The sequence below is a fragment of the Podarcis melisellensis genome (assembly GCF_964234715.1).
Source record: "Podarcis melisellensis genome assembly, chromosome: 15".
Classification (NCBI taxonomy): Eukaryota; Metazoa; Chordata; class Lepidosauria; order Squamata; family Lacertidae; genus Podarcis; species Podarcis melisellensis.
The window spans coordinates 6,834,815-7,294,318 of NC_138532.1; the positions used below are offsets into that span (position 1 = coordinate 6,834,815).

Consider the following 459,504-nt stretch of genomic DNA (forward strand, 5'->3'; position numbering starts at 1 on the left):
ATAGTAGAGCCCTGTTGAATCAGACCAAAGACCTATATATATTTCTGCATTGTGTTCTCTTCGTGACCAGTTAGGTGCCAATAAGGAGCTCCCAAGCAGGATCTGAGTGCAACAGCAGAAGCCACCAGCGAGCTAACAGGATTACTTCTTCCTCCCTCCCCTTTATATTTTTTAAATAGCTTTGCACCATTGCCACACCTGCTGAGCATCAGACGCCTGACTTGTACACCCTGACAGGCTTTCTTCATGGTTCAGATGACTCTTTCTCGAAAGGCCACAGGCCCTCAAGGGAAGGCAAAATGACAAGGGACGCTTATTGATGTGGGCTGGGATTCTGAGTGATGCACAAGAGAAAATATGTGTAAGGGCATTGCCTCAGGTGTTCAGCTAAATGCAATGATCAAGATAAAATAAATGAAAGGTGAATGGAAATTGCCAAGTAGACACCATGAAGCGAGCATTTATTCATAAATTTATTATATTTACAGGCCACCTTTCCTGTAAGGAGTCCCAAGTGGGGTGCATGGTTCTCACCCTCCCCATACTATCATCACAAGAACCCTGTGTGGTGGAAGGAGAAAGAACTTGCCCATGTGAAGACCACCTGGTGGAAGCCCTTACACATATGGTTCTCAATTGTAAATTAATTGCTGATCTCCGCCAGCAATTTCTCGATCAACTCTAGTAGCACCTTAAAGACCAACTAAGTTAGTTCTTGGTATGAGCTTTCGTGTGCATGCACATTTCTTCAGATGCATGCACACGAAAGCTCATACCAACTTAGTTGGTCTTTAAGGTGCTACTGGAAGGAATTTTTTTTGTTTTGACTATGGCAGACCAACACGGCTACCTATCTGTAACTCGATCAACACTGTATCCCTAAATGGAAACCAGAGTCGGAGGTCATATATTTTCTATTACTGTGGAATGATCATGAGCTCACCAAGTTAGTGGCCAAATATTTCTATTTGGTTTTTTGTCGTCAAAATACACTGCAGACGTCTGATCTCCCTGGAGACCAAGAGATGTGACGATAGACTGCTCTGCTTCCTTTTTTTTTAGCAAATGTTTTGTGCCACTGGGGAAGTGGCAATTCTGTATTGATTTGTTTTGGATGTTTGTGTTGTTGTTTAGTCGTTTAGTCGTGTCCGACTCTTCGTGACCCCATGGACCAGAGAACGCCAGGCACCTCTGTCCTCTACTGCCTCCCGCAGTTTGGTCAAACTCATGCTGGTAGCCTCGAAAACACTATCCAACCATCTCGTCCTCTGTCGCCCCCTTCTCCTTGTGCCCTCCATCTTTCCCAACATCAGGGTCTTCTCCAGGGAGTCTTCTCTTCTCATGAGGTGGCCAAAGTACTGGAGCCTCAGCTTCACAATCTGTCCTTCCAGTGAGCACTCAGGGTTGATTTCCTTCAGTATGGAGAGGTTTGATCTTCTTGCAGTCCATGGGACTCTCAAGAGTCTCCTCCAGCACCATAATTCAAAAGCATCAATTCTTCGGCGATCAGCCTTCTTTATGGTCCAGCTCTCACTTCCATACATCACTACTGGGAAAACCATAGCTTTAACTATACGAACCTTTGTTGGCAAGGTGATGTCTCTACTTCTCAAGATGCTGTCTAGGCCTGTCATTGCCCTTCTCCCAAGAAGCAGGCGTCTTTTAATTTCGTGGCTGCTGTCACCATCTGCAGTGATCATTGAGCCCAAGAAAGTAAAATCTCTCACTACCTCCATTTCTTCCCCTTCTATTTGCCAGGAGGTGATGGGACCAGTGGCCATGATCTTCGTTTTTTTGATGTTGAGCTTCAGACCATATTTTGCGCTCTCCTCTTTCACCCTCATTAAAAGGTTCTTTATTTCCTCCTCACTTTCTTTCTTTTTTTTTTTTAAATATTTTTTATTGAGTTTTCACATTTTATAGACATACACACACACAAACACAAAACACAAAACAAAACATATATAATGTTCATTACCCTCTTTCCTTGACTTCCCCACATCTCTCCTTCCCCCATTCCAATTTCAATAGTTAATTCAGCAAGTTATTTCCTCTTCTCTCTATTATATTTTTGTCCTCTGTTCTTAATATTTAACATCTCTTGTTGGGCTCAAGTTTACTTATCCTATTTTTACACATTAGCTCCTTTCTCTAAGGTCGTCCTACCCTCTCTCCCACGAAATCCTCCCTTTTTATTAAACAATCCATATCAAAATTAAAAAGAACAAAAATCATAAATTTTTACTATTCTACTCTCCCCCTCCCTCCCTGGCCCGGTTTCTGTCCCTTCCCATATCACTATTCTAAAAGAACAGTTTCAGCCCGGATTTCTCACATCCGAGGCTCTCAAGCCCCAGTTAGTTTTTCTCCATCTGTTTTGTTGCTTATTGGCCTTCAGTTCTCGAAGGAGTTGTGTCCCAAGTTCCATCTTCTTTCCTTCCACCAAAGTCAGTAGCAATTGCTGCCAAGGATCTGCCAATCTCCCATGTTCAATCTTAAAGAAAAGGTCCCAATCATGCTTGTTCTTTCCTTCCACCGAATCAGTCAATAGCAATTGCTGCCATGGATCTGCCAGTCTCCCATATTCGAACTTGAGGAAGAAGTCCCAATCATGTTTATTTATTTTTTTGTATTCCAGTATTCCAGATATTCCAGGGGCTTCTTCCTTTGTCCTTCTCTCCTTTTGCAGATTTACGGTCCACTGGTCCTCTTCTTCAGTTCCTTTGTTTCCTAAAGCTGCAGACTTTTGGTTGGTGCTTTCCATCTGAACATCCTCTCCTCCTTCTTCTTCTTCTTTTCCCCCCATTTCCAAAGCTGTCTCTTCTTTTCCGGCTGCCAGGTTTTTTTCCAACTTTGTATCGTCAGCAGAGTTGCTCAATTTCAGATTCAAGGTCACAAGTTGTTTGCTCATATCTGCAGTCTGCTCTTGTAAAGTTCCCACGAGAAAAAACATCCTTTCTATCTCTGCCCATAATTTTCCTTCTGCAGCCATTGCAGTATCCTTTGTTCCCTCCAGGGGGATTGCCGGTCTAATAGTTCTTTTCCAGCAATTCGTTACTTTGTTATTCAAAATACTTTGTTTCCAATCAGTTCAGATACAATATGTCACCTTTAATCCAAAGAGAAATTTCTAAATATCACAGTTCCAGCCTCTAATCGTCCGTTTAACAGCTCTTTTGACAGCTGTCAAACTTTCTCTTTTTTTTTTTTCTCAGGCTCACACGCAGGACACTCCCGGGTCCAGAATGGGGGGGGGGATTACACAAAAGCTTCTAATATTCCTCTTTCCTCTCCAGCACAATAACTTTTAATCCATTTCGTGCAAGTTGTTTTTCTAAACACAAAAGTCTTTCCACCTTAGTGCTCCTCTCCTTGCTTGAATCTTTTTGTGGGGGGGGGGGGAGTGTGGACTTCCTTTTAGCACATCCCCCAGTCGTACTCCAATCAAAGGTAAAATTTTAGTGTCGAATTTTCATTTTACTCACGGGTTCTTTGTTTCAGTCCAAATTTCAGGAAGGAAGACAGCGCTCTCCGGCCATGGCTCGCGGCTTCGCTCCGCCGAGGTAGCGATGGACTCTCAGCACCGCGCCGCACCCCAGTCCACTCCGCAGCCTTTAAAAAGGCTCTCCGCGGGTCGGGGAGGGCGTTTAAGGTGCCCACCGAGTCACCAAGTCCGCAGGCTTCAGCGCCTGCGGTTTTTGAGGGTCCCCGTGTCGCCGGCACGGCAAGACCCGTCCTCTGCGGAGCCGATTCCCTCCGGAGCTCGGAGGGAATCCGCCATTACCGGATCGCGCTATCCCGGAAGTCCATTTCCTCCTCACTTTCTGCCATCAAGGTTGTGTCATCTGCATATCTGAGGTTGTTGATATTTCTTCCGGCAATCTTAATTCCGGCTAGGGATTCATCCAGCCCGGCTTTTCGCATGATGAATTCTGCATATAAGTTAAATAAGCAGGGAGACAAAATACAGCCTTGTCGTACTCCTTTCCCAATTTTGAACCAATCAGTTGTTCCACATCCAGTTCTAACTGTAGCTTCTTGTCCCACATAGAGATTTCTCAGGAGACAGATGAGGTGATCTGGCACTCCCATTTCTTTAAGAACTTGCCATAGTTTGCTGTGGTCGACACAGTCAAAGGCTTTTGCATAGTCAATGAAGCAGAAGTAGATGTCTTTCTGGAACTCTCTAGCTTTCTCCATAATCCAGCGCATGTTTGCAATTTGGTCTCTGGTTCCTCTGCCTCTTCTAAATCCAGCTTGCACTTCTGGGAGTTCTCGGTCCACATACTGCTTGAGCCTTCCTTGTAGAATTTTAAGCATAACCTTGCTAGCGTGTGAAATGAGTGCAATTGTGCGGTAGTTGGAGCATTCTTTGGCACTGCCCTTCTTTGGGATTGGGATGTAGACTGATCTTCTCCAATCTTCTGGCCACTGCTGAGTTTTCCAAACTTGCTGGCATATTGAGTGTAGCACCTTAACAGCATCATCTTTTAAAATTTTAAATAGTTCAGCTGGAATACCGTCACTTCCACTGGCCTTGTTATTTGCAGTGCTTTCTAAGGCCCATTTGACTTCACTCTCCAGGATGTCTGGCTCAAGGTCAGCAACCACACTACCTGGGGTATACGGGACATCCATTTCTTTCTGGTATAATTCCTCTGTGTATTCTTGCCACCTCTTCTTGATGTCTTCTGCTTCTGTTAGGTCCTTTCCACTTTTGTCCTTTATTATGGAAATCTTTGTACGAAATGTTCTTTTCATATCTCCAATTTTCTTGAACAGATCTCTGGTTCTTCCCATTCTATTGCTTTCCTCTATTTCTTTGCATTGCTCGTTTAAGAAGGTCTTCTTGTCTCTCCTTGCAATTCTTTGGAAATCTGCATTCAATTTCCTGTATCTTTCACCATCTCCCTCACATTTTGCTTGCCTTCTCTCCCCCGCTATTTGTAAGGCCTCATTGGACAGCCACTTTGCTTTCTTGCATTTCCTTTTCATTGGGATGGTTTTCATTGCTGCCTCCTGTATAATGTTACGAGCCTCCATCCATAGTTCTTCAGGCACTCTGTCCACCAAATCTAAATCCTTAAACCTGTTCCTCACTTCCACTGTGTATTCATAAGGGATTTGACTTAGATTGTATCTTACCGGCCCAGTGGTTTTTCCTACTTTCTTCAGTTTAAGCTTGAATTTTGCTATAAGAAGCTGATGATCTGAGCCACAGTCAGCTCCAGGTCTTGTTTTTGCTGACTGTATAGAGCTTCTCCATCTTTGGCTGCAGAGAATATAATCAATCTGATTTCGATGCTGCCCATCTGGTGATGTCCATGTGTAGAGTCGTCTCTTGTGTTGTTGGAAAAGCGTGTTTGTGATGACCAGCTTGTTTGGATGTTTGTATGTGATGCCAATAAAAGGTTTGATGATGAAGAACCCTGTGAGGTAGGTTAGGTAGACGTTGACTGGCCCCAAGGTCTTCAACCCATGAGAATTGTGGCTGAGAAGGGATTTGAACCATTTGCACCCCAGGTCCTAGACCCAACACTCTAATCACTAGACTACATACTGACTCAAACCATTGGTGCGTCTTGCCTTTGTTGGAGCCAAGTTAGCCACTCCATGGTGTGACGATGCCTCACCTTGCTGCTTTGCTGCCCAGTCCCTTGCAAGACCAGAACAGGACTGTGAGGAATTTATGCAGCGATTCGGTTCTCCTCCAAATGCTGCCGCCCAACTCTATTGCAATGTAGACCTATATAGTATGCTAAAGTGTACAGTGGTACCTCGGGTTACATAAGCTTCAGGTTACAGACGCTTCAGGTTACAGACTCCGCTAACCCAGAAATATTACCTCGGATTAAGAGCTTTGCTTCAGGATGAGAACAGAAATCATGCTCCGGCGGCACGGCGGCAGCAGGAGGCCCCATTAGCTAAAGTGGTGCTTCAGGTTCAGAACAGTTTCAGGTTAAGAACAGACCTCCAGAACGAATTAAGTACTTAACCCGAGGTAAGGTAAAGGCACCCTTGCCCGTACGGGCCAGTCTTGACAGACTCTAGGGTTGTGCGCTCATCTCACTCTAGAGGCCGGGAGCCAGCGCTGTCCGCAGACACTTCCGGGTCACGTGGCCAGCGTGACAAACTGCATCTGGCGAACCGGCACCAGAGCAGCACACGGAAACACTGTTTACCTTCCCGCTATAAAGCGGTACCTATTTATCTACTTACACTTAAGGGTGCTTTCAAACTGCTAGGTGGACAGGAGCTGGGACTGAACGACGGGAGCTCACCCCGCCGCGGGGATTCGAACCGCCGATCATGCGATTGGCAAGTCCTAGGCGCTGAGGTTTTACCCACAGCGCCACCCGCGTCCCAAGGTACCACTGTACATAAAAATGCATATATTAGTGAAATAGCAAACAGGAAGCAGTCAGCAGTCAGCTTAGGTAGGAGGACTGGAAGGAGCAGAGGCTAAGCTCAGCACTTCCTTCGACAGACTTCAGCTCAGTCCTACCACCTTGGCTGCCATTCTAGTTCCACCATCAAACTGCTCTTACTGTCAATAAGTTTCTCCCTAGGCGACACAAAGCAGCTTCCTAGGTTTGTCGCCACTATTCCCCAATGCTCAAGGCTCTGATCTGTTCTGTATTTATTTACCTGACTATCGCTTGGCACGCACCAGCTTCCGAATCTGGGTGTGTTAGTAAAGTAAATAAACCCTAGCTGCTCAGAAGAATGTTTACTCCCACAGTAGATTTCTCTGTACTGATTCAACAATAGCTGAAGCAATTCAAAGGCATTCCATAACCTCTTGCCAGTCAAGTGGGTAGCTACTGAGGAGAAGGTATTCACAGAAGGAAGAGGAGGAGGAGGGGTTTGGATTGGATATCCCGCTTTATCACTACCCTAAAGAGTCTCAAAGTGGCTAACATTCTCCTTTCCCTTCCTCCCCCACAACAAACACTCTGTAAGGTGAGTGGGGCTGAGAGACTTCAGAGAAGTGTGACTGGCCCAAGGTCACCCAGCAGCTGCATGTGGAGGAGCAGAGACGCGAACCCGGTTCACCAGATTACGAGTCCACTGCTCTGAACCACTACACCACACTGGCTCCCTGGCTTCCTCTCACAAGGAAAGCTTGTGCAAGCACACGCACACACACACACACAGTATATCAATCCATCATGCTAATCTTTTGCAGTAAGCATAATGGAGTCACCACTCTGAAAACTAGTTTATTATGGTATAGGCTTCCGTGGACTAGAAAGTTTGTGCCAGGGTTAGCCAATATGGTACCCTTCAGATGTTGTTGAACCCCCAACTTCCACCATCCTTGACCACTGGCCATCCTGGCAGGGGCTGATGGGAGTTGGTATCCATCAACATCTGGAGGACACCATTGGCTATCCTTGGCTTTTGCCATAGTGCATCTGTTTGTCCTTCAAGTGCCACAAGACTCTCTGCATTATGATTATGGTGATGTGATGATGGTGATGATTAAAAAGGCATTTCCTGATGTTTCAGTTTTAAAATAATGATTAAGAAGATTTTGGAATACAGCAGAATGATAGGTTAACAGACTGTGCTTGAGAGAGGACAGGCACTTTGTCATGTACTCTTTTTTTTATGCCAACCACAGGCAACACCATTTAGCTTGTTTTATATATGATTGGGACAGGCAGGTGAATAAAAAGTTATGGTTGCCCCCTCATAATCCAGTTTGCCCTCTGGGTTTTCTCATAAGGCAAACCCATTTGGAGATGGGGGGGAGGAACTGCAGGTGAGTATTGGCTTGTTGAAGAGTAACCTGTTCCTTCCCCCCACCTCTCAGTTCTCTCATAGAGTAGTTCCTTGTCGGGGGCATGGAATCTGTGGGCCTCCATATTTTGTTGGGTATAAACTCCCATTACACCTGCCACAGTGTCCTGCAGAGGCATGGGTTCCGCAACCCTGCCCTATGTCACTTAAAAATGTTTTCTCTCAGGCTGAGCTATGAAACCGACATTTCCTCAAAGCGGGGGAGTGTTGGCGGGAGCAAGAAGAGTTAAGTGCTCCCTCTGGCAATTCTTCCCTTCAAGTTCAAATACAATGAGAGTTGGCAGGTGCCGTAGGGGTTAAACACATGCAATTAAGCAAGTACAAATTACATCTGAGGTGTATTTCAAATGAGCCTGGGCAGGTAGAGGAGTAGTTCTAGCACTCTAGTTGATCCTTGCCTGCAAATACAAATTACAGCAGAGAGGCATTTTGCAGAGGAAAATTGGCAGGCACGGGAGGGCTAAAGGACTCCTCCCTCCTGCTGATTCTCCCTTACAGGTGCCACATGTGGGAACACAGGTTTGTAGCACAGTATATGGGCTTCCTGAGATGACATGCAGTTGCATCCTGAGAGTCATTGTCCAGGAAGTGAATACACCAGCCTAAGTCCAGCAACCTGTCCGTAATACAGTGTACCTCATTGCCTCCAGGCTCTCCCTGTTCAGCACAAGTCTAATGATTTGTATGCAAGGAGCACAGGGCACAGAAGGCTTTCACTGGGCACCTGCCAGGAGGGATGTGAAACAGGTGAGATCACTGTTCACAACCCATGTGCAAATGAGTAACTATCCTCATTCTTGAGTCAAGGAGCACCACACCCTTCGAAAGCGTATCAGAGCCATGAGCCAACAAACACCGAAACTCTGCAGCACACTTTCCACCTGCCTGCTCTTTCCCTGGTTTCTCTAGAAAGAACAGGACCGCCTGGTGCTAAATTATCAGCAACACAATTGGGGGGGGGGGGGAGAAGCTATTGATGCTCATTGTCCTTTACAACATATCCCGCCCATGTTCTCTGTTTTCCTTTGAACAAAACTTGGAAATTTGACAACATATACACCGCCCACGGGAGAGTAGAGATTGTTGTTGGCAACTGATCTTAGGACAAGGCTGGAAGTTAAGCAGCACATGCTCCAATAAACAAGTGCTCCTCTACATCCTTCCTAACACTGATCAAAGAAAAAGTGTTTTAGCTCAATTGTTATTTTAAGCAAACCAACCGCCCAAAATACTTGTGACACCTATGGTTGGGAACAGGTGGATAAGTGATTTGGAGCAGTTTGCATTTTGATGTAAAGGTAAAGGTACCCCTGCCCGTACGGGCCAGTCGTGTCCGACTCCAGGGTTGCGTGCTCATCTCACTCTAGAGGCCGTGAGCCGGCGCCGTCCGAAGACACTTCAGGGTCACGTGGCCAGCGTGACGAAGCTGCTCTGGCGAGCCAGCACCAGCGCAGCACACAGAAACGCCGTTTACCTTCCCGCTATAAAGCAGTCCTTATTTATCTACTTGCACTTAGGGGTGCTTTTGAACTGTAAACTGACCTAATTCACACTTCCTGAAACAGTATGCAAACTAGCACACAGGTGTCCTTAGAAAGTTGCTCTTTACTGAATTTTGTCATGCACTTCTTTGTTTACAGAATTTCTGCCCCACCCTTTAGAAAGAAAAAAAAAGGCTCTCTGGGCAACTTACAAAATTGAATTCTGAGACGGTCCCTACCCTCGGACTCATAAGACATGACACACAAGGAAAATGAAATGAAAGGAAGGAGAGAAAAGCAAGCTCAAGCTCCTAAAGATGCAGTCCTTCAACCAAAAATATGTACTGTATATTAGGGAGAAGTGTGCATGAGAATCCATTTGTTAATGAAAATGACAATAAAATGCAAAGTGCTCTTCTAAGGCCATCACTACTTCCCGTGGAAATGCATTCCATAGTTTAACTATGCACAGGGGCAAGAAGTACTTTCTTTGGCCTGTCCTGAAACTCCCAGCATTCAGCTTCTTTCGATGTCAACAAGTGCTATGGGAGAGGGAGAAAAACCTTTCTTCTCCATACCATGCGCCTGCTGTATCTTCTCTTAACATGCTTTTTTCTCTGAACTGAAAAAGCGCCAAAGGTTGCAGCCTTTCCTCATAAGCGAACTGCTGCATCCTCTTGATAAAAGCATACAGGATAAGGCTTTCACTGTCTATCAGCCACAATGGGCTATGCTTTGCCTACACTGTTGGAGGCAATATGCCTTTGAATAGCAGTTGTTGGGAATCACAGAAAGGGAGAGCACTGTTGTGCTTGTGGGCTTCTAATAGGTACCTGGCTGGACACTGTGAGAACAAGATGCTGGAACAGATGGACCTTTTGCCTGATCCAGTAGGCCTCTTCTAATATTCTTTCTGGAGGCTGCATGACATTAAAGCCACATGAAATCAGGATTGATACACTCAGGATTGCATGCATTCACAGGTGCCTTGCTTTAATGTTAAAGGTAAAGGGACCCCATGTCCAGTCGCGACCGACTCTGGGGTTGCGGCGTTCATTTGCTTTACTGGCCGGGGGAGCCGGCGTACAGCTTCCAGGTCATGTGGCCAGCAGGACTAAGCCACTTCTGGCGAACCAGAGCAGCGCACGGAAACGCCGTTTACCTTCCCGCCGGAGCGGTACCTATTTATCTACTTGCACTTTGATGTGCTTTCGAACTGCTGGGTTGGCAGGAGCAGGGACCGAGCAACGAGAGCTCACCCCGTCGTGGGGATTCAAACCGTCAAAGTTCTGATCGGCAAGCCCTAGGCTCTGTGGTTTAACCCACAGCGCCACCCGCGTCCCTGCTTTAATGTTACTTTGTGAATAAATCACATCCAGGGAGCACCTTCTTCCAAAACCCTACATCTCCATCCTAGCAATCCAGAGAAGGAAATTCCACTCAGCTGAAGAATGTGCTGCGTTCAGCTTTGTGCTATGCTGTATCTGTCTTGCAACATAAGCAAGCAACAGAACAGTCCCATCTATAAATAACTAAGTATTTAACTGAAAAAGCTTCTCAGGCATCAAATATTGAGATAAGGTTTTCACATGTAATACATTTTTATACAGAAGTCGGGCAGAGTGATATTATAACAGGTCCGATGTTAGTTTCAACAAGTATGGTTTAATTAATCAATATAGAGTGTGATTCTGCAAACATAGCCCCCCCCCCCCCAAATCCTACTAAATCCCTTGGATGGCAAAAATGCTTGCATTTCTAGTACACAAAAAAGGTGAGAACTTCTGGTTCCCAAACTGGATTCCATCGTGTCAGCAAAATAAACATAGCTGCCAGGTAAGCTTTAGTCTAAGGTTTAAATTTAGTACACAGCAACAACCCATAACGATGAAACGAATAAAAGCCTTGTCACCTGCTCAGTTGTGGAGCAGCCAAACAATATGCCAGCAGGACCTGTTTATTTATTTTTAAAAGATTGTTCTGATGCGAAATAGAGTCTAATTTGTTTTTTTTGGGGAAAAACAGAAATTCAATACATTCAGAATTGTCTAGAACTGGAAGCTACTCCCTTTGAGGTGGAGCAACTATTATCTACAGTAATTCCAAAGTGGGTCTGGGCAAGTTAATTCACTGGTACGTATAGAATGAACTCAGAGCTAGCTCTTAATCTTAGTCTGCATGTTCTAATCTAGGAAATGATGTCACCCTTTCCCCTCTGACTTACCTGGAAAAGCACAGGCAGAAATTCAGCAGACACCATTTCCCAGCATCAAGGAGCAATCAGAACAGCTTCACCATCTGTATTTCAGCTTGACACTTAGGCTAGTTAAAATAAATAAATAGCCCTGCTCCTGCACCTAACGATAGCAGCCTGACACACCACAGTTAAGCAGGCAAAATGTTCCCCATTACTTTATGACATCTCCAGGAAAAAGCTTCACACGATTTCTGTGGGCTGCTGTTAAAAGGAACTTCTTAGAAATTAAGCAGTATGGATTTTCAGGCTTGGATGATATCATAATTCTTCAAGGGTTAACTGACAACAGTAATTCTCTCTCTCCCTCAAGTTTGTCTGTGTATTAATAATATAAGGGTGTTCAGCAGGGATTCCTTGCAATGGGGTTATCCCAGTCCTTAGGGCAGGGGTAGGGAGCTTTACTAGCCTGAGGGCCTCATTCTGTCCTTTCTGGCAACCTTCCAAGGGTCCTATGGAAGGAGCAGCAAATGTAAATTTTGCCTTAGCCCTGTAGGCTAATTTCTACACACACCTCTCCATCTTCCAGTCAGGCAACCAAGGACTTATCAATGTTCAAGGACACATTCCAGCCAGGCAAAAGCACTCAAGGCAAGTTCAAGGCAGGTCCAAGTGAGGAGTGTGACCTGGAGAGAGTCCTTAGGGCCAGACAGAAAGGCTTGGAGGGCCACATTCTCCTCCACCCCCCCTTGCCCTGAGTTGCCCGACTCCTGTTTTAGGGGTTCTGTATCTTGGGGGCATGAGTTTTGTTGTAGCAGTTGTTCCCCAGCTTTGAATTTGAGATCTATTTAGAACTCAAGTCCTAAGAAGAATCATTTTTCTTTTGTAAACAGCTCCGAGGTTTTATTACTATCAAGTGAGATATAAATGGTGGGAAAATAAAATAAATAAATAAATTCCCTAACAGTCTTTTTTTTTTTTTACATTGGTGGGGCAGTGAAGTTTAAAAAGCAGAGAAAGAGATTAGGGCTTTTGCAGATTTAATAGTAAGAACCACTGCTTTTTTTCCTAGAAAAATAGGTGCCCAGTACTCACCATGAAATTGTTACAGTAAGTGCGACACTTTTTAGCAACAACGAAAAAACGTGCCGGTACTGCGTACACTTGAGTACCCCCTGGGAAGCACTGGTCGGAACTACTTCTTTTGACATGAGGTTAGACATTCGATATATCGGATCCAACATTTGAAGTGTATCGGTTTTCAAGAGGGTCCTTATTCCCTTTGAACCTGTTGCTTTTAAAAAAGATGCCTTTGTTGAAAACTAGCCTCCTTTCTTTTCATATGCAAAGGAGGAATACAACAATGATCTCCCATCAGCTGCTTCCGTTTGTCTGTGGAGAGGCTATATTCCCCATTCATGTCTTTTTCGGAATATGCTCGCAAAGACATTGCCTGCAGACTGCATATAACTAGACTCGCGCCCAGGTATTGTTGCCCACGGTTTATAATTGTTTCGGAAAATATATATATATATTTATTGGGGGGGGGGAAACAACCCTGAAATGGGAAGGAAGACTCACGAGTCACCTTAACATGAAAATATAGAGATCACTGAGTTTAAGGAAAAACTGGACCTAGGGGCTGGAATCTTGCAGGTGAATTGTACTACAATTCACCTGCAAGATTCCAGCCCCTAGTGCGCCCGGACCCAAAGGATTATGGGAGCTGTAGTCCAAAGCGCCCCGAACGGGGGCAAAGAGGCGGGGCCGGGCGCCGAAGCTCTCGCGAGACTTGGGGTGGGGTTCCTCATCGCCTCACCTGAGGGAAGCCGCTCAGTCCTTCCCGGGCAGCGGCAGAGAGCGGGTGTCAGGCGGACGACGAAGAAATGTCGGCCCCAGGCTCTCCGTCGTCTCTGGGGCCCCGCTGGGCCCCGACCCACGTCCAGGTGACGGTGCTCCAGGCGCGGGGGCTTCGCTCCAAGGCCAAGGGCGGCGGCGGCGGCGGCGGCGGGAGCGACGCTTACGCGGTGATGGCGCTGGGCAAGGAGAAGTTCGCCACGTCGGTGGCCGAGCGCTGCCTGGGCTCTCCCGTGTGGCGGGAGGAGGCCACCTTCGAGCTGCCGCCGCCGCCCCGGAGGAGCCTGTCGGCGGGGGGGCCTCCGCTCTCGGCCGGGCCCACGGCCGTGCTGCAGCTCACCGTCCTCCACCGCGCCCTGCTCGGCCTCGACAAGTTCCTGGGCCGCGCCGAGATCAGCCTGGCCGAGCTGCACTCCGAGGGCGGCCGCCGAAGCACACGGTGAGGGGAAATCGAGCGGGCGTGGGGCCTCCCGTGGGGCTCCCGCTGCCAGGAGCAGTCTACCTGCTGGGGCGCGGGGCGCATGCGCGGAGGGAGGGAGGGGGCTGGTGCCAGGCGCTGCCCAGACGGACCTCCTAAATTGCATCTGATTTTCGCTCCTTCTTTGTTTACGGAGTCATAGCAGGACTTCTGAAGGAATGCGGATAAGGGTATGCTTTCACTTCAAAGCATGCGCCAGAGTGTTGTGGTCAGTGTAGGATTAGCTGGGTTCATTGGGCTTCCTCTTGATATGCGGCCAAATTAAGTATTTCTGAAGGTGTCACATCCCGCCGCACACCCAACCCCCTGAAGTTGGGTGCTTCTGTTCTTGGCCGCACACCTTCCCAGCTAAGGTGGGCAAAAATCTAGCTTTGCCGCCTTTCGACTGCGGTCGATCGGTTTTGTAAAAGGTAATGTGATCAATAGGAACACTAATTGGGAGGTAAAGTTGCTTTGACAGGTGAAATCCGACCTAACTATGACGATTTCAGTTACTCTTCTGTTGTTCGGTGTTGTTTTGTATATTAATGGATTGTAATTTTGGCAACATAAGTAGTATCACTATATTCACTCCTCAGTGGCACTCTTGAAAAAAATAATTTCAGTTCTGTGCTTCAGTTCTGGGTTGAAACTTGTTGGGCGCAATAATATATTTTTTTTACCTGTTGTGCATCTGGTGGCTTCCTTTTCTGGTGCACTTGTTGTGTGCGCCAGATATGTGACTAAAGAATAGCATCAAATAGTATGGAGTCTGGAAACCATGTCCTATGAGGAACAGTTGAAAAAGCTGGGCATGGTTATCTTGGAGAAGGAAAGGTTAAGAGGAGGCAGGAGAAGAGTTCTCAAATAACTGAAAGACTGTGATGCAGAAGGTGGAGCAGATTTGTTCTATGTTACTCCAGATGACAGATGTAAATGCAATGACTGAAAACATTTAAATAAGATGGTTTTGACTTTACGTTAGGAGAAACCTCTTAAGTGTATGAGTAGTTCAAAGGCGGATCAGACTGCCTTGGGAAGTGGTGAGATCTCCTCCTATGAAGGTTTGTAAGCAATGGCTAGATGTCCATTTGCTTAGGAAGCTGTGTATTTGCAAGATTCCTGCACTAAATCCGTTGGGCATTGGACTAGATGACATTACTACTGTATAGTTCTGTATAGTTCTTCCCTTACTACTGTATAGTTCTGTTTGAAGATGTTGACTTCCTGCTGACTATGTATGTCAGAGGCTCAAGGTCCACATGTCCAAACAGGTGTCAAACAGCATGCTGCATGAGAATTATTCATCTCAGCTGTTTATCTGACAGCAGCAAAAGTTAAGCTCTTAACAGGATGGATCATGGATTAAAAATGCCACTTTTAGTAAAGATTCCACTATTGTCCATAGAGTTTACTGGGAGACCACGGGCGAGTCACACTCAGTCTAATCAATCACAAGGGTTGTTGTGAGAATGAAATGGGATGGGGAAATGAGAACTATGTATGTCACTCATACATAGTTATTTGAAGAAAGGGTGGGGCAAAAATGCAATAAGCAAACATTGCAAGCAGAGGCGGGATCAAACTTTTAAAAACACTGTATTAAAACTTGAAATAAACAGCAGTATAATGTGCTACAGCATAATATAAAGAGTTGGTGTGGTGTAAAGGTTAGTGCCAGACTAGGGCCTAGGAGACCAGGGTTCATGTGACCGCTCAGCCATGAAGCTCACTGACTGACCTTGGCTCTCAGTCTTAACATAGGGTTGTTATGGGGATTAAATGAGGAGGGCTAGAAGGTGGGCTATTAAACAATCAAGCAAGCTTTGAAGAACTTGTAAAGTATCCTGTTGATACCTTTCCTGAGCAGAGTCCTGCTGGATCACAGTAGTTGGCATACTTAATTTTATTCCATTGTTGTAAACTTCCCTAACAACCTACTTTTAGCTAAAGGGAAGAATAAACATCTATTAAATAAAATAATTTGTATCCTGCTCTAGATAGCGGTTATCTCAATGCATTCAAGAAACATGCAAGCAGGGTGTGGAACCGCCAGTTCTTCCTCAGTTTGCTGCTTTGGCAACTGATATTCAGTGGTATTAATGCTTGTGAACATGGAAGTTCCATTAAGTTGTCAAGGCGAGTAGCTGATACAAATTTAGTCAATTCCTTTGGAAGATGGACCCTAGTTTAGGAGGCTCTATAATCGTGAATCCCCTAAATGTTGGCATCTTTGTCTTCTCCTTAAATCTTGGTTTGCCGAGGACTGAGCAGCGGGTGCTCTTTAGAGATGTTGGTTACCAGGATGCAGTGAAATAAAATAAAAAGCTGGTTAGAATTTAACACTTTTATATTTTGGAGGTTATTGGGTCTTGTTCTATAAAATATTAACTCAGTTTGATATGGAAAAAGGGATTGGCTGAATCAAGGCTAGAAACTAATGTTAGCACCACAGCAGAATTTGATAAATTGGACTCTTTCTGATTACTCCTCCAGTCAAAATACTAACTGGATGGCAATTAATAGTGAGGAGGAAGTGAGAGAAAAGGGAAATAAACACTAAACAAACAAAATGGGACAAGGTAGGAGTGGTGAGGTTACTAGGACTTGACACTTCCCTATTGCAAAGAAATACTCTAAAGAACCGAGGCTAGATCCAAGAGGACCCACACCACCCACTCAAAGGAGTATTGGCCAGGATATTCAGGGCACTTCCCTAGCACTGCTATACAACTTTTATAACATATTTCCCCATATATAGCTGGTCATTGTTTGTAGAAAACATCCCCTCCCCATACTTTTGTATTGAGATGTTGTATTGTACTTTTACAACAACAACAACAACAATATATCAATCAATCATTCCACTACAAAAAAGGTGCCTAGACATTCCTTTGTGGCAACTGTAACCAAGGTTTATTGTGCCATTTGGTGACTGGCTTATATATCTGAGCTTCTAACACTAGTTGAAAAAATAAAAAAGGTAAAGGACCCCTCACAATTAAGTCCAGTCACGGATGACTCTGGGGTTGCGGCGCTCATCTCGCTTTATAGGCCCAGGAAAGCGGCGTTTGTCCGCTGACAGTTTTTCCGGGTCATGTTGCCAGCATGACTAATAATAATAATTTTTTATTTATAACCTGCCCTCCCCAGCAAAGACTGGGCTCAGGGCGGCTAACAACCAGTAATAAAAACAAGTTGATTAAAATACAATTTAAAAGATTAAGATATAACATTAAAACATTAGGATGCAGCTTCTTCACAGGAGGAGAAAGGAAAAAGAAAGAGGGGGAGGGATTCCAAGCCAAAAGCCAGGTGGAACAACTCTGTCTTAAAGGGTCTGCTGAAAGAAATCAGATCCCGCAGGGCCCTGGTCTCATTAGACTGAGCATTCCACCAGGCCGGAGCCAGTGTTGATAAGGCCCTGGCTCTGGCTGAGGCTAATCTAACTTCCTTAGGGTGTTAGACTAAATTGACTAAAACTCATGATCAGTTAAGTTTTCTTTAATAGGTTGATAGCCCTTGGGATTTCACACCTACCCAGTTATGCTTCATATTGTGCCATTTTATGTTGCTTGCTTTTACTTAAAGAGCTGTATTCTCAGTGACTAAATCTTACAAGGTTTAAACCAGTGAGTAAGAATTTAAAAAAAATCTGCTTAGCATTTTATATAGTTTAAATAGCCTCATGTACACTTTCTTGTTGTTCTTTACAAACAAGCCTGTAATGCAGATTAGTATTATTCCCATCCTGACTTGTGTAATATAACCACTTTGTGAGTTCATTACAAAAGCAATATTCAATCCAGGTTCCTAGGTAGCTTTTTAGCCACATTGTGCTATTCAAGCAATTTATCTAGTACTGTCAGGTGAGCTGTTGTGGACATAGCTCTATTGGCCAGCAATGATATTTGAGTTTCACATCTGAAGAGCAATAGATTCAAATATAAATACTGATAAAATAAATAATGTGGTATAGTAATTTTCCACTGATGCCTGCTTCCATAGCTATTGTAGAACAAACCCTGCCCTTAAAATGTGTATGTGCACCATGATTCTTGGCTATCTGTGTTAAGAGTGCAAAAAGCAACATTTCGTAAGAATGCATATACCCTTCTGTTTGGCAAACATATTTTTAGACTGAGCTAAACATCCTAGTTTTTAAAACTGTAAGTCAAAGTGTATTACAAAAACAGTGTTTGTAAAGAACTCTTTTAAAATTGTCTTACTGTGAATAATGGCAGCTCTCATACTCAAATATTTAACGTAACAAGTCCAGCAGGCTTACCAAGTTTACTTTGGCAGTCTTGACTGCTTTATACAGCCATGATAAGTATTCAAAGTATGTTAGAAACAAATGTCTTGTTCATAACACTTTATTGTTAGAATAAACAGCACAAGTCAGAGCTGAAGCACTTTATTAGTTTTACAGATGAAAATTGGGGTTTCAAGGTTTATGTCGGAATCTATCAATTAAGAGGTAGCTCACTAATCAACACCGCACCCTTAACATGTGGACAGACAATGCAAAGATGCAATTCAGACCAGTTAATAATTTTTCGTCTGAAGGCAGGGAGATCTGAAATTTGGATGAAACTGTTGCCAGATCTCAAGACTGGATGCTTATTCGTAAAACAGAAACACGTCACTGTGCTGAAAGAATTAGATGTCAATGAGATTATTTTGACAAGCCTTTCCCTGATGTGGTAGTACTGTATGTGCTTTTCGTTTTGTTTTTTTAAGGGTAGTCTTTTAGCCATGCAATAACTTCCTGTAGTTTGCCTAGAAATAGTTTCACCATGCTATCCGCTGTTTTAGGAAATTGGGCCAAATGATGAGCTTTTAAAATGTGAATATAGAAAATCACTCACTTGTGTTCTAGTGCTTTCCCTCCTCTGGTTCTTCTCTTTTGTTTCCTTTCCTGTTTTGATATGTATGCTTTTAAGGCATGCAATTTTCTGAAAATATTGTCGGGAAATTCCATATTTTGGGAGAAATTGCATGCTTTTGTACATAAGCTGCTGTTTCTGTTCTAAAACTTTCCTGGTAATGACTTTCTCATTTTCTCTCTTTCTAGCTCTGTATCCTCTGCTGTATCCAGCTCCGTTCAAGACTGTTCTGCAGAATTTGTCTTGGTTCATGTTGTGCCTTTCAGGGAGTAAAAAGGTTAGACAATCTAAGATGGCGTGCATCTTGGGTTTTAGTGCAGAAACAGAGTTCCTCTGACTGTTGATACCTTTTATGCAGATGCCTTCATGGCATAACCTTAAATGGACAAGGTCATGCTGTGTTATACCATAACTCATGAACTAGTAAGGCCTGCTGATGTTGCATGATACCAGAGCATAACAGCACAGGTTAGGTGGAGCTGTTAAGCGATCATGGGACTCAGCTTAGTAGCAGAGACTTTCCCGTGTCTTCCTGCAAAATTATATGAATATTTGGGGGAACCCATTGCCCTGAACAATGGATAAATTTACAGTACAAAATCAACCCTTTCCTGGCATGGTTCTCATTGATCCTCTGGGGGAGGCCCCAAAAAGCAATTCTGGAGAAACACTTGTTTTGTGAGGGTGCTTATAATTATTACAGGATTGTAATCCCCTTTATTGAACCACACTTCCAAGGACTTAACTGAGAACCATGAAGCTATAGACAAAGTCTGTAAATATGTGACACATGCCATACTTAATCTAGCTTTGAAGTCCTGTGACAGAAAAGGTGAAATTGAAATATAGGTAACTCACAATGCTTATTTTGCCTACGTGATTGCTGATCTGGGCCGGGGGGGTGTGTGTGGAGCAGAACAAACAAACAAACAAACAAATGGAGAGTGGAGGAAACATTACAGAGTAGCATCCTAGAGCCCTCATGCTGCCTGCCGAGAAGCAGATAAGCGAGACACCTGGTTCTGAGGGTTCCTGGCTTTATGCGATTTTGCTTTTACGTGCAGTGGCCAGGAATGTAACTACTACATAAGATGCGAGTTAGCTGTAATTATATCTTCTGTTAGTACAGAAATAGGCAAACGGCCCTCCAGATGTTTTGGGATGACAGCTCCCATCATCCCTAGCTAACAGGACCAGTAATCAAGGGATGATGGGAGTTGTAGCCCCAAAACATCTGGAGGGCTGAGTTTGCCTATGCCTGTGTTAGTATGTCTGTGTATATTCACTTGGATGACAAAACAAACTTTTTCTAGACATCTTGGGAAAATGCCCAACATACTGGTAGCATGTCAGCTACCAGTTTCTGAGCACAGATCTGTAGAGACCCTCTGTTCCAGGAGTGACGTCCTTAGCATTTTAGAAATCTTTGCATGATGCTTCCAGAGTAACTATTTCTGAGACTCATGTGGTAATATGGATAAATTATTTCATAACAGCATGTTCTCCTTTTAAAATAGGCTATTTGTTCTCTTCTCTTCCTCTTCCCCTTTACTTTTTCTTTTCTTTTTCGAAAATGGACTTTGCTGGCTAAATGCCACTAATATCAGTCTACAGACCTATCTGGAATTTTGCTTACATAGAGAACCTGACTCTGTTTCGCTTGAACTGAAAATTAACTATTTTATACGTAACGCACCCTGAGACCTTGTGGGAAAAGGGTGGGTAGGAAATATTTAAGCCCCTGATGCTGAACCTTTGCTGTTCTTTATTTGTACAGATGGTACAAGCTTCACTCCAAACCAGGAAAGAAGGAAGAAGAGAGAGGTGAGATTGAGGTGGATATCCAGTTCATGAGGAGCAACATGACAGCCAGCATGTTTGATCTGTCCATGAAAGATAAGTCACGGACACCATTTGGCAAGCTGAAAGACAAGCTAAAGGGGAAACGAGGCAATGGATTGCCAGACACAGCTTCAGCGATTGTTCCTAGCATTAGTCATTCCCCGGCTGACAGTGAGGAAGAGTCAAATGAGAAAGAAAAGAAAAAATCAAAGTTCAAGACCTTATTCTCCAAACCAGGTTTACAGAAAAGCAACCTCTCTCAGTCCATGTCTGTGTTACCTTCTCTCCAACCGGTTACAGAGAGAGTTCGACTTAATCCCAGTGACTTTTCATCGCGGTGGAGTGATAGTGATGATGACACTTTAACTCCTGTTTCAGAGAGTAAGTATTGTCTATTGAAAAGAGAATAAATTTCTCATATGTTTTGACAGTTGTGTAATTTACAAAGTGTGCTAAGTAGTAAAATGTGCCATTTCTTCATAATAGTTAAAGCTGGACTTCTTGTATTATTTAAAAACAGTGCTTGGAAGCTGTGAAGAAACAGAAGTGTCTTCATGATTGTGCCTAATAGTTGGAAATGAGTAGGGTGCAGGTGGATCTCAGTGGTCCCCAACCTCAGTGTACTGCTGTTGTTAAGAGCCATCAGTTGATCTAGGGCTGGATTAGGTATTAGTATTTTCAGTAGTATTGGGACTTGTGCTTTCGGTATTCTGATGCTGATTTCTTTCTTTTCAGAACCCTCCACAAATGAAGATAACCTGCTTTATCCACCTTCCACCAAGTCTCATAAGAGAACAAGTAGTGCAGATAACAAGCAACTAAACCAAATCTCCTCCAGTAACACCAAGAAGGATGTACATTCTTTATTTGGTGGACTGAAGTCCAAAAGTGACCCCACTTCCCGGTCCAATGTGTGTATCAATGGCAGTCATGTTTACATGGAGGAGCGTGACCCCAAAAGTGATACTCTTCCAAAAGACAGCACTCTATCTTCCCCTCAGATATCCCAGCGAAAACGTCTCTTTTTGTCCCAGGAGAACTTGTCTTCTGAGCCCAGTAAGGAACCTGAAATAACAGGAAGACTACCTTCTGACAAAGCACCACCAGGGTCTTCTTCACTGGAGTCCTTTAAAGCCATGACTCTACCATCATACAAGTTGCTGAGTGCTGGGGATATGCCAGAAAGCAACACTCCAGTTATTTCAGACACTCCAAAAGAAACCAAAGAGAACAAAAAACAGGAGAACAAGAAATCTGGCTTGCTGTCTCTTATGACAGGGAAAAAAGAAGCTAAAGTTAGTGAGGAAGTAGAGAGCAATGCAGACACCACTCTGAAGGTAAAGGAAGTAAAACGTAACGAAAAAGAGTTGGTCAAGAAAGAAGCAAATCCTTTTGAAGTCCCTGTGGATAACAGAAGAGGTCATAGCTCAGATAAGAGCAGCACTGCGGATCTTCGAATCACAAAGGCATCCTTGAACCCTTTTGATGAAAACATCTCAGCAGAAGAGAAGCCAGAAAAAAACTCAGCTTCTGTGAAACCATCTCAGACCAAACCCGTCAAGCCCAGGTTAGTCTTGAGAAATGAATTTTGAGATCTTGAGATGCTTTAAAGCTATTGCTACCCAGTGGTTTTCATTGTATGTCATAGAAAATATTTACTTTACAGGCTAAGTAAGAATTTTCCTCCTGATAGGGCAGCCATGCCCTGTGTAGGTTTCAGTTGACTAGTAACTCTGCAGGTAATTTGTAGGGTTTCTGTCTCTAGCCTTCTTGAAAGGAGAGAAATGACAATGCATGCTGTCTTCAGAACAAAGATGATCCACTTTCTTGCAAGGGGAGGGCAAAGAGAGTGAGCCAGTCCCTCTTCTGCCTCCAGGATGGAATGCTGTCTAGCAGAGAATGTATCCCAGCTGGCTGAACTTGATCCTTTCTATCTCTTCTCCCCACTGCCCAACTTACAGGGAGAGGAATCGAAACAAAGGCAGGCACTAGCTTTGTTGTGTTTGCCCAGCTGGTCAAATGCAGCTGAGCTAGTTTTCACTCATCTTTTTATGTCTTGTCATTTTTTGCTGAGGAGAGGAAAAGACGGTGGCTTGTCTGACCCAGAAAACTGGTGTAACTAGCTAGCTGCTGCTCTTTGTGGCAAGGAGGAATTTAAAAACACAATTATGGGTTAAAGTCTTTGTATCAATGTCATGTAGGTGGGCCAAGGCCTGAAGTTCTTTAGCCCTCCCAAACTTAAAGCATTAGTTCTAAATCAGGAAGGAGAAAGAGAACAGCTGTCTTTCGTGAAGAAACAGCCAGTGCTACTGGCAGTTGTCCATCGTGGTTCCTTCTTGCTTGAGTTGGGGAGGAGTGTGATATTATCTCTCTTTTGTCATCTGAAAGTAGAGGTGGGAGGAATACTGAGATGGAGCAGGAAAGACTCAGAAAAGTTGATATTTAAATATTCAGACATGTATATAAGTGCTGTGAACACCATTAGTGACTTGGCTTTGTTTTTATGTTATTGACACTGGTGCATGTGGGAGAATTGCTCCCTATTGCTCAAACTTTAAACTTATATCTCTTTCTTTACAGTTGTAACTAGTGAAATAACATTCTTTTAACATTGTTGGGTGACCTTGTTTCTGTTTAGCTCCTGCAAAATGATTAAAATTTGCACGTTTCAGCAATCTAAAATGCAATTTTTATGGCTTGGTGGAATGCAACTTTTGGATAAGACGTTGTTTCCTGCCTTACTCCCGTATGCTTGGTGCTTTGTATATTTCACTATACTACTAATACTGTACTATGATAATGCTATAATGTAATTGGGATTAAAAAGGTGTTCCATTGAAAAGAGATGTTACTGATAGACTTTTTAAAATGTACAAAACACTTTCATTCAGGCAACGTGTTGTTTTCTTTTATAAGCATTTGCTGCTGTTAAAAGGTAAATTATAATATGAAGGGGGTGGTTTGCTAAAGCCCTACACCTTTCCTATTCACTTAACATGCAGCAGCCTTGTTAAACTTGTCTTCAAAATGTTTCTGCCTGTCTTACGTTGCATCTGCAACTGACATGCAGGTTTTATTTTGTCCCTTTTTACAGACTGGGCGTGTCTTCAGAGGATGAAACCAAAGCCACTTCTGCTATTTCTGCACCTCCTTCTGCTTCTCTTTTTTCTCCTTCCTATCACTCTAATAAAAACAACCCTTTTATCTCTAAATTTGATCCAGAAGAGCAACCTCGGGACACTGATAGGTTTGCTAGTGACAACAATCCGTTCACTATAAAATGGGGACAGAAATCCAAGCAAGATATTGAATGCTTTATAGCTGCTGCTGCTACTTCTTCTGCTTCTGGAAATGAAAACAAACCATTTGCTCCTAAAAGGGAACAAGAATCCCAGATAGAGGATTCTTCAAACTCTGCTAAGTCTCCCCTGCCTGTTCCTGCAACTTCTGTTCTTGAGTTGGATCCTTCTGCTTTTCAGCTTTCTGATATTGATAATCCTCCCGTGTCTAAAGTGGGAGAGGACTCTGAAAGTTTTAACAGTCCTCCAGCATCTTTCTCTACTTCCTCCTTAGCAGGAAACCTTTATGATTCCAAGCATGTTCATGTTGTGCCTTCAGAGAAGCTCCAAAAGGAAGGTTTAACTAATCAGATGGATCCTGTATCCACTTTTCCTGGATCTCTAGCTGGCAGTCACCCTTCACGGTTTTATAATAGGGTTGGACTCATCCTGAAGTCTCAGGGCGATGACAAAGTGCACATAGTGCCACCATTTAAGGAAAACCGAGGGAGCATAAAGAAGTCAGTAACCTTTGCCCTTGAGGATGAAAATGTGGGGAGTAGTGGCGACGATGCTTCAGATGGTGAAGATTCAGTTGAGAGCTGGCATGATGAAAACAAGATTTCAATAAATCCCACTGAAAGGAATGAGAGGCGAAGACCTGAACTATATGTAGAACATTGTGCCGCACCTGAGCCCCGTAATGGAAATGTACAATCTCTTCATAACAGTGAGGGTCCTTTGGAAAGACAGGCTGAAGCCAGCTTCTCAGTTAAAGTACAGCCACCGGTTCCAACTCCGAGAATTCTCGCGCCTTTGCCTAACATGCCGAGGACTGTGTCGGGTAGCGGTTCTCTCTCTGAGCCCCCAAAGCCAGCACCAAGAAGTGCCCTGAAACAAAAAAAGAGTGTATCTGTTTCTTTGATGGATGAATCAGAAACAGAAAATGGGTCAAGCTCTGCCTCTACATATAAAGAATTTTCTGCAGAAGATTCTTTCATCTCTAGTGAAAAACTAACAAGCGATAGCTCGTTAGCAACTTCAGTATCCAATATATTTAGTTCTGGAAGAGATGGTGGAACCATGGATTCCTCTCAAAGTATTAGCACCAATCTCCCTCACTATACAACAAGCACACAGCCTGGCAATTTGATCCCTGGAGATCTGAATGTAAAACCCACCACCCTTTCTGTTATTCCCGAAGTGGGATCGGATGATGAACAGCTGAGTGATTATTCCCAAGGTACTGAAAAGATTGCAGTTTCTGGAGATTTGTCCAGGAGTGGAGATGGTTCCTCAGAGTTACGGCCCTCCATTGAGGGGGAAGAGCTGACAGCAAATAAAAAGGCGACTGGTGAGAGGCAGACTGTATCGCTTCTCATGAAGACAAGTGCTCCTGATGATGGATTTGAACCAAACAAACCATTGGTTGCACCTTCAGCACTAGCCCTTGAAAATGCAAGCCATGATGTAAAGGGATTGGAGCAGAAGAATGCTGACAGCTTAAAAGAAAATAGACAGGGTGATAGTCCTGAGTTCTCTGTTAAGCCTGTTCATCTTTCCCCTCTGCCCAGTTCTTCTCACTCTATTAGTTCCTTCCAATCTGATGCTTCTGGCTGTAATAGAGCAGAACCTACGAAAAAAGCTACAGCAGAGGGCTTGGGTACCAAAGTGGATCCCTCTGGCAAGAAGAAGCTGCTCCAGGCACGGGTTTCACCCTCTGAAACACATCCCAATCAGAATCTGCAAAGTGACGGAAATTATCCTGCTAAGCTCAGGTGAGAGGAATTGGGGGGGGGGGGGAGCAAAGATAAAGGCTCAAGTGCTATACTGTGCATCGCTTTGATTCTTCCCTCCCCTTTTGAATGCAGTAAGGGATTTTGTGTCCTATGGACAGGTGAAAATCTTTCCCTGTTGATCTGTATCTATTTCTTGTAGCAATGTCAATGAAGGAATAAAACTGAGCAAAGGTTTGTTTTGCTTAGGCAGTAATCAGACTCTATTTTCACATTGTTGTGACATGACAATAAAGGTATCATTAACAGGAACCAGCACTTTATATTTTACCTCTAATTTTACTTTATTTTTTAAATCCACTGTCCTGTTAAAATACTAAATATAGTTTTCATGTTCTGCCAAATTAAGTGAAAGCAGCAGTTTGATAAATGCTTAACTTTTTTAAAAAGCGGTGTTAGTTGTGATCATAAGTGCAGTGCAATTTACTGCGGCACAGGTTTTGTGTTACCTAGATTCCTGAAGTGTTCCATGGGTGTAATTTAACTAAAAAAGAAATCAAGGCAAACAAAGTACTATAGGATGGCCTGAACTAATTGTGTGTGCTTCTTTCAGACTTCATCCTGTGAAACCAATGCATACTACAACAAACAAATCACCTGCAAAAAACCAGAGCATAACATCCAAGATCTTGGATAACCAAAATGAAGCCGATATAAAGGTAATTTAAGACATACTATATTTTAAAACCTAATTGGGTGGTCTGTGCCCTGAGTTAGGAAGCTTGTAAATTTATTGGCGGGATTAGACAAACTGCAAAGGGGTATGGTCGTTTGGAGACAGAAATGTGTTCAAGTTGCTAGGTGTACGATTCCCCCTGCCCCTGCTATCCTACCCATCTGGGCAATTTTCTGAGCCTTTTACTGACACAAGTTTAGATCCGTGAGTGGGTATGAATTCCCCAGGCTCAAAACTTGCTATCTTCACCAAAGGCCTTTGGCCTGAAAGGGATTTTTGTTTTCAGATAAGCAAGGTTTAGTGATTTACTGCCTCCAACTAATATTGCAAATGATCTGTTTGGTGTTTGAGCACAGAACCTGAATTATTATCACTTAACTGAAACAACCTCTACTGCTGCTGCTTTGTATTATTTAGTACTTTTCGCATGTTACGAGGAGGGTCTTATCTTCACTTTTCCATGTTTATTACTGGGAAGAAATAGTTGAAGGCAGGTGTACAGAAACCTTGTATGCACATTTGTCTGCATGCCATAAAAGTACTTACTGGCAAATCCTGAAATTCTAGTTTTTTGTGAATCTTCAGTAGCTTTTAAGATGCTTTGACAGATGACCTCTTTGCTCTGACATCATTCCTGGGATTCCCCAGTAATCCCTGAAACCAAAGGTTTCTATACCTTCCTTCTGATCCTTTGATGCCACCCTTACAACAGTGCTTGATATCAAAATGACTTTAACCTGTTCATTCTTCCTTCCTAAAGAAATATGATCCTTCAGATCCCGCCTACGCTTATGGCCAGCTGACACACAGCGAGCTGATCCAGCTGGTCTTGAAGCAGAAAGATGTGATTGCAAAGCGAGATCAGCAGGTGCGGGAGCTGGAAGACTACATTGATAACTTGCTTGTCAGAGTTATGGAGGAAACCCCTAACATTCTTCGAGCTCAAGCTCATGTGAATAAGAAAGCTGGAAAGATGTGAAGGAACCAGTTTAACCTAATCAGTGGCTTTCTTACTCAAACTTTGGAAGTAGTGAATGTGGAAAAGCTGCTTGTACCGAAACAGATTATTATTTACTTGTCTTAGGATAGAGTTGACTTACCTTGGAGACTGCCTTCTATAATCTACAAAGTCAATAGTGTTAAAAAAACACATTTTACCTTTTAGCACACTGTACATGTTTTGCTGCTCCGCAGGTGAAAGGCCTGAAATTATGGGACTCTGGAAGGAGTTGTGAGCCAGATTTTACCTGTGAATAAGCTCCAAGGGGCACATTTTTAAGGGTTTAGTCAAAAAATGAACACTTCTCTGCAGTTTTTCAACTCCTGATTTCTTGACTCTTTTAGGATATTAAGTTTTAGTGCAATATAAGCAATCATATTTACATTAGATATACTGGATGAATAAAAATTTATGAAGTACCTTGTTTGGATTTGAGTTCCTGGGAAATAAGCACTTCCACCTGAAAGCTGGTTGCCTCTCTGCCATTAGGAATTTCTGTTCTTCTAGCTCCACTGAATCAGTAATTATTAAGAAAACAGCTCATTCATTTGGGTGGGGCTTAAGCTGTGCAGGTTTCCTGCCAATTGCGCAGAATTGCCTGCATTTGCCTTTGGGAAGTGAGGAAGATCCATAGTTAAGAAATAAAAAGTGATGGTGGTTGTGCGAACAAACCCTGCTGGAGTGTCGTGATACCACTGTCAAAATGAAATGTCATTTGAGTAAGAGGAGGTTAGCTTCTAAGCACTAAACTGACTTCCGTGTCTTATGGTGGTCAGTACAGTACAATACTGATTTAAATTAATTGCCAGAAACGGCAGCCTGACTGGCTTGCTTCATTGCAGTTAGACGAGAGGGGCATTCCCCCTGCATTTCCCCATGGGTGTTAAAATGCTCAAACCTGTGGGTTTTCAGTAGCTGACTTTGGAGGTACACATTAATCCCTCGTCACTGAAATTCTTACTTTTAAAATGTTTGTTCCAGCTGAAAGTCCATAGAAGCATCTTGCTTCTTATTTCCCAGATTTGATTACTTTTCTTTCGTTCTTAACTTTACTTTTGAATTGCTGATCTTTCCCTTTTGTCTTTGGGTATGTTATCCCTCTGTTCAGAAGTCTGCTTAGATCTTCATTTTTGAATACGGGAAAAGCATCTGAGTATATCAAATCAAAGAGATTGAACAAATTGCTCTGATTCAATAATCCCAGGTGTCTTTCCATTTGTGAATACTTTCTATTGTAAAAGTTTCATTTTTTGACCAGTTCCACAACATGCTGATAAAATTTTTCAGAAGTTTTTATTATTATTATTATGAAAGAGTTGAAATGCAGATAAAAACACATTTCTACTGTCAGCTAAAATAGCTTCCATCAGTTTTCCCAGGTTTTTTGTAATACTTCTTTCCACATCTTTTCTATTTCAGAAATTCCTGATTAGAGAATGTTGATCTTATCTTGTTTATGCCCAGTTTCTTTATTATATGTTTCTTTCCTTTGCAGTTCCAAATGTCTCTGCTCTACCTTTGAGCAGCTTTTGAATGCATTGCCTTGTAGCTCAAACCAACTAGGAGGAATAAGTAGGGCAGGCATAGGGACTCTGGCCCTCCCAGTGTGCTTGGACTCTACTCCCATCCTCCTCACGGATGGCCATTGGGAGCCCAAAGGTATCTGGATGACCACATGCTTCTCAACCCTTAGAGAGCCTTAGCACAAAGCTGTATGTGTGCAATGTCTCGCTGTGTCTGTTTTGGTTCCAGTTTCTCTATCTGTATGAACAGTTTCTGAAGTCAGACGACACTTTGCTCAGTTACAAAAGATTCTGTTTATGCTGCTGCATAAATTGCTGGAAGATGCAAATAGTCAGAATTACTGCAATATGATTTCTGCTGCAGACTAAAAAAACTGGAGACTTTTTCTGATTTTATTTTTTATGGATTTTAGTCCTGCGTTGAAGATTGAATTCTTAATTTCAGTATCTCCATCTGCCCCTTAATTTTTAATGGGTAACTTTACATCGTGGTCCCTTACTAGGGATGGGGCACTAGCCCGGTATATGAATTTAAAGTTTCCAAAGGATTAACTTTAGTAGGTTTCCTAATAAAACAATACATCCACCATCACTAGGCATTTGGGGTGAAATCCATATTGACCATTGTATGGGAAATTGAACTATTTGAAGATAGCAACTATAAGGTAGAGCATGGCTTTTTGCAAGCTGAAGCTTGTATATGCACTTTTGGCTTCCAGTCAGATCAACTGTGATTAAAAAAAGTATATTGTTGAAAATCTGAGCTACAAATGCAGGCAGCCAAACAGCAATCAAAGTGATGTCTGAAGACGTGGACGGATTAATTTTCATGCTTTTGACTGTAGCCATTATTCATTTTCTGCCTACGCACTTTCAAGAGGGATGAGCTTGGCACTGAATATCTCTTCAGCCCTCCCTTTGTATTCAGTCACAACACTGGATTATAAACTTGTCAGGTAATCAAAGAGGGGTTGATTCTAAGCAAGTCATACTTGGGAGTAGACCTGTTCTAATCAATGACTAAGGACTGTTGATTGTTGTGGGCCTGCTCTTAGTATGACATGATCCGATATCACCCATAGATCTTGACATTTTCTCAATGGTGCACTGTTAATTGCTCTTGATACTGTACAATCTCATTTGCAAACACCAAAGAATAGGAACAGCTAAGTGGTTCCTCTAGTTTATTCCTCATTTGACATGGCAATATTTATGCAATGAGAGCCGTAAGTACATAGTTTGGAGGTTGGTAGAAAAATTAATACTGTCATGTTTGAATATAAGACTTGGACTGTGAGCTTGGACTCCATGTTCCTGTTGCCCTACATGGAGTGTGGTGCTTGTTGAATAGATTTGTCTATCTTCTTGCATAGTGCTAATTCTCTTGATGAAATCCTCTGGCTGATGCTGTCATCTTGCCTCAACTAGGTCAATGATTTCAGGTGATTCAAAGGGGAGGAACTGTTGTCTACCATATCTAAAATCTTCAGGGCCTGTGGTGTTTTCACATATATGTAGCTCCATAATAGCTGGAGCATAAAGTCTGTAAAGGCAAACGTCTTGCATGTAAAACCAGCATTTAGATACTTGGGCATCTTTTTAAAGCTTGTATATCTCATTTAAATGAACCAAATTGCTTTTTAAAAACTTTATTTTAAGAGGCTTAATGCCTCTTTGCTCCTGCTGGAGCCATAAGCACACAGGCACATGCTTTTGGGAACAAGTATTTTATTGAAATATAGTTTTACTATGTACTAGAAATGTTTATTCCTGATGGATATATGGCCCCAAAGTACAGTGGACATTTGTGTTTAATACATGTTCAATAGGAATGGATCTAGTAACAAATAGTGTTGACCGTTTTAATAGAGATAGTACAGGACCAGCTTCCAGCAGATTGTGACAATCTTCTAGTTTATAACCTGACCTAAAATTTCCAGGGACCACAGGGCTGCAGCTGGCAACACAATGTGCCACATGCAAGAGGGAGTATTGTCACTGGGCCCAAATCAGCTGACCATTCTTCATATAAAGGTCTGCTCAGTTGTATACATTTTGATGAGATTTGGGCAATACATTTGCAATCTGTGCCTTCTAATTGGTATCTGTGACTTATGCAATCCTGACATCGAAATGCTGAATTTTGTGAAAAGTGTGGTACATTGTGAGGGATATTTCCCCTTGTGCAAACATTTGCTCAGTGCTCAATGTTGAAGGATCTGAATGTATATTTATATTCTGCCTTGATACTCTTGGTACTTAATCCTATTGGGTTTTTTTTTTACGAAGACCTTCCTCCTTCTGAAATGTTAAAAATAAAGTTATTTAAACTTGTGAGAACACTTGTGTTTCTTTGCGTATCTTTGTCAGTGTTTGTAAAAAGCAAAAAAAAGGAGGAAAAGGTTCTGACCTCCCTTTGCCTCTTCAGCCTGGTCCTCGGACCCTTGTCGGCACAAAAAGAGTCCACGAGAATATCCTTGCAGAGTTTTATTCTTAAAAGTCTTTGTGCAAAACACGACTGAATAACTCCACACACCAGCACCAACCAACCCAAACACCAGCCTCAGCAACAAACTAACATTTCTCACTTATATATACAACTTGGTGCAGACCGCTGAGTCATGCTGACCCAGCTTTATTCGCATTAAAGAAACAGCTGCCATTTTAGCCGTGACACCCCTTCTGTTTCTTTAAATGCGAAAAACCCCAACAGAAACAATACATACATACATTATATACATAAACCCAGTTTTGTCATCAGTTCATTGTGGCATGTTGCTGGCAAAGGCTTGGTGAACAAATCAGCAATATTATCTTGTGACTGACAATACTCCAGTTTGATTACCCCATTCTGTACACAATCTCTAACATTCGCATGACGGATAGCAATATGTTTTGATGCGGATTTCATTATTTCCGAGCCCGCTAATGCAATGCACGATTGGCTATCTTCATACACTTGGATAGGCAAATCAACTTTACAATCTAGATCTTTTAGTATCTGTATAAACCACATGATTTCATTGCATGCTAGCGACAGGCTCCCATATTCACATTATTGCACGCTATATCAGAATGGTTCCTAGGTCCATACTGATAGAAACGATTCTCTGCTGTACAAGGACTGGATTCCATCATGGTGATTCCAAAATGTGACAGAAAAAAAGTTTCATATGCAACTGAAACTTCTATTGTGAGAGCTTTTTGTACATTAAGCCTTATGGGTTTTAAGAAGCAGACATTCCTCAATGATCCTAGAATTGGTAGGCTTAGGAAGAACCTGAAAAGAAACTTAGATTACTCCAATATTCTTACAGTCTCTGTATGCTATCACCTTTTCTACAAGCCCCTGAAAAAGATATGAAACTAAGGAAAGTGTCAGTGTTTTCTCTGTGCACAGTTATAGGAATATAGTTGCCAGCAAGTGGAAGTGCTAGGCAAAGACAGCAGGTAGGTCGAAATATCAAAAGATTTAAAACTGGCTCACCAGATTAATTTAGGTTTGGGTTTAGATAGTGTAGTTTTAATTACCACTGAAGATTGTGCAAGTTTATAGAGAGGCTTGCAGCAAAGATTTTGGCTGGTAAATTCCAGTATTACTGTGTTCCTATCCTGCTTGTGGGTTTGAATGCTGGATTAAATGGGCCTTTAGTCTGAGCCAGGACTTCTTACGTTCTTACATAGAAGCTTCCTCTCCCCTTCTGCCTCCTAGCTAACCAGCCAGTGAGCACTGGGAGAATCTTTGCAAGTGCTCCCTTAGCAAAACAGAAAGCTGCCTTAAACAGATCATTGATCCATCTAGCTTAGAATTGTCTATGCCAACTGGGAGAAGCTCTCCAGGGGTTCAAGAAAGGGGCATTCACAGCCTTCTTTGAACCTTCTGCAGGCAAAACGTGTTCAACCATTGAACAGTAGCTCTTTGCCTTCTCTCGTGTCTTCCACTCTGCAGTCTCTTCCTACCATCTCCCCATCTGTCTCTCTGGCATGCCGTTCTTCTATTAAATTTCTGTACCACCTTTTTGATAACTCCTGTCTTTTTCCTTCCCCTGACCAACCCCAGTGCCCCTGTTTGATGACAAGGCTTCACACCCAAAGTGTACAGCGTGCAGCTGTTGTGGAAATTAAATAGGATTAAGAGAAAAAGTGAACCCCATAAGGGTGCCCTTGTAAATGTTTTGAATGAAGACTCAAAAGGCGGTCATTTAAATCTAGAGAGCAAATTTAAAATCATTTTTGAAGCCAACTCCAGAATATGGAGCAGGGGCTAAGGTCAGGCTCCCTCTTCCTGCAAGGAAGTAATGGAACACAAAAATACCAGTAATAATCCAGCAAGATGTGTTTTTGTTTTGTTTTTTGCGGGGGACGGGGCGATGGCTGTTTGCAGAAGAAATCTTTTCAACTACTCAAATTCCACAATTTGAGGCAGCTTTGGCTCCTAAATGCTTCCACGAAACCTAGATCAGGTTGATAAACGTAGCTCATTGTAGCTTAACAAGCACATAGCTTGTGAAGTCCTGTGACAGTTGAGCTTTGGCACCACTCACTTCCCTGTGCTGTGAAGCTGGAATGTGCCGGAACCAATTTGGATCATGACTGTGATTCAGACTTAATAGATCAGGAAAAGACTGAATCACCTAATGCAGCAGCACTGAGATGGAAAGGCAGGGGAAGCATGGTATGTTAAATGCGTCAAATCAGATCTCAGCTATGATCCGAATGCCCAAATTGCTCGTTTCCAAGGGCCAATAGAGGCATCTGTGGCTCAAACCTGTGTCTATTAGAATACTGCCAGTCTGCTACGTAGCATCCTTAATTCACAGAGTCTAGATTGGGGTGGGGGACCTTCCGAATGTTGTTGGTATGTTTACTCCCATCTGCCACCGTGGTGAATGGTCAGGGATGGTGGGAGTCCTACTCCAACACATGGGGGGCCATCTCTGGTCTAGAACCCACACTAGTTTCATATTTTGAAGGAAATACATTCATACCCCAGAATGAAGTCACGACGTCAATGATCACATGGTGGCTTCATTCCAATTATTTTCCAGCCTGTCATCTACTATACCTGTGGGAATACCAGGTTTAGGACATCTCTTTAATGATTCAGAAACCAAGTGCTTTGTGCTGACGACATAATTATATAATAACTATCAACATGGTCTCCACCCCTGTCAAAATAGCATGCTTTGAACCAGCTCACCCTTCACTGAGCTATAACTACAAGCTATTATGTCTGAGAGTCTCATTAATATCTCTTGGGCACAGCCCTGCAACAGCAGCTATTGCTTTCTTAAGCATGCTGTAGGCTTGCCTGCTTTGCTTTGTTCTGAACTAAAATACGCACAACTAGCAAAAGCCCGCTAGAGACTGGACGTGGAATATAACACAAACTATTTTATATTATTTTAGGGCAATTGCCCGATCGGCCCTCCACTGCCGCTGCGCCTGAGCAGCTCACACCAGAGCCAGAGCTGCCCATGCACTTCTTGTTTTAAACCCAAATTCCAGGACTTTGGGTTTAAAATGTAAAATCCCACCCCGCACTGGATGGCCATGTAGGACCCCCAAAAGAGGACATATGTCAATCCTAGCATGTGATCAAATGTTTTGCCAATAAAGACCAAAGCTTCCAATTGCTTGTCCTCATTGGGGCTAGGTGCGCTCAAGGTGCAGCATGATTCAAAATGGTCTGCTACATTCAACACCTTTCTTAAAGCAGCATAATGTTTACCTTTCCCTGAATGGCTTGGCAGATACTTCCATTGGCCGGTGAGGTGAGTAGGAATTGAACTGAAGAGACCTTTGCCCTGCTGTGGGGCATTCCATAATTGTGGCATCAAAACTAAACAGGCTAGGGTAGCCCTGTGTGCTGCATTAGAGAGGACAATCCTCTATTTGAAGGTTGTACGTTCCAAGCATGGATTAAAGATAATGAACCACAAGGGAGAGCAGAGGCCTTGAAATTGCCCAGCACCAGTTAATACTTGGACAGCAGCTACACAACTCACCTGATCTCTCCTCCTCACTATAGGAAGATGCAGAGGAGTTTTTTTAGCCAGAACTCACAGGAACTCAGTTCCGGCACCTCTCAGGTGAGCACCATTGCATTATAAGAGAACAAGGGAGGAGTTCATGGTGAGTTTCAGCACCTCATTTTCTAGAAAAACAGCACTGGGAATCATAGATGTCGACCTTCCCTTATTTGGTGGGAAACTCCCTTATTCCAGCGCCATTTCCCGCTGCTGTCCCGGATTGTTGATATCCTGTAAATTTCCCGGATTTCAAAGGAAGCAGCTCCTCTCCCTCCCTGCCGGCCAGGGAGGCTCCTCAACTGCGTTGCTCACCAGTAAGGAGTCTGAGAACGACTGGCAGGTGGAGCTTGCATGCCTTGTGCCAATCAAATCGGCCGCATTGCCTGGGGACTCACCTTTGCTCAGCGCTTCCCAGCCCAGAGGTGAGAGTGTGGTTTTCCTTGCTGCTGTATCCCTTTGCCGGGTTGCTGCGCTGTGCAAACCACCGCTTGAGGCTTCGTTTGGCTGCTGGCTGGGCTTTCTGCCTTTGGGTCGGAGGGGCTCTACTCTGTGTGTGTGTGTGTGTGTGTGTGTGTGTGTGTCTGTGTGTGTGTGTGTGTGTGTGTGTGAGAGAGAGAGAGAGAGAGAGAGAGAGAGAGAGAGAGAGAGAGAGAGAATGTGTCACTTAAGCTGATAGTAGGAATGCTGTAGCTTCACACACTTACCTTCACACAATGTGTAATTAACTTAGGGGATTTTTTTACCGCAGGATGTCAGTACTTTAGATTTACAAGGGCATCTGAGAGATAAATGGGAGATACGGTTTGTCAGTATTAATGGGACAGCTAAATAGAAACTTAACCTCAGAAGTTAGGACCAAGATTCAAATACTGACTGAGTAACTTGGCTCACTAGTAACATTGAACCATGAGGACGAGATGGTTGGACAGTGTTCTCGAAGCTACCAGCATGAGTTTGACCGAACTGGGGGAAGCAGTGGAAGACAGGAGTGCCTGGGACAGGTGAGGCTGCTGATCCCTTATTTTCAAATCTGAAAGTTGACAGCTATGCTGGGAATATGTCATATTGATTCGTTTCAATGGGCCTACTCTCAGTAGGTCTAATGTTGGATACAACACATTGCTTTTTTGCTGTTGCTCGCATAATTGTGTTTTCTTTTATCAGAAGAGGCCAGGACTGGTGCAAAACTGCCTCTCCACCTATAACCTCAAAAAATATTGTCCCTTGTCCCCCTGCCCTCCAAGATTTCAAGCATTGCTTAAATGAGAATGTTTTTGAATTTGTTGTATTTTGGAATTTTGGGGTCCCCTGCTGCAACAAAAATCAGATATAAGCTGGTTAACACCTTTGTCCAATGGACAAATTTATAGAAATGTGATGTAGCAACTTTTAGGGAGAGCACCAAGTGTAAAGTAAGGGCTCCATCTGCTGGTTTGAGTTTTGCTCATCCATATTTTGTTCATAATAACGTAGCATTAAATTCCCTTGTGTGCAGTGCATGGCTCATAACTGTATATGGTGTGTGCATATGTAAGTTTCTATAGTCCTCCATTCCTTTCTATGAGGGTTGCTGAAGGTTGAGGGCTTGTGCAAGTTAGGCTAGGAATGGAAGAGAGTGTCTTGTAATACTTCTCTTGGAGATGCCACAGGTCCCATATAGCACAGTTGTGCAATTGCAACCACACAGTAAAACTTTCAGGTTCCACTTCCTGTTGCAAGACTTGTTGTTTACCCATGCTTTAGGTTTACCAAATGGTTTAGGTTTTAGCTGTTTGACTGTTAATAGACGTCAGTTCCCCCAGAGTGGAAGCATTATGCTGCTAGGATTATTTTATCAGGTCTGGGAAATGTGGTGCCAGTTTCACAACCACAGCATGCGCAACTGCACAGCACTGAAGCTATTATCAAAGTGCTAAATGATTGGTCTGATTGTTCTATTCAGAATATGAGAGTATTTTGACATAGCACTCTTGAAATACCCTTAAAGAATAGGGCAGAAACTTGCTCTCTGCTTCCCTAGAGGGCAGGATTAGATTTAAGTCACAGAAAGGTAGATTTTGGTTGAATCCAGATTAAGGCTACAACCTGCGTCAACATGGCTAGATCTGCAGGGTATGTCTCCAGTCCAAGTGTTGCTATTAATATTTCCCACTATTATACAAGGAGCTGGTGTCTCCCCCACTCAAAAATCTACAAGTATTCCAAAGGAAACTTATTTTAAATGTAAAATGCAAAGGAAAGATCAGGAAAGATGGGGTAAAAATGAGGCAAAGGGAGGCTGCTAATAGACGATTTACTACAAAGATGGAAAAGGAAGTCTTCAGCTTTCCTGGTGTTGTTTTTTAATATATTTTTTTATTAAATTCCAAGAATAAACTCCGAGAAAAGGAGCTTAAAAGGCTGGAACTTCAGCTCATTCCCGTTGATCTGACAACCCCTCAGTCCAGACACAAATGCTCCAGGCTGCCTCGCCGTATCTCTAACGCCCTCGAGCTGGGCGGCTCCGTCGGAACCTTTGTCCTGCGCTCCCTTGTTTCTTTCCGGAGGCCGCTTAGCGTTGGAGCGCGTCTGGGCCCGATTGCCCCGTTGCCATGGGGATTGCCCGGAAGGAGCGTGTGCGCCCTTGAAAAAGCTCCCCCGGCTTTTTCCGGTGTTGCGAAAGCGGCGGCGAGAAGGTAAGGCAGCCCGCGAAAAGGGGGAAAGAGGCTCCTGGGAGGCTGTCTAGGAGCCAGGCCGGGGTTTGGGGAGGGATATGGGGTTTTTTTGGAGGGCATGCAGCCCGCGAGTGGCGTGGGCAGAAACCCCCTTCACCTGCCGCTGATTCTGTGAGCACCGCCAGCAATCCTCCTCCTCCTCCTCTCCATTGTTATAAGACTTCTAAGGTCTCAAATACAGACTAAATATGGATAAATGCACACATATCATCTATATATTTAAACCATGTGTCTGAAATAGTACGGGAGAGCAATCCTGAGGCCATTTTGACTCTCAGTGACCTCAAATACTCCTCTGCAGTGAGGGAGGCAAATAGGGAAAGCCTCCCCATTGCCTTTTCGCTTGCAAATCCTGCCTTAAGGGTCTATTTGTGTATGAATAGGGTGAGCCTGTGACCTGGCTTCAGGAACCAAAGTAGTAACCATCACGAAAGAATGACCAGGATGCCCAGGTAATGCAATCGGCGACCATGATCAGGTATCCTGGTAGGCAGGGTTTCTGCTGTCGACGGCCTCCTATGATCTATGTATGACGATTTTGGGGTGGTCTTTGGCTAAGGGGGTTGGGCAATGTCAAGGTTCCTGCACACTTTTGTTGATGGTCTCTCGCTCCTTGGAAGGAGGGGACTCTGTTGCAACAGAAAAATGAATATCTGCCTTGCTTTCCACTGGATTCTGCCTCCATCCATTCTTCTCTGGCCGATCATGAATTTAGGGGACTCAGAGTCCCATGGGGGTGTTGGGAAGCAAAAGCCAGACCCCAATTTTTACATTACCATTATCGAAATCACACAAGTCAGTTTTCCCCTCTTTTTTCTGTGTCCCCTAACCAGCCAGCAGTTCACATCTCTTCCCCTTTCCCGCACTCCAGGTTGCCCTGGCATTATTCACTTGCCTTTAGGAGCCTCTGGAGAAACAAAGGAGGAGCTTTCCACAACAACTTTGTCTCCGTGCCCTTTTTTAAAATTACGAAGCACTTGTTTAGCGAATGGCTATGGGGCAAGTCTTGCCAGGCCACCAGAAAAGTGTTTGTGGTGCTAGGTGTTTTCTTAGCACCAAACTCTAATGGAAATGCTGGTGATGCTTCAAATGTGAGAGGAAAAACTGCAAGCCCCACATCCTGGCTCCCTCCAGTTTTGGACAAACTGTGACACCCCCACCCCCACCAACAGTCTTTTAATACAGTAGTTTCCAATGACAATGTAATTTGAGCTGAGTACTTTGACAGCGTTTCCTTCCCCTCCTAATCAAAGCTGCATTCTGCATATCAGAACTGAAGACAGAGCCCCCACAAATCTCTGGTAGTCTTTGTAGCTCTTTTCAGAAATGTAATGCTGTATTGTAGAATCCTTAGACTGATTTTATGATGATACTTTTCAAATGTGAGAGTATGGTAGGCCTTCAAGCTAGGAGACACCTTGATTTTGAGGGAAATAAAAAGACTTCATTTTTCTGTCTTCTCCATACTTTTTGCCCTATTATGTCTTCTAACATCCTGGCAGTGACTGTGGTTTTCGAATAGAATTTGATATACTTTAATACTATATCAAATTCTATTCGAATACCACAGTCACTGCCGGGATGTTAGAAGACATAATAGGGCAATTCTATTTTTTGAATAGAATTTGATATACTTTAATACTAGGGACGCGGGTGGCGCTGTGGGTAAAAGCCTCAGCGCCTAGGACTTGCCGATCGCATGGTCGGTGGTTCGAATCCCCGCGGTGGGGTGCGCTCCCGTCGCTCGGTCCCAGCGCCTGCCAACCTAGCAGTTTGAAAGCACCCCCGGGTGCAAGTAGATAAATAGGGACCGCTTACCAGCGGGAAGGTAAATGGCGTTCCGTGTGCTGCGCTGGCTCACCAGATGCAGCTTGTCACGCTGGCCATGTGACCTGGAAGTGTCTCTGGGCAGCGCTGGCTCCCGGCCTCTAGAGTGAGATGAGCGCACAACCCCAGAGTCGGTCAAGACTGGCCCGTACGGGCAGGGGTACCTTTACCTTTTTACCTTAATACTTAGTAAATGATAAAAAAATCAACAATTCTGTGGGTAATTCCAACTGGTTAGGTTGATACTATTCTTTAAACCGCCCTGAAAGACCTGGGTATAGGATGGTATATAAACTCTGTTAATAGTAGTAGTAGTAGTAATAAAGGTAAAGGGACCCCTGACCATTAGGTCCAGTTGTGACCGACTCTGGGGTTGCGGTGCTCATCTCGCTTTATTGGCCGAGGGAGCCGGCGTACATCTTCCGGGTCATGTGGCCAGCATGACCAAGCCGCCTCTGGCGAACCAGAGCAGTTCACAGAAACACCGTTTACCTTGCTGCCGGAGCGGTACCTATTTATCTACTTGCACTTTGACGTGCTTTCGAACTGCTAGGTGGGCAGGAGCAGGGACTGAGCAACGGGAACTCACCCCATTGCGGGGATTCGAACCGCCGACCTGATCAGCAAGCCCTAGGCTATGTGGTTTAACCCACAGCGCCATCCGTGTCCCAGTAGTAGTAATACAACCAACTAATTTCTTTTTTAAAAAATAATATTTATTTAAAAAATTTCAATACAATAGAAAAAACAAACAGAATAACATATAATTTTATAATAGCCATATTTTCTTCACTTCTTTGGACTTCCTCACGTCTCTCGTTCCTGCATTCCAAGTTTTCAAGCTTTACCCAGCAATTTATTACCTTGTATCAATTCTTAAATTAAAATTTTCCAGTAATTGTGTCCCTAATTTCAGATAATTTTACCCAAACCTTAAACGATTAGCTTTAGCTTGATATTTATCCAAAATTTTTCTTAGTTATTCCTTTTAACCAATTTAATGGTGCCATATTGTTATTAATCTTACATCTTTCTTAACATTCATACAATTTACAATACTTTTGTAGGTAGTCCTTAAATTTCTTCCAATCCTCCTCCACGGCCTCTTCTCCCAGGTCTCGGATTCTGCCGGTCATTTCTGCCAGTTCCATATAGTCTATCAGTTGCATCTGCCATTCTTCCAGTGTGGGCAAATCTTGAGTTTTCCAGTGCTTGGCGACGAGTATCCTTGCTGCTGTTGTTGCATACATAAAAAATGTTCGATCCTTCTTTAACACCCTCTGGTCGACAATGCCCAAAAGAAAGGCCTCTGGTTTCTTAGGGAAGGTATACTTAAATACCTTTTTCAACTCATTATATATCATTTCCCAGAAAGCCTTAACCCTAGGGCAAGTCCACCAGAGGTGAAAGAACGTTCCCTACAACCAACTAATTTCACAGAGTTGTTGTGAGAATAAAAATTGGGTGGCGAGAGAACCATTATACCACCTTGAGCTCTTCAAAGGACAGGTGGGATATACAGTAAATGTAATACATGGAGAGCCAGTGCGGTGTAGTGGTTAAGAGCGATAGTCTCGTAATCTGGGGAACCGGGTTCGCGTCTCCGCTCCTCCACATGCAGCTGCTGGGTGACCTTGGGCTAGTCACACTTCTCTAAAGTCTCTCAGCCCCACTCACCTCACAGAGTGTTTCTTGTGGGGGAGGAAGGGAAAGGAGAATATTAGCCGCTTTGAGACTCCTTAAAGGGAGTGAAAGGCGGGATATCAAATCCAAACTCCTCTTCTTCTTCTTCTAATTAAATAATACCAAAATATCAGTGACCAACTGTGGACCTGATTTATGCTTTCAGGCTGCTAAGATGTCGAGCCAAAAGAAGTGTCCAGACTGTGGCTCCTTGGAAATTGTAGAGGACTCTCATTATGCTCAGAACCAGCTGGTGTGCGCAGACTGTGGCTTCATTCTGACTGAAGGGCTTCTCACAACCACATATGCTGATGAAGAACATTTACAAGGTGAGGCAAAGAACAGCAAAATAGCTGAAAACTCTTTGTATCTTACAAAGACATAGGATTTGAGATACGACTTGCAAGCAGTTCTCAAATATAGAAAGGCCCTACACCATTCAACAGTTTAAAAATGGGTGCATGTTTGAGAGCTTGGACCAAAGTTTGGCTGATATCTGTGTTTTTATCTCATAGAAGTCACATATTCACGGAGTACTGGTCAGAATGAGCAAACGAGCCGTTGTGTACAGCGAGGTACGTATTCTGCATTACTCTTGATGCTTTGTGGAAATTAATGTGCCTGGCATCCACAAGAGCTGCATTGTTTCACTTTCTAAAAGCAAAGAGTAAGTTGCATTTTTAAAACAGTCTTACCTATTTGCTGTGGGACCAACATCAAAACAACCTATTTTAGAGTTTTAGAGGTGCATAGAGTCCAGAGTTCAGTTTGATTGCCTGATCAAATCTCAGCTGAATCATTGACAGACTGGTTAACCATGGACCAGTCTGTTTCCATTACCATTAAATGGCCATTATAATTGTGTGTGCAGCCGGGCGGTGGGGCAGGAACGACTCCCTCAGCCGCCCGGCTTCGGGGCATCGTCCCGATGCCGGGCGGTGGGGCAGGAAAGCCTCCCCCAGCCGCCCGGCATCGGAACGATGTCCCGAAGCCGGGCGGCCGGGCGGGAAAGCCTCCCCCCGCCGCCCGGCTTCGGGGCATCGTCCCGATGCCGGGCGGTGGGGCAGGAACGCCTCCCCCAGCCGATTGGCTTCGGGGCATCGTCCCGATGCCGGGCGGTGGGGCAGGAAAGCCTCCCCCAGCCGCCCGGCTTCGGGGCATCGTCCCGATGCCGGGCGGTGGGGCAGGAACACCTCCCCCAGCCGCCCGGCTTCGGGGCATCATTCCGATGCCGGGCGGTGGGGCAGGAACGCCTCCCCCAGCCGCCCGGCTTCGGGGCATCGTCCCGATGCCGGGCGGTGGGGCAGGAACGCCTCCCCCAGCCGCCCGGCTTCGGGGCATCGTCCCGATGCCGGGCGGTGGGGCAGGAAAGCCTCCCCCAGCCGCCCGGCATCGGAACGATGTCCCGAAGCCGGGCGGCCGGGCGGGAAAGCCTCCCCCCGCCGCCCAGCTTCGGGGCATCGTCCCGATGCCGGGCGGTGGGGCAGGAACGCCTCCCCCAGCCGCCCGGCTTCGGGGCATCGTCCCGATGCCGGGCGGTGGGGCAGGAACGCCTCCCCCAGCCGCCCGGCTTCGGGGCATCATTCTGATGCCGGGCGGTTGGGCAGGAACGCCTCCCCCAGCCGCCCGGCTTCGGGGCATCGTCCCGATGCCGGGCGGTGGGGCAGGAACGCCTCCCCCAGCCGCCCGGCTTTGGGGCATCGTCCCGATGCCGGGCGGTGGGGCAGGAACGCCTCCCCCAGCCGCCCGGCTTCGGGACATCGTCCCGATGCCGGGCGGTGGGGCAGGAACGACTCCCCCAGCCGCCCGGCTTCGGGGCATCGTCCCGATGCCGGGCGGTGGGGCAGGAAAGCCTCCCCCAGCCGCCCGGCATCGGAACGATGTCCCGAAGCCGGGCGGCCGGGCGGGAAAGCCTCCCCCCGCCGCCCGGCTTCGGGGCATCGTCCCGATGCCGGGCGGTGGGGCAGGAACGCCTCCCCCAGCCGATTGGCTTCGGGGCATCGTCCCGATGCCGGGCGGTGGGGCAGGAAAGCCTCCCCCAGCCGCCCGGCTTCGGGGCATCGTCCCGATGCCGGGCGGTGGGGCAGGAACACCTCCCCCAGCCGCCCGGCTTCGGGGCATCATTCCGATGCCGGGCGGTGGGGCAGGAACGCCTCCCCCAGCCGCCCGGCTTCGGGGCATCGTCCCGATGCCGGGCGGTGGGGCAGGAACGCCTCCCCCAGCCGCCCGGCTTCGGGGCATCGTCCCGATGCCGGGCGGTGGGGCAGGAAAGCCTCCCCCAGCCGCCCGGCATCGGAACGATGTCCCGAAGCCGGGCGGCCGGGCGGGAAAGCCTCCCCCCGCCGCCCAGCTTCGGGGCATCGTCCCGATGCCGGGCGGTGGGGCAGGAACGCCTCCCCCAGCCGATTGGCTTCGGGGCATCGTCCCGATGCCGGGCGGTGGGGCAGGAAAGCCTCCCCCGCCGCCCGGCATCGGAACGATGTCCCGAAGCCGGGCGGCCGGGCGGGAAAGCCTCCCCCAGCCGCCCGGCTTCGGGGCAGGAAAGCCTCCCCCCCCCGCCGCCCGGCTTCGGGGCATCGTCCCGATGCCGGGCGGTGGGGCAGGAACGCCTCCCCCAGCCGCCCAGCTTCGGGGCATCGTCCCGATGCCGGGCGGTGGGGCAGGAAAGCCTCCCCCAGCCGCCCGGCTTCGGGGCATCATTCCGATGCCGGGCGGTGGGGCAGGAACGCCTCCCCCCGCCGCCCGGCATCGGAACGATGTCCCGAAGCCGGGCGGCCGGGCAGGAAAGCCTCCCCCCGCCGCCCGGCATCGGAACGACGTCCCGAAGCCGAGCGGCGGGGCGAGAAAGCCTTTGTCCCCCCTGCCTGCCTTCCCAGGGGCTTTTAAATCGCCCCGGACAGCGGAGAAGTCCTCCGCTGTCCCGGGCGATTTTAAAATGCCGCCCGCCAGAAGAGGTCGGGGGAAGGCGGTTTCCATAGGAACGCATTAATTGATTTTCAATGCATTCCTATGGAAAACCGTGCATCGCAAGACGAAAAACTCGCAAGACGAAGAGACTTGCGGAACGAATTAATTTCGTCTTGCGAGGAACCACTGTATTTATTTAGTACTTTTTGCATGTTATGAGGAGGGTCTTATCTTCACTTTTCCATGTTTATTACTGGGAAGAAATAGTTGAAGGCAGGTGTACAGAAACCTTGTATGCACATTTGTCTGCATGCCATAAAAGTACTTACTGGCAAATCCTGAAATTCTCGTTTTTTGTGCATCTTCCGTAGCTTTTAAGATGCTTTGACAGATGACCTCTTTGCTCTGACATCATTCCTGGTATTTCCCAGTAATCCCTGAAACCAAAGGATTCTATACCTTCCTTCTGATCCTTTGACGCCACCCTTGCAACAGTGCTTGATATCAAAATGACTTTAACCTGTTCATTCTTCCTTCCTAAAGAAATACGATCCTTCAGATCCTGCCTACGCTTATGGCCAGCTGACACACAGCGAGCTGATCCAGCTGGTCTTGAAGCAGAAAGATGTGATTGCAAAGCGAGATCAGCAGGTGCGGGAGCTGGAAGACTACATTGAAAACTTGCTTGTCAGAGTTATGGAGGAAACCCCTAACATTCTTCGAGCTCAAGCTCATGTGAATAAGAAAGCTGGAAAGATGTGAAGGAACCAGTTTAACCTAATCAGTGGCTTTCTTGAGCAGCTTTTGAATGCATTGCCTTGTAGCTCAAACCAACTAGGAGGAATAAGTAGGGCAGGCATAGGGAATCTGGCCCTCCCAATGTGCTTGGACTCGACTCCCATCCTCCTCACGGATGGCCATTGGGAGCCCAAAGGTATCTGGATGACCACATGTTTCTCAACCCTATAAGAGAGCCTTAGCACAAAGCTGTATGTGTGCAGTGTCTCGCTGTGCCTGTTTTGGTTCCAGTTTCTCTATCTTTAGGAACGGTTTCTGAAGTCAGACGACACTTTCCTCAGTTACAAAAGATTCTGTTTTGCTGCTGCATAAATTGCTGGAAGATGTGAATAGTCAGAATTACTGCAATATGATTTCTGCTGCAGACTAAAACAACTGGAGACTTTTTCTGATTTCCTAAAATTTCCAGGGACCACAGGGCTGTAGCTGGCAACACAATGTGCCACATGCAAGAGGGAGTATTGTCACTGGGCCCAAATCAGCTGACCATTCTTCATATAAAGTTCTGCTCAGTTGTATACATTTTGATGAGATTTGGGCAATACACAGCAAGGATACCTTGCAATCTGTGCCTTCTCTTTGGTATCTGTGACTTACGCAATCCTGACATCGAAATGCTGAATTTTGTGAAAAGTGTGGTAGATTGTGAGGGATGTTTCCCCTTGTGCAAACATTTGCTCAGTGCTTAACGTTGAAGTATCTGAATGTATATATTCTACCTTGTTACTCTTGTTACTTAATCCCATTGGGTTTTTTTTTTTTTTACGAAGACCTTCATCCTTGTGTAATGTTAAAAATAAAGTTATTTAAACTTGTGAGAACACTTGTGTTTCTTTGCGTATCTTCATAACCTTTAAGTGAAGAATGCTGTATGTATAATTCACATTATTGCACGCTATATCAGAATGGTTCCTAGGTCCATACTGATAGAAACGATTCTCTGCTGTACAAGGACTGGATTTCATCATGGTAATTCCAAAGTGTGAAAGAAAAAGGGCTTCATATGCAACTGGAACTTCTATTGTGAGAGCTGTTTGTACATGAAGCCTTACGGGTTTTAAGAAGCAGGCATTCCTCACACCAGAGCCAGAGCTGCCCATGCACTTCTTTTTTTAAACCCAAAATCCAGGACTTTTGGTTTAAAATGTAAAATCCCACCCTGCCCTGGATGGCCATGTAGGACCCCCAAAAGAGGACATATGTCAATCCTAGCATAGATCCCTTGTACCTTAGGACCTGATGTGATCAAATGTTTCGCCATAAAGACCTAAACTTCCAATTGCTTGTCCTCATTTGGCTAGGTGCGCTCAAGGTGCAGCATGATTCAAAAATGGTCCACTACATTCAACATCTATCTTACAGCAGCATAATGTTTACCTTTCCCTGAATGGCTTGGCAGATACTTCCATTGCCTGGTGAGGTGAGTAGGAATTGAACTGAAGAGACCTTTGCCCTGCTGTGGGGCATTCCATAATTGTGGCATCAAAACTAAGCAGACTAGGGTAGCCCTGTGTGCCGCATTAGAGAGGACAATCCTCTATTTGAAGGTTGTATGTTCCAAGCATGGATTAAAGATAATGAACCACAAGGGAGAGCAGAGGCCTTGAATTTGTCCAGCACCAGTTAATACTTGGACAGCAGCTACACAACTCACCTGATCTCTCCTCCTCACTCTACACAACTCACCTGATCTGTCCTCCTCACTATAGGAAGATGCAGAGGAGTTTTTTCAGCCAGAACTCACAGGAACTCAGTTCCGGCACCTCTCAGGTGAGCACTGTTGCCATTATAAGAGAACAAGGGAGGAGTTCATGGTGAGTTCCAGCACCTCATTTTCTAGAAAAACAGCACTGGGAATCATAGATGTCGACCTTTCCTTATTTGGTGGGAAACTCCCTTATTCCAGTGCTATTTCCCACTGCTGTCCCAGATTGTTGATATCCTGTAAATTTCCCGGGTTTCAAAGGAAACCGCTCCTCTCCCTCCTTGCTGTCCAGGGAGGCTCCTCAACTGCTTTGCTCGGCTGTGTTGCTCACCAGTAAGGAGTCTGAGAACGACTGGCGGGTGGAGCTTGCATGCCTTGTGCCTATCAAATCGGCCGCATTGCCTGGGGACTCACCTTTGCTCAGCGCTTCCCAGCCCAGAGGTGGGAGTGTGGTTTTCCTTGCTGCTGTATCCCTTTGCCGGGTTGCTGCGCTGTGCAAACCACCGCTTGAGGCTTCGTTTGGCTGCTGGCTGGGCTTTCTGCCTTTGGGTTGGAGGGGCTCTACTGTGTGTGTGTGTGTGTGTGTGTGTGTGTGTGTGTTTGAGAGAGAGAGAGAGAGAGAGAGAGAGAGAGAGAGAGAGAGAGAGAGAATGTGTCACTTAAGCTGATAGTAGGAATGCTGTAGCTTCACACACTTACCTTCACACAATGTGTAATTAACTTAGGGAATTTTTTTACCGCAGGATGTCAGTACTTTAGATTTACAAGGGCATCTGAGAGATAAATGGGAGATACGGTTTGTCAGTATTAATGGGACAGCTAAATAGAAACTTAACCTCAGAAGTTAGGACCAAGATTCAAATACTGACTGAGTAACTTGGCTCACTAGTAACATTGAACCATGAGGACGAGATGGTTGGACAGTGTTCTCGAAGCAGTGGAAGACAGGAGTGCCTGGGACAGGTGAGGCTGCTGATCCCTTATTTTCAAATCTGAAAGTTGACAGCTATGCTGGGAATATGTCATATTGATTCGTTTCAATGGGCCTACTCTCAGTAGGTCTAATGTTGGATACAACACATTGCTTTTTTGCTGTTGCTCGCATAATTGTGTTTTCTTTTATCAGAAGAGGCCAGGACTGGTGCAAAACTGCCTCTCCGCCTATAACCTCAAAAAATATTGTCCCTTGTCCCCCTGCCCTCCAAGATTTCAAGCATTGCTTAAATGAGAATGTTTTTGAATTTGTTGTATTTTGGAATTTTGGGGTCCCCTGCTGCAACAAAAATCAGATTTAAGCTGGTTAACACCTTTGTCCAATGGACAAATTTATAGAAATGTGATGTAGCAACTTTTAGGGAGAGCACCAAGTGTAACGTAAGGCCGCCATCTGCTGGTTTGAGTTTTGCTCATCCATATTTTGTTCATAATAACGTAGCATTAAATTCCCTTGTGTGCAGTGCATGGCTCATAACTGTATATGGTGTGTGCATATGTAAGTTTCTATAGTCCTCCATTCCTTTCTATGAGGGTTGCTGAAGGTTGAGGGCTTGTGCAAGTTAGGCTAGGAATGGAAGAGAGTGTCTTGTAATACTTCTCTTGGAGATGCCACAGGTCCCATATAGCACAGTTGTGCAATTGCAACCACACAGTAAAACTTTCAGGTTCCACTTCCTGTTGCAAGACTTGTTGTTTACCCATGCTTTAGGTTTACCAAATGGTTTAGGTTTTAGCTGTTTGTGAAAGACTGGCTACTTCTTGAAAATACAGACATTTTGGACTTGGAGGGATTTGATAACAGATTTGGTTGGCATGTATATATATGGTATGACAAGGTAAAAACTCATAAAGGCTTTAAAAACCATATTGTCAGGAAAGCACTATACAATGTTTGGATTCGATATAAGGATTTGTTGGAAAATAAAACCCCTAGGTGGCTGTCACCAATGGAATCAAAGGAGGTGAAAAAACTTAATATGGAATCGAAATGGCCAAAATACTGTGAAATTTTAGAGCAAGAGAGTGGAACAATTAAATTGCAGAGTTATGAGAAAATGAAGTCTAAAGTACGAGATTGGCTTCATTACTATCAAATAGATTTCAAGCATTGCTTAAATGAGAACGTTTTTGAATTTCTTGTATTCTGAATGCCCATCACAGCTGCACTCTCATAGATGCTGTGTTTAGCAGCATCTTGGAGCTTCAGCAGTTATTTTGGAATTTTGGGGTTGACTGCTGCAACAAAAATCAGATTTAAGCTGGTTAACACCTTTGTCCAATGGACAAATTTATAGAAATGTGATGTAACAACTTTTAGGGAGAGCACCAAGTGTAAAGTAAGGGCGCCATCTGCTGGTTTGAGTTTTGCTCATCCATATTTTGTTCATAGTAACGTAGCATTAAATTCCCTTGTGTGCAGTGCATTTCTCATAACTGTATATGGTGTGTGCATATGTAAGTTTCTATAGTCCTCCATTCCTTTCTATGAGGGTTGCTGAAGGTTGAGGGCTTGTGCAAGTTAGGCTAGGAATGGAAGAGAGTGTCTTGTAATACTTCTCTTGGAGATGCCACAGGTCCCATATAGCACAGTTGTGCAATTGCAACCACACAGTAAAACTTTCAGGTTCCACTTGCTGTTGCAAGAATTGTTGTTTACCCATGCTTTAGGTTTACCAAATGGTTTAGGTTTTAGCTGTTTGACTGTTAATAGACGTCAGTTCCCCCAGAGTGGAAGCATTATGCTGCTAGGATTATTTTATGAGGTCTGGGAAATGTGGTGCCAGTTTCACAACCACAGCATGCGCAACTGCACAGCACTGAAGCTATTATCAAAGTGCTAAATGATTGGTCTGATTGTTCTATTCAGAATATGAGAGTATTTTGACATAGCACTCTTGAAATACCCTTAAAGAATAGGGCAGAAACTTGCTCTCTGCTTCCCTAGAGGGCAGGATTAGATTTAAGTCACAGAAAGGTAGATATTGGTTGAATCCAGATTAAGGCTACAACCTGAGTCAACATGGCTAGATCTGCAGGGTATGTCTCCAGTCCAAGTGTTGCTATTAATATTTCCCACTATTATACAAGGAGCTGGTGTCTCCCCCACTCAAAAATCTACAAGTATTCCAAAGGAAACTTATTTTAAATGAAAAATGCAAAGGAAAGATCAGGAAAGATAGGGTGAAAATGAGGCAAAGGGAGGCTGCTAATAGACGATTTACTACAAAGATGGAAAAGGAAGTCTTCAGCTTTCCTGGTGTTGTTTTTTAATATATTTTTTTTATTAAATTCCAAGAATAAACTCCGAGAAAAGGAGCTTAAAAGGCTGGAACTTCAGCTCATTCCCGTTGATCTGACAACCCCTCAGTCCAGACACAAATGCTCCAGGCTGCCTCGCCGTATCTCTAACGCCCTCGAGCTGGGCGGCTCCCTCGGAACCTTTGTCCTGCGCTCCCTTGTTTCTTTCCGGAGGCCGCTTAGCGTTGGAGCGCGTCTGGGCCCGATTGCCCCGTTGCCATGGGGATTGCCCGGAAGGAGCGTGTGCCCTCTTGAAAAAGCTCCCCCGGCTTTTTCCGGTGCTGCGAAAGCGGCGGCGAGAAGGTCAGTCAGCCCGCGTAAAGGGGGAAAGAGGCTCCTGGGAGGCTGTCTAGGAGCCAGGCCGGGTTTTTTTTGGGGGGGGTGCGTGGGATTTTTTTGGAGGGCATGCAACACGCGAGTGGCGTGGGCAGAAACCCCCTTCACCTGCCGCTGATTCTGTGAGCACCGCCAGCAATCCTCCTCCTCCTCCTCTCCATTGTTATAAGACTTCTAAGGTCTCAAATACAGACTAAATATGGATAAATGCACACATATCATCTATATATTTAAACCATGTGTCTGAAATAGTACGGGAGAGCAATCCTGAGGCCATTTTGACTCTCAGTGACCTCAAATACTCCTCTGCAGTGAGGGAGGCAAATAGGGAAAGCCTCCCCATTGCCTTTTCGCTTGCAAATCCTGCCTTAAGGGTCTATTTGTGTATGAATAGGGTGAGCCTGTGACCTGGCTTCAGGAACCAAAGTAGTAAGCATCACGAAAGAATGACCAGGATGCCCAGGTAATGCAATCGGCGACCATGATCAGGTATCCTGGTAGGCAGGGTTTCTGCTGTAGACTGCCTCCTATGATCTATGTATGACGATTTTGGGGTGGTCTTTGGCTAAGGGGGTTGGGTTCCTGCACACTTTTGTTGATGGTCTCTCCCTCCTTGGAAGGAGGGGACTCTGTTGCAACAGAAAAATGAATATCTGCCTTGCTTTCCACTGGATTCTGCCTCCATCCATTCTTCTCTGGCCGATCATGAATTTAGGGGACTCAGAGTCCCATGGGGGTGTTGGGAAGCAAAAGCCAAACCCCAATTTTTACATTACCATTATCGAAATCACACAAGTCAGTTTTCCCCTCTTTTTTCTGTGTCCCCTAACCAGCCAGCAGTTCACATCTCTTCCCCTTTCCCGCACTCCAGGTTGCCCTGGCATTATTCACTTGCCTTTAGGAGCCTCTGGAGAAACAAAGGAGGAGCTTTCCACAACAACTTTGTCTCCGTGCCCTTTTTTAAAATTACGAAGCACTTGTTTAGCGAATGGCTATGGGGCAAGTCTTGCCAGGCCACCAGAAAAGTGTTTGTGGTGCTAGGTGTTTTCTTAGCACCAAACTCTAATGGAAATGCTGGTGATGCTTCAAATGTGAGAGGAAAAACTGCAAGCCCCACATCCTGGCTCCCTCCAGTTTTGGACAAACTGTGACACCCCCACCCCCACCAACAGTCTTTTAATACAGTAGTTTCCAATGACAATGTAATTTGAGCTGAGTACTTTGACAGCGTTTCCTTCCCCTCCTAATCAAAGCTGCATTCTGCATATCAGAACTGAAGACAGAGCCCCCACAAATCTCTGGTAGTCTTTGTAGCTCTTTTCAGAAATGTAATGCTGTATTGTAGAATCCTTAGACTGATTTTATGATGATACTTTTCAAATGTGAGAGTATGGTAGGCCTTCAAGCTAGGAGACACCTTGATTTTGAGGGAAATAAAAAGACTTCATTTTTCTGTCTTCTCCATACTTTTTGCCCTATTATGTCTTCTAACATCCTGGCAGTGACTGTGGTTTTCGAATAGAATTTGATATACTTTAATACTATATCAAATTCTATTCGAATACCACAGTCACTGCCGGGATGTTAGAAGACATAATAGGGCAATTCTATTTTTTGAATAGAATTTGATATACTTTAATACTAGGGACGCGGGTGGCGCTGTGGGTAAAAGCCTCAGCGCCTAGGACTTGCCGATCGCATGGTCGGTGGTTCGAATCCCCGCGGTGGGGTGCGCTCCCGTCGCTCGGTCCCAGCGCCTGCCAACCTAGCAGTTTGAAAGCACCCCCGGGTGCAAGTAGATAAATAGGGACCGCTTACCAGCGGGAAGGTAAATGGCGTTCCGTGTGCTGCGCTGGCTCACCAGATGCAGCTTGTCACGCTGGCCATGTGACCTGGAAGTGTCTCTGGGCAGCGCTGGCTCCCGGCCTCTAGAGTGAGATGAGCGCACAACCCCAGAGTCGGTCAAGACTGGCCCGTACGGGCAGGGGTACCTTTACCTTTTTACCTTAATACTTAGTAAATGATAAAAAAATCAACAATTCTGTGGGTAATTCCAACTGGTTAGGTTGATACTATTCTTTAAACCGCCCTGAAAGACCTGGGTATAGGATGGTATATAAACTCTGTTAATAGTAGTAGTAGTAGTAATAAAGGTAAAGGGACCCCTGACCATTAGGTCCAGTTGTGACCGACTCTGGGGTTGCGGTGCTCATCTCGCTTTATTGGCCGAGGGAGCCGGCGTACATCTTCCGGGTCATGTGGCCAGCATGACCAAGCCGCCTCTGGCGAACCAGAGCAGTTCACAGAAACACCGTTTACCTTGCTGCCGGAGCGGTACCTATTTATCTACTTGCACTTTGACGTGCTTTCGAACTGCTAGGTGGGCAGGAGCAGGGACTGAGCAACGGGAACTCACCCCATTGCGGGGATTCGAACCGCCGACCTGATCAGCAAGCCCTAGGCTATGTGGTTTAACCCACAGCGCCATCCGTGTCCCAGTAGTAGTAATACAACCAACTAATTTCTTTTTTAAAAAATAATATTTATTTAAAAAATTTCAATACAATAGAAAAAACAAACAGAATAACATATAATTTTATAATAGCCATATTTTCTTCACTTCTTTGGACTTCCTCACGTCTCTCGTTCCTGCATTCCAAGTTTTCAAGCTTTACCCAGCAATTTATTACCTTGTATCAATTCTTAAATTAAAATTTTCCAGTAATTGTGTCCCTAATTTCAGATAATTTTACCCAAACCTTAAACGATTAGCTTTAGCTTGATATTTATCCAAAATTTTTCTTAGTTATTCCTTTTAACTAATTTAATGGTGCCATATTGTTATTAATCTTACATCTTTCTTAACATTCATACAATTTACAATACTTTTGTAGGTAGTCCTTAAATTTCTTCCAATCCTCCTCCACGGCCTCTTCTCCCAGGTCTCGGATTCTGCCGGTCATTTCTGCCAGTTCCATATAGTCTATCAGTTGCATCTGCCATTCTTCCAGTGTGGGCAAATCTTGAGTTTTCCAGTGCTTGGCGACGAGTATCCTTGCTGCTGTTGTTGCATACATAAAAAATGTTCGATCCTTCTTTAACACCCTCTGGTCGACAATGCCCAAAAGAAAGGCCTCTGGTTTCTTAGGGAAGGTATACTTAAATACCTTTTTCAACTCATTATATATCATTTCCCAGAAAGCCTTAACCCTAGGGCAAGTCCACCAGAGGTGAAAGAACGTTCCCTACAACCAACTAATTTCACAGAGTTGTTGTGAGAATAAAAATTGGGTGGCGAGAGAACCATTATACCACCTTGAGCTCTTCAAAGGACAGGTGGGATATACAGTAAATGTAATACATGGAGAGCCAGTGCGGTGTAGTGGTTAAGAGCGATAGTCTCGTAATCTGGGGAACCGGGTTCGCGTCTCCGCTCCTCCACATGCAGCTGCTGGGTGACCTTGGGCTAGTCACACTTCTCTAAAGTCTCTCAGCCCCACTCACCTCACAGAGTGTTTCTTGTGGGGGAGGAAGGGAAAGGAGAATATTAGCCGCTTTGAGACTCCTTAAAGGGAGTGAAAGGCGGGATATCAAATCCAAACTCCTCTTCTTCTTCTTCTAATTAAATAATACCAAAATATCAGTGACCAACTGTGGACCTGATTTATGCTTTCAGGCTGCTAAGATGTCGAGCCAAAAGAAGTGTCCAGACTGTGGCTCCTTGGAAATTGTAGAGGACTCTCATTATGCTCAGAACCAGCTGGTGTGCGCAGACTGTGGCTTCATTCTGACTGAAGGGCTTCTCACAACCACATATGCTGATGAAGAACATTTACAAGGTGAGGCAAAGAACAGCAAAATAGCTGAAAACTCTTTGTATCTTACAAAGACATAGGATTTGAGATACAACTTGCAAGCAGTTCTCAAATATAGAAAGGCCCTACACCATTCAACAGTTTAAAAATGGGTGCATGTTTGAGAGCTTGGACCAAAGTTTGGCTGATATCTGTGTTTTTATCTCATAGAAGTCACATATTCACGGAGTACTGGTCAGAATGAGCAAACGAGCCGTTGTGTACAGCGAGGTACGTATTCTGCATTACTCTTGATGCTTTGTGGAAATTAATGTGCCTGTCATCCACAAGAGCTGCATTGTTTCACTTTCTAAAAGCAAAGAGTAAGTTGCATTTTTAAAACAGTCTTACCTATTTGCTGTGGGACCAACATCAAAACAACCTATTTTAGGGTTTTAGAGGTGCATAGAGTCCAGAGTTCAGTTTGATTGCCTGATCAAATCTCAGCTGAATCATTGACAGACTGGTTAACCCTGGACCAGTCTGTTTCCATTACCATTAAATGGCCATTATAATTGTGTGTACAGCTGCAAAAAATAAAAATCAGTACATACCTAAAAGCCAAATTAAAATCCACTATGAAGTTGAAACAACAATACTAACAGCCATTCTCAATTAGAGCCCCCAAAGACTTTTACTTAAAAAAGTTCTCCGTAATATATATATATAAAAAAAAAAGCCAAAGTAGACTTGGTTTGGACACTCCAGTTACACTACCACAATTGAAAATATGTTATCCATGATTGTCACCCATCTAACCTCTGAAAGTGGGAGCATGTGAAACAGAGCCTCCACAGATTATCTTAGTATAAGGGCAGCTTCATACAGGCAAAGACCTACCCTGCGGTTAGATTTGTCACTGATAAATGTGTGTGTGGAAAATTTTCTTAAGTACTGCTGTGGTATTTTCCCCCACAGGAGTCAAACGTGTTCGGGATCTCTGCAAAGTTCTGCGGCTTCCTTCTCTGTTTGAAGATACAGCCGTGTCCTATTACCAGCAGGCAATCAAACGTCCCTGCTTCAGTTTAGTCAGCTTGGAGAAGAAGGAGATGCTTGTGGGCTGTTGCGTCTTTGTGACCTGCCGGCAGCACAACTGGCCCCTGACCATGGGCACAGTCTGCCTGCTGCTCTATGGAGACAAGGAGTTGTTTGCAAAGACCTATCTACGCTTCCTGAAGGAACTGGCACTGGATGTGCCTACTCTCAGCTTGATGGATATGGTGAAAACCCACCTCAACAGGTATGTTGAAGTTCTTGTGCCCTTTCCTTGACATACTTCTCAAAGTTGGTGTGCCGTTTCCATATTTCAGAGACAGAATTTACAAGTCTCATACGGACTGTGTGGTATATTGATTGGAAGGCCGATGAAATAGCAAGCTTCTTAAATGTTCAGCAGGGATGGGTGTGGTCAGTGCTTGGATGTAGGAACCCTGTGTGTGCAGTGTGCTTCCATCATGGAAGAAATGGGTATTTTCATATGTGCATGTATACTCCAGCTCCCTGATTTCTGAGATTTCATCTGAGGCACTTCAGGCAGTTCCAGGCTTTTCTCTTTAGCCACAGGGGCAGCAAACTTCCTTTTCTTAACAAATAATTCTCAGAATTATGATTCTGCTCCTGCTCCCAATCCCGTAATTGCTTGAAAATCCTTCCTATTATTATTAAGGGCAAGAAGCCAACAGAATTTTGTCGAGCACAAATTAGGAAGAGTGTAAATTCAGCCCTGTCCATATAGTGCTGGTTAATGGAAGATGCTTGCCTTTTTGATTCAAGCTTCTCAGCTTGCCTTTTTGGTGTCCTTGGAAAATGCAGGGCCTTCTGCCCTTTGCCCTTTCACAGAATGCTTTATTTTGCTCATGTCCCTCTTTCACCTATTTGTCTTCTCCATCCTGCCACATCTCCCAACCCAAGGCAGTCTATCTAAATGGCTTGTTTGATTTTCATCTTTCCAGCTTCAAGATTTTCCAGAATTCACCCAGCGTCCCGACTAAGTTTGTGGAAGAAAAGGAGCAGCTGGTGGCAAGGACTATCCAGATGGTGGAACTTGCCAGCGACACGTGGCTGGTGACCGGCCGGCACCCCATCCCCATAGTGACAGCAGCAGCCTTCCTGGCTTGGCAGTCTCTCCGGCCTGTCGATCGCCTCACTTGCACCCTTTCTCAGTTCTGTAAGCTTGCTGGTATGGAGGCTCCCCATCCAGCCCACCAGAGACTGAAGGAGCTGCATAACATCCTCCTGCAAATGGCTTCTCAGCTGGGCTGGTTGCGAGTGCTGAAAGTGGACCGTCGGAGAGTGGCAAAGTACATTGGTGACCTTCTGCGGCACCGCCGTGTGCTTCTACAGGCTGCCTTCCGCATCGTGGATACTACGGAAGACCGTGGCCTAGAAAACTCAGCAGCTGCGCCACTGCAGCTAATAGATGAGAGCGCTGCAACAGTAGAAGAGGCCTCCCTTTCAGGAGAGAAGCAGAAGTTCAGCAAGCGGAAACCTTTGCTCCCACCCTGCGTCTTGAAGCCCGCAAAGAGGCTACGAACTCCTGAGCTAAGCCTTGAAGATTCTGCTATCACTGGGGATGAGCCCATTTTAGACTGTGAGATAGAGCAGTATATCCGGACTACAGAAGAAAAGGAGATGTTTAGCAAGGCTCAAGCGTGCCTGTGACCTCGAAGCTGAAAGTGATTCAGACAGGCTTGCAAGCAATAGCCTTCTGATACAAATTTTGCTCTAGGATGCTTAGTTTGGTAAGAATAGAGTTTACACTTCCAAAGTTAATGCTAAATACATTACTTCTGGTAAACGAGCCATCATAACCACTAGAGGATTGTGAAAATTTGTGTCCTGGGCTTTTTAGACTTGTCTACCTATGTACTGTCTGAAGCAAAGGGATTCATTGGTTGACAGATGTGATTCCTGCCCCCCACGCCCCCCAGCTTTCCTGTCCCACTAAAAATCTCCCGCATCCTTCAGGCATGGCTCCTTCCTCCCTACTGTGGTAATAATTGAACACAGGTTTGGGTGGCCTGGATAACTTTGGTTACTGGTAGGGATCACTAGTAACTAGTTGGAGAGGTTGTGTGATTATTTCTCTTCAACTCTGAGGAGAGGTATAGGAAGTGGCCACATTACAGTGGTTTGCATGCTGTTTAGGACAACTTTTGGTGTAAAGTTTGGCGTATCTCTGGGTGAGAAGTAGTATCCACTCTTGAAGGTTTGGGCGGAGGCAGTCAGCCAGCCTGAGCAACAAATACCTCTTTGAGTTGGCATTTGACTTGAGTGTTTGTCTGGTCTACTTATGGTCCTCATAGTTAGGCATGGGAGAGTGGAAGAGAAGTGTGAAAATCTAATTGCAAGTTGTTTCAGACATGCATGCTTTAAACCTAGATCCAGAAGAAAAGGTTGTGGCTTTGCAAGCATCTCTTTATAGAACATGGTATGGTGGTTCCTGAACATCAGACCCGTGTCACAAGATAGGTGGTGAGTCAGTCGCTCTGATTAATGGAGCTGCTTAGTTAATTTTTGTCCCTACATGCACATGGTGAGGGGAGAGCGAGCGAGCGAGGGGCCTCCCGTGAAGCTCCCGCTGCCAGGGGCAGTCTACCTCCTGGGGCACGGGGCGCATGCGCGGAGGGAGGGGGCTGCTGCCAGGCGCTGCCCAGAGAGGCCTCCTAAATATGACCCGTTGCATCTGATGTTCGCTCCTTCTTTATTTAGGGAGTCATAGCAGGACTTCTGACGGAATGCGGATAAGGGTATGCTTTAACTTCAAAGGGAGAGAGGAAATGCGCCAGAGTGTTGTGTCACTGTAGGATTAGCCAGGTTCAGTACTTTGTCCAGTTCCAGTTGCTGCATTTTAAGGAGGAGATAAACTAGAGCGGGAATTTTTCTTGCTGTGGGGGGCCAAAAACTTTGACGTGTGGGTGGGGCAACCAGCATGTAAATCACATTCTGCCATTGTGACATCAAAATGTTGGCAAGTGGGTTGTCTTGACTACCTGCCAACATAAATTGTGTAGGGTTCCAGGTTGGGGTTCCAGAGTGCAAGGGGCTTTGGTAGTGTTATGCCTTGTAAGCCTCCCTGCATTGCTTCTTTCCTTCTCTTGTGTTAGAGATCAAAAGGAGCTTCACGGAATTCCTTTCAAAGCCCTTTGCAAGCCTTCAATGAGCTGCAGCTTGGACAGTAGGAGCCATGGCTGAATGGGAGCCTACTTTAATGGCATCCCTTATTGGGCAGGTGAGCGTGGCTTCTCCAGAATGGCCCCATGGGCAAATGGGACTGGTGGGTCACGTTTGGTCTGTGAGCTGGAGGTTCTGCACCCCTGAACTACAGCATATTCCAAAGATGGTGAGGAGTCTGGAAACCAAGTCCTATGAGGAACAGTTGAAAAAGCTGGGCATGGTTATCTTGGAGAAGGAAAGGCTTTACAAACAAGCCTGTAATGCAGATTAGTATTATTCCCATCCTGATTTGTGTAATATAACCACTTTGTAAGTTCATTGCAAAAGCAATATTCAATCCAGGTTCCTAGGTAGCTTTAAGCCACATTGTGCTGTTCAAGCAATTTATCTAGTACTGTCAGGTGAGCTGTTGGCGACGTAGCTCTATTGGCCAGCAATGATATTTGAGTTTCACATCTGAAGAGCAATAGATTCAAATATAAATGCTGATAAAATAAGTAATGTGCTATAGTAATTTTTCACCGATGCCTGCTTCCATAGGTATTGTAGAACAAACCCTGCCCTTAAAATGTGTATGTGCACCATGATTCTTGGCTATCTGTGTTAAGAGTACAAAAAGCAACATTTTGTAAGAATGCATAATACCCTTCTGTTTGGCAAACATATTTTTAGACTGAGCTAAGCATCCTAGTTTTTAACACTGCAAGTCAAAGTGTATTACAAAAACAGTGTTTGTAAAGAACTCTTTTAAAAGTGTCTTACTGTGAATAATGGCAGCTCTCATACTCAAATATTTAACGTAACAAGTCCAGCAGGCTTACCAAGTTTACTTTGGCAGTCTTGACTGCTTTATACAGCCATGATAAGTATTCAAAGTATGTTAGAAATAAATGTTTGTTCATAACACTTTGTTGTTAGAATAAACAGCACAAGTCAGAGCTGAAGCACTTTATTAGTTTTACAGATGAAAATTGGGGCTTCAAGGTTTATGTCGGAATCTATCAATTAAGAGGTAGCTCACTAATCAACACCACACCCTTAACATGTGGACAGACAGTGCAAAGATGCAATTCAGACCAGTTAATATTTTTTCGTCTGAAGGCAGGGAGATCTGAAATTTGGATGAAACTGTTGCCAGATCTCAAGACTGGATGCTTATTTGTAAAACAGAAACACGTCACTGTGCTGAAAGAATTAGATGTCAGTGAGATTATTTCTGACAGGCTTTTCCCCTGATGTGGTAGTACTGTATTCTTGGATATCGATCTGCCGTGACACCTGATTACTTTATGATCGTCAATCAGCAGTTTATAACGGGTCCGGCACACTTCTTCAAAGCTGCGCCACTGTTGCTCCCTTCAGGTCACGGCTTAGCAGAGTAGAACACACAGCGGTGTAAAGCAGACTTATTTCCTTCTTCTGGCAAGCACACACAGACAGCTCCGTCTATTTACAGCTCTTTATTGAAACATTTCAGCTACAAAGACCGGGGCTTCTTTCAGCCATATCCAAAGGCACGTCTTTCTCTCTCACAGATACACAGAGAGAAGTGAAAGTACAGGGTAAAAAAACTCCTCCTCCTTAGCTTCTAAAAGCTTCTGTCTCCTCCCAGCTTCTAACAGCTGACGTCGGAATGTGACGCACACTCAGAACCCTTAACCATTTGAGTTCTGAACACTCACACCCCCCCTTGCGTTGGATTCCGACTGCACCTGTGGAACATCCTCGGCAAAACTCTGTGAGATCAATGCCTTCCCCAATGCCTTGCGCCCTCTCTTGGCGTCCCTGTTAGGCAACTGTGGAACCACCTCACAACTCTCAGAATCGCACTGTGCGAAACTTACCCACGCACCTGTGGCCTGGTACCTCTCTGGTGGAATACCCTTTGTTGTGCGACTGGACCTCCTAGGCACAAACTCAGGTGTTCCCTCTGACTCACTTTGATCAGCAGGTGTGTCCTCTGCATCATGGGATTCTCCTTCTGACTTAAAGCGTCTTCGAATCCTCTCCATCACACTCACAGGAGAACTAGGCTCACTTTTGGGCACTCTCTTAACAACTTGTGGAGATGCCACATCGTGCTCTTGACCCTGGTCAGTGACCTGGTCGTCATCAGCAGCCTCAGCCTCTTCTTCCGCCTCATCAGAACTGTCTTCTGGATCAGAGAGACAATCTGAGAGAACATCACGCCTGACAGGAGACTTTGACTTTACATCCTCCTCACAGAACTCAGCGTGTTTACTGATCAGCACCTTACTCTGATCACCTGAAGGGTAAGCAAACCGCCATGCCCGGGCTTCTGGCTCATACCCACAGAAGATCATTTTCTGGAATTTGGCTCCATCTGGCCCTCGCAAAGCCTCAGGCACAGAGATAATCGCAGGAGACCCAAACTTGCGCAGAAAGTGAACCTGGGGTTTGCGGCCATTCAACAGAGAAAACGGAGTGTCACCTACCAGCGAATTGTAGGTCCTATTCCAGGTGAAGCATGCAGCTCTAGCCGCCTCCAGCCAAAACTGTGGAGGTAACTCAGACTCTGTAAGCATCACCTGTGCTGCCTGAACCAGAGCTCCACTCCTCAGCTCTGCCACCCCCCTCTGATTGGGTGAAGTAACTGTGTGACGTATCCCTTTCTCGTGAAAGAACTTCTGCAAAGCAGAACCAGTGTACTTAGCATTTCTGTCACTGATGATCGCTTGCACTCTGGTGGAGAACCTTAGTTCTACTCCCTCAATCCAGCTCTTGATCAGCTGTGCTGCATCCTCCTTGGATCTGAGACCATGACTCCAGGAATTCTGCAAAAAATCATCCAGAAAAGTCAGCAGATACCTGGCCCCCCCTAGACTCTGTTCCCTGACAGGATTGGACAGATCTAGGTGTACCAGCTCAAAAGGTTTGGTGGCAACCCGTTCCACCTTTGGGTAACTGCACCCTCTCACCTTTGCCTGCTTGCAAGTGTCACAATTAATGGCACTTCCACAATTTTGAATCCTACACCCCTTGGCAACCTCGGGCAGAGTCTGCAAGTCCTCTACCGACCCATGAATTGTTCTCTGATGCCATACGCATGCACATGAGGCATCATGAGCGGGAACTGTAGTACGCTGGTTGGGAACTGTAGCACGCGATGCTTGTGCTTTCTCAACCTTCCACTCACCCCCAAGAGACGTTTTAAGAACGAAAAGATCATTCTGTCCCCGTTTCACTTCAACAAGTCGTCTTCCTTCTCTGGAGATTGTGCAGGAATCCCCCAGGAAACAAACCTGAAAACCCTTTTTTAACAAATAAGGCACAGATAACAAACAGTGAGGCATCTCTGGGATGGTGCACACTTCGACCTGCTCCTGCAAAACAGAAAGGAATAATGTACCACAGTTAGTGACATTTTTCCGCTGTCCATTTGCAAATAAAACAGTTTGTCCTGTGGAAATTGCTTTGCAATTCCACAACTTGACTGCAGGTGTCTCAGGAACCATGTTGCGGTTAGCTGCAGAGTCAATAACAAAGCTGAGCTCGAAATTTTCCACTCGGCCGTCTTCGAACAATGCCATGCTCGCAGAAACTTGATAAGACTCTTCTCCCGGGTGCTTTGCACGAACACCTGCACGCTTGCCTGTCTTCCCAGGCCTGTTGCCATGGAAACCCGCCTGGTTCCCATGAGAAGTGTCCTTGCCAACATCCTGGCTCGGCTCTCTGCTCCGGTGGGGGCTACTGCCACGCAGACGTTGAACTCCAGTGGAAAAACACTGCCCGGGGCTCCTGCCAGCTGGCCTGGCCTTCCTCCTTCTGGAACGGCGCCTCCCACCAGCCTGGCCCCCCCTGAAGCTGCTCTTCGCTTCAGCACAAGTGAAAAGTCTTTTAAACTTGCCTTTGGAACTCTTCGCCCCCCCGATCTGCTCACTAGCGCTCCTAGAGGCCAAGACATCGGGAACAGGTCCTGCCAGTCCAGCCTCTCCAGGACCCAGTCCATCACACAGACGTGTAGAAGCATTACAACAGCTCCCCAACACTGTCCCAGCCCCCATTGGGCTTTCTGGGCATCCTTCAGCCCCCCCTGGGCTTCTTCCAGCCCCCTCTGGCCTGACTCCCGCTGAGCTTTCACACACACTCCTCAGCGCCTGCCAGGCGGCATGGGCCGATTCAACGCCCTCCAGATGAGGCTTCAGCGATTCATCAACGCATGCTCTGAGCATATCCAGCTCAAGTTGCATTCTCTGCTGGCTATCTTCAGCCCACGCAGCCCCACAGCTTGCAACGCCTGTTCCAGCTGCTGGCCAGCTAAGGGGTGATGCTTTTGGCTCCCATTGGTTTGCTTCCCAAAGCCCCTCGACTAAGAACCATCCCCTTATTTTTCTGCTCCATATTGCCCAACTCTTTTCCAGAGGTATATTCTGGCTTTTGGCCATCTTCTCCCGTTCTCCCACGGTGCCCCAAGCTGTACTTACTCCGTACTCAGTGCTCAGTACCAGCTCCTACGGCTCTCCCTTGCTTGGAGTAACGATTCCAGCTGCTTTTAGCTCCAGCTGCTTCTCAGCTTCCAGCCAGCTCTCTGTATCAGCAGCTCTCATTGCCTCTTAGAAGCAGGCAATTAATCATTCTTGCTCCCTGGCATCCAGTCAGCTCCCGTTGCCCTCCGACGGCCCCTCAGCCTCAGAACGCTAACTTCAAAGCATTCCTGAGGCTCACAGCGTCTGCTTTACGAGCGTTGGCTGACCTCCATAACCTCTTGGATATCGATCTGCCGTGACACCTGATTACTTTATGATCGTCAATCAGCAGTTTATAACGGGTCCGGCACACTTCTTCAAAGCTGCGCCACTGTTGCTCCCTTCAGGTCACGGCTTAGCAGAGTAGAACACACAGCGGTGTAAAGCAGACTTATTTCCTTCTTCTGGCAAGCACACACAGACAGCTCCGTCTATTTACAGCTCTTTATTGAAACATTTCAGCTACAAAGACCGGGGCTTCTTTCAGCCATATCCAAAGGCACGTCTTTCTCTCTCACAAATACACAGAGAGAAGTGAAAGTACAGGGTAAAAAAACTCCTCCTCCTTAGCTTCTAAAAGCTTCTGTCTCCTCCCAGCTTCTAACAGCTGACGTCGGAATGTGACGCACACTCAGAACCCTTAACCATTTGAGTTCTGAACACTCACATGTATGTGCTTTTTGTTTTTGTTTTTTAAGGGTAATCTTTTAGCCATGCAATAACTTCCTGTAGTTTGCCTAGAAATAGTTTCACCATGCTATCCGCTGTTTTAGCAAATTGGGCCAAATGATGAGCTTTTAAAATGTGAATATAGAACATCGCTCACTTGTGTTCTAGTGCTTTTCCCTCCTCTAGTTCTTCTCTTTTGTTTCCTTTCTTGTTTTGATATGTATACTTTTAAGGCATGCAATTTTCTGAAAATATTGTCGGAAAATTCCATATTTTGGGAGAAATTGCATGCTTTTGTACATAAGCTGCTGTTTCTGTTCTAAAGCTTTCCTGGTAATGACTTTCTCATTTTCTCTCTTTCTAGCTCTGTATCCTCTCCTGTATCCAGCTCCGTTCAAGACTGTTTGGCAGAATTTGTCTTGGTTCATGTGGTGCCTTTCAGGGAGTAAGAAGGTTAGACACACTAAGATGGCATGCATCTTGGGTTTTAGTGCAGAAACAGTCTATTCTACAGAGTTCCTCTGACTGTTGATGCCTTTTATGCAGATGTCTTCATGGCATAACCTTAAATGGACAAGGTCATGCTGTGTTATACCATAACTCATGAACTAGTAAGGCCTGCTGATGTTGCATGATACCAGAGCATAACAGCACAGGTTAGGTGGAGCTGTTAAGCGATCATGGGACTCGGCTTAGTAGCAGAGACTTTCCGGTGTCTTCCTGCAAAATTATATGAATATTTGGGGGAACCCATTGCCCTGAACAATGGATAAATTTACAGTACAAAATCAACCCTTTCCTGGCATGGTTCTCATTGATCCTCTGGGGGAGGCCCCAGAAAGCAATTCTGGAGAAACACTTGTTTTGTGAGGGTGCTTATAATTATTACATGATTGTAATCCCCTTTATTGAACCACACTTCCAAGGACTTAACTGAGAACCATGAAGCTATAGACAAAGTCTGTAAATATGTGACACATGACACATTTTATCTGGCTTTGAGGTCCTGTGACAGAAAAGATGAAATTGAAATTGCTGGCTAAATGCCACTAATATCAGTCTACACACCTACCTGGCATTTTGCTTACTCGGAGAACCTGACTCTGTTTAGCATGAACTGAAAATTAACTACAGTGGTGCCCCGCAAGAGGAATGCCTCGCAAAACAAAAAACACGCAAGACGAAAGGGTTTTTCAGTTTTTGCCTCGCTTCGCTAGACGAATTTCCCTATGGGCTTGCTTCGCAAGATGAAATGTCTTGCGAGTTCTTGCGAGTTTTTTTCCTTTTTCTTAAAGCCGCTAAGCCGTTAATAGCCGCTAAGCCGCTAATAGCCGTGCTTCGCAAGACGAAAAAACCGCAAGACGAAGAGACTCGCGGAACGGATTAATTTCGTCTTGTGAGGCACCCCTGAGACCTTGTGAGAAAAGGGTGGGTAGGAAATATTTAAGCCCCTGATGCTGAACATTTGCTGTTCTTTATTTATACAGATGGTACAAGCTTCACTCCAAAACAGGAAAGAAGGAAGAAGAGAGAGGTGAGATTGAGGTGGATATCCAGTTCATGAGGAGCAACATGACAGCCAGCATGTTTGATCTGTCCATGAAAGATAAGTCACGGACACCATTTGGCAAGCTGAAAGACAAGCTAAAGGGGAAAGGAGGCAATGGATTGCCAGACACAGCTTCAGCGATTGTTCCTAGCATTAGTCATTCCCCGGCTGACGGTGAGGAAGAGTCAAATGAGAAAGAAAAGAAAAAATCAAAGTTCAAGACCTTATTCTCAAATGTTTTAACAGTTGTGTAATTTACAAAGTGTGCTAAGTAGTAAAATGTGCCATTTTTTACAAATTTTTCTTTATAATGGTTAAAGCTGGTCTTCTTGTATTATTTAAAGGCAGTGCTTGGAAGCTGTGAAGAAACAGTAGTGTTTTCTTGATTGTGCCTATTAGTTGTCAATGAGTAGGGTGCAGGTGGGTCTCAGTGGTCCCCAACCTCAGTGTACTGCTGCTGTTAAGAGCCATCAGTTGATCTAGGGCTGGATTAGGTATTAGTATTTTCAGTAGTATTGGGACTTGTGCTTTCACTATTCTGATGCTGATTTCTTTCTTTTCAGAACCCTCCACAAATGAGGGTCACAGAAGAGGTCATAGCTCAGATAAGAGCAGCACTGCGGACCTCCGAATCACAGAGGCATCCTTGAACCCTTTTGATGAAAACATCTCAGCAGAAGAGAAGCCAGCAAAAAACTCAGCTTCTGTGAAACCATCTCAGACCAAACCCATCAAGCCCAGGTTAGTCTTGAGAAATGAATTTTGAGATCTTGAGATGCTTTAAGGCTATTGCCACCCAGTGGCTTTCATTGTATGTCATAGAAAATATCTACTTTACAGGGTGAGTAAGAACTTGCCTCCTGATAGGGCAGGCATGCCCTGTGTAGGTTTCAGTTGATTAGTAACTCTGCAGGTTATTTGTAGGGTTTCTGTCTCTAGCCTTCTTGAAAGGAGAGAAATGGCAATGCATTCTGCCTTCAGAACAAAGATGATCCACTTTCTTGCAAGGGGAGCGCAAAGAGAGCGAGTCAGTCCCTCTTCTGCCTCCAGGATGGAATGATGTCTAGCAGAAAATGTAATCCCCTTTATTGAACAACACTTCCAAGGACTTAACTGAGAACCATGAAGCTATAGACAAAGTCTGTAAATATGTGACACATGCCACACTTAATCTAGCTTTGAAGTCCTGTGACAGAAAAGGTGAAATTGAAATATAGGTAACTCACAATGCTTATTTTGCCTACGTGATTGCTGATCTGGGCCGGGGGGTGGAGCAGAACAAACAAACAAACAAACAAATGGAGAGTGGAGGAAACATTACAGAGTAGCATCCTAGAGCCCTCAGGCTGCCTGCCGAGAAGCAGATAAGGGAGACACCTGGTTCTGAGGGTTCCTGGCTTTACGCGATTTTGCTTTTATGTGCAGTGGCCAGGAATGTAACTACTACATAAGATGCGAGTTAGCTGTAATTATATCTTCTGTTAGTACAGAAATAGGCAAACGGCCCTCCAGATGTTTTGGGATGACAGCTCCCATCATCCCTAGCTAACAGGACCAGTAGTCAGGGATGATGGGAGTTGTAGTCCCAAAACATCTGGAGGGCTGAGTTTGCTTATGCCTGTGTTAGTATGTCTGTGAATATTCACTTGGATGAGAAAACAAACTTTTTCTAGACATCTTGGGAAAATGCCCAACATACTGGTAGCATGCCAGCTACCAGTTTCTGATCACAGATCTGTAGAGACCCTCTGTTCCAGGAGTGACGTCCTTAGCATTTTAGAAATCTTTGCATGATGCTTCCAAAGTAACTATTTCTGAGAATCATGTGGTAATATGGATAAATTATTTCATAACAGCATGCTCTCCTTTTAAAATAGGCTATTTCTTCTCTTCCTCTTCCCCTTTACTTTTCTTTTTCGAAAATGGACTTTGCTGGCTAAATGCCACTAATATCAGTCTACAGACCTACCTGGCATTTTGCTTACACGGAGAACCTGACTCTGTTTAGCTGGAACTGAAAATTAACTATTTTATATGTAACACACCCTGAGACCTTGTGGGAAAAGGGTTGGTAGGAAATATTTAAGCCCCTGATGCTGACCTTTGCTGTTCTTTATTTATACAGACGGTACAAGCTTCGCTTCAAACCCAGCACCCTTTCTGTTATTCCAGAAGTGGGATCGGATGAAGAGCAGCTGAGTGATAATTCCCAGGGTTCTGAAAAGATTGCGGTTTCTGGAGATTTGTCCAGGAGTAGAGATTGCAAATCATCTGCAAAAAACCAGAGCATAACATCAGAGATCTTGGATAACCAAAATGAAGCCGATATAAAGGTATTTTAAGACTTACTATATTTTAAAACCTAATTGGGTGGTCTGTGCCCTGAGTTAGGAAGCTTGTAAATTTATTGGCGGGATTAGACAAACTGCAAAGGGGTATGGTCGTTTGGAGACAGAAATGTGTTCAAGTTTTCTAGGTGTACCATTCCCCCTGCCCCTGCTATCCTACCCATCTGGGCAATTTTCTGAGCCTTTTACTGACACAAGTTTAGATCCGTGAGTGGGTATGAATTCCCCAGGCTCAAAACTTGCTATCTTCACCAAAGGCCTTTGGCCTGAAAGGGATTTTTGTTTTCAGATAAGCAAGGTTTAGTGATTTAGTGCCTCCAAATAATATTGCAAATGATCTGTTTGGTGTTTGAGCACAAAACCTGAATTAATATCACTTAACTGAAACAACCACTACTGCTGCTGCTTTGTATTTATTTAGTACTTTTTGCATGTTATGAGGAGGGTCTTATCTTCACTTTTCCATGTTTATTACTGGGAAGAAATAGTTGAAGGCAGGTGTACAGAAACCTTGTATGCACATTTGTCTGCATGCCATAAAAGTACTTACTGGCAAATCCTGAAATTCTAGTTTTTTGTGAATCTTCAGTAGCTTTTAAGATGCTTAGACAGATTACCTCTTTGCTCTGAAATCATTCCTGGGATTCCCCAGTAATCCCTGAAACCAAAGGTTTCTATACCTTCCTTCTGATCCTTTGACGCCACCCTTGCAACAGTGCTTGATATCAAAATGACTTTAACCTGTTCATTCTTCCTTCCTAAAGAAATATGATCCTTCAGATCCCGCCTACGCTTATGGCCAGCTGACACACAGCGAGCTGATCCAGCTGGTCTTGAAGCAGAAAGATGTGATTGCAAAGCGAGATCAGCAGGTGCGGGAGCTGGAAGACTACATTGAAAACTTGCTTGTCAGAGTTATGGAGGAAACCCCTAACATTCTTCGAGCTCAAGCTCATGTGAATAAGAAAGCTGGAAAGATGTGAAGGAACCAGTTTAACCTAATCGGTGGCTTTCTTGAGCAGCTTTTGAATGCATTGCCTTGTAGCTCAAACCAACTAGGAGGAATAAGTAGGGCAGGCATAGGGAATCTGGCCCTCCCAATGTGCTTGGACTCGACTCCCATCCTCCTCACGGATGGCCATTGGGAGCCCAAAGGTATCTGGATGACCACATGTTTCTCAACCCTATAAGAGAGGCTTAGCACAAAGCTGTATGTGTGCAGTGTCTCGCTGTGCCTGTTTTGGTTCCAGTTTCTCTATCTTTAGGAACGGTTTCTGAAGTCAGACGACACTTTCCTCAGTTACAAAAGATTCTGTTTATGCTGCTGCATAAATTGCTGGAAGATGTGAATAGTCAGAATTACTGCAATATGATTTCTGCTGCAGACTGAAACAACTGGAGACTTTTTCTGATTTCCTAAAATTTCCAGGGACCACAGGGCTGTAGCTGGCAACACAATGTGCCACATGCAAGAGGGAGTATTGTCACTGGGCCCAAATCAGCTGACCATTCTTCATATAAAGTTCTGCTCAGTTGTATACATTTTGATGAGATTTGGGCAATACACAGCAAGGATACCTTGCAATCTGTGCCTTCTCTTTGGTATCTGTGACTTACGCAATCCTGACATCGAAATGCTGAATTTTGTGAAAAGTGTGGTACATTGTGAGGGATGTTTCCCCTTGTGCAAACATTTGCTCAGTGCTTAACGTTGAAGGCTCTGAATGTATATATTCTACCTTGTTACTCTTGTTACTTAATCCCATTGGGTTTTTTGTTGTTGTTTTTAGAAAGACCTTCATCCTTGTGAAATGTTAAAAATAAAGTTATTTAAACTTGTGAGAACACTTGTGTTTCTTTGCGTATCTTCACAAACTTTAAGTGAAGAATGCTGTATATATAGTTCACATTATTGCACGCTATATCAGAATGGTTCCTAGGTCCATACTGATAGAAACGATTCTCTGCTGTACAAGGACTGGATTTCATCATGGTAATTCCAAAGTGTGAAAGAAAAAGGGCTTCATATGCAACTGGAACTTCTATTGTGAGAGCTGTTTGTACATGAAGCCTTACGGGTTTTAAGAAGCAGGCATTCCTCACACCAGAGCCAGAGCTGCCCATGCACTTCTCTTTTAAAAACCAAAATCCAGGACTTTTGGTTTAAAATGTAAAATCCCACCCTGCCCTGGATGGCCATGTAGGACCCCCAAAAGAGGACATATGTCAATCCTAGCATAGATCCCTTGTACCTTAGGACCTGATGTGATCAAATGTTTCGCCAATAAAGACCTAAACTTCCAATTGCTTGTCCTCATTGGGCTAGGTGCGCTCAAGGTGCAGCATGGTTCAAAAATGGTCCACTACATTCAACATCTATCTTACAGCAGCATAATGTTTACCTTTCCCTGAATGGCGTGGCAGATACTTCCATTGGCCGGTGAGGTGAGTAGGAATTGAACTGAAGAGACCTTTGCCCTGCTGTGGGGCATTCCATAATTGTGGCATCAAAACTAAACAGGCTAGGGTAGTCCCGTGTGCCGCATTAGAGAGGACAATCCTCTATTTGAAGGTTGTACGTTCCAAACATGGATTAAAGATAATGAACCACAAGGGAGAGCAGAGGCCTTGAATTTGCCCAGCACCAGTTAATACTTGGACAGCAGCTACACAACTCACCTGATCTGTCCACCTCACTATAGGAAGATGCAGAGGAGTTTTTTCAGCCAGAACTCACAGGAACTCAGTTCCGGCACCTCTCAGGTGAGCACTGTTGCCATTCTAAGAGAACAAGGGAGGAGTTCATGGTGAGTTCCAGCACCTCATTTTCTAGAAAAACAGCACTGGGAATCATAGCTGTCAACCTTCCCTTATTTGGCGAGAAACTCCCTTATTCCAGCGCCATTTCCCACTGCTGTCCCGGATTGTTGATATCCTGTAAATTTCCCGGGTTTCAAAGGAAGCAGCTCCTCTCCCTCCCTGCCGGCCAGGGAGGATCCTCAACTGCGTTGCTCACCAGTAAGGAGTCTGAGAACGACTGGCGGGTGGAGCTTGCATGTCTTGTGCCGATCAAATCGGCCGCGTTGCGTGGGGACTTGCCTTTGCTTCAGCGCTCTCCAGCGGAGAGGTGACAGTGTGGTTTTCCTTGCTGCTGTATCCCTTTGCTGGGTTGCTGCACTGTGCGAACCACCGCTTGAGGCTTCGTTTGGCTGCTGGCTGGGCTTTCTGCCTTTTGGTCGAAGGGGCTCTACTCTATATGTGTGTGTGTGTGTGTGTGTGTGAGAGAGAGAGAGAGAGAGAGAGAGAGAGAGAGAGAGAGAGAGAATGTGTCACTTAAGCTGATAGTAGGAATGCTGTAGCTTCACACACTTACCTTCACACAATGTGTAATTAGGGAATTTTTTTACGCAGGATGTCAGTACTTTAGATTTACAAGGGGATCTGAGAGATGAATGGGAGATACGGTTTGTCAGTATTAATGGGACAGCTAAATAGAAACTTAACCCCAGACGTTAGGACCAAGATTCAAATCCTGACTGGGTAGCTTTGCTCACTAGTAAAATTGAACCATGAGGACAGGGTTCTCGAAGCAGTGGAAGACAGGAGTGCCTGGGACAGGTGAGGCTGCTGATCCTTTATTTTGGCTGCTGATCCCTTATTTTCGAGGCTGCTGATCCCTTATTTTCAAATCTGAAAGTTGACAGCTATGCTGGGAATATGTCATATTGATTCGTTTCAATGGGCCTCCTCTCAGTAGGTCTAATGTTGGATACAACACATTGCTTTTTTGCTGTTGCTTGCATAATTGTGTTTCTGTTTATCAGAAGAGGCCAGGACTGGTGCAAAACTGCCTCTCCACCTATAACCTCAAAAAATCTTGTCCCTTGTCCCCCTGCCCTCCAAGATTTCAAGCATTGCTTAAATGAGAATGTTTTTGAATTTGTTGTATTTTGGAATTTTGGGGTTGACTGCTGCAACAAAAATCAGATTTAAGCTGGGGAACACCCCTTTCCAATGGACAAATTTATAGAAATGTGATGTAGCAACTTTTAGGGAGAGCACCAAGTGTAAAGTAAGGGCGCCATCTGCTGGTTTGAGTTTTGCTCATCCATATTTTGTTCATAATAACGTAACATTAAATTCCCTTGTGTGCAGTGCATGGCTCATAACTGTATATGGTGTGTGCATATGTAAGTTTCTATAGTCCTCCATTCCTTTCTATGAGGGTTGCTGAAGGTTGAGGGCTTGTGCAAGTTAGGCTAGGAATGGAAGAGAGTGTCTTGTAATACTTCTCTTGGAGATGCCACAGGTCCCATATAGCACAGTTGTGCAATTGCAACCACACAGTAAAACTTTCAGGTTCCACTTCCTGTTGCAAGACTTGTTGTTTACCCATGCTTTAGGTTTACCAAATGGTTTAGGTTTTAGCTGTTTGTGAAAGACTGGCTACTTCTTGAAAATACAGACATTTTGGACTTGGAGGGATTTGATAACAGATTTGGTTGGCATGTATATATATGGTATGACAAGGTAAAAACTCATAAAGGCTTTAAAAACCATATTGTCAGGAAAGCACTATACAATGTTTGGATTCGATATAAGGATTTGTTGGAAAATAAAACCCCTAGGTGGCTGTCACCAATGGAATCAAAGGAGGTGAAAAAACTTAATATGGAATCGAAATGGCCAAAATACTGTGAAATTTTAGAGCAAGAGAGTGGAACAATTAAATTGCAGAGTTATGAGAAAATGAAGTCTAAAGTACGAGATTGGCTTCATTACTATCAAATAGATTTCAAGCATTGCTTAAATGAGAACGTTTTTGAATTTCTTGTATTCTGAATGCCCATCACAGCTGCACTCTCATAGATGCTGTGTTTAGCAGCATCTTGGAGCTTCAGCAGTTATTTTGGAATTTTGGGGTTGACTGCTGCAACAAAAATCAGATTTAAGCTGGTTAACACCTTTGTTCAATGGACAAATTTATAGAAATGTGATGTAACAACTTTTAGGGAGAGCACCAAGTGTAAAGTAAGGGCGCCATCTGCTGGTTTGAGTTTTGCTCATCCATATTTTGTTCATAATAACGTAGCATTAAATTCCCTTGTGTGCAGTGCATGGCTCATAACTGTATATGGTGTGTGCATATGTAAGTTTCTATAGTCCTCCATTCCTTTCTATGAGGGTTGCTGAAGGTTGAGGGCTTGTGCAAGTTAGGCTAGGAATGGAAGAGAGTGTCTTGTAATACTTCTCTTGGAGATGCCACAGGTCCCATATAGCACAGTTGTGCAATTGCAACCACACAGTAAAACTTTCAGGTTCCACTTGCTGTTGCAAGAATTGTGGTTTACCCATGCTTTAGGTTTACCAAATGGTTTAGGTTTTAGCTGTTTGACTGTTAATAGACGTCAGTTCCCCCAGAGTGGAAGCATTATGCTGCTAGGATTATTTTATCAGGTCTGGGAAATGTGGTCCAGTTCCACAACCACAGCATGCGGAACTGCACAGCACTGAAGCTATTATCAAAGTGCTAAATGATTGGTCTGATTGTTCTATTCAGAATATGAGAGTATTTTGACATAGCACTCTTGAAACACCCTGAAAGAATAGGGCAGAAACTTGCTCTCTGCTTCCCAAGAGGGCAAGACTAGATTTAAGTCACAGAAAGGTAGATTTTGGTTGAATCCAGATTAAGGCTACAACCTGAGTCAACATGGCTAGATCTGCAGGGTATGTCTCCAGTCCTAAGTGTTGCTATTAATATTTCCCACTATTATACAAGGAGCTGGTGTCTCCCCCACTCAAAAATCTACAAGTATTCCAAAGGAAACTTATTTTAAATGAAAAATGCAAAGGAAAGATCAGGAAAGATGGGGTGAAAATGAGGCAAAGGGAGGCTGCTAATAGACGATTTACTACAAAGATGGAAAAGGAAGTCTTCAGCTTTCCTGGTGTTGTTTTTTAATATATATTTTTATTAAATTCCAAGAATAAACTCCGAGAAAAGGAGCTTAAAAGGCTGGAACTTCAGCTCATTCCCGTTGATCTGACAACCCCTCAGTCCAGACACAAATGCTCCAGGCTGCCTCGCCGTATCTCTAACGCCCTCGAGCTGAGCGGCTCCCTCGGAACCTTTGTCCTGCGCTCCCTTGTTTCTTTCCGGAGGCCGCTTAGCGTTGGAGCGCGTCTGGGCCCGATTGCCCCGTTGCCATGGGGATTGCCCGGAAGGAGCGTGTGCGCCCTTGAAAAAGCTCCCCCGGCTTTTTCCGGTGTTGCGAAAGCGGCGGCGAGAAGGTAAGTCAGCCCGCGAAAAGGGGGAAAGAGGCTCCTGGGAGGCTGTCTAGGAGCCAGGCCGGGGTTTGGGGAGGGATATGGGATTTTTTTGGAGGGCATGCAGCCCGCGAGTGGCGTGGGCAGAAACCCCCTTCACCTGCCGCTGATTCTGTGAGCACCGCCAGCAATCCTCCTCCTCCTCCTCTCCATTGTTATAAGACTTCTAAGGTCTCAAATGCAGACTAAATATGGATAAATGCACACATATCTATATATTTAAACCATGTGTCTGTAATAGTACGGGAGAGCAATCCTGAGGCCATTTTGACTCTCAGTGACCTCAAATACTCCTCTGCAGTGAGGGAGGCAAATAGGGAAAGCCTCCCCATTGCCTTTTCGCTTGCAAATCCTGCCTTAAGGGTCTATTTGTGTATGAATAGGGTGAGCCTGTGACCTGGCTTCAGGAACCAAAGAAGTAAGCATCACGAAAGAATGACCAGGATGCCCAGGTAATGCAATCGGCGACCATGATCAGGTATCCTGGTAGGCAGGGTTTCTGCTGTAGACGGCCTCCTATGATCTATGTATGACGATTTTGGGGTGGTCTTTGGCTAAGGGGGTTGGGTTCCTGCACACTTTTGTTGATGGTCTCTCCCTCCTTGGAAGGAGGGGACTCTGTTGCAACAGAAAAATGAATATCTGCCTTGCTTTCCACTGGATTTTGCCTCCATCCATTCTTCTCTGGCCGATCATGAATTTAGGGGACTCAGAGTCCCATGGGGGTGTTGGGAAGCAAAAGCCAAACCCCAATTTTTACATTACCATTATCGAAATCACACAAGTCAGTTTTCCCCTCTTTTTTCTGTGTCCCCTAACCAGCTAGCAGTTCACATCTCTTCCCCTTTCCCGCACTCCAGGTTGCCCTGGCATTATTCACTTGCCTTTAGGAGCCTCTGGAGAAACAAAGGAGGAGCTTTCCACTACAACTTTGTCTCCGTGCCCTTTTTAAAAATTAAGAAGCACTTGTTTAGCGAATGGCTATGGGGCAAGTCTTGCCAGGCCACCAGAAAAGTGTTCGTGATGCTAGGTATATTCTTATCACCAAACTCTAATAGAAATGCTGGTGGTACTTCAAATGCGAGAGGAAAAACCGCAAGCCCCACATCCTGGCTCCGTCCACTCCCACCCCCACCAACAATCTTTAAATACAGTAGTTTCCAATGACAAGACAGGATCAGGCCCTATGTAATTTGAGCTGAGTACTTTGAGAGCGTTTCCTTCCCCTCCTAATCAAAGCTGCATTCTGCATATCAGAACTGAAGACAGAGCCCCCACAAATCTCTGGTAGTCTTTGTAGCTCTTTTCAGAAATGTAATGCTGTACTGTAGAATCCTCAGACTGATTTTATGATGATACTTTTCAAATGTGAGAGTATGGTAGGCCTTCAAGCTAGGAGACACCTTGATTTTGAGGGAAATAAAAAGACTTTGTTTTTCTGCCTTCTCCATACTTTGTGTCCTATTATGTCTTCTAACATTGCGACAGTGACTGTGGTTTTCGAATAGAATTTGATAGACTTTAATACTTAGTAAATGATTTTAAAAATCAACAATTCTGTGGGTAATTCCAACTGGTTAGGTTGATACTATTCTTTGAACCGCCCTGAAAGCCCTGGGTATAGGATGGTATATAAAGTCTATTAATAGTAGTAGTAGTAGTAGTAGTAGTAGTAGTAGTAGTAAAGGTAAAGGGACCCCTGACCATTAGGTCCAGTTGTGACCGACTCTGGGGTTGCGGTGCTCATGTCACTTTACAGGCCGAGGGAGCCGGCGTACAGCTTCCAGGTCATGTGGCCAGCATGACCAAGCCACCTCTGGTGAACCAGAGCAGTTCACAGCAACGCCGTTTACCTTGCTGCCGGAGCGGTACCTATTTATCTACTTGCACTTTGACATGCTTTCGAACTGTAAGGTGGGCAGGAGAAGGGACCCAGCAACGGGAGCTCACCTCGTCATGGGAATTCGAACCGCCGACCTTCTGATCAGCAAGTCCTAGGCTATGTGGCTTAACCCACAGCGCCATCCGCGTCCCAGTAGTAATAATACAAACAACTAATTTCACAGCGTTGTTGTGAGAATAAAAATTGGGTGGGGAGAGAACCATTATACCACCTTGAGCTCTTCAAAGGACAGGTAGGATATATGGTAAATGTAATACATGGAAGTAATTAAATAATACCAAAATATCAGTGACCAACTGTGGACCTGTTTTGTGCTTTCAGGCTGCTAAGATGTCGAGCCAAAAGAAGTGTCCAGACTGTGGCTCCTTGGAAATTGTAGAGGACTCTCATTATGCTCAGAACCAGCTGGTGTGCGCAGACTGTGGCTTCATTCTGACTGAAGGGCTTCTCACAACCACATATGCTGATGAAGAACATTTACAAGGTGAGGCTAAGAATAGCAAAATAGCTGAAAACTCTTTGTATCTTACAAAGACATAGGATTTGAGATACGACTTGCAAGCAGTTCTCAAATATAGACAGGCCCTACACCATTCAACAGTTTAAAAATGGGTGCATGTTTGAGAGCTTGGACCAAAGTTTGGCTGATATCTGTGTTTTTATGTCATAGAAGTCACATATTCACGGAGTACTGGTCAGAATGAGCAAACGAGCCGTTGTGTACAGCGAGGTACGTATTCTGCATTACTCTTTTGATGCTTTGTGGAAATTAATGTGCCTGTCATCCACAAGAGCTGCATTGTTTCACTTTCTAAAAGCAAAGAGAAATTTGCATTTTTAAAAGAGTCTTACCTATTTGCTGTGGGACCAACATCAAAACAACCTATTTTAGAGTTTTAGAGGTGCATAGAGTCCAGAGTTCAGTTTGATTGCCTGATCAAATCTCAGCTGAATCATTGACAGACTGGTTAACCCTGGACCAGTCTGTTTCCGTTACCATTAAATGGCTATTATAATTGTGTGTGCAGCTGCAAAAAATATAAATCGATACATACCTAAAAGCCAAATTAAAATCAACTATGAAGTTGAAACAGCAATACTAACAGCCATTCTCAATTAGAGCCCCCAAAGACTTTCATTTAAAAAAGTTCTCCATAATATCCAGAAAAAGGCCAAAGTAGGCTTGGTTTGGACACTCCAGTTACACTACCACAATTGAAAATATGTTTTCCATGATTGCCACCCATCTAACCTCTGAGAGTGGGATCATGTGAAACAGAGCCTCCACAGATAATCTTACTATATGGGCAGCTTCATACAGGCAAAGACCTACCCTGCGGTTAGATTTGTCACTGATAAATGTGCATGTGGAAACATTTCTTAAGTACTGCTGTGGTATTTCCCCCCACAGGAGTCAAACGTGTTTGGGATCTCTGCAAAGTTCTGCGCCTTCCTTCTCTGTTTGAAGATACAGCCGTGTCCTATTACCAGCAGGCAATCAAACGTCCCTGCTTCAGTTTAGTCAGCTTGGAGAAGAAGGAGATGCTTGTGGGCTGTTGCGTCTTTGTGACCTGCCGCCAGCACAACTGGCCCCTGACCATGGGCACAGTCTGCCTGCTGCTCTATGGAGACAAGGAGTTGTTTGTAAAGACCTATCTACGCTTCCTGAAGGAACTGGCACTGGATGTGCCTACTCTCAGCTTGATGGATATGGTGAAAACCCACCTCAACAGGTATGTTGAAGTTCTTATGCCCTTTCCTTGACAATACTTCTCATAGTTGGTGTGCCGTTTCCATCATTCATAGACAGAATTTATAAGTATCATACGGACTGTGTGGTATATTAATTGGAAGGCTGATGAAACAGCAAGCTTCTTAAAGTTCAGCAGGGACAGGTGTGGTCAGTGCTTGGATGTAGGAACCCTGTGTGTGCTGTGTGCTTCCATCATGGAAGAAATTTTCATATGTGCATGTATACATGTGCATGTATACTCCCTGATTTCTGAGATTTCATCTGAGGAAGTTCCAGGCTTTTCTCTTTAGCCACAGAGACAGCAAACTTCCTTTTTTAAACAAATAATTCTCAGAATTGTGAATTCTGCTCCTGCTCCCAATCCCGTAATTGCTTGGAAATCCTTCCTATTATTATTAAGGGCAAGAAGCCAACAGAATTTTGTTGAGCACAAATTAGGAAGAGTGTAAATTCAGCCCTGTCCGTATAGTGCTGGTTAATGGAAGATGCTTGCCTTTTTGATTCAAGCTGCTCAGCTTGCCTTTTTGCTATCCTTGGAAAATGCAGGGCCTTCTGCCCTTTGCCCTTTGACAGAATGCTTTATTTTGCTCATGTCCCTCTTTCATCTATTTGTCTTCTCCATCCTGCCACATCTCCCAACCCAAGGCAGTCTATCTAAATGGCTTGTTTGATTTTCATCTTTCCAGCTTCAAGATTTTCCAGAATTCACCCAGCGTCCCGACTAAGTTTGTGGAAGAAAAGGAGCAGCTGGTGGCAAGGACTATCCAGATGGTGGAACTTGCCAGCGACATGTGGCTGGTGACCGGCCGGCACCCCATCCCCATAGTGACAGCAGCAGCCTTCCTGGCTTGGCAGTCTCTCCGGCCTGTCGATCGCCTCACTTGCACCCTTTCTCAGTTCTGTAAGCTTGCTGGTATGGAGGCTCCCCGGCCAGCCCACCAGAGACTGAAGGAGCTGCATAACATCCTCCTGCAAATGGCTTCTCAGCTGGGCTGGTTGCGAGTGCTGAAAGTGGACCGTCGGAGCGTGGCAAAGTACATTGGTGACCTTCTGCGGCACCGCCGTGTGCTTCTACAGGCTGCCTTCCGCATCGTGGATACTACGGAAGACCGTGGCCTAGAAAACTCAGCAGCTGTGCCACTGCAGCTAATAGATGAGAGCGCTGCAACAGTAGAAGAGGCCTCCCTTTCAGGAGAGAAGCAGAAGTTCAGCAAGCGGAAACCTTTGCTCCCACCCTGCGTCTTGAACCCCGCAAAGAGGCTACGAACTCCTGAGCTAAGCCTTGAAGATTCTGCTATCACTGGGGATGAGCTCATTTTAGACTGTGAGATAGAGCAGTATATCCGGACGCCAGAAGAAAAGGAGATGTTTAGCAAGGCTCAAGCGTGCCTGTGACCTCGAAGCTGAAAGTGATTCAGACAGGCTTGCAAGCAATAGCCTTCTGATACAAATTTTGCTCTAGGATGCTTAGTTTGGTAAGAATAGAGCTTACACTTCCAAAGTTAATGCTAAGTACATTACTTCTGGTAAACGAGCCATCATAACCACTAGAGGATTGTGAAAATTTGTGTCCTGGGCATTTTAGACTTGTCTACCTATGTACTGTCTGAAGCAAAGGGATTCATTGGTTCCCAGATGTGATTCCCGTGCCCCCTCCCCAGCTCTCCTGTCTCACTAAGAATCTCCCGCATCCTTCAGGCATGGCTCCTTCTCCCTACTGTGGTAATAATTGAAGACAGGTTTGGGTGGCCTGGATAACTTTGGTTACTGGTAGGGACCACTAGGAACTAGTTGGCGAGGTTGTGTGATTATTTTCCTTCAACTCTGAGGAGAGGTATAGGAAGTGGCCACATTACAGTGGTTTGCATGCTGTTTAGGACAACTTTTGGTGTAAAGATTGGCAGGCTGCCATGTGTATCTCTGGGTGAGAAGTAGTATCCACTCTTGAAGGGTTGGGTGGAGGCAGTCAGCCAGCCTGAGCAACAAATACCTCTTTGAGTTGGCATTTGACTTGAGTGTTTGTCTGGTCTACTTATGGTCCTCATAGTTAGGCATGGGAGAGTGGAAGAGAAGTGTGAAAATCTAATTGCAAGTTGTTTCAGACATGCATGCTTTAAACCTAGATCCAGAAGAAAAGGTTGTGGCTTTGCAAGCATCTCTTCATAGAACATGGTATGGTGGTTCCTGAACATCAGACCCGTGTCACAAGATAGGTGGTGAATCAGTCGCTCTGATTAATGGAGCTGCTTAGTTAATTTCTGTCCCTACATGCACATGGTGAGGGGAGAGCGAGTGAGCGAGGGGCCTCCCGTGAAGCTCCCGCTGCCAGGGGCAGTCTACCTCCTGGGGCACGGGGCGCATGCGCGGAGGGAGGGGGCTGGTGCCAGGCGCTGCCCAGAGAGGCCTCCTAAATATGACCCGTTGCATCTGATGTTCGCTCCTTCTTTATTTAGGGAGTCATAGCAGGACTTCTGAAGGAATGCGGATAAGGGTATGCTTTAACTTCAAAGGGAGAGAGGAAATGCGCCAGAGTGTTGTGGTCAGTGTAGGATTAGTCGGGTTCAGTACTTTGTCCAGTTCCAGTTGCTGCATTTTAAGGAGGAGATAAACTAGAGCGGGAATTTTTCTTGCTGTGGGGGGGGGGGGGGCAAAAACTTTGACATGTGGGTGGGGCAACCAGCATGTAAATCACATTCTGCCATTGTGACATCAAAATGTTGGCAAGTGTGTTGTCTTGACTACCTGCCAACATAAATTGTGTAGGGTTCCAGGTTGGGGTTCCAGAGTGCAAGGGGCTTTGGCAGTGTTATGCCTTGTAAGCCTCCCTGCATTGCTTCTTTCCTTCTCTTGTGTTAGAGATCAAAAGGAGCTTCACGGAATTGCTTTCAAAGCCCTTTGCAAGCCTTCAATGAGCTGCAGCTTGGACAGTAGGAGCCATGGCTGAATGGGAGCCAACTTTAATGGCGTCCCTTATTGGGCAGGTGAGCGTGGCTTCTCCAGAATGGCCCCATGGGCAAATGGGACTGGTGGGTCACGTTTGGTCTGTGAGCTGGAGGTTCTGCACCGCTGAACTACAGCATATTCGAAAGATGGTGAGGAGTCTGGAAACCAAGTCCTATGAGGAACAGTTGAAAAAGCTGGGCATGGTTATCTTGGAGAAGGAAAGGCTTTACAAACAAGCCTGTAATGCAGATTAGTATTATTCCCATCCTGATTTGTGTAATATAACCACTTTGTAAGTTCATTGCAAAAGCAATATTCAATCCAGGTTCCTAGGTACCTTTAAGCCACATTGTGCTGTTCAAGCAATTTATCTAGTACTGTCAGGTGAGCTGTTGGCGACGTAGCTCTATTGGCCAGCAATGATATTTGAGTTTCACATCTGAAGAGCAATAGATTCAAATATAAATGCTGATAAAATAAGTAATGTGCTATAGTAATTTTTCACCGATGCCTGCTTCCATAGGTATTGTAGAACAAACCCTGCCCTTAAAATGTGTATGTGCACCATGATTCTTGGCTATCTGTGTTAAGAGTACAAAAAGCAACATTTTGTAAGAATGCATAATACCCTTCTGTTTGGCAAACATATTTTTAGACTGAGCTAAGCATCCTAGTTTTTAAAACTGTAAGTCAAAGTGTATTACAAAAACAGTGTTTGTAAAGAACTCTTTTAAAAGTGTCTTACTGTGAATAATGGCAGCTCTCATACTCAAATATTTAATGTAACAAGTCCAGCTGGCTTACCAAGTTTACTTTGGCAGTCTTGACTGCTTTATACAGCCATGATAAGTATTCAAAGTATGTTAGAAACAAATGTGTTGTTCATAACACTTTATTGTTAGAATAAACAGCACAAGTCAGAGTTGAAGCACTTTATTAGTTTTACAGATGAAAATTGGGGCTTCAAGGTTTATGTCGGAATCTATCAATTAAGAGGTAGCTCACTAATCAGCACCACACCCTTAACATGTGGACAGACAGTGCAAAGATGCAATTCAGACCAGTTAATATTTTTTCGTCTGAAGGCAGGGAGATCTGAAATTTGGATGAAACTGTTGCCAGATCTCAAGACTGGATGCTTATTCGTAAAACAGAAACACTTCCCTGTACTGAAAGAATTAGATGTCAATGAGATTATTTCTGACATGTCTTTTCACTGATGTGGTAGTACTGTATGTGCTTTTTGTTTTTGTTTTTTAAGGGTAATCTTTTAGCCATGCAATAACTTCCTGTAGTTTGCCTAGAAATAGTTTCACCATGCTATCCGCTGTTTTAGGAAATTGGGCCAAATGATGAGCTTTTAAAATGTGAATATAGAACATTGCTCACTTGTGTTCTAGTGCTTTTCCCTCCTCTAGTTCTTCTCTTTTGTTTCCTTTCTTGTTTTGATATGTATACTTTTAAGGCATGCAATTTTCTGAAAATATTGTCGGAAAATTCCATATTTTGGGAGAAATTGCATGCTTTTGTACATAAGCTGCTGTTTCTGTTCTAAAACTTTCCTGGTAATTACTTTCTCATTTTCTCTCTTTCTAGCTCTGTATCCTCTCCTGTATCCAGCTCCGTTCAAGACTGTTCGGCAGAATTTGTCTTGGTTCATGTGGTGCCTTTCAGGGAGTAAGAAGGTTAGACACACTAAGATGGCATGCGTCTTGGGTTTTAGTGCAGAAACAGTCTATTCTACAGTGTTCCTCTGACTGTTGATGCCTTTTATGCAGATGTCTTCATGGCATAACCTTAAATGGACAAGGTCATGCTGTGGAGCTGTTATACCATGATACCAGAGCATAACAGCACAGGTTAGGTGGAGCTGTTAAGCGATCATGGGACTCGGCTTAGTAGCAGAGACTTTCCTGTGTCTTGCTGCAAAATTATATGAATATTTGGGGGAACCCATTGCCCTGAACAATGGATAAATTTACAGTACAAAATCAACCCTTTCCTGGCATGGTTCTCATTGATCCTCTGGGGGAGGCCCCAGAAAGCAATTCTGGAGAAACACTTGTTTTGTGAGGGTGCTTATAATTATTACAGTATTGTAATCCCCTTTATTGAACCACACTTCCAAGGACTTAACTGAGAACCATGAAGCTCTAGACAAAGTCTGTAAATATGTGACACACGACACATTTTATCTGGCTTTGAGGTCCTGTGACAGAAAAGATGAAATTGAAATTGCTGGCTAAATGCCACTAATATCAGTCTACACACCTACCTGGCATTTTGCTTACTCGGAGAACCTGACTCTGTTTAGCTTGAACTGAAAATTAACTACAGTGGTGCCCCGCAAGACGAATGCCTCGCAAAACGAAAAACGCGCAAGACGAAAGGGTTTTTCAGTTTTTGCGCCGCTTTGCTAGACGAATTTCCCTATGGGCTTGCTTCGCAAGATGAAATGTCTTGCGAGTTCTTGCGAGTTTTTTTCCTTTTTCTTAAAGCCGCTAAGCCGTTAATAGCCGCTAAGCCGCTAATAGCCGTGCTTCGCAAGACGAAAAAACCGCAAGACGAAGAGACTCGCGGAACGGATTAATTTCGTCTTGTGAGGCACCCCTGAGACCTTGTGAGAAAAGGGTGGGTAGGAAATATTTAAGCCCCTGATGCTGAACATTTGCTGTTCTTTATTTATACAGATGGTACAAGCTTCACTCCAAAACAGGAAAGAAGGAAGAAGAGAGAGGTGAGATTGAGGTGGATATCCAGTTCATGAGGAGCAACATGACAGCCAGCATGTTTGATCTGTCCATGAAAGATAAGTCACGGACACCATTTGGCAAGCTGAAAGACAAGCTAAAGGGGAAAGGAGGCAATGGATTGCCAGACACAGCTTCAGCGATTGTTCCTAGCATTAGTCATTCCCCGGCTGACGGTGAGGAAGAGTCAAATGAGAAAGAAAAGAAAAAATCAAAGTTCAAGACCTTATTCTCAAATGTTTTAACAGTTGTGTAATTTACAAAGTGTGCTAAGTAGTAAAATGTGCCATTTTTTACAAATTTTTCTTTATAATGGTTAAAGCTGGTCTTCTTGTATTATTTAAAGGCAGTGCTTGGAAGCTGTGAAGAAACAGTAGTGTTTTCTTGATTGTGCCTATTAGTTGTCAATGAGTAGGGTGCAGGTGGGTCTCAGTGCTCCCCAACCTCAGTGTACTGCTGCTGTTAAGAGCCATCAGTTGATCTAGGGCTGGATTAGGTATTAGTATTTTCAGTAGTATTGGGACTTGTGCTCTCACTATTCTGATGCTGATTTCTTTCTTTTCAGAACCCTCCACAAATGAGGGTCACAGAAGAGGTCATAGCTCAGATAAGAGCAGCACTGCGGACCTCCGAATCACAGAGGCATCCTTGAACCCTTTTGATGAAAACATCTCAGCAGAAGAGAAGCCAGCAAAAAACTCAGCTTCTGTGAAACCATCTCAGACCAAACCCATCAAGCCCAGGTTAGTCTTGAGAAATGAATTTTGAGATCTTGAGATGCTTTAAGGCTATTGCCACCCAGTGGCTTTCATTGTATGTCATAGAAAATATCTACTTTACAGGGTGAGTAAGAACTTTCCTCCTGATAGGGCAGGCATGCCCTGTGTAGGTTTCAGTCGATTAGTAACTCTGCAGGTTATTTGTAGGGTTTCTGTCTCTAGCCTTCTTGAACGGAGAGAAGGGGAGCTCAAAGAGAGAGGGTCAATCCCTTTTCTGCCTCCAGGATGGAATGATGTCTAGCAGAGAATGTAATCCCCTTTATTGAACAACACTTCCAAGGACTTAACTGAGAACCATGAAGCTATAGACAAAGTCTGTAAATATGTGACACATGCCACACTTAATCTAGCTTTGAAGTCCTGTGACAGAAAAGGTGAAATTGAAATATAGGTAACTCACAATGCTTATTTTGCCTACGTGATTGCTGATCTGGGCCGGGGGGTGGAGCAGAACAAACAAACAAACAAATAAATGGAGAGTGGAGGAAACATTACAGAGTAGCATCCTAGAGCCCTCATGCTGCCTGCCGAGAAGCAGATAAGCGAGACACCTGGTTCTGAGGGTTCCTGGCTTTACGCGATTTTGCTTTTATGTGCAGTGGCCAGGAATGTAACTACAGTGGTGCCTCGCAAGACAAAATTAATTCGTTCCGCAAGTTTTTTCTTCTTGCGAGTTTTTCGTCTTGCGAAGCACGGTTTCCCATAGGAATGCATTGAAAATCAATCAATGCGTTCCTATGGAAACCGCCTTCAGACCAGGTCCGGGGACAGTCTGTCCCCCGACCTCTTCTGAAGGCTGGGGGGGGGGGACACAAGGGCTTTTCTTCCCACCCCCAGCATTTTAAAAAACCACGGGACAGCGGAGGAATTCTCCGCTGTCCGGGGCGATCTTAAAATGCTGGCGGACGGCAGCGAAACGTTCGCTGCCGCCCGACAGCATTTTAAAAAACCCCGGGACCTCTTCTGAAGGCCGGCGGGGGGCGAAAGTCTTTGTCCCCCCCTGCCTGCCTTCAAAAGCCGTCCGGGATAGCGGAGAAACACGCTGCGTTTCTCCACTCTCCCGGGAAGGCAGGCAGGGTGGAGCAAAGACTTTCGCCCCCCGCCGGCCTTCAGAAGAGTTCCAGGACCTCCTCTGAAGGCCGGCGGGGGGCAAAAGTCTTTGCTCCCCCCGGCTGCCTTCAAAAGCCGTGCGGGATAGCGGGAAGCGCTTCCCTGCTATCCCGGACTGCTTTTAAAATGCTGGCGGTGGGGAGCAAAGCCTTTCGGCCCCCGCCGGCCTTCCTGGACCTCTTCTGAAGGCCGGAGGGTAGGAAAGGCTTTGCTCCCCACCGCCAGCATTTAAAAGAGGACCCCAGAGATTTCCCTATGGGCTTCCTTCTTGCGAAGCAAGCCCATAGGGAAATTCGTCTTGCGAAGCAACTCGCAAACGGAAAACCCTTTCGTCTTGTGGGTTTTCCGTCTTGCGAGGCATTCGTCTTGCGGGGCACCACTGTACTACATAAGATGCAAGTTAGCTGTAATTATATCTTCTGTTAGTACAGAAATAGGCAAATGGCCCTCCAGATGTTTTGGGATGACAGCTCCCATCATCCCTAGCTAACAGGACCAGTAGTCAGGGATGATGGGAGTTGTAGTCCCAAAACATCTGGAGGGCTGAGTTTGCCTATGCCTGTGTTAGTATGTCTGTGTATATTCACTTGGATGAGAAAACAAACTTTTTCTAGACATCTTGGGAAAATGCCCAACATACTGGTAGCATGCCAGCTATCAGTTTCTGATCACAGATCTGTAGAGACCCTCTGTTCCAGGAGTGACGTCCTTAGCATTTTAGAAATCTTTGCATGATGCTTCCAAAGTAACTATTTCTGAGAATCATGTGGTAATATGGATAAATTATTTCATAACAGCATGCTCTCCTTTTAAAATAGGCTATTTCTTCTCTTCCTCTTCCCCTTTACTTTTTCTTTTCTTTTTCGAAAATGGACTTTGCTGGCTAAATGCCACTAATATCAGTCTACAGACCTACCTGGCATTTTGCTTACACGGAGAACCTGACTCTGTTTAGCTGGAACTGAAAATTAACTATTTTATACGTAACACACCCTGAGACCTTGTGGGAAAAGGGGGGGGGTAGGAAATATTTAAGCCCCTGATGCTGACCTTTGCTGTTGTTTATTTATACAGACGGTACAAGCTTCGCTTCAAACCCAGCACCCTTTCTGTTATTCCCGAAGTGGGATCGGATGATGAGCAGCTGAGTGATAATCCCCAGCATACTGAAAAGATTGCGGTTTCTGGAGATTTGTCCAGGAGTGGAGATTGCAAATCATCTGCAGAAAAACAGAGCATAACATCAAAGATCTTGGATAACCAAAATGAAGCTGATATAAAGGTATTTTAAGACTTACTATATTTTAAAACCTAATTGGGTGGCCTGTGTCCTGAGTTAGGAAGCTTGTAATTTTATTGGCGGGATTAGAAGAAATAGTTGAAGGCAGGTGTACAGAAACCTTGTATGCACATTTGTCTGCATGCCATAAAAGTACTTACTGACAAATCCTGAAATTCTAGTTTTTTGTGACTCTTCAGTAGCTTTTAAGATGCTTTGACAGATTACCTCTTTGCTCTGACATCATTCCTGGGATTCCCCAGTAATCCCTGAAACCAAAGGTTTCTATACCTTTCTTCTGATCCTTTGACGCCACCCTTGCAACAGTGCTTGATATCAAAATGACTTTAACCTGTTCATTCTTCCTTCCTAAAGAAATATGATCCTTCAGATCCCGCCTACGCTTATGGCCAGCTGACACACAGCGAGCTGATCCAGCTGGTTTTGAAGCAGAAAGATGTGATTGCAAAGCGAGATCAGCAGGTGCGGGAGCTGCAACACTACATTGATAACTTGCTTGTCAGAGTTATGGAGGAAACCCCTAATATTCTTCGAGCTCAAGCTCATGTGAATAAGAAAGCTGGAAAGATGTGAAGGAACCAGTTTAACCTAATCGGTGGCTTTCTTGAGCAGTTTTGAATGTATTGCCTTGTAGCTCAAACCAACTAGGAGGAATAAGTAGGGCAGGCATAGGGAATCTGGCCCTCCCAATGTGCTTGGACTCGACTCCCATCTTCCTCACGGATGGCCATTGGGAGCCCAAAGGTATCTGGATGACCACATGTTTCTCAACCCTATAAGAGAGGTTTAGCACAAAGCTGTATGTGTGCAATGTCTCGCTGTGCCTGTTTTGGTTCCAGTTTCTCTATCTGTTTGAACAGTTTCTGAAGTCAGACGACACTTTCCTCGGTTACAAAAGATTCTGTTTATGCTGCTGCATAAATTGCTGGAAGATGTGAATAGTCAGAATTACTGCAATATGATTTCTGCTGCAGACTAAAACAACTGGAGACTTGATTGAAAGGGGAGGAAATGTTGTCTACCATATCTAAAATCTTCAGGGCCTGTGGTGTTTTCACATATCTGTGGCTCCATAATAGCTGGAGCATAAAGTCTGTAAAGGCAAACTTCTTGCGTGTAAAACCAGCATTTAGATACTTGGGCATCCTTTTTAAGCTTGTATATCTCATTTAAAACTTGCTTTTTAAAAACTTTAAAAACTTTTGCTTTTTAAAAACTTTATTTTAAGAGGCTTAATGCCTCTTTGCTCCTGCTGGAGCCATAGGCACACAGGCACATGCTTTTGGGAACAAGTATTTTATTGAAATATAGTTTTACTATGTACTAGAAAATGTTTATTCCTGATGGTTATATGGCCCCAAAGTACAGTGGACATTTGTGTTTAATTCATATTCAGTAGGAATGGATCTAGTAACAAATAGTGTTGAGCGTTTTAATAGAAATAGTACAGGACCAGCTTCCAGCAGATTGTGACAATCTTCTAGTTTATAACCTGACCTAAAATTTCCAGGGACCACAGGGCTGTAGCTGGCAACACAATGTGCCACATGCAAGAGGGAGTATTGTCACTGGGCCCAAATCAGCTGACCATTCTTCATATAAAGTTCTGCTCAGTTGTATACATTTTGATGAGATTTGGGCAATACACAGCAAGGATACCTTGCAATCCGTGCCTTCTCTTTGGTATCTGTGACTTACTCAATCCTGACATCGAAATGCTGAATTTTGTGAAAAGTGTGGTACATTGTGAGGGATGTTTCCCCTTGTGCAAACATTTGCTCAGTGCTCAATGTTGAAGGATCTGAATGTATATATTCTATCTTGTTACTCTTGGTACTTAATCCCATTGGGTTGTTTTTTTTTTACGAAGACCTTCATCCTTGTGAAATGTTAAAAATAAAGTTATTTAAACTTGTGAGAACACTTGTGTTTCTTTGCGTATCTTCACAAACTTTAAGTGAAGAATGCTGTATATATAATTCACATTATTGCACGCTATATCAGAATGGTTCCTAGGTCCATACTGATAGAAACGATTCTCTGCTGTACAAGGACTGGATTTCATCATGGTAATTCCAAAGTGTGAAAGAAAAAGGGCTTCATATGCAACTGGAATTCTATTGTGAGAGCTGTTTGTACATGAAGCCTCATTGGGGCTAGGTGCGCTCAAGGTGCAGCATGATTCAAAAATGGTCCACTACATTCAACATCTATCTTACATCAGCATAATGTTTACCTTTCCCTGAATGGCGTGGCAGATACTTCCATTGCCTGGTGAGGTGAGTAGGAATTGAACTGAAGAGACCTTTGCCCTGCTGTGGGGCATTCCATAATTGTGGCATCAAAACTAAACAGGCTAGGGTAGCCCTGTGTGCTGCATTAGAGAGGACAATCCTCTATTTGAAGGTTGTACGTTCCAAGCATGGATTAAAGATAATGAACCACAAGGGAGAGCAGAGGCCTTGAATTTGACCAGCACCAGTTAATACTTGGACAGCAGCTACACAACTCACCTGATCTCTCCTCCTCACTATAGGAAGATGCAGAGGAGTTTTTTTAGCCAGAACTCACAGGAGCTCAGTTCCGGCACCTCTCAGGTGAGCACCATTGCATTATAAGAGAACAAGGGAGGAGTTCATGGTGAGTTCCAGCACCTCATTTTCTAGAAAAATAGCACTGGGAATCATAGCTGTCAATCTTCCCTTATTAGGCGAGAAACTCCCTTATTCCAGTGCTATTTCCCACTGCTGTCCCAGATTGTTGATATCCTGAGAGAGAGTGAATGTGTCACTGAAGCTGATAGTAGGAATGCTGTAGCTTCACACACTTACCGTCACACAATGTGTAATTAACTTAGGGAATTTTTGTACCGCAGGATGTCAGTACTTTAGATTTACCAAGGGATCTGAGAGATGAATGGGAGATACGGTTTGTCAGTATTAATGGGACAGCTAAATAGAAACTTAATCCCAAAAGTTAGGACCAAGATTCAAATCCTGACTGGGTAGCTTTGCTCACTAGTAACATTGAACAATGAGGACGAGATGGTTGGACAGTGTTCTCGAAGCTACCAGCATGAGTTTGACCGAACTGGGGGAAGCAGTGGAAGACAGGAGTGCCTGGGACAGGTGAGGCTGCTGATCCCTTATTTTCAAATCTGAAAGTTGACAGCTATGCTGGGAGTATGTCATATTGATTCGTTTCAATGGGCCTACTCTCAGTAGGTCTAATGTTGGATACAACACATTGCTTTTTTGTTGCTCGCATAATTGTGTTTCTGTTTATCAAAGAGGCCAGGACTGGTGCAAAACTGCCTCTCCACCTATAACCTCAAAAAATCTTGTCCCTTGTCCCCCTGCCCTCCAAGATTTCAAGCATTGCTTAAATGAGAACGTTTTTGAATTTGTTGTATTGCGTGGACAGGCGGAGTCCCCCCGTCACGTGGAATAACGACTCAAGACAACGTGCTATGGGATTAAATTGGCCACAACTTTATTAAATTTCAAATGTGGGTAGACCTTGGCTCAGGCATTGGGCGTTCTCCCTCCCCAGTCCCCAGCCGGGGACCTAGGGGCATCAGGGTTATCCAGTGTGTGTTTGTGGGATGGGCCGGCTCTAGAAAACATATGTTCAAGCAGAGATAGCCGCCCCCATAACGCCGCCGCCACAAGGGAGAGCTATGACGACCTTCCGGCGTACGGTCAAAGCCTCCCTTCAGAAACCCCTTTAACGGGGAACCCTGGTATCACCGCCGCAAAGAGGAAGATGGACAAAAGGATTCCGCCCAAGGCCTGATACCGCCAAAGTTGTGACGTTTTGCTACGGAAAGGCGAAACCTGCCAATGCAGGGAAATTCCTTTCCGGCCCTTTAACAGCGACCTTAACTTAGCAGCGCCCGCATACCTGTGAAGAAAAGTTAACCTGCAAAACCTGTGAGGAAAATTAACCTGCAACATAAGACATTGACTGAGGGTGGGTAGGGTGGGAGAAGCTCTGGAGCCAAGTGAGAATTCCCAGGTAAGATCCTCCCTCCTTTGTGTGGGCAGGTAATCCCTCCCCTACCTGGCCTGGTCTCCTTGGCAACTCTTCCCCCAGGTGGGATTGGACAACTGACTGAGGTAGGCGGAGACCTCCAGGTATCCTACCTGAGGGAAGGCAAAGCCTAGCCTATGCTGTTGGAGCCGCTCCAGATCTAGGGGCTGCACGCGTCCACGCAAAGGGCGCCCCCCGTTTTAAGCGGGGAGCGGTCATTCTGAATGCCCATCACTGCTGCATTTTGGGGTCCCCTGCTGCAACAAAAATCAGATTTAAGCTGGTTAGCACCTTTGTCCAATGGACAAATCTATAGAAATGTGATGTAGCAACTTTTAGGGAGAGCACCAAGTGTAAAGTAAGGGCGCCATCTGCTGGTTTGAGTTTTGCTCATCCATATTTTGTTCATAATAATGTAGCATTAAATTCCCTTGTTGCAGTGCATGGCTCATAACTGTATATGGTGTGTGCATATGTAAGTTTCTATCGTCCTCCATTCCTTTCTATGAGGGTTGCGAAGGTTGAGGGCTTGTGCAAGTTAGGCTAGGAATGGAAGAGAGTGTCTTGTAATACTTCTCTTGGAGATGTCACAGGTCCCATATAGCACAGTTGTGCAATTGCAACCACACAGTAAAACTTTCAGGTTCCACTTGCTGTTGCAAGAATTGTGGTTTACCCATGCTTTAGGTTTACCAAATGGTTTAGGTTTTAGCTGTTTGACTGTTAATAAACATCAGTTCCCCCAAAGTGGAAGCATTTTGCTGCTAGGATTATTTTATCAGGTCTGGGAAATGTGGTCCAGTTTCACAACCACAGCATACGGAACTGCACAGCACTGAAGTGCTAAATGATCGGTCTGATTGTTCTATCCAGAATATGACAGTACTTTGACATAGCACTCTTGAAACACCCTAAAAGAATAGGGCAGAAACTTGCTCTCTGCTTCCCAAGAGGGCAAGACTAGATTTAAGTCACAGAAAGGTAGATTTTGGTTAAATCCAGATTAAGGGAAAAAGGACGCAGACCCTAAAAGAGCAAATTTAAAAAATGCAGTGGGTTGCTTCCAAATAAGTTTTACTCAGAGTAAGTAATTACAGTTAATGGGCCTTAGTAATGTCTTCTTATTTTCAGTGGGACTGTTCCAGGCTGGGTGATCACTAGACATTCAAAGCGCCTATGAAGTTCAAAGAATCGCAGGCACTGCTGTTCACCACTCACAGAGTTACAAATCACAGCAGCAGTGCATACATTTAAAGCATGTTGCTTTCTCAAAAGAATCCTGGGAACTAGTTTGTTAAGGATGCTGGGACTTGTACCTGTGTGAGGGGTAAACTACAGTGCCCAAGATTCTTTGAGGGGGAAGCCATGTGCTTTGAGTGTATGATGTAGGTGCAACTGAACATTGTTACGATATGAGTACAACGCAGCTGCAAACAAGCAGTTCGATGTTGACATCACATGATGTGACTAGTCCTGGGGAAAATGTACCAGGCAGTTCTTATCAGGACGGTTCACAGGGACTTGTTCTGTGTGTAATATGAGACCTTCTGTTTGCGCATGTGAAGGAAGTCTTATAGAGTTGCTTGGAGATGACTGAGCTGAACGGACATGTTTTTGTACAGATGTAAAGACAGAAATAAATCGTAGATGATGTAGACTTTCTGACTTTCTTCTTTCTCCTGCTGGTATGCAAGGAGCAAAGGGGGTGTGCATCTTCCACGCTGGGAGATGTCACCTATCAAGATCTCCCTGGACTTGCGGGGATGCCAGCCCGGGTAGATCACCGGTAAACAAGCTCCGGGAACATGCGAGGGGGGCCAGCCTCTCCCGAGGGGGCTTGTTTTCCAACAAACATTGGATATACAATCCAATATCCTCCACTGTGCCATCTTTTCAGGCATAAGTCCCACTGACTTGCTTCCAGGGTAGTGAATATAGTGAGACTGGGGTACGTGTGGATCTTCAGATGTTGTTGGGCTGCAACTCCACAAATAGCTGCCAATTGGCTGTGCTGCTGTGGCTGATGGGAATTGGAATTCTAACCATGTTTGTTCCCCATCTCCCAAACGCAGCACTGTACCCAAAAGCACTGAGTGATGATAATGGGCGTGAGGATAGAGTCACTTGGAAGGTGTATCTAGCCCAAGGACCTCCAAAACCTGGAATTGACCCTGGTACATAGCCACAAAGTTTACTGGATGGGTTCAGGCGAATGACTATATTTCAGGATCCAGCTTAATAAGTACCATGACCTGTTAAAAATGCACCGCTTTCCTTCCCACATGTCTGCACCAGAATAAGGTCACTGTGGACACATTACGCTCAAGAACTTTGTTGTCAGATATACTGGGCAAGGTTCATGTGAACAAGCTGGAGCCATTGCCTGTTTATTTGCTCTGGAGCAAAGTTCGTGTGAGCAGAGCTTTCCTCAGGGAACAGTGGGTCCCTTGGTCCATTTAAATCAGGCATCTCCAAAATCCGTTTCGGGGGCTTAATCTGGCCCCTGTGGCAGGCTATCTCCTGGGGGTAAAATCCTTTAAAAAGCTCACAATCCTAAAAAAAGGTCAACAGCTTTCGTCGGCCCTGACGCATGTCCACTTCATCAAATCCAGCCCTCTTTGAAAAAAGTTTGGGCATCCCTGATTTAAATGTATAGAAATAGGATTTCAGCTCTCTTGTGTACAATTTCAGGGCAGAACTTTGTGGCCAAAGTCTGGAGCTCCATTAAGCAGAATGGACAGGAGCCCCACTACTACACAGCTGGTGGCGCTGTGGTCTAAACCACCGAGCCTCTAGGGCTTGCTAATTGGGAGGTTAGCGGTTTGAATCCACATGATGCGGTGAGCTCCCTTTTCTTTGTCCCAGCTCCTGCCAGTCTAGCCATTTTAAAGCATACCTACTCAAGTAGATAAATAGGTACTGCTGTGATGGAAAGGTAAATGGCGTTTCCGCGTGCTCTGGCACTCATCATGGTGTCCCATTGCGCCAGAAGCAGTTTAGTCATGCTAGCCACATGACCCAGAAAAGTTGTCTGTGGACAAACGCCGGCTCCCTTGGCCTGAAAGCGAGATGAGCACCACAACTCCACAGTCGCCTTTGACTGGACTTAACTGTCCAGGGGTCCTTTACCTTTACCATAACATTGTGAAGTAAATAAAATAACGCACCTTATCATCTAAGCCTACCTCCACCCCCATTAAGTGAGAGTCTATGGCTGTGTACACACTCTACCTTTAAAGCACATTCAAAGCACATTCTTTGAAGCAAACAACTTGTTTTGGATGTGATTTGGGTACACAACCCAAAATTACTGACTTGCACCACTATGTACAAAAATGTACTGTGCTGTTTACCAATCAGTCACAGATCAGTAACCATTCCAGGGCCATGTTAATTTGGTGTAGCAGAAACAAGAACATGTCATGTGGCACCTTAGCGACTAAGGCTAGGTACATGCTATGCCTTTAAGCCATATTTGAAACATGTTTCCATTGGTGCCTCCCTGACTCTGCTGTTACTGCTTCTTACCTGGACGAGGCAGCGAGAAAGAGCTTCCTGGGTGTACCAGTGGGGCAACCAGATTACTGGGGACCCTGCTGAGCTCCCTGCCTCCAGTGTGTCTGGATAAGCAGTGGTGACACGGTTATAAGGAGTGCTGGTCTGTGGCTCCACCTCAAAACATGCCCTGCTACTGCAACAGCAATAAACCGGTGATAACTCAGTCATCTTATAATTGAACATCTTAATAAGCTGCAATTCAGCAGTGTCGTGCTGGAGTTTCCCTTCAAAATCCCTTTCTAAATCACAATTTACTCGGAAGTTCCGTTCCGTTCATCCAGTTCTGAATACAGACAATGGTTTCTTATCCCACCACCAATGTTTATATATGCAGCTTTGCTCAGATGATTGTGCTATCATAACTTACTGCTGTTGTGAAGGGTCTTTGTGCTTATTTTGCCTTCATATTTTAAGGCTTTTCTGCTTTGCTGGTGGGATTCCTAGAAGCATCTGGCTGGTCACTGTTGGAGATGGTATGATGCACTAGATCAGGAATGGGAAACTGTGGTTCCCAGATGTTGGGCTCCAACTGCCATTGAGGCATCTGATCAAGGCCTGTATTTTAAAAATAAGCTTAGAAGATGTTTTTATGCCAGGCAGAAGACCAGCTGGGTTTGGCATATGTTTATCTTCCTGGACAAGGGCCCCCTGATTTATAGCAGGAGCCAAAATTCTCAAAGTTGTAAAAAGGGAATTACAGGCTGAGAGCAAAGGTTACTAGGTTACTGACCCTACAGAATACAATCAAGCTGCAAAAGCACTCATTGTTTAACAAAATATAATACCATGTGTCTTCCATTAGAGACTTGAGCCACAGGTTAAACGGCAAGAGCTAATGGGAAAAGCAGGGGTTGCTTTTGGAAAATGTTTTTACTAAGTTCCCTTTTACTTAGAAAAGGCCTTTGCTTCTAAAATCTATATATATTATGTATGAAATATATTGGCTTAAATGTAATTATGCAAAGGATTTAGAAAGTAAGAAATGTTAGATTCTTATGTTAGATTCTTATTTCATAGAATCATAGAATCATATAGTTGGAAGAGACCACAAGGGCCATCGAGTCCAACCCCCTGCCAAGCAGGAAACACCATCAGAGCACTCCTGACATATGGTTGTCAGGCCTCTGCTTAAAGACCTCCAAAGAAGGAGATCTTTCATTGATGATGTGTGAGAATGTGAACCCAAGATCTCTGACATCTGTTTAAGATAAAAATTTAAAGCCATTAACCATCTGTTTTGGAGGGCAATAGGGCAAGGAGTGCAAGAGGTGAGCTGGTAATTAAGGTTCCTTGTTGAGGCAAATGTAAGATATATGACTACTTATTTGCCATTTATAGATAGAAGGAAATATAGCTCTTTGTCTTCCATAAAAGGTAATAGTAAATGGGTGTATCTTTTATGATTGGTTCTAGCAAACAGCCAATAGGAATTTCAACCAGGCTGATTGGACAGAGGCAGCCAAAGGAGGAGCAAGGGGGCTGAGCTGAGGAAATATAAGTGCTGACCATCAGGGCTGGAGTGGGCAGAGCTTTGGTAATCATAAACCACTGTGTCTCTCATTTATTTGTCTGACAAATAAATTATTATTTTAATTTCTCTATTGCTGCGTTGAATATTTCATTCCAGCTAAGCGTTAACCACAAGCAGGGTGCTACACCATCATCCCTGACTGATGACCATACTGGCTGGGGCTAAAGCAAGTCAGTCCAACAACATCTGGAGGGTCTTCATACCAGATCCCACCCCCTAGTTTACTTGGGATTGAACAAAGGATGCCACAAGTGAAAAGGGGTGGGGTGTTATTGGTTTGTTTTTAATTGCTTTTATTCTGTATTTTGTGTTTTATACCTTGTATTTTTACGTGGTGAACTGCCTTGAACTCTATGGATGAAGGGCAGTGTAGAAACTGATGATGATGATAACAACAACAACAACAATAATAATAGTAATAATTTATATTCCGCCCTCCCCAGCTGAAGCTGGGCTCAGAGCGGCCAACAACAATAAAAGCAACACAGTTCACATAAAATCACAATCAATCAATTGAAATGTATTCTAAAATCAATTCATTCTAAAATCAATTCAAAATCAAATTAATGGCAACCATTGGGCTAGAGTTCTGTGAGGATTACTGAAGGAGGGGGTCAGACTGTGGAGGAAAGGCCTGGTGGAACAGCTCTGTCTTGCATAATAATGATAATAATAATGATAATTATGATAATGACAACAACAACAACAACAACAACAATAATAATAATACTGTAGCTCTGGTGTTTTGCCCCAAATACTTACCCAGATGCCGTCACTGCACAAGGCTGAGTATGGAACGCCCAATTCTTTCCCACCACCTTGTCAAAATTTTGTCTTTTGAACAGCTTTGTTCCACTAGAGGGAGTCTGAGAACAAGCAGCTCACAAAGAACTATGGTTTGACAATTGCTCTGAGGACTAGGCAAATTTTCATTTGAACGCTACGTAATCTCTGAGGTTCTGTAATGTCCTGCGCTGATACTGGTACGATGAGGAGCCCCTGACCTTGATGTTCACTTGGTGCAACACAAATTCCTACACACAGGATAAAAACAACAACATGCGAACTTCAATTCACTGCCATCTGTTATAACGAGTCACCTACAGCTTCTTCATCCTTCTCCAGCTGAAAATATAACTCCTTGAATGAATTTCTAACACCGCGGTAGCCAATGTGGGCCATCCCAATGAACTCTCATAATTTCTGCTTGTTGAATATGCTGGTGAATAGAATTCGAAGGGGTCCTTTCCAGCTCTAGAGCTCTGTGATTGAAGTCCAGCAACATCTGAAGGAAACCACATTGACTGTTCCTGTTCTGGCACTACAGTGCTATGATCAGTGAGGCTTGCTAGTTGAGGCTTATTAGTTTATTAGTTAAGGATAACTAGATTGGGATTGCCGGCTTAAATACTTTGTTCTCCAGGCTAGATCCTTAGGAATCTTCTGAATATACTGCAACCCCAGTCCATAGTTTCTGGTTACCCAAAAGCATTCTCATTTTGTCAATGCTTGGATTCCATCACGAGCTCCCCTCCCTCTTTGAAATATGAAGCATGAGCCACAGATTTTAACATATGGAAGCGTGGGCCACAGAAAGTAGTTGTGCTTATTCTGGGATGCTCCAACATCCTTTTAGGATATTTGCAAGACTTTGGGGGATAAAAGCTTCTGGAGAACCCCACAGATGACACTGAGGGCAATCCCTAAGGCAGAAGGCAGTGAACGATCCCAGAAAACCACCACATCTGCTATAGTTATGAGGCTGAAATAACTTGTCATCCAAGTATACCTGTTATGTTTTGGCAAAGTTTCCTTCTTCCATCCCTCCTTTAGCTGAATCATTATGGGATGGGCCACTTACCTGTCATCAATCACTGCTGGAAGTAGAGTCATGCAAGTACATCCAGGAAGATATCCTTACCAATGAGAAGTGGAATTCCCCCTAAAAGGCATCTTATGCAGTCTGGGAAGACTCTTAATTAAACAGCAGGTATAACTAGTCATTTCTATACCTGAGTCTTCAGTGTTTCAATCAGGCCTGGCATCATCATCCAGCACTTTAAGGTTACTGCCAGGGCTTGTCAGTATAAGTGCCTTCCCTGGGTTCCTTGCGCTATATGTCAGGTCTGGAAACAACCACTGTAGTTGTCTGCAATGCTCTGGAGCAGGGGTCAGCAAACTTTTTCAGCAGGGGGCTGGTCCACTGTCCCTCAGACCTTATGGGGAGCCGGACTATATTTTGGAGAGAGAAAAAAAAAGAATTCATATGCCCCACAAATAGCCCAGAGATGCATTTTAAATAAAACTACACATTCTACTCATGTAAAAACACCAAGCAGGCCACACAAATAACCCAGGGATGCATTTTACTGTATTTTTTGCTCTATAAGACTCACTTTTTCCCTCCTAAAAAGTAAGGGGAAATGTGTGTGCGTCTTATGGAGCGAATGCAGGCTGCGCAGCTATCCCAGAAGCTAGAACAGCAAGAGGGATTGCTGCTTTCACTGTGCAGTGATCCCTCTTGCTGTTCTGGCTTCTGAGATTCAGAATATTTTTTCTCTTGTTTTCCTCCTCCAAAAACTAGGTGTATCTTGTGGTCTGGTGCGTCTTATAGAGCGAAAAATACGGTAAATAAAAGGACACATTCTACTCATGTAAAAGCACACTGATTCCCAGACCATCCGCAGGCCGGATTTAGAAGGCAATTGGGCCGGAACCAGCCCCCAGGCCTTAGTTTGCTTACCCATGCTCTGGAGTGATACTACATGGGGGACTTTATGGAGAATAGAAATTATGATTCAGAATGCTGCCACTGACTGGGGTTGGATACCCTAGGGCAGTGTTTTTCAACCACTGTTCCGCGGCACACTAGTGTGCCGAAAGAAGTTGCCTGGTGTGCCGTGGGAAAAATTGAAAAATTCGAAAGATTTGAAAATAAAGTATTTTATAATTTTACATATTTCTGTTTACTTACTATTTCATAATAAAGTAATTATAAAATACATTCTTTGTGTTTATTTGATTCCTATTCAAGAGAATTACTTTATATATAATCAATATAGGCACAGAGTTAAATTTTTTAACATTTTCTAATGGTGGTGTGCCTCGTGATTTTTTTCATGAAACAAGTGTGCTTTGCCCAAAAAAGGTCGAAAAACACTGCCCTAGGGCCCCATTTGCACTATATATTTAAAGCAGTATCATACCACCTTAAAGAGCCATGGCGTCTCCCAAAGGATCATGGGAACTGTAGTTTGTCAAGGGTGCGGAGTGTTGTAAGATGTCCCTCTCCCCCCGCCCACAGCTACAATTCCAGAGCTCCACAGGGAGAGGGATTGTCTGTTACCTCTATGGCATTTTGAACTGGAGATCTTTTGCATGCAAGACTGTACCACTGATCTATGGCTCTTGCCCCACAACCACTAACCATTGAGCTAAAATCACCTTCTTCCCCCCACATTCTGTTTATCTATCTGCTACAGAAGCACTGATCAGGAAACTAAAAGAAACCACCTTGCCCCTCTTCATCAATTTATTTATTTACTTATTATCCATTTGGGTGTTACCCTGTTGTTCAGAAAAGCACCCCTGTCCCCAGAGGCGATCCTCTCCACTTTCTCAAAGTTGTTGACCTTACATTAAACTCTCTGTATTTAACACTGCCTCCCTGTGATCTGCTACTGATTGCTTTGGTGCACTTAGATGCCTGATGGAGAGATATGGTCTCTCCCAGCGGTTTTTTCCGATTGCCTGGTTACTGCTGCAGGCTGCAATGCTCTGGGGAGTTCTCATGACATGCAACCAAAGCACAGCAGCCAGATCCTCAAGAATACTCGTGGTGGTGCTAAACCAGATTACAGCAGGGCTCATAAAACCCCCAAACCCAAAACTAGCTGCAGGGCAGTCAGGCAACACCAGGAACAATGTAGAAAGTGAACCACATGATTAAACATCCACCTATGTACCCATAAACACCCACTCCTCAAAGGTGATATTGTTGAGAAATCTTGTGTGTGCATGTGTCTCCACTCCACTAGCAATTTAGCTCTTATGTGGAAACTCTGCTTGCCATAGAAACAGAGAGTTTGTAGGGACATCAAAAGGGCTTCTTCAACCTTGGATACCCCAATGTTATTGGACTACAGTTCCCATCATCCCTAACCATTGGCTAAGCTGGCTGGAGATGATGGGAGTTGTAGTCCCACAAACACTTGGGGAGTCAAGGCTGAATAACTTTGACCTAGTCCAACATTGGTAATGAAGGAGGAAAGGTGGACATCTAGTTTCTTCTTAAACACACCTAAGGAAGAGGAGCCATGCGGATTCACTATGAGCACGTGTGTCTCGCATTCACTATCAAAGGACCCGATCCATTGTTACCATCTTTGTTTAGAATGATCTCAACGCTCTTGGGTTCTGCTTGCCAGGAATGGCAGCCCATGACAGTGGTGCATAAAATCCTGCACAGCTTGGGGAAAATAGTGCCATTGTATTCTGCTCTGGTCAGACCTCATCTGGAGTACTGTGTCCAGTTCTGGGCACCACAGTTCAAGAAGGACACTGACAAACTGGAACGTGTCCAGAGGAGGGCAACCAAAATGGTCAAAGGCCTGGAAACGATGCCTTATGAGGAACGGCTAAGGGATCTGGGCATGTTTAGCCTGGAGAAGAGGAGGTTAAGGGGTGATATGATAGCCATGTTCAAATATATAAAAGGATGTCACATAGAGGAGGGAGAAAGGTTGTTTTCTGCTGCTCCAGAGAAGCGGACACGGAGCAATGGATCCAAACTACAAGAAAGAAGATTCCACCTAAACATTAGGAAGAACTTCCCTTGTGGTCTCTTCCAACTCTATCATTCTATGAAATGGGGAGAGGAAAGTTTTTCTTATTCTTGTAGCACTAGAACCCCGGGACATCCAGTGAAACTGAATGTTGGAAGATTCAGGGTGGACAAAAGAAAGTCCTTCTTCACACAGTGCATAAGTTAGACTATGGAAAAATAATAATAATAATAATAATAATAATAATAATAATAATAATAATAATAAATAATTTATTATTAATACTCCACCCATCTGGCCAGGCCTCTCCAGCCACTCTGGGAGGCTCCAAACAGAATATTAAAACACGATAAAACATCAAACATTAAAAACTTCCTTAAACAGGGCTACCTTCAGATGTCTTCTAAAAGTTGTTTATTTCCTTGACATCTGATGGGAGGGCATTCCACAGGTCAGGCGCCAAAACCTAGAAGGCCCTCGGAACTGGACCTCAGTGTCTGGGCTGAATGATGAGGGTGGAGACGCTCCTTCAGGTATACTGGGCCAAGGCCATTTAGGGCTTTAAAGGTCAGCACCAACACTTTGAATTGTGCTCAGAAATGTACTGGGAGCCAATGTAGGACTTTCAGGCTCCCACAGGAGGCCACCAACATGGATGGCTTTAAAAGAAGACTAGACAAACCCATAGAGGATATCAATGGCTACCAGCTATGATGACTACATTCTACCTCCACTCCAAGAGGCAGCAGTGGCGTAGCGTGGGTTATCAGCACCCGGGGCAAGGCAAGTAATTTGCGCCCCCTAACCCATGGATTTGCGCCCCCTAACCCGTGGATTTCCCTAACCCCCAGATATTGCGCCCTGTGCAGCCGGCCCCCCCTGCACCCCCCACGCTATGCCACTGAGAGGCAGTATTCCTCTAAATGGCAGTTGCTGGGAACTGCAAGTGCAGAAGGTACTGTTGCTTTGGGGAGTCCCATTGGCATCTGGGTGGTTGCTGTGAAAGGAAGATTCTGGACTAGATGAGCCACTGGCCTGATCCAGTCAGCTCTTCTTATGAATAGAGAAGGACTGGAGAAAATAAAAGAGGTTGTAGAGATGGAACCCTAGAAGTAAGCGGCTCCTAAGAAGGATGTGGACCAGGAGATGGCAGATTTATTCCATGATGATGATGATGATTTATTTAAATGCTGCCCATCAAACTTGGGTTGCCCTAGCTACTCTGGGCAGCTTCCAACAAATTAAAACATCAAACACAAGTCAAAACCAGAGAATTATTTTTTTTAAAAGGTTTTCTATTGGTTACCCTTTAGTTGTCCCTAAACTGTACAGTTATCCTTAATCATTCAAACGAGGAATTTAAACCAGGGCTTAAAAAAAATTTAAACTTAGGACTCAGCTATACAGCCACAAATAAAATGTTTTAAGGGTGTTTTAAGTGCAATATTGTAATGTGACACTAGATAGCCTTATGGAAAATTCAATGAATTAAAAAAACACACTTTTTTTTAAAAAAAAAGCATTTTCAGAACGGTTTTTGTATGCGTGTATCTTCCACCACAGTTTCTGATGTTCACTCTTCTGTTCACAAAGAGAGAATAGGTTCAGAATTTCTTCACAAGGGATTAGCTGTCTAAGACAAGCTATTCTGAACTCTTGGTAAATGAAATGTCCAGTTGATGAATATTGAAACCAAAGGTATATGGTGGGTTTGTTTGCTGAGGTGCAGGAGACACCAGCTTTTATAGTCTTGCTTTGCTTCAAGTTCTCATGGCTCAGCATGCTTCTCTGTCCCACTTTTATTGCACAGAGCCTGCTATAGGCATCCCATCTCACAGAACAAGAGATTCGGATCACAGGCATTGGCAACAGTTTGAGTAAATAATCGGGAAAGTGATACAGAGCAAAATGTTCTCCAGCTGGAATTGTTGGGGGAGAAGGTGGGGAACAGTTTAAGAATCTAGTTATACCTGTCAGTTGAGAATGTTTAGCTTTTACCCAAGCCAATCCCATTGAAATCAGTGCAACTAAGAAATCTCAGCTGATTCCTGCCCACTGGGCAGAGCGAAACCCCTGGGGACAGGGTGGAGTCATCTGGGAACAAGCTTGGACCGAGAGGGACATGACTCAAAGCCAGAGGCCAAGCAGCAAGTCAAGATATAATGCAGGAAGCTTACCTGATACTAGAATTGTGGGCAGCTCCAAGGCAAAGGACAGTACTGTGTATCTGGGCAGGTCATAAAGCTGGGGTGAGATGAGGTGTTGGTGGCACTAGGACTTGCCGATCAGAAGGTCGGCGGTTCGAATCCCCGTGACGGGGTGAGCTCTTGTTCCTTGGTCCCAGCTCCTGCCAACCTGGCAGTTCGAAAGCACACACTGCAAGTAGATAAATAGGTACTGCTTCGGTGGGAAGGTAAACGGCGTTTCCGTGAGCTTCTCTGGTTCGCCAGAAGCGGCTTAGTCATGCTGGCCACATGACCCGGAAGCTGTACGCCGGCTCCCTCGGCCAATAAAGCGAGATGAGCGCCGCAACCCCAGAGTTGGTCACGACTGGACCTAATGGTCAGGGGTCCCTTTACCTTTACCTTTAAGGTGAGGTGAGGTGGGCCAGCAATCCTTAGGAAACATGCACAAGCTCACCTGTATGGGCAGGTGAGTTGCAAGAAAGCTGGGGAATCTGACAAAAGGTCTCATTGAAAAACTCTGGTTTGTTAATCATAATACACGCCTTCCCCACAAAAAATAATAAAAACATGTATTGTTTTGGAACAAAGTGTGTGCGTCTCTGTTTAAAAATATATATTTGGAACTGAATGAGAAGGAAATGAGGAAAGAGTAAACCTAAGTGAGGGAGATGGTGTAAACAAAAATGCATGAAAAAGGGAATTTTTTTGTGTGTAGTGAAGGCTCCTCCATCCTGAGGGCATTTTTAATTGCCCAAAAGGTGCTCCGAGGGTACTATGTTTCAAATTCTGATCGCTGCTGTTATTTTGATTTTTAAAATTCCTACTGTAAGATTGGAGCCATGTTCCTTCAAGCTGTTCCTTTTCATTTTGAACAAAAAGATCAGAATATATTTTATTTGATGATGATGATGATTAAAATGTTTAAACTAGGTGACATTCTGGCACCTAGAAATGCTTTTTAAATGGTGGGGCCTTTCACTCCTCGTTTCTTTTGTGCACTGTTTGCAGAAATGAGCGAATGTGGCTCCCCCCGTCCCGCAAAATGGCTGCTCCTCTCTGTGCTGGATTGCCTTGCCAAGAGCCAATGTGTTGTAATGCTCAGTAGTGCTGGATTAGGACCCAGGAGACCAGGGTTCAAATCCTTACTCAGCCTGGAAGTTCTCTGGGTGATCTTGAGATAGCCACTCTCTCTTGGCCTAACTGACCTCATAGGGCTGTGGCGAAGGTAAAATGGAGAAGGAGACCCAGACATGCCATCTTGAGCTCCTTGCAAGAATGGTGGGGTGCAAATGTAATAAAAAATAAATAAAAGCAAGTTGCGCTCTTTATGATTTCATGAAGAGTCAAGTCCTCTGTTTGTTGCATTCTTCCAGAGATTATATATATATTCTGTTTTACAATTTTAAACACTCATTTAAACATCCTTAAGATATCCATGATTTCCCTTCTCCTCTTTCCATGATTCATTTTACATCTCTTAAATCCCTGCATATTTTACATAAACTAAACCATTCAGTATTCCATTACACCATCAAAACCTGTTTACACTGTTGAATTTATCTTAATGCTGCCAACGTTTTCAAGTGTACACGATTCCCCCCCCAAATATTCAATAAACACTTTTCAATCTTCTCTAAATGTATGTTCTTCTTGTTCTCTTATTCTGTATGTTAAATCTGCAAGCTGTGAATATTCCGTTAAGTTGCCATTCTTCTTTAGTTGGGACTTCGCTCGTTTTCCATTTTTGGGCTAACAAAACATGGGCTGCATGGGCTGCAAAACATAGTGGCATACATAAAGAACCTTTTTTGAGTGTTCCTCTTTTTATCAGCAAACTCACAATTTTCAGACAATTCAAATCCCCCCTCCCCGACTTCTGAGATTTGTGGGACAGAAGCAGAGCCTGTCATAAACCACATTCTTCTTAGAGATGAAATAGCACCAACCTTGGCCAGAACAGCCTCATAGCTGTGTTTATGGCTCTCCTTCAGCAGAGGTAATGTATTTATACAATTGTGAGCTTCACCTCCACCCCATTCCCTTTAGCACAAAGGAATGACTTTACCTGCGGTATTCCTTCTGCCTTGAGGAATGCTATGAATGGATGAAAGGAAACAAATATTTCATGCTGTGCTATAGGATTATCATCAAAACTGCCAACCACCTTGTTCCAATTGCTCTCATGAAGGAGCCATCCCTTTAGGGCCATTGGCCCTGGATTGGCTGTGAGGACTCACAGACATTTGGGTGAAAGGTTCTCAGCAGGATTATTAAAAAGCTAGGAACAAGGTGGAAACCTTGTTAGAAATTTAATATTGCATACAATTGCATATGCAATTTCCCCTAAAAGAATGCATTTTTGTATGTTATTTTCACTAATATATGCATTTTAATGGACATCCTTCTTGGCCAGAGAACTGCACTGCAAAATTCAGAGCAGTGGGGATTTGCAAGTGTGACTGTGTTTGATTCGCATATTGTTTTCAGGTAGGTTTGCCTTTAAAAATGAGAACTGAGTGAAATTTCTCCCTCATCCCTATTTCCAGTGAAGGTCTAGTTTGATCCTCAGTTGCTTAATTTTCCCAGTTAGCTTTTCCAGTTCCACATCTAGTAAGCAAACCATCCATGCAACTGGCATTGCAGAAAGGTCTGCCCCGTTGCCATTGGAGAGTCAACAATATATATATATTTTAAAGAAAGGGTTACGTGAATAGATCCGTACACAGAGATGCTTCTGTCCCTCCCTGAACACTTCTGAATATTAGAGGGTAAATCCAACTAGCCATTTCCCAGAAGGCCTATGAGACTTTCATTTATTTATGTCTTTATTGCATTCATAGTCCATCCTTTTCGCCAAGAACCTCAAGGTAGAGTATGTGCTTCTCCGCTGTTCATTCAACCCCCACAACAACCCTGTGAGGTAGGGTAGGCTGAGAGGCAGGGAGCTGGCCCAAGGTCACCCAGGGAGCTTTATGGCTGAATGGGGAATCGTATCCTGGCCTCCCAGCTCCTAGTCCGACACAAACTTTTCCAGCAGGGGGCCGGTCCACTGCCCCTCAGACCTTGTGGGGGGCTGGACTATATTTTGAAAATAAAAATAAATGAACAAATTCCTATGCCCCACAAATAACCCACAGATGCATTTTAAATAAAAGGGAAGTTTCTACTCATGTAAAAACACGCTGATTCCTGGACCATCTGCGGACCGGATTTAGAAGGCGATTGGGCCGGATCCGGCCCCCGGGCCTTAGTTTGCCTACCCATGCACTAACCACTACACCACACTGGTGGCATGGACTCTTGCCTTAAAAAGCTTGTTCTGTCTTAACTTACATTTTAAAGTATCGCAGAACTCACAACTTGCAGAAAGAAGCAGCCTGAAATCAGGCTTAGCCATGCATTTGACCCCACAATTACCCTTAAGCATGTACTCACACCCACCAGTGTCATCAAGACACTATAAAGCACCCTGTAAATTCTAGAGGAGAGCACTGAGAGAATCTTCTGCTCAAGGCACAGAAGTCTCCCAGCTCAGGCTCACAGGTACAATCTTCTCAATTACTTCTCTGGACTTTCTTTCCTTTGGTTAGATGGTCTGCTTCCAGGACTGTTTGTAAATAGGGATGAATGACTCTTTTGATTCTGGTTTCTTTTTCTTTCTCATTTTTCCATTCTTAAGTTGAGTTCACCATATTTCCACATCAGATGGGTTTTTTTAAACAACAACGACACAAGAGTTATCAAAATAATTCACCAGGATTTTGGTGCATATTTCACCGCACAAATTTTTGGGCAAGCTGTTTCCCCATAGATAATACAGTGGTGCATGTTATGTTATGTTGCATTATTTGTATACTATATGCATTTTCATGGTCACTTTCTTCTAATATATGCATTTTCGCACATGCGTTAGATGGTTTGAAAACTGAATCACAGAATTTGGAGAAGTACAGATTTCAAAGGATCTTTGTTTTTCAGTTCACATGTTGTTTTGGAAGGTGCAAATTAGGGAGATTTTCAGTAAACTGTGAACAGATCCAAAATATTTCTCATCCCTCCCTGTGAGGCAAGGGGTTTTGGGTCTATCCCTTTCCTCAGCCAATTTCGCTATCTCCCATTATGGTTCGTTTGGGGGATCAGGCATGCAATATTGCCCTGAGATTTTTAACTAACAAGAAGAGGTCATATGTCCATATATGGTTTGCTGATCTTTAAAAACCCCTTACCACTTTTAGTTATTCTTTTAGTAATTTGGCTTTTCCTTTCCTGATTTCCTTTCATGTATATCTCTTTCTTCTAGTGGTTCCCATGCAGCCATCTATTCAGGCACTGACCGGACTGAGGCTTTAGCAAGGTGATAGCCATGTGTGCTTTCAGATCACACCCTGGGCTGTAGCCAACCAGAGTAGACCTGCTGAAATTGACGTACAATGGTAGCTTGCTTCTCAAGCATAATCTGTTCCGGAAGTCCGTTCCAAAACCAAAGCGTTCCAAAACCAAGGTGCGCTTTCCCATAGAAAGTAATGCAAAATGGATTAATCCATTCCTGGCTTTTTAAAACAACCCCTAAAACAGCAATTTAACCTGGATTTTCCTATCTAACGAGACCATTGATCCATAAAATGAAAGCAAGAATTAATGTAGTGTACTATAAAATAAATAAGACAGTATTGTAGATGATAAAAATTAAAATTAATTTTTTTCTTACCTGCACTGATAGTAGTCATTGTTTGGAAGGGGGGCTTTTATACATTTCCAGTCACTCACTCACTCAGTCACTCAATCAATCAATAGCTGAACTGGGTTCCACACAGTCATAGAAACAAATTAACCAAAAGAACCTCAAAAACAAAAACGCAAAATAAATAGCAAAAACAAAAGCGCCAAACTTAATCTGTTCCAGAAGTCCATTTGACTTCTGAAATGTTCAGAAACCAAGGCACAGCTTCTGATTGGTGCAGGCTCCCCGGAAACAATGGCCGACAGCTGCATTGGATGTTTGGCTTCCAAAAAACGTTAAAAAACTGGAACATTTACTTCCTGGCTTTCGGCGTATGAGAACCAAGGTCTTTGAGAACCAAGGTACCACTAGACATGTTCATGAACTTCTGTGGGTGTCCTGTGAGGAGAGCCCAATCTACGCTATAGATTTAAAGTAGCATCATACTATTTTTAACTAGCGATGGCTTCCCCTGAAGAATCCTGGGAAGTAAAAGGTGCCGACAGAGCTACAATTGGCAGAGGTATCTGTGAAGAGGGATCGGTTGTTAAACCACTCTAGGAATTGTGGGTCTGTGAGGAGACAAGGTAGGGAGCTGGCCTTGGGCACTTCTGCCCTGCTTTAGGCAGTGCTTTTCCCCCTGGAAAAATAGTTACTGGTACTGACCATGAAGTTGTTACAGTAAGCACCACACTTTTTAACAACAACAAAAAGAGGTGCAGGTACTGAGTGCCATTGAGTACCCCCTAAAAAAAGCACTGGGGCAAATAGTTGTTGTCTTGTTTGGTGGCTTTCAGTCTTCATACTGCCTCTGCCTCCTCTTACCGTGTCGAAAGTCATTGTGGTATAGTTGTTGGACTAGGACCTGGGAGACCAGGGCTCAAATTGCCACTCAGCCACAAAGCTCGCTGGGTGATATTGGACCAGTCTCTGGCTCTCAGCCTAACCTACCTCACTAGGTTGCTGTGAGGATAAAAACAAGGAGGAGGAGAAGCGCATCTATGGCCTTAGATCCTTGGAGAAAAGGTGGGATATGAATGCAATAATAAATAGATAAGTACTTAGTAATTAGGGACACGGGTGGCGCTGTGGGTTAAACCACAGAGCCTAGGACTTGCCAATCAGAAGGCTGGTGGCTCGAATCCCTGCAACGGGGTGAGCTCCCATTGCTCGGTCCCTGCTCCTTCCAACCTAGCAGTTCGAAAGCACCTCAAAGCGCAAGTAGATAAATAGGTACCGTTCTGGCAGGAAGGTAAACGGCGTTTCCGTGCACTGCTCTGGTTCACCAGAAGTGGCTTAGTCATGCTGGCCACATGACCCGGAAGCTGTACGCCGGCTTCCTCGGCCAATAAAGCGAGATGAGCGCCGCAACCCCAGAGTCAGCTGCGACTGGATCTGATGGTCAGGGGTTCCTTTACCTTTACTCAGTAATTGAATGGATTTTCCAGTAAGGTCAAAGCATTTAAAAAGGACAACAAGAAGTGAAAACAGAATAAAACTTTTCCTACTGACTACAACAAACAAACAAGCAGCCTAACTATTGAATCAAAATTTAGCAGGAACAGTTGTACAGTGGTACCTCGGGTTATCCGTACACGAGACATGTCCTGCTGGACATCATTAAGGACTAGAGCACTGCAAAATGACTTGGGTACTAAAACCTAAGTGAGTGAAATAAAACTGAAGCACCAGATTCTCTTTCTGTAAGAGTACATTTACATGCCAAGCATAATTGCTTTACATACACTAGTGTTTCTTGCAGCAAACATTGAAATAATGTGTCCTCGAACACCTGTGTACAGTGGTACCTCGGGTTAAGAACTTAATTCATTCTGGAGGTCCGTTCTTAACCTGAAACTGTTCTTAACAGAGCTGTCAACTTTTCCCTTTTCTTGCGAGGAATCCTATTCGGAATAAGGGAATTTCCCTTTAAAAAAATGAAATGTTGACAGCTATGGTTCTTAAGCTGAGGTACCACTTCAGCTAATGGGGCCTCCTGCCACCACACGATTTCTTTTCTCATCCTGAAGCAAAGTTCTTAACCCAAGGTACTATTTCTGGGTTAGAGGAGTCTGTAACCCAAAGCGTCTGTAACCCAAGGTACCACTGTATATAGGCTCTGTGCAGAGGAGACATGGTGATATAACTCCAAATCTCAAGGGATAAGTCAGTGGTGTTCCTACATTTTGGGGGCCTTTACTGTAATGGGGGCCCCTTCGCAACCAGCAATGAGGTCTGGGCAACAACCGTGTTCCATGAAAGTTCACCACACCTTTACAAAATCTGTGCTACTGACTCAAACTGGTGGCGGCTGGTGGCGTTGGACCACCACAGCTACTTTGCGCTCCAGAGCCTAGCAGGAGAGAGGGGAGGCGATACTGCCGCAGCCTCTCCGCCACTTCTGCCCCAGAGTCACACCCTCTTCCTCCTTTCTTGGGGGGCAGCGGCTGCACCTTCCCTCCCTCTCTCAGCCAGCCCAAAAGTGGGGCGTGTTTGGGCATCTCTTCACCAGACACAAGGAGAAGGAGACACTGCCAGCATCCCAGCTCTGAAGGCCCAGCCTGTGCATGGCGTCCCTCTCCACAACTCCAGCCTTGCCTGTCGTGGGGGTGCCTGGTTGCGAACCCACAAAAATTGCACCCAGCCCCCCATGCTATGCCCAGGAATAGGTTGAATGTGTGGGACAATTGGTGAACTTGCTCCACAGCCATCTTTGGTTACACCTGGATGCCCTGAGTTCTTGTCATTTAACTGTAGTCTATGATATGGATGTATTTTAATCACTACTCCCAGGATTGCAGCTGCCTCTGCAGAAGACCCCGAAGTCCAACCAATTCTAGACAAGTCCCGGAGAAAGCAGGAGAATCTGCAGCAATGCAACCACTCTGTAAGCCCCTCAGGCCAGCTCCAGAGAAAAACTGCACGACTCTGAAGCCTGCAGGCCGGAAGTGTAAGCTCCACAAGACGGAAAGCCGGCAGAGGACGCCGCGGAAGAAGACTTGGGATGAGGAAATGACAGAATTATTCTGTGAATTTAAGCCAGGTGAGAACCAACTCACTTATTTTGCTATTTGCTGCCCTGTATTAGTTCCCAAACTGTGTAAATACCCTTAAATGTTCAAGGGAACCAGATAGTCTGCAGCTGAAATACCAGCCCGAGCTGCTAAATAGCACTTCTAGCTACTGCCACTTCATGGATTTTCACAGGGTTCATCTATACAGCGGCAAATAAAATGTTTTAAATGTCTTGTAAAGTGCAATATACAAATGAGAGACTAGATGGCAACAGTGAGCTATGCAAAATTCATTGTATTTTTCAAAACTTTTTTTGAAAAAGCATTTTCACAGCGTTTTTTTATAGGTGTGTAGATTCCACCACAGACAACACTCAGTCAATCAATTTCAAACTTGGTTCTGCAATCCCATCCAAGACTGACCGCAAACCTCCATCCAGACTGGCAAACTTACCTACATATGACACCTCTGTCTTGACTCAGTTAAGCTTCAGCATATTTGCCTTCATCCACCCCAAATTCTATTCCTTCTTTCCTGTCTAATGTTGCACAGAGCCAGTCCTAACCCTAATATCTCATGGTGGGAGAGGACAAGAACACAGCCTGATGCAATACCTGATTAAAGAAATAGGAGCATTTACCCAGGAGGAAAGTGACAGCCCTACTAGGCGATGGAATTAAATGACCTCCTGTGGGAATTCTTGGAGAAACCAGCCCAATAAGCCAGTTAAACTAGTTCAACAAGACTACTTGGTTTTCAAGCCAGGTCAGTCCAGTTGGAACAAAGAGGACCAAACAATAGTATATCCCAGGAATTGTTTCAGCTACAGGCTACAAGTGCAGCAGTGCCAAATCAAACCCTGTGGAGGCCCCTAGGTAGTACAAATCTCAGGGTTTCCCTGGCAAACTATCTCCTAATAAATTTTTGTAAGCTTTGTATCTGGAGCTTTCCTGAACACGAGCTATAGTGGGATAACATTGAACTAAGAAAGCTTGATTGTAATTTTCTTGCAAGCTCAAATCAATATTATTTTGGTCTGTTGTTGCAGAGCCCCCAACAGGCATGGGGCCTATAGGCCAGTGCCTACTCTGCCTATTTGGTAATCCGGCACTGAAGGGCAGAGAAGCCATGGTGACAAAGTGGAGCCACATGGAAGCAGAGGGAGGTGACAATGCCAGAGGCCAAACAGCAAAGGCAAGAACAGGAAGCCAGTGAGCCAGCCAGAGAAAAGATACATTGTTACTCCAGCTATATAGTTGTGTATCCGCTAAATCAGCCTTTCCCAACCTGGTGCCCTCTACATATTCGGTCAACAACTCCCATCATCCCTGCCCATCAGTCCTGCTAGCTGGGGCTGATAGGAGCTGTCGTACAAATAATCTACAGTGGTACGTCTGGATGCAAACGGGATCTGTTCCGGAGCCCCGTTTGCATCCTGAAGCGAATGCAACTGCCTCCGTGCGTCTGCATGTGCGCAGGCTGCGATTTGCCGCTTCTGCGCATGCACATGATGTCATTTTGACAGTCTGTGCATGCGCGAGCAGTGAAACCCAGAAGTAACACATACCATTACTTCTGGGTCGCCGCAGCGCGCAACCTGAAAATACTCAAAAAGGCACCAAGTCAGGAAAATGATGGGTTTTTTGAAAGACACTGCACTCTAGCTTGGAGTCTAGCATTCCTTGATCTTCTCTCTGAAGACTGGTTGATTTCTTAGAGAAGAGGGAAGTGATAAACATGAGATGTAGGGTGGGTAGTTTCTTGAAAAGGGGAAGTTGTTCATTCAGCTAATGCGCTCACCATTTCATGCACATGAAAACTGCGTGCATATTCTTTGCATATTGTGCTTGTGATTACACCTGGAAGCTAACCCATATGATATGTTTGCAAAATGGTGTTCAGAGAGCCAAACATGTTGCTAGTTCCTTCATCAGAACATTTTATTTATTGGTATGTATGCAATAAGTATGTACCTATGCATGTTTATCCTATCTTCCTCACAGGGCCTCCCACAAATTCATTAGTACTCAACAGTGAAAAGCAACCACGGTTATTCAGACTATGGGATATTAGCCAGAAGTTCCTCTTCCTGGTGAACAACATGCTGGTAGCAAGCTCACAACAGTCTGGCTTATCAGGTACTTGCTTAACCTCTTCAGTTCGGACTCCTGGGTGCTCACTTGTGGGGTGCTTCAGGGCTCCGTCCTCTTCCCCATGCTTTTCAACATCTACATGCAGCCGCTGGGAGAGATCATCAGGGGGGTCGGGCTGGGTGCTCACCAATATGCAGATGATACCCAGCTCTACCTCTCATTTAAATCAGAACCAGTGAGGGTGGTGAATGTCCTGTGTGACTGTCTGGAGGCAATTGAATCCCAACAAGACAATTGCACTGAATCAGAAGTACTGATTCTGGGGGATAGCGGACTCCTGGGTCCTGTGCCCCTAAAGGACCAGGTGTGTAGCCTTGGAGTGATTTTTGGATTCACAGCTGCCCATAGAGGTGCAGGTCAATTCTGTGTCCAGGTTGGCTGTCTACCAGCTCCATCTGGTACGCTGGCTGAGACCCTACCTGCCTGTGCACTATCTCGCCAGAGTGGTATATATCTGGTTATCTCCCACTTGTACTACTGCAATGTGCTCCATGTAGGGCTACCTTTAAAGATGACTCGGAAACTACAACTAATCCAGAATGCAGCTGCCAGACTGGTGACTGAGAGTGACCACCGGGACCATAGAACACCGGTCTTAAAGGATCTACAAGGTTCCCAGTACATTTCTGAGTACAATTCAAAGTGTTAGTACTAACCTTCAAAGCCCTAAATGACCTTTGCTCAGTATACCTGGAGGAGCGTCTCCACCCCTATTGCTTAGCCTGGACACTGAGGTCTTTCTCTGAGAGTCTTCTGCTGGTTCCTTCACTGTAAGAATTGAAGTTACAGGGAACCAGGCAGAGGGCCTTCTTGGTAGTGGTGCACGCCCTGTGGAACACCCTCCCACCAGATGTCAAGGAAACAAACAATTACGCTACATTCTAAAGACATCTGAAGGCAGTCCAGTATTGGGAAGTTTTTAATGTTTGATGTCTCTCTGTGTTTTTATATTGTGTTGAAAGCTGCCCAGCCCCCATCAGCCCAACCAGTATGGCCAATGGCCAATGGCCAGAGATGATGGGAGTTTTAGTCCAGCAACAGCTGGAGGGTCACAGGTTTCCCACCATTGCTGTAAACATAGATATTGACCTTCCACCTGTGGCTTCTTAGGTAAAGGTAAAGGGAAAGGGAAAGGGACCCCTGACCATTAGGTCCAGTCGTGGCTGACTCTGGGGTTGCGGCGCTCATCTCGCTTTACTGGCCGAGGGAGCCGGCATGACTAAGCCACTTCTGGCAAACCAGAGCAGCGCACGAAAACACTTTTTACCTTCCCGCCAGAGTGGTACCTATTTATCTACTTGCACTTTGACGTGCTTTCGAACTGCTAGGTTGGCAGGAGCAGGGACCGAGCAATGGGAGCTCACCCCATCATAGGGATTCGAACCACCGACCTTCTGATCGGCAAGTCCTAGGCTCTGTGGTTTAGACTACAGCACCACCCGCGTCCCATATGGCTTCTTAGCCAAAACTCTTTTATCAATGGAAGATGCTCTTGTGGCACTGACCCTGTTTCTTGCCTGTCCTTCCCCTTCAGACCAGTTAATAGCGGTGGTCCCCAATCTCTCTCTAAATCCGGCGAACCAACCCATCTTTATGGGCCTCAGCGACAATACACGTGCACTGAACTGTGTGTTGGCTGGCAAGGGTCAACCAAGGCTACAATTAGTGGTGAGTTTCGTTTGCAGTTCAAAATGTTTTCGGATTCTCTTAGGAATTATTAATTTGACCTTTGCTTCACCCCTGTGGTTGGGACTGCAGGTTCTTTGCTATGCACAGGCTGGTATTCTGCACCTAAGTGACTCACATTGCCCACCTAGAAGATACTTAGACCCAAGGGTGCTTCCACTCTGCCCATTTTCTCTGGAATTGCCTTCCTTTTAGAACTCACTTTTTACAGAGAATCTGGGCAATGTGATGGCCATAGCAATGCATTATCATCATTTTATGTTCCCTCCCATGTTTCCCCACACTTGATTGGTAACTGTCTTTGAACAATAGAAGCTGTTTGGAGCTCTAGCCTGTCCAGTATGGAGAGACAAAGCACAATTCAGGCTATTGTGCCTTTAGTTAAAAACTTTTTGCCTTTGTGGGTCCTACCTGCTTTGTTGCTTCCTGTTCAGTACCACTGGTTATTAATTGTCCCTTAATTAGTCAGTTTCTAGTATTTAATTATTGGTTGCTGCTACTTTTGAAGCTGTGCTGTTTGCATTAAAAGTGAGAAAACAAAAGGAATAGAAGCCTTCTAGGGTGCAATTCATTGCTAATCCTACAACCATACTGTCAAATTGATGTGATATAAGTTTTGTTTCTAACTGAATCGTCATGTTTTCTTAGGAGAGAGATATAATGGATCTTTATAGAGCAAATGAGGAGTTCAAGAGTTTCACTTTCTACAGTATTACTGATGGCAACGATGAGACTTGCTCTTTCGAATCTGCTGCATTTCCTGGTTGGTTCCTAAGCACTCGGGATGAGCCAAACAGGCCTCTTGATCTGGGTCGAGGTGGAGCTCACTGCATCACTTCATTTTATTTTGAAAGGAAGGACTCCGTTAAATAGTCCAGAACCGTTGCTTTCAAGGGAAGGAAGAGAGGAAGAATTTGCAGGCTGTATGCTAATATATTCAGTGTGTGGCAGAGTGAAAAATGGTTTAGCCCTTTCTCCCCTGCCTCGTTGTTACTAGATTCAAGGGCTTAATAAAAGCTCCCATTGGCTTCCTCCTTTTTTTCTGGTTACAGTCCTGTTGAAAATATGCACCTCCCTCCCTGATATTTTTCTTTTTAAGGACCTGCTGGTCTTCCCAATAACATGTTAAGCATCTTGTGAAGTCTGGCCGTCAGCTGAGGTGTGGAATGGAATCTTTGGTTAATAATAATGATAATAAAACATTCAGAATCCTCATGGTTGTGGAGTGAAACGTGGTTTGCATTCAATGTGTTTTTTGCTGTACTGAATGGAGAGCCTGCGGGCAGCATCTTGAGGCAACACAGAGGTACTTCAGGCTCCAGATAGAACTGTCATGTTATGTACTGAGCTGAATAGGATCCAAAATGCAGCAGTCTGATTTGTCCTAGAACAATAGGATTCAGAATGCAGCATTCTGATTGGTTCTAGAACAATAGGATTCAGAATGCAGCAGTCTGATTGGTCTGCAGGAGCCACCCAATCCAACTCCAGGTGGAAGTGAATCCGCAACCTAATTGGCCTACAGGAGAATCCCAGAATTAGCCAATCACGTGGAGCCCATTGTGTAAATAATGTATATAAAGCAGACATTTCAGGGGAACTTCCATTCCTCACTACTATGAGCTGAATAAAGAGCATGAAATCCACACTCGACTCCGAGTATATTTAATATCACCAGCAACAAATTACTTTTTTCCTGCTTGCAGAGGAGAGAAGCGGCTTAGTCATGCTGGCCACATGACCCAGAAGCAGTATGCCGGATCCCTCGGCCAATAAAGTGAGATGAGCACCCCAACCCCAGAGTCGGTCACGACTTGACCTAATGGTCAGGGGTCCCTTTACCTTTACCTTAAGTCTCAACAGGACCTGCTTCTGAGTCCTCATGTACAGGATCACACTACCAGTTCCCATTTTAGTCAAGAGGGCAAGGTTGAAATCATCCACAGGCAGGGCTCAAGAACAGCAGAGCTACCTGCTGATGCAGTGGTTGCCAACCTTTTTACACCTGTGAGCACATCTGCACTTCTCAGTGAGTTCTGTGGATGCCATCCCATCTGGTAACTTCTCTCCCTCTGAGAGATGGAAAGGGAGAAAGTGTGGTCACACAGATTTAGCTTTTCCGTGGGATCTCAGTAACAGCGAGAAGCTGTAGAATTAATCTGATACCTGAGGAGCATATAGAGATGAAACAGGAAGTGGGAAAGAGTGTCACTCTTCCAACCCCCACCCCCTTCAGCTCTGTTGGCATTTCAAGGGATAAAAAAATCAACCCTCCTCACCACCCCGTGGCCAAGAGGGCAATGAGTGAAGAGGGAGGCTCAGAGGCTTTGTGGGTGTAAAGGGAAAACCTCTAGGGAGCCATGGTGTCTATGGGAGCTGTGTTGGTGACCCCTCTGCTAATAAGTCATGAAATGGTGTGTAACAGCACAACAGTGGGAGAAGCCCCCACTTACAATTTCTGGTGCTTTTTTTTTTTTAAAAAAAGCTCCCTCCACAATCAGCAAAAAATGATCAATGAGCCAGAGATCTCAGAGGTGGACAATGCTACTTGGATGGGCCATGATCAACGCTGTTTGCTTCCGCAAAGCCTCATTTCAGATATTGATACCTGAGACTTGGATCATTCTAATATTGTTCCCCCTACAGGATCTCTCCTCAATTTCTTTTGATTGGTATTGTTCAATGCAGTATCTTTTAAAAACATTGTTTATTTTCCTATCTTAAAAAAAATATGGTTGAAATAAAGTCTAGAATAACCATAGATTTTCACATCAATCCATCTTGCTGATGTAGAAAAATAGCTAAAGAAGCTGAAAGCCAAGACCAAATAAATCAAATGAAGACAATCTAATATACACATACCTTTTCCTCAATTTGCCTTTCATCTGCTCTCCTTTTAATGCGCTTCTCCCATTATTCCCCTCCTCCAAATCCCCTTTCTGTCAAATAAAGCATTTTTCTTTCCTCCCTGCTCTGTCCATTACCCCGTTTCCTCAATTTACCCTATCTCTAATTTTATAATTGTATCCAAGTATTCTTTTGTAATTGTAATCAAGTGGTTTTTTAAATAATTGTATCCAGGTACAATTGCAATTGTTACATGTGGCATATGTGCAAATGAAATTAACCCCTTTGTATCCTTGTGCCTTATCAGTGTTTGTTCAACTTCCCAATGATTGTAACTGCTTTCAGGAAAATAAGAACTGGAATCCATGTATTCAAATTGCATCACTTTATTGTAACCATGAAAGTGCTGTATAAATGTTAGTTTTAGCCTCAACCCAATCACTTCCACTCAGTTCCCCTTCCTTCTTTCGTAAAGTGCCAGAGGACTAGATCCATTTCCTTTGACCCTGCAGGGAGACGAATTCAGCTGTTAGATAAAACCCTTATCCCTATTGTTCTTCTAGAAAAACCAAATTATCGTATGTGTTATGTACTGAGCTGAATAGGATCCAAAAGGCAGCAGTCTGATTGGTCCTAGAACAATACGATTCAGAATGCAGCAGTCTGATTGGTCCACAGGAGCCACCCAATCCAGCTCCAGGTGGAAGTGAATCCGCAACCTGATTGGCCTACAGGAGAATCCCGGAATTAGCCAAGCACGTGGGGCCCATTGTGTCAATAATGTATATAAAGCAGACATTTCAGGGGAACCTCCATTCCTCCTCACCACTATGAGCTGAATAAAGAGCATGAAATCCACACTCGACTCCGAGTATATTCAATATCATTTGCCACCTCTGGATCTCTCTTACTCATGTAGATAGGATTTGCACCCCACCTTGTATCTTGCACCTGAACCTCCCTTTAGCACCCTGCACCCATGTACCCTGCACCCTTACCTTGTAAATTGACAAACCTGTGATGAATAAGACCACCCACAAATGTGACTGTATAGAATTCTGAACTTACCTTTGTGTGGGGTTCCTCATACCTTTTGTCACCTTTGCATAGGGAACCCAGTTGAAACCGAATAAAGGACCTTTGCTCTTAAAAAGCTGCTTGCTTCTTTCTCTCCTTGGTTGGAAGTCACCCGTCTTCTCCGACTGTAGCGGACCCCTTTGAGGCGCCGAACCAAAATTCTAAGTGTTTTACATCATTGCCCTGAAAATCAGGGAGGAATCTGGCAGCGCCAGATCCTGTAAGCATCTGTACTGACCGATGCAATTTCTGCAGTGAAAATCCATAACGAATTTATTCCTCATTCCCTTTTGTGATATTAAGAGACAGAGGAGCGCCACTCCCTCCCATTTGTCTTCTTAAAGAAAGAGAAATACTGTACCTACAATTCATAAGCTAAAAGGAACTTCAGTGGGCACTGCCCTATTTTTCAACACTAGCATTATAATCAAAATGAGTGGCTTGTAATTAATCATTCTTTACTTGTCATGTGAGACTTGGGCTGGCATTCCCAGGAAGGACTTTGGGACAGCGAGCTTTAATTTCAGTTTGAAGTGTGCAAGATGCACTTATGCAAACGTGAGAGGCATAATGCTCAAATTGCTGCCCTCTGTCAAATGGGGATCAAAATCCTTTGTTGCTAGGCTGCTAGCAATGGATGTTGAAAGTCAAAGCAGTAAAAAAGGATAAAGAAGCAGGTAGTGACAGGTGAGACTTTGGGCCTGTCTAGATTGGTATTTTCTTGCAGGTCTATTCTGCAACATGTTACTGACACAATTATAATAGAACATCAGTGGTGGATTTATACTGGTCCATCTGCATATCATTCCTCTTCATTCGTTGTTCTGTGATGCTTCCCAAATGTTACTGCATTATTGTCATCTTGAAGGTGTGTGTGTGATATATGTTAAAAAGTTGCAGACTTTCATCATGATGTTATGGGCTGCACTGACTGGAAACAAAACAGGCTGGCTGCCCTGAAAGGTGCCTGAGAACGTTTTGAATCTGAAAGTCAAAATCCAACTAGGCGTTCCCCAAAAGTCACTGCTGCTGTTGTTTTCCTCCTCCTCCTCCTCCTTCTCCCCTCTCTGCTCTTCCGTCAGAAAAGGTTCCCAAAAAGGCTGAGAAGAGGGTTCCTGTCCTCTGGTTCACAGTCTAAGAGACACGGCACAAAAGGAAAAACGTACTGAGAGAGAGGAGGGAAAAGGGAACTGGCTGATCTTTCAACATGGCCAATGGAGAGGCCCCAAAGCCCCACCTTTCAGTGGCGAAATCTGTCAATGTTGGCTTCTTTTGGTTTCTCATTTTCCAATTTTAAAGGTTGTATCCAGCTACGTTCTGCTTAGAGCAGACCCACTGAAATCAATGAAATGAAGTCAATCATGCCCATTCATTTCCATGGTCCTGAGCAGAACTAGCATTAGATACAACCCAAAGTTCAGTTCTTCACATTTCAGTTTGCATTTTCTTTTTTTTTAAAAAAGGTCATCATCAGCATTTCGATGTGAATTTCTTCTAGTATGCAAATCTTTGTATGCACTTGCTTAACAGGCACATTTTTGCAAAGCAATCCCCACTAATGTAGTGCTGTTTTCAACAAATATTTCATGCACACTTTAATTTATACGTTTCTGGGCACATTACTTGCCTGGAGAACTGCGCTGCAGAATTTAGAGAAGTGCAGATTTCAAAGGAAAGCTTGTGTTGCTTTAAGTTCCTCTTTACAGTGTTCCAGGGCCCCCAGCTTCTAGAAAAAGCAGCTCTACAATCAGGCTCAGCCACGTATTTGACCCCAAAATAACCCTTCAGCACCTGGTCCCACCCACCAGTGTCACGGGGTTAACTATAAAATGCTGTGCAATACCTTGCGGAGAGCAAAGGGCGGGAATCTGCAGCTCAAGGTACCGGACTTCCCAAATCAGCACAGGTACTGTCCACTCTACACTTTCTTTTCTTGGACTTGATCAATGTTTCCCGCAGGGGCTAAGCCACAGTCTGCAGGGCGCTGGAACCATCCAGGGGATGGTGGTAGTAGCCTCAGGTGCAATTGGGGGGGGGGGCGTTGAATAAAAATAAGGGAGCAGTGGAAGCATAAAGAAAGGAGAGAAGAGAAGAAAAATTTGAGAAACTGATTGTAAATGTGGGATGGCAACAACGCCTCCCTTGGATCCAGTGGTTGTGCTGGAGGCGAGAGTTTTTCCTGGGCTTGGGGTAACTCGTATCAGCTTCACCCAGGCTTAGCAAGTGGATTGCAGCTGGCCTGCCTATTTGGTCAATGGCAGGCAGGTTGCAGTGCCGACCCCACCCCTGGGGTTGAATACAACCCCACGGTACCATTTTGTCTGGGAAGGCTCTTCTCTGCTTCCAGTAAGGCAAATATTTCTGTGTATAGACCTTCCCTTAGCCCATTTCTAAATACCGTATTTTTCGCTCTATAAGACACAGTTTTTCCCTCCTAAAAAGTAAGGGAAAATGTGTGTGCGTCTTATGGAGCGAATGCAGGCTGCGCAGCTATCCCAGAAGCCAGAACAGCAAGAGGGATTGCTGCTCCCTCTTGCTGTTCTGGCTTCTGAGATTCAGAATATTTTTTTTTCTTGTTTTCCTCCTCCAAACTAGGTGCGTCTTGTGGTCTGGTGCGTCTTATAGAGCGAAAAATATGGTACTTAAATTTCCTGTCATTATGGTCATTGGGAGCCAAAGCTAAATATATTTCTCTGAAATTTTAAGAATGAGAATAGCACAGATTTCCATTTGTGATGGGAAATGGGAAACTGTTAGCAGTCAGATGTTGCTGGACTACAATTCCCATCATCAGTAACCATTCCTCATTCTGGTTGGGACTGCTGGGAGTTGGAGTTCAACAGTGTCTGGAGGACCACAGGTCCTTCCCACTTGATTTATAGCTTGTCATAAAAAAAAAATAGTTTTGGTTTATTATGATTATACCCCTGTCAGCTACCTTGTGCGTTTCCGTAATAAATTGCTTCCCTGGCCTGGCAAACCTGCTATTAGCTCTATTCAATTGGACATTGAAAGCAATAGTTAAAGCACAGCCTTTCCCCAAATAATCCTGGGAACTATAGTTTGTTTTTTTTAATTTGTTTTTTTAATAAAAAATTAATAATCCCGCTTTATCACTACCCGAAGGAGCCTCAAAGCGGCTAACATTCTCCTTTCCCTTCCTCCCCCCACAACAAACACTCTGTGAGGTGAGTGGGGCTGAGAGACTTCAGAGAAGTGTGACTGGCCCAAGGTCACCCAGCAGCTGCATGTGGAGGAGCGGAGAAGCGAACCCGGTTCGCCAGATTACGAGTCTATCGCTCTAAACCGCTACACCACACTGGGTTTCTCTCTCTCTTTTTAAATAATAATAATAGTAATAATAAAGGAACTATAGTTTGTTAAGGGTGTTGGGAGTTGTGGCTCTGTGAGGGGCAAACTACTGTTCTCAGGATTCCTTTGGGAAAGCCAAACCATTACTGTTACAATGGTATAAATGTGTTTTAAGTATAACGCAGGGCTGTGACCCCACTGTTTAAAAATCCAGCCACACATGGGTTCCTCTTTCCATGCCTGCCTGTATGATAGGGCACGAAGAGACTCTGGCCTGGGGGTCCTCTGGAGAGCTGCTGCCACTCAATGTAGACAAATCTGAGCTAGATGGGACAATAGTCCGATTCAGGAAAAGGCAGCTTGCAATGAGGCCATTCACTCTATATTTTTTCCAGTAATAATCCATTACTCTTGCTTCCCGAAGGTGAGACTGTAGCATAGGCCACAAGACTGGGATGGGGTACCTGCGATCTGCCAATATTGTAGACTACAACCTCCATCATCCCAGACCAACTAGCCATGCTGGCTGGGGCTGATGGGAGTTGTAGTCCAACAACATCCCTGGCAGAGGGCAATCAATGGACCTGCTTCACAGCCACCTTTCTTTGGAAAGGTTTGGATGCTGTCAGGTCTCTGCTCATCAGGAATCATAGCCTATGATATCAATCTCTTTTAGTAGCTCCCTCTCAGAATTGTTGCTGTGCCTGCAGAAAAAGCATCCAAGAGCCTGAAGTTCAAGCAATTCTATAAAAACACTGGAGAACGTGGGAGACGCTGTAGAGATGGAACCCCAGAAGTATGAGCCCCATAAGGTGGGACCCCAGAAATGTGAGCCGTACGAGGTGGAAGCCAAGAGGAAGAAAACTTGGGATCAGGAAATGGCAGATTTATTCACTGCATTTGGACCAATATCAGGTGAAGAACAACTTCTTACTTTTCTGTTTGTTACCCTAGAAAAGGACCCAAACTGCATATATCCCTATTTAGCCAATGTAAAAATTTCTTCTTCTTGTTTGAAATTTCATAATCAATATTTAAAACATATAACCATTAATGAGCACTTAAAATTTAATATTTATATTTAAATAAATCTCTGAGTGGTTTACAACACAGGTTAAAATATCTTGAAGAAATAGCACCTACAGAAAATTCTGAATAATTTCTATGGTCTGTAAAACACAACTAACAACTAAACAGAGCATCCTCTTTGGTATCATAATAAATGCTCCTTATGTGTATATGTAATATTAAATATAGATACCAAAGTATCACATAGTTGTAAAGAAATGAATATGACCTAATTTATGTTGTGATTTCTACAGATTCTAGAATGTTCATTTCAATCAACTACATTGAAAGGGGCTTTATTTTTATTACCCACACAATAGGTATACTAACCAAGTGAGGACAAGTCCCCCTCTGGCAACTGTGACGTTAACATATGAGACTGCTGGAGGTGAAATAGTTAAACAGGTTACCCAATCAGGACCTAGGGGGTGGAGTCAGAGACACTATAAAACCAGCTCTGGGAGGGGCGGAGGAGAGAGTTCGTTGGGAGTTGGGTGGTTGGTTGGAGTGGGAGTGAATTGGGATATCTGGAGGATATCTGCAATTGTGCAGGCACAACTTTGGTGGCACAACCATTTTGGAGAAATGTAATATTAAGGCTGAGATCCAGTACAGGTGGTTTCTTGAAAGGCTTTAAAATAAGAAAATACAGTGGTACCTCGGGTTACATACGCTTCAGGTTACAGACTCCGCTAACCCAGAAATAGTGCTTCAGGTTAAGAACTTTGCTTCAGGATGAGAACAGAAATTGTGCTCCGGTGGCGCGGCAGCAGCGGGAGGCCCCATTAGCTAAAGTGGTGCTTCTGCTTAAGAACACTTTCAGGTTAAGTACAGACCTCCGGAACTAATTAAGTACTTAACCCGAGGTACCACTGTAGATATAAAAAGGGAATCTTGACACACCAACCAAAGCATTCATCTTCTCATCTATATATTAGAGAGACGGGAACCTTAGGCTCAGGGGTCAAATATGGCCAAGCAGCCCTCTTGATATGGTCCATGGAACACTCCCCAGGCCACACCCTCTCTTCCCAGGCCACACCCTCCACTGGCCTCAAATCCCACCTTCTTGGGATATCTCCCTGGTCTGGAATGTGTCCTTGAACTCTGATTATAGCTCTTGGCTGCCTGGATGAAGAGAAGCATGTGTATAAAGTAGGTTAGTGTACATAGGTTAAATTTGCAATCATTTCTCTTCCCACTTCTGCTTCTGGTCCCAGTGATCACTGGTATGTGGCCTCAACCTGTGAAATATCTCATGCACATTATTTCCAGGTGTAGCACAAAAATTAAAAATGTGGCAACTGACAGAATGTGGTGTTCAGAGGCAACCAAGTTGGTTATTTCCTCCTCCAGATATCTCTTGGCTTATATGTTTTTGTGTAATATGTGTCTGTCTATGTATATTTCCCCCCAGGGCCTTTGCATCCCTCAAGTACAGAGAATGTGCAAATGAAGAGGGAGCCCTGGTTGTTCAGATTTTGGGATATCAACCAGAATTACTTCTTCCTACAGAACAACATACTAATAGCAGCCCCACAAAATTCCAATTCATCAGGTAGCTGCTGAAGCTCTTCTCATCTGTATGCATTTCTCAATCATTTGTAAATTTGGGATTTGGGTAATGGAGGTGTTGGGTTTGCCACTCTTTTTATAGGGTGCATGAGTATTGCCATTGCTGATAAATGGACCATGCTCTGATCTACCTTCTTTCATTTCTACCCCACTCTGATCCCTCACCATATATGAAGATTCCTATTTGTGTATATTGACCAGTAAATCTTACAGTGTAGTGTAAGTGTAGTGGCTAGAATGTTAGGCTAGGACCTTGGAGACCAAAGTTGAAATCTCCACTGAGCCATGAAGCTCACTGGTTAACCATGGGACAGTCACTATCTCTCAGTCTAACCTGCCTCACAGGGTTATTGCAGGGATGAAATGAGGAGGGTGAGGACCATGTACACCACCTTGAACTCTATGAAAGATGGGATATGAATTTTTGTAACAACAAGAACAACCGCCGCCGCCACCACCTTCCAATTAGTATCTTCTCATCCAAAACTCCTGCACCACTGAAAGATGATTTTCACTCTCTCTTGTACCATTTAACCCGTCTCTCTGTTGTTCTCCAGATGAGTTAATGGTTGTACTCCCAAACCACTCTCTAGATCGAAAAAAGCGACCCATATTTATTGGGCTCAGAGATAAGAGCTACACCCTATTCTGTGTGAAGTCTGGTGAAGGTCAACCTCAGCTAAAGTTAGAGGTGAGTTTCAGGTGTAGTTGTAGTTCAGTTTCAGTTGTTGAATCCACTCTGTCCTGAGAGAGCTCAGTTGGTAGAGCATGAGACTCTTAATTTCAGGGTCGTGGGTTGAAGCCCCACATTGGGCAAAAGATTCCTGCATTAGGAAGATGAAACTATCTTCTAAGTAATATCTGGTTGGATATTACCTGAACCACTTATATCAGAGATGGGTTGTGTGGGGGTTTTTTGCAATTCATCCCATCTACACTCTCTGCATGGTTATTAACCTACCCTGCTGGATATAAGAGCATCCCACATGGTTTTGTTAAAGTCTGTGGTTGAGCTTTTGAAAAACAAAACTCTATCTTTTTAAGAGTACTTATAGAGTTGGGATTAAAGGTGGAGTCCTTGTCAGTAGATCTTTGAACCCCTCTCTCAATAGTCAGGCAGCCCTTATACAAAGGGAATCACCCATGTCATATCTGTTTGTCCTCTATGATTAGGGTTATGTATATTCTGTGCTAAACGCAGACCTGGTATTCTGTACCAAGATCTTTGCTTACAGAGGAGGAATACTGAGACCCAGGGATACTTCTCCACACTTTGTTTGTTTGCCCCCTTTTTACAGAGAATGCTTACATGGATGCACATTACAGTGTTTTATATATAGTGGTACCTCTGCTTGCGAACAGGATCCATTCTGGAGCCCCATTCACAACCTGAGCAGAACGCAACCCGCATCTGTGCGGGTCGTGATTTGCTGCTTCTGCGCATGTGCATGATGTCATTTTGCACATGCACGAGCAGCGAAACCCAGAAGTAACCCTTTCTGGTACTTCCGGGTTGCCACGGGACACAACCTGAAAACATTTAACCCAAAGCATCTTTAACCCGAGGTATGATAGTACAACAGTAGATTACACTGCATTCTATATATCCTTCCTATTCCTCCCCCAGACATGATTGGTGGCAGTCTTTTTTGTTAATTTTTATTAATTTTTCAAATACAAATATATATAACCACATCCAAATTTATCACACATTTTTTCTTTTAGACTTCCATCAGCTTCTTTGCCAATCTTCTGTTTTTATTTTTTAGTTACGCATTTCCTAATTTTGTTATTGCCTTTTAATGTACCCTTCCAATCTTATTTTATTTTTTACAATATTCCTTATACTTTCACAGAGCTTCTTGAAAACCCACAAGCGTTATCTGTTCATCACATATACTCTCCAGATAATCTACAAATTTTCCCCCGTCCTCGATGAACTTATGGTCTCGCAGATATCTAATCTCCCCTGTTAGTTTGTCCAGTTCTGCATAGTCCGTCAGTTTCATTCTCCATTCTTCAAGCGTTGGTAGTTCTTCCTGTTTCCATTTTTGGTGGCAGTCTTTTTTGTGACAGAATGTGATTGTTGTGCTAGCCTATCCAGTGTGGAGAGGCAAAGCATAATTCAGGATTTTAGGGGCTATTGTGCCTTTAATTAAAAGGTTCCTATGCTTGTTGTTTCTGCTTGCTTCATTATGTCCTGTCAACACTGTTGGGTAATTAGTTCCAAATCGTCCTTTAATTAGTTTGCTTCTATTTGCTGTGGAATAGAATGAACTTTAATTACTGGTTTCTGATATTTCCCCATTTTTTAAAAAATAATGAAGTAGTATAGAACACAGAAAAAAACCCCGATAATAGAAACTGTTGGCATAGAACACAAGCTTTGAAATGGACTATTTGTTGTTAATCCAGAAACCATGCTGTCCTATTAATACCATGTAACTTATCTGTCTGAGTTTTCATGTTTTCTTAGGAGAGAAAAATTCATCAGCTTTATGAAAAAAATGAGGAATTCAAGAGCTTCACCTTCTACAGCAAAACTGAGGACAATGGAGAGAAATGCTCTTTTCAGTCTGCAGAATTCCCAGATTGGTTCATAAGCACTTCACCTGAGCCAAACCAACCTGTTGGTTTGAGTAAGCGAGATGGGTCTGCAAATATTCTGTTTTATTTTGAAATAAAATAATTCATCAGCATAGATTGGAACTATTGTTTTTAAGGGCAACTGAAAGCTGGAATCTGATATATTTGGGGTATAGCAAAATGAAATCCATTGCAGCACTATGTGGACAGATTAGGAAAGCAATTAATAGCCTCCCATCCATTGCTGATGCTGTCGATTTTACAGCCCGATCAGCTGCGTTTTATGAAAAGCAACAACCAACACATCAGGAGCAGTCAGAAGTTTCATGACTAGTAAACAAGGTGTTATGTAGAGATGTGCTGAGAAATGTGTCAGATGAAGGGTTTCTTTAGAAGATGTTCGTGCTTTTTTAGTAGCCCTCAGAAAATTGTCTCAATTTGAGTACACGGTGGCATCTTACAATGAGGGAAAAATTGTATAAGAGGGAAAATATGGGATCTGTCAGTTACCAAATGGATAAATGAGTACAAAAAGGTAGCTAGATATTGGAATATAGTAGTGGGAATAATCAGTGAAATATTTCTGTGGAAAATAGAGCTAGACCCAGTGGTGTGTCTTTAATGATTTTTGTAAAGAACTGTGTGCCCGTAGAGAAATAAATCCCAATCTTACACATTGTTACAGTGGCATGAATAGCATTTGCAAAATCATGGGAAAGACTCAACATTATAAAAGATATATGATCAAATGGAAATCATTAAATGGTCAGCTTTGAAAAGAGAGATGAAGTATTATAGAAACAATCTTCTCAGCTTTGTTGTTGTTTAGTCGTTTAGTCATGTCTGACTCTTCGTGACCCCATGGACCAGAGCACACCAGGCACTCCTGTCTTCCACTGTCTCCTGCAGTTTGGTCAGACTCATGCTGGTAGCTTCAAGAACATTGTCCAACCATTTTGTCCTCTGTCGTCCCCTTCACCTTGTGCCCCCCATCTTTCCCAACACCAGGGTCTTTTCCAGGGAGTCTTCTCTTCTCGTGAGGTGACCAAAGTATTGGAGCCTCAGCTTCACGATCTGTCCTTCCAGTGAGCACTCAGGGCTGATTTCCTTCAGAATGGAGAGATTTGATCTTCTTGCTGTCCATGGGACTCTCAAAAGTCTCCTCAGCTAGGACACAATTATTCAATATATAGGGGGAGAGAACTCGTTATTAAGGGAAAGGGGAGAGATTTTATGTTTGTTATATCACTCCTCACTTCACTGTCCCAAAGGGGATCTGAGTGGGAGCACTTTTGCAGAGGGAGAGGCAAGAAGCCACTACCTCTGATGTCACTGGCATTTGTCATCAGGGAGGAGGAGTGGACAAAGGCTGTAAAAAGTCTTATTACCCCCCTCTTCCTCCTCCTTCCCTGAAGACAAGACACAGCAGCACCCAACCTGCTTGCCCTGTATGCAGTGAGAGATTAGCTAGCCATCATAGTTGGAACTGAGCAGAACTTCTTTGTTCCTTTCTGCAACTGGCTGGTGGAAGGAAATACTGTATTACAAGCCTGGAGCAATTAGCTGTGGGTGCTGAATAATTAGGTTGATTGGCTTGACTGGCTTCTGGTTGTTTTGCAGGTACATAAGTGTGGGGAAAGAGGGACGTGGGTGGTGCTGTGGTCTAAACCATGGAGCCTCTGGGGCTTCCTGATCAGAAGGTCGGTGGTTTGAATCCCTGCAACGGGGTGAGCTCCTGTTGCTTGGTCCCAGCTCCTGCCAACCTAGCAGTTCGAAAGCACGCAAAAATAAGTGCAAGTAGATAAATAGGCACCACTCTGGCGGGAAGGTAAATGGTGTTTCCGTGTGCTGCTCTGGTTTCGGTGTTCCGTTGCGCCAGAAATGGCTTCGTCATGCTGGCCACATGACCTGGAAAAACTGCAGACAAAACGCTGGCTCCCTTGGCCAGTAAAGCGAGAAGAGCGCAGCAACCCCAGAGTCGTATGTGACTGGACTTAACTGTCAGGGGTCCTTTACCTTTAGCCTTACCTAAGTGTGGGGAAATGGGGAAGCAAGTGGGCAGAATTGGTGCGTATAATCATTACTATTACTATTAATTAAATTTGTATACTGCCCTTCATCTGTAGAGCTCAGGGTCGTTCACAGCATAAAAATACAGGATAAAAACAAAACAAAAAATACCGTACATAAGAACAAAGCACAAAACAGAACGAACCAATAACTATTCAGGTGAATAGTGATTCCAGAGACTTGCACAGAGGACTTTGCAACCTTGTGGGGCAGGTTATGGACCACTGACCTTTGCCACACACTCTGGAATATGTATCTTGGAGGGTTGGGTGTTTCAGGAAAACCTCTCTCCTCACTTTAAATAGGGGGTAATGTCCAGGTTTATTCCCTGCAGTTTAGGCTCGCCCATGCAAGACAGGCTTAGGAGTCAGAGAGAGAATTGGTACGTTTCCCACAGATTGTCTGATTTCCCTTATGAAGTTTTGATAAGCTCTTGGGTCTCAGTGTTCCTTACACACTTAAGCTGTGGTTAATACAGTGATCGTAGTTTACCCTATAACCTGCTACTTGCCTCTTTATTTCTCACCCAAAATTTGGGAGTCAGATAGGAAGCTAAAGTGCACAAAAAGAGAAATGAAATGCAATTCTGTAAATAGGGGTTGAATAGTTAATTTTTTTTTTAAGGGGACACAGGTGGTGCTGTGGGTTAAACCACAGAGCCTAGTACTTGCCAATCAGAAGGTCGGCGGTTCGAATCCCTGCGACGGGGTGAGCTCCCGTTGCTTGGTCCCTGCTCCTGCCCACCTAGCAGTTTGAAAGCACCTCAAAGTGCAAGTAGATAAATAGGGAAGGTAAACCGTGTTTCTGTGTGCTGCTCTGCTTCGCCAGAAGCAGCTTAGTTATGCTGGCCCCATGACCCGGAAGCTGTATGCCGGCTCCCTCGGCCAGTAAAGCGAGATGAGCGCCGCAACCCCAGAGTCAGCTATGACTGGACCTAATGGTCAGGGGTCCCTTTACCTTTACCTTAGTTAATTTTTATGTGATTTTTGTAGTAAGTTTTAAAATTAAATAATAAATATGCCAGAGCTCAGGAACTGATTTTGAGTTTAGTAAAGTTACTAAGCTGAATGCATATTAGATCAGCCTCAACTTGGCTTTGACTAGTGCTGCATCAGCAATGTAGTACTCAGATGCTGAAGAGATAAAGGAACAGTGTTGTAATCAAAGGAATTTTAATATTCAGGAAGTTGTTTATGAGTAATCTTAACTTTGCATTCCAAGTGGGACTTGAGCTAGTATTACCAGGAACAACTTTAGGTGTGGTCAGTGCTAAGTTCAGTTTTGAGAATGTTTGATAGATTTATTTGAACATGAAAGGAGTGATTCCCACATTGTTGTCATCTGTTAAATGGAGCATGGGATCCTTGCAGGTTGGTTGCTGGGTGCTGGCAGTGAATACTGACGATCAAAGCAGCAAAAGGAACGAGAAAACAACGACCACCTACTGAATGTGAGAAATAAGGCTTATTGATGAAGTCTTTTTAACGAAAACATGCAGCAATAGAGTCTTCCTGGACTTCGCCTCCTGCACTTCAGGAGAATTGCCTAAGCCTCTTTGCAAAGTTTTCACATTTTACCTTTGACTGGCTTGTACCTGATCTCAGCAAACCCACCACAAGAAAGAAGAAGAAGAAGAGTTTGGATTTGATATCCCGCCTTTCACTCCCCTTCAGGAGTCTCAAAGCGGCTAACAATCTCCTTTCCCTTCCTCCCCCACAACAAACACTCTGTGGGGTGAGTGGGGCTGAGAGACTTCAGAGAAGTGTGACTGGCCCAAGGTCACCCAGCAGCTGCATGTGGAGGAGCGGAGACGTGAACCCGGTTCCCTGGATTACGTGACTACCGCTCTTAACCACTACACCACACTGGCCCGAAAGATGCATTTCGGTTGGTAGAATGAAAGGTAGTGCAAAATACAGCATTTGCATGGGTTGGAAAATGAGGAAGAATGTGCACTGAAAGAAAGGGGTGAAATAGCACCTCTTTAGGATCCAGGAATTCCAGTCTCCTGCTGTCCAATTCAACCCCAGCTCTGGTGGAATTTACTCCCTCTTGACCCCTCCTGCCCCCCCCCCCAATGGTGCATTGTGCCCAGCTGAGAAAATTAATATTTTAATGTGAGATGAAGGGTCATTTTTGCCTTAGAGATTTCCTCCAAAACGGAAATCCTGTTTCACAAGAACTTAGACATAGGTAATCTGGGTTCAGGGTAGCTGCAATCACATCAGAGACCCTGTCATTCAATTACTTACAGCTCAAACCTGGAATGGCTTAGAACAGGGGTCGGCAAACTACGTCTGGGGGCTGAATGTGGCCCCCTCAGCTCGTAAATCCGGCCCGTGGACCCTGCCACCTGCTCGGTCAGCCCCTGTACGCTGCGGACAACACATCACAAGGGGACTGACTTCCATGATGCTGGCACGGCTTCTGGGCATGTGCCTACACTGGCGCAGGATTGGCTGCAGGAAGTTGTTTATTTCCTTGACATCTGATGGGAGGGCGTTCCACAGGGCAGGCACCCCCATCGACAAGGCCCTTTAAAGTGTCATGAGAGTGGCATCTTCTGTAAAAATCTGCCAGTAATAAGGCTCAACTCAAATTACCCTTGAATATGTAAATCACACCCACCAGTGTCTGTGGGCTGCTATAAAGAGTTTTGTAAGGACCATTGGAGGAGCACAGAGAAGGAACCTCTGTCCCACAGCACTAGACTGCTCTACATCAATGCAGGTACCATCTCCACAACTGTCTCTCTACGCCTTCTTGAGCTGCTTTGTTCCCCTGTTAGGGCTAAACCACCTGTGAGGCAGGAAAGCTGTGTATAGCTCAGGGATCACCAATATTTTAAGTCCTGTGGGCACACTTCGAATTTTGAGTGAGTGCTGTGGGAGGTCCCCCTCCCCCGCCTGTCACTTATCTCTCTTCTCCCCCAAATCACTCCCTCGAACAAAAGGAGAATGCGTCCACATACACACTTCACAGGGATCTGGGAATTGTCCCGAGCCTTTTAAAGTACACACAGCTGAAAGTGGATGTGGGAACCTGCGGCACTATAGAAATTTATAAGGGAAGAAAAAACTAACCAGCCTTACCGTCCCAGGACTAAGGGAGCAGCCAGGGGCTCCCAGAGGCTTTGGGGGTGCCGGCGAAAGGCCTCAAAGGCCCCATTGCAGTCATCAATGCAATGCTGGTGATCCCTGGTCTAGCTCTTCCCTTGAATGATTTCCCTATCATTATAGCCACTTAAGAGACAGACTAAGAATCCCAGGGAACTGTGATGGTTTAGTTTAACAGCTCCTGTGACCTGGTATGGTTTGCTGTTTGTTAAGATTCTGCATGCATCCCTCCTTTATTTTTTTCATTTTTCTATTTTTCGTTTGCTGTATGGTTGGTTATGCAGTTATTATAATCCAGCCTGTGCAGTTTGTTTTTATATAATGGAAAGCAAACGTCTGTCTGTCTGTCTGTCTGTCTGTCTGTATCCTCTCCCAGTCCTTACAAAGCTGCTGTTAGCTCCATAGTGGAAGAGATGGGGAAGGTACTATATTTTTATCTGATGGTTATAGTGTTTGGGGAATTTTGATTCAGAAAATGGCAGGGGGAGTGAAAAGGTAAAAAAAGAGAAGTCCTCTCTTCCCCAGAGCCACTACTTTGAACAAAATTGTAGAGCTCCATGGCTACTTTAAATTTAAAAACTTGGGAGAGATGCTATATTGGGGTGCCAATAGCTGAGGACCCCCAAATTTTCAAGGAGGACCTGCTGGGCTTTTGCATGGCCACTGTGGGTCTTGCCAGGGCCTCCTGCAGCTAGGATGGGCCCTGTCAGGCTTTTCTCTAGGTGAGGGAAACTGAGGATGGGACAGAAATTTGATTCAGTTTTCATTCAAAGGCGAACCTATCAAAATTGTGCTTTCCAAAACAATGCACAACCTGAAACTCAGCAACCTTTTGAAATTTACACTTGTCCAGATTTTGCAGTGCAGTTATCCAGTCAAGTAATGTGGAAAAAAATTGCACATATTGGAGTAAAGTGTCCACAAAAGTGCACTTTTTGGTGAAAATAACATATTCATTGTTTCTCTTGTTGGTTTCTGCCTCGATGAGGCCATTGACTCTGTACTCTTCCAGTAATGACCCATCCCCCTTGTTGCTTAAGGTGAGGCTGCAGTATAGCTCAAGTGACAGTCAATGCATCACTGCTTTTGTTCAGAATGCTTACAGTGGTGTCCAAACTTTTTTCAAAGAGGGCCAGATTGGATGAAGTGAAGGGCTGTGAGGGCCAACCAAAGGGCCAGCCAAAGTTGTTGACCTTTTTTAGGGTTGAAGTTGTCGAGCTTTTTTAAGGATTTTACCCCAGGAAATAAACTGCTGCAGGGGCTGGATTAAACCAACCAGTGGGCTGGATTAGGCCCCCAAAATGGACTTTGGACATGCCTGGTGCCTTAAGATGTCCTCTGTAGTTTATCACTCTCTGTTTCAACAGCTGTAACTGCTGAAGAGGTGACAAATATCCTGAATGTCAGCCAATCTTCAGGAAGGAATGGAGAAAGCAGGAGGAGATGAAGGTTTGTACACCCACAAGAACGAACTGACACATTTCTTTTCATGTAAAGAAACCAAATTCTTTACTTTTCTATTTGTTTTCCAAGGCAATGTTCCCAAATCTGCAGACAGCTTTCTGAAAATCATTGGAGGCTAGATATTGAGAAAATAAAAGAATCAGAAGTGGCTTCAACATTACATTACATTACATTACATTACATTACATTACATTACAGTGGTACCTTGGGTTACATACGCTTCAGGTTACATACGCTTCAGGTTACAGACTCCGCAATCCCAGAAATAGTACCTCGGGTTAAGAACTTTGCTTCAGGATGAGAACAGAAATTGTGCAGCGGTGGCGCAACAGCAGCAGGAGGCCCCATTAGCTAAAGTGGTGCTTCAGGTAAAGAACAGTTTCAGGTAAAGAACAGACCTCTGGAACGATTTAAGTACGTAACCAGAGGTACCACTGTACATTAATATATAATAACAATAACAACAACAACAACAACAACAACAACAACAACAATAATAATAATAATAATAATATCTTTATTGTCATTGCCCCCTCTCGGGGACAACGAAATTACTTGGCTGCTCCATCCACCCAGGTAGGGCACTCCACACAAAATCAAAACAACTATAAAAACACTAATTAAAAACAATACAGTATAATCAGCAAGGAAGATTAGATGACTTTCTAAGTCCAGGCTTCCCATTCAGGGCCGAGATCGCTCTGGAGAAGAAGCTGTTCTTAAGACGGCTCGTTCTTGTCTTCATTGTCCTGTATCTCTGTCCTGACGGCAGGAGCTCGAAGAGACAGTGACCAGGATGCGATGGATCTTTTACTATGTCCAGTGCCTTCCTGTGGCACCTTGTGGCATATATACTGTATAGAGAGAAGTCTGTCTTTCTTTCTTTCTGAAGTGGCTTCAAGAGGCAATGCTCTCTGTATGAGGATTCCCCTGTGCTTAATCAGAGACCTGTAATTAGTGAAGAATGCTTCAGCACAGTTGTTGACAAGAATGAGACCTTGTCAGCATACAGCACCTCTGCTCAGAGTTCTGAACTGCCCCCCCCCCCGATTTGGAATTGGCATTGTTAAAGATTTCACACTTGTAAGAAATCAGTCTTTTAATGCTGCAGCCAGCACCCACACATTGGAATTCCCTGCCTATTGATATCATATAGGCAGCTTCACTGTGGCCTTCTGGGCACATGCTTAAAACATTCTTGTTTAGGCAGGCCTATCCAGTCCCCTAGGTGTTGATGTTGTTTTTTGTAATCTCTTTTCTGTGTGCTCTACAATTTTAATGGCCTTTTGTATAGTTTGACTTATTTGTTTAAACTGTTTTCATTGAAAATTTTTATATAACCTCTAAACCAAGTAGAGGTTTTGTTATTACTGTCAAGCAGTATTTGCAAAAGAAATACAGGAACAATAAGAAAAAACTTTGAATCTCAAACTCTCAGAATTTCAGAACTAAGATTCAAACAGATGGCAAAGTTAATTTCTCTGTCAGTCAGCATTCCCAGGGCAACTTACACAACAACAACAACAACAACTAGTCTAATATAACTAAGACAGGCTTCTTCAACCTGGTGCCCTCCATCTATTTTGAGCTGTTACAGCTTCTATCAAGCTAAGCTAGCACAGTCACTCTTCATGGGATTGATAGGAGCTACAGACCAAATCATCTGAGAAGCACCAGGTTGGCAAAGGTGGATCTAAAGGAATAATAAAACAGGGGGGCCACTAGGGGCACCTTGGAAGATGGCGGATATTAACATCTATCCAGCTCGCACGAGGTAATTAGAGGCTGATTATGGGGAGTATATCAGTCTCCCTTCATCTCTCCAGGGGGGAGAGATGCCGTTTCCCCCTCCTGTTGCCATAAATCACCCCCGAGTTCGGAAGAAGGAGGGGGTGAGGCACTGGGTGCACAACCCTCGGCGGGTCTCGGAACTCCTCCGAAGCTGCTTCCAGGTGCGAAACTAGTTGCGTTACTTAAAAGGAAAAAATTGGGAAAGATAACACACATGCTTCAAGAGAGGCAGGAGGTTTTTATCTGCTAACAATTTTACCACTGAAAGGAAGAAGACTGAGACGGACTGAGATGGAAGATTACATCAAAGCACTACAAATATGGTATGTGGATTGGAATGCCGGAACTAAGGGGGGGGTGACTTTTTATTTCTTTTGCTCTATGTGATTACTAATCTGAAGATCTGTCACAGAAATTAATTGCAAATGGGACTAAAAATGAATTGTGTGGGAATAATTATGAACTTAAAGGTTTTACTCTGTGAAGGATTTGGAAAGAAGAAGGGCTCTCTCTTGTGACGTAGTAAAAATGGAAACTTGATAAGAGACCTGTGTTGCTGGAGTTGGTCTTGGGGAGGGCGAGCCGAAGATATATTATTTTCGAGGAGATTGCGAACTGGAAGGGGCAGCCCTCCTGGAAAAAGACTAATTTACGATGCAACATGTCGGAAAAGCTTAAGAGCGAGTTTCTAGACTGTATTTCATTGGAACGACAAAAATGGCGATTACTCGCTCGAGCGGAAAGGACTGTTGGAGGAGAGTGATTTACGAGAGAGCAGCACAAAGCCCACACAGAAATACAAATAAGACTGTCTTTTTCAACCCACTTGTGGAGCATATTGGAGGAAAATGGAAAGGAAAATGAGTAATGACAAGTATTGAGAAGAGGAGACTGGAAACATCATTCTTAATATGGAAGCAGAACAAATATTCGAGGATTGGACTCCTGCCAATCAAGAAGCATGGGTACCCCCCACAAAAAAATTATAATTTGGAAAACAATTGGATTGTTATAATTTGGACTAATTGATTTGATGTGTTTAATTTGGAAATATGAAACAATAAAAATTGTTTTAAAAAAAGGAATAATAAAACAGCACAGTGCAATGTAAAATGCAAATAAATAAAAACGGGCTGCAGCTTATAAGAATTAAAAACTTAGCCATGTGAATCCAACTTCTGTCCAAAAATAGTTAATGGATACATTAAGGCCTGTTCCAGGAACAGGAATCCGTCACTATCTCAAAAGAAATAACAGGACTTATTCTCTGGGCATGGCTCTAACTGAGCTTTTCATGCTTTTCTGATTATGTTCCCATTCCTCCTCCACATCTGCCTGGGCCTGCCTTAGAGTACAGATTCCATACAGGATTTGGTTGACCACATACAGTCCTATGTTTGGATATAACCCTGGCCTGTCAGTCTAAAGCACAGAGGCTAAGGTTTATCAGGACTAGGGCAACCAGGCTGACTGCTAAAGCAACAGGGCTGCTAAATGCTGAAGATGCACCTCTTTATCCTGTTCTTTGACGCCTGAGATGTGTGTTTTCAGGACCCAACTTATTCCTGTGACTCTAATTGTTTTTAATTCTGACTTTTAAATGGTAGTAACCCACTCTGGGACCTGCTGGTGAAGGGTGGGTAATAAATTTCGATTTTAATAATACAAAAAAATACGATAGCGCTGGCTGTCAGCTTCTCCTTAGCCTCAGCAATACCTGGAGAACTCAGCAGGGAGGAGGATGGGGGCCAAACCTGAATTGGTTTGCTCTGCTTGCCATTGGCTCTGGCTAATGTGGGTCTTTCTTCATTCCACCCCACCATTCCCAGTGGACACCATCCACCACTGTTTGAAGGTTTGGTGTGGTTTCTTCTCAAAGATATTAGCAGGCTCTGCTTCCATTTGATGCTGCACGGAATCTTAGGCATCCCATCCCATGGTGGATGAGGGCAGGGACAGAGTTGGAGGCAAGCCTCATCAGAGCTTGTTTCCAAAAGAGAAATGACAAGCAGACCTACAGAGTGAGGTAACTGATCTCCTCTGCAGAAACCAGTGTGTGCAGTTTTCCATCCAGGTTAGTGCTATTGAAATGCAGAATACATATCAGTTGGCTGGGTCAGTTTGATTGATTGCTTTCCATTAATCAGGAGGAATGGAATTAAATATACAAGCAGTGGGAGGGGACTCAAAGCCAGAAATCCAACAGCTAAGGCAAGAGAGAAAATAGGGAGCCAGTCAAAGACCAGCACCATGGACAGCTCTAAAGCTGTTAGGTGCAGAACAGAGGTCAGCAAGGGTTACTGGGCATGGGCTGGATCACTCTGCGGACCAGACTGGTGCAGCGCAATGCCGGAAAACACGTCTGTGGCGCCAAGCGCCACAGCGATTTCTGGAGAAAAAATGGCGCAGCCCAAACGATATGAATCAGAACCATGCAGCAATTTCTGGACCATCTGCAGGCCGGATCCAGAACCCATTCGAGCCAGAACCAGCCCACGGGCCTTAGGTTGCTGATCTCTGGTATAGAATGAATATCAAGCCGCTTCTCTAGGAAGCATTGATAAAGGCCCTAAACACCTGGAGTCCCATGCTCCTACAATGTTCTTTTTTGAAGGCTGCTTAGTGTTTTCAGCCAGGGACAATATGTGAGCATGAGGTCTTGGCAAACCTTCAGGGTGGCTGCTTGCTGGGTTTGGTGTTTCTTGTTGGGTAGTCTGGGTTGCTTGGTTCCTTCTTGATGAGTCCATCACTTGCTCATCCCAAGTGGCTTTTCAGGTTCCCTAAGGCTGCACAAGCTCTTTGACCCACAGCTGCTATAGCTGACAAAAGCATTGTCAGTGAAGGATGCATCTGTTTTTTCATTTTGGCAGTATACTTACCTGTGGTTTTAGCATAGGTTGAACAAAGTAAAACTTTGTTGTAGTTGTTTAGTCATTTAGTCGTGTCCGACTCTTCATGACCCCATGGACCAGAGCACGCCAGGCACTCCTGTCTTCCACTGCCTCCCGCAGTTTGGTCAAACTCATGCTGGTAGCTTCGAGTACACTGCCCAACCATCTCGTCCTCTGTCGTCCCCTTCTCCTTGTGCCCTCCATCTTTCCCAACATCAGGGTCTTTTCCAGGGAGTCTTCTCTTCTCATGAGGTGGCCAAAGTATTGGAGCCTCAGCTTCAGGATCTGTCCTTCCAGTGAGCACTCAGGGCTTACCTATTTCCTTAAGAATTGATAGATTTCCTCCTTCATGGATCACTGCCTTGACATGGCAAAGGGGCTTGAATAACTCAGAGGAGCTATGAGCTATGCCATGCAGGGCCACCCAAGATGGACAGGTCATAGTGGAGAGTTTTGACTAAACGTGATCCACCTGGAGCAGGAACTGGCAAGCCACTCCAGTATCCCTGCCAAGAAAACTCCATGGACAAAGATAACAGGCATATAAAAGTAAAACTAGGAACTTGTTTAACCAACTGTAGGCACAATACTTTAACTCTGCACAATTGATGCCAAACAGGGCAGTTGCCATGTCATGCAAAAATGTGATTATTTCTAAGTATTGCTTGTTCCTTCTTTAGATTTCTCCCCATTTTTTCTTGCATATGGATGTGTTTTTGGGTACATTATATATTTCCATCCTAATGTGTTCCCCAGTTCCTTCCGGGGGCATTCGTCCAGCATTAGAGTATCCCTGGCGCTGCAGACTTACAGACATCAACCACAAGATCCTCATCCTGCAGAATGACCATCTGATAGCATCCCCACCAAATTCCAATGCATCAGGTAATAGTTCTTATGATTCCTTTGCATCTTACTGACTGAACACTTGTTTACATTCTGGAGCTGAGTAGCCAGGAATCGGGAAACAGGGTTTTTTATCATCCAGAACTCACCGGAACTTAGTTCCAGCACCATTGCCATTATAAGAAAATAAGGGAAGTGTTTGAAATATACGCGGAGTCGAGAGTGGATTTCATGCTCTTTATTCAGCTCATAGTGGTGAGGAGGAATGGAAGTTCCCCCAGGACGTCTGCTTTATATACATTATTTACACAATGGGCCCCATGTGATTGGCTAATTCCGGGATTCTCCTGTAGACCAATCCGGTTGCGGATTCACTTCCACCTGGAGCTGGATTGGGTGGCTCCTGTGGACCAATCAGACTGCTGCATTCTGAATCCTATTGTTCTAGGACCAATCAGACTGCTGCATTTTGGATCCTATTCAACTCAGTACATAACACTGTTCAGCAGTGGCATGTGGCCCTCGGAATGTTGCCCAGAAGGGATTGAGGACTGCAGGCCAAAAAGAGCTCCCCACTTCTGCCACAAGAGGTGGAAAAATTACAAACAGGGCATGGGATTATCTATGAGTCTATGCAAACTACCGGCACTATGTAGCAGAAACTCATGAAAACTGGACACGTGTCTACTGTAGTGATCATGTGTATAGACACATATTTGATTTTGAGGGGATCATCAGTAGTTTCCCATCCTATTGAAAACCTTCCTTCCAGAGTCGGTGGAAGAAAATTGGAAGAAATTCAAAGTTTACTTACAGAAACATTGTAAAATTAAGGAATGTTAGAAGGATGTTGGAATGAAGTTATGTGGTTTTAGCAGAAATGTTATAAAGGATTAAGAAAAAATAGATTGTTAATTGGTGAAAGGAGGGAAAGTAAAGTTACACTAGTTTAAGATAAATTATAGGACAAAAATTGGGAAAGATGGAAAGGATTTGCTGAAATAGCTAACTGAACGAGAATACAAAAAAGGGAGGTGTGAGGAAGTCAAGGAAACAAGCAAATGAAAGATAAGTTATGGGAAGGGTTTTTTTTGGTTCTAATTGTTTATATTTTTCTTTTTTCTTTTTTTATTGTGATGTATTGTCTTGTTTTTGTGTAATTTGGTGTTTTCTCTTTTTTCTTTCTGTAACCTTTAAAACTTTAATAAATATTACTTTTTTAAAAAAATAAACCTTCCTTCCATTTTGGCTTCTCCTACAAAATTCCTGTACCAAATAAGAATGCATGATTTACTCCCTCTCACGGTACTGACCCTGTTTTGTTTTTTGTCTCTAGAGGTAGTATTTGACATATATCCCAACAGAGGTATTACGGGAAATGTAATCTTTATTGGCTTCAATGGACGTGTCCTGTCCTGTGTGGAATCTGGAGGAGGGCATCCTCAACTAAAGGCCGTGGTGAGTTTTGTCCAGGGCTGGTCCAATCATTTTAGTACCTGCGGCGAACCACAAAACGGTGCCCCCTGCCACAGAAGAAGGTGGGAAGATCTACCTTAGGAACAAAGCAAGGAATCAAACCAACCTTACTCAATGGTTGAACTGGGAATCAAAGGGCATCGTGGGTGGGAAAGGGCCTGCTTTGGCTCACTCTGAATGGGGCCCAGAGGGCAGCCCCTTCCCTTTTCTCCCTAGGGGTGGGAGGAGACCAGCAGTCCCTCCTATTCTCCGAGGAGCCACTGTGAATGGGGTGGGGGACTGATAAGAGTGATGTGCCTTGGTCCAGTATACTTGAAGGAGCATCTCCACCTCCATCGTTCTGCCTGGACACTGAGGTCCAGCTTTGAGGGCCTTCTGGCGGTTTCCTCACTGCAAGAAGCCAAGTTACAGGGAACCAGATAGAGGGCCTTCTCAGTAGTGGCGCCCGCCCTGTGGAACACCCTCCCATCAGATGTCCAGGAAATAAGCAGCTATCCTATTTTTAAGACATCTGAAGGCAGCCCTGTTTAGGGAAGTTTTTAATATTTAATGCTGTATTGTTTTTAACACTCGATTGGAAGCTGTCCAGTGTGGCTGGGGAAACTCAGCCAGATGGATGGGGTATAAATAATAAATTATTATTATTATTATTATTATTATTATTATTATTATTATTATCCCCATTAAAACAAAAACTTACACGTTTAGATGAATCAATGCATTCTAGTAGGCATTGTTGTTGCTTTTATCGATTAAAGTTCTACCTTGCCTTTCCTCTGAAGGAGACCAGGGTGGCAAACAACGAAGCAATAGAAAAATACAATTAAAAATAAAGTGCAACTATATTAAAAGTTTAAAAACAATAATATTTTTTTTTAAAGCTATTTTTAGGGTATTTAAAAATAATCCCATATTTCCAGGATCCTCCCCTTCCCTCCCACAAACATTTGCTTTCTCTCAAGCAACTGCAAGTGATGCAATACAACTTTTCTTTCTACCCAAGTCTTTGCATTTCTGTTTTCTTTTAGCCTGGAAATATTAAGGAAATGTACAATGAGGTGAACGAATTCAGGAGCTCCACTTTCTTCAGAAAGCCTGGTGGCAAAGAGACGTACAGCTTGGAATCTGCAGCATTCCCGGGCTGGTTCATAAGCACTTCTCCTGAGCCAAACAAGCCTGTTGGTTTGAGCCGCCAAGGAGCCACGGAGATCACGGAATTTTATATGGCGAGAATATAGGACTAAATGTGACCTGCTGCTTTAAAGGAGAATATCTGCCATTACCAGGGAGCTGTCATTGAAAATACATAACACAGAGGAAATCATCCCTGATAAACCCCAATGCTTCTCCATTTGTTATTATTTTTATTCTTTATTAAATTTGTTATTTGCTTTATCTTGCCCAGGACAACCCAAAGCGACCTAGAACCAACCAACCAACCAACCAACCAACCAACCAACCAACCAACCACCACAGATACAGTAGATACATTAAAGTCTATAGGAAAAAAGAAATACATTAACACTCCTCCCACTTCACAGATAGTTAAGGACTAACGGCCTGGTAATAGAGGAAGGTTTTTGCTGGTGCCTAAAGATATGATTGTGCCAGGCGATCCTCCCCGGGGAGAACATTTCATAAATGGAGAGACACTGCAGAAAAGGCCCATTCTCATGTTGCCACACGCCAGATCTCTTTTTGAGGGGGCACGCAAAGTAGAGCTGCAGATGGTGATCGCTGTGTCAAGGTCAGTTAAAATGTGAGAGGCAGTCCTTGAGATATTGTAGTCCAGTTTCTGGCTGATGTCACAATATATGTCTGTTGAGATCTTCAGCACTTCAGGACTGGGGAGCTGTTTGGGTGGGGGAAAGCCAGGATTTATGAGGTAAAATTCCTGGCAACGCTCCTTAGGGGGTTCTGGGGAATGCACAGTATTCCCTGGTGTTGCTTAAGCTCGTATCTAGAGAGGCAGTACGGACACGACCTGGGAATTGTGTCCCTGCCATGGACAAATCGTCTCAGGCATGATTTGTGATCGGTTCCTCATGAATTTGGAATATTGGTGTTGATTATGGGACGCTCCTGAAATGGCATATGATAAAGGGCTGCAATTAACCAGCTGCCGAAAGGACTGGATTTGAGCCATGAAGGTATTTCAATGATTTTCAACAAGCGCAAAAATACTTACAATAGCCAGAATGGAAGGGGAGGCAAGGCAATGTTTGTTTTGATGGTTCCTAAATGGTCTTTTTCTCTCTTGACCACCCCTGTAAAATGAAAGAATCATGGGCAGGTGTTTTGATGTTATCTGTTACTGAGGGAGAGAGGGGAGCCAATGATTTATGCTCAACAAAGGGTTCTACAATTTCTTTTACACCCTTCCCTCTTGACTGAGGTTGAATGGATCTTATATAAATTTTCTTGGACTGGATCAGGAGTGGAGAAGAGAACAATCTGCTATGGACTGCTAATTACACTTGGCAGGAATTTAAATATGTGACTTTGATCTTTAACTGCGAGCTGTGGAAAATAACCCCCAGAATTTTAATGGCAGAGCAGACATCAACTTGGGGAGTTGTTTATAGCTCAGCAAGTCCTTGAACAACGGAAGGAATGTTTTCAAAGGAGTGGAATGGACCAAGAACAATGACAATCTCTCTGGGAACAGCCTGCTAGAAGGAATGAACACATGATTTTTTATATATATGTTTGGAAAATAAGAATGGTGCTGATTGTAAGGAAACAAGAAGGCTAGCCACGAAAATGGATTAAAACTAATAGAAGGATGAGAATGTGATTAAAGAAGAAGAAGACGTGGCAACATCAGGAAGCATCGGACATGTTTGTAACAGGAGCAGGAAACCTTATTATCATTATTTTTTTAAAAAAAATTGTATTAAATTTAAATAATTTGGATCAATTTATTAAAATTCGGAAAACACACACACACACAAAAGAATGAAATATTGTAATCCTGAGCCTTTTAAAGCTTTATAGGTCAAAACCAGCAAAGGCCACTGAGCGATCCAGCAGAACTAGGAAACAGCTTTCACCTTTGTCCTTAGCCCACCGGAGATCATTGACCAGCAAGATCAAGGCAGTTTCAGCCCCATGATGAGGCCTGAATCCCGAATGAAAAGGATCTAAATGGTCCACATCCTCCAAGCATGCCTGAAGTTGTTTAGCAACCACCCACTCAGTCACCTTGCCTGAAGATGGGAGATTTAAAACTGAGTGATTGTTGGCCATATTGGATGGGTCCAAAGATGGTTTTTAAAGAAGCGGTTTAATAACTGCCTCTTTCAGTGAGTTTGGGAAGGTTTCCGCACAGAGGGAAGCATTCACCACCCCACGGAGCCCATCACCCAGCCCTTCCTGGCTCGCTTTTATGAGCCAGGATGGGCAAGGATCAAGAAGACAGGTGGTTGGTTTCACTCATCCAAGCAGCCTGTCCACATCTCCAGAGGTGACAGATTAGAAGTGATCCCATGCAACTTGACTAGACAGGACACTAGGACTCTAGGTACAATTGCATGCAGAAATGTAAACGTTAATGAGAAATTGGCACCAGAATGCTGATGAATATTCCTGAGGACTCTTTTTAAAACAAAATGAATGAACTTTATTACGGTCACAGACCAGGAAAAACAAACAAACAAACAGATAAATAAAATAGCAGTTAGGATTTTTTTAACTGATAAATGTTGGAGCAGATAAGGACAAAGAAACAAGCATAGGATAAAACATCTGAATAAAATACAAGATTAAACACAAGGACTCTTTTTAAAACAAAATGCAAACTAATATGGAAATGAGGAGAACTGAACAAGACTGGAAAAATGAGAAACCGAGAGCAACCAAAATTGACCTATCCAGCCATCCCTACTCTTGATAGATGCAATTTCCTTGTGTTTTTGTAGCTTGAGTGAATACTGGAAGTTCTGAACATGTTAGAACTGAAAGGCATTTTGTTACTTGATTAGGATACATTGGCATAATACATTGGCATTAAAACCTCCCTCCTCTTTCAGAAGTTCTAATCACCTTTTACTTTATCAAAATAAAACTGAGTGATCTCAGCACCTCCTTGATGACTCAAACGAATCGGCTGGTTTGGCTCAGTCAACGTGCTTAGGAACCAACCGGGGAATGCTGCAGATTCAAAGCTGCCAGTCTCTGTGCTGCTGCCACTTTTACAAAAGAAAGTGAAGTTCTTATATTCCTTGCCATCATTGTAGAGATCCATAATGCCTTTACCCTATTTTAGATAAAAAAGCATACAAAAGGTTTAGTACAGTGGTACCTCGCAAGACGAATGCCTCGCAAGACGAAAGAGTTTTCCATTTTTTGAATCGTTCCGCAAGACAAATTTCCCTATAGGCTTGCTTCACAAGACGAAACGTCTTGCAAGTTCTTGCGAGTTTGTTTCCTTTTTCTTAAAGCCGCTAATAGCCGCTAAGCCGCTAAGCCACTATGCCGTTAATAGCCGCTAAGCCGCTAATAGCCGCTAAGCCGCTAATAGCCGTGCTTCGCAAGATGAAAAAACCACAAGACAAAGAGACTCGCGGAACGGATTAATATTGTCTTGAGATGCAACACTGTAGAAAGAAAGCTTGTGCTACATCACAAATGAATGCCATCAGTTGCCTGGGAGAAAGCGAGACTTGGGGCTAAATCCCAATGATTGTAACCAAAGCATATACAAATTCAAAGTTTACTGGAAGCCTCAAGTTTAAATCTGGATTGTGTCATGAATACACCAAGCATTCAGCCATGAGATAAGCCTTTCATTCAAAGGATGGGAGGACCTGTGGCCCTCTAGACGTTGTTGGACTACAATTCCTATAATCTCTGACCATTGGCTGTTCAGGATGGGGCCGATGGGAGTTAAGGTCCAACAAGATCTGAACCACCACTGGTTCTTCAGCTTCAATTCCTGTCTGCCTTTCATAAGTTTGAATCTTTGTTTATATACCAAAACAGGAAGGTTTCACTACTGAATTTGAAAAAACAAAACAGGAAATAGAACCAGAAGCTGGATAATTAAGGAGAAATTCATAACTAATGAAGAAGAGTGCAGAACCTACAATCAGGAAATGTTTGCTTTCACTAAAAGGACAGAAGCAGCCCTAAAAAACCTCAGTAGATCTTTTCCTCTCCCAATAGACAGGCTAGGAAGACAAAGGAGAGGGAAGAAGCACAGAAGAATAACAGAGAGAAGAATGGAATGCAGTGATTTAGCAAAGATGTCCATTGGATTCCCTGATAAAGAAAAAAGAGTGAGCAAACAGCAGAGAATATCTAAAATCTTTGTCATGGTGGATGCCACAGAACAAGCAGAAGAAATTTGAAACAATCGAATGTGGCTTTGAGCCAGAAGTGAAACCGACCTCCAGGGTCAGCTGAGGTTGACCACCAGGTTCACCACAGGAGAGGGTTTGTGCTCCATCTTGGGTGCCCAAAAAGACGGCAAATGTGTTTCCATCTTTGGGGGTTATCCCTCTGTTGGGGGTCATAGCCAACAAGTAATCTGGAACCAAAAAACAGGCAAAGATCAGTGTGATAAGAGTGGGGTGTGACCATGGAAAGTTAAGGAGACCATTTCTGACCCTAGTTGAACACAGTGCTGCTGTATCAGAAACTTCCTGACACCTGGTTACCCAGTCCCAGTTTTGCACAAGTGTTCAATCGGTAACAGTATAAGTCACAGTTGTGAGATGAGAAGGGTTCATAATCATTGTTACCGGGTGAGTTGCCATCTTTGGGAGCTGCTACCAGCATGTTGTTCTTCAGGAACAGGAACTTCTGGTTGATATCCCAAACCCTATAGAGCCATGGGCTCCCTAACCGAAGGGAAGGATCTGTGATGAAAAGAAGTAACACAAATTTATCAACACACAAGAAAAACTGGAATATTCTAAAGAAGGAACAAGCAACTTTTCAGACATATCTTTTTTCTTCTGTGTTGCAGCTGCAATTCTTTTCTCCCCCTTTTGTGTGAAGTGGTGATAGCCGTGGTTGGCACAACATATTTTCCATGGTGGCAACATTGTGGAGTTTCTGATGTGAGTCTAGGACTTCCTCTGTCCTTAAGATATTGCGCAAGCGTTCCTAGTGTATCTTTTTTCATTTGGTATTAAGAATACAGGTTTATATATTGCCAAAGAGACAGCCTAGTTGTCTGGCTGTTTTCAGCTTTAATCCAATGGGATCCAACCTGGCTGAAACCCAAGGACACTAGTTTGACTGGTTTCTCCAGGTGAAATCCATCGACTCCCTCTACTGATGTGTGTATCAGTTTCCTTTTGCTTTTTTAAGGAGTTTTGATTCTGACCATGTTCTTGCCCTCCTGAACCATGGGAGAAAGAGATACGCAGAATAACCTAGGGCACAGAGCACGCATGCATGTACGAATGAATGAATGAATGAATGAACACACAATATCGTCCATGAAATATGTAATTTAAAAAAACAGTTGTGATTGTTTACGACACTCCTCCCCCTCCCAATTCTATAACCCAATTATTCAGGATAATACTTCATGCATCTGGTAAAATGAGCTGTAGTTCATGAAAGCTTATATTGTTAAGAAAATCGTCCAACAGGTACCACTCATTCTTTGCTGAAACAGACTAACACAGCTAGATTTTTGGGGAACAAGTCCTCCTTGCTTTTATGTTAAACCACCAACATGGAAAATATCCCCATGGGGAATGTCATTTCACTCAGCTGGTGTACATGCTTACGGTGACGTAGCATGGTTTGCTGGCTTCCGGGGCAGGTGGGAGCCAGGTGCATGCACATGCACATGGGGATAGGATGCAGAAGATGAAGGGAGCCTGCCACACAAGGCCAGCCTTCACTGTTGATGCCGCACTGCAATGCCTGCCTGCCACGCAGGGTGGAAGCCAGCTAGCAAATTGTGGCCCTTGGCAGGTCAATCCCCCGGATGCCCTTGGAAAGGAGTGCCAGGCTTTGCTCGGGTTGCCCCTTGTCTGCTTCCCCTTAACTGTGCCCACTCACCATTGGGAGAGCATACTGAGTGAGGAGTGAGTGAGCAGTACGTTGGTTGGGCTGCCATTCAGAGAGAGGGTCTGGGATGTAGTGGCAATGCCAGGTCAGACTCTGGGGCCCAGATAGCCCTCAGCAGGCAGGGAAGGATGAGGAGCTGAGGACAGGGCCCACCAGTACGTGCCTGGACAGGAATCCCCACAAAATTGTGCCCCCAGGGGACACGGCCTCCATGTCCTCCCAGGATGTTATGCCCCTGTGAGCCTATATGGATAATGGAAATTCTAATTTAATTTAAGGTTCACTGCAGGTTTTCAGAACTTGTCTTGGGCAGGAAATATAAAAGCAAAGAATTGTTTTTCACCTGGCTTAGGAAAGTGATGGAATAAATCTCTCATTTTCTGGTCCACGGTCATCTTGTGGGGCTTCTCTCTTAAAGTCTCTGTGTCTACTTTCTCCATTGCTTCCCAAGGATTGGTTGAGATTCAGGCTACAAGCTCACTCTTCTGCAGTTGTAGCTACTAAAAGAGAGGGATGTAAAATGTCAGAGGAGAGGCTGCAAAAATCCAAAGTTCCATTGATTGCCCTTCTGCACAATATCCCAGGATCAACATAGATGCATATGTACATAGGTAATTTTATTCATAAGCCACCTTTACATAGTTCAAACCATGGTCAAGGCGGCTAACAACATTGAAAAACTACATAATTACAACATAACAACCAAACCGAACAAGTTCCAAATAAGATCTAGTGAGATCTAAAATAAAATATCAGTATCAGTCAAAAAATCAGTATCAAAAATAGCAACAACCCACTGCCTAAACAATACCCCAGGACAAGGTCATTCAGCAGCCTCAGCTTTTGTAGTTGGAGTCCGTCCTGGCCCCACCCTCCCAGGCCAGGTGGAAGAGGCTTGCAAGGCAGGAAGGAAATCCTCCAGGACTCACAGCCAATATAAATTAGGCATGGTGAAGCAAGGCTAATTACGCAACCAATGTCCAGGAGTAAGAATACAGCAACAGAGAATCAGACGTTATGCCACTGGTATGAATTGATGCAATATAGCAGATCATTAAATCCGAGCTTCCGCCTTCTTGAAATTTAAAACAGATACACAGGCTTCCAGTTTCTATCAGGACAGGGGCTCTAGAGGTGAATTTTTAATCCTTTCCCTTGTGCTCGATCAAGCTTAACCCTCTGCCTCCAAACATTTGTACCCTCTTTAAGGGAAGAGGGAATGAAGGGCATCAATTTTTTTCCCTTGGTACAGACCTGCTGGGCTGGGGAGGTGATATATTTCTTCTAAAACCGTATATCCTGCACAAAAGAACATTACAAATTACAAAAATATCTCAAAATACCTTACAATAAATTCATTTTAAAAAATAGCGATGCCACTTACAGCCAAAGTAAAATGAGAATAAAGTAAACAGCAGTCCAGAATGTTTAGAAAGGAAAAACAAAAAGGACACCTGAATTAGTATTGTTAATTAGAATTAATTGACATTAAAATCAAGGAAATATGTCTCCCTCAGCTTCACTGCCCCCCACCCACCAAAAGACTATAATGATAGGTAGGGAAAATGGGTCTGAGGAAAGGCAAAACAGAGATTTCCTGCCTCTGAGATGATTTGGCATTTGAAGCAGACAATTTAGCATAGTCTTCCCTAATCTGAGGCCCTCCACATGTTGTGGACCACAGCTCCCATCAGTCTCAACCAGGATACCCAATGATCATGGATGATGGAAGCTGTAATACAACAATATCTGGAAGGCAAATAGCTGGGAAAGGCTATGATCTCAACTAGTTGCCTTCCAGATATTGCTGGATATCTGGATAGAAGGTTCAGAGAAATAATTGAGGAGATGCTACCTGTCCTGGTGTGAGGAAGTCCTGTGCCTGGCTATGAACTGTCTTCTCAGATTTACACAGCATCTTATAGCTTAGTCAGACCAGTGGGTGTGGTTTATATGCTCTATGGCACCTTATATGGCACAAACACTAATCCAAGTCTTGCAGCAGCAGCCAGCTGTTCCGAGAAGCTACAAATGCTGTGATAGTTCAAAAGCTGAGGTCTCCTCCCAACATCCTTTTTATTCTGCATTGGTGATCATTTATGCTCACGATGGTACTGAGGTGGTCATATGCAACCCCAGTTTCAATACTCTTTGAGACTAGTTGTTATTTTTATTCTTTATTAAATTTGTTATTTGCTTTATCTTGCCCAGGACAACCCAAAGCGACCTAGAACCAACCAACCAACCAACCAACCACCACAGATACAGTAGATACATTAAAGTCTATAGGAAAAAAGAAATACATTAACACTCCTCCCACTTCACAGATAGTTAAGGACTAAAGGCCTGGTAATAGAGGAAGGTTTTTGCTGGTGCCTAAAGATATGATTGTGCCAGGCGAGCCTCCCTGGGGAGAACATTTCACAAATGGAGAGACACTGCAGAAAAGGCCCATTCTCATGTTGCCACACGCCAGATCTCTTTTTGAGGGGGCACGCAAAGTAGAGCTGCAGATGGTGATCGCTGTGTCAAGGTCAGTTAAAATGTGAGAGGCAGTCCTTGAGATATTGTAGTCCAGTTTCTGGCTGATGTCACAATATATGTCTGTTGAGATCTTCAGCACTTCAGGACTGGGGAGCTGTTTGGGTGGGGGAAAGCCAGGATTTATGAGGTAAAATTCCTGGCAATGCACCTTAGGGGGTTCTGGGGAGTGCACAGTATTCCCTGGTGTTGCTTAAGCTCGCATCTAGAAAGGCAGTGCGGACACGACCTGGGAATTGTGTCCCTGCCATGGACGAATCGTCTCAGGCATGATTTGTGATCGGATCCTCATGAATTTGGAATATTGGCATTGATTATGGGACGCTCCTGAAATGGCATATGATAAAGGGCTGCAATTAATCAGCTGCCGAAAGGACTGGATTTGAGCCATGAAGGTATTTCAATGATTTTCAACAAGCGCAAAAATACAATAGCCAGAATGGAAGGGGAGGCAAGGCAATGTTTGTTTTGATGGTTCCTAAATGGTCTTTTTCTCTCTTGACCACCCCTGTAAAATGAAAGAATCATGGGCAGGTGTTTTGATGTTATCTGTTACTGAGGGAGAGAGGGGAGCCAACGATTTATGCTCAACAAAGGGTTCTAAAATTTCTTTTACACCCTACACTCTTGACCGAGGTTGAATGGATCTTATATAAATTTTCTTTGGACTGGATCCGGAGTGGAGAAGAGAACAATTTTCTAAGGACACATGGCAGGAGTTTATATATGTGACTTCGATCTTTAACTGCGAGCTATGGAAAATAATCCCCAGAATTTTAATGGCAGAGCAGACATCAACTTGGGGAGTTGTTTATAGCTCAGCAAGTCCTTGAACAACGGAAGGAATGTTTTCAAAGGAGTGGAATGGACCAAGAACAATGACAATCTCTCTTTACACCCGGTCTGATTACAGCCTGCTAGAAGGAATGAACACGTGAATTTTTTTAAAATATGTTTGCAAAATAAGAATGGTGCTGATTGTAAGGAAACAAGAAGGCTAGCCATGAAAATGGATTAAAACTAATAGAAGGATGAGAATGTGATTAAAGAAGAAGAAGTGGCAACATCAGGAAGCATTGGACATGTTTGTAACAGGAGCGGGAAACCTTATTATTATTATTGAAAAATTGTATTAAATTTAAATAATTTGGATCAATTTATTAAAATTCAGAAACTACACACACACAAGAATGAAATATTGTAGTCCTGAGCCTTTTAAAGCTTTATAGGTAAAAACCAGCACTAGGCTCCAGAAACTACTGTATTTTTCATCTATAAGACGCCCCCATGTATAAGCCCCCCCCTATTTTGAGGGACTCAGTTTCAAGAAAATGGGAGGAGATGGCCCAAAGTTGTTGAGCTTCTCTCCCCACACAGCTGCAAGCAGGAAACACTCCCTAGATTTGGTGGGTGCTTGGGGCCCCTAGAGTTGGCACCCCTGATCTTCATGTATTCTGTCAGAAGCTGGCCAGTTGCCGGCTTGAGAAAATGGCACACAAGAGGTAATTTACAGAAGATTTATTGCATACAAGCAATTAGCCTCTGACCTCTCTCCGAGCGTCCATATATCATGATCAAGTTGAGTCTTCTGAAGAGTACTTCCGGCTCCTGCGGAATATCCTGAACTTATCCCCTTACATTTATTGGTTCTTCATCTGTCTTGGACCCTTTCCATTGGCCGAGTTCTAGGACTGACGGTTTCAGCTACCTCCTCTTCCAGTGAAGAAATTCTCCCCCTCCCTTGTGCCATGAGAGGCTGAGATTCCTCAGATGCTAGCTCTCATCCTGCCCGCCTTCACTCTGTTGATGAGCTGCATTCCTGCCAGCTTCAGAGAGGGGAGGTGTTCGCCCACTGTGTCTAGCTGTCTGAGAAATCTGCCAGTCTCTTTGTTCTCCTTCTGCCTCCCTTCTTTCTAGCTCAGACTGCCCTTCCCAGTTTTGGGCTGTTGTGTCCATGACATATAGCTATTGAGGTTTCTTAAGCTTGTTCTGTTAGTGCTAAAGCTTTTGTACCTGTCCATATGCACCAAAGGTAGGTGGGAAGGAAATAGAGCACGTGGGGAAGGACAATGGAGCCACAGGTGTGCTTGAGTCAGACACAGATGAAAGCACTGCCGCCATATGCATTAAAATGTGTCCCAGAACACACCAAGCCTACTAGGTTATCGTGGGAAGTAGAGAGAGAGAGAAAGCAAGCAAGCAAGGGCAGAGTGAGCAACACTGAGTGACTGGAGATGAAAGACGAGTGACAGAAAGTGGGAAACACAGTGCCTGTGGCAAGAATGGAGGAGGAATGGAGTGGGTGAGAAAGTAGAAGGAGAAAGAAGAAGGTCGTGTGTGCTGGGAATGTCAGAAGGAATGTGTTTGGGCGAGTGATGGAGAGACTGAAGCAACATTGGCTGGAGAACAATTAAAAAGCACAAACAGCAGCTGTAAGGGAACTGAGGTAAATTAATATCAATATCACTATCACTATCAATAACAATAACAATATTTTTATTATTTATACGCCATCCATCTGGTCGGGTTTCTCTAGCCACTCTAGGTGGCTTACAGCTCATTAAAAAATGGTAAAACATTAGACATTAAAAAATTCCTGATACAGGGTTGCCTTCAGAAGTCCTCTAAAAGTCAGGTAGTTGTTTATTTTTTTTAATGAATATTTATTAGCATTTTCTATAATAAAACAAAAATAAACAAAAAATAACAAACATACAAAAATACAAAACTTAAAAACAATTAAAAACACATAAAATTTCAATTGCTTAATTTCTTTTAACTTATTTCTCAGACCTCCTCACACCTCCCCTTCTTGTATTCCAATTCAAATTATTAGCTCAGCAAATCCCTATTACTTATTTCTCAACTTTAACTTAGTAATTTATTTTAACATATTATTATTTTACTTTTTCTCTTTCATCCATTTCCTCAATTTATTTTTGCTAACCTCATTTTCATTTAATTTATTTCATTTTAAAAACCAGTTTTACCTTATCCAAACTTAAACATCAATACTTATACATCAATACTCATTCTTAAAACATTTTTTCTAAGATCGACCAAAATTCCCTTCTCACGAATTTCCCAGTTTTCATACCAATAACAAACAAAATAGAAACAGAATAAATTGTAATTATGTACCCTTTGGATTCCCAAACTCCACTCCCCCTTTCCCGGTTTCAGCCCCCAACAAATGTCCATCAGTCTTGATCTACTATCAGCCTGGAGATCTCACATCCGAGGCTCTTAATTCTCTCTCAATTCCTCTCTGCCGGTCTTTTTGATAGTCCTTAATATTGAACACCAAATCTCGGAGAAGCCCAACAGGATCCATGTTTCTTCCAGCCAGACCTCCATACTTAAAAGTGGAGCCTATAGGGTATTCCAAATCTTGTTTCTTACTCCTTTCAAGTCCAGAAACCCCCAAAGCTCCAACTTCCACCTTAATCAAATTTGTAATCCTTAGGTCTTCAGATCTCCACATAAGAAGATCTCTCCATTTCTCAATCTCCAATTCAGGCCAGACTTTCCACATCAAGTTTTTGTTTTCCTTTGTTGTCCTCATGTCAGGCCTCAAGCTCTCCTTTGACATCTGCAAAATTACAGCTCCTCCTTCCTTTTCTTCAGAGACAACATATGTCTCCTTCTCCAAATTCTCAAAGCTCTCAAGTTTCTCTGTTTGATCAGTTGCATAGGCTTCCTGATTCAAATCCTTATCAAATTCAATGATGTTATTTACTGTTAAGTCCAGAGTTGTAACATTTGTAGCCAAAACATCAATTTTGCCTTGTAACTTTCCCAAGAGAACAAATGCTCTGTCCAACTCAGCCTGGATTTTCCCTTCTCCAGCCATTCTTGTAATGTCCCAAAACCCCCTCTAGAGGGATTTTGGTTCCTTGATATTCCTTTCAGTTGATATCCAAAAATCAAGTTAGTTTGTATCAGCTCTTCCTTATTTTCAACAGATTGTAACAAAAATAACCAGCAGAAGCAACAGAAACAAAGTTCTCTTTTTTCCGTCTCGACAGCTAGTTTGACAGCTGTCAAACTCTTCAATACCTCATCAACAGGCTCTCTCGCGGAGCACTCCCGGGTCCGGGGGGGGGGTGACACTTCAGCTCCCAAAATTAGTTGTTTATTTCCTTGACCTCTGATGGGAGGGTGTTTCACAGGGCAGGCGCCACTACCGAGAAGGCCCTCTGCCTGGTTCTCTGTAACTTCACTTCTCACAGTGAAGGGCCCCGAAGTTGGACCTCAGTGTCCAGGCTGAATGATGGGGTGGAGACGCTCCTTCAGGTATACTGGGCTAAGGCTGTTTAGGGCTTTAAAGTTCAGCACCAGCACTTTGAATTGTTCTTGGAAACATACCAGGAGCCATTGTAGGTCTTTCAGGACTGGTGTTATATGGTCTTGGCGGCCACTCCTAGTCACCAGTCTAGCTGCCGCATTCTGGATTAGTTGTAGCTTCCGGGTCACCTTCAAAGGTAGCCCCATGTAGAGTGTATTGCAGTAGTCTAAGCGGCAGATAACCAGAGCATGTACCACTCTGGCGAGACAGTCTGCAGGCAGGTAGGGTCTCAGCCTGCGTACCAGATAGAGCTGGTAGACAGCTGCCCTGGACACAGAATTGACCTGCACCTCCATGGACAGCTGTGAGTCCAAAATGACTCCCAGACTGCACACCTGGTCCTTCAGGGGCACAGTTATGCCATTCAGTACCAGGGAGTCCTCCATACCTGCCTGACCCCTGTCCCCCCAAAAAACAGTACTTCTGTCTTGTCAGGATTCAACCTCAATCTGTTAGCCACCATCCATCCTCCAACCGCCTCAAAGCACTCATAAAGGACCTTCACCGCCTTCACTGGTTCCAATTTAAAAGAGAGGTAGAGCTGAGTATCATCTGCATACTGATGAATACCCAGCCCAAACACCCTGATGATCTCTCCCAGTGGCTTTTTAATGTTGAAAAGCATGGGGGAGAGGACGGAACCCCAAGGCACCCACACTCATCCCCTAACACCACTTTCTGAACACAGTCCAGGATAAAGGAGCGGAACCACTGTATGACAGTGCCCCCCGTTTCCAGCTCCTCTAGACCAGTGGTTTCCAACCTTTTTTTGACCATGCCCCACCTAAGCATCTCTAAAATCCTGATGCTCCCCCCGTGACATATCATTCTTATTATTCAAAAAGTGAGCTCATATTCACGTGGAGGAAGCCTAAAAGGCCATTAACGTGGTCGAAACAAGCTTCCAAAGAACATGGCATCCATGAAAGAGAAAAATAAAAGAACGAAAGGACAGTTGAAGGACTGAGGAAGAAATCACTAAGAAATTGTTACAATAATAATAATAATAATATGAAGTGATATGAAAAAATAGCAAAGAATGTTTCAAAACATAATAGAGAACTGAGGTGCATAAATATAAATTATTTTTAATGGAAGCTTTTTCTGTAATACTTTGATCATTTTAATTACTATACAATAAAATAAAGGTATTTAGCAAATTCAAAATACAATTTGAGCTCATCTCAAGATAAGTAGACTAAAGTTAGTGAGATACTTGTGCTTCATGCCTGCTGCAGAGAGATTTTATATTAGGCACCAATTTAGTCAGCTTCAGTCTCAAGTCTCCTCATTTAGTGATATCCAATTGATTTCTTTTCTTCAGTAGCAAATCATTTACAACTCTAAAGCCACATTCAGCTAAATATGAAGATAGGAACGGTAACAACCGTTTTCTTGCAAAGTCACTTGAATTTGGGTACAGTGGTACCTTGGGTTAAACACGCTTCAGTTTACATATGCTTCAGGTTACATTCGCTTCAGGTTACAGACTCCGCTAACCCAGAAATAGTACCTCAGGTTAAGAACTTTGCTTCAGTATGAGAACAGAAATCGCGCAGCGGCAGTGGGAGGCCCCATTAGCTAAAATGGTGCTTCAGGTTAAGAACAGTTTGAGGTTAAGAACAGACCTCCAGAATGAATTAAGTTCTTAACTCAAGGTACCACTGTGTTTAGTTTCTGTCTCATCACAAAGCCATGCCATCACTCCTTTTATATTGAACAAATGACATCGACCGTAATGTCAGAAAACCCACAAGTTGAAGTTTTGGACCTAGCTTCACTGCCTATGTCTCTTTACGACAAAAGAATACCAAACGTGCCACTGAATTGCTAACAAAAAGCCCTGGGAACACAGTTTTTAGTGAAGTTAAATAGCATTTACTATCATGGAATTGTGATCGAAGTTTATTTCATACTTACTATTTGTATTTAGAGTTCTATAGCAGTTATTATTATATTTGCCTCACATATAAAGCATGAGACCCACAAGAAAGTGTCCTAGTTTCCCTCATTGATAAATCGCAAATTTCCTGAGGTATCTGAATTCCCACCGATCACCAGTGCTCAGAGCAGGTAGAGGTCCAAAACACTGCTCCGAAAAATGGCGACCGCTCCAACTTAGCAGCTATGGAGTGGTCGCATTCAGGGGGAAGTTCCACAACTGTTGACTGAGCGCTCTTGAAGCGCTACTTCCCCCTGAATGCACCCAGTGTTTTTTATGTTTAGATAACTGTATATGAAGCCTCTAGAACCATAAGAAATGCAAAAAGTCATTGTTAATAACTCATTCTCGAATTGCTCCCCTTAAAAATCAAATTCCCCCCTGTGGGGCCTGTGCCCCATGTTGGGAACCACGGTTCTAGACGGTTCAGAACGATGCCATGGTCGATTGTATCAAAGGCCACTGAGAGATCCAGCAGAACTAGGAAACAGCTTTCACCTTTGTCCCAAGCCCACCAGAGATCAGACCAGCAAGACCAAGGCACTTTCAGTCCATGATGAGGCCTGAACCCTGATTGTAAGGGATCAAAATAGTCTACATCCTCCAGGCGTGCCTGGAATTGTTCAGCAACCATCCGCTCAATCACTTTGCCCAAGAATGGAAGATTTGAGACAGGAGGGTTGTTGGCTATATTGGCCAGGTCCAAAGATGGTTTTTTAAGAAGCGGTTTAATAACTGCCTCTTTCAGTGGGTCTGGGAAGGCTCCCACACAGAGGGAAGCATTCACCACCCCACGGAGCCCATTGCCCAGCCCTTCCTGGCTCGTATTTATGAGCCAGGATGGGCAAGGATCAAGGAGACAGGTGGTTGGTTTCACTCATCCAAGCAGCCTGTCCACATCTTCAGAGGTGACAGATTGGAAGTGATCCCATGCAACTTGACTAGACAGGACTCTAGGACTCTAGGTACAATTGCATGCAGAAATGTGAACATTAATGAGAAATTGGCACCAGAATGCTGATGAATATTCCTGAGGACTCTTTTTAAAACAAAATGAATGAACTTTATTACGGTCACAGACCAGGATAAAACAAAAACAAAAACATATAAATAAAATAGCAGTTAGGATTTTTTAAACTGATAAATGTTGGAGCAGATAAGGACTAAGAAACAAGCTTAGGATAAAACATCTGAATAAAATACGAGATTAAACACAAGGACTCTTTTTAAAACAAAATGCAAACTAATATGGAAATGAGGCGAACTGAACAAGAATAGAAAAATGAGAAACCGAGAGCAACCAAAATTGACATATCCAGCCATCCCTACTCTTGATAGATGCAATTTCCTTGTGTTTTTTGTAGCTTGAATGAATACTGGAAGTTCTGAACATGTTAGAACTGAAAGGCATTTTGTTACTTGATGAGGATATACATACATTGGCATTAAAACCTCCCTCCTCTTTCAGAAGTTCTAATCACCTTTTACTTTATCAAAATAAAACTGATTGATCTCAGCACCTCCTTGATGACTCAAACGAATCGGCTGGTTTGGCTCAGTCAAGGTGCTTAGGAACCAACCGGGGAATGCTGCGGATTCAAAGCTGCCAGTCTCTGTGCTGCTGCCACTTTTACAAAAGAAAGTGAAGTTCTTGTGTTCCTTGCCATCGTTGTAGAGATCCATAATGGCTTTACCCTATTTTAGATAAAAAAGCATACAAAAGGTTTAGTAGAAAGAAAGCTTGTGCTACATCACAAATGAACGCCACCAGTTGCCTGGTAGAAATCGAGACTTGGGGCTAAATCCCAATGATTGTAACTAAAGCATATACAAATTCAAAGTTTACTGGAAGCCTCAAGTTTAAATCTGGATTGTGTCATGAATACACCATGAATTTTTAATCTCCTGTTGTAAGCCGCCCAGAGTAGCTGGGGAAGCCCAGCCAGATGGGAGGGGTATAAGTGATAAATTATTATTATTATTATTATTATTATTATTATTATTATTACTACTACTACTACTACTACTACTAGTAGTACTTCACCAAGCATTCAGCCATGAGATAAGCCTTTCATTCAAAGGATGGGAGGACCTGTGGCCCTCTAGACGTTGTTGGACTACAATTCCTATCATCTCTGACCTGGATGGGGCTGATGGGAGTTAAAGTCCAACAAGATCTGACCCACCACTGGTTCTTCAGCTTCAATTCCTGTCTGCCTTTCATAAGTTTGAATCTTTGTTTATATACCAAAACAGGAATTGTTTCACTCCTGAATTTAAAAAACAAAACAGGAAATAGAACCGGAAGCTGGATAATTACAGAGACATTCATAACTAATGAAGAAGAGTGCAGAACGTACAATCAGGAAATGTTTGCTTTCACTAAAAGGACAGAAGCAACCCGTAAAAACCTCAGTAGATCTTTGCCTCTCCCAATAGACAGGCTAGGAAGACAAAGGAGAGGGAAGAAGCACAGAAGGATAACAGAGAGAAGAATGGAAGGCAGTGATTAAGAAAAAAGAGTGAGCAAACAGCAGAGAATATCTAAAATCTTTGTCATGGTGGATGCCACAGAACAAGCAGAAGAAATTTGAAACAATCGAATGTGGCTTTGAACCAGAAGTGAAACCCACCTCCAAGGTCAGCTGAGGTTGACCACCAGATTCACCACAGGAGAGGGTTTGTGCTCCATCTTGGGTGCCCAAAAAGATGGGGAATTTGTTTTCATCCATCTCTCTGTTGGGGGTCATAGCCACCAAGTAATCTGGAAGCAAAAAACAGGCAAAGATCAGTGTGACCATGGAAAAGTTATGGAGCACCACTTCTGACCCTACTTGAAGACAGTGCTGCTGTATCAGACACTTCCTGACACCTGGTTACCCAGTCCCAGAATTTGCACAAGTGTTCAATCGGTAACAGTGTAGGTCGCAGCTGTGAGATGAGAAGGGTTCATAATCATTGTAACCAAATAGATATCCTGCTTCATTAGCTAACCTCATTCATTCATACATGCATGCGTGCTCTGTGCCCTAGGTTATTCTGCTTATCTCTTTCTCCCATGGTTCAGGAGGGCAAGAACATGGTCAGAATCAAAACTCCTCTAAAAAGCAGGGGTCTTTAGTCAAAAGGAAACTGATACACACATCAGTAGAGGGAGTTGATGGATTTCACCTGGAGAAACCAGTCAAACTAGTGTCCTTGGGTTTCAGCCAGGTTGGATCCCATTGGATTAAAGCTGAAAACAGCCAGACAACTAGGCTGTCTCTATGGCAATATATAAACCTGTATTCTTAATACCAAATGAAAAAAGATACACTAGGAACACATTTAATGACTTGCACGCGCAATATATTAAGGATAGAGGAAGTCCTAGACTCACATCATAAACTCCACAATGTTGCCACCATGGAAAATATGTTGTGCCAACCACGGCTATCACCACTTCACACAAAAGGGGGAGAAAAGAATTGCAGCTCCAACACAGAAGAAAAAAGATATGTCTGAAAAGTTGCTTGTTCTTTCTTTAGAATATTCCAGTTTTTCTTGTGTGTTGATAAATTTGTGTTACTTCTTTTCATCACAGATCCTTCCCTTCGGTTAGGGAGCCCATGGCTCTATAGGGTTTGGGATATCAACCAGAAGTTCCGGTTCCTGAAGAACAACATGCTGGTAGCAGCTCCCAAAGATGGCAACTCACCCGGTAACAATGGTCATGATCCCTTCACATCTCACAGCTGTGACCTACACTGTTACCGATTGAACACTTGTGCAAATTCTGGGACTGGGTAACCAGGTGTCAGGAAGTGTCTGATACAGCAGCACTGTCTTCAACTAGGGTCAGAAATGGTGCTCCTTAACTTTCCATGGTCACACCCCACTCTTATCATACTGATCTTTGCCTGTTTTTTGGTTCCAGATTACTTGGTGGCTATGACCCCCAACAGAGGGATAACCCCAAAAGATGGAAACACATTTGCCATCTTTTTGGGCACCCAAGATGGAGCACAAACCCTCTCCTATGGTGAACCTGGTGGTGAACCTCAGCTGACCCTGGAGGTCGGTTTCACTTCTGATTCAAAGCCACATTCGATTGTTTCAGATTTCTTCTGCTTGTTCTGTGGCATCCACCATGACAAAGATTTTAGATATTCTCTGTTGTTTGCTCACTCTTTTTTCTTTATCAGGGAATCCAATGGACATCTTTGCTAAATCACTGCATTCCATTCTTCTCTCTGTTATCCTTCTGTGCTTCTTCCCTCTCCTTTGTCTTCCTAGCCTGTCTATTGGGAGAAGAAAAGATCTACTGAAGTTTTTTAGGGCTGCTTAGTGGAAGCAAACACTTCCTGATTGTACGTTCTGCACTCTTCTCCATTAGTTATGAATTTCTCCTTAATTATCCAGCTTCTGTTTCTATTTCCTGTTTTGTATTTCTAAATTCAGTAGTGAAACCTTCCTGTTTTGGTATATAAACAAAGATTCAAACTTATGAAAGGCAGACAGGAATTGAAGCTGAAGAACCAGTGGTGGTTCAGATCTTGTTGGACCTTAACTCCCATCGGCCCCATCCTGAACAGCCAATGGTCAGAGATTATAGGAATTGTAGTCCAACAACGTCTAGAGGGCCACAGGTCCTCCCATCCTTTGAATGAAAGGCTTATCTCATGGCTGAATGCTTGGTGTAATAATAATAATAATAATAATAATAATAATAATAATAATAATTTATCACTTATACCCCTCCCATCTGGCTGGGCTTCCCCAGCTACTCTGGGCGGCTTACAACAGGAGATTAAAAATTCATGGTGTATTCATGGCATAATCCAGATTTTAACTTGGGGCTTCCAGTAAACTTTGAATGTGTATATGCTTTGGTTACAATCATTGGGATTTAGCCCCAAGTCTCACTTTCTCCCAGGCAAAAGATGGCATTCATTTGTGATGCAGCACAACCTTTCTTTCTACTAAACCTTTTGTATGCTTTTTTTTATCTTAAATAGCGTAAAGCCATTATGGATCTCTACAACGATGGCAAGGAACACAAGAACATCACTTTTTTTTCCTAAAAGTGGCATCCGAATAGAGATTGGCAGCTTTGAATCTGCAGCATTCCCCGGTTGGTTCCTAAGCACCTTGACTGAGCCAAACCAGCCGATTCGTTTGAGTCATCAAGGAGGTGCTGAGATCACTCAGTTTTATTTTGAAAAAGTAAAAGGTGATTAGAACTTCTGAAAGAGGAGGGAGGTTTTAATGCCAATGTATGTATATCCTATCAAGTAACAAAATGCCTTTCAGTTCTAACATGTTCAGAACTTCCAGTATTCACTCAAGCTACAAAAACACAAGGAAATTGCAGCTATCATTTTTACGGAAAGGTAAAAGGTTCACTCTGACCGCTGAACAGTCAGACTTGGCAAAGAAAGCAGACTTCTTTTGAAGCTAAAAGGTAAAGGACCCCTGACAGTTAAGTACAGTTGTGAACGATTCTGGGGTTGTGGGGTCCCTCGTTTTACTGGCTGAGGGAGACGATGTTTGTCTGCAGACAGTTTTTCTGGGTCATGTGGCCAGCATGACTAAGCCGCTTCTGATGAAACCAGAGCAGCGCAGGGAAACATTGTTTACCTTCCCGGTGGAGCACTACCTATTTATCTACTTGCACTTTTTGGGTGTACTTTCAAACTGCTAGGTTGCCAGGAGCTGGGACCGAGCAATGGGAACTCACCTCATTGCGGGGATTTGAACCGCCGACCTTCTGATCGGCACATTGCAGCTGTGTTTCCAGGAAAGGAAAGGAGTTAAACATGTCCAAGAGAGACCCCTAGTGACTAAAAAATGTACAGAGGTGCTTATTGTATACAATGGAATTTAAAGGTGCTTTATAGATAATGATTTTAAAGGCAATCAAAATCCATAAAAGACTGTCTGTCCTCAGATAGTACTATTTATGCGGGGACCTAAAAAGGCACCCTAAAAGCTGAGTAGAGAGAGTTTGTCTGAACAGAAGACAGCTAAGAATTCTTAATACTGTGATAATAGGGAAAACTGCTTTAGAAAGGACAAGACAACTGGATTTATGAACTTGAAGATAAGAGACAGACAGTTACCTTGGGGATGGGTTGCCCTGCACATCTCAAAATAGCCCAGAGCAGAGACACTTTTGAGCAATAGAGAATAATGCTTTGGAAAATGTAAGTTTGTAAGATTGCTCTTAAGGGACCAAAGACAGAATATACCTCAAAAGCTAAAACTAGGGTATGCTAATAGGGACACCCCAACACTGAAAGTAACACCAGAAAGTAAGTCTCCAAGGCTAAATACTTGTAAAGAGTGAACTGTGAGTGAACTATGCCAACCTGACCTGACCTGACCAGCTGAACTGCTGTAGGAAGCTAGGAAGCTGGAAAGCCCCCTAACTCAAGGGGAGCACCCTTATCTAGGGGGCATGCTTTGAGGATCAAAGTCTCCAGTATTGTACGATTGCCAAATGTATACAGTGGTGCCTCGCAAGACGAAAAGAATCTGTTCCGCGATTCGCTTCGTCTAGCGGTTTTGTCGTCTTGCGAAGCAAGCCCACTGACAGCTTAGCGGATTAGCGCTACAGCGGTCTAGCAGCTTCTAGCGATCAGCTGTTAAGCGGCTTATCAGCGGATCAGCTGTTAAGCGGCTTAGCGGCTTAGGAAAAGGGGGGGAAAGTGGAAAAAACCCGCAGGGACTCGCAATATTTTTTCGTCTTGCGAAGCAACCCCATAGGGAAATTCGTTTTGCGAAGCGCCTCCAAAACGGAAAACCCTTTCATCTAGCGGGTTTTCCATCTTGCGAGGCGTTCGTCTTGCGGGGAACCACTGTACATCAGACAGGTTCCTTGACTCGCTGCAAATCCTATGCTATAAATTATGCCAGAATCTTAGCTTGAAAATGTTCCTATGTCATATACAGCTTGTCTTTGACCAATTGGGGTTTTCCACATCTTCTCTGTGAGGGAGCAGAGAGAGAGAGAGTGACTACAGACTTTAAAAACCCGTGTATAATTCTTGATCGGTGTGCTGCTGGTCGGCATCCCATGCTACAGCACGCACCCATCTGCGCAAATGACCTAATAAAGCCTTCCTAATTTACCAATATTGTCCAAGATAATTTTATTTTTAAGACTTTCAAAGCATTAAGTCTTGGGGGCCATTATTTCATTTCTAACAAAAACCAACTTATACAACCAGCATTGCAGAAGGCTCTGTCTCCACCTCTCTCTCTTAAAGACTAAAAAAAAATGTTATATGGATTCAGAGGTGTTTCTAATCCTGAACACCTTTTGAATACAAGAGGTAAAATCCACCTGGGCATTCTCAAAAGGGCCTGAGAGATGCTGAAGAAGGTGAGGGAGGAGACTTTTGCCTGTAAAAGCTTGTTGTTTTGCTTCACTTTTCCAAGTGTCAGCTTCTGGGAACAATGGGATGCCACAAGCCTTACTCAAGCATCCTGGTACATAAAGTTTCCTTGAGCATGCAAATCACACCCACCAGTGCCATTAAGCAGCTATGAAATGTTGCGTAAAGTCCAGGAGAGACTTCAGAGAGGGATCTTTCACACTAAGGCACAGTACTTTCTCACATCAGCGCCTTCAGTTATTGCTCTGGACTTTCTACCCGTGTGTTAGAACAGGGGGCAGACTTTGGTAATATGTCGCCCTGAGCAAAGCTATAATTTGGCACCTCCCCTTAAATATTTCTTATTTTCACAAAACTTCATTTTGGTGCAGTTGCTTTTTATGAATCTTCTCAGTAGGTACCTGCATAAATATAGCCTTCCTTCAATCCTTCCACACCCACACTGCCCTAAATCTGGCACTGGTTAGAATTACAGATAGGTAGCCGTGTTGGTCTGCCATAGTCAGAGATTCCACATCCATAGTAGCTAGTATAGTATTGTATACTATATATTATATTGTATTGTATACTATATATATATTGTATACTATACTAGCTACTATGGATGTGGAATCTCTGTATACCAACATCCCACACAACGATGGTTTACAAGCTATAAGGAACACCATTTCAGATAAAACCACAGCGGACTTTGCCACCAAACTCTGCCAATTTGTCCTTACCCACAACAACTTCAAATTCGGCGATGACCTGTTCCTTCAGATCAGCGGCACAGCTATGGGCACCCGCATGGCCCCACAGTATGCCAACATCTTCATGGCAGATTTAGAACGTTTCCTAAACTCCTACCCACTCAAACCTCTCTTGTACCTGCGATACATTGACGATATTTTTATCATCTGGACACATGGTCAACAGACCCTGGACACCTTCCACCAGAAATTCAATGATTTTCACCCCACAATCAACCTAACAATGAATCAATCTATGCAAGAAATACATTTTTTGGACACTACTATAAAAATACAGGATGGGCGCATAGACACCACCTTATACCGTAAACCAACCGACCGACAAACATATCTACATGCCTCTAGCTACCATCCCAAACATACCAAACAGTCCATTGTATATAGCCAGGCACTACGTTACAGCCGCATCTGTTCCAATTCTACAGACAGAGACTCTCACCTAAGAGATCTACAGCAAACCTTTTTAGAACTAAAATACCCAGCAGATGAAGTTAGACAACAGATCAACAGAGCCAGACTGATACCCAGAGAGAACTTGCTGCAAGACAGACCCAAAAAAGAAAATAACAGAACACCTCTAGTCATCACATACAGCTCCCAAGTTAAAACAGTACAACGCATCATCAGAGATCTACAACCTCTCCTGGACAATGACAGTTCTCTTTCTCAAGCTCTGGGAGGAAGACCTTTCATTGCCTACAGACAGCCACCCAACCTTAAACAACTCCTAACCCACAATAATACTACAACCAGACCTAACACGGACACTGGCACCAGAGCCTGCAATAAACCCAGATGCCAACTTTGCTGCCACATACACCTGGACAACACCATTACTGGCCCCAACAACATCACACATACCATCTCGGGACTATTTAATTGCTCATCGTCTAACATTGTGTATGCCATCAAATGCCAACAGTATCCTTCAGCTCTCTATATTGGACAAACAGGCCAGACCTTACGCCAAAGAATAAACGGACATAAATCGGACATCAGGAATCACAAGACAGAGAAACCAGTAGGAGAACACTTCAATCTCCCAGGACATTCTATACATGATCTCAAAGTAGCTGTTTTACTACAAAGGAATTTCAGAAATAGACTGGAAAGAGAAGCTGCTGAATTGCAACTTATCACCAAACTTAAAACCATGGAGAGTCCTGGTCTGAACAAAGACCTTGGATTCTTATCTCATTATACATGACAAAGCCACTTTTCACCTTCTCACCCCTTGCTTTTTCCTGTAAGACCTATTGCAGTCGTTAAGAGTCGCCAACAGGCTCATCACAGCTATCTGCCAATCACCCATTCCCACCACCCTTCTGAGTAATACCCCTCCCCACCTTCTCACTATATAGAAGGGTCTGGAAACTTCTGTTTCAGTGTATCTGAAGAAGTGTGCATGCACACGAAAGCTCATACCAAGAACTAACTTAGTTGGTCTTTAAGGTGCTACTGGAAGGATTTTTTTTTTGTTTTGACTGGTTAGAATGTTAGCTTTCCCCAACCTTCTGCTTTCTAGACAGCTTTCTATACCATCTACTGATCTGTGTAAGCATGGTGCTCTGTGGGTGTGATATGGACTACATCCCATGGAAGGCAACACCCAAACAGGATTTCTATGTAATCAAAACGTAAAACTACAGTGGTACCTCGGGTTACATACGCTTCAGGTTACAGACTCTGCTAACCCAGAAATATTACCTCAGGTTAAGAACTTTGCTTCAGGATGAGAACAGAAATCATGCTTTGGCAGTGCAGCTGCAGCGGGATGCCCCATTAGCTAAAGTGGTGCTTCAGGTTAAGAACATTTTCAGGTTAAGAACGGACCTCCATAATGAGTTAAGTTTTTAACCTGAGGTACCACTGTACATGCATTTATGGTGATTGGAGTCCATCTGGTATTTAAATGGTGCAAGGAGAATAAAAATGCTTCTAAAACTGGCAACAAGCATTAAGAATAAACCCCGCAGGAGATTTCATAGGCAAAGGCGTTTCTACATACAGTAACTGGTTCTGGTAACTCTTTGATTTCAAGCTATATGCTGCACTGGCTTCAGGGAGAAAGCAATCAAACCTCCCTTACATCTTCCTGCTTGAATTTTGCAGACCCTTCACCTGGTTTTGACAACTTATTCTATCAGGGCAGGGTCCATAGTTCATTGGGGGGTGAAGTTGAAGCTTCACAGAAATTTTCAAACTCATAGATGGAAGGAAAGTGGCTTCTTTAGTCTAAGGGCTCCCCTAGATGATCTGTTCATTTAGCATTCTACCCTAGTCCCTAGTCCCCAGCAAATGTTATTCAGGTACTGAGGAAGCAAAGGAATGAATGTGTTGTAATCAAAGGAATCTTCATAATGTTCAGGATGCGGTTTCATTCTTAGCATTCTAAGTAGGATCGGAGCCAACCTTTTCAAGAAGTTCTTTCAAGGTAGTTAGTTTTAATGTCATTTTCGAGTGTGGAAGATGCATAATGCCCAATGTGCTACCATTTGTTAAGCTGAGCACAAGAGCCTTCCAGGTTGTTCTTGTTCATGTGGTTGGTGCAGACTATGAGCCCAGAAAACGTCAGCCTCACCCCCAACTCTTGACCAGAGCAGATCTGGAAGAGAGGAGAAGGTGGGGATAAGTGTTTGGAGAAGGGTGGAATGGAGTATTCCTTCAGGGAGTTGATGGAATAAAGACGCTTCAAGCCTTTGTCTCTGGAAATTTGGATTCCTTACTTTGTAACAGTCAGTGCCAGGCTGCTAGCAATTAATGCTGGAGATCAAAGCAGCCAAAGGAATGAGGAAGCAACAGCATTTAATTGAGATGGGGGATGAGGCTTGTTGGTCAATCTCAATCAATTAATACACTAGGAATCCAAGTCTTCCTAGTTAGTTCTTTTAGCAACGCAAGTGTGAAACTTGGTAGCACATCCTGTATGCAATAGACTTACGCAAGCAGCATGGCAGAATGATCCAACTAGGCATTTCCCAAAGAGCCTGTGAAGTTTTGTGCAGCTGATAGACCTGAAAAACTGGTTAAATTAGTATTTCAAGTGCCAAGAATCTGACATGTAAATAAGCATGAAGCATGCAAACCACACCTACCAGCCTCACTGAGCAGCAATATAATGCTGTGCAAATCCCAGGGGAGAGCAGAGAGAGAAGGATCTCTCCCAAGGCACAGGACTTTATCGCACCAGCGCAGGTACCACTTCCTTAATTACTTATCTGAATTGCCTGTCTCTGTGTTGAAATGTTAGTCGTCTACAACCTGCTGCCTTCCAGATATTATTGGACTGCTATTCCCATCTTCTATGAATGTTGCCTAAGCTGGGTTGGAGTCCACAATATTTGGAAGGCACCAGGTTAAGGACCAGTAGGCTAGATTGTCTGCTTCCACTGCCAAATCATCTGTGAAGCAATGGATTTGTATCTGGCCTTTCCTCTTGCCAATGTTCCCCATCTATCATGCTTCTTTTTGTGCAAGATATATCTTTCGAAACAAGGCATCTTCAAACTATGGGCTGTGTTGGACAGTGGAACGGATTCCCTTGGGAGATGGTGGACTCTCCTTCCTTGGAGGTTTTTAAGCGGAGCTTGGATGGCCATCTGTCTTGGGTGCTTTAGTTGAGATTCCTATATTGTAAGGGATTGGATTAGATGAACCTCATGGTCCTTTTCAACTCCACCATTCTATGATCCAGAGACTAAATAAACCAAACCGGAAGCTCATCGGGGATTGCAGCCTCTGAAATCTCTCTCTCTTAAAAGCTCCCCCTGCAGAAATCTGAACCTCAACCCCTCCTCAAGAAGAAATGGGGGAGGCTGAAATGATGAAACCCCAGAAAACCGTGCAACAGGAAATGAACAATTTATTCAATCATTTCAATATGCGACGTCCAGGTGAAAAAGAATTCTTTACATCGCTCAAGCTAAGTTTTCAAACTATGCCAAAAGCATTATGACAATAGATTTCTTGGGGTATTTTTAACCATCTAGGCATGGGTGTGATCCATACATTACCAAGTCCCTGGTACTTCAAAATTTGGGATATTAACCAGAAGTTCCTCTTGTCAGTGGGCGGCCAGCTGATCTCAGCTCCTAGAAATTCCAATTCACCAGGTAACGGCTCCTACCATGCTTCTCAGCTCCTCCACTCCAGGTGGCTGGCTGTTCTCAAGTGGAACTAGGTAATCTAGTTTCAGGGAGGTGTCTGATTTGGCAGGGCTGGTCCAAGACATTTTTCTGCCTGAGGCAAAGGATGCAGGGGTTGGCAAGGTTTACCTCACCTGGGCCAGTTCACTCCAACAGAGATTCCTCTGTGGGCCAGACCGTGTGTGTGTGTGTGTGTGTGTGCTGCCTGAAGTGAGTGCCCCACTCTGCCTAGTGGCAGGGCCGACAGCATCTTCTTAAATAAGGCTCAGCAATCCTCTTGTGGGACTTATCCATGGGGTTCATGAGAACCACTGTGAAATGGGGAAGAGGAGAGTTCTGGGCTGAGTCTGTTCTAATGCAATGCCTTTAGTCACTAGTTGCATAGGCAGGTGCCTTAGACCTAGTCAAACCATTGCTCCATCATGCCCAGATCACTGGTCCATCTTTCTTATTCCAAGGCTAGTCCATCTTGTCCCACTTATTCCAATTGGCAGTGGTTCTCCAAGGGTATCAGACAGAGAATGATCTGTCATACCACCTGCCACATGAACTTTTTAACTTGGAGATGGGGAGCCTGTGCCCCTCCAGATATTGCATGGACCATTGGCCATGTCGGCTGGAAGTTGACGTCTAAGAACAACCATGAGAGGGAGGCACAGGTCCTCCATTCCTGCTTCAGCTAGAGATGACAGATGGAGCCAGTCAATCAGCATTGTGCAAGCGTTGCTTCTCATCAGCCTAGAAAATGCCGTCTTCATGCTACAGGAAAAGATGTTGCATGTGTGTTGCAACTGTGGTGAGTGGTCTCCATAGCGGACTCACCACAGCCTTATATTGAAATATCTTTCTGTGGCTCCCTTCTTTCAGATCTACACATTTGGACAGTTAGCAAGCCTTAGAAGGAAGACACAGCTGGAAGGGTGCAAATTTGGGGCTATTGTTTCAATTGGAAAAACCCATCCAGCTTGAGAACAGCTCCCCAAATGGAACAAATAACTCTGAGATTGCAGAGGGAAAAGCCAGTATGGACTAAAATGAGGCACCATGGACAAGATGCATGCAGCAGGCACTGCACAGAAGCAACAAAGAACAATGTTAGGAAACAAGCCTCTAATGCAGGTGCAGGGAAAGTTTGACCCTCCAGTTGCCCCTAGAGGCATGGCCAATAGCGAATGGTGTTGGGAGCTGTAGTTCAGCCATGTTGGGAGGGATAAAGGTTCCCCACACCTGTTATAATGGTTGGCAGGCAAGGGCTGTAGTTCATTGGCAGAGCACATGCCTGCAGAACAATGTGTGCTACCTCTGAGCTTAGTACCCATTTTAGAAGTTATCAATATTTCTTTTGGTAAAAATTGTAAGAGGACTGAAGGTCACTTCAAGATATAGAATTGTCTGTGCTCTGTGCAAGCTCCTGTGCTATGCAGTGGACCTTTCATGATATGAACATTGGACATACTTCTAGTATAGGGGTTGAACACTACTTGTATTTGTTCTTATGGGTCACTTCAACAGCTTTCAATCTGATTGGCGGCCTTCCATTCACCTAAGACTCCTGTAACAATAATGCTCTCTCCCCCCCTTCCTCCCTCTCTCCCTCTGCTGATCCTGTTACTGAGTTGCTCACCTCTAGGGGGGTTAGTCACTGTGACCCCTAATGATGCTATTGGGAGAAAAGTCGAAAGAATATCCCCCATCTTTATGGGTAATGAAGATGGGCAACGTACTTTGTCCTGTGTGGAAGTTGGTGGTCAACCTCGGCTAATGTTAGTGGTGAGTTTCATTTGCGCTTCAACGTCTCTTTTGATTTCATAAGAATTATCTGTTTGTTCTTCTTTCAACCAGTATGATTAAGACTGGACGTAATCTGTGCTAAACAATCACCCGCACTGCTTACCTGACCTCCCTTAGTGGCAAGATTGGCTCTGCCAGTGTGTGTACATCATGCCAATCTGGTGCTTCTTTTTTTATAATAATATTTTATTAATTTTCCAAAAATAACAAAAATAAAACAACAAGAATACAAATTCATAACTGAACAAAAAAAATTGACTTCCCTCTAGCCCCTTCCTTAGTTCCATTATTTATCATTATACCACATGTCCATTATAAATTTAAAAACCATTAAAATTACTTATTGTTCATTCATAATATAATTACAAGGAGTTCAATAACCCTACTAATGTATTAACATGTATACATTGCTTTTGTATATATGCAATAAAGTCCTTCCAATCTTCCTTAAATTCATTGTCTCTTCCTCTTAGTTTCATTGTCAATTTTGCCATTTCAGCATATTCCATTAATTTGATGAATTAATTAAACTTCTTTGGCTGGTACACCTAGCTCTTTCCAATGTTGTGCCAACAGTATTCGTTGTTGCATACATAAATAAGTTCCTTTGTAATGCTGATATATCCACTCCTGTAATACTTAGTAGGAAAGCTTCTGGTTTTTTAACAAAAGCTATTTTAAACATCTTCTTCATTTCATTATAAATTAATTCCCAATAATTCTTTTCAATTTTACAATCCCATCACATGTGAAAAAATGTCTCTTCTGATGTTTTACATTTCCAACACTTACTTTCTTTAGTTTTAGCTAATTTGACTGGAGTTAGATACCATCTATACATCATTTCCATATAATTTTCTTCAATCGCCACACATGCTGTAAATTTTATCTGTCTTCCATAATTTTTCCCATTCCTCTATCTGGATATTGTGTCCCACAACTTGTGTCCATTTAATCATAACTGATTTTGCCTCTTCATCTTTTGTTTTCCATTCAAGCAACAGATTGTACATTTTCCATATTAATTTCATATCGTTTTCTCTTATTTCTCTCTGAAAAGTTGAAATTTCATACTGATATCATATCTTTTTATCATTCTTAAATATTTCATCTAACTGAAAATATTACAGCCAATCTGTTACTTTCTCTCTAACTTCCTTAAATTCTTTCAATTTTAAGTGGTTTTCTGATTCAATTAACAACTCTCTGTACATAGCCCATTCAGTGTCCATATTTAATTTCCCCCGATATTGCCTCTAATGGAGAGAGTCACCATGGTGTTTTTTGTTCCAATAATCCTTTATACTTTCCCCAGACTTTAAATATTGCCTTCCTGATAATATGGTTTCGAAAGCTTTGATGTATTCTTGCCTTTTCATGCCACCAGTACGCGTGCCAACCGAATCTATTATCATGCCCTTCCAAATCTAATAGCTCTGTATTTTTTAATTTTATCCATTCCCGAATCCAACAAATGCATGAGGCTTCATAATATAATTTCAAAACCGGCAGTGAGAAGCCTCCTGTCTCTTTAATGTCTGTTAAAAATTTGTATTTTATTCTTGGCATCTTACCCTGCCATATAAATTTTGAAATATCCTTTTGCCAATCTTTGAAGCATGCCATATTACCTGTTACCAGGATTGATTGGAATAAAAACAGCATCTTTGGCAATAAAAAGGTAAAGGGACCCCTGACCATTAGGTCCAGTCGTGGCCGACTCTGGGGTTGCGGTTCTCATCTCGCTTTATTGGCCGAGGGAGCCGGTGTACAGCTTCCGGGTCATGTGGCCACCATGACTAAGCCGCTTCTTTTGAACCAGAGCAGCGCACAAAAACACCATTTACCTTCCCGCTAGAGTGGTACCTATTTATCTACTTGCACTTTGATGTGCTTTCAAACTGCTAGGTTGGCAGGAGCAGGGACCGAACAACGGGAGCTCACCCCATCACGGGGATTCGAACTGCCGACCTTCTGATCGGCAAGCCCTAGGCTCTGTGGTTTAACCCACAGCGCCACCCGCATCCCTATCTTTGGCAATACATTCATCTTAATAACTGATATACTTCCTAACAAAGATAAGTTCATTCTATTCCAAATTTCCAATTTCCTTTTTTTTAATTTCCAGGTTTTTTTTCATAATTATCCTTATATATATTAATATTCCTTGGTGTTAACCAGATCCCTAAGTATTTCACTTTGTTATGAATATTTATGCCTATTTCTTGTTGAATTTTTTCTTTGTCATGTTTCAGTATGTTTTTAACTAATAATTTCGTCTTGTTTTTTATTGAGTTTGAAACCAGCAATTTGTCCAAACTCTTGTATCTTCTGTATAACCTGTTCAAGTGAGATTATTGGATCTCCTACTGTAAATACTAAATCGTCAGCAAATGCTTTCAGTTTGAATTCCTTAATTCCTACGTTAATTCCTCTAATTTTTTCATCTGCTCTAATATTATGCATCAGGACTTCTAAAACTAAAATAAACAATAGTGGGGAGAGAGGACAACCTTGTCTTGTACCCTTCATAATTTTACATTCTTCATTGATAGTATTATTAATTATCTATTCCAGGCAAAAGGCAAGGTTGATAGTTTATATTCCTCTTACAAATGTCATTCCAAAATTCATCTTCTCTAGGACCTTCAACATAAAGGTCCATGAGACATTATCAAAAGCTTTTTCAGCATAAATGAACATCATTGCTGCCTGTTTATCATTTCTCACTTTCAAATATTCATTTTTTTATATATATTTCTAATATTTTCTTTCATTTGACGGCCTGGGAGGAATCCTGATTGGTCTTGGTGAATTATTTCTAACAACAGGCCTTTCATTCTCTTTCCTAAGATATTAGCAAATATTTTATAATCATAATTTAATCATGAGATTGGTCTATAATTTTTAACTTCCATTCTATCTGCCTCTTGTTTTGGAATTAAAGTGATATATGCCTCTTCTCGGATCTTTGGTATCTTCCCTGTTGTTAATATTTAATTCATTACATCTTGTAATGGTTGGGCTAATCATTTTTGAAATTTTTAATAATATTTTGCCATCAACCTGTCCGGGCTTGGGGCTTTACTTGTTTTGGTTTGTTTGATAACTTTTAAAATTTCTAAATTGCTAATTGGAACATTTAATATATTTAGCTATTTGTTTGGAATTTTTGGCAACCTGTTTTGTTGTAAATATCTTTCAATGTCTATTTTGTTTCCTGGGCCCTTACGATATAAATCTGTAAAATATTTAACAAATTGATTCCTAATCTCTTTCAAGTTGCCTATTATTTTATCATTTACTTTTAACTTATTAATCAAATTATTAGTTTTCATTTTATTTAATTGCCATGATAATAATTTCCCTGGCTTATTCGCGTACTCAAAATTCTTTTGTTTTAATATTTTAATTTTCCATTCCACTTCTTGGTTAATTATCATTGAATACTGTGATTGTAGTATTTTGACTGTCTGTTTAATGGTTTCCTTTTTTAGCTCTTTTTGTTTTTTACTATTTCATTCAGAATTTCTTTTTTCTTCTGAGCTCTAATTTTTTTTTGATACTCATTTTGGCTAATAAAAAGGCCCAATCTGGTGCTCTTTCTAGTGCCTTTGCACAACACCAGCCTTGCCACCACCTCCTTCTCCCTGTCCCATTATGGACTAAAAACCATACAAATCATTACAATAAAAGCAGCATAGCCCCAACCCTTTCATTAAAAGGGGGCATGGGGGTTGGAAGTATGGGGCACAGAAAGACCCAACCAATTCCACCCCTTTTTCAATTCAGTCGTATCACATGGCAGCCCAGTGGAACTTTTACCTTGATGTCTATTTAAAAGGTTGTTTTGATTCTGCCAGGCTTGGGCTGGCTCAGCCGGCAATAAACCCACTCCTGAATGTGTGGGATAACCAGCCTCATGTGACCAACATGCTTAAATTTAATCAATGCATGAAGAGGTTAACACCCTAATTAAGCTGTTCTGCTAGACCTAGCTAGGTCACTCCTCCTTTTGTTGAGAGGAAGTTAATCAAGTATATTGGTCACTCCTAGCCTATATAAGAAGCTCAACATATGAGGTCTGAGCTGGCTGCTCTAACAAGCCTCCCTTGAGTTCCTGTACCAATAATTTAGGAGTTTTCACTACTGTAACCAAGCCAAGTTTTACTGCCTGTGTCTTCTGACTGACGTATGGAAAAGCACATGAACTGGCCTTTGAAGTGTTTGTAAGTAAACCAATTTTAACTTACTAAATGTGTGGCCTTTAGGGAAAGAGACAAACTTTGAAGGAACTTAGAAAGGCACATTTTAAAGGTCTAACAGTCTATATTTCCACCCTTTACTTTGCTGCATATTTTGTGATTTTAAATTTCTGATGGGGTTCTCTCACCAAAGAGTGCTTGCCCCAAACCTGCATCTTGTCATCCAGGAATTCTCTTTGAATACCTATATTTTTTCCCTTGCCACCAATATAATGGAGTTGGGAGCAGGGGTAACTTAGGCCGGCTTGTGTGAGTTCTACTGGCTTCCTATACTTAGGATTGCTTCCTATACTTAGAATCTGGAAGCTGCGTGGAATGTTCGGCTTCTAAAAGGCGTTCAAAAACCCAAACGTTCGACTTCTGAGATGTTTGAAAACAGAGGTACCACTGTTAAATATTTTTTTCGATTGTTGTGAAAACATTTCTTTTCTTTTAAGGGAGAACAAATTATGGATCTATATAATAAAAAACAGGAATCCAAGAACTTCACTTTCCTCTGCAAGACTTCCAGTGGCAAGGAAACTGGCAGCTTTGAATCTTTAGCATTCCCCGGATGGTTCCTCAGCACTTCGCCGGAGCCAAACAAGCCTGTTGGACTGAGCCACCAAGGAGGTGCTGAGATCACTGAATTTTACATGGAAAACTATTATTAAAGGGGAGGGAGGTGCTGTTGCCATTCTATATATTCTGTATAGGTGTGCGGTAGAATGAAGTCCTGGAGAGATATATAAGGGAGAATCTATCAGTTTTGGTCCCTCTCAGTTTATTATTTTTCCAGCCTTAAGTTCAATACCCCACAATTCCACGCCTGTTTTACAATTTTTTTAAAAAGTCCTACTGAAACTCCATTGGCAATCAGAGGCAGCCCTATGTATAATGCACTGCAATAATCTAACCTAGAGGTTACCCAAGCATAGACAACAGTAGTTAGGCTTTCCCTGTCCAGATAGGGCGGCTGCTGAGCCACTAGCTGAAGCTGATGGAAGGCACTCTGGGCCATTGAGGCCACCTGAGCCTCGAGTGACAGCAAAGGATCCAAGCTACGAACCTGCTCCTTCAGAGGGAGTAAAGGGTCTGCTACTCCAGAGGGAGTAAAGGGCCTCCAAGCGGCATACCCGCTCCTTCAGAGGGAGTGTAACTCCACCGAGAGCAGGCAACCTCCCACCCATCTGGTACAGGGAACCCTCCGTCATATCTGAGTTGACCTTCAGTTTGTTGGCTCTCATCCAGTCCATTACCAAGAAAAGAAAACAATTGGCCATTCATGCACAGGCTGATGAATGTTGGGAGTCTAACCACATCTGTAGGGTTCCATGTCAGCTCCAGCCAGCACCATAAGTCCCATCAAGCATGGCCAATAGTCAGGGATGCTGGTGAATCATTGTGCTTGATGAAGAGTCCAGAGTTCTTGACACACTTGATCTCTGTTTTGTGACATTTTGCTCCTAATAAAGGTATCCCCCAACTGTGGGTTTTGTATCTTTAATACCAAAGATAGCCAACACCAAAGAATGCTGTTGAGGGAGGTCCTCTCACTATTGGGCAATTGCACAACACAATTGGCATTTATTGACTCAATAGCAGATAACTTTACACATAATTGCTTTTGATCATTTGCTCCCTTGGTCCAGTCACCAACTCTGAAGCTGTGAAGATCTGGAACTGGAATAAGGATCTCTGCTTCAGCAGGGATCCAGGGAGGCAAGAGAGTAGAGGCAGTAAAGGAAAAGTCAGGAAGGAAAAGCCAGGAAGGATAACAGGGTCAGAACCCAGGTTATAGCCTGGCTAAGTGACACAGCAAGAGTGGAATAATTTGTGCCAAGAAACTTGGATCTTTATATACACCCTTGTAAACAAAAGTTTTAAAGCAAATTCCAAGACTGATTGCAGCTGATAGCTGAAATAAAACACTGACTCCCATGTCTGGGTTGACCTATTGGTCACTTTGTGAAATTCAAACATAAACAGAACCGCTAAATAAGAAAATCTCTGGCAAATGCCTGCAGATGGAAAGGTGACCAGCCCCTGCCAGGATAAGGGGAGGCAATTCCTCCTGTCTCTGTCCCAGCCTCCTCCAGAAGAGAGGCCTTCCGGCATCACTCCCGCAGAGACCATAAAACTCCAAGTGCATGGGGTGAGTTTGACATGAAAATCTACTCCATATTTATCCAGAGTAGGTTCCAATGTAAAATCTTTTTAAAAAGAGTAAAAACTTTAACATGTTGCAGGATTCTCCAAAAATAGACCAGAGGCAATTGTATTTCATCCAGCAGGGCTTTACTGCTACTGAAGGCAAAATGAGCATAATGGTCACAAATCCAATACATTCAGGATTGCCCCTGTCCATAAGAAATCCAGTTGCAGCAGACTTAACTTAAACTTTCAGTTGTTGTTGTTGTTTAATCGTTTAGTCGTGTCCGACTCTTCGTGACCCCATGGTCACATAAGTAACTTACAGTAACTTATAATAAGTCCAGACCTTAACACTAAGCATACAATGTATAGAACAACACACCAGAAGGAAAAGAGATAGAAAGAGAAAGTGAAACCCAGGCTCCTTCTGGCCTATTATTATAGTCAGCATGACCTTGACAGAAGAGAGAACAGAACCAGTTTAATCCAGCTGTACTCAGCTTCTCTGAAGGAATAACCCAAACACCATGAACCTTCTGCTTGTTTCTTTCACACAGAGAAGCTTCATGAATCCTCTTGAATTAATTAGGATAGGAAAGATCTCTACACATCAGATCAATACTTTCTGCACTAAGAAATGTAAACTGACAGAGTTGTCCCCAAAGGTGACTGGTTTGTGTGTGAGTGTGTGTGTGTGCACTGGTTTTTACACTGGCTATACAAAGAGAAAAAGACAAGAGCCAAGTATCCTCATCCTCCATGGGACAACCCATCCCTTTACTTCTCTAGCTAGGCACTAATTAGCTCTGGTCATTGCTTGTTGAGGCTGGTGAGAGTTGAAGCCCAGGAAACACTTCTTGCTAAAAGAACACTACTTCTGATCTACGAAAAATGGCCCTTTTGTTCTAAAGAAGAGAAATGATTTCATCACCTCCTTAAAATAAAGCTCCATAATACATGCCTCCCAAGGAAATACAAAAACTCGATTCAGTTGGTTAGAGTGTGGTGCTGATAATGCCAAGGTCATTTCCATGAATGTAGGGGGTCACTGCAGCAGAAGGGATAAGGCTTGTTGGGATTTCCAATCAGTTAAAAAACTCAGTGTTTGGATGGGCCTAGTTAGGTCCTTTACCAATGCAAAAGTGAAAATCATTTGCACATCCCATATGCAATCAACTTATACAAGGCTCTGTCTCCATCTCTCTCTCCCAAAGACTAAAAATAAATAAATTTGGTTATATGGATTCAGAGGTGTTTCTAATCCTGAACACCTTTTGAATACAAGAGGTAAAATCCACCTGGGCTTCCTGCTTGAATTTTGCAGACCCTTCACCTGTTTTGGACAACTTATTCTATCAGGGCGGGGACCATAGTTCATTGGGGGTGAAGTTGGAGGTGCAGCTGCACAGAAATTTTCAAACTCATATAGATGGAGGGAAAGTGGCATCTTTAGTCTAAGGGCTCCCCTAGATAACCTGTTCATTTATTTGCTTGGGCAGAGGTTATACAATGTCCGCTCTTCATTGAACATTTGTTCTGATTTGCTTGTAGGGTGGTTATATAACAGTGCACGTCCTTATTTGTTTGCACAAAGGTTGGACTCTATGTGATGGACTCTAGTCACCATCACCCCTGGCTGGCTTGGGCTGACAGTAGTTAGAGTCCACCAACATCTGGAGCTCTGGGAGGAAAACCTTTCATTGCCTACAGAAAGCCACCCAATCTTAAACAGCTCCTCACACACAATAACACAACAACCAGAATTAACATGGACACTGGCACAAGAGCCTGCAATAAATCTAGATGCCAACTTTGTTGCCATGTACACCCAGACAGCATCCTTATTGGCCCCAATAACATCAAACATACTGTAATGGCTATCGGGTGGTTGCTTGAGAGCGATCAGGCAAGATGCCTCACTGGTCTGTTCTAAAGCTTTATTATTGGTGCTAAAAAACCTTTACAAGGTGGAGTGCCTCTATTCCATGTCTTGCTCATCAGTGGCGTAGCGTGGGTTGTCAGCACCCAGGGCAAGGCAAGTAATTTGCGCCCCCAACCCGTGGATTTGCGCCCCCTAAACCTAACCCCCAGATGTTGCGCCCGGTGCGGCCGCCCCCCCCCTGCACCCCCACGCTACGCCACTGTTGCTCATTCACTAGCAGAATCTGAGAGTGGGCGGCCCTTAAATCACCCCCAGTAGAGTAGTCTCTTGACCCCCAGCCTACGCCTCCCCTCTCTGCGTGAAAGCCTACTGCGCAAGGAAGGCTTGGGTAAAGGTGGACCTCTCTCCTCCCCGCTTTGCTCAGCAAGGTGTCCTGGCACCACCTCGCCTCCTCCGAGCCCTACATCTCCTCCCTACTAGAGGCGTGGCTTCCTTCCTCCGCTGAGGAAGTGCTGCTTCCCACGATCTTTGGGGGGCTCTCTGTAATCCATCCGCCTTCCCCCCTCGCTCCTGAGCCGATGGCAGTTCCCGGACACATACCATCTCAGGCCTATTTAATTGTTCATCTTCCAACATTATGTATGCTATCAAATGCCAACAGTGCCCTTCAGCTCTTTATATTGGACAAAAAGGAAAACTTTACACCAAAGGATAAATGGGCATAAATCTGACACCAGGAATCATAAAACAGGGGAACCAATAGGAGAGCCCTTCAATCTCCCAGTCCATTCTGTGCAGGATCTTAGAGTGGCTGTCTTATTGAAAAAGAATTTTAGAAATACACTTGAAAGAGAAGTTGCTGAATTACAACTCATTACCAAACCAAACCGGGACGCGGGTGGCGCTGTGGGTAAAAGCCTCAGCGCCTAGGGCTTGCCGATCGAAAGGTCGGCGGTTCGAATCCCCGCGGCGGGGTGCGCTCCTGTTGCTCGGTCCCAGCGCCTGCCAACCTAGCAGTTCGAAAGCACCTCCGGGTGCAAGTAGATAAATAGGGACCGCTTTCTAGCGGGAAGGTAAACGGCGTTTCCGTGTGCAGCTCTGGCTCGCCAGAGCAGCGATGTCACGCTGGCCACGTGACCCGGAAGTGTCTCCGGACAGCGCTGGCCCCTGGCCTCTTAAGTGAGATGGGCGCACAACCCCAGAGTCTGGCAAGACTGGCCAGTACGGGCAGGGGTACCTTTACCTTTACCTTTACCTTACCAAACTAAAAACTATGGAGAGACCTGGTCTGAATAGAGATATTGGATTCATGTCTCATTATACATACTAAAGCTAATTTTGGTCCTCTATCGCTTTAAAAATCCTTTGCCCTTCCCTGTGGAACCAACTGCGATAACAGTCATCAACAGTTATAAGGTTGAAGTGACCTCCGCTTCAGAGTATCTGACAGAAGTGTGTATTACACACGAAAGCTCATATCTTGAAAGCTTATATTTAGTTGATCTGGAATCTTTCATCTTTGTTTCATCTTTCATCTTGTTATTTATTATGACTATGACAGATCAACAAGGCTATCCACCTGAATCAACATCTGGAGTGTCATGGGTTCCTCACCCCTGGACTGCATTATTAGTATTATACAAATTTATAGAGCATAAAGCCATGTACAAGAGAAAAGCAGAATAAAACACGGAATTATGGAAGTGCTGTTCCTCCTTTATTCCACAAAGTGGAGATATTGATCCAAATTCTGTTCAGGAGCTTAGCAGTGTCATGTGGGAAATATTCTGACAGTTAGTATCCTACGACCAAATAAATCTCCACATATCTGAGTTAGCCAATTCACACCAGTTAGCCCTAGTTCACACCAGTTAGCCAGTGTTGTTGTTGATGATGGTGATGGTGGAAATAATGGAGAAGGAGGAATGAAACTTTAGAAGCACATTGGATGGAGGCAAAACCCAGGATCCCATTTCCTCAGCAAGCATTCCAAATCGCTTTGTCTATATCACAAAATAGGCTCTTGCACCACCCTTTCCTGATTTTTCAGACCTCATAGGTTGGTAGTCTTTTTGCAAGAGGACATCATTGCAGTGGAAGCCTGCCCAGTCTGCAGAGGTAAAGCACTATGCAGACTTTTAAGGCCTACTGTCCTTTTAATTGAAAGCTTTGTGAGTTTGCTTTTACTGGTTTCAGTTATTTTTTGTCTTTGCTGTAAAACTGAGAAAAGAAAAAGAATAAAGCAAACAGGTAATTAAAGTTCCCGGGGGTGGAGATATGCTCATCCAACAGCCACACTGTCTTATTGATACAACAAGCCTTTCATTTTTTATTAAGCATTCATAATTTCTTAGGAAACATGCATTACAGAGCTTTGTAAAAAAAAAAAAACAAAACCAAAAGAGGTTCATTATTTCCAGTAGATCTGGAGAGAGCTAAGGGCCTTTTTCTTTTGAATCCATGATGTTTCTGGGTTGGTTCATGAGCGCCCTTTTTGAGCCAAGCAAAGAGCTGCTGAAATCACTTTGTTTTATTTTGAAACCTGCAGCCATTTCTAATAGATCAGATCCACTGGTGTTAGGGAAAAAAATCAGAATGTTGCTGCTATCCATACTTGGCATCTGTCTGTCTTGGGAGACAATGGGTCAGTGTACCTTAGGGGGTGAGGACAAACTGTTGGAGAATTACAGTGCCTGCTGGTGCTGTGGAGACCAATGCAAGAGAGACATGTTTTGTTTCAGCTAGGGTAGATGAAGGCGTCCGGTTGTACTGCTGCGGATGCACCATAGTGTTTCTTCTGTCTGCGTTCCTCACAGTGGTCATTTCTTCTCTGGTCACGGCTATGGATACACAACTTGACTGTCTGTCTCCAGGCACTGTGGTGGTCTGCAATGGATTCCCACAATGCAGTGTTGACGTTGTCAGCCTTCATGTCACATTTGCAGTCATCTTCATAATGCAGAGTTGGTCTGCCAATTGACCACCGGGCTTGGATTAAAAACTCTCCCAGGAAGCTCTCTAAAACCCTGCAAGTAAACTTGTTAGGTTACTCACATGTGATGATTCTGAACACCATAATCAAGGTTCAAAAATCCTTAGGTGGTATAAGGTGAAGCCTCAGACAATGGTTGCAGGCTTTAAAAAAAAGAAATATTTAGATGGGTTGGTGCCTTACAGTTAGACTGTTAAAGCATGACGTTACAGCTCTATGCAGCTTGGAGACCCTTCCCCTAATTTCTCTAGTGTGAAGGTTTTCCAAAGTTAGTGGTGAAAGAGAAGCACTCTGGACTTGTTTAAAGGAAGCTTCATCTATTCTTAATATGCATTAATAATACAAATATAGTTAAAGCCATGGTTTTCCCAGTAGTGATGTATGGAAGTGAGAGCTGGATCATAAAGAAGGCTGATTGCCGAAGAATTGATGCTTTTGAATTATGGTGTTGGAGGAGACTCTTGAGAGTCCCTTGGACTGCAAGAAGAACAAACCTATCCATTCTTAAGGAAATCAGCCCTGAGTGCTCACTGGAAGGACAGATCCTGAAGCTGAGGCTCCAATACTTTGGCCACCTCATGAGAAGAGAAGACTCCCTGGAAAAGACCCTGATGTTGGGAAAGATGGAGGGCACAAGGAGAAGGGGACGACAGAGGACGAGATGGTTGGATAGTGTTCTTGTAGCTACGAACATGAGTTTGACCAAACTGCTGGAGGCGGTGGAAGACAGGAGTGCCTGGCGTGCTGTGGTCCAGGGGGTCACGAAGAGTCAGACACGACTAAACGACTAAACGACAACAATTAACGAAATCAAAAGATAGTCCAGGCAGGGTAGTTTCCTAAGGCAGGAGGAATCAACTCCCTACACTCTTGGGAATGTTTACAACAACAACAAAATACAAATACAGAGATGCCAGGTTGGAGCCTTGGTGAATCCAGATGAAAGTAAAAACTTGCTTCTGTCCCTTCTCCTGGAGTATTGCCAAAATACTCTTTTTCCATTTCAACCACGAAGGCAAAGATAAAATCACTCTCACACAGCCAAGGCACAAGAGCTGGAAAGTTACCAGCTAGTGAGTGAGGAAATGGGAAATACATTTTGCAATTTCACAATAGTGTGAGCCCCCAGTCATTTTAATATTTGGTGTTGGCGGGTTTTAGTGTTGATAACAACAAATATGTAGGGTCAAAATCTACGGTGTTGGCCAGAAATCTTTATTAGGTCCCAAATGTAACAAAATAGTGTGAAGGTCCTCCACCCATGTTACAAAAAGCAGGGGGCGGGCGAGGAAACAACAACGGAAGCTATAGATATTAGGCAGATATTATAGGGATGAACCGGTGTTTAGAGTTAATCCCAGAATGGAGGCTTCATACTGAATTAGTCTCTGCTAATTAGGTCTCTGGTTATCCTAAGGAGTTGGCAATAAATGACTGTTTCCTCCAGAAACAATAGAATGTAAGAAGAGGCCACTGGATGAAGCTAGTAGGTGATCTAGCCAAGCATTGTGTTCCCACAACTGCTAGCCAGGGACCTAAGCACATTAATGAACTCCCTGTTGTTGTTTTTAGTTGTTTAGTTGTGTCCAACTCTTCGTGACCCCATGGACCAGAGCACACCAGGCACTCCTGTCTTCCACTGCCTCCCGCAGTTTGGTCAAACTCACGTTAGTAGCTTCGAGAACACTGTCCAACCATCTCATCCTCTGTTGTCCCCTTCTCCTTGTGCCCTCCATCTTTCCCAACATCAGGGTCTTTTCCAGGGAGTCTTCTCTTCTCATGAGGTGGCCAAAGTATTGGAGCCTCAGCTTCAGGATCTGTCCTTCCAGTGAGCACTCAGGGCTGATTTCCTTAAGAATGGACATGTTTGATCTTCTTGCAGTTCATGGGACTCTCAAGAGTCTCCCTCCAGCACCATAGTTCAAAAGCATCAATGCTTCGGTGATCAGCCTTCTTTATGGTTCAGCTCTCACTTCCATACATCATTACTGGGAAAACCATAGCTTTAACTATACAGACCTTTGTTGGCAAGTTGATGTCTCTGCTTTTTAAGATGTTGTCTAGGTTTGTCATTGCTTTTCTCCCAAGAAGCAGGCGTCTTTTAATTTCGTGACTGCTGTCACCATCTGCAGTGATCATGGAGCCCAAGAAAGTAAAATCTCTCACTGCCTCCATTTCTTCCCCTTCTATTTGCCAGGAGGTGATGGGACCAGTGGCCATGATCTTCGTTTTTTTGATGTTGAGCTTCAGACCATATTTTGCGCTCTCCTCTTTCACCCTCATTAAAAGGTTCTTTAATTCCTCCTCACTTTCTGCCATCAAGTTTGTGTCATCTGCATATCTGAGGTGCCTAGTCCCCAGCAAATGTTATTCAAGTACTGAGGAAGCAAAGGAATGATTGTGTTGTAATCAAAGGACTCTTCATAATGTTCAGGGAGTGGTTTCATTCTTAGCATTCTAAGTAGGATCGGAGGCAAGCTTTTCAAGAAGTTCTTTCAAGGCAGTTAGTTTTAATGTCATTTTCGAGTGTGCAAGATGCAGTTGCTTGGACACAAGATGCATAATGCCCAATGTGCTACCATTTGTTAAGCTGAGCACAAGAGCTTTCCAGGTTGTTCTTGTGGTTGGTGCAGACTATGAGCCCAGCAAACGTCAGCCTCACCCCCAGCACATTAACTTTTTTAAAAAATAATATTTATTACTTTCCCAACAATTTAAACACTACAAAAGAAAAAAAGTTATACAAAACAATATAATACAATAGAAAAACACTACATAACACTAACACTAAGACACTGAACTAACAAAACAAAACAAAAAGAATTTAAGACACATCAAACAATTTCAATATCTTATTTTTCATCCACTTGTTTCAACGACCTCCTCACACCTCCCTTTTCGTATTCCACTTCAGTTAATTGTTTCAGCAATTCCTTTCCATCTTCCTCTGTTTTCTGTCCTGTAATTATCTTAACATATTCTAACCTTATTTTCCCCTTGAATACACTAATAATCTATTTGTACTTAGTTCCTTATAACATTTCTACTAAAGCCATATAACTTCATTCCAACATTTTTCTAACAACACATTAACTCTTGACCAGAGCAGATCTGGAAGAGAGGAAAAGGTGGGGAGAAGTGTTTGGAGAAGTGTGGAATGGAGTATTCCTTCAGGGAGTTGATGGAATAAAGAAGCTTCAAGCCTTTGTCTCTGAAATTTTGGATTCCTTACTGTGTAAAAGTTGGCGCCAGGCTGCTAGCAATTAATGCTGGAGATCAAAGCAGCCAAAGGAATGAGGAAGCAACAGCGTTTAATTGAGATGGGGGATGAGGCTTGTTGGTCAATCTCAATCAATTAATACAGTCGGCAGCTGAGTCTTCGTAGTTAGTTCTTTTAGCAACGCAAGTGTGAAACTTGGTAGCACATCCTGTATGCAATAGACTTACGCAAGCAGCATGGCAGAATGATCCAACTAGGCATTTCCCAAAGAGCCTGTGAAGTTTTGTGCAGCTGATAGACCTGAAAAACTGGTTAAATTAGTATTTCAAGTGCCAAGAATCTGACATGTAAATAAGCATGAAGCATGCAAACCACACCTACCAGCCTCACTGAGCAGCAATATAATGCTGTGCAAATCCCAGGGGAGAGCAGAGAGAGAAGGATCTCTCCCAAGGCACAGGACTTTATCGCACCAGCGCAGGTACCACTTCCTTAATTACTTATTTGAATTGCCTGTCTCTATGTTGAAATGTTAGTCGTCTACAACCTGCTGCCTTCCAGATATTATTGGACTGCTATTCCCATCTTCTATGAATGTTGCCTAAGCTGGGTTGGAGTCCACAACATTTGGAAGGCACCAGGTTAAGGAACAGTCTGCTAGATTCCACTACCAAATCATCTGTGAAGCAATGGAATTGTATCTGGCCTTTCCTCTTGCCAATGTTCCCCATCTATCATGTTTCTTTTTGTGCAAGATATATCTTTCAAAACAAGTCAGCTTCAAACTATGGGCTGTGTTGGACAGTGGAATGGATTTCCTTGGGAGATGGTGGACTCTCCTTCCTTAGAGGTTTTTAAGCAGAGCTTAGATGGCTATTTGTCTGTACAGTGGTACCTTGGTTCTCAAACTTAATCTGTTCCAGGATTCCATTCGACTCCTGAAACCGTTCGAAAACCAAGGAGTGGCTTCCGATTGGCTGCAGGAGCTTCCTGCACTAATGCAGAAGCCGCGTTGGATGGTTGGCTTCCAAAAAACATTCGCAAACCGGAACACTTACTTCTGGGTTTGCGGTGTTCAGGAGCCAATTTGTTTGGCAACTAAGCCGTTCGGGAACCAAGGTTTGACTATATGAGAAATGCATCTGGAAGACAGAATGGATCCAGGAGCTAGTGGTCTGACAAGGAGCCCTTCCTGCCTCTGTTTTTTCCCCTTCCCTCTCTCTTGTTAAGTTTTCTGATGGAATGCATTTTGGCTTCTCATTGCTATTTTTCAATATGAATGTTTTTGAGAACAGTCCTCAATGTTTGGGAATGTTGGCAGGAGGTGAAGCTGCCTTATCAGTTGTGGAGGATAGTGCTGGGTACCTTCTTTCATGTTTGTTGTGGTTTGAGAAAGTGAGGCACTGGGAGGGAGTAGCTAATGGATGATCTGCACGTAGCCAGTCTTGAAGGCTACACAGGTTATCTATAAAATCTGACGGTTTGGGCAGAGTTTCTTTGAAGCCCATGGATGGATTGATCGGCTGCAGGGCTGTGCAAACTGAGGCTACCTGGAGGAGTCACTTTGCCACTTCTTGAGGGCTTCCAAGTGGCAGATTGAAGTGCTTGCTTGGTATGCATACATTGTTTGCTGTTTCAGAATAAAATCTTTAATCTTCTCACTCACTTGTGTATTTTGTATTGCTTCTGAATCTCATTTTAAAAGAACCACCTTGCCTTTGGCAAGACACTGTCCTGCACGCTTTAGTTGAGATTCCTATATTTCAAGGGATTGGATTAGTTGACCCGAATAGTCCCTTTCAACTCTACCATTCTATGATCTATGTGTATATCTTTATTGCTTTAAAATAGATACATTTATGCCAAGAAAGCAAACCAACCAACCAACAAACAAACATACATACAATCAAACAAACAAACAAACAAACAAACATACAAACAAACAAACAAACAAATTATGAATTGACAAAGGTTTTACAATAGTTCACATCATTGGGAGTACAAAGGATGTTAGTTATAAGAATTGTGTAGTTTCATATATTGCTACTGTCTGTTTGTCATTCTATGATCTATAGATGAAATAAACCAAACCGGAAGCTCATCGGGGATCGCAGCGTAAGACGTCACTCTTTTTTAAAAGCTCCCCCTACAGAAATCTGAACTTCATACAGTCTGAACCTCAACCACTCATCAAGAAGAAATGGAGAAAATGGGGGAGGCTGAAATGAGGAAGCCCCACAAAACTGTACAACAGGAAATGAAAGATTTATTCGATCATTTTAAGAAGCCACCTCCAGGTGAAAAATGATTCTTTACTTTTCTATTCATAACTCAAGCTAAGTTTCCAAACTATGCCAATCATCATTATGCCAATAGTTTAGATTTTTTAATTTTTGCCTTTTTAACCATCCAGGTACGGTTGTGATCCAGTCATTACCAGATCCCTGGTACTTCAAAATTTGGGATATTAACCAGAAATACCTCTTGTTAGTGGGTGACCAGCTGCTCTCAGCTCCCAGAAATTCCAACTCACCAGGTAACAGCTCCTACCATGTTTCTCAGTTCCTCCACCCCAGGTGGCTGGCTGTTTTCAAGTGGAACTAGGTAACCTAGTTTCAGGGAGGTGTCTGATTCAGCAGGGCAGGTCCAAGACATTTTTCTGCCTGAGGCAAAGGACAAGCTAATGCCCATTCTTCATTCTAGGCATGGAAGCTAACTGGATTGGTAGTTGAATATTTTTTTATTGCTAGGAACAAGATAGGTTCACTCTTCCTAATGGTAGGGCCGGCCCTGTTGTCTTGGGTGAAGGACAAGATAGTGTCTTCCCATTCCACATATGCTAGAATCTGCCTGGCAGTGGCAGTTGAATCTTACTTCAACATTAGTAATGGGACAACATCCTTGACCACACCCTGGGGAAATGGACTAGCTTAGGTACACAGGGATGTGCTGCCTGAAGTGAGTGTCCCACTTTGCCTAGTTGCAAGGCCAACCCAGTGACTCGGTAGCATCTTCTTAAACAAGGCTCAGCAATCCTCTTGTGGCACTTATCCATGGGGTTCATGAGAGCCACTGTGAAATGGGGAAGAGGAGAGTTCTGGGCTGAGTCTGTTCTAATGCAATGCCTTTAGTCACTAGTTGCATAGGCAGGTGCCTTAGACCTAGTCAAACCATTGCTCCATCATGCCCAGATCACTGGTCCATCTCTCTTATTCCAAGGCTAGTCCATCTTGTCTCACTTATTCCAATTGGCAGTGGTTCTCCAAGGGTATCAGTCAGAGAATGATCTGTCATACCACCTGCCACATGAACTTTTTAACTTGGAGATGGGGAGCCTGTGCTCCTCCAGATATTGCATGGACCATTGGCCATGTTGGCTGGAAGTTGACGTCTAAGAACAACCATGAGAGGGAGGCACAGGTCCTCCATTCCTGCTTCAGCTAGAGATGACAGATGGAGCCAGTCAATCAGCATTGTGCAAGTCTTGCTTCTCATCAGCCTAGAAAATGCCGTCTTCATGCTACAGGAAAAGATGTTGCATGTGTGTTGCAACTGTGGTGAGTGGCCTCCATAGTAGATTCACCACAGCCTTATATTGAAATATCTTTCTGTGGCTCCCTTCTTTCAGATCTACACATTTGGATAGTTAGCAAGCCATAGCAGGAAGATACAGCTGGCAGGGTGTTTCAATTGGAAAAACCCATCCAGCTTGAGAACAGCTCCCCAAATGGAACAAATAACTCTGATATTGCAGAGGGAAAGGCCGGTATGGACTAAAATGAGACACCATGGACAAGATGCAAGCAGCAGGCACTGCACAGAAGCAACAAAGAACAATTTTATGAAACAAGCCTCTAATGCAGGTGCAGGGGAAGTTTGACCCTCCAGTTGCCCTGAGAGGCATGACCAATAGCCAAGGGTGTTGAGAGCTGTTGCTTTACCCTCACCTGTTATAATGGTTGACAGGGAAGGTCTGTAATTCACTGGTAGAGCACATGCCTGCAGAACAATGTGTGCTACTTCTGAGCTTAGCACCCATTTTAGGAGGTTTCAATATTTCTTTTGTAAAAACAATGTGTAAGAGGACTGAAGGTCACTTCAAGATACAAAATTGCTTGTGCGTTGTGCAAGCTCCTGTGCTATGCAGTGGACCTTTCATGATATGAACATTGGACATACTTCTAGTATAGGGGTTGAGCTCCTTTCTAGAGACTTGTTCTTATGGGTCACTTCAACAGCTTTCAATCTGATTGATGGCCTTCCAGTCACCTAAGACTCCTGTACCAATAATGCTTTCTCTCTCCCTTCCTCCCACTCTTCCTCTCTCTTTCCCTCCACTGATCCTGTTTCTGAGCTGCTCACCTCCAGAGGGGTTAATTGCTGTGGTCCCAGATAAAATTATTGGGGAAAAAGATGACAGAACATCCGCCATCTTTATGGGTAAGGAAGATGGGCAACGTACTTTGTCCTGTGTGGAAGTTGGTGGTCAACCTCGGCTAAAGTTAGTGGTGAGTATCATTTGTGCTTCAATTTCTCTTTTGATTCCATATTTGTCACCCCTAGTCTATATGAGAAGCTCAGCATATGAGGTCGGAGCTGGCTGCTCCAAACTCAGACCACATGGCTCTAACAAGCCTTCCTTGAGTTCCTGTACCAATAATTTAGGAACTTTCATCACTGTAACTAAGCCAAGTTTTACTGCCTGTGTCTTCTGACTGATGTATGGGAAAGCACATGAACCTGGCCTTTGAAGTGTTTGTAAGTAAACCAATTTTTAACTTATTAAATGTGTGGCCTTTGGGGGGAAGAGACAAACTTTGAAGGAACTTAGAAAGGTACATTTTGAAGGTCTAACAGCCTTTATTTCCACCCTTTACTTTGCTACATATTTTGTGATTTTACATTTCTGCTGGGGTTCTCTCACCAAAGGGTACTTGCCCCAAACCTGCACCCTGGCATCCAGGAATTCTCTTCTAATACCTATATTTATTTCCTTGCTACCAACATAATGGAATTGGGAGCAGGGGTAACTTAGGCTGGCTTGTGTGAGTTCTACTGGTTTCCAATACTTAGGATTGCTCAGTAGTGCCATGCCTCCTTAACCCTGCATTTTATGAGGCAACAGAGGGTCTCTTGTTTTGTTGGATGAATTTAAATAAATTATTTTGCCGATTGTTGTGAAAATGTTTTGTTTTTTTAAGGGAGAAAAAATTATGGATCTATATAATAAAAATCAGGAATCCAAGAACTTCAGTTTCCTCTGCAAGACTGCAAGCGGCAAGGAGACTGGCAGCTTTGAATCTGTAGCATTCCCAGGATGGTATCTTAGCAGTTCGCCGGAGCCAAACAAGCCTATTGGTTTGAGCCAGCAAGGAGGTGCTGAGATCACTGAATTTTTCATGGAAAAAACAAATAAAGGGGCAGGAGGTGCTGTTGCCATTCTATAGACCCTGTATAGGTGGTGTGGTAGAATGAAGTCCCACAGAGATATAATTTTTCCAGCCTTAAGTTCAATACCCCACATTTCCATGTCTGATATACATTTTTTTGAAGTCCTACTGAAAATTCATTAGCATTTGTAATGCATTTTTCTCCTGCTATACACATTTAATGCTACTTTGCATATTTTTTTGCAAAGCATTTCCCCCTCAATACACGGCATTTTTTGTGTCATTTTCCACTAGCATATGCAATTTTCTGCACACTTTAACTCTAGCATTGTGCCTTTTTGTACATATGACTTGGTTGGGGAAACTGCCTGCAAAATTCAGAAAGGCAAATTTGGAAGGATGACAGTGTTTCAATTTATGCATTGTTTCCGAAAGAGTGAATTATTTATGTGAAATAAAATTATCTTATACCCCTTTTAAATGCACTTGCGGAAGGAGGAAGGGGGCTATTGGTTTGTGGTTTTGGATTCTTTTTTTAATCGTGTATTTTGTGTTTTTATCCTGTACAGTGGTACCTCGGGTTACATACGCTTCAGGTTACATACGCTTCAGGTTACACAGTCCGCTATCCCAGAAATAGTGCTTCAGGTTAAGAACTTTGTTTCAGGATGAGAACAGAAATCGGGCTCTGGCGGCGCGGCAGCAGCAGGAGGCCCCATAAGCTAAAGTGGTGCTTCAGGTTAAGAACAGTTTCAGGTTAAGGACGGATCTCTGGAACAAATTAAGTACTTAACCTGAGGTACCACTGTGTTTTTATGTTGTGAACCACCCTGAGATCTACAGATAAAGGATGGTATACACATTTAATAAATCATTAAACTGGGTTGGATTTGTCTGCCATCCCTATGAAACAAGTGAGACTGGGAAATGGTTACTGACTAGCCAAAGGGCACCCAGCCAACTTTATGTCATACCTTGGTTCTTGAACGCCTTGTCACCTGAACGTTTTGGCTCCCAAATGCCACAAACTCGGAAGTGAGTGTTCCGGTTTGCGAATGTTTTTTGGAAGCCAAATGCCCAGCGCAGCTTCCGTGGCTTCCGATTGAGTGCAGGAAGCTCCTGCAGCCAATCAGAAGCCGTGCCTTGGTTTTCAAACATTTTGGAAGTCAAACGGATTTCCGGAATGCATAACATTCGAGAACCAAGGTATGACTGTATTTGAACCTCCTATCACACTGACTCTCCAAGTTTACAACTTGTAAAACAGGTATTAAAATCTGCAAAGGAGTTTTTCAACCGATTCTCCCCAATACTAGCCATATAAAAATTTATGCTCTAATATTTTTGTAAGATGCTTAAAGACTCCTATGGGGCACGTGACCTTATCATAATATGAGCCCCACACTGGACAAAAGATTACTGCATTGCAGAGGGTTGGATTAGAAGACCCTTAAAGCATAGCTGTCAATGTTTCTCTTTTTTAAAAGGATTATTCCCTTATTCCGAATAGGATTCCTCACAAGAAAAGGGAAAAGTTGACAGCTATGCCTTAAAGTCCCTCCCAACTCTACAATTCTACGATTCTAAGATAACCACCCTGGATCTCCCAAATTTGTAGCTTGTAAAATAGGTATTCATACCGGAATGGAAGTTTTCATTCTTCCAGAACACAAACACTGCTCCTGATTTTCATCATTGTAGGCGTCATAGTTTTAGACATCAAGGGACATATCTTAACCCCTGTGAAATGGTCCGTATGCAGCATCTTCTGTTTCCCAGTACAAGAGCCCATGTACTAGTGGGTGGCAGAGTTCAAAGGAATCCAATGCAACAACTGTGCTAGTGGAAGCTTGTTGCACAACAGCGGGTTCTTGCTGCAAAATCTGTTGCACAACCATCTTTGGTAACGTCCTTGTGTTTTCCCTTGCACAACGATATATCTCGCGGTTGTCCCCTGGTCACTCAAAAAAGGAATTGCTTTGTTCTTTTCACACATCTTTAAAAGTGACAAGGGAAGATGAAACTGAAGCAACTTCCTTTTTAAACTGGAAACATTTCCATTCACACCCCCACACACCTACCCTCTTCATTCCTGAGAGGGGCATGCCACTAACCATTGGTGCGATGCACGATTGATGAAATAAACGGGTGGCAGTATTAGCTCAGAAACACAAGAGGCTGCAAATCTCTCCTTTTTATTGCAGTAATCATAGAGGCCTTCGTCACAATAGAATTCAGATTGCTCTGCCCTGAGATAAATGAACCTGGGCAAATGCAGCAGTGGAGGAGAGGAGGGAAGAGTTGGCAGTATCTGGGGATCTGAAAGAGGAGGAAAGGAAGGGGACCTTAGCAGAAATTCTGTGCTTTCCGGGTCTGCAAACTAAGGAGATGAAGAGTGAGTCCAGCGCTACAGTGAAATGAATTGTTCAGAATGAAGAAGAGCATCTGAGTACTGCTTTTTTGTTTGTTTGTTTCTATTTTAAATATGGCACGGTGGATCTAGACTGATGCTTGTAGTTAGCCGCAGTGGTGTAGCATGGGTTGCTGGCGCAGGGCAAGTGTTGCACCTCCCTAGTGAACTGGGCAGCTGCGGTGGAGGCATGTCCCGGGGGAGCACATGGAGCCCATGAAGCACATGACTGCTGGTGCTGCCACTGCTGGTGGCTGCACACCTTACAACAACAACTTATTTATACCCTGCCCATATGCCTGGGTTTCCCCAGCCACTCTGGGTGGCTTCCAGCAGAATATTAAAATACAGTGGTCTGTTAAACATTAAAAGCTTCCCTAAACAGGGCTGCCTTCAGATATCTTCTAAAAATCTGGTAGTTGTTCTTCTCTTTGACATCTCATGGGAGGGTGTTCCACAGGGCGGGAGCCACTACCAAGAAGGCCCTCTGTCTGATTCCCTGTAATTTCAATTCTTACAGTGAGGGAACCACCAGAAGGCCCTTGGCACTGGACCTCAGTGTCCTTGGCGGCTCCACCACCTTCTGGCCCAGCCAGCCCAGGCGTGGGGCATGCAGGTGTTCCACCTTGTTGCACCCCTATCAGAATTTTGCACCCAGGGCCACTGCCCCTCTCTCCCCCCCCCAATGCTGTTACTGACCACTAAGCCAGCATGTTATTGTCTCATATCGCAGCCTAGAAGGAGCAAGCCTTGTGGCAGGAATGCCTTGTGGCCTAGGAAGAAAATCTCCTCCCTGCATCTGTTTGGTGTCTTGGATTTCTTACTCATCAAGGATTGCTTATAATTTGACGCTTTCTCATATTATATCTCCCAACATCGGCCAGCATGACCAAGAATTATGGGAGTAATAGTCCAGCAACATCTGGAGAGCCACAGGTCAGCCACTTCTGGCCTAAAGGATGTACTAATCACCACCCCATGGGGCTCTCATGTGTTTAGAGACAATGGGAGTACCCGGGGGGGGGGGACGATGACAGAGGTTTCCCATCCCTGCAGTCAGGTAAGCCAAGAGAGACAATGAAGGCCCTCAACACCCTAAAGACTGAACAAAGATTTAAATGTGATGCTTTCCATGTGTCAAACAAACCCAATATTCTCCACCCGGCACCACACTGTGATGATTGCTGCTCAGTTACACCCACCTCCCTGCTGCGCTGTCTGACATGACTTGGAGGAGGGGAGGTGCCGGGCAGAGCTGGGAACACAAATTTCAGCAGGGCGTATTGGCGGGTGGCTGCAACTTTGTGGGAGACGAGAAGTTAAATCACTAGGTGGCAGCCGATTCTCTTCCTTTCCCTCCCTTTGTCTAATGAGCCACTATAATGAATAAACACATCCCCAGTGGAAGCTGATTTAGAAGAGGTCTCCCAGGCCCCCCACAGAAAATAACCAATTTAATCGGGCAGGTTAACCTTCTTGCAGTCAGGGGGAGGGGAGAAGGGAAGAGAAAGCAAGCACCATATTCCTTTACATGGCCCATTAGGCTTCTGGCACCAACAGCAGCTTCCCTCCCTAGGCAAATAGCAGCTTCTGAGATTAGAATTTCGGGATTTTGGAGCGAGGGGGAAAGAGTGAGCCTTCCCTCCCATAAAACCCCATGCCCTGCAGTCCAGAACATGACTGTCACAAAAACATAGGAAGCTGCCTTATTCCCAGTCAGATGCATTGATGCATCTAACTTAGTATTTCCTACACCAATGCTACTCAAAGGGGTGGTTCACGGATCAGAGTCGTCAGCTGCCAGTCTCCAAAGACTCCACTACAGCCCAGGTTGGGTGGGATGCTTCAGGGACCAAACATGCTACTGGTCCCTGGCACATTGAGGTGTGGGTGGGTGGGAATGCCAATCCAACACACTGGATAGTTTGAGAAGCACTGCTGTACACTGCGGCTCTGTAGGGCTTCAGTCTGGATGCTGTCCCAGACCTACATGGAGATACCAGAGCAGAGGTGGTTTTAGGGTGGCGCAGTTGGTGTGGTTGCAGTGGGTGCCACATTGCAGAGGGTGCCAAAACAATGCTGCAGAACAGAGTGTGGGGAGCAGGGCATTGCACAGGGCCCAAAGCCCGTCACTGACTGGGGATTGAACCTGAAAATTTATCCATGTAAGTCTGCTACTCTACGACTGAGCTATGTCCCTATCCTTCTCCCAAGTCCGTTTTAAAGTAAAAAAGGTGACATCTAGATGCTATGTCCTCTACCCTTCTCCTCTGTTGTTTCTACCTGCTCTGTATACCCTGGGTAGGCAAACTAAGGCTCGGGGGCCAGATCAGGCCCAATCGTCTTCTAAATCTGGGCCACAGACTGTCTGGGAATCAGCGTGCTTTTACATGAGTAGAATGTGTGCTTTTATTTAAAATGCATCTCTGGGTTATATGTGGGGCATAGGAATTTGTTCTCCCTCCCCCCTTCAAAATATAGTCTGGCCCCCCACAAGGTCTGAGGGAAAGTGGACCAGCCCCCTGCTGAAAAAGCTTGCTGACCCCTGCTGCAGACTCTGTGGTTAACCACTGTCTCATTAATTCCTACCATCAATTCTAGACATGTCTGCCATTCTGTTTACCCAGGCTCACCCCATATTTGCAGATGTTTTCATGCACCTGAGTGCTTTTGAAGGGGAACAAAAGAGGTGCTTGACTTTGTCTACTGTAAATTCATGGTTGGGCAATACCTGTGTTAGGATCAGCCACAATGTTCCATAACAATGGCAAGCTTCCAAGTTCTCCAGGATTCCTCATTGTGGCTAAAACTCTATGCATAGCCGAGGCGACGGGGGAGTGAATGGGTTAAAAAAATGCAGAAGGCTGATATTGTAGCCACGAGGTCCACCTTTAGACCCAAACTGTGCACATGACACATCATACCTCAAAGCACATTCTTTCCCGACAAAGAATTATGGGCACCGTAGTTAACCTCCCACAGAGCCCTGCCCCTCATGGGCATGTAAGTTTATCCCTCACAGTTCCCAGCAATCTTTAACAACCCCTTTTCACAGTGGCCAACCAGATTTCCAACCCTGGCCAACCCAGAAGCAGAACCTAACTGCAACCACACTCTCTTCACCTGCAATTCCCCACAATTTGTCTCCAAAGGCATGCAGCCTTTGACAGTGGAAGTAGACAATGGAAGTAAACAGTGCTATTTTTCTAGAAATACAGGTGCTAGCACTCACCATGAATGCTTTCTTTGTTCTCTTATAATGGCAATGGCACCTGCCTGAGTGGTGCTGGAACTGAGTTCCAGCTGAAAAAAGCAGCCCTGGAAGACAGCCACCATAGCTAGCAGCCAGGGATAGCTTTATCATCCAGGAATTTGCTCTTTTAAAGCCATCCAAGTTGGCGGCCATCACTATCTCTTGTTGATGACTCTCAAACACATTTGTTGCTGGCCCTGTAGCATCTTCATACCAGTTTCAAAACTTCTGAATATACAGTGGTACCTCGCAAGACGAATGCCTCACAAGACGAAAAACGCGCAAGACGAAAGAGTTCTCCATTTTTCGAGTCGTTCCGCAAGATGAATTTCCCTATGGGCTTGCTTCGCAAGATGAAACATCTTGTGAGATCTTGGGAGTTTGTTTCCTTTTTCTTAAAGCCGCTAAGCCGTTAATAGCCGCTAAGCCGCTAAGCCACTATTAGCCGTGCTTCGCAAGACGAAAAAACGGCAAGACGAAGAGACTCGCAGAACGGATTAATTTCGTCTTGCGAGGCACCACTGTATTTTGAGTTCACTTTTTCATGCAAACGTGAACCCTTCAATTTAATCTATGAGTATAGTGGGGTACCCAATAATCCTTGGGGAAGCTGCCCAGTGAAATTTCGCAGACTAAGATGCATCAAGTCTGTTTTCCCCATTGCATTTTAAGCCACATTTACATGCTGTTTTACACACACACACACACACACACACACACACACACACTCCATGTGCGTGACCTGTTTGGTTTCCTTGTCCCCACAATCCCTCAACTCCTATTCACGAAGCTGTCATCTGCTCATGCCCAGTCACCCATGCATGCAAAACAACTGTCTCAAAGATACACACTTCCGTTTAACGGTGAATGTTTTCCTTTCAGATTGAGGTTGGTTTGAGGGGAAATTCATCAGACAACAGTATTTCCCAAGGAACTGCAGGATAGCTCTGCATCATACATGATGTTTTGTGTACATGTCTTTGAAAGCCAGTGGTGGGAGCGCACTGGAACCAGAGTAAATGGCGATTTGTACACAGCCTTACATAAGTACACAAAAAGTACTTATGGAGAGAGGCTCATTAATCTTGCTGTAGCTGAACAAGTGCTCCTTTAAATCACACCAAAGAGGGTCTCTAATGAAGTGGCCCTTCTGGTCCAGCATTGGTCTCCCTTTCAAAAAACAATGGCTCCAGCCTGCACGCCAAGGGCAAATGTGCCAGCATAAGTAGAGGTTGATGTGCAGATAAGAGAAACTAACGTGCACAATGCTCCTAAAAAGACTGGACCCCTGGATGGTTAAGTCCAGTCAAAGGCGACTATGGGGTTGTGGTGCTCATCTTGCTTTCAGGCCAAGGAAGCCAGTGTTTGTCCATAGACAGCTTTCCAGGTCATGTGGCCAGCATGACTAAACCGCTTCTGGTGCAACGGAACACCGTGACAAGTGCCAGAGCACATGGAAACGCCGTTTACCTTCCTGCCACACTGGCACACTTTTGAACTGCTAGGTAGGCAGAAGCTGGGAGAGAGCAATGGGAGCTCACTTCGTTGCATGAATTTGAACTGCTGACCTTCTGATCAGCAAGCCCAAGAGGCTCAGTGGTTTAGACCACAGTGCCACAATGCTCCTAAAGCCAGACATCACATATAACCAAGTTGCTGCTAAGCTTCCTTAAGAATCCCTAAACTTGTAATTTCAAAGGAAACCAGACCTCTAAGCATCCCACAGTACAGAAGAGCCGGATTCAGCTGGAAGGGGAAGGGGTGATGTTGAGATGCCTCATGTTATTTACACCTACACAACACAGGACTTGCAAAAAAAAACATTGCAATGTGGAGCACTCCCATTCAGTGTTCCGGCCAGCCAGTCAGCCAGCCCCTCTCCCAGGGTCTCCACTCCATTCCTTCTGGCAGAAGAGGAAGCACCAGGAACCCGTCCTGTTACCACCTCTGTGCTCCTGCTCAGGTGACTAACGCATCTCTTGGGGTTATATTTTATAATAAAACATCCTAGAACAACATCCTAGAGGTCCCAGGCCCTAAGGAAGTTAGATTAGCCTCAACCAGAGCCAGGGCCTTTTCAGCACTGGCCCCGGCCTGGTGGAACGCTCTGCCTCATGAGACCAGGGCCCTGCAGGATCTGATTTCTTTCCGCAGGGCCTGTAAGACAGAGTTGTTCCACCTGGCCTTTGGCTTAGAATCAATTTGATTCCCTCCCCCTCTTTCTTTTTTCCTTTCTCCTCCTGTGAAGAGGCTGCATTTTAATGTTTTAATGTTGTATTTTAATCTTGTTTTAATGTTGTATTTTAATCTTGTTTTAATGTTGTATTTTAATCTTGTTTTTTAAGTTGCATTTTAATCAACTTGTTTTTATTATTAATTGTTAGCCGCCCTGAGCCCAGTCTTGGCTGGAGAGGGTGGGGTATAAATAAAATATATTATTATTATTATTATTATTATTATTATTATTATTATTATTATTGGCCCTTCCCAGAGTCCACTCCCTGGAGATCCAGGCTGACTCAGACATCTAGGCCTTTGTGGGTGAGCCCATGATCCTGAAGTGCTGGTTCAAGTCTTCCTTCCCAGTCACAGAGAAGCTCACCATCGATTGGACATATCGACCTCTTACAGGGGACAACTTGGAGCTGGTGTGTGGTGTTTTCACTGTCTGCCTCAGCCCTGAACAGACACTTATAATTCTGTGGCCGCCAAGCTTCAATCCTCAGTGACAGTTTTGGGGTGATTTTTTTTTGCCTCCTCTTAGGGCAGGGCAGGGAAAATTCTTTCAGCCTGAGAGCCACAGGGTCTTTTATACAACCTTTCAAGGGCCACATGCCAGTGGTGGGCTGGGCCAGAAGAAGAAGTAGGCAGAGCAGCAACAAAGGTGAATTTTGCCTTTGAACACCCCCTCTCGGCCCCTGAGCCTGAGGTTCCCCATCCCTGATTTAGAGTTTTTGTAGTGTTTCTGGGCCAATAACTTGTTAGGAAAGTCACTTAATGCAGATAGAGCACAGAGACAAAAGAAATGGATAATCCTTTATTGAATAAACCCAGTGCATAATATGAGAAGAAACACAAAGAGTGGTTTTGTCTTAGTCCAGGTCCTTTCCAGGGTACCCACCAAACATACAGTGGGAAGCTCCCTCAGAAGTACACAGCCAATCAGAACAGTGTAGAGACCACCCCTTTTGACTGATTGCTAAGCAACATTTCCACCCAGTCCCCTTCTTGACTAGTTGACTTTGACTCCTAACAGAATTAACCCTTAAGTTGCACACTGAATGATCCTTGCTGTTGCACTTCCCCCATACCCCCATATATTTTTTGTACTTCTGCAAACCTTGGGGTTTGGTTGAACATATTAATACCTCCCTATTGTTTCGCAGTTGCCCTGCTTCAGCTACAATCCTGTCAGCGCTCACCAGCTGAGTCAACAGTACGAAGGAGCGATGGCTTCCACAGTGCATTATATTAAATAATCAAAACAAGCTTTTGCAATTGATGCTTTCTTTGTGTTCTTCGGTACTGTTCGAATGTGAAAACACCATATGGGGTTTCTTAAATGTCTAAAGTAATTGTGAAGCTATAAGTAAAAACCTTGCAATTCCATGATATTAATGATTTTAGAATTGTATGTGCCATCTGTGAGACTAGGTGAATATATAATGATGCAGCTATATCAGATTGCTGGGTGGAAATGTCAAAACCAGGTGCACTGTTTTAAAAAAAGAAGAAAAAGTTGTGCCCTGCCTCACAACCTCCTTGAGTGTTTTTGTCTGGCTAGAATATGCCCTTGAACTCTTGGTTGACTGTGAATACAGAGGGGTTTTCTGTGTGTGTGTGTGTGCAGAAACTAGCCAACTGTGCAAAGGCAAAATGGGAACTTCTTACTCCACCCAGCAGTGGCATGTACCTGCCCCAGGAAGGTCCCCCAGAAGGGGAAGTGGCTCTCAGGCTCAAAAAGCTTCCCCACCACTTCCGTAAAGCAATCTCAACAAAACTAGAGGTAAACTGAATGCCCAGTCGTAAAGCATTGACATTTTATTGTCGTTCCTGATAAGGGTGTAGGAGTGTCCATGTTTGCACCAGTGAAATGTCGAGGGACAAGGGGGGCCAACACAGTGACGTCAAGACTCCCTCGGGAGGTGGTGGGCTCTCCTTCCTTGCAGGCAGTGCTTTTTTCTGGGGGGTACGCAGGGGTACGCATACCCCTAAACATTTTGGGAATCTATACCCACCTTGGAAGAATGGCAGATGAAGATGATAGACTATATGGGACTGGCAGAAATGACTGGCAGAATCCGAGACCAGGGAAAAGAGACGGCGGAAGAAGATTGGAAGAAATTTAAGGACTATCTTATGAAACATTGCAAAATTAATGAATGTTAGAATGATGATGGTTTAGAAATTAAGTGGTTTTCAGCTGTAATGATTAAGTAAAAAAGAAAAGAAAGGTTAAAAATTAAATGAAAATTAAGGGAGAGGATTTGCTGAATTAATAATTAGAAATTGGAATACAGAAAGGGGAGGTATGAGGAGGTCGGGGAAGTAAGTTATAAGAAAATAAGGGATTGAAATTATACTTGTTTTTGTTTGTGTTCTGTTTGTATTATTGTTTTTCTTTTATATAATTTTTTGAAACTTCAATAAATATCTTTTAAAAAAAACATTTTGGGAATCTAAGTTTGGCCTCGTTGAGGGGCAGCATTTCAATATGAGTAGGAAAATGAGAGTACAGTAGATGCTCAGGTTGCGAACGTGATCCGTGCGGGAGGCACGTTCTCAACCCGCAGTGGCACGTCTGCACATGCACGGGTTGCAATTCAGCGTTTCTGCAACCGCCAAAACCTGGAAGTAACCCGTTCCGGTACTTCCAGGTTCTGGCAGTCTGCAACCTGAAAAACACAACCTGCAGCATCTGTAACCCAAGGTATGACTGTATCCCTAAACATTTTTTATAAAAAAAGCACTGTTTGCAGGTTTTTAAGCAGAGGTTGGATGGCCACGTGTCATGGATGCTTTAGTTGAGATGTCTGCATTGCAGTGGGTTGCACTAGATGACCCAAAATGCTAAAGGACTGCAACTCCCATCATTCCTGATCATTGGCTGTGCCGGCTGGGGCTGGCTGTGAGTTGTAGTCAACAAACCACATTGGCTATTCCTGTTGCAGGGTATACAAGGAACTATTCTGGTATACAGTAGTGAATACAAATATATTTGACCCTCAGCCCTTGTTTCCTGTTGGGGTTTGGTGCTGGAGGAATTAAAGCAGGGGTCAGCAAACTTACCATGCCTCGGGCCGGTGTCTCCAGCACTGATCGTGTGTCAGGTTGGAGGGCGGGGGAGAGCATGCCCATATGCATGCGCACACACTATTTCTGGTGCACGTCTGGGTTGGAGGAGCACTGGAAATAGCTTGTGTGCATGTGCATGGGCCTCCTCCGACCCGGATGTGCACTGGAAAAAACGCTTGCGCATGCACACAAGCTATTTCCGGTGCTCCTCCGACCCGGAAGTGGGCAGCTGCGCAGCGCAGTGCCGGTAAGGGCGGGGAGTGGGGGGCGCTGCGGGCCGGATAAACTAGTCCCTTGGTCCTTAGTTTAGGGACCCCTGAGTTAAAGTAAACCCTGGTAAGTTTATTCTGCCCTTCTGATGCAGCCGAAATGGAAAAGCTGCTTGATTCTTGTTTCATGAGAAGGTAGTCAGTGAGGCAAGGTGCTGTGCTGTTATTGATGGAGGAGATTTGGAACGGCCCAGAGCTCACATACCTTTCTCTTCCCTTTTATTGCTAACCTCCCACCCCCAGAGACTGATAATGGGGCTACCAGCAGTTGTTTCCGAGATGTTGGGTGCTTGGTTACTATGGGAACAGGGCTCTGCACATACCTTTTCAAAGAGCAAGAACACGAATTCGGATAGCTATGTCAAACAAAGACATGGGCTGCTAGATCCAGTTTAGTTTGTGGTTAAGATAAAAATGAAAGCGTTTAATGGCATAAGCACTACACGACAGTGGCCTCTGCCCAAGCTATCCCATAGAGCCAAGTGATCATTTCATACTCTGCACTGCTGGACTTGGATGGTGAGCTAGGCACTGTCAAAGAAAAGAAAAAAGAAAAGAAAAGAAAAAGAAAGAAAGAAAAGGAAAAGGAAAAAAGACAACAGAGAGGATACTCGTTTGCATAAAATTTGCACTTGCAAATTTATATGTATAGATGGAAATGTAGAAATAACAGTTATAATTTAAATGGGCTCTAAATGCAGCCATAGAACCCTGTGGATTCCCCTAGGCAACAGTGACTGGGGAAAAGATCCAATTTTCTCCATGCTGGAAGGTGACAGATCAATGACCAGGTGCGGCCAGCCTCACTCTCCAAATGGAAGCAATTTATCCAGGTGACAGACACCACTGTTAGCATCCACCTTCATGTTAAAAGCCAGGGCATATGTGATAGACACAGCAGGTCCCAGTGAAAATGGAATCTAGCCTCTCCTCTGTGTGAAACCCGGCACAGGAGCTGGGAGTCCATCTTGTGATGTTTTGATTGCCTCCTTGACTCTCTGCAAGACATACAAGGCTCTTAGCTGGAAGCTAAACAAACAGCCTGGCCTTTCATGGTGGGTCCGGCAGGCAGCAGGTAGTAGCACACACAGTGGGGCATGCTGAAACTCCCCAGCTGCTGCCCCAATGCACTTACCCCTTTTAAGTCTTAATTTTTGTTGGAGTACCAATTAATGAGGACTGCCCACAGGGCCTGCCCTGCTGCCATCTGATTTCAGCCCCTCGGAGAAGCAAGGAGCAGCTGCCTCACCAGAGAACAAACATTCACCTTCCCCCCAAGGGGGATGTTGGGCTGGGCTGGCAGATGCAAAGCAGGGAACAGGCAGAAAGGAAGGGCAGCAGAGCTGACGAAATTGGCCACAGTGCATTTGCATCTCAAAGAGGGGATGTGGGGACGGGAAGGTCTCTCCTAGGTCCTCTCCCGTGATCAGCGTGGCTTTCTTTCTTTTGTGGTTCACTTCCCAAGACCTTGTTGGGATTTGCAGTGGTGATCCAGTCAGTTTTTGCAAACCGGTGGTGGAAGAGGAGCACAAGTCCTTGGGGAAGAGAGGAATACCACGCAGCTGAATTACAGCCAGGGATGTGAGAAGGCAACAATTTGTATACCTGAAGGAGCGTCTCCACTTCCATCATTCTGCCCGGACACTGAGGTCCAGCGCCGAGGGCCTTCTGGCGGTTCCCTCACTGCGAGAAGCCAAGTTACAGGGAACTAGGCAGCGGGCCTTCTCAGTAGTGGCACCCGCCCTGTGAAGTGCCCTCCCACCAGATGTCAAAGAGAAAAATAACTACCAAACTTTTAGAAGACATCTGAAGGCAGCCCTGTTTAGGGAAGCTTTAATGTTTAATAGGTTATTGTATTTTAGTGTTTTGTTGGAAGCCGCCCAGAGTGGCTGGGGAAACCCAGCCAGATGGGCGGGCCTAGGACCCTCGTACCTACGGGACCGCCTCTCCTGGTATGCCCCACAGAGAAACCTACGGTCTGCAAATAATAACATCCTCAAGGTCCCAGGCCTCAGAGAGGTTAGGCTGGCCTCAACTAGAGCCAGGGCCTTCTCGGCTGCGGCTCCAATCTGGTGGAACGCTCTGTCACAAGAGACTAGGGCCCTGTGGGACCTGACATCTTTCCGCAGGGCCTGCAAGACAGAGTTGTTCCACCAGGCCTTTGGTCAGGGCGCAGCCTGACTCCCTCCTCTGGCAACCTGCACATAATTTTGCTTAATTGGTTGCCATCAATTTGATTTTAATTAATTTTTATAATGAAATATTTTTAGAATGTGTGATTATTTGACTGTTTGATTATTTGATTGTTGTTAGCCGCCCTGAGCCCAGCTTCTGCTGGGGAGGGCGGGATATAAATAAAATTTATTATTATTATTAAATTATTATAATATTATTATTATTATTCCATCCTGTGTTCATTGCAAACAGCACTGTTTCCATTCCACTGCAATTCGGTTTCTGCTAAAACATACACAATTTATCTCACTGTTCACTATGGCCAAAATACACAGTTAATTTCAGTGTATGTCAATGGAAGGGGAACATCAAAAACAATGCAGAAAGCAATGCCATTATTTATGTAATGTTTAGACTAGAACAACAGCAAATACTACTGTATACTGTACTGTGTGTATTTGTGTGGTTTCTATTCCTGACCTCAGACAAACATGTGGATTGTGGCAGCCCAAACTGAGAGCAAATTTTCATGATAATTTTAAGGGCTTATTTCTGGCTGTTGATGATGGGATGTCGACCATGGATTCTGATATGGATTCATCACAGAACTGCAATCATTGGCCTGGGTTTGGTTTGGTTTGGTCTGGTCCACTCCCTCGCCCCTTGTCCTCCACCATGACCTTGAGGAAGAGGAGAACGGAAGCCTACCACACTGCCATCCATCTTGCTTCCATCTTCTGCTCTCCATTTCCGTCACGGTGTTCCGTTGTGCCACATGACCCGGAAAGCTGTCTATGGACAAACATCGGCTCCCTTGGCCTGAAGCAAGATGAGTGCCATACCCCATAGTCGCCTTTGACTGGACTTAACCATCCAGGGGTCCTTTACCTTTACCTTTTTACCTGAGATATGTTGGGATGCGTCCCAGGATCCATCACTCTAACCCAATGTGATGCAGAGGAGATTGCAGGAAAGCTGGCTGGTTAATTTTGGTGCCATTGGTATAATTTGCCTCACCTGTCACTGATATGAAGGATGCTAAATGTCTTATTGCCCATAACTGAGGTTGGTGAGGGATGGAGAATGCTGTGAAGGCATAGGGCGGGGAAATGGGGCCCCATGAAGGAATAGGGTGGGGAAATGGGACACAGTGGCCCGTTTGCTCTGTGTGCATGCATGTATGTGCATCCCAAAACAGAAATGGGGGCGAACAAAATGAGAGGTGTGCACACTGCATGCTGAAATCAGACATTAGGATTCTTTGCCAATTCCAGCAGTCATTCTGTCTCACTCAGAAGCTTCTGTTTCCATGGCTTCTGTAATTAAAATGTGACTTACACCACAACTGTTCAGTTTTATGATCTAGTTACAGACACATGTGAGATCAAAGAAACCCGAGGCAGGTTTGAGCAATGATGGATAATAAGATTATTGCTTCAGCTGGGGTCCAGGTGTTTTAAGGCAACTGCTTCTCCACTCTTTAGCATAAGCAGCAGACAAAGTGATAGGGAATGGACTCTGGGGTTGCCAAGGATTTCAGCCTTGGCCAGCCTGTTTTTGGACAATTATACTCATTAGCTGCAGGCCCCCAGAGAGTACACAGCTGTATTTCCTGGGGTTGATGGGAGCTGTAGTTCAAGACTTCTGGAGGGCACCGGAAGTTGGCAAAGGCTGGACCATCTAGTCCAACCTCCTGCAATGCAGGAACAACAACACATAAGGTGCTGAAGTCACTTACACAAACATGTTTAGTGGGAAGGAGACAAACCAGGATGATACCTAGAAAACTGCAAGATCTACATTTTTCTCACCGAGGTGATCACTGCCTGAACACGCCAAGTTTTAAGCCAGGAGCACATCTGCTCTGCTGAAACCGTTTCATGGGTGATCAAAATGAAGCCCTTTCTTATTTATTGCAGGTGGGTTTTTCCTTTTTCCTTTTTTTTTTACAGGTAGCAGGTGTGCTTTCCTCATAATGAAGTCACAGCTCCTGCTTCCTAGCGGCTCCTGTATGGCAGAAAGAATGCATGCAAGAAGGTGAGCACACGTGTGAGCGCACATTATGCGCAGCATCTGCCACGAGCAAATAGTCCAATCTGCTTGTCACAGCCAGGAACCTGGAACAAGGGAGGAATTTAATTTTGTTTTGCCATCCTTTGGGCTTGTCGCTTTCATCCTAATTAAGAGCTGCAGTCGCAGCCTCGTCGTTCCACTTGCCAAAGTCAGGGGTCTCCTGCCAGGGGTCACTTCACACATGTCCATTCCTCAGCGAGGTCACATCGGTGTGCAAACTCCCTGGTCCTGGTGAATTCCCTGTTAATTCACCGGCTCCTCTCTCAATTGTGTGCTTTGCTGGACGCTTGAGGCTACTAGATGGGAAGCACTGTAGCTCAGTCATAGAGCCTTGGCTGTGCATGTGGAACAAGCATGTCTCACATCTCAGCATCTCCAGCTAGGGCAGGATAGGACCCCTGCCTGAAACCCTGGAAAGTCAGTGTAGATGATACCAAGCTCCATCTGCACCCCATGGCAGTCACTTAAGATTTGCCAGTTGTTGTAAACAAAATTTGCCCCTTTTCCCTTATGGGGTATCCAAGAGCCAGCATAGAGTCCTTACATGGGTTCCCTATTGGTAGGAGAAAATAACAGAGGCCAGCCAGAGAATATTGAGAAGCAAAGCAGCTAGTAAGACTGATCTTTATTGATCTGTTGCAACAGGGTGCTCCCCTCACATGCAGGAGGATGGAGGACCCAGAACCAAGGTGTGTCTGCCCTTATATACTGTAGACATTTTAAATTCCCTGCCCTAGAGCTCAAGACCACCCCTTCATACACCATACATGCATCACAGAAGGGGTGTAACCCACAAACATCATACCTACATCACAGAAAAGGTGGTCTACAACAGAAATTTGAATGTTGTTGTTTTTCCTGTTTGCCAGGTTATCTGATAATGCCTTACCTGATTGCCTTTCCTGGTAGTCTGCCCATTGCTTTGAAATGGTGATTACCCAATTCCTGTAACAGGGAAGGTTTTTCCACCTCCTCCCTCCTTGCAGAGAAACATTTGGTCAGCCTGGGAGTCAAAATGGTTTCAGGACTGTCTTCCTGCGCTGCTTCAGACGTGTGGTTTATATATTTATGTACGTGTTTGCATGGTACATTTATGAACATTTATTATATATCTAAGACCTTAAAATTGTTATAACACAGTGAATATCAGTTGATGTTGCAACTAGTCCCTGTGACAAAGCCTCTTGTGACTCAAAGACTTCTTCTGTGGCCCAAATTCTCCAGGATTCTCTTGCCTCTGAAACCAAGCAAGACCCAGCCTTGCTATGTTTGTGACATATGTCAAAAGTTTCTCTTCACATTAGTGCCCCATTTTATTTCCACAGTTTTGAAGGTCTTATTGGACTTTTTTAAAAAAATACTTTCTTATATCTGCCCTGTGTTTTGTAGCCTATTTTTGCACACTATTTGGATATTCTCTGAATGTAAAGCAGTTTAGGAACCACAAAAGAGAAACTCAGAAAGAGAGAGAACACACAGTTGCAATCGAAATTATTCAACCCCCGTTGCAAATCAGGTTTATTATCAAAATTTACAGACTTTCGGCTGTTTGCAATGAGCAAATCAAACAAAAGCAATTGAAAGAATAATAATAATAATAATAATAATAATAATAATAATAATAATAATTTATTATTTATACCCCGCCCATCTGGCTGGGCCTCCCCAGCCACTCTGGGCGGCTTCCATAGAAACCAAAAATACAGTAAAATATCACACGTTAAAAACCTCCCTGAACAGGGCTGCCTTAAGATGTCTTCTGAATGTCAGGTAGTTGTTTATCGCTTTGACATCTGCTGGAAGGGCGTTCCACAGGGCGGGCGCCACTACCGAGAAGGCCCTCTGCCTGGTTCCCTGTAGCTTTGCTTCTCGCAATGAGGGAACCGCCAGAAGGCCCTCGGTGCTGGACCTCAGCGTCCGGGCAGAATGATGGGGGTGGAGACGCTCCTTCAGGTATACTGGACCGAGGCCGTTTAGGGCTTTAAAGGTCAACACCAACACTTTGAATTGTGCTCGGAAACGTGCTCGGAAATAGCTCGACCCAATGGATGCTTCAAGTGGTTTTTCCAAATCCGGCTGAAAATGCAACTTATACTGGCTTTTGTTTGATTTGCTCATTGCAAACTGCTGAAAGTCTGAAAATTTTTGATAATAAAACCGATTTGCAATGGGGCTTGAATAATTTCGATTGCAGCTGTGGATAACATAGGTAGCTAGACAAAAAAAAGCCAGTGTTCTAAATTATCATTGCCTATAGTAGTTTCCGCCAGCCTGGTGCCCTTCAGAAGTTGTTGTACTCCAACAATCCCAACTCTGGAAATCACCCACCGGCTTGCAGCAGGCTGGCCCGCTGGCTGATTTTCATAGCAGTTCTCCCCGTTCAGGAAACTCAAAGAAAATAAAGGAATATTCAAGACAGCGCGACTCTGGTTTTTACAAATTTATTTATACATAAAAACATAAAATCAAGTCTACATTGGTCACCAGAAATAACGTGTAAAAATAAATAAATAAATAAATAAATAAATAAATAAATAAATAAATAACCACCAAGAGCTCAATGGAAGGGGGGGGGGAAACAGTGATAATATTAATATGTACAGCCTGAATTCTGGCTTCACCCAGGTGAGCCAGGGAGGCAACATGCTGGCAATGCGGACTATCAGTTTCAAACACGGCATTGGTGCAAAGGCATCAGTCATTAGGGGGTGTTCACATATCACATTCATTGGGTTTGCCGTCTGGGCACCTGTGTACAGAAGTAGCTGGGCTGTACACTCATACGGTTATTCACATGTAACAATCAATGAATGCAGTGGCGTAGCGTCGGTTGCTAGTGCCCGGGGCAAGGTGCAAAAGGGTGTTGTGCTGCTGTTTACCCGTAGCATGCCCACAGGAACCTCCACAGGTCTGGCCCAGGAGCCAGCATGCTTCCGGCCAAAGCTTGCGTGGCTGCTTCTATGTCCACACTGGGCGCTCCTGTGGCACCCTGCTGTGCCTACAGCTGCCTGCTCCTGTACGGGGGCCTTGTCTGGGGGGTCTGCGGTGGCCCCGGGGCAGGAGGGAGCTGAGGGGGCTGCCTGGCGCAGCAGCAACCCAGCGTGACCAGCAGCGGCAGGGGCCATGGTGCAAGAAAAGTGTGTCATGCCATCCTGAGGTGCCGAAAGGGAAGGGCAGCGAGAGGGGGCTTTGCCCCAGCAGGGGAAGGCCTGCCCGGCTGCCCGCTCTCCACTCGCAGCCCGTCCGGCTGCCCAGGCAACATGCACGCTGCACATTACCAGACCAGAAAAGGGAGCCACCTCCCTGCCAGTCATCTTCAGGACTGCTGCGGCCCAGTTGTGCTCTCCTGAATGTGCACCCGGGGTGGTGGGCCCTGCCACGTTACACCTCTGAATACGTGAACAGCCTGTGCAGACCAGTAGCTGAGCTGTACAAATAAACACGTGCACACTCTTTCACACAAACACTTGTACAAGTGTAGGGGCAGCCGGTACCTGTGTTCAGCGGAACGTGTGAACAAGCCTATTGTCACATTAGACTGGGTGTATGTGTGTGTGCATGGCTGGTGAGACTGGGGGTTCTCTGTACCCCCTTAATGCTTTATGGGATTGACACAAAGTCTTACACTTCCAGGATCGTTAATGTAAATAAATTATTTACTTTTCTTGTAGCACGCTGATATAGGCCACATCCACACCATACATTTAAAGCTCAATGATACTACTTTAAACAGGCATGGCTTCCCCCAAAGAATTCTGGGAGCTGTAGTTTGTTAAGGGTGCTGAGAGTTGTTTAGAGGCCCATATTCCCCTCCCAGAACTACAATTCCCAGAGTGGTTTAACAACCAATCCCTCTTCACAGGGAACAATGGGAATTGGAGCTCTGTGAGGAGAAAAGGGGTCTCCTAATAACTCTGAGCGCTCTTTAACAAACAACACTTCCCATAATTGTTTGGCAGGATCCACGACTGTTTGAAGTGGCAATGAAACCATTTTAAATACATGTCAACGTGGCTGTAGACAAAAGGGAGATGAGGGAGAAGTCTGTTTCAGTTTGCGTTATACTAGGGGCTGCCTCTGAAGACGGGATGGAAACTTCGGCTGGTGCAGGCTGCTCACCGGGGCAAGACAGTTTGAGCATATTACACCGATCCTGGCCTGACTGCACTGGCTGCCAATGAATTTCTGGGATCAGTTCAAAGTGCTGGTTTTGACCTTTAAAGCCTTAAATAGCTCAGGACCAAAATAACTTCCCATATGAACCAAGCCAGACCCTGTGATCGTCATCTGAGATCCTTCTTTGTGTGCTCGCTTCATGAGGGGCCCCGAGAGTGGCAACACAGGAATAGGCCTTTTTTGTGCCATATCTTTAGATGCCATGGGAAAATGTTTCTCTATAGCCCAGGCCTCTGGCTGATTAAATACTCTACGGTCTGTTAAATGTATTTGTAGAAGGGAGCTATTGGTTTGTTTTTGTTGTATGATGTATTTTGTGTTCTCATTTTGTATTTTCATGTTGTGAACTGCCCTGTGATCTTTGATGAAGGGCAGTATACCAATTTGACAAATAAAGTAATAAAAATAATAATTCGATGGAAACCCACCTTATTCCCAGTTCCTGAAATATGATACAAACAAAAACACAGTTAACTTTCAAGTTCACACGTCTCTAATCCCCCCGCCTGCAAAAACCACAAGCCCAAAATGTGTACAAAAATGCATACATTATTGGAAAGTGTGGAGAGAAATGCATACATTGGTGAAAATAACATATAAAAATGCATCATACCAGGGGAAATGGCTTGCATAAAATGTGCATTTATTGTTAGGTGACATGCACACTAAAATACAGATGAATTTTAGCAAGGACCAGTGTTTCGCAAACCTCTGCAGACATGTGGAGAACTGAAGGTATGACTGGGATAATGAGAAGCTGCAACTGAAAAAGACAGATTCATCCATTCCTAAGTCACAATCAAAGCAATTTGAACAGCAACAGGAAGGACTCATAGCAAGCTTTGGCACTGCAGGGCTCCTGCTGAGGCCCACACCTGTTAGGGGTCCATTGCTAATCCTCAGAGCTTCCTTGAACTCCTCCTTCTCCTCCTACCTGTTTCTTCCTGTTCACCTGCCCTCTCCACAAGAGCAAGGGGCAAAATGAGCAAGGTGGACCAGTACCTTCCACAACCTTGACTCCTCTCGCCTCCTCTCAGAGTTGGTGCATATATGACAGAGGAGGAGAGGCGCATAAAATGAGCGGCAGAAACAGCGAGGAGGAAAGAGGGGTGAAAAAAATATAGGCTTGAGCACCCAGCCCAAGGACCCCTCAAAATAAGAAAAGGGCATAGATTCCCCATCACAGCATACTTTTAATCTATGCTGATGAAATATTGGCGCAGGGGGAATTCTAGTCCATATTAGAAGTGGTCCAGATGTGGCACGGACATCATTCTTCTGTATCACAGGACAGTTGTGTCTGGCTTGTAATGCGTATCAGAGCTGGTGAAGGACAAAATGGCTGCCCCACACCCAGGAAAACCACTGACTGGGCTAGCTAACTGCATGGAAGCTGACTTGAAAGCATAGACACCAACTCTACGGGGCTGAGGACACCTCAGGAAAGTATGTGGGGATGAGGATGAGCCCTCCCCTCACTCTTGAGGGGCCGGGCCTCCTTGGGGCAGGTCTTTCAGCTTCTTCCTGATGCACATGACATCACATGCGTGTGTCACACATGTGAAGTCACATGCATGTGACAAACCTCCAACCTCCCCAAGTTAGGCAGAACTTGATGCCTCTGCTTGAAAGTGAGGCTTGGAGGACCACATTTGGCCCCGGGGCCCTCAAGTTCCCAACTTCTATTTGAGAGGTACGTCACACATTTATTCCCATTTTAGAGATGAGGGTAGGAAATAGTGCCTATATAAAAGCAATGCCACCACATGCGACTATAGCACCCAGTGCCTAGAAAGTACTAATCCTTACCTTCATTGTTAAAACAGGACTAATCATGGCGGCCTCTCAAATTTGTTAGGAGGACAAGCAGAGTAAGACAGCAATGCATCCTCCGAATGAAAAATGCTATAAAAATAATAGTGATGGTGGTTCTAGGTTCACACCCAGGGCGAGAACTTGCACACAAGATTTGAGGCTGTGCTTTGCAGCTGGGAACGTGTGCTCCAGGTACAGATTGGCTCTTTATTAAGTGGGGATGGCTTTGGACTCACACATGTGCTGGAGCAACACTTGTAGTAGCAATAGGGCCAATTTGCTGGACAGATCCCAGAGCTCAGCTGCACAGCGGCAGAAAGACAATGCCCAGATGGCCTATCCTGTGGTGCAGAAATACTGTACATGGGTTGGCTGCATGTTGGCTAGCATTTCCGTCGGAGCCGTCTTTCCCATAGGGCTTAGTGGTGTGTTGTGCCAGGGCGCCGGCCTCTCAGGGGCGCCCCAGCAGGTGGGGGAGCTGCGCGGCTTTGCTGGCGGCCTCCCCTTTTCCTGCACGCCAGCCAGCTGCACCCCGCCAACCATAAGGCTGGCGGGCGCGCAGCTTCCCTCCCAAGCCTCTGCGGGGATCGCTCTCCTCCCAAAGAGGCTTGGGAGGGGTGCTACTTCACTCCCAAACCTCTGTGGGATCACTCTCCTGCAGCGGCATGGGGGAGAGTTGCACCCCCCTCGGATGGCTGGCAGTGCACAGCTACGGCCACCCCAACACTATCTGTGGTAATTTCGGTGGTGCTGGGCGGATATTTGCACCCCGGCGCTGCATCTGCTAAAGACGGGCCTGATTTCAGTAGTAAACCACCCAGTGGATTCAGATATAAATTTAGCCCTGTGGAGAGAGGGACCATCCTTGTGTGCAATCTGGGTTCTTTCAACTTAGGGCAGGGTGACGGAGCATATTGACCCAAATACAGCCTTCATACAATCCAGGGTGGAGTTTTTGGGGGGAGGGGGAGTGTGTGTGGTAATATTTGGGTCACTACAGTCTTTTCTCAACAAATACCTGTGTGTTTATCAAGGCATTGCAGTTGTGGGAGGGTGGCACATTTTGAGTCTTGGAGTACAGCTGTGTGTGTGTGAAAAGCAATGCGGGGGCTGGGAGTTTGGGAAATATTTGCACAGAAAGTTAGTGGGTGGAGAAAGGATTAAGTTCTCCCTGTCACGGGTCCTCTCTAGCATAATGTTTATGAAATGTTTATGAACACAGGGTTAGGAGCCTGCATTGTTTCAAGACTTCAGGAAAACAGGAATGCCACTGTGTTCAGCCTTCTAATTCAAGGCCTCGTACACTGCTAAAATGCAGAGCTCTACAAATCGCTTGCAAATTAAGGTCTGCTTCACACATTACAGGTTAAGCACATATGCAACATGAGTGTGGAGGGACACCATGCTCAAATTGACTATCCACATCTATTTTGTACCATATATGTGGTGGGAATGTAAGAAGGTAAAATGCTTTTGGGAAATGATTTATAATGAAATGAAGAAAATGTTGAAATATACATTTGTTAAGAAACCAGAAGCATTTTTACTAGGCATTACAGTGGTACCTCGCAAGATGAAAAACGCGCAAGACGAAAAACGCGCAAGACGAAAGAGTTTTCCATTTTTTGAGTCGTTCCGCAAGACGAATTTCCCTATGGGCTTGCTTCGCGAGTTCTTGCGAGTTTGTTTCCTTTTTCTTAAAGCCGCTAAGCCGCGAATAGCCGCTAAGCCGCTAATAGCCGTGCTTCGCAAGACGAAAAAACCGCAAGACGAAGAGACTCGCGGAACGGATTAATTTCGTCTTGCAAGGCACCACTGTACAGTTAATGAGATAAAGAAAAGAAGTTATTTTTATATGCAGTGACAGCAGCAAGAATATTGATGGCCCAGAAATGGAAACAGGAGGAATTACCTATGATAGAAGAATGGAGAACTAAAATGATGGATTATGCAGAACTGGACAGAATGACAGGAAGGATCCGGAATCGACAAGATCAAAGATTTACAGAAGATTGGGAAAGGTTTATCCAATATATGCAAAAACTGAGTGATAATAAAATTACGTTTGTAAGCTTTAAGGAAGCTCTGTGAGGGGAAAGGGTTAAAAGGGCAGAAATGTGTAAAAAGTAACAATAGGAAGGAATGGCAGACAAATTGAGGGAAGTCAAAAAAGAGAAGTAAGATGTAATTAAGATGTATGGAATGTATAAATTTGTTTTTGTATTTGAAAACTAATAAAAATATAATATAAAAAAAATATTGTACCATCCATGTGGTCAATGACAGCTTTCTGGCATCTCTCTGCACCTCTCATTCTTAAATTTACATGAAGCTCTTAGGTGCTAGTTTTAAAACCAGAAGGTTCTAATCTGTATTGAGGGGGATTTGAAAATGATCAGAGGTAAACTGGAGTCCAACAATTTTTTATAGACAGGAGAAAAGTAATTTCCTATGGACTCCTTGCAATTCTTAATGGCATGAATCCTGATATTGGAAAGCAAATAGGAACAGAAGGAATACAACAGACTGCGGCCTCATCCTTTAATAACAAGGAAGTGGGAAGAACTGGGGCGATGGCATAGCTGTGGACTTGTTCCCAGTCAGGATGTTTTCCTGAGAATGATCTTCAAGGCAGCTAGAAACCACCACCGGCTTTGCAAGGCTGTTTCTGCCAGTTACAGATGCTACAAAAAATGCTATAGTGACCAGCTGAAGTTCTAACTAAGCATTATTTGAAGATGTGCATAACTAAACCCTGATGGGTGATTTTCTTTACAAAAAGAAAAAGCAGCCAGGGTGGTAGAGGGAGAAGATAAACAATACAACCCTACACATGTCTACTCAGAAGTGATTTCCATTTGAATGGAGAAGTGGCAGAAAAGAGTGGATTCAAGTTGATTCGCTATAAAAAATTTCTGCAGCCTCTTTTCCTCTGCAGAGTTCCAAATACATGCTTGTTAAAAGTCAACATGGTTAGGGAGCAGATGAGGGCATGTTTGGAGCCGGGCATTTTAATAAATCATGGCTTTAAGTTGACCTGTTCAAAACAAATCATTGTTGAGATTAACAATGGGTTCTCAGGTTTGGATAATGCACCAAGTTGTAGTCAATTAAAAACAGAAGGGAAAAACGCCTCCCAATCTCCTTTCTAAGACTCAGTGTGTCTCATTCCCACCACAATAAACCATAGTTTACTGTGGCACCCAAACACAAAAAATGTCAACTCATAAAAACTCAAGGTCAGGGAAGGGAGCCCAATGTCTCAAAAGAAAATGGAAATCATGATCAAAGAAAGAAGGGTAAAAATATATTATAATAATAACCTGCTGCAAACTCCTGTCATTGTTTTTTGTGTTCTCCGATACGAAGACCACAACGACTAATTTACCTGGCCGCACAGTTAGGGTCATGTGTTTATTTTAAAGCACTAGTAGAGTTGCTGTCATTGCTGCTTTCAATATTAAAAAGACATAATCACCATTCAGATTTGAAATGCTCAAATCATCATCCCCATTGGCAGTGAGACTGTGGGAATGAATGTGTTCTCAAGAAGACTTCAAAATATTTATACACAATCAGCTCAAGCCACTGGTGCGGATGGGGGACAAGGAAGGGAACTGGTGAGATCCAATTCTTTTACATGACAAATTATTGCTCTCTTTTGGAAGTTTCTGCTTGTAGATGCGGTGGAGCATGGAAGCAGACAAACAAGGCTTCTTTAAGCCACCTGCTAAGTTTCCTAAACTGTTGGTGCGGTCAAAGATCTTAATGTGCTGTGACCAAAAGCTAGGGGAGCAAGGGGTAACAGGAAATATGTGAAGGGAACACCCGCTGCCTCTTTTATAGTTACCGTATTTTTCGTCCCATAGGACGCTCCGTCCCATAGGACGCACCTAGTTTTTTTGGGGGGAAATAAAGGAAAAATTTTATTCCCCCCCCCAAAAGCAGGTCGGGGAAACCGAACCAGGTGAGGAACAGCGGGATGGCGGCGCTGCGCCTCCCTGCTGTCCCCCGAGCTTGTGGGGCTGGCCGATGTCTGCCCAGCGCGAGGGGCGCTCTGCTTCAGGGTGCCCCACGCGCCGGGCAGCAGGCTGCTATCCGCAGGGTGGGGAGCCTAGGCTGCGGAGGTGTTCCCGAAGCGCCGGGCACTCTGCTTTCATGGCGCCCGACGTTTTGGGAAACAGTCTGTGGATGTCTTCCTGAAGCCTGGAGAGCGAGAGGGGTCGGTGCGCACCGACCCCTCTTGCTCTCCAAGCTTCAGCGAAAGCCTGCATTCGCCCCATAGGACACACCCAGATTTCCCCTTCACTTTTGGAGGGGAAAAAGTGTGTCCTATAGGGCAAAAAATACGGTAATCCCTCGTTCCATTACTTATGGAAGGAAAATACTACAGGCACTACACTTTTAGAGAAAAAAAATTGCACCAGGTGATCCAAACACAGGCCACCTCCACACTGTCAGTATTCTGCAGGAGCACAACTGAAATTTAGGATTGCACAATTAAAGTTGATTAAAGCACTCAGTCGCCCGAGTGTAACACATCTACTTAAACACCCACCCACCTCCCAAAACTGACTTTTTGTAGTTGGGAAATTGATGGGGAGATGCACTGGCAAATGTGGGATGAACAAACAATTATTACCACCAAATCAGGATGAATTAAGGACCAATGCTAATCGTTGTATAATCTCCTGGCAAAGAAATCAGAATGAATGTTCGAATGAAGACCAGACATAGCCTAACTTCTGTTTAGGCACAAATCAGGACGGGATGCTCAATAAACAGGTCATCTGGAGGAGCTGAGCTAAGCCTTTGGGGCAAATGCAAAATTGTACCGGAGGTGTTCTGCCCTCTTACAAAAGATGCCTTTGAGGCTTAAGTAGGAAAACAGGCTGCCAGTTTAATGATGTCTGCCAACAGCTGGTCCCCTGCCCTTAGGTGAGGTAGATGGAGGGGAGGAGAAAGACAGCAGGCAGGCACTGGGGAAAGTTGATCGGATCAGCAGGATATGGCAAGTAGACTACACCAAGCCCCTCCTACTCAGAGGTAATTAACCCCATGGGGTCACTGGCGGTTCACCAGGGAGCAGGCTGGTTTTGAGACTGCAATTAACAATGCAAATTCTGCTAATCAGAAACATATGTGCATAAACCCAATTAGCTGGCTGGGAGGCAGGCAGAGAAGAGGGGACAGTAACACTGTCAGGGCTTCGTGTTCACAAGCCCAAGAGTGATGCTTTTAATCACCACTGCAAGCTGGGAGTAATCTGCGGAGGTTTTCCCCATCCTTTCCTTTCTATTTCCCCAGAAAGTCGAACAAGGTGGAACATACCATGCCACCTGCAAGAAGTTTGCTGTACATTTCACAGCAGCAACTAGGGATGGAGGTGGAATTCAATTTAGTTCACATTTAAAAGGTAGCCTACCTAGTTTGCGCTTTTATAAAAGAATAGGTGAACTGAGATACAGTCTGCCCTGTGTCGCCCTGGCAACCGGCAGGCTCTTTCCACAGCCAGTGGGGAAGAAGCAGGTTCCCTGCTAGCTTGTGGTTGGTTGGTTTGGGGCTCTCTTGGGACGAGCTCCATACAAAGGCAGAGAACTTACAAGTGCCTGTCTGGAACAGGTGCTGCTTTGGATTGTTAACTGATCAATTATTTTGCCCCTGAGAAGAAGAGAGTTTTAAACCTTTTGATCCAACTGTTTGTGTTCCAGAATTACTACTTTAAGAACTCCACTTTGCTGTACCACTCTGGCCTAGTCCTTCCTCCGTCCTATTCCATCGGCATTTCACAGCTCCTGGGGTGTCTCAATAAAAGAAGGGGGTGGTTTCCTGTGGGTTCAAAATACCCTTTGAAGGTCATACCTGCACCCTTCATTTAAAGCTGCATTATCCCATTTTAAGCAAGCATAGCTTCCTCCAAAGAATCATGGAAACTTTAGTATCTTATGGGTGATCAGAGTTGTTAGGAGACGCCCTATTCCCCTCAAAGAGTTATAATTACGGGAGTTCACCAGGAAGAAGGGTTGATTGTTAAATCACTCTGAGAAGGGTAGCTCTGCAGGGGGAATAGGTGTCTCTTAATAACTCTCAGCACCCTTACCTACAGCTTCCAAGATTTTCTGGGGAGAACCATGACTGTTTAAAAGGCGTAATACTGTTAGAAATAGTGCAGATTGAACCCTATTGGCAAAACAGAGGACAGGTAATGCGGACAGTAAACACGAGATATTTGCCAAAAACAAGCCTTCCCAAAAACTCCATAAAAATATTCACATTTTCAATAACTGAATATAAACATTCCCATTCAACACACACACCATTTCGGTTCCCACTCCCACATTAAATAAAAATAGACCTCTCTCCCAGCTTTTACCTGCTCATGGAAGAGGCAATGCCAAGCAATGACAAGGAAGATCTGGTGGCTGATTTGCCAGTTTATGGCTTCTAGTAGCCTAGAACACTAGCCCATTACTTTGGACAGGAGAAGTATGCTGGAGAAAGAGGGTTCTCCACAGGCAACCAGTGGAACAAGGTTGTTCTCTCCCAGATGAGAAAACACATAAATGCCTTACATTCCATCTGATCCCCAAGTATCTCAGAATCCTATTGCTATCCTCTCTGAGGAAAAGGACAAGATATATTCTTGTCTCTGTATTCCATGTATAGAAGCTGACTGGGTAGGCAACTGAATTTTGCTTCAACTATGGTGTCTTCCACACCTGAGGGCAACAGGGCACCTTAGGAGCTGCAGGGCAGGCTGCCTGGCACACACAGCTCTCCACCACTCATGGCCCCCCAGCATCTGCAACCTGAGGCAGATCCCTCACATTGCCTAATAGTAGGGCCGGCCCTGACCACTTACGTATCCCTGGTCAATAAGAATTTGCAGGATATTCTTGACAACCTGTGATGACGGACTCTAACAAAGGAACAAGTGGCCAAATCCTGCACTTTCCCCCTAAAAATGTCTTCTCACATGGCAACAGAGAGGCTCGCGGAGCATGAACAGGCCTCATCCCATAGTTTAGTGGCTGCAGGAGAGCTATAATGGCATTTGCTATGGCTGGCACTCCAGTAGCCCTTGGGAACTGATATCTGGGTCATGGGCAAGAAGCAGCCGCCTGTGGTAATTGGCATGGAGATTATTGCATATTCTCCACTGAAAGCAGCTGCTGCTTTGATTCTATCCTAGCAGAATGATCAACTGGTAAGGCCCCTCCCCCCACTTCCCTTTATATTTCTCACTGGGATACTCTAGTCGGGATAGCACTCCCAGAAGGATACATTGGGCATGACAGGGTTGGGGTTGGTGCCTCACACCATTAACATGTGGCAGGACAACAGCTGGTGATCCATTTTGGCCAGGCAAAGGACCTCAACCAAGAAAACAGGTGGTTCTCCTGGACTGTACACACACAATCTCCTCCCCCCCAGTTGAAAGACGCATCTCCTCTCCAGAGCGGGCAAGATGACGCAGAACCCTTCAGATTTCAGTGGCAATGATGTCCTCATAAGGGACATCAGTTCCATGGAGGTCAAGGTCTAAAGGCTCTTTGCCATCCTCCCCTGCAGCCAGCTGCTGGAGCATCTTCTCCAGGTTCTGGTTCCGTTTGTACATGTGCAGGTAGCTCTGCTGAAGCTGCTTCTGGTAGTGGATGACTTTCTCTTTCTCCTCCTTCCAGGTCTGCCGCTCCTGTTGGAAGCCAGCCGTCATCTGCTGGTTGCTATCCTGAGCCTCTCCCAGCTCGGCCTTCAGCTTCTCCACTTCCCGCCATAGGGCTTGCGCTTCCTCCGTCATGCTCCCCTCCAGGCCTGCAGAGGCCGCCCCACACTTCATCTGCTCCCTGAGGATGGTGAGTTCCGTCCGCAGCTCTGCGATCTCCTGCTCCAGCAGGTTCACCTTCTCCCTCAGGAGCTCCGACTCGTTCTTCTTGCGCTGGAGCTCATTCTCGCACACCTCCAGCTCCATAGCCTTGGCGCGCAGGGAATCTTCCAGGTCCTGGATTTTCATATCTAGCAATTCCATCTTTGCTCGGACGTCCTTCAGCTGAGCTTTCAGGTTGAGGACCTCGTTGGTCTTGCTGTTGAGCTCTGTCTGGGATTCCTTCAGCTGCTGCTTCAGGAGAGAGATTTCACCAGACTTCTGACACACCTGGAGGGAAATACGACAACAACAGCCAGGGTGTCATACAGGAATCAGCCTTCCTAAGGCCAAAGTTATGGTACAACTAAGCTTAGTGTAGACAAGCAGTGATTAGATCAGGGTGGGGAACTTCAGGCCCAGAGGCCAAAGGCAGCCCTCCTGGCCTCTCCAGCTGGCCATAAGATCTCTCTCAAGCCACACCCCCTCTCCCCAGACCTCGCCCCTTCCTGGCCTTGCTTCACATCCAGAGTGTTTTTGCCTGTCTGAAATATATCCTTGAATTCAGATAACGCCTTTTGCTTGCTTGGCTGGAGGATAGAGAAGAGTATGTGTATAAACGAGCCTACTGAAAAAGGGTAAATTCTAGTTGTTCTCCCCAATTTTGCCTCCTGTGGCCCCTGGAAAGTTGGGTTGTAATCATGGGAGAAGGTCTGTAGAGCCTCCTGGGAGACGAAATCCATTTAGCACCCACTGAGTCAAGTGTTTGCTGCCAGCCTATTTGTTTAGGCCAGCGGTTCTCAACCTGTGGGTCCCCAGATGTTGTTGGACTACAATTCCCATCATCCTTGACCACTGGTCATGCTGGCTAGGAATGATGGGAGTTGTAGTCCAACAATATCTGGGGACCCACAGGTTGAGAAACACTGGTTTGGCAGACATTTCATCATGGCTACCTGCTTTCTGAACTATTGCGTGGTTTCCTGAAGCCTCCAGTGTTTTTATTTCTTTTTTACTGTTGAGTTTCTGATTGAATGCTTTAGGCTTATTCACATCCCACCTTTTTTTCTCCAAGGGGCGCATGGTTCATCCTACTCCCCAGTTAATCCCTACAATAACCATGCAAAGTTGGCTAAGAGGTTGTGACTTCATGACTGAGTGGGGATTTGAACCCTGAACTCCCAGATCCTAGCCTGACACTCTAACCTCTACACCACACTGGCCTCCTAGAGTCTTTCTGCTATGGGGCAGCTATAGAAATTAAGCAGGTAAACAAATGTGGGGAAAACGAAATGTCACTTAGAGAAGGATCTGAACTATTTTCCTGGAAGCTTGAATTTGTTTTATTCTGGATTGCTTTATCTGATATTTTAACGTATTGTGAACAGCTTTGAAATTATTTCTTTAAAATAGAATAATAATAATAATAATAATAATAATAATAATAATAATAATTTATACCCTGCCCATCTGGCTGGGTTTCCCCAGCCACTCTGGGCGGCTTCTAACAAAAGATTAAAAATACATTAAAACATCAGTCATTAAAAACTTCCCTAAACAGGGCTGCCTTCAGATGTCTTCTAAATGTCATATAGTTGTTTATTACCTTGGCATCTGATGGGAGGGCGTTCCACAGGGTGGGCACCACTACCGAGAAGGCCCTTTGCCTGTTTCTCCATAACCTCATTTCTCGCAGTGAGGGAACCGCCAGAAGGCCCTCAGAGCTGGACCTCAGTGTCCGGACTGAACAATGGGGGTGGAGATGCTCCTTCAGGTCTACTGGGCCAAGGCCGTTTAGGGCTTTAAAGGTCAGGACCAACTCTTTGAATTGTGCTCGGAAACGTATATAAAGCGTTGTAGAAATGAAATGAAGAAGAGCAAATTTCATTGGAGAAAAAAGGTGCCTAGACACACTCTTGTGGTGACCGTAACCAAGGTTTAAGGTGCCATTCGGCGATTGCCTGATGTACCTGAGTTTCTAATGCTGCTTGCAACCCTGGATGAGGGAAGGAGAGAGGTTTGTGTGAATGGGTGTAGAAACTAGTCTCCTGCACACAGGTAAAATTTACATATGTTGCTCCGCCTACTTTTGCCTGAGGCTCCGCCCACCATCACCCTGCTGGGAGGTTGCCCAGAAGGAAATGTGACCCTTGCAGTTGAGTAAGGCTTCCTGCCCTGACTTAGCACCTAACTGCCTAATGGTAGGGCCGGCCCTCACCAGTGTGTATTTAACTGAACTCGATGCTGTGAGGCAGGCTAGGCTGACAGACTCCGTTTCCAAAAAGCACCAAGCTTTTTAATACGATTTCAAGCAGCGGAAAATGGATAAATGAGGCACTTCCCCAGTCTACTTAATCCGCCCCCCCCCCTCTAAAGGGGCAGCTGAAGTCAGTGCTGCATAGTTCTTTCTATGGTTAAAATTTCAACAGTGCTGCACAGTAGCTTTCTGTGGTATGGTTTTTTGTTTTTTGAAATCCCCTTTTTATTCTGGGAGTATCATCTGGAGATGATTCAGCCAACAGAATCAGTAAAATTGGGGTAGAAGGATACAAACAATACAAGTAAAATCATACCGTCGCCGAAAAACCACATTTTAATTTTATTAGCAGTTTATTCCGTTTCCAAATAAAACCCAAATATTCTTTGGATTTTAAACTCTCCTGGTAAAAGGCGGTCAATAATTGGAATAGCCAATACAGAATGCTGTCCTGTCTAGACCTTTTAAGATGGTGACGTGGGGTGTGTGGAATCGTCAAAATGCTACAGCATTTGTTTATTACATTTTGATGCCACCCTTCTGCCAGAGAACTCAGGACTACATCTGCAGTGCCTTTCTCTTTATCCTCACAAAAGTGCTCTGAGGTAGGTTGGGCTAAGAGACAACTACTGACCCAAGGCCACCCTCCCAGTTGAAGCCTAACCCTCTAAAAGCATTGCATTTTCAGACCTTCAAGCCCTGCATTCTCCAAGCACTGAGCACTTCTAAGCCCTGCATTCTCAATTCAACAAAAGCATCTTAAGAGACCTGAAATTTAACTTTAGATTGGGGTTTTTCAGCCCAAGGGCCATATTCCCTTCTTGGGGGGCTGCATAGCAAATGTGGGGAAAGTAGACGAAGCGTAAATTATTGTACAGTGAATCAAAAGTTGGAGGTTTCTAAAGAAAAGTGTGCTTTTAGATGTGTTGTGCACCCACCAACAACAGCTCTCCATCTGTCTTCCAGGCAAGGAAGAGATATTATCCCAATACAGGGGCATATTCCAGCCAGGCAAAAGCCTGAGGGCCAAATAGAGGGGACTGGAAGGCTGCAGCCCCAGGCCTGAGGTCCCTCGCCCATTTCAGATATTTGCCATTTACAGCTCTCACCTTGGGAAATTTGCATGACTGCACAAAATGTATTTGGGTAACTTAACTTGGATGCAGCAATCCTAACATTAACCCCAAGTAGGACTGCTTAAGAACAAAGTGATCTTTAAGGAAAAGGCCTCCTAAACTATGATATGATGTGTTTGGTTTCATTATGTGGGAATAGCAGGCAATTTTCCGGTTCTTTTTCAGAAAGCAAAGACAGTTAATCCTGCATATGTTTCATGTTCATGCATTATAACATGAAGGCAAAATGCAGTTGCTTCGTTCATTTCAACGTGGCCTGAATATGACTTCTTGAGGTATGCCATGGATTTGTAGAGCATGAAGCTACATTAATTAATTCAACCCCTCCTTAAAATCAATCTTTTTTGGTGAAACCTTTAGCACAACTGCCTAGTTCTCTGTCTTGCTATAACTCAGCCTAAGCATGTGTAAGGGGCACTGCCACATGTTGCTTCTCTGTTAACCTCTGCCTCTGTTTCTCTCCTCTTCTAGGTTGAAGTTTGTAAGCTCCTGGGGGCAGGGACCTTCCCTCTCGAACTCTGTAAAGCACCGTGCAGAGTGATGGTGCTAAACAACTAGCTCTTCATTGAATTATGAACCTCTAGTGCTCTCCTGATTTTTGTTCCAATGCAATTAAATGACTGTATAAACACAGAAATATTTCATTCCAAAAAAGTAATCAGCAAACTTTCAGCACAACCACTGAAGTTAATGGACCCAAGTTAGTCATGTCCATAAATTTCAGTGAGTCAACCATGACTCCTGTTGGTTTCAACCCAATGAAAGTGATGGTGATGATGATAATGAATATTACATCAACGAAAGAACTGACAATGTTTCCTACGATTCTTTTTATGACTGTGACATACCAAAGGGTGTAGCTGCATAACAGGAAGAGGTCCTTTCATTGGCTCAGGCCAGCCCATTTAGATGAAACTTATGCGAACACCATTTTGGTACGTACGTGTCAGGGGACTGCCATCGGAACAGGGAAGGGAGGCAGAAGGGAGGCAGTTGGGATACAGGGAGCTTCTGAAAATCTTCCGAAGCCTCTTCCTGCAATGGGGAAAGCCATACCTCCAGGGTAAAGGAGGGGAAGGGGCTAGAGGATACTGCGGGGAGCCTCAGCACCGCTCCTGGTCAAGCCAGCCAGGAGGGAAACACGCCTCTTCCATCACCCACCTTGCCCAGAGGAGTAAAACGCAAAGAAGGAAGGAAGTGGCTGGGGGTGGCTAAGTTCTTATGTTGAGGGAGGACCTGGAAATGGCCACTCCCGGATTCTGCTAGCGATTGAGGCAGACATGAACTGATGGTTCTGCACTGTGAATAGTTTTTGCACCAAAATAAAACCTGTTAAAGACAGGTCGGAGTCCTGCCTGGTTACTCACGAGCAACCACCACTGACATCTGACAGTACGCTTGCCTGACTTGTGGTGGCAACACATCCTTTACTCCCTCTGTGTACCCATGTACAACACATTCCCACCCCATGGTGGCGCAAGCTTTTCCCTATTAGGATGGAGCTGGGCCTCACCTCCCACTGAGTTTCCTCCAGCGCTGGGGCAAAGTTGGTCTTTTCCTTCTCATAGGACCTCAGCTTGGCCTCCAGGAGGTCCTGCTCCTTCATCAGGTTGGCCAGTTCCTCCCGGAGCTGCTGCTTCTCCTGCTGCAACTGGAACACTTGCAGCTGCAGCAGCTGCTGGGTCCTGTGGCTCTTCTGCGACGCCTGCTTGAGCCTGCTGTTGCATTTCTGCTTCAGCCCTTCCATCTCGTCCCTGCAGCGCCTCTGCTTTTCCTCGTAGCTTTGGCAGGAGGTGATCTCCTTCTCCTCAAAGCTGCACTGCAGCTCCTGAAGCTCCCCCTCCCTCTCCAGAAGCTTCTGCTCCAACTCCTGGATGGCCGACTCCTCCGTGGAGATGGGCGAGCGGACGCAGGAGTTCTTCTCGCCCGGGTGGGGAGCAGCAGACATTTTGCCAGGGTTCAGGATCTTGGTGCCCCCATCCGAGAAGGACAAGGCCTTCAGGCTCATCATGTTACTGTCCTGCAGGATGGCGCACTGAGTGATGTTCAGGGCAGAGCCCCCAAATCGGCTGATGGGTCCCACGGGAGCAACAAGGGGGTCCAACTGATAGCTGCTGGCTGTACTGTGCGTGGGGAGGCTAGACATGGAGTTTCGTCCTGAGTCTGACAGTCCTCCGGAGCACAGAGCAGGCTTAGCGTCCGGATCCTTGGCTTTCTCCTGCGATTGGAGCTTCTGGGGAACATGGTTGCCGTGCTCTGGAGAAGAGTGGAGGACTGTGCTGGAGCGAGGGAGAACAGGCTTGAAGGCTGTGGGCCTCGTAGCACTCTTGTCAGTGGCCTGCGGGGAAAAAGAAACTGGGTAGTTACTGGGACTGGCAAAGGTGACAGAGACAGCCAAACCAAAAGTTCAAAAAGGAGTGAGAAATTTATAAAGTGCCCTCAAGTTAAAACCTGGACAAGCTTTGATTAATTTTCACAAACCACAATATGGATTATAAGTATAGTATTCAGATAACAGAAGAAAGGGCAAAATGATTAAGGAAGCAGTTTATTAAATGGATAAGACAGACCTGCTTTGAGGAAGACAAAAGCCTATTGGGGAAGATAAGGAATTGGGAATTAATAATATGGTGGCATAAGTTCTTTTGAAAGAACGTATGGATTTATGGATGTATGTTTTTATTACTGTATTTTATCATTTTTGTTAATTTATTGTGTGTGTAAGAAAACTAATAAAAAGCATATTAATTTTTTTTACTGGGGGCACAGGAGTTTCCAACACTTGGTCCTTTTTCACCTATGCCAGAGAAAAGGCGTCACAGGGGGACGGGGATGGGACAACCACCTTAAAACTATTTGGTCAATGGAGGTCTGATTTGACATGTTTATTTGACATATTTAGCAAGGAAAACTTTTCAAAAGAATATACCGTGTTGGTTTTCTCTCTCTTCTTTGTATCTGAAATATTTTCCTTCTTTTTTGTTTCCTTTTTATTTTTTCCACTTTACTTTGTTTTACTGAAACATTTCCAATGAAATATGAGAATCAAGAGGAAAAGAACTATTTTTCTAATAGCTCAAAGAAGTTAAACCGAAATATTTAGTAGTGGAGAATTCGATAAAATGTGCACAGTATGACACTACTGATTGCTTGATTGCTTTTAATCAGGAGTGCAAAATAGTTTTCAGATCAAGGTCCACATTCCTTTCTGGGCAATGATCCAAGGGCCACATGCCAGTAGTGGGTGAAATTTTGCCTTTGTGTACTAGACTAGTCTCTACCGGCACTCACACCCACCTCTCTGTTCTCCATCCAGGCAAGATAGAAGCATTATCAAAGTTCAAGAGCATGTCCCACATAGGCCAAAACATGGGGGTGGGGGTAAAGCAGGCCCATTGAGGTGCATGACCTGAGAAGAATTCCAAGGGTGTGGAAGGGCCCCTGGACCTGTGGTTTCTCAGCCCTCTTTGAATGCTACATGCTACATTCAAACAACTGCAAAGCTCTACTTGGGAACTGTAATGATCTGAATTCTTGTAAATAGATACAGTGGTACCTCTGGTTGCGAACGGCATCCGTTCCGGAGGCCCGTTCGCAACATGAAAAGCACACAACCCGCAGCAGCGCATCTGCGCACGCGTGGATTGCAATTCGCAACTTCTGTGCATGTGTGTGACATCATTTTGCGCTTCTGCGCAAGCGGCAAAACCCGGAAGTAACCCTTTCCAGTACTTCCGGGTCGCCGCAGGACGTAACGTGAAAGAACGTAACATGAAGCGGACGTAACATGAGGTATGACTGTAAAGACATGACAGCCCCACAGCGTGCAGTTCCCTTCCACTGTACAGATCTTAAGGGAAACACTAAAGGCATAGGACGGATGCGGGTGGCGCTGTGGGTTAAACCACAGAGCCTAGGACTTGCCGATTAGAAGGTTGGTGGTTCGAATCCCCGCAACGGGGTGAGCTCCCGTTGCTCGGTCCCTGCTCCTGCCAACCTAGCAGTTCGAAAGCACGTTAAAGTGCAAGTAGATCAATAGGTACTGCTCTGGTGGGAAGGTAAACAGCGTTTCCATGCGCTGCTCTGATGCGCCAGAAGCGGCTCAGTCATGCTGGCCACATGACCCGGAAGCTGTAAGCGGCTCCCTCGGCCAATAAAGCGAGATGAGCGCCGCAACCCCAGAGTCAGCCACAACTGGACCTAATGGTCAGGGGTCCCCTTTACCTTTTAAAGGCACAGGGTTAGCTGGAGGAGGGGCTCAGTCTGGCTGTCTTCTTCCCGGAAGGAAGGCTGGCAAGGAATGGCTGTGAGCTGCCCTGCCTGCTACTGGTGTTGTTCTTGTGGGCACCAGGGATCTGGGAACGGATCCAGTCCTCAGTTGCAGGATGAAAGACAGTGGAGGGGCAAGGAGAGGGGGAGCTACAAAAGAGCAGCCAATAAAAAGGAAGGGGAACAGGAGAGGACTAAGAGAAGAGATGTGGAGTGTACGGGAAGGGGTGAGAAAGGTAGTCCCTCAGCAAAAGGCAGAATGGAGGTGGGGAAGGCAAAGGATGCAGTTTTTGGCAGCAATGCTTGTGAATATCAGTTGCTGGAAGCTACAGGAGGAGAGAGGGCTCAGATCCTGCTTGCACATTTCCTACGGGCATCTGGTGGGCTGCTGTGAGAACAGGATGCTGGACCAGATAAGTCACTGGCCTAAGTTCTTACAACAGTGTGGTAAGGAATGAGCCAATATGGAAAGCCTCAAAGATGCAATACAAAGGAGAGAGGGCAGTACAGAGGAAGGAAAGAGTGCAGGCATGGGGATCGGAGGGGGTGGTGCTTTAAGAGAGAAGAACAAAAGAACATAGTTCGAGTCCTGCTGGATCTGGCCAAAGGCCCACCTAGTCCAACACCTTGTTCTTACAGCAGCCAACCAGTTGCCTTTGGGAAAACCCAAAGCAGGACCTGAGGGCGACAGGGCTCTACTAACTTGCTGTTTCCACCAATTCCTAGCATTCTGTCTCTAAGAGAAGAGGCAGAACATAGCGATTTGCTGCTGACTACAGGCATTAGCCATGGCACAGAAACCAGCAGGCATGGCGGGACATCATGTCAGTTGATTAAATCTTCTGTTTGGTGGTGGTTGTTTCTAAAAACAGATTTAAGGCACACAAAGTCAACACTTTCCTGAAACTAAGCAGGTCTGGGTCTGGTCAATGGCAGGATGGGTGGAAGCCTAGAAAGAACATTTATGCTACCTTGCATTCCACAGTAGAAGAAAGACTGTAGAACCTTAGGTTAAGAACTTAATTTGTTCTGGAGGTCCGTTCTTAACCTGAAACTGTTATTAACCTGAGGTACCACTTTAGCTAATGGGGCCTCCCACTGCCACTGCGCCGCTGGCACACGATTTCGGTTCTCATCCTGAAGCAAAGTTCTTAACCCGAGGTACTATTTCTGGGTTAGCGGAGTCTGTAACCTAAAGCGTCTGTAACCTGAAGTGTCTGTAACCCGAGGTACCACTGTACATTAAGGTAAGGATGAATCAATAAATAAAACCAACCATATGTTGTTGTCAACCATTAGTTAACTTAATTCACTGATCAGCTGGGTGGGTCAGCCCCCAATGCACTGGGTCATGGGTCCCAACAGCAGCAGCACCACCACCATATAAATACAGGGTAACTCCCCACCCCCCAAAATGCATCTTGCAATTAAAGATGGGTCCTGGATCTGAACATATTGAGAAGGTTGGTTGTGCATGTTTGCAAGCACAAATTGTACTACCACTCAACCAGACCACATCTTTACACAAGCATGTAAGAAAAGGTTGGCTGGATCTCTCCAATAATTCACTTAGTCCAGCTTCCTCTTTTGCCACAGTAGCCAACCAGAAGCCCCTAAGAAAGACATCAGGGTAATGGACATCTTTTCTTTCTCTGTGTCAGAGCCTTGGTTCAGAGGCAGGGCCCCTGTAAATGACCAGTTCTTGGGGGAGAACTGTGGGAGACAGCGACGGCCCTTGTGTCCTACTTGTGGGTTTCCCCAAGACATCTAGTTGGCTACTGTGGAAAACACGATGCTGGGCGGAACAGGCCTTTGGCCTGATCCACCAGCGTTCTTCTTCAGTTAGCACAAGTGAGATCTTTTGGTATACACTGGCCAGGTTTCATGCAACTCACTAGTTCTATCTGGTTGGAGACTGGCTTCAGTTTGGGTGGCGTCGGGGTGCCATAGTCCACGCTGCTCCTCCCAGCCTGGCCTCCCAGCTCCCCCCCAGACAGCGGGGTGTAGTCCGTCCGGTGAGCCTTCTGGTTGACCTTGATGTAAAAAAAGTCCTCATTCTTGTTGCCCTTGGAGCTGGACTTATTGTGGACAGTTTCCTGAGAGAAGCCAAATTTCAACAGTCCGTCTGAGTATCTGTTCAGCTTCTTCAGATGGGAAGACTTGCGCAGTTTGTACTGGGATGCCCGGCAGTGCTTGCTATGGAAGCTGTGGCCTGAGATCAGGCTACTGACACTTCCCATGATGGTCCTGGGTGAAGGGCATGCACAGAAGGGAGGGCACCCTGGGTGGGTCTTCTAAGAGAATGTCCTCACTGTCAGGAGAAAAGGCTGGTGTTGTGGTCATAGCAGAAGCCTTGCTGTGCCAAGGAGCAATAAACCTGAGAAAAGGTGAGAAAGAAATGAGGATTGGTGAGAATGGGTCAAGGTGCCTAACATAAGTCCGCTCAGAAAACAGTCACAATGGATATGGAGGAAACTTAAATCCAAGTCCCACCTCTGTCATTGACACATCATATGGTGTTGGGTAAGTCACCATATCTCAGACTTGGCATCCCAACTGATAAATGAGAGTGGCAAACCCCAGAACCCCACTTCCTGTTGGAAAGAGGCCAATGAGGAAGAGATACAGGATGTCCCACAAAGTAGGGAATCTTTAATGTCTCCTCCCAACCTCAGGAACATTCCTTTGCCTTCCTCAGACTCTGAGTATGAATACCCAGTGGTGTCTTCCCTGGTTCTGGAACTGGGCAAAGACCATGGTCAGCTCTGTCAGTATGGTGCTGCCAATCGCAGAACAGGCATTGCTTTTGATAACTCGAGATCTTGGCTGAAGCAACATGCCTTTGTGATTTAGAATGTGCAGGGAGCAACAGCCAACTTACTGGGAGCTCTCCATGGTCCTGAAAAGGCCAGCCAGAATTTAAACAAGCTGTGTAAAGTCAAGATATATAAGGAGTAACCAATTTTTTTGCCCTCTAGCCAACATATTTGATAGTCAGGGGTGATGAAGCGTCCATCAGCACCTGCAGGGCATAACACTGTCTTTTTTTAAAGCGTTATGCAAACCAAAGCACAGCCATCCTTAGAAACTGATTTTTCTCTGATTCTTGTAATAAAGTTCTCCAACCAGGCAATGTGTACAAAAATGCATATATTAGTGAAAATAACATACAAAAATGTGGTTTTAGAGGAAATTTTAGAGGAAATTGCTTTGAAAATTTGTGTATCTTAGACAAAGGTGCATTAAAAAGTGGATATTAGGACCAAAAATATAAGACTTGAAAAATGAGAAACTAAGAGGAACCAAAACTGACAGATTTGCCCATCACTCATTCTGGGCAACCAACTCCAATGAAAAGCCTGTTGCTGGTAGAGATCCCCTCCCTCCCCTTCCCCTCCTCTCTCCTCCCCCTGAATCAAAGCTTCATAAACAAAGCTCTAGAGTGAAGCTTAGCCACGGTAGTTTCAACTTTATTCCCAAATAAGCCCCTTGCTCTGCGCTTCCCCTACAACATTCAGCACATTTTGATTTGCTGCAACATGGATGGTGCTGCTGTTCTTAATTACAACTCATGTCTTGTATACGTTTCTCAAAGGCACAGTGTGTCACTGCCGTGATTACAGCTCAGCGCTGGTACCCTATATATTTCCCCTTTCCCTGGGGCTTTAAAGCCCCTCAATCGATCCGGTGTGCCTCTCAACTGGTGAGGGAAAGAAGGAAATGCTTTCCTGGTGCACACCTAAAGGTTAAGGAGGGTGGCGCAGAGTTGCAGGTGGGTCAAAATCAGCACAGAATCAAAATGACCTCCATCCAGGTGCGTTGCAGAAGGGGAGGGGGTGGAAAGGGGGGGCGTGTTTTGGAGGCTGATTCATTGCAGCAGGGAGATGGAACGGAAGCTGCTCCAATCGCTGCTGCTCACTAAAAACCACTAAAAGCTTTTCTTCTCTCCATACTGTGGGCGTTAGGGAGGCTGTCTTCATCTCCCTGGCAGGGACTGAGCCTTGTTTCTGCTTTCTCTCTCCCCACACACAACTTTGGAATGTAGACAAAATGGCAGTACAAAAGAAAATCCGCCCCCCCTTTCCTTCCACCACTGTCCCCCACCCTGCTGCCAGCATCCCACCCAAATATATATATATATTTACAAGTCTTGTAGGCCTGTTGCAGCTGCAGAAGTCTGTGTGGGGAGGATAAAGTTTGCAGAGGAAGCTGGAAAGGGCGGCTGTGACTGATGGCAGAAAAATATCATTGGGAAGAGGAAACTGCAGAACAGAGACCCCTCCTGCTTGCTCACTTTTGGACCTGGTTCTGGTCATAGATTTTTTTGTTCGCCACCTCCCCACTTCTCTGCTCCTCACAACTGCCTCTTAACATGTTCACAGAGGAATAGAGGAGGCTGCCTCAAGACAGCTGGTCCATCCAATTCAGTTTTCTTCTTCTTCTACACTAGGGGTAGCTAATGTGCCAAACTTCCATCAAGCCTAACCAGCACTGCAAGGAAGTTGCATTATGTCAGACCATTGGTCCATCGAGCTCAGTATTATCTGGCAATGGCTCTCCAGGATCGCAGGCAGGAGTCTTTCCCAACCCCCAGCTGGAGAATACCGCAGGGATTGAACCTAGGACCTCCTCTTTGCAGGACAGATGCTCTGCCACTGTACTGTGGCCCTTCCCAGCGCTTTCGTCCTGCAGTCAGCAGGTTGGCCCCGGTCAACACAAACCGTAAAGATTTCAGGCAGCGCTACCTTCCCATGCCAAGGACTTAACTTGGGACCTCCTGCATGCAAAAGAAGATGCTCTACTGGTGATCTGCAGCCCTTTCCCTTAAAGCTACAGTCGTTCACTAGAATGGCTTCAGGTTCTGAGAAGTCCCTAGGTGGGCTTCCTCTTTAGGGAAAGGGGAGAGGCTCTCTACCTGAAATCCTGGGACGCTGTGGCCAGCCAGTGTACACAATACTCTGGTGGATGTGCCCAAAGGCTCTCCAAGGCACCACTCCTATTCTTCCCTCTGGGTCCAAGCCACCCAAGTAGGCAGAGCACAAAGAAAGTAGAAGATGGGGTGTCCATCTCCTCACTGCTTACATTATTGATTTTTTTAATTCATTATTATTTCGGTCACAGACCAGTTCCAGCCCACATACAATATCAAGGAAGTCATAAAACACGATAGGGATACATTTGAATTTGCAATTAGGTATAACAGGGACAATACAGATATAGCAACAGTTAAAATATATATAAATTAAAACTGAGTCACTAACATATAACCTAAAATTATCATTTAAGGCCTTAATCATTATGATAGCACAGCTTGTTCCCTAAGTTTTATGGCAATCGCACAGAATTTGGCTACCCTTAACGTGATTTCACAATCCTTCTCCTCTACCAGGGATTTTAGACATTGAAGTTAGCTGCTTACATCATCATCATCATTTTAATTTATATACTGCCTATACCCAGAGGTCTCAGGGTGGTTCACAGAAGAAAATCAAAATATAAAACCACAAAATACATAATCAAAATAAAAACAACAACCCAATAACCGCCCCCCACAAAAAACACACCACCCACATTTTAAAAGGGAATAGGATGTAAATCAGATCAGCCAAAGGCCTGGTTAAAAAGGAACATTTTTGCCTGGAACCTAAAGATGTATAATGAAGGCACCAGGTGAACTTCCCTGGGGAGAGCATTCCACAGACGGGGAGCCACTGCAGAGAAGGCCAGTTCTCGTTTTGCCACCCTCCAGACCTCTCAAGGAGGAGGCACAGAAAGGGTGGCGTCAAACGGTGATCTCAGGGTCTGGGGAGGTTCATATGGAAAGCGGCGGTCCTTGAGGTATTGCGGCCCTGAGCCGTTTAAAACTTTATAGGTCAAAACCAGCACTTTGAATTGGGCCCGGAAACTAATTGGTAGCCGATGCAGTTGGACCAGGATCAGTGTAATATGCTCAAACCAGTGAGCAACCTGGTTGCTGAATTCTGCACTAGCTGAAGTTTCTGAACCATCTTCAGAGGCAGCCCTACATATAACTCATTGAAGTAATCTAACCTTGAGGTTACCAGAGAATAGACAACAGAAGTTAGGCTATCCCTGTCTAGATAGGGGCGTGGCTGGGCCACCAACCGAAGCTGATGGAAGGCACTCTGGGCCGTTGTAGAGGGCAGGTGAAAAAGCAGTAAAGGCAAGGGCAGCAGTGGGGGTGGCCTCAGCAGGTACCCAAGGATGCCTATCCCCCTTGTGTCATTCTTAATCAAGACATTGGCTCTAGTAGACTTTACTTTGGATCCAGCATTTGACAGATGACATGCTTACACCAAGGATCACTGCGCCCAAGGCATGCAAGCATGAAAACATGCACCCCCTGTGGTGGCTGTCAATGGCTACTAGATGCAATGGCTATGTTTGCCTCTGAATACCTGGCAGGCTCCTCCCAGGCAGGGAGTACCTGCATTAGAAACTCAGGTATCTATGCTAATCGCCAAACGGCACCTTAAATGCAAGTTATGGTCGTCAAAACTGAATGTCCAGGTGCCTTTTTTTGCAGTAACATTCATAGTTGTTTTTATTATTCATTTCCAGACCACTTTATATTTCGATGAAAAAAAAATCTCAAAATGGTTTGCAACACATTAAATCAAGTAAAACAATCCAGAATAAAACAAATTCAAGCTTTAAGGAAAATGTCCTTCTTTGAGTAGCATTTTGCTTTCCCCATATTTATTCCCCATATGTATTTACAGTAAAGGTAAAGGGACCCCTAACTATTAGGTCCAGTTTTGAATGATTCTGGGGTTGCGGTGCTCATCTCGCTTTATTGGCCAGCTTCCGAGTCATGTGGCCAGCATGACTAAGCCGCTTCTGGCAAACCAGAGCAGCGCACGGAAACGCCGTTTACCTTCCCGCCAAAGCGAGACCTATTTATCTACATCCACTTTGACGTGCTTTCGAACTGCCATGTTGGCAGGAGCAGGGACCGAGCAATGGGAGCTCATCCCGTCATGGGGATTCGAACTGCCGACCTTCTGATTGGCAAGCCCGAGACTCTGTTTAACTCACAGCGCCACCTGCGTCCCTGTATTTACAGTACTTACTTAATTTATAGAGCTGTCCCATGAGGAAGTACTCTAGGAAGCCAGTATGCTGTAGTGGTTAGAGCGCCACAATAGGAGCTGGGAGATCAGGGATCAAATCCCCAATCAGTCCTGAAGCTCACTGGCTGATTTTGGAGTCAGTCACAGCCTCCTAACCTACCTCACAGGGTCACTGTTGGGATTAACTGGGTGGGTGGGGTTGAACCACATACTCCTTTGAGGAAAATAAATGCAGTGAACAAGCTCTTCTGCTTACTGCTTAAGAAAGCTGGAGGCGTCAGTCAGGTGGAGATGCCGGTCACCAGCCTGGCATCCAGAGATCTCCACATGGTCACAACAGGACGTGCGCCAGTCGCAAAATGCACCCAGCACCTGGCTAATTTCTAACACTCCGGAGAACGCTTTTGCACTCAGATTCAGTTTGCGGGCTTCCTAGAGGCATGTGGTTGGCTGTGCGATCAGGATCCTGGACTGAAAGGTCCTTTGGCATGTTCCAGCAGGGCTCTTATGTCTTTTAACAATCTCTTTTACGTGCTTGAAGGGACATGGGTCGCGCTGTGGGTTAAACCACAGAGCCTAGGACTTGCCGATCAGAAGGTCGGCGGTTCGAATCCCCGCGACAGGGTGAACTCCCGTTTCCCAGTCCCTGCTCCTGCCAACCTAGCAGTTCGAAAGCATGTCAAAGTGTAAGTAGATAAATAGGTACCGCTCCGACAGGAAGGTAAACGGCGTTTCTGTGCGCTGCTCTGGTTCGCCAGAAGCGGCTTAGTCCTGCTGGCCACATGACCCGGAAACTGTATGCCGGCTCTCTCGGCCAATAAAGCGAGATGAGCGCTGCAACCCCAGAGTCGGCCATGACTGGACCTAATGGTCAGGGGTCCCTTTAAATTTACTATACCTCTTAAAGAGATTTTTAAAATACTTAGCAGTCCGCAAATGCTTTTAAATAAAAGAAAACAAACCAAGCAATGCCCATGGTCCACAGACCGTGCTATTTCCATCAAATATTTCCCAGCCCTGGATGGAGATCGTTCTCCGCCTCTTGCCTTTTCTAAGACAGCAGAACTAAGTTGTCTCATTGTCTGGCCCCAGCCTAGCCTGATTTGGAGGGTTAAAGACAATTAAATAAAAATGGGATCGGGCTTATCTTCTTCTTATTCCCTGTCAGCTGGGGCATGACAGAAGCCTTTGTCCCAGCTGCCAAAGAGATTGCCCAGCCGTCAGCCCTGCCGTATTGACAGCCCATTATGATACAGTGGCCCGGGGAAGGGGGAAGAAGCACGCGAAGAGCTAACCCTTTATGATGCAAATTGGGGTGTGTGGACACGTGTCGGTGTGCAAGTGCCAGAATGGGATTTGAAGACCGCTGAGATTTTATCTGCCCAGCCTGGTGGGTACAGAGTGTGCTGGTGTGAGCATATGGAATCCCTAGCAGCCAAGAGAACCTGGCCTTGCATATATATTAGAGAGCAGAGAGCTGGTTGTAATAAAAGGGGCAGGGCCTGGAACATATTCTCTATGCTGAGAGGCAGGAGCTGCACTCGCTTCCAGCTGGATGACCCTTAACTGGATATTCAAGAGCCTGTTAATGAAATTAATCAATGCAAAGGGGGAGGGGGAGGATAATAGGCCATATGCAGGGCTTGTTAGAAGGTCACCGAAAGCCACGCTGCTCATTTCTGTGCTCAAGCACAAATATCAGAACGCTGCCTCTAGGGAAACTCACACTCTCTGAAATAATATGCAGACTGAAACATTCACACTTCTCTGAATTTTGCAGCGCAGCTCTACAGCCAAGCGATACACTCTAAAGCAGACATACTAGGGTAAAGCAGGCATAACAATGCATATAAATAGCGAAATGGACGTACAAAATGCATTTTTAGAGGAAACTGCTTTGTATCACCACACAACTTGGAGTTTCTCCTTCAAGCCCCCAAAATATCAGAAGCCTGCTTCACAGTACTATTCGGTATGGCTGCCCCTGTTCCTCTGAGATAAAGCAGGCAACCACTGGTCGTACTTCATGGAAAGAACTGAACATGTCTTTGTTTTGGCAATCTTTCCCAGCAGGATGATAATATCTATGTCTTAGTTTTAAAAATGATACAACGTGAACACCTATCTTCAGATGCGTGTTTTGTTTTGTTTTGCATTGCTTTTAAAACAGATTTGTAGCTGTTTTGTGATATGCTTTTAAATCCTCTTAACGTTCAGAAATAACTAGAGAAAGAATTCTTGTGGGGGCAAACTCCATAGTTTAGCCATGTCCCGTGTGAAGAAGAAGTGCTTTGTTTTTTCTGCCCAGGATCTTCCAACATTCAGCTTCACTGAACGGCCCTGAGTTCTAGGACTGCATTTGTTTACAACCCATGAGATGCCTGTTCCAGGAGAAGAAATATAATAATAATAATAATAATAATAATAATAATAATAATAATAGTAATAATAATAATAATAATAATAATTAATAATAATAATAATTTATACCCCGCCCATCTGGCTGTGTTTCCCCAGCCACTCTGGGCGGCTTCCAACATAACACTAAAATACAATAACCTATTAAACATTAAAAGCTTCCCTTAACAGGGCTGCCTTCGTTGTCTTCTAAAAGTTTGGTAGTTATTTTTCTCTTTGACATCTGGTGGGAGGATGTTCCACAGGGTGGGTGCCACTACAGAGAAGGCCCTCTGCCTGGTTCCCTATAACTTGGCTTCTCATAGTGAGGGAACTGCCAGAAGGCCCTTGGAGCTGGACCTCAGTGTCCGGGCAGAACAATGGAGGTGGAGACGCTCCTTCAGGTATACAGGACCGAAGCCATTTAGGGCTATAAAGGTCAGCACCAACACTTTGAATTGTGCTCGGAAACGTACTGGGAGCCAGTGTAGGTCTTTCAAGACCAGTGTTATATGGTCTCGGTGAGCCTAGAGTCCAGGCATGTCCAAAGTCCGCTTCAGGAGCCTAATCCGGCCCACCGGTCAGTTTAATCTGGCCCCTGTGGCAGTCTATCTCCTGGGGGGAAATCCTAAAAAAAACTCAACAGCTTCAATCTTTAAAAAAGCTCCGTAACTTTGGGGTAACATTGTAAAAAAGCTCAACAACTTAAATCCTAAAAAAAGCCAAACAACTTCTTTGGTCGGCCCTCACACATGTTCACTTCATCAAATCCAGCCCTCTTTGAAAAAGTTTGGGCACCCCAGGCAATTCCACAGATGCCAGTGACCCTCATCCCAATAGAGGGAATTGCAGATCCTCCCTTCTTCTCTGCTCTCCATTTTCATTGTGGGAAATGAATTTAAACAGGCCCCCATTGAGTGAGCGGGTGCCTAATTGTCTTTCAGAGTGGATGAAGAGCCCCCATTACAAGACACTCATTCACTCTAATTCATCAGCCTCATTCATTTTGCTGACATTCGCTTGGGATTATTTTGATTGTGGGCAGCCAGGGCATTCAGTTGGGAATTCACAAAGCACACCCGCACAAACACCCACACGCACCACCGCGATCTGTCATTAAGTGAGAGAGAACACTTCAGACTGAATTGCATCTTACAGCTGCTCAAAGAGGCTGGGAGTTCATCGTATTTCATGTTAGTTCAATGAAGAGCGTTTGGGAGAATCCACGCCCACTGGCGGCCTCATTATCAAAGCAAGGAATGGATCCGACATCGAGGATCAGAGCTAGGAATTGACACAACTGCAGCAGAGGACCAGCATTTTATTTCCATCCATTGAATGAGAAGTCTTTATGGTAGGATATGCAAACAAACATGGGGTTTAAAAGAATAAATCCAAGACCAAAAGGCACCCCCCCAATTAACTGGGCAGCATTCCCCCGCCCCAAAGATTGTATGTTATTTTTAACAGAAGGTTGTGCACATACCAGACATTTAAAGCAATGACTTCCACCGAAGAATCCTAGAAACTATAGTTTGCTAAAGGTGTTGGCAACCGTAGTTTTGCAACAGTAACCATAGTCCCCAGGATTCTTTGGGCACAGTAATGTGCTTTAAATGGATGGTGTGTACACAGGCTAAGCATCTCATGAAGGCTACAGATGGCAGGCACCGTTTTAGCAAACGCTTTCCTTCCTCACTCTCACATGCAAGAGAGAATGCAGTTTTGAAGACGACACCTGTGGCAATGTGCACACACAGTTTACAAACTCAGTGGAACAATTCTGAAGTGCAGGCACTCCTCCGTTACAGCACCCAGAGCCATGTCCCTTCTAAAACTATACAACAAACATGGATTTTTGACTAATGCAGACATTACGGCTTTAAGATGAAGTAGACTTTTCCTTACTCCGGCATCCTGCTTTGCCCAACATCCAGTTTAATGAAGGGCTCAGTCTATGCTGAGACAGATCGAGAGATCATAATATTTAGAATTTATATAAATTTATATAAATTCTGTTAAATAAAAAAAAAAATACTGATTTTTGAAAAAACATTTTAAAAAGGTATTTAGACCCAATTTGCTATATTGTGAGCTGCTTTGTGAAGGTATTTTGCCTTGAATAGTGGGGATATAAACCTACATGAATAATTATCAATGTTAAAACAAATCAGTGATAAACATTTAGCATAGCCTATGACAAGAGATATGATAGTCACCTTCAAATATCTCAACGACTGTCATATGGAAGAAGGAACAAGCTTGTTTTCTCCTGCCTGGGAGGGCAGGACTTGAACCAATGGCTTTAAGTTACAAGAAAGGAGATTCCAATTAAACTTCAGGAAGAACTTGGAGGCTTTTAACCAGAGGTTGGATGGCTATCTGTCATGGATGCTTTAGCTGAGATTCCTGCATGGCAGGGGGTTGGACTAGATGACCCTTGGGGTCCCTTCCAACTCTACAATTCTATGATTCTATGTGTAATAAACACATTAGAGGGAGCAGCCTTAGGATATGATTCCTAATGCAGTAACTGCTTCTGAAGTTTGAGCCCAATTCTCCACCTGCGTCGTGTCAACTTATATTGGACTTTCCCAAGCTGGTGCTGCTCACCAGATGTTTTGAACCACACTCCCACCAGCCCTCCTGTTAGCATGGCAGGGTTGGGGGTTATTGGTGTCATGACCCAACAACATTGGCAGGGCACGGCATTGGCTGACCCCGATTTTCTCCGTTTCCTCTGATGAAGCAACAACTTTCATCACGATCAGAGAGAAGAGAAAGACTGCAGCATGCTAAATCTAAGTCCCTAGAATGATTCAGCCCTAGAACATTAGGCCCACTCACATCAGGAACATCCTTCATCTTTGTGGCACAGTGGGAACACCCCCATAAGCTAAATATGCCAGGGAAGGATGTTGATTTCTGTGTATTTAATTACAGGGAGCCTCTCCCTTCCCCAGCTGATGTGCAACTAATACTGCAATTGAGTTGTCACTAATTGTGCTTCTTTTGTTTCCTCTTAAGGGTTTGCTGATCTTTGGGGCCTGGGAATCCATGTTTGGTTACTTCACAGGAAGTGGCAGGCGTCCTGAGAATGCTACTTTTCATGGGACTCAGGTGGCGCTGTGGTCTAAACCACTGAGCCTCTTGAGCTTGCCGATCAGAAGGTCAGCGGTTTGAATCCCCGTGAAGGGGTGAACTCCTGTTGCTCTGTCCCAGATTCTGCCAACCTAGCAGTTCGAAAGCACACTGGTGCAAGCAGATAAATAGGTACCGCTGTGGCAGGAAGATGAACGGCGGTTCCATGCACTCTGGTTTCCATCACGGTGTTCCATTGCGCCAGTCTGGCTGGCTACATGACCCAGAAAGCTGTCTATGGACAAACGCCGGCTCCCTTGGCCTGAAAACAAGATGAGCGCCGCAACCCAATAGTCGCCTTTGACTGGACTTAACCATCCAGGGGTCCTTTTACCTTTACCTTTTACTTTTCATCAGTTAAAGTAAAGCTTCTCCCTCTTTTGGATGGAATATGTTTAAACGCAACTATTTCCATAGCATGCAGTATGCCTCAGGTTCAATCCCTCGCTTCTCCTGTAAAGCAGACCAGGAAGCCAGTATTGGGAAAGGCATTCTGCCTCTGAGACCCCAAAGAGCTGCTTCAGGTCAGAGTAGACTATACTGAACTAGACAGATCAATAGGCTGGCCTGGTGTAAGTCAATTCCCTAAGTTGCAGGTGTAAAACAGGTCAGCCAAGCCACATAAAGGCAAACTAAACGGGGATACATACTGGTTCCAAACTATGGTTCGTTGTTGGAAAGATCAAGTTCCACTCCCCCTTGGTTCCATTTGTATACTGACAGATCTGCATCATGCCTCACCTTGTTTCATATTCCAAGTTCCTGTATTGTTCAAGTGTTTCCTCTGTGGCAATAAGGGAGTCTTTAAGGTTATCTTGCTGAGGGCAGCAACCAATTGCCCAGTGCAGCTTATTTAGCCAGCTGCAAGACAGGACATAACCCTTGATTCAGCTTATTTAGTCAGATGCCAGAAGGGTGTGACAGTAGGGACTGGGGTTGAAATTCAATTTTGGTTTATTCTAACGTAGGTAACTTAGTAATTTTCACTTAGTAATTTTCAAAACACTGCTAGCATTCAAAATTTGCACTTCTCCCAATTTTGTGACACGGTTCTTCAATCAAATAACGGGTGCGCTAGGGGAGTGTGGGAAAACAAATGCATGTATTTGTGAAAATAACATACAAAAATGAATTGTTCTCATGCAAAATTGATTACTAAAGTGTGCATATTAGGAGGAATTTGCACTAAAATGCTGATGAATTTTTATGAAGACTTTAAAAAAAAAAAAAGCATTAGCAAGATGATGTGGAAACTTTTAGCTGGAGTCAGACAGCCACAGAGTGGAAGTCATACCATTGGCCCAGTCTACAATAGCAGGCAGTAGCCCTTTGGGGTTTCCAACAGCAGATTTCCCCAGCTCTACCTGGAGATGTTGGGAGCTGAACCCCAAACCTTCCTGCAAGGAAGGCAGGTACTCCCCCAATGAGCTATAGAGTCCTTCCCTTCTCCGGGAAATTGCTTTATGGGGGAATCAGAGCGCCTTCTGTCCAGAAGTCCTGCTTGTACGATTGCTCATAAAAAATAATAATTACAAATGCAAACGACTCTCCAGTTCCAAAGGCAACCAAGTAGAGTAGCCCAAGCGTTGGGCAGCTCTCCTTTCAGAGAAGCGGAGAACATGTGGCCCCATTTTACATAGACTCTTTGTGGCAGGGAGCATCCAGCGAGACCATTTAGAGAGCCTTAAGCTTCACACCTAACAATCTGGTTGGTGACACTGACTGTGCTCCCGTGGGTCCTCATTGCAGCAAATTACCTGCTTTAAGTATTAAGAAGGGGTGGCAGTGGCGGATGGGGGGAGAGCCGTTTAATTTTAGATTGGAGAAGTTAGTAGCTGAGCCCCGGGGGTTGCCATGGAAACTAGGCATTGGTTGCCATTTCTCCCTTCCCACCTCTAAGTAATTAGGTAGCGAACCTCCCCGCAGGGGGAAAATAGGACTGGAGCTCAAAATCACATTTGAGCAATTTCACCATCATGTGGGAAATCTTCCGTTAACACAGTTTCACCTTTCGGAAGGTAAGCTGCTTGCCACTTTATAAACTCACGATATCCCTGGCAGACAGTGCAGGAGAAGACGCTGGGGTATGCCTTCCTGGTGGCATGTTTAAATGTCCTTCCTCCATCAGTCCTGGAGGGAAGATACACAAATACCCCAAACCACAAGCACAAGTTCCCCTGCAACTCCAGAAAGCTCGAGTCAGTGACTCATGTCCTCCTGTACCCCTTTGGTCATGGCATAGATAGATAAAACTTTATTTGCATTAGCTAATAGCCATAGCAACAGTAAAACATTACAGTATACGCAGAAAAGGAAATTTGATATAAGGGCACAATTTAAAGTCCTGAATCAGCAGTCAGTTAGTGGCCCTTTTTCTGATTGCCCCAGCTATGAACCTAGCAACCTTTGCTGTTATCTGCTCATTTTTTTAAAAAAATATATTTATTAGGTTTTTACAAAAGAAGAAACACATAACTACCACAAAAGTGAAAAGAAATAAAACATAATCAAAGATACATATAAAACAAATCAGAACAATAGAATAGAGAAAAATAAGATTCCACCCAACAAAATACAAAACATAAAAACTCCAACTTTTAAAATCATACTTAGCTTCCTTTCTTGACTTCCTCACGCCTCCCTTTTTTGTGTTCCTCTTTACCCAATCAGATACAGCAAATCCTTACCCTCTTTCAGATCTCATTTCTAATTATTAAATTCATTCTATTATGTCTCCAATCTTTCCTCCTTATACTTAAACACCTTTAAAATGTTATTTACTTTCGACATAATATAACTTTAGTCTTTCACCCTTTTCTGTTGCATTTTTGCATACTTTTTTAAACTATATCACTAATGCCATATTATTTCCCTATCCAACATTGTTTTAACATTCATAAACTTTGCAGTGTTTCTGCAGATAGTCTTTAAACTTCTTCCAGTCCTCTTCCAATAATTCTTCTCCCAGGTCTCGGATTCTGCCAGTCATTTCTGCCAATTCCATGTAGTCAATCAATTGCATCTGCCATTCTTCCAAGGTGGGTAGATCTTGTGTCTTCCAATACTTCGCGATGAGTATTCTTGCTGCTGTTGTCGCATACATAAAAAACGTTCTATCTTTCTTTAACACCAATTGGCTGATTATGCCCAACAGAAAGGCCTCTGGTTTCTTAAGGAAGGTATATTTAAATACCTTTTTCAGTTCATTATATATCATCTCCCAGAAAGCCTTAATCTTTGGGCACGTCCACCATAGGTGAAAGAATGTACCCTCAGACTCTTTACATTTCCAACACTTATCATCAGGCAGGTGATAAATCTTTGCAAGCTTGACTCGGGTCATGTACCACCTATAAATCATTTTCATAATATTCATATCTGCTCATTTTGATCTGATAGAAGAAAGGGCATTGTAGCAGTGGTTGAGCGCCCTGGGATGGTTAATACAAGTGGGGTGATGATCTCGTTCCTCAGGTCTTTGTAGACAGTACAAGACAGGAGGACGTGTGCCACTGTCTTGGTGCTACCGTCTCCACAGGGGCAAAGACGTTTCTCAGGCGGGATCTTTGGGAATCGACCCTCAAGTACCACAGATGGCAAAACATCCAGTCTTACAAGTGTAAAAGCACGTCTGTATTTTGGGATAATAAGTTTGTGCAGCTATGGGGCCAGAGAATCAAAATGGAGAGGTGGAAAATGAACGTACCAAGGGCAGAATTTCCTTATAGTGGCCAGGTTGTTCTAATGGTCGTGGCATATGTGAAATCTCTACTGAACCCTTCTTATAAAATCTGCCAGGAGTTGCACGTCTCTCAACTCCGCTCAGGTCGACACGCATCTCTCACTCTCAGTGTGGCCAAATACTGCGCTGCAGCAAACAAAATCCACCAGGAACTGATTCCAAGCACTCCCTGGAATCTCTGACAGGACCACATCTTTTAAGCTGCTGGTGCCCATCTTATTTTACTCTACGTTGTTGCTTATCAACCTCATTTCATTTCATGACCTTTTGTGTTTTGTGTGCTACTTATTTGGATTCCTTGGTACTACTCATTGACTTCAACAATCAAGATTTGATAGAATGTGCTGCTGGGCTATGCATCCCAGCCAGGACGCAAGGCAGAAATCTCATAATTCTATGGCTGTGGATGTCTGTCCATAACACCTCTCCTATCTGCCTTACATAACTGCCCGTGTCTGCAGTTTCTATTAGTTAGTACCTTCCTTCTGCAGTCTCCAATGAAACGACAAGCTCAGGGTAGGGTGGGAGCAGAAACAGACACTTGCCAGCTTCATTAATGCCACTTCTCAGGGGGGGGGGGTTAAACATAAATATAAAAGTATTACAATGGGTGCATTCACATGGCAGTATACAGTGGTAAAGGTAAAGGGACCCCTGACCATTAGGTCCAGTCATGGCCGACTCTGGGGTTGTGGCGCTCATCTCACTTTATTGGCCGAGGGAGCAAGCGTACAGCTTCCGGGTCATGTGGCCAGCATGACTAAGCCGCTTCTGGCGAACCAAAGCAGTGCACAGAAACGCCGTTAACCTTCCCACCGGAGTGGTACCTATTTATCTACTTGCACTTTGACATGCTTTTGAACTGCTAAGTTGGCAGGAGCAAGGACCGAGGAATGGGAGCTCACCCCGTCGCGGGGATTCAAACTGCCAAACTTCTGATCGGCAAGCCGTAGGCTCTGTGGTTTAACCCACACCTCGGGTTAAAAACTTAATTCGTTCTGGAGGTCCATTCTTAACCTGAAACTGTTCTTAACCTGAGGTACCACTTTAACTAATGGGGCCTCCCACTGCCGTCGCACGATTTCTGTTCTCATCCTGAAGCAAAGTTCTTAACCCGAGGTACGATTTCTGGGTTAGTGGAGTCTGTAACCTGAAGCGTCTGTAACCCGAGGTACCACTGTATTCCATTTCCCCAATGTTCCCCTAATTTTTAATTTCTGCATTATATTTGAGCTACAAAAGCCACTTCTGGAAATCAAGTGGAAGTTTAGGGCTCAGTTCTGTGTCAATGCTTCCAGGAAATCCATCTGCAACCCCATTAATCCACAAAATTGTGGGAGTAAAGTGATGAAATTTGCGGTGCCACGCCAACACAGAGTTCTTTCTTGCTGTTTCCATGGGGGAATTGTGGGGCAACAGAAGCATGCATGTGCGGGAAGGGAGTGGTGGCACTGCCCAATGTTGCACGTTGTTATATCACACCAGACACCATGGTGTGAATGAAAAGTGTGTGACAAGAGAATCATAGAATTGTAGGGTTGAAGGGACCACAAGGATCATCTAGTCCAACCCCCTGCAATACCACATTTTTTTGCCCAAAGATTAAGAGTTTCATGCTCTACCGACTGAGCTGGTATACTGCAGGTATAGCAGTGTGAAAGGGTCATTGGACACAGGCACTAGCATTCTAATCAGGCGTCATAATCACGTCTGAACGCACCCTTTGTGAATCAATGGTTAGGGCTGACCCTATCAGCCAATCCCCTCTGCTGGAGAACAGAACTCTGCATGCCCTCATGACCTGCCCTTGTCCCTTCACTAAAATGCAGTGAAGGATGCTAACCCATTACTAGTGTTGAAGCAAGATTCAGCTGCCATTCTGGTTGGAATGGGGAGAGGGTACCACTTTGTCCTTGCCTCTCAGGCAGCAAAATGTCTTGAGCCAGCTCTGCCAATGGAGCTGTACAGTTCACCTGCATGTCTGGGGTTGGGGGTAAGGGATGGGAGAACAGTGAAGGAAATAGCCATACTGAAGATGGGGGGGGGGGGAGAGAGAGAGGGGGAGCAGTCATGGAAAAGAAGAAGGAATCACATGGTTATTGTTGCTAATTTATTTAATGGAGTTATTAAGCTTGGTTTTCAAAAAACAGATTACAGTGTACTCTAAAACAAAGAGTAAAAAGCTAACTAACTAACAACCCATAAATGCAGGGCTGTATGCAACTGACTTCTAAACTCACTGAAATGAATGAGTTCTAAGTTAGACATGCCTAATAATTGCAAAGGGTCTATTATGAGTAAGACTAGCACAGGCTACAACTCACAATCAACCATATTCAGGACCTGAGCCACTAATAGAAAAAATAAGAGCAGCAGCAGATAAAAGCGCAATATGACAAAATCAACCAAGTGCAGACTGGATTAAATAAGCCTTTGGCCAGCAAAGGGGAGTGGCATACTTCCTGGGAGAGGCAATTCCAAAAATTTGGTGCCACCCCTTAAAAGGTCCTGTCCCTGGTCTCACTTCATAAGGAAGCTGTGTGTACCTGTTAGTAGTAATTAAAGAGACACTATCCAAGGTGGGAAAAGATTCTCAGATGCGGTTCCAATGCACATCTGAGAATACATTATTTAATTATTCTCTCTTTCAACTGTGTAATGGATTTTTAAACTGCTTTTCAAGAACAATTATCTTCCCAAGGCAGACTAGCAGCTGTTCACAGGGGACGTGCGAAATGCAGGTTGCTTGCAGTGGAACCTTTCTGCACGGCCATCAATAGGCTGAATAACCTGATACTTGTGTATTTAAATGGCATTTCTATCTTTCACACATGCTCATAGACAGAAGGTTGGGAGAGGCACAAAAGTATCTTAAGTGCCATGTGTGAAATATTCCTAAATCCCGGTGGGAGTACAGTGTCTGACACGTCCATAACTGAAAGCTCTTGGCTACATCTGAGCCTCCTTGGCAGATATCTTTCCTGTTTCATGGCACTTAACGCCCACTGCAGGGATTTCTGAACAGGCACGGTTGGCAATGGAAGAATATGCATGTAGAGGAAGGATGGGGCAAGCGAGGCAGAGGAAAAGTGCAGGAAGGGAAGAAGAGACAGATAGCATCATAGCTCTCAAAGGTATTACACTAGGGACAATCTGGGAGAGGGAATTGCTGTAAAGAAGGGAAAGAGTTTTTGTGGGGTGGGAAGCTTCAAATCTAGAAACAGTTCAGTCCAATTCCTAAAAATAATCTGAGCCTTACAGCACTGTGTTAATGGGACTTACTCTCTGGTAAGAACCTATAAGATTGCAATCTTAACAAGTTGAACAAAGAACCCTGCAGGCTCAGATCACAAGGTACCAAAATTTGCCAGCAATTTCTGCTGTTCTCTCAGTGGCAGCTTAACTGAATAGCTTCCCATACCCTTGAACTTTGTCTCCCCTTGCAAACCCATATTATCCCCAAATGCAATGCCCATTTTCAGATGGTAGAAAACAATTTTTCCATGGGTTGTCGATCCCACTCTCAATGGCTAGATTTAAGAATTACTTTATTCTTTTGCTGAGTCCATTATGGTGAAATTACAAGGTGAAATGAACAGTTTTATCAGAAGTGCAAACTGACACAGAAAGATTTGCTAGAGTTATTAATTTTACTCTTACCCTTGTAAGCCATAGTTATAGTTAAACACGGAACACAGCACATCGTACAAGCAGGTTTATTGCAGAGAAGCACGTTTATTGGACCAGTGGAGGCAGCGGCAGCCACCACCAATGTCTTGTAAATGTCAATTACAACATCTAAATGTGCTCTGCAATTTTCACGCCGAATTAGAGGACCTATAACACCATCTCCTTGCATATGAGATATGGCAGCCAGCCAAGCGCATCCATCACACATCCGTGTGAGACCTCAAATCAATTCCCCTTTCAGAAATTCTCCTGCAGGCAAAGGGCTGTGCAGTATTTCATGGGGATGAAGAGGGGCTCATCAGAGATTTGTCTTGCAGAGAAAGAGCCTGATAAGTAAAGCACCTCCATAGTCTTCCTACATCGCTGCCTATATTTAAGACTGTGAAAAAGACCCAGAGGTGTCTGTAGCCAATGCCCCTTCCCACACAGAATAAATTAAAATATGGTTGCTATGCTGAAGAGGAGGCGGTCCCTGTTCCTAGATTTATTTATTCAGTTTCGCTAACAGACTCATAATTGGTCTTTAAAGAAAGAGTCTTCACAAAGTGGCTTATAATCCATCCATCTACATATCTCAAAACATGGCTGATTAAATATAATTTTAAAAAGTATCAATTTCATAACACTATTTTTTAAAAAAAACAGCACAAGAACAGCAATGGCCCAGCATGGATTAAATCAGCTTTCCTGATGCAAATAAAAGTATGCATGGTTTAGAACAGGGACGTCCAACAGGTAAATTGTGATCTGCCGGTAGATCACTGGACCTCTGTGGTAGATCACTGGCTCCCCCCAATGAAGCTCAACAAGTTTGGCTCCCTTAAAAAGAGCTCAACATCTTTGCCCTGCACCCCCCAAAACTGGGGCTTTTCTCTTCCCCCCAAAAATCTCAACAACTCTGACCTGAACCCATAAAAAACAGCGCTTTCTTTCCTAAAATAAAGCTCATCAACTTTGACCTGAACCCCCCAAAAGGGAGTAGATCACTGTCAGTTTTTAACTCTGTGAGTAGATCGCAGTCTCTTGGGAGTTGGCCATCCCTGGTTTTGAAATAATGGATAATTCCTCCCCCCACTTCCTGACTCGCTGCCAGTTATATTACAACTTGGAGTCACCCAATGAAACTGACTGGCCATTAATTCAGAGCAGACAAAGCAAGTATCTCTTAGCAGACTGATATGCCTCACTGCTGAAGATATGATGGTGCTCACTGGCACTGATAGCTTTACAGGGGACTATCCCTATTCTCCATAAATTTGCCTGCCAATGGCTTTTGGCTAGGATATCGTAAACCTTCATGTTCAGAGGCGATGCATCTCTGAATACCACTTGCTGGGAGAGGAGCCTTTGGGGCTTCCTGGAGGCTTCTGACAAAGCACTGAGGGAAGCAGGCAGTTTTCCCTCTCCAATGAGAGGGAACTTTGGTTTGGTCCAGAAGGGCTCATCTTATGACAAGGGTGGGGTAATTTGTTTGGGCCACATTCCCTCGTGGGCAATTTTCTGGGGGCTGCATCACAGTGGTGGGTTCCATCAGAGGCAAAAAGTGAGAGAGCCAGAGTGGTGTAGTGGTTAAGAGCGGTAGTCTCGTAATCTGGGGAACCGGTTCGCGTCTCCACTCCTCCACATGCAGCTGCTGGGTGACCTTGGGCCAGTCACACTTCTCTGAAGTCTCTCAGCCCCACTCACCTCACAGAGTGTTTGTTGTGGGGGAGGAAGGGAAAGGAGAATGTTAGCCGCTTTGAGACTCCTTAAAGGGAGTGAAAGGCGGGATATCAAATCCAAACTCTCTGAGCAAGGCCAGAAGACAATGTGGTGGAAAGATGCATGTGACCAGCCAGGCAAATACCAGAGGTTTTTTCTAGACTCTCAGCTTTCCATGGAAGGGACCTGGAGAGGGACTGTAGGCTGGGGAGACTCCCAAGGGCTAGATAGAAAAGCTAGCCGGCCATATTCAGCTCTTGGGCCCAAAGTCCCATACCCCTTGCCTTACGGCCTTATTTTTTATCTCCTGGCCTTCCACACAGGCTAGCATAACGTTCCCCTAGCAAGACTGCCATCTTTGCTCCAGGGAACCGGGTGCTCTTTCACGTCACTGGCACAGCGTCTCCCTGCCTAAATGCAACATCCAGCCCACATAAGAACACATTCCTTCTGTAGCAAATTTAGAAATGAAGTAATGGGAGGTGGGTGGTGGGGAGAAACGTTTCGCCTGGCACATAACTGGTCCTTGAAACTTGTTGCTATGGAATGGAACAATGCCTGAGAAGGCTACCCATGTTAAATAATACATCTATTAACCAATGGTTCGCTCTGAGCACTCCTATGTCAAGATGATGATAATGATGATGATGATAATTTATTTCTATCCCGCCCTCCCCAGCTGAAGCCGGGCTCAGAGCAGCTAACAACAATAAAAGTAACACAGCAGTCTAAAATCAATTCATTCTAAAATCAATTCAGAATCAAATTAATGGCAACCATTGGGCTAGAGTTCTATGAGGATTACCAAAGGAGGGGGTCAGACTGTGCCTTGGACAAAGGCCTGGTGGAACAGCTCTGTCTTGCAGGCCCTGTGGAAAAATGTCAAGTCCCGCAGAGTTCTAGTCTCTTGTGACAGAGCATTCCACCAGATCAGGGCCACAGACAAAAAAGCCCTGACTCTGGTTGAGACCAGCCTAACATCCCTGTGGCCTGGGATCTCCAAGATGTTTTTGTTTGAAGACCGTAAGGTCTTGCATGGGACATACCAGGAGAGGCGGTCCCATAGGTACGAGGGTCCTAGGCCATATAGGGCTTTGAAGGTTCAAACCAGCACCTTAAACCTGATCCTGTACTCCACCGGGAGCCAGTGCAGCTGGTATAGCACTGGGTGAATGTGATCCCGCGGTGAGGACCCCGTAATGAGTCTCGCCACGGCATTCTGCAACCACTGGAGTTTCTGGGTCAATTTCAAGGGCAGCCCCACGTAGAGTGAGTTACAATAATCAAGTCTGGAGGTGACCGTCGCGTGGATCACAGTGGCTAGGTCAGGGCAAGAGAGGTAAGGAGCCAACTGCTTAGCTTGGCAGAGATGACAAATGTATACTTTACTTTGGATTGACTGCTGCAATGTGCTTTGCATGGGGCTGCCCTTAAAGATGCACTCACTGCTGGCCTCCCATTGGCTATGGAGAGGATGCTGTGTCCTGGTCCGATGCTAGATTCCAGGGAGAAGGGAGCTAGTAGGCTGGAGGGGAGGGGAGGTAGGGCTGCTCAGAAGATGCAGGACTCCAGACAACTTTGAGTGACCAACTTGCTCCAACAAGGGTTGGGAGCTAAGGCTCTGGCATCAAACAATGTCCTCCAAGCTCTACCTGTCCCATGGAGAACTTCAGGGTCTCAAAGGGTTAACCCCCGGCCTGAAGATGGGCAGTCCTCCTCTGTTCCATAGCCTCCCTCCTGGTGCATCCTTTGTGCCGCTGGACCGGTGATGTGTGATGGGAGGCTCAGGAGAAGGCCTTGGTGGTCTACCAGATTCCTCTGGTGGATCCTGTCCCCCAGCCTCAGTCTCAATGGTCCCCTGATCTTCGGGAGCTGCCTCAGAGTCCTGAACCTGATCTTGCTTCTCAGCCACTGCCTCTGCTGCCGGATTCAGGGGTCATCATGACACAGGCAGGTTTTGCAACCAGGATTTCAACCATGGCTGGCAACCGTGGTTTTCCGGGCAACCTCAAACCATCATTTCCTGCAAACTACAGCTTGCTACCATTTTGGAAAGAGAGAACAGCACAGGATGAGAGGAGGGAGGGAGCCCAGAAACAGACCTGAGGCTCAAAGAAGCACAGAGCTAGAGGGAGGGTGCCTTTAGGGCACCTCGTTCAGTCTCCTGCTCAGTGAAAGCAATTCAGTGCTCTAGCATCCCCAACAGATGGCTGCCCAGTGTTTTTCTGAGATCTCCAGGAAGGAAGAGCTCACCATCTCTCTGGGTAATTGGCTTTGCTGTTGAACTGCTCTTACCATCAAGGCACTTTGAATGTTCAACCAAAATCTGCTCTCCTGGAAAAGCAACTGCCAGAAAGGGAAGTCCCGCCTACATTATGGGCCGAGGGACCCTCTAGATACTGTCGACCTCCAACTCCATTCAGTTCCAGCCAAGCTGGCCAATTGTCAGGTATGATGGGAGTTGTAGTCCAACAACATTTGGAAAGCCAGGTCCTGGTTTTCATTAAAGGCACATAAACTCTTAAAATGTATTTGTTGTTTAAAATAGATATTAGATGAAATTATAGAGTCATAAATGTTAAGAAATAGAGTGAAGGTAAAGGAAAGAGGGTAAGGATTTGCTGACTTGATTATGTAAATGGGAATACAAAAAGTGGAGGTGTGAGGAGGTCAAAGAAATAAGTTAAGGAGTTTAAAGTTATGAAAAATGGTATTGTTTTTAATTTTTTCTTATTTTTTCTTTGTTTTTGTATGTAGTTTTTTTTTTATTATTATCTTTGTAAGTTGTATTTCTTTATATATTCTTACTTTTTCTTTTTTGATGTATTTCCTTTTCTTTCTTTTTATGTGGTTTTGTACTGATGTTTTTGTAAAACTTGATAAATATTTTACAAAAAAATAAATAAAATGTATTTGTTGTTTAAATATTTTTTTTTTTTACCTTTTGGCTCCCCAGGTGGACTTCCAATATATAGAAAGATATGTTAAAACAATCACATCCCCCACCCCACATACCCTGGGGAGAGGGGAAGAAGATTAAACCCTTAAACATAGAAAATGGTTTTCACAGACTGTTGAAATGCCAATAAGGAGAGGTTGTCCTGCTGGGCAGGGGTTGATCTACCAATTTCAGTTTCTCTCAGTTTATCATTTTTGCAATCTTAAATTCAGTTCTACACATTTCCACATCAGTCTGCATTTTTTAAGTAGTCTCATGAAAATTGATCAGCAGTTTAATGCAAATCTCTCCTAAAACACACATATTTTATGCCATTTTGCCTAATATATACATTTTTGTAATGCAATGTTTCCTTCCAAGGGACGTGGGTGGCGCTGTGGGTAAAACCTCAGTGCCTAGGACTTGCCGATCGTATGGTCGGCGGTTCGAATCCCCGCGGTGGGGTGAGCTCCCATCTTTCGGTCCCAGCTCCTGCCCACCTAGCAGTTCGAAAGCACTCTTACGTGCAAGTAGATAAATAGGTACCGCTTTATAGCAGGAAGGTAAACGGCGTTTCCATGTGCTGTGCTGGTCGCCAGAAGCGGCTTCATCACGCTGGCCACGTGACCCGGAAGTGTCTCCGATAGCGCTGGCCCCCTGGCCTCTTAAGTGGGATGGGCGCACAACCCTAGAGTGGGACACGACTGGCCCGTACAGGCAGGGATACCTTTACTTTACCCTTTAATGTTTCCTTGCTTAATGCATTTTTAATGCTATTTTCTGTAATATATGCATTTTGAGGCATACTTTACCTTCAGTATATGCATTTTAGTTCACATTATTCGGCAGGAGAATTGCATTGCAAAATTTGGTGAAGTGTCAATTTCAAGGGAAGGCTGCATTTCCATTTGTGCATGTGTTAGAACACATGAATTTGGTAGGTTCGCCTTTAAATGCAAAGTGAGTATCATTTCTCCCCAGTCCTTGCTCCTGGGGTTCATGTTCCACTAACCTGGATGCCACCACCAAGAAGACCATATCCCAGTCAAGTGAGCCTCTGATGGCATGGAGAGGTGGAACAAAGTGCCTATCTGTGCAAGGAAAGCAGAAATTGTATTTCTGCAAGCAACAAAAGAAAACTCTACTAATCAGATCTCCAAATAAACAAAAGAATGACACAGGAAAAACAACAACAGAATGGAAGCAAATAAAAGGATGTCAGAGAAAAAGGACTAGTGTGGAAGGAGCAAACTAGGGCTTGGACATTCAACCAAGGTCAAACAATTTATTTGCTTCATCTCGTGCCGGGGCTCAAGTTCAGCTTACAGCATTCTCTCCCCTCTTCCCTCCCGAATCCGGTATCTTTAAAGCTGCTAGTTTCCAAGCAGAAGACTACTGTTCACCAACCTCCCACCATGTTTCAGCCCTGCCTGCCAGTGACTAACGTGGTGGCACAGCAAGCTAAACCCAATTTTAGCAGCTTGCAGTGCCAAGCAGAGGGTGTGTTGTCAGGGACTGGGGCTGCCTCAAACAGAGAACCGGGTGGTTTCGGCAGCCAGCGAGCTGCCAGGATGGAGGGTACAGTACAGCACGGCTGGGATGCGCAAGACTCGAGGGGACAGAGTGTGCAAGTGTGCTGTTCTGGTTACACACACTCAACCAAGTGTTATCCAGCTGCTTCCACTTTGAGGCTAGAAGCTGTGCTTCCATCTAAAATCAGTGTCGCTTTGCACACACGCCAGACAAAAAGGGGAAACATTTTGCATCCGGTGCACCGTGCCATTCATGTTAAACCCTTTGCAGCCTGAGGGCCACATTCCCTCCTGAGAACCTTCCAGGGGCCACAGGATGTATCCAGAGGCAAAAATGAATGAGAACATTACCATTGCATGATGGGCTCCTTTCTGCAAATACTTACATCACCTCTCTGTCCACCTGCAAGCAAGAAGCAGTATTAGTAGCCAAGGAGGGGGCAAAGCAGAAATGTGGCTGGAGAGAATTTCAAGGGCCAAACACAGAGATCTGGAGGGCCACAATTGCTCCCTGGGCCTGAGGTTCCCCATCCATGTTTTAAACCATGCTTATGCCCCACTTCTTTTCCTTGTCCCATAATTCACCAGATCTCCGATTTCACACCATCTATCATTTTACCATACATTCATTTCAGCAGTGTTTGAAATTAGCCATCCTGCACCAAACAGCTCCGTCCCTTGTCATCCATGCACAAATGCCTGCAGGGAGCAAGTCTCTGTGTGGACAGTTGCATGTGCAGAGGCTTCCTCCGGTCAACCTGGAACCTTGTGCAATCAGGATTCCAAGTCAACGCGCAAGCATTGCGCATGCAGCTGTGTGCAGAAAGGACCTCTGATTACAGAAGTTCATGCTGTTTGCGCTGGGGTAAAGCTAACCAGAGCAGCCCCTGCATGTCAGGAAAAGCATGCAAAGAAGACTGCTGCCTGTTTCTATGCAGCCAGCTGCAGCCGGGGGAAAAACTGCTGTTCTTCAAAAGACAGCAATTTCCAAAACAAGGTATTACTGTGTCCTCATGGCTCCAGAGACATTTGCACAGGAGGTCACAGAGACATCCCATGAGCTGCTTGCCAATGCCGGCCAAAAATCAAAACCATTTGCAAACAATGCCTGGCCGGTTCAATTGCTGTGCCTGAAGCAAACCTTGGCAAACCACACTCCAGCAATAATTATGAAGTGAGGTATTCAGCTCGCATCTGGCACTGCTCTATCAGGAATTCTAGATAGCACAGCCTCATTAGGACTTTTGTTCCAGGTGGTGCGCTCCACGGAAACCACATCTGCGCTCACTCCTACCTATCATGTTGCACCCTCCTCTTAATGCATTTGAAAAACACAATGATCACAAGGTCCTCGCTTTGGCTCTGATCACACACCCTCCACCTCCAGGGAGAGGTCTTAAGTCACAAAGGCTGCTTGCAGTTGAGTCTTAAAAACCCTTTTCAGTTTCCCTTTTATTTCCCCCACTCCTCAAAAATATGGATCAAGGCAAAACAAGGAATGATGGGAGCTGGCCTGATGTTTGTGAACAAGAACTCAGCGGCAGAGAGCATGTTTTGCATGAAAACAGTTCCAGGTCCGATCCCAGTTAAAAGGATTAGATAGCAGCTGGTGATGGGAAAAGGCTCTTGGGCTGAAACCCTGGAAAGCTGCTGCCAGTCAGGGCAGAAAATACAGGCTAGATGACTGAATAGTGTGATCTGGGAAAAGAGAACTTTCTATGACCAACAGGGGCCAGGGTAGATTTAGAGCTGTGTGTCCAGCGCATGCACTGGGCGTTGAGCTGAGCAAAGCCTGATAAGCAAGGCGCTGGACTTTGGGAAGGGGGCACGAGGCTCTGACAAGGTCCTCCTGTCTCCTTCCCAAAACCTACTTAGCACTTTCCCAGCTTTGGGTAGGAGGTGGGAGGGCTCTAGGACTCTGCCAGATCCCCAAGCCTATCACTACAGGGTCTAAACTCAATTGGAATGGATCAGGCATAGGCAAACTCAGCCCTCCAGATGTTTTGGGACTACAACTCCCATCATCCCTAGCTAACAGGACCAGTGGTCAGGGATGATGGGAATTGTAGTCTCAAAACATCCGGAGGGCCGAGTTTGCCTAGGCCTGGAATGGATGGATTCAGGTCCGAAAGGCAAAACTTGTGTCATGAAGCAGAAACAATGGCTCTGCAACCATCTTGCCACCAGGTGGAAGGAATAGGGTGTCATCTCAGTAGGGCTACATCTGGTGGGGGCTGGTCCATTACAGCCCTGCTAGGTCTCAGTGGTTCCCTTGTAGAAATCAGCACAGAGGAAGATGGGGACAAAACTAGAATTTGTTGTCATTGGCTCTGGCTTCCACCTACTGTTTGGGTTCCCTGCCCCCAACCCCGCCAGTCACAATGGGTACCAGCCACTACTTCACAATTGCAAGGGAAGTGTACCTCCCAGATGATGATCTTACCCCACCAGTGCTGGGTGTTTGAATTTCCTCCATGGGAAAGTTTTTGGTGGTCAAAGAACAGGCAAAAGGAAAGGAGTAGGACAGCATGTGCTTTCCATGCTGAAGGTCCCAGGCTCAGTCCCTCACATTGATGGGATGGGAGTCTTCCCAGACAGAAGCCTTGGAAAGCTGCTGCCAGCCAGTGTGGACAATACCAAGGTAGACTTGGTGTAAGACAACTCCCTACTTTCTCTCTGTTTAGGACTTATCCAGATGGTGTAAAACAACTACCACCAGATTTTCTCCATAGCACTGTACTTCAAAATTTAACATTAAAGAGCTTCCATTGCTTTTACAATGTGTATAGCATTTCTTCTCACAATGCAAATCCATACATGCCTTGTACCAGGCTTGTATCAAATTCTAGTCCTACTCAGAGTAAACCCACTGATATTAAGAAACATGACCAAATTAAAGTCATTCATTCCAATGAATTACTCCAGATAGAAGTTGGTTGGATATGATCCTACATCTCATTCAGTTTAATGAGGCTTATTCCCTGGTAAATGGGCTTAGGACGGCCGCACTGGTTCCCTGATGCGAAAATTAGTGGATAGACAACAAAAATTGCTTCATTGCAGAATATGATGGTGCTGATGAGTATTCAAGCACTGGAATTCTATGGGGTATAAATATATTTTTTAAAAACCATCTCTCTCTCTCTCTCTCTCTTTCCCTCTCCACTCCAAGTTTACAAAATAAATCAGATAAATGCACATATCATTAACTTAAGTAGCCTCAGACTCTGCACATGAAGGCTGTGAAACATTCAGCAGCAGCAGTTGTGATCTCCTATCTGTCTGTAATAAATGACAAGGGGTCCGATGGCAGCGGGGGGAAGGTTAGCTCTGCTTCCCGCAGACTGTTGTTGCAATTAAAAGAGAACATCTGGAATGGCCTATTATCTGTTCACTCTGGGTGAAATACATGCAAATGCCGTGGTGAGACTTCGCTAACGGTGAGCACTGTTTTGTGAACAATGCATGCCGCAGCATTTTGCTGGACACCACAGACAGTTGTCTCTTAAGCCCTGGACATGACACTGTGAATGACCGGAGTATTTTCTGCACCAAAACACACCAGTTTCTCAGATGGCAGTTCTAAGAATGCCTTATTGCAAGTGAACCCGCTTGAAAACAAAAGGGAACAGCGGGTCTTAAAGTCAATTCAAATCTGCACTGACCACATCAAGACGATCACATCCTAGGCATGGTACATTTCATCACAAAGGGATTTTTATCACAAGCATGGCATTTCATCTAAGAGGGGTCCACTTCCACTAACACATAAAATATGTCACCAAACCAACCAACCAATCTAGAGCTATACCTCCTGGCATGCTGCCACAAACAAGTTTCATTATGTATGCATGGGGGTGAGTGGGTGGACAGGCACACCGTGGGTGGGGAAGAGAGGAAATCAACAAGAACTACGGTCTTCATCATATTCCCAACATGAGCAAATCCACTCTTTCTTCCAGGTCAGCTGCTTTCAGCATTGGTGACAAATTCCAGAGGAGCGGACGTGTTTGTCTGTTGCAGCAAGAACAACAGAGGTTCCATGTCCGCTATACATTTAAAGCAGTATCATACCACTTTAAAGAATTATGGGGACTGAAGTTTTTTAAGGGTGCTGAGAGTCCCCTCACAGAACTGGAATTCCCAGAGCTCCCTGGGAAGAGGGCTTGGTCGATCAATTGATGAATCCCTCTGGGAATAGGAGCCAGAGTCTTGCGGGACAAAAAGACTAACACATTTACTGTACTGTAAGCCAGAGGTTTTCAACCTTTTTGGGTCCACGGCTCCCTTGACCAACTACATTCTTTCTGAGGCACCTCTGTGGGGCTCAGGATTCCAGTTATATCACCCCTTGCCTGCAGAGCTGGCAGCCTCTCGCCCTTTTTCGAACACCTTCCTTTGTGGTGTGTTCCCTCAGCCTCCTCTCCTCTCCCCTTGGGAGTCCTCTGGGCAGCCGCAGCCGCCGCCCCTGGTCTCTGAGCTGCCCCTCCTGTCCCAAGAGAGGTGCCTCTTCACACTGCCCCACAGGGGCCTGGGAAGCCCCTCCCCCCGGCCAGCTTTGGGAGCTTGTAACCAGAGCTGCAAGCCTTTGGGAGGCAGAGACACGCAAGGACATCAGAGGAGGGTGGGAAGAAAAGAGGGACAGGGGCCAGTGTTCCACACGACACCCCTGACCATCATTCAAGGCACCCCAGGGTGCCACGGCACACTGGTTGAAAACCACTGCTGTAAGCTATTCATGCAACTGGCTCACAACAGCTTATCTTTTGCAACTGGTCTAGAGGTCCAAACAGAGCTTGTTCTAGAACTGGTGCCATAAAGAAAGAAAGCTGCCCTACCAGCTCAAACAATTTGTCCATTTATTATCTATTCTCCCTTTTAATCTACTGAATTTAACCTATTAATGTTACCTATCATCACTTACCCCTATTATCTAGATTCTCTATTATCCCTTTTATCTACTCTGCCAGGAGTTCTCCAGGGTATTCTCTACCACCTGGCTATACAACCCTTTTACCTAGAAATCCCCCAACCAAAAGCTGAGACCTTCTGCATGCCAAGCAGGTGCTCTGTCACTGAGGTATGGTCCCTCCCCCTCAGCACTGAGCTATGCTCCCCAAATCATGCCGCCTATTGAAGACACACTGTGTGCAAGTGCCGTCAACAAATGCCTGCTATGTCCAGCACCACCTTATTAGAACAGCCCTGAGTCTCTTATTTCTGAAGACATGCACTTCTCCCCTGTGCCCTGAGCAGTCTGCATTCCTGGCACAGGAAACACAATGCTCTCCCAACTGTGAGAACAGCACACCGGGCACAGACTTGGTTTTTTGCGCATACCAATGTGCCGGCACAGGCAGCCCATGTCTGGTGTGGGTGGGTGGGTTTGTTCCTGCAAGAGCTGTCCATGCGCTAAGTTGTTCATTGGACCCACCTTGGGAAACCGTTGCTACCTACCCAAACCCGTGTGATGTGCGGTGCGCGCGCACGGGGCACATGATGGATGCTGTCTGGTTTTGTCTGTCTGCTTCTGTTTACACAACATGCCCCTTCCCCGCCCCGCAGGAGACGGCGGTCGGAGCAGCAATCCAAAGCACCCGAATTGGAGCAAGCGTAGCAGCGCACCTGCTTTTTGCGCGCACAAACGTCCCGGGTTCGATCCCCGGCGCGTCTCCGGATAAAGAGTCCGCAACAGAGCCGTGGCCAGCTAGTGCGGACCCTGGCGAGCTAAAATGCTCTGCACTCCCTACGAGGCAGCTCCCGCCGTTTTGTCCCTAATGCGCGACCGAGACGCGCTTCCCAGCCCGGGCTAATCCCAGCCTCCTCCCGCCCCGGGCTCGGATCCTGCCTCTCCGCGCGCCGCCCTCACCTGAAGCTGCCTCTTCGCGGCAGCCTGCTGCCACCTCCGGAGCGCCAAGCACGGGCGATCGCGCCGCCGCCGCCGCCTCCTCCTCCTCCTCTCGCCGCGGGCCCGGCCAGGGCTGCTGCTCCTCTCGCGCCGCGCCGCCACTTGCACGGAATTGGCGAGGCGGGAGAGGCGCCGCGCGCGCGCCGGGGGCGGGGGAGAGCGAGGGGGCGGCGCGGCTTTTGCATACGCGGCGCTAATTGGCTGCTCCCTCGACTTGGGGCACGCGGCGAAGGGGAGACGGGCGCGCCTCGGGCGCCTCCGGCAGCTGCCCTGCGCGTGACGGAGAGCAGGGGAAGGACGCGCGGGCGGGGGAGGAGGAAGGGCCTGCGAGCAGAGGAGTCCCCAAGGGGCGGCACGTGCCGGCTGCCCTCGCTGGCAGGGAGGGAGGGAGGGAGGGATAGGGTCCCATGTGGGATAGAGACGGAGAAGGGGCTGCGGGGGAGGAGCGCGGGGAAGGAGCCCGGCTGAGCCAGCTTTGCACGCACCACGTCTCCTGCTGGATGTTGTTGTTGTTTAGTCATTTAGTCATGTCCGACACTTTGTGACCCCCTGGACCAGAGCACGCCAGGCACTCCTGTCCTCCACTGCCTCCCGCAGTTTGGTCAAACTCATGCTGGTAGTTTTGAGAACACTGTCCAACCATCTCGTCCTCTGTCGTCCCCTTCTCCTTGCGCCCTCCATCTTTCCCAAAATCAGGGTCTTTTCCAGGGAGTCTTCTCTTCTCATGAGGTGGCCAAAGTCCTGGAGCCTCAGCTTCAGGATCTGTCCTTCCAGTGAGCACTCAGGGCTGATTTCCTTCAGAATGGATAGGTTTGATCTTCTTGCAGTCCATGGGACTCTCAAGAGTCTCCTCCAGCACCAGAATTCAAAAGCATCAATTCTTTGGCGATCAGCCTTCTTTATGGTCCAGCACTCACTTCCATACATCACAACTGGGAAAACCATAGCTTTTACTATACAAACCTTTGTTGGCAAGGTGATGTCTCTGCTTTTTAAGATGCTGTCTAGGTTTGTCAAATAATAATAATAATAATAAAATTTATTTATACCCCGCCCTCCCCAGCCAAGACCGGGCTCAGGGCGGCTAACAACCAATAATAAAAACAAGTTGATTAAAATGCAATAAAAAAAACAAGATTAAAATACAACATTCTCCCACCTTGCGAACGTTCCCCTTTCCCTCCAACGCATCTCTCCCCCCCCCATTGCCGTCAGTGGGGGAAAGGGAGGTGGGTTGCGGGGGTGGGTTAGCGCGGGTTGTGATACAAAGCTTTATAGAGGTACAGCGGGTCCCCGATTCAAGGTTATAGCAAGTGTGTTTCTTGTCATCTTGTGGATTTTTCTTTCTTTCAAGGATCAGAGTGGTTATGGTTCTTTTAGATTCTGCCTTAATTTGGGGAAGGCAGACACCGAGCTGGTTTTGTTTCGGGTTCTGCAAATGAGGAGGAGAGGAGGCATCAAGTGGGCAGCTAGAGCCGCTGCCTGGCCCTGTCGGCAGCGCTGAGCTCGGTGGAGTGAGCGATCGGACTGTCGATAAGACAGCTTCCAATGTTTGGGGGAAGGGACCGGGCTCAGCAATATAGAGTCTCCTTTTGGGAAAACCATAGTAGTGATGTGTGGAAGTGAGAGCTGGACCATAAAGAAAGCTGATCGCCGAATAATTGATGCTTTTGAATTATGGTGCTGGAGGAGACTCTTGAGAGTCCCATGGACTGCAAGAAGATCAAACGTATCCATTCTGAAGGAAATCAGCCCTGAGTGCTCACTGGAACGACAGATCGTGAAGCTGAGGCTCCAATACTTTGGCCACCTCATGAGAAGAGAGGACTCCCTGGAAAAGACCCTGATGTTGGGAAAGATGGAGGGCACAAGGAGAAGGGGACAACAGAAGACAAGGTGGTTGGACAGTGTTCTTGAAGCTACCAGCATGAGTTTGACTAAACTGCGGGAGGCAGTGGAAGACAGAAGTGCCTGGCGTGCTCTGGTCTAGGGGGTCACAAAGAGTCGGACACGACTAAACGACTAAACAACAACAACAACTTACATGCAGAAAGGTTCCAGGTTCGATCTGCTGCGTCTCTGGGCAGGACTGGGAGAAACGCTTTACCTGAAAACTTGGCGAGCCTCTGCCAGCCAGTGTAGACAATAGGGACCTGGATGAACCCATGCCCTGACTCTATGAGGCAGTTTCATGGCGCCTGTCTGTGAACACGAAATACAACTTTCATGTTGAGAGAACTTTCCTGTTTTCTCTGAATGCAAGTGCAGTTTGGGGTAATCTTATATTTGGGATGAAAAGTGTGGCATCCATGTTTGTCCTCAGAGTAAACCCTAATGCAGGCATAGGCAAACTCTGCCCGTCAGACGTTTTGGGACTACAACTCCTATCATCCCTAGCTAACAGGACCAGTGGTCGGGGATGATGGGAATTGTAGTCTCAAAACATCTGGAGGGCCGAGTTTGCCTATGCCTGCCCTAATGGGCATGCCTAATTTAGATTCATTAATTTCAATGAGTCTACTTTGTGTAGAACTTACTTAGATGCAACCAGGTGTGTACTACTTCAAAATGTGACAGGTCAGCATTCCTGCATTTGTGAACCCTCTTGCTCATTCTGCTGGGTTGGCTTCTGTCCTGAAGTCCTGCCCTGGTTGCATCGCTGAGTGGTAGAGGAGGAGAGCTTCTGTCTAGCTCTGGTGGGAGTAAAGGTAAAGGTAAACGGACCCCTGACCATTAGGTCCAGTCATGGCTGACTCTGGGGTTGCGGTCCTCATCTCGCTTTATTGGCTGAGGGAGCCGACATACAGCTTCTGGGTCATGTGGCCAGCAGGACTAAGCCGCTTCTAGCAAACCAGAGCACCACATGGAAACACCATTTACCTTCCCGCCGGAAGGGTACCTATTTATCTACTTGCACTTTGATGTGCTTTCGAACTGCTAGGTGGGCAGGAGCAGGGACCGAGCAACGGGAGCTCACCCCGTCGCGGGGATTCGAACTGCCAACCTTCTGATTGGCAAGCCCTAGGCTCTGTGGTTTAACCCACAGCACCACTAGATGGGGCATTCCTTGGTCTGGACCTGGAAGGGTCTTCTAACCTCCTGAATTTGAGCCATGGAGAGCCTGAATTTGATTCCTGGAAATTGGTTTCTGGAGGGGCCCAGCCACGGAACATACGAAAGAATAATTAAGGAAGTCTATGAGCATGTGCAAAATGCATTTCCTTCTTTCTTCATCTCCCCCCTCCCCTTCCAGAACACACAGAAGAGCTGGCTTTCAGTTTCAGCAAACGTTCAGAGGATCAGGGCGCAAGTTAGAGCAGGGAATCTTTCCTCAATGGAGGCCCATTGACCCATGGAAACAGAAATATTCAGGCCTAGGGCCAACAGTGGATAGAGCCAGACCTGCTAGCTGGCTGGAGGAGCTGAAGTCAAATGTGGGTGGAGCCAGAGCCAAATGTGGGTGGGATCATCTTTCTATCTCTCTCTGCCAGACCCTCTCAGTCTATTCCTCCTGCCCTCTTTGCTTTCTGCCTCTCATCAACACTCTCTCATCTCCGCTTACATAATACCCATGGCTCTTGTCATGCTGAAACCGCAGCCTGTCTTTTCATAAGACATTCTGGATAAGGGCCAAGAGTATTCCCAACACGCACAAACATTTTGGTCTGCCTTTAGCACAAGCTCACTGTAAACACAACCTCACAGCCTCTGCCTTCCACACTGGGGAACGGGATGCTTTTGAGGACATACTCATCAAGCCCTCCTACGCCGCACCCTCTGCCAGACACAAAACAAGGGGAGGAGACGGGGCGGATCCAGAACAATATTCCCCACTAGACCATGTTGCATACTAATCCCAGGAGTTGTCTGCACAAGCTCCGAAAGGCAAAGGAAATGCTGGAAGATGGCAAAACCGGTGCAACCTGTAGTAACCCCTGGAATTTTGACAGAGATTGCACTGAGAGCAAACCTGGTGCAAGCCAGTATTTGAGACTGCATCTATAAAGCTCCCGGGCAGCTGCCTTTTGCCAGGTCAAGCTATTTGTCTGGCCATCCTAGCATTGCCCACTCTACAGCATGGGATGAAAGGGTTGAAACACTAATATCCACATCCCCATAGACCTGATTGTTATCCTGCCCTTCCCTGTGACTCCTATTATGATTTGTTTTGGTTTGCATTCATAAGTGAACTGGCTTAGTACACACTTTTTGAAGCAACATGTGAACCTAAAGAGGGCCAACCATAGAAATTTGCACATGCAATTCTCCAGCCAGGTTATGTGTACAAATATGCCTGTACTTGGGTACCGTATTTTTTGCTCTATAAGACCCACTTTTCCCCGAATGCAGGCTGCGCAGCTATCCCAGAAGCCAGAATAGTGAGAGGGATCACTGCACAGCGATCCCTCTTGCTGTTCTGGCTTCTGGGATTCAGAATTTTTTTTTTTCTTGTTTTCCTCCTCCAAAAGCTAGGTGCGTCTTATGGTCTGATAGGTCTTATAGAGCGAAAAATACGGTAATTTGTGCAGAAAAAAATCATATATTCGTGAAAGCAGCATTAAAAAATGCATTGTATTTGGGAAAATTGTTTTGTAAAAATCTATGTGTTAGGCAGAATTTCATGTGGAGGTATATTTGCACTACAACACCGCTGAATTTTTATGAGGACTTTTTTTTAAAAAATGCAAACAGGAAATGTGGAGAAATGAACTTAAGGTTGGAAAAATGAGAAATACAGAGATCAAAATGGACCAATTTGCCCATCACATATTGTGATGGGGGGGAATAGATGCACAAGGGAATGTGCAGTTTGGTTTGTTGTACTCCATCCTTTAAGACCACCTAAAACTTTCCTTGTTACTGCACTGTCTGTGCCCTAAGACTGCACACCCAAGGGCACACCATTCTCCAGGGCTGCCCTGAAACTGTGGTGCCCAAGAATGCCAAGAGTTTTCCAGAAGAATTGCAATGACCTTTTAAATTCAAGCTGGGCTTTGAAAAGCCAGACAAACACGGAGTAACATTCTTTATAAATACATTTCCATTATTGCATTGCATGTTTGGTTCGCATCCCTATGCTAAGCACGTTTACTTGGAAGCAAAGTTTCATTTATTTCGGTACAACTTGCAAATGCATCTGTATAGGATTCCTACAATGCAGCATGGTTTCAAGCATGTCTGCTCAGAAATAAGGCATGCAGAGGTCTGTGGAGATCTCACATTCATTAGTCCTTAGGATTGCAGCTTTCATTACACAGCCATCATCAAGATTGCCATTATTGTTGGGTGGGATTCAATCCCATGGTGGCAACTTTGAAGAAGGTACATCTTGGGGAGAATCTCAAGGGCCAAATAGATAGGCTTTGAGGGCTACATTCTGCTCCTGAGGCTCCAGCTCCTCACCCCTGATATAGGGTGTATGGGATAGAATTGTTCTGTTTAGCTGTGGATTCATAGATTATCAGTGAATGGCTCCTCTTTCCTTTCCTTTGCTGCATTCTTTGCCCCAGGGCGAAGAGCAGTCATTAGCTTACACTGGATGTTGATTCATCTCCTTGGAATGTGCTGGCTGAAGGGGCCTGTGGTTCTCCACTGGTGACCTCTGGTGTCATGCTGTTTGCCTTCTGGTCAGGTGTGCAGCTGGAGCAGCCACACCTTTATTTATTCCTGGAGAACAGAACCAAAATCAGCCACATTTCTGCGGTTTCTGCTTTTAATCAGGCCCAGACATCAGTGTTGGCTGGAAAGAAAGAAAGGAAGGAAGGAAGGAAGGAAGGAAGGAAGGAAGGAAGGAAGGAAGGAAGGATTCTCTGTGGTTGTGCTTTCAGCTCTTGAAAACACTGAAGACAGCAACAGGGAAAAGGAAGGATTGTAAACAGTGCTGTTTTTCTAGAAAAAGAGGTGCCAGAACTCACCATGAACACCTCCCTTGTTCTCTTATCATGGCAATGGTGCCCACCTGAGAGGTGCCAGAATTGAATTCCAGTGAGTTCCCGCTGGGAAAAAAAGACCTGGTTGCACACATGTTTTCAAGCTCACCACGATATGTGCTTCCCCTAGACCAGTGGTTCTCAACCTGTGGGTCACCAGGTATTGTTGGACTACAACTCCCATCATCCCTGAGCTCTGGCCTTGCTAGCTAGGGGTGATGGGAGTTGTAGTTCAACAACATCTGGGGACCCAAAGGTTGAGAAAGGCTGCCCTAGACCATTTATGCTTCTGAATCCCATTTGCTGGAAACTGCAGGAGGGGAAAGTGCTGTTGTGCTCATGTCCTGCACATGGGCTTCCCATAGGCATCTGGTTGGCCACTGTGGGAACAGGATGTTGGACTTGATGTGCCAATGGCCAGCAGGCTCTTCTTGCATTCTTAAAGTCCATGGTGGGCATTGCCCGGCTGTTCCCAACTCCCAAACCATGCAAAGCAGCCTTTCTGTTATTTTAGCTGTTGCAGCCTAGCTAGCTCCTTGACTCACTGGCGGTTGGCATGCGCTGCACAATGCCACATGGTGCCTTCTTGCATTGAAAGCAGCCAGACGGGAGCTGCTATTTTGAGCTGGAAAATGGGAAAGGGAAACATGACAGGGTTTGTTTTGTGGGGAGAGCAGACAAACTAATGGGATTCCATTCAGAAGGGAGAAAGCAAACCAAAAGGAGAAGACAGTTAAAATGGGTCACCTTTTCCTTTCCATCTTACTGAAGGGGCAGGCAACATATTTGGCCTGAAGGAGGGGATGAGGGGGACAAATTCAGCTTGGCTTGCATTTTTAAGGTGAAACTCCCCTCTCCCATACACAAAAATTGCACTTGAAATGAATTATAGCTGTCCTTCAGAATTCACATTTCCCCCAATTTTGTGGTGCAGTTTGCCATGCCAAAAAGGGTTGTGTGTACAAAAGGGCACATATTAGGCAGAAGTGGGCATAAAGAGGCATATCTGTTTTTAAAAAATGCATTGTGCTTGCAAAAAGTATGTACGTTAGACAATGTTGCATACAGAAAATGTGTATATTAGGAGAAATGCTGATGGTTTTTCATGCAGATTAAAAGAACAACAACTGAGGTGGTAAAGTGAACTGAATTTCAGTTTTGAAAAATGGGAAACAGAGAAACCCAAGCTGAATGATTCATCCTCCTTGAGGTGTGTGTGTGTCACATCTGGGTATGGGAATTATATAGTGGGCCATAAATAACTCTGCAAACAGGGCATACTTAGAAGCTCCAGGCTACAGGGGCAACATACCATTGGCCAGAGTGAGGCCGATGCTCAAGTGGCAGGTGGTGGTGGGTGGGGGGCAGGGACAAGGATACTCTAGTATTTGCCACAGCACTTGCCCTGCACCCCTAAGCTAGCCTGCTGTCTTGTGCTGTGGTGGGGAATGCTGTCACATCACCAAAGTTGAAGTAAGATTCAGTTCTCATTCTGGTCAACTTCTGTACATCAGTGGGCAGGAGGCACTATCCTGTCCTTCATCTTAGGCAGCAAAGTGTCTTTGATCCCTACAGAATCACATGCCATGGTGATGTGTCAATGTTTTTAGATAGTGACTGGTTTGTAACTCTATGTAGGGGCTGCCGTGGGTACAATGGGTACTCCGAGCTGGTCTCTTCAATCCTGGCAGTGGAGGAGCCAAGTAGAAGTAAGTAGGCTGGGCTTTGAGAAAGTTCTGATGGGTGCAATTTGGTCTGTAGTTCAAATTAATTGAAATCCCCCCATGAATTTTTAATGACTCTTTCATAATGTGTTTGTGCTGGTCCTCCCTTTATTCCATGGCTGAGCAATGTGCTGCTCTTTATCTTCCTTGCTTTCTATCTTGAGAAGTAAGGTAAAGGTAAAGGGACCTCTGACCATTAGGTCCAGTTGCGGACAACTCTGGGGTTGCAGCACCCATCTTGCTTTACTGGCCGAGGGAGCTTCCGGGTCATGTGGCCAGCATGACTAAGCCGCTTCTGGCGAACCAGAGCACCACACGGAAACGCCGTTTACCTTCCCACCAGAGTGGTACTTATTTATTTACTTGCACTTTGACGTGCTTTTGAACTGCTAGGTTGGCAGGAGCAGGGACCGAGCAACAGGAGTTCACCCCGTCGTGGGGATTCGAACTGCCAACCTTCTGACTCGCAAGCCCTAGGCTCTGTGGTTTGGACCACAGCGCCTACCTGAGAAGTAGCCAGGTTCATATTTGCATTTCCTCCACCAATGCCTTCTTCTGCGTCCCAAATATAAATTCCACCCCCCAAAACTGCTGATCTGCAAGTTGGAGCTCGCCCTGTCTCCGCTTCTTGCATTTTTAGACAGTCTGACTCTTTTGTACATTGCCTCGCCCTAAAAAATCACCTGGAGGATTTCTCAGGAAGCAGCAACTCTGAGATGATCTGGTGAAGGAGTGCAGGAGTGCAGGGAGAGTTCACTGGGTTCCCTTGTTCCTTGATAGCTGCACCTCAAGTCAAACTTGCAGAGAACTTTCTCATGCACTCAAACCCAACCCTAAGCAGGATCTCGCTGTGCATCGTCTGATGAAAGGTGAAGTCCATTCTTCTTGATTTAAGAGGGTCCCTTTTGTGGGGGGTCTTTATCTCCCCCAATAAAGACCTGACTGATAGTACAGAGTTGGAAGGGATCACGATTATCATCTAGCTCCAACCCCCTGCAGCACTGGGATCTTTCACCCAACTCATGACCTTGAGCCTGTTCCTTTGTTGTGGAGAAAGATGAATTAAAGACATAGGGGAAAGAAATACTGTAGCAGTGGTGTTGGGTTTTTTAATGGCATGCTTTTAACAAGATAAATCATGATTAATAAGATGAATAATGTACTTTATGAAGTGACAGGGAGAGGGAGAATGTGGGATGATCCCTGAGGTGATGGCACAAGCCTTTTCACAGGTAATCAGTTATGGCGAACAGCTCATTCATAGCATTTGGCTGTAGGCATTCATGCAAACTACAGTTATCCGAAGTCAAACTGTTTTGTATCAGATTAATGAGAAAGTTTGGTAGGTGTAGGGTTAGGGTCGTCTCCTTCCTACACTGGTGTCACCAGGTTGGCTTACAGTTCGCAGATGGCAGTCCAGCAATGGGTGCTATGGATGCTGCAAGTTATTCAGCCACCATTAATCAATCACAATTCCTCCAACAGATAATCACTTCAGGGCATTGTGCATATCTAAAATGGTATGCGCCTCACAGCCACAATTACCTGGTGTGTGTGTGTGGCCCCCATCAGTCACACAGCAAGTCACTTTGCTAATGACACAATTGCCAGACTCCCATTTTATGGAACAAGCTAGAGAGGCAAGACCCCTAACCATAGAGGGCATTCTTCAAAGAGCGTGGAACGACAACATCTTGCAGGTCTCCTGGATGGGGAATTTTTTAGAAGGCTTTCAGTATGGGGCAGCCTGTCTGAGTAAAGAGAAAGGATAAGGAGGCAGAACTGACAATTGAGGAAAGAGATGGGCAGAATTGTTGCCTTCCCCCACAGCCTCCATAAATGGTGCAGAGACTGTTGTTAGCACAATATATCCTGCTTTGCGGGCCTTGAAGATCACAGAAAAAACGGGCAAGGTCAAGCTGTCTCTCCTGAGCCTGGGTGGGCCAAGTCAACTGTTGTAGTTAAGTCTCTTGAAGCTGAGATCAGGGAAGTCAGGACCATAGACAGCTCCTAGCAAGCCCAGATGACTTGAGCTTGTCCTCCAACCATGACTATAAAGGGATGTTGTTTCAGCAGAGAACTGAAGGCTGCTGAAGCTTTTTATAGGCTGACAAGGTCTGTAGTCTAGTTGGCCCTGCCTACCTGGAGGGGCTGCCTGATTTTGTGCCTGTGAGCTTCTGCAAAGAAAAGATGTTGAATGTGCTGGAGGTGAAGCTGCCTTCTGAGACTGAAGACAATGGTGAGTTCACATCCTCACGATGCGTTTTTATGAGAACTTTTGTTAGAAAAATGCAAACTGGTGTGGAAATGTGGAGGACTGAACTTAAGACTAGAAAAAATGAGAAACAGAGGGGAACTGAAGTTGACAGATTCACCCACTCCTTGTCCCAACAGCTCAGAGTTAGAGGGAGGAGGTTTCCTGGAAGATTTGAGCCCTGACACCTCTTTCCCCAGAAACTGCTGTGTATATAAACCACCCCCGTCAAAGTGGCTGGGTGTCTGAAAGCACTGGTTGCTGTTGGAAACACCAATCAAGGCTTTCATCCTATGCATATTTACCTTGGAGTAAGTGCCATTAAAAACCAGGAGACTTGTGAGTAGAGGAGCATAGGATAGCACTGTAAAGACATAAATATTGATCCTGCAAGCACATCTACTAGAAATAATAACAAAGATGCAAATCTCCCCCAAATGCACACAAATAACAGATAATGATGTGAGAAGGAAGATCAAGAAGAAATATCTCCATGATTTTTTAAAAAGAGATTTCACTGCACTTTTTTGTTAAACGCTATTTATTGTACTATTTTTCTTCTATCTTTTGGAGTAAAGGGTTTACAAGGTACTTTAGTTTTGTTTTTAAATCCCTATGCACATTTTCATTCCTTCTAGGATTTCATTACCCATTGGCACTGAAATGAGTGCTGTTCAGCTTGACTATGCCATTTTATTTTCCCGCAATTCTCAGGTGCAATGCTCTTTGAGGGGCATGAGGGAAAGGGAAATGGTGGGTGACTCCTTGAACCAGCCACCCAGTGAGTTGGTTTCACCAGGACAGGTGGTTTCTCCTGCCAGGGCACTTTAGCCCCTGACTGAGGCTACCAAGTGGTGGTTCTGGCTCTGGGTATAATGCAATAAATCAGCAGAGCAGAGGAATGAAAGGAAAGAAAAGCAGGACCCAAACAAGGGATTGGAAATCTCTTTTAAGGAGCAGAACCACCGGAGTCAACTGCCTAAAAACTAGAAGCAACAGAACAAACACTTCTACCAAGGGAGGACGTCTCTTCAGCTTTGATACCACTGCTAAACTATCCCACAACTAAAGGAGAAACTTCCACAGTCTGGGTGCCTCTGTTCCAGTACTCCTGATTGCAAAGGACATTTGTTGCCTGAGATGGACAAGATGCAACCCTTATTTCATGGATGGAAGCTGACCTGATAGCAGCTGGATCTTACTTCAATACTGGCAAAAGGACAGTGTCCTCCACACAATCTAAATTTAAATTAAATTTAAATTCCTAGGAGTTTATCTCAGTGAAGAGCTTACTTGGAAAATAAATACAACCCGGGTGGTTAAGAAAGCCCAACAGAGACTCCATCTCCTCAGAGTATTGCGGAAGAACGATGTCAATCAACATTTGATGATCATCTTCTACCGGTCAACAATAGAAAGTGTCCTTTCATACTGCATCACGGTGTGGTAAGCTGGTTTGACATCAACTGATAGGAAGTGCCTACAGAGGATGGTGAATACAGCCCAAGATATTATGGACTGTCCCATGAATCCGCTGGGTGAAATAGCGGAAGAACGTTGCCTCAGGAGAGTGAGGAAAATTCTCAGGGATGATTCACCCCCTGGCTGGCATTTTCTTGATCTCTTGCCCTCAGGCAGAAGATGTAGAAGCATGATTAGTCACACCAACAGGGTAAAGAACAGCTTCTATCCGTGGACTATTAGGCTGCTGAATGAAAAGATAACAACAGGGCAACTGACTTTCGGGTTTGGTGTGTGTGTGTGTGTCAGTAAACGAGGGGACTTGAGACTAAGAGAGCTGAGTGGGGGGTGCTCGTGTAATCTCACTGTATGAAAGTTGTACAAGTGACAATAAAGTATTTCTATTTGTATGGGCAGCATGGTTTTTCAGGGGAGGCTGCATGGAGCATAGACACAGTTGTGCCCCTCAGCACCTTGCCACTGCTCCCCATTCCTCAGCACCTGCTGCCTGAGGGGCAGGAGCCTAACTGTAACAGTAGGGCTGGCTCAAGGTCCCAGTGCAAGGCCTCCAACAAAGGTCTTTGAGGCATGGGCTGGTTCTTACGGCCGAAGCAGATGATACATGAGTTATCATCAATGAAGTCCATTGTGGCCATGCTAATGGTAGGGCTGGCTCTGTCCCAAGGACCAAGGAAAATCATGGAAGCATGGGCAGGTTCCTATTGGAGAAGCAGGTGATACTTGGGATATCATTAATGAGGCTCCCCATAGCCATGTTTAAATCCTCAGTTCCCAAAGCAAACGTCAGCAGCTGCCCACATCTCCAGACTTCCCCTCTGGATCAAACAGGTGGCTCTCTAGTAGCTCCATCTCAGTAGGAGAAAATTGTCATTTTGCTTCTGCAAAACCCTGAGATTATTTTGTCTTCTCTGAAAGAGCTCGTCAGAGTTCCTAATTGCTGCCGCCCACATGCATCACGGCGTGCCTGCGAGAGGCAGCTAAAAAGAGAAGCTGGCTCTTGCCAGGCTGTCAAGCCCAGGCCCAGAGCTCTTGTTCAGCTCCTCTAATGAAGCCTTGGAGTTCCTGATATGGAACAGCTGGCCCAGAACAGCATATACATTCAACAAACAAACAAACAAAAACAGAAAACAAGATAAAAACCAATAACCAACAGAAACAAGGACATCAGATTCCTCCTGAAACAAATCAAGTTTCTTCCAGTTCCCTGGGATGTTTCCCCCAGGAAACAGCTTCCACAGGCCAAATAAAATGATAAGTGAAATAAGCACAATTTTCCTGGGCTCTCAAATTAGAGATGCCCAAACTGAGTAGGGGTGGGGGCAGGGGTCGAATTTGCTCAATTCCCATTTTAATGTAACCCTATCTAATTTGCATTCCCTTAACCAATAAGCAAATCGGAAGACAGCTATCCTTTGAAACCCGCACTTCCCTGGATTTTGTGATGTAGTTCTTTAACCAAAAAGTGTGCACAAAACAACATTACATTTGGGGAAATTGTTTGCAAATATGCTTAAAAAATGCATACGAATTTCCATGTGGACTTTTAAAATTTAAATGTGGAAACAGATGCAGAAATTTATAGATCGATTGTTTGCATCACCTTTCCTTCAAGGAGCTCAGGATGGTATATGTAGTTCTCCTCTCCATGTTATCCTCACAGCAACCCTGCAGAATAGGTTGGGCAGAGAGATAGTGCCTGGCGCAAGACCACACCATGTGAGCTTCATCTCTGAGTGGGGATTCACAAGCCTACACTAACCACAAACTGACCTTCAGGTTGGGAAAATGAGACACTGAGAGACCCTGCAATCAGGCATCTCCTCCTCCATCGTTCTGCCCGGACACTGAGGTCCAGCTCCGAGGGCCTTCTGGCGGTTCCCTCACTGCGAGAGGCCAAGTTACAGGGAACCAGGCAGAGGGCCTTCTCAGTAGTGGCGCCCGCCCTGTGGAACGCCCTCCCATCAGATGTCAAAGCGATAAACAACTACCTGACATTCAGAAGACATCTGAAGGCAGCCCTGTTCAGGGAAGTTTTTAATCTGTGACATTTTAGTGTATTTTTCATCTTTGTTGGAAGCCACCCAGAGTGGCTGGGGAAACAAATAAATTATTATTATTATTATTATTATTATTATTATTATTATTATTATTATTAATCAGCAGATTCATTCATCCATCCCCAGGATCTGACTCCACTGGAGAAGCCACAGCAAAAGGAAGCTGTATTATTCTGCCCTTCTGGATCAGTCTAGATGCTTGAATTTTATCACCCAGATCTGCAGATGTCCCGTCTTTGTGAAGGATAAGGCTGTCAATAGCTATCAATGGCTATGATTTTCTTCCACTGTCAGAGGAATAATGCCTTTGAATCCTAGTTGCTTGAAATCACAAGTGAGGAGAGGGCTGTGCCTCTTGCTTGTGGGCTTCTCATGGTCCTTTGGTTGGCCACTGTGAGAACAGGATGCTGGACTAGAGAAGCCATTGGCCTGATCCAGGAAACCTTCTTCTGTTCATTCTGGCTCCAACGGTTGCCCTTAGCTTTTATTGAAAACTCTTGCTTCCTAGCTTTGCACCTCTCTTTGCATACATGCAGAACAGCATTTCCAGCCTTTGACGCAACATATGCTCTGAAAAGCACACCCACACAAAACGACTCATGCAGCAAACACGGCTCAGCTTGGGCTGGGACAGCTCCTTGCCTCCTTTGCTATGAATATTGTATCCCGTTGCTTCTCCAATGCTGAATTCTCTCTGGGGGTTATGCAACATGCTGCTCGTCTCTGTACACTTCTGCTTCATTGGCTAGCACCCCCTAAGTCCCTCTGAATAATTCAGCCAAGTTGCTACATCATTTGTCTAAATAATTTAGCTTTGGGGAACCAGAGGCAGTGCAGACGCAGTTAGAGAGGGGTACTCACTCTTGCTCCAATTCAGAGCAGCTGGTTTGTGGGTCGTTTGAAGAAGCAGTTCAATTGCCTCTACCTGCTTTTTAATTCAGAGAGGAAACTGGGCAGAATAATCTGGGCGTTTATTTATTTGTTGCATTTATATCCCACCTTTTTCTCCAAGAACTCATGCTTCTCCCCTTCCCTATTGGATTCCAACAGCAGTCCCTGTGATCCCCACCTGTGACCGCCAGCAACAGGTCTTCCTCTGACAAGGGAGCTAGAACATAGCAGCCATGCTTAGTAGTTTGCCTACCACACTCCTCTATTAAAAGAGATTTTTATCTGCCGCTTGTGTTGATTAACCAATTTATATCCTAACATTTCTTTAGCCAAGACATGCACACACAACCTTGGCTTTCTAAACCCCTGGCATCTTGCACAAATACATGGCAGAATTTAACTCACCCACCCCCGGGCCTCTATATATAGGAAGCAGGAAGGTGAGGGTAGGAAGTCAGATTCCTTTCTGGAAGATCCATAAGTAGATTTTTCTACTGATACTTTCAGCTACGAATACATTTGGAAAGTCAGAAAAATCAGAGGACCTTCCACAGCCAAGCTGTATTAGACAATAATCAGAAAATGTAAGAGCACCATGCTGTGGCTGATAGTGGTACAGCACTTGGACAGAACATCACCGAGCTGAAAAGTTTGTTTCTTTTAAAAAGCCTTTATTTGCAGAATTAAATATTAGGAGCTTGTTTAAATTCCAGTCAAGCAAAACGAACCATCTCCAGATGTAGGCTGTTGCCTTAGAGCAGGCTTCCTCAACCTTGGCCCTCCAGATGTTTTGAGACTACAATTCCCATCATCCCTGACCGCTGGTCCTTCTAACCAGGGATCATGGGAGTTGTAAGCCAAAAACATCTGGAAGGCCGAGGTTGAGGAAGCCTGCTTTAGAGTTTTCAAAAAGCTATGGGTACAATGCTGCCTTTCCCTTCTTAACCAAGTGAGAAAGGAAAAAGCCTCCCCTCTTTACCCCCCATTTAAGGAAGAATTTAACCCCCCCCCCATACATGACGTGGCAGTTCATTTATACCAGGGGTGGGGAACCTGTGAGCCTCTGATGCTGGACTGCAATTCCCATCATTCCTGAACATTAGCCATCCATTGTAGGGGCTGGTGGGAGCTGGAGTGTAGCAACTAGAAGGGCACAAGGTAGCTACCTCAGATGTAGACATACAGTGGTGCCTCGCAAGACGAAATTAATTCGTTCCACGAATTTTTTCGTCTAGCGAATTTTTCGTCTTGCGAAGCACGAAATCCCATAGGAATGCATTGAAAATCAATTAATGCGTTCCTATGGTCAAAAAAAGTCCAAACAAAGCCAAATTTGGTACAACAAGAGTTTATTAAGTGCTCTTTAAAGTCACACATACTGTAAATAGCATTTCAAAATTCAAACCCAGATTTTTTTTTAAAAAACAGCAGAGTGGCCCAATGGTCACAGAAAATCATAAAAATGCAGGAAAAGAAACCACAAGCTTCCAGATTCTTGTAAACCCCTCCCCAACTGTTCCCCCAGCCACCCAGCACACAGAAATTCAAATCCAGAATTTTTTAAAAAAACAGCAGAGTGGCCCAATGGTCACAGAAAATCATAAAAATGCAGAAAAAAAACAAGCTTCCAGATTCTTGCAAACCCCTCCCCAACAACAAGTCCTTGAATTCCAAACACCCCAACCCAAAATCCAAACCCCCCCCAAAAAGTTTTAAAAGCTTAACTTAACAAATGGCTGCAAAAGAAGTTTTGGAAAAGCTTCAAAAATCACCAAAGTCTTTAAAAACCTCAAAAAAGGCTACTATGTACACTGCGTTCTATGAGTTGCTCCTCAAAGTCAAGTCGCAACTGTATTAATGGTGTTAAGAAAAAGGAAACAAACTTGCAAGACGTTTTCGTCTTGCGAAGCAAGCCCATAGGGAAATTCGTCTTGCGAAGCAGCTCAAAAAACAGAAAACCCTTTCGTCTAGCGAGTTTTCCGTCTTGCGAGGCATTCGTCTTGCGGGGCACCACTGTACGTGCAAGTGCTAGTTCGTTGCCCCAAGAAAAGCTCTTCATTGCAGCATGCTCACAAGCGGCGCTCAGGATAGAGTTCCGTGCACACAGAGAAACGATTTCTTCCAGGCATTGAAGCCCTAGCCAGTGAAAATACAGCTTCAGCGCTCCACTTCTGAAACTGGCCATTGCAGCTTTTAAAAGTTAGGAGCTTGCTCTTCAAAATCAAGATGCTTAGGGCATTTCGGCTACAACCCTAAGCACACGTCCGAGGGAATGAAGCCTCATTGAACATAGTGGGACTTCAAAATACACCCCTGTAGGACTGCACTGAATTCCTGCATCCCAGACCAAGTGGCTTTGTCCTTGTGCAGTGAGCTCCCGGAATAGATCTCCACAGTGCTCTCTCATTTTCAGCACAATAATAAAAACCTTGGGATTTTTAGCATGCATGCACCTTTGGTAACACTAGTTCAATATCCTGGCTTGGCACATACATGGTCAAATGCTCCCTTAGGGGTGGAGAGTCTGGGACCTGTGAGAGAGGAAGACCACTGTGTTGTTGACGGTCTGTTTGCATTTCCAGAGGTCATCCTTGCTTATAATAATGTGTAGCTTGGGCCTTATTCTCAAATACCCAATGCACAAGGTTCCAAAACTATCCCTTGTGCCCTTCTCTAAAGCATCACTCGTCGTTGAAAAGACCTTGTACTAGGGGAACATAGCAAGCCTTGAGATGCAGCTACACTTTGATACTGCCAGATGTTGATGCTCCCATCAGCCCCATCCAGCATGGCCAACGATCAGGGCCGATGAGAGTTGTAGTCCAACATCTGGAGGGCCACAGGTTTCGCACTCTTGCTTTTTGAAACCACTGGGTTGCAGGCGGTTTTTCTTATATAGCAACTGCCCGGTACCACTTGCAGGGAAGGCTCTGTGGGACTCACCCTTGCAGTTGCCGTCCAGAGACAACTGACCTCTTTCCACCACAATTTATGGGATTGGCTGGCACAAACTGTGGCGACAGCCTCTTTAAAAAGAGGAGACAAGTTCATGGAGGGGCCAAATCTACAGCCGTGACCAGTAGGGCCTGCAGCAAAATGTCGCAGCATGGGTGTTCTCCCTTCCTGCAGGCCTATTCAAGTAGATATGGAAGGGCAATGGAATCCACACAGCCCATCGTTCTATGTTAGGTAAATGGTAAAGGGACCCCTGACCATTAGGTCCAGTCGCAGGCGACTCTGGGGTTGCGCTGCTCATCTCCCTTTATTGACCGAGGGAGCCGGTGTACAGCTTCTGGGTCATGTGGCCAGCATGACTTAAGCCGCTTCTGGCGAACCAGAGCAGCGCACGGAAACGCCGTTTACCTTCCTGCTGGAGCGGTACCTATTTATCTACTTGCACTTTGACGTGCTTTCAAACTGCTAGGTTGGCAGGAACTGGGACTGAAAAATGGGAGCTCACCCCCGTCGCAGGGATTTGAACTGATGACCTTCTGATCAGCAGGTCCTAGGCTCTGTGGTTTAACCCACAGCGTCACCCACGTCCCATATCATTCTATGTTATCTGGCCTCAAAATAAAACTTCTCAAGGGGGAGGGGTCCACCCGGGCTGCCAGCTCCAATCCGTGTGTTTGTGGAGCTCAGGAAATGCCCAGGAATTATTCTCCCCATGTTCACTTCCCCTTCAGCACAGTAGTGCAGGAAGCCCACATCATTTGGTTGTCATCAGGACAGGGAAGCACTGGCTCTTGCAAGAACAGCACAGATGGCTACAAGGGCTGTTATGTGGCCCACAAGCTAACCACCTACGATCTAAACCCAAATAAAACAAGATTCTTGCTTCAGAAGTTTTTTCAAAAAAATATTGCAGCCTCAGCATATTACCAGCTGCTTCTGGAAAATCTCCATGACCGAATGAGAGGAGTCCGGGGCCATTGCATACATGTATGGCTCAGCTTCCTTTATTCTGTGCTGGACTACCGCCTCGTCATTCTATAAGGCAAGTTACACGCACTAAGTTTTGACGATGAGTCTCTCCTTTAACACTTTTCTTGCAATCTGCATCTGGGGCTGTATGTGACTAATTTCAGCTCTCCGGCTAATGTGAAATTGCATTTATTTTTACTTTTTCTCGGTAGTGGTGCCTGCCTGTGGAATGCCCTCTCATCAGATGTCAAACAGATATACAACTATTAGAAGACATCTAAAGACAGTCCTGTATAGAAAAGTTTTCAATTTTTGATGTAAGGTGTTTTTATGTTTTGTTGGAAGCGGCTGGGGCAAACCAGTCAGATGGACAGGATATAAATATTTCTATAAAAATAAATTATTACTGATTAATGTGCAAATGTCCTACAGCTTTACTGATCAGAGTGCCATAGCCTACACATCTGCTGAAGGCACATTTCAGACTCCAAGTAGGCTATGTGAGTTGTGCCTCTTTCTCTCCACGGTATTTAAGTGCATTATCAAAGTAACTTGGCAGCTGAAACAGGTCATCCAAAATGGCAGTAGATCGAAATAACCTCCAAAGTCAGGGAGGGTGAATTATCAATGGCAGTCATCCAACTTTGAAGTTGGCTGGCAAGATACACCTACTGAGCCAAAGATCATCCCTGGGGCGCTACCCAGGAGATCCTTTTCCTTACTGTGTATTCCAAGTTTCTGGGCATAGAAGGCTCCCTTGAGGAATCTGCTAAGAGGAGCTTGTGATCGACCCCCAGAGAAATCAAGAATCAACCACTTCTTAAGCAGAGAACAGAGTCTCATTTTGTTTACATTTATTGTTCATGTTTAACTTATTCAGATATCACAGTTTTCTACATTAAAATATTTCATGCTATCTCCCCATCCCCACGATTTCCCCTCCTCTGTCCAGAGAAAAATAGAATTGACACAACTTTGATGGAATGCGCTAGAGTAAAGAAAAGGCTACTGCACCCAGGTTACAGAGCACACAGACCAAAAAACAGCACAAGAAAGATCTGCATAGGAAAGCGCGTTGGGAGGGCTGCATGGTGGGTGGGGAAGATGCTGGAACCACCACAGTCTATGCGGCCTGAGCCGCAACAAACCCTTCTGACCAACTCCCAGCCATGATCTAGGACGTTGCCAACAGTTTGCGATCTGGGTCGCTGAAGCTGGGGCGTAGAATAGCCTGGAAAGCAAAATCAAGGAGAAGACACAAAGATCCTGTTTGCCTCCGGGCATCGAAATCCATTCCATATAAGCATTTGGCTGCCATCAAGCTGTTTTTTCCCCCCAGTGTACGATGGCTAGCCAACTTCACGATCGGAAGGCAGTTTAAAAACAAACCCAAGGTCGGTTCAGAACCCAGTGTCATCCAAAGGACTGCTTAATAACAGAATTTAAAATATCCTCCCTTCGCACATTTGATTTGCCATCACCCTTCCCTACCTTATTGGGTAATGTTTGATGAGACAAGTTAAATCGGAGGGTCCATCGCTTTCAAGGGATGAGGTTATATTCTGTGATGCGCAGTCTGAAAGTGCTGGGATATCTTCTCAATGGCATTGTGAAGGCTGACACTGCTCAGGATAAATTTCCATTTGCTATGGGCTCAGCCACTTTACCAACTGGGTTCTCCAGTCGCAATGATTCTGCAGTTCAGGGCTGGGTAGGTAGAGGCAGGATCCCTATTCAGTTTCGTATTAGGTCCACCTCTACAGAAAGTGGCGGTGGAGACAGTGAAACAGGCAGGTTAGACTGGCGGAACAAGCAAGTGGACCTCGTGCCAAGTTCTTGGAAGAGGTAGGAATCTTGTACCTGTTACTGGGCAAGCACCAGGGTGTGCAAACATTGCAGTGTCATCGCTGCGTAATTTTCTCAGCCATAATTGAAGCTGGAGGTGATTTGTGGGTTTGACCTGCCACCAGCCACCACTCTGCTCTGTTGTGTGTGCCTCTCTCATGCCCCCTGTGCCTCTTCTACACAACAGGACAAAGGGTGGTGGAACTTTTGACTGGGCAAAGGCAGTCTGGGCTAAGGCGAAGAGGACTTCTTTAACTTTTATTCTACTACACCTCCCATGTGACTTTATTACTTTTCTCACAGTGCAATGGGTAGAAAACTCCAGCCTCAAGGATTTTCTTCCTCCAAGACTGCCTAAATTAAAAAAAAAATATTCCAGTAAACCAAATAAGAGTTGCGAAAGAACATTTTCCCCTCTATAAATGTAAACAATTCAAGATCCTAGTGCTTGAGAGAAGGGGTGCATTTTAAACTCTGTTATCAGCTTAACACATCAGGAACACTGGCACAAATATGTCACTTATTCTTGGTTTAATTACAGGGATGACAAGTAAACACCAACACAAGGGAAGAAAACCCAGCGTTTCATGGAAGGTGAAGGTGCAGCTAGTGCTTTGCTGTGGAATCTCGGGGATAAAACTCTGCCAAGGTGCTCTGAGGGATTCTCTTCAGCATCTCCTTGGGGAAGATACGTAGCAGCTGCCAGCCGATGTCCAACGTCTCGTAAACAGTGCGGTTTTCGTAGGCCCCTGAAAGAATAACCACTGGCATGGTTACACACTGGTACGGACCCTCTCCCTCATAGTACTAGAACTTGGAATGCTCCAATGGCACTGAATGTGGGAAGATTCAGGATGGGCAAAATGAAGTACTTTTTCAGGTGGCACGTAGTTAAACTTCGGAGTTCACACTCGCGAGAGGTAATGATGGCAACAACTGGGATAGCTTTAAAAGAGGATTCATGGCGGATAAGGCCATGAAGCTTTTTAATGTGTAATGTTGTATTGTGTTTTTATGTATGTTGGAAGCCTCCCAGAGTGGCTGGGGCAACCCGGTCAGATAGGCGGGATACAAATAAAATTATTATTATTATTATTTATTACTATACTACTACTATTATTAATCTACTTCCACTCTCAAGAAACAGTATGCCTTTTAATATGCTGGGGATTGCAAGTGGGGAGAATGCTGTTCTGCTCGAATCCTGCTTGGAGGTTTCCTATAGACATCTGTTTGGCCACAATGAGAACAGGATGTTGGACTAGATGGGCCTTTGGCCTAATCCAACAGGACTCCTCTTAAATTCTCATGTAGGCAAAGGACCCCTGGGAGGTTAAGTCCAGTTTTTATGACAGTAAGGTAGCTTTTCCCTCTGAGGGCGATGCACAGAGCAAAGGTGTGGCTGGGTTCTCCAGCGCACACTGGAACTAAACAAAAGAGGGATGTAGCTATAATGGAGCATGGAAACCTGGAGAAGGCCTGCTTCCGCATTCCTATAGCTATCACATAAACAGCTCAGATGGAAGCATCAGAGGAAGGGAGAAAGGCTGAGGGATCTCTGCTCAAAGAGCTTAATAAGAATGCCAGAAAACCAACAGGTTGCACCTAAACTCTGGGGCTTTCGACTCTGGAAACCTCGCAGGTTCTTTCTTTCCTTTTCTCCCCCACTGATGGCACAAGGAAAATCTAGTTGCCCTCTAAGAAGGGATTGGAACATGCTTCTGAGAGGTGAAGAAACAGTTATGCAGCACTGAGCATCTGATGAATGGTATACTTACCCTGAGCAATGAAGTTCCTCTCAAATTTCTGCAGGAATTCAAGATAGAGAAGATCATCGGAAGTAAGCGCTTCCTCCCCTACAACAGCCTTCATGGCTTGGACATCCTTCCCAATGGCATAGCACGCATACTAGGGGGAAAGGAGAGAGTGGTCAGGGACAGGTAGCCAGGATATGATTGCCCAAGCACTAACAGATTTAACTTGTGGTCCAGCAGCTGATGCTGGACTGCAGCTCCTATCATGCCTGGTCATTGGTCATGCTGGCTGGGCTGGCAGATGGAGTCCAGCAACATCTGAAGGGCCACGTTCGTGCCCCCACCTCTTTAAAATTAGAAAAACTAAAAGAAACAACTTGAAGTTTCATAATAGCTTGTCCACTATGTCACCCCCCACCTTCCAAGACATGTACAGTCATACCTTGGGTTACAGACGCTTCAGGTTGTGTGTTTTTTTGGGTTACGGATACGCCGAAACCCAGAAGCACTGGAACGGGTTACTTCTGGGTTTCGGCAGTCGCACATGCGCAGAAGCGCTAAATCGGGCTTTGCACATGCGCAGAAGCACCGAATCGCAATCCACGCATGCACACATGCAGCGCTGTGGGTTGTGAACGCTGCGGGTTGCGAACATGCTTCCTGCATGGATCACATTCGCAACCCGAGCGTCCACTGTACTTAAAAGGGTAACAGTCACACCTACCAGTTGGTTTGAAACCTCAGCGTGATCCTTCCTCGTCATCCCCTCTCCAATAGCAGATTTCATCAATCGAGACAAAGAGGGAAGTACGTTGATAGGTGGGTAAATCTGGAAGGAGAGACGTGAAAATTAAGAGCTGCAGGAGCTTGGGACAGGTTGTTGTGACATGACGTTAAATGGTTTGATTCAAGAATAATAGCATAGGAACAGAAAGCAGACATTTCCCTGCTTGATACCTCCCTTGCACTTCCCTGGCTTGTAATACAGTGGAACATCAGTTGTCAAACGTAATCCGTTCTGGAAGACCATTCCAACTTCCGAAACGTCCAACAACTGAGGCGCAAAGGACTGTCGGCAATTTCAATGGGGAAAATTGAAGAGCACGCCTCAGAAGCCATTCAACTTCCGAAATGTTCGGCTTCCAAGACACTTGAAAACTGATGTTCCACTGTATTATTAAAAAGAAATCCTTCCTCCCCAGCTTCATCAAGGAATACAGCTTTGAAGTAACACTTCCTTCAGAACAAATGTAGCCTTTAAATGTCAGCTGGCCAATTGTTTTATGACTGTTTTACTTTACTTACCAGGTGCATTGCTTAGACAATTTTTATTAACCTGTTTATAAATACTTAAAATAAAATAAACAACGGAAATATTTCAATGAAGTTGGGCACCAAATAAACATTTCTGGCGTTGCTAACAATGCAATATTAATTATTAAATAACCTAGCTGAAACACCTTACCATAATGCCTGTGCCTTTAAGACACCCCCAGTTTTGCCTCTTGTAATCAAGTCTCAGGAACACCCTGATAATAAGAGGCAGACAGCACTGTATGATAATTGCTGTTAAAACTGCCTGTCTCAAGAAGTACAGAGGAGTAGAAGGGCATGACACTACATCCTGAAGACACCCTGAAACAATCTCAAGATAGCATACTGACCTGTCTGTTGTGCAGCTGTCTGTCTACATAGATCTGGCCTTCAGTAATGTATCCCGTCAAGTCAGGAATGGGGTGGGTAATGTCTGAAAAACAAGTTACATTTATTTATTTGCTTATTTCATATAATTTACATACCACTAGGCTGTAAAAAAAAATCCTCAAAGTGTTTTAGACTATAACATGAGGGAAAAAATACCATACACTAAAACATACAAGAAGTTAAAATACTAAAACAGATAAAAATCCACACCAGCTTTTCTAAGCATCTTGTGCTTTCAGATTTCTTTTAGCTGCTGCAGGCGATGTATCATGATGCTGTAATGATCAAGACTTGACCCAGCAGGAAGACTGATTTTATCTCAGCAGCATGGGTAACAGAATCATCTAAGGTCTTTGAGAATAGGGATTTTTGTGGTATTTGGGGGAAATGTAGCAAGTATGGATTTTGTCTGTAGAAGTACAAACAGGAGGAAGCAGAGGAAGAAAATACTCAAGACTCTAATCTGGATAATGAAAGCTGAGGGAAAAGAAACCATTAGCTACTGGAGGAAGAAAAACTCTCTCTTCTTGCCCTATGGGAGGCATGGCCAAACTTGGCCCTCCAGCTGTTTTGGGACTACAACTCCCATCATCCCTAGCTTACAGGACCAGTGGTCAGGGATGATGGGAATTGTAGTCCCAAAAACAGCTGGAGGGCCATGTTTGGCCATGCCTGCCCTATGGGGATATGCAAACCTGGTCTCAATATGTGTCACTGGCTTGGTTTACACAAAATGCTAAGCCAAACCTTGGCTTAATGGGACTGCAGAGATTTGCAGGATTGTGTAGCGATGCTTGTAATTGCTTTGCTCTTCCATGACAATTTTTGCTTTGGCACCGAGCGAAGCCAAGGTTAGGAAAACATGCAAAGTCAGACCTTAGCTTAGCTCACCATGGCAGCAAAAACCACTATGGAGGAGCAATGCGGCTGCAAGCTCCTGTGCAGGAGTCCACATATCTGCATGGCCTCACTAAGCCAAGGTTTGGCATGATGTAGAGTGCAAACCAGGCATGCAATGGGGGTATACATTGAATTTTCACCACTTTCTCATTGCTGTTTTTAAAAAATCCAAAAATTAAGAAGGCCTGATGTTTCTGTCTCTCTCCAAATATTTTTGCAGAGCGCTTGCTTCTCGCTCCACATTTGCTGGAGGGGAAGTCTAAGAACTTTGTGATTTGGAGGAAACTTGGGAGAGGTTTCTTTCCTTCTCCCGCAATTCTTGCAAGTCAGAAGACTCTTCAGGTTTTCCTCCAGCCATCTAGCAATGACAGAAGCCTTATGCATCTGCCAAGTGAGTGGCGATAGATCGAGTGCTGAGGAAAAGCAGAGCTTCTCCTGGTATCTGTGGACCCCTGCCTAGATGGAAGCAATATGGAAGAAGCAATGTAAGACAAGGACTCACCATCATTGGGCATGGTGAGAATAGGAATTTGAGTAATAGACCCATTCCTGCCTTCCACTCGCCCAGCTCGTTCATAGATTGTGGCCAGATCAGTGTACATGTAACCAGGAAAGCCACGCCGGCCTGGCACTTCTTCCCTGGCTGCTGAGACCTTTGGGGAATTAGAACAAAAGCAAAAGGTTAGCAAAGGTTGGGCTTACCAGGAAAAGCTGCAAAATCAAATGGGGGAAAAGGAAGCTCACGATCTGACAGCATCAAAACTCCTTAAGTCCTTTTTGAAATGGGCTTCTGCTCTGCTGATCTGAGGACCACTGACCACTTAACCCTTATCTCTCCATCCTCTCTGTCAAACTTGAGTCTATTAGGACCTAGAGGCAGAGATCCACTTTTTTATGACTGGGCTGTTGCCCTCCAGATCATCCCTGACCATGGACCTTGCTGGCTGGGGCTGAAAGGAGTTGTAGTCCAACAACAAATGGTCACAGGTTCTGTACCCTTGGGTTATGGGATGAAGGATAATGTTTATTGGGTACAATGCAAAGCACTGCATAATAGCTTGCAGCAGCAACAAGCGCAGTCTGCAGTGATGAGTCTAAGGGGTGTGTTCAATTGCAGCATCGCAGAGTGAAAAATGTCTCATAAGAAGTGATGAACAGAATTAATGGGGAAGTGCCCCTTGATGAAAGGTAATTTGTTCCATTTTAAACTCAGAAACCCAGGTGTGCAAGTATATGGGCCAGTGTCAACTCCTGCCTAATCCCCCTCGATATTATGGACTGTTGGAAACAATGAAGATGAGTTTGGGGTAGTATTTGAAAAGGTTGTCAAAAGCCATTTTGAATTTTCAAAGCAGCTCTGTATTAATGTCCTAGTAGAAAACACAAAATACATGCATATTGGAACATTCAAAAGTAATCATTATTCAATAAGAATCATAAACAGCAGGTTCTGCAAGCACCTCACAAATAATCAGAAGCCCAGTAACTCAGTATCCTCCTTCTCCAGGTTTGGTTAACTTATTCTGGAGCAATTCGTGAGCTTTCATGTCATCAAAGGTGCGATTCAAGCTTCCTAATTAATGAATTTCGGCCTTTTGACAAAGTACTTGCATGCAAGGCAAGGACTGGTCTTTTGAATACAGTAAATAAAGTACCTCTCTCAGTGCCTCTGCATAGGAGCTCATATCCGTCAGAATAACCAATACATGCTTTTCACACTGATAAGCCAAGAACTCCGCTGTGGTTAGAGCAAGACGAGGCGTGATTATGCGCTCAATGCTGAAAAAGAGCAATGGGAGTCCAATTAATGTGGATGCAGAATGGGAAGTGATACTCGGCACAAGCCTAATGCCTACTTCTGAGAAAAAGCAGTTCAGAAGGAGAAAGGTCTAGTGCAACAGTCAATATGCATAAGGAGTTGTTTAGTGGTTAAAGAGTTAGCAACATTTTCTACCACCTGTGGTACAGGGTTGGGGACCCTTTCTCAGCCCAAGGGCCGCATTCCCTTTGGAGGAACCTTCTGGGGGCCACTTGCCAGAGTTGGGTGGGACCAGAGGTATAAGCGGATGGGGCAACAAATATATTTTTTGCCTTTGTACAGTAGAGCCAGTTACCACACACATTATTATACCCCTCGCCATCCTCTATGAAGCAAGAAGCAATTGTCCACGTTAAAGGGCATATTCCAGTCTAGCAAAAACATTTAAGGGGGTTCATGGTTGGAGAGAGACTGACGTGCCAGACAGACAGGCTTGGAGGAATGCATTTGGCTCCTGGGCCTGAGGTTCATTTCCCCCAAGTATGAAGAGATTGATACTGAAAGTACAAGCTACAAACAATGAATCAGATCTTTCCAAATCTGATCAGATGTGCTTTCATAGCTGGGTGGCTGGAAGCAGCTGGCTGTGACTGAAGGCCTGATTGGGCAATACTCTTTGAGTGATGGCTTTCCATTTGACAGGAAGCAAATAAAGTCCCATTCCATCCCTCTTACTTCCTAATGTCAGACACCACCAGGTGTCCTTGTGTGTATAAGGCACACACACATAAAATTAGTAGGTCAGAATGAAAACAAATCCAAAAATCAACAAGGCAATCTTAGCCTACATGTGTTGCATTTTAATGTGTACACTCAACTCAAATGTTATGCTGAATTGAGATAGGTTGATCCATCCAACCCTGGCCTATTTCCCCCCCGCCCTATACTCGTTTCATACCTGCACAAACCCAGCTCCATCTCATCATCCTATTTGTGGGTTTTTATTGTCTTAAAATCCATCTGTTTAAATAAAGTACTTACGAGGTGGTCCAAAGGCTGCCTTTTTCTTACTTTAAAGTTTCCTAGAGCAGCTGATGCCTCCTGCTGGCCATAAGGTTAAAAAAAGCAATTTTGAAATGTTTCCAGGAAACAACTTTGCATCTTTTCCAGAGGCACTTATGGAGGCAGCCATCTTCTTCTTGAGGGATGACTCAATATGATGTACAGCTGCTTTGTGGGAGTATTTCAAAATAGTGGGGTGTTTTTTGTTTACTGTGTGGCCATGAAGGAAATGTTAGCTGTCCCAAGTAGCATGTTAGTGAAATAAAAAACAGCCCTCAGACCACTTTGCAAGTACAGTACACACCCCTATAGAGAAAGATTCATTGATTATGTGGCTTAATCCACAAATCTATGTTCTGATCCACACACGGGACTATGGAGGTAAAATAGCTAGATTCGCTCCGAAGAGTGAAGCAAACCTGAATCTTCCCCCATTCTCAGGATACGCACACCAGGTGGGCAGGAAAAGGTATCAAAGAAGAATGCAACCTGTTTTCCACATTTTTTTAATATGTAGGAGTAGCAGATTTGGTTGTCGACTGTCAGCTCCCTGTTACAGGTCTCTTTCCAGGACTCAATTTCAATTGAAAATATAGACGGAACAGGTGACAACATTCCAAAAAAGGCACTCAATATTTTTCTGTATGCAACTGCTACAGCTAGAATAGTATATATGAAAAAGAAAAGAAAAGAAGAAGAGATACCCACAAAGGAAATTTGGCAGAACAAATTGATAGAATACACAGAATTAGTAACCATGACCGTGAAACTAAAGGAATAAGAGTGGAGGTGTTTCGGAAATTTTCTTAGAACGTATAATATACAATTTAACCTATAAGTAGGAGTTAACGTATGAGCAGCAGGTAACATCAAAAGAGGAAGACTTGAAATGATAATGGGTGAAATTATCAGGATATGCAGCAGATCAAGATTCCTCTAGAATGCCATAGAGAGATGGACTGGGAAGTCTTAGGAAAAGAGATAAGCAGTGGATACTGTATAAAAGCTGTTAAAATTGCATAAATAAAAGTTTTAAAAAGGAAAATATAAATGGATTAGGCGTTTTGAGTGCCATGTTACAGCCATCTTCCATTCTGTCCTAGATGTATACGAGAGACTTGGATGTTTTTTGAGAAGCGAAGCTCATTGTGACAGAGAAATTTGTTTTCCTAGATGTTTACCACTTTGCCAAACTTCTATCCAACTTTGCACAATAGCCTTTCAATATAGTCTTTGGAAGAAGCAGACAAGTTTCTCCATTTCTCAGTTCCCTACATTTCCTCCAGCTCTATATAAAGTCACATTTATTTTTTTACTTACGTTGGATCATTGGCCAAGTTCAGGAACAGACACACATTGTCCATGGAGCCATTTTCTTCAAAGTCAGATTTGAAGAATCGAGCTGTTTCCATGTTCACCTACAGCAAAGCATCAACACAAGGTCAGTTGCAAAGCCAAGTATTATTTAGACCCAATTTATGAAAGTTTCCAAAATGTTGACAGCATAAAAGCGGGTGGGTTTCTCCAGTTCTGACTGTTGCTTATCCTTAACTAAGGATGCACATGCTGTATATTCTCATATTTGCCTCTTCAATCTGTCAAAGCGATATAAAGCCAATGTGTTGTCAAGCAGTGGAGGGTGGCTCCTCTTTCAAGCTTTGATAGATAATACAAAGTTAACACAGCCGATTTAACACCAACAGTTGTGATTATTAAAAGCAGAGATAGTCCTGTCGATGTGGCTGGACTCATCCCCTCCCCCCCTTTCCTTTCTCCTTCTGTGATGGAATTCCTATTTGGGGACTTCCCTGGCTATTTTCTGGCCCATGTAGGACCAGCCTGGATAGTCGGCCTTGGTGAAGATTTGACGTTTTCATCCCCCAAAAGTTTTTGATTTGAGTTTCTACTGAAATGAGGCTGCATTTTAATGTTGTATTTTAATCTTGTTTTTAAGTTGTATTTTAATCAATTGTTTTTATACCTGGTGTTAGCTGCCCTGAGCCCAGTCTTGGCTGGGGAGGGCGGGGTATAAATAAAACTTATTGTTATTATTACTACTACTACTACTACTACTCCTCTCACCATCCTATGACCACTGGCCATGCTAACTGGGGCTAAAAGGTGCTGGAGTCCAACTAAGGGAGCCAATGCTACACTTTGTACTTCTCCACCCTACCCCATTTTTTCCTTCCCTTGCCCTTTTGCTCACCTTCCCTGCTCAATAGTGGTGAAAGAGTGAGCAGACAAAAGAGCCAAGGAAAACGAGAACCGGAGGAGCTGCAGCTCACATTAAAAACTGGAAGTTTTAAAGGAGAAGCACAAGTCCTCAGGTTGTTATAATATAAAGCATCTGCTGCAAATCCCGGAGAACAATTCTTTGGTGCATGACCAAAGCATAGAAGTGAAAACACTACTTTGCAGATGAAATAGTATGGCAATCCCTTTAAGAGATCATTTCTCAATGGGATGCCAGCTTTCCCATCGAAACTAAGGTCTCAACTCTTAAAGTGTACCCTGGCTAAGTTCTTCTATACATGTGAACAAGGAATCCTGTTGCAGCTAGTCTGGGGACCAAAATTAGAGGTTTTTGAGATGAACAGATACTATGTACTTTGTTTCATAGATGCCAATTCCACAGCACATTAACAGCTCATGCAGAATTATTTACGTAAAAGTACCTCCAACTTGGGCGGCAAAGATGGTGACAGATAATGAACTGGAATACTCAGTTTGTATGCATTTAGCTACTTACTCCCATAGCAGCAAATACAATGGCAAAATTATCTTCACTGTAGTCCATCACATCTTTGGATTTCTTCACCAAGCCTGCCTGGCGACAGATCTGAGCTGCTATCTGAAAAAGGATATTCCAGAGTCACCCATGTTTTCAATGTACAAGGCTTTAATTTCTAGGAAGATTTCCAAGGGACAAGAGAAGGGGACTTGAGAGTCTGCTTTATCATATATGAACTATAAGAATAAAACACAGGGCAGTATCCAAAGCACTTGTTGCACTAGCGCAAGGATTTACACATGCCCAAGGGAACTTCCTCCCCTTGCCACACATGCGCCTTGCACCCCCATCTTCTCTGGAGGGGCTGGAACCCCCTAAATGGATTTAGGGGTGCACAGAGAGTGACCACTGCATGTGCACAAATCCTTGTGCTAACAGAACAGGTTCCTTAGCGCTTGATTGGATACCACCAAAAGCATGCTTACTGGTCTTTGACAGACTGCTAAACACAATGGTTAGTGTACAGGATGTACTCGAATACGTAGGGTAGTATGTTAAGACGCCTGCCAAGCAGGAAAATGTGTTCATAAGAGATGCAAATATCATGGGGGGTTAAAAAAAAACTATCAAAACATTACTAAATCCAACCCATTTTTTAAAAAAAGCTTATTCAGTGTTTTAATACAGTGGTGCCCCGCAAGACGAATGCCTCGCAAGATGAAAGACCCGCTAGACGAAAGGGTTTTCCGTTTTTTGATGCGCTTCGCAAGACGAATTTCCCTATGGGCTTGCTTCGCAAGACGAAAACGTCTTGCGAGTCTTGCGATTTTTTTCGCTCCCCCCCTTTTTCTAAGCCGCTAAGCCGCTAATAGCCTTTTAGCTGCTAAGCCGCTAAGCCTTTAATAGCCGCTAAGCCGCTAATAGCGCTAATCCGCTAATAGGGTTGCTTTGCAAGACGAAAAAACCGCTAGACGAAGAGACTCGCGGAACGGATTATTTTCGTCTTGCGAGGCACCACTGTACCTAAGTTTTGTTTTACTGTATTTTTGTTGTACAGGTGTATTTTTTTCCATTTCATTTTTTTTCATTCTGTAAGCTACCAAGGGCAGCCTGCAAATAACATAAATATATTTTTCTGTTTCAGGTATGCCCAAGGCATATAAGCAAGCTGCATTGAATATAGTCCATTTGGTCCATCTATCTTAGTACAGTCTGCAATTACTAGTAGCAGCTTTCTAGGGTTTCAGAGAGGGATCTCCCCCAGTGAACAAGGTAATTTATATTTCAGAAGTGTTTATATCCCCTTATTTAGCCAATAAGACCTGAAGAGCCTCAGACTTAGAATCTAAGAGGCATGGCCCATTCATGCATGCACAGTAGGCCACATCTGCCAATGTTTCATCCCAAGGGCAATAAAAACTACCAGGAGCATGAGAACCAGGGAGAAGGAGCAAGGATTGTGGTATAGCATCTGAGTACATCATTAAGTGGCACCAGAAGGTATTTGTTTCCTCCAAAGTATTAGTCCAATTCAAATATTACACAGAGCACACACATTAAGATTATTCTGCAGCACAGGGTATATCTGGAACCCCCCACCCTCTGCAGACTATTAGCACTCTTTGCACTGTGTGAATCTGGGTGTTCCAGGGGCCAGCCTGGGCTTTGACAGGAGCGCCAATCATATCAGCTATCTGGAAATCCTTTGGCTACATCAGCCTCCAAGGGCAGACTATCTTAATAGGTCCCCCGCCTCTGCAGAGGAGAAAAAGTGCTGAAAGCTTAATATCAGCAGGAAGTGATCTGGCCATGACAAGGGACTGGTTTCAATATCCCCACGCTTCCTGATCACCCTCTTCCTGTCCATTTCTGTGCCACCTATAATATAAAAAACTCTAAGCCATATAAAAAAACACACAAAAGCTGCAGTAGATCACTATGCCATTTTAGAATGTGTGGTGGGTTTTTTTGGGGGGGTGTCATTGGGTTGTTGTTTTCATTTTGATTCTGTATTTTGGGGTTTAATTTTCTGATTTTATTCTATGAACCGCCCTGCGGGTATATGAGACCTGCGGGTATATGAGACCTGCGGGTATAGGGCGGTACAGTATATAAATTCAGTAACAACAACAACATTCCTGAGCATTAAGTCCTGCTAAAACACCTACCTCATTGTGGGGCAACCCAGCAGCAGAGAAAATAGGAATTTTCTGTCCTCTGGCAATGCTGTTCATGCCATCTATAGCAGAAATGCCAGTCTGAATCATCTCTTCTGGGTAGATTCGACACTGAGGATTAATTGGTTGACCTATTTCATTTTGACAGGGGGAAAAACATCATTTTCAACCTGCATTTTCCAAGAAGTTAGATTCAAGTTTCAGTAACAAATATTAAATCCAGTGTTCCACTCCTAAGTTCTGAGACTTGCACACTGGAAGGAAACTTTCTCAGTGTTCTACTTACAATAAGGTTTTCTTTAAACAACTTTGCTATTTCTGACATTTAATCTAACATGGTGTGTAATATTAAGGGTTCAGCATGACCTGAGGGCAACATAGTATTTATGTGCTATGAATGAGTCTGTGTCTGGAGCCCTCTACTGCCAATGCTGATCCTAAACAAGGAGAGCTTTGGGAAACTCATTCTGGTTTTCTGCAAACGAAACCATCATCTGAGAAGCAAGCAGTTACTTAAACTCCTGTCTGTACAATGGGTAATCACTAAACTGTTTTGTATTTATGCTGACTAGCACCTTTCAAACACTAAGCTGAAAGTACATCTCTCTGAGAAATTAAACCTTATGTTAGCAATTTTATGGTAAACATACCCATGATATCAAGGTAATCTTCAGCCAAGACCATAGGGCCTCTGTCTATGGGCTTTCCTGATCCGTTAAACACTCGCCCTGCAGAGTAAAGAACAAGAGAACATTTGTCCGTGTTACCAGGAGACCAACTATATTAACAGTATAGCTATCAGTGTATTTGGAAGCTGGCCAAGGACTAGTGATCAATCCAAGAAAAAAGATTTTGTACTTACCAAGCATATCTTCAGATACTGGGGTCCGAAGGATATCCCCAGTAAATTCACATGACGTTCTCTTAGCATCAATACCTGAAGTTCCTTCAAAAACCTAAAAAAGAGGTAAATATTTTAGTATTTCATATTTGGGCTTAATCTCACTGCTTCAATTTGCATGGACAAGCTCTGCAAGTGAATGAGTAGGTAGGTAAAATAGACTTTTTGATGAAACAATGCGCAAACAACACACTATCATTAAACAAATGAAGTTACAATCGGTTGTCTATTTGTTCCTTAAGCTTCTTTGTTCCCTAAGCAACCAAGTTCTATTAATTCTTAAAAGTCTTAAAAAGAGGTGACAAACAGCCATTTATTTATTTTTAATACCAAGAAAGTGCAAAAGCAAAAGTATGGTTATCTGGCGCTAGAGTTTGAAAAGCATTTTAAAAGCATGAATACTAAAGCAACACATAAAACAAATGGGATTTTTTGCAGTAACTTACCTGGGAATTAAAAAGCCTTCTGGCCACTGGCTTCCGAATAAAATATTATGTGCAACTTGCAGATACAGGGCAACCCTTCCAAGACCAGCCATTCTCTCCAAGAATAGATACACAGGAAATAACATCAATTCCATCAAGCGGGTCACCCCCCCATTTACCTGAACTACTGCTTTGGATCCACTGACTTCCAGCACCTGCCCGCTTCTCTTTGTTCCATCCGGTAGTGTCAAGTGCACAATCTCTGCATACCTAGGGAACTAAGTGACAAGTTAGGAGGTCAGGAGGCTTCCATCAGGAAAAGAACTGATCTACATTAAAGACTCAAATCAAGAACAGTGAGAAAGCACAGATGCCAGCCTCCTGGCCAAATTCAGAAATTATAGACAGGTGTATGTTAATGTTGCTTTTCACAACTTAATCAGACACATTCATCCAGCCTTTTGCTACTGCTTTGTCAGTCATAGAGGTGGCTTGTTTGCGCCACCCCAGTTGTAACAGCATTATTCGAAGCCTAACAAGCAGTACTGTCTAACCTTCTTTCTCTTCCATGACATACAGGGCACACTTACTTAATTTTACCCTGAAAAGGGTATAGGTTTTTATATGCCTCCACAACTCCAGTGAGAACAGAAGATCCATATAATGCTGCTCAAGGTGTACATGTGTGTACATGTTTCAGAGGAAACCTTCCTCTATGGTAAGTCCTATCTGTGATCTTCCACAGCACATGTAGACTGAATAGGAGGACAGGTGTAGAAGCTGACATAGCAGCGCTGATAGCTCCTGCTGTGCTCCCACAGTTGGATAACTGGCTGGGAAGAGCCAAGTGGGGCAAATTTTACTTTAACAAAGACTTTTAAACATGGATTTTAGCCATTAATTCCTATCATGCAATGAAACAGGACACAACCCAAAATTATTGTTGATAATTTCAAGGGTTTTGTTGGATGCAAGAATGTTGCAATATTTTGATTCCAAAGTAATTCTTTAAAATCCACATTACATTTTGAGTTTGCTTAAGACACAACCACTCACTGCAATGGTATTATCAAAATGGGAAATTCAGCGAGCATCGTTGAGAGAAACCATTTGTTGCCTCGATACTTTATTACGAAAATACTCTCTGCAGCGGGAAGACTCAACTGCCCTTATGCAAACTTTGAAGGAAGGATCATTCCCATTTTAGGTTGCCAGGAGAATCTGCAGAATGCCAGTCACAACAAGGCCTTTTTACGGAAACACCCACAAAAAGACAATGTTACCTTCACTTGATCCAAGATTACTAGTGGTCCATTGACTCCAGATACTGTCTTATATGCTGAAAAACAACCAGAGAGAGGTATTTTTAAAGACAACTTAGTAAATTTCTGATTTGACACATTCTGACAGAAGTCATTGTGCATGGTTTTGCAATTATAAAGGCAGCAAGAATATCAAGACATTCTCTGCTCAGCATGCTAGTGTGATCCTATGCTTGAGAGGCTGCCTTTGGGAGACAAAGTGCAACCACCTGGGGAATGTGTTGTGTTTAAAGGAATGTCACTTGTCCAGGAGTACTAAGTGTTGCAACATGGCTAAGAAGGCCAAAGGGCCCCCTCATTTTACCACTTCCGTGTGCTGCTACACCATTCACCCATTACAGTGGTACCTTGGTTTACAAACTTAATTCGTTCCAGAAGTCCGTTCTTAAACCAAAGCATTCTTAAACCAAGGCATGCTTTCCCATAGCAGTGGGGGACTCAATTTACAAATGGAACACACTCAACAGGAAGCGGAACATGTTCTGCTTCCAAGGCAAAGTTCACAAACCAAAACACCTACTTCCAGGTTTGCAGCATTCTTAATCCAAGTTGTTCATAAACTAAGCTGTTCTTAAACCAAGGTACCACTGTACTGTATCCATTACTAGCTAGCCAACTGCTGAAGCTGGTAACTAATTCTTTTTAAATTCAGGAGATGGGGTTGTTGGCAAGACTAGAGAATAATTTCAAGTCCCAGATGCCTGAATCACATTTCCAGACACACACAATTTATCCAGCTCTGGTTATAATGAGACCTTATTAATTATCCTTTTCATTACACACCCTGTTTAGTGTTCAGTTTGGGGAGAGCTATGCAGTGGGTAAGATCCTGAAACACACTGCAGTAGCCCACAGTGTAGGAAGGCACCAAACCTTCAGCTAAGCAAGTGGGCATCAGGACAATTTAAGGTACAAAGCTATGAATGTTATGCTATTCTGCTGAAACCTGCACAAATATCTTCCTTTGGGGATAAAACATTTTAAGTGAACAGCACAGAGCTTGCAGAGAAGCTTACAGCAGGCCTCGTTTGTTTTACACTGTGCTGTGATGCCAAAGAAGACATCTCATACTGACACAAGAGCCGAGATCCATAATAATCTTGGGGGCAAGATCTCTGGCACACAGAATGTTAAGACAGCAATGCCAAGTGCCCTCGGAGTCATCCATTAGTTGAACTCTACAAGCTTAAATTTCCTTCAGCCAATGGCTAGGAAACACAATCCTATCTACGCTGCCTTGAGGTATCTGCACCATCTCAAGTGCTTGGAAAGAAAACTGACTGACAGCATGGAGCCGTGTAAGAGTCTTACTGCAGGGTTAAGCAGCTCTGCAGAGTGCTGGATCAAACGACACACATTTCAAGAACTCCTGCCTCTCCAGTTAGTTAACTATTATGGTTCCGAACACTGGCAATAACCTGCTTGTTGTGTTCAACTCAACACATTCTACTCTTAATTAGGAAAATGTGTAACGAAGTTGCATTTCAACCAATATTAGTTGAAATTGAAAGAGGTGGCAGGCAGCAACAGAAGCAAGATTCCCAAGCAAACTCACTCTATCCTTGACCTGGCCCCATACTTCTGGCAAATGAGAGCTTCCTGTCCACTTTTTTTAGTCCACTTGTTGTTTAGTCAACTCCAGCGCTATTTCCCCCAACCAAACAGGTGGATGCTGCACTCTCTTCCCTGTCTTTCCAAGCCATTGGGAGAAGAGGGTTTAAAGCCTAGCTAACACAGTCGTACATGAATATGTTTCAGGTTAGCCAAATTCGGGTTGTGCTCCGCGGCGACCCGGATGTAACGGAGCACGTTACTTCCGGGTTTCGTCATGCGCAGAAGCACTGAAACGTGACCCACGCATGCGCAGACACGGGTTATGTTCGCTTCGGGATGCGAACAGGGCTCCGGAACAGATCCCGCTCGCATCCCAAGGTACCACTGTACAGTGGTGCCCCGCAAGACGAATGCCTCGCAAGACGAAAAACCCGCTAGACGAAAGGGTTTTCCGTTTTTCGATGCGCTTCGCAAGACGAATTTCCCTATGGGCTTGCTTCGCAAGACGAAAACGTCTTGCAAGTCTTGCAATTTTTTTCGCTCCCCCACCCTTTTCTAAGCCGCTAATAGCCTTTTAGCCGCTAAGCCGCTAAGCCTTTAATAGCCGCTAAACCGCTAATAGCGCTAATCCGCTAATAGGGTTGCTTCGCAAGACGAAAAAACCGCTAGAAGAAGAGACTTGCGGAACGGATTATTTTCGTCTTGCGAGGCACCACTGTACATGAAACTGCTTCAGGCCATTTGTCTGCATACGCCAGCACCATCTTACTGATGATGCAAGTTGGAGAAGTTCTCCAAGGGATATTTCCCACCCCTGCTAGCCTAAACCCTTTAATTGGATGTGTGAGGGACTAAACATAGAGTTCCTGCATGCCAAGCTTACACTCTACCAGTGAGATGGGTGGACTTTTGCTAGCAGAAGCTGGAGTTGGGGACAGAGCAGCTCTGTAATAAGGCTAGAGACATAAGAACAGAGGGGAAGATGCCAAGGAGTTGCAGAAGCAGATGTTATGGCAACCAAAGCCAATTCTAAGTTCTGCACTCTGTTTCTGCCCACCCTCTGGTTTATATGTGCATAAAAGACTTGGGAGTTTTTGAGATCCATTTTGTTTTTTTACTAGAAGAATGAACACCAATTGGAGCTGGGTGAAAAACAGGGGCAGTGGAGGAGACAGTGGTAAATATAGAATTAAGGAACAAGGTGCCTCCCACATACATGCATGGCCTATTTGTTTTCAGTATCAGAACTTTACATACAGTCCTGCCACACAAAAACCCAGTCCTGATTCCATCGCCCAATGTTTTCCTCACCTCAGCTCCCTAATTTAGAAGGGGGGGGGCGGAGCAAGAGACATATTGCAAGGAAATATATTTTTGCAGCTGTCAGGAGTTAAGATTGGAGTGCCTTCTCAATCTTTTATTTTATTATTCACTCGGAGGTTGTGTGTGCTATGGGGTGTACAAAGGCTTTGTACAAAACCAAGCCAAATCAGGGTGCTTTGGAATGTCTGGAGGCTTAACAGAAGTGATGTAGGATCTCTCTGAAGCCTAATTTGAAGTGGGGAAGCCTCACCCCAAAAATCTCACAGTACTCCGTTGCTAAAATGCACAGTATGTAATGAATTTTAAAAGTATGTAATTAATTTTAATATTTTTAACTATTGTAGTGTTGATTTTTGTGACAGGCATGGTCCTCACAATAAACGGATTTTGACTTTGGCTAAAATGCACACTGTGTGTGTTCTGTTAACTAAGATGTGCAATCTCTCTCTCTCTCTCTCTCTCTCTCTCTCTCTCACACACACACACACACACACACGACCTTCTCTATCATAGCACTAATATTTTGGAACACTGATATTTTGGCTAAGGACGTTCACCTGGACACACTCTGCTCACTTCTTGGTATGCTGCTAAAACACATCTCTTCTGATAGCCATTTTAGATGCTGCCTTTTTAACTGCACGTTATCACTGCTGTTTCTAGTCTGTTGTAACTGCGCTGTAATTTTTAGTTTTGCTGTAATTTCCATAAATGTATTTTTTTCTGAGGGGTTTTGCTAAAAGTATTAACCTCCCCAAGTACAGTATATTTTTAATGCTTAAGACTGTACAGATATGAGATATGGGTGGCGGAAAGGACCTGGCAGTGAACAATAAGATTTATTTATTTTTCATCACTGCCCTTCCAAACAGCATACTTCTCCCCAAGTGTGTCAAATGCTTCAGTCTCACATGATCTGCAAATAGAAGTGTTTTAGTGAGACAGAAGGCTTTATCAGGCTCACACGGCAGCAGAGTAATCATTAATCACACAGGGAAGGGATGAGCAAGTAAGATTATTTCTAGAACAGGATAATCAACTAATACGTCTAGAACTGAAATCCCATGTACCTGGGAGTTAGATCCATTAAATATAGTAGGACTTGGAAATAAGTCTTTCAGAAATATACACAGCATTCTGCTGCATGGTTACAAACCACTCAGGCATAAGCTTCCTTGAATTCATAAAAATGGATGATTACCAGAGAAGCTGAAGGAAGACCAAAATTTGTATTTTGTTAAAATCAGTTAAAATTTAGCTAAAATTGTATGTTTGAATTGAAAACTAATAAAAATTTATTGTATAAAAAAAAAGCTTCCTTGAATTCAATGAGACTTGCTTCTGAGTACATATGCAAGGGGCAAGACTCTCAACCAGGTTTGAGTTTTGAGTTTTCGCAACAGTACCCAGAAGGGCAGGTGTGTTATGGTGCTAGTTGGCTTATAGCAAACACGAGGGAATATCTTGCAGCCCCTTAGAAACCAGGATTTATTGGTTGTGGCCAAGAGTCCACCAGATACACAAAGCGTCATCCAGGAAGAGAAAGTGTTGAGGAATCCAAACCCCTCTCCCTTCCACTGCTTATTTTAATGGTAATCTTCACTGAAATGGAAATATTAAAACATCACTTCACTTCTAAAAGTGTTGAACATTTTTACACACACATAAAATATGCTATCTTTTTTGTTCAAGGTTTCAAACATGTTTTAAATATGTTCAACTTTTAAAACTTTAGAAGCAATGTTTCAATACTTCGATTCTGATTAAAGTTACCATTAAAATTATGTCTTAGGGAATGTTCTTTTCTTTGTGTTGGCGAGACAATATGAATTAGCAGGGCATAGGTGGTGAAACAGCAGTACGGTTTTGTTCATTGCAAGTATGTGAGTATATGGTAGCTGTTATGTCAACAATGGGATATTTACACTGTTAGTAAGTGGTAACAAAGTCTATTGATATACAATAAAAACTTTCCTGTAACTCAAAAAAAGATTACTTTGAAGATACTCGAGATAAGCTCCTTTGCATTATAACAACAGAAGATCAAACAAGAGAATCACCCCCAAGATTCTAGCCATGTGCTCCATTTAGTCAAAGATACACTAAGAAATTTTTCCAAGTACCTGTCCCAATACTGAAAAATAATCTGTTGGGAGTCTTACAAACTGAGTGTATTTCAGAAGTGTCTCAAGAGAGAACATCTGGACCATTTTTTGGAATCTATTTGTTTTAATTTGCCTTATTTTGTGCATGCTTTTCAGGTTACTTTTCAGCTCAGACTAACATGTAACTATCACCTAAAAATGTGTTGTCCACCTTTATCTTTGCTCAGCTACATGTAGAGAAAAATACAAAGCTAAGCAGATAAGAACTGCAGCTTTGAGCTCCTACTGCCCCCAGTTAAATGCTTCAAGTTGGATTAAAACACTGCTTGCTTCTCGGCTCAGCTAACACAGCCATGAGTCTGGGGAACTCTTAACTCGTGACAGCCTCGTCAGCACTCAACCCCCTTCCCTGAGCAAAGAGCTTACTTCCTGTCATTTCTCCAAACAATCCAATTTCCTTGTTTTATCACTATCTGCAAGTTAGTTACCGTCACACAAACAGCTTGGACAGCTGGCTCAAAGCCTATATTCTAAGACAGAAAAAGAGAAAGATTGCCTAAGAAGGCTCAGCCCTAACCAATGGGCCCCCAAATCTCACCCTCCCAACCAAAAACCCCCACCCATGTATTTGCAGAAAGAAGCATTCTTAGCAGATTAAGAGACTTCTGCCACATCAGCTGAAAAGCCTTCATCACCATGTGCAGGTCTACATGCTGGTGACTTTTCTAGGTCTTCCTAGCACTGGGAAATCATCTAAGGAGAGACAAAGTACTTTCTACACCCCCCAGCCCCCTTCCTTCACAGTGCCTGCTTCAGATCCCACTCCCCACAGCTGACATCCTCCTACTTGTCTATTTCCCCTTCTCTCTGGCAGAAGACTTTTTAAAGCCTTCAGGATGCCTGTGCGATGAAGCTGGTGGCACTGAACCAAGGTGTAAAACATCCAGCTGAACAACACAGCTGCTGGGAGGACACAAATGGGAGGGCTCCCAACACAGAGACACCAGCCCTCACGTAGATGTGGAGAACAATGAAACCTCAATATATTCAGTGGGCTTCCAGCAAGCTTCACTTACCTGTCCCTAGATAGCTTCCTCAGTCTTATTTCTGCACTAGAGGATAACAATACAGTATTGCAAGGAAAAGGTAGACCCCCAACAAGGAAAAAAGCAACTAACAATGATGGCAATAAGCTAGAATGGAAAGCTGGAGGCAAAATGAAAGAGTTTTTGTTTATGACAGGCCTAGACAGCATCTTGAGAAGTAGAGACATCACCTTGCCAACAAAGGTTCGCATAGTTAAAGCTCTGGTTTTCCCAGTAGTGATGTATGGAAGTGAGAGCTGGACCATAAAGAAGGCTGATCGCCGAAGAATTGATGCTTTTGAATTCTGGTGCTGGAGGAGACTCTTGAGAGTCCCATGGACTGCAAGAAGATCAAACCTCTCCATACTGAAGGAAATCAACCCTGAGTGCTCACTGGAAGGACAGATTGTGAAGCTGAGGCTCCAGTACTTTGGCCACCTCATGAGAAGAGAAGACTCCCTGGAGAAGACCCTGATGTTGGGAAAGATGGAGGGCACAAGGAGAAGGGAACGACAGAGGACGAGATGGTGGGATAGTGTTTTCGAGATTACCAGCATGAGTTTGACCAAACTGCGGGAGGCAGTGGAGGACAGAGGTGCCTGGCGTTCTCTGGTCCATGGGGTCACGAAGAGTCGGACACGACTAAACAACAACAACAACAACAACAACAACAACTAGAGACTGGTTTATAGCATCTTCATGGAGACAAATTATTCCATCAGAAGCAATTCAAAAGTGTACAGGGGAAGGCTGATCGCTTTTTGCTACTGTAGATATTACCAGAGTCTGACCACCTGTACCATTGGCACAACCGAGGCTGTTCGTTCCTGCACTTGTACAAGTCTGCAGAGTCCATGCAGCAAATCTCTGCTGCTGCAAGGTTGGATTTCCCCTTTCCATGAGTTTCGCAACCGTCACACATCCCCTGATTTACAGTAACCAGATCAGCATATGAACTTACATGTCCTGCTTTGAATATAAAAGACTACTGATTTTTTGAGAGAATAACCAAGATTTTTGCATGCCTGCCATTTGGACAATTATCCACCTTGTTTTATTTTAGGGAAGGGCCAGAACTCAGTAGCAGAGCACAGGAAAATTTACGGTCCAACACCTGGTAACCCCAGTTAAGAAAGTCTTGGGAAAAGAGAATGGGAAAGGCTATACAAGACCCTCAAATGTCCTTGCCAGCCGAAGCAGATAATAGTAGACACTGTGGCCTGATAAAAAGCTGCCCTATACCAGATCAGCCTATGTTGCTTCTGTCCTTCCCTCAGCATAAGTCGTCCATCAGGACAACTAAGAGAGTTTTTATACCAAAACAAGGCTGAAATGAATCAAATAATTAGTCTCTGCCTGAAGGTGCAATGCAATCACAAACTCACATCCAAGAAAGCCATAGTCAAGGGCACACTCATGTTCATTAACTCCTTGGACCATGCTGGTCAATCTGCTGCTCAAAGCTTTGAGCCAAAAAAGACACAAAGGATCAAACACCCAGGACTTAGGCTACAGTTCTCCAAGCACCCTGTCATATAAAACAGGACTAGATGGTGCTCTGGATAGGTCCACAGACTGAAATAGGATAACACATTGTGATGAAAATGAGTAATTTAAACTCAAATAAAGTAGCAACTATCACAGCAGGCATCAGATAATTTTGTTGCTGTTGTTGATTATCAGATATTAGTATTTATGTCTTTTGGTAGGTCAGAAGGAGGCTCCAAGCAACAAGAAAGATGCCTTCCCAATGGCACAGAAACAAAGGGAATTGCTATACTGAGTCAGACCATTAGGCCACACAGCTCATTATTGTTGACAATGACTAGCAGCAGCTCTCCAGGATTTCAGACAGGCTTCTCTCCCAGCCCTACATCAAGTTGTTCCAGGTTGCACGCAAGGCAGATGCTATAGCACTGAGCTTTGGGCCTTCCGCTGTTAGAGATATAGAAAGCTGCCTTAAGCTGTATCAGGTCTTCAACCCACCTAGCTCAGTATTATCTACACTGACATGCTGCAGTTCTCCAATGTTTCAAACTGGGGCCTCTCTTGGCCCTACCTGGAGATGCCAGGACTTGAACCTGGGAATTTCTGCATGCAAATCAAATGCTTTACAACTGAGCTACTGCCCTTCCCTCACTGGCAGAATGAGAGAACAATGATGGCAGAAATGAGTTATTTCTTCACAATCCCCTGTATTTGGCTACATTTACAGATGCCCCTACTTGCATTCAAGCTGTCTCCCTACTGGCTTCATGGCCCCAAACTCTTGGCTAAACCAAGGAGGTGCTTAGGAGCAATTGTGTGTAATGTCAGTCATCTATGTGTCCCATAAAGCAACTGGGGCACTGAGAGATGTGCCAGCTTTTCTGAGTGGTCTCAAGCATCCTTCAGATTCCATCAGCTTCTGAAGTGAGCCATTTTAACTAGGTCTGCCACCTCTATACAGAGGGAAGCCACTACTTAAAATTCACCAGGAAGTTATCTAACTATGACAAAGGAGTCATATGTACTTCACCCTCCCTCCAACGACTGAGACTGAGAAGTGTGGTTTGGACAAACCCCCAAGAGAGTTTCACAGCTGAGATGAGGGGCAAGTCACACACATCCTGATTTTTAGGGCCACAAACATGAGGTTATCAGGAAGTGCTTGGAACCGTAAGCAGGGAGAATGTGGTTGCACTGAGGTCCTGCTTGTGAGGTTCCCATTGTCATCTGGTTGGCCACTGTGAGAACTAGACAGGCCTTTGGTCTGATCCAGCATGGCTCTTTTTAAGTGAGCACCTCCAGGCAGACCTGCACTTCCTGTGGCCTTTAGAGGAGATTTGAATGTGGGTTTCTCATATCCTAACTCAATTTTGTAAAGGTAAAGGGACCCCTGACCGTTAGGTCCAGTCACGGACAACTCTGGGGTTGCGGCGCTCATCTCGCTTTACTGGCCAAGGGTACCTCTTGAGAAAGTTTGTTTTAATCATTTTCAAATTGCGCAGTTTCCAAGACAGTAATTTAGAGATTAAATCAAAGCTTTCATTATTGGGGTTATGAAAAAGAGTTTTTTCAGCTCATTATCATACATATAACACTGCTTAGAAATGCCTTAAATCAATAATATTTACATAGAAAGATTATATAGGAAAGCAGCCTTAGTCGCTGCAGTTTTCCAAGGATCTTTTAACTACCTATTAAGACAATTGCATAGGAGGGTCATGTGCTGTGGCCTCCGGCCCAAGATAGCTTTTTACTATGACGGATGACCTTTGATTTGTTACAATCTACTGATTGAAACAAACATTTATCAGTGAGATGTACATGTTCTCTGCTTCCTCCTTGGGTACTCAGACCCAATACTAGGACCGGTAACCTCACATAATTAACAGCAGTATTTTGATTTAAAGTGCCACAAGAATTTAAAGTTGTCATGTGACAAAACACAGCTATTTAACATTTCAATTTCTACACCAGCAGCTCTTAAGTTAGTCCTTATTTCTGGAAGCAGTGCCTTCCTGGGATGCATATCTACTTAACACTTCTATCCCTACTAACTCAGGTGTCAATAAATCAACATAACAAAGGCTTTGCGTGAGCAATTCACACATGGCAAAAAGATAACATTTATCCCCAAAGCATTTTCCACTCTAATGTTAGAGCTAGACATCCCATAATGCAAAAGCCATCTTGCCTCCATCTGCTGCAACACATGATTCTGCAGTGTACCACATGACCTTGAGATTTAGGCTGAGCAGATTAGTCAACCTACAGAATGTTTCCCAACCACCAACTTTCATTTCCCATTTAAAGACAATCCACAATGGCCTTGCTTGGGGATTTTTGTTATCATAAATGAGAGGGGCTTCTAGCAACTTCATGGGAATAGAATACAGTATAAACAGAGTCCAGCATCTGTCCTTTATGTGGTCTCTCTTGTATATCAAGAGGCACCAATCAGCACAGCCAACGAAGCAGCCAAGCAATGAGACTGCATTGTGCAATTTTGCCCTTTCATAAAAAGAGCTTCCTGCACCAACTGGCTGGAAGGGAGGACACCTGCCATTTTTATTTTAAAAATAAAGGTTACCTACGTAATTCAGGTTGCAGTTCTGAACACATTGACTGGGGATAAGCTCCACTGAACTCAACCCACGATAACATCCTGAGTGAACATACCCAGAATGACAAAATGAAGTTTACTCACTTAAGCCTCAATTAACTCAATGGGACTTACTTCTGAGTAGACATGGCTAGGATTGTGCTATCAATTGTCCAGAGACTTATATTCACATGCCTAAAAAAAAAAACCAGTGGGAGATGAATTTCAATACAATCCCTCTTGTCTCCCAGCTCAGGAAGCTTTTATTTGATGCCACTAGTCTACCGTGCCCCAATGCAGAACCAATATGGCAGATTCTGCAGTTACACTGACATGCAGTTAAATCCTAAGCATGTCTACTTAAAAGTAGATCCCACTGTGCTCATTGGGGCTTATTTCTAGGCAAGTGGACCTCAGCCTGTAGGATTGCAGAGCACCCAACTTACAAGTCGCACAAATTACTCTTAAGAGACATGAATGACAGCAAAGCAGCTGTGCCCACTGCTTGCCCCCCACGAAAAGTGCAAACCTAGGAAGAATAGATGTGGCACACTGTGGACAGAGAACAGAACAGTCACAAATTGGGAAATGCTTCGGATAGGGTGGGGAAGAAGGGAAAGAAGAAGAGAAGGGAGGAATGAGAAGAAGAATGCATTAGAGGTGGGCCCACAGGCCTTGGACCCCAAAGAGGAAAAAATAAGGGGCAACCACTAGAGAAAAAAAGCTGAAGGGCAGCGCAGGAGGGAGAAGAGAAGGATTATTTATATGCATTTATTTTTAGACTCGTTACCCCTCGGGGCAGCGCCTTGTCCTCTCCACTGAGGGTGCAAAAGGGTAAAAAGGAACATACTGTATTAATATAAATGATAATGCTGTTAAGTCATCCCTTCCCATCACTGCTGCAGCCACTAGCCGGCGTCAAGCATAGGAGGGGCTACATAAACCCAGCTCCCGTCAAAGACCACCTTCTACACAACACGACGGCTCTTCCTGATTGCTAGTATTTGGGAGGAGGAATAACATTTGTATTACTGGGGTGTGTTGGGGGGTTTTTTTTGGCCGGGGAGGGAGGGAGGGAGGACGGGACACTGCTGAGCAATCCCCAGAAAAACAAGGCAGCAATAACAACCGCGATTCCGATTGTTCTGTTCTCTGAAAGCTGCAGGACCGAATAAATAATAATATTATTTTTCTCCTCCCCCCCCCCGGATAATCCCCCGCAGGGAGTCCGAGGAAGCGGGCAGGTGAGGCGGGGGGGTCCCCTTTCCCCGCCCCGCCTGCCTCCCGGCGCCGCTACTCACTGAGGCGGGGCTGGGAGAGGTAGTCGCGGGTGACGGCGGCCGCCTGCTCCCGCGACGCCCCTCCGCCGCTCAGCTCGGACACGGCTCCGTTCACCATCCCCCGAATGGCCCGCAGCGCCGCCATCTTGTCGCCGTCTGGGCTGCGGCGCCACTGCGCAGGCGCTCATATAGGCGCTCCTCGCCGGGCCCGGCCCTCCCTCCCTCCCTCCCTCCTTCTCCGGACCCGCCCCTCCCGCGAGCCGGCGGGGAGGACCCGGAAGTAGCGGGAGCGGAGGCAACGGGGGGGGGGGGGAGAGGAGCTGGCCAGGGTGCTGAGCGGAGGCGGGAGGGAGGGAGGGAGGGAGGGGGGCATCTGTTTTCAGCCAGAGCTCCACGGGGAGCTCCTTGGACGTAAACCTTGGACTTGAATGAGATATATATCTCATATATATAAATATCATATATTATCATAGAGTTTGGCAGTGCTCCTGAGCATGTGCAGTGTGCCAGCTCCACCCTGCTGTGTATTAACTGCAGTCTATCTATCTATCTATCTATCTATCTATCTATCTATCTATCTATCTATCATCTATCTATCTAACTATCTATCTAATATATATAATGATTTTCCATTTTATACATTTCACTACTTTTACAATCATATTAACATTTCAAAACTTGACTTCCTTCCCCCTCTTTCTGCGATTCCCTAAATTTATTCTTTACATTTTCTGCATACAGTCATACCTCATGTTGCGAACGCTGCGCGTTACGTCTTTTCAGGTTGTGTCCCACGGCGACCCGGAAGTACCAGAAAGGGTTACTTCTGGGTTTCGCCACTTGTGCACATGCAGATGCACAAAATGATGTCATGCACATGCACAGAAGCGGTGAATTGTGACCCATGCGTGTGCAGGCGCAGGTTGGGTTCCATTCAGGTTGCAAGCGGGGCTCCGGAAAAGATCTCGTTCGCAACCAGAGGTACCACTGTATACAAATTAACTTAATTTGCTCATTTATTCATCTACTTTAAACATATACAGTAGTACCTCCGGTTACGTAACCCTCTGGTTATGTAAACTTCAGGATGTGAAAGTGGAAACCCAGAAGTATTTGACCGGGTTTCACCACATGCGCATGCGCAGAAGCAGCCCCCAGGTTGCAGAAACGTTAGGATCTGACCGGACCTCTGGAATGGATCCCATCTGCAACCAGAGGCACCACTGTACTCTTATAAAACTGCAGGTTATTACAGTAATCCTGCCAATGTTCTTATCTGTTTACAGTTCATTTTTAAATATTCAATAAACGATTTCCATTCTTTTATAAAAAGCTTGTTATCTTGATTTCTTACTTTTTTGGCAAATTTTGCCATTCATGCATATTCAATATGTTTTGGTAAACATTCTTCTTTTGCTGGGACTTCTTCTTTCCATTTTTGGGCAAGTAACATTCTTGCCACTGTAGTCACACTCATGAATAAATTTCTATACAGTTTAGGTAGCTCTGTCCCTTTAATTCCCCAAAGGAATTCACTGCAGTTCATAGACACACAGAGGCATAGAATGAAAGAGTTTGGAGGGACCCTAAGGGCTATCTAGTCCATCCCCTTGCAATACAGCCCCCCATCCAATTTGAAACCATACTGGACCCCGCTTAGCTTTGCCCCCCTGCGTGATGACAGCCTTTCCTTGCTAGAGATGCCAGGAACTGAGCCTAGCACCTTCTCTACATAAAGCATGTGCTCTAACACTCCTTTAAGGCCCTGCCAGCAAGTCTCTCGAAACTTCTTGCACTTTGGAACCATGCAGAAGTAAAGAACAATCGTGAGACAGTCCTCATTTCCCCTTCTTCTCAGCCACAACTGGTCACCTTTTCCTTCTCCTCTTGGGTGACTAGTAAGTGCATGATACAGATTCATAACTTTTTCCAAAGATAATAAATGAGCATGCTTTCCTAGATCAGGCTGCAAAGTATGATATCAAATTCAAGGCACCACATACCGAGGGCAAAACTCATCATACTTCTGCATATTATAGACGTGATAGTTCCCAGTGAGATATCAAACTGTCTGCAGACTGCAGCTATTCTGAACCTACACTTAATTTTCTTATCCTTATATCCTCTTTACAAAGCAAAGCTCTGCTTCATTCTTTGCAGCAGCAACAACAGAAGAAAAACCCTTCTGGAAAAAGAATGAAGTAGTGCTCACTACCTTTGCTAAATATGAGCCCTTCACATGCGATACTCCCTGGAGAATATTGAGTAAAATTCCCCCACTGCTTAGGAACAGGGTGAAGAATCTGAAGAAACAGTTTTGTGATATGTGTTATTGACCCCAATATAGTTTCTGACTTCTTTGGCAAGTGCTTTGACACATGACACTAAAGGTCATACCCAATTCTAGCTTGAGCTACATGTTCTGTATGTGAATGTTATTAAGGCGGCATAGATTTATTAGAAGAGCTTCCACGTCAAAGGGCATGTGTGCCAGGAAGTCCCACACTTTATTTATTACCATTTTTAGCAGCAATGTAAAAACCCCCAGCATAAGAACAAAACACACAGTATAATTTTGTAGTCATAGATATGGTAACATTAATATTGGCTCATAATATTGATGTAACCACATCTACCAAGTAGTAGTAGTAGTAGTAGTAGTAGTAGTAGTAGTAGTAAAATAAATAAATAAATAAATAAATAAATAAATAAATAAATAAATAAATAAATAATTTATACCCCACCCATCTGGCTGGGTTTCCCCAGCCACTCTGGATGGCTCCCAATTGAATATTAAAAACACAATACAGCATTAAACATTGAAAACTTCCCTAAACAGGGCATACAGAAAAAACCCCGTTAATGATACAAACAGTGATTTGGTTCTCTCCCCCCCCCCATGTTGTTGGGTACACACACACAGTGCAAACTTGACTCAAGGAAAGAAATCCAGCTTCCATACCCTACGAAAGAATACAATACTTTTTGTACACCCTTATCTTGCAAGTGAGCTGGCCTGCTTTTTCTTAACCCCCCACCCCAGCCCTTCACAATGGCAGATAGAAATATTGCTTTCTGAGAGTTTTGAAAATACAATATCCCCACAGTGAAAATGCAATATCCTGCAGTGCGGTGGAGAAAGAGATGTGCCCACAGTGTAACAGATGATAAACAAATATGTATTGCATAATAAATTGATTGTGGCAAAAAGACCCAAGTCTCTACTCTTCTGAAGGAATAAACAAATAGCAACATTTATCCTGGTCTGGAAGAATTGTCTGCATGAACCATAACAAGGGCCGTAACCTGTAACAGTTATCTGCCACTGCAGCCTTTATTACTCAAATAAAATCATCCAATCACAACTGGATGATAGGCCTCTGGGGGGAAAACAAACAACCTACTATAATTGGAGCAGTTTTTAAAAACACTGTACCATTGAGTGTTTTTATGTGTGACTTAACTAGTAATGAGCAGCACCCTGGGTGGTTTTCAACTAAGTTTTATTCTGAGTATTGTCACTGAAATAAATGAAAATGACTGTTACTATAGGTCCATTAATTTCAATGGGTCTACTCCAAATGAAACATAGCTGAATACTACCCCCTAAGTACAGGGATGTGAGAGGTGACATTTCTGTGTGGGTCCTTTCTGGTGGATGAGTACATGTGTGGCTGGCCCAAACATTTTGCCACCTGTAGCAATGGACAGGATGGCACCTCCTGCCCATTTCATGTACACAGAATCTGACTCGACTGACAGGTGTCACTTACTGGTGTTGACCTATAAAGTCTTACACAGCTCAGGACCCCAGTGCCTTAAAGGACCACCTCTCCCCATACAAACTATCCCAGACCCTGTGCATGTCATAGGTTTGGAGGGTGGCAACTAGGGATTCACCCATCCTTAGAGTGGGGTGTGCTGTTGTGCCAGACCTATAGTCTTTAGGCCTCTCCTTTTTGGCTCTAAAGGTCACTTTTCCTGGGCCACAGGAAGATGTTGTCATCTTCCTGCATATGGGGTTCTCTGTCAGGGGTGGGTTTGAGCTGATAGACAGTGTGAACTATGAGTTAAAATTAAATGGTCTCATGTCTTGAGACCAATCCCCCATGCCTGGATGTTCTGAGATAAGGGGGCCTTGTGTCACTGGGTTACCATAGCAATGCCAGGGAGGTCAATGACTTGTTGAGTCATTTCATGACTACATGTAGAGATGATTATCCTAGTCTCTAGGACATTGCATGCCTTGTTGCTGTCCTGTTTGCATGTCAGGAGCCTGAGTCAGGTGTAGGTCAGCAATAAAAAACACGAGTCTCAGTGAAGTTAACTCTTCATTCAAAGAAACTAAAACTATACAGTCCTAGTGATGCCAGCAACTCTTGTCGGTAAGTATTGCCCCAATGAGCCAGTTGTGAGGACTGAAGGTCCCTGTCTTCCCTTCCTCTCTAGTTTTTCCCCCAAGCTATTGGAGACTGTGTCTGTACGCAACCAATCTCTCCACTGATCTTTTCATTTCTCTGTGTTTTCTGGAAGACTGGGGGTGGGGAGCGCATGTCTGTCTCCTGGCCCTCTCTCCCCCAAGGGTCATCTAGCTCAACTCCCTGCAATGCAGAATATGCAAGTTGTCCATACGGGGATCAAACTCACAACCTTGGCATTACCAGCTCCTCGCTCTAACCAACAGAGCTGAAACAGTGGTCTACCTAGTCCATGGAATAGCACTGGATTATGAGCTTGTTTCAGCGTTAAGCTTAGAATCATGGAACTGTAGAGCCCAAGGATCATCTAATCCAACTCCCCACAAGTCATGAATCTTTCCCCTAATGCGGGACTCGAACCCACGACCCAGAGAAGAAGAGTTTCATGCTCTACCAGCTGAGCTATCTCAGGTTGAGAAATGACAGATTGTTCTCACTTTTCAGGCTAGTCTTGGAAAGGGACCATCTTTCGATATAAATCTTTTGATATAAAGTCAACACATCAAAGCCTGCTGCTCCAGGGTCACTTAAAGCAGCTTCCGTTGTTTCTGCTCCTCTTGACGCAAGCAGGATTTTAACGCATCCAATTGAGTCAATGCAGCCATTGTTCACCGAATTTTCGGCCTGGTACATTTCCCCTTCTTCAGACATCTCACTATCAATTCATAAAAGAACCATTCATTCATGGTAATGCCCCCAAATATTGTGTGGGTCAATTAGGTGAGGTGCTCTTGTCTTATTTGAGCCTTAGGATTGCAGCGTTAGAATCATAGAACCGTACGGCTGGAAGGGACAGCAAGTGTCGTCATCTAGTCCAGCCCCCTGCCATGAGATTAATAGTCTTCTAGTCCCACCACCCTGAGATTAATAGTCTCATGTTCTACTGACTGAGCTTTCCTGAAGCAAAAGCAACTGGAAATGTTTTCAGCATCAGAATCATACTGCTTCAGAGAGCTAAATAGGTGTGATAGCTCTGTCAGTAAAGCACGAGGTGATTCATCTCAGGGTTGTGGGTTCAAACCCACGTTGGGCAAAAGATTCCTGCATCCCCAGGTAGGACAATGGGAAAGCTCAGTTGGTAAGAGCTTGAAACTCTTAATCCCAGAGTTGTGGATTCAAGCCCCATATTGGGCAAACAATTCCTGCATTGGCAGGCAGAAATTCAACAGGGGCAGCTGTCTCCCCATCCTAACCAGATGATGTTGAACAAAGCTGTTGAGGTCTGTTGCAAAAACATGGTCATTCTGCCAAAGGGCCACCATTCTGCTCTCTTCTTGACCAAGGGAGGTGCTGCTTTTGCCTCATCCATTTTTTCACCTGTCCGGCTATGGGTGTGTGTTTTTGGTGTGTGTGTGTGGTCCCCCCCCCGCAGTTATTGTTTTTGAGTCAAAATTTATTTCCTAATGCCTTGTTTTTCCCCAGTACCGATCATCACCAGTAGAGCACGAGACTCTTCATCTCATCAGAACTAGACCATTCTATGATCTATGACCAGCAGCAACAACTGGTAACAAAAGGCAGGCTGCGTTTCGGCCTAGTGGCTGGAACCTTTAAATCAAGCCTGCCTAGAGTTATTGGTTGCTAGGTGGTGCCCCAAAGCAAGCAGGATTTTTGGGTGTGTGTACGATGCTGTGGTCGTTGCCACTCTCTCTCACATACATAGGAAAGGTTGCCTATTTCAGATCCCTCAACTGTTCCTCAACCATCCTGGGTTGTTGTGTTTTTTTTGAGAGTACAGAGGCCATTTTATAAGGTTGCCATATTGGATGCTTTAACCACTCCTAGAGTCTTTCTGCTACAGTGCAGCTCTATAAATTAAGTCAGTCAATAAATATGGGGAAAGCCAAGTGTAACTTTGAGAAGGATCTGAAATACTTCCTTTGAAGCTTGAATTTGTTTTATTCTGGATTGTTTGATTTTTTTATGGTGGGGGGTGAACCATGTATTCCTTGGAGGAAAAAGTAGGATAAAAATGCAATAAATAAGCTCTTCTGCTTACATCCTTAAGAAAGCTGGAGGGGCCAGCAAGATGGAGATGTCAGTTGCCAGCCTGTTGCCCAGAGATCTCCACGTGGTCACAATTGGACCTCTGCCCATTGCAAAACTCACCTGGGGAATTTTGAACACTGCTGGGTACAGATACCAGAAAAGTTGCTACATTACCACATGAATTAGCAGCATTGAACTGAAGGCATGAGGAAGACCTGTATGCAGTCTGTTCCTTGACTAGGTTGGGAACACGTCCTGGCAGGGGATGGAGATCTCCTATCGCAGAGATTGGGAAAGACTAACTGTGATATGTTAAAGGCGAAAGATTTATACAATCTGAAGAGAAACCAGAGTATTAAAGCCTTTTGGGAAATGATTTATAATGAAATTAAGAAGGTACTTAAATGTACTTTTCATAAGAAACCAGAGGCATTTCTCTTGGGCATGGTTGGCCAATTGGTATCAAAGAAGGATAGGACATTTTTTATGTATGCTACCACAGCGGCAAGGATCCTTCTAGCAAAGTATTGGAAGACACAAGAACTACCCATGCTGGAAGAATGGCAGACAAAGGTGATTGACTATATGGGACTAGCGGAGATGACCGGCAGAATCCGTGACCAAGAAAAAGAGACGGTGGAAGAAGATTGGATGAAATTTAAAGTATATCTGAAAAACTGTTGTAAAATTGATGAATGCTAAAATGTCAAGGGAAAGGAAAATATAGAATTACAGCTGTAACCGTTAAGGGTTAGAAGAAATTTAAAGAGAAAATAAGTAATTAACTAATTGGTGTGAAGAGTTGCTGAAAAATTTTTAAAACAGAGATGCAGAAAAGGGGAGGTAAGGGAAAGTCCGAGAAGTAAGGTTATGAAAATAAGTTTTTTGAAATTATACATGTTTATATGTTTGGGGTCTGTTTTTGTGTGTGTATTGTTTTGTCTTTTATTTGTGTTGGAAAACTAATAAAAAATTATTTTTTTAAAAAAAGACTAACTGTGATATGATTTCGATTTCAGGCTGATGGGGTCAGCGTCTCTATGGAGAGCAGAGATGCAACAGAAGGTAGTCCGAGTTCTGTTGGGGTTGCTCTTCGCCAATTCTGGTAGGAAGTTCCTGGAGGAAGACAAGAGATAAAAAGTGGGAAGTTCACAATATTTGTTTCAAGTGCCCTGGCCTTTCTTCTTCGCTATGTGCAACCAATTTATGGGTCATTTTATCTGTGGGTGGGGGATAAAAAACCTGAGGCTGCAAATTATGATGTGTGTGTGTGCAAGCAAAACTCCTGAAGACTGGTCCTAGGTGTCAGAGTCAACCCTTCTGAAACTGTCAGGCTGGCAAGGAAAAGGAGGTAAAGGCTGTCTGTAACCAGCAAGAGCAGATCTCCTTATAATAGAATCATAGAATCATAGATTTGGAAGGGACCACACAGGTCATCTAGTCCCACCCTCTGCAATGCAGGAAGCTGGAGTTATTGTTCTTTTTTGCTCAACTGAGGTTTTAAAGCAGAGATTGGATGGCCATCTGTCATGGATGTTTGAGTGGAGATTCCTGCATTGCTGGGGGTTGGGCTAGATGACCCTCGGGGTCCCTTTCTATTCTATGATTCTGTGGTTCCCAGACCAGCAAGCAGGCCCAACCCAAAAGCATTTCTAGTGCCCAGGAACACCATCTGACATGCCCCTTCCCTCCTTTGTCCAAATCCCCAGTTTTGAGAGGTGGGAACAAGAAGCTACTGTTTTGAAAGTTAGCAACAAGAAGCTAACATTTTACTGATTGGGACAATGCCACCTTTCCTTTCCACACAGTGCTGGGGTTGTGCCCCCCAAAGTGGATCCTGTACAGGGATGAGCTTTGCTTTTACATCCCAGCTGGCTCTCTTGTTCTGTCCTGGAGTGAAGCCAGAGTCTTCTGCAGGGACCAAAAGGCAGACCTGGTTGTCATCAAGGATTACCACAAGCAGGTAAGAGGCGGATTTTGCAAGCTGCAGGCTGGGAATGCTTTAGTTTGGGAGGAAGGAAGCGAGGGAAACCTCACTTGAGGATGACTGCCTGGCACAGAATCCAGATCTGACCCAGGTATGGCAATGGCCAGGTGCCCTAGGTACCATGTTTCATTTCTGCTTTATCTTTTAAAGGAAAAATCTCAAAGTGGTTGACAGCCCACTAAAACATCCAATCAAACAACCCAGAAGGGGGGGGGGAATTCAAGCTTCAAGGAAAATATTGCAGATCCTTCTCAAAGTGACAATTTGCTTTCCCCATATTATTGACCAACTTAACTGATAGAGCGGTCCCATAGTAGAATTTCTTTAGGAAACCAGTATGCTGTAGTGGTTAAGAGTCACACCAGGACCTGGGAGATCAGAGTTCAACTCCCCACTCAGCCAGTCATGAAGCTCACTGCGTGACCTTGGAGTCAATCACAGACTCTTAACCTACTTCGCAGGGTCGTTGTAGGGATTAACTGAGGAGGAGGCGAACCAAGAGATCTCTGCAAAATGCGCCTGGCACCTGTTGAATTTCTAACACTGTTCAGAACCCTTTTCTATTCTGCACCCAATGAGGGCTCTTGAGTCCCAGGTCGGCTAGGTCATTTCCTGAGCCCAGGAACATAAACAGCTAGTGCAACTAGCTGAGCATTGTCTGCACTGACTGGCAGCAGCTCTCCAAGATTTCATGCAAGGACGCTGCCCCAGCGCTACCCAGAGATGCTGCCTTCTGCATGCAAAGCAATTGCCCTAACACCAAGCCATGGCCCCTTTCCTGTAGAAGTCCCTGGCAGAGACTGTTGGGAAAGTGGCGAAAGTTATGCTGCCTGCCTTTGCTCCCACTGCAGGACAGCTCAGTCGGTAGAGCATGAAACTCTTTTTTTAAAAAAATATTTTTTATTACAAATTTAAACAAAACATAATACATATCATCCTTAATTCCCCCCATTCCCCCCTCCCCCATAAAATAACCCGCCCTCCCCTCCCCCTGATTTCCCTCAGGTCCAGTCTCTGGTTTCTCTACAAATACTATTCTCTGCATATTACAAAACTGTATAAATCCTTAATTTATCTGGCTGGTTATTGTCCATAAAAAGTTTGTGAGTGGTTATTCAAAACCTGCCAAGGAGTCCAGTTCACTTTGTTGTTTCTTTAAGTACTTTGTCATTAAAGTCACAGTTTTCCTTGTCCCGTAGTTTATGTGTCAATTTTGCCAATTCTGCATAGTCCATCAGCTTCTCTTGCCACAGTTCTTTAGTCAGGGTTTCCTCATTCTTCCATCCTTGTGCTATTAAGACTCTCGCCGCTGTTGTTGCATACATGAAGATATTTTTCAGCTTCCTTGGCAGGTCTTTTCCTACAATCCCTAACAGAAATGCTTCAGGTTTCTTAACAAATGTTAGATGGAACATTTTCTTCAGTTCATTGTATATCATTTCCCAAAACTTTTTAATTTCATTACAATCCTACCACATATGATAAAATGTCCCCTCCTTTTCCTTACACTTCCAACACACATTTGAACTGGTTTTATACATTTTACCTAACTGCACTGGAGTTATATACCATCTATACATCATCTTCATATAATTTTCTTTCAGCAAAGAACAATCTGAGAGCATGAAACTCTTAATCTCAGGGTTGTGGGTTCAAGCCCCACATTGGGCAAAAAGATTCCTGCATTGCAGGAGTTTAGATTAGATGACCCTTGGGGTTCCTTCCAACTCAACAATGTTATGATTCTGTGATTTTATTATGCTGCCTTTGCACAGATGTTCCTGACGGAACTCTCAGACAGCACCCGGGAAAACGCCTTGCACTACTGGATCGGGTTGGCATGGCGAGAGGCAAGCAGTCAGCTCGCCTGGGTGGATGGGACCCCATTATCGCAGAGCTGGTACAGGTAAGAGAACCTTGATGCATGGCTCTGATGGCAGAGGGCTCCAGTGTGGGGCTTCAACCCACAACCCCAAGATCAAGTCTCCTGCTCTGCCGACGGAGCTATCAAAGTGGTTTGCTAAGAGACCAGAAGCAAGTTCTTTGCTTTTGGATCTTGAACTCTTTCTGCTTTATCAGAAACTGGCTCCAAGGCCACCCCAAGAAGGAGCGTTGCACACAGCTCGTGGGCATCTATGCTGGTCAGTGGAGGGACTGGGATTGCGGTGCCAACGTCTCCTTCATCTGTGAGATGCCCATGACAGGTAAGAGCAAAGGGGGTGTCTCCTTCCCAGCCTCGACATTCAGCAGCCAGCAGGAGGCATAATGAGGGAGGCTATAGAAATGCTGCATTTTGCTGTTGAATGGAGATAGCCAAACCCAGTAGCCCTCGCTAATTTTAATAGTAGTTGTAGTAGTAATTGTTGTTGTTGTAGTAGTATTTATATCCTGCCCATCTGGCTGAGTTTTACCTCCCCAGCACCCAGGGTCGGCACGGGAGGGGTTCCTTGATGCTTCAAGACTTAGTAGCCATTGACAGGCCTCTCTGTGCATCACACTGTTGACTCATGTTACGCTTGTTGTCCACTAAGACCCCAGACCCTTTTCACATGTACTACTAGTAAGCCAGGTGTCCCCCATCTTATATTTGTGCAGATGGTTTTTCCTACCAAGGGGCAGAACCTTACATTTGTCCCTGTTGAAATTTTGCTAGTTTGGGCTCAGTTCTCCAATCCGTTAAGGTCATCTTGAAACCCGATTCTGTCTTATGTGGCATTAGCTTCCCCTTTCATTTTGGGGTCATCTGCAAATTTGATGAGCATCCCCTCAATTCCTTCATCCAAGATGTTAAACTACAGCGGACCCAGGACATAGCCCTGTGGCAGCCCCCCTTTCCCTCCAGGATGACGAGGAACCATTAATGAGCACACTTTGGGTTCAGCCAGGCAACCAGCTACAAATCCATCTAACAGTTTCCTCGTCCAGCTCACATTTTACCTGCTTCTTCACAATAATATCCTGGGGGATTTTGTCGAAAGCCCTGCTGGGGGAAGTGCAAAGGGGATCTCTGGATTTCAGGAGGAGAAAGTGTGGAGGAGAACGCTGGGTGGGTGAAGGGGAAATAAAGGCAGTGTGAGGAGTTCACCATTTACATTAATCTAAAATGTGGACCTGCCCACCAACTTCATAGCTGCACCTTCTTCTACCTCTCTCTCTCCCCTTGTGCCTTTCCTGTTTAGATGCCCTCCCTGGCTCTGTGAGGAAAGTGCCTTTCCGCTCCCACTGCTACGCCTTCCACTTCCCATCCTTCCGGGAACTGAGGTCATGGAGAGAGGCCCAGTCTTTTTGCCAGGAATCTGGGGAGGGCCTTGCAATTGTTGGAGACGAGGAGCAGAACAGCTTCCTGTCAGGTGAGGGATGGAAGCAGCAAACCAGTAGCCAAGACAGTAGCATTTTGGGCTGATCTAGCTGGGCTCCTCTTAGAATAATAGACTCATAGTTGGAAGGGACCACAGGGACCATCTGTCTAGTAGTCCAACCCCCCAATGCAGGAATCCTCTTTGCCCAACACGGGGCATGAACCCACGAACCAGAGATAAAGAAACTCATGCTCTACCAATTGAGATATGTGCTTCTTATTAGTTTTTTAAGTGCCCTTGGGGGATGGCTGTTGCCATTTATCTCTTTATATTTTAAATATTTGGGGGGCTGCTTTTCTGGGCAAATGCCCCTTTAAAGATGCTTACAGTCAAAAGCAGCAAAAAATGAAACTAACAGTGGAGATTTTCAAAACTTAAAGGAGCACCTGTAGCCGAATGCTGCCCTCAGAATAATTCTCTTCCTCCTCCTCTTCAGTTGGTACAGTGTGGTGCTGATAATGCCAAGGTTGCAGGTTTGATCCCTGTATGGGACAACTGTGTATGCCTGCATTGCAGGGGGTCAGACTAGATGGCCCTCGGGTCCCTTCCAGACCTACAATTCTATGAGATGGTGGCATTTATTGTCCCCATTCAAACTGGGAGGTAGTAGCGATGGTTTTGCACTGGAAGAGGGTGCGGGGAGCTGGCCATCTAATCCTTACCAAGAAACATCTGTGATGGTTTCTCCTTTTCCTCCCCAGATGCCTTTCCTGAGGACGGCTGGCAGATGTGGATCGGGCTGCGCTTTGGCACCTCATGGAGGTGGAGCGACTCGTCAGCCCCCCCAGCCTATTTCCGGTGGCATCTGGGTATGTTGAGTCCAAGCATGATCGCTCCTGAACAGAAGGGTCCTGAATCACAGCTGCTTCTCTGTGTTGCCATCCAGAACTGCATAAAAACTAGAATCATAGATTTGTAGGGTTGGAAGGGACCCCAACTCAACCCCCTGTAATGCAGGAATCTCAACTCAAGCATGATGACAGATGGCCATCCAACCTCTGCTTAAAAACCTCCAAGGAAGGAGAGGCCACCACCTTCTGAGGGGGTCCAATCCTCAGCTGAACAGCTCGTACTGCCCTAAAGCTGTTCCTAACATTTAGTCAGAATCCTCTTTCTTGTAACTTGAATCCATTGGTTCAAGTCTTACGCTCCAGAGCAGGAGAAAGCAAGCTTGTTCCATCTTCCATGTGATGACCTTAAGATATTTGAAGATGGCTCTCATCTGTCCCATATCAGTTTCCTCTTTTTCAGGCTAAACATACCCAACTCTCTCTACTGTTCCTCATAAGACTTGCTCCATAAGACCTGGGGCTCTTTATTATTTTATTGCCCCTATTTATTTATTTATTTATGTATTTATTGCATTCATATCCCACATTTTTCTACAAGGAGCTCTTTCCCTCCACCCTTAATCCCCTTAATCCCCACAACAACAATGCCCAAATTAAGATTTGAACCCTGGTCTCTCCCAGGCCCTAGTCTGCAATACCACATTGACTCAGCTGGGTTTCCTTCTCCACACAAATGGGCTCTGGGATGGGGTGTTGAGGCTGGGGGAAGGGTGTGGAATGGACCTAAAGTTCTTGCCCATTTCCCACTTGGGGTGGGAAAGAAGTGCAAGAAGTGACAATGAAGGTAGCATTAGGAAGAGTGTTGGGACTTCCTGGAGACAAGGTAGGAGGCTGTAGCTAGAAGCCGCTCATATGGGCTCTTACCACCCCTGGCTGCTCTATTCTCTAGGAAAAGCCCCCGAACAGGTGAAGGACCAGTGTGTGGTGCTGAGTCTGCAGCCCACCAATATGGCCCAACATGGGACGTGGCAGACCAGACCGTGCAATGAGCGTCCTACGACCGAAATAACAGGATTTGTCTGCCAGCACAGATATGGTGAGTGCCATAGATGCTCAAGGGCAACAGAGGGGCCGCAGACAGGATGGAGCAGACAGAGAGAGAGAGCTGCCTCTTAACTCTCTCTTCTCGTGAGTGGAGAAAAGGGGAGCTAAAATCACAAAGCAATTTGCAGTATAAAAGCACCACTCAGGTGTGAAAATGTGGATTTTCATCTGAAATGCTGGACATTATCTCAAGGAGACAAGAAAGCAGCTGATAATAATGATAGCGATAACGATATCGGTAACGGTAACCAGAACTGTAACCATAACCATAACCGTAACAGTATGATATCGATTAACGATAACGATAAACATAACGGTAACGATAATGGTAACGGTAACAATGTTATTAATTGTACTCTGCTCCAGCCACTCTGAGATCCAAGGAATTGCAAACCCCTAATTAGCAAATTCCTGTTAAATTAGGTAGAAAGACTAGAGGAACAGACTATGCAAAGGGCTGGCAACAAACCTGTGAAGGACTGAGCTGACAGTTTGAGACAAAATCCCTCTCCAAAGGCTTTTATGGGAAATCTTGGAAGAAAGCCCTCATGTAGGGGGATAGCTTTCATCCCCTTGAATAATTATTTAAACTATGCCACCCTTATATAAATTATATGCCACCCTTCATCAAGATCTCAGGGTGGTTTACAAGAGGCAATTCAAAAAAGGCATGCTCATTTTGATTTCAGAACCGGCATTTCGTTTCGTAACTGCATAAAATCCTTCTGAAAGATAAAAGAATCTGGATTTGGGCGACAAGTTTGGGAACCTCAGATTCCACATGTGAATTTTTGTAGGTCACTGCCCCTCCCAATCCCTTTTGCCTTGGCAGGGGGTGGGGGGAGAGGCAGTGGCTGAGTGCTAGGGGGCTGATCCAAAAGGCGGGTGGGCATCTTGTGGGATGGAGTCCTCCGATGGTTCCTCTCACAGGGTCTGAATGAAATGAGTGTTGGCAGTGGCGTAGCGTGGGTTGTCAGCACCAGGGGCAAGGCAAGTAATTTGCGCCCCCTAACCCGTGGATTTGCGCCCCCTAACCCGTAGATTTGCGCCCCCTAACCCTAACCCCCAGATGTTGCGGCCGGTGCGGCCGGCCCCCCTGCACCCCCCACGCTACGCCACTGAGTGTTGGGAGTCCTTGAGTCGAGCTCCACCAATAACAGCAGGCTCCTCCGCCTTCCCTTCCCTGGGCCTAATTTGCTCCCATCTCTGTTGCCAGATTTTTGTGGTCCGCCAGAGCCTGTGTACTTTCCCCTCCCTGGAGGGATAGGTCCGCATGCCACAGCTGATGTCACCTTCTCTTTCCCTGGTCATTCTTCCTGCACCCTGTCCTTGGCTGGCCTCCACACCGATGCCACTCATTTCCGACTAAGCCTGGAGTCCAATGCCACCCACGTGCGTGGCAGTGTCACCACAGATCTCGGCGGCTCCCTGGAGCGCAAGAACTTTTCTGGGGTGCCCTTTTCGCCTGGGCTGTTCAGCACATGGAGCCTCTTCACTTACCCTGACGGCCTCGCAAGCTTCTTGGACCACCAGGAGCATTTCCGTCTCTCCAGCGCCCAAGACATTCCCTTCGCAAACCTCGGCTCCTTGAGGATAATGGGAGCAACTGTGGCCAACGCGTCTCTAGGTAGGTTGGGGTGAATTTTTTTTTGGGGGGGGGGACAAAAGAAGAGTCCTCCTTGCTTTTGTGGGCAAGCATTGATGTTTCTGTAAAGAGTCATGGGGGGTCCCTGCAGCAAGCCCATTCTACCTGGTTTCCTTGGAATTCATGTCAACAGAGATATACGTCTCCTTGGCATATATACGATATATACAATATATACGATATCTTTATTGTCATTGTCCCTTGCGGAACAATGAAATTGAAAAACTACATAAAACTACATAAAAACTACATAAAACATTCAAAACCCCCTAAAATCTCTAAAACCCCATTTTAAAATACACTAAACTACAGAGACCCCTTATGCTGCGTTTAGAACCAGAATTGCATTAGCGTAGAAACTGTTTTTCAGGCAGCTAGTCCTGGCCTTTATAACCCTATACCTTCTTCCAGAAGGCAGAAGCTGAAAGAGATCATTTCCGGGGTGCGTACTATCATGTGCTATCTCTGCCGCTTTCTTATGGCACCTGGCAGCATAGATTTGATCTAAGGTGGAAAGAGTGCACCCAATAATTCTCTCTGCAGTCTTTACAACCCTGGATAGCATTGTTTTTCCCCTGGCTGTGCAGCTCCCAAACCACACGCACAGACCATAAGTTAGTACGCTCTCCACAGTGCAATGGTAGAATGCCATCAACAGGTCCTTTGAGAGATTGTTTTTCCGGAGGATTCTCAGAAAATATAACCTCTGCTGAGCATGATAGTTATCTGCTAGCTGAGCATGATAGTTGGAAAGGTTGCACTGCCTGCAGATCTCCAGGTGCTTCCCTTGCATGTTGCAAGACTGCCAGCTTTTTCTTTCTCTTTTTTTGCATGCACAGAAACCATTTTCCATGCACAGACATCATCACCTCCAACAAGGGGTGGGGCAGTACAACCAAACATGGTGTAGTGGTTAGAGTGTCAGGTTTTGGACCTGGGAGATCAGGGTTCAACTCCCCACTCAGTCATGAAGCTCACTGGGTGACCTTGGAGTCAGCTGCAGCCTCTTAGCCTACCTTGCAGGCTCATTGTAGGGATTGACTGAGGAAGGGGGGGGGTGAACTATGGACTCCTTGGAGAAAAAGGTGGGAGATAAATGAAATAAATAAGCCTTTCTGCTAACTTGCTTGCATAAGAAAGCTGGAGAGTCAGGTGGAGATCACCAACCTGGTGCCCAGAGATAGAATCATAGAATCATAGAATTGGAAGAGACCACAAGGGCCATCGAGTCCAACCCCCTGCCAAGCAGGAAACACCACCAGAGCACTCCTGACATATGGTTGTCAAGCCTCTGCTTAAAGACCTCCAAAGAAGGAGACTCCACCACACTCCTTGGCAGCAAATTCCACTGTCGAACAGCTCTTACTGTCAGGAAGCTCTTCCTAATGTTTAGGTGGAATCTTCTTTCTTGTAGTTTGGATCCATTGCTCCATGTCCGCTTCTCTGGAGCAGCAGAAAACAACCTTTTCCCCTCCCCTATGTGACATCCTTTTATATATTTGAACATGGCTATCATATCACCCCTTAACCTTCTCTTCTCCAGGCTAAACATGCCCAACTCCCTTAGCCGCTCCTCATAAGGCATCGTTTCCAGGCCTTTGACCATTTTGGTTGCCCTCCTCTGGACACATTCCAGTTTGTCAGTGTCCTTCTTGAACTGTGGTGCCCAGAACTGGACACAGTACTCCAGGTGAGGTCTGACCAGAGCAGATCTTGACGCAGTCGCAATTGGACATGTGCCAGTCTCAAAGTGTGACTGACCTGCAGCCCACCCTCTCAATTCCCTCCAAGTCCACCACTGATTGTTTCCAGGAATTGCTGAAGGAGGGCAGGAAAAGGCTACAGAGGCTTTTTGTGCTTTCTCAGAGAATCTGCAAAGAAGGGTGCTCACATTGTTGGGTAAGTTCAGAGGCTGACCTCTTTGCCTTCCCTTCCAGAGTATCGCCTTTCTTTTGACCTACACTTCCCCAGCAGTGGCAACAGCTTGCAGCTGGAAGATGCCATACGCCGCTACCTCAACACCTTCACCATCGGGCTGTGGGTTCGAAGTCAACCTGCTGCTGCTGCCGCTGGCTCCCACAACATGTGCCTGGTCAGCTATGCGCTAAAGTGGAGGCAGCCAGAGTTTGCCCTCTTCCTCCTCTCCCCCTCGGGGCTGGAGTTCCACATCAAGGGGTAAGCAGGAACTCCCTCCACTGGCAATGATGGTTTTAAATGATGCTCTCTTCCCAGATTTTGGTCTTGGATGTGGTTTTGAGGTTTTAAGACATTTTATCTGGGGTTTCTATACTGTGTGTGTATAATGCTATATATTACATATCTCCACAATTCTATGATTCTATGTCCTTTGCTGCCGCTCTAACTTGGGCACCAAAATGTTTCGAGCTGGTGGCGTAGCCCTCTCATCATCCCAGTTGCCAGGAAGCCGCTAAGTTTCTTTGTACTCCAAATGTCCAGTATGTGAGGGGGATAGCTCAGCTGGCAGAGCATGCGACCCTTAATCTCAAGGTTGTAGGTTTGAGCCCCACATTGGGAAAAAGATTTCTGCACTGCAAGGGACCCTCATGGTCCCTTCCAACTCTATGATTCTATTATCCCAGTTGCGTGTCGAGGTCCCCAGGTCCACCCCAATAACTCACACATCACACAGAATTTTTTGTTTAAGATTTTTGGCAATAATTTTGGCCACAACTTTATTAAAATACAAATTTGTGAGTGGTTGCTTAGGCATTGGTTGTGACTATCTGCCCCCACATGGGGGACAGACTGACATTCCGCACGATGTGAAAAGTCAGAAGGGGGGAATACACTTGGGGGTTACGCGGAGCAGGGAACCTGCCCTCACCCCAAATGCAACCAGGAGCTCATTGCTATGGCCCGAGCCCCCTTGACAGAGTGGACAAGCAATAGTTAGCCCCCAATTCCTTTAACGGAATTCCCTTGCAGCAGCAGCATTAGAGGGGCAGGCACAGTCAATCCATGCCCCTCAACCAACCAAACCATAAACCAATGCCTAACCGCAACCTTACAAGTTGTGACGATTTGCTACACAGTAGGCAAAAACCAAACGGCCCCAGCCAATCAGCCAGATGGACCTCTTTGCCTTCCTACCAGGCCCCCGCTCCAAAGCAGACGACCCCATGACAGGCATAGCAAGGTCAAAGCGAACAACCCTATTCTAGGGAGGGTGGGACGGGCAATCCAATGCACAGGTGAAAAGAGGAAGCCCTAGCCTCGTGCAAGGAGTTTTAGTATTTCTGGCTGTCAATCAATAAATGGCAACATTAACTTCTTCCCAACAACAAGGGAAGCCCCAATCGCATCAGTAGCCAACGATCAGTTAGCCCGCCCCCAACTTTGGAGTGTCCTGGCGGCCCCCACCACAACACGTGCTCTCCATGAAGGAGAACACGTTTTCCCTGTATTCTTTGGGTGTGGGAGGGAGTCGTGTGCTTTAAATGTGCTTGATGTGGATGTGGCCTCAGTTAAGGAGAGTTTCATGAATGAGCCACCTACCAAGCAATTTACAGCAATTCCAAAATTATAATTTTTGACCTCGTGACTATAAATGATGTGATCTGAACAAGCCAGGAAGCTGGCATGAAATGTATTCTTTGAAATGCATTTGCTGATTTATCTGCACACATCCCAGCCTGAGCATGGAAAGGTAAAAGTGATCCACGGTGATCCATGCGACGGTCATCTCCAGGCTTGACTACTGTAATTCGCTCTACGTGGGGCTGCCCTTGAAGCTGTCCCAGAAACTCCAGCGGGTACAGAATGCTGCAGCGAGGCTCCTCACGGGGTCTCTGCCATGGGAGCATATTCACCCAGTGCTTTTCCAGCGGCACTGGCTCCCAGTGGAGTACAGGGTCAGATTTAAGGTGCTGGTTTTGACCTTTAAAGCCCTTCACAGCCTAGGACCCTCGTACCTACGTGTCAGGGAACTGACATCTAAAGCGCCGGAGGCGCAAAGGCTCACTGAGGGTGAGAGAGCAGTAGCAGCGGAAGAGGGAACCAGTAGAGGGCGAGCAAGAACTCCAAGGGAAAGTGAGTCGGAGGGATGGCTCAGAGACGCTTCAAGCGAAACCAGTGGGGAGGTCTCAGGACCTCCTATAGGGACACCCACACCTCGACGGAAACTGTCACGCCGAGAGGCCAGACGACGTGTTTCCGTTAAGGAGCTTTTATGTTGGAAACGTTTCCGAAAGCAGCCACTTTCGGATTCTACTAGTGATTGACGCAGCCATGCTGGAGGGGCTCCGTCACAGGCAGAGGTTTGAAAGCCTGATCAAACTCTGAGGGACTTGCATTTTACGCACAAGCAGCTCATCGTCCCATCACAGCAATCCGAAAGTCTCCGAAAGCCAGCTTGTGCAGGGAGAAGCATCATGAGCAATCCAGCCGGAACCGGGGAAGCAGGAGCAGCTGGAGGAGGTCCAAGCCTGGAAGAAAGGTACAGGGCGTTGGAGATCCAGTTGGCGCTGCAAACGGCGAGGCTTGAGGAGAGGAGGGCTCAGGATGCAGAAAAGGGAAAGGAGAAAACCACCCCGCTCGCCAGAAAGGTGCCAGGATTGGTGCAGAAATTCGGGGGGGATCCCAGGAACTATCATGCCTTTAGAACAGAGATGCAATACGCTCTAAACTTGCAGTTTGATGACTTCCCCGATGAGGAATCGCGAGTGGCGTATGTGATTGGCCATCTCGAATCCGGGGCGAAAGATTGGGTTAGACCCCTGATGGCAGCGAATAATGAGATCTTAAAGGACACGAGGAAGTTTTTTCGTGCCATGGACCTGATGTTTTCCAGCGATATTGAGCAGGGGGTGGTGCGAAGGCAGTTAATGGCTTGCCAGCAAGGAAGCAGATCTGTCCGTGAGTACTGGACTGAATTTACCATGTTGATTCACAAATTGGGGTGGGACCTATCGGCGGAGCCCATCCAAATGCTTTTCGAAGAGGGGCTTTCTTCAACCGTCAAAGATGAGCTTTCCCGGGGCCCCAGGGCGGAGTCTATGGACCAGTTAACCAAATCTGCGCTGGCCATAGGAGCGCGCCAGGAGGCGAGGGCTATGGAAAAGCGGGAAGGGAAAGGAGACCGTTGGAGGGAGTTCCGCATTCCAGACATTCCAGAGCCATCTTTCCCGCCGGCAGAGCCGATGGAAGTTGGAACAGCGCGGGCGCGCGCAGTTTCAAATCCCAGTGAAGGGCGGAAAAAGGAGGGAAAGAGCGCCAAGAGATGTTATCTCTGCCAACAGCCAGGGCACTTTGCCAGAGTTTGCCCACAAAGAAAGGAATGGCAAGGGATGGCAGGAGCTGTTGGGGGAAAGGAAGAGGAAGGCAAGGAGCAAGTAAAAGCCAACGCCTGGCTGCCACCGTTGGGGCACAGCAGCCAGGCCAAAGAGCAATGAAAGTGCCCATGCCAGAACCCCCCAGACCCGCTTTAGTGATAGAGGTGTTACTAGAACTGCCAAACGGACACCCACTAAAGGTCAAGGCGCTTTTGGATTCAGGCAGCTCCTGTAATTTCATGAGTAAGGAGTTTGCAGCTGAGCACCAGATACAGACTATCCCTTTAAGTAACCCCTTGCAGGTGACTACGATTGACGGCAGAGAGCTGTTGGGGGGAGAAGTTAGCCAACAGACTGTCCCGATGATAATGAGAGTGGCAAGGCACACCGAACAGATAGCGTTTAATGTGGCCATCCTGGGAGGAGCGCCCATCATTTTGGGGATGAGCTGGCTGGCGCTACACGATCCGCTAGTGGGCTGGCATCAGAGGGTGGTCTCCTTTGGGTCAGCGCATTGCCTAGAACACTGCAAGGAGGGGAAGGTTTCGGGAGGAGACAGAGTCACCCTAGCGGGGATGGAAGTGATGGACAAAGGGAAGGTGCCCCCGCAATACGCAGATCTGAGCAACGTATTCAGCGAAAGGGAAGCAGACAAACTGCCACCGCATAGACCCTTTGACTGTCAAATCAACCTACTCCCAGGGGCCCAACTCCCAGTAGGCAAGCTGTACGCCATGTCAGACAGGGAGATGCAGGAGCTGAGGGAGTTCATTGACAAAAACTTGAAGCGAGGTTTCATCAGAGAGTCCCGAGCGGTGGGGGGCAGCCCAGTGTTCTTTGTGGACAAAAAGAACACAGACAAACCGAGACTGGTGTGTGACTTCAGGGCCCTCAATGCAGTGTCGGAGCCCCTGGCTTTCCCTATGCCCCGAATTGATGACATTTTGACCAGAGTAAGGAAGGGAAAGATTTTTACAAAACTGGACCTGCGGGGGGCGTACAATCTGATACGCATAAGGAAGGGAGATGAATGGAAGACCACCATGTTTACCCCGTTGGGAGCCTTTGAATACCTCGTTATGCCCTTCGGTCTACAAGGGGGCTCCGCGTGTTTTCAAGCTTTTATAAACCACGTTCTGGGACCTTTGCTCTACAAGAATTGTGTGGCCTTTTTAGACGACGTGTTGGTGTATTCGGAAAATGAGGAACAGCATGTGAGGGACGTTCGAGAAGTGTTGGGCAGGCTGCAAGCCAACCAGCTGTGGGTGAAACTGGAGAAGTGCCAGTTTCATACCAAGGAGGTGGAATTCCTGGGGTACCGCTTGTCAGACAAGGGATTGGCCATGGATCCAGGCAAGGTCCAAGCGGTACTGGAATGGAAGACACCGAAGACCAAGAAGGACGTGCAAAGATTCTTGGGATTTGGGAACTTTTATCGGAAGTTCATCAAGAACTTTGCCCACTTGACGGCGCCCATCACCGACTGTCTCAGCAGCAAGAAGAAATTTGTTTGGACGGCAGAGGCGGATCGAGCCTTTGAAGAACTGAAAAGGGCTTTCGCCTCGGAAGAACAACTTCTGCATGTGGATTTACGAAAACCCATGAGAGTGGAAACAGATGCATCCGACCGGGCGGTAGGGGCGGTCCTTCTTCAACCGGGGAGGAGTGCGTCGGAGTGGAGACCGTGTGCCTTCTTCTCGCGGAAGCTGAATAAGTCCGAGAGGAATTACACGGTGTATGACAGGGAACTACTTGCCATTCACGAAGCATTCCGGAGGTGGAGACATTTATTAATTGGGGCACAACACAAGGTGCAAGTGTGCACCGACCACAAAAATTTAGAGTATTGGAGAACAGCTCGAGTGCTCAACCAACGACAAGTGAGATGGGCACAGGAATTCTCCAAATTTAACTTTGAGATTTGTTATGTGCCAGGCCCAGAAAACGTCAGGGCGGACGCGCTCTCACGCAAACCAGAATATTGGGAAGGGGAGGGGGTGATCGAAGAGAGACATGTCATCCCGGAGGACCGCTGGGTGTGTGGGGCGGCGATGGTGGGGCAACGAGAACTGGTGGAGGAAACGGAAAATGATGAATATGCCCAGGATAAGCTCAGAGGTCTCAGGGGGGAGGGCGAGAGCCCCGGAGGTTTTGAGGAAAGAAATGGGGCATTGTATTACAAAGGGGCACTGTATATACCCGAAGGTGAATTGAGGGGGAGAGTACTCAAGCAGTTGCATGATAGCCCCACGGCGGGACATTTTGGGCAACACAAGACCATGTGGTTGGTTACCAGGGAATTTTGGTGGCCTAAGGTGAGGGAAGATGTAAGGGAGTATGTAAGAGGGTGTGACCAATGTCAGCGAGCCAAAGGGGAAAGAAGGGCGCCGGCAGGGTTATTAGAACCTTTACCCACACCAGAACGGCCTTGGGAAGCGATATCAATAGATTTTATGACGGATCTGCCAAGGTCCAAGGGGAAAACAGCCATCATGGTAGTAGTAGACCTGTTAACTAAGATGTGCCACTTTGTAGCATGCTCACATGCAGTCACAGCGGAAGAAACGGCGAAGTTGTTTGTGGAACATATCTTTAGGTTGCACGGGGCTCCCTCGAGGGTGATCTCAGATCGAGGCAAACAATTTACTTCCAGGTTCTGGAGGAAGCTCATGAGCTTGTTACACGTGGAAGTCAATTTTTCAACTGCCCGGCACCCTGAAACCAACGGGCAGGCGGAAAGGGCAAATGGCATTCTTCAACAATATCTTAGGTGTTATGTCAATGACAGAGAGAACGATTGGGTCGAAAAGTTGGCGTTGGCAGAATTTGCCTACAATAATGCGGAGAATGTGTCCACAGGGATGAGTCCCTTTTTGGCTAATTACGGGTGTCACCCCAGGGCATTTCCAGGGGAAGGAGGGGAGAGATGGAGCGTCCCAGCGGCTGAACATTTTGTAGAAGAGATGGAAGCCATCCATCAGCAGCTCCAGCTCAACTTAGAAAGGGCTAAGGCACAATATAAGAAGCAGGCAGACAAGAACAGAAGGGAAGGTGAAACCATAAGGGTGGGGGATCAAGTGTGGTTGTCAACCCAAGGGTTGCCGTTCAAAGGGGGTTGTAAGAAACTGAGGCCCAGAAGATTGGGACCCTTTGAGGTGATTCAGCAGGTCAACCCGGTAGCTTTCAAACTCCGATTACCCAATCACATGAAATTGCACCCAGTGTTCCACAGGTCGTTACTGTCACCATACAGGGGAGGAGGTGAAGGGGAGCACGTCAGGGGACCAGCCTTGGAAGAGAGGGAACGCCGCAACCATGTAGCGGAAATCCTCGATTCCAGGTGGAAGGGAAATCAGGTGGAGTATTTAGTGGCGTGGGAAGGGGAACCGGAGTCAGAAAACACCTGGGTAAGTGCGCAGGAAGTCAATGACGAGGTTTTAACAGAAACGTTCCATCAAAGGTTCCCGAGGAAACCTCAGCCGATAGCAAGGTTTAGGAGGGAGTATTTCGGCACCACCGATGAGGAAGAGGAAATGGAAGGGTTCGCGGAGTCGGAGTTGGAAGAGGGAGTGGACTCTGATGACGAAGAGTACCTAGAGAGTAGGAACAGCAACAAGTGGAAGGAAGTGTTCGCGACGTCGGAAGATGAGGGAGGTTCTTTCAAGGGTTTTACCTCCTCACCGCCAGTAGGAGAGGAGACGGGAGGGGGTGAAGGGGGCCCTGGAGGGGAGGTGGATGTCAGGGAACTGACATCTAAAGCGCCGGAGGCGCAAAGGCTCACTGAGGGTGAGAGAGCAGTAGCAGCGGAAGAGGGAACCAGTAGAGGGCGAGCAAGAACTCCAAGGGAAAGTGAGTCGGAGGGATGGCTCAGAGACGCTTCAAGCGAAACCAGTGGGGAGGTCTCAGGACCTCCTATAGGGACACCCACACCTCGACGGAAACTGTCACGCCGAGAGGCCAGACGACGTGTTTCCGTTAAGGAGCTTTTATGTTGGAAACGTTTCCGAAAGCAGCCACTTTCGGATTCTACTAGTGATTGACGCAGCCATGCTGGAGGGGCTCCGTCACAGGCAGAGGTTTGAAAGCCTGATCAAACTCTGAGGGACTTGCATTTTACGCACAAGCAGCTCATCGTCCCATCACACTACGGGACCGCCTCTCCCAGTATGCCCCACGGAGAGCCTCAAGGTCCATAAGTAGCAACACCCTAGTGGTCCCGGGCCCTAAGGAAGTTAGATTGCCTTCAACCAGAGCCAGGGCCTTTTCAACTCTGGCTCTGGTCTGGTGGAACGCTTGCCTCATGAGACCAGGGCCCTGCAGGATCTGATTTCTTTCCGCAGGGCCTGTAAGACTGAGTTGTTCCGCCTGGCCTTTGGCTTGGAGCCAATCTGATTCCCTCCCTCTCTTTCTTTTTTCTTTTCCTTCTCCTCCTGCAATGAGGCTACATTTTAATATTTTAATGTTTCAGTATTTTAATGCTGTATTTTAATTTTGTTTTTACGTTGTAATCATTCAACTTGTTTTTATTATTGCTTGTAAGCTGCTCTGAGCCCGGCCTTGGCTGGGGAGGGCGGGGTATAAATAAAAATTATTATTATTTGTAAATTGAGTCCCCTGCTGTTATGGGAAAGCACACCTTGGTTTAAGAATGCTTTGGTTTAAGAACGGACTTCTGGGAGAAATTTATTTATGGGAGAAATTATGGAAATATGATATTAAATTCATGGCATGTTATACAATAAGAGAAAATTTTATGAAAATGGTGTACCAATGGTACTTAACTCCGGTAAAATTGGCTAAAATTTACAAACTAAAATCGAATACCTGTTGGAGATGTAAAAAAGAAATAGGAACAATGTTTCACATGTGGGAATGCCGACCTATTAAACAATTCTGGAATGAAATCTATGAAGAACTCAAAATGATGTTTAAAATATCTTTCAGTAAAAAACCGGAGGCATTCCTTTTAGGTTTAATTACAAATGATATCCCCGAAAATCAAAGGAAAGTATTCCTTTATGCAACAACAGCTGCCAGGATGCTTATAGCTAAAAACTGGAAAGGCAGAAAAATTCCATCAGTGAAAGATTGGCAAATTACATTTTGTGAATACATAAATCTGGCAAGACTCACAGCTTACATAAGGGGACAATTGGACCAGAAATTATTAAAAGAATGGGGTTGTGCTAAAGAGTATATGAAAAAACATTGCTCTGGAGTAAGTATATTGGTATGTAATGAATGATGCTTTACAGGGTTAAAGAAAAAGAAAAATGGTGTAAAAAAAAGTACAAAGGTGGAAGTAATCTAATTAGACACAACAATACAGTAAGAGTAAATTTTTTGAGGTCTTAGAACAAAGGAAGGAAGTCAATTTGTGTTTATGTACGTAATGATATGGTTTTTTTCTGTAGATGTGTGCTTTTTCGTTTTGTTTTGTTTTGTTTAGTTTTGTTTCCATTGTTTTTCCCCCCCCTTTTCTTTTCTGTTTTTTTTTGTATGTTCTGGGTTTTTTTGTTTGTATAGTATTATTTTGGATTCAATGTTTGTAATTTTTGTTATGATTCTGCATTGAAAATAAAAAAACAAACATTATTATTATCATTATTATCATTATTATCATTATTATTATTATTATTAAAAGGAGAACCCAGATAGCTCAGTTGTTAGAGCATGAGACTCTTAATCTTAGGGTTGTGGGTTTGAGCCCCATAATGGGCAAAATATTCCTGCACTGCAGAGGGTTGGTCTAGCTGACCCTTGCTGTCCATTCCACTTCTGTGGTTCTATCACTTCTTCCCGGTTTCTCGTTGCAGGTCAGTGATGTTCAGCGGCACCCAGGGCTCCCTTCTGGATGGATCCTGGCACCATGTGGCCGTCTCGGTTTCCAGCGCTCCTGGCTACCCGTCCTTCAAGGTCTTCGTGGATGGATTTCTCTGGGAGCCCCACTTCGCTGAGAGTAGCAGCTTCCTGAGGAAGGGGCTCTCCCTTGGGGGGAAGCTGATAATTGGACAGCTGGAGGTGGGCAGCAGAGGTAAGTCCCTCCTTTGCTCAGAGGCTGTAGGCTTGCCCTGTGGCTGTAGTATAGAAACCCCATATAAAATGTCATAAAACCTCAAAACCACATCCAGGACCAAAATCTGGGAAGAGAGCATCATTTAAAACCATCATTGCAAGTGGAGGGACCTCCTGCTTAGCCCTTGATGTGGAACTCCAGCCCCGAGGGGGAGAGGAGGAAGAGGGCAAACTCTGGCTGCCTCCACTTCAGCGCATAGCTGACCAGGCACATCTTGCGGGAGCTCGTGGCAGCAGCGGCAGCAGGTTGACCTTGAACCCACAGCCTGATGGCGAAGTTGTTAAGGTAGTGGTGAATGGCATCTTCCAACTGCAGGCCGCTGCCACCACTGGGGAAGTGTAGATCAAAAGATCCCCCCTCAACGGGTGGGCCCATAACAAAGACTTGGGGGAAAGCCGTAGCCCCTCCATCTCTCACCTCCATGCCCCCACATCACTGGTCCTCATCTCTGGGCAATAAGGGGCTCTTACCACATCCCTGGGACGCAGGTGGCGCTGTGGGTTAAAGCCTCAGCGCCTAGGACTTGCTGATCGAAAGGTCGACGGTTCGAATCCCTGCTGCGGGGTGCGCTCCCGCTGCTCAGTCCCAGCGCCTGCCAACCTAGCAGTTCGAAAGCACCTCCGGGTGCAAGTAGATAAATAGGGACCGCTTACCAGCGGGAAGGTAAACGGCATTTCCGTGTGCAGCTCTGGCTCGCCAGAGCAGCGATGTCACGCTGGCCACGTGACCCGGAAGTGTCTCCGGACAGCGCTGGCCCCTGGCCTCTTGAGTGAGATGGGCGCACAACCCCAGAGTCTGGCAAGACTGGCCCGTACGGGCAGGGGTACCTTTACCTTTACCTTTACCACATCCCTGCATGTTGGGGCTGCATTGTAGGGACCAGCCTCTTTGTGGGTGACCTGAGTGAAGTCAACCTGTGGGACCGAGCCTTGCCCGAGGTTTCCATAAAGCAGCTGGCAGCCTCAAGGACTCGGTGGAAGTTCCCTGGGAACGTGGTGACCTGGAGCACACTGGTAGCAAAGAAGCCTTCCTCTGTGCAAATCAGCACTGCAAGCCAAGACCCAGGTAAGTGGGCTGGTGCAGCCAGATATATAAGCTAATCGCCAAATGGCACCTTAAACCTAAGTTACAGTCGCCGCAATGGAATGTCTAGGCACCAACTCCCCCCCCCCCCATGAATATTGTTTTCGTTGTTATCATTTCTATACCGCTTTATATTTTAAAGGAAAAATCTCAAAGCGGTTGACAACACATTAAAACATCCCATCAAACAATTCAGAATAAAGCAAATTCAAGCACCTAGGGAAATATTTCAGAACCTTTCAGTGACATTTAGCTTTCCCCATACTTGTCGACCAACTTAATTAAAAGAGCTGCTCCATAGCAGAAGTAAATCTAGGAAGCCAGTGTGCTGTAGTGGTTAGAGTGTCAAAACAGGACCTTGGGAGAACAGGGTTCAGATCCCCAGCCAGCCAGCCATGAAGCTCATTGAGTAACCTTGGAGTCAGTCGCAGCCTCTTAACCTACCTCACAGGGTTGTTGTAGGCAATGACTGAGGAGGGAGTGAACCATGGAGTCCTTGGAGGAAAAGGTGGGCTATAAATGCAATAAATAAGCTCTTCTACCTACCTGCTTGGGACGGGGGTGGCGCTGTGGTCTAAACCACCGAGCCTAGGGCTTGCCGATCAGAAGGTTGGCGGTTCGAAACCCTGCGACAGGGTGAGCTCCTGTTGTTTGGTTCCAGCTTCTGCCCACCTAGCAATTCGAAAGCACATCAAAGTTCAAGTAGATAAATAGGTACCACTCTAGCAGGAAGGTAAATGGCGTTTCTGTGCGCTGCTCTGGTTTTGCCAGAAGTGGCTTAGTCATGCTGGCCACATGACCCAGAAAAACTGTCTGCAGACAAACGCCAGCTCCCTTCGCCTATAGAGCGAGATGAGCGCACAACCCCAGAGTCGTCCACGACTGGACCTAACTGTCAGGGTATCTTTACCTTTACCTACCTGCTTAAGAAAGAAGGGCCAGCCAGATGGAGAGGTAGTTGCCAACCTGGCATCCAGAGATTGCCACATGGTCACAACTGGACCTGTGCCAGTCACAAAACGTGCTTGGCGCCTGGCGAATTTAAAACACTGGATGAAGCCCAGGAACAAAGGGTGGGTGAGGGCAGGCAGCAGCTTGGGCTACTAAGGGGACAGTGTGATGTTACCATGTGACCTTCATCTCGGGTTGTGGGAAGCAGCTTTTAGCTCCTGTGTGACATGGGCTCCGGATTGAGAGGAGATATGAAAGCTATCTTCAAATATCTCAAGGGCAGTCACATGGAAGGTGGAGCAAGCTTTGTTTTCCCCCGCTCCGGAGGGTAGGGCTCAAAGCAATGGCTTCAAGTTACAAGAAAGGAGATTCCGACTAAACATTCTGTCATAAGAGGTGCTCAACAGTGGAATGGACTTCATTTGAAGGTGGTAGACTTTCTTGAATGTTTTTAAGCAGAGGTTGGATGCTTGAGTTGAGATACCTACATTGCAGGGGGTTGGGCTCGATGACCCTCGGTCTTCCAACTCTATGATTCTGTGATTCTGTTATTCACCACAGGCACCGCCTTCATGTGGTTTGGGTTCCTTCGGCTCAGAGGTAAACAGTCAGCCCTGTGCACCGATCCAGAGCAGTCCCTGGTCTATACTGAGCTTGCGCTAGACCAGCGCCTCAAATGTGCTTTCTGGGCACTGCAGCCAAATGGTCGACTCCGCAACATTGCAGACCCTTCTTCCTGCCTTCAGGTAAATGGAACTAGCACTCCCTCTCCTGAATGACGTCAGGGGATAAACTCTTTGATAGTGGTGGAGTGAGGGGTGCAGGAGGAATCAGCCACCCTGTTTGTTTGTTTGTTTGCATTCTATGACTGCTTTTAATCTCAGTCATCTCTTTCCAGTCTCTCAAATCTACAGGGTAAAAGCTTTTTTTTATGATATTGGTTAATTTGAAGTGGTTGCTAGATCACAGCAACTCCTTTCCCAGTTTTTATTTATGTTCTTACTAAATTTTTCTTAAGTCACAGTAGAACACACAAAGAGTCTCTGTTTTCACATCACTGAATCGTTCCAACAAAGCAATATGTTGTAGGCAATAAGGGGTCACCCAGACTGCTTTTGATTCACACCCCTTAAAGCAGCTTAAATTTATACAAGCTTCTTTTTAGGAGCTGATTGGTTCTCTCTCGCACACACACACATTTATTTCCCCTCTGCTCCTGAGAAAAATGAATAGGAAGACAAGCAGGGGGCAGGGTCCTTTGCAGGGGGTACCAACACCCCAAATGCTTTAGGGAAAGAAATGCAAGACTCCGGGAGTACTAGCTTGATAGTGCTTCAAAACAACCTGCTCTGGGATAGTTCAGGGTCATGGTTTTGAGCCCCATGGTGGGCCAAATAATCTTGCAAAACAGAACATTGGAATACAGTGGTACCTTGGTTCTCGAACGGCTTATTTGTTGAACAAATCGGCTCCCAAATGCTGCAAACCCGGCAGTGGCGTAGCGTGGGTTGTCAGCACCCGGGGCAAGGCAAGTAATTTGCGCCTCCCTAACCCGTGGATTTGCGCCCCCTAACCCGTGGATTTGCGCCCCCTAACCCGTGGATTTGTGCCCCCTAACCCCCAGATGTTGCGCCCGGTGCGGCCGGCCCCCCCCCCGCACCCCCCACGCTACGCCACTGAAACCCGGAAGTAAATGTTCTGGTTTGTGAACGTTTTAAAGGAAGTCAACTGCAGCTTCCGCTTGGGGGAAGGAAGCTCCTGCAGCCAATCAGAAGCCGCGCCTTGGTTTTCGAATGGTTTCAGGAGTTGAACAGACTTTCAGAACGGATTAAGTTCAACAACCAAGGTACCACTACTGATGAGCCTTGTGGTCCCTGCCAGCTCCACATTCTATGATTCTATGTACCTTTTGGGGGAAAAACCCCACTGGCTCTTCTGCTTATTTTCCAGCATGAACCTGAGGAGACGGACGGGGCAGCAGGAGATTCCTCACCCTGATGCTGGTGGGGGCCTCTTGGCTAAGTCCTGGGGTGTTGCTCGTGCATTTCAAAAAACCACCAATTAATTAATTACATTGATATACCCGGCTTCATCCGAAGATCTCAGGGCAGTTCAAAAGATTAAAGAACAGGATAAAAGCACAAATAAATTGTTTGAACAGAAACAAAACAAAACAAAAACAGCCTTTAAAACACATTTAAAAGGCTGTAGAATATTAATCAGCCCACAATGTTATTTTTAGAAAGGTGAAGACTCACTACACAGATATACATAAAAGGTCAGTGTTGTTGTTTTAAATGGAACACAATGTTTTAAAAATGCAACAGCCCATTGAGTGCAGACTCGCTGACCAACCGTTTGACTTGGTGGCAGGTAGCCTCAGTGGCGAAGGCAGTCTCTCTTCCCCTCACACCAGCTGTATACCCACCATACTTCATTTAAAACACCCCCGTTCCAAAAGGGTGCTGGGAATTGTAGCTTTGTGAGGGCTGAGCTACAGTTCCCAAGATTATTTAAAGGAAGGAGATGAGCATCAGGGATATGGCACACATGCAGCCACCAGCACTGCCGGTTTGAAACCAGCTTGGAACAGAATCCACCGCCCTGCATTTCCCAGCTCTAGAAATGGCATTTTTGTGTGAGGGCTGCTATTTTATTTTAGGTGTTCCTTGTCCCTTTCACAGAAAAACTACTTGCTTAGGAGTCATGAGAGTTAAATAGATTTAAGTCTGTAGTTTCGGGGTGACATCTCAAGGCAGTTTTTAAATGTTTGATTGTTTTGCTGTGTTTTTATATTCTGTTGGAAGTTGCCCAGAGTAGCTGGACAACCCAATCTGATGGGCGGTGTAAAAATGATAAAATTATTACTAAATTATTATTACAAAGAAAGGAGCTCTAATTCCTGTGGGGTATCTCTGTGTGAGTTCTTGTGCCAGCTTGCCGATGAGCTCAGTTGTTTGTGGGTTTTCCCCCTTCAATAATTAGTTTTCAGTTACAATAATCCAATGGTAGCCTCATTATAACAATGCCAAGTTATAATACAATTATGAACCCCAGTCATTCAGATGCCAAATTATATCATTTCGGAGGCCTCCCATGTGCTAGAATTGATGGTTTGATGATTTACTTTGTTTCTGCGTTCCAAAATCTTATTGATCTCAATTCCATTCCATTCAAAATAACACTCCCTTATACAACAACTGCAATATTAACGGCATCCATTCATCTTGACACATTAAATGATTTACAAATCTGTAGGTGAAGCACTCAAACTATATCCTTATTCCTTCTGTGTGTGACAATTATTCTGTCCATTGTGTTGCTTCCTGTCCGGTTAGCTCAGTTATTAAAAGTGTGATGCTAATAAAACCAAGATTATGGGTTTGATCCCCATATAGGTTCATATTCCTGCATTGCAGGGAGTTGGACTAGATGATCCAATGGGTCCCTTCCAATTCTGTGATTCATGCAGGCTTCTCCCCTGTTCTCTGTGCAGGTGGCACCAGACGGAGTCTCCTTGTTGAGCAGTTCAGACTGTTCCACGGACACCAAGAGCTCCTTTCGCCTCTTACCGGACCAGCGGCTGCAGAATCTGCACTTGGGGTTCTGCGTGTTTCAAGGAGTCATTCACACCAAGCTCTACCTGGGGAAGTGCACCCCACAGGCGTTGTACTTTGTGCTGGATCGGGGTCCGTTTTTTAAAAAGTATACTTGCCCCTCCCTTCCTCTAAGGAGCTCAGGGCAGCAGACATGACTCCTCCCTCCCCTTTCACATTTTATCTTCACCACAACCCTGCATGGTAGGAGGCTTGGGTGAGGCAGAATGACTGACACAACACCTGGCACTTCGTTGGGGCTCATCTCACACAGCCAACAGTTTAGACTGCTTCATTTTGCTATGGGGAGGGGTAAGCTGTGATGAGCCCAGCAGGTGTGTGTGTAAAAGGAAGTCTGATGTATTTGTTAGCAGACTTTGCAGGTTGTGTGAATTAGATTGGAATAATCACTTACAGTTTCCGGAATTCAAAGGCTTTATTCATGCAAGAACTATTTATAGGTTGGGCGGAGATGAGAGAGAGAAAGACATTTTTCAGGACAGAATAACAACAAAATAGCTCAGGGTTGAGGGGCAGAGTTAACCGAGGCTACAAACAAGTGTTGACTAGATTGTTAGACAGACAGTGCCTTGTATGGTTTAAAGTAACACATGTACTGTATTAGCTGGAAATTCAGTGAGAAGGAAATGTATTTGTTTTTCCCCAACATTGTGCACATCATACTCTTTGCCATTTCCTCTTGCAGATGTGTACTGCCCCCAGTCCAGGGCCTGGAGATCCAGGAAGGAAAAATGCCTCTTCCTCGTCTTGGATGCGGCCCTTGAGTGGAGCCAGGCCCTGAAGTTCTGCCAGAGGTTCCACGGTGGGAGCCTGGCCACGCTGAGCAGCCCACAAGATCTGGTGAGCAGTTTCTCTGGTCTGAGCACAGGAAGTATCTGAAATGGCACCCAGGGCTGCCAAGAGTCATTTGGGCCCCAGGGAAGAAAAACAAATGGGGCCCCCACCCAGCAAGGGCTGGCCAGCTAAAAGTATTTACACAGGATATAAAATAAATTTGTAATCTCATTTTTATGTTAATTATAAACACAATAACATTTGCTTGAATTGGTTTCATTCTGGATTGTTTGATTGGATGTTTAAATGTGTTGTCAACCACTTTGAGATTTCATTTAAAATATAAAGTCGTATATAAATGAAATGAATAATAATAATGACAAAAATAACAATAAATCCCACTGGGGGGAAATATGGTGCCATTGCGGTGACTGTAAATTAGGTCTAGATCAGTTGAGTTTCTAACACTGATCACTCTGCCTCATGATAGAGCCGGCCCTACATAGGTAATGGTGCTGGGCTTCCCAGTCTAGGCTCTTTGCACTCCTCCCAGCATCTCCTTGGCAACCACTTTGAGATTTCATTTAAAATATAAAGTCGTATATAAATGAAATGAATAATAATAATGACAAAAATAACAACAACAATCTTTATTACGGTCCAGAGACCAACAAAACATTACAAATCAATACAGAGTTCATACAGCCTACCTCCAGGTTAATCAAGCACTTTGTTTGGAATATAGGGCTCATTTGTTCTTTCAACCACCGATAAAAACTTTGCCACTGCCAAAGTTCTAGCTTTTGTCCGGTCTTCCAGTAGGAACCTGACATAGTGAGCCTCTGACTTTCCCGGGAAAGGCACCAGCAAGGGTAGGGACAAAAATAACAATAAATCCCACTGGGGGGAAATATGGTGCCATTGCGGCGACTGTAAATTAGGTCTAGATCAGTTGAGTTTCTAACACTGATCACTCTGCCTCATGATAGAGCCGGCCCTACATAGGTAATGGTGCTGGGCTTCCCAGTCTAGGCTCTTTGCACTCCTCCCAGCATCTCCTTGGCACTCAGGCCTCTCCACCCTGCTGTCTCTGGTGGCCTTGCACAGTTTGCATCCTTTGGGGTGTGCTGGCCGGCAAGATCCCCACTGCGTGTTTTCGACTGGCGAAGGAGAATGACCTTCTGTGTTCCTCCACAGGTCTGGCTGCAGAAAGAGCTGGAGGTGAGTGTCTGGACTGGGCTTCGCAGTGGCAGAGGTTTGTGGCATTGGGCCGATGGGGCACCCTTCAACAAAGCCTTGCGGCGGTAAGTAAGAACCCCTGAGAAAGAGACTGTGGGGCGGGATGGGTGGATTGGGGCCATTTGTCTATTAAGTTGGCAATCCTGTGCACACCTGCTTAGAAGTGCATCTCACAGAACTTAATAAGAACCACTTCTGAATAATCAGTCAATAAATAATAGAAGCAGCTATAGTGCAGAGATTGAACACACTCGCTGCCAAGTCATCTTGCCATCCGTACAAGAACCCAGTAAGGTAGGACACTATCATTGCCACCATATTGCATGTGGGGGAAGGTATGGGGAGAGGCTGCAGCTGGGAGAGAGTTAGTTGATCTTACGCAACTTTCAAAGGAGTTCTTTTTTTATTTAATTACTTTTTTTCATTGTATTGTATGTTGAAAAGTCTCAACCCCCCAAAAAAATATCAAAGGAGTTTGAGGTCTCCTAAGGAGCTGTTCAGGTCCTGAAGGTCTGATAGAGAAACGTTCAGAGGAGCTGTTTCATTCACCAGGCTTATTTTTGCCTTGATCTAGCAATTGCAAGTCTTGAACAACTTGCTTTGATTTCCAAGAAGGTTGTCTGAGAAACATGGGACTTGAAGCCAAGCCAAGGGGACGAGATGTAAAACTGAGCACCTCAAAAGGGCACAAGTCAGCAGGCCTGCCAGGCGCCGTCTCTGACTTCCCTCACCCTCTCTCATTCTCTTTGGGGCCAGCTTTGTTCTCTCACAGGGTCCCTCGGACATAGAAACCTGCATGCTGGCCCTGAGCTCCGGCTTCCTGAAGGCCGAGCCGTGCCACAGGCCTCACCGCTGGATATGCCAGGCCTCTCACCAGAGTGGTAAGCAGAGCTGCTTTGGGCTGCAGACTTTTTTCATTTCATAGAATCCTAGAGTTGGAAGGGACCCTTAAGGTCATCCAGTCCAACCCCCTGCAACACAGCTGTCCCATACAGAGATCGAACCTGCAACCTTGGCATTAGCAGACCACATTCTAACCAGCTCAGCTATCCAGGCTGAGTTTTCATTTTGGTATTTATGGGGCATTCCTGAATTGCAGGGGGTTGGACTAAATAATAGTAATAATAATAATAATAATAATAATAATAATAATAATAATAATAATTTTTATTTATACCCCGCCCTCCCCAGCCAGAGCCGGGCTCAGGGTGGCTAACACTAATAAAATCACAGTAAAAACATAATAGGGGAAGGGGGGCAAATTTAAAATACCAATTAAAATGCAATTTAAAATGCAGCTTCATTTTAAAATAGCCGATATATCAAGACCATAAGGGGAGGGAAACATAAGGGTCCAAACCGAGTCCAAACCAAAGGCCCTGCAGAAAGATGTCAGGTCCTGCAGGGCCCTAGTCTCTTGTGACAGAGTGTTCCACCACGTCGGGGCCAGTGCTGGAAAGGCCCCGGCCCTAGTTGAAACCAATCTAACCTCCTTGAGGCTCGGGACCTCCAAAGTGTTGTTATCTGTGGACCTTAAGGTCCTCCGCGGGGCATACCAGGCGAGGCGGTCCCGTAGGTATGTGGGTCCTAGGCCGCATTGGGCTTTAAAGGTCAAAACCAGCACCTTAAACCTGACCCTGTACTATACCGGGAGCCAGTGCAGTTGGTAAAGCACGGGATGAATGTGATCCCGCGGCCCTCGTGGTCCCTTCCAACCCCACAATTCTATGATTCTCCCCTCCCCTCAGGCTCCTACATGACCTTCCCTGAGAAGTCCTTCTATGGTGCTCCCTCCTTGGACCTGAGCTTCCCTTCGCTGGAGGCTGCCAAGCGGCAGTGCTCTGCCTTGGGCACGGGGTGTGACGCCGTGGTCAGCTCTGCAGGCGGCCACCGTCTTGCCAGGGGGACACGCCTTGTGGCCCTGGAAGACCCTGACGCCAGTTCGGCTGCTGCCGTGCATGTCAAGACGAGCTGCCGGCCCGGCTTCTCTGGCCAGGACTGCCAGTCGATGTGCCCCCGGTGTGAGCCAGGCCTGAGCTGCAACCCGCTGACGGGCCTCTGCGATGGATTCCTGCGCTACAGGGAGGCAGCCGGTATGTGCATCTCAAAGCAGTGGGCTAATGGGGCTCTCCTCCGAGCCGTCCCTGATGCAGCCACCCTCAATCCCATGCAAAAAAAAAGGTCACATTTGGAGAAACAGGGTTAAACCAGTCGTGGCACTGGCTCCAACCGCCAGCCCTGGAGCCCTGAGAGGAAGGAGGGCTGGTGGCCTCGTTTGGCACCATGGAGCCCTTCAGACCTTCTGCTGCTTCTCTCCCCCCCATAACCTCCCTTGCCACCTGTTTGCTCCCTTGCCCCAGTGCAAATGGAATTGCAGCTGCCTTCAAGCTTGTAGCTCTTCCAGAATAATAATAATACTTTTTATTTATACCCCGCCCTCCCCAGCCAAGGCTGGGCTCAGAGCAGCTTGCCAGGAAGCCTCATGCCTTCTGACTTAAAAACCCTGCTCCTGAGTGCCAGGAGCCGGGGGTCACCCTGCAGTTACTTGGTGCACAAGGGTGTGTGGTTGCCGAGGAACCCCCTGGCACCGCGGTCAGCTAGTAATGGCCAAACCCCTTTCCCTAGCGGCGTATGCCTCTCTGAAGTGCCTGCCCCTGGATGACTGGGTGTTTGAGCATGGAGCCTGCGTGTCCTCGGAGCACTACGGCAGGCAGGACGAAGCAGCCTCTGCTTGCCAGAGGTACCTGGGTGCTACCGTGCAGAAGGTCAAGGTGAGATGGGGTCCCTGCTGGAGGCTGGCGGTGGGGGAGGAGGCAGGTTCTGGTGAACTTCTCACATTGGAACCACCATAATTTGACTTGACTAGAGTTGAGAGGGACTCCAGTGGCCATGGAATGGGTGTGCTAATGCCAGCCTCCTGGAGATGGGCTGTGGGAAGGGGTCCTGGGTAGTGCATTTTTTCTAGGAAAAAGGTGCCGGTACTCTGGGTAATTGCCCTGGGTGCAAAATTTCCCCAGGGCCAAGAAAAACAAATACATGTAAAACAATTACGTGATTTACTGGAACTTCATTGAGATCTTGATATATAGTAAAGGTAAAGGGACCCCTGACTGTTAGGTCCAGTCGTGGCCGACTCTGGGGTTGTGGCGCTCATCTCACTTTATTGGCCGAGGGAGCTGACATACAGCTTCCGGGTCATGTGGCCAGAATGACTAAGCCGCTTCTGGCGAACCAGAGCAGCACACGGAAATGCCATTTACCTTCCCGCCGGAGTGGTACCTATTTATCTACTTGCATTTTGACGTGCTTTCGAACTGTTAGGTTGGCAGGAGCAGGGACTGAGTGACAGGAGCTCACCCCATTGCGGGGATTCGAACCGCCGACCTTCTGATCAGCAAGTCCTAGGCTCTGTGGTTTAACCCACAGCGCCACCCGCGTCCCTATCTTGGTATATAGAGATGCATTATAAATAACTTGCTGCATTATGCATGCCAATTTTTACCACAGGGGTAACACTGTCCAACATTTTGCCAGGACCTGGGCTCGCATCTCCTTCCCCAAGCCCAGGAAGCATTTGCCCAGCTTAGGGAAGAAGGCACAGTGCTCTAAGGGGGTCTGCCCGGCTTTGGGAAGGAGGCAGCAGGGCTCCAGAATCCTGTCACAGCCTCCTGCCTCCTTGGGAAAGCAGGCGTGATGCTCTGAGGAGTCCAAGAGCCCTCCCTCCTCCTCCCCTCCAAAAAGGAGATGGCTTTGTGTACCATTGTGTCCCACCAGAAAAAAGCACTGATCCTGGGACAGGCAAAGTACTTTGAACCTGACATGCCTGATCACTCCCACAACCTTCCCTAGTCTTGCCCCAACCAACCTGGCCAGGGATCAAGGGGGTGATGATGGGAGCCCAGCAACATCTGACTGCCCCACAGGCTAAGCTGCCCCATCTCTCCCCTTTCTTTCTTTTTTTCAGGCCAGGGCTGGCTTTGCTGGTGGCGAAAGAGGAGGCTCAGAGCCAGGCAGCTTCCGCTGGGCTTGCAAGCGACCTGAAGGTGGGAGTATTCTCTGGGGAGAAAAGATGATGATGAGAATTTATTAAATTTGTATACCGCCTTATACCGGCAGGTCTCAGGGCGGTTCTCAACATAAAATCACAAAATACATAATGAAAACAAGAACAACCCAGTAATCCCACTGGCTCCCCAACACATTTTAAAAGGGCATTGGATGTCAGTCAGCCAAAGACCTGGTTAAGGAGGAACATTTTTGCCTGGCACCTAAATCCCCACTCAATCTGTCTTTGATGCACTGAGGGGCTTAATGCCAACGTATCCTTATAGCGGAGAGGTGGGGAATGTTAGGGGTCTTTTGCCCTTTGTCACACTTCAGGGGATACCCTCGGGAGCTGAGTTCCAGGCTGCATACACACCTTATATTTAAAGCACATTATCCAATGTACCCTGGGAACTGCATGTTGTTAAGGGTGCTGGGGAGTTGTAGCTCTGTGAGGGGTAAACTACAGTTCCCAGTTTTCGGGTGGAGGAAATGTGCCTTAAGTCGCCTTGTTCTGTACATTGCCAGGAAGAGCTTTCACTTTATTTCTCCCGCTTCATGGCATCCCCACACAGATGTGGACCTGCCATCTTTCAGGGAGAAGCTGCTCCTTCCTCAGCAGGGCTCGGCCCCCCAGCAGAGGCGAGCGTCGCTGCAGGAAGCCAAGGACGCCTGCTACCTGCAGAAGGAGGGCTGCACGGGGCTGCTGAGACTTAGCGGGGCCTATTACCTGGTGGCAGGGACGGTGTTGGTGGACAGCCCGGGCTCAGACGCCATCCTCTACGTGAAGGCAGGTGAGTGGCTGCTTCTGCTGCATTTGAGACGTAGGAGGACAGGGAGGAGGTTGGGGAGGGGGAATAGTAGTGGGTTGGTAGATCAGGGGCTGGAACACCTTCCTCCCTCCATTTCAGGGATGCCCCTGAACACTGCACAGCCCAGCAAGGTGCTTTAAATGTGTCTTGTGGTGGCAGGCTAAAGGCCAACCCAGTGTATCGCAGTCTGAGCTTGTGTGGATTAGAAGCCCCTTTGTCAATGGATTTCAGGAGCCTCTCCCAGAATAAATTCATGCCTGGCTTACTGCCCTTTGACCCATCCTACCTGGGCTGAGGAATGTTTGCAGGTTCAGCTGCATGAGAAGACAGGAGATGTCTCCCATTCTGCCTCTGCCTGTGCTCTGTTTCCAAGAGTGGCCCGTCAGATGCTTCCTGGGAGTCCCCAATGAGGGCTGGGAGGCAATTTCATTATTTATTGCTTATTTATTTATTTCAGCCCAAGAGGCTTCCAGTTAAAACAAGGCAGTTCTTGCAGGCTTATAATCTAGAAATCATGACAGACACACACAAGGGGAAAGGGGCAGGGAGGGAAGAGAGAAACAGCCTTTCCCTGATGGTCTTCAGAGGCTGAATTGAAACAGAGATCCCACTCTGGTGTCAATAAAAGCCTAAGATTTGCTGGAGAGGACCAAAGACCCGGTGGCCAAATACATCACACAAGGCACGAAGGCAGCCCTAAGCCCACCTGGCCAGTACTGAGACTTTCCTCCCAAGTCCAGTGCTGAGAGAGGCTTCCTTGTTGAGGCTGGCCATTCCTCCTGTGTGTTGGTGTGTGCCTGTGCCGCCAGGTTCAAAGGCTGAGCTTCAAAGCTGCAGGATCTGACCCCTGACACCTCCAGTGACTTCTGCAGGGCCTCCAGCAAACATGCCTCTATCCAGAGTATCGTGAGGCCAGTCAGAGGGGCTGGTGTCTCCAGGTAGCTCACTGCCTTAACCGACAACTCTCTGTCCTTGCAGCCTGCTCCCTCAGCTTCTGTGGGGATGGGTGCCGGCGGCGCTGCTCTCCGTGCTTGAGCACATCGACCTACAACCCCCTGACGGGCCAATGCGATGGGCGCCACCTGCGCTGCGTCCGTCGCTTCACCCCCTCGTGCCTTCATGGTAAGTTTGGGGGGCGGGGCGGAATATGAGTGACATAAAAATGCTGCAGCATGGCTGAGTGAGGCCTTGTTGGCATATGACACCTGCGCTCAGAGATCCGCCCTGGTTGCTGATTTGCTCCTGCACCGAGTTCAAGGTGTTGCCATTTACATATAAAGCCCATGGCAACTTGGGACCAGTTTACCTACGAGATTGTGTGATTACATGTGTCTATCAACTGCTTAAAAGGTAAAGGTAAAGGGACCCCTGACCATTAGGTCCAGTCGTGACCGACTTGGCATAATTGGCATTGCTACAGTGCCACAGATACACTTTGTTATAGCGGTGTGTGGGGGTGTGTACAATTTGACAACAAAACATACAAATTCTACAGCAAAACCAAAAATAACATCAAATTGACCTCCCCTCCCCTTCCATCTGTGGTTTCTTTTATTTTTACTGCTGCATATCCAAACTAATACCTTGATTATTTATTTCTATAATAATTTCCTTGAGTTATCTTTACTACTCATTTTACATTAACCCTGCTAATTTTTTAAGTTGTTTACATTTTTTTCCAAATACTCAGTAAATTTCCCCCAGTCTTTGTTAAAATTTCTTTCTTCCTGGTTCCTTACTCCTCCCATCAAAGTTTAGCCATCTCCACATACTCCACCAAGCACCTACACTTTGGAACTCACTGCCTATTGAGATCAAGCAGGCGCCTTCACTGTACTCTTTTCAGCACCTGCTAAAAACATCCTTGTTTAGGCAACCCTACCCAGGTGTTTGGAAAGTGGATGTAAATTTCTGTCTGTTTTAGTACTTTAACTTCTGTATGTTTAAAAGTATTAATGTTAATTTTCTTGATGTTACTGTTTTATTTTTGGGTAAGCCACTTTGAGGTGTGTGGCTTTTTTTTTAAAAAAAGCAGTGTATCTTTTTTTAATGAAATAAATAAGTACAAGGCAGGCCTTTTTTGCTCCATGAACTCCCACTGTTGGACGCATTTCTTTAGCTTAATCATTTACGCTCATCTTTTCTGTTAATAAAATAAGCCAAGTGGCTTTGTGATAAAAGGGAAAGTCAACATAGAAAAACAAAACAATACATCATTGGAAATAACAACATCGTCAAGAGGCAGCAGCACTACAACTTCACAGAGAACAGGCAGGCTGGCAGGTTAGAGTCAGGGTCACGTTGCGAAGCTACTACTGCTCTGCCTGTGGTTGTTTTCCAGGTTTGGTGAGCTCGAGATGTCCACATGCTCCTGGCTGGTGGTTCTGGGACGGTCACTGCTATTACGTGGAGGAGCACAGCAGCAAGAACTGGCAGGGGGCAAAAGCCGCCTGCCAGACATATGGAAAAAACGTGGGCCTCCTGACCCTCAGCAGTGCCAAGGAAAAGGCAGGTTGGGAGCTAGTCATGCTCCCAGGTGGCATGGCTGGCGCTCCTTGTTTCACTGTGGGGTAGCTGCCAGTAAGCTTGTGTGGCCCAGTTCAAGGCCAGTATATGAAGCCCTAAATGACTTGGGCCCATGCACCTTCCCCATTGCCAACCATCTTGGACTCTGCAAAATCAGTAGGTGAAGCCTATTCAGGGATGTTACTACAGGGCCTTTTCAGTGCTGGCTCCCATTTTGTGGAGTGCCCTCCTCACTACTGACTTTTAGGAGGAAATTTCCAAGCATTCCTGTTTGCCAGGCATTTGACGGCTGAAGGACAATGTTCCTGGCAACCAACCCTCAGATCACTGGGCGGGAGAACGTTTCCCACTTTTGGGAGGCTGTTCTAACTCTTTATAGGTGTTTATACCTACAAACATTTTGTTTCAATATATGGAGCTATGAAGCTCATTGCTGCCGCCAGAGAGCTGAATGTTCATGCTGTAAATGAGCAGCTTAAACCAGCGGAATGAGCCTCCTCTCCCACCCCCGTTCGTTCTTCCCCTCCAGGCCTGGATAGCAGCCATGGTGCAGAAGAACAGCTGGACGGGGCTGAATGATGTCAACAGACACGGGACTTGGACATGGGCAGAGGGCCGAGCAGCCAACCTCTCTTCTCCCTGGTGAGTGTTTTGGGGGCAGGTGGCTGCCTTCAAGCAGACATGGGCAACCAGGCCAGCATTGACAAGAAAGACTCCCTCTGTGCTGGGCCAAGGGTTGAACCTGGGACCTCCAGCTGGCGTGGCCTGTCCTGTTTCGCTGCCTGAGGCAAAACATGACGGTGCTACCCATGCTGTCTCTAATTACAGGGGGCGTGTGGCTATGGCTTCTGGGTTCTGTCAAGGTCTTGTGAGGATCCCATGAGATCACGTGCTGTTCTTGCAAGATCACCCTGGAAGCTGCTGCTGCAGCTGCTTCTCTTCGATTCAGTGGAGACAGTGGTGGTGGTGGGATTCACACCCATGGAGGGGCCCCTTGGATTCTGTCACCTGAGGCAGCTACCTCAGTCTGCCTCATGGAGGGGCCGGCCCTGTTCTACAGGCAGAGCAGGTGCTTCACCGCTGACAGAGGGGCTCCCTTTATATATTGGCCCTCTGGCAACCAACTTATCCAGAACTCCAGCAAATCTGAATCACAGAATCGTAGAGTTGGAAGGGACCCCAAGGGACATCTAGTCCAACCCTTATGCAGCTTCTGAAGGAGTGATCATCTCCCTGCATCTCCTGCCACCACACTGTCAGAACTGCACCACCGGCTTGCAAAGCTTAGCACCTCATCTGGTCCCCATTGTCCTTCCTTCTCTGTCTGGCATGTGACCTGCCATTCCTTGTCAAGAAGTTGGTGGTCCCAGCCATTTTTGCTTCCCTCGCTAGGTTGGCGGACACACAGCTTGCTACCGGGGGCTGCCTGGAGATTGGGCCGCAGGGAGAGGGGCAGGTGGCTGCATCCTCCTGCTCCGAGCTCAAGCCGTGGGTGTGCGAGGGGCCATTGGGTAAGTGCTTGCCAAGACTTTAGAAGGGGACAATGTCATCAGGTCCCAATGCTCTCACCTGGCTCTCTTGGCCAGAGAGCCTCTGCTCCACTGAATGGACTTTGGGAATGATGGACAATGGTCATAATCAGGGAAAGCGGCTTGGGCCTCATTCTGGATAATATCCCCCTGCCTCCTCCTCAGCACCCCGGAGTTCCTGCCCGACGGAGCCTGGGTGGAGCCACTGGAATGGCAGCTGCTACTTCTGGGACCCCTCCTTGGCCAGCGAGTGGCAAGAGGCCCTACATGCCTGCCAGAGATTCAAGAATACAGAACTGCTGCACCTGACCTCTCCACAAGAGAAGGTATGGCTTTTCTGTACCAGCATCCCTCCAGAAGCACAGGGCCCCTCATGATGATCTTTGATGGCATGCTGCCCATGGAGTTGGGCTGCAGTTTCCAGAAGACGGCTCCCTCACTGGCCCTCCCCTCAGCCTGCAATCAAGGGGCAAGTGGTGCTTGCCCTAGGGAAGCTGGAGCCCTCTCCTTCCTTGATATTGACCTTTCTGGAGAACCCTGTGCCACCCTGTACGTGACCAACTCCCCCACCCCTCTCCGTGCAGGGAGGCAGGTGAAAGGTCAACTGAGGCATCATGGGATGGTTGCCTTCTTTCCACCCACCCTGAGGTTGCGGTTGCCATGTTTGTTCCAGGACTGGGTCCGCTCAAACTTTGGAGGCTCCTTCTGGACGGGCTTGAATGACCTGAAGGAGGAATCCGTCTTCCGGTGGACAACACAGGAGCCCCTCAGCGAGCAGATGGCACAGTGAGCACCCGGGTGGTTCCTCCGGGGCCCTTTCCCCCTAGATATGACTGCCCTGTGGGCGAATGGTGCTGGGGAGGGTCATGGCCCACCAAGCTTTAAGTAGATCAGCTCAAACATCCTCCCAACAATGTTATTGTTTTGTAATAGAAAATAGCTCAGCTTAATCCAAAATGACCCAGCTGGCATTGCAGCCCCTGACTGGGAACATGCAATGGGATCCAATCCCAACCCAACTCCTGTGAGCCTCCTCCCTTATCCATCAGAGCTTCCTGACATCAGTGGCTGGGAAAACTGCATTTTCCATTCCTCCTTGTACATGGTGCACTGTATAGCCTGCCTGCATCCCTTCTGTTTGTCTGTCTCTCTTTCTCCTCCCTTCTGCCTGCTGCCACCATCAGTGTAGCAACCAATGAACAATGGGGCTGGAAGGAACATAGTTTGAAGGACTGTTGCTGGATGAGAGCTTAGGGGAAGGAGGGAAGGAAGTGAACACTGCCCTAGCTCAGAATCTGAGCCATGGAAGAATTGGTTGGGAGGGTAATGGTGTTCATCTCATATTCGAGGAAAGCATTGCATTTTGAACCAGGAAATATGAGATGTGGCAATACCTCTGATGATGAATTGAATTTATATGCCCTGGAGTGCTGGCATCCTAGTCGAGAGCATTTGCAAAATTCCTTTTGGAGGGAGCTCTTGTGACCTCCCCCCCCCCCCCAGAGCCCTGGAGCACAAACAACCCTCTTCCTTTTGCTTTTGTGTGGGGGGAAAGGTACCTGAAGGATGATATGGCTGATGGGGGCCTGAAGGACTGTGTGTGGTTCAACTCATCAACGGGGCTTCTCGGTGATGCCAGCTGCAAGGAGGAGAGGCCCTTCCTGTGCAAATGTAGTGAAGGTAATTAGTTTATTTGTTGAATTTGTGAGTTGCTTTATCTTGCCCAGGGCAACCCAAAGCTTCTTACAACCAACCCAACCCTCCTTCCCTGAGGAGGGAGCACACAATCCCCTTTGCTCTTTCTGAATGGTGAAACCAGGCCCCTGCCCATGCATGTACCCCTTTTGAAAACTACCTGAGACCCTGGTTGTTATTTTTACTTGTTGGTTATGATGGTCTTTTCTTCTGCTCTGCTCTTTCACTTTGCTTTTATGTGAGTCACCTTTGGGGGTTGTTTGGGGGACAAAAAGCAGCATTCGAATGCATCCACAAATAATTTTACAACATGCCATGTAAACAGGATCTGTTGGTGGTTTTAATTGTGGAGCATTAGCTAAACTGGCCACACCATGTTTCCCTTCCCAGCAGCCACAGAATGGTTTGATGAGCAACCTGGCCATGGTGTGGCAGGAGAGCCGTCGGTGCTGTACCCCTCCGCTGAGAGCCTGGAGCAAGCGAAGCAGGAGTGCCTGATGGAGCACAGTGTGTGTGCCGCCGTCCTCCAAACAGGGACTGGCTTCTATCTGATAAGCTCCATGGACAGCATTGTCGCCAAGCCAGATTCAACGCTTTACAGGTGGACCAGTAAGTGGGTCTTGCATAGGGACAGGAAGAGAACCCTCTTCGTGTCCTCTGCCTGAAGGACGTGATGGTTCCTCCTTGCAGAGGAGTGGAGCTTCCAGGTGTAGTGGCAGTGCACTTCTCTCCAGGGAGAAGGAGGTCTCCTTGGGGGCTTTCAGAAGGATCTCTCAAGCCCCTGTGAGCAGCAGGGATGCTGGAGTAGATCTTGCTTAGATCAGCAGGGCTCTTCTTATGTCCTTGTGAGAGAAAGGCATCACCAAAGCGTAATTCTGAACCATGATTTACCTTGGAGTCAGCACTGCCTGCCCAGGGGCAGAGTGCCACCCCCAGCGATCTGCAACATGTCTGCATTCCGGCTGCTCCGGTGAGGAGCACATACAACAGGTCATCCAGGTCTGCAATGCAAAGGCCTCAGGGTCTGTCCAAAGTGGAGTTAATGCAGATCATGAACCACTCAGGCCTACTTTATTCCCCCCTCATCCATGTGGGGGTTCTCCTCCAACATCTCCTCCCTAAATCCAGAGATTCCGTGTGCTTTGGAAATCCAAACAGGAGAGCTGCACGGGTTGCATTAAGCCCAGGTATGGACAGCCCTTTGTCGAGAGCTGCTTCCATATGCAAGACATGAAACTGGTGCAGCTTTCCCTGTTGATTATAGGAAGAACTTCATCTGCTGGACTTCTGTGCATCATGCTGATGTTAAAGAACAGCGAAAAAGCAATGGTGGGGGGGGGAGTGTCAAGCCAGCTGCAGTCTGTGGGCAGCCTAAAAGGCGAAGCCACTGTCCATCTCGGCCTCCTTTCTCCGCCCTCATTGGCTTGCCTGAGAGCCAAGTTGAAATAACAACAGCAATAGTCACTCAAGTCAGGTGTTTGATGAGAACATCCTGCTGGCTTTTAATGCTGTGTGTTATGTCGCGAAGCCCCAGAATCGTGGTTGCTTGGAGGAGAGAGCTGTGTGATGTCAGCTGCTTCTGGGGCCACCATGCCCTTCCCTCTCATGCCTGAGCCCTACTGCACTCATCGCTCTGTTTCCTTTCAGTCTGTGCAGAGGGCTTCAGCGGCCCCTCCTGTCGTAGGGCCTCGGCACTCCCACCACGACCTGCTTGCGACTGCAGCGGCCGATTCCAGACAACGGCTGAGAAAGGTGAGGGAGCCGGCAGTCGTTGTCACAGAGCCTCTCTTGGGGAGCAGCAGTGGCTCAAGAAACTCATTTTTTTGCGGCCTGTGCCAACATTCCAGTGGGTTACATAACATGGCTGGCAGGCTGTGGCCACTTAGGAGTGCACAAGTACCTGCTCAGTTGCTGAGCACCAAACCTGGAGGATTGTGGTTCGTCCTAGCAGCAGTGTGTGTGTGTGTGTGTGTGTGTGTGTGTTTGAGAGAGAGAGAGAGAGAGCGTGCACATCTTAGTCATACATACCTGTGTGTAGCTGCTCCCAGCAGGACATCCTGTTCCTGCCAGCTGTCCTGGGCAACCCCAGTGACAGAAACCTGCTTGTTGCAGAGGCGGGATGGGACAGCGGGCACAGAGTAGTCTGTTTACTTTCCTGATGGAACAGGTTCCTATGCTTTCCTTTGGACGTGGCAATGGAATTCAAGTTCCGTTCTGAGTAGACACGGTTAGTATGGTGCTGTTAAACATGATCTGCCCTCTCACACTGGAGGTGATGAATTTCTTCCCCCTTCTCCTGGATTGTATTCTGGGTCTCTCTCTCCCCCCGCACCCCCGGCCACTTCCTATCCTTGTCTGCTTTCTTTTCCACTTGAGAAAGGTACCATCAGAAGGTGAGCCTGATGCTATGCTGGGCCCTGCAAAATGGGGGGGGGGGTGGCAATATGTCTTCACTGAGTCATGGAGAAGCAGGGGTAGAGGGAGCCCTAAGTGGGGTGGGTGGAAATATAGACTTGCATTTTTGTGGCAGCACCAATTGCATTTCTTAGATAACTTATTCAGGAAGCAAATTCGCTCCTTCGGTTAACAGTGAATGACTTCAGCGGACTCTCTTGCGCCTGGTGCTTGACGCTAGCCAGTCCTTAGATCGTGTTGAGAATGGAACTTTCTGACCCAGCCTTCAGCCCTGTACATCTGGGGCTTGGCTCTGTTACTTCAGCAATGGTGGAAAGCCACAGGCTGAGATGCTTGGGGGTGGGAGAGGCATTCCAGAGCTGTGGGGCAGCCCCTTCCCTAGCCCTTGGAGGGTGTTTTCACCAGAGTCTGGCACTGTCCAGTCCTCCCACCATGTGTACTGACCCCAGCATTTCCTGGTTCTGCCATCCTTCCTTTGCACAGAGTATGGGTTTTGCGGTGTGTGGGGGGGGGTGGAGAAGTTGACTTAAACCAGTTTACACTGTTGGTAGCATAGGTATTTGCATAGTTACATCCTGCCGAGTAGGAAGAGGAGGCGGTGAGTCTGAGGTTTTGCCTGAGACAAATAACTAAGGGGCCTTTCTTGTTGCAGTCTGTGGTGTCCCAGTGCAGACGTGTGTGGAGGACTGCCAGCAAATGACAACCTGGAGCAATTGCTCTCTCTGCCTGCCTGCCTGTACTGGTAAGCAAAGAGCCCCTGTCCTGTGAGTTGGGTTGGGAGCACATGGGCAAACCCTCCGCATTCTCTGGGCCCTCAGTCTCTGGGCTTAGATTTCCAAGTATAACAGCTTTCTTTCTTAAAACAATATCCCTGGTGTGTTATTCCTTGGCATGGCATGGCGTAAATAGTCTGAGTCCTGCATATCCTTACAAGCCACTTTGCAGGACCTCAATCTTTCTGCAAGGTAAACAGAATAAAAATAAACATTGCAAAGCCCAAGCTCCCCACTGAAGCAGAGCTGCTTGCCAGACCTTGGCTTCTTTGCATATGGAGAGGTATTTTGCTAAACCTGCCTGAGCCACTGAAAACCGGCCTTACCAGGCTTCATTCTTCTTCATTTATTTGTTTTGTGTATTTGTACACTTAACTGGCTGTGCTGGCAAGCTGAGCAGAGGTCCATGGCCTGTTGTTTACAGTAGGATCCCAATGGATGCAATGTTAAGTGTTGTTGAATTTGGGCTTGGTGATGTGGAGAGGGTGAAGCACTCAGAGGCCTCTGGCAGCCGGTACCTCTTATTTGGGTGGGTGGGGGACAGGGCAGGTGGCCAGGCTGTGTCTTGTGGCCACTAGTACAGCACAAGTCCAGTGACACCAGATCCATACACTTGCTGCCCAGTTCCTTAAACTGCACAGCTCCTTGCCACTTACCTGTTGACGGGGCTCGTGGGATACTTCCTTGCTAGTTTTGTCTGACTGGTTGCTGGCTGCTTCCTTTTTTCCAGAGCACCAGCCCTAAAAGTTAGGATTGTGCTTTGTATCAGTAGCTCCACCTCCTGCCCCTGCCATGCCCCTCCTCTTTAGTTCTATGTTTAATAAATATATATCCTGCCTTTCCTCCCAAAGATGGCCAGGGTGGCAGCGAGTAACAAAACGTCACCCAAAACATTTTAAAATGCTTCCAGTGCAGAGGCAGATTGGAAAAAGTCTCAAACTGAAAGTCTTGTTGGAAGAGGAAGGTCTTCAGCAGAGATGGTACTTCCCCTATGCTGCCTCTCCCAGCAAGGAGCCCTCTTTGGGTAGCTGAAATGCTTCTTCAGCTGACAGCTTTGTGCTGGCAGGAAGGGGTCCAGCACAGGACCCTCCTCCCTCCTCGGGTTGGCCTGGGCATGGAGAAGTCGGCAGGTACGGAACCAGCCACCCAGTGTGCTTTCTTTTCCTCTATCCCCCAGAAGTGACCCTGATGAGCGGCCTAGATCCTGAGGAGCTGGCCCTCATCACCATGGTCCAGTACAAAGTGCTGCACTCCCTCAACCTCACCGCAGAAGACGAAAGGGACCGCGGAAACTCCTCCAAAATCATCTATGATGCCAAATACCCATGATGCTGTTTCTGCACCCTGGCGGAAGGAAGGAAGGGGCCAATAAAAGGTTTGGGGGGGGGTTCGTCCCCTCCTATCTACTTGAGGCTTGCATCCTGAGTGTTCCTGTTTCCACTGGGAGCTTGGCTGCATGGATGGGCCCCTTCCCAGAAGCAGGGGCTCAGGGCTCAGGGCAAATTTGGGTGTCCCATTTGAAGAGGGAGGGAGTTGTGGCGCCTTTCCACTCCAGTTGGCCAGCCAGATGCCTCAATGGGAAACCCTCAAACAGGACCTATGTGCAAGAGCAACTCTCCTTTGGCTTCCAGCAACGGCTATTCAGAAGCACCCCTCCCCCCATGGCTGTCGGCACCTGCAGTCCATGGGGCACCTCTTGTGCAACTGGAAATGGGCCAGTAGCTGGCCCGCCTTATGGCGGAACAAAAGCTGCTTTGTGAGAGTTTTCATCCACTTCCTCCATCGTCCTGTCCCCTGCAGCAGACAGCCAAGTCCCTCTCTGACTGTCAGGAGCTGGAGTCAAGTGTAGGCAAGGCCCTTGAGAATCCCGGTTCCAGCCTCATGAGCATGTTGTGGCATCATTCCTCCTCCTCCTCTTCAAATTTGCCTAGTCCTTCTCCTGAAGCCATCCAAACTGACTGTCACCCACCTCTTGTGGTGTGAATCCCCTCAGCTATAACTATGCCTTGTGTTTCAAGGCTGACCTTACCGTACAGGCTTCTTGCTGCGAGCCTGAAATGCCGCTCTGAGCAGCTCCTTGGAGGAAGGGCAGGGTGAAGCACACTAATAAGTAAATCAGTTAACTTGCCTGGCATGATGTGCCAGGGCAGCCTGAGAGCAGCAGCCGAGGGGTAATGCCAGGCAAAGCCAGGAGCCGGCTATCCCAGGGCAGCCTGGTGTGGCTCTTTTGGAGGAGACAGGCTGGGCCCAGGAGGAAGCTGTGGCTTTGCCCCTTGGCAGGCGAGGCTGCCCTGTTAAAATATTTGCTAAGGAAGAGCGAAAGCTCCACCCATCATCAGCTGCACCCAGAAGAGAAGCCAAGTTAATAGCTGGGCAGAAGCAAGGCTGGCATGCAGGACTCTGCTGGAGCAAGGGCAGTGGCTAAGAAGGGGAGCCCGAGAATTGCCCTCCTTTGGCAGGGAAAGGCTGGTGGGTTGGGAGGTTTTTGGCACAAGCTGTGAATCCTGGCCCAGGAGTCAGGGTGGGCATGAAGAGGAGGCTCCATGGCTTGGTGCGGTAGAAGCCAGGTCCTCCCCTCAGACTCCAGCCTTACCCGCTGCAGTTGCCTTCAGACCTTTGCCACTTTCACCCTCCTCCTCCTCCTCCTCCTCTACCCATCCCCCAGCTGCTCTGCCTGCCCAGCTGTTTGCAGCTGTACCTCTGGGGAAATCAACTGCATGGAGCACAAGCTGCGCTGGGTACCGGAGGACCTTCCAGCCAATGCCACCACTGTCCTGCTGGACTACAACCGCATTGCTACCCTCCAGAACCGCACCTTTGTCGTCCAGGGCGCCCTGCGCCACCTGAGCCTTCGGAGCAACATCCTCGGGGTCATCCACCCCCAGGCCCTGGCTGGCCTTAGTGAGCTGCGGGAACTGGACCTGAGTGGGAACTACCTGATTGTCCTGCAACCCAATACTTTCCTCCCCGTGCCGAGGCTGAGGATGCTGAACCTGGGGAACAACAAGCTCTTGACGCTGGAGCCAGAGCTGCTCAGGTCCTTGCCCCACCTCGAGTCTCTGTTTCTGCAGGGCAATGCGCTTGTCTCACTCTCGCCCGACCTCTTCAGCAACCTGCCTTCCTTGCACTTCCTCAGGCTGCACAACAACCCCTGGGGGTGCACCTGCGCCATCCAGCCCCTCTACCAGTGGCTCACTGACAACGTGGAGAAAGTCCCAGGTGAGCAGGACTCGACAGGGAAGGGGTTGGAAAGCTCACCTGTAGCTGGTGGCTTTAACAACAATAACCATTATTTATAGTTTTATTTCATGAAATTTATAAACTGTAGACCCACAACTTAGGCACATTTAACTTCTGCACATTTAGCTTTATGCGCTTGGCAAAAAAAAATAATTAAATCATTTTTTAAAAACCGGGTGTCTGGGGGGAAAAAGATGTTGACAATTCCACCAGCTGCTGCACCCGTGTTTTGACTCTGCACAATTTTGGCTTTATGCACTATCCCTGAAATGTAACCCCCATGTAAGATAAGAGTTGACTGTACTGCTTGATTGCAGAAAACCTCAAAGTGGTTGAAATTTTTATTTTCAGTTCTCTTCCCCTGTTATCTCCACTGCCCTTCAAAGTTCCAGCAATACAAGTCTGTGAACACATTTTCTCAAAACAAATAAATAAATTGGAGCCATGACATTTTATTTTTTTTTAGGGGGAGGATTCAGTTTCCCCAAGCAGCTTGCCAAAAAGAATACATGGTGTGTGGTGGGTGAAGCAGGGCAGCTGGGTGCAACTATCTTTTATTATAGCACCATCAGCTTCTTTAGAAATGACTAACCATCTGTTTGTTCGTTTAGGGTTGTATCCAACAAAGTTCAAAGCAGACCCATTGGAAGAAATGAACCTAAGTTAGCCATGTACATTAGTTTCAGCGGGTCTCCTCTGAGTAGGACTAACATTGGATACAACCTTTATTTCTAAATTAGATTCCTTCCCCGCCAGACACCCTGGGGGTGGGTGGGCGGTCACAACTATCTCCGGTTTGGCAATTAATCATGTGGAAGACATATTGATGGATTTTTATGGAGGTTATGCACCACCTGGAACTGCTGTTTTGATTTCTTTTCTGGCTAACTTTAGAACAGCAGGTGCCTTGGTCTCCCTAAAAGGTCTTAGCAGAAGCAACCTCCAAGCAATCCACGTTAATTCCTTTGGCAGGCAGCTTAAGAGCTTAAACCGGTTTGTGCTTCTTGGTTAGCAATCCTCTGGTCCAACATCCCCAACTGCTGCAATAACCACAGCCTTGCCCTGAGTCTCCGTGTCTCTCCCTTTTCCAGAGGTGGACTCTGTCTCTTGCAAACGCCCCACACAGCTCACCCAACATCCCATCGCTGCCATTGGGAACGAGTCCTTTGCTCACTGCCGGGAGCCCTGGCTGAACGTAAAAGATTATGCTTTCTTCCTGCTCATTGGCCCATCCACCTTCCTAACCAGCATCTGCATCTGCATCCTCTTCGGCTCGCTAGCGGTGGCCCAAGCAAAGATCCTCAAGGTGTCGTCCATCCGGCCAGGCGCCCTGGCAAGGCGTGCAGAGCGCGGTCCTCGCTAGCCAAGCTGTGCCTCCAAACTGCCACTGTTTTGATGACTTCCCCTCGGTCTCTATGGTGTAGTTACGCTGTGGCCCTGCGATGTGGGTCACTGTTACTCCTGGTTTGTTGATGGTATTGAGGGTTTACCTGGATGGGAACGTGAGAAAGCCTTGGGTAAGAGTGTGGGTGTGCAGCTAGAAAGCAGGAGGCAGGTTTGCAGTGAAGTGGCAGCAAGTGACTTCTGGACCTTTCCTCCTATCCCACCCTTTGACCCTGGAAGAAGTGACCCCCACCAGCTCAGTGACCCCCAAGATCACAAGCCAGCCTTGAGTCAAAGGTGACATGCTAGAAGTTTGTGAAATTATAGCCAGGACAGAGAAATGAAGCTGAATGTGGGAAGATTCAGGACAGACAAAAGACAGATTTTCTTCATGCAGCACAGAGCTAAACTGTGGAACTCGCTTCCATTGGGAGGCAGTGATGACCACCAACCTAGATGACTTTCAAAGAGGGTTAGGACAAATTCATGGCTATTGGTGGCTACGAGCCATGATGGCTAAGCTCTGCCTCCACAGTTGGGAGGCACTAAATGTTTCTGAATACCAGTTGGTGGAAACCACAAGAGAGGAGAAGGCCTGTGTGCTCAGGTCCTGCTTATGGGTTTTCCAAGGTGAGAACAGATGCTGGACAAAATGGGTCCCCATTGGCCTGATCCTGCAGGGCTCTTTTCATGTTCTTGCCAACAGAAATGCGACTGGGTGGAGCAGTGTTGACATCAGCAGCTGTGGGCAGAGGCAGTGCTGAGCACCCTTCTTCTGCTCTGCTGCGTGTCAGCCCCATCACTGGCTAGAGTGTGTTTTGCAGCCGCTAGCACAGCAGAGGTCAGGGGGACCCAATCAGCTTCCAGCTAGCGCTCTAAAGCAGGGGTCAGCAAACTTTTTCAGCAGGGGGCCGGTCCACTGTCCCTCAGACCTTGTGGGGGGCCAGACTATATTTTGAAAGGGAAAAAACACATGAATTCCTATGCCCCACAAATAACCCAGAGATGCATTTTAAATAAAAGCACACATTCTACTCATGTAAAAGCACACTGATTCCCGGACCATCCGTAGGCTGGAATTAGAAGGTGATTGGGCCGGATCCAGCCCCTGGACCTTAGTTTGCCTACGCATCCTATAAAGCTATCAGCTGCTGGGCCAACTCCTTCGTCTGAGACCTGATTGTCTTCAGTTTAAGAAACCTCCTTGGCACTTGTCCTCTTTGTGTGGCAAAGCAAGTGTTCTGAGATGATGCCACATAAGCCCCTGAGGAAGGGTGACTCGCCCAATAACGGCAAGCCTACAGCAAAAGGTAGGGTTCAAACACAGGGATCAGCAACCAATCCTGTGGCATACCCAAATCTGTGACTCTGAGATGGCTGGTGGGGTGGGCTGGCTTCTCAGGGCGGGAAGGATACAGCGAGGCCTGAGCCAGCACACACCTCTGCACAAGTTTCTGTTGCACTTAGGAGAGCTTTAGGGTCTGAACAAACATAGAGGGGAGAGGATGGATGTGGCAGGCATGTAAAGGTAAAGGGACCCCTGACCATTAGGTCCAGTCGTGACTGACTCTGGGGTTGCGGCACTCATCTCGCTTTATTGGCCGAGGGAGTTGGCGTACAGCTTCCGGGTCATGTGGCCAGCATGACTAAGCCGCTTCTGGCGAACCAGAGCAGCGCACGGAAACGCTGTTTACCTTCCCGGCTATTTATCTGCTTGCACTTTGTTTTTTGTTTTTTTAATAATAATTTTTATTGGGTTTTCACAACAAAAAACATAAAAAGAATACAACACAACAAAAAAGAAAGACAAAACATATACACAAAGAAAGAAAGAACCTTACAAACTAAAAGACTTCCCCATACCTCTCCTACTCTGCATCCTTGTTTTACAATTTTTTAGCAACCCTTCAGTCCGTTTCTATATATCTCCTCCTTAAAATTTATTCCCTGCAATTTATAGTTTACAGCTGCAATTCTTTATTTCTTACCCCTCGACATCTTATCAGTCCTTTATTTGACAACAGTTCTCAAGATACACTTTAAATTTTCTCCAGTCCTCCTTCACCGCCTCCTTCCTCTGGTCGCGGATTCTGCCGGTCATCTCTGCCAGTCCCATATATTCAATCACCTTCGTCTGCCATTCCTCCAGAGTGGGTAGTTCTTGCATCTTCCAATACTTTGCTAGTAAAATTATTGCTGCTGTGGTAGCGTACATAAAGAATGTCCTATCCTTCTTCGGTACCAATTGGCCCACCATACCCAAGAGAAAGGCCTCTGGTTTCTTAGGAAACGTCCACTTAAGGACTTTCTTAATTTCATTATAGATCATTTCCCAGTAGGCCTTAATCTTTGGGCAGGTCCACCAAAGGTGATAGAAGGTTCCTTCAGACTCTTTACATTTCCAACATTTATTCTCGGGCAAATGATAAATCTTAGCCAGCTTGACTGGGGTCATGTACCACCTATAGATCATCTTCATTATGTTTTCTTTCAAGGCAGAACATGCCGTAAATTTGGTGCCGGCGGTCCATAACTGTTCCCAGTCAGCGAACATAATATCATGACCTACATCCTGTGCCCATTTAATCATAGCTGATTTTACCGTTTCATCCTGTACATTCCATTTCAACAGCAAATTGTACATTCTAGAAAGATTCTTAGTATTGGGTTCCAATAGTTCTGTTTCTAGCTTAGACCTCTCACTCTGGAATCCTATCTTCCTGTCTTGCTTAAATGCTTCATTTATCTGATGATAGTGCAACCAATCTCGAACCTTAAACCTTAGCTTCTCATAACTCTTAAGTTTATATTTTTCACCATCATGTTCTAGGATTTCACAATATTTTAGCCAGTCAGAGTCCATATTAAGTTTTTTGACTGCCTTTGCTTCCATTGGTGATAACCATCTAGGGGTTTTACTTTCAAGTAAATCCTTATATCTGATCCAAACATTATACAGAGCCTTTCTGACAATATGGTTTTTAAAGCCTTTATGAACTTTCACCTTGTCATACCATAGATACGCATGCCAACCTAGATTATTGTCATATCCTTCTAGATCCAAGATATCAGTGTCCTCAAGAAGTAGCCATGGTTTCAGCCAGCAGAAAGCTGCTGCCTCATAGTAAAGCCTTAAGTCCGGCAGGGCAAAACCCCCTCTATCTTTCACATCTGTCAAGATCTTAAATTTGATTCTGGGCTTTTTGCCCTGCCAGACAAATTTAGAGATATCTTTTTGCCATCTCTTGAGACACTCCACCTTGTCCAGAATTTGTAATGTTTGAAACAAAAACAGCATTCTTGGCAATACATTCATCTTAATAACAGCAATACGGCCTAACAAGGAAAGTTTCAGCCTAGACCATGTGTCTAGATCCTTTTTCACTTCTGTCCAGCATTTTTCATAATTATCCTTAAATAAATTGGTATTTTTTGATGTTACATCTACCCCCAGATATTTCACTTTCTTTACTATTTCCAGACCAGTTACACTCTGAAATCTATCTTTTTCTTCCAATGTTAAATTTTTCCCCAGCACTTTTGTTTTTTGTTTATTCAGTTTAAATCCTGCCACTTGACCAAATGCTTCAATTAAATCTAACACTCTTTTAGTGCTCTCATCTGGCTGTTGCAGTGTTAACACTAAATCATCTGCGTAAGCCCTTAGTTTGTAATGTTTCACTCCGACCTGGATTCCTTTAACCAGCGGGTCCGTTCGAATCATGTTTAACAGAACCTCCAGGACCGATATAAAAAGAAGGGGAGATATTGGGCATCCCTGTCGTGTCCCTTTTTCTATTGGGATTTCGTCCATAACCATACCATTCACAATTAGTTTAGCTCTTTGTTCAGAGTATATCGCACCAATACCGTTTTCGAATCCCTGGCCTACCCCCATCCCATGGAGATTCTTCCTCATAAAGCTCCAGCAAATGTTGTCAAAAGCTTTCTCCGCATCCACAAAAATCAAAACTGCTTTTCTGTTAATGTCTCTTTCCAGCAATTCCAAAATGTCTAAAATGTTCCTCACGTTACTTGACATATATCTTCCTGGGAGAAAGCCTGCTTGGTCCTTATGAATCTCCCCTGCTAATACTCCTTTAAGTCTTTTTGCTAAGATATCTGCAAAAATTTTGTAATCCACGTTTAATAAGGATATAGGCCGGTAGTTTTTAACCTGGTTTTTCCCAGTCTCTGTATCTACTTGCACTTTGATGTGCTTTCGAACTGCTCGGTTGGCAGGAGCTGGGACCGAGCAACAGGAGCTCACCCCGTCGTGGGGATTCGAACTACTGACCTTCTGATCAGCAAGCCCTAGGTTTTGTGGTTTAGACCACAGCACCACCCAGCTCCTTAGATGGTGATGTGGGTCGATGCTATGCCTAGTCTGGTGCTAGAGACAGAGGTGGCTACTGGATGCCTCCCATGGCGACTTCAAAATGGCTGCCTTGTCATCCTGGAGGTTGGAAGGCTGCTGACCCCTTTCAGCCTGCAGCTGGGCCCATGCAAGGCTGCTCCCCCAAATGGGTAACCAGAGACCGAATCTTACTCTTCCGCACACATTCCCACCTGTCTGCTGCACAGTTGCCTAGGATTCTATGCTTGAGGTGGAAGTTCACTTTAGTCACTGGTTGCCAGAAAAGAGTTACGTCTAAAGCTGGTGATGCAAAAGGAAATTTGCTTCCTACTGAGAAACATCACTGCCAGGCAGAGTAAGCAACGCTGAGCTACATGGGGAAATAATCTGACCCTGGGAAACGATAGGCTCCCATGTTTCCCAGAGCCAGGAAAAGTGGTGCATTCCCTAAAATTAATTGTCAATGTATTGGGGAAGGCGTGTTCCCATGTGATAAGTTTTAAAGTAATAAAACACGGTCCACTTTGCTCTGCACATGCTCAGAGGTGCTGTCAGTAGGCCAGCCAACAGCATCTGTGCAGCAGAAGTCTTGTATATAGCAGCTGAAACCAGGACAGGGACACTGTGGCCCAGATAGCCAGTCCTGCTTCACTTCCTGCTGTGTATTACTCCCAGGTCCCACAGCACTTCCTCAGTTTGAGCCATCTGCTGCGGTCAGAATGCAGCAGGGTGGGATAAGATGCCACCTCACTTCCTTTCAGGCAAAGCAAGCTAAATTTGGCCTCACTATTCAAACTAGGGGCACCCTTGTGGCGAAAAGCTACCCTTCCAGGTTTCCAGTCCCTGCCATCTGCCTTCCGGACGCCTATCTCACCCGCTCCCTGTTTCCCTCTCCTGCTTCGTCCTTCAGCTGCATGCAACTGTCAGGTCACGGCTACAAACTCCTTTGCAGGTTCCCATCTCTGCTTCACACCACCTGCAGCTACTACAATTTGACCTTGACACCACTCCAGCACATGCCGTGGGGCAGGTGGTGTTCTTAGGGTTGCCGTTTTAAAAGCAGTAGCTGTCAGGAGCTAGAGTCAAGCATTAGGTCAGCTATCAAAGAAAAGCACGGTGTCAGTGAAGTTAACTCCTTATTCGAGAAACTGAAACGGCACAGGCCTAGTGGTCCCAGCAACTCTTCCCAGTAGGTCTTGCTCCAACAAAGCAGTTTTGAGGAGGTCCCTGCCTTCCCAGAACCTCCTAAGGCGGCTCCTCTCCAGGGTCTTTCCCAAGCAGTCAGAAACTGCTTGCACACAGCCCCTCTCTGCTCTGACCTCTTCATTTCTCTGTATGTTCCAGGGGGTGGGAGCTGCTCCCAGCAGGAAGGGGAGATTCCCTGGCTTCTTCAGCAGTCTGCCTCACCATGCATCTTGGCCTGCCTCCTCTCTAGCCTCTGATTCTCGACTGCTCTCTTCCTGCTTACTAAACCCTGTTAACCCTTCAGCTTCCAACCCCTCCTCCTTCCAGTCTTCTCCCTCTTCTCCCTCAGACCACTCATCGTCATCCCACCTCCAGTCACCTTACTCTGAGCCTTCTGGGTGAAAAAACGTCAGTTTGCCATATTCAGGCATTCTCCCTGAGGTTTCAGAAACTTTGAATGCCGACATTAGGAAGTGTCAGGCACTCCCTGAGCTATCCTTGGGGAAACAGAGACTTAAAGTTGCAGCAAATTGGGTGTGACGACTAGAGGTGAGTCAGAAACGAATGTGGACAGCAGACAGTAAGGTTTGGCAGGCAGCCCTGTACGAAGGCAGTCGCCCTGCTGCACTGGTTTGGCTACATTTGCTGGCAGCCAGTTAACCCTAACACACAAACATTTCTCTTTCCGGACAGTCACAGTTCAGAAGGCAGTTCAGTTCCTTACTTTCCGAAGTCCATCTGTGCAATAGAAGGGCTTATACACATGACCCTTCCTCCTCTTTCCAGGAATGGTCTGTGATTTAAAGCTCCATGCCCCCCCCCTTTTTTGCTCTGGAGCTTTCCCTGCAAAAACTTGCTCTTTAAAGCTCAATCGTAAAGCAAACAGCAATCTGAGTAAAAACTGAATTGACATTTGCTCTGATCCAGATTTAAAGAGCGGGGTTTTGTGGGGAAAGCTCAGGGCAAAACAAAGCAGAAACCATGCTCAGACACGGTGTGTTAAAGCACAGATCAGTGCCTGGAAAGAGCGGGGCAAAAGGTAAATGTGGATAAGGAAAACCTAAAAATAAAAGCCCACTTGTAAAAAGGTGTGCAGGTACATCCCACGTGGGAAGCAAGCAAGGGCTGTGTCACTGCTGCAACTCATGGAACCAAGAACAGAATTTATGTTTTGTGTGTGTGTTGAGCAGTTATGCAGAGTGGGTATTCCCTGGCCATAGTCAGTAATTTAGTGAGCAGAATAGTAATTGCTCTGCAGACAGAAAACAGAGAATGCAGCCATTAAAAGGAGAGCCAGTGTGTTTTCACCCTGCAGTCTCTGCACTGCAGAAGGTTGGAATACATTGCCCTTTGGCCTTCTTCCAATTCTCTGATCCTCCAACCTTTACTTTTCCTTTGGAGCACGTGCCAGGCCCTGAATGAAGTGCTGGCTTTTGAACTTGCTTTTGATCTACCCCCAGCCCACCCCAAGCTTCAGCTATACAGTATGTTTATCCAGTTAAGGTTCATTCCATTGGAAGGGCTCTCAGTGGAATAGCCTCTGCTTTGCCTGAAGGATGTCCCAGGTTCAACCTTCACTGGCATCTCCAGGCAGGGCTGAGAAAGATTCCTGTCCTGAAACCCGGGAGAGCTCATAATACTGAGCTAGACGGACCAGGAGAGGGAGGCAACTTCCTGTGTTCAGCGCCTTTTTGAAGAGAAATAAACTGGTTGTTTGGGAAGAAGTCGAAACAGTGCTCTGCGCAAGAAGGTATGTGTGGTTTGCTGACTGCCACAAAGGCCTGCCAATCAACACTCTACAGCTTGATGGGGGTTGAGAAAGGGCTTCGTAAGAAAGGCCAACCAATCATCACTCTGCGCAGCTGGATGGAGAGGGAGGTGGCTTAAGGTTGCCACAGTTGCCGGCTAGCTGTTGAGATTCTGCACAGCTGGGACTTCCGGAGGCGGCGCGAAACGGCAATGGCGGTCCTCTTCGCGCTGTGAAGAGGGGCTCCGCGAAAAAGGGTCGTCCGCTGCGGCAAAGCGGAGACCCATTAAGAAAAACCACAGGCAGAGTGAGCCTGTGGCCGTGGGACTCGGCGGGCGCCAAAAGCCCCCCCAGAAACGAAGAAGGAACCCCGTAAGGGGCTCCGGAACGTGAAAGGGGGAGCGGCGCTGTGAGTTCATCGCTCTTTTCGTGGAAGCAAAGCCGCGCTGCTGCTGCTGATGAGCGCCGACCTTTCTTCTTGAAAACATCAGAATTGGCTGTAACATACCCGTGAGTAAGGGGTACTAAATATCGGACTAAATTTAAGAAATTTGGCTGAAAACGGGAGGCGAGTAACAGGAAGTCCGTCTCCCGATCTTGCTGACTAGATCAAAGCAAGGGCTCTGAAGTGGGCTGAAGCGCTTAAAAAAAGGATCGTAAAAATAGAACAAAGGCGCATTGTTGGACTTTGTATTTAGAAGATAAAAGGGAAATGTTTGCTAAACGGGTGGATTTTCTTTTCTTGGAACTTTCTTCCCATTTTTGAGCTATGCGGAGCTAAAACAACAATCGAGTTCTCGGGCTGCCAGCGCACAAAAGAGAACTGTCAAACTGCTGATACTGTTATTGGAGCTTAAACTGTTACATAGTGTGAGAGACTAACGCTTAAACATTGTTGCTGGGACCTTTCTTGACACCTTGTGGCCCGACCCCAAGAAATAGAAAGCTCTGGGAACCTTCCTTTTGCATTTTGGAATTACAAAGATTTAACATGGGGAATATAGGAACTTCAATGGCGGAAAAGAGTTCTTCCCTTCCTTGAAACTTTGAAACACCCCCCCTAGAGGATTGCGGAGACATAGAGGCCTGGGAACTGTACTTTATTGAGATTTTTTGTGGTCAAGTTGTTTATATTTTGGACTTGCCTTTCCCATGGATTAAAAGACTACTTGACCTTGAACAGAGGCAGGTGTGGAATGAGCGGCACAGGGAAAACAAGAGCAGCTAAAGCTAGAGAAAAAGAAAAGGAAAAGAAGTCTGGGCAACTTGTCCAAACAACTTTAACTCATCAACGTAGATCATCTGTCCCAGCTGTGCTTACAGCACAGGAGGTGGAATTTAAACAGCCTGCCGCAGAAGACATGGCAACTGGAGGATCTGAAACTGTTCTGAAACAAATTCTGGAGCAACTGGCAATTCTAAACCAAAAGGTGGACAATCAATCATCTAAAATTGATCAAGCTACATCCTCTATTGGCAAATTATCTGAGCAGGTTTCCCAGCATACCCAGGCAATTGAGAAATTGCAGGGAGCCACGGCTGAAAATTATAAACTAGCTGTGGAAGCCAACCAAAAAGCAGAGCAGGTGAACAAAAAGGTTGATGAGATTAAGGGGGAAGTAAGGCCTCTGAAAAGACAGGTAGGAGAACAACAAGCCTACCTGTCATTGGTTGAATTGCAAAGCAAAGAAAATAATCTTAGGTTAAGAGCTATCCCGGAATTGGAGTTAGGCAACCTGGAGGGATTTTTGACACTTTTATTCTCCAAATTCTGGGGGATTGAGGAAGACAAAGACTTTAAAATTGTGACGGCTTTCATACTGGGAAGATCGGTAAAGAAAGATAAGGCTAGAGACTGTTTGGTTATTTTGAGATCAAGAGAGGAAAGAGATAAGATACTAGGCCTTCATTTTAAAAAATCTTTGGAGACAGAAGGCAAAAAGGCCGAAATCTATAGAGATATACCTAAACATCTTTTGGATCTTAGGACCATGTATATAGATCTGACCAAATTGCTGAGGCACAACGCAATCCCTTATAGGTGGGAGTTCCCGCAAGGACTATCATTTACCTACAAAGGAAGGAAAGTAAGAACCAAAACACCTGAGGACCAGCAGAAGTTCCTACACGACCACGAGGAGGACCTCCAAAAAGGAGCCACAGCTTCTTGGCCACCACCACCACCGGGACCACCACCAGGACGTTCACCGTCTGGATCTGGACCAACACTACCACCTCCGGGATCGGAGGAAAACCTAGACACCCCATTGTAAGACCTTCTAACTAGACCAGGATGTCTCTGCAGCTTCTTAGCTGGAATATAAATGGCGGAAACTCTCCGGAAAAAAGAAGAAGAGTATTTCATATTTTGAAAAAAGAACAATTGGACATTATTTGTTTGCAAGAAACACATGTGACAAGGCTCCACAGAAAAGTGTTAATTAACAAAAGACTAGGCCAAGAGTTTACTTCTTCGGATAAAGTTAAGAAAAGAGGAGAGCCTGTCACCGAAATTTTTATTTAAAGATGAACATGGCAGAATTTTGGCGATCGAAATTCAGACACAAGGAGAAAATTTTTTGATATTAGGAATATATGCTCCAAACGAAGGAAAATCGGAATTCTTTAAGAAGCTGCATGAAATTATGTTGGACTATTTAGACTATAACAACATCATTATGTTGGGTGATATGAATGGGGTTGTGTCTGTAAATATGGATAAGTCGCAAAGTGCTAACATAACGAAAGATGGCAGACTACCTAAAACTTTTTTTGAAATGACTGACAATATGGACTTAATTGACATATGGAGGGTTAAGAACCCTCTAGGGAAAGAAGGAACTTTCTTCTCTGAAGCTCATCTGACATGGACACGAATCGACCAAATATGGATAACTAGAGGACTGGCACCTAAGACTAAAAAAGTAGAAATCTGCCCCAAAACCTGCTCCGACCATAATGCTTTGAAAGTGGAACTGAGACTAAACACAACCGGATCCTTTAGATGGAAGATGAATGACACCCTATTAAGAGATCAGGAGATTGTTAAGAAGGCCCAAAAAACTTTAAAGGATTACTTTGAGATAAACTTAAGTACCACAGTGGAAAAAAGAATAATCTGGGACGCAAGTAAAGCAGTTATGAGAGGGTTTCTAATACAACAAAATACGATTAAGAAAAAGCTCTGGAATGAAAAGAAGGAGAAGATATTGGAGAAAATAAGAGAAGGAGAGAAAAAACTAAGATCTAGGCCTAAATCGAAGGAGGTGCTGAGAGAAGTGAAATTTTTCCAGGCACAATATTCGAAATTGATAAATCAAGAGGTGGAATGAAAAATTAAACAAATGAAACAAAGATCCTTTGAATCAGCTAACAAGTGTGGGAAACTGCTAGCATGGCAGTTGAAAAAGAGACAAAAACTCAACACAGTTACAAATCTAGAAATTGAAGGGAGAATGGTTCAGAAACCCGAGGAAATTAGAAAGTGTTTCCAGAGATACTTCAAAGAACTTTATTCACAAGGGCCGCAAAAAGACTCCGAGGTGGACCAATTTCTTATAACTAATGGATTACAAAAAATACCTCAGGAAATGAGAACAACTTTGAACTGTAACATCACGCAGCAAGAAATTGAAAGTGCCATTCAGAACCTTCAATTAGGCAAGTCTCCAGGCCCTGATGGACTTACCTCCAAATATTATAAGGTTTTGAAGGACTATTTGACACAACCTTTGTTGGAGGTCTGCAAAAAGATTATGGAGGGGAGGAAGGCACCGGAAACGTGGAAAAAAGCTTTCATCACATTGATACCTAAACTAGAAACTGAAAAGACCCAACTTAAAAACTACCGCCCCATCTCACTCCTAAATGTGGATTATAAAATTTTTGCGGATATTTTGGCAAGTAGGTTTAAAAAAGTACTTAATGAAGTGATCCATAAGGACCAAGCCGGCTTTCTCCCTGGTAGGCATTTGTTTGATAACACAAGAAACATTATTGACATTTTGGAACTTCTTCAAACAAATCTCAACACTAGAGCGGTCTTAATTTTTATTGATGCGGAGAAAGCCTTTGACAACGTTTCTTGGATGTTTATGAAGAAAAACTTGGAAGGGATGGGAGTGGGGCGGGGGTTTGAAAATGGAATAGAAGCAATCTATTCAGAACAAAAAGCTAAGCTGATAGTAAACAATGTGGTGACAGAGGAGTTTAAAATTGAAAAAGGGACATGGCAGGGGTGCCCCCTATCTCCCCTACTGTTCATTTTAGTCCTGGAGGTGCTATTGAACATGATTAGAAAGGACCGGTTGGTATAAGGAATTGAGGTCGGAGTGAAACAATATAAACTGAAAGCATTTGCAGATGACTTGGTTTTAACATTACAGGAGCCAATCTCTAGTACTAAAAGAGTGTTAGAATTGATTTCTGATTTTGGTCGGGTGGCGGGATTTAAGTTGAACAAACAAAGAACTAAGGTTTTGGTAAAAAATTTGACAACTACAGAAACAGATGAGTTCCTGAAAGAAACAGAACTAAATGTGGTTAAAAAAGTGAAATACCTAGGGGTGAATCTGACCTCCAAAAATTTGAATTTATTCAAAGATAACTATGAGAAATGTTGGTCAGAAATCAAAAGAGATTTGGAAACATGGTCAAGATTGAAACTTTCCTTGTTGGGCCGAATAGCAGCTATAAAGATGAATGTATTGCCGAAAATGCTATTTTTGTTTCAGGCCCTACAGATCGTGGACAAGGTGGAATGTTTTGGAAAGTGGCAGAAGGATATTTCCAAGTTTGTTTGGCAGGGCAAAAAGCCCCAAATAAAGTTTAAAATACTAACGGATGCAAAAGAAAGAGGGGGATTTGCCCTGCCAGACTTGAGGTTATATTATGAATCCGCAGCCTTCTGCTGGTTGAAAGATTGGATCTTACTGGAAAACACTGATGTCCTAGATCTGGAAGGGTTTGATAATGCTTTTGGGTGGCATGCATATTTGTGGTATGACAAGGTTAAAATTCATAAACTGTTTAAAAACCACATTGTCAGAAGAGCAATTTTGATGGTCTGGACAAAATATAAAGACTTATTGGAGAGTAAGACACCGAGGTGGCTCTCACCGGTGGAGGCCAAGGCACATAAGAGACTTAACATGGAGGCCTACTGGCCTAAATATTGGGAAATAATTGAAAAAAATAGGAGACAACTGGAGGTTGCAGAGCTTGGAAAAACTAGGAAACAAGGTGCGAGACTGGTTGCATTATGCTCAAATTCAGGAGGTTTTTAAAGCGGACAAAAAGGTTGGATTCCAGGTGGAAAAATCGAAACTAGAGACAGAACTGTTAGAGCCAAAAAATAAATTGCTTTCGAGAATGTATAACCTGCTGCTTAAGTGGAATACACAGGATGAGACAGTTAAATCCGCCATGATAAAATGGGCGCAGGACTTGGGGCATAACATTATGTTTGAAGACTGGGAAAGGTTATGGAACACCGGAATGAAATTTACGGCATGTAGTGCCTTGAAGGAAAATATTATGAAAATGATATACCGGTGGTACATGACCCCAGTCAAGTTAGCTAAAATATATCACCTGTCTGACAATAAATGTTGGAAATGTAAAGAGGCGGAAGGGACATTCTTTCACCTCTGGTGGACTTGCCCGAAAGTGAAGGCCTTTTGGGAGATGTCAGGGAACTGACATCTAAAGCGCCGGAGGCGCAAAGGCTCACTGAGGGTGAGAGAGCAGTAGCAGCGGAAGAGGGAACCAGTAGAGGGCGAGCAAGAACTCCAAGGGAAAGTGAGTCGGAGGGATGGCTCAGAGACGCTTCAAGCGAAACCAGTGGGGAGGTCTCAGGACCTCCTATAGGGACACCCACACCTCGACGGAAACTGTCTCGCCGAGAGGCCAGACGACGTGTTTCCGTTAAGGAGCTTTTATGTTGGAAACGTTTCCGAAAGCAGCCACTTTCGGATTCTACTAGTGATTGACGCAGCCATGCTGGAGGGGCTCCGTCACAGGCAGAGGTTTGAAAGCCTGATCAAACTCTGAGGGACTTGCATTTTACGCACAAGCAGCTCATCGTCCCATCACAGCAATCCGAAAGTCTCCGAAAGCCAGCTTGTGCAGGGAGAAGCATCATGAGCAATCCAGCCGGAACCGGGGAAGCAGGAGCAGCTGGAGGAGGTCCAAGCCTGGAAGAAAGGTACAGGGCGTTGGAGATCCAGTTGGCGCTGCAAACGGCGAGGCTTGAGGAGAGGAGGGCTCAGGATGCAGAAAAGGGAAAGGAGAAAACCACCCCGCTCGCCAGAAAGGTGCCAGGATTGGTGCAGAAATTCGGGGGGGATCCCAGGAACTATCATGCCTTTAGAACAGAGATGCAATACGCTCTAAACTTGCAGTTTGATGACTTCCCCGATGAGGAATCGCGAGTGGCGTATGTGATTGGCCATCTCGAATCCGGGGCGAAAGATTGGGTTAGACCCCTGATGGCAGCGAATAATGAGATCTTAAAGGACACGAGGAAGTTTTTTCGTGCCATGGACCTGATGTTTTCCAGCGATATTGAGCAGGGGGTGGTGCGAAGGCAGTTAATGGCTTGCCAGCAAGGAAGCAGATCTGTCCGTGAGTACTGGACTGAATTTACCATTTTGATTCACAAATTGGGGTGGGACCTATCGGCGGAGCCCATCCAAATGCTTTTCGAAGAGGGGCTTTCTTCAACCGTCAAAGATGAGCTTTCCCGGGGCCCCAGGGCGGAGTCTATGGACCAGTTAACCAAATCTGCGCTGGCCATAGGAGCGCGCCAGGAGGCGAGGGCTATGGAAAAGCGGGAAGGGAAAGGAGACCGTTGGAGGGAGTTCCGCATTCCAGACATTCCAGAGCCACCTTTCCCGCCGGCAGAGCCGATGGAAGTTGGAACAGCGCGGGCGCGCGCAGTTTCAAATCCCAGTGAAGGGCGGAAAAAGGAGGGAAAGAGCGCCAAGAGATGTTATCTCTGCCAACAGCCAGGGCACTTTGCCAGAGTTTGCCCACAAAGAAAGGAATGGCAAGGGATGGCAGGAGCTGTTGGGGGAAAGGAAGAGGAAGGCAAGGAGCAAGTAAAAGCCAACGCCTGGCTGCCACCGTTGGGGCACAGCAGCCAGGCCAAAGAGCAATGAAAGTGCCCATGCCAGAACCCCCCAGACCCGCTTTAGTGATAGAGGTGTTACTAGAACTGCCAAACGGACACCCACTAAAGGTCAAGGCGCTTTTGGATTCAGGCAGCTCCTGTAATTTCATGAGTAAGGAGTTTGCAGCTGAGCACCAGATACAGACTATCCCTTTAAGTAACCCCTTGCAGGTGACTACGATTGACGGCAGAGAGCTGTTGGGGGGAGAAGTTAGCCAACAGACTGTCCCGATGATAATGAGAGTGGCAAGGCACACCGAACAGATAGCGTTTAATGTGGCCATCCTGGGAGGAGCGCCCATCATTTTGGGGATGAGCTGGCTGGCGCTACACGATCCGCTAGTGGGCTGGCATCAGAGGGTGGTCTCCTTTGGGTCAGCGCATTGCCTAGAACACTGCAAGGAGGGGAAGGTTTCGGGAGGAGACAGAGTCACCCTAGCGGGGATGGAAGTGATGGACAAAGGGAAGGTGCCCCCGCAATACGCAGATCTGAGCAACGTATTCAGCGAAAGGGAAGCAGACAAACTGCCACCGCATAGACCCTTTGACTGTCAAATCAACCTACTCCCAGGGGCCCAACTCCCAGTAGGCAAGCTGTACGCCATGTCAGACAGGGAGATGCAGGAGCTGAGGGAGTTCATTGACAAAAACTTGAAGCGAGGTTTCATCAGAGAGTCCCGAGCGGTGGGGGGCAGCCCAGTGTTCTTTGTGGACAAAAAGAACACAGACAAACCGAGACTGGTGTGTGACTTCAGGGCCCTCAATGCAGTGTCGGAGCCCCTGGCTTTCCCTATGCCCCGAATTGATGACATTTTGACCAGAGTAAGGAAGGGAAAGATTTTTACAAAACTGGACCTGCGGGGGGCGTACAATCTGATACGCATAAGGAAGGGAGATGAATGGAAGACCACCATGTTTACCCCGTTGGGAGCCTTTGAATACCTCGTTATGCCCTTCGGTCTACAAGGGGGCTCCGCGTGTTTTCAAGCTTTTATAAACCACGTTCTGGGACCTTTGCTCTACAAGAATTGTGTGGCCTTTTTAGACGACGTGTTGGTGTATTCGGAAAATGAGGAACAGCATGTGAGGGACGTTCGAGAAGTGTTGGGCAGGCTGCAAGCCAACCAGCTGTGGGTGAAACTGGAGAAGTGCCAGTTTCATACCAAGGAGGTGGAATTCCTGGGGTACCGCTTGTCAGACAAGGGATTGGCCATGGATCCAGGCAAGGTCCAAGCGGTACTGGAATGGAAGACACCGAAGACCAAGAAGGACGTGCAAAGATTCTTGGGATTTGGGAACTTTTATCGGAAGTTCATCAAGAACTTTGCCCACTTGACGGCGCCCATCACCGACTGTCTCAGCAGCAAGAAGAAATTTGTTTGGACGGCAGAGGCGGATCGAGCCTTTGAAGAACTGAAAAGGGCTTTCGCCTCGGAAGAACAACTTCTGCATGTGGATTTACGAAAACCCATGAGAGTGGAAACAGATGCATCCGACCGGGCGGTAGGGGCGGTCCTTCTTCAACCGGGGAGGAGTGTGTCGGAGTGGAGACCGTGTGCCTTCTTCTCGCGGAAGCTGAATAAGTCCGAGAGGAATTACACGGTGTATGACAGGGAACTACTTGCCATTCACGAAGCATTCCGGAGGTGGAGACATTTATTAATTGGGGCACAACACAAGGTGCAAGTGTGCACCGACCACAAAAATTTAGAGTATTGGAGAACAGCTCGAGTGCTCAACCAACGACAAGTGAGATGGGCACAGGAATTCTCCAAATTTAACTTTGAGATTTGTTATGTGCCAGGCCCAGAAAACGTCAGGGCGGACGCGCTCTCACGCAAACCAGAATATTGGGAAGGGGAGGGGGTGATCGAAGAGAGACATGTCATCCCGGAGGACCGCTGGGTGTGTGGGGCGGCGATGGTGGGGCAACGAGAACTGGTGGAGGAAACGGAAAATGATGAATATGCCCAGGATAAGCTCAGAGGTCTCAGGGGGGAGGGCGAGAGCCCCGGAGGTTTTGAGGAAAGAAATGGGGCATTGTATTACAAAGGGGCACTGTATATACCCGAAGGTGAATTGAGGGGGAGAGTACTCAAGCAGTTGCATGATAGCCCCACGGCGGGACATTTTGGGCAACACAAGACCATGTGGTTGGTTACCAGGGAATTTTGGTGGCCTAAGGTGAGGGAAGATGTAAGGGAGTATGTAAGAGGGTGTGACCAATGTCAGCGAGCCAAAGGGGAAAGAAGGGCGCCGGCAGGGTTATTAGAACCTTTACCCACACCAGAACGGCCTTGGGAAGCGATATCAATAGATTTTATGACGGATCTGCCAAGGTCCAAGGGGAAAACAGCCATCATGGTAGTAGTAGACCTGTTAACTAAGATGTGCCACTTTGTAGCATGCTCACATGCAGTCACAGCGGAAGAAACGGCGAAGTTGTTTGTGGAACATATCTTTAGGTTGCACGGGGCTCCCTCGAGGGTGATCTCAGATCGAGGCAAACAATTTACTTCCAGGTTCTGGAGGAAGCTCATGAGCTTGTTACACGTGGAAGTCAATTTTTCAACTGCCCGGCACCCTGAAACCAACGGGCAGGCGGAAAGGGCAAATGGCATTCTTCAACAATATCTTAGGTGTTATGTCAATGACAGAGAGAACGATTGGGTCGAAAAGTTGGCGTTGGCAGAATTTGCCTACAATAATGCGGAGAATGTGTCCACAGGGATGAGTCCCTTTTTGGCTAATTACGGGTGTCACCCCAGGGCATTTCCAGGGGAAGGAGGGGAGAGATGGAGCGTCCCAGCGGCTGAACATTTTGTAGAAGAGATGGAAGCCATCCATCAGCAGCTCCAGCTCAACTTAGAAAGGGCTAAGGCACAATATAAGAAGCAGGCAGACAAGAACAGAAGGGAAGGTGAAACCATAAGGGTGGGGGATCAAGTGTGGTTGTCAACCCAAGGGTTGCCGTTCAAAGGGGGTTGTAAGAAACTGAGGCCCAGAAGATTGGGACCCTTTGAGGTGATTCAGCAGGTCAACCCGGTAGCTTTCAAACTCCGATTACCCAATCACATGAAATTGCACCCAGTGTTCCACAGGTCGTTACTGTCACCATACAGGGGAGGAGGTGAAGGGGAGCACGTCAGGGGACCAGCCTTGGAAGAGAGGGAACGCCGCAACCATGTAGCGGAAATCCTCGATTCCAGGTGGAAGGGAAATCAGGTGGAGTATTTAGTGGCGTGGGAAGGGGAACCGGAGTCAGAAAACACCTGGGTAAGTGCGCAGGAAGTCAATGACGAGGTTTTAACAGAAACGTTCCATCAAAGGTTCCCGAGGAAACCTCAGCCGATAGCAAGGTTTAGGAGGGAGTATTTCGGCACCACCGATGAGGAAGAGGAAATGGAAGGGTTCGCGGAGTCGGAGTTGGAAGAGGGAGTGGACTCTGATGACGAAGAGTACCTAGAGAGTAGGAACAGCAACAAGTGGAAGGAAGTGTTCGTGACGTCGGAAGATGAGGGAGGTTCTTTCAAGGGTTTTACCTCCTCACCGCCAGTAGGAGAGGAGACGGGAGGGGGTGAAGGGGGCCCTGGAGGGGAGGTGGATGTCAGGGAACTGACATCTAAAGCGCCGGAGGCGCAAAGGCTCACTGAGGGTGAGAGAGCAGTAGCAGCGGAAGAGGGAACCAGTAGAGGGCGAGCAAGAACTCCAAGGGAAAGTGAGTCGGAGGGATGGCTCAGAGACGCTTCAAGCGAAACCAGTGGGGAGGTCTCAGGACCTCCTATAGGGACACCCACACCTCGACGGAAACTGTCTCGCCGAGAGGCCAGACGACGTGTTTCCGTTAAGGAGCTTTTATGTTGGAAACGTTTCCGAAAGCAGCCACTTTCGGATTCTACTAGTGATTGACGCAGCCATGCTGGAGGGGCTCCGTCACAGGCAGAGGTTTGAAAGCCTGATCAAACTCTGAGGGACTTGCATTTTACGCACAAGCAGCTCATCGTCCCATCACAGGAGATGATTCATAATGAACTAAAAAAGGTACTTAGATTTACCTTGCCTAAGAAACCGGAGGCCTTTCTTCTGGGCATTGTGGACCAGAGAGTGCTTAAGAAAGATAGAACTTTTTTTATGTATGCAACTACAGCAGCAAGGATCCTGATTGCAAAGCACTGGAAGACACAAGATCTACCCACGCTGGAGGAATGGCAGACGCAGTTGATGGACTATATGGAATTGGCTGAAATGACTGGCAGAATTCGAGACTCGGGAGAAGAAACAACTGAGGAGGATTGGAAAAAAATTAAGGACTATTTGAAAAAATATTATAAGCTATATGAATGTTAAAAAAATGCACTTTTTAGGAAATCTTGCTTCAGCAATTATAAATTAATGAAATGGAAAATAAGGCATAAGAAGTTGGAGGTGGAATAATGAAAGAACTTTATTGTGGTTAAAGTAAAATGCATAAGATTCGGGTTACAACAATTTTGAAATTAGGTAACACGATAAAATGAAAGTTACATTAAGTTTTGAAACAAGTTAACAAATTGCTGACGTTTCGTATCACAGAGAACGTGAGGGAAGTCCATTAGATCTGTTGAAAAAAATTTGTAACTTTTTTACTCTATTCTCTACTTTTGTTCTTTACTCTTTTTTTCTGTACTTTATAAACTCAATAAAAATATTATATATATAAAAAAAGAGATTCTGCACAGCTGGATCCTGCCGAGGACAGAAAGAAATGGTTGGTTCTACAGTGGTACCTCGGGTTACATACGCTTCAGGTTACAGACTCCGCTAACTCAGAAATAGTACCTCAGGTTAAGAACTTTGCTTCACGATAAGAACAGAAATCGTGCTCCGGCGGCGCAGCGGCAGCAGAAGGCTCCATTAGCTAAAGTGGTGCTTCAGGATAAGACCAGTTTCAGGTTAAGAACGGACCTCCGGAACGAATTAAGTACCTGAGGTACCACTGTATTTCGAAGGCTGGAAGCCCAGAAAGGAACAATGGCAACACCATACGAAATCTGTACATTTGTGGGCAGCCTTTCTTGACTAGTCTGCCCTTCAAGAGTCAAGGTTGGGTTCTTACTGTCCCACTTGAAAAAAAATAAAATCTGTGTATGGTAACTAAAATTCTGCAACCTGTACCCCATCTGTAAATTAAGAAAATGCTTATGACTTCCCCTTGTTTTGCATCGGCTATTCTGCTAATCGTGGGAAGGGACACGGAAGCAGTTCAAGCGCCTTACCACCCCCCAACCCACAATGGGAAAGTTTTATTTTGGAATGTTAGAAGGTTGTTGGAATGAAGTAGTGTGTTTTTAGCAGAAATGATATAAAGGATTAGGTTAAAATTGATTTTTTAATTGGTGGAAGACGAGAATTACAGTATATTAAGATAAATTATTAGGATAAAAACAAAGTTGGAAAGGATTTGCTGAAACATCTAATTGAACTAGAATACAAAAAAGGGAGGTGTGAGGAGGTCAAGGAAATAAGCAAAGGAAAAAAGTTATGTAAAGGTTTGATCTGGGTTTTTTTGTGTCAATTGTATTTTTTCTGTCTTTTTTTGTCCTTTTATTCTTTATCTTTGTAATCTTTAAAATTTGAATAAATACTTTTTTAAAAAAAAAAAAGTTTTATTTTAAGGGGGCGGGGGTGGAAAGCTGAGTTTTCTGCAACAGCCCCTTCCTTCCTTCTTGAAATCAATGCAACTTCTTTTTATAAAAAAACGGAATCGCCTGAAGAGACATGAGCGCCGCACCCCCTGGTCGCCTTTAACTGGACTTACTCCGTCCAGGGCTCCTTCACCTTTAGCTTATTATTCATAATAATTGGATACTAATGTCCAGTTAAAAATTCCATAAATGCACACGTCTATTTACGAGATCATCCCCGGAAGGCACCGGTTCCCCCTCCCTTCTCCCCTCCCCACCTGCCTCCCGGCGCCGCTACTCACTGAGCTCGGACACGACTCCGCTCACCATCCCTCGAATGGCTACTGCGCAGGCGCTCATCTAGGCGCTCCTCGCCGGGCTCTGCCCTCCCTCCCTCCCTCCTTCTCCGGCCCCGCCCCTCCCGCGAGCCGGCGGGGAGGACCCGGAAGTAGCGGGGGGAGAAGGAGCTGGCCAGGGTGCTGAGCGGAGGCGGGAGGGGAGGGGAGAAGGGGCATCTGTTTTCAGCCAGAGCTCCACGGGGACCTAAACCCTGGACCTGAATATATATACAGATCATATATTATCATAGAGCTTGGCAGTGCTCCTGAGCATGTGCAGTGTGCTAGCTCTGCTCTGCTGAACCAATCAATGACTCCATCAATTTGTTTCAGTCACTGACCAGAGTGAATTCCATTCTGCTGTGTACTACATTTGTTAAAGAGGAGCCCTTCCCATGCAAGAATCTTTGTCTCCTCTGGAGAATATTGAGTGCAATTCCCAATAATAATAATAATAATAATTTATTATTTATACCCCGCACATCTGGGAAGCTTCCAACAAAACACTAAAATACAAGAACCTATTAACAATAAAAGCTTCCCAGATGGAAATGATATTACAATTACAACAACAACAACAACAACCTGCTTGGGAACAGGGTGAAGATTTTGGAAAAATGTGTTTGGGTTTTTTGTTCTCCAGTTTCAACTGCAACCATTGAAAGGTTCTGAATCTATCTAGTAGAAAAGGGATGGGGAACATGTGACTCATCTGATGTTGTTGGACTACAACTCCCGTCGTTCTGGACCCTGGCAACACAGATACCCCATCCATGCAGCAGAGAGTAGGAATGTGTGCTATTGTCCCCAATACTGTTTGCTAAAGATATGCCCTTCCCATGCGATACTCCCTGGAGAATATTGAGTGAAATTCCCCCACTGCTTCGGAACAGGGTGAAGAATTTGAAGAAACAGTTTTTGTGATATGTGCTATTGACCCCAGTATAGTTTCTGACTGCTTTGGCAAGTGCTTTCACACATGACGCTAAAGGGCACACCCAATTCTAGCTTGAGCTACACGTTCTGTATGTGAATGTTATTAAGGCGGCATAGATTTATTAGAAGAGCTTCCACGTCAAAGGGCACGTGTGCCAGGAAGTCTTGAGCTATGACGTCTCTCATATTAGATTTTCATCCTTTGATGCCTGTTCCCCCCTCCACAAAACACTTTATTTATTACCATTTTTGGCAGCAACATAAAAAACCAGCATAAGTACAAAACACACAGTGTAATTTTGTAATTTTGTATGGTAACAGTAATATTGGCTTACAAGATTGATGTAACCATATCCACCAAAGCATACAGGAAGAAACTTTAATGATGCAAACAGTGATTTTGGTCCTCTTTCCTCCCCACAATACTCTTTAATTCACCCACCATGTAGGCTTCTCAAGGAGAGAATTCCAGCTTTTATACCTTACCAAACAATACAATACTTTTAGTGCACCCCTATTTTGCAAATGATCCTACCTGCTTTACTTAATTCCCCCCAACTCAGCCTTTCACGATGGCAGATAGAATGCAGCCTTCAAAGTACAGTGTTTTTAGAAGCTGCTTCAATTATAGTACGTTGTTTGTTCTCCGGAGGCTTATCATCCAGTTGTGATTGGTATCTAATCCAATATTTGAGTAATAAAGGCTGCAGTGGGAGATAACTGTTACAGGCTACTGCCCTTGTTATGGTTCACACAGACAATTCTTGCACAAGATAAATGTTGCTATTTGTTTATTCCTTCAGAAGAGTAGAGACTTAGGTCCTTTGGCAACCATTAATTCGCTAAGCAATATGTATACATATTTGTCTATCATCTTTTGCACTGTGGGCACATCTCTTTCTCCACTGCACTGCAGGATATTGCATTCTCACTGTGGGGATATTGCATTTTCAAAGCTCTCAGAAAGTAATATTTCTCACTGGAGAAAAAAATATGACATCAACTGTTGGTACTGTGATCTAAGTGTGGGAAAATGACAGTGTTTCACCAGAACCGAGTGTTTTTTGTGTGTGCTACTTAACTAGTAATGAGCAGCATCATGGGTGGTATTCAACTAAGTTTTACTCAGAGTAGTGCCATTGAAATCAATGGAACTGATTGTTCATTAATTTCAGTGGTACAGGACAGGCCGTGCACCATCCAAAACTCTGTCCTCCAACAAAAAGCTGTGGCCAGAAGCAGTGGCGGAGCGTGACTACAGCACGCCTGGGATGGGATGGGGCGGGGCAGGTGGCATAGAACAAAGGCATCATGCAGCCAACCCCCACCCCCACTGAAGCAACCCCAGCTCCAAGCAGAGGCTGTTGCGCCCTTCTGGCAGCCCCCTCCCCAGATCCGAGCCTTGCAAGGCTGCTTGGTGTGGGGACATGGCATAAACGAAAGTCACCTGGCTTGGTTGCTTTGCTTGTGTTTTGAAAGACACTCGCTGCTGCAGGGCGCCTGTTTGTGCATGTTGTGTTTTCCTGCAGAAGGTTCTGCTTCCAAGTTCACCCCTGCCCCACATATCCAGTGGGATGGAGTCAGGCTTTGCCCCCCCCCCCAGCTCCCCAAGCCAGTGCCAGCTGGTCCCAGTTCAGGATGGTAGTGCCGGGAAGAGGGTGCAGAGTGCGCTCGGAGCTGAGTGCTGGCACTGGGGAAGTGGTGTCCCCGCCTCCCAGCTGGTTGGCTATTTTGTTACCCCCCTCACTGATGACACCCGGGGCAGACGGCACCCCCCCCCGCACCCCCTTCCAATGCCACTGGCCAGAAGGGCTTAGAAGGAAAACCCAGGGGCTGCTGCTACCCTCTTGCATCAACTGCCTGAGACGATCACATCACTTTGCCTAATGGTAGGACTGGCCCTGAGTACATGGGTGAGAGAGGTCACATTGGAGATAGGGGAGAAGTTTGGTTGTTTGCATTTAAAGGCAAACCCAACAATCTTCACTTTCTGAAACAATGCAATGTATATATTAGGAGAAATTAGCACTAAACTGCTGATGATTTTCCCTGAGGACTTTAAAACAATACAAAGCAAGAGAGAAAAATGAGAAACTGAGAGAAACTAAAAACACCAATTCTCCCATCCTTAGACGTGACATGTCCATGTGTGCTGTTGAGCTGGACTTGAAGACTTCAGGACTCTCCTTTTTGGCCCTAAATGGCACTTTTCCAGGGCCACATTGTTACTTGGATATTGCCGTCTTCCAGTATATGGGCTTCTCTTTCAGAAGTGGGTTTGAGCTGATGGATGGTGCCTCAGAAAAAAAAGAGGATAGGTTGGAATATCTCCCAGCTCCCTTCAGTACAGTGATCTTGCTGGGAATATTCTGATGGGAGACCTAGAGGAGGAAGTCTGTATTGGGAAAAGTGATGGAGTCCATTGACAGTGCAACAACCTTTTATCACATGGAGAAGGGGCCTGCATTGTTCACCTTCATTGGGCTGTGACAACAGAGCACATGCGTCTAAGAGATAAATCCTGATAATTAAAAAAAAGAGCTGTGGATTTCAGGTGCCTCAGTACAGCAGATAATCTCTGCAGCCCTTTCCAGTCCACACCCTGTTCCCCTGCCTCTGACGCAAACGCAGCTGACAGATTGAATGGAGCATATTTGAACTTCCATTTGCATCTTCCTGGACAAGGGATCCTCATATCCTCCCCAGATAAAAGGCTTTAAGAAATTTACCAGGAAGGACACTTTCAAAGCACTGTGCCGCCATCAGCACCATGGAGAGGAGTGGACTCTGATGCACTCGGCAATGGTAAGAAAAAGGACTCTCCCTTTCTTACTTCTGGGCAACAAGTTGGAGACGGATGCAGGGAACTAGAGTTTCGAATCCTATCTTTGATAGCAGGAAAGACAGGCAGGCAGATGATTTAGACTGTAATCTGAAGCTTGATTACTAGTTATTAAGCCCTACTGAATTCAGTGAGAAGGATCTCATGACATAAAATGACTAGAAAGTTACATGCTATTTGGATAATCATATGGTTCCTTAAACCGGAACACTGTTTTCATTTTTTTTAAAGATACAGGTAGCTTAGATGCGCTGCTCCATTAGAAAAAGAACCTAAAAGATACAATAGGAAATAACCTTTAATGGAACTGCCAAAATGTCACAGAAATATCAGGCAAGGCTGTGAGTTCTCCTGGACTCTTCTTCGCACTCGATGTTAATCAAAACAAGGTGCAGTGGGAGGAAAAAGTAGAATATGTTAAAGCCCCAGAGGCTACAGTTTATTAGAGTCTTTATGATGGAGTTCAGGAGGAATCGTACAGATTTAATTACATTTGACTCTGCTAGGTGCTAAGGAGATTTCAGAGTCACTTCTAGACAACCTGTTTATGGGGCATTTATTTGCACAAAATCTGTGAGCAGATTTTATGATAATGGATATTTATCGAGCATTGATTCTGATTTGTTTGTGGGGGAGGCTATCTGATGCCATATCAAGCAATTATTATCCCACACTTTTCACTACAAAAGTCTGATTTATGTGTGCATAGTGCCAAATCAACTTTACTTTTGCATCCTGAATTTCCTGGTGTGCAACTGAACCCTAACAGCAAAATATCAACTGTCCAAAAATGAGTCTGAAAGCATCCCATGTTGCAGTGAAGACTACCAGGACAAAGCAGAAATAATAAATATCCACTCATTGTTATTTTTTAAAATATGAAATAAAGCAATAAGGTTTTGCCCCCCAGAACTCTTTCATAAGACTGTGATCAGTTTGAAGCAATAGGTGGGTATTTTTGACAGATAAATTGAACAGGGGATAAAAATAGCTGGTGTTTGGATATTAAAAAGTTCTGCTGTTTTGATTGATGAAGCCAAAAAAGGAGGATACTCTGAAAATGAAAAATCACTGTGGATAATACAATGAAATAGGAATATATGCACAACTTTACAAACAAAGGTTCACTGGGAATGCAGCTCATCCCCTTGGAAAATAAAGGATATCCATGTTAATGGTCTTTTAACTTTTATAGACTTGTTGTAATTTCTATGCTATTATAAGTCTGAAATGTATTACTGATGTCTCTGCCTCCCCCTTTGCCTCTGCTTTCATGCCTGTATTCTGTGATGATTTTGTTCTAAGTTTGATTTTCCATTTTAATGTGAAAATATATAAAAATCTACCTACCTATCGAGAAAGATAGAAAAAACAGATAAACAGTTTTTTAAAATCCACTAGTTTGTTATGGAGAATAGCACTGCTACCAATTATTCTCAAAAAGCTTTCAGCTAAAGCAGGGCTTTGGGGTGTACACCCACTACCCAACAGACAATACCTTTGTCTGGTTTTGTTTCCCCATGTCTTTTTCTTTTTCTGTCTGGGCTTTCTTTCTCCCCAGCCATCACAGTCATTTCCTTGATTATATTTTCCTCCCCCACTTCAACAGACAATTCAGTGCCCCTTGGGTGGAAAAGCACTGGGAAGGGGGTTCATTCTGCCCATGAAAACATTCACAAAACTTGGTTCTGCCTTTCAGTTCTCTCCCTGGGCCCATCTTCCCAGTGAATGTATGTGTGAATGAGCCCAGGTTCCACCCATCACCAGCTATTGACTGCCACATCCTCTGGTCCACAGTCCCTATTGCCCGTCCACCGTATGGTGGCAAAAGAGCTGCCTACCCCCTGGATTGCAGCCTTGTTGGTGCAATGTGAACAATGGGTTAAATTGCACAGTGCTTGGTCTCATGTCTTGAGGAGCACATCCCCCACGTCTGGAGGCTCTGAGACAAGGGTGCCAGGTGCACTGGGTTGCCATATCAACGCCAGAGAGGTTGAGTGCATGACTTGCTGAGCCACTTCCCCTCCCATTAGTTCAGGGGATATGTCTGTGTGTAGAGAGATGGGTGTAATAGTCTCTTTCATCATGTCCTGAGGCTGCCCTCTTTGTGTGTCATGGTCTGACTCTGAATCTGTGAGAGTCGGGGAAAGAAGCTGTGGGCTTCATACAGCAGCGTTAGCTAGCATGTTGGTAGTGTTAGCAGATCTATCTGTACATATGCATCTTTACTTCAAAGACCAGGAGAATTGTGTGTAGTAGAAAGTAGAGTTTAGCTTTGTCTCGAGTCTGGAGCCAATAAACACCTTGAAACTTTGAAGGTAGCCCTTCTGGTCCTTTCACCAGGCTACACATCCCTCTCTGAAGGCCATGCCCCCACACTGACCCTGCTATGCACCTTCCTTGACATTTCTGTCTGGCTGGCAGGTTTCCTCTGAAAAGGCTTCTTGCTAGCCTGGATGCAGAATGGGACTCTCTGCATGCAAAGAGTCTCTCTCTCTCTCTCTCTCTCTCTCTCTGTGTGTGTGTGTGTGTGAAAGTAACATTCGCTTCCATTGCTCCACCCATTTTTACCCCAGAAGCTAGCTCAGGAGGAAATGTGGTCCTCAGGCTGAAAAAGGTTTCTTAGCATTTACGCTTTGAAATCAATGCAACTTAGTCCAACACTCTTTTTATGGACTCTTATATTTGCAAATAAACCACCCCAAATTGAAAGACGAATAAATATGAGCATGGAAATCCGTTATACAGCAAGTGCTTTTCGAGCACTGGAAACTTATTCTCCTGGTTGGTCTTCCGAAGCCCAAGCGTTTGGATAGAGGTTTTGCAACATTTTCCCCCTCTTACAGCTACCTGGGGACTGAGAGCCCCGAGAAGCAGGCGAAGAAGTGCACCTCGAAGCTGATGGCGCTGCTTTCCCCAAGGTTGCCAATGGATTGTGCCCCGCGGAGCTGGTTTAAGGAGGGGAGGGAATCCCGGAAGTTAGTGCTGCTGGTTGTGTTTGTTGCCCTGCTGGTTGACAACATGCTGCTGACAGTTGTGGGTAGGTGGCACATTGTTTTGTCTTCTGTCTCCTCTGAGCTGTGTTAATGCTGACAGACAGGGTTGGATCCAGGCCAGCATCCTGCAGCTGACCTCCTCCCGTAATCTCCCTCCCAAAACACAGCCAGTGAGCTCACTTGGCTCCATTCCTGCAGTCAGTTGGATGGCACCATTTACATTTCCCACTTTTATCTCTGGCAAGTGACCCTTGAGTGGTTGCCTAGAATCATAGAGTTGGAAGGGACCCCGAGGGTCATCTAGTCCAACCCCCTGCAATGCAGGAATCTCAATAAGTGGTCCTCATTCCGTTTGAAACCACACCGTACCCTGATTAGCTTTGCAAAGCAGTTTTATTGCTGAACCACACTGGGAGGTGAATGCGGTCCCCCACCCATCCCTTAGAGTCACAATAGCAGCATGTCTGCTTCCTATCAAACAGTCCTCGGGTTATTGTATTGTATTATTATTATATTATATTATATTATATTATATTATTGTTGTTGTTATATTGAGACTTTCTCATAAGTTTTGATTCAAGGAAGCTTGCAACACTTAAAAACAACATTATAAAATACAAAGTGATAGAAACAAACTAGTTAAAAACAAGAATTAAAATACATCCAAACACAGATTAGAATTGATGTTAAAATACAGTTTGCCCTGGCAGCGAGCCTGGTCATTAGCACCACCTGCACCTTAGTTTTCAGAGGCCTGAATAGAAAGGTATTAGCTTGCCAATGGGAGAATAACAAAGAGAGAGCTCACTTCCAGTGGCGTAGCGTGGGTTGTCAGCACCCGGGGCAAGGCAAGTAATTTGCACCCCCTAACCCGTGGATTTGCGCCCCCTAACCCTAACCCCCAGATGTTGTGCCCGGTGCGGCCGGCCCCCCCTGCACCCCCACGCTACGCCACTGCTCACTTCGTCTCTCTTGAGAGGGAATTCTGCACTATGAGAGCAGCCACAGGAAAGATTCTCTCTCGGGTCACCACCAACCATGCTTCTGATGTTGATGGAACCGAGAGAAGGGTTGAATGGTAGGAGGAGCTTGCTTCAAGCCTGTCTTCTTATCCGGCTGCTCTGCTTTGCATCTTGCCCACTAGAAGTGCAATATCTAACCTCTCGACGGACTTCCTTTCAGTGCCGATCATTCCTTCCTTCCTGTTTGCCACCTACAAAAGCGCAAACCACTCTTCTCTTCAGACCACAGCGATGACGACTGCTGCCCTCTCCTCGACAGCTCCCTACGCTTCAGGGCTCTCTCCAGATGACGAAACCACAGTGCTCACCTTGGACTCTCATGCTCATCCCCCTGAGGGCCACGCAAACGAGACCCAAGACAGAAATCTTGTCCCTCACCTTCCCACGACCACTTTGCCGCCGAATAACAGTTGTACAGATGGTGGGGGACTTTCTGTCCAAAGAGAATGTTCGCGTTGGGCTGCTCTTTGCCTCGAAAGCCACGGTGCAGCTGTTAGTCAACCCATTTGTGGGACCTTTAACCAACAGGTACATTTTTTCATGAAAAAACAAAACCAAAAAGGGTGTTATTCCCCTTACTTTTGTGTACGCAAGAAACCACAGACAGCAGGTCCCTGTCACAAACAGAATTGCAAAGGTGCCAAGCAAACTATAGCACTGAGGGCTGAGGGAGTTATTTCACACACTGATCTGAGAGCTCCTTCAGCAAAGTGTCCTCTGTGGTGCCCCACTAAATTTGCTGGGCTCCTGGCTTTTGGGTTATTCAGTGTCAGGAGGTGGGGAGTAGTGGGGTGCTATGAGCTCCTACTTTAAATTTTCCACCCTGCCCCAAAGTATGCAACATTGTGGTGCATGCTGACAAACTATCAGTCTGGGCTCCATTTAAATTTTCTGCAATATCATAGAGTGCCACTATGCTGGGCATTTTGGGGCATGCTGGGAAATACTCAGTGGTGCCTGTTGCTTCATCTAAGGGAGAGACATGGCAGGTGTCAGCATTGGTGGTCTCTTTGAGGGTAGCCTTCTCTCTTGCTGGAATTTTGCACACTTGTCATTTAGGTTTACTTAATACATGGATCACTTGCCACAACAAAAATTCCCAAAGCACTTTAGAAGATGGTCACACCCACAACATACATTTAAAGCAGCAGAGGAGGAAACCGCTCAGGTGCCTGGGGCTGCCCTACAGCTGCGGGGGAGGCGGCAGGCGAACCCTTTGGGGCTGTGCGGAGCCTGTGGGCTCCCAAGCCACCGTGTCACTCCCAGGAGAGATGTGTGGCTGGGGCACGCTGCAGGCCCCGCGGTGAGTGCCACCGTGCATCTTGTCACTCCCCTCAGTGGTGACACCCAGGGCGACCCACCCCCACCGCACCCCCCCTTCCTCTGCCCTTGATTTAAAGCACATCATCATCATCATCGTTATTATTCTGCTGTTTATTTATTGAAGTTACCTTAAACAATACATTGTTTACAATTCACAGTAAATTGAAGAGCTATTCTGATTATTTTCTTGCTCCAGAGTTCTTTTCTTTCTTTTTTAAAAAATATTTGTGCATTTTTAACTATTACTACTATCATGAGACGTGGGTGGCACTGTGGTCTAAACCACTGAGCCTCTTGGGCTTGCCGATCAGAAGGTCGGAGTTTCGAAACCCCATGACAGGGTGAACTCCCGTTCCTCGGTCCCAGCTCCTGCCAACCTAGCTGTTCAAAAGCATGCCCCAAAATGCAAGTAGATAAATAGGGAGCTCCTGGGACCTAAACCCTGGACCTGAATGAGATATATCATGTTATCATATCATATGATAATATATCATATTATATCAATATATCATATTATCAGAGAGTTTGGCAGTGCCCCTGAGCATGTGCAGTGTGCCAGCTCCACCCTGCTGTGTATTAACTGCAGTCAAAACTTGACTTCCTTCCCCCTCTTCCTGCGGTTCCCTAAATTTATTTTTTACATTTTCTGCATACAGTCATACCTCATGTTGCGAACGCTGCGGGTTACGTCTTTTCAGGTTGTGTCCCACGGCGACCCGGAAGTACCAGAAAGGGTTCCTTCTGGGTTGCGCCACTTGTGCACATGCAGATGCACAAAATGATGTCATGCACATGCACAGAAGCGGTGAATTGTGACCCATGCGTGTGCAGGCGCAGGTTGGGTTCCATTCAGGTTGCAAGCGGGGCTCCGGAAAAGATCTCGTTCGCAACCAAAGGTACCACTGTATACAAATTAACTTAATTTGCTCATTTATTCATCTACTTTAAACATATACAGTAGTACCTCCGGTTACGTAAACCTCTGGTTACGTAAACTTCAGGATGTGAAAGTGGAAACCCAGCAGTATTTGCCCGGGTTTCACCACATGCGCATGCGCAGAAGCAGCCCCCAGGTTGCAGAAACGTTAGGATCTGACCGGACCTCTGGAATGGATCCCATCTGCAACAAGAGGCACCACTGTACTCTTATAAAACTGCAGGTTATTACAGTAATCCTGCCAATGTTCTTATCTGTTTACAGTTTATTTTTAAATATTCAATAAACGATTTCCATTCTTTTATAAAAAGCTTGTTATCTTGATTTCTTACTTTTTTGGCAAATTTTGCCATTCATGCATATTCAATAAGTTTTTGTAAACATTCTTCTTTTGCTGGGACTTCTTTTTTCCATTTTTGGGCAAGTAACATTCTTGCCACTGTAGTCACACTCATGAATAAATTTCTATACAGTTTAGGTAGCTCTGTCCCTTTAATTCCCCAAAGGAATTAACTGCAGTTCATAGACACACAGAGGCATAGAATGAAAGAGTTTGGAGGGACCCTAAGGGCTATCTAGTCCATCCCCTTGCAATACAGCCCCCATCCAATTTGAAACCATACTGGACCCCGCTTAGCTTTGCCCCCCCTGCGTGATGACAGCCTTTCCTTACTAGAGATGCCAGGAACTGAGCCTAGCACCTTCTCTACATAAAGCATGTGCTCTAACACTCCTTTAAGGCCCTGCCAGCAAGTCTCTCGAAACTTCTTGCACTTTGGAACCATGCAGAAGTAAAGAACAATCGTGAGACAGTCCTCATTTCCCCTTCTTCTCAGCCACAACTGGTCACCTTTTCCTTCTCCTCTTGGGTGACTAGTAAGTGCATGATACAGATTCATAACTTCTTCCAAAGATAATAAATGAGCATGCTCTCCTAGATCAGGCTGCAAAGTATGATATCAAATTCAAGGCACCACATACCGAGGGCAAAACTCATCACACTTCTGCATATGATAAATGTGATAGTTCCCAGTGAGATATCAAACTGTCTGCAGACTGCAGCTATTCTGAACCTACACTTAATTTTCTCATCCTTATATCCTCTTTGCAAAGCAAAGCTCTGCTTCATTCTTTGCAGCAGCAACAACAGAAGAAAAACCCTTCTGAAAAAATAATGAAGCAGTGCTCACTACCTTTGCTAAAGATGAGCCCCTCACATATGATACTTCCTGGAGAATATTGAGTAAAATTCCCCCACTGCTTAGGAACAGGGTGAAGAATCTGAAGAAACAGTTTTGTGATATGTGTTATTGACCCCAATATAGTTTCTGACTGCTTTGGCAAGTGCTTTGACACATGACACTAAAGGGCACACCCAATTCTAGCTTGAGCTACATGTTCTGTATGTGAATGTTATTAAGGCAGCATAGATTTATTAGAAGAGCTTCCACGTCAAAGGGCATGTGTGCCAGGAAGTCCCACACTTTATTTATTACCATTTTTAGCAGCAATGTAAAAAAACCCCAGCATAAGAACAAAACACACAGTATAATTTTGTAGTCATAGATATGGTAACATTAATATTGGCTCATAATATTGATGTAACCACATCCACCAAATAATAATAGTAATAACAATAACAATAACAATAATAATAATAATAATAATAACAATAATAAATAAATAAATAAATAATAAACTCTGGATGGCTCCCAATTGAATATTAAAAACACAGTACAGCATTAAACATTGAAAACTTCCCTAAACAGGGCATACAGAAAAAACCCCGTTAATGATGCAAACAGTGATTTGGTTCTCCCCCCCCCCAATGTTGTTGGGTACACACACACAGTGCAAACCTGTCTCAAGGAGAGAGATCCAGCTTCTATACCCTACCAAACAATACAATACTTTTTGTACACCCTTATCTTGCAAGTGAGCCGGCCTGCTTTTTCTTAACCCCCCAGCCCAGCCCTTCACAATGGCAGATAGAAATATTGCTTTCTGAGAGTTTTGAAAATACAATATCCCCACAGTGAAAATGCAATATCCTGCAGTGCGGTGGAGAAAGAGATGTGCCCACAGTGTAACAGATGATAAACAAATATGTATTGCATAATAAATTGATTGTGGCAAAAAGACCCAAGTCTCTACTCTTCTGAAGGAATAAACAAATAGCAACATTTATCCTGGTCTGGAAGAAATGTCTGCATGAACCATAACAAGGGTCGTAACCTGTAACAGTTATCTGCCACTGCAGCCTTTATTACTCAAATAAAATCATCCAATCACAACTGGATGATAGGCCTCTGGGGGAAAAACAAACAACCTACTATAATTGGAGCAGTTTTTAAAAACACTGTACCATTGAGTGTTTTTTATGTGTGACTTAACTAGTAATGAGCAGCACCCTGGGTGGTTTTCAACTAAGTTTTATTCTGAGTATTGTCACAGAAATAAATGAAAATGACTGTTACTATAGGTCCATTTAATTTCAATGAGTCTACTCCAAATGAAACATAGCTGAATACTACCCCCTAAGTACAGGGATGTGAGAGGTGACATTTCTGTGTGGGTCCTTTCTGGTGGATGAGTACATGTGTGGCTGGCCCAAGACATTTTGCCACCTGTAGCAATGGACAGGATGGCACCTCCTGCCCATTTCATGTACACAGAATCTGACTCGACTGACAGCTGTCACTTACTGGTGTTGACCTATAAAGTCTTACACAGCTCAGGACCCCAGTGCCTTAAAGGACCACCTCTCCCCATACAAACCACCCCAGACCCTGTGCTTGTCACAGGTTTGGAGGGTGGCATCTAGGGATTCACTCATCCTTAGAGTGGGGTGTGCTGTTGTGCCAGACCTATAGTCTTTAGGCCTCTCCTTTTTGGCTCTAAAGGTCACTTTTCCTGGGCCACAGGAAGATGTTGTCATCTTCCTGCATATGGGGTTCTCTGTCAGGGGTGGGTTTGAGCTGATAGACAGTGTGAACTATGAGTTAAAATTAAATGGTCTCATGTCTTGAGACCAATCCCCCATGCCTGGATGTTCTGAGATAAGGGGGCCTTGTGTCACTGGGTTACCATAGCGATGCCAGGGAGGTCAATGACTTGTTGAGTCATTTCATGACTACATGTAGAGATGATTATCCTAGTCTCTAGGACATTGCATGCCTTGTTGCTGTCCTGTTTGCATGTCAGGAGCCTGAGTCAGGTGTAGGTCAGCAATAAAAAACACGAGTCTCAGTGAAGTTAACTCTTCATTCAAAGAAACTAAAACTATACAGTCCTAGTGATGCCAGCAACTCTTGTCGGTAAGTATTGCCCCAATGAGCCAGTTGTGAGGACTGAAGGTCCCTGTCTTCCCTTCCTCTCTAGTTTTCCCCCCAAGCTATTGGAGACTGTGTCTGTACGCAACCAATCTCTCCACTGATCTTTTCATTTCTCTGTGTTTTCTGGAAGACTGGGGGTGGGGAGCGCATGTCTGTCTCCTGGCCCTCTCTCCCCCAAGGGTCATCTAGCTCAACTCCCTGCAATGCAGAATATGCAAGTTGTCCATACGGGGATCAAACTCACAACCTTGGCATTACCAGCTCCTCGCTCTAACCAACAGAGCTGAAACAGTGGTCTACCTAGTCCATGGAATAGCACTGGATTATGAGCTTGTTTCAGCGTTAAGCTTAGAATCATGGAACTGTAGAGCCCAAGGATCATCTAATCCAACTCCCCACAAGTCATGAATCTTTCCCCTAATGCGGGACTCGAACCCACGACCCAGAGAAGAAGAGTTTCATGCTCTACCAGCTGAGCTATCTCAGGTTGAGAAATGACAGATTGTTCTCACTTTTCAGGCTAGTCTTGGAAAGGGGCCATCTTTGGATATAAATCTTTTGATATAAAGTCAACACATCAAAGCCTGCTGCTCCAGGGTCACTTAAAGCAGCTTCCGTTGTTTCTGCTCCTCTTGACGCAAGCAGGATTTTAACGCATCCAATTGAGTCAATGCAGCCATTGTTCACCGAATTTTCGGCCTGGTACATTTCCCCTTCTTCAGACATCTCACTATCAATGCATAAAAGAACCATTCATTCATGGTAATGCCCCCAAATATTGTGTGGGTCAATTAGGTGAGGTGCTCTTGTCTTATTTGAGCCTTAGGATTGCAGCGTTAGAATCATAGAATCGTACGGCTGGAAGGGACCGCAAGTGTCATCTAGTCCAGCCCCCTGCCATGAGATTAATAGTCTTCTAGTCCCACCACCCTGAGATTAATAGTCTCATGTTCTACTGACTGAGCTTTCCTGAAGCAAAAGCAACTGGAAAAGTTTTCAGCATCAGAATCATACTGCTTCAGAGAGCTAAATAGGTGTGATAGCTCTGTCAGTAAAGCACGAGGTGATTCATCTCAGGGTTGTGGGTTCAAACCCACGTTGGGCAAAAAATTCCTGCATCCCCAGGTAGGACAATGGGAAAGCTCAGTTGGTAAGAGCATGAAACTCTTAATCCCAGAGTTGTGGATTCAAGCCCCATATTGGGCAAACATTTCCTGCATTGGCAGGCAGAAATTCAACAGGGGCAGCTGTCTCCCCATCCTAACCAGATGATGTTGAACAAAGCTGTTGAGGTCTGTTGCAAAAACATGGTCATTCTGCCAAAGGGCCACCATTCTGCTCTCTTCTTGACCAAGGGAGGTGCTGCTTTTGCCTCATCCATTTTTTCACCTGTCCGGCTATGGGTGTGTGTTTTTGGTGTGTGTGTGTGGTCCCCCCCCCCCCGCAGTTATTGTTTTTGAGTCAAAATTTATTTCCTAATGCCTTGTTTCCCCCCAGTACCGATCATCACCAGTAGAGCACGAGACTCTTCATCTCATCAGAACTAGACCATTCTATGATCTATGACCAGCAGCAACAACTGGTAACAAAAGGCAGGCTGCGTTTCGGCCTAGTGGCTGGAACCTTTAAATCAAGCCTGCCTAGAGTTATTGGTTGCTAGGTGGTGCCCCAAAGCAAGCAGGATTTTTGGGTGTGTGTACGATGCTGTGGTCGTTGCCACTCTCTCTCACATACATAGGAAAGGTTGCCTATTTCAGATCCCTCAACTGTTCCTCAACCATCCTGGGTTGTTTTTTTGTTTTTTTGTTTTTTTGAGAGTACAGAGGCCATTTTATAAGGTTGCCATATTGGATGCTTTAACCACTCCTAGAGTCTTTCTGCTACAGGGCAGGTCTATAAATTAAGTCAGTCAATAAATATGGGGAAAGCCAAGTGTAACTTTGAGAAGGACCTGAAATACTTCCTTTGAAGCTTGAATTTGTTTTATTCTGGATTGTTTGATTTTTTTATGGTGGGGGGTGAACCATGTATTCGTTGGAGGAAAAAGTAGGATAAAAATGCAATAAATAAGCTCTTCTGCTTACATCCTTAAGAAAGCTGGAGGGGCCAGCAAGATGGAGATGTCAGTTGCCAGCCTGTTGCCCAGAGATCTCCACGTGGTCACAATTGGACCTCTGCCCATTGCAAAAACTCATCTGGGGAATTTTGAACACTGCTGGGTACAGATACCAGAAAAGTTGCTACATTACCACATGAATTGGCAGCATTGAACTGAAGGCACGAGGAAGACCTGTATGCAGTCTGTTCCTTGACTAGGTTGGGAACACGTCCTGGCAGGGGATGGAGATCTCCTATCGCAGAGATTGGGAAAGACTAACTGTGATATGATTTCGATTTCAGGCTGATGGGGTCAGCGTCTCTATGGAGAGCAGAGATGCAACAGAAGGTAGTCCGAGTTCTGTTGGGGTTGCTCTTCGCCAATTCTGGTAGGAAGTTCCTGGAGGAAGACAAGAGATAAAAAGTGGGAAGTTCACAATATTTGTTTCAAGTGCCCTGGCCTTTCTTCTTCGCTATGTGCAACCAATTTATGGGTCATTTTATCTGTGGGTGGGGGATAAAAAACCTGAGGCTGCAAATTATGATGTGTGTGTGTGCAAGCAAAACTCCTGAAGACTGGTCCTAGGTGTCAGAGTCAACCCTTCTGAAACTGTCAGGCTGGCAAGGAAAAGGAGGTAAAGGCTGTCTGTAACCAGCAAGAGCAGATCTCCTTATAATAGAATCATAGAATCATAGATTTGGAAGGGACCACACAGGTCATCTAGTCCCACCCTCTGCAATGCAGGAAGTTGGAGTTATTGTTCTTTTTTGCTCAACTGAGGTTTTAAAGCAGAGATTGGATGGCCATCTGTCATGGATGTTTGAGTGGAGATTCCTGCATTGCTGGGGGTTGGGCTAGATGACCCTCGGGGTCCCTTTCTATTCTATGATTCTGTGGTTCCCAGACCAGCAAGCAGGCCCAACCCAAAAGCATTTCTAGTGCCCAGGAACACCATCTGACATGCCCCTTCCCTCCTTTGTCCAAATCCCCAGTTTTGAGAGGTGGGAACAAGAAGCTACTGTTTTGAAAGTTAGCAACAAGAAGCTAACATTTTACTGATTGGGACAATGCCACCTTTCCTTTCCACACAGTGCTGGGGTTGTGCCCCCCAAGGTGGATCCTGTACAGGGATGAGCTTTGCCTTTACATCCCAGCTGGCTCTCTTGTTCTGTCCTGGAGCGAAGCCAGAGTCTTCTGCAGGGACCAAAAGGCAGACCTGGTTGTCATCAAGGATTACCACAAGCAGGTAAGAGGCGGATTTTGCAAGCTGCAGGCTGGGGATGCTTTAGTTTGGGAGGGAGGAAGCGAGGGAAACCTCACTTGAGGATGAGTGCCTGGCACAGAATCCAGATCTGACCCAGGTATGGCAATGGCCAGGTGCCCTAGGTACCATGTTTCATTTCTGCTTTATCTTTTAAAGGAAAAATCTCAAAGTGGTTGACAGCCCACTAAAACATCCAATCAAACAACCCAGAAGGGGGGGGAGGATTCAAGCTTCAAGGAAAATATTGCAGATCCTTCTCAAAGTGACAATTTGCTTTCCCCATATTTATTGACCAACTTAACTGATAGAGCGGTCCCATAGTAGAATTTCTTTAGGAAACCAGTATGCTGTAGTGGTTAAGAGTCACACCAGGACCTGGGAGATCAGGGTTCAACTCCCCACTCAGCCAGTCATGAAGCTCACTGCGTGACCTTGGAGTCAATCACAGACTCTTAACCTACTTCGCAGGGTCGTTGTCGGGATTAACTGAGGAGGAGGCGAACCAAGAGATCTCTGCAAAATGCGCCTGGCACCTGTTGAATTTCTAACACTGTTCTAACACTGTTCAGAACCCTTTTCTATTCTGCAGCCAATGAGGGCTCTTGAGTCCCAGGTCGGCTAGGTCATTTCCTGAGCCCAGGAACATAAACAGCTAGTGCAACTAGCTGAGCATTGTCTGCACTGACTCTCCAAGATTTCATGCAAGGACGCTGCCCCAGCGCTACCCAGAGATGCTGCCTTCTGCATGCAAAGCAATTGCCCTAACACCAAGCCATGGCCCCTTTCCTGTAGAAGTCCCTGGCAGAGACTGTTGGGAAAGTGGCGAAAGTTATGCTGCCTGCCTTTGCTCCCACTGCAGGACAGCTCAGTCGGTAGAGCATGAAACTCTTTTTAAAAAAAATATTTTTTATTACAAATTTAAACAAAACATAATACATATCATCCTTAATTCCCCCCATTCCCCCCTCCCCCCATAAAATAACCCGCCCTCCCCTCCCCCTGATTTCCCTCAGGTCCAGTCTCTGGTTTCTCTACAAATACTATTCTCTGCATATTACAAAACTGTATAAATCCTTAATTTATCTGGCTGGTTATTGTCCATAAAAAGTTTGTGAGTGGTTATTCAAAACCTGCCAAGGAGTCCAGTTCACTTTGTTGTTTCTTTAAGTACTTTGTCATTAAAGTCACAGTTTTCCTTGTCCCGTAGTTTATGTGTCAATTTTGCCAATTCTGCATAGTCCATCAGCTTCTCTTGCCACAGTTCTTTAGTCAGGGTTTCCTCATTCTTCCATCCTTGTGCTATTAAGACTCTCGCCGCCGTTGTTGCAAACATGAAGATATTTTTCAGCTTCCTTGGCAGGTCTTTTCCTACAATCCCTAACAGAAATGCTTCAGGTTTCTTAACAAATGTTAGATGGAACATTTTCTTCAGTTCATTGTATATCATTTCCCAAAACTTTTTAATTTCATTACAATCCTGCCACATATGATAAAATGTCCCCTCCTCTTCCTTACACTTCCAACACACATTTGAACTGGTTTTATACATTTTACCTAACTGCACTGGAGTTCTATACCATCTATACATCATCTTCATATAATTTTCTTTCAGCAAAGAACAATCTGAGAGCATGAAACTCTTAATCTCAGGGCTGTGGGTTCAAGCCCCACATTGGGCAAAAAGATTCCTGCATTGCAGGGGGCTGGACTAGATGACCCTTGGGGTTCCTTCCAACTCGACAATGCTATGATTCTGTGATTTTATTATGCTGCCTTTGCACAGATGTTCCTGACGGAACTCTCAGACAGCACCCAGGAAAACGCCTTGCACTACTGGATCGGGTTGGCATGGCGAGAGGGAAGCAGTCAGCTCGCCTGGGTGGATGGCACCCCATTATCGCAGAGCTGGTACAGGTAAGAGAACCTTGATGCGTGGCTCTGATGGCAGAGGGCTCCAGTGTGGGGCTTCAACCCCCGACCCCAAGATCAAGTCTCCTGCTCTGCCGACGGAGCTATCAAAGTGGTTTGCTAAGAGACCAGAAGCAAGTTCTTTGCTTTGGCTCTTGAACTCTTTCTGCTTTATCAGAAACTGGCTCCAAGGCCACCCCAAGAAGGAGCGTTGCACACAGCTCTTGGGCATCTACGCTGGCCAGTGGAGGGACTGGGATTGCGGTGCCAACGTGTCCTTCATCTGTGAGATGCCCATGACAGGTAAGAGCAAAGGGGGTGTCTCCTTCCCAGCCTCGACATTCGGCAGCCAGCAGGAGGCGTAATGAGGGAGGCTATAGAAATACTGCATTTTGCTGATGAATGGAGAGAGCCAATCCCAGCAGCCCTCACTAATTTTAAGAGGAGTAGTAGTAGTAGTAATTGTTGTAGTAGTAGTAGTAGTATTTATATCCTGCCCATCTGGCTGGGTTTTACCTCCCCAGCACCCAGGGTCGGCATGGAAGGGGTCCCTTGACGCTTTAAGACTTAGTAGCCACTGACAAGCCTCTCCTCTGTGCATCACACTGTTGACTCATGTTATGCTTGTTGTCCACTAAGACCCCTAGACCCTTTTCACATGTACTACTAGTAAGCCAGGTGTCCCCCATCTTATATTTGTGCAGATGGTTTTTCCTACCAAGGTGCAGAACCTTACATTTGTCCCTGTTGAAATTTTGCTAGTTTGGGCTCAGTTCTCCAATCCGTTAAAGTCATCTTGAAACCCGATTCTGTCTTCTGTGGCATTAGCTTCCCCTTTCATTTTGGGGTCATCTGCAAATTTGATGAGCATCCCCTCAATTCCTTCATCCAAGATGTTAAACTACAGCGGACCCAGGACATAGCCCTGTGGCAGCCCCCCTTTCCCTCCAGGATGACGAGGAACCATTAATGAGCACACTTTGGGTTCAGCCAGGCAACCAGCTACAAATCCATCTAACAGTTTCCTCGTCCAGCTCACATTTTACCTGCTTCTTCACAATAATATCCTGGGGGATTTTGTCGAAAGCCCTGCTGGGGGAAGTACAAAGGGGATCTCTGGATTTCAGGAGGAGAAAGTGTGGAGGAGAACGCTGGGTGGGTGAAGGGGAAATAAAGGCAGTGTGAGGAGTTCACCATTTACATCAATCTAAAATGTAGACCTGCCCACCAACTTCATAGCTGCACCTTCTTCTACCTCTCTCTCTCCCCTTGTGCCTTTCCTGTTTAGATGCCCTCTCTGGCTCTGTGAGGAAAGTGCCTTTCCGCTCCCACTGCTACGCCTTCCACTTCCCATCCTTCCGGGAACTGAGGTCATGGAGAGAGGCCCAGTCTTTTTGCCAGGAATCTGGGGAGGGCCTTGCAATTGTTGGAGATGAGGAGCAGAACAGCTTCCTGTCAGGTGAGGGACGGAAGCAGCAAACCAGTAGCCAAGACAGTAGCATTTTGGGCTGATCTAGCTGGGCTCCTCTTAGAATAATAGACTCATAGTTGGAAGGACCATCCGTCTAGTAGTCCAACACGAGGCATGAACCCAAGAACCAGAGATAAAGAAACTCATGCTCTACCAATTGAGATATGTGCTTCTTATTAGTTTTTTAAGTGCCCTTGGGGGGTGGCTGTTGCCATTTATCTCTTTATATTTTAATTATTTGGGGGGCTGCTTTTCTGGGCAAATGCCCCTTTAAAGATGCTTACAGTCAAAAGCAGCAAAAAATGAAACTAACAGTGGAGATTTTCAAAACTTAAAAGAGCACCTGTAGCCGAATGCCGCCCTCAGAATAACTCTCTTCCTCCTCCTCTTCAGTTGGTACAGTGTGGTGCTGATAATGCCAAGGTTGCAGGTTTGATCCCTGTATGGGACAACTGTGTATGCCTGCATTGCAGGGGGTCAGACTAGATGACCCTCGGGTCCCTTCCAGACCTACAATTCTATGAGATGGTGGCATTTATTGTCCCCATTCAAACTGGGAGGTAGTAGTGATGGTTTTGCACTGGAAGAGGGTGCGGGGAGCTGGCCATCTAATCCTTACCAAGAAACATCTGTGACGGTTTCTCCTTTTCCTCCCCAGATGCCTTTCCTGAGAACGGCTGGCAGATGTGGATCGGGCTGCGCTTTGGCACCTCATGGAGGTGGAGCGACTCGTCAGCCCCCCCAGCCTATTTCCGGTGGCATCTGGGTATGTTGAGTCCAAGCATGATCGCTCCTGAACCAGAAGGGTCCTGAATCACAGCTGCTTCTCTGTGTCAGAACTCTTGGCTGCCATCCAGAACTGCATAAAAACTAGAATCATAGATTTGTAGGGTTGGAAGGGACCCCAACTCAACCCCCTGTAATGCAGGAATCTCAGCTCAAGCATGATGACAGATGGCCATCCAACCTCTGCTTAAAAACCTCCAAGGAAGGAGAGGCCACCACCTTCTGAGGGGGTCCAATCCTCAGCTGAACAGCTCGTACTGCCCTAAAGCTGTTCCTAACATTTAGTCAGAATCCTCTTTCTTGTAACTTGAATCCATTGGTTCAAGTCTTACGCTCCAGAGCAGGAGAAAGCAAGCTTGTTCCATCTTCCATGTGATGACCTTAAGATATTTGAAGATGGCTCTCATCTGTCCCATCAGTTTCCTCTTTTTCAGGCTAAACATACCCAACTCTCTCTACTGTTCCTCATAAGACTTGCTCCATAAGACCTGGGGCTCTTTATTATTTTATTGCCCCTATTTATTTATTTATTTATTTATGTATTTATTGCATTCATATCCCACATTTTTCTACAAGGAGCTCTTTCCCTCCACCCTTAATCCCCTTAATCCCCACAACAACAATGCCCAAATTAAGATTTGAACCCTGGTCTCTCCCAGGCCCTAGTCTGCAATACCACATTGACTCAGCTGGGGTTCCTTCTCCACACAAATGGGCTCTGGGATGGGGTGTTGAGGCTGGGGGAAGGGTGTGGAATGGACATAAAGTTCTTGCCCATTTCCCACTTGGGGTGGGAAAGAAGTGCAGGAAGTGACAATGAAGGTAGCATTAGGAAGAGTGTTGGGACTTCCTGGAGACAAGGTAGGAGGCTGTAGCCAGAAGCCGCTCATATGGGCTCTTACCACCCCTGGCTGCTCTATTCTCTAGGAAAAGCCCCCGAACAGGTGAAGGACCAGTGTGTGGTGCTGAGTCTGCAGCCCACCAATATGGCCCAACACGGGACATGGCAGACCAGACCGTGCAATGAGCGTCCTACGACCGAAATAACAGGATTTGTCTGCCAGCACAGATATGGTGAGTGCCATAGATGCTCAAGGGCAACAGAGGGGCCGCAGACAGGATGGAGCAGACAGAGAGAGAGAGAGCTGCCTCTTAACTCTCTCTTCTCGTGAGTGGAGAAAAGGGGAGCTAAAATCACAAAGCAATTTGCAGTATAAAAGCACCACTCAGGTGTGAAAATGTGGATTTTCATCTGAAATGCTGGACATTATCTCAAGGAGACAAGAAAGCAGCTGATAATAATGATAGCGATAACGATATCGGTAACGGTAACCAGAACTGTAACCATAACCATAACCGTAACAGTATGATATCGATTAATGATAACAATAAACATAACGGTAACGATAATGGTAACGGTAACAATGTTATTAATTGTACTCTGCTCCAGCCACTCTGAGATCCAAGGAATTGCAAACCCCTAATTAGCAAATTCCTGATAAATTAGGTAGAAAGACTAGAGGAACAGACTATGCAAAGGGCTGGCAACAAACCTGTGAAGGACTGAGCTGACAGTTTGAGACAAAATCCCTCTCCAAAGGCTTTTATGGGAAATCATGGAAGAAAGCCCTCATGTAGGGGGATAGCTTTCATCCCCTTGAATAATTATTTAAACTATGCCACCCTTATATAAATTATATGCCACCCTTCATCAAGATCTCAGGGTGGTTTACAAGAGGCAATTCAAAAAAGGCATGCTCATTTTGATTTCAGAACCGGCATTTCATTTCGTAACTGCATAAAATCCTTCTGAAAGATAAAAGAATCTGGATTTGGGGGACAAGTTTGGGAACCTCAGATTCCACATGTGAATTTTTGTAGGTCACTGCCCCTCCCAATCCCTTTTGCCTCGGCAGGGGGTGGGGGGAGAGGCAGTGGCTGAGTGCTAAGGGGCTGATCCAAAAGGCGGGTGGGCATCTTGTGGGATGGAGTCCTCCGATGGTTCCTCTCACAGGGTCTGAATGAAATGAGTGTTGGCAGTAGCGTAGCGTGGGTTGTCAGCACCCGGGGCAAGGCAAGTAATTTGCGCCCCCTAACCCGTGGATTTGCGCCCCCCTAACCCGTAGATTTGCGCCCCCTAACCCTAACCCCCAGATGTTGCGGCCGGTGCGGCCGGCCCCCCTGCACCCCCCATGCTACGCCACTGAGTGTTGGGAGTCCTTGAGTCGAGCTCCACCAATAACAGCAGGCTCCTCCGCCTTCCCTTCCCTGGGCCTAATTTGCTCCCATCTCTGTTGCCAGATTTTTGTGGTCCGCCAGAGCCTGTGTACTTTCCCCTCCCTGGAGGGATAGGTCCGCATGCCACAGCTGATGTCACCTTCTCTTTCCCTGGTCATTCTTCCTGCACCCTGTCCTTGGCTGGCCTCCACACCGATGCCACTCATTTCCGACTAAGCCTGGAGTCCAATGCCACCCACGTGCGTGGCAGTGTCACCACAGATCTCGGCGGCTCCCTGGAGCGCAAGAACTTTTCTGGGGTGCCCTTTTCGCCTGGGCTGTTCAGCACATGGAGCCTCTTCACTTACCCTGACGGCCTCGCAAGCTTCTTGGACCACCAGGAGCATTTCCGTCTCTCCAGCGCCCAAGACATTCCCTTTGCAAACCTTGGCTCCTTGAGGATAATGGGAGCAACTGTGGCCAACGCGTCTCTAGGTAGGTTGGGGTGAATTTTTTTTTTGGGGGGGGGAGACAAAAGAAGAGTCCTCCTTGCTTTTGTGGGCAAGCATTGATGTTTCTGTAAAGAGTCATGGGGGGTCCCTGCAGCAAGCCCATTCTACCTGGTTTCCTTGGAATTCATGTCAACAGAGATATACGTCTCCTTGGCATATATACGATATATACAATATATACGATATCTTTATTGTCATTGTCCCTTGCGGAACAATGAAATTGAAAAACTACATAAAACTACATAAAAACTACATAAAACATTCAAAACCCCCTAAAATCTCTAAAACCCCATTTTAAAATACACTATACTACAGAGACCCCTTATGCTGCGTTTAGAACCAGAATTGCATTAGCGTAGAAACTGTTTTTCAGGCAGCTAGTCCTGGCCTTTATAACCCTATACCTTCTTCCAGAAGGCAGAAGCTGAAAGAGATCATTTCCGGGGTGCGTACTATCATGTGCTATCTCTGCCGCTTTCTTATGGCACCTGGCAGCATAGATTTGATCTAAGGTGGAAAGAGTGCACCCAATAATTCTCTCTGCAGTCTTTACAACCCTGGATAGCATTTTTTTTTCCCTGGCCGTGCAGCTCCCAAACCACACGCACAGACCATAAGTTAGTACGCTCTCCACAGTGCAATGGTAGAATGCCATCAACAGGTCCTTTGAGAGATTGTTTTTCCGGAGGATTCTCAGAAAATATAACCTCTGCTGAGCATGATAGTTATCTGCTAGCTGAGCATGATAGTTGGAAAGGTTGCACTGCCTGCAGATCTCCAGGTGCTTCCCTTGCATGTTGCAAGACTGCCAGCTTTTTCTTTCTCTTTTTTTGCATGCACAGAAACCATTTTCCATGCACAGACATCATCACCTCCAACAAGGGGTGGGGCAGTACAACCAAACATGGTGTAGTGGTTAGAGTGTCAGGTTTTGGACCTGGGAGATCAGGGTTCAACTCCCCACTCAGTCATGAAGCTCACTGGGTGACCTTGGAGTCAGCTGCAGCCTCTTAGCCTACCTTGCAGGCTCGTTGTAGGGATTGACTGAGGAAGGGGGGGGTGAACTATGGACTCCTTGGAGAAAAAGGTGGGAGATAAATGAAATAAATAAGCCTTTCTGCTAACTTGTTTGCATAAGAAAGCTGGAGAGTCAGGTGGAGATCACCAACCTGGTGCCCAGAGATAGAATCATAGAATCATAGAGTTGGAAGAGACCACAAGGGCCATCGAGTCCAACCCCCTGCCAAGCAGGAAACACCACCAGAGCACTCCTGACATATGGTTGTCAAGCCTCTGCTTAAAGATCTCCAAAGAAGGAGACTCCACCACACTCCTTGGCAGCAAATTCCACTGTCGAACAGCTCTTACTGTCAGGAAGTTCTTCCTAATGTTTAGGTGGAATCTTCTTTCTTGTAGTTTGGATCCATTGCTCCATGTCCGCTTCTCTGGAGCAGCAGAAAACAACCTTTTCCCCTCCCCTATGTGACATCCTTTTATATATTTGAACATGGCTATCATATCACCCCTTAACCTTCTCTTCTCCAGGCTAAACATGCCCAACTCCCTTAGCCGCTCCTCATAAGGCATCATTTCCAGGCCTTTGACCATTTTGGTTGCCCTCCTCTGGACACATTCCAGTTTGTCAGTGTCCTTCTTGAACTGTGGTGCCCAGAACTGGACACAGTACTCCAGGTGAGGTCTGACCAGAGCAGATCTTGACGCAGTTGCAATTGGACCTGTGCCAGTCTCAAAGTGTGACTGACCTGCAGCCCACCCTCTCAATTCCCTCCAAGTCCACCACTGATTGTTTCCAGGAATCGCTGAAGGAGGGCAGGCAAAGGCTACAAAGGCTTTTTGTGCTTTCTCAGAGAATCTGCAAAGGAGGGTGCTCACATTGTTGGGTAAGTTCAGAGGCTGACCTCTTTGCCTTCCCTTCCAGAGTATCGCCTTTCTTTTGACCTACACTTCCCCAGCAGTGGCAGCCGCCTGCAGCTGGAAGATGCCATACGCCGCTACCTCAACACCTTCACCATCGGGCTGTGGGTTCGAAGTCAACCTGCTGCTGCTGCCGCTGGCTCCCACAACATGTGCCTGGTCAGCTATGCGCTAAAGTGGAGGCAGCCAGAGTTTGCCCTCTTCCTCCTCTCCCCCTCGGGGCTGGAGTTCCACATCAAGGGGTAAGCAGGAACTCACTCCACTGGCAATGATGGTTTTAAATGATGCTCTCTTCCCAGATTTTGGTCTTGGATGTGGTTTTGAGGTTTTATGACATTTTATATGGGGTTCCTATACTGTGTGTGTATAATGCTATATATTACATATCTCCACAATTCTATGATTCTATGTCCTTTGCTGCCGCTCTAACTTGGGCACCATAATGTTTCGAGCTGGTGGCGCAGCCCTCTCACCATCCCAGTTGCCAGGAAGCCACTAAGTTTCTTTGTACTCCAAATGTCCAGTATGTGAGGGGGATAGCTCAGCTGGCAGAGCATGCGACCCTTAATCTCAAGGTCACTTAGTGGCTTCCTGGCAACTGGGATGGTGGCGTAGCCCTCTCACCATCCCAGTTGCCAGGAAGCCACTAAGTTTCTTTGTACTCCAAATGTCCATTATGTGAGGGGGATAGCTCAGCTGGCAGAGCATGCGACCCTTAATCTCAAGGTCATAGGTTTGAGCCCCACATTGGGAAAAAGATTTCTGCACTGCAAGGGGTTGGAGTAGATGACCCTAGTGGTCCCTTCCAACTCTATGATTCTATTATCCCAGTTGCGTGTCGAGGTCCCCAGGTCCACCCCAATAACTCACACATAACACAGAATTTTTTGTTTAAAATTTTTGGCAATAATTTTGGCCACAACTTTATTAAAATACAAATTTGTGAGTGGTTGCTTAGGCATTGGTTGTGACTATCTGCCCCCACATGGGGGACAGACTGACATTCCGCACGATGCGAAAAGTCAGAATGGGGGAATACACTTGGGGGTTACGCGGAGCAGGGAACCTGCCCTCACCCCAAATGCAACCAGGAGCTCATTGCTATGGCCCGAGCCCCCTTGACAGAGTGGACAAGCAATAGTGAGCCCCCAATTCCTTTAACGGAATCCCTTGCAGCAGCAGCATTAGAGGGGCAGGCACAGCCAATCCATGCCCCTCAACCAACCAAACCATAAACCAATGCCTAACCGCAACCTTACAAGTTGTGATGATTTGCTACACAGTAGGCAAAAACCAAACGGCCCCAGCCAATCAGCCAGATGGACAAAATTCCTACCAGGCCCCCGCTCCAAAGCAGACGACCCCATGACAGGCATAGCAAGGTCAAAGCGAACAACCCTATTCTAGGGAGGGTGGGACGGGCAATCCGATGCATGGGCGAAAAGAGGAAGCCCTAGCCTCGTGCAAGGAGTTTTAGTATTTCTGGCTGTCAATCAATAAATGGCAACATTAACTTCTTCCCAACAACAAGGGAAGCCCCAAACGCTTCAGTAGCCAACGATCAGTTAGCCCGCCCCCAACTTTGGAGTGTCCTGGCGGCCCCCACCGCAACACGTGCTCTCCATGAAGGAGAACACGTTTTCCCTGTATTCTTTGGGTGTGGGAGGGAGTCGTGTGCTTTAAATGTGCTTGATGAGGATGTGGCCTCAGTTAAGGAGAGTTTCATCAATGAGCCACCTACCAAGCAATTTACAGCAATTCCAAAATTAAAATTTTTGACCTCATGACTATAAATGATGTGATCTGAACAAGCCAGGAAGCTGGCATGAAATGTATTCTTTGAAATGCATTTGCTGATTTATCTGCACACATCCCAGCCTGAGCATGGAAAGGTAAAAGTGATCCACAGTGATCCATGCGACGGTCATCTCCAGGCTTGACTACTGTAATTCGCTCTACGTGGGGCTGCCCTTGAAGCTGTCCCAGAAACTCCAGCGGGTACAGAATGCTGCAGCGAGGCTCCTCACGGGGTCTCTGCCATGGGAGCATATTCACCCAGTGCTTTTCCAGCGGCACTGGCTCCCAGTGGAGTACAGGGTCAGATTTAAGGTGCTGGTTTTGACCTTTAAAGCCCTTCACAGCCTAGGACCCTCGTACCTACGGGACCGCCTCTCCCAGTATGCCCCACGGAGAGCCTCAAGGTCCATAAGTAGCAACACCCTAGTGGTCCCGGGCCCTAAGGAAGTTAGATTGCCTTCAACCAGAGCCAGGGCCTTTTCAACTCTGGCTCCGGTCTGGTGGAACGCTTGCCTCATGAGACCAGGGCCCTGCAGGATCTGATTTCTTTCCGCAGGGCCTGTAAGACTGAGTTGTTCCGCCTGGCCTTTGGCTTGGAGCCAATCTGATTCCCTCCCTCTCTTTCTTTTTTCTTTTCCTTCTCCTCCTGCAATGAGGCTACATTTTAATATTTTAATGTTTCAGTATTTTAATGCTGTATTTTAATTTTGTTTTTACGTTGTAATCATTCAACTTGTTTTTATTATTGCTTGTAAGCTGCTCTGAGCCCGGCCTTGGCTGGGGAGGGCGGGGTATAAATAAAAATTATTATTATTTGTAAATTGAGTCCCCTGCTGTTCTGGGAAAGCACACCTTGGTTTAAGAATGCTTTGGTTTAAGAACGGACTTCTGGGAGAAATTTATTTATGGGAGAAATTATGGAAATATGATATTAAATTCATGGCATGTTATACAATAAGAGAAAATTTTATGAAAATGGTGTACCAATGTGTCAGGGTTTCAGGGAGAGAAGAGCAGATGGGGGAGGAGACAGAGAGCGAGGGGGAAGAATCCCAGAGAGATGAGGAGGAGGATGACGATGCCCAAAGGTTCTCCATGAGTCTGACCAGTGAGTCAGAGGATTCCCAAAAGGGGGCTCCCCTGGCCAGACCGAAAGGGGGACAAGGGGGAAACAGTGAGGAGCAGGGGAGAGAAGGGAGAAGCCCCAGTGGGGGTCGGAGGCAGGAGCCGGCTTCTCAGCCGGAACGGAGTGAAGGGGGTGGAGTTACAAGTGTGTCAGAGGGAGCAGAGCAGGAGAGAGACAGGGGAAGGAGATCGGAGCAGGGCGCTCAGCCGGAAGGGGTGGAGAGCAGCACCGAGAGCAGTGTAGCGGTCAAGAGAAAGGTCAGGAGCAACGTACGCGCGCCAAGTTCAAAGGTAGAGGCGCGCGGAAGTGAGGAGAGCCCTGGGGAGGAGCCCGGCCCTAAAGTGAGAAGGAGGGGGGCAGAGGCGTCAGAGGATTCAGCCTCGGGCGAGTCCCGGAGAGGGGGAACTCAGGGGGGCAGAAAGACCCTGCGGAAAAGGAAGGAGAGGAAGAGGTGGTCCAGGGCTAGCCTCTTAAATTGGTGCCGAGGCGGGACAGATTCAGAGGGGACTTCAACGATCTAACGGTACAGATGTAGAGTCACAGAGATGGAGTGTAAATGCAACCATGATCTTCAATAAAGACTTTCTGTAAATAAACCGGATCGGAGTTGGGTCTCTTGTGAGCTGGGACCAAACGGGTGACTCTGACAGTAAGTCCCCTCTCCAGAACGCAAAAAATTTTTTTTTGCAAAGCTCACCACCGGGAGCAGCCATGAGCGCGGAGGAACAGCTGCTTACGCTGAGGAATCAAGTTACCGAGCTCACAGCTGCAGTCATTGCATCGCAGAAGAAGAATGACGAACTGGACAAGGCTTGCCAGGACCTGCGAACAAGGTGGGAGCAAGCGGCCAGGGCAGGGGTCCCGGGGTCCAGATCGGAGGGCGTTGCACTTGGACGGCGGGGGGGCGCCCTAGTTACGCACTTTAATGGCAACCTTCAAGATTACCCTAACTTCAGAGCGGACATCGTGTATGCACTGCATTTACTCCGTCATGATTTTAAGGATGAGGAGGAGAGAGTGGGGTTCATAATTTCGCATCTGCATGGGGAGGCCAGAGCTTGGCTGCGCAATTTGTGGCGCGAAGATGGCCCTGCCCGCCGCAGTTCTGATGAATTTATTAAAGCGATGGATGCTTGTTTCCAGTCCTCTGTGGATGTGGATATTGCACGTAGACAGATGCACGGACTGCGACAAGGCAAAGCCACTGTGCGCCAATATCACTCCAAGTTCTTTGCATTGCTAACTGCGTTGGGCTGGGAGAAGGATAGTAAACCAGTCAGAGATCTTTTCTGGGAGGGGCTTAGCCCCCCCGTCAAGGATGAGATCGCCAGGGGGGATAGACCCCAGACCCTGGAAGACGTCGTGCATCGGGCTTTGGCTATTGGAATCCGACATGAGGGACGCCCGTGGCACGAGGGGGAGGGACCCCAGGCGCGTGCACCAGCGAGAACCCCCCCTTTTGTCCCCAGGGACTTCAACCAGTCGCACCCCTCGCCCTTGGGGAGGCAAGGTGAAGAGCCGATGGAAATCGGTGGTGCTAGGGCTCAGACACCATCCAGAGCCCCTGTTTCCGGTGCAGTGAAGGCGAAGCCGCCTAGAGGGACCAGGAAATGTTACATCTGTGACAGTGCACACCATATGGCGAAAGAGTGCCCCCAGAGGCTCCAGAAGCACACTGCAGCTCTAGCAACAGTGTCAGCGGAAGTGGTGCAAACGGAGCAGCCTCAGGGAAACGACAGTGCCTGGCTGGAGGCGGAGCTACTGGGGCTCAGCCAGGCGGATCTGTAGAACAGTCCCCAGCACCCTTGCAACGCACAGACCCTTTACCCCCCAAGCCAGCAGTGCAACTCACTGCAACCCTTCAGCTGCCAAATGGACAATCCCTGGAAGTTCCGATCACGGTTGATTCAGGAAGCAACGCGGATTTTGTGGGAATGCAATTTGTCAAGCAGCATGGCATAGCGCTCCTGCCTGCAACGACCCCTCTGAACGTGGTCACAGTGGACGGCAGGAAATTGCTGGGAGGGCAAGTTGTGCAGCAGACGCCTCCCATGGTGATGCAGATTGGAAATCATCGGGAAGTCATTAGCTTCAATGTCACCCACCTGTCAGACACACCCATTGTGTTAGGCATGAGTTGGCTGGAGAGACATAGTCCCGCTGTAGCGTGGTACCAGCGGCAGATCACCTTCTGCTCATCGTATTGTGCTCAGCATTGCATCCAACCCAATCAGGAGGAAGGAGCTGAGCAGCAACTGCACCTGGGCATGGTGCAGGCAGTGCCTCACAAGTACGAGGGATTCTTGGAGGTTTTCTGCGAGAAAGAAGCTGACAAGTTGCCGCCTCACAGGCCTTACGACTGTGCGATCGACCTGGTGCCAGGGGCGCAGCTGCCAACTGCAAAGCTGTATTCCATGTCTGAGGACGAGATGCAAGAGCTCAGAGAATTCATAGAGCAGAATCTGAAGCGCGGGTTCATCCGGGAATCCAAGGCAGTGGGAGGCAGTCCTGTTTTCTTTGTGAAGAAAAAAGACACGCCCCAAAAAAGACTCGTGGTGGATTACAGGTTCATAAACAGACTGACTAAGCCCAAGGCCTTTCCCATGCCCAAGATTGACGACCTCCTAGCGACCGTTAGGAAGGGTAAGATCTTCACCAAGTTGGATTTGCGTGGAGCGTACAATCTCATCCGCATCCGGAAGGGCGATGAGTGGAAGACTGCCATGTTCACGCCTCTAGGCACGTATGAATACAGAGTTATGCCGTTTGGTCTCCAAAATGGCAGCCACGTTTTCCAAGCATTTATGCATCACGTGCTGGCGGGACTCCTCTACAAGAAGTGTGTATGTTTTCTCGACGATATCCTGATTTTCTCGGAATCGCCGGAGGCTCACGAGAAGGATGTAAAGGAGGTCCTACAGAGGTTGAAGGAGCACAGGCTGTACGCCAAGTTGGAGAAGTGCCAGTTTGATGTGACGGAGGTGGATTTTCTTGGCTACAAGCTCTCCGACGAGGGGCTGGCCATGGACAGAATCAAGGTCCAAGCGGTGTTGGACTGGAAGAGCCCACGCAATCGGAAGGAGGTCCAAAGATTCATCGGATTTGCCAATTTTTATCGCAAATTCATCAAAGGTTTTGCCAATGAGACGGCAGCAATCACGGACACCCTCAGTTCCAAAAAGAAGAGGTTCGCTTGGACGGAACAGGCAGAGCGCTCTTTTCGGAAGCTTAAAAGCCTCTTCGCCTCCGAGGAACAGCTACTGCACGTGAATCCCGGCAGACCCATGCGAGTGGAAACCGATGCGTCCGACAGAGCGGTTGGAGCCGTCCTTCTGCAGGAGGATCCGCAAGGCAATTGGAGGCCGGGTGCCTTCTACTCCCGGAAGCTCAGCAAGACGGAGCGGAACTACACCATATGGGACAGGGAGCTGTTGGCCATTCATGCAGCTTTCAAAGCGTGGCGGCACTTCCTCATAGGAGCCAAGCACACAGTGCAAGTCCGCACGGATCACAAGAACTTAGAGTATTGGCGAACGGCAAGGCTGCAGACCCAAAGACACATGCGCTGGGCAGAATTCTTTGCAGATTTCGACTTCAAGATAGAATACATCCCGGGGGACTCCAATGTTATAGCAGACGCACTCTCCAGGAAACCGCAATACCTGGAGGAGACGACACCAATTGCAGCGAAGCACATTTTCGCACCGCAGGCGTGGGCGTGCGCGGCTATCGCAGTCGACCTGGACGCGGTGCGACGAGCGTTGCAAGCGGATCAATTTACACAGTCCAAGATGGAGGAGCTCCGCAGCGGGTCGCAAAGAGACGATGAGTTCCAGTTGCGGGACGGACTCTTAACTCGCAAGGGTGCCCTCTACGTGCCTAACGATGAACTTCGCGCAAAGGTTCTGCAGCAATTGCACGACGCTCCCAGTGCGGGACATTTCGGCAAGGAGAAGACGATAGAACTAGTGGCCAGGGACTTTTGGTGGCCCCAGATGCGGGGAGAGGTGGCGGATTACGTCGCCAGGTGTGACACCTGTCAGAGGTCCAAACCAGTACACCAGAAACCGGCGGGATTGTTGGAACCGCTGGAAACGCCGCAGCAACCGTGGGAGAGGGTAGCACTGGACTTTGTTACTGACCTGCCCAGCGCCAGGGGCAAGACGGCGGTGCTGGTGGTTGTGGACTTGTTCACCAAGATGGCGCACTTCATTCCTTGTGCCAAGGTGGCGACGGCAGAACAGACCGCCAAACTCTTCATCGACCACGTGTTCAGAGTGCATGGACTACCGCAGTCCGTCCTGTCCGACAGGGGGCGCCAATTTGTTTCCAACTTCTGGAAGAAGCTTCTGGGTATCCTGCACGTCAAGATCGACCTAGCGTCGGCGAGACATCCGCAGACCAACGGCCAAGCAGAGAGGGTCAACGCGATCATGCAGCAGTACCTGAGGTGTTACGCCAATCAGCGACCAGCAGCGTGGGTGGACTACCTGCCGATGGCTGAGTTTGCCTACAACAACATGAAGCACGCATCGACCCGGGTGACACCGTTCTTCGCGAACAATGGCCGTCATCCCAGAACCTTTCCGAGGCTTATAGCACCAGAGGAGGGGGTGCCTCAAGAAGCCGACCAGTTCGCAGCAGAGTTGCAAGAGGTGCACGAGGAGCTGCGGAGACATTTAGAGCTGGCCAAGCAGGCCTATAAGGTGCAGGCGGACAAGCACAGAAGGGCGGGAGAAGACATCCAGGTGGGGGACTGGGTATGGTTAGCAGCCCAAGCTATGCCAGCCAAATCGTTAGCCAAGAAGAAGCTAGGACACAGGCAGCTAGGACCCTACCAAGTTGAGGCTAGGATCAATCCAGTAGCATTTCGCCTGGCCCTTCCGGAAGGCTCCAGAGTGCACCCGGTCTTTCATAGGTCGGTGCTCACTCCCTACAAGGCCCCGCACAGGTTTCAGGAGTCAGTAACAGTACCAGACCCACGCAAAGGGGCACCAAAGAAGGGGGGGTCGCCTAGAGCCGAACCCCTTAACGAGGTCACAGAGATACTGGACTCGAGATGCGGGGAGGAGGGGGTTGAATACTTTCTCGCCAGGGAGGGCACACCAGCCACTGCTAATAGTTGGGTGCCAGGCTACGAGTTAGACGAACCCCTTTTGAAAGAAGAGTTCCATGCACTTTTCCCACATAGACCCATGCCAGCTGAGTACTTTGATGACTGGCTTTTCACACCCACATTGTCAGATAGCACGTTCAGGGGTTTCTCTTCCCCCGAGGGAAGAACACCAGAATCAAGCCCGCCCAGGGGATCGTGCTCGGGGGTGGACACGGAAACCCCTTATTGGTGGGAGGAGCAGCCAGAGGAGGAATGGCGTAAGAGGTGGCTGATAGGTCCTTGGCGGGCAGCACCGGAGGAAGTAGCGATGGAAGCAGAGACTGAGAAGCATTTGGGGGAAGAACCCGAGTTCGAACACACATACACAGAACTGCCAGCAGAGAACATTGACGTAGACGACCTGTATCCTGAGCCTACCCCCGAAGAGCCGCAGTTTCCACAACCGGCCCCCGGCGAGCGGGAGGGGGGAAGGGGGGCTTCGAGGGGGGGATGGATGTCAGGGTTTCAGGGAGAGAAGAGCAGATGGGGGAGGAGACAGAGAGCGAGGGGGAAGAATCCCAGAGAGATGAGGAGGAGGATGACGATGCCCAAAGGTTCTCCATGAGTCTGACCAGTGAGTCAGAGGATTCCCAAAAGGGGGCTCCCCTGGCCAGACCGAAAGGGGGACAAGGGGGAAACAGTGAGGAGCAGGGGAGAGAAGGGAGAAGCCCCAGTGGGGGTCGGAGGCAGGAGCCGGCTTCTCAGCCGGAACGGAGTGAAGGGGGTGGAGTTACAAGTGTGTCAGAGGGAGCAGAGCAGGAGAGAGACAGGGGAAGGAGATCGGAGCAGGGCGCTCAGCCGGAAGGGGTGGAGAGCAGCACCGAGAGCAGTGTAGCGGTCAAGAGAAAGGTCAGGAGCAACGTACGCGCGCCAAGTTCAAAGGTAGAGGCGCGCGGAAGTGAGGAGAGCCCTGGGGAGGAGCCCGGCCCTAAAGCGAGAAGGAGGGGGGCAGAGGCGTCAGAGGATTCAGCCTCGGGCGAGTCCCGGAGAGGGGGAACTCAGGGGGGCAGAAAGACCCTGCGGAAAAGGAAGGAGAGGAAGAGGTGGTCCAGGGCTAGCCTCTTAAATTGGTGCCGAGGCGGGACAGATTCAGAGGGGACTTCAACGATCTAACGGTACAGATGTAGAGTCACAGAGATGGAGTGTAAATGCAACCATGATCTTCAATAAAGACTTTCTGTAAATAAACCGGATCGGAGTTGGGTCTCTTGTGAGCTGGGACCAAACGGGTGACTCTGACACAATGGTACTTAACTCCGGTAAAATTGGCTAAAATTTACAAACTAAAATCGAATACCTGTTGGAGATGTAAAAAAGAAATAGGAACAATGTTTCACATGTGGGAATGCCGACCTATTAAACAATTCTGGAATGAAATCTATGAAGAACTCAAAATGATGTTTAAAATATCTTTCAGTAAAAAACCGGAGGCATTCCTTTTAGGTTTAATTACAAATGATATCCCCGAAAATCAAAGGAAAGTATTCCTTTATGCAACAACAGCTGCCAGGATGCTTATAGCTAAAAACTGGAAAGGCAGAAAAATTCCATCAGTGAAAGATTGGCAAATTACATTTTGTGAATACATAAATCTGGCAAGACTCACAGCTTACATAAGGGGACAATTGGACCAGAAATTATTAAAAGAATGGGGTTGTGCTAAAGAGTATATGAAAAAACATTGCTCTGGAGTAAGTATATTGGTATGTAATGAATGATGCTTTACAGGGTTAAAGAAAAAGAAAAATGGTGTAAAAAAAAGTACAAAGGTGGAAGTAATCTAATTAGACACAACAATACAGTAAGAGTAAATTTTTTGAGGTCTTAGAACAAAGGAAGGAAGTCAATTTGTGTTTATGTACGTAATGATATGGTTTTTTTCTGTAGATGTGTGCTTTTTCGTTTTGTTTAGTTTAGTTTTGTTTCCATTGGTTTTCCCCCCCTTTTCTTTTCTGTTTTTTTTTGTATGTTCTGGGGTTTTTTGTTTGTATAGTATTATTTTGGATTCAATGTTTGTAATTTTTGTTATGATTCTGCATTGAAAATAAAAAAACAAACATTATTATTATCATTATTATCATTATTATCATTATTATTATTATTAAAAGGAGAACCCAGATAGCTCAGTTGTTAGAGCATGAGACTCTTAATCTTAGGATTGTGGGTTTGAGCCCCATAATGGGCAAAATATTCCTGCACTGCAGAGGGTTGGTCTAGCTGACCCTTGCTGTCCATTCCACTTCTGTGGTTCTATCACTTCTTCCCGGTTTCTCGTTGCAGGTCAGTGATGTTCAGCGGCACCCAGGGCTCCCTTCTGGATGGATCCTGGCACCATGTGGCCGTCTCGGTCTCCAGCGCTCCTGGCTACCCGTCCTTCAAGGTCTTTGTGGATGGATTTCTCTGGGAGCCCCACTTCGCTGAGAGTAGCAGCTTCCTGAGGAAGGGGCTCTCCCTTGGGGGGAAGCTGATAATTGGACAGCTGGAGGTGGGCAGCAGAGGTAAGTCCCTCCTTTGCTCAGAGGCTGTAGGCTTGCCCTGTGGCTGCAGTATAGAAACCCCATATAAAATGTCATAAAACCTCAAAACCACATCCAGGACCAAAATCTGGGAAGTGAGCATCATTTAAAACCATCATTGCAAGTGGAGGGACCTCCTGCTTAGCCCTTGATGTGGAACTCCAGCCCCGAGGGGGAGAGGAGGAAGAGGGCAAACTCTGGCTGCCTCCACTTCAGCGCATAGCTGACCAGGCACATCTTGCGGGAGCTGGTGGCAGCAGCAGCAGGTTGACTTCGAACCCACAGCCCGATGGCGAAGTTGTTAAGGTAGTGGTGAATGGCATCTTCCAACTGCAGGCCGCTGCCACCACTGGGGAAGTGTAGATCAAAAGATCCCCCCTCAACGGGTGGGCCCATAACAAAGACTTGGGGGAAAGCCGTAGCCCCTCCATCTCTCACCTCCATGCCCCCACATCACTGGTCCTCATCTCTGGGCAATAAGGGGCTCTTACCACATCCCTGCATGTTGGGGCTGCATTGTAGGGACCAGCCTCTTTGTGGGTGACCTGAGTGAAGTCAACCTGTGGGACCGAGCCTTGCCCGAGGTTTCCATAAAGCAGCTGGCAGCCTCAAGGACTCGGTGGAAGTTCCCTGGGAACGTGGTGAGCTGGAGCACACTGGTAGCAAAGAAGCCTTCCTCTGTGCAAATCAGCACTGCAAGCCAAGACCCAGGTAAGTGGGCTGGTGCAGCCAGATATATAAGCTAATCGCCAAATGGCACCTTAAACCTAAGTTACAGTCGCCGCAATGGAATCTCTAGGCACCAACTCCCCCCCCCCCATGAATATTGTTTTCGTTGTTATCATTTCTATACCGCTTTATATTTTAAAGGAAAAATCTCAAAGCGGTTGACAACACATTAAAACATCCCATCAAACAATTCAGAATAAAACAAATTCAAGCACCTAGGGAAATATTTCAGAACCTTTCAATAACCTTTAGCTTTGTCGACCAACTTAATTAAAAGAGTGCTGTAGTGGTTAGAGTGTCATAACAGGACCTTGGGAGAACAGGGTTCAGATCCCCAGCCAGCCAGCCATGAAGCTCATTGAGTAACCTTGGAGTCAGTCGCAGCCTCTTAACCTACCTCACAGGGTTGTTGTAGGCAATGACTGAGGAGGGAGTGAACCATGGAGTCCTTGGAGGAAAAGGTGGGCTATAAATGCAATAAATAAGCTCTTCTACCTACCTGCTTGGGACGGGGGTGGCGCTGTGGTCTAAACCACCGAGCCTAGGGCTTGCCGATCAGAAGGTTGGCGGTTCGAAACCCTGCGACAGGGTGAGCTCCTGTTGTTCGGTTCCAGCTTCTGCCCACCTAGCAATTCGAAAGCACATCAAAGTTCAAGTAGATAAATAGGTACCACTCTAGCAGGAAGGTAAATGGCGTTTCTGTGCGCTGCTCTGGTTTTGCCAGAAGTGGCTTAGTCATGCTGGCCACATGACCCAGAAAAACTGTCTGCGGACAAACGCCAGCTCCCTTGGCCTATAGAGCAAGATGAGCACACAACCCCAGAGCCGTCCACGACTGGACCTAACTGTCAGGGTATCTTTACCTTTACCTTTACCAACCTGCTTAAGAAAGAAGGGCCAGCCAGATGGAGAGGTAGTTGCCAACCTGGCACCCAGAGATTGCCACATGGTCGCAACTGGACCTGTGCCAGTCACAAAACGTGCCTGGCGCCTGGCGAATTTAAAACACTGGATGAAGCCCAGGAACAAAGGGGGGGTGAGGGCAGGCAGCAGCTTGGGCTACTAAGGGGACAGTGTGATGTCACCATATGACCTTCATCTCGGGTTGTGGGAAGCAGCTTTTAGCTCCTGTGAGACATGGGCTCCGGACTGAGAGGAGATATGAAAGCTATCTTCAAATATCTCAAGGGCAGTCACATGGAAGGTGGAGCAAGCTTTGTTTCCCCCCGCTCCGGAGGGTAGGGCTCAAAGCAATGGCTTCAAGTTACAAGAAAGGAGATTCCAACTAAACATTCTGTCATAAGAGGTGCTCAACAGTGGAATGGACTTCATCTGAAGGTGGTAGACTCTCCTTCCTTGAATGTTTTTAAGCAGAGGTTGGATGCTTGAGTTGAGATTCCTACATTGCAGGGGGTTGGGCTCGATGACCCTCGGTCTTCCAACTCTGTGATTCTGTGATTCTGTTATTCACCACAGGCACCGCCTTCCTGTGGTTTGGTTTCCTTCGGCTCAGAGGCAAACAGTCAGCCCTGTGCACCGATCCAGAGCAGTCCCTGGTCTATACTGAGCTTGCGCTAGACCAGCGCCTCAAATGTGCTTTCTGGGGGCTGCAGCCAAATGGTCGACTCCGCAACATCGCAGACCCTCCTTCCTGCCTTCAGGTAAATGGAACTGGCACTCCCTCTCCTGAATGACGTCAGGGGATAAACTCTTTGATAGTGGTGGAGTGAGGGGTGCAGGAGGAATCGGCCACCCTATTTATTTATTTATTTATTTATTTGCATTCTATGACTGCTTTTAATCTCAGTCGTCTCTTTCCAGTCTCTCAAATCTACAGGGTAAAAGCTTTTTTTTATGATATTGGTTAATTTGAAGTGGTTGCTAGATCACAGCAACTCCTTTCCCAGTTTTTATTTATGTTCTTACTAAATTTTTCTTAAGTCACAGTAGAACACACAAAGAGTCTCTGTTTTCACATCACTGAATCGTTCCAACAAAGCAATATGTTGTAGGCAATAAGGGGTCACCCAGACTGCTTTCGATTCACACCCCTTAAAGCAGCTTAAATTTATACAAGCTTCTTTTTAGGAGCTAATTGGTTCTCTCTCTCACACACACACACACATTTATTTCCCCTCCGCTCCTGAGAAAAATGAATAGGAACCTAGACAAGCAGGGGGCGGGGTCCTTTGCAGGGGGTGCCAACACCCCAAATGCTTTAGGGAAAGAAATGCAAGACTCCGGGAGTAGCTTGATAGTGCTTCAAAACAACCTGCTCCGGGATAGTTCAGGGTCAGGGTTTTGAGCCCCAAGGTGGGCCAAATAATCTTGCAAAACAGAGCATTGGAATACAGTGGTACCTTGGTTCTCGAACGGCTTATTTGTTGAACAAATCGGCTCCCAAATGCTGCAAACCCGGAAGTAAGTGTTCTGGTTTGCGAACGTTTTAAAGGAAGTCAACTGCAGCTTCCGCTTGGGGGAAGGAAGCTCCTGCAGCCAATCAGAAGCCGTGCCTTGGTTTTCGAATGCTTTCAGGAGTTGAACAGACTTTTGGAACGGATTAAGTTCAACAACCAAGGTACCACTACTGATGAGCCTTGTGGTCCCTTCCAGCTCCACATTCTATGATTCTATGTACAGTGGTACCCCACAAGACGAATGCCTCGTAAGACGAAACACTCGCTAGATGAAGGAGTTTTTCGTTTTCTTAGTCACTTCGCAAGACACATTTCCCTATGGGCTTGCTTCGCAAAACGAAGCTTGCCCCGCAAGCTCCGGGGATAGCGGGGAAGCTCAGTGCATCTTCCCCGCTGTCCCCGGACCTCTTCTGAAGCAAGGGGCAGCGGGGAGAAGATCGCCTTCCCCTCTGTCCCCAGACGGTCTCCATAGGAACGCATTGATTGATTTTCAATGCATTCCTATGGGAAACCGTGCTTCGCAAGACGAAAAACTCGCAAGAAGAAAAAACTTGCGGAACGAATTAATTTCGTCTTGCAAGGCACCACTGTACCTTTGGGGGGGGGGGTGAAACCCCACTGGCTCTTCTGCTTATTTTCCAGCATGAACCTGAGGAGACGGACGGGGCAGCAGGAGATTCCTCACCCTGATGCTGGTGGAGGCCTCTTGGCTAAGTCCTGGGGTGTTGCTCATGCATTTCAAAAAACCACCAATTAATTAATTACATTGATATACCCTGCTTCATCCAAAGATCTCAGGGCAGTTCAAAAGATTAAAGAACAGGATAAAAGCACAAATAAATTGTTTGAACAGAAACAAAACAAAACCAGCCTTTAAAACAAACTTAAAAGGCTGTAGAATATTAATCAGCCCACAATGTTATTTTTGGAAAGGTGAAGACTCACTGCACAGATATACATAAAAGGTCAGTGTTGTTGTTGTTTTAAATGCAACACAATGTTTTAAAAATGCAACAGCCCATTGAGTGCAGACTCGCTGACCAACCGTTTGACTTGGTGGCAGGTAGCCTCAGTGGCGAAGGCAGTCTCTCTTCCCCTCACACCAGCTGTATACCCACCATACTTCATTTAAAACACCCCCGTTCCAAAAGGGTGCTGGGAATTGTAGCTTTGTGAGGGCTGAGCTACAGTTCCCAAGATTATTTAAAGGAAGGAGATGAGCATCAGGGATATGGCACACATGCAGCCACCAGCACTGCCGGTTTGAAACCAGCTTGGAACAGCATCCACTGCCCTGCATTTCCCAGCTCTAGAAATGGCATTTTTGTGTGAGGGCTGCTATTTTCTTTTAGGTGTTCCTTGTCCCTTTCACAGAAAAACTACTTGCTTAGGAGTCATGAGAGTTAAATAGATTTAAGTCTGTTGTTCCGGGGTGACATCTCAAGGCAGTTTTTAAATGTTTGATTGTTTTGCTGTGTTTTTATATTCTGTTGGAAGTTGCCCAGAGTAGCTGGACAACCCAATCTGATGGGCGGTGTAAAAATAATAAAATTATTACTAAATTATTATTACAAAGAAAGGAGCTCTGATTCCTGTGGGGTATCTCTGTGTGAGTTCTTGTGCCAGCTTGCCGATGAGCTCAGTTGTTTGTGGGCTTCCCCCCTTCAATAATTAGTTTTCAGTTACAATAATCCAATGGTAGCCTCATTATAACAATGCCAAGTTATAATACAATTATGAACCCCAGTCATTCAGATGCCAAATTATATCATTTCGGAGGCCTCCCATGTGCTAGAATTGATGGTTTGATGATTTACTTTGTTTCTGCGTTCCAAAATCTTATTGATCTCAATTCCATTCCATTCAAAATAACACTCCCTTATACAACAACTGCAATATTAACGGCATCCATTCATCTTGACACATTAAATGATTTACAAATCTGTAGGTGAAGCACTCAAACTATATCCTTATTCCTTCTATGTGTGACAATTATTCTGTCCATTGTGTTCCTTCCTGTCCGGTTAGCTCAGTTGTTTAAAGTGTGATTCTAATAATGCCAAGATTATGGGTTTGATCCCCGTATAGGTTCATATTCCTGCATTGCAGGGAGTTGGACTAGATGATCCAGTGGGTCCCTTCCAATTCTCTGATTCATGCAGGCTTCTCCCCTGTTCTCTGTGCAGGTGGCACCAGACGGAGTCTCCTTGTTGAGCAGTTCAGACTGTTCCACGGACACCAAGAGCTCCTTTCGCCTCTTACCGGACCAGCGGCTGCAGAATCTGCACTTGGGGTTCTGCGTGTTTCAAGGAGTCATTCACACCAAGCTCTACCTGGGAAAGTGCACCCCACAGGCGTTGTACTTTGTGCTGGATCAGGGTGCGTTCTTTAAAAAGTATACTTGCCCCTCCCTTCCTCCAAGGAGCTCAGGGCAGCAGACATGACTCCTCCCTCCCCTTTCACATTTTATCTTCACCACAACCCTGCATGGTAGGAGGCTTGGGTGAGGCAGAATGACTGACACAACACCTGGCGCTTCGTTGGGGCTCATCTCACACAGCCAACAGTTTAGACTGCTTCATTTTGCTATGGGGAGGGGTAAGCTGTGATGAGCCCAGCAGGTGTGTGTGTAAAAGGAAGTCTGATGTATTTGTTAGCAGACTTTGCAGGTTGTGTGAATTAGATTGGAATAATCACTTACAGTTTTCAGAATTCAAAGGCTTTATTCATGCAAGAACTATTTATAGGTTGGGCGGAGATGAGAGAGAGAAAGACATTTGTCAGGACAGAATAACAACAAAATAGCTCAGGGTTGAGGGGCAGAGTTAACCGAGGCTACAAACAAGTGTTGACTAGATTGTTAGACAAACAGTGCCTTGTATGGTTTAAAGTAACACATGTGGAAATTCAGTGAGAAGGAAATGTATTTGTTTTTCTCCAACGGTGTGCAAATCATGCTCTTTGCCATTTCCCCCTGCAGATGTGTACTGCCCCCAGTCCAGGGCCTGGAGATCCAGGAAGGAGAAATGCCTCTTCCTCGTCTTGGATGCAGCCCTTGAGTGGAGCCAGGCCCTGAAGTTCTGCCAGAGGTTCCACGGTGGGAGCCTGGCCACGCTGAGCAGCCCACAAGATCTGGTGAGCAGTTGCTCTGGTCTGAGCACAGGGAGTACCTGAAATGGCACCCAGGGCTGCCAAGAGTCATTTGGGCCCCAGGGAAGAAGAAAAAATGGGGCCCCCACCCAGCAAGGGCTGGCCAGCTAAAAGTATTTACACAGGATATAAAATAAATTTGTAATCTCATTTTTATGTTAATTATAAACACAATAACATTTGCTTGAATTGGTTTCATTCTGGATTGTTTGATTGGATGTTTAAATGTGTTGTCAACCACTTTGAGATTTCATTTAAAATATAAAGTCGTATATAAATGAAATGAATAATAATAATGACAAAAATAACAATAAATCCCACTGGGGGGAAATATGGTGCCATTGCGGTGACTGTAAATTAGGTCTAGATCAGTTGAGTTTCTAACACTGATCACTCTGCCTCATGATAGAGCCGGCCCTACATAGGTAATGGTGCTGGGCTTCCCAGTCTAGGCTCTTTGCACTCCTCCCAGCATCTCCTTGGCACTCAGGCCTCTCCACCCTGCTGTCTCTGGTGGCCTTGCACAGTTTGCATCCTTTGGGGTGTGCTGGCCGGCAAGATCCCCACTGCGTGTTTTCGACTGGCGAAGGAGAATGACCTTCTGTGTTCCTCCACAGGTCTGGCTGCAGAAAGAGCTGGAGGTGAGTGTCTGGACTGGGCTTCGCAGTGGCAGAGGTTTGTGGCATTGGGCCGATGGGGCACCCTTCAACAAAGCCTTGCGGCGGTAAGTAAGAACCCCTGAGAAAGAGACTGTGGGGCGGGATGGGTGGATTGGGGCCATTTGTCTATTAAGTTGGCAATCCTGTGCACACCTGCTTAGAAGTGCATCTCACAGAACTTAATAAGAACCACTTCTGAATAATCGGTCAATAAATAATAGAAGCAGCTATAGTGCAGAGATTGAACACACTCGCTGCCAAGTCATCTTGCCATCCGTACAAGAACCCAGTAAGGTAGGACACTATCATTGCCACCATATTGCATGTGGGGGAAGGTATGGGGAGAGGCTGCAGCTGGGAGAGAGTTAGTTGATCTTACGCAACTTTCAAAGGAGTTCTTTTTTTATTTAATTACTTTTTTTCATTGTATTGTATGTTGAAAAGTCTCAACCCCCCAAAAAAATATCAAAGGAGTTTGAGGTCTCCTAAGGAGCTGTTCAGGTCCTGAAGGTCTGATAGAGAAACGTTCAGAGGAGCTGTTTCATTCACCAGGCTTATTTTTGCCTTGATCTAGCAATTGCAAGTCTTGAACAACTTGCTTTGATTTCCAAGAAGGTTGTCTGAGAAACATGGGACTTGAAGCCAAGCCAAGGGGACGAGATGTAAAACTGAGCACCTCAAAAGGGCACAAGTCAGCAGGCCTGCCAGGCGCCGTCTCTGACTTCCCTCACCCTCTCGCATTCTCTTTGGGGCCAGCTTTGTTCTCTCACAGGGTCCCTCGGACATAGAAACCTGCATGCTGGCCCTGAGCTCCGGCTTCCTGAAGGCCGAGCCGTGCCACAGGCCTCACCGCTGGATATGCCAGGCCTCTCACCAGAGTGGTAAGCAGAGCTGCTTTGGGCTGCAGACTTTTTTCATTTCATAGAATCCTAGAGTTGGAAGGGACCCTTAAGGTCATCCAGTCCAACCCCCTGCAACACAGCTGTCCCATACAGAGATCGAACCTGCAACCTTGGCATTAGCAGACCACATTCTAACCAGCTCAGCTATCCAGGCTGAGTTTTCATTTTGGTATTTATGGGGCATTCCTGAATTGCAGGGGGTTGGACTAAATAATAGTAATAATAATAATAATAATAATAATAATAATAATAATAATAATAATAATTTTTATTTATACCCCGCCCTCCCCAGCCAGAGCCGGGCTCAGGGTGGCTAACACTAATAAAATCACAGTAAAAACATAATAGGGGAAGGGGGGGGGGCAAATTTAAAATACCAATTAAAATGCAATTTAAAATGCAGCTTCATTTTAAAATAGCCGATATATCAAGACCATAAGGGGAGGGAAACATAAGGGTCCAAACCGAGTCCAAACCAAAGGCCCTGCAGAAAGATGTCAGGTCCTGCAGGGCCCTAGTCTCTTGTGACAGAGTGTTCCACCACGTCGGGGCCAGTGCTGGAAAGGCCCCGGCCCTAGTTGAAACCAATCTAACCTCCTTGAGGCTCGGGACCTCCAAAGTGTTGTTATCTGTGGACCTTAAGGTCCTCCGCGGGGCATACCAGGCGAGGCGGTCCCGTAGGTATGTGGGTCCTAGGCCGCATTGGGCTTTAAAGGTCAAAACCAGCACCTTAAACCTGACCCTGTACTATACCGGGAGCCAGTGCAGTTGGTAAAGCACGGGATGAATGTGATCCCGCGGCCCTCGTGGTCCCTTCCAACCCCACAATTCTATGATTCTCCCCTCCCCTCAGGCTCCTACATGACCTTCCCTGAGAAGTCCTTCTATGGTGCTCCCTCCTTGGACCTGAGCTTCCCTTCGCTGGAGGCTGCCAAGCGGCAGTGCTCTGCCTTGGGCACGGGGTGTGACGCCGTGGTCAGCTCTGCAGGCGGCCACCGTCTTGCCAGGGGGACACGCCTTGTGGCCCTGGAAGACCCTGACGCCAGTTCGGCTGCTGCCGTGCATGTCAAGACGAGCTGCCGGCCCGGCTTCTCTGGCCAGGACTGCCAGTCGATGTGCCCCCGGTGTGAGCCAGGCCTGAGCTGCAACCCGCTGACGGGCCTCTGCGATGGATTCCTGCGCTACAGGGAGGCAGCCGGTATGTGCATCTCAAAGCAGTGGGCTAATGGGGCTCTCCTCCGAGCTGTCCCTGATGCAGCCACCCTCAATCCCATGCAAAAAAAAAGGTCACATTTGGAGAAACAGGGTTAAACCAGTCGTGGCACTGGCTCCAACCGCCAGCCCTGGAGCCCTGAGAGGAAGGAGGGCTGGTGGCCTCGTTTGGCACCATGGAGCCCTTCAGACCTTCTGCTGCTTCTCTCCCCCCCATAACCTCCCTTGCCACCTGTTTGCTCCCTTGCCCCAGTGCAAATGGAATTGCAGCTGCCTTCAAGCTTGTAGCTCTTCCAGAATAATAATAATACTTTTTATTTATACCCCGCCCTCCCCAGCCAAGGCTGGGCTCAGAGCAGCTTGCCAGGAAGCCTCATGCCTTCTGACTTAAAAACCCTGCTCCTGAGTGCCAGGAGCCGGGGGTCACCCTGCAGTTACTTGGTGCACAAGGGTGTGTGGTTGCCGAGGAACCCCCTGGCACCGCGGTCAGCTAGTAATGGCCAAACCCCTTTCCCTAGCGGCGTATGCCTCTCTGAAGTGCCTGCCCCTGGATGACTGGGTGTTTGAGCATGGAGCCTGCGTGTCCTCGGAGCACTACGGCAGGCAGGACGAAGCAGCCTCTGCTTGCCAGAGGTACCTGGGTGCTACCGTGCAGAAGGTCAAGGTGAGATGGGGTCCCTGCTGGAGGCTGGCGGTGGGGGAGGAGGCAGGTTCTGGTGAACTTCTCACATTGGAACCACCATAATTTGACTTGACTAGAGTTGAGAGGGACTCCAGTGGCCATGGAATGGGTGTGCTAATGCCAGCCTCCTGGAGATGGGCTGTGGGAAGGGGTCCTGGGTAGTGCATTTTTTCTAGGAAAAAGGTGCCGGTACTCTGGGTAATTGCCCTGGGTGCAAAATTTCCCCAGGGCCAAGAAAAACAAATACATGTAAAACAATTACGTGATTTACTGGAACTTCATTGAGATCTTGATATATAGTAAAGGTAAAGGGACCCCTGACTGTTAGGTCCAGTCGTGGCCGACTCTGGGGTTGTGGCGCTCATCTCACTTTATTGGCCGAGGGAGCTGACATACAGCTTCCGGGTCATGTGGCCAGAATGACTAAGCCGCTTCTGGCGAACCAGAGCAGCACACGGAAATGCCATTTACCTTCCCGCCGGAGTGGTACCTATTTATCTACTTGCATTTTGACGTGCTTTCGAACTGTTAGGTTGGCAGGAGCAGGGACTGAGTGACAGGAGCTCACCCCATTGCGGGGATTCGAACCGCCGACCTTCTGATCAGCAAGTCCTAGGCTCTGTGGTTTAACCCACAGCGCCACCCGCGTCCCTATCTTGGTATATAGAGATGCATTATAAATAACTTGCTGCATTATGCATGCCAATTTTTACCACAGGGGTAACACTGTCCAACATTTTGCCAGGACCTGGGCTCGCATCTCCTTCCCCAAGCCCAGGAAGCATTTGCCCAGCTTAGGGAAGAAGGCACAGTGCTCTAAGGGGGTCTGCCCGGCTTTGGGAAGGAGGCAGCAGGGCTCCAGAATCCTGTCACAGCCTCCTGCCTCCTTGGGAAAGCAGGCGTGATGCTCTGAGGAGTCCAAGAGCCCTCCCTCCTCCTCCCCTCCAAAAAGGAGATGGCTTTGTGTACCATTGTGTCCCACCAGAAAAAAGCACTGATCCTGGGACAGGCAAAGTACTTTGAACCTGACATGCCTGATCACTCCCACAACCTTCCCTAGTCTTGCCCCAACCAACCTGGCCAGGGATCAAGGGGGTGATGATGGGAGCCCAGCAACATCTGACTGCCCCACAGGCTAAGCTGCCCCATCTCTCCCCTTTCTTTCTTTTTTTCAGGCCAGGGCTGGCTTTGCTGGTGGCGAAAGAGGAGGCTCAGAGCCAGGCAGCTTCCGCTGGGCTTGCAAGCGACCTGAAGGTGGGAGTATTCTCTGGGGAGAAAAGATGATGATGAGAACTTATTAAATTTGTATACCGCCTTATTTGTATACCGGCAGGTCTCAGGGCTGTTCTCAACATAAAATCACAATATCACAAAATCACAAAATACATAATAAAAACAAGAACAACCCAGTAATCCCACTGGCTCCCCAAACACATTTTAAAAGGGCATTGGATGTCAGTCAGCCAAAGGCCTGGTTAAGGGGAAACATTTTTGCCTGGCACCTAAATCCCCACTCAATCTTTCTTTGATGCACTATTGCCAACGTATCCTTATAGTGGAGAGGTGGGGAATGTTAGGGGTCTTTTGCCCTTTGTCACACTTCAGGGGATGCCCTCGGGAGCTGAGTTCCAGGCTGCATACACACCTTATATTTAAAGCACATTATCCAATGTACCTGGGAACTGCATGTTGTTAAGGGTGCTGGGGAGTTATAGCTCTGTGGGGGGTAAACTACAGTTCCCAGTTTTCGGGTGGAGGAAATGTGCCTTAAGTCGCCTTGTTCTGTACATTGCCAGGAAGAGCTTTCACTTTATTTCTCCCGCTTCATGGTATCCCCACACAGATGTGGACCTGCCATCTTTCAGGGAGAAGCTGCTTCTTCCTCAGCAGGGCTCGGCCCCCCAGCAGAGGCGAGCGTCACTGCAGGAAGCCAAGGACGCCTGCTACCTGCAGAAGGAGGGCTGCACGGGGCTGCTGAGACTTAGCGGGGCCTATTACCTGGTGGCAGGGACGGTGTTGGTGGACAGCCCGGGCTCGGACGCCATCCTCTACGTGAAGGCAGGTGAGTGGCTGCTTCTGCTCCATTTGAGATGCAGGAGGACAGGGAGTGTTGGAATTCTAGCCCGTCTTGAGGTATGTGCCTATCTGTTCAGGCACCGGCTGAATTCCTTAGACCTCCCTCCGGCGACTCCTGGCAGGATAAAACTACATACTCGAGGTCCGTTCCGGCGATTTTCCTCAGGCTGTGAGGAAAACACACCAACTGCTCCTCTCTCCCCTTTGGTGTCCCCAGGGAGGGGAAAGAAGCAGACAGAAATCTATTTACATCTTTTATTCCTGTCTTTTACTTCAGTACAGAGAAAACATGTCTGCACTCATCAGCAGTTAGAATAAACTCCACCCATGTCCTTCCAGCACAGGTCATATGACAAACCCACTGAGCTAACATCCGGTGCTCAGTACAGAATGGACTGCCCCTTTGTTCCCATGGCAACAGTCACAAACTTCCTGTTTGGCTTTCCAGCCACAAGCAGCAGACTTGGCTGCTATAGCCTTTGCTTGCTGCCGCATTGCTGCTTTAGAATAACATACTCCCCCTAAAGTATCAATGCGTGCTGCGAGCAAAGCGTCATCCAGAGAAGAAAACAAACAGTTGTTATACTTATAACATTCCCCTGTTGTTTCAGTTCCACCCTTGGAACTACCCGCCACTGGTTTTACCAATGTACCTCTCTGGTTGTGTGACTTCCAAGGAATGAGTGCTTCTGCATTACCTTGGTTAACAGCTCTCTGTTGTGCCTTTGTCTCTGACTCAGACACAGCTTTAATCTGACCTTGGTCGTTTACAACAGCAACAGCTAAGTTAGCAAACTCTTGTGAATACCTCTTTGGTGGTACACCCTTTGTTGCTCTCTCAGACCTACGTAAGAGGTGCTGCTCTTCTTTGATTTCTGGTTCAACCTTTGGACTCTCTGGAGAACCAGTACTAAGCTTAATCAGTGGTTCATCCTCCTCTTCTGAGGGTCTAGTCATTATGTGAGATTTCCTCTCAATGACTGTGACAACTGAGCTGTCTGAGCTATCGCTGTCATCATCAGTACTACTGAACTCAATAAGATCAAACTCATCATCAGAATCATCAGAATCATCGTCACCTGTGGGAAATGTGTTAACAATCACTCTCTCCTGTTCAGGAGCACTCTCTAGAAATTTTGTGAGAATCACCTTACCAGATTCAGACAAAGTTACTCTGTAGAGACCCTTTTCATAACCCACAAAAATGCCTCTGGCATTCTTTACCCCACCTGGAGCTTCTGTCCTCACATGAGACCCAAAAACCTTGAAATGGGCAACAGAAGGTTTTCTGTGGAACAGTTTCTCAAAAGGAGAACATCCCAACTCTTTTGAAAACTTTCTCAACCACGTGTAGCAATATGACATTAGCGATTCAGCCCAGTACTCATGTGGCAGATGTGAACTAAGCAATTGCGCTTCCATTCCCTTTTGCAATTCTTTGTTCACTCTACTACAGACACATTTGTTCCAAGCTTCTTCGGAACTAGCAATTTTGTGTCTTATCCCTTTCTTCTTCAGGAACCTCTGGAACTCCTGTAAAAAGAAAATTGGCTTCTCATCTGTGCAAAGACAATCTATGTCAGCATCATGCATATTTTTAACCTTGTCACAAAACTCTTTAAACCTTTCTAAGGCTTCTTTCGGTCTCTCCAAAAGATAAAGCCAGACAAAACCTGTAAAAGAATCAACACATATTAGGTAATACTTTGCATTGCCTCTAGAGGGTGCTAGAGGACCAATCACATCAGCATACACCCGCTGAAATGCCTTGTTGACCCTCGAGGTCACCTGCTTGGCGTCTTTCTCAGCTACACCTGCAAAAGAGATCATGTTAGAATCACAAGAATTACATTCCATGTAATCACTTTGATCAAAAGGCAACAAATACAGTCCATCTTTCTCTTTGGCAGAAAGATACAACTCTCCATCTTTGTAGATCTCGCAGTTCTGATCATCATAGGACAGTTTTAGTCCCTTTTTGGCAATCTGCGAAACGCTGAGCAGATTAAACTTCAACTCTGGAACCAAATAAACATTGCTTATAGTCAAGTTCAGACTTTTAAGATACACAGTCCCAATTCCGGTCGCTTCCAGCTTTTGACCGTTGGCTAGTTGCACCGCGAAGCTTCGCTTCTCAAACGTAGAAAATAGTCCTCTGTGTCCTGTCATGTGAACCGTCGCGCCCGTGTCTAGGACAAAGAAGTTTCCCACCTCTGGTGTGGCTTTTAGCGACATCAAAGCCTTTGCAGTCTTTGCCTTTGGCTTGGTGTGACCTTTGTCTGACGCCTCAGACTTTGTGGAGCTTCCCTTGGCTCCTCTGTTCTGACGTGGCTTCTTGCAGTACCGCTGAAGATGCCCAGTCTGGTCACAATTGTAACATCGGACAACGTTCAAAGCTTCAGCGTCTCCTCCAGTAGCAACAGCAGTGGGGGCGTTAGAACTCCGTTCTTGGCTCCCCCTGTCCTTGACTTCCAGGGCGGAAAGTCTGTCATGTTCACAAAGAACCACGGCAAAGACCCTCTCCGAAGTGAGATCCGCTGCTGGGAGAGACCCCAGCTGACTGGCAACTGTTTTGTAAGTCCGATTCAGGCTGTTGATCACCATGAAGCAAAACACTTCCTCCTGCAGACGGAAATTGCGTTCCACCATCTGTTGACGCAGAAATTTCATTTCCGTCAGGTGCGCTTGAACATCTCCATCAGGCGCAAGCCTCAGGTTGGTCAGCTTCTCAAAATACAGCAGCGCTGAAGAACCTGCATCTCTCTGATGTGTCCTTCTCAGCGTGTCCCAAACATGTTTCGCGTGGTCTAAATCTTGTATGTGGATCAGCTGCGAATCTGACACACACAGAATTATAGCAGTTCTGGCCTTCACATTCTGTGACTCCCAAGCACGTGTTGGTGCTGCTGGGATGGGGTTCTCAATCACCTCAAACAGTCTCTGATTCTGCAGCAGGGCCTTCATCTTAATAGACCAAGATGCATAATTGTCACTGGTCAGGAGGTCTGGAGTAGGCAGACCTCCCCCCTTCTTGGCATCCATTTTGAGTCCTTGCATTGACTCTCAAACACAAGCCTCTAAAATCCAATAGCTGGCTTGTTTACACTCTGTGCACCTGGCAGCTCTGAACGCTAGCTGCGTTGGAAATTTCCAAGAGCTCTTCAGACTGTGTAGTCAAAACATTCCATTTTAACTTTCACTTCTCCTCTCTGAGGCATGGCCTTCGTTGAAGGGCGTCGCTTAGCAACAGTGCATTCCATCCCTTGAACAGGATTAACCACAGGAATGTTTGGAATGCGGTTTCTCTTTTGACTGGAGCTGTTTCTCCCATCTACTGCTCCCCGTGAAGCAGAGAATAACTCAATCTGCATTCACACTTCTAAGCCCGAAAATCTCATACCTGGGCTCCGTTGCTTGGCTATCAGATTCCTCTGGTCAGCTTCTGGCTGCAGAGAATCAGCCTTCTCACCTCAGGCTTCCATGGAGGCCACTTCTTGATGCAGAGGTCGATGAAAACAGCAACCGGCGTCTGCTACCACTGTTGGAATTCTAGCCCGTCTTGAGGTATGTGCCTATCTGTTCAGGCACCGGCTGAATTCCTTAGACCTCCCTCCGGCGACTCCCGGCAGGATAAAACTACATACTCGAGGTCCGTTCCGGCGATTTTCCTCAGGCTGTGAGGAAAACACACCAACTGCTCCTCTCTCCCCTTTGGTGTCCCCAGGGAGGGGAAAGAAGCAGACAGAAATCTATTTACATCTTTTATTCCTGTCTTTTACTTCAGTACAGAGAAAACATGTCTGCACTCATCAGCAGTTAGAATAAACTCCACCCATGTCCTTCCAGCACAGGTCATATGACAAACCCACTGAGCTAACATCCGGTGCTCAGTACAGAATGGACTGCCCCTTTGTTCCCATGGCAACAGTCACAAACTTCCTGTTTGGCTTTCCAGCCACAAGCAGCAGACTTGGCTGCTATAGCCTTTGCTTGCTGCCGCATTGCTGCTTTAGAATAAGGTTGGGAAGGGGGAATAGTAGTGGGTTGGTAGATTGGGGGTGGAACACCTCCCTCCCTCCATTTCAGGGATGCCCCTGAACACTGCACAGCCCAGCAAGGTGCTTTAAATGTGTCTTGTGGTGGCAGGTTAAAGGCCAACCCAGTGTATCGCAGTCTGAGCTTGTGTGGATTAGAAGTCCCTTCGTCAATGGATTTCAGGAGCCTCTCCCAGAATAAATTCATGCCTGGCTTACTGCCCTTTGACCCATCCTATCTGGGCTGAGCAAGGGATACCGGTGGCGCTGTGGGTAAAACCTCAGCATCTAGGACTTGCCGATCGCATGGTCGGCGGTTCAAATCCCCGCGGCGGGGTGCGCTCTCATCGTTCGGTCCCAGCGCCTGCCAACCTAGCAGTTCAAAAGCACCTCCGGGTGCAAGTAGATAAACAGGGACCGCTTGCCAGCAGGAATGTAAACGGTGTTCCGTGTGCTGCGCTGGCTCGCCAGATGCAGCTTGTCACGCTGGCCACGTAACCCGGAAGTGTCTGCGGACAGCGCTGGCTCCCGGCCTATAGAGTGAGATGAGCGCAAAACCCTAGAGTCTGGCAAGACTGGCCCGAACGGGCAGGGGTACCTTTACCTGTACCTGGGCTGAGGAATGTTTGCAGGTTCAGCTGCATGAGAAGACAGGAGATGTCTCCCATTCTGCCTCTGCCTGTGCCCTGTTTCCAAGAGTGGCCCGTCAGATGCTTCCGGGGAGTCCCCAATGAGGGCTGGGAGGCAATTTCATTATTTATTGCTTATTTATTTCAGCCCAAGAGGCTTCCAGTTAAAACAAGGCAGTCCCTGCAGGCTTATAATCTAAAAATCATGACAGCCACACACAAGGGAAAAGGGGCAGGGAGGGAAGAGAGAAACAGCCTTTCCCTGATGGTCTTCAGAGGCTGAATTGAAACAGAGATCCCACTCTGGTGTCAATAAAAGCTTATGATTTGCTGGAGAGGAGCAAAGACCCGGTGGCCAAATACATCACACAAGGCACGAAGGGAGCCCTAAGCCCACCTGGCCAGTACTGAGACTTTCCTCCCAAGTCCAGTGCTGAGAGAGGCTTCCATGTTGAGGCTGGCCATTCCTCCTGTGTGTTGGTGTGTGCCTGTGCCGCCAGGTTCAAAGGCTGAGCTTCAAAGCTGCAGGATCTGACCCCTGACACCTCCAGTGACTTCTGCAGGGCCTCCAGCAGACATGCCTCTATCCAGAGTATCGTGAGGCCAGTCAGAGGGGCTGGTGTCTCCAGGTAGCTCACTGCCTTAACCGACAACTCTCTGTCCTTGCAGCCTGCTCCCTCAGCTTCTGTGGGGATGGGTGCCGGCGGCGCTGCTCTCCGTGCTTGAGCACATCGACCTACAACCCCCTGACGGGCCAATGCGATGGGCGCCACCTGCGCTGCGTCCGTCGCTTCACCCCCTCGTGCCTTCATGGTAGGTTTGGGGGGCGGGGCGGAATATGAGTGACATAAAAATGCTGCAGCATGGCTGAGTGAGGCCTTGTTGGCATATGACACCTGCGCTCAGAGATCCGCCCTGGTTGCTGATTTGCTCCTGCACCGAGTTCAAGGTGTTGCCATTTACATATAAAGCCCATGGCAACTTGGGACCAGTTTACCTACGAGATTGTGTGATTACATGTGCCTATCAACTGCTTAAAAGGTAAAGGTAAAGGGACCCCTGACCATTAGGTCCAGTCGTGACCGACTTGGCATAATTGGCATTGCTACAGGTGCCACAGATACACTTTGTTATAGCGGTGTGGGGTGTGTGTACAATTTGACAACAAAACATGCAAATTCTATAGCAAAACCAAAAATACCATCAAATTGACCTCCCCTCCCCCTCTCATCTGTGGTTTCTTTCATTTTATCTTTACTGCTGCATATCCAAACCAATACCTTATTATTTATTTTCTCTAATAATTTCCTTGAGTTATCTTTACTGCTCATTTTACATTAACCTTGCTAATGTTTTAAGTTGTTTACATTTTTTTAAAAAAATACTCAGTAAATTTCCCCCAGTCTTAGTTAAATTTCTTTCTTCCTGGTTCCTTACTCCTCCCATCAAAGTTTAGCCATCTCCACATACTCCACCAAGCACCTACACTTTGGAACTCACTGCCTATTGAGATCAACCAGGTGCCTTCACTGTACTCTTTTCAGCACCTGCTAAAAGCATCCTTGTTTAGGCAACCCTAGCCAGGTGTTTGGAAAGTGGATGTGAATTTCTGTCTGTTTTAGTACTTTAACTTCTGTATGTTTAAAAGTATTATTGTTAATTTTCTTGATGTTACTGTTTTATTTTTGGGTAAGCCACTTTGAGGTGTGTGGCTTTTTTTAAAAAAAAGCAGTGTATTTTTTTAATGAAATAAATAAGTACAAGGCAGGCCTTTTTTTGCTCCATGACTCCCACTGTTGGACGCATTTCTTTAGCTTAATCATTTACACTCATCTTTTCTGTTAATAAAATAAGCCAAGTGGCTTTGTGATAAAAGGGAAAGTCAACATAGAAAAACAAAACAATACATCATTGGAAATAACAACATCGTCAAGAGGCAGCAGCACTACAACTTCACAGAGAACAGGCAGGCTGGCAGGTTAGAGTCAGGGTCACGTTGCGAAGCTACTACTTGTCTGCCTGTGGTTGTTTTCCAGGTTTGGTGAGCTCGAGATGTCCACATGCTCCTGGCTGGTGGTTCTGGGACGGTCACTGCTATTACGTGGAGGAGCACAGCAGCAAGAACTGGCAGGGGGCAAAAGCCGCCTGCCAGACATATGGAAAAGACGTGGGCCTCCTGACCCTCAGCAGTGCGAAGGAAAAGGCAGGTTGGGAGCTAGTCATGCTCCCAGGTGGCATGGCTGGCGCTCCTTGCTTCACTGTGGGGTAGCTGCCAGTAAGCTTGTGTGGCCCAGTTCAAGGCCAGTATATGAAGCCCTAAATGGCTTGGGCCCATGCACCTTCCCCATTGCCAACCATCTTGGACTCTGCAAAATCAGTAGGTGAAGCCTATTCAGGGATGTTACTACAGGGCCTTTTCAGTGCTGGCTCCCATTTTGTGGCGTGCCCTCCTCACTACTGACTTTTAGGAGGAAATTTCCAAGCATTCCTGTTTGCCAGGCATTTGACGGCTGAAGGACAATGTTCCTGGCAACCAACCCTCAGATCACTGGGCGGGAGAACGTTTCCCACTTTTGGGAGGCTGTTCTAACTCTTTATAGGTGTTTATACCTACAAACATTTTGTTTCAATATATGGAGCTATGAAGCACATTGCTGCCGCCAGAGAGCTGAATGTTCATGTTGTAAATGAGCAGGTTAAACCAGCGGAATGAGCCTCCTCTCCCATCCCCGTCCGTTCTTCCCCTCCAGGCCTGGATAGCAGCCATGGTGCAGAAGAACAGCTGGACGGGGCTGAATGATGTCAACAGACACGGGACTTGGACATGGGCAGAGGGTCGAGCAGCCAACCTCTCTTCTCCCTGGTGAGTGTTTTGAGGGCAGGTGGCTGCCTTCAAGCAGACATGGGCAACCAGGCCAGCATTGACAAGAAAGACTCCCTCTGTGCTGGGCCAAGGGTTGAACCTGGGACCTCCAGCTGGCGTGGCCTGTCCTGTTTCGCTGCCTGAGGCAAAACATGACGGTGCTACCCATGCTGTCTCTATGGCTTCTGGGTTCTGTCAAGGTCTTGCGAGCATCCCATGAGATCACGTGCTGTTCTTGCAAGATCACCCTGGAAGCTGCTGCTGCAGCTGCTTCTCTTCGATTCAGTGGAGACAGTGGTGGTGGTGGGATTCACACCCCTTGGATTCTGGCACCTGAGGCAGCTACCTCAGTCTGTCTCATGGAGGGGCTGGCCCTGTTCTACAGGCAGAGCAGGTGCTTCATCACTGATAGAGGGGCTCCCTTGCTTTATTGGCCCTCTGGCAACCAGCTTATCCAGCAAACCTGAATCACAGAATCATAGAGTTGGAAGGGACGCCAAGGGACATCTAGTCCAACCCTTATGCAGCTTCTGAAGGAGCGCCTTTGTCTAGGAAGACTGAGGAGGGACAGTGATCATCTCCCTGCATCTCCTGCCACCACACTGTCAGAACTGCACGCCTCGCTTGCAAGGCTTAGCACCTCATTCCAGGTCCCCATTGTCCTTCCTTCTCTGTCTGTGATTTTGGCTTCCTTGGCACTTGCCATTCCTTGTCGAGAAGTTGGTGCTCCCAGCCACGTGTGACCCATTTTTGCTTCCCTCGCTAGGTTGGTGGATACACAGCTTGCTACCGGGGGCTGCCTGGAGATTGGGCCGCAGGGAGAGGGGCAGGTGGCTGCATCCTCCTGCTCCGAGCTTAAGCCGTGGGTGTGCGAGGGGCCACTGGGTAAGTGCTTGCCAAGACTTTAGAAGGGGACAATGTCATCAGGTCCCAATGCTCTCACCTGGCTCTCTTGGCCAGAGAGCCTCTGCTCCACTGAATGGACTTTGGGAATGATGGACAATGGTCATAATCAGGGAAAGCGGCTTGGGCCTCATTCTGGATAATATCCCCCTGCCTCCTCCTCAGCACCCCGGAGTTCCTGTCCGACAGAGCCTGGGTGGAGCCACTGGAATGGCAGCTGCTACTTCTGGGACCCCTCCTTGGCCAGCGGGTGGCAAGAGGCCCTGCATGCCTGCCGGAGATTCAAGAATACAGAACTGCTGCACCTGACCTCTCCACAAGAGAAGGTATGGCTTTTCTGTACCAGCATCCCTCCAGAAGCACAGGGCCCCTCATGATGACCTTTGATGGCATGCTGCCCATGGAGTTGGGCTGCAGTTTCCAGAAGACGGCTCCCTCACTGGCCCTCCCCTCAGCCTGCAATCAAGGGGCAAGTGGTGCTTGCCCTAGGGAAGCTGGAGCCCTCTCCTTCCTTGATATTGACCTTTCTGGAGAACCCTGTGCCACCCTATATGTGCCCAAGTCCCCCACCCCTCTCCATGCAGGGAGGCAGGTGAAAGGTCAACTGAGGCATCATGGGATGGTTGCCTTCTTTCCACCCACCCTGAGGTTGCGGTTGCCATGTTTGTTCTAGGACTGGGTCCGCTCAAACTTTGGAGGCTCCTTCTGGACGGGCTTGAATGACCTGAAGGAGGAATCCGTCTTCCGGTGGACAACACAGGAGCCCCTCAGCAAGCAGATGGCACAGTGAGCACCCGGGTGGTTCCTCCAGGGCCCTTTGGGTGAATGGTGCTGGGGAAGGTCATGCCCCACCAAGCTTTAAGTAGATCAGCTCAGACACCCCCCCCCCAACAATGCTATTGTTTTGTAATAGAAAATAGCTCAGCTTAATCCAAAATGACCCAGCTGGCATTGCAGCCCCTGACTGGGCACATGCAATGGGATCCAATCCCAACCCAACTCCTGTGAGTCTCCTCCCTTATCCATCAGAGCTTCCTGACATCAGTGGCTGGGAAAACTGCATTTTCCATTCCTCCTTGTACATGGTGCACTGTATAGCCTGCCTGCATCCCTTCTGTTTGTCTGTCTCTCTTTTTCCTCCCTTCTGCCTGCTGCCACCATCAGTGTAGCAACCAATGAACAATGGGGCTGGAAGGAACATAGTTTGAAGGACTGTTGCTGGATGAGAGCTTAGGGGAAGGAGGGAAGGAAGTGAACACTGCCTTAACTCAGATGAGAATCTGAGCCATGGAAGAATTGGTTGGGAGGGTAATGCTGTTCATCTCATATTCGAGGAAAGCATTGCATTTTGAACCAGGAAATATGAGATGTGGCAATACCTCTGATGATGAATTGAATTTATATGCTGGCATCCTAGTCGAGAGCATTTGCAAAATTCCTTTTGGAGGGAGCTCTTGTGACCCCCCCCCCAGAGCCCAGGAGCACAAACAACCCTCTTCCTTTTGCTTTTGTGTGTGGGGAAAGGTACCTGAAGGATGATATGGCTGATGGGGGCCTGAAGGACTGTGTGTGGTTCAACTCATCAACGGGGCTTCTCAGTGATGCCAGCTGCAAGGAGGAGAGGCCCTTCCTGTGCAAATGTAGTGAAGGTAATTTGTTTATTTGTTGAATTTGTGAGTTGCTTTATCTTGCCCAGGGCAACCCAAAGCTTCTTACAACCAACCCAACCCTCCTTCCCTGAGGAGGGAGCACACAATCCCCGTTGCTCTTTCTGAATGGTGAAACTGGGCCCCTGCCCATGCATGTACCCCTTTTGAAAACTACCTGAGACCCTGGCTGTTATTTTTACTTGTTGGTTATGATGGTCTTTTCTTCTGCTCTGCTCTTTCACTTTGCTTTTATGTGAGTCACCTTTGGGGGTTGTTTGGGGGACAAAAAGCAGCATTCGAATGCATCTGCAAATAAATAATTTTACAACATGCCATGTAAACAGGATCTGTTGGTGGTTTTAATTGTGGAGCATTAGCTAAGCTGGCCACACCATGTTTCCCTTCCCAGCAGCCACGGAATGGTTTGATGAGCAACCTGGCCACGGCGTGGCAGGAGAGCCGTCCGTGCTGTACCCCTCCGCTGAGAGCCTGGAGCAAGCGAAGCAGGAGTGCCTGATGGAGCACAGCGTGTGTGCCGCCATCCTCCAAACAGGGACTGGCTTCTATCTGATAAGCTCCACGGACAGCATTGTCGCCAAGCCAGATTCAACGCTTTACAGGTGGACCAGTAAGTGGGTCTTGCATAGGGACAGGAAGAGAACCCTCTTCGTGTCCTCTGCTTGAAGAACCTGATAGTTCCTCCTTGCAGAGGAGTGGAGCTTCCAGGTGTAGTGGCAGTGCACTTCTCTTCAGGGAGAAGGAGGTCTCCTTGGGGGCTTTCAGAAGGATCTCTCAAGCCCCTGCGAGCAGCAGGGATGCTGGAGTAGATCTTGCTTAGATCAGCAGGGCTCTTCTTATGTCCTTGTGAGAGAAAGGCATCACCAAAGTGTAATTCTGAACCATGATTTACCTTGGAGTCAGCACTGCCTACCCAGGGGCAGAGTGCCACCCCCAGCGATCTGCAACATGTCTGCATTCCGGCTGCTCCGGTGAGGAGCACATACAACAGGTCATCCAGGTCTGCAATGCAAAGGCCTCAGGGTCTGTCCAAACTGGGGTTAATGCAGATCATGAACCACTCACGCCTATGTTATTCCCCCCTCATCCATCTGGGGGTTCTCCTCCAACATCTCCTCCCTAAACCCAGAGATTCCTTGTGCTTTGGAAATCCAAACAGGAGAGCTGCATGGGTTGCATTAAGCCCAGGTATGTACAGCCCTTTGTCGAGAGCTGCTTCCATGTGCAAGACATGAAACTGGTGCAGCTTTCCCTGTTGATTATAGGAAGAACTTCATCTGCTGGACTTTTGTGCATCATGCTGATGTTAAAGAACAGCGAAAAAGCAATGGGGGGGGGGGAGTGTCAAGCCAGCTGCAGTCTGTGGGCCAGCCTAAAAGGCGAAGCCACTGTCCATCTCGGCCTCCTTTCTCCGCCCTCATTGGCTTGCCTGAGAGCCAAGTTGAAATAACAACAGCAACAGTCACTCAATCAGGTGTTTGATGAGAACATCCTGCTGGCTTTTAATGCTGTGTGTTATGTAGCAAAGCCCCAGAATCGTGGTTGCTTGGAGGAGAGAGCTGTGTGATGTCAGCTGCTTCTGGGGCCACCATGCCCTTCCCTCTCATGCCTGAGCCCTGCTACGCTCATCACTCTGTTTCCTTTCAGTCTGTGCAGAGGGCTTCAGCGGCCCCTCCTGTCGTAGGGCCTCGGCACCCCCACCACGACCTGCCTGCGACTGCAGCGGCCGATTCCAGACAACAGCTGAGAAAGGTGAGGGAGCCGGCAGTCGTTGTCACAGAGCCTCTCTTGGGGAGCAGCAGTGGCTCAAGAAACTCATTTGTTTTTTTTGCGGCCTGTGCCAACATTCCAGTAGGTTACACAACATGGCTGGCAGGCTGTGGCCACTTAGGAGTGCACAAGTACCTGCTCAGTTGCTGAGCACCAAACCTGGAGGATTGTGGTTCGTCCTAGCAGCAGTGTGTGTGTGTGTGTGTGTGTGTGTGTTTGAGAGAGAGAGAGAGAGAGAGCGTGCACATCTTAGTCATACATACCTGTGTGTAGCTGCTCCCAGCAGGACATCCTGTTCCTGCCAGCTGTCCTGGGCAACCCCAGTGACAGAAACCTGCTTGTTGCAGAGGCAGGTAGGGACAGCGGGCACAGAGTAGTCTGTTTACTTTCCTGATGGAACAGGTTCCTATGCTTTCCTTTGGACGTGGCAATGGAATTCAAGTTCCGTTGAATTCAACAGGACTCATTTCTGAGTAGACACGGTTAGTATGGTGCTGTTAAACATGATCTGCCCTCTCACACTGGAGGTGATGAATTTCTTCCCCCTTCTCCTGGATTGTATTCTGGGTCTCTCTCTCCCCCCGCACCCCCAGCCCCTTCCTATCCTTGTCTGCTTTCTTTTCCACTTGAGAAAGGTACCATCAGAAGGTGAGCCTGATGCTATGCTGGACCCTGCAAAATGGGGGGGGGGGGGTTTGGCAATATGTCTTCACTGAGTCATGGAGAAGCAGGAGTAGAGGGAGCCCTAAGTGGGGTGGGTGGAAATATAGACTTGCATTTTTGTGGCAGCACCAATTGCATTTCTTAGATAACTTATTCAGGAAGCAAATTTGCTCCTTCGGTTAACAGTGAATGACTTCAGCGGACTCTCTTGCGCCTGGTGCTTGACGCTAGCCAGTCCTTAGATCGTGTTGAGAATGGAACTTTCTGACCCAGCCTTCAGCCCTGTACATCTGGGGCTTGGCTCTGTTACTTCAGCAATGGTGGAAAGCCACAGGCTGAGATGCTTGGGGGTGGGAGAGGCATTCCAGAGCTGTGGGGCAGCCCCTTCCCTAGCCCTTGGAGGGTGTTTTCACCAGAGTCTGGCACTGTCCAGTCCTCCCACCATGTGTACTGACCCCAGCATTTCCTGGTTCTGCCATCCTTCCTTTGCACAGAGTATGGGTTTTGCGGTGTGTGTGTGGGGGGGGGGGGGGAGAAGTTGACTTAAACCAGTTTACACTGTTGGTAGCATAGGTATTTGCATAGTTACATCCTGCCGAGTAGGAAGAGGAGGCGGTGAGTCTGAGGTTTTGCCTGAGACAAATAACTAAGGGGCCTTTCTTGTTGCAGTCTGTGGTGTCCCAGTGCAGACGTGTGTGGAGGACTGCCAGCAAATGACAACCTGGAGCAATTGCTCTCTCTGTCTGCCTGCCTGTACTGGTAAGCAAAGAGCCCCTGTCCTGTGAGTTGGGTTGGGAGCACATGGGCAAACCCTCCACATTCTCTGGGCCCTCAGTCTCTGGGCTCAGATTTCCAAGGATAACAGCTTTCTTTCTTAAAACAATATCCCTGGTGTGTTATTCCTTGGCATGGCATGGCGTAAATAGTCTGAGTCCTGCATATCCTTACAAGCCACTTTGCAGGACCTCAATCTTTCTGCAAGGTAAACAGAATAAAAATAAACATTGCAAAGCCCAAGCTCCCCACTGAAGCAGAGCTGCTTGCCAGACCTTGGCTTCTTTGCATATGGAGAGGTATTTTGCTAAACCTGCCTGAGCCACTGAAAACCGGCCTCACCAGGCTTCATTCTTCTTCATTTATTTGTTTTGTGTATTTGTACACTTAACTGGCTGTGCTGGCAAGCTGAGCAGAGGTCCATGGCCTGCTGTTTACAGTAGGATCTCAATGGATGCAATGTTAAGTGTTGTTGAATTAGGGCTTGGTGATGTGGAGAGGGTGAAGCACTCAGAGGCCTCTGGCAGCCGGTACCTCTTATTTGGGTGGGTGGGGGACAGGGCAGGTGGCCAGGCTGTGTCTTGTGGCCACTAGTACAGCACAAGTCCAGTGACACCAGATCCATACACTTGCTGCCCAGTTCCTTAAACTGCACAGCTCCTTGCCACTTACCTGTTGACGGGGCTCGTGGGATACTTCCTTGCTAGTTTTGTCTGACTGGTTGCTGGCTGCTTCCTTTTTTCCAGAGCACCAGCCCTAAAAGTTAGGATTGTGCTTTGTATCAGTAGCTCCACCTCCTGCCCCTGCCATGCCCCTCCTCTTTAGTTCTATGTTTAATAAATATATATCCTGCCTTTCCTCCCAAAGATGGCCAGGGTGGCAGCGAGTAACAAAACATCACCCAAAACATTTTAAAATGCTTCCAGTGCAGAGGCAGATTGGAAAAAGTCTCAAACTGAAAGTCTTGTTGGTAGAGGAAGGTCTTCAGCAGAGATGGTACTTCCTCTATGCTGCCTCTCCCAGCAAGGAGCCCTCTTTGGGTAGCTGAAATGCTTCTTCAGCTGACAGCTTTGTGCTGGCAGGAAGGGGTCCAGCACAGGACCCTCCTCCCTCCTCGGGTTGGCCTGGGCATGGAGAAGTCGGCAGGTACGGAACCAGCCACCCAGTGTGCTTTCTTTTCCTCTATCCCCCAGAAGTGACCCTGATGAGCGGCCTAGATCCTGAGGAGCTGGCCCTCATCACCATGGTCCAGTACAAAGTGCTGCACTCCCTCAACCTCACCGCAGAAGACGAAAGGGACCGCGGAAACTCCTCCAAAATCATCTATGATGCCAAATACCCATGATGCTGTTTCTGCACCCTGGCGGAAGGAAGGAAGGGGCCAATAAAAGGTTTGGGGGGGTTCGTCCCCTCCTATCTACTTGAGGCTTGCATCCTGAGTGTTCCTGTTTCCACTGGGAGGTTGGCTGCATGGATGGGCCCCTTCCCAGAAGCAGGGGCTCAGGGCTCAGGGCAAATTTGGGTGTCCCATTTGAAGAGGGAGGGAGTTGTGGCGCCTTTCCACTCCAGTTGGCCAGCCAGATGCCTCAATGGGAAACCCTCAAACAGGACCTATGTGCAAGAGCAACTCTCCTTTGGCTTCCAGCAACGGCTATTCAGAAGCACCCCTCCCCCCATGGCTGTCGGCACCTGCAGTCCATGGGGCACCTCTTGTGCAACTGGAAATGGGCCAGTAGCTGGCCCGCCTTATGGCGGAACAAAAGCTGCTTTGTGAGAGTTTTCATCCACTTCCTCCATCGTCCTGTCCCCTGCAGCAGACAGCCAAGTCCCTCTCTGACTGTCAGGAGCTGGAGTCAAGTGTAGGCAAGGCCCTTGAGAATCCCGGTTCCAGCCTCATGAGCATGTTGTGGCATCATTCCTCCTCCTCCTCTTCAAATTTGCCTAGTCCTTCTCCTGAAGCCATCCAAACTGACTGTCACCCACCTCTTGTGGTGTGAATCCCCTCAGCTATAACTATGCCTTGTGTTTCAAGGCTGACCTTACCGTACAGGCTTCTTGCTGCGAGCCTGAAATGCCGCTCTGAGCAGCTCCTTGGAGGAAGGGCAGGGTGAAGCACACTAATAAGTAAACCAGTTAACTTGCCTGGCATGATGTGCCAGGGCAGCCTGAGAGCAGCAGCCGAGGGGTAATGCCAGGCAAAGCCAGGAGCCGGCTATCCCAGGGCAGCCTGGTGTGGCTCTTTTGGAGGAGACAGGCTGGGCCCAGGAGGAAGCTGTGGCTTTGCCCCTTGGCAGGCGAGGCTGCCCTGTTAAAATATTTGCTAAGGAAGAGCGAAAGCTCCACCCATCATCAGCTGCACCCAGAAGAGAAGCCAAGTTAATAGCTGAGCAGAAGCAAGGCTGGCATGCAGGACTCTGCTGGAGCAAGGGCAGTGGCTAAGAAGGGGAGCCCGAGAATTGCCCTCCTTTGGCAGGGAAAGGCTGGTGGGTTGGAAGGTTTTTGGCATAAGCTGTGAATCCTGGCCCAGGAGTCAGGGTGGGCATGAAGAGGAGGCTCCATGGCTTGGTGCGGTAGAAGCCAGGTCCTCCCCTCAGACTCCAGCCTTACCCGCTGCAGTTGCCTTCAGACCTTTGCCACTTTCACCCTCCTCCTCCTCCTCCTCTACCCATCCCCCAGCTGCTCTGCCTCCCCAGCTGTTTGCAGCTGTACCTCTGGGGAAATCAACTGCATGGAGCACAAGCTGCGCTGGGTACCGGAGGACCTTCCAGCCAATGCCACCACTGTCCTGCTGGACTACAACCGCATTGCTACCCTCCAGAACCGCACCTTTGTCGTCCAGGGCGCCCTGCGCCACCTGAGCCTTCGGAGCAACATCCTCGGGGTCATCCACCCCCAGGCCCTGGCTGGCCTTAGTGAGCTGCGGGAACTGGACCTGAGTGGGAACTACCTGATTGTCCTGCAACCCAATACTTTCCTCCCCGTGCCGAGGCTGAGGATGCTGAACCTGGGGAACAACAAGCTCTTGACGCTGGAGCCAGAGCTGCTCAGGTCCTTGCCCCACCTCGAGTCTCTGTTTCTGCAGGGCAATGCGCTTGTCTCACTCTCGCCCGACCTCTTCAGCAACCTGCCTTCCTTGCACTTCCTCAGGCTGCACAACAACCCCTGGGGGTGCACCTGCGCCATCCAGCCCCTCTACCAGTGGCTCACTGACAACGTGGAGAAAGTCCCAGGTGAGCAGGACTCGACAGGGAAGGGGTTGGAAAGCTCACCTGTAGCTGGTGGCTTTAACAACAACAATAACCATTATTTATAGTTTTATTTCATGAAATTTATAAACAGTAGACCCACAACTTAGGCACATTTAACTTCTGCACATTTAGCTTTATGCGCTTGGCAAAAAAAAATAATTAAATCATTTTTTAAAAAACGGGTGTCTGGGGGGAAAAAGATGTTGACAATTCCACCAGCTGCTGCACCCGTGTTTTGACTCTGAACAATTTTGGCTTTATGCACTATCCTTGAAATGTACCCCCATGTAAGCTAAGAGTTGACTGTACTGCTTGATTGCAGAAAACCTCAAAGTGGTTGAAATTTTTATTTTCAGTTCTCTTCCCCTGTTATCTCCACTGCCCTTCAAAGTTCCAGCAATACAAGTCTGTGAACACATTTTCTCAAAACAAATAAATAAATTGGAGCCATAACAATTTTTTTAGGGGAGAGCATTCAGTTTCCCCAAGCAGCTTGCCAAAAAGAATACATGGTGGGTGGTGGGTGAAGCAGGGCAGCTGGGTGCAACTAACTTTTATTATAGCACCATCAGCTCCTTTAGAAATGACTAACCATCTGTTTGTTCGTTTAGGGTTGTATCCAACAAAGTTCAAAGCAGACCCATTGGAAGAAATGAACCTAAGTTAGCCATGTCCTTTACTTTCAGCGGGTCTCCTCTGAGTAGGACTAACATTGGATACAACCTTTATTTCTAAATTAGATTCCTTCCCCGCCAGACACCCTGGGGGGGACGGTCACAACTATCTCCGGTTTGGCAATTAATCATGTGGAAGACATATTGATGGATTTTTATGGAGGTTATGCACCACCTGGAACTGCTGTTTTGATTTCTTTTCTGGCTAACTTTAGAACAGCAGGTGCCTTGGTCTCCCTAAAAGGTCTTAGCAGAAGCAACCTCCAAGCAATCCACGTTAATTCCTTTGGCAGGCAGCTTAAGAGCTTAAACCGGTTTGTGCTTCTTGGTTAGCAATCCTCTGGTCCAACATCCCCAACTGCTGCAATAACCACAGCCTTGCCCTGAGTCTCCGTGTCTCTCCCTTTTCCAGAGGTGGACTCTGTCTCTTGCAAACGCCCCACACAGCTCACCCAACATCCTATCGCTGCCATTGGGAACGAGTCCTTTGCTCACTGCCGGGAGCCCTGGCTGAACGTAAAAGATTATGCTTTCTTCCTGCTCATTGGCCCATCCACCTTCTTAACCAGCATCTGCATCTGCATCCTCTTCGGCTCGCTAGCGGTGGCCCAAGCAAAGATCCTCAAGGTGTCGTCCATCCGGCCAGGCGCCCTGGCAAGGCGTGCAGAGCGCGGTCCTCGCTAGCCAAGCTGCGCCTCCAAACTGCCACTGTTTTGATGACTCCCCTTCGGTCTCTATGGTGTAGTTACGCTGTGGCCCTGCGATGTGGGTCACTGTTACTCCTGGTTTGTTGATGGTATTGAGGGTTTACCTGGATGGGAACGTGAGAAAGCCTTGGGTAAGAGTGTGGGTGTGCAGCTAGAAAGCAGGAGGCAGGTTTGCAGTGAAGTGGCAGCAAGTGACTTCTGGATCTCTCCTCCTACCCCATGCTTTGACCCTGGAAGAAGTGACCCCCACCAGCTCAGTGACCCCCAAGATCACAAGCCAGCCTTGAGTCAAAGGTGACATGCTAGAAGTTTGTGAAATTATAGCCAGGACAGAGAAATGAAGCTGAATGTGGGAAGATTCAGGACAGACAAAAGACAGATTTTCTTCATGCAGCACAGAGCTAAACTGTGGAACTCGCTTCCATTGGGAGGCAGTGATGACCACCAACCTAGATGACTTTCAAAGAGGGTTAGACAAATTCATGGCTATTGGTGGCTACGAGCCATGATGGCTAAGCTCTGCCTCCACAGTTGGGAGGCACTAAATGCTTCTGAATACCAGCTGGTGGAAACCACAAGAGGGGAGAAGGCCTGTGTGCTCAGGTCCTGCTTATGGGTTTTCCAAGGTGAGAACAGATGCTGGACAAAATGGGTCCCCATTGGCCTGATCCTGCAGGGCTCTTTTCATGTTCTTGCCAACAGAAATGCGACTGGGTGGAGCAGTGTTGACATCAGCAGCTGTGGGCAGAGGCAGTGCTGAGCACCCTTCTTCTGCTCTGCTGCGTGTCAGCCCCATCACTGGCTAGAGTGTGTTTTGCAGCCGCTAGCACAGCAGAGGTCAGGGGGACCCAATCAGCTTCCAGCTAGTGCTCTAAAGCAGGGGTCAGCAAACTTTTTCAGCAGGGGGCCGGTCCACTGTCCCTCAGACCTTGTGGGGGGCCAGACTATATTTTGAAAGGGAAAAAAACACATGAATTCCTATGTCCCACAAATAACCCAGAGATGCATTTTAAATAAAAGCACACATTCTACTCATGTAAAAGCACACTGATTCCCGGACCATCCGTAGGCTGGAATTAGAAGGTGATTGGGCCGGATCCAGCCCCTGGACCTTAGTTTGCCTATGCATGCTATAAAAGCTATCAGCTGCTGGGCCAACTCCTTCATCTGAGACCTGATTCTCTTCAGTTTAAGAAACCTCCTTGGCACTTGTCCTCTTTGCGTGGCAAAGCAAGTGTTGCAAGATGATGCCACATAAGCGCCTGAGGAAGGGTGACTCGCCCAATAACGGCAAGCCTACAGCAAAAGGTAGGGTTCGAACACAGGGATCAGCAACCAATCCTGTGGCATACCCAAATCTGTGACTCTGAGATGGCTGGTTGGGTGGGCTGGCTTCTCAGGGCGGGAAGGATACAGCGAGGCCTGAGCCAGCACACACCTCTGCACAAGTTTCTGTTGCACTTAGGAGAGCTTTAGGGTCTGAATAAACATAGAGGGGAGAGGATGGATGTGGCAGGCATGTAAAGGTAATGGGACCCCTGACCATTAGTTCCAGTCGTGACTGACTCTGGGGTTGCGGCACTCATCTCGCTTTATTGGCCGAGGGAGCCGGCGTACAGCTTCCGGGTCATGTGACCAGCATGACTAAGCCGCTTCTAGCGAACCAGAGCAGCGCACGGAAACGCCGTTTACCTTCCCGCCGGAGCGGTACCTATTTATCTACTTGCACTTTGACGTGCTTTCGAACTGCTAGGTTGGCAGGAGCTGGGACCGAGCAACAGGACCTCACCCTGTCGTGGGGATTCGAACTACTGACCTTCTGATCAGCAAGCCCTAGGTTTTGTGGTTTAGACCACAGCGCCACCCAGCTCCTTAGATGGGGATGTGGGTCGATGCTATGCCTAGTCTGGTGCTAGAGACAGAGGTGGCTACTGGATGCCTCCCATGGTGACTTCAAATGGCTGCCTTTTCATCCTGGAGGTTGGAAGGCTGCTGACCCCTTTCAGCCTGCAGCCGGGCCCATGCAAGGCTGCTCCCCCAAATGGGTAACCAGAGACCGAATCTTACTCTTCCGCACACATTCCCACCTGTCTGCTGCACAGTTGCCTAGAATTCTACTGCTTGGGGTGGAAGCTCACTTTATTCACTGGTTGCTAGAAAAGAGGTGTGTCTAAAGCTGGTGATGCAAAAGGAAATTTGCTTCCTACTGAGAAACGTCACTGCCAGGCAGAGTAAGCAATGCTGAGCTACATGGGGAAATAATCTGACCCTGGGAAACGATAGGCTCCCATGTTTCCCAGAGCCAGGAAAAGTGATGCATTCTTGCTATTTTCCTAAAATTAATTGTCGATGTATTGGGGAAGGCGTGTTCCCATGTGATAAGTTTTAAAGTAATAAAACACGGTCCACTTTGCTCTGCACATGCTCAGAGGTTCTGTCAGTAGGCCAGCCAACAGCATCTGTGCAGCAGAAGTCTTGTATATAGCAGCTGAAACCAGGACAGGGACACTGTGGCCCAGATAGCCAGTCCTGCTTCACTTCCTGCTGTGTATTACTCCCAGGTCCCACAGCACTTCCTCAGTTTGAGCCATCTGCTGCGGTCAGAATGCAGCAGGGTGGGATAAGATGCCACCTCACTTCCTTTCAGGCCAAGCAAGCTAAATTTGGCCTCACCATTCAAACTAGGGGCACCCTTGTGGCGAAAAGCTACCCTTCCAGGTTTCCAGTCCCTGCCATCTGCCTTCCGGACGCCTATCTCACCCGCTCCCTGTTTCTGCCTCCTGCTTGGTCCTTCAGCTGCATGCAACTGTCAGGTCATGGCTACAAACTCCTTTGCAGGTTCCCATCTCTGCTTCACACCACCTGCAGCTACTGCAATTTGACCTTGACAGCCTGCCCACCGTGGGGCAGGTGGTGTTCTTAGGGTTGCCGTTTTAAAAGCAGTAGCTGTCAGGAGCTAGAGTCAAGCATTAGGTCAGCTATCAAAGAAAAGCACGGTGTCAGAGAAGTTAACTCCTTATTCGAGAAACCAAAACGGCACAGGCCTAGTGGTCCCAGCAACTCTTCCCAGTAGGTCTTGCTCCAACAAAGCAGTTGCGAGGAGGTCCCTGCCTTGCCAGAACTTCCTAAGGCTCCTCGTCTTCAGGGTCTTTCCCAAGCAGTCACAAACTGCTTGCACACAGCCCCTCTCTGCTCTGACCTCTTCATTTCTCTGTATGTTCCAGGGGGGTGGAGCTGGTCCCAGCAGGAAGGGGAGATTCCCTGGCTTCTTCAGCAGTCTGCCTCACCTCCTCTCCAGCCCCTGATTCTGGACTGCTCTCTTCCTGCTTACTAAACCCTGTTAACCCTTCAGCTTCCAACCCCTCCTCCTTCCAGTCTTCTCCCTCTTCTCCCTCAGACCACTCATCGTCATCCCACCTCCAGTCACCTTACTCTGAGCCTTCTGGGTGAAAAAACGTCAGTTTGCCATATTCAGGCATTCTCCCTGAGGTTTCAGAAACTTTGAATGCCGACATTAGGAAGTGTCAGGCACTCCCTGAGCTATCCTTGGGGAAACAGAGACTTAAAGTTGCAGCAAATTGGGTGTGACGACTAGAGGTGAGTCAGAAACGAATGTGGACAGCAGACAGTAAGGTTTGGCAGGCAGCCCTGTACGAAGGCAGTCACCCTGCTGCACTGGTTTAGCTACATTAGCTGGCAGCCAGTTAACCCTAACACACAAACATTTCTCTTTCCAGACAGTCACAGTTCAGAAGGCAGTTCAGTTCCTTACTTTCCGAAGCCCATCTGTGCAACATCAGGGCTTATACACATGACCCTTCCTCCTCTTTCCAGGAATGGTCTGTGATTTAAAGCTCCATGCCCCCCCTTTTTTTGCTCTGGAGCTTTCCCTGCAAAAACTTGCTCTTTAAAGCTCAATCATAAAGCAAACAGCAATCTGAGTAAAAACCGAATTGACATTTGCTCTGATCCAGATTTAAAGAGTGGGGTTTTGTGGGGAAAGCTCAGGGGAAAACAAAGCAGAAACCATGCTCAGACACGGTGTGTTAAAGCCCAGATCAGTGCCTGGAAAAAGCAGGGCAAAAGGTAAATGTAGATAAGGAAAACCTAAAAATAAAAGCCCACTTGTAAAAAGGTGTGCAGGTATATCCCACGTGGGAAGCAAGCAAGGGATGTGTCACTGCTGCATCTCATGGACCCAAGAGCAGAATTTATGTTTTGTGTGTGTGTTGAGCAGTTATGCAGAGTGGGTATTCCCTGGCCATAGTCAGTAATTTAGTGAGCAGAATAATAATTGCTCTGCAGACACAAAACAGAGAATGCAGCCATTAAAAGGAGGACTAGATTGCCCTTTCGGCTCATTCCAATTCTCTGATCCTCCAACCTTTACTTTTCCTTTGGAGCACGTGCCAGGCCCTGAATGAAGTGCTGGCTTTTGAACTTGCTTTTGATCTACCCCCAGCCCACCCCAAGCTTCAGCTATACAGTATGTTTATCCAGTTAAGGTTCATCCCATTGGAAGGGCTCTCAGTGGAATAGCCTCTGCTTTGCCTGAAGGATGTCCCAGGTTCAACCTTCACTGGCATCTCCAGGCACGGCTGAGAAAGATTCCTGGCCTGAAACCCGGGAGAGCTCATAATACTGAGCTAGACGGACCAGGAGAGGGAGGCAACTTCCTGTGTTCAGCGCCTTTTTGAAGAGAAATAAACTGGTTGTTTGGGAAGAAGTCGAAACAGTGCTCTGCGCAAGAAGGTATGTGTGGTTTGCTGACTGCCACAAAGGCCTGCCAATCAACACTCTACAGCTTGATGGGGGTTGAAAAAGGGCTTCGTAAGAAAGGCCAACCAATCATCACTCTGCGCAGCTGGATGGAGAAGGAGGTGGCTTAGGGTTGCCACAGTTGCCGGCTAGCTGTTGAGATTCTGCACAGCTGGGACTTCCGGAGGCGGTGCGAAACGGCAATGGCGGTCCTCTTCGCGCTGTGAAGAGGGGCTCCGAGAAAAAGGGTCGTCCGCTGCGGCAAAGCGGAGACCCATTAAGAAAAACCACAGGCAGAGTGAGCCTGTGGCCGTGGGACTCGGCGGGCGCCAAAAGCCCCCCCCAGAAACGAAGAAGGAACCCCGTAAGGGGCTCCGGAACGTGAAAGGGGGAGCGGCGCTGTGAGTTCATCGCTCTTTTCGTGGAAGCAAAGCCGCGCTGCTGCTGCTGATGAGCGCCGACCTTTCTTCTTGAAAACATCGGAATTGGCTGTAACATACCCGTGAGTAAGGGGTACTAAATATCGGACTAAATTTAAGAAATTTGGCTGAAAACGGGAGGCGAGTAACAGGAAGTCCGTCTCCCGATCTTGCTGACTAGATCAAAGCAAGGGCTCTGAAGTGGGCTGAAGCGCTTAAAAAAAGGATCGTAAAAATAGAACAAAGGCGCATTGTTGGACTTTGTATTTAGAAGATAAAAGGGAAATGTTTGCTAAACGGGTGGATTTTCTTTTCTTGGAACTTTCTTCCCATTTTTGAGCTATGCGGAGCTAAAACAACAATCGAGTTCTCGGGCTGCCAGCGCACAAAAGAGAACTGTCAAACTGCTGATACTGTTATTGGAGCTTAAACTGTTACATAGTGTGAGAGACTAACGCTTAAACATTGTTGCTGGGACCTTTCTTGACACCTTGTGGCCCGACCCCAAGAAATAGAAAGCTCTGGGAACCTTCCTTTTGCATTTTGGAATTACAAAGATTTAACATGGGGAATATATGAACTTCAATGGCGGAAAAGAGTTCTTCCCTTCCTTGAAACTTTGAAACACCCCCCCCCAGAGGATTGCGGAGACAGAGGCCTGGGAACTGTACTTTATTGAGATTTTTTGTGGTCAAGTTGTTTATATTTTGGACTTGCCTTTCCCATGGATTAAAAGACTACTTGACCTTGAACAGAGGCAGGTGTGGAATGAGCGGCACAGGGAAAACAAGAGCAGCTAAAGCTAGAGAAAAAGAAAAGGAAAAGAAGTCTGGGCAACTTGTCCAAACAACTTTAACTCATCAACGTAGATCATCTGTCCCAGCTGTGCTTACAGCACAGGAGGTGGAATTTAAACAGCCTGCCGCAGAAGACATGGCAACTGGAGGATCTGAAACTGTTCTGAAACAAATTCTGGAGCAACTGGCAATTCTAAACCAAAAGGTGGACAATCATCTAAAATTGATCAAGCTACATCCTCTATTGGCAAATTATCCGAGCAGGTTTCCCAGCATACCCAGGCAATTGAGAAATTGCAGGGAGCCACGGCTGAAAATTATAAACTAGCTGTGGAAGCCAACCAAAAAGCAGAGCAGGCGAACAAAAAGGTTGATGAGATTAAGGGGGAAGTAAGGCCTCTGAAAAGACAGGTAGGAGAACAACAAGCCTACCTGTCATTGGTTGAATTGCAAAGCAAAGAAAATAATCTTAGGTTAAGAGCTATCCCGGAATTGGAGTTAGGCAACCTGGAGGGATTTTTGACACTTTTATTCTCCAAATTCTGGGGGATTGAGGAAGACAAAGACTTTAAAATTGTGACGGCTTTCAGACTGGGAAGATCGGTAAAGAAAGATAAGGCTAGAGACTGTTTGGTTATTTTGAGATCAAGAGAGGAAAGAGATAAGATACTAGGCCTTCATTTTAAAAAATCTTTGGAGACAGAAGGCAAAAAGGCCGAAATCTATAGAGATATACCTAAACATCTTTTGGATCTTAGGACCACGTATATAGATCTGACCAAATTGCTGAGGCACAACGCAATCCCTTATAGGTGGGAGTTCCTGCAAGGACTATCATTTACCTACAAAGGAAGGAAAGTAAGAACCAAAACACCTGAGGACCAGCAGAAGTTCCTACACGACCACGAGGAGGACCTCCAAAAAGGAGCCGCAGCTTCTTGGCCACCACCACCACCGGGACCACCACCAGGACGTTCACCGTCTGGATCTGGACCAACACTACCACCTCCGGGATCGGAGGAAAACCTAGACACCCCATTGTAAGACCTTCTAACTAGACCAGGATGTCTCTGCAGCTTCTTAGCTGGAATATAAATGGCGGAAACTCTCCGGAAAAAAGAAGAAGAGTATTTCATATTTTGAAAAAAGAACAATTGGACATTATTTGTTTGCAAGAAACACATGTGACAAGGCTCCACAGAAAAGTGTTAATTAACAAAAGACTAGGCCAAGAGTTTACTTCTTCGGATAAAGTTAAGAAAAGAGGAGTGGTGATTTACGCAAAGGAGAGCCTGTCACCGAAATTTTTATTTAAAGATGAACATGGCAGAATTTTGGCGATCGAAATTCAGACACAAGGAGAAAAATTTTTGATATTAGGAATATATGCTCCAAACGAAGGAAAATCGGAATTCTTTAAGAAGCTGCATGAAATTATGTTGGACTATTTAGACTATAACAACATCATTATGTTGGGTGATATGAATGGGGTTGTGTCTGTAAATATGGATAAGTCGCAAAGTGCTAACATAACGAAAGATGGCAGACTACCTAAAACTTTTTTTGAAATGACTGACAATATGGACTTAATTGACATATGGAGGGTTAAGAACCCTCTAGGGAAAGAAGGAACTTTCTTCTCTGAAGCTCATCTGACATGGACACGAATCGACCAAATATGGATAACTAGAGGACTGGCACCTAAGACTAAAAAAGTAGAAATCTGCCCAAAAACCTGCTCCGACCATAATGCTTTGAAAGTGGAACTGAGACTAAACACAACCGGATCCTTTAGATGGAAGATGAATGACACCCTATTAAGAGATCAGGAGATTGTTAAGAAGGCCCAAAAAACTTTAAAGGATTACTTTGAGATAAACTTAAGTACCACAGTGGAAAAAAGAATAATCTGGGACGCAAGTAAAGCAGTTATGAGAGGGTTTCTAATACAACAAAATACGATTAAGAAAAAGCTCTGGAATGAAAAGAAGGAGAAGATATTGGAGAAAATAAGAGAAGGAGAGAAAAAACTAAGATCTAGGCCTAAATCGAAGGAGGTGCTGAGAGAAGTGAAATTTTTCCAGGCACAATATTCGAAATTGATAAATCAAGAGGTGGAATGAAAAATTAAACAAATGAAACAAAGATCCTTTGAATCAGCTAACAAGTGTGGGAAACTGCTAGCATGGCAGTTGAAAAAGAGACAAAAACTCAACACAGTTACAAATCTAGAGATTGAAGGGAGAATGGTTCAGAAACCCAAGGAAATTAGAAAGTGTTTCCAGAGATACTTCAAAGAACTTTATTCACAAGGACCGCAAAAAGACTCCGAGGTGGACCAATTTCTTTTTTTTTTTTTAAATAATTTTTATTAAGGTTTTCCAAATTAAAACAAATAAAATCCAATTCATAAACTTTTTCCAATATCTAGGACTTCCCCTCCCCACCCCCTCTTGTGTTCCAAATCTTCCAAAAAAGCAATAATATTCAACAAATTCTTATTCCCAAAATACACTCATCATCAATAACTCAATTTATCCAAATTTCCATCCCCTAAGGTCGACCTATTCCCTTCCACGAGTTCCCCCCTTTCAAATATAATACAGATGAAAATAGAATAAAAACAAACAATAATTTTACAACCTTTGGATTCCAAATTTCCCTCCCCTCTTTCCCTGTTGCGTTTCTCCTATCCCTCCACTTCTAATGTCTTCCTGATGAACCCACATTTCACTAAACCCACATCCCTCTGGTTCTTTACCGGTCTTTTTTTTAAATTACAGATGTCCAATCATAGAAGGAGTCTATCAAAGGGGGCCCATTTCTTCTATCCAGATTTTTATATCCAGGAGTATAAACTCCAATTTTATATCCATAAGCTTGTCAAATCTGGATATCCCTAATGTTCCCACTCCAGTTCTGTCCAGTTCTTGTTGTTTCCTTGTTCTTGTCAATCACTCTCCTCCTTTTTACTTCCCTGTTCCCTCACAGAAATGTTCTTTTTCCAAAGGCTTCTAGTGTCTCTACAGAGGCTTGTTATTCAGGAGCAAAACATTACATCATGTTCCTTTCATTTTTCAACAGATTAATCCATTGTTTCCAGTAAAGTGTAGGCCTCTGTAGACAAAATAATGTTCCATTTCTGCAGTTTCCCAGGAGATTAAAAGTTCTATCCAACTGTTCAAGTTTCCCGTCGAAAACACATACAATGTCCCTCAGCTCCTCTAGGTGGATTACAATAACAAAGTTCCCTTCCAGATCACATCCGCCAGTCCAAATAACTTATAAATCCTTATTTGAAACAATTTATCTCCAATTTATAACAAATGTAACCGGCAAAGTCCTCATAACAAAGTCTCAATTTCATTCTTCCGTTTTGACAGCTCTTTGACAGCTGTCAAAACCTCCGTTATTCTTCTCCAGGCATTTTCACGAATCGCTCCAGGGATTCCGGGGGGGTTGCTTTTTAATCTGAATTCCACTTTTCTCCTCCAGCTCAATCTTATAAATTTCCCTCGCGAAGTTGCTAGTTCGGCAAGATAAGGTTCCTCTCGATCTTAGTTATCCAGTCCTTTGTTTTGGCTCTTCTACAATTTGGGGGGGGCTGACTTCCTTTTTTCCACCTCCCCCGTTCGCTCCAAATTCTAAAAATTTATCCCTCTTTTTAGTCCATATTCCAATTACTCACGGGTTCTTCTTTTGGGTCCAAATTTTCAATAGAAGAAGTCAGCGCTCTCCGCCGGATGGCATGCGGCTGCACTCGGCAGGGATAGCAGAGGACTCAAAGCACCACGCTCCTCCCCGGCACCCGATCCGTAGCCTTTAAAAAGGCTCCTTAACGAATCGAGAGGGCGCTGACGGTGCCAGCCGAGTCTCCATGTCCACGGCCTCCGTGGCCGTGGTTTTTAAGGGTCCCCGCATCGCCGGTGCGGTAGGACCCAGCCCCTGCCGAGCAGGCTCCCTCCGGAGCTCGGAGGGAGCCCGCCATTCGGCGATGGCGCCGACCCGGAAGTCCGAGGTGGACCAATTTCTTATAACTAATGGATTACAAAAAATACCTCAGGAAATGAGAACAACTTTGAACTGTAACATCACGCAGCAAGAAATTGAAAGTGCCATTCAGAACCTTCAATTAGGCAAGTCTCCAGGCCCTGATGGACTTACCTCCAAATATTATAAGGTTTTGAAGGACTATTTGACACAACCTTTGTTGGAGGTCTGCAAAAAGATTATGGAGGGGAGGAAGGCACCGGAAACGTGGAAAGAAGCTTTCATCACATTGATACCTAAACTAGAAACTGAAAAGACCCAACTTAAAAACTACCGCCCCATCTCACTCCTAAATGTGGATTATAAAATTTTTGCGGATATTTTGGCAAGTAGGTTTAAAAAAGTACTTAATGAAGTGATCCATAAGGACCAAGCCGGCTTTCTCCCTGGTAGGCATTTGTTTGATAACACAAGAAACATTATAGACATTTTGGAACTTCTTCAAACAAATCTCAACACTAGAGCGGTCTTAATTTTTATTGATGCGGAGAAAGCCTTTGACAACGTTTCTTGGATGTTTATGAAGAAAAACTTGGAAGGGATGGGAGTGGGGCGGGGGTTTGAAAATGGAATAGAAGCAATCTATTCAGAACAAAAAGCTAAGCTGATAGTAAACAATGTGGTGACAGAGGAGTTTAAAATTGAAAAAGGGACACGGCAGGGGTGCCCCCTATCTCCCCTACTGTTCATTTCAGTCCTGGAGGTGCTATTGAACATGATTAGAAAGGACCGGTTGGTATAAGGAATTGAGGTCGGAGTGAAACAATATAAACTGAAAGCATTTGCAGATGACTTGGTTTTAACATTACAGGAGCCAATCTCTAGTACTAAAAGAGTGTTAGAATTAATTTCTGATTTTGGTCGGGTGGCGGGATTTAAGTTGAACAAACAAAAAACTAAGGATTTGGTAAAAAATTTGACAACTACAGAAACAGATGAGTTCCTGAAAGAAACAGAACTAAATGTGGTTAAAAAAGTGAAATACCTAGGGGTGAATCTGACCTCCAAAAATTTGAATTTATTCAAAGATAACTATGAGAAATGTTGGTCAGAAATCAAAAGAGATTTGGAAACATGGTCAAGATTGAAACTTTCCTTGTTGGGCCGAATAGCAGCTATAAAGATGAATGTATTGCCGAAAATGCTATTTTTGTTTCAGGCCCTACAGATCGTGGACAAGGTGGAATGTTTTGGAAAGTGGCAGAAGGATATTTCCAAGTTTGTTTGGCAGGGCAAAAAGTCCCAAATAAAGTTTAAAATACTAACGGATGCAAAAGAAAGAGGGGGATTTGCCCTGCCAGACTTGAGGTTATATTTGTTGGTTTCTGCTTTCTTCTTTGTGCAGCGAAGTGCTTGTCACGAGACAGGTTGTTTACATTCCACAGAGTCTGTACTGTTGGAGGTTTTCCCACGGGAACGGGAGACTGGATATGACGTACACTGGTTTCCTGTTTTTCACTGTTCTTTGCAGTTTCAGTTTGTGATTCTCTCCGTGCTTTAGAGGAGAGATGACGCTTTCTCTGCTCCGGCAGAAGGGAAAATGTTTTTCTGTAACTTACCAGCTTTGAACTGTAAATAAAGTAGTATAGAGCATGTTGGCACATACTTCTCATCATTCCGCTGTGCACTGGACACTGCTTATCCCCAACATTTGGTTCCGGGCCCAGAAAAACGCAGTGTTTTGAGAATGGACTCCAGAAGTCGGGCTCCTGGCAAAGGAACAAAGGAGCAAAGAGACGAAGTGCCGGCAAAGCATCGGAACAGCGGCAGAGAGACGGAACGCAAGGTATCTGCTCTGCGCGTCAAAATGATTGATGAAGGTATGTGCTACTGCTCCGGGCAGCCTGCCAGCTTCTAATTAATGGCTTTATGGCTGGACTTTGAACTTTTAATAGCCGGTTTTGCCGTGGCAAAGGCAAATGGCTCAGAGCAACACTTTCCTATGCTGGGGGAAATCGAAAGTAACTTTTACAAATGCTGTTGGAGTACAGCAGCTGCAGAATTCAGTGACGCAGCAAGAATTAAGGCAGCATAGAGAAAGCACTTGGGGACTTTCGCTTTTGAACTTGCTTTTGGAATGCAGTTTGAAGCAGCTGCAGATAAGCAAAGAGGCTCAGGCTCACAAGCAGAGGCTGTTTTGATTTTGCTTTTGGATTGAAGCAGCTGTACACAGAAGCAGCATGTATAAAGCAGCCTGATTTAAAGCAGCATAGATGACGCAAGAGGCAAATGCCAGTCATGATGGCTAGCTGCAGAAGGCTGGATGAGGCAAGTGGGGAATTTGATACCACTGATCAGCCAAATGCTCAACTCACAGTAGCCTGTGATACTGCCATGATTCAGAATGAAGCAGATCGCCGAGGTGCTGGCTGCATGGGAAATGGGGAGACTTCACAGACGTCATCCCATAGTGCAGTGGAACCACCAGATGGCGCCAAAGCTTTGAAGGCAGTGAAATGCTACTCGTGTGGACGTCTAGGCCACATGAAGAGGGAATGCAAATATCCCAAGGCCAAGACAGAGCAGCGCAGCGGAAGCTCATCGCGTGGAAAAGGCCAGAGCAAAGGCAAAGGTCCGGTGTCCAGGACAACGCAGCACAAGGCAATGGTCTCACGCTACACTCCAAAGGTTACAAAGGTTGCAGAGGTTGCAGAGGTCCAGAAGACGTCTAAATCTTTCTTCGTTGTTGATTCAGCGGCGACGCATCACATGTGCAACGATAAGAGACTGTTCGTGTCTTTTACACCGCAGGAAGGTGCGATTCACCAAGCGGATGACCACACCATTCCCAGTAAAGGCTACGGAACTGTTGTTCTTCACAGTTTGGACTTATCGATACAGGATGTTCTTTATGTGCCGGATGCGAAACATAATCTGCTCAGCGTTGGACAGCTGATTGAGAAGAAGATTGACGTTTCCTTTAAAAACAATAGATGCATCATCACTAAGAAAAATGATTATCAATTGTATGCTGAATTTGTTGATCGTTTGTTTGTTTTGTATTATGATGATGTTGTGCAGGATGAAACTTGTTGCATTGCAGGTTCTAACAAAAGTTTGCATGCAGAATGTATTCACGATTTTCATCGAAAATTTGGTCATTTGCATTTTGAGGCAGTATCTAAAATGCCTGCCTTGGTTGAAGGTATGACTATTAAACCCTGCAGGTACCACATGAAGTGCAAGGCATGCGCAGCAAACAAGGTGAAAATGGCTGCGAAAGGTAAGGTGTCTAGTAGGCAAGCTACAGAACCATACCAAGTTATGCATGCTGATTTGGTTGGACCACTAGCGCCCTCTTTGGGTGGAAATAGGTACTTCATGGTTCTCCTTGATGCATTTTCCAGGTATATTTTTGTGTACAATCTCAAGCAGAAATCAGAGGCTTTTCCTAGGTTCAAGGAATTCTGTGCTTGGTTGGGAAATGTGCATGGTAAGAAGATAAAGATTCTTTTCACTGACCGGGGGGGAGAATTCACTTCTCAGCAGTTTGAAGCTTTTCTGGCTGAGAAAGGAATTCAACACGATTTGTCTAGTCCTCGCTCGCCATGGCAGAATGGACTTGCGGAACGAGCAAATCAAACATTGCTTCAAGGGTTAAAAACCTTGCTGCATGATGCAAATCTTCCAGAGAGTTATTGGGCCGAAGCTCTCTCATGTTTCACTTACAGTTATAATCGCAGGTTATCTTCAGCGATTGGTTGTACCCCCTATGAGAAGATGTTTGGCAAGAAGCCATACATCAAACACATGAAAATTTTTGGTTCGGACATGTGGGTTCACTCACCACAAAACTCCAAGTTAGACAAGCGTGGATTGCATGGTATCTTTCTAGGTTATCAGAAAGGTTCTTACAGAATAATGATGACTGACTCTAAGGAGATTAAGCTCACAAGAAGTGTTGAGTACAATGCCAAGTGGGGGGAGAATGTGGGAATTTTCCAATGTTATCCTGATTACAGTGATGAGACTGAGGATAGTCAAAAGCAACCGCAACAACCCACACCCACTGATGAAGGTTCTGATTCTGAGTCTGAAACTGAATCGGGTGATTCAGAGGATTTCAAGAGTGCGAAAGCCTCTATGCGACCCTCTGAAAGCTCTGATCAAGAATTGGAGGAACCATTGTTCACAATAGGTCACTTTTCTCCTAAGAAGGAAGAGGAGAGTGTTGAAGACTTAAGGCTAATTCGCAGGTCACAGAGAGCCACAAAAGGCAGACCTCCAAAGAGATTTGCTGATGAGCATGCTAAAATAGCAGTAACAGCTGTTAAAAGCTCCAAGAAGGTTTTTGAACCTTCAAGTTTCCAAGAAATCCAGGATTTGGATTCAAAGGAAGCTGAGCCATGGTTAAATGCCATGAAGGCTGAGCTTGATTCCTTGGAAAGGAACAAAACATGGGACCTAGTTCCAGTAGTTCCAGGAATGAAACTGCTTGGAAGCAAATGGGTCTTCAAAGCGAAGACTGATCAAAATGGCAAGATAGTCAGACACAAAGCCAGATTGGTAGCCAGAGGATTTGCACAGGTACCAGGTGAAGACTATCATGAGACCTACTCACCCACAGTGAGGTATGAGAGCATTAGACTTATGCTCAAGCTAGCTGCAGAGGAGAATCTACACATTAGTCACCATGATGTGAATACAGCTTTTCTGTACGGATCTCTAGGTGAATCACTTTATATGCTTCCACCTGATGGCGTACAGGTAAAACAGGGATTTGTTTGTGCTCTGAAAAAGTCCCTTTATGGTCTCAAACAAAGTGCACGGTGTTGGCACACAAAACTCACTGAAGTATTGTTTTCTCTAGGTTTTAAGCAAGGGAAAGCTGATCCATGTGTATTTGTCAAAGAGGAGGGGCAAAAGAAACTGTATTGTTTGTTTTATGTTGATGATCTTTTATTCTTTTGGAAAGATGTCACAATGTACAATAACGCCCTAGCTCAACTGAAAGAGCACTTTGACATGAAAGATCTTGGTGAGGTAAACAACTACCTATCTCTGGAAATAGAGAGAGATCAAGATGGTAACATTCTAGTACACCAGTCACGGAAAATTGCTGATGTGTTAAGCAAACTAAACCTGATGGATGCTAACCCTGTGGACACACCGATGACAACAGGTTATCAGGTAGATGACACTGAAGAAGCATTTTCTGACACTACACTGTACAGAAGTGTGCTAGGCAAGCTAAACTTCATTGCCAGATGTTCAAGACCAGACATTGCTG

At 45.7% G+C, this 459,504-nt stretch overlaps 13 protein-coding genes and 4 long non-coding RNA genes across 40 annotated transcripts; 12 read left to right on the top strand and 5 right to left on the bottom strand.

Moving 5' to 3' along the window:
* Positions 1-13,187: 13,187 nt before the first annotated feature.
* RAB11FIP1 (RAB11 family interacting protein 1) lies at positions 13,188-87,215 on the top strand. 10 transcript variants are annotated; one of them, XM_081890847.1, is made up of 9 exons: positions 13,264-13,777; positions 20,462-20,907; positions 21,262-22,093; positions 64,769-64,815; positions 65,394-65,571; positions 82,798-82,844; positions 83,423-83,600; positions 85,821-86,028; positions 86,401-86,634. In XM_081890847.1, exons 1-9 carry the CDS (start codon positions 13,368-13,370, stop codon positions 86,617-86,619), a joined length of 2,565 nt encoding a protein of 854 aa, XP_081746973.1. In that variant the 5' UTR covers positions 13,264-13,367; the 3' UTR covers positions 86,620-86,634. The 10 variants fall into 10 exon arrangements, 8 of the variants coding, with proteins under 8 accessions (XP_081746970.1, XP_081746973.1, XP_081746974.1 ...); XR_014163331.1 differs by lacking the exon at positions 86,401-86,634 and having other exon boundaries at positions 13,268-13,777; positions 82,798-82,855; positions 85,821-85,945; XR_014163332.1 differs by lacking the exons at positions 85,821-86,028; positions 86,401-86,634 and adding an exon at positions 85,650-85,694 and having other exon boundaries at positions 13,268-13,777; positions 82,798-82,855.
* LOC309358262 lies at positions 35,809-41,641 on the top strand. 5 transcript variants are annotated; one of them, XR_014163372.1, is made up of 4 exons: positions 35,818-35,832; positions 37,202-37,506; positions 41,222-41,384; positions 41,571-41,641. It is a non-coding gene; the product is annotated as an uncharacterized lncRNA (long non-coding RNA). The 5 variants fall into 5 exon arrangements; XR_014163371.1 differs by lacking the exon at positions 37,202-37,506 and having other exon boundaries at positions 35,809-35,832; XR_014163373.1 differs by lacking the exons at positions 35,818-35,832; positions 37,202-37,506 and adding an exon at positions 37,801-37,997.
* On the top strand, positions 49,950-79,360 carry LOC309358176 (transcription factor IIIB 50 kDa subunit-like). The gene is made up of 6 exons (XM_081891065.1): positions 49,950-50,062; positions 53,772-53,934; positions 54,121-54,180; positions 54,868-55,189; positions 55,902-56,941; positions 78,904-79,360. Exons 2-5 carry the CDS (start codon positions 53,781-53,783, stop codon positions 56,608-56,610), a joined length of 1,245 nt encoding a protein of 414 aa, XP_081747191.1. The 5' UTR covers positions 49,950-50,062; positions 53,772-53,780; the 3' UTR covers positions 56,611-56,941; positions 78,904-79,360.
* A 32,178-nt stretch (positions 87,216-119,393) lies between the features above and the next one.
* Positions 119,394-127,062, top strand: LOC309357399 (interleukin-1 family member 10-like). Of its 3 annotated transcripts, none has more exons than XM_081889535.1 (5): positions 119,394-119,541; positions 121,624-121,862; positions 123,433-123,573; positions 124,148-124,281; positions 126,067-127,062. In XM_081889535.1, the coding sequence occupies exons 2-5, from the start codon at positions 121,730-121,732 to the stop codon at positions 126,277-126,279; spliced, it is 621 nt and encodes a 206-aa protein (XP_081745661.1). In that variant the 5' UTR covers positions 119,394-119,541; positions 121,624-121,729; the 3' UTR covers positions 126,280-127,062. The 3 variants fall into 3 exon arrangements, with proteins under 3 accessions (XP_081745661.1, XP_081745660.1, XP_081745659.1); XM_081889534.1 differs by having other exon boundaries at positions 121,627-121,862; XM_081889533.1 differs by having other exon boundaries at positions 121,658-121,862.
* Positions 127,063-130,850: 3,788 nt separating this feature from the next.
* Positions 130,851-141,225, top strand: LOC309358243 (interleukin-36 receptor antagonist protein-like). The gene is made up of 5 exons (XM_081891222.1): positions 130,851-130,976; positions 132,730-132,811; positions 138,265-138,393; positions 139,691-139,812; positions 140,859-141,225. Exons 2-5 carry the CDS (start codon positions 132,763-132,765, stop codon positions 141,066-141,068), a joined length of 510 nt encoding a protein of 169 aa, XP_081747348.1. The 5' UTR covers positions 130,851-130,976; positions 132,730-132,762; the 3' UTR covers positions 141,069-141,225.
* A 2,203-nt stretch (positions 141,226-143,428) lies between these two features.
* On the bottom strand, positions 143,429-191,408 carry LOC309358234 (interleukin-36 receptor antagonist protein-like). Of its 5 annotated transcripts, XM_081891195.1 has the most exons (6): positions 148,718-148,751; positions 148,247-148,289; positions 147,206-147,362; positions 145,575-145,691; positions 145,221-145,360; positions 143,429-144,088 (listed from the first exon to the last, which is right to left on the bottom strand). In XM_081891195.1, exons 3-6 carry the CDS (start codon positions 147,300-147,302, stop codon positions 143,867-143,869), a joined length of 576 nt encoding a protein of 191 aa, XP_081747321.1. In that variant the 5' UTR covers positions 147,303-147,362; positions 148,247-148,289; positions 148,718-148,751; the 3' UTR covers positions 143,429-143,866. The 5 variants fall into 5 exon arrangements, with proteins under 5 accessions (XP_081747321.1, XP_081747323.1, XP_081747322.1 ...); XM_081891197.1 differs by lacking the exons at positions 148,247-148,289; positions 148,718-148,751 and adding an exon at positions 191,283-191,408; XM_081891196.1 differs by lacking the exon at positions 148,247-148,289 and having other exon boundaries at positions 147,206-147,359; positions 148,718-148,802.
* On the top strand, positions 166,792-175,493 carry LOC309358236 (interleukin-36 receptor antagonist protein-like). 2 transcript variants are annotated; one of them, XM_081891207.1, is made up of 5 exons: positions 166,792-167,019; positions 167,521-167,717; positions 167,814-167,936; positions 169,600-169,739; positions 174,463-175,493. In XM_081891207.1, exons 2-5 carry the CDS (start codon positions 167,630-167,632, stop codon positions 174,676-174,678), a joined length of 567 nt encoding a protein of 188 aa, XP_081747333.1. In that variant the 5' UTR covers positions 166,792-167,019; positions 167,521-167,629; the 3' UTR covers positions 174,679-175,493. The 2 variants fall into 2 exon arrangements, with proteins under 2 accessions (XP_081747333.1, XP_081747334.1); XM_081891208.1 differs by having other exon boundaries at positions 167,586-167,717.
* Positions 184,578-190,154, top strand: LOC309358230 (interleukin-36 alpha-like). The gene is made up of 5 exons (XM_081891187.1): positions 184,578-184,733; positions 186,328-186,549; positions 186,666-186,788; positions 188,621-188,760; positions 189,454-190,154. Exons 2-5 carry the CDS (start codon positions 186,453-186,455, stop codon positions 189,697-189,699), a joined length of 606 nt encoding a protein of 201 aa, XP_081747313.1. The 5' UTR covers positions 184,578-184,733; positions 186,328-186,452; the 3' UTR covers positions 189,700-190,154.
* A 21,425-nt stretch (positions 191,409-212,833) lies between the features above and the next one.
* Positions 212,834-272,208, bottom strand: LOC309358321. The gene is made up of 2 exons (XR_014163451.1): positions 272,147-272,208; positions 212,834-212,923 (listed from the first exon to the last, which is right to left on the bottom strand). It is a non-coding gene; the product is annotated as an uncharacterized lncRNA (long non-coding RNA).
* LZTS1 (leucine zipper tumor suppressor 1) lies at positions 215,467-258,814 on the bottom strand. 2 transcript variants are annotated; one of them, XM_081890965.1, is made up of 5 exons: positions 258,736-258,798; positions 241,311-241,393; positions 228,527-229,008; positions 223,876-224,700; positions 215,467-219,260 (listed from the first exon to the last, which is right to left on the bottom strand). In XM_081890965.1, exons 3-5 carry the CDS (start codon positions 228,869-228,871, stop codon positions 218,592-218,594), a joined length of 1,839 nt encoding a protein of 612 aa, XP_081747091.1. In that variant the 5' UTR covers positions 228,872-229,008; positions 241,311-241,393; positions 258,736-258,798; the 3' UTR covers positions 215,467-218,591. The 2 variants fall into 2 exon arrangements, with proteins under 2 accessions (XP_081747091.1, XP_081747090.1); XM_081890964.1 differs by lacking the exon at positions 241,311-241,393 and having other exon boundaries at positions 258,736-258,814.
* Positions 272,209-277,873: 5,665 nt separating the features above from the next.
* Positions 277,874-305,233, bottom strand: ATP6V1B2 (ATPase H+ transporting V1 subunit B2). The gene is made up of 14 exons (XM_081891001.1): positions 305,075-305,233; positions 293,581-293,636; positions 292,477-292,575; positions 291,834-291,927; positions 291,622-291,699; positions 290,963-291,102; positions 288,813-288,914; positions 287,381-287,478; positions 284,895-285,018; positions 283,742-283,892; positions 282,300-282,382; positions 281,360-281,464; positions 280,660-280,789; positions 277,874-279,630 (listed from the first exon to the last, which is right to left on the bottom strand). The coding sequence occupies exons 1-14, from the start codon at positions 305,196-305,198 to the stop codon at positions 279,488-279,490; spliced, it is 1,527 nt and encodes a 508-aa protein (XP_081747127.1). The 5' UTR covers positions 305,199-305,233; the 3' UTR covers positions 277,874-279,487.
* A 4,048-nt stretch (positions 305,234-309,281) lies between these two features.
* LOC309358081 (uncharacterized protein) lies at positions 309,282-355,965 on the top strand. Its single transcript, XM_081890823.1, has 33 exons — positions 309,282-309,438; positions 312,540-312,625; positions 313,329-313,483; positions 315,283-315,413; positions 315,587-315,711; positions 316,687-316,857; positions 317,568-317,675; positions 318,607-318,753; positions 319,978-320,388; positions 322,344-322,581; positions 331,514-331,731; positions 332,650-332,838; positions 334,369-334,553; positions 337,304-337,496; positions 338,110-338,264; positions 339,396-339,502; positions 340,194-340,318; positions 341,186-341,530; positions 342,063-342,208; positions 343,402-343,480; positions 344,057-344,275; positions 345,272-345,415; positions 346,635-346,801; positions 347,349-347,461; positions 348,212-348,330; positions 348,514-348,674; positions 349,022-349,134; positions 349,904-350,028; positions 350,434-350,652; positions 351,691-351,795; positions 353,111-353,200; positions 354,409-354,606; positions 355,897-355,965. The coding sequence occupies exons 2-32, from the start codon at positions 312,544-312,546 to the stop codon at positions 354,558-354,560; spliced, it is 5,037 nt and encodes a 1,678-aa protein (XP_081746949.1). The 5' UTR covers positions 309,282-309,438; positions 312,540-312,543; the 3' UTR covers positions 354,561-354,606; positions 355,897-355,965.
* On the top strand, positions 355,360-359,382 carry LOC309358202 (leucine-rich repeat-containing protein 26-like). The gene is made up of 2 exons (XM_081891143.1): positions 355,360-356,450; positions 357,563-359,382. The coding sequence occupies exons 1-2, from the start codon at positions 355,775-355,777 to the stop codon at positions 357,832-357,834; spliced, it is 948 nt and encodes a 315-aa protein (XP_081747269.1). The 5' UTR covers positions 355,360-355,774; the 3' UTR covers positions 357,835-359,382.
* LOC309358325 lies at positions 356,521-443,572 on the bottom strand. Its single transcript, XR_014163454.1, has 2 exons — positions 443,249-443,572; positions 356,521-356,832 (listed from the first exon to the last, which is right to left on the bottom strand). It is a non-coding gene; the product is annotated as an uncharacterized lncRNA (long non-coding RNA).
* Positions 363,568-386,526, top strand: LOC309358276. 2 transcript variants are annotated; one of them, XR_014163395.1, is made up of 3 exons: positions 363,568-365,146; positions 384,940-385,133; positions 386,272-386,526. It is a non-coding gene; the product is annotated as an uncharacterized lncRNA (long non-coding RNA). The 2 variants fall into 2 exon arrangements; XR_014163396.1 differs by lacking the exon at positions 363,568-365,146 and adding an exon at positions 381,647-382,056.
* LOC309358086 (uncharacterized protein) lies at positions 391,528-434,724 on the top strand. 2 transcript variants are annotated; one of them, XM_081890842.1, is made up of 25 exons: positions 391,528-391,688; positions 392,226-392,468; positions 394,107-394,192; positions 394,896-395,050; positions 396,852-396,982; positions 397,155-397,279; positions 398,265-398,435; positions 399,106-399,213; positions 400,161-400,307; positions 401,535-401,945; positions 403,902-404,139; positions 414,256-414,473; positions 415,014-415,202; positions 416,697-416,881; positions 419,824-420,016; positions 420,618-420,772; positions 421,405-421,511; positions 422,203-422,327; positions 423,202-423,546; positions 424,079-424,224; positions 425,418-425,496; positions 426,086-426,304; positions 431,651-431,794; positions 433,732-433,844; positions 434,611-434,724. In XM_081890842.1, exons 2-24 carry the CDS (start codon positions 392,377-392,379, stop codon positions 433,779-433,781), a joined length of 3,819 nt encoding a protein of 1,272 aa, XP_081746968.1. In that variant the 5' UTR covers positions 391,528-391,688; positions 392,226-392,376; the 3' UTR covers positions 433,782-433,844; positions 434,611-434,724. The 2 variants fall into 2 exon arrangements, with proteins under 2 accessions (XP_081746968.1, XP_081746967.1); XM_081890841.1 differs by lacking the exons at positions 391,528-391,688; positions 433,732-433,844; positions 434,611-434,724 and adding an exon at positions 433,018-433,708 and having other exon boundaries at positions 392,012-392,468.
* LOC309358205 (leucine-rich repeat-containing protein 26-like) lies at positions 442,102-445,104 on the top strand. Its single transcript, XM_081891151.1, has 2 exons — positions 442,102-442,851; positions 443,956-445,104. The coding sequence occupies exons 1-2, from the start codon at positions 442,179-442,181 to the stop codon at positions 444,225-444,227; spliced, it is 945 nt and encodes a 314-aa protein (XP_081747277.1). The 5' UTR covers positions 442,102-442,178; the 3' UTR covers positions 444,228-445,104.
* The last annotated feature ends 14,400 nt before the right edge of the window (positions 445,105-459,504 follow it).

Coding starts and splice junctions, on each gene's coding strand:
- RAB11FIP1 (XM_081890843.1), top strand. CDS start 13,368: ATGTCGGCCCCAGGCTCTCCGTCGTCTCTGGGGCCCCGCTGGGCCCCG. Junction 25,583..26,153: donor AATTATCCTGCTAAGCTCAG/GTGAGAGGAATT, acceptor TGCTTCTTTCAG/ACTTCATCCTGTGAAACCAA. Junction 26,260..27,036: donor AAAATGAAGCCGATATAAAG/GTAATTTAAGAC, acceptor TCCTTCCTAAAG/AAATATGATCCTTCAGATCC.
- LOC309358176 (XM_081891065.1), top strand. CDS start 53,781: ATGTCGAGCCAAAAGAAGTGTCCAGACTGTGGCTCCTTGGAAATTGTA. Junction 53,935..54,120: donor TGATGAAGAACATTTACAAG/GTGAGGCAAAGA, acceptor TTTATCTCATAG/AAGTCACATATTCACGGAGT. Junction 55,190..55,901: donor GTGAAAACCCACCTCAACAG/GTATGTTGAAGT, acceptor TCATCTTTCCAG/CTTCAAGATTTTCCAGAATT.
- LOC309357399 (XM_081889535.1), top strand. CDS start 121,730: ATGGAACCCCAGAAGTATGAGCCCCATAAGGTGGGACCCCAGAAATGT. Junction 121,863..123,432: donor TGCATTTGGACCAATATCAG/GTGAAGAACAAC, acceptor ATTTCCCCCCAG/GGCCTTTGCATCCCTCAAGT. Junction 123,574..124,147: donor ACAAAATTCCAATTCATCAG/GTAGCTGCTGAA, acceptor GTTGTTCTCCAG/ATGAGTTAATGGTTGTACTC.
- LOC309358243 (XM_081891222.1), top strand. CDS start 132,763: ATGTCAGCCAATCTTCAGGAAGGAATGGAGAAAGCAGGAGGAGATGAA. Junction 132,812..138,264: donor GAAAGCAGGAGGAGATGAAG/GTTTGTACACCC, acceptor TGTGTTCCCCAG/TTCCTTCCGGGGGCATTCGT. Junction 139,813..140,858: donor ATCCTCAACTAAAGGCCGTG/GTGAGTTTTGTC, acceptor GTTTTCTTTTAG/CCTGGAAATATTAAGGAAAT.
- LOC309358234 (XM_081891197.1), bottom strand. CDS start 147,302: ATGGAGAAAGTAGACACAGAGACTTTAAGAGAGAAGCCCCACAAGATG. Junction 145,692..147,205: donor CCATCACTTTCCTAAGCCAG/GTGAAAAACAAT, acceptor TTTTCATCACAG/ATCCTTCCCTTCGGTTAGGG. Junction 144,089..145,220: donor AACCTCAGCTGACCCTGGAG/GTCGGTTTCACT, acceptor TATCTAAAATAG/GGTAAAGGCATTATGGATCT.
- LOC309358236 (XM_081891207.1), top strand. CDS start 167,630: ATGGGGGAGGCTGAAATGATGAAACCCCAGAAAACCGTGCAACAGGAA. Junction 167,718..167,813: donor TTTCAATATGCGACGTCCAG/GTGAAAAAGAAT, acceptor TTAACCATCTAG/GCATGGGTGTGATCCATACA. Junction 169,740..174,462: donor AACCTCGGCTAATGTTAGTG/GTGAGTTTCATT, acceptor TTTTCTTTTAAG/GGAGAACAAATTATGGATCT.
- LOC309358230 (XM_081891187.1), top strand. CDS start 186,453: ATGGAGAAAATGGGGGAGGCTGAAATGAGGAAGCCCCACAAAACTGTA. Junction 186,550..186,665: donor TTTTAAGAAGCCACCTCCAG/GTGAAAAATGAT, acceptor TTAACCATCCAG/GTACGGTTGTGATCCAGTCA. Junction 186,789..188,620: donor CAGAAATTCCAACTCACCAG/GTAACAGCTCCT, acceptor GCTCACCTCCAG/AGGGGTTAATTGCTGTGGTC.
- LZTS1 (XM_081890964.1), bottom strand. CDS start 228,871: ATGGGAAGTGTCAGTAGCCTGATCTCAGGCCACAGCTTCCATAGCAAG. Junction 224,701..228,526: donor TCTCCAACCAGATAGAACTA/GTGAGTTGCATG, acceptor TTTTCCCCGCAG/GCCACTGACAAGAGTGCTAC. Junction 219,261..223,875: donor TGGAGGAAACTCAGTGGGAG/GTGAGGCCCAGC, acceptor ATTTCCCTCCAG/GTGTGTCAGAAGTCTGGTGA.
- ATP6V1B2 (XM_081891001.1), bottom strand. CDS start 305,198: ATGGCGGCGCTGCGGGCCATTCGGGGGATGGTGAACGGAGCCGTGTCC. Junction 293,637..305,074: donor CCTCTCCCAGCCCCGCCTCA/GTGAGTAGCGGC, acceptor GTTGTTTTTCAG/CATATAAGACAGTATCTGGA. Junction 288,915..290,962: donor CTGGGTTGCCCCACAATGAG/GTAGGTGTTTTA, acceptor ATCCTTTTTCAG/ATAGCAGCTCAGATCTGTCG.
- LOC309358081 (XM_081890823.1), top strand. CDS start 312,544: ATGGGGTCAGCGTCTCTATGGAGAGCAGAGATGCAACAGAAGGTAGTC. Junction 340,319..341,185: donor CCAGGCCTCTCACCAGAGTG/GTAAGCAGAGCT, acceptor CCCTCCCCTCAG/GCTCCTACATGACCTTCCCT. Junction 353,201..354,408: donor CTGCCTGCCTGCCTGTACTG/GTAAGCAAAGAG, acceptor TCTATCCCCCAG/AAGTGACCCTGATGAGCGGC.
- LOC309358202 (XM_081891143.1), top strand. CDS start 355,775: ATGGCTTGGTGCGGTAGAAGCCAGGTCCTCCCCTCAGACTCCAGCCTT. Junction 356,451..357,562: donor CAACGTGGAGAAAGTCCCAG/GTGAGCAGGACT, acceptor TCCCTTTTCCAG/AGGTGGACTCTGTCTCTTGC.
- LOC309358086 (XM_081890841.1), top strand. CDS start 392,377: ATGCAGCCATTGTTCACCGAATTTTCGGCCTGGTACATTTCCCCTTCT. Junction 399,214..400,160: donor CTATTTCCGGTGGCATCTGG/GTATGTTGAGTC, acceptor TCTATTCTCTAG/GAAAAGCCCCCGAACAGGTG. Junction 421,512..422,202: donor TTCAACAAAGCCTTGCGGCG/GTAAGTAAGAAC, acceptor CTTTGGGGCCAG/CTTTGTTCTCTCACAGGGTC.
- LOC309358205 (XM_081891151.1), top strand. CDS start 442,179: ATGGCTTGGTGCGGTAGAAGCCAGGTCCTCCCCTCAGACTCCAGCCTT. Junction 442,852..443,955: donor CAACGTGGAGAAAGTCCCAG/GTGAGCAGGACT, acceptor TCCCTTTTCCAG/AGGTGGACTCTGTCTCTTGC.